This window comes from Lepidochelys kempii, chromosome 2, assembly GCF_965140265.1.
Source record: "Lepidochelys kempii isolate rLepKem1 chromosome 2, rLepKem1.hap2, whole genome shotgun sequence".
NCBI lineage: Eukaryota > Metazoa > Chordata > Testudines > Cheloniidae > Lepidochelys > Lepidochelys kempii.
In genome coordinates, this window is record NC_133257.1 from 266,870,769 (window position 1) to 267,447,484 (window position 576,716).

At 43.9% G+C, this 576,716-nt stretch overlaps 4 protein-coding genes and 1 long non-coding RNA gene across 35 annotated transcripts in view; 2 read left to right on the forward strand and 3 right to left on the reverse strand.

Moving 5' to 3' along the window:
* Window positions 1–7,077: 7,077 nt before the first annotated feature.
* On the reverse strand, window positions 7,078–185,391 carry SMARCC1 (SWI/SNF related BAF chromatin remodeling complex subunit C1). Of its 4 annotated transcripts, XM_073334922.1 has the most exons (29): window positions 185,115–185,361; window positions 172,777–172,896; window positions 164,248–164,333; window positions 162,865–162,891; window positions 160,089–160,170; window positions 157,774–157,866; window positions 153,535–153,604; window positions 148,881–148,950; window positions 145,117–145,192; window positions 132,006–132,131; window positions 131,129–131,247; window positions 124,091–124,215; window positions 119,188–119,247; window positions 118,334–118,371; window positions 116,179–116,300; window positions 111,992–112,063; window positions 100,723–100,836; window positions 100,187–100,340; window positions 99,671–99,784; window positions 97,026–97,085; window positions 83,435–83,693; window positions 82,388–82,549; window positions 64,619–64,674; window positions 60,282–60,396; window positions 59,134–59,288; window positions 50,505–50,639; window positions 43,445–43,703; window positions 10,901–11,077; window positions 7,078–9,217 (listed from the first exon to the last, which is right to left on the reverse strand). In XM_073334922.1, the coding sequence occupies exons 1-29, from the start codon at window positions 185,352–185,354 to the stop codon at window positions 9,129–9,131; spliced, it is 3,375 nt and encodes a 1,124-aa protein (XP_073191023.1). In that variant the 5' UTR covers window positions 185,355–185,361; the 3' UTR covers window positions 7,078–9,128. The 4 variants fall into 4 exon arrangements, with proteins under 4 accessions (XP_073191023.1, XP_073191024.1, XP_073191026.1 ...); XM_073334923.1 differs by lacking the exon at window positions 162,865–162,891 and having other exon boundaries at window positions 185,115–185,391; XM_073334924.1 differs by lacking the exons at window positions 7,078–9,217; window positions 10,901–11,077 and adding an exon at window positions 35,073–35,757.
* Window positions 185,392–185,729: 338 nt separating this feature from the next.
* LOC140907906 (uncharacterized) lies at window positions 185,730–235,071 on the forward strand. Of its 2 annotated transcripts, none has more exons than XR_012157674.1 (4): window positions 185,730–185,937; window positions 187,265–187,365; window positions 195,548–195,685; window positions 232,451–235,071. It is a non-coding gene; the product is annotated as an uncharacterized lncRNA (long non-coding RNA). The 2 variants fall into 2 exon arrangements; XR_012157673.1 differs by lacking the exon at window positions 232,451–235,071 and adding an exon at window positions 230,501–231,315.
* LOC140907905 (KAT8 regulatory NSL complex subunit 1-like) lies at window positions 209,739–356,864 on the reverse strand. Of its 14 annotated transcripts, none has more exons than XM_073334934.1 (15): window positions 356,786–356,864; window positions 353,556–353,694; window positions 326,211–326,299; window positions 303,801–303,942; window positions 281,793–281,999; window positions 267,541–267,668; window positions 257,488–257,689; window positions 255,712–255,877; window positions 246,228–246,389; window positions 244,105–244,280; window positions 241,292–241,413; window positions 240,209–240,263; window positions 231,355–231,467; window positions 214,301–214,526; window positions 209,739–212,212 (listed from the first exon to the last, which is right to left on the reverse strand). In XM_073334934.1, exons 4-15 carry the CDS (start codon window positions 303,912–303,914, stop codon window positions 211,931–211,933), a joined length of 1,953 nt encoding a protein of 650 aa, XP_073191035.1. In that variant the 5' UTR covers window positions 303,915–303,942; window positions 326,211–326,299; window positions 353,556–353,694; window positions 356,786–356,864; the 3' UTR covers window positions 209,739–211,930. The 14 variants fall into 14 exon arrangements, with proteins under 14 accessions (XP_073191035.1, XP_073191029.1, XP_073191034.1 ...); XM_073334928.1 differs by lacking the exon at window positions 326,211–326,299 and adding an exon at window positions 328,250–328,601; XM_073334933.1 differs by lacking the exon at window positions 326,211–326,299.
* Window positions 356,865–356,967: 103 nt separating this feature from the next.
* On the forward strand, window positions 356,968–399,815 carry DHX30 (DExH-box helicase 30). Of its 6 annotated transcripts, XM_073334948.1 has the most exons (19): window positions 366,925–367,170; window positions 374,742–374,872; window positions 375,408–375,518; window positions 377,742–378,097; window positions 379,055–379,178; window positions 381,300–381,449; window positions 382,496–382,648; window positions 384,050–384,871; window positions 387,027–387,105; window positions 388,656–388,760; window positions 390,909–391,084; window positions 392,743–392,949; window positions 393,558–393,639; window positions 394,261–394,454; window positions 394,536–394,695; window positions 395,188–395,345; window positions 395,982–396,089; window positions 396,411–396,546; window positions 397,631–399,815. In XM_073334948.1, the coding sequence occupies exons 1-19, from the start codon at window positions 366,963–366,965 to the stop codon at window positions 397,864–397,866; spliced, it is 3,696 nt and encodes a 1,231-aa protein (XP_073191049.1). In that variant the 5' UTR covers window positions 366,925–366,962; the 3' UTR covers window positions 397,867–399,815. The 6 variants fall into 6 exon arrangements, with proteins under 6 accessions (XP_073191046.1, XP_073191047.1, XP_073191044.1 ...); XM_073334945.1 differs by lacking the exons at window positions 366,925–367,170; window positions 396,411–396,546; window positions 397,631–399,815 and adding exons at window positions 356,968–357,030; window positions 362,032–362,086 and having other exon boundaries at window positions 395,982–396,236; XM_073334946.1 differs by lacking the exons at window positions 366,925–367,170; window positions 396,411–396,546; window positions 397,631–399,815 and adding exons at window positions 356,995–357,123; window positions 362,032–362,086 and having other exon boundaries at window positions 395,982–396,237.
* Window positions 399,816–402,396: 2,581 nt separating this feature from the next.
* The window catches only part of MAP4 (microtubule associated protein 4), a 276,274-nt gene continuing 101,954 nt past the window's right edge, over window positions 402,397–576,716 (reverse strand). For 2 of the 9 annotated variants that reach the window (XM_073329153.1, XM_073329154.1), the window contains 22 exons: window positions 568,241–568,306; window positions 515,948–516,079; window positions 503,000–503,110; window positions 502,222–502,350; window positions 501,604–501,696; window positions 492,935–493,072; window positions 483,807–483,959; window positions 481,609–481,764; window positions 477,394–477,561; window positions 471,693–476,210; window positions 434,423–434,523; window positions 433,072–433,284; window positions 430,413–430,590; window positions 426,698–426,757; window positions 426,216–426,541; window positions 423,650–423,778; window positions 421,834–421,926; window positions 419,440–419,520; window positions 415,810–415,891; window positions 413,034–413,146; window positions 409,375–409,549; window positions 409,111–409,200 (listed from right to left, as the gene is read on the reverse strand). In XM_073329153.1, the coding sequence (XP_073185254.1) occupies window positions 409,193–409,200; window positions 409,375–409,549; window positions 413,034–413,146; window positions 415,810–415,891; window positions 419,440–419,520; window positions 421,834–421,926; window positions 423,650–423,778; window positions 426,216–426,541; window positions 426,698–426,757; window positions 430,413–430,590; window positions 433,072–433,284; window positions 434,423–434,523; window positions 471,693–476,210; window positions 477,394–477,561; window positions 481,609–481,764; window positions 483,807–483,959; window positions 492,935–493,072; window positions 501,604–501,696; window positions 502,222–502,350; window positions 503,000–503,110; window positions 515,948–516,079; window positions 568,241–568,306 (7,223 nt within the window). In that variant the 3' untranslated portion in view covers window positions 409,111–409,192. The other 7 variants (XM_073329155.1, XM_073329156.1, XM_073329157.1 and 4 more) reach the window with 7 other exon arrangements.

Genomic DNA, 576,716 nt, shown 5'->3' on the forward strand with positions numbered 1-576,716 from the left:
TCAAACTGCTACAGAGATTGCTTGCCTGAGTCTGTAGGCAGTCTGAAACAATAGCTGGGAAGCGCTAACTACCCCATTCCTCTCAGCGGGCTGTTAACCCAAACCAAATGAATGGAAATACAATTGGCAACATTAACTATTTCCACCAATCTTTTTAGCAGAATGGTCCAGCTAATGGGCTTATGCTGCAACCTCAATATTTCCCAGGCGCCCAGCCTCCAGCTTCCCCTTCAGACATCTGTCAGGCAATTCTGCATTTTCAGTACAAGACTCCGCTGTACTCTGAAAGTCACAAGTGCTGGAACAGGGCCCAATTAATTATGTATCAAATTAAAAACCATCGGGTACCCTGTACTGACTGGTTTAGTCACTTGGGACCAGATTTTTAAAGGCAAAACCCCACTAGGTGTCTAAATCCCATGAAACATGCAGCCCTTTTCCCTTTAATTGTGTACACACCTCCATCTTTTAAATGACCAGCAGCCAAGCCAGGATCTCTCATCTGCCACTCCAGTATCCAGGCACTGGGCCACAGACATTAGCTCCAGCTGGCTGCAGAGCAGAGAGGATCCTGATTAGATCTCAGGACAGCACTGGAGAATTCAAAGGCAGTTTGGGATGAGGAAGTGTTCTTCTCACTGCCCCGTGTCCCTTCACTGGTGTGTGCGCATCTGGTGAAATGATGCTTATTGACAACACTCTAACCCTTCGAAGGCTAGGTATGTCCTTTCGGAAAGGCAGCGTGGCAAAGTGGATAAGCCTTTGCTCTGTTATGGAAGACCTGGGTTCTACTGATCTCTGCTGCAAGTGACCATGTACAGTTAAATGGGTGAATGACAGGTACTTTCCCCTAAAGCACTAGTATGAGGCCTTGGTTAGTAATGAAGATTGTGAGGGGCACAGATACATTATCGGCAGAAGAGCCAGGACTCCAGCTTATGGTCTCCTGGCTTGCAGCTCAGTGTCCCTTCCCCTAAGCTACAGGGCCCCAGGCATATGCACTCCCAAACCCCCGTCACATGAACTCCTGCAACAGGGGCCAAAATTACCTTATCACATTGTATGAACGTGGTGGATGAAGCTTGATTCAGTTCTGTCTCCAGCTCTCTCTAGCCTATTTCCTATTAGATACCTGCAGGGCCCACAAGATGTCAGTATGCCACCCTGCTGGACTTGTCCCTACCTGCCTAGCTCAAATCCAACTCTTGACTGTCTGCCCCACGGGGCTGTCCCCATGACTCATTTCCCGAGAAGTCTGCCATATACAGCTCGCCAGAAGCTTGGAGAATTCCTGGCAGCACTGAGATAGTAACTGTTCTTCCTCCGGTACCTTCCACTATAGCTGCACCCTCCCTAGAGTTCTCTGGTGGTAGAAGCAGCCCTGTATATTAGATTAAAAAGGGATAAGCCTGGAGTTTAGACCCAACACTTCAGGTTTGCTTGAACAGAATGCAAATAAAGCAATTTATCATACTTACACATTTCCCTACATTGCTGAAAATCAAACCACAACATCAGGCTAGCGCCTAACCACTGCACAGTGGAGCTGCCTAAACCAACATAAATTGGAGTGAACAGTCTGGTTTCTTTGGCCAAGATGAGCAAAATGCAGAGAGAAAGCCACCAGCATCAGAGGGAATTTGATTAACATTTTCAGCTTTAATAAGATGAGGTGGTCATCAAATATTGTTTACATTTCATAAGTGCCTTTTATCTCCAAGGATACACTTTAGAGATGCTATTGTGTGCACAAATCCTTTGCTGCTGAAATGCAGCCACGTCTAAGGTGGAACATGGCAGATGTTTACAGCTCAGGGCAAGGAGTGAATAGAATGCTGCATCCAATTGAAACTGCAGGGCAAGCTAAGGTAGGCAGAATGTAATGTAAAGCCTTGGTTGGGATGATTTAGTTGGGGTTGATCCTGCTTTGAGCGGGGGTGGGGGTGGGGTTTGAACTAGATGACCTCCTGAGGTCTCTTCCAAGCCTAATCTTCTATGATTCTATGTTGGTATCTGGCCCACAGACTGGTAAAAGCCCTTAACTCATACAAAAACGGTCACAGAACCTTTAGTGACTTCAAGTGGCTGGGACTTTGGCTTTATGTTTCATCCCAATGATAGCACCTCCAGCGGTGCAGTGCTATCTAGTACCATGCTGGGGTATTGCACAGTCAGACAGAAGAGTGCCCCCTCATAAGTCACTCGCTGCTCGCATAGGTTATACACAGACACCAGTGGACATGCAGTCCCATGGTACAGTACCAGGGCTGAACTATTCAGCCTGGATGCATTGGGACCATTACAGAAATATGTCCCCAAAGTGGTGGTGGCTGCTACGAGAAAAGATCAAAAGATTCACGGGAAGCGAAAACACAAAAGTGTCAAACACGCTTTAGATTTTTTACTCACACCTGTTGTCCTAAAAAAGCGTCTTTCATTTAAGGGTTTCCAAGCACTTAATGCCATTCTAGAGCCAGCACAGGCCCCTCACCTGCTTCCCAAGCTGTGATGAAGCAGGTTTTTTTTGTACTAGATTTATGATTCCTATGCATGCCTCAGTTTCCTTCTACACTGGGCCTAGCCACTGGGGGGCAGGGTGGTGAGAGGGATTAAATCTGCTCTCAGGGAAGAGCAAGAGGCATAGGTGGGCATGTGTCACCTCGCTGTCTGGGCCATTAATGAACAGCCTGAAAAAAAATGAGTCAAATCAACAGAAGCTCCTTTGTCAAGACAAAAATACCCCAACCCCTGAAAAATTCACACCGAGCAGCAGGGAACCCTGGCAGGCAGGACGTGTGAACTGAGCTGGAGAACAAGGAGGAAAAGATGTCACGTGATGAGAAGAGCTGGCTGTTTTTTTTGGGGGGGGGGGGAGGGGAGAATGGGACAGGACTCAGGAGCTCTCACCTGGGGGAGGGCAAAGGGACAAGAGAGGGAGCCAAAAATGAAGTCCAGCACCGCTTGGTTGGATGATCATGGCACTGGTTTGACTAGGATGGACTAGGGTTAACTTCTGCCGCTCTTTGCTATCCTAATGACTTTCAGATTCTGTAGCCAGGTGCCTAATAAATTGTTACCTTGTTTGGGAAGGCTGCCTGTGTTGCTGTGAGTATTCCCTGAGCACGTTGCGCCCTGCAGGAAGACAGTACCAAGCCTCACGCAGGACTCTGGCTGGGCTGGATTCACTGCAGTGAACCATGGAGTACTGGAGTACTGTGTCCAGTTTGGGCCCCACACTACAAGAAAGGACGTGAAAAAATTGGAAAATGTCCAGCGGAGGGCAACAAAAATGATTAGGGGACTGGAACACATGACTTATGAGGAGAGGCTGAGGGAACTGGGATTGTTTAGTCTGCGGAAGAGAAGAATGAGGGGGGATTTGATAGCTGCTTTCAATTACCTGAAAGGGGGTTCCAAAGAGGATGGGTCTAGACTGTTCTCAGTGGTCGCAGATGACAGAACAAGGAGTAATGGTCTCAAGTTGCAGTGGGGGAAGTTTAGGTTGGATATTAGGAAAAACTTTTTCACTAGGAGGGTGGTCAAGCGCTGGAATGGGTTGCCTAGGGAGGTGGTGGAATCTCCTTCCTTGGAGGTTTTTAAGGTCAGGCTTGACAAAGCCCTGGCTGGGGTGACTTAGTTGGGGATTGGTCCTGCTTTGAGCAGGGGGTTGGCCTAGATACCTCCTGAGGTCCCTTCCAACCCTGATATTCTATGATTCTATGGAGATCAACAGAGAGGGGGATCACTGGGGCTGAAGGCGCAGTCTTGGAATCTTGTAAGCCATGTGCCTGCCCCTTAGAACTGAGAGTGTCTTTGGGGCCTGGCACATTAATGGGGTCACTCCCAATAGACTGGTTACAGGCTGGGGCATAGACCACATCCTGTGACTCCATGACACGAGCCACTAGTGCCATTCTACAAACTGGCAGGCTGAAAGAGTACCGAGGTCTCCTGACTCCTAGCCCTGGCCTGCAACTCCAAGACCATTCTTCCTCACTACATATGAGTTGGAGCATAATTCTTTATCATCGTTCTTACAAAGCTGGGCAAGGCCAACCTTATAATAGTAAGATATATTGTAGTTCTTATACAGCACTTTTCATCCCTGGATCTCAAAGTGCTGTACAAAGAGGGTCGGTAGTATCATCCCCATTTTACAGATGGGAAACTGAGGCAAAGGAATGAAATGACTTGCCCAAGGTCACCCAGCAGACCAGTGGCAGGGAAGGGAATAGAACCCAGGTCCACTCCTGAATGATAGTGCAGTGCTCTCTCCACTAGGAAATTCCACTTTCCATGGCAATACAATAGGGTCCTGAGTGTTAGATCTGGTGCAATGCACGGCACAGGCATAGCCGCACACGGCTCGTCTATCCTGACCAGGGGAACAGGGCTAGAATCCTGCTAGGGACAACGGTGACACAGAAGTGCAGCAGTTAGCACAATTTTGTCACTAGCACAGATAAGGCCCTAGAGTCCAGTGCACGTGGCCTCCATTTTAAGAGGAGCCACAGGAGCTTTGCAAAAATCAGCAACTCAATTATCTAAACGTTTCCCGGGAGAGGTGCTGAAGTGACCTCTCAATGAATGGATTGCCCAGGCGACAGGGAGATCCCCTATTCAACATCCTGCTGGCAGCGAGGATTCACAGAGCCTTTGAAAAGGCTCCCTGAACTGTGACCCCCAGGGGTCTCCCTGAAAGGGAAATTTCTATGCATGCTGCACACACAGCTGGGAGGGAGACGGCACAGACAATGAGTGACACTGTTCCTAGAAAGCTGGGCAGGGATTGGATTTAGAATAGCCAAGCCATTCACAACTCACTCTGAATCCCAGATCAGACAGAATGCCCCCGGATCTCCATTTTGCTCAACAGTGCATTGTTTGTAGTGCAGTAATGTGATATTTAAATTCAAGGGTATTTATTAGTCCACTGCATGAGCTTTGATGTCCTGCATCTTAGGGTTGTTCCAACTTAGAAGGGAGAGGAGCCCACGTTACACTTGTCACAAAGCTAAATCAGCAGCAGGGACTTTAAAGGAACTGAGTGTCCAGCACTGCTAACGCCCCACCAACCTCTTTTGAAGCTGTTTTTTCAAATGGGCAGGGATTGAGGGAAGGAAGGACAAACCTCATTATTCCAGTAAAACAGCTTTATAAGCAAACGTCATAGAATCATAGAATATCAGGGTTGGAAGGGACCCCTAAAGGTCATCTAGTCCAACCCCCTGCTCGAAGCAGGACCAATTCCCAGTTAAATCATCCCAGTCATCTATTGCTCAGCCCCTAAATCCAAGACAGCAGAGAAACCCGTGTGGCAAGTTAAGAACACAGGATTTGCCTCGGATGACCAGATGTCCTGATTTTTGGGGCTTTTTCTTATATAGGCACCTATTACCCCCCTACCTCCTGTCCCGATTTTTCACACTTGCCATCTGGTCATCCTAGACTTGCCAGACTAGATCAGAGCAATGGGCCCATCTAGTTTAGTATCCAGTCCCTGACCAGTACCAGATTCTTCAGTGGAAGGTGGAAAATACCCATGATGGTGTAACCAGCCAGTAGGGGAAGTTTCTTCCCAACTCTTTTAGGCAGTGAATTGGTTTCTATCCCAATTATGGAGATTCTCATTTAGCCTAATGAACTCTTGGTCTCAATGACTTCTTGTGGCAGAGAGTTCCATGGGCTAATTATGCTTTGTGTAAAAGGTTTTATAGCTATTTTAAATGAGGTGCCTTCAGTCTAATGGTTTTTGTTTTATGGGGTTGCAAATAGGAGTCAATTTATGGTCTCTGTACCAGCCATTACTGTGTACATCTCATGTCCTCCCTTATGTCTTCACTCTAAGCCGTCCCAGTAAATTCAATCTCGCTCCTGCATTTGAATCCCCTTCCATTATATAAGCTATAACAGATTAGAGGTGGCAAGCTCCAAAGTATCACAAAAGTATATAAACATGGTGGTATCATTAGCATCAGAGGCCTGATCCTGGGATGGCTCCCACTGACTTCAGCAGAGTTTGGATGAGGCCCCACTTCTCTTTATCCAATCTTCCTACCTATTTTACTGCACTCCATCATTGTAGTAACTGAGCATCTTTACACTTCTATAGCACCTTCCATCACAGGATCTCAAAGCGCCAGGCACACTGTGGATGCTATACAATAACAAAGTACATTAAGACTAAGGATATGTCTTCACTACCCGCCAGACAGCGATCGATCCAGTGGGGATCGATTTATCGTGTCTAGTCTAGACATGATAAATCAACCCCCGAGCGCTCTCCCATCGACTCCTGTACTCCAGCATCGAGAGAGGCACAGGTGGAGTCCACGGGGGAGCGGCAGCAGTCAACTCACTGCAGAGAAGACACCCCGGTAAGTCGATCTAAGTATGTCGACTTCAGGTATGTTATTCACGTAGCTGAAGTTGCATAACTTAGATCGATCCTCCCCAGTGTAGACCAGGGCTCAGGATAACAGTGAGGCAGGTATCAGCCTTATTTTCCAGAAAAAGAAACTGAGGCAGGTCAGTTAAGTGACTTGACTTAGGTCCCTGAGTTCTCTTCCTACCGTGGCAAAGTAAGGAGGAAAACCCATATATGATCCCCAGTCCTATAACTTAATCACAAGATGATCCTTCTTGGCAACCAACTGGAATTAGAAGAAGGGTGACTTGGCCAAGTTCACATAGTAGGTCAGTGAAAGAGCTGGGAACATAACTTGGAAATCCTGCCTATCCGACCCAGGCTTGCTCTGTCTAATCTATCATGGTGTGTGGTTTGATTTCACCACTTCCATTAAATGTTGATTATCTGATGCCTTGGTATATAAAATACTCATTAATACACAGAAATAAATCAGATGCATTGCAAAGGGCCCTCCCTCCCTTATTTGAACGACTTTGATGTCCCCTATCTCAACTGGGTAACAAGCTTAGACTTGTATATACTTAGCTGTAGCCAATGCATTATCTGAAAACAATTTGATACTCAATTAAAATAGGTTTCAGCAGATCCACATCTTAGAATATCACGCATGAGAATTTACTTCAACTCCCCACAGATTTGCAAAACAGTTTTGTATAAAAACCACGTTTTTTATTTCACAAAATTGGGTGGCTGTGTTGCAGGAATAAAACCGGCCCTATACAGAGGATCAGATGAAAAAGTCGCCACGTGTATTTATACAGAAACACAACAGCGTTAAGAATTCAGGTACTTTGTAGGATCATCACTAGTACAGTAAAAAATAGTCTCCATCTGGATCCTTTAAATTTGAAATTGATCACACTAAAAACAACCTGAGGTTATTCTAAACTGGACCATGGCCTGAACCAGAATTCCATGCTCACTCCAAAGACACTGGAGGTAAAGGTAACATGTGGAATGGATTTCTTTTATGAAAGGTGGGGGGAGGGGAGGCCCTAACCGTTCTTTGCTAGGCACTGTAGATTCTTAGAGCTTGACAATGGGAAAGTATTATTCTTATACACTGGAAGTAAGAAGGCCAAGTACAATTGTATGAGCATGGAGCTGATGTGCAGACAGCCCAAAAATGGTTACTTCACACATGTACGCAAATTCTCAGGGTCTGGAAAGTTCAACTATTAACATTTCGAGGCATCAAGCACTTGAGTGCTCTTCAAGGCAAATCTGTATTTGTTTTACTTGATGAAATAGCTCTGTGGGTTTCAGATCCTCTGGGCAATCTCTCCCCCCCCACTAGTGAACTAGCTGTGGTCAAGCTTTAAAACAAACAGCCCATCTTACACTCCTGATCACAGAGATCCACCCCTGAGTGATCCCTAAGAGCGTTGGTGAGGACGCTTGTCAGAAAGCTCTCTCTGGAAGGAGAGGAGGAGAGGGTCTGAACCGCACAGAGGATGTGAACCATGCAGTCACTAATGATGAGGGCAAGGAGCAGCATTTGGCAGTTCAAACTCAGTCCATATTAGTGGCATTGTGTTGGTCTTCTCCATCGCCCTTAATCATGGAGCATGCTCGGAGTCAACTGCCAAACCTGTCCCCCCACTGCCTTGCAAAGAATGGAATGATAAAGCTCAGCAAGTGGAGGGTGAAGTGTGAATAGAGGAGTGAGTGTTCTCCCACCTCCAATACCAATCCAGAAAGAAAAAGTACCACGTTCACTGAATTCTGCCCCCCCGGCTGTCTGCAAGAGGTAGTTCTGGCGTTCACACCCCCAGCCATCCCAACCCAATCCCATACACTAGCACTTCATTGCTATCTACTATTTTTTTTTTAAAGTTCAATTTTAAAAGAAAAAAGTATATGCTCCAAAAAGAGAGGGACTAAAATTTTGTTTTATTCCTCAGTTGGCTACTGTACCGAACTACCCAGAAGGAAGAGGATTCAACTACAAACTTCCCCTCCTTCCAATTAAACACAAAATAAAATATAAACTGGAGCAATAAAGCTCAGACAGAGTGGTTTGATTCTAACTGATTCACTCCTGGCTCTATTCACATCGGATCAATATTTTCTTTAATAAGTTAGCGAGGCAGCCTTGGGGCTCAGCTATTGCCCTTAATGATTATACCTGTAATGAATATGCTCAGAATTAACGAAGCTTCTGCTCCAAGGCAGTGGAAGGAGAACTCCTCCCTCACGCTCCCTTATGTGCTCAAGCCACTGGTTTGCTCTATTTGATCTTGATGCATCGCATGTTACACAGCAGATTACACCTCAGAGACTATGGATGGAAACGCAACCTACTGCATTCTAAGATACAGTTATGCCTCCAACCTAAAAGCCCCCCCCGTCTCTAAAGAGAATCCAAAGGTTAAGCAGCAGAAGCAGCAAGATAAAGGAAAACCAGCGCAGAGAACTCATTCCATCGGGTAAACAGACAAACGCATGAAGGACATCCTGCCAGCAGTATGAAGGTACTGTGACTACTGCTCTCTGTGTTCAGCGTAAGAGCTCCCCAAAGGACTACAGCCAAATAATGCCAGACTATAAAGTCTGCGAGAGGGGAGGAGGTGCAGGCAGGCTGACGGGGGACCAAAAACCCCTGAAAGGAACAGAAGGAAACTGAGGAAATCCATTTTTGGTCGCCACTATCTTGGTTCTAGGGATCAGATCTAGAAGTTGCTTGTTGGTGGATGAGTTAGGGAGCTGCTGAGGCCGGCGTTGCACCCGCTGTAGGTGGAGTCACCCCATCAGCTGGTGGTGGCGGCTGCTGCGATGGAGGGGGATCTGCAAATACAGTGGAGACAAGCACGTGAGCACCAGAACCAGATGAGGTAGAAAAGTTAATCAAAAGGTTTAAATTATGCATAAGAAGTGGAGCTATTTTCTTATGAAATCCTTCTCTGTATAGCAGTGATATGTGGCTTCCCAGGGAAATGGAGGAGGGTCTAGCACTGGAATTATTTCACACTAGTCTGGGCACTGCAGTGAACTGCACTGGCTCCTGGAGATGGCCATGACCCTCCAGGGCTTTTCCATCGCTACATTCTATGATTAACACTTTGCATTTGTGCTGTGCTTTTCATCCTCAAAGCACAGTACACGCTCACATTCCTCCAGCGAGGTAGGGAAGTGCCATCCCTACTTTGTACAGTGGGTGACTGAGGCAGACAGGTTTAGCAGCTTGCTGAGATTATGTAGGGAGTTAATGTCAGACCTGGGTTTAGCACTTCACTGTTCCCATCTCCCAGTCCTGTGCTCAGAGCATTAGATTAAGCCTCTTGTCTGTTTAAAACAGATGTAACAACACACTTTACAAGCAGAGCTCTGCACATACAGATTCAAGAAGTATATAAAGTGCCACCACAGGCAGAGATCTGAAAATGTGGCACAGTGGGGAGAGAAGAAAGAGGGTAGGTACAAAGGCTGGGTTTCAGGCACAGTGATCAGAGCACAGGGAAACAGATGCTAATGGAATAAGACGGGGTTGTTCAGGAGAGGGAGAAAGTCAGGAATCAAGGTGAGGAAGAAGAGAATGGGGAAGTCAATTCAGTAGAGAGAGAGGACACTGTCAATGGTGGAGTTCCAGTAATATGGGAGAAGGAAAACAAAGGAAAGAAACAGCGTAAGGAGGAGAGAAGAAACAACTCCAGGCAAAAGTAGCACTAGAATGAGACACTTCTGTTTACAGCAGTTACCATTAAAGAGTCAGCATTTGATCCGTATCTTTGCTAACAGGTAACTGCAATAGTTTCAGGTACCACCGTATAGTGACTGCTCATAAAGGGTTGACATTTTAGGAGCACAGTACTGGTATTATCATACTAGGTCAGACCGGTGGTTCAGCCAGTGCCTTTTCCCGTCTGTTCAAGTGGACAGTACCCCATACTTCTAAAGAAAGTGCAAGGAGCCCCAGATCTATGGCTGCTGCAAGCCAGTGTACCGTCAATCAACCAAGCCATCTGGATTTACGGAGGATCTGGCCCATATGTCTTTAGTTTCTTTATAACTAGCTTCCTCTTATTTTAAATCTCCCCTTTTCCAAAGATGAAATTCACAGAGCTAGTTTTTGGTATGATTCTGCTGCACCTAATTATATTGTGGTCACTACTAATTAGTGTTCAGTCACAGTTATGTCTTGAACCCACTCCTGTGTGTTATTTTCGATTAAGTGGTGACTGGTTTTCATGGCGACCACAATGCCTCACAACCGTTATGAGTTAATCACAAAGGGGCAGTAACACATGCTATGGTGCTGAGGGGCAGGGGGGAAAAAGAGAGAGACTTTTAAATCTTCCAACACTCCTTTGACAGAGATTTTTGGCTGCTAAAAACATACAGATCTGATGGTTCCCACAGCACACAAAAAAAGCGTTTAAACTACAGTCACTTTTCCAGAAATAATGAGACAAGCAATGGAAAAAAACACAAGGTACATTCGGACAGAGATAATTATGAAAACCCACTTACACATGCCATTTGGCGCTGCTAGGGGAACACGAGGTCCAATTATGTTTCCTGACATTGGTGGCATGCCAGATGGGGGAGGGCCACCACTGGTTGGGTGGATGTTGGCGGACACAGATGGCATCATCCGGCCTGGCATGGCCTGCCCAGGTATCATTGAACCTGGCCCTGGCATCTGTCCTGCAGTGACATTAAAGAGAGATTGCAATGAAATTCAGTTAAAATACACATGTGAACAGAAGAGGAAAAACATGGCCTAATTGTTCTCTGAGCAGAAAGAGAAAAATCTCGTGTGCTCAGATTCAACTCTGTGCTTCCACTCCAAATGCCATCTGCGGCCATCCCAAAGGACAAGCCTCCCACCACCGAACACCAACTCCTTTCAGGAGGAGCTGCCGTGAGATCTTAATGTTAATCTTAATGTTGCTAAAACCTTATAACACAACAGGCAACTGAAGGAGGAAATTATTCACAGTTGCCTCTAGAACAAGATGGAATCTGGGTAAAGAGGTGATTGTTAGTGACCTTCGTGAAGATGTACTACCAACTGCACAGGGAGAACGAGGCTTCAAAATAGCAAAGCCAGTAAAAAGGGCAGGAACAAGGACTAATGGATTAACTGAATAGCAGAGCTGTAGTCACGCAGCTATAAATGATACCGGAAATACCTGCACAGTGTAAAACACATTTTGATTTCAGTACAACTCATCGACTGGATTTTAAAACCCCATTTGAAGAGAGAGGGGTCCATAATCCATTACATTTACTTCTGCAGGATTCAATGCACACACATTTTGTATTTGCAGTACTTTAGTTAGGGAAGCAGCCACTAGCCATGGATTGTAGCTATTTACAAACCTAAGGAAGGATTATTTTAAAAGATCCCTTCCATCCCAGACACCAGATAATTATGTAAAATAAAATGTCTGATTATAGAATCTCTTAAACATAGCCCCAACCCACCTTCTTAAACAACCAAGCACATGTATAAACAGCATGAAGACCATGATGGAATTTAAAAACCTAGGAAATTCACAGGTCTGTATTTAGGACTGAAAGTCAGTAACTAGGCACAAAGATACATACGTCTGTAATGCCTGCTGAAGTCCGGTTACTGGATGAGATACTTAAATGAACTAACAGTTTTATTAGCATCTATTACTCATTTAGCATCCTTCAAACTTTATTCTTAAGAAATGTATAATGTAATATGGACTTATAAAGAAAGTCAGCACCATGGACAGCATCACTGTAGCTTTTCAGGCAACTGGACCCTTTTGCAAGCCTAACAGCCCAGAGGAGCCAACTCCTCGTAAATTACACACATTCTCACCTACAATAGAGTTTGGGCTGTTCTGAACCTGGCCAACTGGGGGGAGCCCCTGTGCCCTGACACCGCTCCCTGGCAGGAGTGCCGGGCAGCTGGAGCTGGGCAAGCTCCTGTGCCCCGACCCTGCAGAAGTGCTGGTGGGGGGAGGGGGAGGACTGCAGGTGGAAGGGGTAGGGAGGGGCTCCCACTTGCTCTGGCCCAGGGCCCCACAAAACTGTAATTCGCCACTGCTAATAGAGCAGCCTCAAGTCCTTCAGTCCATGATGTCTCATGTCCATCTGCTCCAAGAAAAGGGAGGAGCCTTCAAATGGGAGGTCTTCTTGGACCTTGTGGGGAAAGCCAGAGGACAGGAGTCAGGAACAGCACCTGATGGTGACTGTGGAGGTCATTGTCTGGGTTGGTGAATTGGCAGCATCAGAAGCTGCCTGTAGAGCAGTCCTGGCCACATTCTTACTCTCCTCTAAGAGGGCAGTGAACTCCTGTCTTGCATCTTGGGGCAGGAAGTCCTTAAATATAGCCAGCGAGTCCCATGGATTAAAATCGCATCTCCCCAGCAAAGCTTGCTGATTGGCGATACACAGCTGGAGGCTACCTATGGAATAAACCTTTCTTCCAAAAAGGTCCAGTTCTTTAGCATCTTTTTGTTTTTGGATAGCACTTGACTGGCCCTGCCTGTCACTTTCATTTGCTGCAGACACCATCAGAGGGAGTGTGGGTGTGAGAATATGAGAGAGAGAAAGAGAGAGAGAGAGAGTGTGTGTGTGTACAGGTAGTCGAATCCACTTGTTGGCATACAATACTTTTTCTCTGTCCTCTCTGAAGTGGGGGCCGGAGGAGGAGTTTGCCATAGGGCCTTGTCTGGTCCCATCACTGCCTTGGATAGAGCTACTGAGCTAGGATATCAATGACGATGTGTGATGTCTCTGAGCTCCTCTATCTCCAACCCCCAATTCGAAGTGACCCACTTCAGAAGGCCCTGATGGGCCCTGAAATCATCCTAGGGAAGTAGGCTGCTGGGACCTGCAACAGCCTCATCTGGGGAGGATGAGGAGGCGGCTTACACCAGAGAAGGGGCTCCACTGGAGGCATCTCCTGGACTTCAGTACCAGGGTCGGTGCTGAAGTCGGGATTCAGTGCCTAACGGGAAGGAGCAGTAGCCCGTGTCCTGGAGGCCACCGAGTAGGAGTGGTGGGAGGCTCCTGTATGGAGGAAACCAGCAGGGATTCCAGTAGGGCCACTGCATTGGCCAGTGACCTGTTGGTCAGGTGCCTGCCGGGAGCCTGGTACTAAAGCCTGGTGGAGCGTAGGTTGGGTATTGATGGTGGGCTTTCGGTGGTACATACAGTTCCCCTTTGGATTCCGAAAAGGATTCCTCTCTCGGCAACCATGTTGGAGCAGTACCCGCTTCTGCCTCCATACTGTGCTGGGGTTCCAGGGATTGGGATGCTGGGATCAGGTGGCTTGCCCCTGGATAGTGCTGGGAAAGCACCCAACGCACCCTGTTCCCTCCAGCTTCTGGTGCTAGAGCTGGTTGAAAGAAAAGGAGTACTTATGGCACTTTAGAGACTAACAAATCTATTTGAGCATAAGCTTTCGTGAGCTACAGCTCACTTCATCGGATGCATGCAGTGGAAAATACAGTGGGGAGATTTATATACACAGAGAACACGAAACAATGGGTGTTATCATACCTGATCACTCTTGTTACAGTGTGTAAGGTGAGACAGAGACAAACACCTACAAGATCTCTATCAAGCATTCTTACAACTACAATACCCACCTGCTGAAGTGAAGAAACAGACTGAAAGAGCCAGAATAGTACCCAGAAGTCACCTACTACAGGACAGGCCCAACAAAGAAAATAACAGAACGCCACTAGCCAACACCTTCAGCCCCCAACTAAAACCTCTCCAACACATCATCAAGGATCTACAACCTATCCTGAAGGACGACCCATCACTCTCACAGATCTTGGGAGACAGGCCAGACCTTGCTTACAGACAGCCCCCCAACCTGAAGCAAATACTCACCAGCAACCACACACCACACCACAGAACCACTAACCCAGGAACCTATCCTTGCAACAAAGCCCATTGCCAATTCTGTCCACATATCTACTCAAGGAACACCATCATAGGGCTTAATCACATCAGCCACACTATCAGAGATAGAGCTGCTGAGCTAGGATATCAATGACGATGTGTGATGTCTCTGAGCTCCTCTATCTCCAACCCCCAATTCGAAGTGACCCACTTCAGAAGGCCCTGATGGGCCCTGAAATCATCATCACCTGCACATCTCCCAATGTGATATATGACGACATGTGCCAGCAATGCCCCTCTACCATGTACATTGGCCAAACTGGACAGTGTCTACGTAGAAGAATAAATGGACACAAATCAGACATCAAGAATTATAATATTCAAAAACCAGTTGGAGAACACTTTAATCTCTTTGGTCACTCGATTACAGACCTAAAAGTGGCAATTCTTCAACAAAAAAAACTTCAAAAACAGACTCCAATGAGAGACTGCTGAATTGGAATTAATTTGCAAACTGGATACAATTAACTTAGGCTTGAATAAAGACTGGGAGTGGATGTGTCATTACACAAAGTAAAACTATTTCCCCATGTTTATTCCCCCCCCCCATTCCTGTCAACTGCTGGAAATGGCCCACCTTGATTATCACCACAAAAGGTTTCCTCTCCCTCCGCCTCCGCTCTCCTGCTGGTAATAGCTCACCTTACCTGATCACTCTTGTTGGTAACAGCCATTGTTTCATGTTCTCTGTGTATAAAAATCTCCCCACTGTATTTTCCACTGCATGCATCCGATGAAGTGAGCTGTAGCTCACGAAAGCTTATGCTCAAATAAATTGGTTAGTCTCTAAGGTGCCACAAGTACTCCTTTTCTTTTTGCGGATACAGACTAACACGGCTGCTACTCTGAGAGCTGGTTGGTGACCCTTTGGGGTTGGAGGAAGCGGGAGAGAGAGAAGGCCCCTCGCTGCCTGAAAAGCCTCTGGGGTTGATGGTACTGTCAGTCCGCTGGGACCGCGGTGGCTTCCTGGTGTCAGTGGAGGCACAAGGCTTGAAGACTGGGGACTGGGACATGCCCGGCCCCTGGGGCAAAAAGTCCCTGCATGAAAGGAATTATATATAGTATCGCTACTTGCAAAAACTATACACACTAAACTATTAACACTATGAATGAAGAAAGAGTTCAAAACCAGTTGGAAGAAGCCTTCTCAGAGCAAGAAAGGGTCGTCCCAGCATCTATCCTGGCTGGTAAGAAGGAACAGAGGGTGCGGGGCCAGTGGCACCCCTTATACCAGCACATAAGCGTGCAGCTCCAGAGGGTGCTCGAGCTGGCCCAACAAATACCACTAAGGGAAAAATCTCCAGCAACAGTGCATGCGGCATGCACACACCTAGCATGGAACGGATATGAGCAAGCACTCAAAGAACAATGACGACTGGGAGAGGACTAATGTCACAGGCAGATATCGCTGCCATCATAGAATATCTGCTGTGCTTGAACCCTCAAGGCTAGTGGTAACTTCCCTCAAGTCTCATTTAGCAGCTCTCTCTGCTTACAACACCTTGATCAGAAATTAAGTCTATATTTTCTCACCCTACATTTCATGTTTCCTTACGGGATTGACTAATGCCTACCCCGCTGAGAGAGAACCTCCACCTACCTGGGATCTATCTTCCCATGTTTATGGGCCTCTGAGCCCCTTACTCAGGCACCCAGAGAACACCTGTCTATCAAAACAGCATTCTTAACACTCATCCCTTCTGCTAGAAGGGCAAGTAACCTTAGTGCCTTGATGGCCGCTCCGCCTTGCATGGTATTACACAGAAAGGTGTTAGGGAGCTTCACCCTAGTTTTACACGTAAGGTTGTCTCAGATCTTCACCTGTCACAGTGCATCTCCTTCCCCATTTTCATCCCCAGCCCCATGGTTACCCAGGGGAATGCTGTTTGCACTCACGGGATGTTGTTAAGAGCTGTATGTTATTCAGAAAGGTCCAAAACCTTTAGGAGTAAAACTCTTTATGGCTTACAGGGAGGGATAGAGGGCAACCTATTAGTAAGAAGACTTTCCCACTGGATTACGAGATGTACTGAACGTGGCTACTCCTTAGCCAGGGAGTCAGCACCCACGGGGTTAAAGACACACACCACTTGCACCACATCTATCTTCGTAGTTTGTCTGACAGATTCCCCTGGTAGAGATCTGCAAAGCAGCAGCATGGAGTTGGGTTCATACTTTTCTCTACACGCTATTTGTTGGACTTGGCATCACGTTTTGATGCTTGATTCGGTAAAGAAATGCTACAGTTCATTTTCACCTCAAACTCCTCTGCCACCACTGTCCTCTCCTGGGGGCGCTACTTGCTAATCTCCTGTCAGTGGGAATGCACAGAGGCACTTGAAGAAGAGGGGTTACATTGTTCAAGAGTTGCTCTGTGCACTCACACTATCCATCCACCTTCCTCTGACTTGGAGTCCTTTCTGTTGGAGGACTCTACAGGGTGGGTGGTGTGGTGCATTCCCTTATCTAGCCAGACCCAGTGATGTCAAACTAGCACGTGCTCTCCAGCACCCTCCAGCGGGCACAGCTCTTTTATACAGTTCCCACAATTCAGCACAAGATGCACTAAAGAGGTCAGAGCCCTCAAAGGGCAAATCTTTGATTAACTTCCAAAAAGCTGGATCAAATCCAGATGTTTGCAACCATGAGTATCTCCTTATGGCTATCCCAGTGGCCACAGCATCTCAGGTGTCAAAAGTTGCCTGCAGAGCATGACTGGCTGCTGTCCTCCCCCCAGCAACCAAGCTCTTTGCATCTTCTCCTTGTTCCTCTGGTAACAAGCCCAGATGGGATTGACAGAATCCCATTAGGTGTAGCTGTATTGTGGCACAGCAGTCTGGCAGTCTGTGGAAACTCACAAGGTGAAGGAGTATCTTTCTTCCAACCACATCCAACCTACGTCCTTCCCTATCTGAGGGAGGAGATAGGGATGCTCTTTTTCCTTTAAATCTTTCCTGAACTGCAAAGATTGGCATGAAATTGGCAGATGGATGCTGAAACAAATATTGATGACTTTCTGAGGGTACACAAGGTACATTCTACTAGCTTTCTTAGTAACAGGCAGGGAGAATGCAGTGGGATAGCCAAGTGTTCTTCACTGGGTTAGGAACTCCTGGAAGGACTCTGTCTGCAATTCTGTAATGTCAAAGAGGATTAAATGAATCAGATGCTGAAACCCATCGGTAGTTGGAGAGTGTTGGCCACTGTCTGTTAGCTCCCAAAATTGTTTTTGATCACCTGGAAGAGATACAGAGGAAGCCCCAAACTTGCCTTCAGGCAGCGAGGTACCTTCATTTTTTGTTCAAAATGGGCACGAATAGCATGCCACAGTTCATTTAATCTGAGGGAGCTTCTTGACAATCATATACTTGCCACTCTTCCTGAGAGGGTTGGGCCGATAGTATCTGCATGGACTGGAACACAGGCATTCTCGAAGACAACAGCACTGGGGGAGGTTTGGTGCCAGGACAACTTTCTACATGGTGCAGTGCCTCCAGTACCAGGAGGGCGTCAGTGTTAGTACCGGAGCAGCCGACAGTGACGTGCTGGGTCTGGCAGCATCTAAGAGTGTCTTCATGGCCTGAATGTAGGGCCACGTGAGTAACTGAAGAGGGCTCTGCAGAACGTCTTTCCGTGCCAACAGAGTCTTAGATGAAGGAAGCCAACTGGGCTTCTGGAACAGCAGAATTTGCAAAGGTGGTTCCAAGGAGAACCTGAGTTCCTCTAGAAGGTTCAGGATTGAAACTGGTGGTGAATACTGCTACACAGAGTCAAGCAGCAGAGGCATAGACAACAGATTTGACTGGAGTCCCCAAATGAGAGTGGTAACAGTCAACAGAGGTGGTACATGGACGCCAGGGATGGATCTATAGAGCTCAGCAACGAAGCCTCCAGCTAAGGAGAGGTGTGCGTGGAAGCTGATATCAGGAAACACGGGTCACTGGTGGAGAATGAGAATGATGCCTCTTTCTCCTTTGACTCCCGCCACCAGTTTGAATGCTTTCTCTTCTTGGGCCCTGGAGCAGGGTTCACGCAGAGATCTGGAAGCCTGCATTTCACTTACAGCATTGACTGGCATTGATTCTAATGGCACCAAAGGTGTCTTTGGTGCACACAGTGGAACCAGTATCACTGTGGTATCAGTGCAGATTGTGTAGCTGGTGTCCGATTGTGGTGACAGATGAGAAGCTCAGACACTATAGGCATTGGGCTCAGGGAGGCGGACCTTCAGCCCAACATTAAAGGAGGCAAAAGTGCTTAGGTGTGTTTCAGGTCACATGACAGAAGACCTCAAAGCACAGAAGCAGACTGCAAACCTCTTGCAGGAGTATCAGGACAAGCTGGTTGGAGGCTTATTGATGCCAAATACATTTGCAGTCTGTCCTTCCTTGCCCAAGGAGTATAAGCATGGTGGATTGTTTACTGGGAAATTACATGCATTTCTCCCAGGCACATAAGGCACTGAACGTGTGCATTTGTTTCAGGAAAGACGGCTGAACAGGTCACGTATCCTTTGACTCCTTACATGGTTCAGGACCAGACATGGTCTCGGGGGAAATGGAGGCCAATGCTCACAAATAACCTAACTATTTGAAGAAAGACGACTAACGAGCTTTGCATACAGGAGAGGTAGATCCATTAGCTTGTGGCAGTGGAACTAAAGTGTACGGGGAGTGTGCTTCCTTATAGCAAGCCAATTACATCATTTTTGGGTGAGAGTGCTCCTACCACCACCCCAGTGCACCCAGCTTTCCTACACACTTTCTACAGCTCAGCGCCAGAGGTGCTGAAGCCCATTAGTGGGAATGCACAGAAGTCCTTGAAGAAAAGAAGATTAAGTTAACATAATACCGTAATGACCAACTGCTCTAATAACCCTTCAACTCCATACAAGCCTGAAATTGTCCAATCATATGCCAATTTTCCTCATAACTGCAGCAAACAGATTTTAAAAAAAACATAAGGAAAAAACTACGGTTTTTTTTGGGGGGGATATTTACACAAAAAGAGGAGAAAAACATCTAAATCTACCCATGCACACACTGAGAACAGCCTCTGGTCAGTGTCCTGTAATGTTAATCTATGACATTCCATCGGCACAAATGAAAGAGCAGCAGCAGCCGACCAGAAAAGCTGTAGGGATTTGAGAATCCTCTCTTCCCCCTTCAGCTCCTCATCAGCAAAATAGTTTCCACTCTGGTGATTGCAAACAGGTGTATATGGAAGACCATCGCAACGAATAATTGCTTCTCCAGTCAAGGATCTAAAGAGCAGACTGGAGGTGGCAGACTTCCTGAAGACACTTGCCACACGATTCACTGAAGCCTTCCAAACCCCTGAGCACACATGTGGTGCGGTCCTTCATAGATATGAACTGTGTGGGAAAGTACAGTGCACACTATTTACAGCTGCAGATATCTGGAATCAGATTCCCCTCAAACAAGTTCAGAAAGAAGTTACCTAGTTTGGCTCGTTCCCTTCCCCTTGTAGCAAGCAGACAGCAAGAGCAACAAAAAGTTACCCTAGTCAGATAACAGAGGATTTAAGCAGGCATACACATCTGTTTTGGTCCAGGTCGCTCTCAGAGGCGAAGAACAGGCAACAAGGGCACGATAGGCAGCGCGAGAGAAAGCTACAACCAGCCTGGGGCTGAGGTTTAAAGTCATGGTATATTAGCATCAGAAGTAAATCAAAATGTATAAGATCAGTACAGGTCCTATCTGGTGGCAGGGGGCTCCAGAATGAGACCACCACCCATTCTTTCACCATCAAGGACCTACCTGCTTTTCCAGATCCTCTCCATACAAACACCAAAAACTGAAGAGAGCTGATTAACCCCGTAGGCAATTCCTGCTGCTAGGGGTCATTGTGTGTTAGTGTTTAGCCTCTAGGAAATTTCAGCTTGTGGCTTCGAACAGGTGAATATGGCAGGAAGATGGGAAGCAATTCTCTTTTCTTCCTTTTGCAAGACAGTCTATGTGCATCACAGCCAAATTTAACAGCATGTAAGATCACTGTTGTTCTTTCTTCTTATCACTCAGCCACTAACTGTCACATGAGAAAATGCAGATCAGCCTTTCAGCAAAGCCCATTTGAAAACATGAGGGCACAAGATAAGCTGAGGTCAGTTGGTCAGCACCATGAGTCAGGATTTTCCCCAGAGCTGCAGGAGATGTGAGAGCTTATCTGGCTGATATCAAGCTATTAAAATTCTGAGGCGAGTCAGAGTAATACAGAATTTAGACAAGAAAAATCCTATTCTATTTAGCAATCTAGACAGAAGAACAGTCCATTAACCTGAACCACCCAAGGAAATTAACTTCTAACCACAATATTTCCTTCAAAGCATCCTGCAACCAAATTTACACTCCTCTATTCAATTTGGATAGGATTAGAATTCAAAATGATCTTGACAAACTAGAGCAATAGTCTGAAGTAAAGAGGATGAAATTCAATAAGGACAAATACAATGTACTACATTTAGGAAGGAACAATCAATTGCACAAATACAAAATGAGAAATGACTGCCTAGGAAGGAGTACTGCAGAAAAGAATCTGGGGATTAGAGTGGATCACAAATTAAATATGAGTTAACAATGTAATACTCTTGCAAAAAAACTGATCAGCATTCCGGGATGCACTAGCAGGAATGTTGTAAGCCAGACATGAGAAGCAATTAATCTACTCTATTTAGCACTGATAAGGCCTCAGTTGGAGTATTCTCCAGTTCTGGGCACCACACTTCAAGAAATATGTGGACAAACTGGAGAAAGTCCAGAGGAGAGCAACGAGAATGACTAAAGGTCTAGAAAACATGACCTACGAGGAAAGATTGAAAACATTGGATTTGTTTAGTCTAGAGAAGAGAAGACTGGGGGGGGGACGGGGACATGATACCATTCTTCAAGTATGTAAAAGGTTGTTATAAAGAGGAAGGTGATAAATTATTCTCTTTAACCAGTGAAGACAGGCCAAGAAGTAATGAGCTTAAATTGCAGCAAGGGAGATTTAGGTTAGACATTAAGAAAAACTTCCTAACTGTAGTTAAGCACTGGAACAAATCATCATGAAAATGCAACGCACAAATGTAGATTTTTTTTGTTACATAACTGCACTCAAAAACAAAATAATGCAAAACTTTAGAGCCTACAAGTCCACTCAGACCTACTTCTCATTCAGCCAATCGCTAAGACAAACAAGTTTGTTTATATTTACAGGAGATAATGCTGCCCACTTCTTATTTACAATATCACCAGAAAGTGAGAACAGGTGCTTGCATGGGACTTTTGGAGCCAGCATTGAAATGTATTTACTTGCCAGATATGCTAAATATTCCTTTGTCCCTTCGGCTACCATTCCAGAGGACATGCTTCCATGCTGATAACGCTCGTTAAAAAAATAATGCTTTAATTAAATTTGTGACTGAACTCCTTGGGGAGAATTGTACATCTCCAGCTCTGTTTTACCCGCATTCTGCCATATATTTCATGTTATGGAAGTCTTGGATGATGATTCAGCACATGTTGTTCATTTTAAGAGCACTTTCGCTGCAGATCTGACAAAACGCAAAGAATGTACCAATGTGAGATTTCTGAAAATAGGTACAGCACTCAACCCAAGGTTTAAGATTCTGAAGTGCCTTCCAAAATCTGAGAGGGACGAGGTGTGGAGCAGGCTTTCAGAAGTCTTAAAAAAGCAACACACTGACGCGGAAACTACAAAACCTGAACTACCAAAAAAGAAAATCAGCCTTCTGTTGGTGGCATCTGACTCAGATTATGAAAATGAACATGTGCTGGTCCGCACTGCTTTGGATTGTTATCAAGCAGAACCTGTCGTCAGCATGGACGCATGGAATGGTGGACGACGCATGAAGGGACATATGAATCTTTAGCACATCTGGCATATAAATATCTTGCAACATCAGCTGCAACAGTGCCATGCGAATGCCTGTTCTTATTTTCAGGTGTCATTGTGAACAAGAAGCAGGCAGCATTATCTCCTGCACATGTAAACAAGCTTGTTTGTCTAAGCGACCAGCTGAACAAGAAGTAGGACTGAGTGGCTCTAAAGTTTTACATTGTTTTATTTTTGAATACAGTTATTTTTTGTACATAAATCTATGATTGTAAGTTGAACTGTCATGATAAAGATATTGCACTAGAGTACTTGTATTAGGTGAATTGAAAATACAATTTCTTTTGTTTTTTACAGTGCAAATATTTGTACTAAAAATATAAAGTGAGAACTGTACACTTTGTATTCTGCGGTGTAGGTGAAATCAATATATTTGAAAAAGTAGAAAACATCCAAAAATATGTAAACAAATGGTATTCTATTATTGTTTAACAGTGCAATGAATCGCACAATTCATTTTTCAAATCACGCGATTGTGATTAATTTTTTTAATCGCTTGACAGCCCTAATTTATTCACATCACATAAACAACACAACAGTCTGGGTTGATTTTTTTTTCTCTGGAGGGCCCCGAACAGCAGGGGTTTGGAAGGTCAGGAGTGAAGTACTTTGGCAGATCTGTGTGGAAACATGCTCACACCATGTCTGGCTCAAGCCAGTGCTTAGTTATTTTTATGACCACTAAAACCTATCAAAAAAATGTATCAAAGAGCTGGGTAACCACCACATCCAGGATTACATAGCCACCTTCTGATACAAGACCACACCTAAAAGGGGATAAAGGAGGACTTTCAGTAGCATAGCTGGGGGGGAGCGGGGCAGCAGCGGCGCCTTGTCAATGTCTTGGCACCTTTTAAATTTTCCCGTTGAGGGAACGGGGGGAGCGATCCAAAAAAAAAGGCGGCACCCGCTGCGGTGCTTTTACTCACCCAGCGGCGCTCCGGGTCTTCGGTGGCACCTCGGTGGCAGGACCGTCAGTGCCACCGAAGACACCCGGAGTGAGTGAGGGCCGGCTGCCGGAGTGCCGCTGGGTGAGTAAAAGCGTCGCAGTGGCTGGTGCCTTTTTTTTGGATCGCCCCTCCTGTTCCCTCCACCTGGCTACGCGGCTGAGGACTTCACCAGAAAAGTGGAGAATAAGTCCACTAAGGCTGGTGGAGCGAAGATAGGAACCAGCCTTGTGCTAAAGTAAGAAGTGCAGAGACAGAGAATGGGGGTAAACTGTGGAGGGCTTTGTAAGTATGGGCAAGCAGCTTATGTTTGATGGAACAAAGAAGGGGACCAAGTGGAGGGATTGAAATAGGAAGTGAAAGCGATGAACAAGGAAGATTATTTTAACCGCAACATTTTGAATGGAGTTGAGGGGGCTGAGATTGCAGGCAGTGAGGCAAGCATGAAGGAGATTACATTAGCCAAGGCACAAGCTGATCAGGGCTTGCATAAGAGTTTTGACAGAAAGGAACATTAGGATCTTGGACATACTATGCAAGAAGAAACAGCAAAATTCAGACACTGCCTGAGCGCCAAAAGAGAGAGCCTAGTAAAGATGAAGCCAAGATGGACTTGTGTATTGCATGGAAAAAGATGGGGATGGAAAGGAGAAAGATGCCCAGTTGGGGACCACCATCTGACGTAGAACAGACCCCACCCACCAAGGATATGGTCCTGTAAGGGGCACCTGGGCTCTTCCATCTTCTCCTGTCAGATTTTCTCAAGTATTATCTTTCCCCCCCACTTGAAGCATGAGAATCTCCAAGCATAGGCTGGCTCTCCTCTTCCTTCCCTGCCCTTGCTTTGCGTAACAAGGCTTCTCTGTCCACATTATAGAATAACCAACATTACTTAAAACCATTGAGAATAATTCATGCTACAGACGGCCATTCTAGGTAATGTACAGTAAAGCATAATACATTTATAAAAACAGTATGGAAACTGTTTCAAATGAAGTTCTTCGCTTTAGTGTAGACAGGGGCTTCTTGGATGGATGGAAAAATCAGAGCCCTTCAGAGATGCAGTAAGGTTTGGGTTTTATTGTTATATTAACAGCTAGTTAAGCCACTATTAAAGAGAATATAACTCAAAATTTTATATAGGGAAGCAAAGGCTTATTTTGTATCATGAGTTTATTTCCTGAGTCCTACTCTACACTGCTGACGAGAAGACAACTGTGTATCTCGCTGTTAATGCTACAATTAGTTCAAGTGAATTTTGTCCTTGCAAATTTAGAATGTTATGTTGTATTGCAGTTTTCCTTAAAGCATCCATATGATGGGGCTTTAACACTGCCTGGAGAAGCTCTGTGTATGTGTGTTTAAGGGCAAGGCTAGCTTTTTATTTCTTACCTTATTGCAGCAGAATGCATGCAATTTTATTTTACAGGCAGCTAATGATGCTTGCAAGAGATGATCTTATCACATCTCCATTCTATCTCACACTAAGAGTTCATTCAACAAACAGTACCTAGCTAAACCTGGATTAAGCAATTGGGCTTCACAATGGTCAGCATGGCAAAATGAAATGTTATTTCTACAGAGATAATATTCCTTTTCACTTAATGAGAAAGATACAACTTCAAAAAGACAGGCTAAAACAGAAAATGTCAAAATGTGACCTACATAAAGGAGAGAGCTTAAAAACAGTAGACGCTTGAGATGATAAAACTGAAAGTCACTAAAATGAGATTCAGCTTGCTGAAAAATCCTTACTTGTTTATAGATTTTAGATATGTTTAGTACATAATGAAATGTTACTCTCACTAGTACTGCATGACACATGTATTCATGTTACAGTGAAACTTATACATTAAGCCATCCTTAATGGACTACCCAAGGTCTTTATTAGATGTCCCACCTCCATTAAAGCAGTCATTTAAGGGGCTACGGCAGGGATCTCAACCTTTGGCATGTGGTCTGCCAGGGTAAGCCCCTTAGTGGGCTGGGCCAGTTTGTTTACCTGCCGCGTTGGCAGGTTCGGCCGATCACTCCAGGCCAATGGGGGCTGTGGGAAGCGGCGCAGGCTGAGGGATGTGCCGGCCGCCGCCCCCATTGGCCTGGAGCAGCAAACCGCAGCCAGTGGAAGCTGTGATCAGCCAAACCTGCGGACGCAGCAGGTAAACAAACTGGCCTGGCCCACCAGGAGCTTAGCCTGGCAGGCCAAAAGTTGCCGATCCCTGGGCTATGGCGTTTGATCCTAAAACAGGCTTCACTGTTTTTATTTTAGGGGGGGGGGGGGAACAGAAGAGAAAAAGAAAGTTGTGTAGTCTTCTAAACATTCACTTGCAAATTCCTTCCCATTAGCACACCCCTTAAACAAATGGTTAACTGCTAATGCAATCAGTGCTAAGGGAGGTTTCAGAGTAACAGCCGTGTTAGTCTGTATTCGCAAAAAGGAGTACTTGTGGCACCTTAGAGACTAACCAATTTATTTGAGCATAAGCTTTCGTGAGCTACAGCTCACTTCATCGGATGCATACCGTGGAAACTGCAGCAGACTTTATATATACACAGAGAATATGAACCAATACCTCCTTCCACCCCACTGTCCTGCTGGTAATAGCTTATCTAAAGTGATCATCAGGTGGGCCATTTCCAGCACAAATCCAGGTTTTCTCACCCTCCACCCCCTCACACAAATTCACTCTCCTGCTGGTGATAGGATGGGCTATCACCAGCAGGAGAGTGAATTTGTGTGAGGGGGTGGAGGGTGAGAAAACCTGGATTTGTGCTGGAAATGGCCCACCTGATGATCACTTTAGATAAGCTATTACCAGCAGGACAGTGGGGTGGGAGGAGGTACTGTTTCATATTCTCTGTGTATAAATAAAGTCTGCTGCAGTTTCCACGGTATGCATCCGATGAAGTGAGCTGTAGCTCACGAAAGCTTATGCTCAAATAAATTGGTTAGTCTCTAAGGTGCCACAAGTACTCCTTTTCTTAGTGCTAAGGGAGGGAGAATCCAACCCCTGGGGCCACAAGTTCTGAAAGGGGATGAAACAGTGACTCTCCACTTAGAAGTTTCTCTAGTGCTCTTTTGCTGAGCAGAAGATTATGATTCTGCATGAAATCATGCTCTCACCTGAGCAAATAAATCACTTTCGAGATGCTCATGACATTTCTGTTAGACTGGTGAGAGCAGGAAAATTCTGTCAGGGTGCTGCCTGCAGGCTTCACTGCAGGACAAATTTTGTGGTGTCACTAGACATGCCTCCTCCCCATTATGAATGATTTTCAGAAGCGGAGTCAGAAGCTCATATTGCTAACCAATCTTCAAGACACGTCCTTACTTTAGCGTGTCCTCCCCAACGCACTGCAGCAGACAGAATTCTAGAGCCAAGAACTGTGAATAATTAACCACAATAACTGATTTAGCATCAAATCTCCAGGGAGGCAGTTTCCGCTTCACTTGCATACTGTATTTCTGTCACTTCCCTCTTGCACAATTCATTCACTGTAGAATATAGGCACCAACTTGCTGATTATACAAGCACCAACTTGAATACCGAAGTGCACTGTGGTGGGGCTTTCCTGGTTCCGTCAGACTGGACCCCTAGCAGCGGGAGGCTCACCATTGTTTTTCCTGTAACATTTCACATCCATGGTAAGATTCTTTTGCGAGAAGTGACAAGCTGCTTACCCATCTACATGAATGAGGACAATCACTACCCAGGGCTGTACTGGCTACCTTAAAATATTTACGCATCTTAAATAATATATATGTGTACGGGGTTAGGAAGTGCTTAAACTCAGGGGAGAGGCTTTGATGACATCCAAAAGCCAGGACAAGTGAAGCAGTTAAATCATCATATAACAGCCTCAATGGAATTGTTGCCCCTTGGCTGACTCCGTTATTTGCTATTCTACATAACGCTTTTTGTATGGTCAGGCTTTCACAGATGAGATGGCGCAGCTACCATCCTGTTAGTGGAAAGAACCCAAGCATTCTACTTGCAAGGGTTTCAATGGTTATTTACAGTGCAATAGAGATGCATATGCACAAAAATTTCCCTTTCCTACTGTGGTGTTAACAGTCTTTGTTCACGTCGCACTCCCCCTTAGTACCTAGCTGGGTTCGGGGAAGCTAATAGTCGAACCAGTGGACTACATTCGGTGCTGAATCATGGTCACGTGCCACTTGAGGCACATTGTACATATGCTAAGACCACCAGGCAGTATTAAAGCCACAGTAAAGGAACTTTAAAGCCAGGCTTTAAGTAGAATTAATGCTGGTCATTCTGTCAAAACAGGAAACATACCAAGCAATCAAGAATACACAGAATATAGTCCCCTGCCAGGCTTCACATGACTATAAAGAGTTATAGTTTTAACACAAATTAACAAGTCCATAATTACACAATTATCTATCAGGTTGTAACTGGGAGAATTCTGCAAAGCATTTCCCACCAATATCAGTTTACACTCCTTCTGTGACCCTAGACAATGAATTTAGTGGCAGGAGCATTCAACAGAACACAGTAACTTAAGTGAACACTGGGGAATATTAGCAAGAAGAAAATTATGAATCCAAAAGTCTGAATATTTGCAGAGGAAAAGTGACTCGGAGTTACAATAAGCCAGTCCGGAAAATGAAACATTTGGTATGACTAATGTGGACACAGTTAAAAACAGCTCAAATTCTGAATTTTGGACACTCACTATGAAATGCTTGCAAACATGCTACAGACAACAACAAAATTATTCATGGAATAATTTCAACCTCCACATCACAGAAAACTGGTTCTGGATGATGTGTGAACATACAAAGCAAAATTTTAATAACTGATCATACAATTATTCACCTCGATGTTGTGGCATATTTTTAGGGAATTTAAAGTGAAAACCAGGGAGACCCTTTTATCCACAGCAGGGGGATTTGCATTTTCACTGTGGGGAACTCATCAAAACAGTCTGTGAATGGGCAGGAAGGTGGTCTGTGACAATTGCACAGACCAGTTCCTCTCCCACTGAAAAATATTTTCCTTTGGACTTAGCTTGCTGGCACTCTTTTACTAATGGATCTCACTGGTGGCTGTCAGACAGCTCAAACATAGCGGGTAGAAAACATGTTCACTAGTTTGAGATCATAATGGAAAAGAGAGAGTTCCTGACATCTTCTGAGAAGCTAGAGCCAGTGGAGGAGAATCTGGAATGATTCTTAGACTTTTGTTGTGCTTTTCTTTTGCCTTTTGGAGGGAACATACTTGTTTCCATCAGCAGATTGCTCCCTCTTCCTAGATGGTGTCTCCCTTTTGGGATTTAGGGCTGGATTTTCACTAACAGCTAGGTGCCTAGCTCCCATTCATCTCAGTGCAAGTTAGATACCTATCTGCATCTTCAGATATGTAGATACCTTTGAAAATCTGACCCTTAGCCCACAAGCAGGGCTTTGAGGCCCTCTGCCCCTTGTCTGTCCAATATGTGATTAGAGAAGAAACAAAGGTGATCACCCCTGAGAGAACCCAGATCCTGCTTTTGGAGAGAAAGGAGAGTCAGAAAAAAATATCAGTCTGCTCAATCAAAGGACTCCAAGATCCCCTTGAAAAAGTAAGGAGGGGGATCAGAGAGCTTTTCCCCTTTAAGGAAGATTGGGCTGGGACTTCAAAAGGATTTTTGGACTTCCTGTCAAAGAATTCCCCAATTAATGAAGACTGACCTACCTACCGGTTCTCAAGCACTTGTGACAGTGTCTCCAAGTCTCTGAAGGGGGGGAAAGGGGAAGAAATGCCAAATTCCAACAAGCCATCCATATTCTAAGCCTTTTACTGCCTAGCAACAGGAGGATCTGCAGGCTGCACCACTGGAACATTTGCAGCAGAGCTCCTCTTCTGAAGCTTCTTAGAGGTTCTCCTTAAAAATAGAGCACCACTTGGCCATTTGTCTGCTTCAACAAACAGAGGGGAGAAACCTGGCAGGTGATCCCATTTCAGGAACGAAGCCTAGGAAAAAACTGTTCCCTAGAAAGAAGATGGGGAGGATTGATGGGAGAAAAATACTGCTCACTGCTGCACCAACATTTGTTTGCAAGAGACGGAATGATGATAGAGGTGGAAGAGCTGACCTACCTTGCTCTGCTTGCATGGCTAAAAGAGGCTTCATGGCCAAATATGTAGAGCCCTGAAAATCTGTATCTATCTGCTTTATATTTGTGGACCATAGTTTCGGATAGCTGGCTCCGGTATTCGCAGGAAAAGTGTTGCAGATGAACTGTCTCAGACTGGGGGGAGAGGTCAGGATCTAGAACCTGCCATTCCTTGGATATTTTGATTTAAGGATTGTTGAAAGCGGAGCTCCTGAAGGAGGATGGAACACTACCTTTTCCTCTCCAACCCTCTGGAAAAGAACCCATTTATGTGATAGGAAGCCCCTGATACAGGTTAAGTGCCAGCAGCGTGCCCAGTCCTTCGCTGACATAAACAGACATACCTCCTGCCCCATGCAGATTTCCATCCAGTACAGACACGCAGTACACCATGCTGATGGTAGAATCTGGTAGAAGTGTTTGTTGAGGCTTCGTGGAAAAAGGTTTGAGACATTTAGTGGATGAGGATAGAGGAAATAGGAAAAAGGAAGAGGAGAGTTAAGCACCCTCTCAATCAATGTAACATTCTTTTTCTAACTGTTCTCCAGTGCAGAAGGAGAAACCAGGCTACTAAGTGGTGCATTGTGGTTACTGCTTTTTCAAGTTACGAAAGGGGACTAATGAAACTCTGAAATGGAAAAGCTTTAGTTTATGTCCCCTTTTCAGCCCCATGTCAATGCAACCTACCAGATGAGCCTGGATCAAAAACTGCAGAGGGTTCCTTTCCCCAGCTTGATCCAGACAGAATCTGGATCCATTATGCAATCAGCCACAATGACAAATGCTGTAATTAGGCCTTGGGAAATGTAAAGAGTCCTAGGAGCGGCAATATGCAGCCAAAAGAAACTGAGGTCTTGTGGGTAATTCTGCTATATAAGAGACTTAAAGCATTAGCCTGGGAGCTCCACCGAGGCAGGATAGTGAGAAAAGGATCCCCACTCTAGCCTCAGGGGCTACCATCCTCCTTTCTGACCGAATTCAGTATCTGAGGCGGTTGTAAGCCAGGGTTATTTTTTCCTTCTCTTAATAAATGTTTTACAGACTTCAATCATCTGGCTTGGAATCATCTCTTTATTACCCCACCCCAGTCACTTGAGGGTCACTCCAAGTATCATTTTGGTCATGGTCTAATGGATTGTAAGTTATTACTTTTTAATCTTTACTAAGAGAAAGAGGGCAGCCAAAAGTGAAGTCTGTTTAATAATGCTGTTGGGAAACAGACTGAAGTCCACACAGTTAAAGCATACAAACTTCTCAGGCAATCATATAGCCAACTAAGGAATTCCAAATGGATAGCTGCACTAGTATTTTTCCCATTCAGGCCCACTGCTTTTCTTCCGTGTATAGATGTATTTTGATAGCGCAACTTCTGATGTTTCTGTCACTGTTAAACTGTTCCGTGACTCTTCCACCAATGCAAACAATGAGTCACACTCTCTATAAGTCACAGTCCACCCAATGGACTCTCCAATGGAGTCTTTGTAGAATGAAGATTAGACTGCCATACTTGTCACTGATTCAAAGACTCCTTTGGATAGATCACTGTGGGGGAGGCCAAGCAGCATTACTAGACAGCCCTACACAAGCAACAGGCAAGGAAGTGGTTTGCTCTTTTTAAAAAGTCACTTTAAAGGGGTGTGTTGGGTAAAAGGGCTGGACTTTCAGTCCTGGAGACCAAAATTCTTTTTCTACAACCCTGGCAGCAACAGCACATGCTTCACCAAACTGCTCTCCTGTCAGTGCATCCTCAGCCCAGACCAGGAGGGACTGCCACTAAGTATCAGGTGAATTTCATTTCCAGAGACGGTACAATCTTCAGCACCTTTGCTAAGATTGTTTACCTGGGTGCTAATCAGCATCTACTGTGGTGAAGTAGACATCTAGCCAATAATTATTTTAAAATCATTAACTTATTTCAGAGAGGCCACCAAAACAGCAATTAGTTGGTAACAAATTTTGTTACTGATTGGGTTGAAATATGAATTGGTGACCCAGAGACAAAATATTCTGTATCTCACTACTGTCACAGGAGTGTCCAAGGAGGGAAATATATACATGAGAGGGGAAGGAGATGCAGGTGAAAACACATACATCACCCAATTCCTCTTCCCAGTATGGGCTGTCTCAATCTACAGCTAAATGGTACATCAAAAAAGGCCAGGATATCAATTTATAATGTAAGGAAAGGTGAAACAACCCCAAGCGATGTCAAAATGAGCTCAAAGTTTTTACCTTCTTCATACCCAGGAAGCAGAAACTATTTTTAACTGGACCAAGAATCCTCCTATCATAAAAGTGTTACCTGGATCCATCCCAGAGACATGTGTTGTTAGATTGAGCACAGAATTGGATGTCAAGAATGCCCCATTTTTAATAATGGTTCTGCTATTGACTTGCTGCATGGGTTTTAGGTAAGTAATTTCTGTGTCTTGAGTTTCCTCAGCTATAAAATAGGGATATATGTATCTACATCACAAGGGTGTTGGGATGACTAGGTATTTGAACTTCATTTGGAAAAACTAAAGCCCTTTTTAAGTGTTTAATTATGACTATGATCTACCTATGCTATGATAAAATGTAAGGTATTTTGAAGTTTCATATGCAACAGGGGACAGAAGATCTTTTCCTGGAATGATTCCTTGATCCCCAGAAAGTTCACTGTTGATCAGCTGATAACCCTCCTTTCTCTAATGAGAAATATCTATGAAGCTCATGAAGGAGCCATCATTTTCAATTACTCTAGTAAAGTCTAATACACCCATTTGCTTACAGTGATCCAAGATAAGGTCATGCCTCTTGGGAAAAATATTTTTAACTCCTACCAAACCCCAAACGGAAGGGCTCCCAGATCTGGGTTGATTTCTGTCTTATTTCACAAACAGACTGTGTCCCACCCACTCTTTTAGGATTGATGGTATTTAATGGAGGGATCTGTGCACTCTAAAATAGGGCCAAGAAGATCTAAGGGATATACAGGCTGGAGATTCCCAATTAAGGCAAATAATCTAACATGCAGTGGCTGTCTCTCTCAGACACCACATTAATGAACAAATCCCAAGGCTTTATATAAAAGTTTAGGCATCCTTTATGAGTACCACCATAATTAAATTTAGATGGGAAGTCCCTTGCCTCAGGCATAGAAAGAGGGTCCCTCCAGGCTGAAACTCAGCTACTCATCCTGATGGCAGCACATTTGAGACACAACTGAGCTATATCATTCAAGATATTAGATTAGCTTCTTATCTAAATGTCTGCTAGCTGTTTTATACCAAGCTCCTGAAGAGTACTAGAAAAATCTTATTTATTTGGATTTTAGCCCTCCATTTAGTGGCTGCATTGGAAAAGGCAGGCGGAGCAAACAGAGGGTATGTATACACTGCTATTAAAACCCTGTGGCTGGCCTGTGCCAGCTGACTTGTGCTCACAGGGCTCAGGCTAACAGGGTGTTTAATTTCAGGGTAGACATTTGGGTTTGGGCTGGAGAACAGGCTCTATAACCCTGCCAGGTGAGAGGTCCCAGAGCTCGGGCTACAGCCTGAGCCAGAAAATCTGCACTGCAATTAAATAGCCCCTCAGCTCAAGCCAGCTGGCCTGGGCAGCAACAGGCATCTAATTGCAGTGTAGGCTTAGTTCCAGAGAGGCTTAGTTCCAAAACAATGAGCATAAAGTCCCTTCCAGGGTACACTCTGTTTTCCTGTTCAGTGAAGTGCCGCTCATCTCAAAGGATTCTAAAGCACTTTATAAACTACTTGCAGATAGCACTCCACCCATCACAGAAATGCAATAATCTCATGGGCGGAAAGTAACACAGGAGTTAACCTAATTAGACTGCAAACTCCTCTGGACAGGGGCTGTATTTTCCTGTGTGCACAATGCCTAACACAAAGCACCGTCATCCTGACTACACTACCAGTACTAACAATGGAGTGAAGAATACTGTATCAACTGAAAACCACAAAGGGAGTTTGGGGAGGAAGGGAGGCAGAGTGCTATTACCCAACCTGGAATTTTTCCAGGACAGCAGGGTTAACAACCTTCCTCTTAGGGCATGGTTATACTTGCAGATGTAGAGCTCTGTGAGTTAAACCCGCCATCGTAGAGTGCAGAAGGGAAAGCGCTGCAGTCTGTCCACACTGACAGCGCACTGGTGTGGCCACATTTGCCACTTGCAGTGGCACTGGGAGCGGTGCATTATGGGCAGCTGTCCCACAGAGCACCTCTTCCCATTTTGGCGCTGTGGCTTGTGGGAAGGGGGTGGGCGCTGTGGGGCATTCTGGGTCCTGTCCCAACACCCCATGATACATTGGTTCACATCCCAGCATTCCCTTTGCTTCTGTCCACATTTGGCGCCATCTTTCAACATTTTTTGTACTGCGCACTCTGTCTTCCCTTTCGGTCTGTGGGAATGGAGCCCGAACTGCTGAGAAGTACGCTGAGGAGTCTCGCCAGCATGTCACGTTTGGCAGTCGAGTTATCCTTATGATCCAAAGTGACAGTGAGGGCTCCAACGATATCGACTCGAGTAATGCATATGACACGAGTTTGCTTGTGGCATTCATGGACGTGCTCACCATCATGGAATGCCGCTTTTGGGCTCGGGAAACAAGCACTGAGTGGTGGGATCACATTGTCATGCAAGTCTGGGATGATGAGCAGTGGCTGCAGAACTTTCGGATGAGAAAAGCCACTTTCATGGGACTGTGTGAGGAGCTCGTCCCCATCCTGCAGTGCAAGGACATGAGATTGAAAGCTGCCCTGCCGGTGGAGAAGCGCGTGGCGATTGCAATCTGGAAGCTGGCAACTCCAGACAGCTACCGATTGGTTGCTAACCAATTTGGAGTGGAGAAGTCGACCGTTGGAATCGTGTTGATGCAAATCTGCAGGGCCATTAATCGCATCCTGCTCAGAAAAACCATGACTCTGGGTAATGTGCATGACATTGTGGCTGGCTTTGCACAAATGGGTTTCCCTAACTGCAGAGGGGCAACAGATGGCACATATATTCCAATGCTGGCACCAGCCCACCTAGCCTCCGAGTATGTTAATCAGAAGGGGTGTTTCTTGATGGTTCTCCAGGCGCTTGTAGATCACCATGGGCATTTCACTGACATTAACGCAGGCTGGCCCGGAAAAGTGCATGACACAAGCATCTTTCGGAACATTGGCCTGTTCAGGAAGCTGCAAGCCAGGACTTTTTTCCCAGACCAGAAGGTCACTGTAGGGGAAGTTGAAATGCCCACTGTGATCCTTGGAGACCCCGCTTACCCTTTAATGCCGTGGCTCATGAAACCCTACACAGGGAGCCTTGACAGCAGCAAGAAGCAGTTCAACAACAGGCTGAGCCAGTGCAGAATGACTGTGGAGTGTGCTTTTGGCCGCTGGAGCTCTCTGTATGGGAAGCTGGACCTGGCCGATGACAGCATCCCCACAGTTATATCCACATGCTGTATCTTCCATAACATTTGTGAAAGGAAGGGTGAAAGATTCACTCAGACATGGAACTCGGAAGTTCAACACCTGGAGGGTGAATCTGAACAGCCAGAGAGCAGGTCTATTAGAGGGGCCCAGAGTGGGGCTGCAAGGATTAGGGATGCCTTGAGGGAGCAATTTGAGACTGAAAGCCACCAGTAATGTCTGGTGCCCTGTACAGGAGTGAAATGCAGTGGTTCCAATGTCAGCAGGAATCTGTGTTTGCTACGCTGACTTGTAGTGCCTGTTTCTTTCCTGGGCTAAGGTATCTTTTACTTTATGCAATAAGAAAGAATTTTTTCAAAGCCAATAAAATCCATTTACTGAAAAGAAAATTCATTTATTGAAAAGAAAACACAACTGCTTGGGAAACAGAAAGGGCAAGCGGGTGGGGTGGGGAACGGTACAGATTTGCATATGTCCTGTTGTCATACTCAGCCTTCCTGTCTGGAGTGCTGTGCATGAGTGCTGCACTTCAGGATGGCTATACTGCATGGTGATGGGGGATAAGTGCAGAGGGTAAGGGTCATAGTCTTCAGGTATGGGTGGTGAAGCTACAGGTGTTGGAGGCAGCTGGTGGTGGTAACAACCTGGATGTTGGGGAAAGTGGGTTGGAGGTGACATGGGGGCACAAGGGAAAGAGTTTTGGGACAAGGGTGGGGGAGGGGTGGGCACGGTAGTGTTCTGCCTGCATGGCTACGAGCGCCGGGATCGAATACGCTTGGTGCTCCATTATGCTTATCAGCCGATCCGTGCTTTGCTGCCAGAGCACTGCGCTTTTGCGCTGGAGCTCCTCATTCTGCTGGCGGATCCTCCTTTCACTGTCCTGCCACTCCTGCACCTTTAGATTTTCATTACTTGAATACTGCATTACTTCATGCAACATGTGTTCCTTGCTTCTATGGGGTTTCTGATTCTTTGGAGTCTTTCAGCCGATGATAACATGGACGGCTGAGGTCTCAAGGTTGCATCTGTAAAGGCAAAATGCAACACTCAACAGAGACAGCATTGTTCACACCAGTCAGAGCAACGATTCCCCCATACTTAAGGGCAAGCACCGTCTACACAATAGCATAATTTGCCCGTCCCAAACCGAGCGCACATAACCCACAGGAGCCCCAAAATGATGAGTAAGCACAGGGTCAAGCGTGACTGATTGTTTCATGGCTATACTGTCCTCTGGGTTTGTGCGCCTTGGGGAGAGCCAACAGTGGCAGGGGGCCCCTATACGGAACACTGTCCCCACATTTTCCACAGGAGTTCATCCTGGAAGATCTCTCGCTGCTGATGGTGACCTGGGAAGCAAGGGAGGGTCTTCTATTGCAATGCGGATTCCACCCTGGCCCATATGCAGCTTGCCTGTGGGCAGCAATGGTCCCCCCGCCCCCCACGGCACAGTGGTGTGGACAAGTTAGCCTTACTGGGACAAGGAACACAGTGGCTCTCCCGAGAAACCTGCACAAGTGCATTGCCCAAGTTCTGGATGAGACCTCTGAAGAGGTCACTGAGGCCGATTACCGCGGTGTGAGAGAGCAAATCAATGCCCTGTTCCACATCAAGGCATGCATACAGCCCTAACCCTCCTCGCCCCAAGAGCCCACACTGAATAACTTCCTTCCCAAAATAAAAGCTGCTTACTGGAAACCTCCTCTGGTGTTTGTCCTTCCCCAAGCACTGGCCGCCACGACTGGCTACCTTTCTCCTGGCTTGAGAACAGCTCCTGGCTGCATGCATCTAGGGATTCCATGGTGTCTTCCTCTGCCTCAGCACCCTCGCTTCCGCTTTGCTGCTCTTCCTCCTCCTGCCTGTTGACCTGAAGTGTCCATGGTGGTACTCGGAGTGGAGGTGGGGTCGCCCCCAAGTATCAAGTCCAGCTCTTTGTAGAAACAGCAGGTCATAGGGGCAGCACTGGAATGGCTGTTTGTCTCATGGGCTTTGTGGTAGGCACTCTGCAACTCCTTCACTTTAACCCTGCACTACAGTGTATCCCAGTCATGGCCCCTTTCCATCATGTCCCTTGATATTTGCCCGAAGATATAGTAACTCCTACTGCTGAAGCGCAGCTTCCTCCCCCCAAACACTGATGAGGTCCAGCACCTTCCCATTGCTCCATACTGGGGACTGCCTGGAGGCATGGTCACCTGGAAAGATTCGCTGAGAGCATTCCAAGCCTGGCCGAGCAAACAGGAAGGGGATTTTCAAAACTCCCAGAGAATTTAAAGGGCGGGTCTGATGGTTGGTCACCTGAGGGCAGGGCAGCAGAGTTCAAAGTGATGACCAGAGTGGCTAGCACAGGCATTGTGGGACACTTCTGGAGGCCGATCAGAGCAGACTATAGGACCAGCGTGTCCACACTGGTGCTGCGGCACTCCAGCAGGGGTGCAGCAAACGTTACTCCACTTACCGAGGTGGAGTACCAGCAGCACTGTAGCCACGGAGTCAGAGCCCTCTACATGCCTTGCCAGTGTGGACGGGTAGTGAGCTAGTGCGCCCGGGGCTCCTTTATTGTGCTGTAACTTGCAAGTGTAGCCAAGCCCTTAAATAATAAATTGGACGCTTAATGAGCAGAGATATTTGGGCAGTCAGTTTTAAACCTGGTCTGAAAGGGGTCATTATCAGATGGATGAATGCCAGCTGCTAATATATATTTAAGAGAAACTAAGAATCAGAGAAGGGAAGTGCTAGTGGCTCGTACTATCATGAGGTTCACCACAAATACTTACGTGCTATGATTATGGGTGTCGATGTAAATATCGGGACAGATATATTTATGGATTAGTTATGCTAGGTCTCAGATGGACATCTGTCAGATGTGTCTATATGCTGTGTTTGTTGAGTTAACTTTGTCACTGAGGGATCTTCCAATATAGACCCAAGGTGCCAGAATGTGGCGAGGGGAAGAGAAATCAAGAAACAAGCTGTCTTCTATGCCTGTTCCACTCAGGTCAACTTGTGAGTCACTGACTCAGAGGACTCACGGGTGCGGGGGGGGGCAACTTGTTGGGTTTGCTTAAGACTGCCCCCAAGGATCATAAAGTTCTAGTTCTGATGCACTCTTGAAACCAGAGATTTATCCCATTTTCCCTTAACAAGGTAAAAAAAATTATCCAACGTTATATCTCTCAGTTTGTAGCTGGAGAGTTTTTGCTACTTAAAATGATGGAGACTCTCCTAGTCTTTCTAGGAGGACATCGTAGCAAACTCCTGGACTTCCACCTGAGATTTTGAAGGCGTTTAAAGCAATCCCCTTTCTACAAGGACACTACAGGGAGAAGGTGAAAGAGGGAGAGAAGTCAATTTTACCCATGAATTCTCAAGCAAACAAATCCCTTGAAAGGGCCAAGGATTCTTACCCTTAAGAAAACTGAAATATAGGAACTGCCATACTGAATCAGATGCAAGATCCAGCTAATTTGGTCTTACAGTGACCAATAACAGATGCTTCACAGGAAGGTGTAAGAACCTCACTCAGAAGGCAGATGTGGGATCATCGGATATTAGTTATCCTGATCTCTAATAGTTGCAGATTGGCTTAAACCCTGAAACTCTGGTTTAATACCCCTTCCAAAACTTGTTCTAACAACTCGGGATATTCTTGATATCCACATAGAATGTACAATACATTTTTGAATCTTGTGAAGTTTGTGGCCTCAATGACATTCTGTAGCAATGAATTCCACCATCTAATTACATGTTGTACGAAAATATTATTTCCTTTCATCTGTTTTGAATTTGCCATGTTTTAATTTTGTTGAATGTCCCTCTGTTTTTGTGTTATGAGATAGAGGAACAGAAGTTCCCAATCTGCTATCTCTAGAACATTACTGTATATACTTCCTTCATGTCCCCTCTTACTCGTATGCTTTTCTACGGTAACAATCCTCATCTTTCCGATCTTGATTCGGCAAGGAGAGTTTTTTCAGGTCCTTGATCATTTTTGCTGCCCTTCTCTGAACCCCCTCCAGTTGTGCAATATTCTTTAAACACTGAATGGCCAATACCGCACACAGAATTCCAGATGGGGCCCCACCACTGATTTATATAAATGTATTATAATATTCTTCACATTATTCACCATCTCATTCCTTATGCAACTTAATATCTTGGTAGCTATTTTGACCATGGCTGCAAGGTGAGAAGAGGTCCTCATTCAACTGTCTACTGGGACACCCAGGTCCTTTTTGTGCTTTGACACTGTTACGAATTACACCTGGTAGGACACGCACACAAGTGCTACGAATTACACCTGGTAGGACACGCACACAAGTGCTACGAATTACACCTGGTAGGACACGCACAGTTCGAATCTAGGCTGAGGCACAGAAACAAAGTCCACAACTGCAGAGTTCCCAAAAGACACTAAGTTTATTACGCTCGAGCGTGGTGCCCCCCTGCTAGCCAGGAGGGGACCCTGAATGCAAATTATACAAAGGTTATATACCTTTTAGCAAAGCATGTTGCCCTCGTGCATTGGAAACCTTAGCCAATAAACAAACCCTTGTCTTATCTACCACCTATCCCTGCTTGGTGCATTCCTCGTGCTATACCAGTATGTTAATTACACAGCATGGTCCTAAAGCCATGCATCAGTAACTTTTATTATCAGGATGGGAGGCCTCACATCAAGGCCAAGAGACAGGGAGTTAGAGACTGACAAAAACCAGATACTGGGAGTCAAGGCAGGCTGGAGACAAGGAGGATTTTCACAGGGATTCAATATCTAAGGATTACTCCTCCTGGTGTATGATGTGCTGGCATTTAAACAATGGTGGGCCCCAAACCAAAATGGAGTCACATGTGCTAACTTTTCCTTAACAACACAGTTAGTTTAGAATTCTGTACGATGTATGTGTAGTTTAATGTTTTCCTCCAATGCATTTCTTTGCATTTGTCAACCTTGAATTTTTGATTGATCTAGCTGATTTAGGACTCTGTAGTTACCACAGTCCTCTCTGGTCCTGTCTGACCTAAATACATTTTGTCTTCTGCAAAATTTGCCAAGTCACTGTCCACAACCCTCTTTCCATACCATTAACTCTATTAAAATATGGGATCTAGTACACAACTTTGCAACCCCTACTAACAACCTTTTATCATGATGAAAACTGACCATTTAATCCTCTTTGCTTTCTGTCTCCTAGCCACTAGTTTTTGATTCAGGACAATACTTTACCTCTCACCCCATGACTCCTTAGGTTCCTTAGTAGCCTCTTGTAGGACCTTGTCAAAGGCCTTTAAGAAGTTCAAATACATTTTGTCAGCCAGTGGTTCTTCATCCACTACTCTACTGATATGATTAGTGAAATGCTATTTTCCTTTGCTGAAACTTTGCTGGTTAGATCTTTTCATATCATGAGCTTCCAAGTGGTTTTTTTAAATTGTTTTTTAATATCATTTGAACTGAACTGCCAGGTAAAGATGTGAGACTTAAAGGCTTTTAATTCCCCAGGATCACCCCTAGAACTTACTTTTAAAAATATAGTTACAACATTTGCTACCCTTCAATCCTCTGGAACAGCAGCTGCTTTCAATGAAACGTTGCGTATTTTGTTAGCAGCTCAGTTACTTCATACTTAAAGCTCCGTAAGAATTCTTTGATGGACCATCTCGGCCCAGTGATTGATTGCATTTTTATTTATCAATTTGCTTCTGCACCTCCTCTTCTGACACCTCAATCTCAGAGTATCTCATCATTGTTACCAGAAAAAAGTTGGTCCATGGTAAGAAATTGTATGACATTTTTAGCACTGAAGAAAATTCAAACAAATCATTTAGCTTCTCAGCAACATCCTTTATGACTTCCTTTAACCTAGTCATCCTGTAAACCCACTGATTCTTTTGCAGCCTTCCTGCTACTTTTATTTTTTTTATATATATATATATTTTACACACACACTCTCCCCATTTTGGTGCTGGCTCAGCACCTGTATGATGTGCAAACAGAAGAGGGGTAACCTCACAGTCTTTGAACAGTTCCAAAATTTGTCACCTTTGCTCATTTCACAGTGCCCAACAGGTAGGTGCCTGCCGCCTCCTCCTGGTGTGCTAAGAATAAAGCTACTTGGCAGTGCCACCAGTGAGACAAGGGGTTAACCACACCAAGACAGTGACCACCACACTTGGACTAACAAATAATTCAAATTCACATAAGCAAACAAATTAAAAATAACCATAAACTTTATGTAAGAATTTGAATAAAGAGAAATACTCAATCAGTAAAAATATTCAGTGATTAAAATGATTAGAGATATTTATAATGCTTTTTAATTACTATTGGCTATGCTGTCAAGCGCACTAGGTCACATGACCACACACTCTCTAATGTTCCTAACCATAAGTGATTCTCCCCTCAGTTTCGTCGACCTGTCACGTCTCAGGTACCCAGACGGTGCATATAGAGATATGTTGCTGGCCCATAAGGAAATGTTGTTAGAAACAAACTTTAGAATTATAGAAATGTAGGGCTGGAAGGGACCTCGAGAAGTCATCAACTCCAGAGCCCTGTGATGTGGCAGAACCAAGTAAACCTAGACCATCCTTGAGAGATATTTGTCCAACTTGTTTTTAAAAGCTTCCAATGATGGGACTCCATGACCTCCCTTGGAAGCCAATTCTAGAGCTTAACGATCCTTATAGTTAGAAAGTTTTTCCAAATATTTACCCTAAAGCTCCCTTGCTACAGATTAAGCACGTTACTTTTTGTCCTACCTTTAGAGGACATGCGGAACAACTCATCACAGTCCTCTTTAAAACAGCCCTTAACATATTAGACCTATCAGGTCCAGCCTCAATCTTTTGTCAAGACTAAACATACACAGTTTTGTTAACCATTACTCATAGGTCAGGTTTTCTAAACCTTTTATCATTTTTGTTGCTCTCCTCTGGACTCTTTCCAATTTGTCCACATCTTTCTTAATTTCCCTATTACTTATTGCCTGCTGTTTATTGGTTTCACGAGCATCACATTTCCAAATTTTGAAGGATTTCTGTTTGGCTAAAAAAAACCAAAAACTCCTGAACCTAATCCTGTCGTACTTGCTCCAAACATTACAGTATCACTAGTATAAAATGCCATATTTTGGACTATTACTGAAGAATACAGTAACCCTTTTTATAAGGGTAACTCAGATGAATCTGATTATTTAACTAGCTGAAGTTTTCCCTTTACAAAACCACAGATCCACCCTGGTCTTTGACCTTCTCTTGTGCTCTTCTAAAGAACCTCATTTTTTCAGGGGATTGGGAAGAGAAGAGAAGAGACTAATGCTGGGCTCCAGAGATTGACATGGTTTCAGTTCAATTTAATGAAAACCACGTGGGTCACTTTGAGCATCACTCTGCTCATCCGATGAAGCCATCTATTCTAATCGTAACAGGGGAAGAGTAGCAGAAGAAGAGTAGCCATGATTTAGCATAGTACTACAATTTGTCTCCATTATCTTCCTGTTTCTGAAGCTCACAACTTTGGGTTATCATGGATTCTTATGTCCTTCTCTCCTCACATACAGGCTCCCTCCAAATCTTGTCATTTCACTCTTAAAACATTTCTAAAATCTGTTCTTTCCTTCATAGTCCCACATCATAACTCTCATATTTGAGCTACTGCAACCTTCCCTATCATCACTCCATCTGTTAATCCTTCCTGATATATACTTCTCCACTCTTCAGTTTAAAATTCAGAAGCTAAAATAATCTCTTTCTAGATGCTCTGACCAAGTCACCACCTTCTGAACCCAAAGACCTTCAGTGTCTCCCTATCATTGAATCACAGGACTGGAAGGGACCTTGAGAGGCCATCTATCCAATCCCCTGCACTCATGGCAGGGCTATGTATTATCTAGACCATCCCTGACAGGTGTTTGTCTACCCTGCTCTTAAAAGTCTCCAACGGCGGAGATTCCACAACCTTCCTAGGCAATTTATTCCAACACTTAACCACCCTGACAGGAAATTTTTCCTAATGTCCAACCTAAACCGCCCTTGCTGCTATTTAAGCCCACTGGTTCTTGCCCTAGCCTCAGAGGTTAAGAACAACAATTTTTCTCCCTCCTCCTTGTAACAACCTTTTATGTACTTGAAAACTTATGTCCTCTTTCAGTCTTCTCTTCTCCAGACTAAACAAACCCAGTTTTTTCAAACTTCCCTTATAGGTCATGTTTTCTAGATCTTTAATCATTTTTGTTGTTCTTATCTGGACTTTCTCCAATTTGTCCACATTTTTCCTGAAATGTGGTGCCCAGAACTTAACACAATACTCCAGCTGAGGCCTAATCAGCACAGAGTGGAGCAGAATTACTTCTCGTGTCTTGCTTACGACTCTCCTGCTAATACTTCCCACAATTATATTTGCTTTTTTTGCAACAGTGTGACACTGTTGACTCCTATCTAGCATGTTATCCACTATGACCCCCATATGAGCTCTATTAGCTCAGACAGCCTGCAGTTGTGCCAAGTCACAGAAGTTACCAAACAAAACTGCATCATGCAGTAACATACAATAATATTAGCCATTCTGGTCTCTTTTATAAGAAGACGCACCCTTTATATGAAACACACACTACATTAAATAAGTACACAAGCAGATGTGTAGTTTCATCTGTCATCACTTCTTCTCCTGGCCTTAATCAATCATGATTATCTTCTCTTACAAACTCTTACCTGGCTGTGGTGGATGAGGGGGGGGCATCTGGTGGTGCATCATAGGATATGGAGGGGGCTGCTGATGGGGCAGCATGCCCGGATGACCCGGTGCCCCAAGTGGGTTCATGCCAGGCCCACTGGAATGCTGGTGCGATTGTTGTGTGTTCTGACTGTGCTGCTGCTCCATTTGCTGGCGAGCCCTTAACTCTGCATATTTCAGCTGCTCCATGTGGAAGTTCTGTCGCTCCGTCAGCAGCTGCTGCCTCTGCTGCTCTAACTGCAGCCAAGAGAAAAACCATTCCAGTTAGAAATATGAAAAGATGTAAGAAGTTCTCCCCACAATGCTAGAAGTTCTTATCACCAATTGGGAACTCACCTGCTTAGCTCACCACTATTTTCCACTCAGGATGACAATATGTGCCATTAAAAAGGGATATTGTCTGTTACCACCCACAGCAGTTAGTTAACTCTACCATGGTGTTTTCATTCCAGGGAACCCCATGGCACTACAACTACAATTTAACCCAAGATAGACTGTAGACGTTCACCTCCTCTCACTTCTGCAAGCAATCGCTCTCCCGCTGATCCAGTTTCCTCGCCATGTTGCACTGTGGGAAAGACAATCACTAAGAAGGAACTGGATACAACCAGAGGAGTTTTCTATGGAAAGACTTCACCACCTAATTCTGCCCCAACAACATGTGCTCACAAAGTTCATACAGGGTCCTAATTCTATGCCTAGATTTCCAGAGTGACAGCTATGCCTCAAGGCACCCCTTAACCATTGATTTGGATTGCTGAGGCTAATACTGTTTCATGTTTGGACCAGCTGCCTTTTCCTTAAACTTTTTAAAAACACATTATTGTGGTTTCAGTACAAAGCTTTGTAACAAGTAACCTAGATGATGAATAATGAAGTCAGCCGCAGAAGATGCTTCTTACTATGGGGCTGTTACTATGCTGATCTTCTCATTATGGTTAGAAAAGCTCATATGTAAATCTTAGCTAACTCTAAGCTCAGCAAAGAGTAACAGATAAGTGTTTCCTTGTACCTCTAAATGTTTTAATCTAGTTGAGGTATACCACAACATAGCTTTCACCAGATCCATCCAAACCCCCTTCTATTCAGTTACTCATGAAAGAAAAGCAAAAAAGTGTGGAAATTGGATTTTGGAAAGTCACCTATAAAGTTTACCAGCTTGATAGCCGTATTTTAAAAATGCATCCGCCCTGTCAGCCAGGAAGCTGATCAGAGACCAAATGCCAGCCTCTGAGACATGCTGCTCAAATTCTTTTCCCAGTTTCTTTGCAATCTCAACACAGGTGAGTTACGCTCTGTGAAGATGAACTGCATGTCTAGATACAAACTAAACTCTTCTTTCCCTTCCCCAGGAAGAACGAAACAAAAGAGAGATGATGTGATTTTTCAGTAAAAGCAAAAACATCCTCTCCATCCCAGAAGCTAAATGCCCGTTCAAATAGAAGCATTTAAAGCTACAATACAAACTACGGGGTCTAAAAAACAGTTTGTCTGCATTCAGAGTCCTTTGCTCATTGCCAACATACTTTAAGATTTCTAGAAGAACACCACTCCACAAAACATTATGCAGACTGTTCACTACCAAAGTGTGAGTGAAAAACCACTCTGCCACAAAGCATGCATTCACCAACAGAACCAGATGGGGACCAGAGCCAATGAATAATGCATAGCTCTTGTGGGGGGCTCTTTTTCAGCATGTAGACCACAATGTGTTTATTCATGCTGCCATGATTTCTTTGTCCTTGACCAATTTGACACTTTACCAGGAGGAACCTGATACAATGAAAAGACAAATACACCAATGGTGTAATGGTGCATGTGTGAAAACGGAAACAATAGGTGGCAGGCAGTTCACAGCAGAATTGCTTTAAAGTCCCTGAGAGCAAGGCTTAATAAAAAGATACCACTGGAGCTTACTTTCATATTCTAACACATTCCTGCTTCTCCATCTGCAGGCCACCTTCTCTTGGTGCAATACATGTAAAAAGGGCAATCCAGTAGAATGTCATTACAAACTTCCCCACAATGCAAACACGTGTCTAGCAATATGCACCAAATCTAAATGCTGATGAAAGCTTCTCCTCTACACAGTTCCCCCATTGGGATGGCAAAAAGGATAGGGGGACGAGAGAGAGACAGAGTCGCACAAAAGAGACTCATGAAAGTTGAAGGCTCATGTGAAACATACATGAGCTGTGATGCAAGTCAGGCCTAAAATTGATTCACAGCCCAACGCAGCAGGTTCCACATGCTAGCTCTGAAACTGCTGAGCCACACTCCTGGAGAAGCGCAAAAAGATGGATTTAAAAAGACATGTACCATATTGTTATGTCCACAGAATTAGGCTTCAGGAGGGTTTGTCATCAATACACATAAGTTTTCTATCAAGGCAGATCAGTACACATGCATTTACCTTTCAATTCTCAGAGCCAGGTGATAACCTGACAATGACAAATCATACAGGAGCTAAATTAGATTGTCTCAACCTGGGTCACAGTGCACATCTGTCCACATCACAAACAAATGCATGAACAACTTGACTCATGGAGGTGACAGGAAATGGAAAAAAGTGCTATGTCAGGAGTGACAGAAGGTTCTTCAGCACATTTGCTGTAAACATCTACAACAGGAAAAGATTTAGAATGGCATAATGTTTTCAAGCTGCCTCAAAAAGATGCACAATTAGAAATGACTTATAAATATCTATCTAATATGTTCACACTACAGCAGCCATCACTGGTTCATCATTCTACCTCCCACACTGCCTTTCCACGACAGTAAAAAGAGTGCATTCATTCATGTGTTACCACAATTTCTGGGTCAACAATGCTGCTATCAACAGAATCTCCAATTACACATAATCAGCACTGAAATAGCTTCAGATTACAAATAGAACAAAATGTGTTATGCATAAAACCTCCTCCCTCCTACCCCCCAGCCACACGTGCAGATTTCTTTTTAACAGTTACAAGCATGTGACCTTTACTATAATAGAGGGCTGAGACAGCTCAAGTGGAGCTGTATGGACATGTGGGTATGGAACCTGCCACAGTACTGAGGAACTTCTGTTTTGGTTAAATTTAATTACTCCACTAAACATCCAGAGTGTCAGCGGCACATAGCTGAATTTTGGCCACCAGGAGCCAGGGGGGAACTCATACATAGAATGTTAAGAAGGAAAATGTCAGGCTGCCTCAAAATGAAGAAAAAAGAAAGAAAGGCTGTCACTATAATGGAGTTTTCCCCCTAAAGATAAGAAAATCTACAGAGAACCTTTTCAACTTATTTATGGCCATTTCTTTAGTTGCCAATCAGTGTCAGAGGCAGACATGCAGAGTGAAACAGCTGAGGATACGAGGCAAAGAAGAATCTCTTGTTGACATTCTTTTTTGATAAAAGACCACACTTTGTCAAACTCTATCAGTCTGACTAATGCTAAGATGTGGATGTAAATTCCATTAAATTCACATGTGAGGACTGCCACAGTGCCACAGGAATTGCATCTGTATCTCTCCCACTGCACACCCCCACCCTGATGGTCCACTCCAAGAGTGTCTAGTAAGGTCTCCAGCTGTCATATGTATCTGGGCAGGGACCCTTGTCCCACTGCTTTCTGACTGAATGGATGTATTGTTTCTTGACTTTAGCTAAGCTTTTGACACGGTCTCCCACAGTATTCTTGTCAGCAAGTTAAGGAAGTATGGGCTGGATGAATGCACTACAAGGTGGGTAGAAAGCTGGCTAGATTGTCGGGCTCAACGGGTAGTGATCAATGGCTCCATATCTAGTTGGCAGCCGGTATCAAGTGGAGTACCCCAAGGGTCGGTCCTGGGGCCGGTTTTGTTCAATATCTTCATAAATGATATGGAGGATGGTGTGGATTGCACTCTCAGCAAATTTGCGGATGATACTAAACTGGGAGGAGTGGCAGATACGCTGGAGGGCTGGATAGGATACAGAAAGACCTAGACAAATTGGAGGATTGGGCCAAAAGAAATCTGATGAGGTTCAATAAGGATAAGTGCAGGGTCCTGCACTTAGGACGGAAGAACCCAATGCACAGCTACAGACTAGGGACCGAATGGCTAGGCAGCAGTTCTGCGGAAAAGGACCTAGGGGTGACAGTGGACGAGAAGCTGGATATGAGTCAGCAGTGTGCCCTTGTTGCCAAGAAGGCCAATGGCATTTTGGGATGTATAAGTAGGGGCATAGCGAGCAGATCGAGGGACGTGATCGTTCCCCTCTATTCGACATTGGTGAGGCCTCATCTGGGAGTACTGTGTCCAGTTTTGGGCCCCACACTTCAAGAAGGATGTGGATAAATTGGAGAGAGTCCAGCGAAGGGCAACAAAAATGATTAGGGGACTGGAACACATGAGTTATGAGGAGAGGCTGAGGGAGCTGGGATTGTTTAGCCTGCAGAAGAGAAGAATGAGGGGGGATTTGATAGCTGCTTTCAACTACCTGAAAGGGGGTTCCAAAGAGGATGGCTCTAGACTGTTCTCAATGGTAGCAGATGACAGAACGAGGAGTAATGGTCTCAAGTTGCAGTGGGGGAGGTTTAGATTGGATATTAGGAAAAACTTTTTCACTAAGAGGGTGGTGAAACACTGGAATGCGTTACCTAGGGAGGTGGTAGAATCTCCTTCCTTAGAGGTTTTTAAGGTCAGGCTTGACAAAGCCCTGGCTGGGATGATTTAACTGGGAATTGGTCCTGCTTTGAGCAGGGGGTTGGACTAGATGACCTTCTGGGGTCCCTTCCAACCCTGATATTCTATGATTCTATGAAGATTTTGAGGCTGCACAGCTCCCTGCCTTACACTGCGATACCCTCAGCAAACCAGTCTGCCTAAAGGCCAGCCCCTATGCGATGCTCTCCAAGGACTATGAACAGGGTGTTGCCAGCAGTTACAAGTTACCATGCCGATATGTCTACGCAAGCACATTTATTCTTTCTCCAAACTTTCTGCAAGGGTTGGGGCCCCCCCTTGGATAGAAAGTCCTGACCATTTGCTGGATCAGAAAGAAAGCCCTGAAAGCTTATTATATATTTTAACCAAAAGGCCTTTGTTTCCTAGTTTCTGGAAAATCCAGCTTGAATGAGGGAGTCTGTGCAAACCACTGCAGGGTATGGTACCTCTCTAGAGTTATTTAGTTTCAGTTATTCACCTTAATCACATTCCACTGTTTTTAGTTCCTGTAGGAGCTGTGGTAACCCTTCCCCATGGAGTAGAACACAATCATACAGAAACCATTTGTAGATTTAATACAATATAGTGCCCCAAAATATTGCCTACTATTGCAATATCTGTCACAAAGGCAAGTATAGAAAACCAGGAATTACAGGTAAATAGCCCATAACCTCATCTACTGTTACCACCACACTGCCCACAAAGAGAAAAAACCAACTACTCCACCAGGATATGCAAAAAAAGGGATGAAAAATTTAACTTTGAGCTCACCACTGAAGTAGTCAAAAGGATACCATGTCTCATTCAAAAAAAACACAGCTGAACAATATGTCAGAGGCTGATTCAGTGAATGCTGCATATCCTGCAAAGACAATATCTCTTTCCCTGGTATTTCTGATTCTAATTGTGCACAGCAAAGAAATTACTGAGTGTTAAAACAAAAGACTCAAGAAGCCGCCAAAAAAATCACTGATTTATTACTATTAATTTGTATTAGGACTGTCATGTTTCAAATGATCAGAAACTAAACTAAACCTGTGTCCTAGCCCCTACTAGTAAGCTAAGTCTCTTCCCAAGACAGAATGCTGATTCTTTGATCAGCAATCACCTTATCCTGCTGCTCAACTCCTCCGCTTTTTCCTCCATTGTCTCTACTCATTGTCTTCCATGCCAATCTGAGCTTGTTCCCAGAGCACTGTCTTACTGGCCCCCTCGCCTCTGTCCCATGTTCTTAGCTTCCTTTTTCTGTCCCTTTTGACCTGCCATTTTCCTATTCTTTCTCATCTTTCTCATCATTCCCATCCGTGCCTATGACTGCATTCTCCTCTCTCTCTCCCCTCTCTTGGAGCTCCCCATTCTTTCTCCAGCTCAGAGATCTGTTACCTACTCAGGGAGTTCCTCCACAGTGTAAAGTGCACTGTGAAGATCAGAGAGTTGAATGCTGCCACACAGGAGTGTACCCACTCTGCTACTCAGGTTGAGTAGAATACTGACTAAAAGCACAGAGGAAGTGAGAATCTCAGGGGAGCTGGAAGAGCAAATCCCACAAAAGAACTGGAGAAGCAGACTGAAAGATCAGACTAGGTGTTTGATCTAAAACCTGGGGAGGACAGAAAAGGCAGAGGATTGGTGTCCTAGAGACCATACCCTAGCGATGTATGAAAAGCATCTCCCCACCCCATTCTCTGTGGAGGAAAGAATAGCCATCCTTGAATTACAAATTGCTCCTCTCCCCCTACTCAGCAGATGTAATCTCTGCACAAGCTTGGCAAATTTTCATCCCAGAATGAATACAGGGTGGGGGCAAGAGGCAAATTAGGGGCCAATGCATAATAGATAGTCCTAACTCACTCTTTTACACCACAGAAGAGATCCTGGGTAGACATATCAGAGAGGTGAATTAAACAGCTTAATATGAGTAACTATGAATTCTAAGGGTATGTCTATACTGCAGTTAGACAGCAGTGGTTGGCCAGTGCCAGCTGATTCTGCTGGCACTAAGGGACTGTTTAATTGCAGTTTAGACATTCAGGCTCTGTCCAAGATCTGGGACCTTTCCACCTGACAGGGTCCTAGAGCCCGGGCTCCAGCCCAAGCATGAACATCCACATCCACACCAAAGTTAAACAGCCCCTTAGCCAGAGCCTGAGTCAGCTGTCATGGGCCGGCCAGCCGTGGGTTTTTAATTGCAGTGTAGATATACCCAAGGTGAGCTAACAAGAGTTGTATATTTAAAGGGTCAGGAACAGATGAAATTGCTAATACACCAGCTGTTTGGACATGCAGAGACCTCTCTAGCCATTGGCTTGCTCTAGGACATCACAGAGAATTAGTCTCCTGCACTTACTGCCTCCTTCTCTCTGTCCATGATTGTTTCCAGCTCTTCAAAATGACGAAGTTTGATCTCCAGTTTCTTCATTTGTGTTTCCACCAAGAGGGCTACCAAGGACTTGATCTTTCGCTCTTCCACTGCTGCTAGGTGCTAAGGATAAAAAACACAAAAGTTAGCACCCTCCTGCACACACAACCTTTACAAAATAGACAGTTCAGTGCTTTAAGGGATTGAATAATCAAGTATGAGTTGTGTCCTAGATTTTCCATTTGTTCACTTTAACCAAATATTTATTTTCTTTTCATTTGCAATCCTTTATCTTCACAATGATAATCCTCCTAGTATTTCTGAAGTCTTTAGTCAAAGTAGATAGATGTTAAGCTTATATATAAATTAATACTGTACAAGCTCACTCCCCCTAGACAATCTGATTTTGTCTTAAAACCATCTGAATGTGAGAACAACTGGAGTGGAGGTTTTAAAATGGAAGAGCGAGGGGGTAACGAGTTATCAAAGGGCAAAAGATTTATGGTGGCTCAGTTACATGTGATTGAAAAAGTCTTGACTATTGTGGTGTCTGTGAGGCTACTACACAGGAAGACACTCAAGAAGACTGAGGAAATGACAGATATACCTCTGCCATTCTAGAGACCTTTGCTCAAACAAGTAAAATTACAATTTTGCCCAATGTAGCAGTTCCATTTCAACCAGGGAGAGAGTCTACACAGCCTTAAGTAGCTACGCCTCACTGCCAGTGTATAAAGTTTGTTGAAAGGTTATATAAAAGAAACCCCAGTTTTTCTTTACAACCAGTTTACTGCATTGCTCTTTTATGAAATACTGAAGCTACATTCAAAATTTAAGAGTGCAAAAACAGATTACAGACAAAACCAACGGGCCTCAAATATCTCCCTCAAGCTTTATCTTTACTATTGCAGATAATCAGATGTACATCTAAGGATGATTAATTATTTAAATACATGCCATCTAAATGAAACAGCTCTCAAGCACTGCTTGAGTATTTCAAGTTTAAAATGTAAAAAGACAGAAGGATGAGCACTTTAATTGACCACACATACTAGCTATTGTTACAACTCACTGCTCGAATACGTACACTCCCCGCCCCCCAAAAAACAGTTACCTATCTTTTGTAACTGTTGTTCTTTGAGATGTGTGGCTCATGTTCATTCTATTCTAGGTGTGCACACGCCCATGTGCATAGTCGTTGGAGATTTTTGCCTTAGTGGTATTTGTAGGGTTGGCTGTAGCACCCTCTTGAGTGCCGTGCATTGGTATATTAGGCGCTGCCGACCCTATGCCCTTTTGGTTCCTTCTTGCTGGCAACTCCGACAGAGGGGCAGGAGGGAAGGTAAGGGGATGGACACGAGCAACACATCTCGAAGAACAACAGTTACGAAAGGTAGGTAACCGTTTTTCTTCTTCGAGCGTCTGCTCATGTCAATTCCATTCTAGGTGACTAACAAGCAATATCCCCGGAGGTGGTATCAGAGTTCAGTCTAGCGGCTTGCAGTATGGCTCTACTGAAGCCAACATTGTCCCAGACCTGCTGGGTAAGTGCGTAATAGGACGTGAAAATGTGGACAGACGACCAGGTGGCCGCCCTACAGATGTCCTGGGTAGGTGCTTGGGCTAGGAAAGCTGCTGAAGAGGCTTGTGCCCTGGTCGAGTGGAGGGTTACAGTCGCCGGGGGTGGCACCTTTGCCTGATCACAGCAGTAGCAAATGCAGGACTAATGAGTTCCCTGGAAGTACAAACACAGGACTACCGAGTAAAAGCAGAGAGGCTATTTTATCTCTGTATTGGGCACTGATGCGACTGCTACTGGAATCGTGTGTCCCGTTCTGGTGCCCACAATTCAAGGATGCTAATAAACTGGAAAGGATTCAGAGAAGCGCCACAAGAATAATTAAAGAACTGAACTGAAAAATATGCCTCCGTGAGGGACTCAAGCAGCTAAATCTATTTAATTTATCAAAATGAAGACTAAAGGGTGACTTAATCACAGTTTATAAGTACCTACATGAGGAACAAATATTTGACTTCAATGGGGCCTTCAATCTAACAGACAAAGGTATAACATGATCCAATGAAAGCTCAAGCAAGAAATTCAGATTAGCAATAAGGCACACATTTTTAACGGTGAGGGTAAATAACCACTGGAACAATTTAACATAAGAATGGCCATATTGGGTTAGACCAATGGTCCATTTAGCCAAAATCCTGTCTTCCAACCATGGGCAATGCCAGGGGCTTCAAAGGGAATCAACACAACAGGCAACTCGAGTGATCCATCCTCTGTCATCCACTCCCCTCTTATGGCAATAGAGGCTAGAGACACCCAGAGCATGGGGTTGCATCCCTGACTATCTGGGCTAATACTCATTGATGGGACCTATTCTCCATGAACTTATCGAATTATTTTTTGAACCCAGTTATAGTTTTGGACTGCACAACATCCTCTGGCAACGAGTTCCACAGATTCACTCTGCATTGTGTGAAGAAGTACCTTCTGATGTTTGTTTTAAACCTGCTGCCTATTAATTTAATCAGGTAACCCATGGTTCTTATTTAAGTGAAGGAATAAATAACACTTCCTTATTCCTCTTCTCCACACCATTCATGACCTCTACCATATCCTGCTCAGTCATCTTTTTCCAAGCCAAGAAGTCCCAGTCTTTTTAATCTCTCCTCATATGGAAGCTGTTCTATACCCCTAATCATTTTTGTTACCCTTCTCTGGACCTTTCCAATTCTAATATATCCTTTTTGAGATGGGGTGACCAGAACTGCACTTTGTATTCAAGAAGTGGTCATACCATGGATTCACATAGTAGCATTATGATATTTTCTCTGTTTTACCATCTATTCCTTTCCTAATGGTTCCTAACATGGTTAGCTTGTTTTGACTGCCACCACACATTGAGCACAATGACCCCAAGATCTCTTTCTTGAGTAGTAACAGCTAATTTAGACCCCATCATTTTGTATGTATAGCCGGGATTATGTTTGCCTATGTACACTACTTTGCATTTATCAACAATGAATTTCATCTGCCACTTTAATGCCCAGTCACCTAGTGTAGTGAGATTTCTTTGTAACTCTTTGCAGTCAGGTTTTGACTTAACTATCTTGAGTAATTGTGTGTTGTCTGCAAATTTTGCCACCTCGCTGTTTACCCCCTTTTCCAGCTCATTTATGATTATGTTGAACGAGACTAGTCCTAGTACAGTTTCCTCTCTCGACTGTGAAAACTAAGCATTTATTTCTACCCTTTGCTTCCTGTCTTTTAACCAGTTACTGATCCACGAGAGAACCTTATCATGGTCTGTGGTGGATTCTCCAACACTGGAAAATTTTAAATCAAGACTGGATGTTTTTCTAAAAGATCTGCTCTAGTTCAAACAAGTTATTTCAGGGAAGTTCTATGGGCTGTGTTATGCAGGAGGTCAGACTACACCATCACAATGATCCCTTCTGTCTTGATTATTTATAAATCAGTATTCTTGTCATAGGCTGTTTTGATCAACCACATGACTAGATAAAGAGCACTATATCAACCTGCAGCAGAAAGGGTGTCCAGTGGTGGGAAAAAATGAAAGGACCCATAGGTCCTGAAATGCATTTTCATGGTCAGCGAAAATTAATTCAGCAATTTGGGGTTGGGAAGGGAAGAGATGCAATGGGTGTATCACCAAAACAATTAAAAAACAAAACAAAAAACCCCAAACAAAAATCTCATACAAAAAAACCTATTATTTACCACTTTGAACCTTTCACCAAAAGTGTTAAAGCACTTTACAAACTGCGCGTGTATGGGGATTATTAGCTCCGTTCTACATGTGGAAAACTATAGTGCAGAAGTGAAGTGCCTTGCCCAAATTCAAAGTTACTAGCAGATCTGCAAACAGAAACCATGTCTCCTGATGACCAGCTCCCAACTCACCACTATATTGTGTTGCCTCTAAAACACACTGACACATTCTTTTAATAAATTGTCCCACAGCCACCAACCTCCCCCAGAAAAGCTAATTGCAAGATTTCTCCTGTGACACTTACAGTTCTATTTCTAATGCAAAGTTTGCAACACTATAATAGCTTTCCATATAAGCTAGAATTAGGGTATGTCTTCACTACCCGCTGGATCGGTGGGCAGCGATCGATCTATTGACTGCATCTAATCTAGACACAATAAATTGACCCCTCGAGCGCTCTCCTGTCAACTCCTGTACTCCAGCTCAGCAAGAGGCACAGGCAGAGTCGATGGGGGAGCGGCAGCAGTCGACTCACTGCAATGAAGACACCACGGTAAGTCAATCTAAGTACGTCGACTTCAGCTATGTTATTCACATAGCTGAAGTTGTGTAACTTAGGTTGACACCCCCCCCCCAGTGTAGACCAGGCCTTAGTGGTCTGGGGTTAATATTAAAGTTTAAATTATTCCATCTCAGACACGGCTCACAAAAGGCCTTAATGCTGTTTGAAATTTTAGTGCAAATGGGAAGAGAAGGCCTTGTTGCACTCCAATTTTACTCTGGAGCGTGAAGGTCCTGATTACAGGACATTATTTCCTCTAATATAAATTTTCTCGGTGTGCCTTTGTCAAAATCAAAAGGACTGCATTATCCAAGCCTTTTCTTCCTCTTACATCCACCACCAACGGAAGAAAATGGGGACATGAGCTTGATTGGGAGCAGGAAGCCTCTCAAAATAAAAGATTAAATTTCACTCCTATTTACATTTTTATTGCTTGCCTGAAAACGCCCATCGATCCATGGTGCTCAGGCTATAAGGGGTTTTGCTATTTACGGAAGACCTCATTTCTACTCTTCAGACCTAGATGTAGACATGCAAAATTACCTACAATGAAGCCAGATGGTCTGAAGCACCAGCGCCTCTTTGGGAAATAGTCTCATATTATAGCTCTAGAATTTGGCTTTAAATAAGGCATTGCATGCTCTGACTGCTTTGTAAAGTGCTTCAGGACATTCAGCCCCTCGTATTGCACTGACTGCATATATAAACTAGGTTGCTGTTTAGATCTTTTGATATTAAAATAAGTTTTGAAAGGAAACATTCACTAGAGTTATCACCAAATGTGATCATGAAGCAAGGACCCCAGTTTATCGGGAGAACCTCCACTAGTGTAACATTCTTCCATTTCCAGTCTGCACTACTTTTTTTGCACCCAAAGGAAATATACAGATAAGTATCTAACAGATCAAGAGTCCAGAAAGCTACACTCAGTCACACACACAGCACATGTGCAGCACTTATTATGCATCCCAAGCCATTTCACACTATAATATAACAAATCATATCCATGCCTCAGTTTTGCCATCTGTAAAATGGGTATAATACATATTTCCCAGGCATGATGTGTAGTTTAGTTAGTGTTTGTTATGACACTGAGATCCTCAGATAAAAGGTTCTACAGAAATTAGATCAGAATTAAAAAATACTTTGATCATCTTACCACCTCTTGATGAAAGAAAGGAATTTCAGACCTGAGAAGCACAACTAAGGGGTATTTGTCATTTTTTCACAATTGTGTGGGTTATCACAGCAGACAGAGGGTTATTAAAAAAAGAGATCTAGAAGGTGTGTCAGAACACAACTTTCAAATGGCTTCTTTAAATGGCTCAAAACATCTGCTCCTTGTGACCACTATCTGCTTACTTTACTAAAAGCATTTATTCCTTTTTAGCCTTGCAGTGCTAACATAGCCATGAAAGCCTGATCTGATTCTGCCATGGCTCGTGCATCAACATTTAAGTTCTGAATTAATCCTCGATAGTGATGATGGAAGGGACAGAAAGAACAGCTTGATCTTCAGATCTCAGGTTGAGTTTATAAGGCTGATAGAAAAAAAGTCACCTTGGTATTCACATCTCAAAATAATCCTAAAATTAATAAACGAACAATTGGGAAATCCTGTATGCTAGTTTAATATTACATTTTAAAGTGTGTGTCAAACTGTAAATGGAGCTTCAACCGCATCCCCTTTCTCAGATCAGTCTCAATAAAATGATGTATGACATTTCAAAGACTTTAAACCTAGCCATTGCCATAAGGGGACTACCTAAAAGATTGCTTTACCTGAATCCAACAGTCTCAAATTCAAGGGTTTTGAGCGTTTAAACGATCCCATTATAGTGACATCATCATACCCTAACTTGACAGAGTGCCCTTTTCGCAGATAAGAATTCACAACAACTCAAACCGAATCAGAAATGAGTACAAGTATGTTCAGGGGAAGGGGATAAGGCCTATATTAATAAACCTGACTAGACTGTAGGTCGACTACATTGCCCCCCCCGAACAATTGTCAGAGTCACGACAGAAGCCAGAGTATGACTCATTATCTGGGAATATAACAAACCGCAGGGACCAAACTCTGCTGGTATTTCTAACGACATGTCTACACTGACCTGCAGTTTGGACAAAAGGGGTGAGAATAGCAGTGCACACAAAAATGCTGTGCTGCAACTTCCTCACATGGATGCTACAAACTCAGGACCTTCAAATTTGCACCCACAGCATCCATATGCCCCAAGAGAGTAAGAACATCTGCAGCTAGAAAAATCTAGGGCGCTCCCTGAGTACAGACTATTTTAAAGGGAAGTTAAGTCCATGTTCTGGAAAGGAGTTCCCACTGTTTTGCCCGTCAAGAGTTGCTGAGCTCCTCCAGAACCAGAGGCTCCACTAAAAACTATGGGGGGAGCACACTATGTAACTTGTGTTGGACAAGCTTACCGCACATGCCAGGGCTCCCTCGATCCCTCTGCAAGCTCGTGTGCCACCCCTCCCTACCACTCCCCTCATCTTCATCCTGCAGGGGTTCTGTGTGCCCTCCAAAACCTCCTTTTCCCATACCATACCTTTTCCAACCCCATTTGCTCCCCCCACAGCAGGGGTTCTGTGCATTCCCCCATACTACTCTTCCCCCCCATACCAAGGTCCCCTAATCTTCCCCCCATGGCAGGGGTTCTACGTGCTCCATTCTCCCTCCATGCCAAGGGCTCTCTGTGCCCACCTCCCCCGCAGTCCCATAGTGAATATCTATTCCCAGCATGTCAGGTTTCTCCAACCACATGCTATCAGGGGTTCTGTTTGTCCCAATCCCCCAACTTATCCTAGCATCCTCCTTTCTCCCCACAAGGCTGGGGCTCTGTGTGAACCCTCATTTCTTCCTTCCCCCACCATGCCAGAGGCTGTCTGTCTCCCATTCCTCTTTTGAGGTCAGTTTGTTTCAAAGAAATATGCAGCAATCAACTGGAGTTCTTTTTCCAGAGGGACTAACAGCTTTTCCTTGCTCTACCAGATTATTATTTTTGCCTCTCCTAAGCTCATTAGCATGGCAATGACTACTCAGCCACTGTCAAAAAATGCAGGACAAAGAAATCCAGCACTGGAAAGTATGCATCCCAAGCAGTGTCAAGGGACCTGCCAAGAAAACACACACACACACATACTCTCTCTCTGAGGAGATGAAGCACAAGTTACAAAACATCATCATAAGCAAACCAGGCAAGTGATATGGCAGATAATCTAACTGACTTTCCACACACGATGGGGTCACAGTAATAAGGGTCTCTCACAGAGGCAGAAAAATGCCACAAATCCATCCTACAGCAATAATTAATTGGGGTATTTTACTATACGAGCAATTTCAGTGCTGAGACCCACCCAACTGGACCTAGTTATACATTTTATTACTAAAACCTGACCTGGAGTTTGTGATGCATAGTATTCAGCAGAGCTAGTGAAAAGAACAAAAAGACAGAGAAAGGATTACAATGAAACAAATTATCTGGGAAGTAGAGGAGAGGTCTTAAATATGAAGAGGAAGAAGGGTGTAACATTCATTAAATTGAATGAAGCAGGATATTCAGAAGATATTTACAATAAAAACTGTAAGCCAGAGCTGCCATGTGGAACACTGATTCAAGCTATGGCTCATTAGGTAAAGTCTGCAGACAACTTAATAAGTGAGAATCAAAGGATTTAAAAATATACATAAAAAAGGCAGACTGAAAAGAATAATTCATTGATTTGTGGCTGGAAAGTTTAAGAGGCCATTTAACACAAATATGGAATGGAAAAAATACCACTCTCTCAATATCCAGCCCTGAAAAACAACAGACGACCTTTCATGTGAGGATCTCAGAGATCTTTATAATTATCACATTGTCTTGCGAAGTAAGTGTTACACTTATTTTACTGATGAAAAAACTTAGGTACAGAGAAGTTAAATGAATTGCCTCAGGTCACACAACTAGTCAGTGGCAGATCCAAGAAGAGAACCCACAAATCTTGCCTCCCAATCCTGTTCCTTGACCACTAACAGCACACCCAGCAGAGACAACTGCCCACGTTACACATTGAAAAGATGACCTTTTTTGGGGATGCTCACCCTGACGTTAGTAAGTTTACAATGGTAGCATTAAACTATTCACAGGGAAACAATTTCATTTAAGGATAGTGTGCAAACAGCGGAAGTGAAAGAGCACAAACAAACAAAAAAGTACTTAAAATCCCAGTGGTTTGGAACAATGGGCCATTTTTGAACACTTCCCAATTGAAACTGGAAATCAGCTGCAGTGGACATTTGTATAGGACAAACCTTTGCTTTGGTGGCAGCTGAGGCAAGAGCAGCAGCTGCAGCTGTAGCTACATTTCCTTCAGAGATTTCGTGTTCCACTTTCTTCTTTCCAGCTTCGCTTTCCTTGTCTTTGCACGCATCAACGTTTTCCTTGTTCTCTTCTGCCTCCTTCTCTTCTAAAGAGATGACCCAATAATTTCTTTACATTCATTCTTCACTGTTAATGATTATCACATCAGGGACAGGATTTACACAGCACGTACTTCTGTGCTCACACAGCATAAACCCATGCATGCACATTACAACTCTCCCACTTAGGTGCTTTACATTATTATAGCGCCTCAGCATTTCTCCACATACTGCTACAGAAGCAGTTTGAATACCTCCACAAAATGTATATTCCAGAGGATCCCCCCAAAACCCTTAAGGGTGATGCTCCTAAAGTGCTTTCATTTCCTACCCCTGTGCACTCTTCTCTTCCCATCTTTTTCTTAGACTTAATATCAATATAATTTTAAGTTGTATTTCCAATAAACAAATTCCATGAACGTCTCCATTTTGAGAGGCAAATGGAGACCTTTTTATTGTTTTGCTCTGTCCTCCCTAAAATCCTGATGAAAAAAATCCTGTCAGAAAAGATGTGCCAGATCTATATGACAATCAGAACACAGATTCATATGAGAAATGACATGGTATTTTAAAATATAGGAAGATACTATGATTTTTCAGTACTTTATTCCCAACTAGTCGAATGAAATGATTTGTAAGGAAACGGAGAAAGCTTGTTAAGCTTTTAAGCACAAAGCTGTGTTCATAGTAGTCCCATTCATCTGCTTCTTTACATTAGGAATGGACCAACAGATTAGCATATAGAAATAAACTCATTTATATGGTTTTTGCTCACTTTAGTTTAGCAATCTGCTCGCCCAGTCCCTACAGCCAAGATGAAAAAAGTCCCTTAATTGAAGTCTGAAATGATTGCAATATGAATTTAGCACTTGAGCTTTTCTGTGAAATGAACTGGAATATCTGCTGCTGAACCAAGCTGCAGACCTGTTGTGCGAGAGGAAATATTTCTGCCACAATTAACTTTATAGTCTATTCTTACAGTTTTGGAAAAAGGCTTTTAAAACTAAAATGCAGCTCAAGTAACAGCTGGTGTCTATTACCTGACTTGGTATCAGAAGTGACTTCACTGTCCTGCTCCTTTTCTGGATTTCTCTCATTTTCTCCTTCCTGCACCTTATCACCTTCCTCTATTTCACCTTCTCCTTTGCTTTCAACCTAGAGTGTTGGAGGGGTATGACAGAAGAGAGAAAGTGAAACATAAGAAAAAATTCCTTGTTAGCTTGGTCACAGATTCACTTTGAAATGCTCTATCATCCTTGAGAAGGTGGACTCAGTTTGGGACTGCCTGTTTGTTCTTTTCACAACCATGGTCAAGGTTCTTGGGCACAAAGCAATTGCCATATTGGATCCGATCCATGACCTATCTAGTCCAGGAAGCCATCTTCAACAGGGGGCAGCACCAGATTTTGTTTCAGCAGACAGTGCAAGAAACCTCACAGTAGAGAGAAGTGGAATCATCTTGTCCCTCCCCAAAGATTTCATTCTAATCCTTAATAGTTACAGATTGGTTTAAGACTGAAGCATGAGATTTTATATCCTTTCCAAAATTTTTGTTAGCATTCAGTATTATAAACCTGGATATTCTTGTTATCCCTATAAACATCCAATCCCTTTTTGAATCTTAGTAAGTTCTTGGCCTCAATAACATCATGTGGCAATGAGTGCCGCCGTGTAATTACACACAGTGGGAAAGAGTATTTTTGTCCAACAGAAAAAAGCAACAGGTATTTGCAAAAGTGTGGCATAAGGAAGGGAAATAAAATGAAGGAGAAGTTACTTACCTTGAACTGTACTTCAGTTCAAGATTTGTATCGCTATGGATGCTCCATGTCTAGATATGCAAGGGCGCCAGTTTGCTCTTGATTGGAAATTTTTGTTAGCTGTCTCCCCAGGTCTACACCTGTGCCCTAGAAACCTCGTGCCCTGATATAACAGTATATAGAGAGGAGGAGACCTGCCGCCACTCCAGGTCCTACTCAACCACAAAAGTCCCAAGAAAGAGACTCTGAGGCAGATCCCCCACCCATCCTAGGCGAAGTAATGGCTGACATGAACAAGGTCTTAAGGGACAAATGAAGGAGGCAGTAACTCCCCACAGGTTTGCATGAGTTTCCTCAGAGCACTGGGAACTAAGGTGAAGTCCCATGGTGCAGTTGGTTCCTTGGTAGGAAGAGGTTAAATAGACCCTTGATAAACCTTGCAGCGCTGGGGTGGGTGAAGACTGAGACTCCTTGTACGGGAGGGTGAAAAGTTGTGATGGCAGCTAGAACAACTTTGATGGAGCTCAGCGATAAGCCTGTAGCCTTTAATTTGACAGGTAACTGAGGATATGCGACAGAGGATTTGAGAGGAAGTACAGCTTGATGGTTGCAACAAGCCTGGAAGCGTTTCCACACTTTTTCTAGTTAGTGCTTTCTGATATTGAGCAGCACCCACTGAACTTCTGGAGAGCAGACCTATGCTATACCAGAGGGCCATCAGGCAGCCATGCTTTTGAGGTAAAGTGCTGCAAGACTGGGGGAGGGGACCAATGCTGATACCTGGGTGAAGAGAATCAGGGTCAGAAAAAGGCAGAGAAGAGACTGTAGATATATGAATCAGCTCTGGGAACCACAGCCTGTCTCAGCCACGACAGTGCCATGAAGATGGTTACTAGTTCCTCTTGTCTCTGTTTCTTTATGAACTTAAACAGGAGCAGTATTGGGGGATAAGGGCATAGCAGGTCTTGAGGCCAAGTAATGACTAGGACATCTCCCACGGAGTTGTGGTCGTGCCCACACTTTGAGCAGACGTCTGCTCTTTGCATTGAATGGAGTAGTGAAGCGATCCACCTGTGGATGGCCCCAGGAAAGTCGTATTTCTCAGAACACTTTGTTGTTCACTTCCCATTTGTGGTTGATGCTGAATTGCCTCCTGAGGGAATTTATGATTGTGTTCTGTAGTCCCAGCAGATGACCCCCAAGATATGCATGCGATGTGACGTGCACCAGTTCCATAGTTTTATGGCTTTGGTGTAGGAGGACTGGTATCTTGCTCCTCCTTGCTGACTGATGTAAACTTTACTGCTCTGTTGTCCAGCATTATTCTGACTGGGTGGTCCTTGGTGTGTGGAGAAAGTGTTGGCAAGCATAATGGACTGCTCTGAGCTCCAATATGTTGATACGGAAGGGTTCTATTTGCCCTGAGCTTTAAGGCTTTGGAATTGTGCACCCCAGCCTATGAGGGAGACTTCTGCGGTGACAATCCTCATGGGAAGAGGCTGTACAAATGAAACACCCCCCCACACCTTCTGTGGGTCCTTCCACCAGTTCAGATGACTGAGGACCCTATGAGGTATGGACACCTGTTTGGATCGAAAGCGTTGGGAGTGTAGATGGTTCTCAATTACAGGTGAAGACACCAAGAGTTAAGTCTTGCTAGGGAAGTCATGAACATACAGGCTGCCATATGGCCCAGAATTTGTAGGAAAGCTCTTGCAGTGGGGTTTGTAGACTCTACTGGATTGTTGAAACAAGGCTGGACATTGTGATAAATCTGCCCTGAGGAAGTATGCCCTGTCATGAAGCACCCATAGGGACACTGCTCAAAGATGTGGAATTCTTCACATATTCTAGCTTATTCCAACTTAAGGGCCTTAACTGTATTAATGATATGAGCAGTGATTTTATGCGTAAGGGTGGAGGTGGGAAATATTTTAACATGTGCAAGTAATTTGGATTTATCTGAATGTCTAATCTATTCTGTTCTACTAGACCAGGAATTAGTTTCCAATAAATTTGGAACAGTAATTTTCATGCCCATGATTACCTTGCACTGTATTTACATATATTATTTCATAAAAGCAATATAAACTTACTGGAGAGAATACAGCAAACAAGGAGTAACATTCAGAATTATGTTTTTTGAGTATTAGGCTTGGTCTCCACTACAGAGTTAGGTCCACATAAGGCAACTTATGTGGACCTACGTACGTCAGTGTCTACACTACAGACTTACTCCTGCCGACGTAAGTGCTGTACTACACCAACATAACTCCACCTCCATGAGAGGCGTAAGACTTATGTCAGTGTACCTAGGGCGATTCACTGTCTATGTAGACATGGTTCCTCACATTGGCTGTTGGCTGTCATTCTTGTTAATTTCACAGCTCTGCTTGAGCCATGAAATTGACAAGAAAGCTGGCTCCTGGCTCCCCAGCCTGGCTGCTGCAGATCTCCCACAGGGCCCGATTAAGGCAGGGGCTTTAGGGGCTGCAGTCCAGGGCCTCGGCTCAAGGGGGGTCCCGCAAAAATAAATCACAGCCAGCGATCTCCAGGCCGCTAAAAGGGGTGCTCAGGCAGGCTGCCTTCCATAGCCCCATGGAAGTTCCTGGAAGTGGCTGGTTGCTGGCATGTCTCTGTAGCTCCTGGCGGGGGTGGGGTGGAAGGTGGCTCTGCGCGTTGCCCCTGCCCCCAGCACTGTTCCCGCAGCTCCCTGTAGCTACGGGGGGGGGGGGGGGAGGTTTGCCACTGACTATCATAGGCTTAGGTTCAAGCTCTAAATCAGAGTTGAGTCACATTCACTAGACAAAGGAGGGTAGCTTGCATTGCCATTGTCTGTGATGCAACTATGAATAAATGACTTCACTCAGGTTGCCAATCCAACTCCAGCTGGCACCCAGAAGGGAAATACAAGAACCCTTTTCTGTCTTTCATCCTCTCAGTCTCTCTCAGTTTATATTTGTGCTATAACAATAGGTTAATCTGAGCACTTGGCAGTCCAACACAACTGAGTTACACTAAATTCAAAAATTAGGAATGGTTCTTGGAGGACTATGATTTCTCTTTACTGATCTTGTGTCAGATTAGAGCAAAGGTACTTAATCTTGGACAGCCAATTTCTCACTGAATTAAACTGTGCAGAGCTGAAAACATCACAGCACTGCACGATCAGGAGTCAGACTCATCAATCCAACACTACAAGAAAAATGCTGCAACATGTCAGGATGGGCTGCTGCAGTTTTTCTATGGTTCTACAATTAAATCTGACCTCCACTTTGACACTTCTTCAGCTCCTTTCCTGGTGGCTAGAAAGGGCAGGAAGAGATACTGACATCTCTTCCCACTTTGCTCAGCAATAAACTTGCAGGGGAGCACTCCTATGACAGCAGTGTTCAATTCACTCTGCACATGATAAGTCTGAGAACAAGGAGCTCTTTACTAAAATTTAAGTCACCTGGGGTAAGGCCCAACTTTTCATTATGCATTTGTACAGTGACTAGCAAAATGGGCCCCGATCTTTGATTAAGGTCTCTAGGTGCTACTGTAACACAAATAACTCAGACTTGTGAACTTCATGAAAAGAATCACTGTATCAGAGACAAATCTCAGACTTTTACCTTTTCTGACTGTTGCCCATCTGTCTCAGTTTCCATTTTTTCTTCTTCAACTCCATCTGTGAGAAGAAATATAAGTACATAAAGCAGAGTGGTTAAAAGTGCCATAACCACCATTTATTATGCTTGAAAATTAATTACAGGCCTAATTGAAATGTTCTACTCTGTTCTGTTGTGGTAATTGGGCTTACAAATTTACCTTAATTGTGAGTTTAACTGTAAAAAGTGAGTGTAAGTTCATAAGATGTCACAACCTATAACAGGTGTTGATGGGAGTAGGTGCAAGAAAACCAGACAGAGAAACTGGATTAGTTTAAACTAAAAAGGCCATGTTCATATAATCCAAGGACTGCTGTAATTATACCTGTTAAAAACAAATGATGTGGAGCCAGAAGTTAGTGAACCAAAATTAGTGTGTCAGAAATAAGATCTAATTGGTGGACAAAAATAATGAGGGGATGAGCTATTCCACCCATCACTCACTTTCTGGGTCCTGAAAGGAAGACTTTTTTGGGAAATAAGGGGAGGAGGAGGAGCGGTAAGGAGGACAAAGAACAGAAAAAAGATTGAGTGACAGAACAGACAGAGGATACTGAAGCAAACTTCACCATCATGGCTGCCACCCCCACCATCTTCTGGGATCCCAGGCCTTCATTATCTAATCCTGAAAGATGTCCTGACCAGACCAGGCCAGAGAGAGGGACCCAGATAATACTCCCACTTCTACTGGCTCCAGCTGAATCCCAGACACCACCTGGGATGAAATGGGATCTGACTTTAACAGTAGTAGCTCCAGCTCATTTCAACTACCATTTTCTTTTTCCTAGAGGGACAGTTATTGCCCTCTTTAATAATATCTAAGAGACTGTCAAACAAGAGGTTTTTCTTTCTAAAACTCTCTCCAGCTAAAGGGAGCAAATCATGTTTCAATAAAAGCTTTACTTAATTCTTCACATTTCAAATGCTTTAACTGTTTTTTTTTTCTTTTCTTTATCTTTAATAGAAGGTTAAAATAATTTTCAATTATGTTTGCGCCATGGTACTAAGCAGGCTGAGGTCTCTGAATGCCAAATCCTGGACCATGTTTAACACTGTTTAATGCCGGACAGTGACTGGGTTGTTAATAACTTTGGCCCATTTGTTCCACCTAAATAAATAAAACAGTTCTTTAGAAAGATTCAAGAAAGCTTCATAACACTGGACACATGGGAGGTTTGGCAGCACAATACATTATGCTATAGCCGTAATTTAAAACTCAGGTTTAAACATTGCTTCACCTTTGCAGGTTTGGCCAGCTGGGGTACGTGAGGCCAACAAAATTAAAATAGCTATGCATAAGGATAAGATTATGTCACAAAGGCACGGATTCTGTGACTTTCAGAGACGTCAGACATTTTCTGCTCCAGCCCCAGAGCAGTGGTGCCAGAGCTGTCAGCGGCTGCAGGGGGCCCCTGGAGCAGTGGGGGGACCCCCAGAGCTCTGAGCCCCTGAGGCTGCGGTGAGGGGTCTCTGGAACTGCCACAGAGGCAGGTGCTGGACACCCCAACCCCCAACAGCATGGCTCAGGCTCTCTTTCCCCACTTGGGCTTCAGTCAGACCTCCTGCCCCCATTATTTTTAGTTTAGTAGAAGTCACGGATAGGTCATGGGCTTCTGTTAATTTTTGTTTATTGCCCGTGACCTGTCCTTGACTTTTACTAAACATAACCATGACAAAATTTTAATTTAGCTATGAAGATACATAGTTTGCCCATGCATACAAAACTCGAACCACTGCACACCTGTAAAAGGCCAAGGATACACTGCAATTCTATAACATGTTCAATCCATGTTATATTATAGTCAACCAACAGAATTTTAACAACATGCTCTGCCAATGTAATCTATTTGTCTGTGTAGATGGTCCATAGCTCAGGCATGCAAGACCAGCCTCACCTAAGAACATCTTGTATTACAAGAGTGGTCATCACTGCTCAACATAAATTTCCTGAATTGCTTTATGAACTCTACGCACACAAATGTCAGCATGCATGGAAAGTCAGTAGGAGACTTTATTTCCAATTTGCAGGTGATCAAAACACTATCAGAGTCTGATTTTATCATGTTATTCAAATCTGACAGTAGAAGACTCATTTATGCGCTGTACAAATATTCTCACACAAAGTTCTAGCAACTCTACAAACAGTGTTAAAGCATCAAACATTCACAAGAAAGCCTCTCATTATTTCCCTGCCCTAGCATTTGCAGGTCTTTTCACTCCCCATAACCACAGTTTCTTTGCCTAACCTTCATGACCAGGGACCCTAGTTTTCAGTGATTAAAAAAAAGCGCAAAATTCTCTGATAAACCCCCCCACAAAAATCCATGTTTTCCCATGATTCAAATGAAATGCTGAACTTTAGTTTCCCTAGCCACAATATATAGGAGTATCAGTTGAACGCAATGATTTACCAATATATTTACAATTTTTAAGCTTACAGCCCAAGCCTTGCTGCCCAGGACTGACAGCTGGAGCCCCATCCAGTCTCCTGATTATCTGATCTGGCCCTGGTCCCAATTAGATTGGATAACTGGGGTTCCACTGTATATGTTTTTATTTTTTCACAAAATGTAAAAACTAAAGATTTTCTATAGAAACGCAAATTCACGTTTTTCTGTGGCAAATGGATTTCTAGGACCATTGTTCATGACTAACTGGCCCCTTCATGTCTCCCATCTCCAGATCTTGTTCCTCAAAGCATTTATTTCAAAAGGGCTACAAGACCTAGGCATACCCTCAAAGAAGTGCTAAAACAGACAATAGAATTTTGATGATTTCAGGAATTTATGTATGACTTATGAGTTCTGGCTGATCTTATGAAATTGCTCATTGAAATGCCTCAAGGTTAGTGGAGTCAGCCACGTTGTCAGGGGTGTGTCACCCATTCCCCAGACCAAGGGCAATGGAGGGTGGTCAAACCTTGATGTCCCCCATTCAAGTGAGAGCACTTCAGTACCAATGAGATGGCTGAAGACAGGGGAAACTAGGCTGACCAAATGTTTCTGCAGGACAGATTTAAAACAGTAGAATTTTCACAGAAGCACAACAAAGAATAAACAGGTGTTACCGTTGCGTTTTAAAAGCCACAGAACCTGACAGACTTAAGGAAAAATCATGGAGACATGAGGAAGCTTGGGTAGGGAAGATGAACAGAGGGGCATGTTTTTGTAGCAAAGGGGTCTTGTTTTATTGTGGAACCACCCCAGGAAGAAGGAAACAGACTGCACTAGAGAGAAACTCCATGATTTGGAGGAGAAGACACGTGCAGGAGGTAGGATTCTGCACTCCTTAGAGGACTCTGACCTAAACCCAAAGAATGCTCAAGAGTGGTGAGAAACTGAGGCAGGGAAATGCGGGTATGTGGTTTTTGTTTTGTCAAAGTCTATATATTTCTTGTGCTAACAAAAGTGAAGGGCGACTTTTTTTTTTTTTAAACCCATACAGAGCTTGTGTGTCATTCGCTTTCACTCTCACATGCTCCTAAGAGATCTGTAAAACTTGAGTGCCCACAAGGCAGGAACTCTGGGAAAGGACTTAAGCAACTGGGGAATCTAGGAAATCAGCACTAGCCCTGGGGGCCTAGGACATTGGCCATAGGGTCCCACTTCTGTGAAGGGGTAACAGTCAGAGATCCTGTGCCCAGGAAATGTGCCAGAGAGGCCAAGGGAAGAGACAATGTTGCAGCCTGCTGAGACCAAGGGAAGCTTAAGCGCACACTGATCTAGGATGGGTCCCAAACATAGTAGATTGGGGAGCCTCTAATTAGGGCTGCATGACAATAACATTTAAAAAAAAAATGAAAAGATGTCTGAGTTTAATAAGAGTTCACTGTTCAAATCACTTGGTTTTTGTTGTAGTTGACGACTTGCTGTCTGGTTAGACTGTAAGCTCTTCGGGCCAGAGACCTTCCCTCTCTATATGTATGCGAAGCACCTTTTACACTGTGGGTGCTATATATCAACAAAAATAGCTTAGCTGTCTCATCAAAAACTCAACCAGGTTCTGTTTAGTTAGAAACTTGCTGCTTAAATAATTATTGCCCAGTTACCTTACTATCGCATCCAACCATGAGATCTACAAAGAGCGTCATGTTGCACAATAATCTAATCAACAGTATGCAGGGGACAACAACATAGAGAAAAGTTGAAATGTTGAGGGAAAAAAAAGTCAGTAAAATTGTTACCAGTGTTAGATGCATGGATATCTCTAAAAAGTATAAGGAGTACTTGTGGCACCTTAGAGACTAACCAATTTATCTGAGCATGAGCTTTCGTGAGCTACAGCTCACTTCATCGGATGCTCATGCTCAAATAAATTGGTTAGTCTCTAAGGTGCCACAAGTACTCCTTTTCTTTTTGCGAATACAGACCAACACGGCTGTTACTCTGAAATCTAAAAAGTATGAATGTTTTAACAGCAATTAGTCTCATTTCAAGCTACTTAAACCTTCATACACTTGTCCTTAGGATAGGTTTCTTGATGCCACCCCCCAGTTCATTTAATTAAGCTATTCTTTTAATGAATGTTTATGCAAAGTTTCCGCTAAAAAAGATTGGGCTCTTTGGGATAGGAAAAGTACACATACAGAGCCAGAATATTACAAAGCTTTATTTGGACTTCATCATGGACTTTAATTGTCACTGATGTTTTGCACATATTTATTTAGAAGGTTCAGAAATACCTAAAAATACTGCAAATACACAGAGAGGAGAGGGGAATGTCAGCATGTAACAAGAGGAACAGCATACCCCTCAAGACTGAATCCCATAAGGTATCTGAAAACCTCCAGAGCGGAGTCTCCAGCACCATACATACGTACCCAAAGGCTCTATAAGGCATTAAAGAGAAATTCTTAGAGTTAGATCACAGGCTTTGACCCATGGTGCCACACCTTTACATAGAAAGGTGTTGGGCACTGCAGGCTGATCTCAAGCATGCAGGAATAATTAACATCACTCAACCCAGCTACATAAATCTCAATATAAGGTATTCGTTGATGCAAAATGTTTTGATTAAAAAAAAATTCCCACTCTAATGATAGTACAAGTCTGTTCTAAAACAGAGCTGGTGAAGACAGCTTGGTCTCTAACATGCAGCAATAATTTCAGTGATGTTGTGTCACAAATTAATTCTTCACATATTAGAAAAAAACTATGATGTAAGAAGAACTAGAAATAAGAGACAAAACATTTCATCATTTTTCAATTGATCTTATCTGGGACAGATAATTCTGCCCTTCTGAAGTACCTGCCTTTGTCCACCGAGAGGGGATTACAGACCGGTCAATATGCCCTCTTAAAAGGAGAGAATCTGTTCAGGAAGGGTTATTATTTGGTAGCCTAGCAATGACATAAGGAAGAGACAGATTAGATAGTCTCAGAGACTCTTGTCCACAGCCTAAGAGCAGAATTCCAGACTGTGCTTAAAAGTGTGACTCTTTTTGGTAAAAGGAGTGGAAGTGATAGGAAGTTTCAGTCTCTCCGTTGAAACATAATAAGAGCCAAAGAATAGGGAATTGAGAGTGGTGTGTTTAATGGGAAGTAAAGCTAATAACCTCAAACCAGAAAATTCTACAGAAACAATATATAAAATTCTGTTTAAGTGCAGCTTAGCTAGAGCTTAAAACTCCCAAGTATCTTTCAGTACAGAGGAACTGAAGGAATTCATGTGCAAAAGCAGCAAAACAGGATGCTACATTATGTATAAAACAAAAAACGACTGATTAGAAAATGGGATGGCGGAGAACAGTGAAGCAATTCTGAAGTTTTGATTCCTGTAGATCTCCCAGTCAGAATGACCAATCTCGCTTTGCTCAGCAGTATGAAATTTCACAGGTTGACAAAAGTACTCCCTGCTATTTATACAGTCTGAATTGCATATGATAATAAAAGGTTATAATTAAATAATCATGTGGGCTCTTGCTGGTAGCCACCGTAACATTGAAAAGTAATATACACCATGTACACAGGTTTTCTTTCTTTACACACAACAGTACTGCATGTTCCTCTCTTCCCTGTGTAAAATTAACTTTCCATCTTGCTTTAATGCTGACTTGGCAACCAACAAACATTAAATATGTAATTGTTTCAAAATAACAAAATTCTTAGGATGACGCTTTTCAGAAAAATGGTGGTCACCACTTGGGTAACAGATACATTGTAGTCCAATAAACCAGAGAAATTAGAGAGTGATGATGCTCATTAATCCCTATTCACCCTTAGGGGGCTACTTCAGCATTGCTTCCTACAGCATATTCTCCAGTCCTTTGCCCTTTCTAATTTTACCCATCAAGCACACTATTATAAACATACTTTGCATTTCTATAGCACCTGCTATTAAAGGGTCTATTAGGTCTTTACAAACATTAAACAAGCTTCCCCAGGTATTTGTGTAGTACGAATTACCTCCGATTTACAAATGGGAAAACTAAGGGCGGGTTTACACTACAGCCTAAGTCAATATAATTGCGCTGCTCTGGGGTCTGAAAAAGCCCCCTCCCCCCAAGTGACACAAGTTTCGCGTCTCCACACGGGGCTATGTCAGCAGGAGACGCTCTCCCACTAACATAGCTTCCGCTTCTCCGAGGTAGAGTAATTAGGCCGACGGGAGGTATAGCTGTGCCGATGCAGCTTTGTAGTGGGGACTTGCCCGAAGACACACAAGTTAAGTTAGTTGCCCAATGTCTGTAAGCTAAAGAGTCCTGAGTCCCAGTATCACACTCTTACTAATACACAGTACTCCACCCCATTCTGTTAAGCAGTTTCCTATCAAGTTACAGTGTAAGTGTAAGATGCAGTCAATGAACAGAAAATCTACCATACAAGCAACATGACTGAACTTTACTTTGCTACTGAGCATTTAGATTTGTTCTGGTTCTTCTCTAACTCCCCTGCACAAAAATCCAGAGCTCTTTGGTTTGATTTTGCAAACTCCTTGCAGTTACTCTATTGTGCTTGTGGAGTTCACATCCGCAACCAATACTTCATTGTGCTCTTGCAGCAAGTACTATATACACCCTTTTGAGCTGGTGTAGCCCATCAGATCTGCAGGAGAAAGGCTCCCCCCAGCATAGCATGCCAACTGTGCAGTGGCATAAAAATTCACTCATAAAACACATTTATTCTTTTAAAAAGAATATTTCTGAGTTGCAAATAGCCTATGGAAAAGTTTTCTACATTTAAATCTATGCATTTATTAGTTATAATGTTGTATTGAGGCAACATCACAGTTCTCATGTTGTTTACTTTTTAAATGTTAACTCATGTATTTGCTGCAAAGTAAAGGACTAGTTCTCAGTGTGACTAGACTGCCAGAAATACCTTACATTTTAAGATTCAGCAACAAAAAAAGTGCACAAATTCATCTTACACTTTCCCCACTATAAGTTTTGTTTTTCCCCACCCTCCCTTGCATTACAAAACTAAAAGAATTTTCCTGAAACTTCCAAAAATATATTCCCCTCTGTGATGAGGCTAAACATGGATACGTTCGGTTACTAAGAAAATATCTTAAGTTTCATTATAAACTGCATTTTCACACGTTTATAATTCCTGATGTAACCTAGGTTGTCTGGTAGTGACTGCAATAATAAATTTTTGTTTTAATAAAAAATAAAGAAGTCAATATGACAAGTTTAGCCAGGTAGTAGTTGATGGTTTTTGAAAATTATCTTATCGCATTCGCTGCAGAGCCATTATTTGCAGTGACAGTGTTGTGACTGCAGGCCTCCAGCTGGCATAAACCATTTATATTTTTTGCTTATACTGATGGGTGCATGCAGGAATACTAAATGAATGAAATGAAAAAGGAAACTGAAAAAGTTTCTGCTATGAGTGTCAGGGCAAACTGAATTTAATTTATCTGAGTTCATGCAGGTTTCTATCTCTACGTTTTAAGCCATTTTAACTAAGGTAATAGTGGGAATTTTAAAATGAAGTTAATGCAATAAGGAGACTGGACTCCTGTAAAAAATATAAATATGACATCCAAACGTGAAAGGTATGTGTGACAAAGTGGGACTGTTCTTAATGTTTTCTCTGAATAGTGTGGGGGTGCCTCAGTTTCCCCTATGCAGTTCTTAAGTATCTAGGTGGTGGGATAAGGGTGTATGATCATTGCAGAGCCCTAGAGGGCAGGTGTGTGCAGGGGTCCGGACACAGAGAATGGCCGACACCCTATTTCTTGGCAACCGATGGCCTGGCCCTTCCCCCCTGCAAGATGAGAGCTAAAGGGTTGGAGAACAAAGGAATCAGGTGACCTCCTGGCCTGGGAAAGGGACAAAGCCCAGAGGAGGAGGGGCTGGAGAGAGTTTCAGTTTGGGCTGGCTGGGGAAGAGGAGTGAAGTACAGGTGTGGTTGTCTGGCTCTCTGTCCCCCAGAATGGACTCAGCTGAGGGGTCCTGTTCTCTGTACCTACAAGCTCTGTTTTAGACCATGTTCCTGTCATCTAATAAACCTCTGTTTTACTGGCTGACTAAGAATCACAGAATATCAGGGTTAGACGTCTGACTGCGGAATTGGGGTGCAGGACCCTTTGGCTTCTCCAGGACCCCGCGTGGGCGGATTCACTGTGGGAAGTGCACGGAGGGGCAGAGGATGCTGAATGCTCCGAGGTCAGACCCAGGAAGGTGCAAGCTGTGTGAGCTGTTTGCCCTGAAGACAGTCTGCTCAGAGAGAGGAAACTTCACCAGAGTCTTGACTGGCTTCGTAGGGAGCAGTTCCAGAGCATTGCCCGGGGACTCCGTGACAGTATGTGGACCTGAAAACATCATATTTTGATACTCTGGATACAAATTATAAAATAAAGGATGCCTGTATTCCAGGAAGATACAGACATGGCCTTTATTGATTTTGCTGCAAACCAGAAGCAAAAATCTGACCAGGTTAATGAAGAATATACAAAACTGACAATTTAGATGGGAATTAGCCCTCTGGAGCATGGGTGTCCACAACACAAACTGATAGTGAAAACCTTCCTTTCCTTCTACAGGGAGTGCTTGGTAGTCCCTCTTACAGGGCCACAAGGGTCTCCACTGTCACAATCCTCTTTAGCAGGTCCTGCATCACAGCAATCATCTTTTGTGAGGAGAAAAACTATATGGCTCTCCCTTCAGAATCAGTAAATTATGGTTCTTAAGCAGCAAAAGGTAGATGGCTACCAAGCAATGCAAGGCATCATCCTAAGGAGGAGCCCAGCACTTCCAGCCGAAAAGCACACCTCACCCACACCCCAGGAATCAGACGTTCCTAGTCTTAAAGGTAAAACACAACCCTCAAGAACAGGGAGCTCTGCCTAGTTAGGTATCAACACCTATTGGTTAGTGATGAGGAACCTATGACTGGCTTCTCAGGAAGCCCCATTTAACCCTACAACTAGAGAAGGGAAACAGACTTCAAGTCAACAGGGAAATTAAAAGTGTCTGACCTTTGTTTAATTTCTCTAATCAGATTGTCTGCAAGCTACATGAGACAGCAGATAAATAAACTCCCCACTCTTATCAGTAGAACAATAAAGCAGAATGCATCAATACAAAGTTATCTTTAAAATGTGTTTAAACTTAGTAATCCACAGGTTGGCCCCCTTTGTTTTCACAGATAGGACCCATTTACACAGTTCATTATAACACACTCTAATATGAATACTAAATTGATTCTGGATAAACAAGGTATCAGCAATGAAAAGGCAGATGTGGTTGGACTGATTAGCGGGCTCAAATGTATGGCAATCCTGCTACTAACTAGCACCGTTTTTTCCTCCACGCTCGGTGAAAGGTAGGAACGCACAACAGTTAGCGCTTCCCATACTTGTACTCTGTGACACTTCTACATGCTCAACATGACAAACGGCACTCTTTCCCCAGAGGAGAGTGGGTAGTTCACTGAAAGCTTGTGCAGCAGTTGTGAACACTGCACGAGTCAGTTATAAGAAAGGATAGATAGTTATCACTAAGGCTGCAAGTGTCACGGAGGTCATGGATTCCGTGACTTCCCATGACCACTGCAGTCAGTGGCTGGTGAGGGCCAGCAGCAGTAGTTTGGGTGTGTGGGAGAGGGCTCAGGGCTAGGGGACAGGGGTTTGGAGGGTGCGGGGGGGGGCACACTTACCTGGGGTGGGGGGCCCGCCTGAAGCTCCTAGGTGAGGGGTGTGGGGTCTCCGCGCCACATGCTGCCCACACCCGCAGCTCCCATTAGCTGCAGTAGCCAATAGGAGCTACGGCAGCCGGAGCTTGTGGCTGGAGCAGCAGACGAGCCCCTGCCCTGGCCCCCTGCTCCACTGCCTAGGAGCTGCAGAGATGCGGAGCTGGGTAGGAAGCCCCTGCCAGCCCCACCAACCCTACCTCCCCCAGAACCTGGGTCACCTCCCCCAGCACCAGCGGTGGCCCCCACTCCTACCCAAGTTTTAGTCAGGGTGGGTATTTTTAGTAAAAGTCATGGACAGGTCACGGGCCCATGAATTTCTGTTTACACTGAATGCATCCAATGAAGTGAGCTGTAGCTCATGAAAGCTTATGCTCAAATAGATTTGTTAGTCTAAGGTGCCACAAATCCTCCTTTTCTGTTTACTGCTCGTGACCTGACCATGACTTTTACTAAAAATACGCATGACTAAAACGTAGCCTTAGTTATCACCAGTCCTCAAAAGGCACTATATTAGCTGAGAGAGGTCCTGGCAAGGACTTGAATAAGTAAAATATTCCAAGACTGTTCATTTTAGCAATGTCTGCATTTAGTCAAATCACACACTGAGATGAAAGGGAAATCACTGCCTGCCAAAAATACAGGAGGTAAAATAAATGACCACACTTATCTATGTTTAATCTGCCTGTGAAACTTTCAAGGGCACAGACACAATAGGAACTGCGGCGAAATCATTCATAAAAACAAGGGTGGTGAAGTTTAACACACCCTCTCTCTCTTTTGCCTCTCTACTCCAGGTGTTCACCACTGGCTTCCATCTTTGCCAGTCTCTTAGTTTCCTCCCATATCATTTTGAGAACTTTCAGTTCTGTTTCTATTGTGCATTTCCTTGGTCTACCTTGTTGCATCTTGACCTGTGGGTTCCAGTCCAATGCCTGTCTTATGTTATTTGGGTCTTTCCTTCATGTATGTCCAAGCCATTTCTATTTTTGTTCTGTAATTTGTGATTTTTTTTTCTGGTCGTCTAATATTGAAGAATTGTCTAAAAACTGTTTATGGAAGCCTGGAGTTTAGGTAGTAAGGTCTTAATAAGAGAGGGTTACTCACCTTGTGCACTAACTGAGGTTCTTCAACATGTGTTTCCCCATGGGTGCTCCACAGTAGTTCCTCCTGTGCTGTATCTACAGTGGAGCACCTGTGGAGACATCACTCGAAGAAGAACAGAGGGTTACTCAACTGGTGTGGTAACTGAGTTTTTCTGAGATGTCCCCCCCATGGGAGTCCACTGTAGGTAAAGCAGAGAAGGAACTACAGTGGAGCACCCACGGGGACATCACTCGAAGAAGTCATCTCCAAGTTTCAGTGCCACAGAGTAAGACTAATGTTACAATAGCGTTCAAGACTAAGTTTAGTTTGGAGGACAAGATTTCTGTTTCTTCAGCTTTAGAGTTACAAAAGGCATGGCTGGCTTTCACTGTTCTGGCTTTAATGTTTTCACTGGTTCCATCTGTGGTACTTATAGTGTTGTCAAGACATGTGAAACATCAGACCTCTTCTACATCAGTCCCAGGGACTGTGTCTTGACATGGCTGAAAGGCTTGAGTCGGCCCATAATCCTGAGAGCTATCTTGATGGGAGCATAACTCCTGATAGGGCCACTCATGCCAGACAGGTCGATGAATAGGACCAGACTAAAGGGAGTCCATTGGCCTTCCTGGTAGAGGGTTAGGAGTGGGCTCACAACCTGCTCCTGTTTTTTTTTTTTTTTAAAGTCTTTATGGAAACCTACACTATTGTTCAATAAACTCAATCCAACTTGACTCAACAGACTCAGAAGAGAGATTATGAAAAGTGGCCAAACCCACAAGGAAGCTACTCCACTGATGAAGTTCAATACCAATTCATTTGTAATTGTAACAACCACAGTAAGTCAGACTAGAATTTCCTGAATACTTTTTTTTGGGGGGTGGGGTTGGGGTGGGGGAGTTACAGACATGATAAAACTCAGAACTGTGCGCTTCTGTGGTCAGAGCAAAGGCTCCTGGGTCTTAGTCCTGACTGTGTTTAATCTTGGGGAGGTGAGTCTCTTACCTGCAAAACACAGATAATGCCATACACTTGGCTTGACATATGGCTAGGAGACTTCATCACATCCAGGCAGACAGCTACCTGGCCTCTGCTATACATACCTTTGTCACCTCCCTGTCTGGACAGCAGCAATGCAATATACTTGGGCAACAAACCTTCAGCTCTTAGTTAACTCCAACTAATACAAAATGCTGAAGTGCATCTCCTCAGCAACACAGGCTAACAAGAGCACATCAGACCTGTCCTCTGCTCTCTAAATTGGCTTCCCTTAGAATATCATATTAAGTTAGGGACTTGGTTGTTATCCTCAAGGCACTCAATGGCCTGGGCATAGCAGAAAGATCACCCAACCCTCTCAGAGGACAACAAGATAGACAATTCCACTCCACAGGCACAATGGAACTTTTTACAACAAGGGCAAAGATTGTGCAGAAGACAGAGCTTTCCCAGGGCTGGTCTGAAACCGCAGAACAAGGTCCAACAGGAACTAAGGGCCATCACAAATCTCAGCACCTACCACTCCAAGTGCAAGCTGAACTTTTTCGACCTGCCTTCTCTAACACACACAGCACTAAAAACACACAAAAACCCCCACCACAACCATACCAAAGCAACACACTGTAGTGCACACAAAATTTTCCTGTGTGAAGTGGAAAAGTGAAAGAACAAACCACTGCTGGAAGGGACTTAGATAGAACAGTAATGAGGGAAGGATCAGAATCTGTATAAAACAGAACAAAACAGAATGGAGATTTGCTTAATCTTTGGTGTAGTGCTTTGAGATCCTTAAATGGAAGCCATTACAGAAGGACAAAGTACTATAACTCCTCCCAGGAAACTCAACATTCACCATCATCATTCAAACTGAAATCTCCAATTAAAGTTACTGTGCACTTTATTAATTAAAACATTTGTGAAGTTTAATATAAATGGGCAAAGGCTGTACCCGGCTGCAAGGTATGTAAACATCACTGTGGAGTAATATATAGGGCTGTGCCCAGTCAACTGGTTAGTGATCAAATCTAGTAGTTCTTTACCTTCTTGGATTCATGACCTCAACTTTCTTGGATTCCACCAAAGTAAGTCTTTATAAAAAGAATCTTTTGCAGACAAAAATTGATTGTGGTGTTTGGGTCATCTGAAGATACAGTAGGAGGTTTTGAGGGCTAGATGAGGTGCTCTCTGCTAGAAGTGGGGCACATGTTGAGCAGGAGGGCTTGACACAAGAATGCTGGGGGTTGCTGGTGCTGGGTGCTGCTCTTTTCTCCCTCCTCCCCACACTCAACTAACACTCAGATATGATGTCTCACTGCTCCAAAAACCTGAAACTCAGAGGTGTGTGGGCAGGGACTGACAGGGTGGAGAAAGTATAGGGCTGTTACTGGATATGGGGACAGGAATGTTTGGAGCAGAGCAAGAGAGGCCCTGAGGAATATATGCAAAGGTTAACTTTTGTACTGCTTACAAGATAGCACAAACATATGAGTGTTGGTTTGGGAAACTGCTTTTGTCTGGACATCTTGCATCTGTCCAGAGTGGAGCTGGCTGTACCTTTAAGATTCTAGCATTCAAGTGGCTCTTTGTACAAGCAATTAGAACTTAATCCTGCCCACGGTGCATCTGGGCAACATCAATGTGCATCTTGCAAAGTATGTGTGCAAACAAAACTGGTTTAAAAACCATGAAATTCAGGAAGACAAGGCTGATTATTAAGGGCTTGATTCTGCTCGTAAAGGTAACAGTGAACAAAAATCCCTAAGATGAGGGCTCCCAGTGCATTCGGAAGAGGAATTCTGGATGTCCTTGACTCACGGCATCTATCATGTTAACCATTTAATCTGATCCATGTAAACTCTATAATTGTCTACAATGGCTCTACATATCGATGTAAAGGAATCTGGTTGTCAGCTTTGAATACAGCAAACCACAAAGATTATTACAGGTCAGAATTCTAGACTAACAGCAGCTCTCTCAGTCTATTCCAATCACATTTCCCACATGACACTGAAATATATCAATATGAAAAACACAATTTTCAAAAGACTAGTGGAGCTATAATTAGACTACATCAATTAATGAACCTAAATTACAGTGTATTCCTAAATAGATAATTTAGTTTTCAAGTGTGCCATATTTAGGTGTAATACTTCAGTTCTAGTCATGCAAGGACAGCTAGCTTTTTCAGTAGGCGTATGCCATGCAGATGTACTTTAGCTTATTAAAAACACCACTGCAAGTGCAACCTTGGTAGATTCTTCCTCTGTGTCCTCCATTGCAAAGCTGTTTTGAGGTGGAAGGCCATGCAGATTGTCGAGTGACCCAGTTAACTCTTGTTGTGAAGCTCCCCCAGGGAGAACCGTCTGCTGTTGTCCTAATTTATTCCATTAATCACAGCCCAATACAAATCGCATTAACTATAACAGGCCAGTATTAGTTATAGAACCCAGTCTACAAGAATCATATTATGGTTGTCTGTTTTCCACATCCCCTTATTAAATGGCAAAGGCCACAAAACCTGTATTTGCAACTAGTGGGTATCCTTTTGAGAAAAGGGCAACTGACAGGCCAGCGTCACATACTAATGATGTACGACCAAGGAATTGCATGGCTCAGGCCCCAGAGAAGTCCATTCCTGTAGTCTCAAATCCTGCTGGGCAAGACTTACTAGCAAATTGTAACACTCCAGATAAAATAGGTTTAAGTCCAGTGATTATTTTAATATAACCACCAATTTAACCTCGATCCAAGCTAGAAAATACCTAGATTTGTTTTACCTGAGACTCAGATAAGAAAAATAAAACTATTCCCCCTTTAATGGATTTAGAGGGCTATAACTCCTCCTGTCAATTCCACATGACAAAACAATGCGACACAGAGAGGGAGAAGGAGATATTCCAGATGCCATGATGTTTATTTTTCAGCATGTATTTGTCACGTCATTTCAGAGTTCTATGCTCCTCCAAGTCAGCTCTGCCCTGCTCCACCATGTGGAACTGACAAGAGGTGACAGAGCACTATGGAATAGCTTGCTAATTTCAGTTTGATTATTATTTAAAAAAAAAAAAAGTCTAACAAGTCTAATGTGAAATTTAGGGGGTATTCTGCAGTATTTTTAGCTTAAACTAAACACTGTCCAATTTAAATCTACATACTTTTTAAAAATAAGCAACGTACATGGTACACATATACCTACTTCAGCTACGGAATGAGACTTAGAGAGGTAGGTGTTGAGTGTGTTATTGTGCTCCCAGTTCCTATGAACCCACCTCAAAAAACCACCACACAATTCTGTACTCTCTTCTCAGGTCTGGAGTAACGGGGGATAAGGCAGGTAAGGCCTGAGGTGTTCTGGCAGAGCTCGAGACAAAGCTTGCACACTACCCAGATTACACTATGCTTTATCTGGTACAAGACATGCTTCATTAGCACAAACCCTAAATTCACTCACAAATTATTTGTGGTAGGATGAACAAGACACTAGCCAACCAATGCTGAACAGAGATTTTGAGATATTAAAAATTTACTGACAAACATTAACAGTGCTGCCAGATCTTTACTGAGTGTTTAAAGATGAAAATCTTTTTGCATTTTAGTAGGTATATAGCAGAGTCCCTGTGGGCACACTGCAGTAAAGCAAATGGAAGAAATAAGAGCAGCTATGCTGCAGGGCTTAAGGAACTAAATCAAAAACTAAGTTATACAATTTACATTCTCTATTTAAGAATGGGATTTAAATAGAAGTTAGTTTTTAGTGGAAAGGGGATTCAAACAGGGATTTTCCATGTATTCTAGGACGTTGAAACAGCCCCATAGCTTCTACACATTTGGGCTATAGACGACAATTTGTGTAGCATGAATAATCATAGCCTAAAATATTAGCCTTATATGCCAGAGTATCTACTGAAGTAACTCAATAAGCAAGAGCATTCGCCGCACATTAGAAACTCAGCTCAACTGTGACAGTTACAACTACATTAGAGTTTTCAAAAAACTAAGAATGGCCCAAACTATGCAACACGAAAGCACCACTAGCCAATACACATTGTCCATGTGCAGTTCAGGTCTAATGAAACAATGTTTTCTCATCATTACTGTTGTCCAACACCGTACCCAGAACACAATCAGGCAGGAAGTCATGAAAACAGAGTGGAGATGAAGAAAAAACATTATGTAATTATTCTTTTTTTTTTTTTCCAGCAGGAGTATTCTGTACTTACATTTTGATAAAACCATACAATCCAGTTGGTTTTATCCTAACTTCCATAGAGATGGAAGGCATTATGTCTCATCTGGTCTGAACCAACCTTACTACCAGTGGGGTTAATGCAGAATTGTTCCCTCTGGAATATTTAATTGTTTTGCTTAGTCGGCTTTTATCTCTCCCAAGTGATGGGGTTTTCACTTTGAGTTTTCTAAATAGGAACATAAGAAGTGCCATTCTGGATCTGAACCAAAGCCCATCTTGTCCAGTATCAAAAGCTTCAGAGGTAGGTGCGAGAACTCTGCAGTAGGCAGATGTGGGATAATCTGCCCCCCAGACTAGGTTTCATCCCAACTACTGATAGACATTGGCTTAAGCCCTGAAACGTGCAATTTAATATTCCTTCCTAAATGGTTATAATTTATTATGACAACTCTGGATAGTCTAATTACCTATATAATCCCTTCTGAACCTTGCTAAGCTCTTGGACTCAACAACTTCCTGTGGCAATGAGTTACAGTCTCACTATGTGTTGTGTGAAAAGGAATTTCTTTATTGGTTCTCAATTTCCCATCTTTTAATTTCACTCAGAGTCCTCTTGTTCTTGTGTTATGAGAATGGGAGAACAGAAGCTCCCAATCTATCTTTTGTAAACCATCCATTACTTTATACACTTATCCGGTCTCCTTTTATTTTTTACAATTGTGTATATCAGTTACTGTGTCAATAAGAGTATTGTTCGGTCTAACACACACCTAACAACAACTACCAAAGAGTCATGTCAACTACCTGTTACTTACACTTTTATATAAATGTTTAAGATTTTTCCATCAGGAAAAACTGAAAACTTTCTATATTGAAATGTTAGCAATAGAAATAAATGGGCAACATTTACAATGTAGTCCAAGTTCCCTGCAGGAAAGCTGTATATTATAAAAAGGTTTATATTCAAAAGACCCTAAATGCTATTAAACACTAACTTCTAAATTTTGCTAAAGACAAATGTGTCCTACCTTTAGCTTCAACATTTCTGGAATTGTTAACACAAAACTGATTTATGATAAGCTATATGCAAGACTTATTGCTGACAATTTGTTCTATATTTGTCTAGGTCTCTTTCTGACCTAAAAGGGACAGAAGAAGTGAGGGTGGGGCCAAAGAAGAGAGAGATAGTATACTAAAGACCAAAAGATTCAGGTTTTTACTGTATTCTATATAGAAAATATATATGCCTGTTTCTCTCTGATAAAAAGTACTAAAGATAAACCTGATTTGCAAAAATTTCTGCATTCAAGACTTATGACCTACCAAGCTTCTCTGGCTCATCTGGACCTGTTCCAGCAATGCAGCTGCTCTCTAGTCCATATGTTGGATCCACCTTCCCAGAGGTTCTTGCTGCCTCCTGCACTTTCTTGACATGGGCTTCAACTAGTTCCAGTGGTACCTCTTCTCGGACCCGAGAAAATTCCTCTGTTAAAGAATTAAAGAGAAAATATTATGGTGTCTGCACGTCACATGTCAAAAATAATCAGTTTTCACAGACCCACATATAAATAAATACAATGACAAAGTGAATTTTCAATATGTTCTGAAGTTCTGCCTCACTTATAACATAAGGAAGCTCATTTACTCCCTTAAATGTGGTAGTTAGCAGTACTTAAGAGTTAACAGTTAAGGTACAGTTAATTGGGGATTGGTCCTGCTTTGAGCAGGGGGTTGGACTAGATGACCTCCTGAGGTCCCTTCCAACCCTGATATTCTATGATTCTGTGATTCTATGAACATTTCTTCCAAACTATACAAATACAAACTAGCACATTTATTCTATCTACAGAAAATAAGATAACCGGTTACTGAGCATGCAGGAACTATTCTATCCAATCACGATTGCGTAACAACCAGGAAAGCAACAAGTTGAAATTAATAGAACCAATATTGACATATTTTTTGTTCAAGATTCCAAATAAGAGATTTAAACACTGTAGCAGTATTTGTTAATGTAATGTACACTTAAACAAAATGATGATAAAAAGTAATAATGGGCACTTATACAGTGCTTTACAAACCAATTAATAGTTCAGAGTCATAGAAGTGTAGGACTGGAGAGGACCTCAATACGTCATCTAGTCTAGCATTAGTAAAATGCAAAACAGACAATAACCATACTGGTAACTCCTCCCTGAGTAATTTTATAGATATTTGCTTCTGTTTTCAACTTATGTTAGCTGCATTCTGAAGGAACACCAAAGATAGCAGCTGATTTTTCTAAAGCTCAAGAGGAAGCCAGCAACCAAGCACAAAGTTACACCATGTTAGACAAAATCATAAGGAAAGAGAGCCATGGTAACCCCATACCTAAAGCAGCTTTAGCTGCAGCTGATGCCACCCGAGGATCCACCACAGATGCCAAAAAAGCAACAGTGCTCATCACTGGGTTTCCAGACTGGCTGAAAGGTACAGGTTGGTAAGCCAATGGGCCTAAGGATGCATCAGAGTTCTCCAGATAAGGGTCCTCTATGGGAAGTCTCAGAAAGTGGAGAATGCATTCATCCTGGGTGCGACTCCCAACATGCTCAGAGACTTTATTCCAGTCATCTTTGTACATCTCCAGAGCCTGCAACAGAGGAAGAGTAAGAATTGTTTTGCAAATAATGCTACGTATACACAAGTTTTTTTGTTCTCACCGCCATTCAGTCTGGTGACAAACAGAACAGTGAATAAAGAAAGGGGAACTATGTGAAAGGGAGTATATAAACATTGATTTTTCATAAAAACTTGTTTAGACAGTGGAAGGCCTCTCACTTAAACACTAAGTTGAATTTGTGGGCTATGAGAACCGGTAAACAGTATAATACTCGTCATTTATTCTGTGCTCCAAACACACAAGTATGATTCTCTGTTTGCTAATTACCATCCCAAAAACTTGGAAGACTTTAAAAAACAATTGTTTAATTTGTGAGTCAACATAACCTATTATGAGACTATTTACACACCAACATTTACAACAGACTACAGCGAAGGGGAGTGAAAGAAATGGAAGTTATTGTTAATATTTCTGAAGAATCCTATCTCACATTAAAGGGACATCATAAACTTGAAACCTTGTTAATTAAAACAAAATTAAATAGTTTCATGTACTCCTACCAATTTTTGTTTTGACAAGTCTTATTTTCTTAACTTTAAAAGTGTTTCCCTTTCCTTGTTGCTGTGTGAAAGACTAACACAAACAGGGGAAACTGATCGACTATATCGGGGAATAGAGAGTGTTGCTTACACCAAACATATTCGTTTCATGGCTCCCTTTTCCCTCCATGAGGTTTCTCCTCATGTTCTCTCTCGTCATATACTAAAATTATAAGCCGTTTGGGGTAGGGTCTATCTTATTTCATGTGTGTGCAGTGCCAGCACAATGGGGCCTGGCTACTACTAATTGGTGCTACTACAATGTAAACAATTGACTGTACACAAAGTGCTGTCAGCTGCACAAAGCAAAACATGAAAATATGAGGAAATGTTTTTTTGCCCCATAATCTTAGTTACAATCTACTAAAAAAGGTAGGTAAAAGTTTTCAAACAGGAGTTTGATTTTTAAATTGATAGCATCCTTGTAAGTTTTCAGAGTAACAAACCACTGTAAATGCAAATAATTTTGGCAGCATAGAGAAGGATACCAGTGATACAACCATGAAATGAGCAATACAGAGAAGTCTAATTTTTCTCAACAGCCTAGAAATAAGACTACAGAAGCATTCTTGATCACTGGCAACTAGACAGAATCCATGAGTTGTAAGGTGAGGATCTTGGTGTAGCAGAAGCAACAGACTGTCAATGTGGCTATATTTACAGGTTTCAGAGTAACAGCCGTGTTAGTCTATATTCGCAAAAAGAAAAGGAGTACTTGTGGCACCTTAGTCTCTAAGGTGCCACAAGTACTCCTTTTCTTTTTGCTATATTTACAGAGCACCATCTATTAGACTATAAATGGTAAGGAAAATCCCGTGGTCAGGAGGGAAGTATTAGACTGTAGTGCAGAGAGATTATTAGATCCCTTAACTAACCTTTCATAAAAGCAGAGGTATTTGAACCACATTAAATAAGACTACTTTGTGGACAAGATCTCCTGCATCTGAAGTGATTTATCGGAATCCCAAGTGATGGGGACTAGACACTGGACCACTGACAAACCAACTTTCCCAGATCTTGGTCCAGTTATACAACAGCAAGTCCTTGAAGAAGTGGAGGAAATTCAAATGATGACATGCGATTCGGATTCCCGCCAGTTGGGGATAGCCAAAAAGGCAAAAAGTTCCTCGGGCAAAATGAAATTGCCTTCCTTTACAGAAAAGTCAGCTATCTACCTTAAAACATTCTGTGATCTGATCAGTACCTAAGATGTTGATCACTGTCACCAAATTTAGAGAAGCCGGGGAACAGCCCTCTCCCAACTACACCTGCCTTTGCCAATATCCAACACTCTTCCCAATTTGGTGTTTAACCCATAAGAATGGCCACACTGGGTCAGACCAAAGGTCCAACCCCAGGATATGGTATAAAAACAGTACTTGCTGCTCGGATGGAAAATTTCCTCCTGGCCACCACATGCACAAAAACAAAATCCATACTAAGATTCCTGGGTCATCTCTCATCAGCTTTCAACACAGCTGATTATGAGATGCTGCTGGACCACCTTAACTTTGCAGTGGTGAGCGCTAATGTTATGAGTTTGTACAGATCCTTCCTCTGAGTGATCTCACTGATCCCTCACTTTCATATCTAGAACCCTTAACTGTGGAATACTACAAGACTGTCCTCTATTCCATTACATTGAATGCATATTTAAAATCACTAAGGAAGGCCGTGAGAAAGTACAGCCTCACTTATCAACGGCATACAGATGTCACCCAGCTCTATCTATTCTCCTCCCAGAGTGTCCCAGTCCCTAAATAGTGGGTCAGCATCTGAATGAAAATCACCGGGAGAAGATAAACCTAGACATGATGGAAACAATGCTAGTGGAAGACAGAAGTATTCTGAAGATCCAATCAAATTTGTCACCAATCTGAAATGAGGGATCTGTCTTTCATTCATCAAAATAGTTTGCAGCCTATGGATCCTCCTAATTCTCTCTTTCACTGCTACTAGATTCACAAATAGTGGTATCTACCATAGAATCATAGGATATTAGGGTTGGAAGAGACCTCAGGAGGTCATCTAGTCCAATCCCCTGCTCAAAGCAGGACCAACACCAAATAAATCATCCCAGCCAAGGCTTTGTCAAGCTTGGCCTTAAAAACCTCTAAGGATGGAGATTCCACTACCTCGCTAGGTAACCCATTCCAGTGCTTCACCACCCTCCTAGTGAAATAGTGTTTCCTAATATCCAACCTAGACCTCCCCCACTGCAACCTGAGACCATTGCTTCTTGTTCTGTCATCTTCCACCACTGAGAACAGCGAAGCTCCATCCTCTTTGGAACCCCCCTTCAGGTAGTTAAAGGCTGCTATCAAATCCCGCCTCACTCTTCTCTTCTGCAGACTAAATAACCCCAGTTCCCTCAGCCTCTCCTTGTAAGTCATGTGCCCCAGCCCCCTGATCATTGCCCTCCACTGGACTCTCCAATTTGTCCACATCTTCTGTAGTGGGGGGACCAAAACTGGCACAATACTCCAGGTGTGGTCTCACCAGTGTCAAACAGAGGTGAATAATCACTTCCCTCAATCTGCTAGCAATGCTCCTACTAATACAGCCCAATATGCCATTGGCTTTCTTGGCAACGAGAGCAAACTGCTGACTTATATCCAGCTTCTCGTCCACTGTAATCCCCAGGTCCTTTTCTGCTGCTTAGCCAGTCAGTTCCCAGCCTGTAACGGTGCATGGGATTCTTCTTTCCCAAGTGCAGGACTCTGCACTTGTCCTTGTTGAACCTCATCAGATTTCTTTTGGCCCAATCCTCCAATTTGTCTAGGTCACTCTGGACCCTATCCCTACCCTCCAACGTATCTACCTCTCCCCACAGCTTAGTGTCATCTGTGAATTTGCTGAGGGTGCAATTCATCCCATCATACAGATCACTGATAAAGATGTTGAACAAAACCAGTTCCAGGACCAGATCATCTTCTTCCATCTATAACAGGCCACAAGTCAACAATTTACCCAAATGGGTATCAATTTAGGCACAAAGAAAAGAAGTACTTGTGGCACCTTAGAGACTAACCAACTAAATAAACAAACTGGTTAGTCTCTAAGGTGCCACAAGTACTCCTTTCCTTTTTGCGAATACAGACTAACACGGCTGCTACTCTGAAACCTGTCATTAATTTAGGCACAGTATTCCAATCCTTTTGTAACCTTCACGATGGACTACTGAAATATACTGTACCTGGAAACAACTAGTGCCTTGAAAAAGCTTCAACTAGTTCTAAATGCAGTAACCTGTTTTCCAAACAGGTAGATGTGAGCCCTTCACCTGATCCTGTGGATATTGCACTCCTCAAGAACTTATCACAAGTTCTTATTTAAGGTTCTTGTTAGAGCCCTCAAACTGGGCTCAGACTACCTCAGCAGTGACCACTCTCTCTACATCCATGACTTCCCATAACAGCTGCATTACTCAAAAGACTGGATGTACCCATTACAAAGTTGAAAGTCTAGAGCAGGAGAAATCAGCAGCCTAGCGGCTTTTAAACTGCCTTCCACAAGACATTCAAACTACCAGAAATTTCCTCACCTTCATGACAGATTTTCTGGTTTACATCCCCCCCGGATACAAGATTTACACAACATTTCCGCACATGTATGGAAAAGGAGAGACCCAAAAGGTAGATCAGCTTTAAATAGACTACTTGACTTACCGATTTCCACAAGGTACTTCGATAGCATGGGGATGGGTGCGTCAAATATTTAAACAGAATATTCTCTTGTGAGAGCTTCAAGACACCCAAGTGCAAAAAGTAAAGAGATACTGGAAGTGTTAACAGAGGTGTCAAGGACTAAATGGACCAGAGACTGACCTATCACTTTCACCCTCTGAGACAGTTACTCCAATTTAGGACTAAGGGGACGGAAGCTTGTACAAGTGGTGAATATGCTGTAACTTGTCCTGTGAGTAAAGAGGACATCAGTCTCCAGGACTATAAATATAGCACATTTTACTAGCACTATACATATATGTTTTTAAATTCAAGAAGTCTAGAATGAATTGCTTTCCACACTGGAGTCCTGCCCTCATAAGCCTGGAAGGAAGTGTTTTTGCAGCTGCAACAGCCTCAGCTGTAATTATTTTCATCAAAGCCATGGTCATCTTCTGTCACAAGACACTTTGGGATGTCAAGAATGCTGAGAGTCAGCAAGGGAAAAAACAAGATGAGGAGCACTTTGGAAGATGTGAAAAGAGACTAGCCAGATGGATAGCTGAGCTGAAAATTGAAATGTTATAGATTCGTTGTGCATTGACCAACTTGAAGAAATACACCCACACCAGGTGGCCTTAGGTCTTGCTTTGTATGATTATTTATAAGCGGTTTAGTTTTGCCTTGTTGAAACTTTTGAAACAGTTTCTCTTGCAGTTTAAAACTAGTGTAGTTCAGTGTAGTAAAGAGACCGCCAGAATGACCTCAGTCCACTGCTGAACCCTCCACCCAAAGTGTAGGAAGCAGGATTAGGTGGGCAAATGCCACACAAACAAAACTCCTATTTAATACTTCAGAGGAGAGCAAATGTTCTCTGTCAGTATAACTTAAGAAGCCAGAAGGGGAAGGGCAAGATGAATTATGGAAATGTCCAAGACCATAAACTAGGCAATCAGTACCGAAAGCTAAGGTTCTTTTTAAAGAAACCATGGAAAGGAAAAATACATCCAGGAAATCAGAGATTCTGTTTGGTCATCTGGTCCATACTACAGACACCAATGCAGGGTTGTTCTTTATGGTATTGTTCTCCTGTGCTTTGTCCTGTCCAATTTTAAATGTCTCAAGCAATGGGACTTCTATTACTTTCCTTGGAAAACATTTCCACAGTTTAGAAGATCTCAGCATCAAGCAGAATTGCCTTATATTCAGGCTATAGATTTCTTTCCCTAATTTCATCTAATTACTGCTGGCCATACCCCCCCTTTATCACATTAGAAAGCTAGACTGGCTGTATTTTTGCATAATACGATTCAGTAATTTCTACTTCATTGCTTATTATCTTTCTAAAAGGTTTCAGAGGAGCAGCCGTGTTAGTCTGTATCCGCAAAAAGAAAAGGAGTACTAGTGGCACCTTAGAGACTAACAGATTTATTTGAGCATAAGCTTTCGTGAGCGACAGCTCACTTCACCGGATTGAATGCATCCGATGAAGTGAGCTGTAGCTCATGAAAGCTTATGCTCAAATACATTTGTTAGTCTCTAAGGTGCCACAAGTATTCCTTTTCTTATTATTTTTCTGCTAAACTAATGTTTAACTTCCCACAACACTTGCCCTTATTATGAACTGCTGAAAATGCTCCTGCAGCAATGTAAGGCATACAGTGCTACACTGAGGTACAAGTGAAAAAATGGCAAATGAGGATGCTAGGAGAGAAGCAGATTTTTCTCCCTCCAGTCATTCAGTCTATAGATAGTAGGGCAATAATTATCTTGGATAAGACTACTTCTTTGGAACTTTACTGCACATATTTGCCCAAAGCTACCCTGAGGATTTAATTGGATGGAGTTGGCTTGTTATAGCAGGATCACTTAAGCTTGAAATGATATCCTCTCTTTAATGTTTTATTTATAGGCTAAAAACCAAAAAGACTGAACAAATAGCATGGGCTCAGGACTCATTCCTTGTTTCATAAGCATTTGCTGAATTTGGAAGTGATGTTTATTTGGATGATTCCACTGGGATATTTTCTTGCCATTTTTGGACACCATAAGAGTATTGCACCTTTTTTACTATAAATCAGTGGATCACGGCTGGGTCACTATCCTTTCCAATCAGTTTTAACCAAGCAAACAACTTTATTTACTGCAGTGAGGTGTTGCAATGTTGGATTTGTAATCCAGATTTTGTTTTTGCTCACAAGTCATTCTATTTTCTCTTCCATTCCAGTGGAGCTATAACATTCCGTACTTGTGAAGTTATTAACTAACACTAAGCAAATTGTCAATAGAATGTTGGTTGAAAGTTACTCCACCAGCATGTTTAATCCAAAGTAATAACTGTGCTGAATTATAATTAAACAAATTAACTATAGCATAAATTTTATATGTCAATGTTGATAAGGAAATATTTCTATTATTTATGATGAGGTATTAGAGTCTTATGTTTATACAGTATATGCCCAGTATCAACTGCTACTTCGCTATTCTTGCTCTGTAAACTCAGTTTATTATATTGTACTATATAAATAATTACCTGAGGCACAGTCCATGTTTATCTGTAACATGAGCTACACGTAACATGAGATGCTGAATACACTTCCAGTTCTATGAAGACTGTCTTAGTAAATTTTGCTTATTCATATAGGTGTGGTGGATATTAAATTAAGAGTCAGAATATGAAGTGCTGTTGAAATTAAGAGTCCATGGTTTTCCTTATGATCTCAGAACTTGGTAGTTGGGTTTCTGACAAGTGGTGACATGGCTAAAAAACCCAGACAAATCACCCAATAATACTCTGTTTGCATGGCAGAGTAGTAAAATTTTGGAAAATACAAAACTTCTATATTTGGCTAGTAGTACTAGTAAGGCAAGTTCAGAAAATGGTAGTCTTGGATTATTGTACTGATTAACTATCGTAAGATGGGAATAAATAAATAGGTTGAGCACCATTACACTAGACCAGGGGTGGTCAACCAGTGGCTCCGGAGCCACATGTGGCTCTTCAGACGTCAATATGCGGCTCCTTGTCTAGGCACCGACTCCGGGGCTGGAGCTACAGGCACCAACTTTACAATGTGCCGGGGTTGCTCACTGCTCAACCCCTGGCTCTGCCACAGGCCCTACCTCCACTCCACCCCTTCCCTGAGCCTGCTGTGCCCTCGCTCCTCCCCCTTCCTCTCAGAGCCTCCTGCACGCCACAAAACAGCTGATCGGGAGGCGTGGGGACGGAGGGGGAGGTGCTGATCAGCAGGGCTGCTGGTGGGTGGGAGGCACTGGGAACGGGAGAATGACTTGAGGGAGAGCTCTAGTACTGAAGACTTAAACCTAGATTGGACAAACCACTAGTAAAGAAGAAAAATCCTGCCCTGAGGCACAGAAGAAAGCCTGGGACCCTCTTGTTTATTATATTTTTACATAGCACCTAGCACAGTGAGACTGTGGCTACGTGACTGGGGCTCATTAGCGCTATCACAATGGAAAGCATAACAGATGATCCAAGTGTTAATATGTGAGTCAACAGCTCCAGTTCCAGTCAGCTTTGGGACACAGACCTGATAGAGTTTGCAAAACAGAACATATTTTTGACTTTATTCATAAAGAATCAACTTAACCCTGCCTTCCTGCAGTCATTTCCTTAAGCTTTTTCCAGAAGTCTAACAGAACACATTAAAGTACAGTTCTGTGGTCTAGAGCAGGGCTTCTCAGGACAAATTTTTTGGTGGCCTCAGAGTGCAGCCACCAACTCTCGCTGGCAGCTGCTCTCACACTTTTTCCTAAAATACTTAATTAACTTTAGGAAAAACAAATAAAGATGGACATGTACACATCCAAATCACTGTCATGTATTTATTGCTAGCTAGTAAGTCTGCTGTGAAAAGTGATATTAACAAACATACAAGTATCACTTTTCACAGCAGACTTACTCAGCCCTGGCAAGCCTGGGGACAAATTAAGCCTTGGATTGGGGGGTGGGGGTGGGTGGAAGAAGAGGGGGGTGGGGCCAGGGATGATGGGGGTAGGGCAGGGGGCTGGACCCTGAAGCCCCATGGCCAGGGCCTGGGGTTGGAGCCTGGAGCCATGCGCAGGCAAAGCCTGGGGCTGGAACCCAAAGCCCCACAGCCAGAGCCTGCTGCCCTGCCACCCCAGGATTGAAACCCAAAGCTTGAGCCCCACTGCCCCTGGGAAGGTGGGGAACTCACCAACTGCCTGATCCTCCAGGTGTCTCCAGAGCCCAACCCCTGGGCTGGTGGCCCCAGAAACCAACACCAAGACGGTGCATCCAAGAGCAACAGGGAGGGGGAGGGGCCACTACTTTATCACCTCCCCCCCAAGTCAACATCCAGGAGGCTGTGGCCACAAGAAAAGCCCCTGGTGGCCGCATGTAGCCACAGTGACCGCATTTGAGGAATGCTGGTCTAGAGTCTCAATACACGTTAACTGCACTATGGTTTTCTTATATAATTACATGACTAGGTGGCTTCCTCTTAACTTGCTTCCCCTATTAATAGTGACGAAGGTGAAAAGTTAGTCATAGAATCATAGAATCTCAGGGTTGGAAGGGACCCCAGAAGGTCATCTAGTCCAACCCCCTGCTCAAAGCAGGACCAATTCCCAGTTAAATCCCAGTCAATGTGCAACAGAATCATCCGTATTCCAGGAACAGATACGCTTCAAAAAGGAATGTTAGCAGTTTCCTCTAACACCTTGTGGCATAGCTGGGGAGCTGTGAACATTATCAGAATTTCACAGCATTCACCTTACTTGCAAATATATACACAACACTCCAAGGGCATTTCTTTCATAGTGTAAAACCACGTTTTCAACTATCTGTTTGCCTCAAGACCTCACTGCATTGTAAGATTCACTCAAGCACATAATAGGATTCTGGGGCTGCAGATACAGGAATCACATATTACTGGAAGTTAAAGCAAATTTTATATAAAGATATTCTTATGAATTCAGAAACGGCAGCACCACCATCCATAGCTCTAAATTGCATGGGATCTCTCAACTGTCTTATGCCATTTCACATAAGTGACTCTTTTTAAAAAGCTACACCCAATTTTAAACGCAATTATTTGAGGCAGTTAACAAGCATGTGGACAAGTGGGATCCAGTGAATATAGTGTACTTTCAGAAAGTGATTTTCAGAATGCCTTTGACAAGATGGAGCTAGGCTGTTCTCGGTGGTGGCAGATGACAGAACAAGGAGCAATGGTCTCAAGTGCCAGCGGGGGAGGCATAGGTTGGGTATTAGAAAAAACTATTTCACAAGGAGGGTGGTGAAGCACTGGACTGGGTTACCTAGGGAGGTTTTTAAGGCCCGGCTTAACATAGCATTGGCTGGGATGTTTTAGTTGGGGTTGGTCCTGCTTTGAGCAGGTGGTTGGACTAGATGACCTCCTGAGGTCTCTTCCAACCCTAATCTTCTATGATTCTAAGATCCCTCACCAAAGGCTCTTATGCAAAGTAACCTGTCATGGGATAAGAGGGAAGGTCCTCTCATTGATCGGTAACTATTAACTGTTTAAAAGATAGGAAACAAACGGTAGGAATAAATGGTCAGTTTTCAGAATGGAGAGAGGTAAATAGTGGTGCCCCCCATCAGATCTATAGTGGGACCAGTCCTATTTAACATATTCATAAATGATCTGGAAAAAGGGGTAATTAGTGAGGTGGCAAAATTTGCAGATGATACAAGACTACTCAAGATAATTAAGTCCAAAGCAGATCGCTAAGAGCTACAAAGGGATCTCATAAAACTGGGTGAGTGGGCAACAAAATGGCAGATGAAATTCAATGTTGATAAATACAAAGTAATGCATCCTGGAAAACATAATCCCAACTATACATATACAATGAGGGGGTCTAAATTAGCTGTTACCACTCAAGAAAGATCTTGGAGTCATTGTGGATAGTTCTCTGAAAACATCCACTCAATGTGCAGCGGCAGTCAAAAAAGCAAACAGCATGTTGGGAATCATTAAGAAAGGGACAGATAAGAAGACAGAAAATATATTGCCTCTATATAAATCTATGGTACGCCCATGCTTTGAATACTGTGTGCAGTTCTGGTTGCCCCATCTCAAAAAAGACCATATTACAGCTGGACAAAGGACAGAGAAGGGCAAAAAAATTATTAGGGGTATAGAACAGCTTCCATATGAGGAGAGATTAATAAGACAGGGACTCTTCACCTTGGAAAAGAGTCAACTAAATGGGGATATGATGGAGGTCTGTAAAATCATGACCACGTGGAGAAAGTAAATGAGTGTTATTTACTCTCATATAACACAAGAACTAGGGGTCACCCAATAAAATTAATAGTCAGCAGGTTTAAAACAAATAAAAGGAAGTATTTCTTCACAGAATGTACAGTCCAACTGTGGAACACTTTGCCAGAGGATGTTGTGATGGCGAAGACTATAACAGGATTAAAAAAAAGAAAAAAACAGATAAATTCATGGAGGATAGTTCCAGAATGGGCAGGGATGGTGTCCCTAGCCTCTGTTTGCCAGAAGCTGGGAATGGGCAACAGGGATGGATCACTTGATGATTACTTATTCTGTTCATTCCCTCTAGGGTACCTAGCATTGGCTACTGTCGGAAAACAGGATACTGGGCTAGATGGACCTTTAGGTCTGACTCAATATGGCCATTCTTATGTTCTTAACAACAAAGAGAAATTACTTACCTGTACAGTAACTGGAATTATTCAAGACGTATTATCCAGTTGTGTATTCAATTCAAGGTGCACATGTGCTCATGTGCCAGGATCAGACATTTTTGCTAGCAATGTCTGGTCCATGCATGCACCCCAAACACCTTCATGCCAAGAGTACAAAGAGTGAAGCTGAACTAAATACCACTCCAATTCTCCCTCTATCGCAGAGCCCTGGCATGTAATAGGACTCCTAAACGGAGAGAAAGGAGGGCAGGTTGTCGAATACACATATGGACTAGACATTTCAAAGAACACTAGTAACTATACAGATAAGATACTTCAAATGACTGTTCCTATGCTGACTCTATTTGAAATGAGTCCTAAACAGTGACCTGAATAAGGAGATGTGAGCTTAGAGTTTTTCCCAAATAGAGTGTGACGGATTGTTCTACTGAAAGCAGCATCCACTCTGGATGCCTCTGCCACAGCACAGTGTTTAGCAAGCTATGTATGGAACCCCAGGTGGCAGCTTGTCAAGTGTCAATAATGGGGACTGACTTTTTTTTTTTCTTTTTTTTTTTTTAAAAAGGTAGAGTTCAAGCCTCCAGAGTTCTGGTGGAATGGGCCTAATATGATGGAACCTCATGGAATAAGTCCAAAGAGATCCACTTCTAAACATGCCTTCCCTGGACCTTTTTGTCCAACTATCCTAGAAAATGACTTGTACATTCCACACTTTGCTGGTGTATGTGATTCCTCCAGACCAAACAGACCCAGAGTGTCAGTCATTCTAAGGAAAGGCTCTCTCACAAGAGGTGGGGTACTTCAAACCAGGGAATTTTGTATGAGACATCATCCCTAAATAAGAAAGTTTTTGATAAATTAAAGGGGAGAAAACAGGGGAGGTGCAAAGAACCAAACTCTCAAAAAAACCCAGATAATTATGACTAATACAACAAATTGCCAGATGGCAAAAAACACTAGCACTAATAACTATTAAAAACTACTCACAAAATTCTTAGAAAAGATTTGAGGGATGCAGATACTCTAGCACTCCATCTCAAGCCTAGGGAAGCAAAGAGGAACTGGAGTGGCAGTTGGTCTGGCTCTGCTGTTTATACCCTTAGAATGGGACACGAGGGAGTCAGGGCGGTTTTGTATACAGGTATTTGCTAGATAAGGCATGAGTATAAACTAAACCAATAATGTAATGAGCCTACAAGGCGCATAAGACAATAACATTGTTAAACAATCCATAAGGCCCAAAAACCTTAGCATAAGCAGCTAACCAGGAAGAACCCTAGATCATAAGGTATCATAAAACAGAATGCTGTAATGACTAAAATGCTGACAGGTAATCACAACATGCTTGTTTATACCAGCTTGGATATTTTAAGTTAGGATTATCACAGATGTCTGATCACAAGAGTGCCATGGTAACTAATTAACATGTATGCCAATAAGCTTGAGGTAAAAGGCCTAGTAACCTATGGGAGAAGGTAACCCGACATTAGTAGGGTGAGGAAATGCAAATAAGGAAAAAAGGAGTAGGCACAATGTGTCAGCATAACACATTATAAAAGTTGTATCCCAGCCTGTGTGCACTGGGAGATGTAACTCTTGGGAGGTGCCAGGATTCCGACCACTGGTGATAGTGATGAGGAAGATAATGACTAATACTTCAGGTTCTTTTGCAAGGGCTGGTGAGAGTATGTGGATGCTCAGATGCACATTCTGTATTACCTTTATCTACCTTACGGGGTTGAGGTGTTTGTAACTTTTCTAACTGTCTTAGATACAGAGCGTTTTCCCTACAGAGAGGGAATACAGAGAGTATTGCAACCGTGCACATCAGGGTTCCCAGCTGACCAGTAATTTTAATACCACTGGACCTGATCTTGGGACAAGAACCTACCAAATCTCAGAGTGTCAACCGGGAATTTTTAAGTAATCAATGTAATTAATACACGATCAATAGATCCAACAACAGTGCAGGTGTGGTCTAAACAGACATTGCTAGTAAAAATCGGAGATCGAGACCAGATGTGCACCTCAAGTGGTGCACACACATGGACAATCACTGGAAGAACCACCAAATTACATCTCGTATTACTAAGGATATAATTTTGTACAGAGTTCATGCATTCCGTGACTTTAACGGACCTCCGTGACTTTGTTGACTTCAGCCCTGGCGGCCGGTGGTCAGCTCTCGATGGCAGGGCTCAGACTGTTAGTCCCTACCAGGTATTTTCCATAAAAATCAGGGATAGGTTGCAGGCTTCCGTGAATTTTTGTTTATTGCCTGCGACCTGTCCATGACTTTTACTAAAAATACCCATGACAAAATCCTCTCTTAACCTTAGATATTACATACAAAAGCCTCCTTTCTCTGGATTACCTACGGTATCCAACATTCTCCTTCATCAGCTCTTACCTCTAGTAGCAGCAGTGTCTCTTGCTCTGTCCATTCTCTTCCAGCACTGGCTCCCTTACTCTATAAAGGAAGAAAAGGCAAGATAGATTACTTATCTTTGCAGGAGCACTATTTTGAGCAAAAGAACTTCTTGTAAAAGCAGCAGCTGTAGTGGTTTAATCTACTACCACAGCCTATTAGTCACTCTTCCCAGCAATTCTGCTGTAGTTGATCATATGGCTGCCTACCTTAGGCAGTTGTCCAGTCTGCAAGAATTACACACAGAATTTCAAGAGACACAGGAGGATAGGAAAGTATGTTTAATTAAGGCAACACTTGCATGGTAGATAGGTTGGATTGTATGAGGTATATGGTGGATACAGTAATGTGCAGTTTGAGAGACTGAAGTCGTAGATTCTTACTAGGAAAACGATCCTCAAAAAGAGATAAAAATACCTGGAGTGAAAAAAGAATCTCCAAGGATAAGAGATAAGGAAATGCAAGCTCTTTGAAAAATATACATTCCCTCCCTGTAACTGCTGCCCTCAGTATGAGTATTTAGCACAGCATCACTCCTGAGTTTACTGTAGCTACACCAAAATGATTTGGGAATTACTTAAAAGTTTTCTTCGAACTACAGAACTCTTGGAGAGGATCCTACTACCAGTTTCAGCTGATAGAAACACACCATCACAGATGTCAAAGCTTCCCTCATAAGGAGGGAAGGTTAATGGGGTTATGTTGTTCTGCGTAAGACACTGAATTCGTGCCAATAACTTATCCTTTCCCCAAATATCTGCACAGAGTACAGATTACTAACCCATGCAGCACAAATTAAAAGTGTCAGCCATCAGACACTCAAAATTCTTACATAGGCTGGTGTGAATGCTTGAAAAACAACTGTTACTCCTGAGGGCATTCTGCGCCCCAAAAAATAAAAATTCTGTGCACAATATTTTAAAATTCTGCAAATTTTATTTGTCAAATAAATGTGGAGGCTCCAGCATGGCACTGGGAAGTACAGGCCACTGGCTGCAGAGGTGGGAGATCACTGTGCAGCTCCCCACAGGACACAGACTCTGAGGTGAGGCTGCACCCAACCTTGACAGTGCAAGGACTGGGCCCTGCCCAAAAAACACCCCAGGCCCTGCCCCTCTGTGGCCGGTGCACCAGGTGTGGGCAGGCAGGCTTAGCCTGGGCAGGATCCAAGTGTGGAGGGGCTTAGTATGGGGGGGATCCAGGTTTGGGCTGAGGAGCGATGGGTGTAGGAAGGGGGGGTTCAGGGGGGAGAGCTTCCTTCAGCTGTGGGAGAAATCTGGGGTGGGTCTGACACAGTCCCAGATGCCATGCAAGGGAAGAGGAAGTCCCGTCCTGTACAGCCAGGACTAGCAGCTGAGCCCGGTGCAGGATAGGAGCCACCAGCCGGGTCTTCCCCACTCCCGCGCCCTGCCCCACAGGGATTTACCTCTCTATGGCTGCCCTGGGCCCCTGAAACATACTGCTGGGGAGGGTCACATGACCACTCTTGTGCCTTCCATTTGCTTCCCCATCAGAAAGTCATTTTTCTGCGGGGAAGCAAAGAAATCTGCAGGGGACATAAATTCTGCACATGCGCAGTGGCACAGAATTCCCCCAGGAGTAAACTGCATGTACACAAAAGGAAATCACTTTTTTGGGGAAAAAAAGCCTAAGTCCATTTTTATAATTGTGTTTAAGAAGTGTCGAGGAGCACCTGGGAAAAGTACTGGCACTCTCACTGAATGAATGTATCAATCAAAAATAAGCGAATAAATCACACAATGAAATCTGGTACGGGCTGAATATGTATGGGTTGAATACCAATTTCTAGTAGGTACCCTCCAAATGTCAGTCTTTAGAACAGTGTGACACTGTCAGTAGTAATCCTCAATCTGTGTGCTCTTTGGGATAACACATATTGATCTTATGGAATCCACGTCCAAGCAGTTAGTCTGGTCTCAAGTAGAGCGAGTGAAACAATGATCTGAGGAAAACCCTGTATAGTTCCCGACATGAGGCAGCACTGAATAAATGGACCAGGGTTTCTAGGATACCTGAGTACTACCTTCTCTCTAAGCAGCCAGAAGGGCGGGGGAGCAGGCGGCCACAGAAGCACGGCATTTTGTCTTGACACTGCATTGCAATGGTGTGTCACAGCATTAAATCCGTTTGGGACATGCTACAATGATGGTGTGTCAGAACATCACTTCATGACTTGGCTCAGAGAGCCACCCTTTGCTGATGAAGTGACCTTCCAGTTCTGTAAGGCTGAGGAACACTGTCCCATTTGAACTGGGAAAACAGAACAATCTATTAAAAAAAACCTGACTAGCGGGATTTACCTCCCAAGCGCCTATGAAATCTATTTTGAAACATTCAGCAAGCCGCGTGCGATACGTATGATTAGAAGGGCCCTACCACTTTCACGGTTGTGAAAAATGTATCATGGTCAATGAAATAAACCCTTCCCTGTGATAACCGATTTCTCCAATGCTGCTGGGAGCACCCCAGTTGGGTGTCCAGGTGGAAGACACATGGGACAAGGATGGAGGAGCAGCAACATCCCACCTAGTGATTATGTAATGACTAAGGTTTGTGGAAGGAAGCTCAATAGAAGCCAAAGGGAAAGAAAAACTCAACAACTTTACCTTTGCCAAGGTCTTCTTTGAGTAAATATCTGTGCGAAGTCCAAAGTTCTGCAGGTCAGTAGGCTTTTCTTTGTTTTTCTCAGGAAAGCTCAACATCTGCTGGGCAGCAGGGACCTAAGAACAAAAAAACCAAACACATGATCATCAAGATGAACCTAGACAGGTGTGCACTGAACTAGCATTCTCCCCAAATCACCCTTGTTTACACACAAAACTAGCAAATTTGGGTTTGGAGTGCTGGAACTGTAGGTGCAACATTATTCTACAGAACGATGGAAAATCGACTACTAACAGAACGTTACTGAGACTGAAGGGCATGTGGAGAGAAGGATGCATTCCACCCTCCCAGAAAATGCATGAGCTACATACTCTGTTCAGGTACACACAGCATTGACCCTAGCTACAAATACAGACTGGCTAGGAGTATGTTAAGCCACTCCCAAAATACACGTACCACTATTTCTATCTGAATAAGTGTGCGCACATGTACACGGTGCTGGCGCCTGTAGGATTTACCTGAGGAGCTCGGAGATGAAGAGGCATAAGTCCAGAGGGGGTATCAGCAAGCACATTGAAGTGAGGAGTAGGAGGAGGGCCCATTGCCATGGGACGGCTTTCTGGATCCACTTGGTAGTTAACTAGACCCCACTGCTCCAGAAAGGCATGCACTCTATGGAACAACATTACATGACTGAAGTCTGAGGAAACAAACCCTCAAGCACATCTGCTACTGCAGAAAGAAGATACCAGGGAGGAAGTTCAAGTGTGCAACTGTGATGAGTTTGCTGCTAATCAAACAAAGGCAGGTTGAGTACTGTCCTATTTACCTTTCACTGTTATATTCACTGTAAATAAGGGTATTATAAAATGTGGTGTTCACCACAAAAGGAAAAAAGATGATCTGCCAATAGAAACGATTGATGCGCCTAGGCCTCAAGTCTTCTACCTCACTATGCAGGAGGTATAACTTATAATTTGTAATAAAGCAGCTTTGCTGGGATAAAATGTATTGTTACAGCTAAGGGTAGTGGCTGCAAGATTTAAGATTTTACCTCATTACAGCACATACATCTCCAGTCAGGTTCCTTCTGCAGGCAGTGCTGGTCAAGTACTCCTGAGGGTTTAAGCGATACGTATCAATCATGAAGTTCCGGTAAGCCAAGTATCTGGAAAGAGAAGGCAGTTCAACACACATCTGAAAATCTATACAGGTTCGTAGTATGTGTCATTTCAAATTCTGACCATTACTAAAATATCTTCATGTTGGCCCCCATCCTTCAATATATACAGCATGCCAGGGGCACCTGATATTCAGTTCAGTGACCATGAAGTCCGAAAACGCACACTTATAACTGTAGGGTGACAGTGAAGCTGAAGACCTGCAGGGTTTTTTTTTTGTTTTTTTTTGTTACTCCTGGTGAACTTTGCAACTAAGCAATCAATATAAAGTACAAAAAGTTAATGTGTATTTCTTTATCGAATTGGTTTATGCGCCATCATCTGACCCACCCCTCAGCATTTTATATTTGTGTCTATTTAGATTTTAATCATGGACCATATCTTTCTGTGTGTGTTGTCAAAGTATCAACTATTCTTTATGTGTTTAATAAATAATCTGCAAATTTAAAGTATCTCTCAGATTGCCAAAATAGTCCTCTCATTGTGAAATATAAGCAGGCCAAAAAAAAAAGGTGAAAAAGTGAAAAATCTCATTCCAAACGAGGGGCTCAACCCTGGCATTTAAAGGTGGCCAGAATCATTAACAATTCATTGAAATTTTCGTTTTGGTTCCAGATGTGCTTTTGGGCCATTGACCCAAACACCTAAGATGCCTAAAGAATTCACACAGGTACCCCATACATTGTCCTCTCAATGACCTTCCCTATCAGTCTACCAGACTGGCTGTAGCTTGGGTACTACATAACTAGGCACCAACAGCTGAAACGGCATTCCAGTTTGGTGGCACTTTATAGGCAGTTGGCTGCAGAGGGAAACTGAGTAGAGTAACTCTTGGATGCAAAAACCAACTGATTAATCCTAATCATTTTCCCCTCTGCATCAAATCTGAAAGCATGTTACACTTGGAAGGGCAGCAGAGCAACAGTTACTAGGATGCTACCCTGTTTCCCTCTGCAGCACAGTTTCCATGTGCAACAGTAATGGAAGTGAAAAGAGCATGACAAAGACTGGGGAATATGCACTAAAAATGAGAAAAAGAAAAGGTGCATGAGAACAGAGAAGAATGAGAGAACAAGAATGAAGATGTGGAAAAGAAGGCAAATACTGACGATGGGACCTCACATTGGTGCCCCAGATCATCTTCCCCACTAAGAACTAACTAACTGTTGAACAGCTAAGTTTGGATATGAGTCTTCACCTATAATTCTCCTTCCTTGAAGCCACCTCTGTGCAGAATTTTCAGGCCTTCTAACACAGGGTAGGGAAGAATTCCCTAGAGTATTCCCTAGAATTCTGATGCTGTGGCACTGCCAGCTGCCATACCTGTCCACCTACGAGTCAGCGAGCGTCACCACGTCTCTCTATTCACAGCCCCTTTCAGTCAGTTCCTGAACTGCATGAGAAGCAAGACCTCCCAATAAAAGACAGTTAGAAATTATAGAAGTAAATCATAAAACGAATACCAGCGCATATCCAAAGGATGCAACAAAAACCTAGGATATAACCTCAAAAACAGACTGCCAAACTAGTGGGCGAGTGAATCTCCAGTGTGGGAATAAAGATTATAGGTAACTATCTCTTAATTAAAAATATTCATAAGGGCATGTGCACACTCTGAGCGTGTGCGTACTGTAAATAAGTATGGGACCTCCCAAACTTAGTGTACAAAGAAAAGAGGTCAGTGTCTAATAAGCAACAAGAATACAAGCTGTTTAAATAGAAGGAGGAATAAGATGCCTTTGAATGACAAGAAATATAAACTGACAGATGCCTCAGTGATGCAGCCCTCAAAAAAGTCACTTTCCAAATTTGGCCAACTTAACTAAGGACATAATGGAAAAAAACTTTAAAAGGACTGGGAGAGTTTGGGCCCATCCATTTTGGAAACTGGTTTTGTAGGCAACTGACCAAAGAGGGATTTACTCCCCAGAGGCCAGATACAAGAATACTATTTAAAATGTATGCAGAGAGGATCATGTGGCTGCTTTGTTTAAGCCTAAGACGGTAACATCCCCTGAGGTTCATACTGAAGCCAAGCTAGTCTGGATAGTGTAAATGGAGACACCACCTCCTAGCTGGAGTCCTGTCAGTCCATACAGTAAGAGGCGTAATCAGATAGCTATTTAGATATAGTCCTCTGTGACAGAATTGCCCAAGGAATTGGCATCCAAAGAAAAAAGTTGGTTGAACTTTCTACAGTCTTTTGTTTGGTCAGCATGATCAGCAGCGGCCAGACTTTAAGCCTGATACAATCCGAAGGCTCACCCCACCCCGCCTTGTAGCACCACTGATCAATGCTACCAATAGGTGAAGACTAGCTATTGTCCCAGTGCCTTTCACAAACATTGGGTTTTGGTGCTAACTGAAAGAGAGCTTGGGATCCTTTGGCTTTTGCTGCTGCTGCTGAGGTTGTTCACCCAAGGAAAAGGGTAATGGGCACCTTTGAATCCAACTGTCATACTGAAAGTTAGTTTCTGAGCAGATGTCCTTCCTAAGCTCTCACCAGTGGAGTGCAAGGGAATAAAATACTAACACAAGAGCACTGGGTGGCTATTGTCTTTTTCACTACCTGACAACATGGCCTCAACCTAGTACCCAAAACACTCTTTCTACACACAGCTGGTCTCTAAGCTTTTCATTCCTCCTGTTGGAATCCAGCTCCCTACAGCCAACAATACACAAAGCCATCCACGCCTGAAACATCACCTTTCTTCCATTTCACTAGTTTTACAAGGCCTCCACACCTGATGCCAGACTAGGTCTATGCCTTCAGACTCAATCTTCCACCGCTCATGGAGAGGACTGCCATACTGTGGAGCCTTTCTCCTCAGCTCAACCTGCTTTTAGCCTTGTAAACCAAACATGCCAAACAGCGAAAGATAGCGGTTGCTGAATGGTAAAGCCCACTTCCAAATGGTTCTCAGCCCTGGTCTACACTAGGAGTTGAGGTCGAACTTAGCGCATTAAATAGATTTAACACTGCACCCATCCACATGACGAAGCCCTTTTTTTCAACTTAAAGGGCTCTTACAATCGATTTCCTTACTCTACCCCCGACAAGGGGATTAGCGCTGAAATCGGCCTTGCCAGGTCCAATTTGGGGTACTGAGGATGCAATTAGACGGTATTGGCCTCCGGGAGCTATCCCAGAGTGCTCCATTGTGACTGCTCTGGACAGCGCTCTCAACTCAGATGCACTGGCCAGGTAGACAGGAAAAGGCCCGCAAACTTTTGAATTTCATTTCCTGTTTGGCCAGCGTGGCAAGCTGCAGGTGACCATGCAGAGCTCATCAGCAGAGGTGACCATGATGGAGTCCCAGAATTGCAAAAGAGATCCAGCATGGACTGAACGGGAGGTTCGGGATTTGATCACTGTATGGGGAGAGGAATCCGTGCTATCAGAACTCCGTTCCAGTTTTCGAAATGCCAAAACATTTGTCAAAATCTCCCAGGGCACGAAGGACAGAGGCCATAACAGGGACCCGAAGCAGTGCTGCATGAAACTTAAGGAGCTGAGGCAAGCCTACCAGAAAACCAGAGAGGCAAACGGCCGTTCCAGGTCAGATGAGCTTCTGTGATGAGCTGCATGCCATTTTAGGGGGTTCAGCCACCACTACTCCAACCGTGTTGTTTGACTCCTTCAATGGAGATGGAGGCAACACGAAAGCAGGTTTTGGGGACGAGGAAGAAGATGATGAAGTTGTAGATAGCTCACAGCAAGCAAGCGGAGAAATCGGTTTTCCCAACAGCCACGAACTGTTTCTCACCCTGGACCTGGAGCCAGTACCCCCCGAACCCACCCAAGGCTGCCTCCTGGACCCGCCAGGCAGAGAAGGGACCTCTGGTGAGTGTACCTTTTTAAATAGTATACATGGTTTAAAAGCAAGCATGTTTAACGATTAATTTGCCCTGGCATTCACAGCTCTCCTGGATGTTCTCCCAAAGCCTTTGCAAAAGGTTTCTGGGGAGGGCAGCCTTATTCCATCCACCATGGTAGGACACTTTACCACTCCAGGCCAGTAGCACGTACTCGGGAATCGTTGTAGAACAAAGCATTGTAGTGTATGTTCGCTGGCGTTCAAACAACATCTGTTCTTTATCTCTCTCTGTTATCCTCAGGAGAGTGATATCATTCATGGTCAGCTGGTTGAAATAGGGTGCTTTTCTTAAGGGGACATTCAGAGGTGCCCGTTCCTGCTGGGCTGTTTGCCTGTGGCTGAACAGAAATGTACCCTGCTGTTAGCCACGGGGAGGGGGGAGGGGCTAGCCACGCGGTGTGGGGAGGCAAAATGCGACCTTGGAATGAAAGCACATATGCTATGTATGTAATGTTAACATCAAGCTTTACTGTGAAAGAGTGTATCCATTGGTCTATAAACTGTGTCTTTTAAAATACCACTGTCCCTTTTTTTTTTTCTGCATCAGCTGCATGTGTTTCACGGATCACAGGATCTTCTCCTTCCCAGAGGCTAGTGAAGAGTAGAAGGCGAAAAAAAAGTACTCGCGATGAAATGTTCTCTGACCTCATGATGTCCTCCCACACTGACAGAGCACAGATGAATGCATGGAGGCAGACAATGTCAGAGTGCAGGAAAGCACAAAATGACTGGGAGGAGAAGTGGTGGGCTGGAGAGAGTAAGTGGTGGGCTGAAAAGAGGGCTGAAGCTGAAGGCAGCGTGAGGAGAGGAGGCAGGATTCAATGCTGAGGCTGCTGCAGGATCAAACTAATATGCTCCAGCGTATGGTTGAGCTGCAGGAAAGGCAGCAGGAGCACAGACCGCTGCTACAGCCCCTGTGTAACCAACCACCCTCCTCCCCAAGTTCCATAGCCTCCTCACCCCGCCCAAGAACGCGGTAGGGGGGCCTCCAGCCATCCAGCCACTCCATCCCAGAGGATTGCCCAAGCAACAGAAGGCTGGCATTCAATAAGTTTTAAACTTTTAAAGTGCTGTGTGGCCTTGTCCTTCCCTCCTCCACCACCTCTCCCGGGCTACCTTGGCAGTTATCCCCCTATTTGTGTGATGAATGAATAAAGAATGCATGAATGTGAAGCAACAATGACTTTACTGCCTCTGCAAGCAGTGATCGAAGGGAGGAGGGGAGGGTGGTTAGCTAACAGGGAAGTAGAGTGAACCAAGGGTCGGGGGGTTTTATCAAGGAGAAACAAACAGAACTTTCACACCGTAGCCTGGCCAGTCATGAAACTGGTTTTCAAAGCTTCTCTGATGCGCACCGCGCCCTCCTGTGCTCTTCTAACCGCCCTGGTGTCTGGCTGCACGTAACCAGCAGCCAGGCAATTTGCCTCAACCTCCCACCCTGCCATAAACGTCTCCCCCTTACTCTCACAGATATTGTGGAGCGCACAGTAAGCAGTAACAACAGTGGGAATATTGGTTTCGCTGAGGTCTAACCAAGTCAGTGAGCTCCACCAGTGCGCTTTTAAACGTCCAAATGCACATTCTACCACCATTCTGCACTTGCTCAGCTCCTGACTACTGTCCAGGCTGCCTGTGTATGGCTTCATGAGCCATGGCATTAACGGGTAGGCTGGGTCCCCAAGGATACATATAGGCATTTCAACATCCCCAACGGTTATTTTCTGGTCTGGGAATAAAGTCCCTTCCTGCAGCTTTTGAAGCAGACCAGAATTCCTGAAGATGTGAGCGTCATGTATCTTTCCCGGCCATCCCACGTTGATGTTGGTGAAACGTCCCTTGTGATCCACCAGTGCTTGCAGCACTATTGAAAAGTACCCCTTGCGGTTTATGTACTCGCCGGCTTGGTGCTCCGGTGCCAAGATAGGGATATGGGTTCCATCTATGGCCCCACCACAGTTAGGGGATCCCATTGCAGCAAAGCCATCCACTATGACCTGCACATTTCCCAGGGTCACTACCCTTGATATCAGCAGATCTTTGTGTGGGCTACTTGCATCACAGGCGCCCCCACAGTAGATTTGCCCACTCCAAATGGATTCCCGACTGACCGGTAGCTGTCTGGCGTTGCAAGCTTCCACAGGGCTATTGCCACTCGCTTCTCAACTGTGAAGGCTGCTCTCATCATGGTATTCTTGCGCTTCAGGGCAGGGGAAAGCAAGTCACAAAGTTCCATAGAAGTGCCCTTACGCGTGCGAAAGTTTTGCAGCCACTGGGAATCGTCCCAGATCTGAAACACTATGCGAGCCCACCAGTCTGTGCTTGTTTCCCAGGCCCAGAGTCTGTGTTCCACCGCTTGAACCTGCCCCATTAGCACCATGATGCCCACATTGCCAGGGCCTGTGCTTTGAGAGAAGTCTGTGTCCATGTCCTCATCACTCTCGTCACCGCACGGACATTGCCTACTCGCCCGGTTTCGCTTTGCCAGGTTCTGGGGCTGCATATACTGCTGGATAATGCGCGTGGTATTTAATGTGCTCCTAATTGCCAAAGTGATCTGAGTGGGCTCCATGCTTGCCATGGTATGGCTTCTGCACAGAAAAAAGGCATAGAACAATTGTCTGCCGTTGCTCTGACGGAGGGAGTAGTGACTGACGACATGGCTTACAGGGTTGGCTTATAGGGAATTAAAATCAACAAAGGGGGTGGCTTTACATCAAGGAGAAACAAAAACAACTGTCACACAGAATGGCCCCCTCAACGATTGAACTCAAAACCCTGGGTTTAGCAGGCCAATGCTCAACCCACTGAGCTATCCCTCCCCCCCGGTATTTCAGGCAGGACTGAATCTCCATTAAACTTTTCAAGGTGCCCCTAACAGACCTCACTGAAATGACTGTTGGCCGTTGATTTCACAGAGAGAGGGAGGGGGGAGCAAATGAATACAAACCAAATCTGTTCTATTTCTTGTTTTGATCCACTCCATCTATCTTTTACATCTTTGGCTGGCAGCAGACAGTGCAGTAGCACTGCTAGCCATCCACATCTCCTGGCTGCTCGGCAGAAGATGGTACAATAGGACTGCTGGCTGGACTAAAGAGAATAACCTGGTCGAGTCACTCCTAATTTAGTCCCTGCACCCGTGTCTGCCCAGGTGCTCCTGACCGACCTTACCGAGGCGGCCAGGAGCACCTTGGACACGATGACGATGGTTATCAGGCGTATTGCACCGTCTGCTGCCACAAGGCAATGGGTTGCTGCTGCTGTGTAGCAATGCAGTACCGCGTCTGCCAGCACCCAGGAGATAGAATCATAGAATCATAGAATATCAGGGTTGGAAGGGACCCCAGAAGGTCATCTAGTCCAACCCCCTGCTCAAAGCAGGACCAATTCCCAGTTAAATCATCCCAGCCAGGGCTTTGTCAAGCCTGACCTTAAAAACCTCTAAGGAAGGAGATTCAAGATGTACGGTGACAGTGAGCTGAGCAGGCTCCATGCTTGCCGTGGTATGGTGTCTGCACAGGTAACTCAGGAAAAAAGGCGCGAAACGATTGTCTGCCGTTGCTTTCACGGAGGGAGGGCGGGCCTGACGACATGTACCCAAAACCACCCGCGACAATGTTTTTTGCCCCATCAGGCATTGGGATCTCAACCCAGAATTCCAATGGGCGGAGGAGACTGCGGGAACTGTGGGATAGCTACCCACAGTGCAACACTCCGGAAGTAGACGCTAGCCTCGGTACTGCGGAAGCACTCCGCCGAGTTAATGCACTTAGAGCATTTTGTGTGGGGACACACGCAATTGGAGAGTGAATTTGTGTGGGGGGGTGGAGGGTGAGAAAACCTGGATTTGTGCTGGAAATGGCCCACCTGTTGATCACTTTAGATAAGCTATTACCAGCAGGACAGTGGGGTGGGAGGAGGTATTGTTTCATGATTTCTGTGTGTATATAAAGTCTGCTGCAGTTTCCACGGTAAACATCTGATGAAGTGAGCTGTAGCTCACGAAAGCTCATGCTCAAATAAATTGGTTAGTCTCTAAGGTGCCACAAGTACTCCTTTTCTTTTTGCGAATACAGACTAACACGGCTGTTCCTCTGAAACCTATATAAAAACGATTTCTAAAAAACTGACTTCTATAAATTTGACCTAATTTCGTAGCGTAGACATACCCTCAGTGTCAAAGGTGAAGGTTCTAAGATCAGTATCAATCTTCTCTCTAGCTATGAATATCTCTGCCTGCAAGCTCTTATGTGAGCATTGGCCAACTCATGCTTCAACTGAAGGCCTACTTACAAGAGGCACTCTGAGAGCCTCTAAGAGTGATCGAAGGGGTTCATAAAACTTAATGGTTCTCAGACATATCCAGGCAGCTCTGACACCCATGCATGTAACATTCAACACCAAAGCACAGGAATGTAGCAGTTGTGCTTATTCTTAACTGACATCTTTTTGCTACAAGTACATTACTTAAAGCTGCTGTCGCTTAAGGGAAGAAGATGACATGCTGAAAAGGAAAAATTTACTCCTGATGGAATTCTGCACCAAAAATTAAAAGTTCTGCACACAATATTTTATAATTGTGCAAATTTTATTGGTCAATAAATAAATGTGGCTCCAGCATGGCAGTGGGGAGTACAGGCCACTGGCTGCATAGGGGTGGGAGATCACCCTGAAGTCCCCACCTCCCCCAGTACACTGACTCGGCAGTGAGGCTGCACCTGACCCTGATACAATGCAAGGGCTGGGCCTGCCCCAGAAACACCCTGGGCCCTGCCGGGTGTAGGGTGAGTGTGCCTCTGTGGGGCAGCCTGGGTGTGGGCAGCTCAGTGGGATATCTGGATGCACAGGGGCTCATTGGGGGTTTCTGGGCGCAGGGGCAATGGGACTCTGCAGGGGGTCCAGGTGAAGGTGGTTGGGGATCAGCAGGGGGCTCAGTGGAGGGTCTGGGTGCTGGGGGAGTGGGGCTTCTAGGTTGGGGGTCCAGGTGTAGCTGGTTGGGGATCAGGGTGTGGGGGGTTCGTCAGAGGGGTCTGGGGTAGGGGATAGAGCTTGTCAGGGTGAGGGTTCAATGGCCCACCTTAACGGGGGAGCCCCAGCTGGGCTCCCAATTGCCCCCGAGACTCCTCTATCCCCTTTTCTTCCCCATCTCATCCCCCTCACTCCCACATTCACCTCCCACTGCCCTATTCCACCCCTGCTTCCTTCCCCACACCTCTTCTTCCCTCATTTTCCCCAACCCTCTCCTTACCCAGCCCCACCACAGGCACTCTCTGTTGCACAGAAAACAGGAAGCCTCCCAGCACACAGAAGGGGAACACGACTGGCACTAGGACCCAGGATGTGGCATTCAGTTGAAGAGTCAGCGACACTCTAGACAAAGCCTCAAAAGGATCAAAAGTCTTAAAAGCTATGAGAGTTGTGTCTTGTCTTGCCCTGGGAAGGTGAGAACTCTATGTTTGCAATTTTTAAAAGGAGGTGTATTCTGTTAGCAGATATAATCAGTTGTGTGATTTTCTAGCATGCTAATTAAATGAAGTACTAGTGATGGATGACGAAAGCTATATTAAAGTAGTATTTAGGTGAAGACTTCACCCTCAGCAAAAATTCCCTTTAAGACATATCTTCGCACCAGCGGTACTCGGCCAATATTTCAACCGACAACACAAATGCTGTCTGTGTGTTTGGAATGGGGTGTGTCATAACTGAACAACCAAAACTATTTTTTTTTAAAAAAAAAGGTTTATTTCTTCTGTTTGGCATTCAGCTTGCGCTTTTAAATCCCAATGCCAAAAATATGCAGCATTCACTGAAATTGCAGCAAGTACACAAAAATGTGCTAAAATTCCCACTCAAGATCCATCTACCCAAATTGGTGCCATAATGTTTTACGGTGTTACCATAGTTTTTAAAGATTTAGTGTGAGCAGACATATTTTCATGAATCCTTTTAACTTAAAACAGAGTTTTGTCAATTTAAATATCTTCCTGTATTGCCAAAAACCCAACAGCCTTCTGCTATTCCACAAAAATCTGACAGTGAAACACACTTTAAACAATTGTTCAATAGCATAGTTTTACTGTGTGTGCTGACAGACATGCAATACTTTACAAAAGCAAATAGTGAAGAGTAAATGTAATCTCTCAGTTTCAATAATCTAAAGAGTTATTAACAAAAAATAAAATTTATCTTGACAATTTCCTTTTAACCTTTCATGTTAAAGGCAATATTTCCAAGACTAGTCACTAGTGTGTATGAATAAACATAATTACATTATTATTTTAATAGGAAGATCTTCTTAAACAGATGGTAAAGAGGAGATACACCAATTAAAGCATACAGTAGGATTGCAAGGAAAACAGCAAGTTATTGAGATAAGCCAGTGATCTTGCATCAAAATATTTATCATGTTACGTCTTGAACTGAACACAGAAATTAATCTGGTGTACAGAGCAACCTGGCATATTTCGAGACGGTATTACAGCCAAAGAGACTTTTACACTGAAATAAAAGACCCCAAAATTGCCATTCCCAGCTCTGAAAAGCAGCATTCGTAGTTAGGATCCTGTGGAAGTGGTTTTGTTATTTTTAAACAATTGTGTAAAGTTCTGCAGTGGATGATAGGCACTAGATACCACAATGATGGATGTAAACCTCTAGTTCAAATCAGAACAGCACAATTGCAGGTGCATGAAAGCAGGTACGTTATAAATGAAAAATGGTCACTAGATGGCTTGGGATATTCTGATTTTTTTATGCTTACAATGGAACTGCATAATCTCTGTGCTATATACTTGGAACTATGAACTTTTATGTTTAAACCAATGTGGTCACGTGTTGTATATCTGTAAACAAAGATCAGTGGCAGCTAGCTATTTTCATGTTTTGTTTTATTATGTATGCTTTAAAAAACCTTAAACTTCTTTCAGAAACCATTTTACTGTGTACATAACACACTGTACTAGCTTTGCAACCATTAATCAGGGGTATTTTTCCTAGATATCCAACCTGCTTAATATTGCTTAGATATATGTACAATTCTTACCTAAATCACAATGAAGTTAATTGTGTAAACAGATACTTCTTGACAATGGACAGACCAGAAATACCTCAGTGCTCTTTTACACTATTTTCTGATGCATCAGTTCACCCTTGTGTATGTGAAGGGGGAAAAAAAAAAGACTACAGTATTTCTGGAACTGAAAGCATTGCTTAGGCTTCTACTAGGGAATACAGCCACAGGCCTATATCTATGCATTTTACTTACATTTCTGGAGTCTTGGACTTGTTTTTCCCATTGAAGAACTCTGGAAGAGCACGGCGTTCAATTACATGAATACTGCAAGAAAGTGTGATAAGCAACATGCTTACTAAAGAGAATATACAAAATCCAGATGCCAAAAGCTTGAATTCACTTTCAAGAACTTTCACCCAGCCTTAACATGAGCACCTGAAGTGCTAACATTTAAAACGAACACTGTTGTTCAGACACCTAAATATCCCAACACAGCATATAGAAATATATTCTCTAATTACTTAGTTTTAACCACATAAGCAGAGCAATTCAGACATGAACTGCAAAGATTGTGCTTAATTCAAGTGATGAAAAGATACATGCCCAATGTTCCTTTAATCAGACTTGGGGGGAGTGAGAGGAAACAAGATTTTCAACCCATAAAAAGAGATTTTTACTCTAATGTTTTGAAAGTTTATAGGTTGATAAATGCCCTTGCCTGCACCCCAGTCTAATCCATAGAGAGTATGCAGCACAGGTCTGATTGCCTCAAAAAACCCCAAACATTTGCAATTCATATGTAATGATAAGCTTACAAATATTTGCTTCAAAATCATGCAGCATTAGAATTGGGTGCTCATTACTTTGAAAGTCAGGCAAATGCCTAAATAGGTATTTAGGAGTATTAAGTTTATGATCCTATATTTCAAAACCTTAGCACTAGTCAATTTTTTAAAAGTGAATTAAAACTCCAGCTGTTTTGGGGGGATTTTACCATCTCATTTTCTTACAAAAAATTCTCTTTCCTCTGTTGCCATGTGAACGATCCACACGAATAAAAGAGGAAACTGACTATTGTACAGCAAAACTGAGAATACATGAAGTGCTATCAAACACACAAAGTAAACTAGCTCAAAGGATAAAGTAAAAATTCAATTTATTTTAGTCAGATATTTAATGAATTACATATAAATACTATGGGGGAAATTTCAAATAAAAGTGGAGTTTTTTAGTTGACTGGGTCCATTTAAAAGGGGATGAAAGAAGACTTTATCATTCTACAGCTTTTACTAGACCAGCTACAAGTAACATATGCTGTAGAAGGTGAAGAGATTTCTGTTAGTTTCTCTCATCCTTCAAAGAAAGCATAAGGAGGAAATATGGTTTGCTGATCCGTTACTTTAAAAAAATACAAAGCAAATTGATCCCAAGACATTTCAGCTTTAGGGTAATTCCACCTCCAGAATTCTATCACCATAAAGCTAGTCAGTTCATTTTGTACACTCCACACAAGGTAAACAGAATATGAAAATCTTATACCAGGCTTTGAAATATAAAGTGCAAATAGAAATTCATTTTGCTTAAAAAACAAACTTGTCAGCCAAAATGTATATGATCCTTGATTATTCAACCCATTTCTCCATGCTTTAATGGATGAGCCCTTTCCTGGGTTATGTGTATTAAAGCAGCAAGGAATACACAGTATTCTGGATACAATTCTCTTGCCATCTATTGAACTATGACAAAAAAAGTCAACCCTGCTTTGTAAAAGAAGCTTAAATGGCATGAAATTCCCTCCATAAAATTACTTTAATAAGCTCATACAATGACAACTATTTTGTATGAAGTTAAGAACTGGGGACAGTTATGATGGCCTTTAGATAGAACTTCTTTGGAGGGTGGGATAAGGGTGTGGGGGCAGTGGCGTAGCCAGGTGGAAAAAACAGGGGGAGTGGAGATAAAAAAGGCGCCACCCCCTGGTACTCACCCAGCGGCGCTCTGGGTCTTCAGCAGCACTTCGGCATCGGGTCCTTCACTCGCTCCGGTCTTCGGCACCGAAGGACCCCCCACCGCAATGCTGCCGAAGACCGGAGCGAGTGAAGGACCTGATGCCGAAGTGCTGCTGAAGACCCGGCGCGCCGCCAGTTGAGTAGAAATTTTAAAGGCGCCAAGTAATTCAAAAGGTGCCACTTCTGCTCGGTGGGAGAGTGGCTGCAATGACACCAGTCAGGATCCGGTCATGCTAGTGCTATACAAAATACACAAAAATTCTTTTTTTTTGCTGGAGCCAAATGATACTAGCCTTAGAATGACTGTTTTTCCATAACAATTTATAAAATATTTTAGAAAATAGTGTATAGTCTAAGGTGCTTAAGCATGCTTCAGATTATAAAATTCTTTGCCAGAAAGATACTAGATTACTTATGACTGGGCATGTCAAAGAAGCACACTTTGAATTTGAAAGTGTAGCAGTGAATAGTTTGTTCACATCCTCAAATAACTCAAACAAGTATCTCAGTGGTAACTGCATCAGTAGTGCTACTGTCAGAAGTCGGTGGGTGGGACAGATTCAAGTATGTGCTATCCAATTCTCCAGAAAGTAACATCTATCCCAGAGAAGAATCACAGAGTTTCCAGAAACTGCAAAAACTCAGTGCCATTGCTTTACTAGAACAGCCTGTGAAACTATTCTGCTGTGATGGTTATTTTAGCCCTAAATCCATCAGCCTGGTGAAGTAACAGCCATAGAAAGTATTAGAGTCCAAAACACAGTGGGCTTTCTTTCACATCAATTTGTTGCTGTCTGGATGTCAGACCTCCTTCACCACAGATCTGCTATATGTTGTCTATTAAGTGTCATAGTGGATGTTAATGATCCAATGAGCAGTTTTGTATGGGTCTATAGAAATTCAGCACCAAGTTTCTGCCAGTCATGTTGCACAAACTGATTTAGCTGCCTGAGAGACCCCCTTAGGATTATTACTGCTGCTATAAACAGATTAATTTGGAATCCTCTTAGTAAACAACCTGCAACTGAAATGTCAGGATTTTGCCTGAAAGCCCCAGCATAATTGTACCTTGATTCTGAATGAGGCCTCTGGGTGGTACCGTAATACAAAATGTACTCTCTCTCCAGTACCAGAGTACCTATGCACCTAACAATCTTTTAATATATTTATCCTCACAACAACATTGTGAGGTAGGACAGTATTCTTAACATAAGAACAGCCATACTGGGTCAAACCAAAGGTCCATCTAGCCCAGTATCCTGTCTTCTGACAGTGGCCAATGCCAGGTGCCCCAGAGGGAACGCACAGAACAGGTAATCATCAAGTGACCCATCCCCTATTGCCCATTCCCAGCTTCTGGTAAACAGAGGGTAGGGACACTATCCCTACCCATCCTGGCTAATAGCCATCTTTTATCCTCATTTGTAGGCACAGGACTTTGCCCAAGGGTCATAGTTTGGCAAAGCAGAAAACTGAACCCAAATCTCAGGCTAATGACCTAACCATTGCATCTCTTTCAAATAATAATAATGAAAGACGACATCTGACAAATACGGTCATTTTTTGAATATTTGGAAACACGCGTTAAGGATGCATTTGTATAGATTAGAATTTACAGTCACAGCTGCCTAGAACTTCAACAAAGGAAACATCAATGTTATAACCCTAAAATGGCACACAGGAAAAGAGGTCTTCCCCTCAAATGATGGCCTCTTCAGGTGAGTGACAATCTCTCTCGCCTGAGTTTTGAAAACATGTATTTTTAAAAAGATCACTACAGTAAGGGCTGGGTTTCCAGACAACAGTGATTAGCAATTCTAGATATAGTCACTAATACTTCTCCTCTTCCACTCCCAACACACACCCATTTCCTAGATGTGGAAGTCTACCAGCGTTGGTTAGTTCACCTAGATCTCTGAGCTACACAGTCATAAGGTGGACATTCCTTATATAAAATGATGAAGGGGAATTCAAAGACAAGCAGACATTTTCCCCCCACAGATAAAGTTCAATTAATAAGTAATCTTTTTAGAACCAATATTTGAAACCCATGATGGTTAAACATTTTCCATTTCTAGAAAAAATTAGCAGCCACGGTAGGTTATGGGTGAGCAGAAAGGTTATCAGCAAATCTGGAACTCACGAAAATAGGTCTAAGCAACAATAGGCAAGGCAAGGCATACTGAAGACAGGAACCACGCAAGCTTCTCCACCTTAATTCTAACCTACCACAAGCCCTACAAGACTAAGAGCAAAGAACTTCTAATCACATTAAGGTGCATTTTGCAATGGGGATAGCTGTCAAGAAGGCACTAGACCTAAACTAAATTAATTTCTGCTTGCAACTCAACAAAATTCCAGCCCAGATATTTAACTGGTGAAACAAAGTTCAGTAACTCTCTGAATCCTCTCCCCAGATTTTGTTCTTACCAGTTGTAGTCAAACCATGATGCATAGCTTGGAATAATTATGTGATTGGTCTGTTCCGTGACATTGTCTTCACCTGGGTCAATGGATCGACTCTGATCACCTTTGTTGGGATCTTCATCTTCCTACAGCAGGAGAAAGACAAAAAAAGCCTTAAAAATGGGGGTGTAGCATGAATAAGGACTTGTTTACACAGTGGTCTAGTGCACAGCAAGCTGCAGTGTGAATCTACAGTGTACTAGCTGGCTGTGTGCACTCTGCTGCATTTCAAAGCACACTATGAAACTTTCAGTGTACCGTAGCAAGGTTCACATGCCAAGTTAATGTGCGCTGGCAATAAGAACTGTAAATACAGCGTCCTAATCAGAAACATGCAAGTCCCTTGATAGGCTATGTCTAGTACTACTGATCCCGGGGAATACTTGCAGGTGGTTAGCATGACTCAGAGGCTGACAGTCCAATGTGGAGGACTGTTCAAGAAAAGGGAATAAAAAAAGAAATGTACTTCATCCTATCCTAACCCATGAACCACCACTCTCAGTCGGCCACGCAGATTGCAAAGGATCATCCAGCCATCTACTATCCCATGCTGCTCGTGCATGTGGGCCCTAATGATACTGCAAGGTATGACCCTGAGCAGATCAGAAGTGACTACAGGGTTCAGAGTGAGGGTGAAGGGGTGGGGGGCGCAGGTAGTGTTCCCAATGATCCTTTCAGTCAAGGGTAGGGGCCGAGGGAGATACGGCTACATCCTGGAGATAAGCGCATGGCTGTGCAAATGGCATCACCAGGAGGGCTTCGGCTTCCTTGACTATGGGATCCTGTTCTGAGGAGGACTGCTGAGACAGACAAACAAAAAACAACAACCCCTGCCAAACCCGGCCTGATCCAGGATTCTGGAAGCTGTGCTGTGTTGAAAGAGGCTGTTGAGGCTCTTTAGGGGAGATTACTGGGCTGTAGCAGCAACGTTTAAGAAGGAAATCTGAGCTGAATGCGTTGAAAAATGTAACTGTTGGAGGAAGCAGCTCTTGTTGAAAAGGCATGATGACAATGAATACTGTGTATGGGTTTTTGTGTACTCTGTGAGTGGGGGTGGAGGGAAAAGGGGACAGGGTGAGGTTGGGGGTTATATAACATTTCAAAAGTCGTAACGGATTACAATCTGGATGGATGGCATACACAACTATAGCCATGTCTACATTGGGGTGGTATAGCAGCACAACTACGCTGCTGAAGCTATGGCGCAACGTGGACACAGACTAATGATGGAAAGAGGTTTTCTGCTGCTTTATGAACTCCACCTCCCCGAGCAACGGTAGCTAGGTTAATGGAATATTATTCCGTCGATGTAACTGCATCTGCATGGCGAGTTAGGTCAGCACAGCTACGGCGCTGAAGGGTGTGGATTTTTCACACCCATGAGCACTGCAGCCTAAGATTCTTTCTTCTCTCCCCTTTTCAAACAGGACAACCCACATACAAATCAGATATACACCAAAGTTTAGCAAAACAAGAATAGCACAGACTAAGTAGAGTGAGTATGGGATAGGTTTTCAAAGTTGGACATGTGCAAGTGCAAAAAAAAACCTAACTGGCGTGCACAGGTGTACGTGTTAGGCATACAAATTCCACACACGCAAATAGATGCATCAAATTTTGGAAATCTGTGTGTCTCATCTGCACAAGTGGCCTCTAGAGGTCATTGCTCTGCCACAGCAGTGAGGTTTACTTGGCAAATTGTTTATACATAAGACACATGTTCAACAATTCAGTTAATAATTTTTTCCCCAAAACAGAGGATCCAATCCTGCAGTCTGTTCACAGTCAATGCTCCAGTTGCATTTAAGTCTGCAGGACCAAGTCTAAAGAACAAAGGACACATCTCAGGTTTTTAAAAGCCTAGCAAAGCATGTTGAAGTTATTTAAGTCTCTTCAGATTCCATTTAACTTATAACGTATAAAAGGGTGTAGTAACCTCACAATACTAAGTAAATTTTCTTTTACTACATAAAGGAGAACTTCATCTAAGCAGAAGACTCTCTCCTACAAAGGATGTATTTATTCTTAAACACAATTTAGGAGCAAGATACAGTTTGAGTTCTTGAAGGTCAGATGAAGGTTATTCCCTACTAAACTTTTCTAACTGAACAGTTGTTACCTTTCCTCCTGTAGCAACTGTCTCCTCATCCTGCTCATCTGCAAGGTAAAGAGCAAAGAGAATTAAACTCTAATAAAATGCAGCTGGATTACCTGCAAACCTTTGTACACCACAGTCATTTAACTGGACAGGATTTTGTTTGCCTGGGGTGGGCAGAGGAGAGACAAGAAAAAGGAACATGGACAGTGCATCATTAAAGCATAATCTCTTCTTCATGTACACACTGAGCTGCCATAGAGAAAGAGGATAAGAGCAGAAATACACAGCAAGGATAATTAAGCCCTCTTGATACCAAAAGGTGGACTGTGGGCCAAATCCAGACCAGCAGATGCGTTTGAATGGACCGCAAAATCTTTTTATTTTTTATCATCATCATTGTTATTGGGAAGTAAAAAATGTTTCTTGGGAGTCTGGACTTTGACCAAGAAATCTGGACTTTGACAAAAAAATAAATAAAATAAAATAAATTGACTACCCCTGGCCCAGGACCTTATATGCTACCCTGCACACCAGAATGTAGGTTCCCAGTACATGGAAAGAAGGGATCTGGAAAAGGCAAGTATCTGTCCCTATACACCAAGTTCAGTAATAGTGTAAAGTATGTCTACAAGGGAGCAGCTTCAAGGGACAAAACTGATAACGTCGATCACATACATCTGCATTAGAAGGTAGAATGTAAGTACCAAATGGCAATTCCGCAGATGGAAGAACATGTAAAAAAATTTCAAGTATCTGGTTTCACCACATTTTTCTTTTTTAAATATAAAAAAATTACAAACATTTATTGCACAAACTGGGGTCCGTTATACAAGACGATGACTAAGAAGAATTAAAAATATATAATTCTTTTTTACCTAGGTCTGCTACTGTTCCTCCTTTCACTGGCGTGTTTTCACTGTCTTTCTTTGGGTTCACTGTGGAAGCAAGCAAGATTGCAAATGTGACATTTGTGCCCCCTCTATCAAGATTCAATCCTTACAAGCACACTGTTCCCTAGCAAGCACACCTGTCTCACCGACCACACCAGCATACCTGTATTTTATTGGGGAGAAAAGGCCAACCCCATACATTACTACAGATATGCTGGGCTCTCCACATTGTGTACTCCTGGGGGAATTCTGCAGCACTGCGAACAGGCAGAATTCATGTCTGGTGCAGAATTTTTTTTCCTCTGCAGAAAATACATTCTGCCAGAGGAGTGCTGCAGTTCCACCTTTCATCCACCCGAGGCCACTGTGGCATGAGACCAGCCAGCAGCTGGCTGCATTCATCACAGCACCCTGCTTGCAGAGCCAGGTTTGGACAGACATAGCGGGGCCCATAGGGCTGCTGGGGGAGTCACAGACTGGGGTGCAGAAGGGCTAGTGGCGGGACAGACTGGGGCGCAGGCTCAGGAGTTAGTGGAGTGATAGCATTGAGCCAGGGGTTGAATGGGAGTGGAGATGCAGGGCCACACAGAAACAGGGGCAGATGTGCCTGACTGAATGTGAGAGGCTTGGGGTCAGCCAGGGTCTGCACGAGGGAGGCTCCCCAACTCCTTAACAATCCCCTCCCCGCCAAACAACTGTTCCATATTTCTCCTACCCACATCCAACAACCCTGCAGGTTCCTTCCCAGGCTCCTTCCCTCTCTCTCAGCTCCTCCGTTACCCCTGACTGCCCCAAGCCTTTGCACTGCTTCTGAGGGATATGGGAAATACGTTTCTGTAATGTAGTTTAAATGAATTACTTAAAGTTCTGTATTAATATGCCTAACAAGGAATCTATTTGTCAAAAAAAATTATCTGTGTCCTTTTTTGTCTGTATTGCTACAGACATACTTGCTGACAGATATTTTGAAATAAATTACCAAAATAATTGAAACTTATATTGTGTATTTGGACAAATAAAATATTGTGCACAGAATTTTTAATATTTTGGTGCAGAATTCCCTCAGGAGTAGTGGTAGCTGAAGTTTACTGCTGGTGCACACTGTGCAGTATCCTTAGATCTAAGCCACCAAAACTACCTCAAACTACCATGTTCCACATCACAGGAACTGAGCTATTGTATTTCAGATTCAAAAAATTAAAGAAATTAAAGTAAGTTAATTTACTGACGGCCATACGAACTACCAACGCATAAAAGAACAATGGTCTATGCAGTCCAGTATCCTGCCTCTGGCAGTGACCATACTTGTTTCAGGAAGGAAAAAAAAAAAAAAAACCCCAAACAAACCAACAACTCAGAGGTAGATTTTCAAAGCCAAACGGCACTTGGGAGCCTAACTCCTGAAATTAGGGACGTACCCCTCTTCTCATTACTGTACTTAGGGATTTTATGATGTCCATAGGAGATACTGTGGTCTAGTAAACAGGACAATGGTAAGACTCAGAGAGAGAGAGGAAGTTCCTCCATTACATAGCGGGAAGAGGTTTTTTTCTCTCTTATTCCGAATCCCAAAAGCAAAAGGAGATCTCAGGCATATACCACACCAAGAGCTCAACCAATACCTAAAGAAAATAAAGTTTTGTATCATCACCCTGGCTTCCATTATCCCCCTCATGGTTTCTGGCAATTTGTATGCTAACCTCAACTTAAAGAGCTTGATTCCATGTGGCTGTACATCAACTATATACAACACTAAGAACAAGGGAAAACTTGCAATAGCAAGGAAAAATGTTAAAGGCAGTGGCAGTCAGAAGGAACTGTGGAGGTTCAGGGGAAGCTCTGACTTTTGTATCATCATGCAGCAGCACGAGGCAGAGGGCATATGCGCCACCCTGACGAGGACCGCCGAGGGGGGAAAAAAAAAATCTGACACCAGTGCACCAGCTGTGCATACAACTGAAATGGCAAGGACATGTGCAATCACTCGAAGCAGGGTCAATAAAACTTCTCTATTCACTTTTCCCATAACATTAATAATTTATAGACCTTTAGTCATCTCTTTTCTATGTTGAACAGCCCTGATCTTTTTAGCCTCTCCTCATATGGAAGTTGTTCCATACCCTTGATCATCTGTGTTAAACTTCTCTGTACCTTCACAAATTCTAAAACATCTTTTTTTAGATGGGGCAATGAGAACTGCATGCAGTATTCAAGGTGCAGGTATACCATGGATATATATAATGGCATTATATTTTTTGTTTCATCTATTTTAATGGTTCCCAACACTGTTAGCTTTTTTTGATTGCTGCTTCACACTGACCGGACATTTTCAGGAAACTATCCACAATGCCTCCAAGATCTCTTCTTTGGGTGGTAACAACTAACTTAGACCGTATCATTCTGTACGTATAGTTGGGATTCTTTTATCCTATGTGCATTACTTTGCACTTAACATTGAATTTCATCTGCTATTTCGTTGTTTAGTCAACCAGTTTGGTGGAACCCCTTTGTAACTCTTTGCTGTCAGTTTTGGACTTAACTATCTTGAGTAATTTTGTACTGTCTGCGATTTTTGCCACCCCATTGTTTACCCCCTTTTCCAGATCATTTATGAATATTGTGACAGGGTGAGGCCAGAGGGCTACAGAAGAGTGATAGAAGGTAGATATATTAGCCCCAGATTAAGCAGGTCCCTTTTCCCCAAGATAATGGGCTGTTCCAGATCCGGAAGTTGCTGGAACCAATTATGGCAGGCAGGCTAATTAGGACACCTGGAGCCAATTACGAAGCAACTTGAATCAATTAGGACAGGCAGGCTAATCAGGGCACCTGGTTTATAAAGGACCTCACTTCAGTTAGTGAGGCGCGTCCGAGGAGCTGAGAGTGAGAAGGCATACTGTTGGAGGACTGAGGAGTACAAGTGTCATCAGGCAACAGGAGGAAGGTCCCGTGGTAAGGTCAAAGAAGGTGTTGGGATGAGGCTATGGGGAAGTAGCCCAGGGAGTTGTAGCTCTCATGCAGCTGTTACAGGAAACACTGTAGACAGCTGTGGTCCACAGAGCCCTGGGCTGGAACCCAGAGTAGAGGGCGGGCATGGGTTGATTCCATCAAAGAATTCTGATAGAGTGGTGAGGCATGACTTCCTTTTACAAAAGCCATGTTGACTCTTCCCCAATAAATCGTGTTTAATTATGTGCCTGACAATTCTGTTCTTTACTATAGTTTCTACCAATTTGCCCAGTGCTGCATTTAGGCTCACCAGCCTACAAGTGCCAGGATCTCCTCAGAGACCTTTTTAAGAATCAGCATTACATTAGATACCTTCCAGTCATCTGATACAGAGGCTGATTTCTATGCCTCTACTTCCCCTCCAAACCTTTGTCTTGTCTATTTACTTTGTAAGTTCTTTGGGTCAAGGACAGTCTTACTGTGTATGTACGTACATATATACATATGTACAATACCTAGCAAAATGGAGCCCTAATTTCAGCTGGCGCTTCCAAGTGTTACTGCAATACAAATTGAATAATAAGCAGTTTATGCTGGAGGGTTCTTCACCCCAACGTTCAATTTTAAACTATCTTCCTACTCTGAGTCACCCTATACTACTTTAATGTTTATATCCAACCCCGTTTTAGAATCAACAACATTTATGACTGACCAATGCAGAGAGAAAAAAAGTAATCAAATCTGAAGTCCATCAGGTAGGGTACCACAATGACAACTTGTGATAGTCAAGTTAAGAGGAAGGATGGCAGAAAATTAAAGGGCAGGCCCAGAATGATGAAAAATCTTACATTTGTGGCTGACTTAACTAGCTTTATTCACACTTTTTGGTATCCCATCCTGAAATATTGAACATTCAAGATGCAGAATATGAAGATTAAGCAACAAAAGCATGAGCTTTCTCTTTCATACATTTCTCAAATATAGCTGTCCCTGGAGCTCCTCTATGATGGATAGCGAAAAGGAGTTTACAGCCATTAATGTAGAAGTGAGATTCATGTGTCTGGATTTTGTACATCTGTCATGTCAGACTGACCATTTGCTTTGTTGGTCACATGCATGCAGTCCAAAAGAGGTCAGCTGATCCAGTACAGGCTCAGAGGACAACAGAGCTCCTGTTTGTGTCTAATAAAAGCTGATTTGCCTTCTTTTCAGGGCTGAAGTACTGCCACAGCCTTTTATTCTTACACATTCTGGAAAATGTGCTTTGTTTTGTGCCATGAATACTATACTTCTACTGCCCACAAAACAATTATGAATATTAATTATTGATCAAATCTGTTGTACCTTGGCTCCAAACTAAGTTAAACTCAAACAACGAAGAACACCCAGAATGCTTTTCTGTTAAGGATAGTGTTAGGAGGATGCAGTGTATTTCTGCTTTACTTTTCACCCAATATATACTGTAATGAGAAACATTGTTTTCAAAGGTTTGGAGCAGAAGGTTGGGAATCAGCACTGCTTGGTTTTATTCCTGGGTCTTCTACCTTGATGTGTTACCTTAGCCACATCAGCTATAATTTCTTTGCTCCTGATGTAGATTTTTAGATGCAAACAACCCAACTTGAATACGCAGGGCAAGAACATTCTTTAATATTTAGCTTGTTATTCACTTATCTTAACTGAATTTTCATGAACTTATTTCAAGAAAAAACAATTGCGATAAAAGAGGTAAACTCAGTTTCAGAAGAATGCCACATTCCAAAGCCTTGTCTAAATAAAACCACATGGCTAAAGAGTCCAAAAGGAAGGCTACTTGTAGAGACGGTATCTCCAAGATTTGGCTAACATATACAGTGAAAATATAGTGTCTGCTGTTCATTTAGTGGTCTATCATTCATAAAAACCAGTGCGGCTAACACCTTGTGTGTGAATACTTTACCATTTTTGGGAAGTACCACTTCTTCTATGTTCGGTACAGGTGTTGGGTCCTCCATGTCCTTGGTAAGATCTTCTTGCTCATCCTCTTCTTTCTGACCTCGCCTTTTCCCATACAGTCCTGCTTGTCTAAAACAGATAAGACAAATTCTCTGCAAGTTATAACTTGAAGCTGTAGTATCTTTGTGATGATCCCACTAAATCTCTGAAGTTAAGAGGGTTGGGTCAGGATGATACTTCTATGGAAACACCTAGGTGCTGCAGGAAGTGGTCTTGGTGACTTAGGAGATGGTAGATTTCTCAAGTCAATATTAAAGTAACATTCTAGTAGGGGGCTATGGTGTAACTCCTGTGTCCTGACCAAATTCCAGCTCAGAAAATTGGACTCTGTCCATTTAAATTCCTCCCACAGTTTCAAATGGATAGTCTTCTTAATTCCTTTTCTTATGCAGTGTTGCCTTGCCATGTTGATATAACAGCTGCATTTCAGATAATTTGACATGCTAAAAATAGCAGGTTTGTGGCCCTCGTGTTAGTAAGATTAGAGAGGTTAGTGACCCATTTATACACATCTTTTTAAATTCTGTAACAGGCTCTGAAGTTTGCAGAAGGTGTTACTATACAGTCATGTAATTAACAATTTGCTGTCCCAAACCAAAGGCATTAAATATGAAAATGCTTAAAAATGATCTGAAAATATTTTTTTTAAAATTGGACTTGGAATATAAGTCTCATTTCTTCTGGTTATGTCAGAGGACATTTTGGGGTTTTCAGAGCAGTGTGAGCTCTTATACCTCAGCTCGGGGAGTTTAAATGTATAACAAAAATGTCTTTGTCCAAAATTTTCATTCGTCAAAGTTTAATAGGAGCAGCCAAAAACACACACACACACACACCCCAAAAAAGTTTAACAAGTCAACTACAAATACCTTCCCCTCTCAGTTGCCAAACTTTAAATCTCTTGGTTCCTGCCATTTCACTAGTTTACTATTCAGAGTTTTAGGTTAAATGAGACCTGACCATCTAATGCAATTAACAGAAAAAAACAAAACAAAATCCAAACCACACAACTGAAGACTTTTAGACAACTGAAGAGAGAAAGTTTCTTGACACCTTAAATGACTGCTTCTTGGAGCAGCTAGTCCTGGAACCCACAAGAAGAGAGGCAATTCTTGATTTACTCCTAAGTGGAGCACCGGATGTGGTGAGGTTAGGTGAATATAGCTGGATCGTTTGGTAATAGTAACCAGAATATAATTAAATTAGGGCTGTCAATTAATTGCAGTTAACTCATGCAATTAACTCAAAAAAATTAAACGTGATTAAAAAAGTAATTGCAATCGATCAGTTTTAATTGCACTGTTAAACAATACAAATTGAAATTTATTAAATATTTTGGATGTTTTTCTACATTTAATATATATTGTATTCTGTGCTGTAATTGAAATCAAAGTGTATATTTTTTAATTACAAATATTTGCACTGTAAAAATCACAAACAAAAGAAATAGTATTTTTCAATTCACCTCATAAAATATCAGGGTTGGAAGGGACCTCAGGAGGTCATCTAGTCCAAACCCCTGCTCAAAGCAGGACCAATCCCCAACTAAATCATCCCAGCCAGGGTTTTGTCAAGCCTGACCTTAAAAATATCTAAGGAAGGAGATTCCACCACCTCCCTAGGTAACGCATTCCAGCATTTCACCACCCTCCTAGTGAAAAAGTTTTTCCTAATATCCAACCTAAACCTCCCCCACTGCAACTTGAGACCATTACTCCTTGTTCTGTCATCAGCTACCACTGAGAACAGTCTAGAGCCATCCTCTTTGGAACCCCCTTTCTGGTAGTTGAAGAAAGCAGCTATCAAATCCCCCCTCATTCTTCTCTTCCGCAGACTAAACAATCCCAATTCCCTCAGCCTCTCCTCATAACTCATGTGTTCCAGTCCCCTAATCATTTTTGTTGCCCTCCGCTGGACTCTTTCCAATTTTTCCACATCCTTCTTGTAGTGTGGGTCCCAAAACTGGACACAGTACTCCAGATGAGGCCTCACCAATGTCGAATAGAGGGGAACGATCACGTCCCTCGATCTGCTGGCAATGGCCCTACCTATACATCCCAAAATGCCATTGGCCTTCTTGGCAACAAGGGCACACTGTTGACTCATATCCAGCTTCTCGTCCACTGTAACCCCTAGGTCCTTTTCTGCAGAACTGCTGCAGAGCCATTCGGTCCCTAGTCTGTAGCGGTGCATTGGATTCTAACGTCCTAAGTGCAGGACTCTGCACTTGTCCTTGTTGAATCTCATCAGATTTCTTTTGGCCCAATATGCTAATTTGTCTAGGTCCCTCTCTATCCTATCCCTACCCTCCAGCGTATCTACCTCTCCTCCCAGTTTAGTGTCATCTGCAAACTTGCTGAGGGTGCAATCCACACCATCCTCCAGATCATTTATGAAGATATTGAACAAAACCAGCCCCAGGACCGACCCTTGGGGCATTCCACTTGATACCGGCTGCCAACTAGACATGGAGCCATTGATCACTACCCGTTGAGCCTGACAATCTAGCCAACTTTCTATCCACCTTATAGTCCATTCATCCAGCCCATATTTCTTTAACTTGCTGGCAAGAATACTGTGGGAGACAGTGTCAAAAGCTTTGCTAAAGTCAAGGAACAACTCGTCCACCGCTTTCCCCTCATCCACAGAGCCAGTTATCTCGTCATAAGTACCTCATACAAGTACTGTAGTGCAACCTCTCATGAAAGTGCAACTTACGAATGTAGATTTTTGTTACATAACTGCACTCAAAAACAAAACATAAAACTTCAGAGCCTACAAGTTCACTCAGTCCTATTCCTTGTTCAGTCAATCGTTAAGACAAATGAGTTTGTTTACATTTACAGGAGATAATGCTGCCCTCTTCTCATTTACTATGTCACCAGAAAGTGAGAACAGGCATTTGCAGGCCACTTTTGAAGCCAGCATTGCAAGGTATTTATGGCCAGATATGCTAAACATTCGTATGCCCCATCATGCTTCAGCCATCATTCCAGAGGACATGCTTCCATGCTGATGACACTCATTAAAAAAATAATGCGTTAATTAAATTTGTGACTGAACTCCTTGGGGAGAATTGTATGTCCCCTGCTCTGTTTTACCCACATTCTGCCATAAATTTCATGTTATAGCTGTCTCAGATGACGACCCAGCAACTTGTTCATTTTAAGAAAACTTTCCCTGCAGATTTCACAAAACGCAAAGAAGGTACAAATGTGAGATATCTAAAGATAGCTACAGCACTTGACCCAAGATTTAAGAATCTGAAGTGCCTTCCAAACTGAGAGGGATGAGGTGTGGAGCAGGCTTTCAGAAGTCTTAAAAGAGCAACACTCCAATGCGGAAACTACAGAACTTGAACCACCAAAAAAGAAAACCAACCTTCTGCTGGTGGCATCTGACTCAGATTATGAAAATGAACATGCATTGTTCCGCACTGCTTTGGATTGTTCTCGAGCAGAACGTATCATCAGCATGGACGCGTGTCCTCTGGAATGGTGAATGAAGCATGAAGGGACATATGAATCTTTAGCACATCTGGCAAATAAATATCTTGCAACACTGGCTGCAACAGTGCCATGTGAATGCCTGTGCTCACTTTCAGGTGACACTGTGAACAAGAAGCAGGAAGCATTATCTCCTGCACTTGTAAACAAACTTGAATGTCTGAGCAACTGGCTGAACAAGAAGTAGGACTGAGTGGACGTGTAGGCTCTAAACTCAAGTTTTACATTGTTTTATTTTTGAATGCAATTATTTTTTTGTACATAAATCTACATTTGTAAGTTGAACTTCCATGATAGAGAGACTGCACTACAGTATTTGTATTAGGTGAACTGAAAAATACTATTCCTTGTGTTTTTTACAGTGCAAATATTTGTAATAAAAATAAATATAAAGTGAGAACTGTACACTTTGTATACTGTGGCGCAAGTGAAATTATATTTGAAAATGTAGAAAACATCCCAAAAGATTTAAATAAATGGTATTCTATTATGGTTTAACAGTGTGATTAATCACAATTTTTTTAACCGCTTGACAGCTCTAAATTAAATGCAACATCCCTGTGGTGGGGAAAACACCATAACAGCCCAACACTGTAGCATTTAATTTCAGCAAGGTGGACTACACAAAAATGAGGGAGTTAGTTATAGAGAAATTAAAAGGTAAAGTGCCAAAAGTGAAATCCCTGAAAGCTGCATGGAAACTTTTTAAAGACGTCATAATAGAGGCTCATCTTAAATGTATACCCCAAATTAAAAAAACATAGTAAGAGAACCAAAAAAAGTGTCACTGTGGCTAAGCAACAAAGTAAAAGAGGCAGTGAGAGCCAAAAGGCATCCTTTAAAAAGCAGAAGTTAAATCCTAGTGAGGGAAATAGAAAGGAGCATAAACTCTGGCAAATGAAGATATAAGTAGGAAGGCCAAAAAAGAATCTGAAGAACAGCTAGCCAAAGACTCAAAAAGTAATCTTAAAAAAAAATTTTTTTTTAAAAAGTACATCAGAAGCAGGAAGCCTGCTAAACAACCAGTGGGGCCAGTAGACGATCGAGATGCTAAAGGAGCACTCAAGGACGATAAGGTCATTACAGAGAAATTAAATCAATTCTTTGCATCAGTCTTCATGGGTGAGGATGTGAGGGAGATTCCCAAACCTGAGCCATTTGTTTTACATGACAAATCTGAGGAACTGTCCTAGACAGGTGTCATTAGAGGAGATTTTGGAACAAACTGAAACTAAACAGTAGTAAGTCACCAGGACCAGATGGGATTCACCCGAGAGTTCTGAAGGAACTCAAATGTGAAACTGCAGAACTACTAACTGTAGTCTGTAACCTATCATTTAAATCAGCTTCTGTACCAAATGATTGGGGGATAGCTAATGTGACGCCAATTTTTAAATAGGGCTCCAGAAGTGATCCCGGTAATTACAGGCTGGTAAGCCTGACTTCAGCATCGGGCAAACTGGTTGAAACTATAGTAAGAATAAAATTGTCAGACACATAGATGAACATAATTTGTTGGGGAAGAGTCACCATGGTTTTTGTAAAGGGAAATCATGCCTCACAAATCTACTAGAATTCTTTGAGGGGGGGTCCAACAAGCACGTGGACAATGGGGATCCAGTGGATATAGTGTACTTAGATTTTCAGAAAGCATTTGACAAGGTCCCTCACGAAAGGCTCTTAAGCGAAGTAAGGGCCTCTCATGGATTGGTAACTGGTTAAAAGATAGGAAACAAAGGGTAGGAATAAATGGTCAGTTTTCAGAACGGAGAGAGGTAAGTAGAGATGTACTCCAGTGATCTGTACTATGACCAGTCCTATTCAATATATTCATAAATGATCTGGAAAACCAAGTAAACAGTGAGGTGGCAAAATTTGCAGATGATGCAAACTACTCAAGATAGTTAAGTCCCAGGCAGACTGCAAAGAGCTACAAAAGGATCTCTCAAAACTGGGGGCCTGGGCAACAAAATGGCAGATGAAATTCAATGCTGGTAAATGCAAAGTAATGCATATTGGAAAACATAATCCCAACTATACATATAAGGTGATGGGATCTAAATTAGCTGTTACCACTCAAGAAAGATCTTGGAGTCATTGTGGATAGTTCTCTGAAATCATCCACTCAATGTGCAGTGGCAGTCAAAACAGCAAACAGAATGTTGGGAATCATTAAGAAAGGGATAGATAATAAGACAGAAAATATCATATTGCTTCTATATAAATCCATGGTACGCCCATATCTTGAATACTGCGTGCAGATGTGGTCACTCCATCTCAGAAAAGCTATATTGGAACTGGAAAAGGTTCAGGAAAGGGCAACAAAAATGATTGGGGTATGGAACGGCTGCCGTATGAGGAGAGATTAATAAGACTGGGACTTTCCAGCTTGGAAAAGAGGCGACTAAGGGGGCGGATATGATAGGTCTATAAAATCATGACTGGTGTGGAGAAAGTAAATAAAGAAGTGTTATTTACTCCTCCTCATAATACAAGAACTAGGGGTCACCAAATGAAATTACTTGTCAGCAGGTTTAAAATAAACAAAAGGAAGTATTTTTTCACACAACACATAGTCAGCCTCTTTGCCAAAGGATGTTGTGAAGGCTAAGACTATAACAGGATTCAAAAGAGAACTCGGTAAGTTCATGGAGGATAGGTCCATCAATGGCTATTAGCCAAGACGGACAGAGATGGTGTCCCTAGCTTCTGTTTGCCAGAAGCTGGGAATGTGTGACAGGGCATGGATCACTTGATGATTGCCTGTTCTGTTCATTCCCTCTGGGGCACCTGGCATTGGCCACTGTTGGAAGACAGGATGCTGAGATAGATGGACCTTTGGTCTGACACAGGATGACCGTTCTTACATTCTTTATCTTGTAAAAACCCTTTTAGGCCTTCATAGATCAAAGCAACATAGAAGGGCAAAAACACAATAAAAATCATTTGCAGTCACTAATAATCAGCGAGGGCTGGTCTGCATTAGGAAAGTTGTACCAGTGTAGCTAACTGGATTAAAAATTTTCTCTAGTTATCCAGCTGCAAACTCCTCTTTGTAGACATTTAAAATTTTATGAACACTAAAGAACTTAAATTGGTTCAATTTAATTCAGTAATTTACAAGTGTAAACTAAAATGATGTAAACAAAATTTAAACCTTTATAAATGCATCTATCTACATAAGGGATTTGCACTAGTGTAATTCGATCAATCGGGAATACTTTTCTAATATGGACAAATCCTAAGTCTCACTGTTAATGATATCTGCCTCTCAATGGTGGAGTTCTCATTAGGTTTAGAATAAATGACTGCACCAGACTTTGCTCCATCTGCAGGCAAAATTCATACATTCCAATTGCAAACACATGGTTATGTTGGGGGAAGAATGGAGGAAAATTACTTGTTTCAAGAGCTCTCTCTGCTCCAGTTTCAGCCTGAGCAAAGCTCATCTTTGGTTGTCTGATCCTGACACTCACCCTTTCTTTCCAGTCTTCTTCCTTGATTCCATGGGAGTGGGGGGAGGGGAAGGTGAATGCTTTCTTTTCCTGGTACTTGCTGCTGCTTTCCGGTCTCTTCTCTCAGGGCTACGGACAGGCTGTTAGAGAAGCGAAGTTGTCAGTCAGTACCAATTACCACAGCTCATTGAAACTAAGACTGCAGATCTCTCCTAATATGCCCTGCATCCAGGGTGCTAAAACAAGAGCACTGCAGCAGCAACCAAGTTCAGCCCCAGAATACCCACACTGCAATATGAAAAGCGGCCTGTACCATTTCTACAATTAACCTTTAACTGCTGGCATGGCTGTCTGCCACAGAAATGGGCTTTTAAAACACCGCAGGGTCCAAATACAAACTTTTGACTTGTTTGAAGCACTGGGCCCACTCAGAATGGGGAACATTTGGCATTTAACCTTGAACTCTGAGTAACTTCTAGGAATAGCTACTGTTTTCAGTGTTTTCCCCAATTATAGTGACAAGTGTGGGTTAGTGGTCTCAACATGTACTTCAGGCTAAAGAAATTTGGAAATTAAGATCTTAAATTGATTCTGTATCAATTTACCCCAATTTAAGTTTGTGGAGGGAAAAGAAAAAGCAAAGTAGGCCCCAACATTTATATTTTTTGGGGAAAAAAGACACTTTGCTGTGTCAAAAGGAAACACCAAGTATGTCCATTTTCCAGAAGGGTGCAACATATATGCATTTACATGTGACCTTGGTACCATTAGCTCCTGAGAGACTGGCACCTAATTTAGCAGCTTTGATTCCCAAGACGTCTGACTTACATGGTAGTAAAGAATATAATTAACACTGCTAAAAATCAACAAGTCATCCACCAACAGAGAAATACCATACCTCTTCATTCTTCATAGAGATTCGCTGGCGAAAACTCACTGGCTTCTTGTTCTCATCCACCTCATAATCCTCTTCATTCATCCATTCATTGAATATATCTGTGTCCAGAATCCATTTGGCATGAACCTAACAGCAAATCCAACAAATCTCGATGTCAGTAAATAGACTCCCACTAATGCCAAGGTTTCTGCACTAGCTTTACACTTGAACACAAGCCTCCATCACCAATCCAGTAAGACTCTAAGAAAAGGGAGTACTATAATTTGGTTATCAAAGTTGGAGGTTTTGGAAAGCATTTATTAGTTTCCTATGTACCAAATTTAAGACACAATAACTGCATAAAGCAATGCAACAAAGTAATTATGCCAAGTCTATTGACTTCCTCCTTGTTTCCGCTGCTTAGTTATTCTAAGTCTTTTGTGCTGGCAGGTGAGAGCTCTTGTTGGGACAATTCTGTATGAACATGTCACTTTGAGACTAAAGATACAAAAACTGCACTCTGTACAAAAACCTTTAAGGTATAACAGGGAACATCTTGATGGTCACAATCCAATTCCCAGTGGATAGCTGTCCCCATCACACACAAAAAAAGTAATGCTCACAGCTGGTGTCTTTGTTGGCAGTCTCAACAGAAAGCTCAAGGACTGAACTTCCCTCTCATTCCTAGAAGTAGGGGAAGCTTGCATTGATGCCATGCCTGTTCTGGGAATGAAGAGAGAACTGTAGTCCCTTCGGCAATCATTCTCTTAACCTGTACTGAAGTCACACATATGTACAAATATATAGTACATTCCAACATGGACACCAATCAATGAAATTGACACTTATGGAGTAGAGATTTGGGAATGAAACATCTACCAATTGAGCAGCACTAAAAGCCTTGTAAGATTCTGAAAGGGACACATCAATGCCACTGCTTCCCACTATCAAGCCTTATTAGGCTTTTCCCATGCAGTTCTAAAGACTGATTTGTAGCTACAGGAGACTGCAATCAGTTTTTGTCTTGGACAGTGATTCATATTTCTTAAAAAGCTAGCTGAAAAGAGAAAAATTGACTAAATATATGTAATGTCAACATTCCTGGACAATGCCATCTTTTGACAGGCAGTTTCAGTAATACAGGCTCATCTATTCACCTTTTCCGAACTACACCTTAACAACAAATACCAGTGACACTTTGACCTCTACAGACAAAAGCATGGGGATGGGGAAACAAACAATTAAACTCTTCACTTCACACTTGAAGTGCTCCAGTGAGCAACCATTTTTGTCAACTAAGGCTTTTCATGAAATTCAAATGGCTTCACGTGTCAAGCGATAGTCAGAACACATCATCCCTGCCTTCATCCTGCTTGAAAGCAACACTGGTCCAGGATTCCAGAAGCCTGGAAGATAACCAAGAGATACTCTGCCACAGCCAAAGGAGCAAAAGGGAGGGGAGGAAGCAGAATCACAAGTGAAAGAGTTTTCAGCTAGCTATAGAAGACTGTCTAGAAAACCAGACACTGATTTACTTGGATAACCTCTTTGAATGGGCTTCTAGTTTAAATATGTAAGTAATAAAAATAGGCTTGAGCTTGACTTTAATATTTAAAACAAGATTTAAAGAGCTATTTATAAAATCAACCCCACCCCTCTCCAATCATCCAACCAAAAATTAATTTTCTTCTCCTGATCTAACCACAAAGACCTCCTCCTGCATTGATGCTAAACAAATTAGTAACAAAACACAACAGCATGAAATGTTCTTCTCTATTTATAAATGAATAAGCAGTATGTGCAATCTTTATTACAATTGTTTCCTTATCTTGTTTTCTTTCAATGAACTAAATCAAGAGAGAAACCATTGTGCCACAAACAGACCTCTAATCATGTAAAGAACCTAAATAAGGCTGCTATTGTTGTTTTGAGCCCTTACAAGTTCAATAGACCAGAAAGTGTTGATTTAGTTTTCATACCTAACAGCAGCAATGGTCAGAGTTCCAGTTAAATCATAACCCTTTTAACGAAAGCAAGATGTTAATGACTGTGCAAATGTCACTATAACAATCCATCACTGCTTTTCATACATATGTTGGAAGGTTATTTTCGTACAATTGGCACAATTTTGCCATCGTCCAAATGCTTTTGGCAAGCTGGAATCAATCCAAGGGACATGGACTGTGCAATGTGCTCAGCAGAGCTTGCAGAAATTGGCATCTATTTCAGGACTGAGCCAAACCACAACCAGACTCAAGAGCTTAAATCACTAGCACGAACGCAGCAAATTTGCAATCTAGGCAAGCCCTTAACTGATTCTAGTGATATCACCCCCAAAACAGCTAAGAATTGATTTCAATAAAGTGAAAGACCACAGCAAGAGTTTATTTTCTTCATCGCCTTTAAAATGGAAGGACCTAACCGAAAATGGTTAACTTCTCTATGCAAGAAGAAATCAGAATTTTAATTTTCAGTGCTTTGGCCGCTGCTATAGTATGTTGGGGGTTTAAAGCAGTTCCTACAACAGCAATCCTTCATAATTCTGTACAAAAATTCAGTTATTACAGTGCTTTCTGCTTTTATTACACCCTTCATCGAAGGATGTCGAACCACTTTACAAAAAAACCATTGCCAATTATTTCCGTAACTGCTGTTTGAAATCTGTCACTCATGTTCATTCCACGTTAGATGTGTGTGTGCCATGTGATCTGCTGGCAGAGATTTTTCCCTGTGTGGTATCCGTCAGACTGGTCCTAGTGCCCTCTGGAGCTGTGTGCATATGCGCTGGCATAAGGGTCACTACTGGTCACATACCCTCTCAGTTGCTTCTTGCTGGTAACTCCGACAGAGGGGTAACAAGGGTGGGTCATGGAATGGACATGAGCAACACAAAGAATCATTATAGGATCATAGGACTGGAAGGGACCTCGAGAGGTCATCTAGTCCAGTCCCCTGCACTCGTAGCAGGACTGATTATCTCGACCATTCCTGACAGGTGTTTGTCTAATCTGCTCTTAAAAATCCCCAATGATGGAGATTCCACAACCTCCCTATGCAATTTATTCCAGTGCTTAACCATCCTGACAGTTAGGAAGTTTTTCCTAATGTCCAACCTAAACCACCCTTGCTGCAATTTAAGCCCATTGCTTCTTGTCCTATCCTCAGAGGTTAAGAACAATTCTTCTCCCTCCTCTTTGTAACACCCTTTTACGTACTTGAAAATTGTTATGTCCTCTCTCAGTCTTCTCTTTTCCAAGCTAAACAAAACCAATTTTTTCAATCTTCCCTCACAGATCATGTTTTCTAGACTTTGAGTCATTTTTGTTGCTCTTCTCTGGACTTTCTCCAATTTATCCACATCTTTCCTGAAACGTGGCACCCAAAACTGGACACAATACTCCATTTGAGGCCTAATCAGCATAGAGTAAAGTGGAAGAATTACTTCTCGTGTCTTGTTTACAACACTCCTGCTTATACATCCCAGAATGATGATGATTTTTTTTTTTTTTTGCAACAGCATTACGCTGTTGACTCATATTTAGCTTGTGGTTCACTATGACCCCCAGATCCCTTTCCGCAGTACTCCTTCCTAGGCAGTCATTTCCTATTTTATATGTGTGTAACTGACTGTTCCTTCCTAAATGGAGTACTTGCATTTGTCCTTATTGAATTTCATCCTATTTACTTCAGACCATTTCTCCAGCTTGTCCAGGTCATTTTGAATTTTAATCTTATCCTCCAAAGCACTTGCAACCCCTCCCAACTTGGTATTGTCCGCAAACTTTATAAGTGTACTCTCTATGCCATTATCTCAATCACTGATGAAGTTATTGAACAGAACAGGACCCAGAACTGATCCCTGCGGGACCCTACTCGTTATAACCTTCCAGTATGAACAACGGATGACTACTCTCTGGGAACAGTTTTCCAACCAGTTTTATACTCACCTTATAATAGCTCCATCTAGGTTGCATTCCCTTAGTTTATTTATGAGAAGGTCATGCGGGACAGTATCAAAAGCTTTACTAAAATCAAGATATACCACATCTCAAAGAACAGTTATGGAAAGCTTAGTAACCGTTTCTTCCCTTCTGAATATGTTCTATGTTAGGTTACTCACAAACAGTACCCCCAGCGGCGGGCTCGGAGTTCACGGACTTGCTTACAGCAATACCACTCTCCTGAAACTGGCATCAAACAGGACTTGTTGGGTGATGGCATAGCGAGATGCGAAGGTGTGTACTGATAACCAGACTGCAGCCCTGCAGACGTCCTGGATCGGGACCCATGTGAGGAACACTGCTAACGAAGCCTGGGCTCTTGTGGAGTGAGCGGTTAAGATGGCCAAAGGCGGGACATTCGCCTGCTTGTAGCACACCCAAACACAGATGGTTATCCGGGCTGACGCAGGTAGCCCTCTCACCCTTTTCAATACTGCTACGAAGAGTTGCATGGATGTGTGGAAGGGTTCAGTCCTCTCCATAGAAAAGGCAAGGGTATTCCTAATGAGTCCAATGAGTGAAGCAGCCATTACTCAGAGTTCTTGAGAGGCTCCAGGAAGAAAACTGGCAGGAAAATGGTTATAGAATTGTGATGCCACCTTTGGCAGGAAGGCTGGGTGGGGCCGCAGTTGGACCTTGTCCTTGAAGAGCAGTGTGTAAGGCAGTTTTGATATAAGGGCCTTGGTTTCAGAGACCCTTCTGACCGATGTGTTTGCTATCAAGAAGGCGACTTTCCAAGAGAGAAGCAGCAGAGGGAACAATGCTAGCGGCTCAAATGCGGGGGGACCCGTGAGTCTCAACAGAATAAGGTTTAAGTCCCATGGGAGGGGAGTGCGGGGGGGAGAAAATCAGCTCATGAGGATAGAGCTTCTCCAACTCCTTGAGAAACTGTACCATCATCTCGTGGGAGAACACTGACCTGCCGTTCACTGGAGGGTGGAAGGCTGAGACTGCTGCTGAGTGCATCTTCATAAATGCGAAGGCCGGTCCCTGCTGCTTTAAGTGGAGCAAGTAGTCCAAGATACATTGAAGGAATATCGAGACTGAGAGAGAGCTTGTTAAGATGCCCATGTCGAGGAGCATTTACACTTGGCAGCAGGTAGGTGAACCTGGTAAACGGCTTTCTACTCCCTAACAAGACCTGTGGACCTGTTCTGAGCAAGCTTGTTCCTCTAGGTTCAGCCATGCAGCAACCACACAATTAGGTTCAGGGAGGCAAGGTTCAGGTGAAGCAACCGGCTGTGGTCTTGTGAGATTAGGTCCAGACAGAGTGGGATTGAGAGTGAAGATGCTACTGACAGATCAAGGAATGTGCCAAACCAGTGTTGGCGTGGACATGCCAGGGTTATCAGAATAACTCTTTCCTTGTCTCATTTGACTTTTAGGAGAACCTTGTGAACCAGAGGGATCCAGGGAAAGGCACAGAATCGGAGATCTGACCATGGGAGCAGAAAAGCATCGGAGAGGGAGTGCGGGCTGTGCACATGCAGCAAGCAAAACTGATGGCATTTCCTGTTCTGTCTGGTAGTGAACAGGTCTGCCGGGGGGGGGGGGGGGGGAGAGGGCGCGACACCTTTAGAAGATTAACCTGGTGACCTCTAAAAGTGAAGGGACCACTTATGGTATTAGGAAAAGGATCTGTTGAGGTGATCCACCAGTACATTCCGGGCTCCTGGGACATGTGACACCTCAAGAAGAATGGAGTGCTTCCTGGAGATGTCCTATAGACATAGGGGCTGAAGATCAGGCCCCTCCCTGTTTGTTGATATAGAACATGGCCATGGTATTATCTGTCAGGACTTGCACCACTTTGCCTGAGATCTGGGGAAGGAACACTTGGCAAGCTACACGTACTGCTCTGAGATCCATGACATTTATGTGCAGGGAGAGTTCTTGGGGCCAGAGGCCCTGAGTCCTGAGGTTGTTGTGGTTGGCTCCCCACCCTAAGTCCAGTATGTCCGAGATTAAAGCTACAGACGGTCAAAGAGTAGCAAAGGTCACCCCCATCATTACTGATCTTGGGTCTTTCCACCATTGCAGGGAGGCAAGGACATGGGGAGGAACTGTGAGTATATAGAGTCCAAATGGTGTCTGTTGAGGGACTATACCGACACTAGCCACATCTGGAGGGGGGAAGTCTTGCATGTTGAAACACAAGTGCATGCCACCATGTGCCCCAGTTGCTTGAGGCAAACCCAAGCTGTCGTAATTGGGTGGACCATGACATCGGATATCAGGTCCGACATGGTCCTGAATTGGGCTTCCGGCAGGAAGGCCCTACCTTGGATCAAGTCAAGCACTCCCCAATACATTCTATTCTCTGAACCGAGACAAGAATTGACTTTTATCAGCAGACCCAGTGCTCGGAAAGTGGTTTGGACTGTGCTGATGCTGTTCTGAACTTGAGCCTGCCAGCCTTTGATCAGCCAGTCATCAAGGTACAGGTAGACCTGGATGCCTCGCCATCTAAGGAAGGCTGCTACCTCCAAACATAGATTTAGTGAAAATCCAGGGGGGGGGGAGGGGAGACACAGGGGCGGGCACTGATAGGCTGAAGGGAAGAGTGGTGAACTGGTAGTGGTGCTGACCCTGAGACAAACCTGAGAAATCTTCTGTGACCACAGAAAATAGAAATGTGAAAATATACATCCTTTAAGTCAAGGATGGTGTAACAGTCTCCTGGATCCAGAGAGATAATGCGGAACCTGTTCCTTAAGGTATCTGTTGAGGTGACGCAGGTCCAGGATGGTTCAGATTTCCCCTTTGGCCTTTGGGATTAGGAAATATCAGGAATAAAAACCTCTTTCCTCTCAAATCTTGTTGAACACCTCCCCCACCCCCATTCGTAGGAGGGGCTGCACCTCCTAGGCGAGGAGATGCTCGTGAGAAGGATCCCTGAAGAAGGATGGGGAAGGAGAACTGGAGGGAGAGGCAGATGAAAATTGAAGGGTATAGCCAATTGTCACTGTACTTGGAACACAACAGTCCGATGTTATGTATGATCATGCTGGGCTAAAGTGTGACAGATGGTCCAAAAGTAAAAAGGGGAATGGATCCGAAATGGTGATTGGTACAGCAGCCTTGTGTGCACCTTCAAAACACCTGCTTGGGCCCCCTGGAGTACCTCTGAGACCCTGGCTGGGAGGCTGAGGTGGATGAGTGTGGTTAGCACCATTTATAACCTTTTCCTTTGTAGAGCTCTTATCTTGGAGGCACCGAGAAACAAGGAGGATGTTGGGGTCTGAAGTGCTTCCTGAAAGCCAGCAGAGCATAAAGGCCGAAAAATGGTAGGGTGGTCCTAGAGGAGCCTTCGGAGGGGAGGCCCTAGATGGACTGTTGGACCTTGTGAGAAAGCTCCAAGGACTGGAGCCAAGAACGCCACCTCACGGTGACAGTGGAGGCCACTGTCCTGGCTGTCACATTGACTGCATTCAGAGCCACCTGTAGAGAAGTTGTAGCCACATTTTTACCCTCTTCCAAGAGGGCAGCAAATTCTTGCCTTGCATCTTGGGGCAGGGAGTCTTTAAATTTAGCCAGTGAGTCCCACAGATTATAACTATCTCCCCAGCAAAGCTTGCTGGTTAGAGCTAGGTAGTTGAAGGCTACCTGTCTAATTAACCTTTCTTCCGAAAACGTTGTGCTCAAGTGGCCTTGCCTGTCCCTCATTTGCTGCAGCTGCCACCAGAGATCTTGGAGGATAGTGCGAGTACAAGTATTTGAACCCACTCACTGGCACATAATAATTTTTCTCTGCCCTCCGTGAGGCGGGGGAAGAGAAGGAGTTTGCCATAGGGTCTTGACTGGTCCAATCGCCACCTCATTGATGTGTAAGGCCACCTTAGAGGAAGCTACTGCAGCCAGGATCTCAGTAAGGCTGTGGGATGTCTCTTTAAGGTCCTCAATTTCCAGACTCAGGTTCGCAGCTACCCATTTCAAAAGGTCCTGATGGGCCCTGAAATCGCCCTGCAGAATCAGGCTATTGGGTCCTGTGAAAGCCTTGTGTGGAGAGGATGAGGAGGAAGTTTGCACAAGAGGAGGGGTTCCCTCTTCTTCCCCAGCCTCAGCGATGTCCAACCAGGGTTGGTACTAGAGTTGGGGTCTGATGCTGAGCAAGGAGGAGTGGTAGCGTGCCTCCCGGAAACAACCAAGTAGGAGCAATGGGAGGGAGGACCCAGTGCCAGGGGAAATCCCCAGCGGTTCCAGTACAGCCACTGCATTGGCCAGTGACCCATTGGGAGGACTGGTACTGAAGTCTGGTGGTGTATAGGTTGGATACCTGTGGTGAGCCTGAGGTTGCACATATGGTTCCCCTTTGGACTCAGAAGAGAGGTCTCTCTCAGAGACCATGGAGGAGTGGTAGCTGATTCTGCCACCATGTGATGCCCAGGTTCTGGGACCGGTGGCGGACCAGAGATGGTTGGGACACTGGGATCAGGGTTGGATTGCCTCTACAGGGTGCCAGGGGGCCCTGTGTTGGGAATGAGCCTGATGCCCTCTGTTGCTTCTTGATTCTGGACACTGGAGCTGGAGGGTGTCCCAACAGAGCTGGAGGGGACCGAGAGAGAAAGTAGGACCCTCGCTGCTTGAACAGCCTCTGAGATCGACGGAACAGCCAAGGTGGCTTCCGGTTATTGGCGGACGGTCCCACATCAGACTCATCACTCTAGGCAGAGTTGACAGTGCCATCATGGGCCTGGGAATGGAAGAGTGGCCTGGCACGGGTCTCACTGTGTTGCCTTCCCTCCCCGCACTTGTCTTTCTTCTTCACCCGTGAGTGCCGTCTGTTGGTGCGCTGCTTTTTGTGCTTTTTCCTTGGCACCTAGATAATAAATAGTGCCAGGAAGAGCTCGGTGCCAGAGCAGCACTTCACCCTAATGCCGAAATGCTTGGTGTCAGATCAGAGCACCTCTGCTCTGAGTCTGGTCTGAGGACAGCTTCCATGAAGACAGCCTTCAGCCTAATGTCTCTGCCCTCTTTAATGCATGGTCTGAAGTCCCGACAGATCTGGCACTTGTCCTTCATGTGAGTCTTCCACCAAGCACTTCAAGTAGTTGGAGTACGGATCACTCATGGGCATAGGTTTGCCATAGAAGGCATAAGGTTTGAAGCCCGTGGATCATGGCATGCCTGGCCCCTGGGGCGACTGAGTCCCTTGACGACAGGATCTATTTACACTATGTACAATAATATTAATTACAAAAACTATACATACTAAACTATGATAACTAAGAACAAAGAGCGAGAGTCCAAAACCCCTGGGAAGAAAGCCTTGCCAAAGCAAAAAGGGTTGGTCCAGCAACTGTCATGGGCGGTAAGAAGGAACTGAAAGCGTTCATGGCTGGCAGCACTCCTTATACTGGTGCATGAGCACACGGCTCCAGAGGGTGCTAGAGCCAGCCCAACGGATACCACTACGGGAAAAATCTATGGCAATGGTGCATGCAGTGTGCACACACCTAACATGGAATGGACATGAGCAAGCACTCAAAGAAAAAACAGTCTCAACAAAGCTGTGAGGTAAGTGAAATAAGGATCACATCACCATCACTGAAATACAGGTTTCAGAGTAACAGCCGTGTTAGTCTGCATTCGCAAAAAGAAAAGGAGTACTTGTGGCACCTTAGAGACTAATCAATTTATTTGAGCATAAGCTTTCGTGAGCTACAGCTCACTTCATCGGATGCATATTGTGGAAAGTGTAGAAGAACTTTTTATACACACAAAGCATGAAAAAATACCTCCCCCCACCCCTCTCCTGCTGGTAATAGCTTATCTAAAGTGATCGCTTTCCTTACAATGTGTATGATAATCAAGGTGGGCCATTTCCAGCACAAATCCAGGGTTTAACAAGAACGTCCGGGGGGGGCAGAGGGGGGTAGGAAAAAACAAGGGGAAATAGGTTACCTTGCATAATGACTTAGCCACTCCCAGTCTCTATTCAAGCCTAAGTTAATTGTATCCAATTTGCAAATGAATTCCAATTCAGCAGTCTCTCACTGGAGTCTGGATTTGAAGTTTTTTTGTTGTAATATCGCAACTTTCATGTCTGTAATCGCGTGACCAGAGAGATTGAAGTGTTCTCCCACTGTTTTATGAATGTTATAATTCTTGACATCTGATTTGTGTCCATTTATTCTTTTACGTAGAGACTGTCCAGTTTGACCAATGTACATGGCAGAGGGGCATTGCTTGCACATGATGGCATATATCACACTGGTGGATGTGCAGGTGAATGAGCCTCTGATAGTGTGGCTGATGTTATTAGGCCCTGTGATGGTGTCCCCTGAATAGATATGTGGGCACAGTTGGCAGCGGACTTTGTTGCAAGGATAGGTTCCTGGGTTAGTGGTTCTGTTGTGTGGTATGTGGTTGCTGGTGAGTATTTGCTTCAGGTTGTGGGGCTGTCTGTAGGCAAGGACTGGCCTGTCTCCCAAGATTTGTGAGTGTGTTGGGTCATCCTTCAGGATAGGTTGTAGATCCTTAATAATGCATTGGAGGGGTTTTAGTTGGGGGCTGAAGGTGACGGCTAGTGGCGTTCTGTTATTTTCTTTGTTAGGCCTGTCCTGTAGTAGGTGACTTCTGGGAACTCTTCTGGCTCTATCAGTTTCTTCACTTCCGCAGGTGGGTACTGTAGTTGTAAGAATGCTTGATAGAGATCTTGTAGGTGTTTGTCTCTGTCTGAGGGGTTGGAGAAAAAACCTGGATTTGTGCTGGAAATGGCCCAACTTGATTATCATACACATTGTAAGGAGAGTGATCACTTTAGATAAGCTATTACCAGCAGGAGAGTGGGGTGGGGGGAGGTATTTTTCATGCTTTGTGTGTATAAAAAGATCTTCTATACTTTCCACAGTATGCATCCGATGAAGTGAGCTGAAGCTCACGAAAGCTTATGCTCAAATAAATTGGTTAGTCTCTAAGGTGCCAAAAGTACTCCTTTTCTTTTTACTGAAATACAGCTACCTCTTGGATGAGACAAATTAGTTCTCAGAGAACCTTGCAATGCTACATAACAATTGTGGGAAGTGAAAGTGCAAGGCAATTTTAGACGAGAAATAAAAATCAGCAGACCTGGAATTTGCCTCTATTACAATGCCCCAGGGGCATTGATTCAAGTACTACAGAAAGTGGTATTGGGGATTCAAAAAGAACCAAATAAGTGTTTTTTCAGAAAGAGTCTAGATAGCCATCTGTCTTGGATTGTTTAGACACAACAAACCCTGCATCTTGGCAAGGGGTTAGACTAGATGACTTGATGGTTCTATGAATGCCCAATATGCTGTTAAAGGAGCTGTAATACTGGAATTGCCAACTTTCAGAGGAGACACTATGAAGGGATGAAACAGACAGGAAAGGGTTATGAGTTGCTTGCCTGTCACATAACTCAGCTGGGATTAAAGAAAGGGGTGTGTCATTCTTTCAGGACTAAGAGGCTAGGGGAAAGACCTCTGGGTCTGCAGCATGCTTTGATCAGGGGAATTTATTTGTTTTGTGTTACTTCATATTTTGTGTTTTTTTTTAAAAAAAACCCACAAAGTTATGCCCTTAGGCAAGGGCCTGAAACAGACTCCGCGAGCACGGCACTGATGTTTCCTGGGCTGGAGAGATACTGATTACCTTTGGGGATTAAAAATACCATGGCACTTTTTCAGAGAGTCTAAACCAAAAGGGACCCACTGTGTTAATCTAGTCTGACCTCCTGTATAACGCAGGCCACAGAACTTCCCCGAAATAATTCCTAAAGCAGATCTTTCAGAAAAAAGTCCAATCTTGATTTAAAAATTGTCAGTGACAGAAAATCCACCACAACCCCTGGTAAATTGTTCCAATGGTTAGTTTACTCTCACTGTTATAAATGTATACCTCACTTCCAGTCTGAATTTGTTTAGCTTCAACTTTCCAGCCACTGGATTGTGTTATAAACCTTTCTTTTTGAGATTGAGGAGCCCATTATTAAATATTTGTCCCCCATGTAGGGACTTACAGACTAATCAAGTCACCCCTTAAATTTTCTCTTTGTTAAGCTAATTAGATAAGCTCCTTGAGTCTATCACTATAAGGTACGTTTTCTAATTCTTTAATCATTCTTGTGGCTCTTCTCTGAACCCTCTCTAATTTATCAGCTTCCTTCTTTAATTGCGGACACAAAATGGTACACAGCATTCCAACAGTGGTTGCACCAACGTCAAATACAAAGGTAAAGTAAGCGCTCTACTCCTACTTGAGATTCCTGTTTATGCAACCAAGGATTGCATTAGCCCTTTTGATCACAGCACTGGGAGCACACATTCAGGTAATTATCTACCACAACCCCCAAATCTTTCTCAAAGTCACTGCTTCCCAGGATGATAATCATACTCCTGGGGGATTCTATTTAACATTTACATTACAGTAATGCCCAGGGACCAACCAAATCAGGGTCCAATCATAAGGATGCTACCCTCATGTTCTAGGCAGATCTCAGTTTGTATATTACAGTCTATCCAAGTTTCCCCTGAAATTTGATCACAAATGGTATTTTTCCACTCTCAGTCCTAAACGGTTGTATGATGATGCTATGCCCAACTAAACAGTTGCTAGGTTCTACCTCAGCAGTGGCTGAAATTTAGTGGTGAGTAAAGAGATTCTCATAGTACAGAGCACTTTGAATGAGGCCTAATTAAATGTAAGAGATTATCCTTGGCATAACAGGGATGTGTTATTTCCTCTTTCCCGTTCTTTATAATCACCAGAAGCAACATTTGGGTCATCTCCAAACCAAAGAAATGTGGGTGTTTTATATGTTAATTGTGATACTAAAAATATTGATTTTGACTTTTTCCATGTAAGTGGGAAAGACTGCATGCACATGCATCTGTCGTTAGATGTTTGGCTGCATGTGTCTGTTCTTTTTGTGTGCTGTACTGACTCTGGCCAAATAGCCCATACAACAGGCTCTGATCGAACTGCTCGATAAATCCACAGACTCAGTTTTTAGCCTCAGGTTCATACCAGGCCTTTAACACAAGGCCTTATATCTCAGGCCGTCTTTCTATTACATCTTCATCCTTTCAAAACACCCTCCAGAACAGCACCTCAGGATACAACATACTTAAATAGCACTTCAGAACAATTTTCTTAAAGGCTCTCACCTTCCATGGTTTTTCTGGAATTGGAGCATCTTCAATTTCAGCTTCAATGTCACTAGCATGAACCCAAGTATCATAGCTAAAAGGGAAATCAGAAGAGAAAAAATGAATTGGTCCTCTAGGTTGTTCATCCCAAAAACCACTGGCAAGAGCGTTTGTTGAGCCATCAAAGCATGTTCAAATCATACCACTAGGACAGAATGGTGTCAAGTTATTTTCTATCATAAGAAAATTTGCTGGCTTCTCTCAGAGGAATATTAAAAAAAATGCAGTGGAAAAAGGAGTGATTCAATGCAACTGATGCAATACAGAAATTTAAATTTCTGAGTTAGAAATTTATAAAAGCTCACGAACAGTAAATTATATATTTTCTGATAATTTCAGGTTTCGGTGGTGTTTAAGGAATTCCTAAGTGAATTCTTATTTCTCTGCACCATTAATTTACTAAGTTGCTCCCATGTTTCTTAACCTTATCGATTTTAATTAAGATTCATTAGACTCCGAAAATAAAAGGCAGCAATATAATCTTTCCCACAAGCCTCTAGTTCTATAGAATCCATCTGACCATTATTTTCCTGTTTCACCAAATTACGTGCCATCCCAAAAAATGGTCACTTGCAACAGTTCAACCGAAAAAAAGTCAGATAACTTTGTAATCAACACTAGGCATGTGATAAAGACCCAAGCAGGCCACAGCATTTCTTTGCTCTCACTTTAATTGGCTGGATTATCTGATTTTTATATGGACACAGTTGGTACGCAGAACTGAATATAACTGATGTAAAAATAAAAGTGTACTAAAAATGCTTTATTGCAAAATGAAGAAGTAATTAGGAAGTGTGGTCCCATCCCTCCCACCTGCGAATTTGGTGTTCACTTCTACTGGACACATACACACAACCCCTGTTGAAATCAACGAGTCCTGCAAGCATACCACAACGGACATTTTGGCCCTAGGAAGGGATTTTTTTCAATAGAAATTTTTACATTTAGGTTTGCAGATTCCTAGTGCAAAGGCCATTTACACCAAGCTGTCATTGAAATCTACACAGTTCCATGGGAAAATTTAGATTTACTTTCATGCTGGTTATTGGATGGCTGTAATGGGCATGATTATAAACAAATTCTTATCTACTGTAAATTTTCATCTCATATTCACACTACATAGTATGGTGCAATTACACTCTAAACAGTGCCTTTGAGAAATAAGTTGGTGGGGTTGTATATTTAATAACTTTCAATCCAATTAGGTCAATATATAAAAGTGTGGGTTTTTTTTTTTTTTTTTTAAATATTAAGCATACACACAACCAACACAGAAAGCTACCTGGGATCTGAAAATGTAGTTGTGTTCTGCCTCTTACATCACACCATCAGTAATAAAGATCCTCAGCTAACAGCTGTAGTTAATTGTGGTTTTAACAAAGAGGGCAATTAATCATTGGAACAAATTAACAGAGAAGTGGTGGATTTGCCATTTCTTGGTATCTTCAAATCAATTTCAGGAAGATATGCTTTAGTCAAACACAAGTTATTGGGCTTGATATGGGGTAGCTGGGTGAAGTTTAATGGCCTGTGATATACAGGAGGTCAGACTAGATGATCTAAGGGGCTCTTCTGGTTTTATGATCTATGAAAATATAAAATGGGATTAGACAGTGACACACAAAATGGGAAATGACTGCCTAGGAAGGAGTCCTAGCTGGGATGATTTAATTGGGGATTGGTCCTGCTTTTGAGCAGGGGGTTGGACTAGATGACCTCCTGAGGTCCCTTCCAACCCTGACATTCTATGATTCTATGAGTACTGCAGAAAGAGATCTGGATATCACAGTGGATCACAAAATAAATATGAGTCACAGTGTCACACTGTGCCAAAAAAAGCAAACATCATCCCGGGATGCATTAGCAGGAATATTGTAAGCAAGACACAAGAAGTAATGCTTCTGCTCTACTCTGTGCTGATTGGGACTCAACTGGATTATTGTGTCCAGTTCTGGGCACCATATTTCAGGAAAGATGTGGACAAACTGCAGAAGTCCAGAGAACAACAACAAAAATGACGAAAGGTCTAGCAAACATGACCTATGAGGGAAGATTGAAAAAAAATAAAAATAAAAATAGGCCTTTAATCTGGAGAAGAAAAGATTGAGCGGGGACATACCAGTTTTCAAGTTCATAAAGGGTTCTTACAAGGAGGAGGGAGAAAAATTGTTCTTTTTAACCTCTGAGGATAGGACAAGCAGCAATGGGCTTAAATTGCAGCACGGGAGGTTTAGGTTGGACATTAGGAAAGACTTCCTATCTGCTAGGGTGGCTAAGCACTGGAATAAATTGCCTAGGGAGGTTGTGGAATCTCCATCATTGGAGATTTTTGAGAGGAGGTTAGACAAACACCTGTCAGGGACCGTCTAGACTCTAGATCAGTGGTTCTTAACCTTTACTGCAGCCTGCACCCCTTTGGTTCTCAAAATATGTTCTCGCGTCCCTTATCAAAAATCCAAATATGTTCTCGCAGCCCTTATCAAAAATCTTTGAAGTAGGTTAGTTCTTTAAACTTAGATATATTTTTTGCTTGTATATTACAGTAATAGTTTAAAAATGTATAATGTTAATAAATACATAGGTTTGATGAAACAAAGTAGTTGTACTTATGTGCCTGTGCTTAATTTGTGTTTTCGATGATTTACCTTCTAAAAAAAAGCCTGGCATGTCTCGCATCCCCAGAAAGGGCATTTCGCACCCCCAAGGGGCGTGCACCTCAGGTTAAGAACCACTGCTCTAGATAATACTTAGCCCTGCCTTGACTGCAGGGGACTGGACTATCCTACGATTCTATGAAAAGGCACTGGACTGGGACTCAGGAGATTCAGGGTAAATTACGAGGTCTATCACAGACATTGAAGGAAAAGGTGCCATATCACCAGTCCATAACCACTGGCAGTATCACACTGAGCAGCTGTATTACAGTGTAGATTTTATTCTTACGCTACGTCTACATTATGGAGCTTATGCTGGCATAGCCCTCTACAGTAGACACAGCCTATACTGACAGAAGTTTTTCTGCTGGTGTAGGACCACCACCTCTCTGAACTGCATTAGCTACATTAACATAACTGTGCCTACACTGGAGATTTTGTCAGCATAGCTCTGTTGATCAGGGGTGTGTTTTAGTCACACCGACACACACAGCTATGCCAATATAACTTTCAAGTATTATTAGAATGAACAAACTCTCTTTTCTCTAGTTCTGGGTACTGCAAGAATTACTAAGTCACTAGGAGCCCATACAGCATGAGACTAATACTCTGTGTGTTGGGTGTTCTAGCCTGTGTTGTACAGTCATTAAAAAACACCTGAAACAATCCAATCAGATGGTGTGCAAAATGGTGAAAATAAGTGCGTGTGTGGGGGAGGAGGGATGTTTAAACTTTTCTTTTACATGAAACTAACGGGCCTGACCCTGTGGCATTATTCTGTAGGACTAGAAAAGAAGAGCACAAGTACAGACCATACAAAGCTGGGATGTCACCATTTTGTTCTGAAAAACAATGTGCAAGTTCACTAAACTTAATCACAGCTGCAGAGCAGAAGGTGGTTTGACATCAGGAGAAATAAGACCCACTAAAGTAAGAGGAACAGTTCATCTGTATGAGATGGATTAAATCATCTGCAATTTCAAACTTCTAAGATTTAACACTTCTCTTTTTTAACAAGCTTTTTCAGGATTTAGAGATGAAGGTTCTCTCCCCTCCTCCTTTCTTTACCTGTCTGGGTAAAAGCCCCAGTGCACCAACACCTGCTTATCTTTCTTCATCACAGGTCTCAACCATTCATCTGCAAAATGAAAAAAAAAAAAAAAAAAAAAAAAAAGAAAAGTCAGATTGAGATAGTAAGCTAACTCAAGCAGAGTGGCTTTGCCATAATAAGAGCAGGATTTATTTCAGGCACCTCTACCAAATGTCAAAGGAGGCAGGGAAGCTGCAGGTTGTTTTTTAAGATACTTTTTTTAATTGAGCTACAGTGTGCTCAGGGTAAGCAGCAAGATTAGCTTTCGTCTGGACTCTCATCTGTCCTAAAAACCCTACTCCTGGCCTTTGGACAAGATCTGCAGTGGGCCATTAGAAATGCAAGATCCACAGTCCTGAGTAGCAGAATGAGATAGGTAAAGAATAGAGCTGCTGCAAACATAGGGCACCTGAGCAGCCTTGTTGCCACACTACAACTTAGTCTTTTTTTTTTTAAACAAAGGCCTATTGTATTCCTTTTAGGCCCCTATAGATTCATAAATGGACCCACTGCCAATTTGTCCACAAGAATAAACCCACTTGAAGAGTTTAAGTCTCCATTGCTGACACTGCAGACTTTAACCCTGAGGTCACTGGCTAATCCCCAGAGTTTTAGCACCCTGGTGACTGATCAGTGTGTAAAGGCTTGAAAGTGGTCACTTGAAGGCACTGTACTAGAAGAGGGGGAGGATTTCCAGCTGATGGGAAGTAGAGGTGGGTTAAGACTTGCCTGCCCTTGAAAACTCTCCCTCACCCAGCCTGCCCCCCACCTCCCCGATTCTAGCTGGTCATCTCTCCCTGCCTGCTGCTAGTTTCTAACTCTAACTTACCAGGCTGAGAACCTGGTATGGAGCATAGAACATCTCCTGCAGTACAAGGTTCAGTAAGGGGCTGCTTAAGAGGCAGAAGTAAGGTGGAGAAAGCCAGGAAGTCTAGTTCCCCAGGACAAATATATCTGTTCTAACTACTGTAAGGTTTGTAGCCCAACCCTTTCCCTCCAGAGGTTTTTCTTGTCAATTGGAAAATATCTATCCCCCCACCCCTCCCCACTGTGTCGTTGTCAGAGCTCTGAATAGCCTGTCACTCATTCCCCTAGTTTGATTTACACCCATCAGCCTGTTTCACAGGAATTAAACTTCCAGATAAGGTGTTCCAGATACAATCCTTAAAAATGCTCCTTTTTCAGGAAGATGGTTTTGAAGGGGGAAATACTAGCCTTACACGAGGGAAAAGTCATAGATTCTAAAGCAAGAGGGGACCATTGTGATCATCTATTTGACCTCCTATATAATGCAGGCTATAGAACATCCCCAAAATAATTCCTAACACAACTTTTAGGAAAAGTGTGTGCTAACTTAGCAGAACTTCTAAGGCAATGCTGACCTAGTGAGACTAGTAATCCAGTTCTTGTTTCCTTCATGCAGAACGCTATTACTAAGACACCTGTAATGACAATTGGTGCGTGGATACTGGCCAAACCAGGGACAATGAAAATGAGTTTTTGCTTATCTTGCAGTAAGAGCGTGAGCATGGTTCCAATACAGTTAGATAGGTATCTGGCACTACAGAGTCAATAGTGGTTTTTCTGAATGATGCTAGCTGTTTCTAAAAGGTGTCTTAAAATATTCATTCCCCCCCACCCCCCAATGGCATTGGAGAAGGGGGAGAGGCATTTAGAAATTTGGAGAACACTACCCAAACTGATTTTTTAAATGTAGGTTAGCTTGCGAGTCTGAACTATGCAACAGTATTTCTTGAGTTCATGGCTCCATTGCAGTCATGCTGTCCCTGAAGCTCAATAAAGTCAGGACTTAAACAGAGCCATGTATCTCTATCTAAGAATATAGTTGCAAATTCGCCAAAGATGTCAAACTGCACTCATCCCTATTCAGGAAGCAAATGGATTAAAGAGAGCTTCTGAACACAAATGAGGTAGTTATGTACCAGCATTATGTCCCTTGGAGTGCAAAACACATTCAATAAGGGATGCGAAAGGATAAAACACAACATGCTGCAGTCTACACAGGGCTAAACACTCCCATCTAGTGGAAATCCGGTGTCAGGACATAACACTATTTCAGCTTTCTTTGTGATATAGTGCATCAGGGAAATCCAGTCCCACAGAAAAAGTTAAATTGGAAAATGAAATTTGAAAAAGGCACTTTCTGTTGTCTCATCTTAATAAGTAAGGCTCTTTAATAGCTAGCTAGATGTTGTATGATATAAGCATGATAAAATGCTTCTAGATCAACTATGTAACATCAGATGATAATCTCAATTAGAACTGCAATATGATCTTTATTTATCTAATCCACTCATTTCATTAAAAAAGGGAAGGAGGAGGATCCTGGGAACTACAGGCCAGTCAGCCTCACCTCAGTCCCTGGAAAAATCATGGAGCAGGTCCTTCAGGAATCAATTCTGAAGCACTTAGAGGAGAGGAAAGTGATCAGGAACAGTCAGCATGGATTCACCAAGGGCAAGTCATGCCTGACTAATCTAATTGCCTTCTATGACAAAATAACTGGCTCTGTGGATGAGGGGAAAGCGGTGGACGTGTTGTTCCTTGATTTTAGCAAAGCTTTTGACACGGTCTCCCACAGTATTCTTGCCAGCAAGTTAAAGAAGTATGGGCTGCATGAATGGACTATAAGGTGGATAGAAAGTTGTCTAGATTGTCGGGCTCAACGGGTAGTGATCAATAGTTCCATGTCTAGTTAGCAGCTGGTATCAAGTGGAGTGCCCCAAGGGTTGGTCCTGGGGCCGGTTTTGTTCAGTATCTTCATAAATGATCTGGAGGATGGTATGGATTGCACCCTCAGCAAGTTTGCAGATGACACTGGGAGGAGAGGTAGATATGCTGGAGGGTAGGGATAGGATAGAGAGGGACCTAGACAAATTAGAGGATTTGGCCAAAAGAAATCTGATGAGGTTCAACAAGGACAAGTGCAGAGTCCTGCACTTAGGACGGAAGAACCCCATTCACCGCTACAGACTAGGGACCGAATGGCTCGGCAGCAGTTCTGCAGAAAAGGACCTAGGGGTTACAGTGGACGAGAAGCTGGATATGAGTCAACAGTGTTCCCTTGTTGCCAAGAAGGCCAAGGCATTTTGGGATGTATAAGTAGGGGCATTGCCAGCAGATCGAGGGACGTGATCGTTCCCCTCTATGCGACATTGGTGAGGCCTCATCTGGAGTACTGTGTCCAATTTTGGGCCCCACACTACAAGGATGTGGAAAAATTGGAAAACGTCCAGCGGAGGGCAACAAAAACGATTAGGGGACTGGAACACATGACTTATGAGGAGAGGCTGAGGGAACTGGGATTGTTTAGTCTGCGGAAGAGAAGAATGAGTGGGGATTTGATAGCTGCTTTCAACTACTTGAAAGGAGGTTCCAAAGAGCATGGATCTAGACTGTTCTCAGTGGTAGCTGATGACAGAACAAGGAGTAATGGTCTCAAGTTGGAGTGGGGGAGGTTTAAGTTGGATATTAGGAAAAACTTTTTCACTACGAGGGTGGTGAAATACTGGAATGCGTTACTTAGGGAGGCGGTGGAATCTCCTTCCTTAGATATTTTTAAGGTCAGGCTTGACAAAGCCGTGGCTGGGATGATTTAGCTGGGGATTGGTCCTGCTTTGAGCAAAGGGTTGGACTAGATGACCTCCTGAGGTCCCTTCCAACCCTGATATTCTATGATTCTATGATTAATTTTCATTGATATTGCTTTCACTGCCACTTGTGGCTTAACCAATTCAGACATGCACCGGGAAGCAAGGATGCTAACTACACTTCTATCCCTATGAAACTATACAAAGTAGTTTTTAATTCTTACGTGTTTTATTTTGGCTCCAGTGTTCTCTACCACAGATCTAGCTCTGTTTCTTAAGAGGTACGATTAGGAAAGCAAAACATTTAACCTTTTTACCTATTCTTATATACTATCAATCCTGTCTCAAGTTAGTTTTCAGTGTCATTTTTGTACTTAGTCCTGGTAGTGTTGATGTGGAGCTATTTTATCACAATCCCACTGAATACGAGTTGAAATACATAATTTTGTATGGATTAGCTCTGCCACCCAGAGATCAGGGGCAAAAACAAATCACCAAGGTGAAGTCACTGGGAGAGGTGGTCCATGGTAGGTTCAGTCTCAAGGCCTGCTTACACCACCAATTCGTAAAAATTTTGTAATCTATGACCACTCCTTCCTTTGGCTTTTTCATAGTCTTGATTTTCCTTTGCATCTCCTCTAGATTATAAATTCTGAAGCATGGAATGTGATAATCTGTTGTACATAGCACCAAGTTTTACGCTGCCAGCGCTTAATGCTAACAGCACAGACTTTCACTCAATCAAGGCCTACATCATCATCATATGCTTTCCAGAAAATATAGTTCCAGATCTATAAAAAAAACACTCATTGTACCCCAACCCCCCACCCCCATATTGTGACGCAGGACATTTAGGACTACAAACCATTTAAAGTCAAATCTTGAAAGTTATTGCTTTCTGAACAACTCTCAGTATTAAGCTGAGTGCATCTTCGTACCTAGTGGTTTTGTATAGCAACCATCACTTTAGCAGTTAAGTGTTTTAGTTACAAGATTCATAGACAAACTCTGTATGATTTACCATCATCCAGTGAGGTAGGATTAGGATAAATATGGTGGGTGGCCTTTGCCTTCTCATCAGTGACGGTTCCCTATGGAAAAAAGTGAAACACTGCTTGAGAATCCATAGCTACACAGAAATAACTTCCTCCTACAAACAGAAAAAACTTTCTATTTCAGAAACATTAGTGGGTGATTTTAGTTATAATATAGTAAGATCCAGAACCTAGGTGGCTCAACCCTATTACTTCCAATAGTCTAAAGGTATCAGAATAGGAGGTTACTCTTCATCTTTTGGAGGCTACCTCTTTCCCCTAGCTGTGCTTTGCTATATTTTCAGAAGGGTTGCTTCAGGCACACCATCCTGCCTCCACCTGGTATCGCCTTGGCCCTTCTCACCTCCGTCTTTCCTTTCCTCTCACTGCTATTCTCTTTCTTTCCTCATCCTTCTCTTTCCCAAATCTCAGTCTATGCAAGTCTATTGTGTACATTCCTATGAGAAGATACCCATAACTGTGTTTAAATATAAACACACTTTGCTTCAAACTGTAATTTTAAAGGGACACTGTCAACTTGATTTTTTTTTTTTAAAAATAGACTAAAAAAATTCCGGTTTCTGAGGGAGCCTCCTTTAAATAGTAGGTCCTGAACTTTAAACAAACCTAAAAAGAGAGTTCCTTTAAAAAAAATTAGGGCTGTTCTGCTCCCCCTTCAATGTTTAAAAGGATCTGTTTAACAAGGGAAAAGACAAATATGAAAGAGAAAACAATGACACTGACAATACTCAAAGCTCTGTCAAATGCTCATAGTAAATTATAAAAGATACGCTATTTTCACTGACTACTTTGTCAGAGTAATTTTAGGTGTTACTTGTAACTGTAAAAGATAAACGTCTGTCTGAAATTGTCTGTATTTTCAAGTCGATAGTGTCCATTTAAATATTATAATAGTCAACTGTTTATTATTTTTTTAAAATTAGATATTTGTTAACCGAGGATGCCATATTGCTTGCATGGTGTATCTATAAATACAAAATTGCCTTTCCTCTGCACTAAAAACATCAAGATTATCCAACATAATACACAGAGCCTTATAGTCACTACACAGCAGAAAGAATCACACCCAAGGGACAATCGGACTCTACAGATATATTTCTTCAAAATCTATTGAATTTTTCTTAGGTGGAGGGAGATGTATTTACAGAAATGGAAATGTACAGTATTTTTCACACAAACTATATTCCAAAACATATTTTACAGAATTAGATACTAGGGCAGTAGAGAGCATATGGTTAAGTTACAGGAAACAGAACGGTGAATAAATCAAAGCATTCAGTAGACAAGGCTACCATCTGCAAAGGGAAAAAAGTTAGGAGACCTATGCATGGGAGAAGAGAGATGCATTTAAGATGAGAGCAGAGTATGAGAGAGATACCACCAGATGGCTGTTCAGATGGCAAAGTAAATCCCATACTCCTAAAATTTACTGCTTTACACTTACATAGCCCATTTCACATCTCAAACTCCTTTTTATACACAAAGGAGTTAATCATCATCCTCCCAGTAAAGAAGGTAAGTATAATTGCCATTTTAAAGACGGGGAAACAGAGAGATGTTTAAGTGACTTGCCTAAAAACACACAAGTCTGTAATATAGCCAGGAATAGAACCTAGACCCCACCCTAGACCCAGGTGTGCATGGCCACAAAAACACTCCCTTCTTTACACCAGGGATGAGCAACTTTAAGAAGAATACGGACACAAAATCCATTAAAACCTTTTGGTGGGCCCAACATTCTTTTAAAGAGGTTATATACTGCGTAACTCAGAAACGTTTGCCACAATATAACATGTTAACATACATTTAACCCTGTATTAACACTGTAAAACCAAAGTGTTATTCAAAATAAAAGTCACTGTTAGCACAACCTTGAATTTTTTTTTTTTTTTTTTTAAAAGATTCAACTTAACTCTTTCACTAACTTTTTTTTCAGTGTCCAGAAGAGGACGGGGATTAATAAATGAAAACAAAAAATAAAAATATCTTAATGTTTTTCTCTGCTGTTTTTCATTGTTATAGTACCTTGCCTGTCAGAGTGAAACTCGGCTTGAGCCTGCCTGCGCACTAAGAAGGGCACATCTATATCATAAACTGGAAGAGTTTCATCAGTCAGTTGGTTCCTTCCTTAGACTTCAAATGATTCAATTTAGAAAAGTTACTTTCACAAGCCTAAGTAGCCCCAAACATAGAACAAGTTCAGTGACCACTTTCTCAGACTCGGGAAATGGGATTTAGGAAGCAGTTTCCAAAACTGAATGCCTCTTTCATCCTTCTTTCAAAAAGGATTAGCCTGCAGTCTGCTTAGTTCTAGTTGGTGTTCATTGACAACAGATGCAAATGAATCATTAAAAAGGATGAGGTGAGGTCAAAAATTTTCAAAATCCTTAAAACATTGATGGAAATTAAGCAGCAGCATTTCAACATCAGTAGTGTACCCGCTGAACACTGACTTGCACGCTTGCCGTTTCAATGCAAATGCAGCACATATTATAAAGCAGGCAAAATCCAAACCCAACAGGAGAGTCTTAAAAAATTCACTCAAACCACCCAAATGAGCAATGACATCCAAAATATCTGGTCCATGCCTTGCAATTGAAGATTCAAATGTCAGGTTTTAGCAGCCAAAAATGCCATACTACAGAAAAACAGAATCTTCCATTGTTTCCCGAAACTCCCTAGTATCAGAACTTGCAGTGTTTTTCAAAAAGGTGACAATCTCCCCTCAAAGTGCAAATTATCTGTCAAGAGAGACAAAATGGTGAGGTAATTTTTTTTTTTATTGGACCAACCTCTGTGTAAGCTCGAAAGCTTGTCTCTCTCACCGACAAAAGATATTACCTCGCCCACCTTGTGTCTCTAATATCCTGGGACCAACATAGCTACAACAACACTGCATACAATAATCTCTCAAGACATTTATCATGATTCATCCATCATACTTCAGCGTATGGCTCCAAGTCGCCATACTTTACATACACTTCACTGAGAAAAGCCACAAATTTGCTATTGTTGCCACCTCAAATTACGTTTGTAACTTTCATGACCACATTCATGACATGATCAAAGTTCAGTGATGTTCCATACAGTGCCTTCTGATGGATAATGCAGTGCAGTGTTGGGCAATTCACTTCACTGTGCTTCAACAAATGTGCAAACCTGACCTTTGATCTACACATAGTCGGTGGCCCGTCTGTAATAGAAGTAGGCAACTTTTCAAAAATCTGCAACAGCCTCCTGAACTGCACCAAAAATATCTGGGGCCTTTTTTGTTCTGTGTAATGAGGCTAACTTCATAAACTCTTCATGCATGTTAAAACTGGTGTCAATCGTCTGGATATATATCTGTAGCTGACTTGATTCTGACACATCTGTACTCTAGTGTCAAAAGAAATGAAGAACAATTGAGCATAATTATGGTTAACTTTTCTTCCACATGTTCATGCTTACCTAACTCTTTGCAAAATTACACATTAAGATATATGGTTTCGATTTTTTTTTAACCGTTTTCTCATCAAGTGGAAATGCCTTTTCCATTTGCATTGCACATCGACGATTAGCAGTATATCTGTCATACTCGGCATTGCAATTGGTGCTGTAGAAATGGTTCAAGTTATATTCTTTTGTCACTGCCATGACTTGCAAACATATGAGCAACAGAGGCTTATGTCCATTTTCAGTAAAAAGATAGTTACGCTCCCACTGTTCATGAAAGACTTTTCTTTGTAATTTTATCACAAGTTAAAAAAAATTGAGACCGAAGTATCAGTCATGGGTTTGTCAATGCACCACTTCTCACCACACTTGTGGTGCAGTGGATACAGACCTGATTTTTCAGGATATTGAATTTCCTTGTATTCAGCATACATGCAACCCAAGGAAGCACACAGCCAGTCCCCCTAGTGATCAGTCTTCCACATCGAAACATGCGCTTTATACTCTGAGTATGTTTATCACAGCAAAAAAGCTGAGAAATAAAAATAAATGTCACAGCAGAATAAACTGTTAACTGTTGGCAGGCCAAATAAAATGATCTGGAAAGATGGATGCAGTCCCAGGCCACCAGTTGCCCCTTGCTCCTCTATACTATTTAATTTTTAGAAGCCTCAATTCTAAAGTAATATCTCTACCATTGTCCTTTATAAACAGCTTCAAAAACTTAACCTGCAAAAATGCAAGGCTGCTACAAACTTCATATCTGTTACCTGGTGACGTTTGACAATGTCCTTTAATTTATTAGCCAACTTCAGTTCGATATCTGGAATGAGGTAGATCGTTGGTCTGCTCAGACAATTATTCTAGAGGAGAAAAGGCAAAACTTTAAATCAGAAACTAGTGGATGAAAGGCCTGAACCCATCAAGGATTAATTACTGCATTAAACATTACTGCTTGACAAACACTAATGCAAAGGTCCTGTGAAGAACCTAACTAGGCATTTTAGTGCCCATGACGAGAAAGCATATTTTCACCCCCTAGAGGCAATGTGTGGGTGGGTAGGGACATGGGGTCACGTGCGCCCCCCCCCCCATTTCTGCCTTCCATTTAGCACAGAGGTTTTCAAACTGTGGGGGCATGCCTTACAGTTTGAGAACTGTTGCCTCCTGCCAGGAGCTGAATGATCAGAAGCTTGCGGGAGCTGGGGCACTGGCCAGCTGCTCAGCAGCCCTCTTTGCCCTGTTCCCTGAGCTGGGCCACCTCTGCACAGATGAGCACTCCCTGGGCAGGGTGGGCAGCACAGCTCAGAGATGTTCCCCAACATGCTCTCCCTCAAAAGGGCCTGGCACTGACCAGCTCCATCCCGGAGCTGGTCCCTGCCAATGGAGCCCGGCTGCCATGAGATGCTCCAGTAGTGCCAGGGCAGAAGCATGCGAGTGCCTTGAGAAACATCTCATGGCTGCTGGGCTCTGTGGGTAGGGGATGGCTTCAGACAATGTCACTGGCCAGTGCTGGGCTCCATCGAGGGACAGGCAATAGTGCGGTGGACGGAGCGCTGCCTGGGGAGCATCCACCTGTGCAGAGGACAGCATGGACAGCAAGGGGCCTGAGTAGGCCAGTGACCCCCATCAACCACAGTTTGAAAACCCCTGTGCTAAATGGAAGGCAGAAGGAGAAGATGTGACCCTGTGACACCAACACCGCCGCCCCATTTTTCCGCCCCTGTGGCTTCGCACCCTGGGTGGCTGCCCTGCTCACCCTGCCTGAGTTCTGTGCACCAGCATGTTCTTGGTCCATTGAAGAAAATGGAAAGATTCTCAACTTCACGATGCTTTGGATCATGTCCTGAGCATGCTACTGTAAATGGAAAACTAAACACCATGTTCGATACATCCTGACTAGGATCTTACCCTACAGCACCAGTGTCTACAGATTTCTACATTATCTAGAACAGTGGTTTTAGCCACACTAAATGTTTATTTTAAAATAAAGTGACTATCCAGCTATCTTTAATCAAATCACAGCAAAACCATTTATTCCAAAATGTCAATGAAGAGTGTCACTTTTTGGGTTCTTTCCCTCCCGTTTCTGATTTTGCTAAATACTTGAAAAGTACAGCTTGAAAGCAGTACAAGCAAAAGTACTGGCCTAGGCCCTACAGATTATCATAGGAAACAATCACTGACACAGTAATAAACTTAATTTTAAATTGACCTGCTCGGATGGGGAAGTGAGTAGATCACTGTAATGGCACAAGGACAAGGGATGAGTAACAGGATACAGAGCTTTTCAACCTCTAGGTCAATTATTCAAATTTGACTCTGGACAGGAATGAGCTGCTACCGTATGGTAGCTGTTCAGTGGCTCAGACAAATTAGTCAGAGTTTACTAGTGGAGGGGTATTCTCATCAGAAACAAAACGGAACTTTCACCCTTGCTGGCAGTCTCAGACAAGCCAAGGGTGGACTTTGATGAACAAAATTAATTATCTGCTCACTCCTAGATGTGGTCCCTCCAAGTCAGGATTGAGGCACATTGATGGAATGTTGAAGTTTCTATTGCTGCAGCTTGTAATGTGCTTCTACACCTGCCCTGATAATCCAGCACCTTTCAAGAGCAGTAAATTCACTTTCAAGAGCAGTAAATTCACTTTTTGCCTTAACGTACGTGGCCAGGCTTTTGCAAGAATAGTTCTGTTTCACAATTTTTTATAACTTCATTTCCTAAATTCTAAAGCACAATGTTTTAACTTGTTAAACATACTGATTTGTACAGATGCTCAATTTTATTTTAAGTTAAAAAATAGTTGTCTAACAATTTTAAAGCTCAAAATTATTCTCCCACCCTAACTACCAGGTTTCTCTGTACTAAGTATTCCCCCAGTCATCCACTCTAACTAGTTTCAGAGATTCTGAAGAGAAAAGTTATATTCAGATAGAAATTCAAGAAAGATACAAAGTTTGGAATTCTGATGCAGGTCACAGCGCTAAGGGACCTCAAAGCTAGAAGGTCATTTCCCCAAAGAAAGTGGCAAATACACTGAGACACAAAACAGAAAATGTTTATGGTTATAAAATGTCTTGCCTGCACTAGTGTTTTTTCAATGTTCATGAACATCTCCACATTTCGATCCATTCGTGATGGATTCTGCAGATCAAACCTCCGCCTGTAAACGAGGAAAATGATTGAAAGATATTAAAGACTTCAACTTGCCTATTTTCAACAGCAAAGAATCTTTAGACTTTTTTATATTTGGTTTTGACCAAGAAGTGATATTTAAAACTCTGCACATTCTAGTAAATTACATTGGTATACTTAATATTAACAGAGAACGGATTCTTACAGTATCTGCATGTATGAACATAAGTTATTAATGGAGTTTTAGAGCACAATAGAAATGGTTCTACCATGTTACTCTTGCTCCACTTAGTAGAAAAGAAACAGTCAATCTCAATCAACAAAATGCAGTTGATTTTTAAACTCTTAGATGCACAATGAAATCCAAGGCTGAAGTTCTATTATCCAACATGACTAGCAACAAAACCTTGGAGTAAGACAGGTAGCCAATTAATTACATTTCTATGCTCTCTAGAGTGATCAGACAAGAGCAATTAATTAAAAGCAGCTGAAAATGTCATTTACTTTTATTGAGACAAAGCTCACAATGGTCGACAAGAGACAGCAGCACTGGGAGCATAGGCAAATCAATGTTCATGTCTTTAAACACTGCTTTCTATTTATATTTCCATCGCATTCACTAGTCTATTGGTTATGTTGAGCAATCAGTTGTAGGCCTACATTCTAACCTCAGAAGCACGCAGCTTAATAAAGCACACATCTTAATAAATCCACTACTGTGCTTTTTTTTTTTTTAACTAGGCGCATCTGAAAAAACCACTATTCCACGCATGGAATACATATTGTAGATGTAACTGAAACAATACATTACATCCATCCTCACACTGGAAACTGATTCTTGGCCTATTGTTAAGTGGGAAATCTTTTACAATAACCCAAGTTATTAATCTAATGATGCAGACATAGTAATGTGACTTCTTTCTAAAGTCATGGGATGGATTCATTCAATTAAAATGACTTACTTTCCCACCTCAATACTAAGAATTTGGACAACAGCTGTAAAGAATTTTAAAGGTTAGGATATATATTTAGATACAAGTCTGCAATTTGACAGGCTCCAGGAGTTTCTGATCTCCAGCAATTCAGCCTGCACTATTAATTTGTTAAACGCTAGCAGTGGTTATCTGCAGTAACTGGTTGTGAGCTTCACTTTGGCAACTAGAAGGATTAGAAACAAAGCTGCTGATAAAGAATTCAGTATCAGATTCTTAGGTGGGGTGCATGACTTTCTGTCCAAGCATAGCACTACACACAATAAAAGCGAGTAAGTGCTTGTTAGTGTGCAAAGTGTAGTAAGTGGCAGTATACTTCAAATACACAGAGCACCACATATTTTCAGTAAAACACCTGAGAGATTGTTACAGCTTGTAAATATGTAATGATGTTAAATTCAGTTTTACACATCTTGATGTGCAAGTTTGAATTTTACAACTTCAAAAGCTCACATTAACCTACATATTTATAACCTCACAATCTCATGTAATTTTTATATTAATTTACTAATCTAAGCAATTTACTAATCTAAGCAGCTACCACTTTACCACTGAATGCATCCAATGAAGTGAGCTGTAGCTCATGAAAGCTTATGCTCAAATACATTTTAGTCTCTAAGGTGCCACAAGTACTCCTTTTCTTTTTGCGGATACAGACTAACACGGCTGCTACCCTGAAACCTGTCACTTTAACTATCTGAGGCCCTTAAGTACTGTATTGCGGCATACACGGTCCTCCACGTGGAGGGGGGAGAGGGGGCATCTTTATAATATACCAGAGAGGTGCACATCACTAGACGTTCACATTTGTGAAAGGTTTTTTCTTTCCCTAGTGGTTTCGATTTTCAGCCAGTGTGATGGGATTTTTTCCACAGAGGACTGACCTTGTTGTAATGTACAACATAACAGAGAGGAGTTACGGGCAATCACTTATTTTTGTATGCTTATCTTTCAACCGTGAAGTTCTCTATATTTAAATGTCAATATTACATGTCAATATAAATGTCATCTCAAAGTCTTACAGTGACTGTCAGAACAAGAAATCTTAAAAAGTTGTGTACGGAACATTTCTGGACTGGTAGAGGGTGGGCTTGATGATCTATAACTTATTATTCTAACTGCCTTGATTAAAAAAATCTTGCCCCAATATACACATATTGACATAATTTCACAATCTTTTGGTCAGAATGTGATCTTCAATAGCTGCTCTGACTGAGATTAATGGGACAAAGTTAAGCATTAGGAAAGTGGACACAAAGAAAATTAAAATACTGATTATGTTCACAAGCAAGTTTTCAAACTCCGACTATTATTTCAACCATTTTCAAAACACAATGTGTTAAGGCTTAAACATCTCTATAAATCAGGTCACTTATTTAGTGCTTAGCTTTAACAGACCAAAATTTTCAAACATGGTTGAAGTCAACACTAAGGATTCATTTCACTTTGTTCATACATTCAAATTTCTACCATAATTTTATTTAACCTTCCACATAAAAGCACTCATGTTATTTCTTAACATATAAACAGCAGCATATACTGTATTGGGAATTTTTTTTTTTTTTAAAAAATCACTTTAAAAAGATCATTAGGAGGTCCTCCTGTCTTCTTGTTTAACTAATTAATTCTAGAAACTAAGTCTGGAGCAACAGGTTTTAGAGAACATCTGTTTGAATTACAATGACAAGGTACGTCCAGCTGCACTGGATAAGTGCATTTTTCAGACATACCTATTATGACCAGGAAAGGTACTTCTCCTATAAGACAGATCATTCACAAACAGGTTAACCAAGAGCGACAATGCATACCATTGAAAAACAAAGAATCATGCATCAGGCACATCATATTATTTGGTCAAGTCAGTGAAGGAAACATTCCAGGCTCTAAATCTGATCCTCAATGTTAAATTCTCAAGTATCATTTCCTTCCCCACTCCACATGCACGCACACACACTCAAGACACTACCAGCTAGTTTTGAGGGATCAGCAAGAGAGGGAGGAGAGAGGATGCGGCCAAATGTCAGAGTTTTGCTCTCATTCAGATTTCTGTAAATGGGAAATAAGTTTGTCCAAAAAGAAAAGAATATTTACGTTGTGGGAGCTAGTTGAGGTGCTCTTCTATTGAGGCTCAGAGGAAGCACAAAGCACCTAAAAGGCACATTACTCAGATATCTCAGATAGCAGTTATCTGTGGCTGGGTATTAGCATTGTAGGAATGGAAGAAGGGACTTCAGATAGTTAACTTATGGCAGCTTCTTACTCTTTCATGTCCTGCAAATGCAGTTAGGGGGCAGAGCACCATCAACCCTACAAAAATAATACTAAAACATGGCTTATTCTTGCCTTTTGATTTGCTTGAGGGGGTAATCTTAACCCAGGTACACTCACAGGTCTTCACAGCATTTGAAAAAGAACTACATAAATGAAGGGAAAATTTCTGCCTTATTTTTAACTGAGTTATTGATCTTTTATATTGACTATTTTTAGTTCCCAATTGGAGATTTTGCAATTTTCTCAATGATAATTTACTTATTATGTAACTTCCCTTTTGGGAAAAGTCTTCTGAATTATAATGTACACACGATAACCACCGCTAGACTCCAAATGGACAGTTTTGTACACATCAATATTTATATAGGCAGTGGTTTTATGAAACTTGCATTCTCTACTTATGAGCACAGATGAACAGTTACAAAGCATTTTCTATTTATTAGTATCTATGTGGTGCTTTGTATTTGTAGACATTAATTATTCCTAACAATATCCTAGGAGACAAGTAAGAATAATCCACATTTTACAGATGGGGAAACTGAGGCACAGCAAGAGTCAGCAATTTGGCCAATATTACACAGCAAATAAATGGCAAAAATGGGATTATAAGATCAGGAGATTCTGACTCCCAGCCTGAAGCTCCATCCATCAGCTCACAATATTTCTCATCTTTAGATAACTTTAAATAGAGCATCAACTAGAAAACAAAAATTTATTCCTCTTCTCAACTCCCTTTCCCACTCAACTCTTCAAGAAAGTGTATTAAATTGCAAGTAGTTTGAATAGGCATTTCATTTGTTTAGTTTCATGCAGAAGGTGTATAAATTCAAGTAAAAACTTACCAGCCCTGTTCATTCTTATACTTGTAAGCAGCACCAAGAATATGACATAATGTACCTCCAGCTTTGAAATCCATGAAACACTTGGCCTAGAATCAGGAGACAGAAGTGTGAACACTGACCAAAAGTGACATCTTCAATGCTATGACAGCGAAGATACGCTTTGTATCATTAAATGTACACAACACTGTACAGAACACAAAACCAGTGAGCTCATAAATGTACCATTCCATTTTCATCTGGGGCTTACTTTATAAAGCTTTACTCTTCACTCACTTAAAAACATTCCAAGTTGTAAAAAAAAAAAATACATATTCAAAATTAAGCAGTCTGATTGTAAACACACGGTGAGATCAGATGCATCCTAAATTTCATCTTAATCCATTCCACTCCTTTATGTTTCTACTTCCCACAGATCGGGGGCTCAAAGGCCAACTCCGATATGTATTTTCATAGGTACGTGAGAATCTATGTTCTACAGAATCACAGAAATGTAGGGCTAGAAGGGACCTTAAGCAAGTCATCAACTCCAGCCCGCTGTGCTATGGCAGAACCAAGTAAACCTAGACCATCCCTGACAGGTGTTTGCCAAACTTCTTTTTAAAAAAGAACACAAAAACAAAAAAACCAACCAACCCTCCAGTGATAGGAATTCCACAGGCTCCCTTGGAAGCCTGTTCCAGAGCTCAACTACCCTTATAGTTAGAAAGCTTTTCCTAATATCTAATCTAAACCTCCCTTGCTGCAGATTAAGACCATTACTTCTTGTCCTATCTTCAGCAGACATGGAGAACAACTGATCGACATCTTCTTTATAACAGACCTTAACCTATTTGAAGACTTATCAGGTCCCACTCAGTCTTCTTTTTTCAAGACTAAACATCCCCAGTTTTTTTAGTCTGTCCTCACAGGTCTGGCTTTCTAAATCTTTTATCATTTTTGGTGCTCTCCTCTGGACTCCTTCCAATTTGTTCACATCTTTTCTAAAGCGTGGCACACAGAATTGGAAACAGTACTCCAGCTGAGGCCTCACGAGCGCCAAGCAGAGTGGGACAATTATTTTCTGCGTCTGACATATGACACTCCTGTTAAAACCCCCTCAATCATATTAGCCTTTTTCAAAACAGCATTACACTGTTGACTCATTCAATGTGTGATCCACTCTAACCACCAGATCCTTTGCATCAGTACTACCACCTAGCCAGTTATTCCCCATTTTGTAGTTGTGCACTTTATTTTTCTTTCCTAAATGAAGTACTTTGCACTTGTTTTTATTGAATTTCATCTTGTTGAATTCACACCAATTGTCCAATTTGACAAGGTTGTTTTTAAATCTAATCTTGTGCTCCATAGTACTTGCAACCACCTCCCAGCCTAGTGTCATCTGCAAATTTTATAAGCATATGCTCCACTTCATTACCCAAGCTATTAATGAAAAATATAGACTTGTACTGGACCCAGGGCGTCAATGACCCCTGTGGAACCCCACTAGATACGCTCTCCCAGTTTGACAGCAAACTATAAATACTCTGAGAATGGTCTTTCAGCCAGTTGTGCACCCACCTTACAGTAATTTCATCTCAACCAAATTTCCCAAGTTTGCTTAAGAGAGTGTCATGTAGGACTGTCGAAAGTCTTACTAAAAGGTATAACATTTACTGCTTCCCCCGATCCAGTATGGCTATTAAGGCCCATAACCCTCACGTTTCACTCCCCATCAGTACTTGGCATGGGCTGGGGAAGCTAATGATCCAACCAATGGAACAAATTTAGTAATGAATCCTGGTCACATGCCACCTGAGGCACGTTGCACATATGTTAAGAAGAAAACCATATCGAAAAAGGAAATTAGGTCAGTCTGACATGATTTGTTTTTGACAAATTCATGCTGGTAAATCCTTAGAACCCTATTATCCTCCAGGTGCTTACAAATTGATAGTTTAATAATTTGTTCTAGTATCTTTCCCAGTATGTAAGTTAGGCTGACTGGTCTATAATACCACAGGTCCTCTTTGTTCCCCTTTTTAAAGATAGGTACTATGTCTGCCATTCTCCTGTTTTCTGGGACCTTCTCAGAGATAATTGCTAAAAGTTCCAAGATTGCTTAAGCCAGTTCCTCAAGTACCCCAGGATGAATTTCATCAGGGCCTGCTGACTTGAATACATCTAAATATTCTTTAGCCTTTCTTTCCCTATTTTGGCTTCTATTTCTTCCCCCTCGTTGTTAACACTGTGGTTTTGAGTATCTGGTCACCATTAACCTTTTTAGGGACACCTTGAAACAAAACAGTCATTAAACACCTCAATTTTCTTGATATCAGTTATTAGATCTTCTTCCCTGCAAAGCAGAGGTTCTATACTTCCCTTTATCTCTCTCTTGCACCTAATATATTTAAAGAACCACTTACTGTCTTTTATGTCCCTTACAAGGTGTAACTCATTTTGTGCCTTAACCTTCCTGATTTTGTTCCTACATTACTCCTGGGGGGATTCTGTACCAAAAAAATTAAAAATTCTACAGATTTTATTTGTCAAAATAATGCAATACAATCATACCCGTTTCAATTGTTTTGGTAAGTTATTTAAACTACAATACAGAAAAAAGTCACAATAACTATTCAGCATTTCCTAAACACATGAAAGTTAAGTTGCAAATACTTGGTAACTAATACCCTGCATTCCAATTATAATCCTGGATTTTCATTTAAATTACATTACAGAACACCAAACAGGAAAAAAAAACAAAAAAAACAAGTAGAATATCATTTAAAATTGCTCAGACTTTCACACATGCAAGTCATACAGTTTTGCTAATCATTGTCCTGGACCTAGATGGGTACTTTGGGAAGTGCTTGGTTCTAACATTGTCCTAATGTTTTATTGACTGCTTGGTAAATGTTTTATTTACCCTCAGAAGTCTTTTTTTTTTTTCCCCAATGGGTAAGTAAAAATCTAATCCTATTGTACCTTTTTCTGGGGTGGGCTATGACATAGCCTCAGAGGTCTGGTACACCCCATCACAGATTCCTTTTTGATGTTCAGGTCATTAAAGAGCTCCTTATGGAGCCATAGTGACCCCTTTCCATTCTTCATCTCAGGATAGTTTGCAGTTGCGTGTATAATACTGTCTGCTTGAAAAACTACCAGATGTCCTGAACGACTTTTTCCTTTAGATTTTCTTCCCACCGGACCTTACTTACCAGTTCTCCGAGTTTGTTAAAATCTGGTTTTGTTTTTTTGTTTTTTTTTTTTTAAGTCAATTGTCCTTATTCTGTGCTCTCACTTCTTCTTTTCCTTAGGATCATGAAATCTATAATTTCATGACCACTTTCTCCCAAATTGCCTTCCACCTTCAGATTCGCTACCAATTCCTCCATGTTTGTCAGAATCAAGTCTAAAATAGCTATCCCTCTGATTACTTCCTCCACTTTTTGTAACAAAACATTGTCCTCAATACATTCCAAGAACTTACTGGAAATGTTATGTTTTGCAGTATTACTTTTTCAACAGCTGCCTGGGTAGTTAAACTCTTCCATTACTACCAGGTCTTGGGGTTTGGATACCTCCGTTATTTGTTCTAGAAATGCCTCATCCACTGCCTCTTCCTGATTTGATGGTGCATAGTAGACCTCTACCACGACATCACCCCTATTTTTTAACCCTTTTATCTTTACCCAGAGATTCTCAACTGGTCTGCCTCCCACTTCCTTCTGGATCTCAGAACAAGTGCATATATTCTTGATGTATAATGCAGCACTCTTCCCCAAGCCACCTGCAACAGGATTCATACATACTGTAGAACATAATGTATCAGAGGTGGCCACTGAGCCCCGATCTATAAAAAATAGAAACAAAGGAGTGGAATGGATTAAAGAGATAAAGGAGAATCTCAGTATTTGTTTTAAAAAAAAAGTTTCCAGCTGTTTTCCTAATGAAGATATCTTTGAAAAACAGAAATATAAACCAATCAGCTGGGCTCCACTTCTGCAGCAGGAAGATTGCATGGGGCTGGTCCTGAAGATCCCTTTCCGTGTAAAAGTTTTTGTAACAAAAACCAAAAAAATTTTATTTTGTGAGGACCAGCAAAAAATTTTTTTACAGACTTACTGCTAAATGCATCTCATATTGATTTATTTATTACAGTACCTGAAGCGTGAAAGGCACCATTTCACTTCAACCAATCAAGGGGTATACCATACCACACATTCCAGAATTGAGAGCAGAACATCAGCTGGAGATTTAAAGGGTCCATTAGGTCTCATTTAGTCTCTCTCTAAGGGGTCAATATAGGATTGCTTTCTAGAGTATGGATAAAATAGTGGAGAGGACTCTAATTTTAAATTGGAGAGCATGCTTCAGATTTTTACATTCTTTTCCAGGATCACTAGTCAGGATATTTGTAAGTTTACAGCTGGCTGTAAAATTGCACAATCATAGAATCATAGAATATCAGGGTTGGAAGGGACCCCAGAAGGTCATCTAGTCCAACCCCCTGCTCAAAGCAGGACCAATTCCCAGTTAAATCATCCCAGCCAGGGCTTTGTCAAGCCTGACCTTAAAAACCTCTAATGAAGGAGATTCTACCACCTCCCTAGGTAACGCATTCCAGTGTTTCACCACCCTCTTAGTGAAAAAGTTTCTCCTAATATCCAATCTAAACCTCCCCCACTGCAACTTGAGACCATTACTCCTCGTTCTGTCATCTGCTACCATTGAGAACAGTCTAGAGCCATCCTCTTTGGAACCCCCTTTCAGGTAGTTGAAAGCAGCTATCAAATCCCCCCTCATTCTTCTCTTCTGCAGGCTAAACAATCCCAGCTCCCTCAGCCTCTCCTCATAACTCATGTGTTCCAGTCCCCTAATCATTTTTGTTGCCCTTCGCTGGACTCTCTCCAATTTATCCACATCCTTCTTGAAGTGTGGGGCCCAAAACTGCACACAGTACTCCAGATGAGGCCTCACCAATGTCGAATAGAGGGGAACGATCACGTCCCTCGATCTGCTCGCTATGCCCCTACTTATACATCCCAAAATGCCATTGGCCTTCTTGGCAACAAGGGCACACTGCTGACTCATATCCAGCTTCTCGTCCACTGTCACCCCTAGGTCCTTTTCCGCAGAACTGCTGCCTAGCCATTCGGTCCCTAGTCTGTAGCTGTGCATTGGGTTCTTCCGTCCTAAGTGCAGGACCCTGCACTTATCCTTATTGAACCTCATCAGATTCCTTTTGGCCCAATCTTCCAATTGGTCTAGGTCCTTCTGTATCCTATTCCTCCCCTCCAGCGTATCTACCACTCCTCCCAGTTTAGTATCATCCGCAAATTTGCTGAGAGTGCAATCCACACCATCCTCCAGAACATTTATGAAGATATTGAATAAAACCGGCCCCAGGACCGACCCTTGGGGCACTCCACTTGATACCGGCTGCCAACTAGACATGGAGCCATTGATCACTACCCGTTGAGCCCGACAATCTAGCCAGCTTTCTACCCACCTTATAGTGCATTCATCCAGCCCATACTTCCTTAACTTGCTGACAAGAATACTATGGGAGACCGTGTCAAAAGCTTTGCTAAAGTCAAGAAACAATACATCCACTGCTTTCCCTTCATCCACAGAACCAGTAATCTCATCATAAAAGGCGATTAGATTAGTCAGGCATGACCTTCCCTTGGTGAATCCATGCTGGCTGTTCCTGATCACTTTCCTCTCATGCAAGTGCTTCAGGATTGATTCTTTGAGGACCTGCTCCATGATTTTTCCAGGGACTGAGGTGAGGCTGACTGGCCTGTAGTTCCCAGGATCTTCCTTCTTCCCTTTTTTAAAGATTGGCACTACATTAGCCTTTTTCCAGTCATCCGGGACTTCCCCGGTTCGCCATATTCAATATTTCCATTGAAAATGCATTTTCAACAAGATTTGGCAGGAAGAGTTCTCAGGTAAAGGATGCAGTTACTGGGGAAATCGGGGGAAATCGGGGGAGGAAAAGAGAGAGAGAGCGCGTGCCCCAGATCCAGGATGTTCCCATAAGCCAAGGGAAATCTGTTGATTATATGAAGCAATAACCACAACTCCATATGTGGCAAGAACTAATTTTAACCATGCAATGTACTAATCCATTTTTTGCTCCTAGAAAGTAGAAATCTTTTGATTATCAATTTAAGATGTTATAGTAGGAACAAGTTTAAGAGACATCACATGATTCTACATTCCAAGTCACTGGAAACTCCATACATAGGAATGGTGAGGTAAATAAAAAGCTTAAATGTACAGTTCAATCACATATTGTTTAAATCAGAAAGGTGTTTGAGTCTTAGAAACCTGCACTAAAGCAAAGAAATACATGTATCAAAGTTATATTCTACTTTCTTTTAAAAATACACTTCATTCGAATCCTTTTTTTAAAAAAAACCCTATAGAACTCTAGAGCAACAGTTTGTGACACCATCTAGCTTGAACACTACAACCTACATTATTCATAACCTTCGAGTTACGCAGCAGCTCTACTCCATGGTGGGTGGGTGTGTGAGACAGAGAGAGAAAGAAATCTAGACTTGAGTTATTCAGACCCTAAGAGTGTCTGCTTGCAAAGTGGGTTCTTTTCCAAGGTATGAAATGGTAAATCTACATACATTGCTACAGAGTTTCTTGGATGAAACACACTACCTAAGTCCAAAGTAGATTTAGCTTCAGCCATTACAAGTGGGCCCTTTATATTTTCCCAGATGATTATGATTTTGCAATTTAGTTTTCCTATTTTTAAAAATTATTTTTCCTCTCCCATTTCAGTGTGTGAGGCCAGCATAGAGGAGAAACTAACTATATAAAAGCAACAGTGAAATTGTCCGAACAAGTACACTTTGTAAACCAACTGGAAAAAATAAAGATTTTCCTTATAATCTTTCAGTGACAGTAATGGGGGGGCATGGATGAGTGTTCCTATCGCACTCCCCGTCAGTATCTGGCCCAAGCCGGGGAAGCTAATGATCCGACCAGCAGACCAAATTCGGTGATGAATCCTGGTCACATGCTGTCATAAATATAAAGGGAAGGGTAAACCCCTTTGAAATCCCTCCTGGCCAGGGGAAAGCTCCTCTCACCTGTAAAGGGTTAAGAAGCTAAAGGTAACCTCGCTGGCACCTGACCAAAATGACCAATGAGGAGACAAGATACTTTCAAAAGCTGGGAGGAGGGAGAGAAACAAAGGGTCTGTGTCTGTCTGTATGCTGGTCTTTGCCAGGGATAGACCAGGAATGGAGTCTTAGAACTTTTAGTAAGTAATCTAGCTAGGTATGTGTTAGATTATGATTTCTTTAAATGGCTGAGAAAAGAATTGTGCTGAATAGAATAACTATTTCTGTCTGTGTATCTTTTTTGTAACTTAAGGTTTTGCCTAGAGGGGTTCTCTATGTTTTTTGAATCTAATTACCCTGTAAGATATCTACCATCCTGATTTTACAGGGGGGATTTCTTTATTTCTATTTACTTCTATTTTTTTATTAAAAGTCTTCTTGTAAAAAACTGAATGCTTTTTCATTGTTCTCAGATCCAAGGGTTTGGGTCTGTGGTCACCTATGCAAATTGGTGAGGCTTTTTATCCAACATTTCCCAGGAAAGGGGGGGTGCAAGTGTTGGGAGGATTGTTCATTGTTCTTAAGATCCAAGGGTCTGGGTCTGTAGTCACCTAGGCAAATTGGTGAGGCTTTTTACCAAACCTTGTCCAGGAAGTGGGGTGCAAGGTTTTGGGAAGTATTTTGGGGGGAAGGACGCGTCCAAACAGCTCTTCCCCAGTAACCAGTATTAGTTTGGTGGTGGTAGCGGCCAGTCCAAGACAACGGGTGTAATATTTTGTACCTTGGGGAAGTTTTGACCTAAGCTGGTAAAGATAAGCTTAGGAGGTTTTTCATGCAGGTCCCCACATCTGTACCCTAGAGTTCAGAGTTGGGGAGGAACCTTGACACATGCCAACTGAGACACACTGCGCATACGCTAAGAAAAAGTGACAGTAATATTAAAGTGCTATTTGCAATACTATCAGGGAAAACAATGTCTGGGCAGATGAATGATTTTTAAATTGATTGTATCCATTTAATAGTGTCTAATTAAAACATAGCCACAATTATGAGGAATAAACTGTGAAATCTGGTAAAAAAATTTTGACCGAAGTTGAAAGTTATAAAGCTATCAGTATTGCTGATAAAGATCAAATCCAAGTTATGGTAAAATATTTCCAGATTTGACCCTACAAAAATTACTATGCCATCTGAAAATTAAAACCACTCCTCACTTTCAAATGAGCTACTGAATATTGAAATGGCAGGATGTTTTAAACGTAAAGCTTGTTTCACAAGACAGGAGGACCAAGCTGTTCGCTCATCTGCATTAAGCATTGACAGTGACTGTAGAACAGCCACAGATCTACCTTCTCAGCTGAAACTGTGCCACTGTGTGATTTGGCAACAAAAATATTGGATGAACAAGAATGAAGTATACTGCTATAATGGCAGTCGCTCCTGGCATTCAAATACTCACAGGAAGTTTGGTGAAGGCAGGATTGGTGACATGTTTCCCAAAGGCATCTTCCTGGAACTGCAGCAGCTGCACCACCAGCCCAGCCAATGTTTTATTGGTCGGAGCATCTGCCTGAACGTACTGAAAGACACAAACACATACTTACTGGAGATAGGGCAGAAAGACAGTACAATTCCTCTGGCAATTCAAAGACCAATTCCAGCAAGCTTCAGGGCACCTTTTTTTTTTTGCGCTAGCTTTTACACTCATTTAATCTTTAAAATACATAAACAAAACTCAGTTTTATTTGTCAGGAACTATGCTTTCAATCCCAAATAAACCACACTGCCATAATCCACGAGAGGGGATAAGGTATGTATTTCTGTAATACAGCTCATCATCAGCAAACAGTGGACATTTGTCTATTTTTGGCTTTTTGTTATCGGTTAGTTTTTAGAGTCATGGATTTTACCTTCTTTAACAGTTATTTAATTGTATGAAATGCAGCTATGTTAGAATGGTCATTATAGTCAGCCACATTTACAAAATCTTTTTTTTCCTGCTTATTTAATGTATTGCTTTAGACTGATTCATGATAACCTGTACTTTAATATCTAGTCTAAGATTTGGCAAATATCTGTGGATCGTTATTAATTCACTGGATTCAATATTCTTCAGAAAAGGATTAAATACTTAATTAGAGATAGAAATCAGATTGAGTTCTAATGCTAATTCCGGCCCTCAGATATATACAACTCACTAGGAAAACACTGTCTTCTCCTCTCGCAAAAGAATTACCCTGTGTATTCCACATTAATTCACTAACCTTTAGTGTATTCATGCACAATCAGGAAAAATATACCCAGAAGACCAAATTTCTGCAATTTTGCAACAATCTACAATCAGGTACTTTTTCTCCAGGATATATTTATTTCCCCAGGCACAGTACCTCAGTGTATGACCAGTTCATACATAATCTGAGAGGCTATTAGTTGGTCAGTAAACAGACTAATCATTGAGCCATTTACCTGGTGAATAACTAATATAATAGCCAACCAGAATGTCTTATATCTTCCACTGTTTCTGTCTAGCCAGACTTCTATATATACACTTCTCGTGGAATTCTGTGCCAAAAAATTAAAAATTCTGCACACAGTATTTTAAAATTCTGCATATTTATTATATTTGTCAAAAATAACACAATATAATCACATAAATTTCAATTATTTTTGGTCATTTATTTCAAAAGACCTGTTATCAAGAATGTCTTTAACGATACAGACAACAAAAAAGATTCAGGAAATGTTTTTTGACAAATAGATTCCTTACTAGGCATATTAATCCAGAACTCTGAGTACTAATTCATTTAAACTACAATATAGAACCATATTTCCCACACCCCTCAGAAGCAGTGCAAAGGCTTGGGGTGGTCACTGGTAACGAACTTGGGAGGGTTGTTGGGTATGGGTGGGAAAAGTATGGAAGAGGGTTATTTTGGGTGGGAGAGAGAGGACAGATTGTTAGAGAGCTTCCCCCATGCAGACCCTGGCTGACTCTTAGCCTCTCCCATTTAGTCAGGCACATCTGCCTGTCCCCATGTTCCTGCACCCCCATGTGTCTTTGCACCTCGTCCATGTGCCCCTCCACCCCCATTCAGACACCTACTCCCCACATCCCCATGTGGCTCTGCACCCCGTTCTCATGTCCCTATGAGGCTCTGTACCCCCTCCCCCTGTCCCCATGTGTCTGTACCCCCACCCAGCCATCCCTTGTCCCTATGTAGCTCTGCACCCCCTCCCACACCACCATGTGGCCCTGCATCTCCCTCCCTCTGTGTCTCTGTGCCTCTACTCCCATTCAGCCCCTGCCCCAGTCTGTCCTCCCTCACTAGCCCTTATGAGCCCTGTCTGACCCTCCACCCCCAGCACCCCACGCTGTCTGTCTCCCCATGGCCCCTGTCTCCTAACCTGGCCCACTGTTAAGAAGCCAGGCTCTCTCTCTTCCCTAGCTGGCGGGGAGCTGCTGCTTTGTTCTATTGCCACAGCGCCCCCTGGTGGGCAAAACGTGGATCTGCAGCAACATTTTGGCAGAAGCTTTTTTCTGCACAAAAAAATTAAAAATATGTGGGGCTCATTAATTATCCACATGCACAGTAGCACAGAATTCCCCCAGGAGTGTATATATACAGTACCTTGAGAAGGTCATGAAGCCAGAATAGTTACATAACCATCAGAACTCCTACAAATATTTCTATTTTTTGTTAAACAATTCTGTTACACACATCAGGCACTGGTCATTTCAATTTAGCCTGTTAAATAACCAAATAAAACCCTTTAAGCCAGTTACTAAAGCAGCATGTAAGAAGTGATGGATACTGTAAAGGGTATGCAAAAAGAAAAGTAGTACTTGTGGCACCTTAGAGACTAACAAATTTATTTTAGCATAAGCTTTCGTGAGCTACAGCTCACGAAGTGAGCTGTAGCTAACGAAAGCTTATGCTCAAATAAATGTGTTAGTCTCTAAGGTGCCACAAGTACTACTTTTCTTTTTGCAAATACAGACTAACATGGCTGCTACTCTGAAACCTGTAAAGGGTATGGGTTTCTCACCATTAGACTTCAATAACTAAATACTTAAACTTGTAAGTGACTTAGTACAGTAACTCCTCGCTTAACGTTGTAGTTATGTTCCTGAAAAATGCAACTTTAAGTGAAATGATGTTAAGCGAATCCAATTCCCCCATAAGAATTAATGTAAATGGGGTGGTTAGGTTCCAGGGAAAAGTTTTTCACAAGACAAAAGACTATATTTCTGGTGAAAAAAGTGTGAAACACACAGAGTATAAGTTTTAAACAAACAGTTTAATACTGTACACAGCAATGATGATTGTGAAGCTTGGTTGAGGTGGTGAAGTTAGAGGGTGGAATCCCAGGGAATGCCTTACTGCTAAATGATGAACTAGCACTCGGTTAACACATTGTTGTTAATGTGGCTCACACTCTACAAGCAGCACGAATGGAGGGAGGGGAGACAGCATGGCAGACAGAGACACACACCCTGTGTGTGGGAGAGAGAGATGTGCATTGTCCCTTTAAGTATGCTGACACCATTCTAAGTACATTGCCTTTAAAAAGCTCACACCATCCTGAGCCCTGTCCTGTCCCCACCCTGCTCTATATGGAGAAGGGGTAAGTAGGGGACAGGAGTAGGGGGGAGAGGGACACCCTGACATTACCCCATCTCTTCTCCCCTCCCCTGAACAGGGAGCAGGAGGCTCCTGGGAGCAGCTCCAAGGCAGGACTAGCACATGACAGTGGGCGGGGGGGGAAGGACAGCTGAACTGCCAGTAATTGATAGCCTGCTGGGCAGCTGCTGCACAGGGAACTTAGGGGAGCAGGGAGCTGGTAAGGGAGCTGATGGAGGGGCTGCTGGCCCACCCTGGTTCCAAGCCCCCACCAGCTAGCTGTAACGGGCTGCTCTTCCTGCAAGCAGTGGACAAAGCAGGTGGCTGCCAAACGTTATAAGGGAGCATTGCACAACTTTAAACGAGCACGTTCCATAACTGATCAGCAATGTTAACAACGACACAACGTTAACCGGGACGACTTTAAGTGAGGAGTTACTGTACTAGCTGTAGAAGCAAGGCTGACAATATCTGGAGAATGAAGTTTTAATGATTCAAAGAATATGAACGACACATGGCAGCACAAGATTCCCCAAGTTACCTCACTTGTGTGTGTGTCTCAACCACGACATAAAAAGGGCAGATGGTTTCCAACCTGTTCAATTATTCAATTCTCTGCCAAAGGGGAGACATTTGTGGTAATTTTGTAATGTGGATAGCTTCCCACTATAAACTAGAAAGGTCACCAAACCATTTCATACAGGCCACCATAGAGCACTCTCTCCTAATTTGGGCTGGATTCTATTTGGCAGCTTTGTCTGTTACCTACTAAGAACCATTATGCCTCCTGATAACTACTCTATCTTCTGGAAGTTTTAAGACTTATTTAACCAAGAAGGAAAGCACTTCATAACATTCATACAGTGCTGTAAGTGTATATGGCTGTAAAAGAGGTGACAAAGGTGACAAATTGCTGCTCCTACAGTTTAGGGCTTAAAAACAAAAACTCAATTAGTGTTGCTGAATCTCTTCATTTTACAACTGTTTAGATGAACAAACAGGGTTGTGCTGAATCATCAACAAAAGCCCTGCAATTCCCAGAAAACTGAGCCAACCATGTACAACAAAAGTCATCACTCTACCTTGTCCGATTTCACATAACATTTTGAACTTTCAGTTTAAGTAGTATTCTTCAACAAGTATCAACCAGATTGCATAGGAAAAAGTGTAGTTAAAATGCGCATTACTAAGCTACAAAGTTAACTTGTACAGTAGTTAGTGTATGGAACTGACAGCATGGAAGTCAAGTGTCAGACGTTATAATCTTGTTTCCATTCTATTTTAATAGAAGTTTATGAAGACCAAAATATTTATTCAACAAGAACAGCATGTGCACACATGTTCAAGAAACAAAGCTGCCAGGTCTAATTTTAGGCTTACCAGCCTCAATAGCACCTAAGTGGAGTAGCTTACCTGTGCTTATCATTACATCTGTTAGAACATATCCTCTCACCCTCAAAAGCAGTATGTAATCTGCGCATGCCAAGAAGAAAAATACTACCATTTCCAAAAAGGCTATTTTGTGGATGATCCTCATCCTGTCTAAAGGAACTTCCTTTATATAAAGTGTTATTCAATAACAGGACAACCTTAGTAACCATGAAAACCCATTTCACAAGGCAGATCCATTCCGTCATCTCTGGCTCTTGCGTCGTTGCAGTTTGACCGCATCTCAGTTTTATTACTGTTTAATTTCCCTGAAATAAGTAATTTAAAATGGTTTGAACACTTTTTAAAACTTTATATAGTGCATTAAGTTTAAAGCACCATAAAAAGTGAGACAACCCTTAAAATTTCTAAAAATAGGTAAGTATGAAGTGTTCCTTGTACAGATAGACATTCTCTTCTGTGCTTCAGTTTTTCTGTGTCTAAGGCCACATTAAGAGTCAGTAACCAAAGTAGGATTAGAACTCTAAACATTTTGACTCCACAATCCACGCTCATTCCTTCAGATCATATTGCTTACCAGGACTCAAAACAAGTTGCATTTTTTGTTTGTTTGTTTCTGAAGCATTCTTCAGCCTACTGTAACAAAATTTAGAAACTTAAAGAGCACAAAATGTAACCTCACTCCAGAATACCAATATTTAGAAAAAATAAAATATTCTTAACCTAGATTATTATATATTTTTAGCTGCTACCTTAGTTAGAATTCCAGTCCCCCCGGTCCCCCTCAGGAAAATGCACCTGGGGGTTTGGATATATTTTGAAGTGTACATTTTTTTCACTCTTATTTCTTAATGGAGATTTGTGAATCCCACTCCCACCTCACACAGAGTTAAGTTAAACCTGAGGGCTGTCAAGTTGTTGGAAAAGGAAATAATTAGAAATAGAATATAGGAGTCCTAATGCTGTCTCAGATTTGCTGTGTTACCTTGAACATGGACATGTCATTTAATCTCTGTGCCTCCATTTCCCCCTCTACAATAAGAGGATAGAACACTTAGCTACATCAAAGGAAAAGCTTTGAAGGGTCCTCTCATTCACCGACTGAAAAAGCTGTACAAGAGGGCCTTGCTATGGGCTTTTGCCAGCAATATTAATCCAACCAGATTCTTATTTGCCAGCTGATTCATAGTTGATTTTTTGGGGAAGGAGACAGCAGTGAAGCTTACAAGAATCATTCATTTTCATATTACTTTCACCCATAATGAGCAGAGGCAGCGTATGAGCCTGCAGAGAAGGAAACACAATAGAAAGTTTTAGAGTAAGCTGCCCTAGGGCAAGGTCTATGCCTTCTTGTGTGTTTGTAAACTCACCCAGCAGACTGTTGGCACTACAGGAAACAATATAAGACACATACAGAAACAACACTAAAATGTCAGACTTGGATACAAAAGCAAGGAAACCCAACTTTAAGGCCACCACTATCCTTAAATAACTCAACTGTATGTTGTAGCACTTTCACACAAAAGACCACCACTTTCCTGACAATTAACCATAGCTAGATTCAATGATTTGAGCTAAAAGCAGAACAGCAACAACAACACTAGATTTGTGTCTTTAGCTCCTTTTAAAAAAAAAAATTGATTTTCAGATTAGCTCAAAGGAAATTAGCAGAGAAACACTTGCTAATTTAATGTTCCAATGGTACTGATAAGAGACTATGAAACAAATATGGAGATGACAAGTTTTTCCAACCCAGATGCTAGTAGCTAATGAGAAACAAGTTGGCGGTCTCAGTCCACGTCACAAACCACTAAAATTAACACTTTAACAGCTGCCAAGGACTGAAACAACATGGGACATCCCTCCAGGTCAGGGTTGAGGCATGTTAACAGAACTGTGTGTGGGAAGCTGGCACTGCTGATGTCTGTGCTGTAACTTTTGTGGCTACATAGCAGACTTTCAGCACCACTGCCATCAAGCCACTGTTTCAACCAGCACAGAGGCCCCTTATTTAAAATTTAAAGGAAAAACAGAAACCTTGTTTTAGTAAACCAAATTAGTCTATTGCAGTAGTAAAAATTAGACCAGTTTGAAAAACAAAATTTTGTGGCTCAGATCACTTCAGTATTCAGTAAGAATCCCAAATCATACCCACTAAACACACTCAAAAGACAGCCAATCCTCATGTTGCTTGCATTCTGAGGCAGCACACCAGCTGTTTACCCATTTGTTTTTATTGCAGATCTCCACCATACCATCTGTCAGTGCTTTTTGTAGCCACCAACCTGATTTTCAGAAGCACTGAGCACCTGCAGACTGCAGCTAGACTTGGAGGTGCTTAACATTCCTGAAAATCATGCCCAGGGACTACGTCTTTGGTCTGAAATCAACATGAAATTCGATTACGACAAGTACAAAGTACTTTACTCAGGGAAGAAAAAATCAAATCCACAACTACAAAATGGAGAATAATTGGCTAGGTAGTAGTACTGCTGACAAGGATCTGGGGATTATAGTGGATCACAAATTTAATATGAGCCAACCATGTGATGCAGCTATGAAAAAAGGCTAATATTGTGGGGTGTATTAGCAGGAGTCTTATATGTAAGACACAAGAGGTAACTGTCTTGCTCTTACTGCCACTGGTGAGGCCTCAGCTGGAGTACTGTGTCCAGTTCTAGTTGCTAAACTTTACGAAAGATGTGGACAAATTGGAGAGTTCACAGGAGAACTACAAAGATTAGGTCAGGTTTTATAAACCTTTTCTATAAGGAAAGGTTAGGAAACCGGGCATGTTCAGTCTTGAGAAAAGACAACTGAGAGAGGGACCTGATAGTCTTCAAATTATTAACAGCTATCGCAAAGGACGACAGTGATCAATTGTTCTTCATATCCACTGAAGGTAGGACAATAAGTAACAGGCTTTATCAGCAGCATGGGAGATTTAGGGTAGGTCTTCACTACCAACATTAAAGCGCTAGCGTTTTAATGTGGCTGTGTAGTCGCAGCTCCAGTGCTGGGAGAGAGCTCTCCCAGAGGTGCAAAAAACCACCCCCATGAGGGGAGTGGCTTCCAGCGCTGTAGCACTGTCTACACTGCCACTTTACAGTGCTGAAACTTGCATCACGCAGGGGTGTGTTTTTTTCACACCTCTAAGCGAGAAAGTTTCAGTGCTGTAAAGCAGCAGTGTAGACAAGGCCCTAGGTTACATATTAGGAAAATCTTTCTAACTATACGGGTACTTAAGCTCCAAAATAGGCTTCCAAGAGAAGTTGTGGAATACCTCATCATTGGAGGTTTTTAAGAACAGGCTAGACAAATACCAGTCAAGGATACTCTAGGTGTATTTGGCTCTGCCTCAGCACAGGGGGATGGACTAGATGACTTCTCTAGCTCTCTTCCAGCCCCACAGTTATTTGAGTCTATAATCTTTAATGCCAAAGCTATTTGTTGAGCTCTTTAGCATAAAAAGTGTTGGATGTTAAATGAAGAAAATGTGTGCTGGAAATTAAAGACCACCCAAAATGTTAAAATATTTCCAGCAGAACTATAAATGGCACAGCATAAAGTAGAGAGAGATATTTTAATAGAAAACAATTAGTTGTGTAAACATTAATAATAACATGATGCTAGTTGCTGTACATGCACATCAGGGCCTGATAAGTGGAGCCTCTGATCATTTGTGAATTATAAATAATAAACTATATTAAATAATTTACTCAACTTTTCATAGTTTGAATTAGATTTCTGTGTAAAATAGTATTTTATCCTGTATCTGTCCCACATTATGTGCATTAGGTCGAAGAATATCTCAGTCCTGACCAGAAAAGGATTTAACACTCCAAACACAATTGACTAGGCCTTCAAAGAACCCCACAACACAAAGCATGGGGATCAAACTCATTCAGAGGAGAGGTCTGAATTCCATTTTTTATTATGGTCAAAGGGTGGGAGTAGAAATGTAAGACTTCCTACTACTTTCAATCGACAGCATAACTCCCAGTTATGTCAATAGATTTGCACACAGATCGTGAATAAAATTGTTTTTGTAGTCACTGAACTTTTAGAGTACCTTGCTATCAATTCAATATCACTAACAGTATCACTGTTTTAACTAGCAATTTTACTTGACTTATGGCTCAATTGTTCACATTAATTCATCTACCAAACTTGGTCAATGGAAAAATAAGGTGACCACTATATCTGCTTTTTGTTTCTCTTCCTTCCCCATCCTTCTTTCTTGATTTCTCTTCCTCTTTCCTGTGTTTATGTGCATCTTCTATTCTTCCCTTTGGATTTCTTTCACTACAGCAACTCCCAATTCCCACCCTCCTTCCGTGGACTTCATTCCCATGCCCTTCCTCCATGTATCCCACTGAAATGATCAACAATGAAAGAGTTATTTTTTATGTTAGCGTCATCACTGGTCTTTAGCACTGATATCCTAATGAGATTAATAAAGGGTGAGGGAATTCACCCTTAGAGTTAGTTTCAGGTTGTCTGCAGACTCAGGAAGACAACACTGCACTGATTTACATTTGATTCACAGTTGGAAAATTACCTGCGTAATCCAAAGCTAGAAACCTAATTCTTCTTTAAAAAGCCTGGATTCTTCAGTTTCCATGTGTCATGCAGGCCACAAATTTTTCAACCAGACACAAACTGTTCAATTTATTAAGGACACTATCCTGCACCAGTTGAAGTCAATGGAAGTTTTCACATTAATACAGTACAACTAAAATAGTTCACTATAAAAACTGTAACCTGTGAAAACTGCTATTAGTCTTATTAATAGAAAGATGATAAACATTTACATCTGATGCTCTAGTTTTACTAATATTTAAAGACATTTGACTATATAAAATTCCTTTGTTTGCCAAAATGGAGAAGCAGTTCTTAATTCCCCCACCCCCCAGTTTTTAAAAAGACTATTCACTTCTCTTTTACAGAGATCTTAAAAAATTCATTTGCCAAGAATGATTAGATATCTTTTCCAGGCAAGTCCTATCAACTTTGCAGAATCTAAATTTTCATGTAAGAAAAATATTCAGTGTCTGGCCATTATGGTTAAAATTACCTTCGCATTTAACCAATGAATTGCTGTCTTAAGCCTACACTATGATGGATCCAATGCCTCTCCTGACACTAAGAGCTTTAACAAGCTACAACAGAGTGAAAAAGTTCTTGCCAGTTTTCACAGCTACAATCCAGAATCCTATATGCAGCAGTGGAAATTAACAAGAGCTGAGTTAACATCACTCTGATGCTGTTCAGACCTTTCCTCAAGGAAGGGTCTGAACAGCAAGAGGGCAGGTACTGATCCTATTCCCCAGGAAGGAGGACTCAAACTGAGGCTAGAAGAGTGGTAAAGCAGTGGATAAACAATCTTCTCTCACATTAGCCAGGGACTCTGGGATGGAAATCTTGGGAAACTGAGTAAAAGAACACTGCTTTCTTCTAGGACCCACAAATACTGGAGGAACCTCACGCTTATAGAAACCAATTAGGCTTCAGGTTGATATAAACGATGGAGCCCCACCATAGTCCAGGAACTATATTTGAGGTCGGGAAGGAATTTTCCTCCAGGGCAGATTGGAAGAGGCCCTGGAGGTTTTTCGCCTTCCTCTGTAGCATGGGGCACGGGTCAGTTGCTGAAGGATTCTCTGCTCCTTGAAGTCTTTAAACCACAATTTGAGGACTTCAATAGCTCAGACATAGGTGAGAGGTTTTTTTGCAGGAGTGGGTGGGCGAGATTCTATGGCCTGCGTTGTGCAGGTGTTCAGACCAGATGATCAAAATGGTCCCTTCTGACCTTAATATCTATGAATCTATGAAACAGCAGGTTTTCTAACCCCACCTCTCCCAGAAGCTTAGGTGAAGGATGGGGAAATATCTAGCTTCCCATCTGGGTTTTGCTCCAGATAATGCTCCTCAACTTTCATCTAGGACTTTGGCTAGAAGGCTTAGCCTTCTGGAACTAAGTATTTGGTAAGACTTCAAAAGCCCACATGAATTGTGGAATGGGAAGATGGAGAAGTTGATGGGATAAACTAGAGAAATACAATATGGAGAGACTTAAAAAGAAAATAAGGTAGAGAAAACAATGAATGGAAATACATGGGCTGAAAGAAAAAAAGACACTGAATAAGATAATGCAGGACATGTGATAACTTTACATGCTATTATAGAAAAAGACATGGAGTGAACAAGGAAAGGGAAAGGTATAACAAAAGCAAGAGATATATAATTAAGTTTTTAAAGCTTTAATAAATAAGAATTTGATTAGCATGTTTTAAATTCAGTTTAGCAAGTACTTTTATTTAAACGGCAGGAGTCGTGGCTTTGAGAGAGCATTGGCCACACAAGTATACAATCAGAAAGCTGCACTGGAGTTACAAATCAGTTTAAAAACAATTTTGTTAAACCAGAGCAAATCCCTGTGCAGACAATCTTATTTTGATTTAAAAGTGGGTTATTTTGGTTTAGCTTAAATCTATAAGGAAACTATTTCACCCAAATCAATATCAGCCATTCAAACTGAAATAAAACTGTACATAAAGGGTTTTGCTGGCTTAAATATACTGACTTAAAAAAAATCATTAGCTAAACCAGTGCACGTTTGCATGCAGATGAAGCCACAGTCCTCAGAAAAATGGTCATTGGGTAAATTTTTCAATTCTTGTTCTTTTATATTTAGACAATGGAGCCCTGAACTTAATAAGGTTATAGGAATGACGGCTGGTCCAGATAGGTTATTAGCCTGGGTCTCAGGAGACCTAGGTTTAATTCCCTACTCTACCATAGACTTTCTACAAGGTCTTGGGCAAGTCATTCTCTGAAAGTCAATCGTCATCTGTAAAATGGGATAAGAGCACTTCACCACCTTCTAGCTCATAAGAGTGTTTGAAGATAAACAGATTGCACTCAGACACTGCAGTAAGCCACAAGCTGTACAAGTACTTAAGCTAAAGAGCATCAGCAACCCAGTTTTAAATAAAAGTTAACTTAAAACTCCACAGTTTCTCTCCATTATATTATAATCATGCTCAGCATGACTGGCGCCTCATTCTGCTGGTGCTATACATGTCACAGAGTTTACAGTCCAGTACACATTACATATTCCCACAGCTGCACACAAAGAAACTACAGTTAAGACCAAGATCAAGAGAGCTCCCTATAAGTTGTGTAACCGGTGAAAACTAGGTTCAACCTGATGTTTAAGACTTCTCTTCAGCGTGGATTTAGTCAGGCTGAAGCTGAGAGAAAGGCAGAGGGGAAGGACTGGCGAAGCCACCACAGCCTGGGGAGAGGAGCGGGATGCTCCGGGGCGAGCGACCGCTGCAGAGTAACATAACCAGCCCGCTGGCCGGTAAGCCGGGCCCGCCGAAGGCCGGGATCCCGCTCCCACCACCCAAAGGAGCGGCTAGCCCTTTGTTACCGCTCCCAGACTACCTGGGGCGCTTCGCCGCCAGCCCCGAGGGCCGGGCCGCCCCTTCCTGTAGCGCTTCCCCGGGCCCCCCCCCCCGCCTCCGCGCGGGCCAGGCCGCCCCCCCCGACCCCGGCTCCCTCAGCTCCTCGGGGCCGGGCCGCCCCTTCCTGTAGCGCTCCCGCGGGCCAGGCCGGCCCTTGCTATAGCGCTTCCCTCGACCCCCCGCCGCGGGCCGGGCCTTCCTATAGTGCTTCCCTAGGCCCTCCGCGGGCCAGGCCGCCCCCTCCTGGAGCGCTTCCCTAGACTCCCCCGCCCCACCGCCCCTCAGCGCCCCAGTCCCCGCGGGCCGGGCCGCACCTTCTTGTAGTGCTTCCCCAGCCAGACCCGCACCGCGTCCAGCTGGGACACCGTCTCCGGGCTCTCCCAGAACTTGCCCGTGGGGCCGCCGTCCTTCCGCCGCGACACGGACAGGGCCGCCAGCCCCGCCGCCGCCCCGGGGCCGGGGCCGCCACCTGCAGTCACTGCCGCTGCCATTGTTACTCTCGCCGAGCGCCGCCACCGCGGCCCTGCGCCTCCCACGCGCCTCCCTCCGCGCATGCGCCGAGCCCCGCACGCCCCGCCCCTTGGAGCATGCTCGGGAATACCGCTCCCTGCCCCCGCCACCGCCGTGCACGCGCCGGTTCCCCACCCCCCCGCGCCGCCACCGCCTCTGCGTCGGCACCCTGGGCCGCGCTCCACGCACACTCCAGACGCCTGCTATCTCTGCGCATGCGCTAGTTTCCCACTCTCCCCCCCTTTCCGTGTACTCTCGCTTGTGAGATCCAGTCTGACCTTCAACGCTTGCCCCTCCCCCAACCCTGCTGTGCACGCATGCGTCAAACCTCAACCGCCCCGCACGGGCCGCACTATGCCTGTACGCATGCGCCCACTAGTCCACGCATCTTATGGGGCGCTTTGCGCATGTGCCATTTCGACGCTGATGGAGGGGGCTTGAGCTTCTAGTTTCTGGAATTCCCAGCCTCGTTCTCGCTTTCCGGCTCGGTGGTGCCTGCGGCCTTCGCAGCTGCTGCGGTGTCACGGTGCACGCGCTGTGGGCGGGAACTGGGGGATTGTATGAGGCAGCCTGAAACCGCCAGTTTCCCGCCTCGGGAGTGCGCGCGACGCCCGCTTGGCGCTTTGGGTGAGCGCTGTGTCCCGCTCTCCTCAGGTCGCCCGCGCGGGCCAGCCACGGCGTCGGCTCCGTCCGCAGGCCGCTGTCTCCTGTGCTGAGGAGACTGGTAGCAGTATAAAGTTGTTATCCCGGGGTGGGAGGGGAGACATGCCCTGCCTGGGGGTCGAGTCGTAGCTGGGTGCTGACACTCAGGAGCCGCAGTTCTGGCCCTAGAGAGGAGGGGGCCAGTGGTTACAGACTCATCTGCCCCTCACTATCCCTGTTCTGTCCCTTCCACCCCCTGGCTGCCTTCATCCCCTAATCCCAGCCCCTTTGCCCAGCCAGGCCTAAGCATCCGTGCGCCAGGTCTGACATTCAGCCTATGTCATCAGTGCAAAAAAGGTGCGTTTTTACCTAGGTAGTTAACTCCTAGCTATCTCCCTGTAAAATCCCCGTGGATACAAGGCACTGTAGTTTTCATCTCAATGTAACTAGTCGAAGTCAACCCCTAGTGGGAGGTATAGGGTTGACCTCAACTAGCTACATCTAGGTAAAAACTATCAGTGCCTTATGCCACACAACCTAGGTAGCACTCCCCCTAGCTGGATACTCATCGGGGTTCTGTGTTTGAGTCCCAATACACAAGACCCATGTACTCTAAGTAGGCTATAGCCCTGTCTCTCTCTCCCCTTGGCCTGTCTGGCACAATTTCTAGGCATAGGCTCCCTGTCTGTTACTCTTTTGTGGAAATGGGACCCCAGGGCCAGTGCTGACACCCAGACTCCCCAGTAGCTTAATCACACCCTTTCCCAGAGCTCTAACCTTATCAAGTTTCAGAATAACAGCTGTGTTAGTCTGTATTCGCAAAAAGAAAAGGAGGACTTGGGGCACCTTAGAAACTAACCAATTTATTTGAGCATAAGCTTTCGTGAGCTACAGCTCACTGCATCTGATGAAGTGAGCTGTAGCTCACAAAAGCTTATGCTCAAATAAATTGGTTAGTCTCTAAGGTGCCACAAGTACTCCTAACCTTATCAAGTTTACCTCTTCAGGGAACTTGATAGTGGAAGCACATAACAGACGCACAGGTTTTGTAAAGGTATAAACACACCTTTTTTGCACTGATGACGTAGCCTGAATGTCTAGAATTCTTCCCCTAACGTTACCTGCAGAGACATTTTAATCTCTGAATAAGCTACACAAAGTTTATCAGCACAATGCAGTATCTCTAACGGGTTATAAAGCTATCCAGCACACTGAACAAAGAGTACAGGATATTAGGATGCCATGCCTAACTGCAGATGTAATCAGAATACTGTAAAATAACATTTGTGTTGGTATAACTGTGCTGTTATAGGGACAAACTTCATGATGAACTGCTTTTATCAGAACCCAGAATGCATTCCATAAGGATAGCAATATCTCCAGAGTGTATGAGAGTCTCTGAAATAAACAAAAGTAGGTAATATCATTAATATATGTCATTACAACCTGTCTATTTCTAAATTCATTTCAGCTGCTGTTCCTCTTCTTTCTCTTATAAAAATCTCCACTTCTGTGGTTTTGATGATGCAAAATGTCAGTATGTCTGTCCTGCCAAGTTCAGCAACGGAAAAGGCATTTTGGGTCATTATAAAAACTAATTTTACCATACTAATTTCCCCCTACTGTTACTCACACCTTCTTGTCAACTGTTTGAAATGGACCACCCTCATTACCACTGCAAAAATGATTTTTCCTCCCTTGTTATTCTACTGTTAATTGAATTCTCATTAGACTGACCCCCCCGCCACTTGCTAAGGCAACTCCCATCTTTTCATGTACTATGTGTATATATAGCTGCTACTGTGTTTTCCACTCCATGCATCTGATGAAGTGGGTTCTAGCCCAGGAAAGCTTATGCTCAAATAAATGTGTCAGTCTCTAAGGTGCCACAAGTACTCCTTTTCTTTTTAGTAATACTAATAATAGTCATCCAGTCTCAGTCTGCTTACCCACTGCTTCCCTGGCTCCTTGTCCAGCCAGTCCCAATCTCCCTCTAGTTCCTTGTCCAATCTGTTTTAGTGTTCCCCCACGGCCAACTGGCTCCCTCCCCCAGTGCTGGGCACAGTCTCATTGCCTATCCAGTCTCTCTCTTCCCCACTTCCAGTCCCATTCTGACCAGACTCCTTGTCCCAGTCTAGTCTTTTCTCTTACCTGGCTTTTGTTCCCTCTGCATCCAATTCAGATGGCTGCTTGGGTGCCATGAAAGGATAATGTAGTCATAGAGCACAGAATAGACAGGCTCCCTGCTCTCAGTTCTCATGCCCAGCTCCATCGAGCAGCCACTGAGGAAAAGACTGGCTTCACCTCTGTAGCCCTGGGCTGGAGGGAACATGCTTGATCAGTCTGAAGGGATTGCTTATGTGAAGCCAGTCACATTAGGAGCACCGAGAGACTCAGGCATGCTCAGTGAGGATGGAATCTTTGGAGATTTTAGCTGTTAAATATCAAAGATATTTCTACTGAGAATGTGTGAACTGTGAGTTATCAAAGGCTTAATTTGTCCAAGTATAGGTGGATTTTCACCCCAATGGCAAAAGGAACATCCATGCCCCAAAGGCAACTCCCCTACCAAATTTCAAGTACCTGCTCCAAACCAGTGAGTGTTACATTTGTTCAAAAAGGGTTAATTTATTTTAAAAGTCCCACCCGCGTACTCGAGAATTCCCCAGTACAGTCCAAACCATACTTTCAATTGTTCAAGTCCCAACAGTCTATCAGCACACCAAGACAGCTCTGGCATTTCTCATCACAATCCAGTTCTCTGAGATAGGTCTGGCATCTCTCTGCACCTCACCCCAACCCCTCTAGCTGGGCTGTTTCTCTGTCATGCTTAATTTTCAGGTTTGGTGACATCAGTGGGCTCCCTTCTCCATCAGCCTTCATCCTTCTCTGGCCCTCTAGCTTCAGCTCTCTACCTCAGAGAGCCTTCGGCTCTCTCCAGCCACTGGTCTGTGGTCAAGAGAAATTTGTAGGTGACTCTCTGGCTGCCTGATCTGGCTTCACTAGGAAACTCTCATCACTCCCTTCACAGCCACCCCGTCCCTGAAGCTCTGAGCATAATTGTTTTCTGTTCTTGGGAACTCCCTCTCTGGGCTCAGTTCTAAACTCTCTTTCAGGGCATCTTCTCCATGAGGAAACTAGACAGTGGCTTGTGGACTCTCTTGCCTTTAGGGTGTTTCTCATTTGTAACTCTGTGGGATAGCACCCCCCCCCTCATTACACCACACTAGAACACATCTGGATGGGAACAGGAGTGGTGAGCCTGATTTAATTTAAGGGGCCAGCTATCCTGTTACACTTACATCACCTTAAGTAAAACTTGCTGTCCAACGACAAGTTCCAGCTAGTGCAGAAGATGTCCATTCACCTCTTGAGTGGTGCAAACAAGTATGAACATAATGTGGGTGGTCAATTCTATACTTGATTCTCCATTTGTTTCTGATGTCAGTCAAGGTGTCCATTATGCTATAAAGCCATGAATGATCTGGGATCCAGTTCCCTGAAAGATGTTTCTCATCTATAGGCTGCTGAAGCTCTCGTTTCTGGATCCTCCCCATTTGAACACTCTGGGCCCAATTCTCTTGTGATATGGGCCTTTGCACTGCTCAATGGGGCTGTAATTTCACCTTAACCAGCTACCTGCTAATTTTCCTACCATAGAGAGGAATCCACTGGTGATATCGAGCCAGCACAGCAGTTCTATGCACCTCCCTACCCCCAACCACCATCAGTGGGGAAAAAAGGCCAGAGTTCATCTTCACTCCTGCTCTTCACAGCTGCAACAACAGATGCTGCTCTAATTTGCACAGAGGGCAGATCTGGCCCAGTATATGGGAACATAAGAACAGCAAAAACTCCATTAACCTCTCCCACTATTCTTGTGGCAGAGTTTGCCTCCCCATTGAGGGCAGGTCTTACTTAGTGACAGGCTCCTTGTATGTGGAACTAGTTCTCCATAACAGTCTGGGGGAATTCTATGCCAAAAATTAAAAATTCTGCACACAATATTTTAAAATTCTGCAAATTTTATTTGTCAAAATAACACCATACAGTCATACTAGTTTCAATTATTTTGGTAATTTTATTTCAAAATACCTGTCAGCAACTATGTCTGTCACAGTATAGACACACAAACATTCCCCCAGGAGCAGAGAGGTAAAGAAATCCCTACGACAACCTAGTTCCTGTTTCTCTGCCCCTCCCTGTCAGAACCAAGTCGGGGGGCCAGACACTCATACCCCCTCTGCCCCAGAGCCCAGCCACAGGCCTCCCCCAGTTCAGACACTCTCACCACCTCCTCTCCAGAACCTAGCTGCAGCCCCCCCATCCCAGACACTTACATCTTCCCCTCCCCCGAGATGCCAGCCATGGCCCCGACACTCACACCCTCTGCCCTCCAGAGCTCTGGGATTCAGAGGGAGGAACAGCCTGATGCTGCTGCCTCCTTCCTTCAGAGTGTGCTGGGAACCGCAGCTGTTGGGAACCCTCCAGTTCCCTCCCCTCTCCTAGGCCTTGTCTTCTATTTGTGAACTGGACTCTGCTGGGTCCAGCGGCCCCTAGTGGCAGCCAGCATCTCTGCAGCCCATTTCTGGGGGTCAGGGGAAGGAAATTCTACGCAAACAACATTAATTTTTGCAAAATTCTGCATTGTGCAGTGGTGCAGAATTCCCCCAGGAGTAGTCAGAGCTCATAGCTGCTGAACTTCAGGACACAATATGAAACCCATATGATTTATTTAGCACTGAGTAACTTTGTTTTGTGTACTTATCTTTGTAATTAGTGTCTCTAGAATCAATGTCCTAGGTATCAATGCTATAGAAATTAGTATAATAATAAAACAACTAGAACAGTTCTGTGATGGGAGAAGTTCCCACCCCCTCAGGAAGGGGTTAATGAGATCCTCTGGGCACAATCAGCTGCAACCCAAAGCACCTAGGAGGCTTGCTGAACCTGGAGAAGGACTTTAAAAAAACCCAAAACACACAGGGATTCAAGCTCAGTGGGAGGTGCACCTCAGAGGGAAGTATAACTGGGACACAGAGCTTTCTGAATGCACCATATGGCTGCTGATGGCCTTCTGGACAAGTAGAAGGATTCCCCTTACTTTCTTTAATTCAGAGCCCAGGAAGCTCAGCATGGGTCCATTAGCCTCATAAAAGCCTAGAGAACCCAGCCCTAGCTTAGGGGCTGTTGACCAGTTGCTTTGCAAGGAGAGTAGGATGAACCTAAACCAGGCTGTAAGACTCACTACTCCACCTTACCTTATTCACTTGGACTATTGTTAACCTGGGGGAGGAGAGAATTGTCTCCCTGATACTGGTAGCTAGAAATAGGCAATTCTTTTCATGCCCTGCTCCAGAGGAAGCTGGTGAGGGGAGAAGCAGCACCTGTACCTACCCAAAAGGGGGGTGCTCTAGCGCTAAAGTCTATGACAGGCTCCCAGTTGCCAGTGAAGCTTCTGGTTCGAACAGCCTGTCTCTTAATCCTTGCATGAAGTACAGTAGAACTTCAGAGTTATGAACACAAGAGTTACGAACTGACCGGTCGACCGCACACCTCATTTGGAACTAGAATTACCCAATCAGGTAGCAGTACATACCAAAAAAAGCAAATACAGTACAGTAACTCCTCACTTAACATTGTAATTATGTTCCTGAAAAATGCTACTTTAAGCGAAACAATGTTAAGCGAATCCAATTTCCCCATAAGAATTAATGTAAATGAGGGGGTTAGGGTCCAGGGAAATTTTTTTCACTAGACAAAAGACATTATATACATATACAGTATAAGTTTTAAACAATTTAATGCTGTACTCACCAGTGATGATTGTGAAGCTTGATTGAGGCAGGGGTGTAGCGGGGTTGGGGCAAGGGGACTTGCCCCACTCTACCCACTTGGTGCTCCTGCCAGGGGGCGGGGGCTTGCTCGCTTCCCAGCTGGAATGCCAGTTGGGCAGAGTGGGGTAAGCCCCTGTGTCCCAAACCCTGGCTGGAATGCTGGGCGGGTGGAGCAGGGCAAGCCAAACAACCTTAGAACATTGCCCAGCCTTAAACAAGTGTGTTCTCTAATAGAACAGCAACCTAATAACGAAACAATGTTAACTGGGATGACTTTAAGTGAGGAGTTACCGTATGGTACTGTGTTAAATGTGAACCACTGAAAAAAATAAAGGGAAAGTTTAAAAGGAAAGATTTGACAATGTAAGGAAACCATTCTTGTTTCATTTAAATTAAGATGGTTAAAAGCAGCATTTTTCTTCTGCATAGAAGTTTCAAAGCTGTATTAAGTCAATGTTCAGTTGTAAACTTTAGGAAGAACAACCATAAAGTTTTGCTCAGTTACGGACATTTCAGAGTTACGAACAACCTCCATTCCAGAGGTGTTTGTAAATCTGAGGTTCTGCTGTATCCTGCTGTTCGAATACTAACAGAGGGGAAGAGACTATTGTCTCCAGCACATGCTATTTCCTCTGCTGTGGCTGCCTAAGCACAGCTGTGGGAGTTCAGTAGGTGACATTCATAGGTGGCAGGTATAATAGGCCAGGGGAAGCTAAGCCTCCCCAGTGCAGCTGCTGCCGACTCACCACTGGGCCAAGGTGGCCATGCCTCTTCCCCACCCTGCTTCGCCCCTTCCCCAAGGCCCCCACTACCTGCTGCTGCTGCCGCTGCCTGGTGAGTGTTCCTCCTCTCCATCCCTCCCCTCTGTGGAAGTCCTGGAGGGGGCTAGCAGGAGGATCTCACAGTGAGTGGGAGAATCTGGAGGGGTGTGAGGAGGTGGGCAGGGAGGGGGTCTCATGGTAGGGTCTGGCAGGGAAGTGAGGAAGCGGGCGGGGGGGTCTGGCAGAGGAGTGAGGAGGTGAGTGGTGGGCTGAAGAAGGAGGGAGGCCTGGTGGAGAAGTGAGGAGGTGAGTGAGAAGGTCTGGTGGGGGTGAGGAGGCGGGATGGCAGGGGAGGGTTGCAGGGGGTCTGGAGGAGGCGGGCAGGTAGGGGTGGTTTGGCGAGGGTCTGAGGAGTTGGGTGGAGGGCCGAGGAGGCTGGCGATGGGCAGGTAGGTGATCTGGCAGGGGGTGAGGAGGTGGGTGGGGGGGTTGGCAGGAGAGTGAGGAGACGAGCAATGGGCAGGCAGGGGGATCTGGTGAGGAGGTGGGTGGGGGGGTATCTGGTAGGGAAGCGAGGCGAGTGGAAGGATGAGGAAGCGAGTGGCTGGCGGTTGAGGGAGTGAGCAAGCGGGGTGGTGAGGCGAGCAGTGGAATCTCTTGGTGGCTGGAGGGGAGAGGAGGGACACAGGGAGCTGGGGCAGGGCAAGGGCCAAAAAGTAGGGGCAGGGAGCAATCCTCCCCATCCATGGTGACATTTATGGACAACGATGATACCTTGTGGAAGCTCCCAGGAGAAATAGAATTAACCGAGGAACTTTCATCAGAGGGTGATTTTCTTCACAACAAGCATTGAGCAGAGGGTCTGATATATTTCTATTCACTTAAAAGTATGAGACTCTTGGCCTTTTCAGATCATGAGAGAGTTCTTTGCTGCTAAGGTTAGTTTTCTAAGAGAGGTTGAAGTAGGGTTGCATGGTGCTTTGAAAAAGGAAAATGCTGTAAAAGTGCTAAGTATTTCATGTTTCTGTTGGTGGGTAATGAGAGAAGATGTTTGATGTGACATCTTAGAGCTTTGCAATCTTGATGAACTGAAAATGCTGTTCTGATTTTGCTACAGGGCATTTTCCAAGATCGTCTGCAGTTTTTCTCATGACAACAAAGCTAGTCCCAGCCTGAACTAAATTTTGCTTTAGAGGGTATAGGCAAATTGATCTCTTCTGGTCTATTTGGATTGGTCACAAGAGATGGTTAACTATGACATTGAAATCCCAGTTGGCAGGTGGGGAGTACCCCTTTGGGCTTCTGTAGCGAGGTGAAGACTCACTGGTGTGGTGTCTCCTGCTGGTTGTCTGGGAATTAGCTCTTTTCCAGCATATGGAGTGCCCTCTGCAGGCTGGTGTCTCACCTGCTGCTGGCCCCGTGTCCCTCCCGGACCCAGGTGCCTCTTTACCTCGGGGTTCAGCCCCCAGCAGTACCCTCTTATTCTGGGTTTCCCCTCCCAGGGGAACCCCCAACCCTCTAAACCCACCTTACCTCAGTAGGTGCTGCCAGTCATCATCTAGCCCCCGCTCACTGGGGCAGACTGCAGTTTGTAATGGCCACTCATCATTGGTAAGGGGGTGGGACCTGATGCCTTTGTCTAGCTGTATCTCTGCAGCCCTAGTACCTTTGATAGGCCTTCAGCAAGGCCTGTAGCCTGGGGTTTTACCAGGCTGGAACTCCCAAGCTCCCTTGCCCTATTCCCCAGCACTGCTCCAGTTCAGGTACCTTCCTCTCAGGCAGCTATAGCCCTTCCCACTCCAGGGCTAGAGTGAGACTCTTTCAGCTCCTGGCCCCCAGCCCTCTGATCAGGGCCAGCTGGGCCCTAAGTGAGCTGGCCACAGCTGTGGCTGCTTCCCCAATCAGCCTAGCTTGGCTGCTTTCAATCCCTGTTCTCCAGGAGTGGGGCAACTGCCCCACTACAGCTTCCTTCATGATATTTGTATTAGTGCTAACCTTAAGCATTTGAGAATTATAAATCAGGTCCCAAGAAATCATAAGATTAAAAAAAAAATCTTTCTTCTGGTTTCTGAGCCATTAGGATGCACTCAGCTCATGTCTTCTCCACAAACTTTTATTTTCTTTTTAAAATGAAATCTGAGATTCTCATGTAATTACTTGACTTCAGAAGCTGGGGTTTTAAGGAAATCAAATATTGCCAAGCTTACAATAAAATCACAAGCACTGGCAACATGGGATTAGAGTATCAGTGCTGAACTAATTAAAGGGTGTTGCTTTATTTTCCCCAGTCCTAATACATACGTCAAAAGAGCCCATTCTGCCCTTTCATTTGCAGATATGAAGGGGATTCTGGAATTATGTGGTTTTGCTGTGCAGGGGTAGGTTACGCCACGTCTTAAGAGGTCACCCTTACATTACTATTTGCAAGGGTAGTTGAGGAGGCAGAAAATCATCTACTACATTATACTGCATTTGGTGGTTCTTCTCACTCCCATGGGTGGTGGGAACCATAAACTCACATAAGGTCAGAGGCTCCTCAGGCCACTAGGATAGCATACTGCTGTGGAATATCTCAGCTTCTACACCGCCTTCACAGTATGGATATGGATGAGGGAAGAATCCTTCCGCCCCCCGCCACCCATAGCAATCCTTACCATCAAGCTCAGTTACTTTGGCTGAGCACTGGAGAGAACTTAGTGGTTAGAAAAGGGGACTCGGAGCTAGGAGACGTATATTCTGTTCACACCAGCAAGACTCCTTGACAAAAGCATGTCTTTTATTTAAAAAAAAAGTTCACTACTTTTGGGTGCCCAGCATTAGACCCCACCAAGGCCCAATTTTCAGAAAAGTTGTGTAACTGCTGTTCCAACTCAATATAAGCTGTAGGGTTCAGCACCTCTGAAATTCAGGCCTCACTGTCCAGTTGGGCATCCAAAAATAGGGGACACTTGAAAATTTGGTTCTTAACTTCTGTTTCCTCTCTCTCATTATCCCCAGTGTGAGAAGTTAGAATGACAGCCACCACCTTTATAAAATGCTTCAAGACCTTTTATTCAGTGTGAAGACAGTCTGAAGCTCATTTGGAAACCTCCTCTTTGTACACATGAGAATAAACTGGCTGCATTGCTTTGGATGGTAAGTAGATATTCAGTTTTAATGGTTGCTGAATAACATAGCTTATAGACCGTAAACTGTGTGTGTGCGCGAAGTTACATTCACAAACACAATGGAAATTGAACCTAAAGCTTATTGCCACTGCCTTTCAGACAGACCACCTCACCATAGTCAGCTGGGTGCTGTCTACTAAGGGCTTGTCTACACCAATATATCAGTCTAAAGGCATGTCTGCACTGTTATGACTGCGGTGGCTGATGTTCACACTATCCTCCTCCTGGCGGTGGTGTGCATCTTCACCAGGAGTACTTCCACCAACTGAAGAGGGGGCTATGTGGGGGACTGGGTGCCAGGGCTCTCAGCTCTGCACAGCTCCCAGCCAGGGAAGGGGCAGCTGCCTGGGGTTTCTTGCCTCCGGCAGGGAGATCCACACCTGGAGTCCAGTTGGCTGTCATGCTCTGGGGGGGAAGCAGGGATCATGGGTGGCCACCCAAGCCAGAAGCCCAGCTTAGAGCGGAGACCCAGAAGCAACCCAGCTGGGGAACTGACTTTCTTGTCATAGAATCATAGAATCATAGAATATCAGGGTTGGAAGGGACCCCAGAAGGTCATCTAGTCCAACCCCCTGCTCAAAGCAGGACCAATTCCCAGTTAAATCATCCCAGCCAGGGCTTTGTCAAGCCTGACCTTAAAAACCTCTAAGGAAGGAGATTCTACCACCTCCCTAGGTAACGCATTCCAGTGTTTCACCACCCTCTTAGTGAAAAAGTTTTTCCTAATATCCAATCTAAACCTCCCCCACTGCAACTTGAGACCATTACTCCTCGTTCTGTCATCTGCTACCATTGAGAACAGTCTAGAGCCATCCTCTTTGGAACCCCCTTTCAGGTAGTTGAAAGCAGCTATCAAATCCCCCCTCATTCTTCTCTTCTGCAGGCTAAACAATCCCAGCTCCCTCAGCCTCTCCTCATAACTCATGTGTTCCAGTCCCCTAATCATTTTTGTTGCCCTTCGCTGGACTCTCTCCAATTTATCCACATCCTTCTTGAAGTGTGGGGCCCAAAACTGGACACAGTACTCCAGATGAGGCCTCACCAATGTCGAATAGAGGGGAACGATCACGTCCCTCGATCTGCTCGCTATGCCCCTACTTATACATCCCAAAATGCCATTGGCCTTCTTGGCAACAAGGGCACACTGCTGACTCATATCCAGCTTCTCATCCACTGTCACCCCTAGGTCCTTTTCCGCAGAACTGCTGCCTAGCCATTCGGTCCCTAGTCTGTAGCTGTGCATTGGGTTCTTCCGTCCTAAGTGCAGGACCCTGCACTTATCCTTATTGAACCTCATCAGATTCCTTTTGGCCCAATCTTCCAATTGGTCTAGGTCCTTCTGTATCCTATCCCTCCCCTCCAGCGTATCTACCACTCCTCCCAGTTTAGTATCATCCGCAAATTTGCTGAGAGTGCAATCCACACCATCCTCCAGATCATTTATGAAGATATTGAATAAAACCGGCCCCAGGACCGACCCTTGGGGCACTCCACTTGATACCGGCTGCCAACTAGACATGGAGCCATTGATCACTACCCGTTGAGCCCGACAATTTAGCCAGCTTTCTACCCACCTTATAGTGCATTCATCCAGCCCATACTTCCTTAACTTGCTGACAAGAATACTATGGGAGACCGTGTCAAAAGCTTTGCTAAAGTCAAGAAACAATACATCCACTGCTTTCCCTTCATCCACAGAACCAGTAATCTCATCATAAAAGGCGATTAGATTAGTCAGGCATGACCTTCCCTTGGTGAATCCATGCTGGCTGTTCCTGATCACTTTCCTCTCCTCTAAGTGCTTCAGGATTGATTCCTTGAGGACCTGCTCCATGATTTTTCCAGGGACTGAGGTGAGGCTGACTGGCCTGTAGTTCCCAGGATCTTCCTTCTTCCCTTTTTTAAAGATTGGCACTACATTAGCCTTTTTCCAGTCATCCGGGACTTCCCCGGTTCGCCACGAGTTTTCAAAGATAATGGCCAGTGGCTCTGCAATCACAGCCGCCAATTCCTTCAGCACTCTCGGATGCAACTCGTCCGGCCCCATGGACTTATGCACGTCCAGCTTTTCTAAATAGTCCCTAACCGCCTCTATCTCCACAGAGGGCTGGCCATCTCTTCCGCATTTTGTGATGCCCAGCGCAGCAGTCTGGGAGCTGACCTTGTTAGTGAAAACAGAGGCAAAAAAAGCATTGAGTACATTAGCTTTTTCCACATCCTCTGTCACTAGGTTGCCTCCCTCATTCAGTAAGGGGCCCACACATTCCTTGGCTTTCTTCTTGTTGCCAACATACCTGAAGAAACTCTTCTTGTTACTCTTGACATCTCTGGCTAGCTGCAGCTCCAGGTGCGATTTGGCCCTCCTGATAACATTCCTACATGCCCGAGCAATATTTTTATACTCTTCCCTGGTCATATGTCCAACCTTCCACTTCTTGTAAGCTTCTTTTTTATGTTTAAGATCCGCTAGGATTTCACCATTAAGCCAAGCTGGTCGCCTGCCATATTTACTATTCTTTCGACTCATCGGGATGGTTTGTCCCTGTAACCTCAACAGGGATTCCTTGAAATACAGCCAGCTCTGTAGTGCCAGCAGAGCCATGAAATTGACAAGATAGCCCAAAGCCAATGTCTGGCTTCTAACTACCTGACATAAGCCCTGCACCTCTCATGGAGGTACAGTAGATCACATTGGTGGGAGCAAGGTTGTAGTGTAGACACTGACATAGTTAGGTCAACCTAAGGCAGCTTAGGTCAACCTAACTGTGTAGCATCAACCAAGCCTAACTAAGGGTACGTCTTCACTACCCGCTGGCTCGTGGGTAGTGATCAATCTATTGGGGATCGATTTATTGCGTCTTGTCTAAATGCGATAAATCGATCCCTGAATCGACGCCTGTACTCCACCTCGGCAGGAGGAGTAAGCGGAGTCAATGGGGGAGCCCATGTGAGGACAGCCAGGTAACTCAAACTAAGATACTTCAACTTCAGCTACGCGAATCTTAGTTTGAACCCCCCCTCAGAGTAGCCCAGGCCTAAAGATGTGAACTTAAACAGGGGCAATCCCTCTTATTTCAATTTACATCAGGATTATTTTAGTTTAGCGGAAATCAATTAGGAACAGGTTTAAACTAAACCAAATAAGCCACTCAGAAATAGAGAGTGTCCACACAGGGAGTTGTACCACCTAAACTAAACTGTTTAATGAAATAGATGCAAATTTGCATGTAGACAAAGCGTAAGCCTGATAGGCATGGATACTTCTGACCACTAGATGTCACTAAAGCAGAGATTTTTTCAGATAACTTTGTTGGAACCATGCTCCTAAACTGAGTTAAGTGAATAGTGCAAGAGTATTCATAATCATTCTCTTGTGTTCAAGATAGCAGGTTGACGCTACCATATTAGTGTCCTTTTCCATAGATTGGGATTCGCACCAATGTCTGAGTAATGGCTGTTCATGCCGCTACCCACATCCTAATGTGAACTGTCAAATTTTTTGAATCAGTCTAGGCTCCCTGTCCAACCAGATATACCTGCCTTTTTAAAAAACAACAACAACAAAGTTTCTGTCATCCAGTCAGGAAGCAAAATGTGGTATTAATCATATTCTATGATTAGCAAATTCTTAGAGCATGTAGTGCACAACACACAGGCCAAACTACATTCACAGCAAGTGTTCAAATAGGAGTAAGGAAAAACAATAAAAAAAAACAAAACAAAACATTGTCAGCAATTACACTGCTATCCTAAATACATTTAATTCTAGAGCTAGAGTCCCACAGGCTAGTTTTGTCCCATTTTATTCTTGCAACTACTTTCAGATTCTCTCTTTACAGTTATAGTAGCTATAGAAATATGGTTTGTTTAGGCCAAGGTGATCTCATAATTTAACCCATAGAATTAGGTCATTACTAGGTCAATTAGGTCATTTTCAGAAGTATTGAACACCTGCATCTTCCATTGACAAATTAGATTTGTGGGTGCTCTGCCCTTCTGAAAGTTAGACCACTGGTCTGTACTGCTTAGCAAATGGCAGATTTACAGAGTGAGATACTTGTGTGGGAGATGAGGGTTTCCTGAAGTGGTGGAAAGAGGGACCAAGTAGGGATCCTTGCCAGGAACAACCCCCAAATCCACCCTGCTTCCAGAAACCCTCACTGATTCTGCCCTGTACCTCCTGAGGCGACCTCTCATTACTAGTAACAGCAGGGATTTATGGAGGCGATGTAAGTGAATTCTGCGGGTTACCTAGGAGAAAACTGTCCTGGAACTAGCATAGGGAATAAAATGTTGTGGGGAGGTTGGGTGATTTTTGTGGAAAGGGCCTTAGTTTAGGGGAGATTAGAAGAAAAGAGGGAGTTTGCATGCTGAGTGGTGAGGAAAAGCTGTGAAATGGTTTACTCTCCACTTCTTTAGTGCACTGCATTGGAGGACATGTTAACTGTCACAGCTATAAGGTTTAAAAAGCGAAGTTGAGTCTCAACTCATCATCCCTTCAAGTTAATGAGTTTAGCTGTAGTACAAGGTCTGTTTTCACAGGGTAAGTACTGAGATAGTCTGAGTAGTGATTGTTTTTGGATGACCATGTTTCATCTTCAAACCACCATCATTACCCAGCTATTCCCATTAAGGGCAGTCTGGAGAAAAAAAGTTACTCACCTTCTTATAACTGTTGTTCTTTGAGATGTGTTGCTCATGTCGATTCCAGTTAGGTGTGTGTGCGCTGCATGCAGTCTCATCGGAAAGTTTTTCCCCAGCAGCACCCATCGGGTCGGCTGTGGAGCCCCCCTGGAGTGGTGCCACTGTGGCACTCAATATATGACCCTGCTGACCCGACACCTCCTCAGTTTCTTCTTGCCAGCTACTCCAACAGAGGGGAAGGCAGGTGGGTTTGGAATGGACATGAGCAACACATCTCAAAGAGCAACAGTTACGAGAAGGTGAGTAACAGTTTTTTCTTCTTCGAGTGCTTGCTCATGTCAATTCCAGTTAGGTGACTCCCAAGCCTTACCTCAGAAGTGGGGTCGGACTTATGGAATCTCAGACTGGATCGCTGCTCTGCCGAAAACTGCATCATCTCTAGTGTGCTGGGTAATGGCACAGTGAGCGTCAAAAGTGTGCACCGAGGATGACGTTGCCGCCCTGCAGATCTCTTGAATTGGCACCTGGGCAGGAACACCATCGAGGAGGCCTGCGCCCTTGTGGAATGCGCTGAGAGTGCCAGGGCTGGAACATTGGCCAGTTCGTAAGAGGTGCGGATGCAGGAGTTGATCCACAATGAGATCCTCTGCAACGAGACCGGAAGACCTTCCATACGGTCTGCCACCGCCACGAACAGCTGGTTTGACTTTCGGAACAGCTCCGTGCGCTTGATGTAAAATGCAAGCGCCTGTTGAACGTCCAGTGAGTGGAGTCTTTGTTCCCAGCTGCTTGCATGAGGTTTAGGGTAAAAAACAGGCAGGAAAATGTCCTGGTTGTGAAATGGGAAATGGTATGAATGACGTCTGTCCGGATGGACCACTTGTAGTTGTGGAAGGATCTGCTGAGGTAGTCCGCCAGCTTGTTCTGTGAACCTGAGAGGTACATCGCCTCCAGGTGAATGGAGTGGGCTATGCAGAGCTCCCACAGCTGGAGGGCTTCCCGACATAGGGGAGAGGAAGGGGCCCCGCCCTGCTTGTTTATATAAAGCATTGCAGTTGTGTTGTCCATCATGACTCCCACGGACTGACCCTACAGGTGAGCCTGGAAGGTTTGGCACGCTAGCCGTACAGCCCTCAACTCCTTGATGTTGATGTAGAGCAAGAGCTCGTCCTGGGACCAGAGACCCTACATCTGAAGGTCCCCCAGGTGCACGCCCCACCCCAGTGCTGACACGTCTGTTACCAGGGACAGGGAGGGCTGGGGCCTGTGGAAAGGGACTCCCTTGCACACGTCTTGCAGGTTGAGCCACCAGCCGAGGGACTGGAGGACCTGCACCGGAAGGCTGACCACTAAGTCCAGACTGTCATGATAAGCACTGGGCGATAAGCTTACGTGAGCCAAGCTTGGAGAGGTCTGAGACGCATCCTGGCGTGCTGAACCATATATGTGCAAGACGCCCTATGACCGAGAAGCCTCAGTCAGCCCCGTGCTGTGGTGGTGGGGTACCGTCTGAAGCCTTTTATGATCTCCAGCATTGCTTGGAAGAAGGCCTCCGGCAGGAACGCCCTGGCCTGACCCCAGTCCAGCACTGCCCCGATAAACTATCCTTTGAGTTTAAAGCTTGCTCTTGTTAAGGAGAAGGCCCAGCCAGTCAAAGGTGGATCTCACAAAGTGGATCTGCTCATCTACCTGATCCCTGGAGCGCCCCTGAAGCAGCCAGTCGTAGAGGTACGGGTATACCTGCACCTGCCTTCGACAGAGGAAGACTGCTACAATCAACATGCACTTGGTGAATACTTGGGAGGGGGCTGTTGACAGGCTGAAGGGAAGGACTGTGAATTGATAATGGTTGTGGTTGACCACAAACCTGAGGAACCGTCCGTGAACAGGGCGTATGGCTATGTGGAAGTATGCATCCTTGAGGTCGAGGGCAGCGTACCAGGAGACCATGCAGAACTTCAAATTTCTCATTAATCCATTGAGTCCTCACAGATCTAGAATGGATCTGAGACCCACCCTCCCCCCTTGGCTTTGGGAATTAGGAAATAATGGGAGTAGAATCCCTTGCCCCTTAGCTCCTGAGGAACCTCCTCCACTGCCCCTGCGGCGAGGAGAGTCTGCACTGCTTGTGCAAGGAGATGCTTGTGAGAAGTGTCCCTGAAGAGGGACAGGGAAGGGGGGAGGAGCAGAATTGGAGAGAATATCCCACTTCTACTGTGCAAAGAACCCAGCGGTCCGTTGTTATTTGGGACCAAGCATGGTAGAAGTGGGATAAATGATTCAGGAAGCAGGGGCGAGGATCCGGTCCAGTGGCTGGTATGTCGTCCCTGGGCACACCTTCAAAAAGCCTGCTTAGAGCCTGAGGAAGTGCACGCCTGGCCCCAGTTAGATGAGGGCTGGGACGTCTTGCGCCTGCCGTTCCTACCATGCTTCATAGAGTAGTCCTGTCTAGGGCTTGGCTGGTGGGGGCACTGTGAGGGCTGAGGTTTAAAGTGTTTCCGCTGAGTGGCCGGGGTATGCGCCCCTAATGACTTCAGTGTAGCCCTAGAGTCTTTAAGGCTATGCAGCCTGGAGTCTGTTTGCTCTGCAAACAGGCCCACCCCATCAAATGGCAGGTCCTGGAGGGTCTGTTGCACCTCGGTTGGCAGCCCCGAGGCCTGGAGCCATGAGCTACGCCTCACAGTGATGTCAGAGGACAGGGTGTACACCACCACGTCTGCAGCATCCAGTGAGGCCTGTAACGAGATCCGTACCACTGCCTTGTCCGCCTCAACAATAGCCCAAACTCCTCCCTGGACTCTGCGGGTACCAGAACCCTGAATTTTAGCATGGAGTTCCAGGAGTTGAAGCTGTACCTGCTCGGGATTACCTGGTGGTTGGCAATCCTGAGTTTCAAACCCCTGGTAGAGTAGACCTTGCATCCCAAAAGGTCCAGCCGCGTGGACTCCTTTGATTTGGGGGTAGGACCCTGCTGCCCCTGCCTCTCTCATTTGTTCACCATAGCCACCACCAACGAGCAGGGCTGTGGGTGGGTGTAGAGGCATGAATACCCCTTAGATGGGACGAAGTATTTCTTCTCCACACCCTTTCCTGTGGGAGGGATGGAGGCCGGGGTCTGCCATAGGGTCCTTGTGTTGGCCTGGATGGTTTTACAGAGTGGTCATCTTCTTCAGCTATCCCTCGATGTGAGGATGATGTCTTCCAAGGGGGTTCATTGGTGAGTTTTTAAGTGGCTGAGGAGCCCAATTCTTGCCCTGCAAATTTTCCCACAGAAGTGACAGATGTAATCTTTGGTTTCAGAGTAACAGCCGTGTTAGTCTGTATTCGCAAAAAGAAAAGGAGTACTTGTGGCACCTTAGAGACTAACCAATTTATTTGAGCATGAGCTTTCGTGAGCTACAGCTCACTTCAATCGGACCAAGATGTAATCTTGGAGGACACATAGTTTTTGGCTGGAGTGTTGTGCCCTTTCTTTCCTCCATTGTCGTTTCTCTGTCTCATGAGCACATCTGTTCTCCTCAAAGTGAGGTGTGGCTTGGTGTATGATGTGGTGCCACTGCGTTCTGTTCTGTGCTAAGTCCTCCCACTTTGTTGGGTTGATGCCTCCCTTTTTAAGATGTACTTTCAGTATGTCTTTAAAACGCTTCCGCTGCCTTCTGTGAGCCATTCTTCCCTGACTTAACTGGGAGAAGAGTACTTGCTTCTGGAGGCGAGTGTCAGGCATACGTACATAGTGGTCAGCCCAGCGGAGTTTGTATTTCATGACCTGCGCTTCTATACTGCTGATGTTGGCTGCAGAGAGAATACTGATGTTAGTGCGTCAGTCTTCCCAGCTGATCCTGAGAATCCTCCTGAGGTAGCGCTGCTGGAACCACTCCAGTCCCTTGAGATGTCTCACACCCATAGAGAAGGGGTGGGGATGACAACTGACTTGTAAACCGAGATCTTAGTATCTGTTTGTAGATCCCTATCATTGAGTACTTGTTTGAGTAGTCTTCCAAAAGATGTGCTGGCACAGCAGATCCTGTGTTCAATTTCTGTGTCAATGTTGGCTGTTAGGGAGAGGTGGCTGCCAAGGTACAGAAATGGTCCACATTTTTCAGGGGTTCTCCACTGATGGTGATTTGTGGAGTACAAAGAATAGTTTGTGCAAGTGAGGGCTGGTAGAGTACCTTGGTTTTCCCAGTGTTGAGGGAGACACCCAGGCTGTGATAGGCATCTGCAAAAAGATTTAGGGTGCTTTGCAGATCGGCCTCTGTGTGTGCAAGAATGACAGTTATCTGCATACTGAAGGTCAGTGATGCCAATTCTTGTGATCTTAGATTTTGTTTGGAGATGTCAAAGATTGAGGAGTTGGCCATCCATACGATACTCAATCCTGATTCCATCAGGAAGGCGGTTGTGAATGAGAATCAGGATCACAACAAGTCTCTGGATTAAGTTTAGAAGTGTGAGCAACAAGGGTGATGTTGTGGTGGGAGTCTACTATAGACAACCAGACCAGGGGGATGAGGTGGACAAGGCTTTCTTCCAGCAACTCGCAGAAGTTACTAGATCGCATGCCCTGGTTCTCATGGGAGACTTCAATCACCCTGATATCTGCTGGGAGAGCAATACAGCAGTGCACAGACAATCCAGGAATTTTTTGGAAAATGTAGGGGACAATTTCCTGGTGCAAGTGCTGGAGGAACCAACTAGGGGCAGAGCTCGTCTTGACCTGCTGCTCACAAACCGGGAAGAATTAGTAGGGGAAGCAAAAGTGGATGGGAAACTGGGAGGCAGTGACCATGAGATGGTAGAGTTCAGGATCCTGACACAAGGAAGAAAGGAAAGCAGCAGAATACGGACCCTGGACTTCAGAAAAGCAGACTTTGACTTCCTCAGGGAACTGTTGGGTAAGATCCCCTGGGAGAATAACATGAGGGGGAAAGGAGTCCAGGAGAGCTGGCTGTATTTTAAAGAAATTGCGGGGCCAATGTAGACGGTGCCAGCTCCTGAACCTTTGGCGCTGAGTGCTCCTCTGTAGGATGCACCCCAGTGGTGACTTCCAGGGCAACAGACTTCAGTGTAGGGGGTTGGTCCCTGTCCTGTTTCCTTCTGGTGCCGCTGCTGTAGCACCAGGGAGTGAGACTGGTGCCGTGCAGTCTCCACCGGCTTCGGTGCCTGGGAGCAATGGTGCTGAGGATCTCTGTGCCCATAGTCCTTCCTCAGCATCGCTTTTCTTACGGAGGACAGAGCGCTCCGCACAGAAGAACTTGGCACCAGATCCTGCTATGCCAAGGTGGGCTGAGGTCTCAGAGCCGCCTCCATGAGGAGCTGTTTTAAACGAAAGTCCTACTCCTTTTTAGTTCTGGGACGGAACCCATTGCAAATCTGGCACCGGTCTGGCACTGGTCTGTCTGGTGTAGAATCATAGAATATCAGAGTTGGAAGGGACCTCAGGAGATCATCTTGTCCAACCCCCTGCTCAAAGCAGGACCAATCCTCAATTTTTGCCCCAGATCCCTAAATGGCCCCCTCAAGGATTGAACTCACAACCCTGGGTTTAGCAGGCCAATGCTCAAACCACTGAGCTATCCCTCCCCCCTGTACTTCCCCTAGACACTTGAAGCAAGAGTCATGGAGGTCGCCCGTTGGCAGGGGCTTGTGGCAAGACTTGCAGGGTTTAAATCCTTGGGATCGAGGCATGCTCGAGTCCCAAGGGGGAACAGGAAAGTTGGGGTGGGGAACCCCCCACCCCGACTGCTATACACTAAGACTTAAGTAACTATAAGCTATAAATTATTAAAACTATGAAACTATGAAAACTATATACACTGAGCTATAGAAGAACTAGCGGAGCATTTGCGAAAGTAAGCTACCGCAGTTCCAACAACTGTCACAGGTGGTAAGAAGGAACTGAGGAGGCACCGGGTCGGCAGGGTCATATATTGAGCACCATGGAACTCCAGGGGGCTCCACAGCCAACCCGATGGGTGCTGCTAGGGGAAAAACTTTCCGACTGTGAACTATGCGCGCATGCCTAACTGGAATCAACATAAGCAAGCACTCGAAGAAGGTTCTTTACCACGTGAACATTATTCTCCATCATATGAATTACTAAGGGGAGAATAGGATTCAGTCTCCTGCAACCCAATCAGCAGTCTCCCTGCTTATCACCCCTCCTTCTGGCATGGAGGGACTGAATTCCATGCTGATTTTTCGCCAGTAGGAGCTTGATGTGATTAGACCTGCCACTGGTTCTTGACCAATAACAATTATTAGGAATCAGCCATGGTGAAGTGAAAGCAGCTATTAATACACACACACACAAATATATAAATCAGAATTTAAGAAATGTAGAAGACTGATAAGGGAAGCAAAAGCAGAAATCTGCAGCCAGTGAGTTAAGATCAATAAGGAGGATGGGTATTTTAGGAACAAAAAGAATCTTAACGGTATTGGACCATTACTAGATGGGAATGGAGGAATTGTTAATAACGCAGAAAAGGCAGAGGTGTTAAATATATGTTCCATATTTGGGAAAATCCAGATTATGTAATCATATCACATGATGAAACACTTTCTATTCCATAACTCATATGAGGATGTTAAACAGCAGGTGCTAAAGTTAGACATTTTTAAAATCAGCAAGGTCCACTCAACTTGCATCTGAGAGTTTTTAAAGAGCTGGACCATACTACTGATTTTGAAAAAAGTCTTTGAACATGGGGGAAGTTCCAGAGACTGGAAGAAAGTAAAAAAATGAATGGCTGATATATAGGAACAAAGGACTAGACTGAACCTCCCGGGTCATGGAGTCCAGTCCCATGCTACCACAAGCAACAATGTCAAAGAACCCCATTCATAAAGTTCTATCTTAAAAATTTGGAGATGATACAGAAATTGAGGAATGGGGTAAACCTAATTAGTTTTATCAGTAATGATTTTGTTTTCTTCTAGGCCATTCATAAAAATGTTAAATAGCTTGGGGCCAATAATCCATCTAAAAACTAAAAAAATAAAAGGGTAATATAATTAATACCAGACAACATGGGTTTATAGAAAGTAGATCCTGTCAAACTAACTATCTTTTTGATGAGATTACAAGTTTGGGTGAAAAGGTAACAGTGTTAATGTAGTATATTTAGACTGTTGTAAGTCATTTGACTCAGTACTACAAAACATTTTGACTGAGAAACTAGAACTATACAGAATCAACACGGCACACATTAAACGGATGCAATTGACTAATAGATCTCAAAATGTAATTGTAAATAGGGAGTCATGAAGCAGGTGTTTTTCTAATAGGATCCTGCAGGAATCAGGTTTTGGCTCTATGCTATTTAATATCTTTATCAATGACCTGGAAGAAAACAATCATTACTGATAAAATTTGCAGATGACACAAAGATTGAGAAAGTGATAATGAAGAGGACTGGTTATTCATACAGACTGATTTGGATCACTTGGTAAGATGGGGGAGCAAACAACATACATTTTAGTATGGTCAAATATAAACATATACATCTGGGAACAAAGAATGTAGGACAAACTTATAGCCCGGGAAGTCTACCCTGGGAAGCAATGACTCTGAAAAGGACTTGGGGTAATCAGCTAAACATGAAGTCCTAGTGCAACCTTGTGGCCAAAAGGCCTAATGTGATCCTTGGAATTTCAGAGAAACATTGAGTAGGAGTAGGGAGTTTCTATTACCTGTTTTTGGCAAAAGTGTGACTGCTTCTGGAATACTATGTCTCGTTCTGGTGTGCACCGTTCAAGAAGGATGTTGATAAATTGGAGACAGTTCAGAGAAGAGCCATGAGTATGAGTAAAGGATTAGAACACATACCTTATAGTGTTAGGCTCAAGGAGCTTGAGTCTATTTATCTTATAAAAATGTTTAAGGGGTGACTTGATCTCAATCTATGAGTACCTACAGGGGAAAGAAAAATTTGATAATAAAGGGTCTTCCATTTAGTAAAGATATAACAAGATCCAGTGGATGGAAATTGAATCCAGACAAGTTCAGATTAGAAATAAGGTGGAAATGTTTTAACTGTGAGAGTTAAATCAACCTTTGGAAAAGTTTATCAAGGGTAATGGCGGATTCTCCATCTCTGGAAATCGATAAAATCAAGGTTGGATGCTTTTCTAACAAAGATCTGCTCTAGTTCAAACAGGAATTAATTCAGAGAAGTCCTATGGTTTGTGTTATACAGGTGATCAGACTTGATAATTGCAATGGTCCCTTATGGCGTTATAATTATTAATAAAGGTCACATAGGTACTATAGGCTAAGGAAGGGGAAATGGTCAGAACTCATTCCTCACAAAATCTCACTGTGGATCCATCTCTAAGTGGTGGGAATTCCTTCCTGCTCAGTGATACAGACCTTAACTGAAATCTAGTAACTTGGAATCGTGTGTATAACCTGTATGGAGATTATCACTTCATGACATTAGGTCACAGGCTAAATCTGAATCTTTTGCAATTTAGCAGAAATGACCTTTCCTATGACATATGGTCCAACCGTTTCTAATGGTCTAGACCAGTGGTTATTAAACTGGGGTCCTTCAGAGGGTCCATGAGTCAACGGGGCCATTGGCCCCACTGAACAACTCCTCCACCCTCCCTCCCAGTGCCTCCTGTATGCCGTGGAACAGCTTATCAGCAGAGTGCAGGAGGCACTGGGAGGGAGGAGGAGGAGCGGGAACGGGGCACGCTCTGGGGAGGGGACGGAAAGGGGTGGAGCAGGGGTAGGATCTTGAGAGAAGGGGTGTAGTAGGGGTGGGGCTTGAGCACCCCCAGGGAAAATTAGAAGCCAGCTTGGGGATCTGTGAAAAATTTTAAATCAAAACGGGGGTCCTCGGGTTGCTAAAGTTTGAGAACCGCTGGTCTAGAGGAAGCTTGAGTCTAACCAGCTACACATATAAAGTGGCCAAATGACAGTATACATAGGTGTGTGTAGAGTTTGATTTTAGCAATCACTAACAACGAACAAGAGCATTTCTCCTCTACCAAGGTCACCATAAAAAGGAAAAGTCTTCTCCCTCCTGTCCACTTTTTGAGTAGGAGTCCTTAAAAAAACCTCTCTCTCTTGATTGCACCAGCCATCCAAGTATGCTATTCTCATACTAAAAGAGCGTCCCTTATTTTGATCAATAGGGCAGGAACGTGACACAAAGTAGTTGTCTTCATTGCTACCATCTAGTTAATCTCAGACAGGGCAGAGCAACTAGGGACCTTCCTCTATTTGACAAAGGAAGTCATTCTTAACTCAGATTGTGTGCTCATAATGGCTGTGTAGGATCAGGTAATCAGATACCATAATGTTAAGAGAACAAAAGTGGGAATGCATACATTTGCAGGAAAAAAAGCAAGACTTGGCCAATAGATTGCTAGAAACCTCAAGTTTTATTTTGCTTTCATAACCATAGCATTTAGTCAGATGTGCTTTGAAGTCATTATTGTGAAACATCTTTCCAAACAGATTTTGCCCCTTTAAACGGTCCCAGAGTTAGTTTGCTAATATGTTTCTTCATCCACAGAACATCCATCCACTCAAAATAACACAAAAATAAAAATGCCAAAGACAGGGAGAAAAGTACATATAGAGCAATTACACAAAAGATGACAGTCTGTGGGAGAACTCTTAAATGTTTCTGTGCTTGTTGCTTATAATCAACTTATGAAAAAATATGAATCTGACAGGATGGATTGTAGGTTTCTTAGAATTTCACATTTCTCATTTTCAAATTACCCAAAAGAAGGGGACAAAAGGTGTGAAAGGGGAATTGGGTTTAAATGTGACAATGTTTCCCCAGAGGCTTCCTTAGCCATCCCTCTTCTCATTGCCTTTATATTTCACTTTGCTGCTTTTCTGGAACAAAGTGAGTTACTGCCACTTATAGCCCATTACAGCAGCTATGGAGACTCCATCAGATCTCAATGAACTGCACACTAGATTTGGGATAGGATACAACTGCATTGTTAAATGCAAAGCCAGTTATGCTTGGTGCAGCTGATAGGTGGTGGCACTGCCTTTTAAACAGGTTACTGTTTACTCATCCAAGTTTACCCTCCAAAATTTCAGTATGGTAGCCCTTCTATTTGACTGCTATTTTATTTAATACTTTTATTACAGAACCATTCAGAGGCCCTAATCAGGATTTGGGTCCCATTGTACATACATACAGTCCCTATTTTGATCATTGCTTTCCTATATTCCTATTTCCTCCTGAATGTCCCAGCTCAGGAGAGGAGAGAATACCTGCAAGGACACCACTGGAAACTCAGAAGAGCAATGATGTCCAGCTATCCAGGAATAACTTAGAAATACTGTCCTTATAGACTATTTATAATGGCAGCACAATGAGTAAGCTATTTTTCAAACTGGTTCATAAAAAAAGTGGGCTAAATGTTTAGTTCCATTAGTCCTGGGATGTAAACATACCATCTGCAAAGGGCAGAGATTCGAAGTGGGAAAGTAAAAAGGAGGATGCATGTCAAACAAAGTTGAACATATTACCACTGTGTTACCGTAACACATTTCCAAGCCCCCCTTTCTAAATGTTGGTATTAAAAAGTACAACATGTTCTGGAAGGGCAGCTTTCTGACCCATCATTTTCCAGAAGGGCTCCCCAAAAATGGCTCAACACCCTTCCTACCCTCTGATAGTTGGGAGCTGTGCCCCCATTGTACAGTGAATCTATGGTATTTTCTTTCCCCAGTAGTTTGGCTTTACAGGGGCTTGCCAGCTAAGATCCATGATAGAGAACAATTGGGAAAAAGCTGTGAACAAGTTAGAGATTGATCTCCATCCATCCTGTCAGTTTCATTACAGTGAGAATATACACTAAATAAATGAAAACATCCACAGCATGAAAATGATTTGTAATTTATTTGAAGGCAATTGATACAAACGTCAGTTGTGCAAGGCCAAGGGAACCTGCTTTTCACATACTCTCAAGAAAGGATTTGCTTTCATAGCTGCATTTAAAAATAAAAGCCATGCAGCACTGTTAGACTTCCCCATACCTTTTCAGATGTTTATCAGTTGATCTCTTGGAAAGCTGTTCCTATTCCTGCTCCACCATGATACACTAGACAAAAAGCCACTGAAGACTGGATGTGCAGCCAGGGGGCACCCTTTCAAGATACAGATGTTTGAATATCAAACAATTAAAGTTAAAACAGCCAATTTGGTTTCCTATTGTTTGATTTTCTTTCTTTCTTTTTTTTTTTTTAAACCCACCATCTCTCTCTGCATTATCCTGGACTGCTGCAACTGTTGCAGCACCTAACCTTCTTGCTAGCAGGGCAATTGATCCCTTTTCTCCAGAGTAAACCAGAAGTTTTTTTTTCTGGACAGCACGGTCCTCTCAGAGATCCAGCACCTTATTTCTGCAGTGTGCCCAACCCTTCCCAATCTGGGGATGTGGGAGCACAAAATCTGCTGCTGAATCTAGGTCTCACGCATGGCAGCACCATTCACTGCCAGTGCTCCTCTGAACCAGCTCATCAGCCAAGCTTTTGATTCTGAAATAAAGTATGTGCCTAACATAACACATTACATAAATCAGGTGTTCATCTGTTGTTGAACAGCCTTCCTGGGAAGCATTGCTGGTCTGCGAACACCTCCAAGCTTCTGTTGCCCTCTGTTTGCAGGTCCATATCTGAAACACGTGGCTTCCTGGAGTTAGATATGCCAGAGTCTATACTGTTAGTCCTGATACCCTGCTTGTTGCTAGAGTCCCACTGTTGAAAGTCTCCTGACTGCTTGCATCCATCTTCACTTGGCTGTTCCAGAAGAGCTTGGTATGCTGGGTCTGAAAGGGGAAATGTACGCGGTTCCCAAGGTTGTACACTCTGTGGGGGACGGGGACAAGGGTGGGGGGAAGGATTGGTACAGAAAACCCAGAGTTAGCCAGTAGTAGGACATGACAATATTCATTCCACCCTAAATCCCCAAAGAGACCTCACGCTTCAATTTAAACCTCAAGCTCTCCTCTCTGGAATAGGGTGCTGAAGTAATGGAGACAGTTTTGATGAGCAATAGAAGTTATGCAGCATAGAACTGTGGTACGTGAACTTGAATTTATATTCTTAGTCCCAGCTAATCATTCTTCTGTTGGGATCAAGACTACTACCCTCCTGGCTCCTTACCTCCCTGATCTTTGAGGAAGTTCTTCCACAACCCCAGTGACTTCAAAAGACATTTAAAAAGTGAAGTTAGTGCCTGTACTCAGAACAGGTCTGGCGCAGAAAGCAGCAATGAGATTCTCAAATGCCTGATCTGGAAGGATCATCTCTACGGGTGAGAGGGGAGTTCAGTCCCTATGATACACTCAGTCAGAGACACCAACTCCATGGGTGCTCCAGCCCTGGAGCACCCCAGGGAAAAAAAAAATAGTGGGTGCTCAGCTCCTACCGGCTACAGCTGTTTCCCACCACTGCCAAACAGCTGATGAGGGCAGCGCAGCCACCAAACAGCTGTTTGGAGGCGGGAAAGGGATTTGGGGGAGGGTAGAGAGCAGGAGGGTGGGTGAGGGCCTCAGGGAAGGGGTGGAGTGGGGGCGGGAAGAGGTGGAGTGAGGGTAAGCCCTGGGGGAGTGGGCAGAGCAAGGATAGGGCTTTGGAGCAAGTGGAGCAAGGGCAAGAAGAGACAGAGCAAATGCAGGGACTTGGGGGAAGGGGCGGAGTGGGGCAAAGTGGGGGCTAAGCACCCCCAGGGAAAAGGAAAAGTCGGCACCTGTGCACTCAGTCCTTGATCTTTCTACAGAAACTGCTAACAAGGGTGGAGAATCGATGAAGTGGCTTGTGGGGAGGATATTTGCCCAATGAGAATGGGCTGCAGGGCCAATCATTTCACAAAAGCCACTTAATTTTGTCAAACAGGACAAGTCACTTAGCTTTCAGTCACTATGATGTAGAATGGATTTAAACTGGTGGCTTAGAGGTGGGATAGCTCTTTATTCCATTCCCAATCCCTTGACCAACATAACTCTGGAGACACTTAAACTGAGCCAATTCAGTGACAGTGGATCACAAACTAACTCTGATCTTGTGTGTTAAAAAACATCTTAATTTAGCACTAAGTTTAGGTTTATTTTAGGTAGCAGAACATGCAGACTGCTGTGTTACAAAGGGACATATGTACTGGAGTATGCTTCAACACTCACATTTATATGAGTATATATATATAATGGTAGTGTGATGTCACAAATTTAGTGGGACTTCACTGTAGGATCAGGAAGTGATGCTCTGTTTCAAATACAAAGCTTTACAATCTCCAAAGAAATTCTGTGAAGTTCACACAAAACCAAATTCTAGTACCAGCAGTGTAAAGAAGTGGGGCAGATCTGTGGCTAACCATGCTCATCCCTGTGACTCCCAAAATCATGTCACTCTGATTGCTACCACTTTGGAGTAGTTTCTTCATAGAGGTCCTCCTGTTTGTTTTTTGGTCTACGTTCAAATATGTCTTTTAAACTGAAAATAACTTTAAAGTTTTCCAATATTGTTGTAGCCATGTTGGTCTCACCATATGAGAGAGAGAAGGTAGATGAGGTAATATCTTTTACTGGACAACTGTCTGTTGCTTGAAGGAGACAAGCTTTCAAACTCCACAGGCCTGAAAAAGAGCTCACTGAAGCTCAAAAGTTCCTCTTTCAAGTTGATCCAATAAAAGATATTACACCTCACCCACTTGTCTCTCTCAAGAACTTTTAAAGCAGTTGTGAAGAATTCTCATTCTCAGTGAGTTCAAGATGCCACAAAAGTTTCGTGCTCTCAGCCCTGAATATACGTAAGCACAGTGGAAAGGCAGGGAAGAGGGCTTTACAGGAATGTGTCATCTGGAAACTTGTGTGTTTTGAGCTGCTCCTCTCACTTAGTGTTTCAGTATTTTGCCAGTTTAACAATAAAGATGCCTCTGGAGTAATAAATGTCCCTCACCTGTATTACTGCATTTAATATTTCTGGGGAGAATCTGGTGTCCTCAGTGCAGGACAGCGGCACTCTAGTCCTGTTCTTTATAGAGAGAGGTTGCAGAATGTTATAAGGCTCAGGGCTGTGAGATCGCATAGAAGGGTGCATATAGAGAAGGTCATTAAGGCAATTAAATCCAGGATCTGGAGATGCTGGCTGAGGTGTCCATCGACCATCTGTTTTGTTGGAGGACCTAAACAAAAACAACAAAGTTATTTAAGGACCAATGTTGACACAACAACAAATGGATATAAACTGGCCATCAATAAGTTTTGGCTTGAAATCAGACAAAAGTTTCTAACCAGCATAGGAACGAAGTTCTGAAACAGCCTACCTAAAGAAGTAGTGAGGGCAAAAAACCTGACTTTTGTTTTAAGAGTAAGTTTGCTTATTTTATGGAGGGGATGGAATGATTGGCTAAACGGCATATGGCCCATCAATGACTGCTATTAGCAAATATCTCCAATGGCTAGAGATGGGTCAGTAGAGTGGGAGGGCTCTGAGTTACTAAAGAGAATTCTTTCCTAGATGAGTCTTCATAGAATCATAGAATATCAGGGTTGGAAGGGACCCCAGAAGGTCATCTAGTCCAACCCCCTGCTCGAAGCAGGACCAATTCCCAGTTAAATCATCCCAGCCAGGGCTTTGTCAAGCCTGACCTTAAAAACCTCTAAGGAAGGAGATTCTACCACCTCCCTAGGTAACGCATTCCAGTGTTTCACCACCCTCTTAGTGAAAAAGTTTTTCCTAATATCCAATCTAAACCTCCTCCACTGCAACTTGAGACCATTACTCCTCGTTCTGTCATCTGCTACCATTGAGAACAGTCTAGAGCCATCCTCTTTGGAACCCCCTTTCAGGTAGTTGAAAGCAGCTATCAAATCCCCCCTCATTCTTCTCTTCTGCAGGCTAAACAATCCCAGCTCCCTCAGCCTCTCCTCATAACTCATGTGTTCCAGACCCCTAATCATTTTTGTTGCCCTTCGCTGGACTCTCTCCAATTTATCCACATCCTTCTTGAAGTGTGGGGCCCAAAACTGCACACAGTACTCCAGATGAGGCCTCACCAATGTCGAATAGAGGGGAACGATCACGTCCCTCGATCTGCTCGCTATGCCCCTACTTATACATCCCAAAATGCCATTGGCCTTCTTGGCAACAAGGGCACACTGCTGACTCATATCCAGCTTCTCGTCCACTGTCACCCCTAGGTCCTTTTCTGCAGAACTGCTGCCTAGCCATTCGGTCCCTAGTCTGTAGCTGTGCATTGGGTTCTTCCGTCCTAAGTGCAGGACCCTGCACTTATCCTTATTGAACCTCATCAGATTCCTTTTGGCCCAATCTTCCAATTGGTCTAGGTCCTTCTGTATCCTATCCCTCCCCTCCAGCGTATCTACCACTCCTCCCAGTTTAGTATCCCAGTCTTGCCCACATGCTCTGGGTCTAACTGATCACCATATCTGGGGCCATAGAATCATAGAATATCAGGGTTGGAAGGGACCTCAGGAGGTCATCTAGTCCAACCTGCTGCTCAAAGCAGGACCAATCCCCAACTAAATCATCCCAGCCAGGACTTTGTCAAGCCTGACCTTAAAAACTTCCAAGGAAGGAGATTCCACCACCTCCCTAGGTAACGCATTCCAGTGCTTGACCACCCTCCTAGTGAAAAAGTTTTTCCTACTATCCAACCTAAACCTTCCCCACTGCAACTTGAGACCATTACTCCTCGTTCTGTCATCTGCTACCACTGAAAACAGTCTAGATCCATCCTCTTTGGAACCCCCTTTCAGGTAGTTGAAATCAGCTATCAAATCCTCTCTCATTCTTCTTCCGCAGACTAAAAAAATCCCAGTTCCCTCAGCCTCTCCTCATAAGTCATGTGTTCCAATCCCCTAATCATTTTTGTTGCCCTCCGCTGGACGTTTAACAATTTTTTCACATCCTTCTTGTGTGGGGCCCAAAACTGGACACAGTACTCCAGATGAGGCCTCACCAATGTCGAATAAAGGGGAACGATCATGTCCCTCGATCTGCTGGCAATGCCCCTACTTATACAGCCCAAAATGCCATTGGCCTTCTTCAGTGTCAAGGGCACACTGTTGACTCATATCCAGCTTCTCGTCCACTGTAACCCCTAGGTCCTTTTCTGCCGAACTGCTGCCTAGCCATTCGGTCCCTAGTCTGTAGCGGTGCATGGGATTCTTCCATCCTAAGTGCAGGACTCTGCACTTGTCCTTGTTGAACCTCATCAGATTTCTTTTGGCTCAATCCTCTAATTTGTCCAGGTCCCTCTGTATCCTATCCCTACCCTCCAGCGTATCTACCTCTCCTCCCAGTTTAGTGTCCTCTGCAAACTTGCTGAGGGTGCAATCCATGCCGTCCTCCAGATCATTAATGAAGATATTGAACAAAACCGGCCCGAGGACCAACCCTTGGGGCACTCCACTTGATACCGGCTGCCAACTAGACATGGAGCCATTGATCACTACACGTTGAACCCGACAATCTAGCCAGCTTTCTGTGACAAAGCTCTGTCCTTGCCTCCGTGGGTCCCACGTTTCCTGGTGGATTTCGCTAGCCTCAGGGGCTCACTGTGACCCTCCATGTAACCCCTCTTTCTCTAGAGACAAGGGTCACAGTCTACTGAGCCATTTTCATCATAAGCCAGCAAGGGAGGTGAGGAGAAGTTATCCTTCTTTGCACAGTCTCTGATGTCTCCCAGTCTCAGTGATTAATCAGGGGGCAAAGGTGATGGTGGGGGGGAGCCCAGGCCCACCCTCTACTCTGGGCTCCAGCCCAGGGGCCCTAATAGTATCAGCTATGGTAGCTGACCTTTTAGAAACATGACATGTACAATTCCCTGGGCTACTTCCCCCCACAGCAGCCCTCACTTCCTCACGCTCCACTTCACCCTTACCTCAGGGCCCTCCTTCCTTGTGCCTGATATGGTGTGTACTACTCAGCCTCTCCAACAGCACAACTTCCTCCCACAGCTCCTGACATGCCCACCCACCTGACTGACTGGGAGGCTTTTATCTAGTTTCAGCCAGCCCCTGATTGGCTTCAGGTGTCCCAATCAACCTAGCATTCTCCCTGCCCTCTGGAAAGTTCTTAATTGGCCCCAGGTGTCTTAATTGACCTGGAGCAGCTTACATTTCACTTAACCTGGTACCAGGGATTTGATTAGACTGGAGCTAATATATCTATCTCCCACTACTTTTCTATAGCCATCTGGCCTTGCCCCATCACACCACCTTATAGTCCATTCATCCAGCCCATATTTCTTTAACTTGCTGGCAAGAATACTGTGAGAGACCGTGTCAAAAGCTTTGCTAAAATCAAGGAATAACACGTCCACTGCTTTCCCCTCATCCACAGAACCAGTTATCTCATCACAGAAGGGAATTAGATTAGTCAGGCATGACTTGCCCTTGGTGAATCCATGCTGACTGTTCCTGATCATTTCCCTCTCCTCTAAGTACTTCAGAATTGATTCCTTCAGGACCTGCTCCATGATTTTTCCAGGGACTGAAATGAGGCTGACTGGCCTGTAGTTCCCCGGATCCTCCTCCTTCCCTTTTTTTAAGGGTCAGGAAGGAATTTTCCCCCCAGGTCAGATTGAGGTTTTTTCACCTTCCTCTGCAGCATAGAATCATAGAAGATTAGGGTTGGAAGAGAGCTCAGGAGGTCATCTAGTCAATCCCCTGCTCAAAGCAGGACCAACACCAACTAAATCATCCCATCCAGGGCTTTGTCAAGCTGGGCCTTAAAAACCTCTATGGATGGAGATTCCACCACCTTTCTAGGTAACCCATTCCAGTGCTTCACCAACCTGGCATTAGAAAACCATACTGGCATTAGAAAAGGTTCAGAAAAGGGCAACTAAAATGATTACGGGTTTGGAACGGGTCCCATATGAGGAGAGCGTAAAGAGGCTAGGACTTTTCAGCTTGGAAAAGAGGAGACATGATAGAGGTATATAAAATAATGAGTGGTTTGGAGAAAGTAAGTAAGGAAAAGTTATTTACTTGTTCCCAAAATATAAGAACTAGGGGCCACCAAATGAAATTAATGGGTAGCAGGTTTAAAACAAATAAAAGGAAGTAGTTCTTCACTCAGCACACAGTCAACCTGTGGAACTCCTTGCCTGAGAGGTTGTGAAGGCTAGAACTATATCAGGGTTTAAAAGAGAACTGGATAAATTCATGGATAAGTCCATTAATGGCTATTAGTCAGGATGGGTAAGGAATGGTGTCCCTAGCCTCTGTTTATCAGAGGGTGGAGATGAATGGCAGGAGAGAGATCACCCAATCATTATCTGTTAGGTTGACTCCCTCTGGGGCACCTGGCATTGGCCACTGTCGGTAGGCAGGATACTGGGCTGGATGGACCTTCGGTCTGACCCAGTATGGCCATTCTTATGTTCTTACCCTCCTTGTGAAATAAATAGTGTTTCCTAATATCTAACCTAGACCTTCCCCACTGCAACTTGAGACCATGGCTCCTTGTTCTATCATCTGCCATCACTGAGAACAGCCTAGCGCCATCCTCTTTGGAACCCCTCTTCAGGTAGTTGAAGGCTGCTATCAAATCCCCCCTCACTCCTCTTTTCTGCAGATTAAACAAGCCCAATTCCCTCAGCCTCTCCGCATAAGTCAAGTGCCCCAGACCCCTGAACATTTTCATTGCCCTCTGCTGGACTCTTTCCAATTTGTCCACATCCTTTCTGCAGTGGGGGAGGGGAGGTGGAACTGGATGCAATACTCCAGATGTGGCTTCACCAGTGCCAAATAGAGGGGAATAATCACTTCCCGCAATCTGCTGGCAATGTTCCTACTAAGGCAGTCCAATATGCTGTTAGCCTTCTTGGTAACAAGGGCACACTGTTACCTCATATCCAGCTTCTTGTCCACTGTAATCCCCAGGTCCTTTTCTGCAGAATTGCCGCTTAGCCAGTCGGGCCCCAGCCTGTAGCAGTGCATGGGATTCTTCTGTCCTAAGTGCAGGACTCTGCACTTGTCCTTGTTCTGAACCTCATCAGTTATCTTTTGGCCCAATCCTCCAATTTGTCTAGGTCACTCTGGACCCTATCCCTACCCTTCAGCGTATCTACCTCTCCCCTCAGTTTAGCATCATCCGCGAACTTGCTGAGGGTGCAATTCATCCCATCATCGAGATCATTAATGAAGATGCTGAACAAAACCGGCCCCAGGACCGACCGCTGGGGCACTCTGCTTGATACTGGCTGCCAACTAGACATGGAGCTGTTGATCACTACCTGTTGAGCCCGTCAATCTAGCCAACTTTCTATTCACCTTATAGTCCATTCATCCAATCCATACTTTAACTTGCTGGCAAGAATTCTGTGGGAGACTGTATCAAAATCTTTGCTAAAGTCAAGGTATATCATGTCCACTGCTTTCCCCATATCCACAGAGCCAGTTATCTCACCATAGGAGGCAATCATGTTGGTCTGGCATGACTTGCCCTTGTTGAATCTACGTTGACTGTTCCTGATCACCTTCCTCTCCTCCAAGTTCTTCAAAATAGATTTCTTGAGGACCTGCTCCATGATTTTTCCAGGGACCGAGGTGAGGCTGATCGGTCTGTAGTTCCCTTGATTCTCCTTCTTCCCTTTTTTAAAGATGGGCACTACATTAGCCTTTTTCCAATCTCCGGAATCTCCCCCAATCACCACAAGTTTTCAAAGATAATGGCCAATGGCTCTGCAATCACATCAGCCAACTCCCTCGGATACATTGCATCCAGCCCCATGGACTTGTGCACGTCCAGCTTTTCTAAATAGTCCTTGACCTGTTCTTTCATCACTGAGGGATGCTCACCTCCTCCCCATACCGTGCTGCCCAGTAGAGCAGTCTGGGAGCTGACCCGGTCTGTGAATACTGAGGCGAAAGCAGCATCGAGTACTTCAGCTTTTTCCACATCACCTGTCACTAGGTTGCCTCCTTCATTCAGTAAGGGTCCCACACTTACCCTGACCTCCTTTTTGTTGCTAACATATCTATAAGAACCCTTCTTGTTACTCTTCACATCCCTTGCTAGCTGCAACTCCAATTGTGCTTTGGCCTCAACAAGACTTCTTTAAAATAAAGCCAGCTCTCCTGGACTCCTTTCCCACTCATATTAGCCTCCCAGGGGATCCTGCCCATCAGTTCCCTGAGTCTGCTTTTCTGAAGTCCAGGGTCTATAGTCTGCTGTTCTCCTTTCTTCCTTTTGTCAGGATCCTGAACTTGACCATCTCATGATCACTGCTGCCCAGGTTGCCACCACATCTACTTCCCTTACTTCCTCCCTGTTTGAGAGCAGCAGGTCAAGAGGAACACGGCCCCTAGTTGGTTCTGGTTGTCCTCAACATTCTCCAAAACCTTCCTGGATTGTCTGTGCACTGCTGTATTGCTCTCCCAGCAGATGTCAGGGTGATTGAAGTCCCCCATAAGAACCAGGGCTTGTGATCTGGAAACTTCTGTTCATTGTCCGAAGAAAGCCTTGTCTACCTCATCCTCCTGGTCTGGTGGTCTGTAGCAGATGACCACCACGACATCACCCTTGTTGCTCTCACCTCTAAACTTAACCCAAAGACTCAACAGGCTTTTCTCCAGTTTCATACTGGAGCTCTGAGCAATCATACTGCTCTCTTACATACAGTGCAACTCCTCCACCAGGTTACTTACTCCTGATTCAAACTAGAGTAAGTGGCGGATTCTCTATAACTTGAAATCTTTAAATCAAGATTTAAGAACTTCAGTAACTCAGCCAGAGGTTATAAGCCTATTACAAGAGTGGGTGGGTGAGGTTCTGTGGCCTGCGATGTGCAGCAGGTCAGACTAGATGATCATGATGGTCACTTCTGGTCTTAAAGTCTATGAGAGACAGGAACATAACTACATACTAACATGGAACTCAAATAAAAATAAGCCACCGCATACTGCACATGTGAGCCACAAAACTGAGAGAAGTTTGGAATTAATCATTGTATACCTCCTTTATTCAAGCAGCTGGTCATGGTCTCCAGCAATTAGTGCTTTGCCCCGAATTGCAGCTTCTCCCCCATTGTCTGCTACAATAGCTCACAATTTTCTTGGGCAATTTCTGCCAATTTTGGTGGTGGTGAATTTTAAGATTAAGAAAGTATTTGCTAGCTGCTTTTTCTCATGTGAGACTTTGGGGAATCTGAGATAAAACAGTATAAACCATCTACTACTAAGTACAGAGGCAAACAGATTGCTGTAATTGGAAGTTATACTGAAGAGTCCTGCCTCCTGTTTCTGACTGCACACACACATTTTTTTATTTGAAATCCTTTCACCTCCTCCTCAGGGCCTGACATATGTTCATTGTACCCCCCTCCCCCACCACTCCAGGTTTCCAAATTTCTCTTCTCCTTTCCAGCATGTTATGACCTGCTGTCTAACCAAGGAGAGCTGGAAGAAATTCCCATGTTTACAATCTGTCAACTCCACTCCTAGGTAAGCTAAAGGGATGTAATTTGAAAAAAGGACATGGAGTTTGCACTAACTTATTAGTTCCTAGCATGAGACATGAGGGCCCAAGCTTAGTATGAAACTAATTTCTCATGTGACATGATAACATGCTGTGTCACTACTCTGATGAGCTGGCCCTATCCTATATACATTTCATCAACACTTTGCTTGTCAGCACAGCAGACTGGTTACATGAACCACATCATCAGCAGCCAAGGATTTCTTTGCTCACAACGACCATAGTTTCACAAAGTATAAGGCCAGAACGGACAGTGATATAAAGAAATCAGATTAGATGATATCTCTGGCCATTACATTTCATTCAAATACTTCTATAGAGTTCATTCACTCCTTAGAAGACTGAACTGTTGTGCCACTGGCAGAGACCAGGAGAGTTTTAGGTACCACCAATGCCTGAGGCCCCAACAATGGCAGGAAATTGATTAAATGAGATCTGCCCAGATCTTCCCAGCAATCGATGCATGCCCCATGCTGCAGAGGAATGTGAAAAATCCCAATGCCCCTGTCAATCTGACCCTGAGGGGAAATTCCTTCCTGACTCCAAATCTGGCAATTAGTTAGACCCTGAACGTGTGAGCAAGACACCAGCAGGCATTTAAAATGAATTCTCTGTATCACCTAAGAACTGGTTCACCCTGCCTGGTGTCCCAGCTCCAATTGTGGCCTATGTCCGATGCTTCTGAAGAAGGTAAAAACCAAACAGAATATATCTAATTATGCACTGGGGAAAAAATTCCTTCCTGATCCCTGCAGGTGATCAGCTGATGCACAGAAGCACAAAATTTGATTATAGTCATTGTCTTAATGCAGAGCTGCAATGAGTATGTTCGGAGCAATGCAGACAATCCTGTTTTCCCCATGATGCATGAAGGAAGGGGATGAATGGGGGACTGATAAGAGTCTTAGATTCCAAGGCCAGAAGAGACCACCAATCTGACACAACAACTTCCTCTCCCTCTGCATCCCCATCCTCCCGGGCCATAGAATTTCTCCCAGACCTGCATTAAAGCACATATTTTAGAAAGGTATTTGATTTCCACCTTACAGACTCCAAGCGTTGGGAATTCCACCATATCACCTGGTAAGCTGTTCCAATGTTTAATCACCCTCATTGCTAGGAAATTATATCTTATTACAAGGTTGAATTTGTCCAACTTCAACTTCCAGCCACGGGCTCTTGTTATACCTTTGTCAGCAAGGTTGAAAAATGCCCCACTATAAGACCTCTTGTCCACATGTAAGTGCCTAAAGCCCTAGAGACAGTGATCAAGTCATCTCTCCATCTTCTTTTCAATAAGCTGAGACTCCTTACTTTCCAGCTTCCTGATTATTTTTGTGGCCCTTCTTTGAACTCTCTGCTGCATTTCCACTTCCTTCTTGAAGTGTGGACACCAGAACTGGATTCTATATGGTAGTAGCAGTCTTACCAATGCAGTGTAGAGCGGCAAGGTCGCTTTTCTACTGTCCCCTTTTTATACATCCAAGGACTGCAGTCGGTCTTTTTGCCACAGCATTGGACTGAAAGGTCATGGTAAGGTGATAATCTACGACAGTGGCTCCCAACCTTTCCAGACTGCTGTATGCCTTTCAGGAGTCTGATTTGTCTTGCATACTCCCACGTTTCACCTCACTTAAAAACTACTTGCTTACAAAATCAGACACAAAAATACAAAAAAGTGTCACAGCACACTATTTCTGAAAAATTGCTATCATTTTTACCATTTAATTATAAAATCAATTGGAATATAAATATTGTAGTTACATTTCAACGTATAGTATATAGAGCACTATAAACAAGTCGTATGAAATTTTAGTTTATACTGACTTCACTAATGCTTTTTATGTAGTCTGTTGTAAAACTAGGCAAATAACTATATGAGCTGATGTTCCCCTGGAAGACTGCTGCGTACCCCCAGGAGTACAAGTACCCTTGGTTGAGAACCACTGATCTGTGATGACCCCATAGTCCTTCTCTGAGTCATGACAGAGTTTCCCATCCTGTAGATATAACCGGCATTCTTTGTTCTCAGATGCATTACCTTGTATTTGACTTATTAAAATGCATTTTGTATGAATGTTCCTGGTGATCCTTATCACCCGGTAACAGTCACCTGTCCTCCTCATTAACACTCTTAGTCATCTGATAACTTTATCAAAAATTTAAGTTTGTCTAGATAGTTGATAAAAATATTAAATAGCATTGGACCAAGAACCAATGCCTGGGGACCCCTTCTAGAAACAGTCTTGACCATTGATATCTCCAGTTAACAACTACATTTTGAGATCCATCAGTTGAGCCAGTTTTTAATCCATCTAATGTGTAAAGTGTGCCCTGTTAATTCCACATAATGCAAGTTTTTTTTAAAAATCAACATGTTGTGGTATTACGTCAAATACCTTGGAACCGTGACCAAAAGCACCTCTGTATTCACACCCTACATGCTGTTATATAATCTTTGTACAAAATATGACTTGTGACATACCATTTGAAAACTAATAACTCACTGGTCAATAATATCATGGTGAAATGTATGTGGCAATATTATACGTAAAATTATTAAATCCCACTGCATGATGTTCTTAGGTTATGTTCAAACTACACAGCCCAACCTAGACGGAAGTATCCTGAACCAAGAAATGTTCCGTTTACCTCAATTTACATAAAAGTAGTAAACAGGGTCCTTGAGACAGTAGGGAGAGGAGATGGCAGGAGACAAAGAAAACTGCATTTCAGCAAACATAAGTGAGAACAAAGAACATGGAACCTCCCTCTTCACCAGACTCCATGTCACCTTCTTCACTCTTTGAATAAATATTGCTTTGAGGTGTAACCCTGAGAAGAATCCTCTTCCAAGGTTAACTGGACTACAAAAGAAAGGGGCAGAAAAAAAGACAGTTACCTTTTTCGTAACTGTGTTCTTCGAGATGTGTTGCTCATGTCCATTCCATATTAGGTGTGTGCTCGCCACATGCATTGGTGCCAGAAGTTTTTCGCTCAGTAGTATCCGTAGGGGACCTGCTCTGGCGCCCTCTGGAGTGGCGCCCGCATGGCACAGTATAAGGGGCACCGCCAGCTCCCCTCACCCTCAGTTCCTTCTTGCTGGAAACTCCGACAGTGGGGGGAGGAGGGCGGGTCATGGAATGGACATAATCAACACATCTCGAAGAACATCAGTTATGGAAAAGGTAACTGTCTTTTCTTCTTTGAATGCTTGCTCATGTCCATTCCATATTAGGTGACTCCAAAGCAATACCCCTGGAGGTGGGCAGGAGTTCACGGATGTGTAGATTGCAACACAGCTCTGCCGAACCCAGCGTCGTCCATGCCCTGCTGAGTGATGGCATAATGGGCCGTGAACGTGTGGACAGAGGACCACGTTGCGGCTCTAGAGATGTCCTGGATAGGGATGTGCGCCAGGAAGGCTGCTGAAGATGCCTGCACTCTAGTCGAGTGGATTCTGACAATGGGCGGCAGCAGAACCCCACCAGGTCACAACAGGTCCTTATGCATGAGATAATCCAATTGGAAATCCTCTGCGATGACACCAGAAGGCCCTTCTCATCCTATCCGTTGTAGTGATGAAAAGCTGAATTGATTAACAGAAAGGCTTGGTACATTCTAAGTAAAAAGCCAAGGACCTTTGGACATCCAGCCCATGAAGACGCCTCTCTTCACTAGTCTTCTGTGGTTTGGGACAGAACACTGGGAGGAAATAGTCCTGGTTCATATTGAAGGACGACACCACCTTCGGCAGGAAGGCTGGGTCGGGCTGCAGCTGAACCTTGTCTTCGTAGAAGACTGTACTGCGGTTCTGAGGTCAAGGCTTTAATTTCAGAGACCCGTCTTGCCAACGTCACCACCACCAGGAACGCAACCTTCCATGACAGATGGGACAAGGAACAGGAACCCAGCGGCTCAAAGGGCAGGTCTGTGAGCCTAGAGAGGACCAAGTTAAGATCCTGTTGTGGGACAGAAGTCCGTACCTGTGGGAAGAGTCTCTCAAGCCCTCTCAAGAATCTGAGAGTCATGTCATGGGAAAACTCCATCTCTCCTTGGATCAGCGGGTGAAAAGCAGAGATGGCCATGAGATGCACTCTAACAGAAGAGTGTGCCAGGCCCTGGTTTCTCAAATGAAGCAGGTAGTCTAGGACAGCCTGTATGGAAGATTGCAAAGGAGAGATGCCACTCTTGGAGGCCCAGTGGAAAAACTTCATCCACTTGGCCAGGTAAGTCAGTCTAGTTGAGGGCTTCCTACTTCCCAGGAAGACCTGTTGGACCTCCTCTGAACAGGTCTGCTCCTCTGGCTTCAGTCATGCAGAATCCACGCCGAGAGGTGGAGGGACCAGAAGCTGGGGGTGTAAGAGCCGACCGTGATCCTGTGACAGAAGATCCAGTGGGTTGGGCGGGGCCAGGGAGGGGCTACTGACAGGTTCATGAGTGTGCCGAACCAGTGCTGGCGAGGCCACACTGGGGCACTCATGATAACCCGCACGCTGTCTCTCTTGATCTTTGCCAGGACCTTGGTGATGAGCAGGATCGGAGGGAATGCGTACATCGCCCCCTGACCATGACAGGAGGAAGGCATTGGAGAGGGAGTCCTTGCCCAGACCAAAACCGATGACATTTTCTGTTTTGCCTGGTGGTGAACAGGTCCACCAGGGAGTTCCCCACCTCTGAAAGACCATGTAGGCTACCTCCTGGTGGAGAAACCACTCATGGTGAGAAGAGAATGCCCTGCTGAGGTGATCCGCTAGCGTGTTCTTGATGCCAGGGAGGTGACAAGCCTCCAGGTGGATCTCGTTGACACAGAAGTTCCAGAGCCAGAGGGCCTCTTGGCAGAGAGCTGATGAGCACGCTCCCCCTTTCCTGTTGATGTAGACCATCGAGGCTGTGTTATCCGTCAGGACTCTCACCACCTTGCCCGACAGGTGAGGTAGGAAGACACTGCATGCCAATCAGACCGCTCTGAGTTCTTTGATGTTTATGTGGAGCACCATCTCCTCCGAGGACCACATACCATGGGTCTGGAGATCTCTGAGGTGCACACCTCAGCTGAGGTCCGAGGCATCTAACACCAACTTGATGGACTGGGAAGAGGCAGTCGTCAGCCATTGCTGCAGGGGCCGCATCCGGAGCCTGGCATGGCGGACAGCGTTCGTGCAAGCTGCCATGTGGCCCAGCAGACGAAGGCAGACCCTGGCTGTAGTCGGGAAACGCAGACATTTCTGCGATAAGGTCTGTCAAGGCCCAAAAGCTTTCTAGTGGCAGGAACACTCTCGTGCAGGTTGAGTCAAGCGCCACCCCGATGAATTCTATCCCTTGCTCTGGAATGAACGTCTACTTTTTGTCATTCACCAGTAGGCCCAGGGAGTGGCAAGTGGTTTGCAAGCACCGCAACATACCTTTGCACCTGAGACCTGGAGCTGCCCTTGACGAGCCAGTCATCGAGGTACAGGTAGATCTGGATACCCCGGCGCCTGAGGTAAGCTGTCACCACCGACATGTACTTGGTAAACACTGTTGGTGCAGTCGCCAGGCCAAACGGGAGGACCATAAATTGGTAGTGGCCCGATCCCACTGTGAAATGGAGAAAACGTCTGTGTCCTTGGAAGATCACTATGTGAAAGTATGCGTCATTTAAGTCAAGGGCGGCATACCAGTCTCTCGGATCCAGGGAGGGGATGATAGAGGCCAGGGAGACCATGCGGAACTTCAGCTTCTTTAGGTACTTGTTGAGGTCTCGCAGGTCCAAAATGGGACGCAGACCGCCCTTGGCCTTTGGGATAAAAAAGTATCAGGAATAAACGCCCCTGTTCCTATACTCTAGACAAACTTCCTCCACCGCCCCCATCTGCAGAAAACCTTGGACCTCCTGCGCAGGATCCCTGAAGAGGGACAGGGAAGGGGTGTAGAAAGAAACTGAAGGGTATAGCCCTGCGCCACTGTGTTCAGGACTCAGCGGTCTGAGGTTATTGTGATCCATGCAGGGAGGAAAAGTGAAAGGCGTTTAGAAAAGACCTGGGAAGATGGATCCAGGGAATAATCTGGTAGGTCGCCCTCTGGCGCACCCTCAAAGTGGTCGCTTGGCCCCTTGCTTATTCCAGGTGGAGCCCAACTGAGCAGAGGGTGGCGTTCGTAGCCATTGGCCTTCTTGTGAGGCGAGTCCTGCTGAGGCTGGCTCCCTTGTCCCTGAGGCTGTTGCGGTTTGAACTGCTTACGTGCTGGGCCTGGGACGTACCGTCCCAGCATTTTCAGGGTGGTACAGGAATCCTTTAAACCATGCAGCTTGGTATCAGTCTGCTCTGCAAATAGGGCCTGGCCGTCGAAGGGAAGTTCCTGCATCGACTGCTGAGCCTTGGTGGACAAGCCTGAGAGGAGCAGCCAGGAAGCTTGCAGCATGGAGATGGCAGAGGCCATGGTGTGGGCTGCAGAGTCTGCCGCATCAGAAGCCGCCTGGAGGGCTGTCTGGCTGCTGTCGTGCCCTCGAGGATTGTCCGGAATTCCTTCCTGGACCCTTCAGGGAGCGAATCCTGGAACTTGCCTGTGGCCTGCCACATGTTGTAATCATAGTAGCCAAGGAGGGCTTGGTGATTGGCCACTCTCAATTGCAGGCTAGAAGACGAACAAGTCTTATGCCCAAAAAGATCCAGCCTCCTTGAGTCTTTATTTTTGGGGATAACCACAGAGAGGCAAGGCCAACCAGGGGCTAACTGCCTCAAATCACAAGGGAATTGGGGGCTGGGTGGGAGTATAGGTACTCATGCCCTTTTGTTGGCACAAAGTACTTGCATTCAACCCTTTAGAGATAGGGGGCAAAGAGGAGGGAGTCTGCCACAGGGTGGTGGTAATCTTTGATACCCCCTCATGAAGGGGTAAGGGCCACCCTGGCAGGGGCCAAGAAGCAGAGGACATCAAACAAGGAGTCTGAAGGTTCTTCCAACTCCTCGGCCTGGAGCCCCAGGTTAGATGCAACCCGCTTTAATAATTCCTGGTGTGCTTTAGCGTCATCCTGAGGAACTGGGTGAGGCGCCTCTGTGATAGCCTTGTCTGGTGATGACGAGGACGATGCCAGTACCACAGGAACCTCCACGTTCATTGGTGGTCTAGTAGGCTGCTCCCCCAAGTCCTCCTGGACCTGTGGGATCCTTCCCCCTCAAAGTCTTGGGTACTGGAGGGGTTTGGGATGCTGAGGCCGCAGGCCAGGCTGAGGCTCCCGACACCAAGCGACCAGACTGGGAAGCCTGGGTGAACCCCCAGGGGTTCCATGGCGCTGGCCATTGTGCCTGGGGCCATGGGACAGATTTTGGTGCTGCTGATGTAGGCAGCACCGCAGAAACTGGAGGCTGTCCCGCAGTTAGAAAGCCCTGCTCAGTGCCGGAGCGGTTGCTACCCAACGACCAGGATTGGGTGGAGCGGTGGCTCTTATCTGACCAATGCCGGTCGCTGCCCCTGGAGGCAGACCTGTCTGAGCAGGATGAATGTCTTGGCTGGGGCTTTGGGGACCGATGGCCTTCGGCGTATTGGCATCGGAAACCAGTGATCTACGCCTTACTCTACCCGACCGGTACACGTGCCAGCTGCCAGGAGGAAATCCCCAAACATGGTGATCCCCATCTCGGAGATGGACGACTGCAGTCTCGTGACCTTGACCCCTGGATCTATACCGAGCTCTTGGCGATGCGAGGGGTTGGTCTTGGTGCTCCTGCCTGGGGGCGCATGCCTCGGTGTGTCTGTGCCAGACTACCAGACAGGTGTGCTTCGAATCCCGCAGTCTGTGCCCAAGGTGCGGGGACCGAAGAGGGCTCCGTTGACCCTGCCTATCTGAGGTGTGATGGCTTCATGCGGGTGAGCAGTAGCGGGACGTTCCACGTGAAGGGGAACTGTGCCGCTGAGGTGGGGACACATGGAGATCCCAAGGCGGGTTTACCCCGAGACCTGGATACCGCTGGAGCCAGTGTGGGCGGCACTGGAAGCATCAGGATCTCTTGAACTGCCTGCAGGGCCTCGATGGCACTTGTAGCTGGCAGAGGTTTGTACTGCTATCTGGAGTTGCAGGCAAAGCATGGGATGGGCTGCACTGCTCGGCTTGAGCTGGGGCCTGACTTCCCAAAGGAGGCGTTGAGCTGCCTGGCGTGGGTCTTGGTTCACCCCCAGCCCTGTCTTTTCCCTTGTGGGAAGTAGGCCATCTTCCTCCTCCCAGTCTTCTTCAGCTTCTTGGCCAGAGCTGTGGAGGGGGACCGGTGCCGGCTCATGGACAGCACTGACGCCATGGTGCTCGGTGCCGAGTCGGACTGGTGCTTCGGTGCCGGAGTGAGTGCTGACTCCATCAGGAGCACCTTTAAGCGATTGTCCCACTCCTTTTTCATCCTAGGTTTGAATGACTTACAAAGATGACACTTGTCGCTTACGTGCCCCTCACCCAAGCACCGTAAGCAGCTACTATGTGGATTATTGATGGGCAAAGGCTATTTGCAACCATCGCAGGGCTTAAAGCCTGGGGACCGGGACACGTCCCGTCCTGTCCCCCGGCTGAGTCCCATTCAAGAACTATTACTAAGGGTAACTAATTCAACTATTAACTATATACAACTATATTATATATAATATTATATATTATATTAACTACATACAACTATATTACAGGTTTTCAAAGTTTGCAAGAACAGAGAATGAAACAATGCTAGCTGAAGCAGATGATGTTCCAGCACCATCACTGGCGGCAAGAACGAACTGAGGGTGGGGGGAGCCAGCGGTGCCCCTTATATCATGCCATGCAGGCGCCACTCCAGAGGGCATAAGAGCCGGTCCCCTATGGATACTGCTGAGGGAAAAACTTCTGGCACCAGTACATGTGGCGAGCACACACACCTAATATGGAATGGACATGAGCAAGCACTTGAAGAGGAACCCCAAGCTCTAGCTCTTTCTCTTTCACCTAAGATGACAAAGGAACCAGCCTTTTGATTTTTTGGGGAGGTATGACTTGAGAATTTGGTCAGCCTTATTGCTGGGAACATGTTGTAAGGATTTTACCTTGAACCAAATCTAGCTTCTTAAATTTTAGCTACTAGAAAGCATTTTGTCTTTATTTCTCTTGTAACCATTTCTGACATTAATACCTGGTACCTGAATCCACTTAAAATCCTATCTTCTTTTGTTAATAATCTTGTTTTATTTTTTAATCTAAACCAATCCAGTGCTGTGTTTAAACTGAACTGTTTGCTAACAGTTCAAGAAGCAGATTGTTGAATGTTAACCCTTTACGGGGACAATGGACCTTTAACAGCTGAACTGTCCAGGAGAGGGCTGATCAGTGTAGAATACATGTTGTGAGTGGCCCACGTTGGGAGTTATGACAACACAACCCCTCACTGGTCTGGAGTGCAACCCAGAATGTGACAACCCCAAAGCAGGATCTCTGTATAGTTTAACATGAAGAAGAAATAAAGATTCTTGCTTCCATGCCTTGCTACATAGTGCTAATGAGAAACTGATACCTGTTTCCTCGCTTGTGGGAAACAGCTGCTGCCCACGAATCCCATCGGGCTCGTTCAAGCTCCTCATACTTGGTGTGATGGTTCAAATAGGTCTCATCAGAAGTGTCTTCCAGCTAGGAAAAAGAACAAAGCTAGTTTTCCCTCTAATATTCAAAAGATGACATTCTGTCTTCAGGGTGACATTACTGTTTGGTCAAGTACAAAGTAGTAGAAACCCTGAGATTCTGTACCATGGAACTCAGCAAACAGCAATGTCTACTGGATGATACTGGAGAAACCAGAGTCTGTTTCGCCCCACTGAGTTCCTTTAAAAAAAGGGGGTTTCCAAATGGAAGTCAATTCACATAGGATCAAGTTAACAAGGATTTAATCTTTGCTTCAGGTTTGGCTGGTCAAAAATAACAAAATCCGCTGTATCTGACTTACCTATTAATTTATATAATTGGATTCTGAATGTTGGAAGATCAGACATCTGTTCATGCTGTTAATTGTGTGTGTGCGCGTGTGTTGTGGCAAGATGGCCAATTTTAATCTGGTGGGTCCTGCACTTTTCTTGGCGGGGAGCTAAGATGCCACCCTTTGCCCCTGCTCTTGGGTGCCGAGGGCGCCGCTACTAGCCTGGGAAGGTGGTAGAGGAGGGAAGCGGGGGAGGGGTCTGGGTTTGCTCCTCGCTCTCAACCCCCCTGTGGGTTTCTTACCGTCGTCCCCCTTAGGTGGGGTTACCCTTGGTCCTTAGATGTTGGGGGGGAAGGGAGTCTCCCTGTCCTGCTGGGCAGGGTCTCCCTTACTTCAGTTCTCAGGTCTTCCAAATCTCTCAACACACCTCCAAGCTCCAGTCCTTTCTCCTCCTCCCGTCTGCCTGACGCACAGGGTTTTATTAGGTTCCTAACAGGGCCTTAATTGACTGCAGGTGCTCCAATTAACCTGCAGCCACCTTCCCTAGTCTACAGGGAACCACGCCTTAATTAGCCTTGAGCTTATATATTTCCCTTCTAGCACTCTCCCACTGCTCCCTGGCCCTCCTGTATCACAGTGTGTATGTATAAATATATAAAGAAGTTTCTTTCATGTAACTATAGAACATTTTTCTTCACAGTTTGTTCTCTGTAGAACACGGCAATCCACTAGAACAACTCAGCATGAATTCTCTTACTGAATAAGCCCTCTGTCATAGGAGTTGAGACTTTCCAACATCGAGCAACACCATTCAATCACGTCATCTATGGTTGCTCAGGTTGGCGAGATCTTCCCTTCACTGGGGAATTGGAACCACTGTTTTGAATCACTAACCCAGTCATACTTTTCATGAGCCGCTGAATTTGAAATTTATGTATCAGACTGTTGTCTGGATTCTCTGAGACAGACAAAGCCTCTATTATATAGATCACGTGAACGGATGCCAAGAACATTAAAGCACCACTCAAGGGTTTGCTACGGCTGCTGTTTGTAGAGTGGGATGACCCAAGAAATGCTTTTTTCATAACAGCTGATGCAGATGTCAGGGAGCCAATTGCAGCACAGTCAATCTCCTACCAATAGAATGAGCATAGCTGATCCTGGCCAGGGGCTGTCTGATTGCACTTCCTGACTGGTGGAGGGGCAGGGCTATGTTACTACTTGACCCAGCAGCAGCCAGAGCTCAGTGGCTGCTCAATCCAGCCCACACTGCAGCTGTGTTTGATCATGTTTCCCCAGTGCCTGCTCCTGCACCCTTCCAGCCTGTGCCTGGTCTTGTGACAGCTCCAGTTCCTGCTTTGTGTGCCTGTTCCTGCCCAGCCTGCCCTTCTCCATCCCTGGCTCTGCTTCCTGACCATGACTCCAGTTCACCTACTGGCTCTGGTATTTGGCTTCTGATCCCTGGCTCTGACCTCAGTTTTGCTCTTGACTGTGCCCCTGGACATCCCATAGCTCGGATTCTCCACTCAGCTCTAACCTCCAGAGTTGGCCTCCCCCATGGCTCCAACCACTAAGACCAACTGCTAACCTCCCGGTCCTGTTCCTGACAAATTGAGCAGCCTGCAAGACAAAGACTGAAGATGAGGTTCTGCTGTGAGGTTGACCCCCATTAAGGTCTCCGTCTTCCTCACAGAGGTAATGGGCACCTTGCAGAAGCTACAGATCCAAATCATGGCCCTGCAGGCACAGGTCTCACTATCCAGGGCCCCGGTTCAGGAACTGAAAATTCTGCTGCTAGCCCAGTTTGACAGTGACTGTGGGAAATTATGCAACTTCCTGAATCAGTGCTGCCTCCTGTTCATGTGATGACCTCTGTCATTTCCCACTGACCAGGCCTGATGTGGACTCATCAGCCTATTAACAGTCCCCTCTCTAGGAGACTTCCAGCCCCTTGTTAGGGCAGCTTGAGGAATTCCATGAAGAAATGGCAGTTGTTTCAATGACCTGAATTGTACCTGCTCTGCCAACGGTGCTTTGGCTCCTACTCTAGGGAATAGACCATTAGCCAAATTCGCCATGGAATTCTGGCACTTAGTGGCTGACACTAGATGGAATGAATCAGTGCAGCACAGCACTACCATTTCCGGCATAGCTTGAATGAAGAAATCAAAGACAAGCTGGTGCAGGTAGAGCCACTGTCTGACCTAAATGCTCTGGTCAGGCTGTTCATCAGCATTGATGATCACCTGGCCAAACATCAACTAGAAAGGAAGTTCAGTTTTCTACACCCACAGGCTGAAGAAATTCGACCTTGCCTTGCCAACACAGAAAGGAACCTGCAGTGAGCTCCAGATTTATGCTTATATTGCGGGAACCCGGGCACTATGTACAGTGGTGTCTCAGTAAGACTCGTGTCCTGTCCCAGTTGGGAGAGCCCTTTATGTCAAACAGTAACCTGGCTGTAGTTGGCTAGTGAGCCACCACCCTCCAACTTCCTCTTTGGCTACAACACCCTGCCATGTTTGAAGTTTAGCTAAGGGCACTGGTGGACTCGGGCCTCTAACAACTTCATGGACCTAGATTTTACTTGGACCCATAACATTCCCACTCAGTGTAACAGCATCCCTGATTTGATGGAATCCATTGGATGGGTCCCCCACTCCTCTGGCCCTGTTATTCACCAGACGACACTGCTGACTCGGACCACACTCCAGGAGATTCTGCAATTTGGACCGATTTGTGCCGCTCATTCCCCCATCATTCCTTGGCTGGATGACCATGACCTGTGCATCCAGTAGGGGTCAGGCATGGTGTGCTTTATGTCAAGATTCTGCTGCCAGTTATGTCTCCCAAGGTTGGTGTCAGATCCAAACCCTCTCACAATGGAGCTGCTGAAGGGCGATGTTCAAAGATAGCTGCCGCCCTCTCCTTCACCCTCTCACCCACTTCAGGTATTGCGGGGAAATATTCAGACTTCGCTGACGTCTTTGATAAAAAGAGAGCGGATGTCTTACCGACACATCACAATTATGATTACTTCATACTCCCTCTAAGGACTGAACCTTCAAATGTTCCAGGAATACTTCCATAAGAATTTCCAGAAGAGGTTTATTTGTCCTTCTGCCTTTCCAGCAGAGGTTCCAATCTTTTTTGTTATGAAAAAAGACATCTCCCTGGCCCCTGCGTTGTTCACTGGTCTTTGAATAGAGAGACTGTTCAAAATTGCTACCCTTTGACACTTAATAAACTTTTTGAAACACTTTGCTTGTCTGTTTTTTCCCTAAACTTCACAGATTCTGCAATCTGGTTCATACCAAGGAAGACAAAGAATGGAAGATGGTATTCCAGGTTCCATTCAGGCATTTTGAGTATTTCGTTTGCCAGAAGCTGGGAATAACTGACAGGGAATGGATTACTTGAGGATTACCTGTTCTGTTCATTCCCTCTGGGGCAACTGGCATTGGCCACTGTCAGAAGACAGGATACTGGGCTAGATGGACCTTTGTTCTGACCCAGTATGGCTGTTCTCATGTTCTAGCTATGCCATTTGGGCTAAGTAACGCCTCTACATTGCAGCATTTCATAAATGACTATTTTCAGGACATGCTGGAACAATCTGTTGTTTATTTAGATGATATTCTTGTCTTCTCCAAAAACCAGAAACTACATCAGCCGATGTGCATGGGCTGAAATTGTGGAAAAGCAGCATCACTTGCCCCATAAGCTCAGTCGTGCAGAACACAATGCCATCCACAGCCTCAGAAACAACTCTGACATCATAATCATGAATAGGTCGGAAAATGATCAAGAGGCTGCTAGGCAGCTCTCCAACACCATTTTCTACAAGCCATTACCCTCTGATTCCACTGAGGGTTACCAAAAGAAACTACACCATTTGCTCAAGGAACTCCCTGAAAAAGCACAAGAACAAATCCGCCCAGACAGACCCCTGGAATCCCGACCTGGGGTATTCTATCTGCTACCCAAGATCCATAAACCTGGAAATCCTGGGCACCCCATCATCTCAGGCATTGGCACCCTGACAGCAGAATTGTCTGGCTATGTAGATTCCCTCCTCAGGCCCTATGCTAGCAGCACTCCCAGCTATCTTCAAGCCACCACTGACTTCCTGAGGAAACTACAATCCATCGGTGATATTCCTGAAAACACCATCCTGGCCACTATGGATGTAGAAGCCCTCTACACCAACATTCCACACAAAGATGGACTACAAGCCATCAGGAACACTATCCCCGATAATGTGACGGCAAACCTGTTGGCTGAACTTTGTGACTTTATCCTCACCCAGAACTATGTCACGTTTGGGGACAATGTATACCTTCAAATCAGTGGCACTGCTATGGGTACCCGCATGGCCCCACAGTATGCCAACATTTTTATGGCTGACTTAGAACAATGCTTCTTCAGCTCTCGTCCCCTAACGCCCCTACTCTACTTGTGCTACACTGATGACATCTTCATCATCTGGACCCATGGAAAAGAAGCCCTTGAGGAATTCCACCTTGATTTCAACATTTCCATGCCACCATCAACCTCAGCCTGGAGCAGTCCACACAAGAGATCCACTTCCTGGACACTATGGTGCTAATAAGCGATGGTCACATAAACACCACCCTATACCGGAAACCTACTGACAGCTATTCCTACCTACATGCCTCCAGCTTTCACCCAGACCACACTACACGATCCATTGTCTACAACCGAGCTCTACGATACAACTGCATTTCCTCCAACCCCTCAGACAGAGGGACACCTACAAGATCTCTATCAAGCATTCTGACAACTACAATACCCACCTGCTGAAGTGAAGAAACAGGTTGACAGAGCTAGAAGAGTACCCAGAAATCACCTACTACAGGACATGCCCGACAAATAACAGAACACCACTCGCCATCACCTTCAGCCCCCAGCTAAAACCTCTCCAACGCATCATCAAGGATCTACAACCTATCCTGAAGGATGACCCATCACTCTCACAGATCTTGGGAGACAGGACAGTCCTTGCCTACAGACAGCCCCCCAACCCGAAGCAAATACTCACCAGCAACCACACACCACACAACAGAACCACTAACCAAGAAACCTATCCTTGCAACAAAGCCCATTGCCAACTGTGTCCCCATATCTATTCAGGGGACACCATCATAGGGCCTAATCACATCAGCCACACTATCAGAGGCTCATTCACCTGCACATCTACCGATGTGATATATTCCATCATGTGCCAGCAATGCCCCTCTGCCATGTACATTGGCCAAACTGGACAGTCTCTACGTAAAAGAATAAATGGACACAAGTCAGATATCAAGAATTATAACATTCATAAACCAGTCGGAGAACACTTCAGTCTCTCTGGTCACTCGATCTCTGACCTAAAAGTCACTATATTACAACAAAAGGACTTCAAAAACAGACTCCAACAAGAGACTGCCGAATTGGAATTAATTTGCAAACTTGGCTATATCATCTACCCCAAGTACAGTCTGCTTTCAGTAAGCTAAAGAAAGCCTTCCCTTCAGCTCCCATTCTTGTGTATCCAAACCTTTTACCATGGAAGCAGAAGCCTCAAACATTGCAATCAGGGCCGTACTTTCACAAAATGCAGGCCCGCATCACCAAGTCCACCCATGTGTGTATTATTTACATAAACTAACCCCTGCTGAGAAGAACTATGATATCTGGGACTAGAATGGCAACACTTTTTGGAGGGGGCTCGGTTCCTGATCCAGGTCATCACCGATCACAAGAACCTAGAATATCCTTGAATGGCTTAATCATCGGATCCGTGGTCACTTTTCTTTGCCAGATTTGATTTCAGTATTACCTACTGCCCTGCATCACAGAAAGCGAAAGCAGACGGCCTTTCCCACAAGGACAAATATGCTGTGCTGAACACTACTCCCCAAAGCACTGTGCTATGACCATCTAATTCTGTTGGTGGAACCACAGCCCAGGATTTACCATCTGTGATTCGGACTCTACTCCCAAAAGACCTGCAAGCAGCCAAACTCTGAGAGACCCTTGATACCTTCAGTGCACCATTCAGCTCAGGCTTCCATTTGCACAATGGTTCACTATATTTTAGCAAGCACTTTTACATTCTGAATGATCAACCCAGACTCAAAGTGTTAAGAATATGCCCTGACACAGTAGGTGCTGGCCATTTTGGACACCATAAGACTCAGGACTTGGAGGTACGAAGTTTCTGGCCAAGGGTGAGTACTGACGTGAAGAAATACATTGACTTCTCTGATCTAAGAAAAGGAGTACTTGTGGCACCTTAGAGACTAACCAATTTATTTGAGCATAAGCTTTCATGAGCTACAGCTCACTTCATCGGATGCATACCGTGGAAACTGCAGCAGACTTTATATACACACAGAGCTGTATAAGTTCTAAACTGTGTAAGCTGTAGCTCACGAAAGCTCATGCTCAAATAAATTGGTTAGTCTCTAAGGTGCCACAAGTACTCCTTTTCTTTTTGCAAATACAGACTAGCACAGCTGTTACTCTGAAACTTCTCTGATCTAACCTTCCAAAGCAAGTGCCCACATGTTAAAATGCTTGGATTATTCCAGCTTCTGCCACCCCACCTCAGTGCTGGTCCATGGTGGCAAAGGACTTCTTGTAGAGCTCCCTCTCTCCCACGGTTGCACTGTCATCCTGGAAACCATTGATCTGTTCATGAAGATGGTGTGTTTTTATTTCTTTTCGCTCTCCCCCCAACACTCACAAAACACACTGCATTTTCCTAAACCATGTTTTTTGGCTCAATGGACGGCCAGTTGGAATAGTGTCTGATTGGGGCCCACAGTTCACTTCCTGGTTCTGGCATGAACTCTATAAAATCCTAGGAATTGAACTCTTCATCTTCCCAGCCTACCACCCATAGATCAACGGGCAGATGGAGTAGGTACATCAAATCCTCAAGCAATATTTTTGATGCTTCCTTAACTATTGCCAAGGTAACTGGTCACTTGCCTGCCATACACTGAATTTGCTTAAAATACCTCTGTCTATGCCTCCACCTACAACAGTCCATTTTTTGGCCAATTACGGCTTTCACTCATTTCCTCCCTCCCGCCTCTGCAGACTCTCAAATTCTTGTTGAGACAGACCTTGTTACCCACCTTCACCAAGTTCACCAAAAACTTATGGAGCATCTGGAAGCCACCAAGAAAACTTATAAACACCATGCTGACCAAGATCATCAAGTTGCACATATACTAAGAGTGGGTAATAAGGTCTGGCTGTCTGCTAAACAGCTCAAATCCTCCCACCCACCTGCCAAATAAAATCATCAATACTTGCGTCCGTTCAAGATCACTGAACAAGTCAACCCAACTCCAGCTGCCTAAAACCATGAAAGTCTATCCAGTTTTTCACATATCCTTCCTGAAGGCCTACACAAAAATAATCTCGCTCTGCTTCATGGCCCACTCCCATGGAGGTCCAGGGTCAAGAAGAATATGAAAGGCAAGAAATCCTGGATTCTAAATGAATCCGAGGTCTATTTTACAACCTGGTGGACTAAGAGGGTTATGGTCCAGAAGAATGGTCTTGGGAATCAGAAGGGAATATCTATGCTCTGGAGCTCACACACACTTTTCACCAGAAGAACCTAGAAAAACTGGGCCATAAGGCCCCTAGAAAGCACCCTTGAGGGTTGGGGGCATGTGCTGTCAAGGGAGCCAGCTGCAATAGGGTCAGTCTCCTAGTAACACACTGGGCATAGCTGATCCTGGCAGGGGCTACCTAATTTACTGTACTTCCTGATTGGTGAAGGGGTAGGGCTAAGCTACTACCCGACCCAGAAGAAGCCAGAACTCTTGGGTTGCTCAATGCATCCCACTCAACAGCTGCGCTTGATCCTGCTTCCTGTATAATGTACCTGCTGCTACTCCCAATCTGCTCTTGTGCCTGCTCCAGTTCTTGCTTCTGCTCCCATCCAGCCCGTACCTGCTCCAGGTTCTTACCCTACTCTGTCCCTGACATCCCTGGCTCTCACCCCCGGCTTCAGTTCCCAACTGCATCTCTAGCTCACCCATTTGTTCTGGCCTCAACTATGTGCCTGGGTGTCCTGGGGTCCTGATTCGTGGCTCAGCTCTAACCTCCAGGCCTGACCACCCCCATGGCTTGTGCCAGTAGGCATGACCGCCCACGTCCCGGTTGTGTTCTTGACAGAGGAACGCTTTGACCCTCACGCATATACTGGCAGCTCACTGATTAAGCTGTGCGCTGTGGCTGGACAACATTTGTTACAGACTTCACTTAATAAAGCCTCCAGGCTTAGCAGTTTTACACTCAATCTTTATTTCTTCTAATAATACAAAATGCCAATCAGACATTTTCAGGATGGCTGTTACTTCTAACGACGTTTATCATTTGTCAATAGTGCTTGAGGCCAGAAACAGTGTGACAGTAGATTTTGTCTCACCTCAGAGTCCATGTGATCCAATGGCTCCACATCATTGGGCTCTACCACTCTCCAGCTGCAGGAAAGAACACTCATTGTCAGAACAAGTCTGCATTTGCTGCCATGTCACCCTCTTGGCTAAGACCCAGAGCCAAGACCTGGCCTCACAGTTGTTTCCCCATAGGTGCTGGACACTAGATCAAAGGTGATTAGCTTTACTGACAAAGCTTCCTAGTACAGACATACACACCTAGAAGCCATAGATTTAGATGTCTCATGTATGCACCAGCCAGCAATGTGACAACAGAAGCCTGATAAATTCAATCTCATTGGACTCTGTTTTGACAGGCTTTGAGGGAAGGCAAAAATGGCAGGGTTTATGAAAGTGAACAATGAACAACTGTGGAACTCATGACCATCTCATCGACCATGATCAATCACTTTCTCTCTCTCTCTTTTACATAAAAGCCTCATCTGTATTTTGTCTACTTAGATTGCAAGGGGCAGAGATCTCTCACTACAAGTTGGAAGTACACAGAAGACTGGATGCTGAATAAATAATAACAGTAATCAGAACCAGGAAATAGGATGTGCAGAAACTGCATGTAGTACTGCACAGCGCTTCCAGCGGTCCTCACTCCTACAGCAGTATCTCCGCTATTTCAATCTTTCTGAAACTAGTAATTATACCCTTGAAGCACTCACACAGTTCAAACCTCTTTGCCCGGTCTGCTAATATCCCTACAACGACATGTGCCAACAACTGAAGAGACTAATTTCCCTTGCTAACCTTTTTCATGTCTGGGAATTTTTCAGCCATCAGCTGGGAAGCATTTACCCAGACCAAACACTGCTGTCATATGCTAGTTGGCCAGTGGGCGATGCTGCCATGAAATTCCCTTTGAGGTGACAAACTGCATCCTTTTTGATTAAGGTTGGTTTTTTTTTTAAAAGATATACTGTCTTAATTTAAGTTATTATTGTTTCTTGACGAAAGACAGAGCTTTAGCAAAAGAGAAATAGCTTTCTCTTTTCACAGCCAAAACACCACCACCCTACACAGAACACAAAGGGAATTATTAATACTTTCCCATCTGCAGATACCTTGGTGTTAGAATCTCTTTGTACTGCAGCTTCTCCACTCGAGTGGCTGCTGCCATCGACACTGGGATCACAATGTTATTGATGTCGTAGGAACATTCCACTTTTCTTTTCTTTGAGGATAGCTGAAACCACACGCAGAGCGGAAAGGGAAAAAACCCAGAAAGAGCATTAGTGTCAACACAAAAGAACATTTAAATCATACCATGGAAAACTAAACTTCCCCAGAACAAGAGGTACATGTTACCTAGTGTTTCGAGTAATGGTGTAAGCAGGATTCCTGAGTTTTTTCCCCAGTTCTTCCACCAACTTGCTGTGATATTCTGGCCACATCAACCAAACCCTATGGCTCAATTTATTCTTCTCTAAAGTGGGGATATTTACCTATCTTATGTTGATGTTGCCAATCCTAATATTTGTAAAGTGTTTTAAGATCATATAGCAGAACAAAGTACTATTTATTACTCAATTATTCACAGCTAAGCAAGTCTCCTCCCCACACTGGAATTTGAGCTTGAGCCCTGAGAAACTAAGTTTTCCCTCTACTTGTAAATCAGGTTTTTGGAAGTCTCAGCGTAGAACAAAAGGCCTCTCAGTTCTAGGTGAAGAGCTCAAACCCAGACGGCGGGTATATCTATGGTGTAAAAAACCCCCAGCAGCCTCAAGTCTAAGAGCCCAGGTCAACTGAGTCAGACTTGTGGGGCTCATGCTACAGGGCTAAATGTAGTAGTGTAGATGTTCCAAACTGGGCTGGTGCTCAGACTCTGAGGCTCTCCCTTCTCACTAGGTCTTGAAATCTGAGCTCCAGCCTGAGTGGGAACATCTACACTGCTATTTTTAGCCCTGAAGGGCAACCCCAAGTCAGTTGATCTGAACTCTAATATTTACTACTGCAGGGGTGTTTTTTTGTTTTTGTTATGTAGACACACTTTAAGTCAGTAGCAGCAAAAAGTTAGGTGCTCGGATGTCAACAGTGATGAGCACAGTGTAAAAAATTTGAAACACAGATGGGAAGACTTGTCCATAAAATCCTTTAGAATTTGGTTTAGGAAGCTTCTGAAAAGATTGTTCCACTCCAGAGCAGGCAAGGCTAACAGGTCCAACTTCCAACTCTACTCCTAGACAACTGCAGCTGGGCATTCCCAATGGAGTCACCTATAGAAGGTGGGGCCAGAAAGATGGACAGCTTCTGGTAATGAGGCTCCAAGCAAGTGAGCTGACAATGTCAGTAGACTCTGTGAAGGAGTCCTCAAAGAAGAATAGTTTACAAATATTTTGGATATAGCAGTGAAGCATGAGATGGATCTGGAGCAGACAACGCAGAATGGAGATGGGCCTGCCCTGCTGAAGCTATCTGGGCAACAGGAAAGCAGTTCAGCTTTGGGATTGCTCCACCTTGCTTCTGTCAGTCAAGCCTGAAACAGCTGCCCATTAGTCAAAAATAGCATGTGGGGGGAGGGGGGCGGGGGGAGGAAGAGCAATAAATGTAATAATTGCTACTTCTAAGTCTCCTCCCTCCAACCCAGCAGTCTCCCCATATCCACAGAGGCCTGGACAGGAGCCAGTCAATACTTATCCTATATGGGCTTATACAAATGACTATCGTGAGATGTAGCATTTCCCCTCCCTGCCTCTCTAATTCTGTTCTCTCCCACTTAATTTGTGATCAAAACAAAGTTGAGTCACAGAGCTCACACAAGGATTGTTTATGCACAGGACTGACAGAATCATAGAAAAGTAGGGCTGGAAGGGACCTCAAAAAGTAATTAAGTCCAGCCCGTTGTGCTGTGGCTGGACCAACTAAACCTAGACCATCTCTGACTGGTGTTCATTCAACCTTTTATTAAAAGCCTCAAATTGCGGGAATTCTGCAATGTCCCTTAGAAGCCTATTCCAGATCCTTATAGTTATTCCAGATCCTATCTAACCTAAATATCCCTTGTTGCAGATTACACCCATGATTTCTTGTCGTACTTCAGCGGGTATGGAGAACAATTGATCAAAGTCCTCTTTATAGCAGCCTTTAACATATTTCAAGACTGTTACCAGGTCCCGCCTTAGTTTTCTTTTCTCAAGACTAAACATGCGAAGATTTTTTAACCTTTCCTCATAGGTCATGTTTTCTAAACCTTTTATCGTTTTTTGTTGCTCTCCTCTGGACTCTCTCCAATTTGTCCATATCTTTCCTAAAGTGTGGTGCCCAGAATTGGACACAGTACTCCAGCTGAGGCCTCACTAGTGCTGAATAAAGCAGGACAATTGCCTCCTGTATCTTACATACAAGACTCCTGTTAATACACCCCAGAATCATATTTGCTTTTTTTCACAGCTGCATCAGATTGTTGACTCACATTCAATTTGTGATCCACTATAATGCCCCGATACTTTTCAGCAGTACTACCACATAGCCAGTTATTCCCCATGTTGTAGTTGTGAATTCAATTTTTCCTTCCTAAGTAAAGTACTTTGCACTTGTTTTTACTGATGGTGTACGCTTAGTAAGAAATTTATAGACCACATATGCTGGCCCTGGTGGTGCACAGCAGGCACCCTGGCCACTTTGGGTGCTGGCTAAGACCACTGAAGCAAGTAGTTACTACTGTCTAATACCAAGATCATTTTAATAAAGGCATTTCCAGATTGTCCCTGCAGCCTACTGGCAGGCAAGGACTCCCCTCCCATAGCTTTGGCATAGGGTGTCCACGATGAGTCTAGCATCCGTTGGCCATGTCCAGCAATGCAGATGTTCACCAGCTGCATTAAAAAAACAGCTCCCTTTTTTAGGTTTGTTTGACACAGATTATGTTCTGACTCACCATTGTTGAATTACCAGCGGAAGGGAACTGGCTGGAAGATGGCGCTGGAGGAGTTTCTAGATACAAAGATGGTAGGTGGTGCATCAAAGGACTATGTTTATGTGCCTGAGAACCGGAAACAAGCAAGCTGTGATTGTCTGTTCCTTTAAGCTGCCTCTCCCCTTTAAACAATGAACCTGTTAATAAAGCACATGAACAGAGAACCCAAGTAAATCCAGAGTAATTTGTTCATAAGTCATTGCTGCTCTTATCTGTCAGTCCACCAGAACCCAGCTGGGGAATGCAGTCTGTATTGTGGAAGAAATGTTAAAATAAAAGAAATGGGGAAAAATCTACAAGTCAGAAAACCCAAGTGAAACCATTAGCACTGCACAGAATTGAACATATCACCTGTGAAATTCATCTTTGCTGGGTGTTTGCAATGAATATAAGTATCAAAAACAGTAGACTCCCCTCCAGTATGTTCAAAAAGTGGCCACCAAAAATCTTCCTCATATGTTGAGCTGATCACATTAGCCCCATCTTTGAATCACTCCTTTCTGTGTATCACATTAATTTAAAAAACACGGTCAACCACTACAATTAAGCCCCATGACACTACTCTGAGGAGGAGAAGTGATATATAAAGATCTTTTCACTCACCACTAAAATGCAGCAGCTGATCAAATTATCTCAAACACAGTACACAGTTTTAGGACAGGAAGTGAAGAATACCACCATAAGTCAACTGAAACTGCACAGAAAGGCTGATGTGTCCTCTCAAACATGAATCAAAGGAAGTGAATTATTATCCGAGAAAACACTGAATGTGCACTGCTGGCAGCAGTAGCATTTGCCACAGAAGAGAAAGGCTCTCTGACACCACTGGAGAGAAGCCAAGATTAATCCCTGAGCAGAAGGGACCTAAGACAGAATACTATAACAGCTATTCTAAAGCACATAGTAAAGCCATCGAAACGGACACAGGATGCAAGACTGATGGAGTTTATATTTAAGTGTAATAGTTTGCCTTCTTTAGTAGGTTCCTTACACCTGGAAAGGAGAGTGACTTCAGTGCTAACAAGCATGACCATTCTCTACTCAATGCCTCTTGTACCAAATATTGGATGGATGACATCTACAGTCTTTGCAAGTAACCTTCTCTCTCAAAGAGAAACAAACAGACTGAAAACAATGGGTAGGGTAATTAACTATTGTTAAGCCAATATGTATAGCGCTTCCTTTTTCATACAGCTGAAGGCACAAAGCTGAATGCACATGGGATGTGCATCAAATGCCAACCACCACACTGCCTGGTGCCAATCTGTATTTTCAGCATAAAGTTCTTTTCTTTATACGTTCTCTGGTTTGTTCACAACAACGGCAAAACAAATAAGTACGTCAGAGTCAGCAGCTGTGGGCCCCATTATAAGAACTCCATGGGCATGTCTGGCTTGCAGGCTGCATACTATGCTTGCTATTCAAGTACAGGGTATAAGAAAATATATTCTTTTAAAAAAACAAATGAAAACACCCACCATGGTACACTAAACAAGACCGGATGCTATAACTGGGGATTAATTCTTTCTAACATGGAATTGTTTTTTAGCCCTGGGTGCTTCTGTCAGCTTTCCTAAGAGCTTAACTTCTATGGATAGTTTTAATATCATGCACTTTAATGGGCTAAAAGAAACAGGAACCTAGAAAAACAGAAAAGAGTACAGGAGAAGACCGTGAAGAGCAACAATGGCAGCTCTGAACACAACTGAAACAGAAACATTTGGCAGGGATTTGCCAGGCACTCTTGGCAGGTGGATACACACATGCTTTGATTTAACACACACAAGGATCAAAAAGTTTCTCTTCGTTGACTTTCTTGTTAGTTCATTCCCAATCACGCTGTCTGGGTTTCTGTAGTAGCCATTTATTTGGTCATCTAACCAAAAGCAGGCTTTCCATTGTGGTGATGAGAACTTCTGCAATTTGCAAGATGCCAAAGCCAATCACCACCTGACGTTTATGTACTGAGTTTATTGCTACTTTCTACAGAAATGACAGGAACTGTAGGCTACACTGTAGGGTTGCACTTTGGTCACCTGTTAAAACTTACATGTAAGTTGACACCCCATCTCAGCTGAACTTACTGGATGCAGAGAGAGGTGATAGGCCTAGCTTTGGGAAAACGTTGGTTAGATCTTGTGGCTTCTTTCCAAAATGGGACATCTTCAGAGCCTTGAGCTTATGGCTCAATCTATGCTGCCTGTCATCTCTTAGTAAGGTTTCCAAGTACAAGTGAAGAGGCTTGCCTGAAAATAAAAACAACAGGTTATTCTAATATACACAAATCCTCTCTCCCCACACACAAATACCAGTGTTGTACAGACATAATTTGTAATTAGCATCTGCCAGTACTGTTAAATTCTATACATAGGAAAGTCACACATGCAGCTAAGCAGTTACAAATCCTGTCCCTTTTTAATCTTACAGCTCGTTGTCACAGATGATGTGATACAGAAAGTTCAGCATGAGTGGCCCCAGAATAAAAGCTTTCCTGCAACAAAGCAGCTGGTCAGGACAATCTAGCTCATGGAATTTGGCATCTTGCCTCAATGGATTACCTCTCACACTGTGCTGGCCTAACCCATTTTCAACTACACTATCATTTCTTGACAGTGGCCTGTGTCATTGCCTGAAAAGCTTTAGCAAAGGCTTCTCATATTTCATTTCCTATTGTCTCTCTGTTCTTACTGTAAAAAGCAAGTATGACAAGGTAAAACAGAAATTAACATCAAACACGTCTGAAATAGATGCTTTCACCCTTGCACATTGGGGAAAAGTATACCCTTCCAGTTGTTTACCCTGCCTTTAAGCCCTGTGACAAATGTCTTGTCCTTGCAGTTGCCAAAACCTCTTGCAAAAAAAGAACAGTTACTTACTCTACAGTAACTAAGAGACTAACCAATTTATTTGAGCATAAGCTTTCATGAGCTACAGCTCATTTCATCGGATGCAATCAGTGGAAAATACAGTGAGGAGATGGAGAATGTATACTTTCAAATCAGCGGCACTGCTATGGGTACCTGCATGACCCCACAGTATGCCAACATTTTTATGGCTGACTTAGAACAACGCTTCCTCAGTTCTCGTCCCCTAATGCCCCTTGTCACAAATACAAAGGGAAGGGTAAACCCTTTTAAAATCCCTCCTGGCCAGAGGAACACTCCTCTCACCTGTAAAGGGTTAAGAAGCTAAAGGTAACCTCGCTGGCACCTGACCAAAATGACCAATGAGGAGACAAGATACTTTCAAAAGCTGAGAGGAGGGACAGAAACAAAGGGTCTGCGTGTCTGTCTATATGCTGCTTTTGTCGGGGATAGACCAGGAATGGAGTCTTAGAACTTTTAGTAAGTAATCTAGCTAGGTATGTGTTAGATTATGATTTCTTTAAATGGCTGAGAAAAGAATTGTGCTGAATAGAATAACTATTTCTGTCTGTGTATCTTTTTTGTAACTTAAGGTTTTGCTAAGAGGGATTCTCTATGTTTTGAATCTAATTACCCTGTAAGGTATCTACCATCCTGATTTTACAGAGGGGATTTCTTTACTTCTATTTACTCCTATTTCTATTAAAAGTCTTCTTGTAAGAAAACTGAATGCTTTTTCATTGTTCTCAGATCCAAGGGTTTGGGTCTGTGGCCACCTATGCAAATTGGTGAGGCTTTTTATCCAACATTTCCCAGGAAAGGGGGGGGTGCAAGTGTTGGGAGGATTATTCATTGTTCTTAAGATCCAAGGGTCTGGGTCTGTAGTCACCTACGCAAACTGGTGAGGCTTTTTACCAAACCTTGTCCAGGAAGTGGGGTGCAAGGTTTTGGGAAGTATTTGGGGGGAAAGATGTTTCCAAACAGCTCTTCCCCAGTAACCAGTATTTGTTTGGTGGTGGTAGCGGCCAATCCAAGGACAAAAGGTGGAATATTTTGTACCTTGGGGAAGTTTTGACCTAAGCTGGTAAAGATAAGCTTAGGAGGTTTTCATGCAGGTCCCCACATCTGTACCCTAGCGTTCAGAGTGGGGAAGGAACCTTGACACCCCTACTCTATTTGCGCTATATTGATGACATCTTCATCATCTGGACCCATGGAAAAGAAGCCCTTGAGGAATTCCACCATGATTCCAACCATTTCCATCCCACCATCAACCTCAGCCTGGACCAGTCCACACAAGAGATCCACTTCTTGGACACTACAGTGCTAATAAGTGATGGTCATATAAACACCACCCTATACCGGAAACCTACTGACCGTTATTCCTACCTACATGCCTCCAGCTTTCACCCTGACCACACCACACGATCCATCGTCTACAGCCAAGCTCTGCGATACAAAATTTGCTCCAACCCCTCAGACAGAGACAAACACCTACAAGATCTCTATCAAGCATTCTTACAACCACAGTACCCACCTGCTGAAGTGAAGAAACAGATTGACAGAGTGAGAAGAGTACCCAGAAGTCACCTACTATCGGACAAGCCCAACAAAGAAAATAACACAACGCCACTAGCCATCACCTTCAGCCCCCAACTAAAACCTCTCCAACGCATCATTAAGGATCTACAACCTATCCTGAAGGACGACCCATCACTCTCACAAATCAGGCCAGTCCTTGCCTACAGACAGCCCCCCAACCTGAAGCAAATACTCACCAGCAACCACACACCACAGAACCACTAACGTAGGAACCTATCCTTGCAACAAAGCCCTTTGCCAACTGTGTCCACATATCAAAGCAGGGGATGCCATCATAGGGCCTAATCACATCAGCCACACTATCAGAGGCTCATTCATCTGCACATCTACCAATGTGATATATGCCATCATGTGCCAGCAATGCCCCTCTGCCATGTACCTTGGTCAAACTGGACAGTCTCTACGTAAAAGAATAAATGGACACAAATCAGATGTCAAGAATTATAACATTCATAAACCAGTCGGAGAACACTTCAATCTCTCTGGTCACTTGATCTCTGACCTAAAAGTCGCAATATTACAACAAAGAGCCTTAAAAAACAGACTCCAATGAGAGACTGCTGAATGGAATTAATTTGCAAACTGGATACAATTAACTTAGGCTTGAATAGAGACTGGGAGCGGATGAGTCATTACACAAAGTAAAACTATTTCCCCATGTTTATTCCCCCGCACCCACTGTTCCTCAGACGTTCTTGTTAACTCCTGGAAGTGGCCCACCTTGATTATCACTACAAAAGGTTTTCTTCCCACACCCCCCTGCTCTCCTGCTGGTAATAGCTCATCTTAAGTGATCACTCTCTTTACAGTGTGTATGATAACACCAATTTTTTCATGTTCTGTGTGTATATAAATCTCCTCACTGTATTTTCCACTGAATGCATCCGATGAAGTGAGCTGTAGCTCACAAAAGCTTATGCCCAAATAAATTGGTTAGTCTCTCAGGTGCCACAAGTACTCCTTTTCTTTTTGCGAATACAGACTAACACGGCTGCTAATCTGAAACTCTATAGTAACTGTGGTTCTTCGATATGCGTTCCCCACATGTATTCCAATTCTGGTGCACATGTGCCTCATATGAGATAGATTCCTTCGGAGTTTGCTGGGGCCACACCTGTGCCCTAGATACCCTCTCACTCTCCACAGCCAAGAGCATAAAGGAATGAGGGCGGTCACAATTACCCTTCAATTGCTTCCTAAATCAGAATCTAGGTGGTTCAGGACTCCACAGTAGTGGGGAAGAAGGGCAGGGAAGGGTTGTGGAATATGTGTGGACAATACATCTTGAAGAACCACAGTTACTAAGTTAACTATTCTTTTTGTGATTGTCCATGTGTATTCATCTGGTAACGCACAAGTCGTGATCTTCTGTCCAGGAGGTGGGTGCTCAGAGTCTGCTGAAACAATGAATAAGACAGCTCTGCCAAAGTGGGTGTCTGATCTGGAGCTCTCCAACAAGCAGTGCTGGAGTTCAGTTCACACCTTCACCCAGCTGGGTGGTCTACAAATCTGAGATTGGAACGCCCCTGAGAAGAGAGACTGCAGAGGATGCTTGAGCTCTGGTAGAATGAGCCATGATCTGTGAAAGTAGGTTCAAGTGAGCTTTTGCAGATGACACTAAACTGGGAGGAGAGGTAGATACGCTGGAGGGTAGGGATAGGATACACAGGGCCCTAGACAAATGAGAGGATTGGGCCAAAAGAAATCTGATGAGGTTCAACAAGGACAAGTGCAGAGTCCTGCACCTAGGATGGAAGAATCCCATGCACCGCTACAGACTAGGGACCGAATGGCTAGGCAGCAGTTCTGCAGAATAGGACCTAGGGGTGACAGTGGACGAGAAGCTGGATATGAGTCAACAGTGTGCCCTTGTTGCCAAGAAGGCCAATGGCATTTTGGGATGTATAAGTAGGGGCATTGCCAGCTGATCGAGGGACGTGATCGTTCCCCTCTATTCGACTTTGGTGAGGCCTCATCTGGAGTACTGTGTCCAGTTTTGGGCCCCACACTACAAGAAGGATGTGGAAAAATCGGAAAGCGTCCAGCGGAGGGCAACAAAAATGATTAGGGGACTGGAACACATGACTTATGAGGAGAGGCTGAGGGAACTGGGATTGTTTAGTCTGTGGAAGAGTCGAATGAGGGGGGATTTGATAGCTGCTTTCAGCTACCTGAAAGAGGGTGGCTCTAGACTGTTCTCAGTGGTAGCAGATGACAGAACAATGAATAATGGTCTCAAGTTGCAGCGGGGGAGGTTTAGGTTGGATATTAGGAAAAACTTTTTCACTAGGAGGGTGGTGAAACACTGGAATGCGTTACCTAGGGAGGTGGTGGAATCTCCTTCCTTAGAAGTTTTTAAAGTCCTGGCTGGGATGATTTAGTTGGGGATTGGTCTTGCTTTGAGCAGGGGGTTGGACTAGATGACCTTCCAACCCTGATATTCTATGATTGCGCAGCATGCCCTGATATAGTCAGAAAGCCACAAAAATAATCGTTCAGTGGGTATCGGCTGATGCTTCATCCGGTCAGAAAAGGCCAGGGACAATCTCTGAGAACTCCTGAATGGTCTTGTCCTAGTCACAGTAGGAAAGAATTTGGAGCACATGTAAGTAAGGCTACGATTTTGTCACGGAGGTCGTGGAAGTCACAGAATCCATGACTTCCAAAGACCTCCGTGACTTCAGCCCTGGTGGCTGGGAGCTGCAGGGTCCCGCCTCCTCCTGCGGCAGCAGGGGGACCCCTGGACACCACAGGGAGGCAGGGGGACCCCCTGCAGCTCCCCTCCATCGAGGGAGTCAAGGGGGCCCTGGAGCTCTGAGCCCTCACTGGTGGTGCAGGCCCCAGAGCTCCCAGCCACCCCGCAGCTGCCCAGTCCCTTCCCATTTTATCATGGATATTTTTAGTAGCAATCCAGGACAGGTCACAGGCTTCAGTCAGTTTTTCTTTATTGCCTGTGACCTGTCTGTAACTCTTACTAAAAATATTCATTACAAAACCTTAGCCTTATACATAAGGTGTGAAGTTTGGCTTCCCTTGACTACTCCAAGGCTTGAAAAAAATTGGCAGGTGGATCACTTGATTCAGGTGAAGCTTCAAGATGGCCTTGGGCAGAAACTTTGGATGAAGCCTTGATGTCACCCTGTCCTTATCACATAATGTATATGCCATTGCAGCCTGGATTTCCCTTATTCTCTAGGCTGCATTTCTAACCATCAAGGTGGTTTTCATAGACAAGCGGTATACAGAAAAGGTTGCTAGATGTTCAAAGAGGGGACCCCCATTAACCATGCTCCATGAAAAGATAGTTGAGATCAGTGTAAATGTGGCTGTCATGTAGGTCCATGAGGTCACATGCCCTAAGAGCATGAGATATGCTGACTGATGTTGCCAGGTAAGCCTGGCATTGATTGAAGTTCAGCATGGTGAGGAATCTGTCCTGTGGCAAGTAGTTTTTTACCACTGTGGAGTCAAATAATGCCCCTATGAACTCTGTTTTGAGTGAGGTAAGAATGGATTTCTCCCTTTTGACTCTGAGACCTAAGGGGGCAAAGAGTTGTAGTGTTACTTGAATGGAATTGCTCACTTGTTGAGGAGATCAACTTCTGGTAACCAGGTGTCAAGCTCTACATAGATTTGCACTCCCCTTGTATCCTTAGATAGGCTGCCATAACTGTGAGGCACTCGGTCAATACTCTGGGAGCTGCAGAGAGGCCAAAGGAAAGCACCCTGCATTGATAATGCAACTTTCCCAGAAGCAAAGTGAGGTATTTCCTGAGGGTCCGGTTGAATAGCTGTATGGAAAGAGACATCCTGTAAGCCGAGAGCCAAAAGCCAGTCTTGAGGATGTAGGGTAGGAACTAAGGAAACTAGGGTTACCAACCTCCATTCTTCACTGGGATTATGAAACAAAGTGAATAAATCTCTCTGCCCTAGAATTCTACAGACTCTCCTTCCATTGCTATAGAAAAGTTTATTTCGTTTAACAGTATCTCATGAGAGGGGTCCCTGAAGAGGGACAAGGAAGTGGGGCAGGGAGAGACTGAAACTGTATAGCACACAGCGTGTCTACAATTTCTAGGACTTACTGGTTTCTAGGTTCCAGGCCTCCCAAAAGCAAAACAAATGGTTCCCAAAAGGGTGGGGGAGGGGTGGGACAAAGGGAATACAAATCCTGTGGTTCTATGTAGCTCTGTAATTGGGTTTACAAAGCCCATACTAAGCATAGACAGATGGGGGAGGAGAGTCTTCCCTGCTCACAGGCAACCAGGCTGACCACACCCCAGCACAGCTGTTGGACCTGCCAATCATGGAGGCATGTACCCACAGCTGAGACCAATAAGGAAAACAAGCCTAGGTATAAAGGAAGGAGAACAGTGAGAGATGGGGAGGCAGAAAGGCCTGGGACATTTGACAGGCTCCCAACAGTCCTGTCAGATTTGCTGACAGGAGGTTGATGCAGAGCGTATGGCAGGGGAGTAAGGAGCAGAGCATCTCCATCTCTGGAACTTCTGTCTTTTCCTCAGGGGCTCTGTTGATCTCAGCTGGTGTGGGGAGCTTAGACATCTGTTCTTGGTGCTTTCGGTGCCAAAACATCGGTATAGTAAGTGGCATGACCGGGCTCCTCAAGCTGTGCCAAGTTTGTTCAGTGACCTGTCTGGGCCAAGCTGTCAGTAGGACCCGATCCAGACCTTGAACTGCCTCCTGGTTTGGACTACTCTGGATCAGCAAGGGAAATCTGTCTCTCCAATCACTCAGAGCAGTGCTCCTTGCTCCCTCTTTCCTCAGAAAATTGCGTTGAGGAGGGTATGGAGGCTCTCACAGACTCTGTAGTCAACAAGTAAGACTTTCTCGAAGCTCTGGGTGGACCCATGGATTACTGGTCTGGTCATTTTCTTCATCTCAGGTTTGGAGTACGCCTTCATGGACATCTTCAGGAGGAACACTTGTAGGTGGGACTCCCTTGCTTTTGGTGTCCTCCTTGAAAAAGAGCGACATGTGGTGCATTTTTCTGGAATATGCACTTCACTGAGGTAGAAGTCTTTTTGAGTGTCTGTCACCATATGGATAGCTTGCAGATGGACAGGAATTAAATCCTGGAATTTTGATTCTGCCATGTTCAGGGCACCCTGTGTTGGGAGCACCCCAAAGTTAAAGACCTTCTTTCTTTTACTTTTTGGCCAGTGGGCTTAAACTATGTTAACTTAACTATATTAAGGAACACTAAACTAAAAACTAGAGCAGCGGTTCTAAAACTGTGGGTTGGAACCCCAAAGTGGGTCATGACCCCATTTTAATGAGGTTGCCAGCACCGGCTTAGACTTGCTGGGACCCAGGGCTGGGACCCAGGGCTGAAACCCTTCAGCATGAGCGGTGGGGCTTCAGCTTCCGCTCCCCACCGCAGGGGAGTGGGGCTCAGGAAGGCTCAGGCTTCTGTCCTCCCTCCTGGGGTCGTGTAGTCATTTTTGTTGTCAGAAGGGGGTCGCGGTGCAAGGAAGTTTGAGAACCCCTGAACTAGAGCAAAAGAATCACACAGTGCCCAGAGATGCAGACACTGCTGGGATTCTGTCTCTGCCTCAGATGGAACTGAAGGATGGTTGTGGCTGCCCTACCCTTTATGCCCTCAGGTACCAGGAGCAACAGGGCATTCAGGACACAGGGGCAGCACGCAAACACACAGAATCCAGTCTCCAGCACAAGGGCACCAGAACAGAATATATGTGGACAATCACTTGAAGAATAATTCTACCTGAATTTCCTCCAAAACAGAGAGTCGTTTTTTCCCTTCCCAGGTACAAGAGTCCCCTCTTCCCAGTTCTTTCCTTCACAGACATCAGTCCTCATATACCCACTTATGTAGTGAAACCTACTCAAGTCACCCTTCCAAGAGCCCAGTCCTGACCTAACTTTGAATACACCCAGTTTCCAGATGTCCACTGTCCCAGAAGTTAAATTAAAAAAAAAAAAAAAGTAAATATACTAGAGAAAGTCTAATAGGGTACATGAAATCAAACAATTCCTGATCCCCCAACAGAATTTAGCTGACTCTCACTGGCTGGAACCAAATCAATCACAACCCTGGAAAAATAAATTCTCTCTTCAAATACACTTTGGGGAGAGCGCTGCCTAAAAACCAGCATTAAAATGAGTTTTAGGGCTAGTCTACACTGGCAACGCTTGTGTAGTCACAGCAGAGTGCTAGGAGAGAGCTCTCCCAGAGCTCTAAAAAACCCACCTCCACGAGAGGTGTAGCTACCAGCGGTGGAAGAGCAGCTCCCAGAGCCGGTGCACTGTTTACACTGGCGCTTTACAGTGCTGAAACTTGCTGCACTCAAGGGGGTATTTTTTCACACCCCGAGCAAGAAAGTTGAAGCACTGTAAATTGCCAGTGTAGACAAGCCCTTAGTCATTTTTGAGTAGATTTCCTGTTGTTGATAATCCCTCCTACCATTTGTTTCCTTCCACATTGTTCTTTTTGTGCATGTATGCTAATTAGTTTAGTGTTACTCAAAAGGGGGTGAGATGGTCTCTTCTGGTTTGTTGTTGCAGCCCATGGAGACAGGAGCTCTTTATGAGGGCTAGACTTTTAGAACTTACTTATTTTTTTAAATACAAAAATAGCAGCATACTTTTCTAAGAGACAAGAAAAAAAAATTAGGTTAAGATTTGGTCTGGCTTTCCAAGATCCCCTTTTAAAGATCCTATTCTTTCCTTGGAAAGAATCTGGGAATTTTTCCATGGAAAATTAAACAATAAAAAGATTTTTCTTTCCAGAAGGGACACTCAAGAGAGGGCTGCAGTGGCACTGTCAAGAGCTCATCTATTTAAACATTAAACAGAGTAAAAATAGCAGTACCCTTCTATTCAGAGCATGGTATGCTGGGACATGTAGTCTCCATGGGCTGTATCTCTGTATTAAAAATAAGGGAAATTAGAGTCACACTGCATAACTTTGTGGGAAGCCTCTGGCAATTCCTTGCATATATACTACCCTAAAATTCAGTTTAGTGTATTTTAAACATTCTTGCCTGTAAATGGAAGGAGGAGCAGGACACCTGTAGAATAAAGTCCTTTATTTTATACTAAGAACGTGTAATCTACTCACCATGAGAGAATGACAGTATGGGATGGAAGCCAGAATCCAGCAGTGCTATACGCTCTTCTAAGGACATAGTGTCTGGGTCTATGGCTTGAATAGAGGTTTTACAACCACACAAGATACAAGTGCTGGGCCATTCACAGCTACACTTCATGGTGAGAGGTTTCTGCGGCTAGTATAAAGGAAAATAAAAAGATCAGCCATCTAAAAAGGGAAAAATCACCAGTGTTTTCCTTAATTTAAGAAGGGATGCTGATATTCAGATCCAATGTTTCCAGGGTCTGATTTCTACAGACAAACTACATTTCATGCCCTAACCAAAAAAAACCCAAACCTTTCAAAAAGGAAATATTTAGATAAATTTTGAAAGATAGACATAACAATGGTCTTGTTGAATGGACCATCTCCAGTGAACCAACAAAAGAGTAAACCAAACACAGACACACAGGTCCCAGTGCTCACTCAGCAGCAATAACAGTATGTATGCAGGGCACAGCAAGGAATACAATCACCTATTTCTTTCAAGTACTCTCCTTGCTCCTGGATTCCAGCTCTTATCCTTTGAAAAAATCATTTTCACTAATACAAGACTGGAATTCTCCTTGTGGCTAAACATAAAATTGAATTACAATGGTTTCTGGTAATTATACTTAGGCCTATAATATTAACATATGGTGCTATTTTAAAGGGACAATTCACAGTTAAACTTTTTTGACATTCCCAAGTGAGTATAGCTTGTTTCTTGTATCATCTTCTACTGAGCAGGAAACATCAAAATAAAGAAGAAGATGTTTGTAATGTAAACACTCTAAGCTAAAGGTAAGTGGTGGGAAATAGAAATTATGTCAGTGCAGAAACCAAAACCATAGTTAGGCTGTCACCGCTCGCAAAGGCATGGTCTGAGCACATGACTAGGATTCAGGTACTCTGGCTCTAATCCCAGCTCTTGACAGTTTCCCTGTGACCTTGGGCAATTCAATTTCTATGCCTTGGTTTCCCCAATTGTAAAATCATAGAATCATAGAAGATTGGGGTTGGAAGAGACCTCAGGAGGTCATCTAGTCCAAACCCCCTGCTCAAAGCAGGACCAACACCAACTAAATCATCCAACTAAATCAGGGGTCTCAAATTCGAATCATCAGGAGGTCCACATGAGGACTTGTATGTTGGCCTGAGGGCCGCATCACCCCCCCAACTGCCCCCACCCTCCCCCTGCCCGTGGGGTGCTGCAGGGGGCTCAGGGCAGAGGGTTGGGGTGCAGGACGGGTGCAGGGTGTGGCAGGGGGCTCAGGACAGGGGGGTGGGATGCAGGAGGGGTTCGAGTTCCAGCCCGGCGCCGCTTACCTTGAGCGGCTCCGGGGTGGCAGGGGCATGCACTGGGGCTAGGGTAGGCTCCCTGCCTGCCCTGGCCCCGTGCCACTCTGCTCCGGGAAGGCAGGCACCTGCGGCCACGGGGGGAGGGGGAACAGAGAACTCCGTGAGCTGTTCTTGCCTGCGGGTACCTCCTCCGAAGCTCCCATTGGCCGCGCATCCCCGTTCTCTCTTCCCCCTCCCCCTGCGGCCGCAGGGAAGCAGTGAGCTTAGCGGGCCGCATGTTTGAGACCCCTGAACTAAATCAACAAAATAGAGTATCATCTACTCTCAGAGGGATGTTTATAATGCACTTGGAGACCGTGGGAGTGAAGGGGGTACTCCTTTGTGTTTAGACTTAATAAAAAAAAACGCAGGCTAGATTGTATTTTAGCAGCCATGTGGCTAAACTCACTGAGAGTTTGTACCTACCTTCTTGCTAAGGAGAGAGACAGTGTTAGCTCGGACCAGCTTGCGTTTCTTGTATCTGCAAATGGGGCGGATTCTAGCTGCAACACAGCTGTTGTCTGGTATGGAGGGTACAGTAGCCAGGCTATCCAGTCGTTTCTGTTTGAGAATCTCCTCAGCTTCCAAACTGGCCAGAGAGATGTTGTTGGAGTGGCTTGTGTGCAAACTGCAACCAAATAAATAAATAAATAAATAAATAAGACAGTGAGCCTCACTCAGCATGAGAGGGGTAAAAGTTAATACTGCATTGTGATGGCTGTGCTGTCAGATCACCTTCAGGTATTTTCTTAGGCAGTTAATGATTTTTATCAGTTTGGGTTCTTACTACAGCTGTGCTCCTGTTAACTTAGCTTCTAATAATTCTTTAGGGGGAAACATGCTCAGCTACTTATGCATCTAGTTGGAAATGAATACTGAAGGTCATAAAATCGCAGAAATGCAGGGCTGGAAGGGACCTTGAGAAATCATCAAATCCAGCTCCCTGTGCTGTGACAGGACCAAGTAAACCCAGATCATCCCTGACAAGCATATGTCCAACTTGTTTTTAAATGGTTCCAGTGATGAGGACTCCATGACCTCCCATGGAAGCCTATTCCAGAGCTTAACTATCCTTCTAGCTAGAAAGATTTTCCTGATATCAAACCTAAATCTACCTCGCTGCAAATTAAGCCCATTATTTCTTGTCCTACCTGCAGTGGACATGGAGAACAACTGATCACCATCCTCTTTGTAAAAGTCCTTAATATATTGGAAGACTTATCAGGTTGCCCCCCAGTTGTCTTTTCTCAAGACTAAACATGCCCAGTTTTTCCAACCCTTCCTCACAGGTCGGGTCTTCTAAACCTATCATTTTTGTTGCTCTGCACTCATTCCTATTTGCCACACCCTTTATAACTGTGGTGCTCAAAATTGGACATAGTACTCCAGCTGGGGCCTCACCAGTGCCAAGTGTAGCAGAACAATTAGAATCATAGACTGGAAGTGACCTCAAGAGGTCATCTAGTTCAGTCCTCTGCACTCAAGGCAGGGCTAAGTATTATCTAGACCATCGCTGACAGGTGTTTGTCCAACCTGCTCTTAAAAATCCCCAATGATGGAGATTCCACAACTTCCCTAAGCAATTTATTCCAGTGCTTAACCACTCTGACAGTTAGGAAGTTTTTCCTAATGTCCAACCTAAACCGCCCTGTGACGGTGCCCCCCATAGGGCTTTATTGGAAATATGCTTATGAATGTATATATGACATATCTAGAATATGTTTTATGCTACATATGCCATGTAACAGATCTCTGTAGAGGTTATGATCTACTGAATCTATTAATCCTATTTGTATTCATGTATCATTTTTGTATTCAAAAAGTTATGAATATTGGCTGTGTACTTGCTTGATTTTTAAATAGCCTTTGTAAAGCATTTGATCAGCTTCTTGAGAACAGAATGTGCAAGTTAAATGCCCAATCAAAAAGCATTTAACGAACAATGGATGTTGGAAGGTCACAATCCACATAAGAAGTCTTCCTGGAGATATTCAAGATAGCATGTGGGCAATGGCTGCTGCCTGTAAAAACCTGAGTCATGCATGGACATGTGATTTGCTCATGTGACTCCAAAACTCCATCTTGTAGCTGGACTTCGCAAAGGAGAGAGGAGGGGGTCTCCACCCACAAGAGAGTCTATTTAAGCCTGTGCGAGAGCCCTCCATTTTGTCTCCAGCTGGCTAAAGAGAGCCTCTCTACCCCCAAGGATACCTGAAAGAAACTGGAACAAAGGACAGTAACTACAGGGGGTGTGAGTGATTGCTGTACCCAGACTAGAAGGAAACTAGTCTGTAAAAGGAAGCTTACTGGAATTCCTCTAAGGGTGAGGTTTTATCTGTATTCAGTTTTCTTAGACATAGACTTGCATGTTCTATTTTATTCTGCTTGGTAATTCATTTTGTTCTGTCTGTTACTACCTGGAACCACTTAAATCCTACTTTCTGTATTTAATAAAATCACATTTTACTTATTAATTAACCCACAGTACGTATTAATACCTGGGGGGGTGTGTGGGGGGGCAAACAGCTGTGCATCTCTCTCTATCAGTGTTATAGATGGTGAACAATTTAGGAGTTTATCCTGTATAAGCTTTATACAGGGTAAAACGGATCTATTTGGGGTTTGGACCCCATTGGGAGTTGGGCAACTGAGTGTTAAGGACAGGAACACTTCTTAAGTTGCTTTCAGTTAAGTCTGCAGCTTTGGGGCACGTGGTTCAGACCCTGGGTCTGTGTTGGAGCAGACTGGCATGTCTGGCTCAGCAAGACAGGGTGTTGGAGTCCCAAGCTGCAGGGAAAGCAGGGGAAGTAGTAGTTTTGGCACATCAGTTGGCAACCCCAAGGACGTTTCTGTGATCCAACCCGCCACATGCCCTTGCTGCAATTTAAGCCCATTGCTTCTTGTCCTAGCCTCAGAGGTTAAGAACAACAATTTTTCTCCCTCCTTCTTGTAACAACCTTTTATGTCCCCTCTCAGTCTTCTCTTCTCCAGATTAAACAAACCCAATTTTTTCAATAATTTTAGGTTTCACAGTTATCAGACACATACTAATTATATTTGCCAGTCAGCAGGATGCACTTAAAACCGGGCATCCTCCCTTTTACTCCAACGGTTAAATAGTAATTTGACTGTGAGAAAAGATTCCATGGAGTATTAGAAATCTAATACTAATGCTCCCTCAATAGTAAGACAGAACTGTGTTAACTACAAACAGACTATCATACACTCATCTACTATTAATCATGACTATACAGCAGTCTTTTTTCTGACATAACCTTGTGTCGGCTGTTGCTGGCTTATGCACACCTACCATGCTACATAGCTGTGTGTGTACCCATACATTCTGGAAACATCTGAGCAGCCATCCCACGCTGACTGAGGGAGTGGATTATGGGTTTTTCCCCTTCATGCAATGCACTTTGGAATGTCTTCCCATATCCGGGAGGGAGGAGAATTGACTGGCTAGGTTATGTAAACAGTCCTATCTACACTGAAGAACACCATTCACCTCAGGATGTTACAGACTGACTCACTATCAAAGCCAGAACACAATACACCCACTAATTTAGGAACTACATGTTAACAATCTTATGTGAAGGGACTGTATTTAAATTAACTCTTATAGAAGCTGGTCACAAACTCAAACTCCATTGTGACAACAGGATCCATCCAAGTCTTTCTGTGACCTGATGATTCTTTCACTTTATACCACTTTGCAACTTTGTCCCCCCTCACAGCTCTGCTGTGCTTCAACAGACCTTTCTGTTTGTTGGACTGGACCCCCTCCAGAGCATGACAACTGTTGCTCAGCCAGCAAGAAAAATTGTTGAATGGGAGGTTCACCTTACTTTCTGAAGGTAAGCATGCTGCCTCACAATTCTTCCATGTCCCCACCAACCCAGGGAGAGGGGAAAAGACTAGAACACCACAAAGTGAACCTAAGTCTGCACTGTAGCAATGCATAGCACTACTAAGCTAATCTTCCTTGTCAAAGAAATTGCTTACTCATAATTATCGTTTTACTTCTCTGCCCTGCTTTAAATATACACAACAAGAATGACCTTTATAAGTTAACTTATTAGCAGCATAGTATTCCACATCACCCTGAACAGACTGTGTTAAGACAATACCATTTTATCTTGCAACTTCACAATGAACTGTCTATTGCCATAAAAGCAATCTTACATTCTTGCTGGGAATGTTGAAGTTGGGAATCCAAACCGATTTTCTTAGGAAATGAGCCAGGGATAAACATATAAGAGAAATTATGATTGATATATATTTAGCTGATCAGGTAATACTGCCAGCTATCCGTGGAACTTGTGAACCTCAATCCACATAACTCCTTAAACTTATGTTCAACTGTTCCAACTCTTGTACTTTTATTAATGTCTCCGACTCAGCAATAGCTGAGATTTTGGCCCTGAATATCCATTTTATATGACATTTTATCATGGGATCTCAAAACACTCTTCAGCTAAAAAACACCTTAGAGGATTCATATTACTCATATTTTACAGAGGAAGCAAAAAGAGGTTAAATAACTGGATTAGAGTCAAAGCAAGGGAGACAAGGCTGTTTTGGAAAAGATAAATGAATTCTTTGCATTGGTCTTTACTGCAGAGGATGTGAGGGAGATTCCCACACCTGAGCCATTCTTTTTCAATGACAAATCTAACGAACTGTCCCAGATTGAGGTGTCAATAGAGCAGGTTTTGGAACAAACTGATACATTAAACAGGAATGAATCACCAGGACCAGATGGTAGTCATTGAAGAGTTAACTGTGGTGTGTAACCTACTGCTTAAATCAGCCTCTGTACCAGGTGACTGGAGGATAGCTAATGTGACACTGATTTTTAATAAAAGGCTCTAGAGGTGATCCTGGCAGTTACAGGTGGATAAGCCTAACGTCAGTACCAAGCAAATTGGTGGCAACAACAGTAAAGAATAGAATTATCAGAGACATAGATGAACATGATATGTTGGGGAAGAGTCAACATGGTTTTTATAAAAGGAAATCATTCCTCACTAATCTATTAGAATTATTTGAGGGTATCTACAAACATGTGGCCAAAGGTGATCCAGTGGATACAATGTATTCAAACTTTCAGAAACCCTTTGACAATGTCCCTCACCAAAGGTTCTTATGCATAATAAGGAGTCATGGGATAAGAGCGAATGTTCTCTCATGGATCAGTAACTAGTAACATGGATCAGTAACAGACAGATAACGAAGGGTAGGAATAAATGGTCAGTTTTCACAATGAAGAGAGGTAACTATCAGGGTCCCCAAGGATCTGTTGGGACCAGTTCTTTTCAACATGTTCATAAATTATCTGGAAAAAGGGGCAAACACTGGAGGTGACGAAGTTTACAGATGATGGAGAATTACTCAGGATAGTTAAGACCAAGGCAGACCAGTGGCAGGAAAATGGCAGATGAAATTCAATGCTGATAAAAGCAAAGTAATTCACATCGGAAAACATAATCCCAAATATACATACAAAGTGATGGGGTCTAAATTAGCTATTACCACTTAAGAAAGAGATCTTGTGAACAGTTCTCTGAAAACATCTGCTCAATGTGCAGCGGCAGTCAAAAAAGCTAACAGTGTTAAGAACCATTAGGAAAGGGACAGATAAGACGACAGAAAATACCATAATGCCACTATATAAATCCAAGGAATGCCCACACCTTGAATACTGCATGAAGTTTTGCTCACCACATCTCAAAAAAGATATATTAGAATTGGAAAAAGTACAGAGAACGATAAACAAAAATTATTAGAAAAATGGAAGATATTAAAAAAACTTGGATCATTCAGCTTGGAAAAGAAGACTGAGGGGGGATATGATAGAGGTCTATAATATCATGAATGGTGTGGAAAAAGTATTAATTGCTTCACAAAACACAAAAATCAGGTGTCATCTGATGAAATTTACAGGAGGCTGGTTTAAAACTAACCTAAGGAAGTAGTACTTCACACGAGGCAGAGTCAACCTGTGGAACTCGTTGCCTGAGAATATTGTGAAGGCCAAAAGTATAAACTGGGTTAAAAAAAGAATTAGGGCTAGTCTACACTGGCAACGTTAAAGCGCTGCCACGGCAGCACTTTAATGTGGCTTGTGTGGTCGCAGCAAAGAGCTCTCCCAGTGCTCTAAAAAAACCCACCTCCACGAGGGGCGCAGCTCCCAGCGCTGGTGTATGTCTACACTGGCACTTTACAGCGCTGAAACTTGCTGCACTCGGGGGTATTTTTTCACCTCCCTGAGCGAGAAAGTTGCAGTGCTGTAAAGTGCCAGTGTCGACAAGCCCTTAGATAAGTTCATGGAGGACAGGTCCATCAGTGGTTATTAGCCAAGATGGTCATGGATCCATCCCCATGCTCTGGGTGTTCTTAAAACCTCTGACTGCAAGAAGCTGGGACTGGATGACAGGGGATAGATCACCCAATAAATTGCCCTGTTCTGTTCACTCCCTCTGAAGCATCGGCATAGGCCACTGTTGGAAGACAGGATACTGGGCTAGATGGCCCACTGGTCTGACCCAGTGTGGCCATTTTTATGTTCATATGTGAGGAATCCTGAGGCTCTCTATTACCCTTCTGACCACTGTATCACACTTTCTTCCTCAGAACACTAACTGCATTTGAATACATAGGACAGCTTGGAAAATCCACACTTCTAAATCTTTACATATATAAAACATTAGAAACAAAAAACAAACATTCCCTGAAAAAAAGCACAGGCATAGACGTCTAACAAAGTCATTACAATATTAACAGGTCTTTTATATGTAGTTGTTTGGGGGTGGTAAAAGGTTAGCTAGCACTCAGATGAGTGATTACATGAAAAAACCCAGGCAACGCCCCTCACTTTTCCATACACACACAACTGCATTTTTCAGTGAATAAAATATTTATTAAAAAAAAAAATCACCCATCTCTATATGTAGTGCATAAAGCATAGCCTTTTCACCTTCAACTCACTAGTTCGTTAGAGCTTACATTTCAAAGAGAAGGATTTAGATACTGTTAGCCCAGATTCTAGTTCATATTTTGTTGCCCTAGACAATGCAAGGTCAACTGTCTCGGAAAGTCTCTGACTGTGTAAATGTGGAAACTCAATTTCCTTTCAGTACTATGCATGTGCTTTCTTGCAAGACATAGGGAAGGTTATTAGCAGGTCACTGGGGAAAGTTCACAAAGCGGTTAGAATGTGCTTATTGACCCAAAACTATTTGTCAATTTGACGTGATTAGTTTTGGCTGTGAAAATGTTTTTCAGGGCCAGCTGTGTGAGTGGGAGTGAGAGAGATTGACTGTCCCTTATAACCATTAGCCCAGCAGTTAGGGTATTTACCTGGTATGTTTGAATCTCCACTCTGGAGCAGTGATCAGAACTCAAACTCTCCCCTCTCAAGTGAGCCTCCTAACCAATAGGCTATTTTGGTGTGGGTTGCTCTCAATCTCTCCTCCTGAAGTTGTTTCACTTTGTAGAAATACTTAAATACTCACTGGGCAAGAAAGAGAAAATGACTACAGCCTGGTGATTAAAACACACAGCTGGGGGGTATGAGATGTGGATTCAAATCTTCTGTCTTTCTGATACAAAATGGAACAGCTTCAACAGGAGAGACTGAGAGCAGAATAGTCTATAACCTGGTGGCTAAGGGTCTCATATGGCAGGGGTGACACCTGATTTCAAGTCTCTGCTTCAATATATATTTTTAGTATATACACAAAGTGGAACAGCTTCAACAGGAGAGACTGAGAGCAACCCACCCCAGAATAGCCTGTAGGTGATGGCGGTTACCTGGGAGGGGAGAGATTTGAGTTCAAGTCTCTGCTCCAGAATGGGGATTCAACCTGGTTCTTCCACATCCCAAGGAAGTGCCCTAACCACAGAGCTAAAGGTTACACAAGGGGGATGAATGCACATACAGAGTTTTCTGAAGCTGACCAGAATGTAATGTTCCTTATGATCTGTATCAGACTTTTCCAATTTGCTGCCAAATTATCAAGATTTTTTTTACCCTAACCAAATTTTTTTTCTGATTTTTTTGGTTTGCTGGCTGAATTGAAAAATAAATTTATCCAGCTCTAAGGATCTGTACCTCTGATGCTTAATTCCAGTGCATATGAAATGCTAGTAATGCAAATTCTATAGAAACAAAGCTGAAACGGGACACTTGAAAAATGTATAAGGAAAAATAGCTTTTATATATCCAGATACATACAATGTAAACATAGAAGAGATGGAAGGGGAAAAAAGAAAAGAGAAAAGAAAAGAAAAGGAGAAAACATGATCGGATATATCCAACCGCATCAGCAACACCTGCAAGCTTAAGGCACTTTTGAATAAAATTAGCAATCAACAGAATACTTCTATTTATTAAAACTAAGCATCAACGGAAAACTGGCAACCTGTTTTGTAAGCAGCTAAACCTGAAAATGGAATACATCCCACCTCACTCAGAGCAACAACTAAAATATAAATCCAAGAAATGTGCAATCCTCATAGTAACAGTAACAGGCATTCAAACTTTCCCCAAATGAGGATTTAATTAGCAACCTGCCAGAAACTGAATGGTGTAGCTGATTAGCATAAAATGGTGCTAACTGCAACCCCAAAAGAGGTTACAGTAAGAACTATTTTTTATTTTAGCAGAGGCTACTTGAATCAAGGTGGAGCACTGCATGCTGACACAAATAGATTTCACAGGATGCAACTCCATAGTCAGGCAACCAGCAAAGGAAAAATATTAGTCTTTTACCATTTTGGGCTTCTTTATAAAGGATGAAAGGCCTGAAAAATGGTTCGGTTTATTTAAAAACAAAAACAAAAATTTTCGCATTAGAAATTCAGGTCTTGTCCATACTGGAAGACTACTGAACAGGTGTCAAACACATGGCCTACACCCCAGATCCAGCCCCTAAACCCTTTCCTATTACCCATAGCTGCCTGCCTGCTGTGATCAAAGTGGGCTGGCAGAGAGCTGGGGAGGTAGCTTGCACCTGATTGGGACCAGGCAGCTGAGACCTTCCTCTCTCCACCAGCATTTGGTCAGAGCACCTTACAGGCCATGCCGAAAGGAGTCTCCTTTCCCATCTTCCCTACCCTGTCTCTGCCTCTGAACCCACAGGAGAAGACCCCTTCTCTCCCTCTGCTGCCTACCTGGCCTAGTCTTTTCCAGTCCCTCCACCCTGAGCCAAAGGGGACTTCTTTCCAGGCTTCCCGCTCTTTGCAGCTGCCACCACTGACTTGTCCCCACAGGATCAAATGAATGAAAGCATCTGCTTCTAAACTGCCCATTCTCCAGAGAACTGGAGGCGGAAAATAGGTGAAGAAATCCCCAGAGGTGGGGGAAGGGGAGGGAAATTATCAAGTGGTATATGTAAGGGGGAAGGTGGATGGGAATGATTCTCAAAGTGGAGCAGCAGGTAGGAAACATTCATAAAAAAGTGTGTGTGCAGATGGCAGGTGCACAAGCAGGGAAGACAAGGGAGAAGAGACTGGTCACGGAGGAATACACTGAGTGATAAGTTAGTGGACAACAGACAGACGGTTTCATAAATGCATTTACATTTTTTTTTAAAATCTTTGTCTTTAAAATGGCATATTTAAAATTTTACTAATAAAGAGGCTCATTCTGAGTTGTACAGACCATAACATTTGCCTCTTACCTGTGAACTTTTCGCTCCCAGCCCATGGACTTTGGGGGACAGAGTAACTTGGCCCTCACCAAACAATAAAGGTGACTGGAGAACTAGCAACATTAATGACATCACAAAAAGACACACTTGGGCAGCGGAGAGAAGAGTCCTATAGGCTACTTAAGTTTTATTTTTTTAACTCCCATATCTAACAAGCACTTGTTTGGAAGAGTGTGTTAAACATTCAATACCCTTTCCCCACTACTTTAATTACAGTATGAGAGCTCTCAACAGCCTGAGGTCCAAGATGTCATTCAGTACCACTAGGGAAGACATGATTGATTTCTGATATTTCAGCGGTTGAAATATAAGCAGAAAAAGTGTCTTTCATGCTCTCTTTATACATGATAAAAATGAGAAAAGGTCACAAATCCAATTTTAAGGTGGAAAAATAAACCTTTGTAGGTTACCTTTAAAGATTACATGCATTTGGATTTGTGGGCAACACTGGCCATTAAAATAAGATAAAGCTATATGTAACACTTTGCAACAAATCCTCTGCAAAATATGCAACATTAAATGCTATTTTTAGTTACAAAATGTAGATCGCAATATATAACCTAATATCTATCTTCAAAAATATTTCTCCCCCATCAGGCATGTGCATTTATTTTGCTTCTTTACATCATGAATTGTATTCAAAGAGAGACGGTTCACCTATGATCACATTCTCAGCCACTATCACAAATGTCTTAATTATAAAAATTACTCAGAATAATCCCAAATATGAGATTGGTCAACCTATAAGAAAAGAAGAACTAACCAGTTAATTTTTCCGTTGACTTGGCGGGATGATGTGCAGGCTTTTGGGGGTCCTGGAGACCCACTGATGGGGGTACAGGAGGGACTTTGACACATAGGGTTTCCTAAAGACTGCGTAAGACGAGAACTCTGCAAGAGAAAAATAAAATCTCAAACTCAGGATAGCTTGACGAAAGAATGAATTTTGAAGAGGGATGGGGAGAAAAAAAGTAATCAATCTAAGCAGCATTTTGCAATTAAAAATAATGCTGAACATAGTCAGGCGGTCCCAATGCAATCAATTATTTACAGTTTCTTTCCATCCGCTTAGATTCAAGGATCAAAGACAGATTCTTCAAATCACTCCACATCAGTGATTTTAAATTGCATTCTTAGATGTTACAAAAAGTTGTCAAATACAATTTCTAGTCCTCTGATCTATAAACTGGAGACCACTTTCATTGCCTGCCAGCTTCACTTGGAATACGAGCAGCTTTGGTGTAGCAAAAATTTTGTTTCATACAAACTGTTCCAAAACTTTAACCAAATGCTAGCATCAATCCAGGATATCCGGTAGTCTAGGGGTATATTATATACTTACTGGACATGATTTTGAAACACTGTAAAAGGACCTTGGACTCTGACAGTAAGCTTTCAGTCCCAAAGCTTGATGTGTGCATGCATCTACATTTTATGTGCATTTAGTGCTAGCGAAAAATAAGGTAGTCACTCACCTTGCACAGCAACTGTAGTTCTTCAAAATGTGTGTCCCTATGGATGCCCCACTTCAGGTGTGCATGTGCCTCTCTCCACTAGCACTGTCTGTTCGGCTTCTCTATCTGAATGTCCAACAAGAACAGTCCAAAGCAGGGGGGAAGAAGGGCAGGTCCACCCATAGAGGGAAACATCTCGAAAAACCACTGTTACTGCACAAGGTGGGTAACCTTTTCTTCTTCTTCTTCGATTAGTGTCCCTATGGGTGCTCCATTTCAGGTGACACCGGAGCTGTATCCTCACAGGGAGGAGGGAGCTTAGGAATCAAGTCCAAGACTAAAGACAGTACAGCAGATCCAAGAAGACAATACAGCAGATCCAAGTACTGCATCAGATCTGAGTGTGTGGAGCAAGCAAAATGTTTAGAAAAGATATGCACTGAAGTCCATGTAGCAGCTCTGCATATCTCAGACGCTGGTATGTTTTTGAGCAACACCGTGGAAGTTGCTTGTGATCTTGTATTATGAGCTATAATCCTTGGGGAAGCAAAGCACCAGCTGTATCATAACAAGCAGTAATACATCCAGAGATGCATCTCGAAGAGACTGTGGGCTCCTTTGATCTTTCTGCAGTGGAGACAGAACGTCTAGGTGATTTCTGAAATTACTTTGTCCTATTTAGATAAAAGTCCGTCATACATTTAATGTACGAAGGGAGGTCTACTGCTGAGATTTATGTGGTTTAGGAAATAATACTGGCAGATAAATAGACTGGTTAAGTTGGAAATCTGACAGAACATTAGGTAAGAACTTTGGGTGCAGTTATAGAAAAGACCTTGTCCTTGAAAAATATTGTAAATTGGGGGGAGAGGTGGTCTTGACATCAAGGCTCCAATTTCTCTAGCCCTGCAGGCTGACATGATAGCTACTAGAAAGGGTATCTTCATAGAAAAGTGAAGCAAGGAGCAGGTCATCATAGGTTCAAATGGAGACACAGGCACAAGGCAATGATCATGACACCAGTGGTTGAAACCTCTTCCATTTCTGGAGGTAAGTAATTGGAATTGACTTCTTTCTATTGTGTAGTTAGTATTACTTACTGTACTCCTGTCAAGCAGGTGGAGTCTAATCCTGTGAACCATCTAGGAGCTATGCTTGGAGAATGGATGACCCCCAGGTTGTGGTGAAGCACACAACCTGTATCCTGGGAGAGGAGATGAGGGAGGGTCAGAAGTTGGAGTGCCAGTTGGGGACACAAGTGAAGCAGGTAAGGTTACCAAGCTTACCTTGGCCAGGTCAGCATTATGAGGATAACCCTGGTCTTGTCCTGCCTTATCTTGTTCATCACACTTGGAATTGTTTGTGTTGGAGGGAATGCATAGAACAGACCCTTTCTCCAAGGAAGGAGAAAGGTGTCTCCCAAAGAAAGGTGACCAAGATCTCCTCTTGAGTAGGATAAAGGGCACTTTCTCAGCTGGATGTGGTGAACAGGTCCACTTGTGGAAGTCCCAACCTCTGGAATATCCCATGAAGGATCTGCGAGTTCAACTCCCATTCATAGTCCTGGGAGAAGCATCTGCTGAGCATAGTGGCATCCAGGAAGGTAAACGGCTGAGATCTAAATCTGATGGGCTATACACCAGTTCCATAACTTTATAGCTTTTATGCACAGGGAAGGCGATCTTGCGCATCCCTGTTTGTTGATATAGAACATGCAAGCCACATTATCCATCATGATTCTGATTAATTTGCTCTTGATGAGGGGTAGGAACTGAAGACAGGCATTCCTGACTGCCCTCAGTTCCAACACATTGATATAGAGATTGGTTTTCTACAGCGACCATCTGCCCTGAGTTGTGAGTGTATTGAAGTATGCTCCCCACCCTAACAGTGATGCATTCATTGTTATAGTTATTGTTGGAGCTGGGAGGAGAAATGGACACCTGTGCAGACATTGCATTCATCTTTCCACCAATACAGAGAGTTCTTCACCTGGAGAGAAACCGTAACCTGCTTGTTTGTCCAAGCTGCCTCTGGTTGAGGAACAGGCCCTCCTGAACCAGGCCTCAAAGCAATGGAGGCACTATCTTGCATGCCTCGTCACAAAGGTGCAAGCTGCCATATGACACAGGAGCTGCAAACAGTAGAAGGGAGTCAACTCGAATTACTTACCTTCAGAAATGGAAGAGGTTCCAAGAACATCACCACTTTGTGCCTGAAACTGCCCTATTGTCAGTCATCATAGATTATCTGCTGGACTTACAAAAATTGGATCAGTTATATCTATTAGGTTCACCTCGCCATGATATTAGCTTTTCATTCCCCACTAGAGGCGTTTTCTATTTTTGCATACCATATGTCCTCGATATTTATTACAGGTCTGGAGAATCTTTACCCCCTGGTTAAGCATCCTTCTCTGTCTTGGGATCTCAACGTGGTACTTAGATACCTGCTGGGACCTCTGTTTGAGCCTATGATGACCTGCTCCTTGCTTCACTTATCAGGAACTCTTGAGACTTTACAAATTTGTTCAGTTGTCTTAGATTTACAATTGGTCTCCACCCTCCATCCTTCTTTAGCACGAGAAAATACTCTGAGTAAAACCCTTTCCCTCTCTGAGGGGATGGGACTGGTTCTACTGCTCCTAAATAAAAGAGGGAGTGTCCTTCTTGACTAAGTATAGCCTTGTCAGAGGGGTCCCTGAAGAGGGATGGGGAAGGTGGTGGCAAGGGACATGAAGAGGATGATGTAGGCCAATATTATAATCTCCATGACCCACTTGTCTGTTGAAATAGGTCACCAGGCCAGTTGGAAATGGGAAAGGTGGTCTCCAAAATGAAGAAGTGGGCATAAGGTTACAGCTTGCAAACTACAGGCAAGGGAGGATTTGAGCCTTCAATCAACCCATCAAAATTGCTGTTTTAATGATGACTGGGTACTAGCTGAAGGATGGTGGGAAGCTCTTTTCCTCTGGAATCCCTTTTTTCCCCCCTCCTAGAAGATTCAGTGGTTCTGTGAAAACCAGAGAACTGAGCCAGGTGTAATCTGTGGACAGTCTAAGACTTGCTAAATCTCCTCTTGTTTGTAGGAGTGTATATACCCAGACACCTCAATGTGGCCCTGGAATCCTTCAGCATGTGCAAGAACTTGTCCATAGTTCCTGAGAAGAGCATCTGACCATCAAACTGGAGGTCCTCAACCTGAATCTCCCTTGGGAATCCCAAAAACTGCAGCCGTGACACCCTTTGCATGACAATTGCCCCGGAGATGAATCTAGCAGCAGCATCTGCAGCATCTAGGGATGCTTGGACAGAGGTTTTGGCCAATAACGGACCCTCCTTAATGATGGCCTGCATGTGTTCTCTATGCTCCTTGGGAAGATGTTCAATAAAGGATTTGAACTTGTTGCAATTTGTGTAGTCATACTTGGCCATGATTGCCTGATAGTCGGTGATCCAAAATTGGAGGGTTGCAGATGAATAGCCCTTCCATCCAAAAAGGTCTAACCTTTTCATAAGGAGCAGGCAAAGAGTAATACTATCTACCCCACATGTTTACAGCATCTACCATCAGAGAATTTGGTGAGGGGTGGGAAAACAAAAATTCTGAGTCCCTGGGAGGAGGGGCTACATAATATTTCTTATTTGCCCATTTACCAGTTGGTGGTATGGTGGCGGAAGTTTGCCACACAGTCTTTGCTGGATCCAGAAGTGCTTCATTAATGGGTAGCACAAACTGAGTGGGTGTCACTGACTGCAAAATGTCCAGGAGTTTGTGATGTGAGTCTTTAACCGTAGCAAGAGGTATCTAGGGAGTGCCCACCACCCTCTTCACAAGGTCCTGGAATTGACAAAAATTGCTGGTCTTCTATGGTGGTGGAGGAATGACTGCCTTGTCTGCAGATGAAGACAAAATAGGAATTTAAGGGGTAGCCTCTTTGTCCACCCTAGCCTTCTACTTCCTCAAAGGTCTCCTCATGTGGGAGGTTTGGTGGAGGCGACAGCGACCCTAGTTTCCTGGTGCAGTGGAATCAGTGGTCTGAAAAACTGCTGCCAATATGCCACCCAAGGATCCCAGTATGGCCACTGGAGAAGCCCATACAGGAGAGGAGGTGGTACCTAGGACAGATCCCTCCATCTGTGACGTGGGCAGGGATCTTCATCAAAGTATGGATTCCTATAATGGTAAGAAGGAGACTAATTAAGGGTGTAGACTCCTGCAGTACTGGGAAGCACTGGTAATCTGGAGACTGGGGTCTAAGTACCAAGAGTCATCTGGTACCCACAAACAGGGAGCACTCCAGCTTGTCTAACACTGACAAGTCCCTGGTGTAACGGAATTCCTGTGGTACCAAGTGGGTTGGTACCAACTCAGCAGTTGACTTGGGTGGTACCAACGGTTTGGAGCTTGAAGGCACTGCGGATGAAGGTGTGTGCTTCAAATCTGTCCGTACTGATGGAGCCAAGTGGGAAGGCGGCATTGGTAAGTCTGAAGTAAACTGTGCTGATCTGGAGGCAGATGGTACCAGGGCCCTGCTGATACCACATATCTCTGAAGTGCTCTAGGATATCCCTGCTCTGCCGATACCAGAGAAAGTTTCTTTCCCCTCCATGGTACCGAGTCCAGACATCAAGGTCTCAGAAATCGCAGACCTTGCAGCAGACTGGACTTCTTGGGAGTTCGCTCCTTGTGGTGGGATACTGTAGCTCCACTTTTTTGGAGCTTTCCCTGAGTCCTCAGAGATCTTTAACTTCTTAAGTGAGACCTTAGCCAAAGGGGCACTGAATCTATGTGGAGATCAATGTATGGGGAGGGGGTGAGTGTCTGTCTTCTGAGCTGAATCAGAAGTTGGTCGAAGGAAGTGCTCTATGAGTAGCAGCTTCAGTTTTGTCTTCCAGTTCTTCCAAGCTCTAGATTTTAGGTCCCGGCAAAAGTTACACTGTTGGGAGATATGGAACTCTCCCAAGCAATGGATACGCTTAGAATGGCCATCGCTTATTGGGACAGCCTCCTGACAAGAGAGTCAGGATTTGAAACCTGGCAAGCCAGGAATGCCTTTCCATGTCAAATAAGCTCCCCAGAAAAAATGGGTGAGAAAGGGGGAGAGAGGAGGTTAGGAAAAACGGAAACCTCTCACAACTATATACTAACTAAACAACAACTACAAAACATGCTGACGCATGCACAAGGCAAACACGCTAGAGCTCCACCTCAGGTCGAGGTGACAGAAAAGGAACTGACGGGTTCGCCTGAGCAACCCTATATGCCCTTGGAGCACAGCATGAGGTTGCACAGAGCACACATGGGCCAGACAGACACTTAACAGAAAATCTCTAATCAAGGGCTCGAGATGCACAGGCACACCTGAAGTAGAGCATCTATCGGGGCCCCTCTTGAAGAAGAAGCAGTAGTACACTGCAAGCAGCAGCCGCGCAAACTTCCCCTTACGACTCTGCCACCCGTAACTTGAAGGGAGCGCCTTTAAAGGCAAAAGGGAAATTCATCCTCCACAGCCCTCTGGCCTCTCTTTGGAGACTGCCGAAGAAGGGACTCAGTAGTATCAAGTGGGGTGGTGTTTTGGCCCAAGACCACAAACTCATTTTACAAAGGCCATTGAACAGTCATCTGATGGAACTCTCTCTCTTGATTTGAAAGATGTTTTCATACTGGCTATGAAACAAACAATCTGGTGGGGAGTTTTCTAGACTTTTTTTTAAATTTACATTCACTCAATTGCCAAGAAATATACAATACAAATATTGTGGTCAGATATTACAATGAGATGGCTGCACTTTAGTATGCAATTAATCTACATAGTTTTTGAGGAACTATAACAATTCCTATCAGTGCTGCTGATAAAGAGAGACTTAAAACAAAAAAAGGTGATGGGTTTTGATCTTTTTCAAAGCAGAGAAACCAATATTAAAGACATTCTCTATTAAAATCAACCATTGTCCTGAACAAACACTCATTAAGTGAGTTGTTGGCAGTAATGGTGTGGTCATATGCGGTGAAGGATAGGTAGAGCTGTGTCTCCCTCACTGTTAGCACTTGAGTCCATGCTTTCTGACCAGTTCACCTAATGGCTCTATGTATATGTTGAAAAGGACTGGCACATGAATGTGCGGAGCAAAGCACAATTAAATTCCCACTACATTTCTGAGACAGGCAAGTACAACTATTCCCATTTTACAGATGGGAAAATGGAGAAAGAGGTTTAGTAATTTTTTCCACTGCTACAACGCTGGGGTTAAAGTGCAGCAGTTCCTGACTACCAGTCCGGTGATAAATCCATAATACACTTTGTTCCACTGGATAAACCCAGAGATTAAAAACAGGCTATCAGTATACCAGAGAAAACTGTAACAATGTAAAACAACAACTGAAGACAGATCCATTGACATTGTGTTTTACTCTCCAGTCAATTAAGTGAAAAATCAAATTTATTTGCAAATTAGCAGATTTGCTGGCTCAATTACTGTCAACTTCTCATGGCAGAAAAATCAAATGTGAATAAAAATATCAAATAAGTTTATTATGAGAGTATGCAGGGATATAAGATGGCATGTCTGTCTCTCTCTCTCACACACACACACACACAAAGTTGTTTTCAGATAATTGGCTCCCTGGTCAAGATGTTCCTGAAAAAAACAATGAGGAGTCCGGTGGCATCTTAAAGACTAACAGAATTCTTTAATGTGCCACCAGACTCCTCGTTTTTGTGGATACAAACTAACATGGCTACCCCCCGATACTTGATGTTCCCTGATTATCCATGAGGGAGAAAGGATGGTTTTGTGACTAAGACAAAATATTTGTTCTATTCCTTAATCTACCAGAGATTTGCTGTTTGACATTAGGTAGGCTGCTTCACTTCTCTGCCTCATTTATCTATCTGTAAAATGAGAATAACACTATTTCACAGATTAAAGACACAAGGGACCATTATAATAGTTTAATCTGGCCTTCTGAATTACACACCCTATAGAATTTCACCCAGCGAGTCCTTGTGGTTCAACTTAAAAATGCTGCTCTTGGAAACAGCAGCCAGAGCCTGCATTCAGACAGCCTCTGTTGACCCCATCCTTGCCAGTTATATTCAGGCCGAAACTCCTTTCTATGAATGATTTTGAATTCTTATGAACTGATGTTCTAACAGATAAAGAACAAGATGGGGTATTAGCTGGTGTCTGCTACAGACCACCAAATCACACTAAGGAAGAGGGTGACTGGCTCCTTACGCACCTCTTTAATATGTATGAAAAACAGCTGTGCAATCACTGGAGACTTCACATCGAGCGACATATGCTGGAGGTCTCACGCTGCCAGTATTAAAACAACCTTGGTATTTCTAATTACAGATGACAATTTCTTAACTCAAAAAGTAGGAGAATTCTATTGGAGATTTTATCTTGACAGATAAAGAGAAACTGATCACAAAACTAAAATTAATGGTACCTTTGATACAAGTGATCATGACTTGATATTTATAATGTGAAAACAGAATAAAGATCAGACCAGTGACATATATACCTGGTGCTTTAAAACAGCCAATTTCATAAACAAGTATGAGCGAAGTCTGCTCGCAGGAAGAATTTAATCAGAAAAACACTTCACTAGTTGCTCAAAAAGCCACAATCCCACAACTGAGCAAGCAGGCCATACTGGTTAAAAAACTGACCTGGTTTAGAGGGGAAGTGAAGGTAGGTATAAATTAAAAAAAATAAATAAATAAACTGAAAAAAGAGGAAGCTGAATGTAATAAATACAAATGAGAAGCTAGGAATTGTAGAAAATGGGTAAGGGAAGCAAAGGGGTCAAGGAGAAATCTATGGCCAGGAGACTTAAGTACAATAAGGTGTTTAAATATACTAGGAACACATATTGGTCCATTACTAGACAGCAATGGTATTAGTCCACTGCTAAGTGGAAATGACAGAATTATCGATAATGCAGAAAAGGCGGAAATTTTCAGTAAATTTCTGTTCTGTATTTGGGGGAAAACCAGATGATATAGTCATATAATATGATAACACACTCTCCATTCCATTAAATATTTCAGGAGGATGTTAAATAGTAGCTACTAAATTTAGACATTTTTAATCTACAGGTCCAGTAAATTTACATCCAAGAGTTCTAAAATAGCTGGCTGTGGAGTCGCTGGACCATTAATGTTGATTTTCAATAAGTCTTGGAACACAGGGGAAGTTCTGGAAGATAGGAAGAAGTCAGTGTTGTGCCAATATTTAAGAAATCAATGGATTTATGAAAAACAGATCCTGTCAAACTAACCTCTTTTTTTTTTAAAAAAGAAATAAGATTACAAGTTTGGCTGATTAAAGGTAAATTTTGATGCAACAGACTTAACTTCTGTAATGCATTTGACTAGGCACCGCCGTGGATAAAAATCAATGATTTAAAAAAAAATTTTTTTTTTAAATCTGCTTTTTTTATTTAAATCAGTTTTTTGATAAAACACTTTGAGGAAAAAACCTATTTAAAGATAGTTTTAATTAAGATACATTATAGCTCAAAGATATCTCATCATGGAATAAGGATTATAAATTCTAATTCTATAGTATGAGACAATATATTCATGTAATGTTTAAGGAAAGTTTTGTAAATGAGTTCCAATAGTTCATGGATTAGGGACCCAATCTTATGGAGTTCCAGGGGCTTCTGTATAGATTATTTAGGTTAATCTTTCTATCTACCCAATGGGACTCAGTGCTCAGTCTAGAACAGGGATCTGAAACACACGGCCCATAGGGTTCTTTCATGCGGCCCACCAAGCTCCCCGTGGCCCCCCCCCATGTGCTCCTCTGCCTACCCCATGGCGCTGCGAGCCCCGTGCTGCTCCCTGAAGCTGCAGGAACCATGCCCCAGCGTCCCCGGGAGTGGGGGGATGGGGGCCGAGGGCTCCGTGCGTTAGTCTCGCTTCCAGGCACCACCCCCCGCAGCTCCCATTGACTGGGAAAGGGGAACCACAGCCAATGGGAGCTTCGGGGGAGGTACCTGGAGGGAGCCGTGTGCCCCCTGCAGAGACGTGGTTCTGGCTGCTTCCTGGAGCGGAGCAGCCCGGCGCAGCACCAGGGCAGGCAGGCAGCAAGCCTGCCCTGGCCCCTGTGTGCACCGCTGCCACCCCGGAGCCACTCTAGGTAAGTGGCGCCGGGTTGGAGCCTGGACCGCGAGCCCCTCCTGCACCCCAACCCCTGCCCGGACTCCCTGCCCTGAGCCCCCTGCGCCCCTCCTGCACCCCACACCTAACTCCCTGCCCTGAGCCCCCGCCACACACCGCACCCCTCCCCTGGAGGCACGGTTGGGGTGGGGACAAGGAAGAGGTGGGGCCTCATGGAAGGGATGGAGTGGAGGCGGGGCCGGGGGCAGCAAGTGGGGGCAGGAGGGTGTCAGTGAAGCAGCCCTTGGGCCAATGCACTAGTCCTCATGTGGCCCTCGTGGTCATTTGAGTTTGAGACCTCTGGTCTAGAAGATATCATCAGAGATGCTTAGTTCTCAAACTGCGGATTTGTCTCTCTAGAGATAACATGCTTGTTAACAGCAAAAATGTTTTAAAATAAAATAAAAATAAATAAATAAATAAATAAATAAATAAAGGTGAGAAATAACAGACCTCAACCCTATTGTCCCTCTGCAAATTTGTGTACACAGAGTCAATCCCTTACCTCTCTCTAAATGTGCATAGTTTCAAAACATTCAATGAATAGAAGATTGTTGGGGGCGGAATAGATCTGGACAAGGAGAAGTCTGGAGATAAATGTGAGAAGGGAGGGACAGGCAGTAGAAACAAAAGTGAAACTGTTTGAGCAGCATATTCCAGAAGTCTTGAGGTCTTTCTGAGTTTAGACTTCATTGATTTGAGATCTACCATACCATTCTCTCACTAAAAGGGAAAACCTATAATGGCAGCAGGCCGTAAAAGAGACCTAGTTTGGGAATATTTTAATGAAGTTCCTCTACCTGTGGGTAAGTCAGGCATGCATGCAAAACGCAAACAGTGCAGCAAAGAAATGAAAGGCCTGGTTGCCTGAATGAAACAACATCATGAGAAGTGTTCCTTCTCAGGAGGAAACTGCATTAAAAATGATGAAAGGAACATATCTGAACATGCACATCCATATCTTCAGGTTGGTAAACTTTTTTATTTCATACTTCCTTCTTAAGGACTGCCTGTCTTCCTTCAGGACTATTCTTGAATTCTCATGTTTGAGGAAAAAATATGGTTGTTAGTTACTCTATGGTACTATCATTATAGATGTGGTTGTGATAAAAAATAAATAGCCGAAATAAGCAATTTTACAATTTCACCTTTAAAGTAGTACTGAGCGTCAGCGAATGCAATGAGTAATACTAAATGAGCTGTATGGTAATAATAATTAAATCACGGCACTGACTTATTTTGTTTAGAAGAATCCATCCTCAACATACAAGATTCTGAAGACTATCCACATTCAAGATCACCATCATTTTCTATAGTTTCAGAGTTATCTGCCAATGATAGTGTTTCAGTCACATCATGTATGTCACATAGCCACAGTATACCACCTGTAGCAAAAAAATAAAAATAAATCTCCATCATCCAGAAACAACCATAGGTAAGTTTGTGATAAGAACCAGCCGATTACAAAAAGAGGTAATTGATGAAAAAAATTGCCCTGTTTGTTTATGCAACAAACTCTCCTTTCTGTATGATTGAGAACTCACACTTTATTAACATGGTTCAGTCATTAAGACCAGGATACAGTCCACCCAACAGAGCAGATGTCGCAGGCGAATTGCTGGATAAAGTGTATGAAAGAGAAAGAGAGCAGTGTGCAAAAGGTGTAGAGGGTAAAATTGTTAACCTGAGTCTTGATGTGTGGAGCAGTGTCCACAATATTCCTGTTGTATGTGCTTGTGTGACAACAGAAGAAGGGAATGTCTTCCTTACAGAAACAATTGATACATCAGGAAATGCACACACACTGCAGAATACTTATAAGTAGCAGCAGTAAAAGCTATAACAAACTGTGAAAAAAATTCAAATGTCTATTATGCAGCCTGGTCACACAGAATGCTGCAAATGTATCCAAGATGAGAAGAAATTTAGGAGAGAATGAAGAGCGTCCCAAGCTAATAACATGCAGGTGCAGTGCTCATTTGATGCACCTCCTAGCCAAAGATTTCAGTATTCCAGAAATAAAGGCTAATAATGTTGAAATTGCAAAATACTTCTGTAACAACCACTTTGCAGCAGCAGCTCTGAAGAAGTGGGAGGAACCAAGCTAACTCTCCCACAAGAAGTGCAATGGAACTCCATAGTGGACTGTTTTGAGCACTGTATCAAGAACTGGCCTAATCGGATGACAGTTTCTGAACAAAATTTTTTTGCTTTTTTAAATATTTCATTTAACTATTTTAGTTAATTTTAACAAAAACAAACCTGATTTTAAAAAATGTGAATCTTTAAATTAAAAAATTCATATGCTTGTTTTGTTAAATGTATGTTTGCTGTTGAAAAAAAAATCCAGAATACATAACGTTGTTGTTTTAGTTAAATAAAACCATTTAAATATCTGTCTGATGATGCTCTCCTAATACAGCATGGCAGGAAAATCCTCCAAATATTAATGATTAACCTGTTGAATTCGAGATATTTATGAAGTCATTGGGAGCTAAACTATCTGTTTCAATTACCTTTGGTAAATGAAATAACTAAACAATCATTCATTTTCCGATATAGCTGTAAAACTAATCTGAAAAATTTTCAAAATAAATCACTTTAAAAATGTATAGTGTACACCTTATAAAACTGAAACCTACGTATATCTGAGTTGTGAAGAATATGTATTAAGGTTATAACAACCAACAAGAATGCACTTTTATGTAGAAATCCATGATTAAACCAAGTCTTCCTGACTAGTGATTTAAATCATGACTTAATTTCAATTTGATTTAAATCAAATCTCCCCTGCCAAGCACTCAACTGTGAGTGTGTCAGTGGAGCACTTGGGAGCAATAAGCACTCATAACCCATTCTTACTGGAGCATTGCATGTCAAGCTTTATTGCTTCTGGCCTCTGTAACTTTGTCTAGACTAGGAATTAAGAGGTGCTTCAGAAAAAGAGTTGGCTAACACGTCAACAGTCCAATTTACACAAGGCAGTGTACATTTTAATACATACTAACCTGGTCAAGATGAAGCATACCTTCAATTTGACCAGCCTGGCATATATTAAAATGTAAACTGCCTTGTCTACACTGCCCTTTTAGAACATGTCAGCCAACATCTAACACAACATACTTTTGAATCCTAATCTAGAAAAAGCCTGTGCAACAAGTCAATATGTAATCTTGTAATACACCCATATAAATATAATATAATTTATAATATAAATGTAATATAAAGTTGCTTTAGCTACCTTTTTTACTTGTAAATCTCAGTTAAAAACAATTTGATTCCACTCAAACTAACTAAGCTGCTTTTGAGCTACTCTAGGACTATGAGCTCAAGTTTCTTACACAGGTTATTTTCCTGATGGCAATAACAAGCAACAAGGCAAGTTTCAGGTCATAGTGACTGATTCATTTATCATTAGTTTCTTTAAAGATCAAGTGGTGCTGGACATCCATCTTAAACCAGACTAAGGCCTTTAGAAAGTCCATCCAGCTTTTTAATTTTATTTGACACCGAGTAGGTTCTATAGTCTCCAAGAGCAAGACATCTAACTGGCTGGCTGAATACAGCTTTCATTGATACAGCTTGGCAAGCCTAGGTATGGAGGATCATGTTAAGGGCCATTCTCTGAGAGGCAAGTATGCTGCCTCCTATGTATATATCTATACAGAAGATTCACAAAGTAACCAAAACTATCAAATGCAGATTTAAGGGTTTTCTAACTGCATATTTTTTCATCTTGCCTCAGCTGGCTATTATAGGAGTATTTTCATGTTTCAAAGAAAGTCCCCATGTGAGCAATGGAACAACCCTTGGAAACCTCCAAAGGCTGAGGTGAGATGCCTGCTAGATCCAATGGCTTAGAACTGTAAACCCAGGAGCAGGAACTGATTGAGATAGATATCTTCAGAACAACTATAATTATGAGATTCTAATTACCTCTCTGTTAGCTACCAACCGCGAAATAGGAAGGCTTCAAAATTCCATACAGTTTAGAAATGGTCATCCAACCTCTTTAGCAATGGTAATGACTTGTACAGAGTATGAAAGAAACATAACAGGTCTTTAGGAGAGCCAAAGAAAAAAAGCAAAACAAGTTATTCACAAGTTTAAAAAAAAACAAAAAACTGATGACTACCTACACCACAGGACGTATCATTATTTAAGATCAGGAAAATGAAAGCTGAAATGAATTATAAAGAAAAGTTAAACCATTAATGAACAGAGAGTATGATAAGACTAAGTTATGCACTATCTTATGTGATTTGTGAACTTATTTCAGTAAGTCTTATTATTGATATAAGATGTGCTAAAAAGACAGGCTCCTTCTGCATTACTCTGTATTCCTGCATAAACACTGCATTCATGTTTTTCCTAAAGTCTAACCTGTTTCTCCACAATGTTCATGAAGTAGGAAGGGGTGCAGGAGGACAAATCACACGGTCTCTCTCCAGAAGGGACCTTCTGGATGGAAGAGGAGGAATGTGGTAGTCCCTTATTCCTTCTGGAATTCACCACTGATGTGGAACTTAATCGGCCCTGCTGTTTCATCAAATCTTCAGGCTTCTGATCACCACCAAGGACAACTGGACCCTAGGGAGAGAAAATGACACTGGATTCATCATCTGCACAGAGTTTTGGAAACTGCAGTATAAAGAATTAAAGCATCCTCAAGAAATAACCACCAGGGGAGTGAGTAAGTAAAATAAATAAAAATAGATAATTAGGTTTTCATAAAAAACCCTGATCAGTATGAGTCATTGTTTATTTCTGAACTAGAAGCAGCTTAACTCCTGTAGGAAACAGAAATGTTTCTAGTCCAATTCTAATGCTATTGTGCTTTGCCTTTTTCTAGAACACTAAAGAAGCAGTGAGAAAACTAACTATAGAATGTAAATAATACACAAACTCTGAAGCAGTTACGATTGTCTCTCCTTCAACAAACCCACAAAAACAAGGAAATGAAAAGTAAGCCACTCAACAGTACAAAGCCTCTACACCTCCACCCACAAGCAAACATCTTACCATTACCAGAACATACATCAAAAACTGCAGGCCCCAGTCTTTACTCTGCCTTCCACTTCCACTATTCTGACACACCCTTTACTCCTGGGGAAACTGTGCACCAAAATATTAAAAATTCTGTGCACAATATTTTAAAATTATGCATATTTTATTTGTAAAAACTATATAATTACACCAGTTTCAATTATTTTGGTAATTTATTTCAAAATACCCGTCAGCAAGTATGTCTAACAATACAGACACCAAAAAAGATTCAGGAAATGTTTTTTGTCAAACAGATTCCTTATTAGACATATTAATACTGAGTAATAATTAATTTAAAACAACAATACCAAAATGTATTTCCCACACCCCTCAGAAGCAGTGCAAAGGCTTGGGGGAGTTTTCAAAATCCCTCTTGCAAACTTCCTTGAACCTTAGCCCAGGTTGGCTCAGTGGCCTTGGAGCATCCTCAGGCTCTCCATACAGGAGAACATAAGAACGGCCATACTGGGTCAGACCAAAGGTCCATCTAGCCCAGTATCTTGTCTTCCAACAGTGGCCAATGACAGGTGCTTCAGAGAGAATAAACAGAGCAGGTAATCATCAACTGATACATCCCCTGTCACCCATTCCCAGCTTCTGGCAAACAGAGGCTATGGACACTATCCCTGCCCATCCTGGCTAATAGCCATAGATGGACCTATCTTCCATTAATTTATCTAGCTCTTTTTTGAACCCTATTATAGTCTTGGCCTTCACAACATCCTCTGGCAAAGAGTTCCATAGGTTGACTGTGCGTTGTGTGAAGAAATACTTCCTTTTGTTTGTTTTAAACCAGCTGCCTACTAATTTCATTTGATGACCCCTAATTCTTGTATAATGAGAAGGAGTAAATAATACTACTTTATTTCGTTTCTCCACACCTATCATGATTTTATAGACCTCTATCATATCCCCACTTAGTTGTCTCTTTTCCAAGCTGAAAAGTCCCAGACTTATTAATCTTTCTTCACATGGAAGCTGTTCCATACCCCTAATCTTTTTTGTTGCCGTTTTCTGTACCTTTTCCAATTCCAATATATCTCCTTTTGAGATGGGGTGACTACATCTACACGCAATATTCAAGATGTGGGTGGTTCCAGAGATTTATATAGAGGCAATATGATAGGTCCTTTGGAATGCACCTGGTACAGATGACCAAGGCAATGAAGATGCTTGTGGAGCAGTCTTCCTGGCTTAAGGACCTATTGCTTTCTTGATGCCATCATACGTATCTCTTAGACCTCCATTCTCAAGGACATTTCACAGAATCATAGAAGATTAGGGTTGGAAGAAATTTCAGGAGGTCATCCAGTCCACCCTCCTGTGCAAAGCAGATTTGTATCTTCTTGCACAAATAGAGCCATGTGTGATTAAGCACATTGCTTTGTACTGGTTGCAATGCGCCCTTGGCCAATCTGAGGTTAATACATGCATCAGGAGAGGGGTCCATGTTGTGCTGGAGGAATGCTGTGCATTTTGCCTCCATGACTAGGAGCATTTCTTCAGAATATGCCACAAACCAATCTTTATCTTGTACCATCTTTTTATCAAAGGCTAAAGTTGAAGCTGTATAGATATGTCTTCCAAGTGTATTCCATGCTGCATCAGCATTCAGGGAGGTATAAACAGAGGACATATCTTCCCTGAGATATGTAATACATTGGCAACACTTTCACATCAGCAACACAAAAGACCAAGGAATGTGTAGGCAACAGCTTTCTTTAGTATGATGGAATTTCCATAGTGAAAATCTTGTTTTGCAGCATACAAATGCATAGTCTATGTAAGGCCTGGTCTACACTACGGGGTTAGGTCGACTTTAGCTGCGTTTGTCGATTTAAAAATGACTGTGTCCACACAACCAACCCCATTCCGTCAACCTAAAGGGCTCTTAAAATCGACTTCTGTACTCTTCCCCGACGAGGGGAGTAGCACTAAAATCTACCTTGCTGGGTCGAATTTGGGGTAGTGCAGACACAAATTGACAGTATTGGCCTCCAGGAGCTATCCCAGAGTGCTCCATTGTGACCTCTCTGGACAGCACTTTGAACTCCGATGCACTAGACAGGTACACAGAAAAAGCCCCGGGAACTTTTGAATTTCATTTCCTGTTTGATCAGCATGGCAAACTCAGCAGCACAGGTGACCATGCAGTCCCCCCAGAATCGTAGAGCATAGAATGTTTCTACGCTCCCCCTATCATCTCCATCCCTGAGGTTATCGCAGATTAGAAGGCGAAAAAAAACCCACTCGCGATGACATGTTTTCCGAGCTCATGCCGTCCTCCCGCACTGATAGGGCACAGCTTAATGCATGGAGGCATTCAGTGGCAGAGGCCAGGGAAGAATTGAGTGAGTGAGAAGAGCGGAGGCAGGACGCGATGCTGAGGCTAATGGGAGAGCAAACGGACATGATGAAGCGTCTGTTGGGGGAGCAAATGATATGATGAAGCGTCTGCTGGAGCTGCAGGAAAGCCAACAAGAGCACAGATCCCAGCTGCATCCATTGTATAACTGCCTACACTCCTCCCCATGTTCCATAGCCTCCTCATCCAGACGCCCAAGAAAGCAGAGGGGGAGGCTCCAGGCACCCAGCCACTCCACTCCAGAGGATGGCCCAAGCAACAGAAGGCTGTCATTCAAACAGTTTGATTTTTAGTGTGGCTACAATAAGCAATGTGGCCTTGTCCTTCCCTCCTCCCCCATGCCACCTGGGCTACCTTGTCCAGTATCTTTTTTTTTTTTTAAATTAATAAAGAAAGAATGCATGGTTTCAAAACAATAGTTACTTTATTTCGAAGGGGGGAGGGTGGTTGTCTTACAGAGAATTAAAAATCAACAAAGTGGGTGGGTTTGCATCAAGGATAAACACATACAACTGTCACACTGAAGCCTGGCCAGTCATGAAACTGGTTTTCAAAGCCTCTCTGATGCACAGCGTGCCTTGCTGTGCTCTTCTAATCGCTCTGGTGTCTGGCTGCTCAAAATCAGACACCAGGCGATTTGCCTCAACCTCCCACCCCACCATAAATGTCTTCCCCTTACTCTCACAGATATTATGGAGCACACAGCAAGCAGCAATAACAATGGGAATGTTGGTTGCACTGAGGTCTGACCTAGTCAGCAAACAGTGCCAGCGAGCTTTTAAATGTCCAAAGGCACATTCTACCACCATTCTGCACTTGCTCAGCCTATAGTTGAACTGCTCCTTACTACCGTCCAGGCTTCATGAGCCATGGGAGCAAGGGGTAGGTGCGACCGCGCGGTGCTGCCGGCTGGGAGAGCAGCCTGACGCAGAAGCCTCCAGCTCACATGATATTCCAGTCAGGACTGAATCTCCATGAGACGAAACTTCAAGAAGAGAATGACTTGGAGTCTCTGGCTCCCATGTGGTGCTCTAAGAGGAGAAAAGCCATGTCTGTCCAGGCGCCCCTGATCAACACCACCAAGGTGTGCCAGGAGCTCCAGGAGACGTATGGCAGCTATCAGTCCTACTGCACCATCTGCCGCAAAGGCAAGGAGCTCTTGCTGTGTAGCAATGCAGTACCACGTCTGTCAGCAGCACCTAGGAGACGTACAGTGACGGTGAGCTGAGCGGGCTCCATGCTTGCCGTAGTATGGCATCTGCATGGGTAACCCAGGAAAAAAGGCGCAAAATGACAGTCTGCCATTGGTTTCCCGGGAGGGAGTGGGGGGGCTGACGACGTACCCAAAGCCACCCGCAACAATGTTTTTGCCCCATCATACATTGGGAGCTTAACCCAGAATTCCAATGAGCAGTGGAGACTGCAGGAACTGTGGAATAGCAGACAACAGACAATCGCTCACCTGATGGTAGCTTACTGATGACACTATGAAGCTGCTGATAGAATAAGTCCTTCTCTTCAGAAATGGAGGAAAGTGTTGGGACATATATGGATATTGGCAAAGCTATATATAGTAAGTATATTTAGTGATACATATGATGATGATATAATATAATATGTTCTGATATTACAACAGGATGTTCAACTTTGGGTGCTCATGAGTTTTGGACTGCAAAACCCACCCCGTATCCACGGTGGTCTTGTTTGCTTTTTCCATGCCAGAAAAAGATGTAATGCATCTCCCATAGAGATCCTGCATCAGCTAGTCTGGTTTCAGAGGAAGTGGTCATGTCAATGCAAATAAGGTGTCAGAGGTTTACCTTTGGACCAAAGTCCCCTTCTCAGCAATACAAAGGCTTGGAGACCAAAGACGTTTGGAAGCCAACAAATCTGCCGGAAACTCCAAAAGACAGAGCTTAGTTGCAGTACCAATCACATAATGTTTTCTCCACATAGAATTGGATCATTAAAGCAGTAGAATCCACTCATATTCTATCTCCTTGTTGAAAATGCGCATTGTAATACAAGCCCTATGCCCGGATACCAACATAACCGACACAATTATGCACAGAAATGATGCATATAGTGCACCCTGAAGGAATATATGCACCTCTTCCCTTTTCTCACACGTAAGAGGGTGGAAAACATAGATTTCCTATCACAATCACAGCTCTGTCACACATCTCAAAGTAATCCACGCACTTACCAATAAGGCCCAACTATTGCCTCTCCATTTAGCATAGGTACATCTAACACACAACCTGCTCCTGAAATGTACGCAAGTAATTTCCGTTGGCTACTGCCAGCTCCAAGAGAAAAGAGAATGTGGCATGGGCAACAATTTCCCCCAACCCTGCTTTTGTCCTTTAATAGGGTTAGATGGAATCCTGTGAGCGAGAGTGAATGGACTGTAAGAGATGAAGAACTTGTATATCTCAACAACTGTGGGATTGGCAGAGTGTGTGTGTTAATGGGGCACTGCTCAGAGTGGACACAGTTAAGGTTTCATGGGCAACCTCAACGGTGGATTTCATGATTTTCAGAAGTTTGAAGTTTTGCTCAACTAGACATTCTGCAAGAGGATAACATACCACAAAGCAACCTTAACTCTGCATTAACAGTTTTTTGCTGCTGAACGTAGTCCAGCCCGTTTAGATATCTTTCACTGCTAACAATTTCATTACCAACCATTATACTTTTCTCTCTCTTTCTTAGAAGAGACCCTTGAGAAGAATTGGTCTGCTATTACAATTAAGTAGTGCATGACCTCTGCTAAAAGTTTAGATTGCTTCAAAACAGGTTTCAATATTTATTTGATACACTGATCATTTAGCACTGATAGATAGTTGAGGTCAACAGACAAAAGCTCCACTTATACTGAAACTACTAGATCTCTGAGGCCTCTTTGACGGTTGATCATGAGGTGCTGCTGACTCACTCTACCGAGATGTTTATACCATGCCCACCACCGTAGTATATAACACACATATTGTAGCAGTAAATTGGCTGTACATGTCCCTTTCCAATAGATCCCAGAAAATTATGATGGGCAGCTGTTTTTTTGGACAGCTCTTACCTGCAGAATCCTACAGGACCTGGGTCTTAACACCTCTGAAATGTTTAGACTATAAGCTTTTGGGGGCAGGGGTTATCACCTGCTATGAAAGTGTACAGTGTCTAGGCACAATGGGGTCACAATGATGACTAGGGCTTCTAATCTAGGAGCTATTATAATAAGTAATGTAAGCCACTGAGAGAGATCGTGAAATGCTATGGTACTTCGGTGTCATCAATATGTGAACGGCAACCAATTAGACAACTCTTCAGCTAAAGTAATATTGTTGCTAACAGCACCTGAACGAACTGGAGATCTGGAGTAAAAGCTGAAGATAAATCCTGGAATTGGAAAACCACTGATTGCCAGACAATCATTTGTGTCATAGCCATGGCATCTCTGATATACACTGTGGTTTCTTTGTTACATGCTCTTAGCTCAAGGATTCTTTCATCTTGAGTCTCTAGCTGATGCCCTAAGTCAGTTTTTGTCTGTTCTTCTCATTGTTCCATCAGCATGGATGAGGTGTGATGTAGAGCTGTTAAATGGCATTATAAGCCTGTAGGTAAGGGGAAACAATGGTACTCAAAATGAGCAAGTGTCATTTTTTGCTCAGTTCCAGAAATACTGCAACATGACTATGACTATTTATCAATGTTGATAAATGCATAGTAATACACACTGGAAAATACAATCCCAAATATACTACAGAATGATGGAATCTAAATGAGCTGTTACCACACAAAAAAAGAGATCTTGGAATCATTGTGGATAGTTCTCTGAAAACATCCACTCAGTGTGCAGCAGCAGTCAAAAAAACATTAGGAACCATTAGGAAAGGAATAGATAATAGGACAGAAAATATCATAATGCCACTATATAAATCCATAGTACGCCCACACTTTGAATATTGCGTGCAATTCTGGTTGCCCAATTTCAAAAAAAGATATATTAGAATTGGAAAAGGTACAGAGAAGGGCAACAAAAATGATTAAGAGCATGGAACAGCTTCTGTATGAGGAGAGACCAAAAAGACTGGCATTTTTCAACATGGAAAAGAGGCAACTAAGGGGATACAATGGAGATCTATAAAATACTGACTAGTGTGGAGAAACTCTCTTATTCACTGTTATTTACTCCTTCACATACCACAAGAACCAGGGGTCGGTCACTCAAATTAATAGGCAGCAGGTTTAAAACAAATAAAACGCAGTACATCTTCATACAACACACAGTCAACCTGCAGAACTCATTGCCAGGGAATGCGGTGAGCACCACCTGGATCCGGCACCCCGCACCCCAACCTGCTGCCCTGAGCCCTCTCCCACACCCAAACTCCCTCCCAGCCCCTGAACCCTGCACCCTCTCCCGCGCCCCAGCCCCACACCCCCTCCTGCATCCAACCCCCCCCCTTAGTTAATCGGCATTTTTCACTTACCAGCACCCCTCCTTCCCCCAACATGCCAGATGAAACAGCTTTTGCTGTACTAATATGAAATGTTTTCACATAAGATAGTCTTAATTGTTAAAGTGTCTCAAAAGTGATAATAGTTTCTATACTTTCAATTGAAACTTGCTGATCAGATCAGTCTCATACTGAAGGTTGTGCCCCAGTAGCAGTAGACTACATGCCCATAGTTTGCATTGCACAGTGGGTAGATATGAAAGTACATGAATTCCTAATGTAATGCTTCTCCATTTGTAAGCTTTTGTATATACAAGTTAAACAGCTAGTCTGCCTGGTAGAGGATTTTAATTTGTAATTACTATACATGCAGTATAAGCCTTTGAAATATTCTAAAAACTAGCCTTTTAATTCAGGTCAGTATTAGCGTTAGAGATGACAATACACAGCTTCGTATTATGAATATGCAAAACCTATGGGAGAAAGAAATAGCCTAACAAGAAGTAGTGAAGACAAAGTCCACAAAAAAGTCCTTGCCTCTGCACTGAACAGGGATGAAGAGCATGTTGCAGCTCTTAACCATGTCATCAACAATATGACAAATCCATTTCCAGAGGGGCTTACCAACATACCTCTTGCATGTAACATGAGATGTGCAAGAGATTCTACTGAAAAAAGCAGATGCTGATGAAGAACAAATGAAGAGATTTGTAAGAGGTGCAGTTGATTCTGATGGGACATGTAGCTTCTTCAGCCCAGTCAAGAAATCTGGCATCAAAGCATTTACTGACTTGGCCAAGACAGCCAAATTTAAGTCTGGCAACTTCCCCAGAGCCATATCTTTAGCAAGATGCAGAGATGATGTTTCAATGGCAACTATTTCTCAGTCACCCAATAGGACCTGTGCATATGTCCCTCTTTCATGCTGATGGAACAATGAGAAGAACAGAAAAAAACTGAATTAGAGCATCAGCTGGAGGCTCAAGATGAAAGAATCCTTGAGCTAAGAGATGTAACAAAGAAACCACAATGTATATCAGAGATGCCATGGCTATGACACAAATGATTGCTGGAAACAAATTCGACATTCAGTGAACCGGCTGCTGAGTACTTGAGGTAGGTCCTAAAAGGATTTGACAAAGCTAATTCTGTAATTGAAATCTTTGATAGATATGACAATAATAATGCTCTGAAAACCGAAGAAAGTCAGCACCGGACAGAATCGAAGGCTGCGTGCAAGAAATATCAGGTAACTGGTGGATGCCCTGTGCCTCCACAGAAAACATTTCTAAATGTGGTCCAACAAGCAGTCACTTGTAAAATTCCTCTATAAATATATGGTTCAAAATGTACCTCAGAGTGTAGGAGCACACCCAACACAGACACTCCTTCTCGCTGGAGGCTTTTCCAAAGAGGTGCTGAAGATGCCCAGGAGTGCAGTACCCAAAAAGAAGTAGACAAAATGATGCTTCTGCAAGCTGTATATGCCAGCATGGTCTCTTGGCATCAAAGGAAACTTAGGAATTAGGTCACTTGATACAGATGTTTTGGTCCCTGCTGTTCAATGCATTCCAAAAAAAGAATACACGAAACATGTGGATTGAAACAGGCACCTTTACCAGCACAACTAACAAGCAACGCTTCATACCTGTGCATGCCATTTGTGATGCTCTCCCGACTTCTGCTGTACACGAATTAACAGTATGTGTCTCTGTGTCATCCATATTTGGTATGGGGGGAGGGAGCAGTGGGGGAATCTGTGTTTAATGTTGTCAAAACAAAGAGAGAGCTTACCACTTCAGAGATCTTGACAAATCAGGAGACAGTGACAGAAAAAGTTGCAATTTTTGCAGCAACGAAGTTGGTAGCAGTGCTGTATGACCAGAGTGAGAAAGAAAAGACCACCCCCATAGAGACATAGCTTGTGCCTCAATCTAGCCATCAAAAAGGACAAGTCACTGGCCAAACTCCTACCACACGACGACAGTTTTGAAGAGCATGTCAAAAGAGCACCCTGGCAAACAAAGACTTGGATATCTTTGCACGTAGGAAAACTAGATATTGGATCACTATTGCAACATGGATGGAAAAATGTGACTGATGAATTACTTCCTGTATTCTTCAAGTGCCCAGTGGCATCTGAGCTTTTACAAGACCTTATTTGTGCCTTATTTGTGTAGAACAGTGGTCCCCAAATGGTGGGAGCAGGCCCCTCCCCAAGAGGGAGTCCACTTCTAGGGCAAGGATACTGTTGTGAGAGCGGTCCCAGAAGCGGAATGGAGGATGTGGAGGAGGTAGTGTTGTGAACTTGATCATATAGCGCTAATGACATCTAGGACCCACTTGTCTATTATCACACTCCATGCTGGTAGAGTCTTCGGCAGCCTCTGAAGGGGGTGACTGGCAAGAGCGGTGGTGTGCATAGTGCTTGACTGCTCCCTAGACGTACTCAGAAATAGCGCTTACATGAAGAGTGGGTTTGCTGTACAGAGGACTGAACTTGATGGGCCAGGTGGACGGGACCTCTAGGTCTTCAGATGCTTTTACGGAGGCTCGTAGGGTCGCTGGTGGTAAAACTGGGGAGCTTTGTACTGCTGTGCGGGGGCTGGCCGATAAATCTTTCACTGGGGTGTTGACGTATAAATACCCAGCAATTGCAAGGTGGCTCTAGAGCCTTTATGCAAGTGTAGGGAATCATCTGTTTTCTGGCTTAAGATGTGGGATTCATCAAAGAGAATGTCTTCAATTGTATTCTGCACCTCCCTAGGGAAACCAGAGGAGTGTAACCAGGATTCCCTCCTCAATGATTCCAGTGGCCATAGAGCACAAAGACCTGTTCACAGAGCCTACTACAGCCTGAAGCTTGGTTCTGGTGACTCATGTGCCCTCCTCCAGAATAGCTTGGAAGCGAGCATGATCCTGTTGGGGTAACTTGTCCGCAAACTGGCCATAGTTCAAAAAGTCATATTTAGCCAGCAGTGCCAGGTAGTTAGAGATGTGGAACTGAAGACTGGCTAAAGAAAAGACCTTGCTACCTAGAAGGTCTAACCTCTTAACATCCATGTTCCACTCCAACCAACAGAGAGGGTATTGCCTGGCACGCTCCTTAGCGGCCTGCATAACCAAATAAATAGGTGGGGGGAGAGAAAACAGAAATTCAGACCCCCTTCGGGGGAGCATAGTACCTCTTTCCCGTCCCCTACATGGTGGGGGTACACGTGGCCAGTGTATGCCACACGGTGCAAGTGAAGAATGGCACTGTTGATCGGTAGTACCACTCTGGCCAGTACTGATGCGTGGAGAATGTCCTGCAACTGATGCGGATGGTCTTGACCTCCACAACAGCTCCTGGAATTAGTGGTAGTCATCCAGGACTGAGAAAGGAATTGACGACTTGGCCACATTGGGAAATGAGGGGAACTGCTCTGGATCTGGCGGCACTGTTGGAGCTGGGCTAACCAGTGTGTCCTCCAATCCCAAATGTCTACTCAAAAAAGGATGGAATGGTGAAATAGAAGACTCCTCTCGGGTGGGTTGGGACAGTTCTGAAGACAGATAGTGGAGCCAAGAACCCCAGTAAGGCCAACCCAGGGGATCCTGAGGCTGTTGCATTGGTGCCCCTAGTGGCTCGTGTGCTGGGGCAAGGGGGGGTAGTGTTGCTGGACTGGCGGAACCCTTGAGTAGTCATGCCATTGGAACAGGAGCAGTAGACCACACATACCAGCAGAGTCCTCTCACATGGAGGAATTGGATTTTTGTACAAATGGTGGCACCGTCAGAATGGAGTGAGCCATGGGGGAGCGCTCAGGAACATGGCTGGAAGGCAGCAAGTCTAAAGTAGGAGAACAGACCCTTCTGGGGCCGGGGGGCGCAATGTCCTGAAATACACAGAGACCTCAGCTCATCCAGGGCAAACAGTTCATGAGGACCGGGGCAGAATCCTGCCTCCCCGGAGTCAACGGCACAGTCCACTGACGGAACCAGAAGCTGCCTCAGTCAGTCCCAGAACTGACTATTCATGGGACTTCGGCAGAACCGGTGCAGAAGGGGTACTCATGAACCAGGACCCATGGATCCAGTGTGTGGCATGACTTTTTGTCACACTTGTGGGCCTTGGAATGCGCTACTTCTCCATGGCTGGAAGTTGCAGATGATGCAGCATCTTTCTTGGGCCCTGAGGAAGACTTAGTGCTATGCTTATGCACATGCTTCCTTGCCTCACGACTAGGGCCCGGCACAGGGTCCATAGCACTGGTACTGGTGGAACCAGTGTTTGGAGTTCTGTGGTAGAAGGAGCACTTCTGCATTGCTCAGGCTGATGTACCGGGGCATACCCCAGCCTAGATCAGACTGCAGCCTCATAGTAAACTGCTTCTTAAGGCGGAGAGCCCGACTTCTCAGGTACGGGCAGGGAAGAGGTGGCACATACTGCACCTGGACGCAATGTAGACTTCCCCCAAGCAATACAGGCAGCACTGGTGCTTGTCACTGACCAAAAACAAGGGCAGGAAGCGCAGATCTTGAACCCTGGCATCTTCAGCATAATCCAGTACCCATGTGTGGGTGCTGGGGGGTTGGTAGGTCAGCAGGAAAACTGCTGAAGCAGCATCTCAAAGTCCTTAAATCCTAAGAAAAGTACTACTAACAATAAAAACTACTACAAAAACAATAAAATGCTAACTATACACAAAAATAAAAGTTTTTCACTATGTATGAAAAGTGCGTCACAAGGAACGAGAACAGCAGAAACTCTGATTTGGACTACTAGGTGGTGAGAAAGAACTGAGGGCGTGGTCAGTCTGCCCCATCCTTTATTGTCTCGGTTGAAACCATGAGGCAGTACAAGGGTGCATATACAGACCAGTGGACACTACTACTTTCAAAAGCTCAGGCTCCAGGCACATGGCATATTCACATTGTCCCTATTGTATTCCACTGAGGGTTACCACTTGAACTAAAACTGCTCCAAACCAAAAGCCATTTTCATCCCATTGGTCCCCTTTCATACACAGAGACCCATCTCCCTGAAAAACCTTCACAGGAGAACCCATCAGCATATCCTGATCATCACTAATGCCCTACAATCCCAAGGCCCACTGAAGTTAATTTGAGTCATTCCATCAACCTCAGTGGGTTTTGGATTAGACCCTGAATGTGGGCTCTGCTAAATCAGGTGGGAAAGAGTGAACTTCAGAGCTTGGAGGTCCTCATAACACCTTTCCATTTAAATTAGTGGCTATTATATTAAATAAATTAGATCACGAGTGCTGCATTATCCACAGGGAAAGCCTGAAATATTCAGAACCCTAAAGTGATCAGTAAAATAATTAACTGTCCTAATTAATCATTCACACCTCTCAGAGCTATTGTTTCAGGCTGTATGAAGATTCAGGAAACATAACTGAATGTAAAACAATGCAGTAATCTTTTAAAGATTTTTTTTGCAAACTTTAGACATTCTCTCTGAAATGAATGCTTAGATTGTGTCTCAAAACTCTGGCAAGGATTTGATTCTGTTGCAAATTCCAAAGTTGTGTATCAAAAAATATAAAGGTTCTACTTATGAAAATAGGGGTGCCAAGAAAGGGATACAATATTAAGTTTTAAAACAAGCAAGAAATGCAGACCCTCACCTTATTTACTATAATTTATCCTGATAAGTTCTTCTGTCACACAAGGATATACAGTGTATTTTTGTTCTTTCCCATATGTTCCAGACGTCAACAGAAACCAAGGCTCCGTCTCAGGCCAAGGCAATTGAGAAGAAACTGAGAGCGGTTTACCCATGCAGCTCGATACAGCATTCGTGCATGCCTTAAGGATGCATACAAAATAAAAATCTCCAAGAGGTGCATAATCACTTCAAGTGGAGCACCCATGGGAATGCTACTCAAAGTAGTAAACTTAGCAACAAATGCCAGCTACTAATTCTTACACCCCCTTACGCCCGGGAAGGGGGAGAGACAAGATTCCTAGGAGAAAATTTACAGCAAGAAAACATTCTGCAAGGCAATTCTTCACTGTCATCAACACTCTACGCTTCCTAACACCCTACTGGGACAAAGTTTAGCTTCGCCTTTGTATTATGGCAGCACCCAAAGGCCCTGATCAAACTCAGGGTCGCCTTGTGTTAGGCACAGTACAGACACAGTCCCTAATGTGAAGAAGATCTCTGTGTAAGCTTGAAAGCTTGTCTCTCTAACTAACAGAAGTTGGTCCAATAAAAGATTATCTCACCCACCTTGTCTCTCAAATGTTTTATTACTCATGTAGTTCAAGCACTAGAAACAGAAGCAATCACAGAGAAAAACAATGCTGAATGAAAGCGGGAGATCAGTACATCGATCAGTAACCTTAGTGGTTAGTATCAGTACCATGCAATCCTTCCGGGGAGAAAAACAAAAAAACAGAACACTCCTGCTTCAAAGGGTATGGATGGCTAAGGGAACTGGTAATTGGATACAGAGCTTTTCAGAAATAGGCTACCAGTCAGAATCCAGCCCACGCTGGAAGTAAGCAAAAACAATCAGCATCTGATGGCTGTTTAGCAACCTATGCAGTGGTTATGGATTACAGGAAATGGAATAGACACCACCTCTCTCTCCCTCACACACACGCACTATATTTGGCACACCTGGCCTTCCCATTGGCAGTCCCAGCAGAGATGCCAATAACTGAATAGATCATGGAGACTTCACTCCCGCTTTCATTTCTACAGGTAGTCCCGGAGAGCTTCAGTGAGGAAGATTATAATGCCAATGTTTATTACATACCTACCACCCTGTGGCCATCTGGCAAGTTTCACCAGTACTGAAGTGACCAATATACATATTTTTTAAATAGAGGGGTGGGTGTGTGTGTGTGTGTTTATTTAAAACTAGAGCCTGTCTCTACCCCGGCTCATGTGCAAAGAAGAAATAAAGTTTCAGGACATTTAACAGAGAACAAAAACCCTTCAATGAAAGGGCTCTCGAGCTTGGCTGTTTCTTTGCATTCATCTGTCAGGTCCAAGTGCTCAGATCTGACCAGCGCTTCATGCAGGCTCCCCAACTTCGGCGGGAGAAATGAGTCAGCATTCTCTACTTCCCCCGCGACTGCCTTCCTTCCTGAGCAAGCACCCAGGCCAAGGAGAAAACCCCTGCAAGGCTTGTGGGAAGCAGAACTTCGCATTTCCCCCCTCAGCGCCCCCTAGCATGTAGGACAGCTGCCCCGCGGGAGGCCCAGGGGAAAAGCCTGTGTGGGTAGGCGCGCCCTGGGGCTTGGTGGAGATTGTTTGCTTGACCACAAGCCCTGTAACAGGGGGTGGTCTGGGCTGTCGCCTAACTCTGTCTGTGCTCCTAGCCAAGGCAGAGCCTTCTCCTCAATACTAGCAGACTCCAGCCCCAACTCCCCTTGGCTGTTGGCTGCTGTTAGCCGTTTGTTTTAATCCCCCACCAGGGAGTTCCCTGCTGAATGCGCACTGGCAATCTGTGCCAGCAGCCTCCCCTCCCCTCCTGAGGCTGGGGGGGCTGTACTCAGAGAAATACCTTCTTGAGAGTCACCACTTTCAACAGCAGCTGGACCAGCTCTTTCTCATGGGATCCCAGCTTATCCCCCTGAGCACCAGCAGTCTTCCCGAAAAAGATCACCAGGTAGTCAGGAGGGGAGGAGGCAATGGCCAAGGGTAGAAGCAGCAGGAGGCGGCGAATTGATGGCGGGGGTAGCAAAGAGTGGGAGGAAGCAACAGCAAAAGGATGAAAGGGTAGAAGTAGGGTGGATACAAGAGGCGGGAACACCAAACTGGGGTTGAGGCAGCAGAAGGAAGGATAAAAAGTAGAGGTCCCAGGAGAAGGAGGGAGGCGAGAAGCAGTAGCAAAAACTGGGGGATAACTGGGTGAGAGGCAGCAAGAGACAGAGGAGCCAATAGCACAGGGAAGGGGCAGCCGTAACTCGAAGGTAATGGGGCAGGAGAAGGCACTTCCTAGCAAATGACAAAGTTGCCTATGATCTCAACGTGTCTTCTAGGGCCCAAAGGAGCTCAGCTGAGACCTGGCTGTCCAGCCCCTCGCTCACTCTGCCTGGTCATTGCAACAGCCCTTCTCCCTGCTGATGACATGTAAAACCAAAAAAACGTGAACAGCTATGACACCACGTCATGATCACTACAGTCCCAGTGCCATTCTCGCCTGGGGCTCCGTGAAAGGAGAAGGGAGGGTGTCCTGAGGTTTGTCGTGCAGGGGGAGGTTCAGGGGACAATGTGTCTGCCGCCTATCCACCCCACTGCAGGAAGAAGAAACTCCAACACGAGATGCATTTTAAAGAAGCCCAAATGAACACCACAGGGAAACCAGCTCTGCTGAAGCTTTGAACAGGGGAGTAGGGTCAGAGAAGGGAAGGTGGGTTGTAGGGGGGCAGGGGGATGGGGAGCCAGGGTCCTAGGGAAGAGAAAGGAGATGATGAAGAGCAGGTGAGGTGACTTCTCTGCTGGGAATGGAAGGAAAACGGTGATCATGTGGAGAAGAGGGATAGAAGTGGGGCTAGGAGAGGAAGGGAGGCAAATGTGGGGTTTGCCAGTACAGCTTATTTTGCTTGGAGGCCCTGGATAAGATGCTGATAAAAGCGCAGTTTGGCTGGGATAAGCTAGTTTGCTAAGGACACTCTGTCGTACAGTACAGCAGTGCTCCCATTGTAGGCCTGGCATCTGTTCCTTACACATCCATAGCACACCCACCTCTCCTGGCCAGTCATGCACCCTGCATGTATGCACAGCGTGCAAACCCCTGTCTATTAGCACCGACAGGTATCCCAGATACACTAGCACAGACACGCTGGTTGTGACGGTCCCACAGACAGCTCACCACAGTACAAACACACTCACACAGCTGTCCACATAATAATCATCCCGGTCACACGTTCTCCTTGCTGAACACCCCAGAAAATGACTGAATTCTCTTCAGGAAGACAGAGGCACTGTCCCTCTGCTGTCTGAGGTTAGAGCAGCCTCTTCCCTGCCAGTTTCTTCCCCCTCTCCCTTTTCCTTACTTAGCATTAATGTCACCCCAAATTGCTCATCCATCATCAAAAATTAGCCAAATGAATTGTCTTGTTATTCCAGTTATGACAATGAATGACCTGACATCAAAAAATATTTTGAATTCGCAGCGAGAAGGCAATCAATTATTTCATTCCCCTGCCTGGCTGGGAGCACCAGGTTTTGCCCTGGAAACAGTCCGCGCTCCATTAAGAAAAGGAGTACTTGTGGCACCTTAGAGACTAACAAATTTATTTGAGCATAAGCTTTCGTGAGCTACAGCTCACTTCACCGGACTGAATGCATCCGATGAAGTGAGCTGTAGCTCGCAAAAGCTTATGCTCAAATAAATTTGTTAGTCTCTAAGGTGCCACAAGTATTCCTTTTCTTTCTGCGAATACAGACTAACATGGCTGCTTCTCTGAAACCTGCTCCATTAATGGTATTTCAAAGCCCCAGTCAGGAGACTGGAGTATTTCATTTCATGCCCTAGCAATTACCAAGGTAGTTGTTGCTGTTAATCCCCTGCAGCCTGTTAAACTAAGGCTGCTCTTTTGTTTGGGATGGGGTTGGTATGCGCCTTGCATGCGTGTTGATTAACCCGTCTGGGGCTGCTTGTTTAATCAGGGCTGCTCTCAAGCTGGGGCTTCCTTGACTGGCAACGTTGATTTCCCATCCCCATTCCCTAGCAACTGTTGAGCCGCTGGGGACTCCCTCCCTGCTGGAGGCAGCTGAGGGGGATTCCCGCCCACCCACACCCTGTCTTCTGGTTGGGTGTGGCAAGGGAGCACCCATCGGCCATTGATGGAACTTGTTCTGTGCAGAAGCAGCAGTGCTGCGTTCCTGCCCAGATTAAGAAGTGGGTGATGGGCAGTTTTCTGCTGACTCCTTTTCAGGATCAGAGGAGGGAGCCTAACAGCAATTCAAGGCAGTGAGCCCAGCCCAGCCCAGCCCCTCTCAACATCTCCCTGTCCCTTTAAGCACATTTCAAGGGTAAGAAGGCGGCAACACCACCCACTGAGAAGGAATCCATCAAATCAGCGCTGCAGCTACCCCGGGCAGCATTGCAGCCTGTGGTTTGGGCAGAGAGTTGCATCTCAGCTGTACTGTGAGTTCATCAGGCGCATCTGGCATCTGGACTGTCCTGTCCCTGCAACGTGCACTTCGTTAAAGCATCATCTGCTGCTGGAAAACCACCACATCTTTGGCTAATAGCATGGCAGGGCGGGTGGGATGTACTCTCCCAGCTGGCTGAGATCCTGAAGGGGATGGCGGGATGAGATGGGAGACTGAGACCGGGATCAACGGTCAGAGGTTCCAGGATCAACCGGTTGGTGACCACTGTTCTAATCAAGGGATGCCTTTAAGCTTGTCTGTACACTGTTGTTTTTTTTTGCTGTATTTGTATCCATTGAGAAAACAATATTGTTACAGAGGAACCCCCTCTAGTGTGGATAAAGAGGTCTACTAATGAAAACCACTATATAAGAACAAGCTATTATTATTCCCCTCTACTTATAGGAATAAGCTACGTTGATATGAGCACCTTTCTGGTGGTATAATTGCACACACAGTAGGGGATACTTCTTTAACTCTTCCAGATTCTAAACTGACAGTTACAGCGGTACAAAACCCACATTTAAACCCGGTCTTAATGTTTTCAATGGCAGTTCCTCACCCATTGGCCCCAAAAGGTTAAAATGTCAGTAAACTCAAAGGAAGAATTGTAAGCAACATTGTTGTAGACTTGTCAGTCCCAGGATAGTAGAGAGACAAGGTAGGTGAGGTAATATCTTTTATTGGACCAATTTTTGTTGGTGAAAGAGACAAGCTGTCTTGTCTCTCTCACCAGCAGAAGTTGGTCCAATAAAAGATATTACCTTATCCACCTTGTTTCTATATAGGCAGAATTGTCATTCAAGAATAATCCTGATTTCCTCATTAGCATTTTTCCAACACAAAACCTAATTTGCACCAAAAGGTTTGACAATGACTACATAAAACAAAGGGAAATGTAAGTGATTTAAAAAAAATGTTTGCATATCAATGCCAGTGTGACTTTAGCTCGCTGGATTTAGCGCACGACTCAACAGTATCCATGCTTAACAGCTTTAGTACTCCATTTTCTCAAACCATTTTCCTCTTATTTTACCTTATCCTCCTTGGGGTTTTCCCCGCCATTGTGAGTGTAAATAGTCTGCATCAAGCCTTTGACCCCTCCCTGATCCTTTAAGAGTAGACCTCTCTGCTTCATGTGAGAGCCAAGCAGCAAAGTGAAAGTAACAAGGGTTACAGTGCAAAACACATTGATTAGTCTCCTTATTGAATACGGTCTTTATTTGCATTTTCAGTCAAGTCACTAGGTTTCAAACCGAGTTTATCTGCTATCATATTTAAACACCTATTTAAGAACAAAGCCAACACAAATGAACAGAGAGGAGCTAAAAGTATCCGTTTCACGTTGTAACTGAATAGTATAGCAAATTCACACATCAGAATGTGGACATTATTTAAAATCAAGGATCAGCAAAAATGTATGTGAACCAGACCAGAAGGTATGAAGTAGTGTGTATAGAAACAATTTACAGAATTATGAACTATATTATAGTAGTAACAAGAGGCCCCAAGCAGGATGATTGTTCTAAATGAGAAACATTCCTATGTGTAAAAAGAAAAGGAGTACTTGTGGTACCTTAGAGACTAACAAATTTATTTGAGCATAAGCTTTCGTGAGCTACAGCTCACTTCATCGGATGTCATTGTAGCATAAAATATTGTGCCAGAGGGCTACTGATAATATTTTGATTTACATAGCAAAATCACCCCTACCATCCTGTAACATGGTGCCCAAGCAAGCGGTAGCAAATGTAGTGTGACAAAGTTCCTGCTCTACCTTGGTGGGTCTTGTGCTAATTGGTGGATTTGCTCGCCTTGGAGCTTCACGGCAGCCCTCAGCTTGGCCGTTTTTCTGAACCCACAGTCCAGGTCGACTTCTCCTGTGTCTGATCAGAAGTTGGGAGGAGTTTGGGGGGAACCCGGGCCCGCCCTCTACTCCGAGGTCCAGCCCAGGGCCCTGTGGAATGCAGCTGTCTAGAGTGCCTCCTGGAACAGCTGTGCAACAGCTACAACTCCCTGGGCTACTTCCCCATGGCCTCCTCCCAACACCTTCTTTATCCTCACCATAGGACCTTTCTCCTGGTGTCTGATAATGCTTGTACACCTCAGTCCTCCAACAGTCCACGTTCTCACTCTCAGCTCATAGTGCCTGCCTCTTGCTCCCAGTTCCTCACACGCACACCACAAACTGAAGTGAGCTCCTTTTTAAACCCAGGTGCCCTGATTAGCCTGCCTTAATTGATTCTAGCAGCTTCTTGATTGGCTGCAGGTGTTCTAATCAGCCTGTCAGTCTTAATTGTCTTGATTGTTCTGGAACCTTCCCTGTTACCTTACCCAGGGAAAAGGGACCTACTTAACCTGGGGCTAATATATCTGCCTTCTATCACTCCTGTAGCCATCTGGCCTGACCCTGTCACAGTAGGTATAGCCAAATGAGCCTTAATTTTGTGTTAGGAATGAAGGGTCTCAAAACAGCAAAGCATGAAAGATTAAAGCACCCAAAAGCATAAGGCAAATACTGACAATGTCTGTCAATTAATTACAAGGGGAAATGTTCAGAAAATACACACACTTAGCAGGTTTCAGAGTAGCAGCCGTGTTTGTCTGTATTTGCAAAAACAAAAGGAGGACTTGTGGTACCTTAGAGACTAACAAATACTAATTCAGATGCCAGCTGGCACATGAATCAATTAACTGCATCAAACTACATCACCATCAGGTGTCAAAGACAAATACATCAATGTAACAAAAATTTATATCACTGTTCCAAAAACTCAGTTTGAGGCTTCCTGGTGCACAATTTCAACTAATCTGACCATATGCAGATCACATGCTAAGGAGACGCCACTGTAGTTTGCAAAGTACTTTGAATTCCTATGGGACGAAAGAGTCTCTACATAAGCAAACGTTTGCTTTTTTTAAGCTTTAACTCTATTTTGAAATTCGTTAGACACTTGAAACAACTGACTCCCACTTCAAGGCTTTTCCAGTAGACTCTCAGAAGGAAGTGATAAAGAATTACTGGTGTTTGGGAAAACTTATTTCTGGAGTCAAGCCAACACAGGCACCATCTTCTTCCTAGAGAGAAACTAGTTGGTGTGTGTTTGCCCCTGTACACACACGCATACACATATAAAAAAGAATAAGCAAGTGACAGTATGCTTAATCAACTGCATATTGTTATGTGGGTATGTATAAGTAGCTGTACAATGGTGGCAGGGGGCCCTCAAAGTAACTGACGAGCACATCTTGCTTTTCCATCAGGACATTCCTTGTCCATTACAAAAAACTTTGCCTCTGACTTTTCCCCATCACCCAAACTACTAACCAAACCAAATCCACTGAAGTGGCCATGGCACTCAACCACACACACAAGATTAGTTTAGATTATTTTAAATTCCCCAGCTTCTTCAATAGAATGACATGCTGAAAGCAAGTACCTTGCTGAACTGAGGCCGTAAACTTTTAACTATCCCCAAAAAGGAATGTTTAAAAGACAGCACTCAAAACAATCATCATTTAAATAGCTCCTTCAAATTATTCACCTAAGGCCAATCTTTATGTTGCAATAATCAATAGTGGAACACTACTAAATGCAAAAATGGTGAGGTGGAAGATTAACACCCTTTTATGTGGAAACTTATAGCAGGCAGATAACAGATGTTTGCAGTCTCATGTGGTCCTGCAAGTATACCAGATTAATGTCACCTAAGATAAAACACTGATATTTTCTTCCAGCACCTCAGAGGGCTTTTTTAAGCTGAACTTGTATTGTTCCTGCAGGAGCATTGCCACTGGGTAATTCACCTCCCTTTGTTGGCCCTGTCTTAAAGGCAAGTTGGGGGCTTTAAACTATGAAATGTAATTTATACAGGTAATAGATGGGGTGATCAGAATCCATTCACTCCACCTATTATGTTTTTAAAATTACATTGCAAGTTTCAAAGCCTCCAACTTACCTAAATATACACAATTGGTCCAATAAAGGGATAGAAGCAATCCTGCCAGACCCTCCCTGAAGGAATGTTTAGCAACATATTCTCCCCTGAAGGGCCTATGAGAAGGAAATGCGAGGTCTTAATTTTTATCTTCTCCTGGATTTTGAAATAAAACATGGAGACAAGACAGAAAAGTCTGAGCTCCTAAGTTTATTAGACTAGGCAAAACATTAGAACATATATTGCAGGAAATAGCCCCGCATTGGCAAAGGTTATTACTTAAATAACCTAGCAGATTTTTTCCACCTTTAATTTATGTGATTAAAAAGAATACCAATTAATACTCATCGCTTCCCTGGAGAGGTTGCTGTTGGAAGTCCTTCATTAATGTGCTGCCTACAAAATTCTAGTCGCAGTATAAAGGGTTAAAATCTCCAAGGTACAGAATGGCCTTACCTTGTTGGCACGTAGTTGCTTGTAGAGATCTGTCTGCTGCCTTATGCGATACTCCAAGTCAGAGATCTGAGCCTGCAGCCACGTCCACTGACAGATAATGGTTGCTCTCTCCATTGCCCATTGGCACTCTGCGTGATGATGCCTGGAAAGCAAAAGTTTGCATACTTTAATCACTTCCATTTATTTAAACTAATTTACTCTACATACAAAATCAACTAGGATAGGCAAATATTCACAAGTAAAAGTAATCACAAATTCACTTTAAAAGAGACCTATAAATAGCTTCTGAAGTCTATATCAAAACATTTCCTAAAAGGCAGGATCAAATAAGTTTTGCACTTCTCAAGCAATACCAACAATCCATTTCCAGCCACATACCAGCAATCATCCCGGCAATTATAAGGCAGTGAGAACGAATGGCTTAATTCTTCCTCAACTGCAACAACACAAACTGTTATGCTCTTTGGTGACTTGTTAATCACAAAAAGTGGTCCGTCAAGGAAAGAGTTCTGCCTAGCCACCTGCACACAGAGAACGTAAGAAATCTTTTACGGTTCAGTGGGATTGAATTATTGTAAAATGATAAAAAGGCATCTTTTGCTCCGTTGTACTCTAAAAAGGTATGACAACTTATCTTCACTGCCAGAGTTAGTTTACTTGAGTTCCTCCAATTGAGCTAGTCTAGCTAGAGAGTGAGGGCTCTTCTACACTGGACATTAGCATGCAGCAAGCTAGGGTCTGAATCTAAAGAACACTAGCTTGCTGTACAGTAATGTCCCCTTTGGACACTGGTTCTGTGCACTGGCTTAGACTATGTCTATGCTACGCGCCTTTTAGCGACACAGCTGTGCCACTAAAAGGCGCGCAGCGTAACCACTGTTTGTCAGCAGGAGAGAGCTCTCCCGCAGACAAATAAACTTCCACCCCCAATGAGCGGTAGTAGGTTTGTCGGCGGGAGAGCTCTCCTGTCAACAAAGCACTGTTCACACAGATGCTTTTCGTCGGCAAAACTTTCGTCGTTCGGGGTGTGTGCATTTTTTTTCACATCTCTGAATGAGAAAAGTTTTGTCATTCAGTTTCCAGTGTAGACAAAGCCTTAGTGTAAGTCTTCTGGATTCACACCCTGGATTGCTGTACACTAAATTCAGTGTAGACAGGTCCTGAGAAGAAAGAGAAAGCAACCTTTCAGTGACCTCATTAGCAGACAGAATAACGAGATGAGCAATCTGAGTTGTAACCTGGGCTGCTGCATGCCCACTGCACTACTAGCTGAAGCATCAGCAGCCCTGAAGTTTCAAAACACTCCATGAGTAAAGCACTTCTTAAACTCAAACTAGAGATTTGTGCGTGCCGACAAGAGACGGGTTAGAGGCAACACTCGAGATATACCTCAAGCTAACAATGCAGTGAAGACAAGCCCTAAGCTGCAGCTAGAATTTGAGTGGGATCCTGGCAAAACTAACTAGAGCACTTGGCACAGACATCACAGAAATAGGAGAAACCTAATATATCTAGATTTCAGAGGAGCAGCCGTGTTAGTCTGTATTCGCAAAAAGAAAAGGAGGCCTTGTGGCACCTTAGAGACTAACCAATTTATTTGAGCATGAGCTTTCGTGAGCTACAGCTCACTTCATCGGATGCATACCGTGAGCTGTAGCTCACGAAGCTCATGCTCAAATAAATTGATTAGTCTCTAAGGTGCCACAAGGCCTCCTTTTCTAATATCTAGAGTCCTGTGAAATTTTTATTCTTTACAATTGTGTGTTTTATTTTTTAAGAATTTTTGTTATTTCATTTTATCCATGTGGGAGGGGGCTGGGAGTTGCAAAATGAGCCACCCTGCACTCATGTTGAGGTGGCAGCTCCAGTCCCACAGGACTGGGTCCGGCTCCCTGCTCTGGGTGTTGTGATCTGGCATATGGGTTTGCTGTGCCAGCTGCTCAGGTTTGGCTTAGCCACCCTCATGAGCCAAGTAGCAAAAACCAGAGCTGAAAGCAGGGCCCAGCCACACAGGACAGGAGCCACCACTCCAGGGTGAGTTTTTTGTTTTATTTTGTATTTGCAAAAACACATAAGGGCTACTACTATCTACCTTTTCCCATAAGAGAGTGTTCGCGATAAAACAGTTTGTTGCTTTCTGTTTGCTGCCATTAACTGTGGCAGAGAAGCATTTTATACAATATAAACTTTATTCACAGTTGTGAGATTATGGACAACAAGAATTCAAATTCAAAAAGGATATGGCTATTTATGGTCCTCAAAAGAAATACAAGGGAGACAGAACTCAAGGATGAAAAGGAAGGGCACTCACAGGACTTTTCAGCTCAAGAGCAAGAAAGACAAACCACCACAGAGGAAACGCTATGGCCAAATGGGCTAATGCAATCCTTGGAAATCTCGAGTAAGAGTAGAGAGGTAATATTATCTATGAAGCTGGCACTGGTGCAACAGCTGTTGGAAGAGTGTGTCCAGTTCTGGTATCCACAATTCAAGGATACTGATAAATTGGAGAGAATTCAGGGAAGAGCCTCAAGAATGATTAAAGGATTAGAAAACCTGCCTTACAGTGGCAGACTCAGGGAGTTCAATCTAATAAACTTAACAAAAAGAAGGTTAAGGAATGACTTGATTACAATCTATAAATACCTATATAGAGAGCAAATATTTAATAACGGGCTCTTCAATCTAGCAGAGACAGGCATAATGTGATCCAATGGATAGAAGTTCATGGCCACTGTACAGCACTGTTACAGTGCACTCACTTAGTGTACAGCAAGCTAGTGGGTGAATCAGGAAAGCTCTGGCTTGGGTAGAGTTGAGCACTGCCCCAATAAATTCTATTCTCTGAACTGGAACAAGAGTTGACTTTTGTTCGTTTATAACAGCCCCACCACTCAGAAAGTGGCTTGGACCATGTGGACGCTGTCCTGTACGTGAGCCTCTGAGCAATCCTTGATCAGCCAGTTGTCCAGGTACGGGTAGATCTGAACACCTCAGTGTCTGAGGCAGGCCATTACTACCCCCATGCACTTCGTGAAAACCTGGGGAGCTGTAGACTGACTGAAGTGGAGAGTGGTGAAGAGAAGATTACTCACCTTGTGCAGTAACTGAGGTTTTTCAAGATGCACGTCCCTATGGGTGCGCTACTTCAAATGTTGGTGCGTTCTGGCACCACTGATCCAAGATTTTTGGTAGTAGAGTCTGTCAGGGTCGTGTGTGCACAGTAGTCATCTTGTAGCGCTGTTGGCACCTTGACCAGTGTGCGCAGGGCATGGCGCAACCCAATCGCCTCAGTTCCTTCTCTACTATAGAGTCCTTACTGCAAACTCCGAAGTAGAGGAGGAGGAGGATGGGTAGAGAAGCACCCACCAAGGGACACATCTCAAAGAACCTCAGTTACTGCACAAGCTGAGTAACCTTCTCCTCTTCGAGTGTTGTCCCTGTGAGTGCTCCAATTCAGGTGACTGTAGAGCAGTGCCCTTGTGCAGATGGAAGGGACTTTGGAGTTGCATTCACAGTGGAGGCTAGCACTGTTAGACCTACCACTGTATCTGAGCTTGAGCTTTGAGATTGCATAATGGTTCGTAAATGTGTGTTCAGAGGCCCAGGTGGCCACTCTGCATGTCGACTGTTGGTACATTATTTTTAAAAGCTATTGAGGTAGAATACTGATCTTGTCAAAATGGGCCTTTATCCTTGATGGGGGTTCTGTTTTGTGCGGTTGGTTACACATATGGATGCAACTGGAGATCCATTTATATAATTTCTGTGTGGATACTGCAGAATGCTTGAAACGCTTTGTCATTGTAACAAAAAGCCTTGGGAATTTTTGGAAAGGCTTTGTTTCGTCCAGGTAGAATGCTAATGCATATGTAGAACAGTCTCTTGTGCATTTGCATGGCGCTTGAGATAAAATGTAAGCAGATGAATCCATTGATTGAGGTGGAAAAAAGAAGATATTCTGTGTATAAATTTTGGATGTCGTCTCAGTGTGACTTTGTCCTTGAGAAATATGGTGTACGGATGATGAGCCATGAAAGCCCCTATTTTGCTTACTTGCCGTGCAAACGTAATTGCAACCAAGAACGCTACCTTCATTGATAAATGAAGTAGAGAGCTGGTAGCTAGTGTTTCGGATGTGGTTCTGGTAAGGCTTCCGAGGCACCAGCGTTAAGTCCCATGCTGGTCTAGGGTCACTTATTTTCCAGTACATATTCTGTATGCCCTTGAGGAAGTGTTTCATCATCAGGAGCATGAATATCGATACGCCATCAAGCTTATGGTGAAAGGTGAGAATGCTGTAGTACACTTATCAGCCAAAGCTTGTAGAAAACCCTGAATTCTTTAGTTCTAATATGTATTCCAAGACCAACAAAAGTGGTGCTGTAAGTACAGATACATGTTTGTTCAGGCACCATAAGGAGAACCTTATCCATTTTTGGAGATAAGTGGTATGTGTGGTTGGTTTTCTGCTGTTTACTAACACCTGTTAACTAGTAATGGTGGAGCCACGCCTTTAGGTGAAGTTTCTCCAAGTTCAGGTGGAGGACTTGACCTCCTCCTTGTGAGAGATGGCCCTGTTGGAGAGGGAGAGTACATGGTGCACAGATATGGGTATCAAGTCTGCCTGGGCTATGTCGGAACTATAAGTATGACCTTGTTTTGACGGTCCGTATCTTGTGTATTACTCTGGAGATTAGTGGTACAGGTGGGAATAAGTACAGGAGAGGTGCATCCCACCTGATTAGAAAGGTGTCTCCTAGGGATTGTGTTCCCAGTCCTGCTCGTAAGCAAAATTGCGGATATTTGTTGTTTCATTGTGTGGCAAATAGGTCAATGCAGGGGAACCACCACGGTTGGAATATGTGTTGTAAGACACTGGTGTTCAGTGCCCACTAGAGATCTTGGGAAAAGTGTCTGCTTAGAGTGTCTGACATCGTGTTCTGGCGGCCCAGGAGTAGGAAACAGTAATGGTGATGTTGTGAGTTATGCACCAGTTCCATAATTTTATGACTTCTGTGCACAGGGTATGAGAACGGGCTCCTCCCTGTTGATTTATGTAAAACATACATGCAATGTTGTCTGTAAGGACTCTTACTGTTTTATTCTTTATCACTGGGAGGAAGTTAACATACATGTTGCAAACCACGTGCAATTTGAGAAGGCTGATGTGTAGTTATATTGCACACATTCACTGGTCTTGTCCACCAATATAATGAATTCTGGACTTTTGGTGTCAATGTTAGGCTTTTGTTTAGACTGCGCTTGTCTGATATGTATACTGAGCTTAGCCATCCCTGTAGTCCAGATGTGCCCCAATGAAATCCAACTGTTGTACTGGAATTAGAGTTGATTTTTGTTCATTTATTTGTAGCCCTAGGGTCTGAAAGAGGGTGACAGTCCTCTGGGTAATGTGTCTCGTTTCTGATTGGGTAGGACCTTTCAGTAGGCATTTGTCTAGATATGGGAATATCATTATTCCTGGTCTGTGCAACTTTCTGCTACTACCGCTAGGGTTTGGAGAAGACTCTCTGAGCAGTCAAAAATCCAAATGGCAACACACTGTATTGGAAGTGATCTTTTCCTACTGTGAACCATAGGAACCTTCTGTATGCAGGATTTACGGTAATGTGAAAGCATGCATCCTGTAGGTTCAGGGGTGAAAACCAGTCTCCCTTTTCCATTGCTTGGATTATTTAAGTCAGTGTGACTATCAACAAGTTTGTACAAATCCATATATTCAAGAGTTTTCTGAGATCTAATATAGGTTTCCATCCACCATTTTTCTTTTGGGTCAAGAAGTAGTGGGTGTTGTCGGTGCTGTGTAGGAGGAGTTTGGCTTGTGTTTGCCTCGACTCCTTAACCTTGCCAGCAGCAGCCCCATTGCAGGCGGTGCCGGAAGTTCCCGGTGCATCAAAAGTGCTCACTCTTGGCATACGCTGCAACGACAATAGCAATGTTGCAGAACACGGCTTTTTTTTCAAAAGGTTCTCTCTGTGGGGACAATGTGGCTCTTTTCCTCACTTTCTTGAAGGAATGATACTGGTTTCCAGAAATGACATGCTGGGAGAGTCCCTGGTTGAGGGGTTCTGCTGTCCAGGGTCAGAAGCTAGCTGAAGGGATTTCTCCATAAGAATAAGTTTCAGGCAGAGATCTCTATTCCATGTGACTCAAGCTTTGAGGTTGCTGAAGTGAGTACACCTTTGTCGTGTGCGCAACTGACCTAAGCTGTGGATGCAGGGTGAGTGGCCATCAGAAATCAGCACAGAGTCCTTGCACGAGGACATCTTTTGAAGCCTGGTGAACCAGGCATGTTTTTAATGTCCCTCGCTGATGTCGTTTTAAAAACAGAATAAATGAAAGGAGGGGGTTTTTTTTTTGAAGCGAGAACAAAAAAAATGTGCAAATGTCTAAACTAGTAACCAAGACCTAACTATCACTAATTAATTCTAACTATTTCTAATTATTTTTCCTAGGTTGTCATTCAACACCACTATGGAGCTCCGTCTCAGGCAGAGGACAGCTGAAAAGCAACTGAGGGGTCGGGTCACACACACGATGGTCAAAGTGCCAACGGCACCATGAGATGACTACTGTACATGTGTATCTCTGATGGACACTGCTACTGAAAATCTCTGATCAACGGTGCCAGGACGCACCAACACCTGAAATGGAGCACCCACAGGGACAGCACTCGAAGAAGAATTGGTAGCGGCATCGGTTCACAATAAATCTGAGACATCTTCTGTGGCCACAGAAGATACAAATGTGAAAGTAGGAGTCCTTTAAGTCAAGGGTGGCATACCAATTCCCTGGATCCAGGGAGGGAATGATGGAGGCCAGGGAGACCGTGCGGAACTTCAGTTTCTTGAGATATCTGTTGAGTTAACGCAAGTCCAGAATGGGCTGAAGGCCCTCCTTGGTCTTCAGGATTAGGAAATATCAGGAGTAAAACCCCTTCCCTCTCAAGTCTTGAGGAACCTCGTCCACAGTCCCTATCTGTAGGAGGGAGTGCATCTCCTAGGTGGGAAGTTGCTCATGAGAAGGGTCCCTGAACAGGGACCAGGATGGGAAGAAGGGGTAGATGAAAACTGTAGGGCACAGTCGATTATCACAGTACTTAGCACGCAGTGGTCCAATGTTATGCAGAACCCCAGAACTGAAGTGGGACAGTCCGAAAATAAAAGTGGAGACAGGAACTGGTATAGTATTCCCAGGCACACCTTCAAAAGGTCTGCTTGGGCCCACTAAAGTACCTATGTGACCTTGTTGGGAAGAGGCTGATGCTACTTGTAACCTCTCCCTTTCCTTTTAGAACTCCTGTCATAGAAGGGGAGACCGGTACCCTCTCTACTTCCATTTGGTGCCAGAGAGTCTGGGGACTGGTGGCAGACCAGAGATAGTTGCAGTGATGGTATCAGGGTTGGCTTGCCCCTAGAACAGTGGTTTTCAAACTTTTTTCCTGGCAAACCAGTTGAAGAAAATTGTTGATGCCCACGACCCAACGGAGCTGGGGCAGAGGGGTTTGCGGTGTGGGAGGGGCTCAGAGCTGGAGCAGAGGGTTGGGATATGGGGGTGAGGGCTGCAGGGTGGGGCCGGGAATGAGGGGTTCAGGATGTGGGAGAGGCCAGGCCTCTGGGGTGGGGCAGGGAATGAGGCATAGTTTGTCCTTTAGAACTTTAAGTATTTATGGATTAAAGGTATTTCTGGAATACTGAATTTGTGAACTATATTACAGCAATATTTATAAGGAGTGTTGATGACTGTATGATCTGTAGAGTTGTTTGTTTGCTAGACAAGGGAGAGGAACAGGTGTAGGTCTTGAATGACATTATAGAGGCAGAGTTTAAGGTGCCTGGGAGTCCTCTTGGTGAGTGTGGTTGATTACTGCTGATGTGCTTCATACAGGAACAATTTATTTCTGAGAATGGGTGTGTTTGCACGTATGAAGCTGCATAGTTTCACCCTATTTTCTGTGGCTTCAAATTATACATTGTTTGCCCCTCAGCAATTTAACTATTTTGAACAGCTTGTATATCTGAATTTCCTTTTCTAAAATTTAAAACTGAAAGCACTGTAAAGACAGAGACCACTTCATTCAGTGTTTGTAGGTAACTTCTCAAACTGAAATATTTCCAGACCTTTTAAAAAAATAGAGAGAGTGAGGATACACAGGAGTGTTAAGATTTCCCAGCTCCCACAAAAAGGTCCTAAGACTTCCATTGCCAATGGATGGAGAATTACAAAGCAAATCTATTTGGAGCTGTGATTACATCAATTACAGTGGAGCAGTGAATTTGCTAAGCACAAAGCGTCAGTTTGAGAGATCTATTAGGGACTCATGTTTTTCTTGGGAACAAAGCCTAATGGATGTTTCATGCAACCCTTTTTATGGCACCCAAAAGTTTGCTAGGTACCTCACAAGACAAGTTCAGCAACATGAGTCCTGCCACAAACTAACATCTAACATGATGACATAAGACAGTGAACAAGGTAGTAAGGAGGGTACAGGGGGTAGTAGTACACAGCAGGATGTGTGGGCTGTCAATAGAGTAAAGCAAACATTGGCTACTTTCTCGTAGGCTTAGAGAAAGAAGAAATTTTTAGGTGGGAAGAAGGCTGGGACAAGGTCAGAAAAGGTATTCTGAGCATCCAGGCACTCTGGAGATGGTGGTGGGAGGAGGAGTGGAGAATGGCTGCTGTCAGAGCAGAGGCAATGGTAGGCAATAAAAAAAAAAAAAGAATATTTCATAGCAGAGGCAGAGTTGTGCAAGGCCTTGAAAGCAAATACAGGTAGCTTGAATTGATGTTGGCAGAAGGGTGAGCCAAAGGATGGATGCAAAGAGTGGGGGATGACAGATCAACGGGCAAGTAATAGGATCTTAGCGGCTACATTGGTGTCAAAGGCCAAAGAAGAGGTTGTAGTGATGAAAAGAGGGGATGAGGTAGACCTATATGAAAGTTTTAGCAGTGTAGGCAGAAAAAAAATGTTGGATCTTATAGACACTGTGAAGAAAGCAGCAGCAAGAGCTGGACATAGATTCGATTGTTGGAGAAGAAAAATCATAGATGGCCTCCAGTTTACAGGCTTGCGTGACAGGCATTATCTGTTGTGTGTTCAACAATAAGAATGGGAGAGTGGAAAGTGTTTTGGTGGAAAGAAAGGGATCCAGTTTTGGCTATTTAAAGCTTGAAGGAATAGCAAGGCATCAGATAGGTTTAGATATGCGATTAGATAGCAAATAAGTAAGGAGGTGGATTGGAGAAGGGTAAGAGTCATCAGCATAGAGAGTATAACTGAAGCTATTTGAGTGAGTTAGATCACCCAGAAAAGAGTGGACTGACAGAGGAACTGACATTAAATATACCAAAAGAAATTCCTCTCACCCTTCTTTCTTTTTGTAGCATAAAGCAAGTGAATCAATACAGCTCCTACTGTGATTAGATACAAAGCGTGTAGCTCCATTTTTATTACAGTTGCTACAAAGGAGCTGTTAGTGAGCGAATAATTAAAATTGATCTACTGTGATTGGAGACCTTTCTATAATAATATAGCTGAAAAACTTTTTAAAAACATTTAATCCTATTTTTCAGCCTTAAAAATATTTTTTTTAAATGAACTGCTAATGTCACACAGACTTGCCCAGACATGTATATTAACCAGTCAGACCATCTTCTCAATATTTCACCTAAGGGAACTGCATGTGGTCTCTGCCAAAAGCTAAGAACTGCTGATTGTCATGGTTACTGTGAGATGTTTGCACAGGAAACATTTAAATAAATATGTAAAATGTAGATTATCATCTGAGATGAGTGGACTCTCAGGGATATCTCAATCAACACTGAGAACAATGGACATCTGTGGAGATAGACTATGTTCACTTTCTAGATCAGATGCAGGCTTAAGGATTTACAAAAAACAAAAGAACTCCCGCCCCACCCCCCAAAAGCTTCTAAGGGACCACTGTGGTAAGATACAGTAGTCTGCAACTATAAAAGAAAATAGAAAAGAGCACAAGATTTTATCCATTACAGAAGAGAAACCCTGCAAGCAAGGTGTCTCATGAAAGGCAGATCCCAGCTGTTTGAACTGGACAGCACTGCAAGTACTGTATTGACCTTTGGGTGAGACATACTTTACTAGAGAGGAAAGTTAATAAGTACAGGCTATAGTTTGTGTCTTATGTTTTGCTTTTACCTGTAACCTTATGTTTACAAATCCTTATACTTGCGTTTATTTGAATATTTACCTCAAGCTCTGAAAAAGTAAACTTCAGTTTGGTTTTACTATAAATCTGTTTAAGTGCCTTATGCTAAGGCGAGTGTTGAACTGAGGGGAGACTCATGAACTAGGATGCATTGTTTCTATGGATGCAGCAGATCGGTGTACATTGAAGGTGTCCAGAAAATAAGGGACTGGGCATCCAAGTGTAACATAGTGGGGTGTGTAAATTGCTAGCCTTTGAGCCCCACATTCTCTCCCTACAGAGCCCCAAGTGGAGTGTTTATGTTGCCAACAACCAGTAGGTTTCTCCTGGTGGGCACAGACAAGGCACAGTCATGCTGTAACGGTAGTGATTAATCCCAGGCACCTCAGGTAACCCCCCAAAGTGTCAATTACTGATAGTTAAATAGTTAATAATGCTACTCAACATTTATTTTTAAATAATTTGCTAGTATGTTTATCTTCAAAAATATTATTCTATGCCTGCAGAATACATATGCCAGTTATGTGCAACTACCAAAGTTCATTTAAGTTATATACAGGTTGCATAGTGGATTTTTACTTTAAACAAAGTTGGTATTTTCCTTAATTAATGCAGATTCTATTTTGTAAGAACTTCTAAAATCACACACCACTGTACCAAGATGCTGACATATTTGAATTCTTGAATCAGCTGCAGCAACACTAAGTCTTTTATAGGATCTTCTTCCATAGCGTTAGAGGTCCAACTCACTTTCTACATTAAACTCTGTTTAAATCTTGCAGTAAAATTCAGTTAATGAATGGTCAGTTACAGAACTTTCAACTTAAGTACTTCTGTGGCCCTCATCACCATATTCCTTACAGTTTTAAGGGAGCTAGTATGTTTCTTTCCTTTATTTAGTCTAAGTCAGTCAGATAAACACAAGAGCAAGTAAACTCAGACCTGCTCTACACTTAAAATTTAGATCAACCCAGAGCTAACCGGGAGCTTCATCATCACTGGTTAAGGGGTAAGCCCCTTCTAGTGGACAGGTGTGGTTCTGCCTCCCAAAAGTTCATGGAGATTAAATACCTATTTAAGTACTGTCCTGTGTTATGCAGGATATCAGACTAGCTGATCGTAAGTGTCTGTCTTCTGGCCTTAAAATCTATTCATCTACGAATGACTAAAGAAATTAAAAAGTCTTGCACCACCACACATTTTTCCATTAGTTCAGACAGATTATCTCCAAAGAATTTTCTAAGTGCAGAAATCCATGTCTAGCTTCTCTATAATAGTGGGCAAAGTTAACTGCCATCATCAAAACAAGAAAGGGTGCATACATGCTTACTAAGTATGCCTAGTTTAAACTGCAAATGTTAAACATACTTTCTGATTCTGTGTCAGATTGCCTGAGGTGGAAAGAAACAAAGCATAACTAGACATTCAATTTTAATGAAAGAGCATATTCAAAACATCAGCAAGGGTAGTCGAACACATTAAACACTTTCCTTTCTTTCTCCAAGTCCTGTTCCTGAACTGTCATTGTGATAGCTTGATCTTTCATTTGCTCAGTGTCTTAAATACAGTACTTCTGTTATTTAATAAGTGGCCCACATAAGAGAGCAGACAACTATATCGAGTGGTTACTACAGAGAGGAACTTCTGAGAAATGTAGATGCTTTACAAGAAGGTAGAAATAAGGCCAGATGTCCCTTTCTCACATCACGGAATTTCCCTTCTTAGATGGGAAAGTGGGGTGGGGAGGAGACAGACCGACTATGCAAGTTTCTGGGAAATGGTTTTCCTTTTTTGTATGGGAGTCAGTGATGTAGCCACAGGAATGTTAATTTTATTTGACAACAATGAATTTTATTAAGGAGGGGCTTTTATTCATTTTAAAGTTCTAGATAGATCATTCAGAGAACTAGAGTCAAGGTCTCAAATTGGTTGTGCCTTCTGAGCCTCTTTAATATGATCTGAACGATAAAGCACCTCTCCCTCTTAAAAACTGCACTGCAGCCAAGAGATGGAAACTTGTAAAGAAGAGGACCTTTGTGAAACAGATAACGGACGTTTTCCTGAAAGATATGCTCTAGGAGGAATTATTTTTGGGAAGCTCTACGGCCTGTATTATACAAGTCAGACTAGGTGATCCCAATGGTCCCTTCTGGCCTTGGAATCTGTGAATGATGAGCAGAGTAAGGCCTGCAGTATGGACAGACAGAAACACGGCTTGTTACTAAAAAGGTGGTTGTCCTAAAGGTGATATGTAAAGGACTTTTAAAAAAATTAGATTAGTTTCTTTATGGTTTGTGAAGAAAGCATGAGACGTCCTCCTATCCCTTTGTTTACTTTAGAAATATCAGAAGTGTCAAGTCTGGTGTTTTTTTTTTGTTTTTTTTTTAAATAAAGACTTCTTGAAATAAGATCTTAAATATTTATGAGCAGCTCCCATTAATTGTTAATTAACACCTCTATATTTTCAGAGAGACATAGCTTCTCCCAAGTCTTCATTAGATATCAAGTTTTAGTTTTTTCTTAAAACTGCAGAGCTTGGATGCCAAAGTAAAAATCATAGGACTGGAAGGGACCTCAAGAGGTCTTCTAGTCCAGTCCCCTGCACTCAAAAATTATCCTTGATGCTAAGACTGAATGGCTTTACTCAGAGTGACATTCCATAACATATTGCACAACAAAAACGATCTCCAGCTACTGAACAACCAATCCTCCGCTTCTGGTTTCACACCATCAGGGACTTCCTGCTAATCTCACATTTCTAACTATACTCAAGGTCACCAATTCAATTATTCAAGGTTCTACAGGGCTTAGTGTTCTCCAAAAAAGCATGAGTGTACAGTTTCAGTTGAAGTCTCGATCTCTTCAACTTTGTCACAACCACCTGTAGCTTTTAATCTGAAATTCTCACATTATGCACGGGATATAATCTAGTTTCAGCTACATTTTTTAACATTAATCTTTGTATACAACTGTAACAAGCATAGGCTGCCACATATGCACCCCTCATTGAGGAGCAAGTTTGAATTTAATCTGGAGTCTGACACCAGTAGTAAATAAAAGTCACCAGCAATAGAATATTGATGTTACACATCCATTTTTTAGATTAAAGATTGTGCCATAATACCGTAGTGTTATAAGAATCAGAATGAAGGTTCAAGGCTGTGCTTTATAATCTGCTGGATCTCATGAAAACTTTTGCTAAGACATTCATACACTCACTTTAAAGACCCCCTGGGAGGAATTTATAGTTATGTTTCACATGTTTAATGATTAAAAACAATAGACTTTGCTTCAGCCAGTTGAACAAGTTTTGTTTACTTCCTTCTAGGGTCATGTTCCTGACTGTGGAGCTCAGCTGCCTCCCTCCTCTTCGTGTGCAGACTGAGGGATCTGAACATAGCATGAACAATGCCAATGCTGGAGTGTGGGGCAAGGAGCCTTTAGGCCCAGTTTCCCTCCCCGCTGCTGCCACCCTATAGCAGGCCTCTCAAGGGATTTCCGCTGATATCCCAGGCTAGGGCCTTCAGGGGAACACACACCCATCTGGCTCATACTGGTCCAATACATTAGAAAGGAACAGCTTTTCTGAAGAGTCAGTCCTTGAATCCAAGTGCCTCTCCTGAGACAAAGAACCCCTGTAGTAGAGGGAAGACAATAGATAGATAATCATTCCACTCAAGTATCCCTTTCAGATCTGTCTGACACTGGATGATCACCTCTGTGAGGCAGAGGCAGAGGCAGAGTCCAGTGTTAGGTTAAAGTCAGGCCTGAGAAGTATAATCTCTGCAGACAGAAAAAACAGTATCACTGATGCTCACTTTCATCTAGAGTTAAGGTTTCCCAGTGACTGCTTGTGCCCTTCCATAATATCAAGTTCTGCAAAACTCAAACTTCAGAAAAACAGGACACAGTTACGTTACATACCCTGTATAGCCTTAATATTGCCCCCTGGAGCTGGCAGCCATTGGGGAGTTATCTGCAATGGTCTGAAGCTGCATCCAGTAAGAGAGCTGTACCTGTACTAAATGGCTTAAGTGGTGGAGGGAGTAGGTGGGGCAGATTGGTGGAGGTGTGTTTGTGGGTTGAAGAGATAGAGATTAGTTTAAGAAGCATCACAGAATTGTGGCTGTGATGTGAGAGGGTTTGAGCCCACCCTGTGGGTGCGTGTAAAGAAAAAGGGAGCATGTGAACCTAGGGGAGTTGCCTGAATCATTTTATTGCAAAATTAGCAAAGCACAGGGGAGGGAAGGGGAGTGTCTTGCCATGCAACAGGAATGGTCAGTAATGAGGTGGGATATGAAAGCAGTCTGTGGGTTTAATGATGGGTAAGGGAACATATAGGTTTAGATGGTATCCTGTAAGTGCAAAGTGGTATTCTGAATAGGCTAAGAGTGTAGGGCAGGTGCAGGTAGGTCCTTTCCTTTACAGTAAAAGTTGCAGGTGTTGGTAGGAGTTTGTGGTCATTATGGCAACTGTAGACAACACGTAGAATAGTGGACTATGCACTCCTGGTCCTGCACTCTTCTCCCTGCCCCTCGCCATCCAGCCAGTCCTGTGCCTTCCAGTCCATCCACCCTCCCTGCTGGCCCCCACCATGCTATTTTGTCCAGGCTTCCCCTCATCCTAGGCATTCCCTAATGTGTGTATGTGGCATTGTATCCCATTTTCCAACTGTACCTGACCTTTGAATCAGAATTTTCCCTATGGATGATGAGAGAACCCTAAGGCTGTTTTAAAGTGTTAACACAATTTTCTGAAAAAGAGCTGTATCCTGTGCATTCCTTGGCCACTCTGCATTTTTCCTCACATGCCCAACCCCTTCATTCTTGGTATGTGCAGCACACAACACTACACATCCTTCTGCAGCATAGAAGGCTCAGAAAGGGGTGAAGTGGCCCATTTATCTCAATACGATGGCATACCTGAATAAGAACACCTTAAGATGAATGCAGCATGAAACAATAGTTCTGAGATGTATGAATGACTCCATTCATAGTCAGTCTCATTCCCCTTATCCAGCCAACTTCAGGAGAACCACAATAAGAATTCATATTCTTAACACCTGCATGCTCCCAGTATGCCTGTTCTCAGCTGCATACCCGAGGGACAGGGTTTTCCCAGTTCCCCCACACATAGTGGGGAATAGGGAGACAGACTCAGACCCCCTAGAAGGACAAGGTCCCCCATACCCTAGCTCACAGAAGGGGCAGGCAGGGGTATTAAACCCCCATGCATGGTCTGGGGCCCCCCCAGATCATGGTGCACACATGGGAGGGGAATATCAGGGTGATACATATGCTCCTATTTCCCCACAGTCTGTCACTCATCTCCGCCCCCGCCATGTTCCCTTTTCCTGATGTCCCTACCCCCGCCATTCCCCATCACCTAATCCCTCTACCCACCCATCCCCATTTATCCCTCTCCTCACACCCCCAAGCCCTGTCCTCACCTATTTCCACCCATTCTTCTATCCCAATCACCTTCTTCTTCCAGCATACATTTGCACGTACAATTCATTTTTTCAAAAATCGTTTCAGAGCCTTTTGAATATTTACTATACGCATATTATATTTCCCCAAAATAAAAATTCTTCTTTGACACAGGCAGATTCAAGCAATATGCCTCCCTTTTTAATTTCCACCCTGCGTTGGGGATTTGAATTCACAGTGCCTCTGTGGGGCTCAGATTCAATGGCCAGAACATTTCCCTTGAAGCCATGCAGGTCCTGCCAATCTTCGGTGGCTTTCAACACCATTGGGCGCTCTCTCTCTGTACATGCAGAGGGTGATCCATCAGGTAATCCTTATGCTTACCAGAACACCCAACTGGAGAAAAAAAAATCTTTTACTAAGAATGCTGTAATTTGATTTCTCCCAAAGGGCTGGTGGGTGCCATGCATTTTGTAGGGGTAACCCTTGAGCACCAGAGATCCTAGTGCAAGGATCTCAGCCATAGTTTGATCTCTAATTGTATATGAAAATGTTGCCAGCATGTCAACTTTAAGAGCTTTTTTTCCAAGGGGCTATATCTTGGGAACCCCTTATTCAAATTGTCCCAAATTTGGTTCACTGACCAAACCCCACTTCCCCATGAAGTGCATAAAATTTCAAGGCAATCCGAGTAACCATATGGACTTTAGAACACTTGAAGTTGAGCTTTAAACAGGAAGCCTGTCTTGATCAAATACAACAGAGCTGGTGGCACTCTGCTATAATTAGAGTGAAAATGGAGGGGCAGGGCACTACATACCCATCATAGCATAGCAGGCTCAGCGAAATGCTGAAGTGGCTCATTCATCTCAATGAAATATTTTCTGATGAAAGAAGACCCAGTGGAGATGAATACAGCCTGAAACAATAGTTCTGAGATGTATGAACTACTTCATTTACATCACTGAGTGTCCCATCTCTCCATCCCAGTGCTGAAGTGTTTCTGATGCAAACATGCCCATTCTCAGATCCTCACCCAATATCCGCAGTGTGTTCTTCATGCATGCTCCAAGTATGTCTGTTCTAAACTCTCCATCCAGAGGGGCAAGGCTTCCCCAAACCTGGTTCACGGGGGGGGGGGGGGGAGGGGGGGGAGAGAAAACTGAGATGGGCTCAGATACCCTTTGAGCAACAAGGCAACCCAGACCCCAGCTTACATGAGGGAGGCAAGGAGAGGGTCTTAGACTCTCCCCCTTCAGAAGGGGAGGGGGCCCCAGACCCTGGTGCATGCACACACACAGAGGCCCAGAAAGTAGGGCTGGATCCCAGATTACATTTCAGAAGTAGGCAGAGAAGACAGGGTCAGATGCACCAGATCCTGCCCCACACACAGAAGGGTAGATTGTGGGGTTGACAGGCACCCTATCCCTATTCTCCCACGGGTCCCCAGCATCCCTTCCCTGAGCTCCCCAACCCCGCTCACCTCCCCCTCTCACTCATCCCTTTATCCCAAGCCCCCTCACCCTCATTCCCCATAGTGAGCATGCAAACTGATGTGCATATAAAATTAATTTAAAAAAAAATAGATAATTCCTGCATTCTCCACACTATATAACAGAGCAAACAGCCTTGTAGTGTAACAGAGCAGTGGTTCTCAACCAGGAGCACACACTCGTCTGGGGGTACACAGAGGTCTTCCAGGGGGTACATCAACTCATCTAGATATCTGCCTAGGTTTACACCAAGCTCCATAAAAAGCACTAGTGAAATCAGTACAAACTAAAATTTCCTACAGGCGACTTGTTTTTCTGCTCTATATACTATACACTGAAAAGTAAGTACAATATTTATATTCCAACTGATTTATTTTATAATTATAAAAGGTAAAAATAAGCAATTTTTCACTAATAGCATGCTGTGACATTCTTGTCTTTTTATGTCTAATTTTGTAAGCAAGTAGTTTTTAAGTGAGTAAACTTGGGGGTAAGCAAGACAAATCATACTCCTGAAAGGGGTACAGTAGTCTGGAAAGGCTGAGTAATCACTGTAATCACATGCTAGTGATGGGTGATCTACAAATACCTGAGAGGAAAAATAGCTTCTCTCCTCTGAAAACTCCTGGTGCACTCCACTAGCTATTAGCACTGCAATACGTATGAGCATGAGAAAGTTCAGAGGAATTTTCTTACACACACTCCAATCACCATCTTTAGCAATAAAAGTTGTCTACATTAGGTGAATATTGACATTTTATACTATATGGTTTAAACCTCAGACATTGAGCTACCAGTTGAAGACAATGAGAATTCCCCATATAACATCAGTAAAGGAGGTCCCTTCATCCAGCAAGACCAAATCCTCTCACCTGTATGATCCCATTTATGATGGATACCTAGATATCTATTAAGCAATTTCAGATGCATGAAAATCTAAAAGTCAAACAAAGTATCAGTCATCATGGCAGTCATCTCAGTGCTTCAATATTACGTAGGATGTTTAATAGGAAGCAAATTTATAACAGGAAGAGTCAGCATATTTCTTTGCTCACATTCTTCTGAGCAGATGCCTTGCAGCAAGATAACAATTTAAAGCCTAACTGTAGATCTTGCTCTATTGTTTACACGTAGGCAGTCCTAAGGATGTACAAAAGGAGACACTAATTTTCCTGTTCCAGAACTCTGAAGGATACCATTACAGTACTGGCATTAGCACAGGATTTGATATTTTGCTAATTATATTCCCCCTTTCTAATCAAGTTGTTTCCTTAGCTAAATGACTAAGGGAACCAGAAATGTTGACATACTCTGATCCTCAAACCCTAACGAATCTAAGTTAAATATATAATATTTCAGATTTAGATAGAAATAAGCCTTTTCACTTTCCATTATAGTTCACTCCCAGAGGGTAAAACAGCCTAACGTCATTAATTTGCACTAGCAGTTATGGCTTTTGCAAGTTGGAGATTGAACAATTAAAAAAAAAAATCAATGAAATTTAGTTTCACAAGTACTCCTTTTCTTTTTTAATGAAATTTAGTTATAACTGTGATAATACTTTGCATCCCTCTCAAAAAATGTTCTGTACCGTGTTTTGTAGAAAGTCAAATCAGTAACACAAAATCTTACTACTGCACCCTGATACTGTAACTCCTCACTTAAAGTCCTCCCGGTTAACGTTTCGCTGTTCCCTAATTGATCAGCTATGTAACATGCTTGTTTAAAGTTGCGCAATGCTCCTTTCCAAGGCCCTTTGGCAGTGGCCCGCTTTGTCCACTACTTGCAGAAAGAGCAGCCCTTTGCAGCTAGCTGGTGGGGGCTTGGAACCAGGGTGGACTGTCAGCCCCCCCATCAGCTCCCCACTCCTAAGTTCCCTGTGCGGCAGCCGCCCAGAAGGCTATTAATTGCCTGTAGTTCAGCTGTCCTTCCCCCACTGCTATGTGCTGCTCCCGCCCTCTGCCTTGGAGCTGCTCCCGGGAGCCTCCTGCTAGCTGTGTGTGTGGGGGGGAAGGTGTACTAATATCAGGGTGTCCCCCTACCCCTTGCTCCTGCCACCTGCTTACCCTAGCTCCACAGAGCAGGGGGGGGGGGGAAGACAGGACATGACAGGGCTCAGGACGGAGGGAGCTTGCAGGCAGCAGCTACTGTGCTGCCTTGTAGAGTATGAGGCTACATTAACAACGTGTTAACCCTTGAGGGTTCAGCGGAGTTCTAGTTCATCATTTAGCAGTAAGAAGAAAAGGAGTACTTGTGGCACCTTAGAGACTAACCAATTTATTTGAGCATGAGCTTTTGTGAGCTACAGCTCACTTCATTGGATGCATCCGATGAAGTGAGCTGTAGCTCACGAAAGCTCATGCTCAAATAAATTGGTTAGTCTCTAAGGTGCCACAAGTACTCCTTTTCTTTTTGCGAATACAGACTAACACGGCTGTTACTCTGAAACCTGTCATTTAGCAGTAAGGTATTCCCTTGGACACATACCACCCTCTTCCACCCGCTGACTCCATCACCTCAACCAAGCTTCACAATCATCGCTGTGTACAGTATTAAATGGTTTGCTTAAAATGTATGTTGTGCGTACATATATAACATATATATTATTATATGCCATCCACAGCCTCAGAAACAACTCTGACATCATAATCAAAAAGGCTGACAAAGGAGGTGCTGTTGTCGTCATCATGAATAGGTCGGAATATGAACAAGAGGCTGCTAGGCAGCTCTCCAACACCACTTTCTACAAGCCATTACCCTCTGATCCCACTGAGGGTTACCAAAAGAAACTACACCATTTGCTCAAGAAACTCCCTGAAAAAGCACAAGAACAAATCCGCACAGACACACCCCTGGAACCCCGACCTGGGGTATTCTATCTGCTACCCAAGATCCATAAACCTGGAAATCCTGGGCACCCCATCATCTCAGGCATTGGTACTCCGACAGCAGGATTGTCTGGCTATGTAGACTCCCTCCTCAGGCCTTACGCTACCAGCACTTCCAGCTATCTTCGAGACACCACTGACTTCCTGAGGAAACTACAATCTATCGGTGATCTTCCTGAAAACACCATCCTGGCCACTATGGATGTAGAAGCCCTCTACACCAACATTCCGCACAAAGATGGACTACAAGCCATCACGAACACTATCCCCGATAATGTCACGGCAAACCTGGTGGCTGAACTTTGTGACTTTGTCCTCACCCATAACTATTTCACATTGGGGGACAATGTATACATTCAAATCAGCGGCAGTGCTATGGGTAACTGCACGGCCCCCACAGTATGCCAACATTTTTATGGCTGACTTAGAACAACGCTTCCTCAGCTCTTGTCCCCTAATGCCCCTACTCTACTTGCACTACATTGATGACACCATCATCTGGACTCATGGAAAAGAAGCCCTGGAGGAATTCCACCATGATTTCAACAATTTCCATCCCACCATCAACCTCAGCCTGGACCAGTCCACACAAGAGATCCACTTCCTGGACGCTACAGTGCTAATAAGCGATGGTCACATAACCACCACCCTATACCGGAAACCTACTGACTGCTATTCCTACCTACATGCCTCCAGCTTTCACCCAGACCACACCACATGATCCATTGTCTACAGCCAAGCTCTACGATACAACCGCATTTGCTCCAACTCCTCAGACAGAGACAAACACCTACAAGATCTCTGTCAAGCTTTCTTACAACTACAATACCCACCTGCAGAAGTGAAGAAACAGATTGATAGAGCCAGAAGAGTACCCAGAAGTCACCTACTACAGGACAGGCCCAACAAAGAAAACAACAGAACTCCACTAGCTGTCACCTTCAGCCCCCAACTAAAACCTCTCCAATGCATTATCAAGGATCTACAACTTATCCTGAAGGACGACCCATCACTCTCACAAATCTTGGGAGACAGGCCAGTCCTTGCTTACAGACAGCCCCCCAACCTGAAGCAAATACTCACCAGCAACCACACACCACACAACAGAACCACTAACCCACGAACCTATCCTTGCAACAAAGCCCGTTGCCAACTGTGCCCACATATCTATGCAGGGGACACCATCATAGGGCCTAATCACATCAGCCACACCATCAGAGGCTCGTTCACCTGCACATCTACCAACGTGATATATGCCATCATCTGCCAGCAATGCCCCTCTGCCATGTACATTGGTCAAACTGGACAGTCTCTACGTAAAAGAATAAATGGACACAAATCAGATGTCAAGAACTATAACATTCATAAACCAGTCGGAGAACACTTCAATCTCTCTGGTCACTCGATTTCTGACCTCAAAGTGACTATCCAACAAAAAAAACTTCGAAAACAGACTCCAAGGAGAGACTGCTGAATTGGAATTAATTTGCAAATTGGATACAATTAACTTAGGCTTGAATAGAGACTGGGAGTGGTTGAGTCATTATACTAAGTGAAACTATTTCCCCTTGTTTATTTCCCACCCCCCTCCCCAGATGTTCTTGTTAACTCCTGGAAATGTGCTGGAAATGGCCCACCTTGATTATCACTTCAAAAGGTTTTCTCTCCCCCAACCCCACTCTGCTGCTGGTAACAGCTCATCTTAAGTGATCACTCTCCATACAATGTATATTTTTTCATGGTCTGTGTGTATATAAAATCTCCTCACTGTACTTTCCACTTTATGCATCTGATGAAGTGAGCTGTAGCTCACGAAAGCTTATGCTCAAATAAATTGGTTAGTCTCTAAGGTGCCACAAGTACTCCTTTTCTTTTTATATATATTATATAGTCTTTTGTCTGGTGAAAAAAATTTCCCTGGAACCTAACCCCCCCCGCGCCCCCATTTGCATTCATTCTTACGTGGAAATTGGATTCGCTTAACATCGCTTTGATTAAAGTCGTATTTTTCAGAAATCGAGGAGCTACTGTATTAGATCTTTCATAGAATCATAATCATAGAATATAAGGGTTGGAAGGGACCTCAGGAGGTCATCTAGCCCAACCCCCTGCTCAAAGCAGGCCCAATCCCCAATTTTTGCCCCAGATCCCTAAATGGCCCCCTCAAGGATTGAACTCACAACCCTGGGTTTAGTAGGTCAATACTCAAAACACTGAGCTACCTCTCAGTGAAAGAAGACCACTTGGAAACATATGCAAGTAAATATGTGCATCAGCAAGGTCCTGCTGTGACTGAAAGGCATTTATAGTTAAGCATTTGTACATAGGGAGAATATTCAAACTTTTTCACTAACATTCAATAAAATCTTGTTGCTTCCCCTGTCAGCCTCACCTGTGGTATTGTGCGGGGTTCTCAAAATTATAATCAAGTTCTCAACTCCAACTGTAGTTCTCTAGTAATGTTTGTCCTCCTGTCTAATGCTGAAAAAAATTAAACAAATTAGGTTTTGACTTTTAGTTTAAAATTTACATGATAGCCAAAACAGATGTCAGCTTATATTTATTGCGAAGTGTCTAACCAATATGTGATGCTTAAGTAAATGCTGTACTGTTTTTGCAGATCTAGCCTCTCCTGCTACCCTAAAAACTCTGAACATCCAGAACGCAAGCTTGGGTTACATCTAAATGCGATTCCAGTTAGATTCGAATACAGTTCCCATCACCATAGCATGAGCAACTCACAACATTCTGAAGTGTTAAAGATATAGTTCTCTCTTCCTTGCAGTGTGCAGACTGGGCTTTTTAAAAAAAGCTGCAGTGATACTGTGAAAAGCCTAATCAAAAGTAGGTTTCAGAGTAACAGCCATGTTAGTCTGTATTCGCAAAAAGGAGTACTTGTGGCACCTGAGAGACTAACCAATTTATTTGAGCATAAGCTTTCGTGAGCTACAGCTCACAGCTTATGCTCAAATAAATTGGTTAGTCTCTCAGGTGCCACAAGTACTCCTTTTCTTTAATCAAAAGTAGGATTTATATATTTTTTCCTGAGACAGAGTTTCATGGGCATCCTGATCTCTTTGGGGAGTGAGTTCCCGACTCAGGACCAGTTAAGAAAGTTCTCTGCTGCACACGCAAGTCTAACTCTTCAGGGTGACAACTCCATTCTTCCAATGCCAATTTAGAGGCTCTGATCCTATCGAAGTCTTACAACACATGGATTAATTCCCTTCTGAGACTACTTCTGCATGGGGGGGAGAAGAGGTGTAGATACCATGGTGCCTGGGAATTCCTTGTTCAGTGTTTATCAGGATCTCAGTGACAACATCCAACCCCCAAGATGTTGGATCATATTAAAGAAGTTCTGTATTAAAATCACAAATGAGTTTGATTCCCCAGAGTTTAAATTCCAGGGTATTACTAATTAAGAGGTCTCTTGGTTTTTGGTACTGTTTCTCTCCCTCTATGTGTGAAACTTGCAAGCTGCTAATTGTGTTAGTACATTCGAAGACAGAGTCTGTTCTCAAAGCAATTCACAGAGAGAGAGACTCAAAGCAATACTCTAACAACAGAAACAGCACCCAGAGACTCCCCACCCTTTTGTTGTATTAACAATTGTGATTAAAATAGAGATAGAGGATGGATGCTTGGTGTGGATAATAACTGAATGATCAGGGAGGTGCCAGCCTAAGAATCCAGTGTCCATCGGCTGAAGAAGGCGTCAAGTGGAAATAACCAGAGGACCCCCCCCCGCCCCCGGAGGGCAGACTGGAATCCACCCAACAGCCTCAAGGATGGGAGAACCAAAGAACAAGATAACATCTTGGAGCCGTCAGGAATGTGCTATCTGCTGATTGATTCAGCAACAGCATGATGAAGCAATTCCCATCGACTGGCATAGGAAAAAATTCCTATAAAAATAGACTCTAAAAAGTGAGAACTTTGGGGTCTGATTCTGCACACCAACTTCCAGGAGCATCAGACAAGGCCCTGCTCCCTCCTCATGTCCAGGCCACCTGGCCACCGACTTGGCATGAGCAACTCTAAGGCTGGTAACTATGATAACAACCTTGCAGAACCGTGTGTGTGTGTGTGTGTGTGTGTGTGTGTGTGTGTGTGTGTGTGTGTGTGTGTGTGTGTGTGTGTGTGTGTGTGTGTGTGTGTGTGTGTGTGTGTGTGAATAAATATGAGATTGAATGGAATGTTATAGCTATAACTAACTGCTTACTATGATTCTTTCTGTATTCACAATAAATGTGGTATTTTGCCTTTTTCCCTTTAATAAGATCCTGCTGGTTTTTATTTTATTGGTACAACATTTTGGTGGAGAATTGCGAAAGGGGGAATATTGGTAAAAAACCTCAGTTATTGTAAATATTGGTGTGCACACCGGCAGCTCTAGTGAGCTAGGCATTTCTATTAGGTTAACCAGACCTGCTGGCCTCCGGGAAGGTAGCTGGGGACCTGCTGGCCTCCGGGAAGGTAGCTGGGGACCTGCTGGCCTCCGGGAAGGTAGCTGGGGACCTGCTGGCCTCCGGGAAGGTAGCTGGGGACCTGCTGGCCTCCGGGAAGGTAGCTGGGGACCTGCTGGCCTCCGGGAAGGTAGCTGGGGACCTGCTGGCCTCCGGGAAGGTAGCTGGGGACCTGCTGGCCTCCGGGAAGGTAGCTGGGGACCTGCTGGCCTCCGGGAAGGTAGCTGGGGACCTGCTGGCCTCCGGGAAGGTAGCTGGGGACCTGCTGGCCTCCGGGAAGGTAGCTGGGGACCTGCTGGCCTCCGGGAAGGTAGCTGGGGAAAAACACATAGATTAAGCTATGATTTCAGAATCTAGGCTGTGTCACTTGCTAAGTAATACCAGCAGTGACAAAGAGATTGAAATATCCATGTTAAGATGTTTAAAAGAAAACAGGGTAAGCCAGTACTAGAGGGAGGAATGGAGTCAGAAGGAACTCCAACCTCACCTTTTGTTAAAGAAATTACACCTTTTAAACAAATCCTTCAAAAATTTGGGCACAGTCCTTGGACTAAACAAGCCCTAGCTGATGTCTGCACTATTTCGGACCTAGAGGATAGATTGGCTCAGTATATCCTCATATACAAACCTTCTAGTGCTGCCAAAAGAGATGCAGCAGCAATTTGGTTGTTGTGGGAGGCATGTAAGGATTCTTCCCTCCGCTTGTCTTCATGTAAAGAGGAAAAGGCACAAATGGAGAAGGGAGCAGACAATTGGAAGGTGCTGGCTACAAATATCCAAAGCCAGCTGAAAATAGTGAAAGAGGCACTCCAGGAATACAAAAAGAGTGAAAAAGTTAACTCTGCAGAGGCTGGAGGGAATTAAGCAGTTAAACTTTGTATTTCACCCAAACAACTTTTAACCAAAAATGTTAAAAAGGAAAAGTGTTAGAGCATTCTTGGTTTCTTTGCAGCCATTCTGAAAGAAAAATAGGCCCTTTTCCAAAGGAATGTCTGTAAATTAGCCAGGCAAAAATAAACTATCTGATTAAAATCATTTGACTGGACAATTTAGTCAAATTTGCTAAAAGAACATAAGAGGGTTCTATTGGAACTTAACTGCCTCAAATGTATAAAGGGAATGTAAGATGTAAAAAAAACAGAGCAGTGTGGAAGGGATGTTAAGGAAAAGAAAATGTGTATGTATCTGTCTGTGTGTGTGTAAATATGTAAAGTTCTAAGGACCAGTTAGTTTTGTTTTTGTTTTAAATAATGCCACTCAAAATCCATTTGACTCTTTAATTCAAAGTTGCAAAACTGACAAACCTTTTTGCTAGACACAGGTAATTAGTGTTGTTTGGCTTTGGGATTTGGCATTTAACCCTTAAAAGGTAACTCAATGCTTTACAAAATTTAAAATGTTTTTAAGTTGTGGCTGCAGCAGGGCAGTCAAAATCAGGAGAATATAAAAAAATTTTTTTTGGATTCTTTTTGTTTGTTTTTTGTTTGTTTGTTTTTGTAACAAAATAGCAGATGAGAGTTGTAGTAAAAAAAAATTAAAAAAAAGACAGTGCCTCTCTGAAGCAACAGCAGGGGTGAGGTGCACAAAACAAAAAGAAGCAATGTTAGAAACATTGAGTCTTAAAATGGCTCTGAGTAATCAGACTGTCACTTTGATAAAGGTACATGAAAACTCTGTAAGCAAAAAAAGAAATAGTGACACCTTATGTAAAAATGGATCTGGATAATGTTATAGAAGTTAAACTATGGAAGGAATGTGCATTTGCCCCAGAACATGTGCAGGGTATATTGTAGAAGGGGCAAAAGAAATGCAAACATACCATGCTACTTAATTAAAATGCTAGTAGGGCTCCAAAGGGAGCCACAATAGGTTGGGTTTTCTTTTTCAGATTGCTGTGTGTTTTGGAAGCAGAAGTTAAAAGTAATCAAAACTCTGGTGAAAGTTGATTGTGTCCCTTTTAAGATAGAGTCTCTGAGCTGCTGATGGCTTTAAATCCAAAAGCAGGAAGTTTCTGTGAAAATGCAAATTACCTAAATGATAAAGGAAGGAAAGAACTAGCAGCACAAAGGAGCTGCAGATAAAGGACATACCTGGTCAGCAAACAAATTGTCTAAATAAAAGGCATGGGATAACAAGATAATTTTAATAAATTTAATGATAATAAGTATCCCTGTAACAACGTATAGTGTGTATGATTTTTGGAAAAATCCTTTAAGGTCGTATGGTAATTGATGCTTCTCAGTTATTACCTGTAAATAAAACTTAAAGCTTAACACAGCAGGAAAAACATTATAAACTTGGTCTGCTGTATAAGAAGGAAAACTCAGGGATTTAATGACTAAACAGTGGGATAATTTCCCCATAACCCTTAAAAGATAAAAGCCTTTGAAACCTGGCCTGCCTATAGAACAAAAACAGGAAAATATGGGGGCAATTTCTCTGTTTTGCCTGCAATCAGCAAGGGTATTTGTAAAAGAAATATTTTAAGCAATAATCTGCCACCCCAAAAGGGGTAGAAACATGTTCTTTTTGTCTTTCAGAAAATCAGGAAAAGCTGCCAGCTGAAAAGCAACCCAATACCATGAATCTACTGTCACAATAGAAATTGTGTTCTGTGTTCTATGTTTTGTCTTGTGTTTTGTGTTGTTGATAGCACTGTTGTGTGTTTAAAAAAAAAATACTGAAGACCTGCAGGAACTTAAAAATAAATTAAGCTTTCTGTCCCAGCTACAGGACAGCCTTATACAAAAACAAGTACATGCCAATGTAGACTTGGTCCAAATTGGTCTGGGTAACCTAAAAGGCCGATGGAATCTTTAGTAATGGCTTAATACTACCACATGGCTTATCCATAAAAAATATATATATATTAGAAATAGGAAACTACACAGCCATAGCTATGGGATGCACTGAAATGCAGATACTTGCACTAGCTACTTTGGAACACAAAATGTTCTGGGTCATATTGGGAAATATTAAGGGTTTGATGCATTTGTTAAAAAAGAAAGAGATCATTGTTTGACACTTATCAATATGAATGGATGCAATATGTTTCCAGTATTGTAAACCAGACTTGTTAATGGGAGAAATTGTTGTCAAAATTGCACACCAACAGTCCCTGGAGGCAAAGGTATTGAAGGTTAACCCACTCCCCATATTACACATGGGATCCTTTTGGCTACCCTGGACCTTGAGCCAGTGGGCTGGGGAGGGAGGGAAGCTATTGGACACTAGAGGTTGTACCGAATGGACTCCTCAAAAGTGGGTGTGCCTCACCTTGCCTGTTTCCCCAGAACCTTGTAGTAAAGATACATCACTAGGATCATGTATGTGGCATGAATTGGAATCACAAACTCAAATTGCCTCACAGTACTTTCTCTTGAATAGGCTACATAGAAAGTGACACTGACGATTATAAATCTTAGTGTCAAAAGGGGGATTATGTTGGATCATATTAAAGAAGTTCTGTATTAAAATCACAAATGAGTTTGATTCCCCAGAGTTTAAATTCCAGGGTATTACTAATTAAGAGGTCTCTTGGTTTTTGGTACTGTTTCTCTCCCTCTATGTGTGAAACTTGCAAGCTGCTAATTGTGTTAGTACATTCGAAGACAGAGTCTGTTCTCAAAGCAATTCACAGAGAGAGAGACTCAAAGCAATACTCTAACAACAGAAACAGCACCCAGAGACTCCCCACCCTTTTGTTGTATTAACAATTGTGATTAAAATAGAGATAGAGGATGGATGTGGATGGATGCTTGGTGTGGATAATAACTGAATGATCAGGGAGGTGCCAGCCTAAGAATCCAGTGTCCATCGGCTGAAGAAGGCGTCAAGTGGAAATAACCAGAGGACCCCCCCCCCGCCCCCGGAGGGCAGACTGGAATCCACCCAACAGCCTCAAGGATGGGAGAACCAAAGAACAAGATAACATCTTGGAGCCGTCAGGAATGTGCTATCTGCTGATTGATTCAGCAACAGCATGATGAAGCAATTCCCATAGACTGGCATAGGAAGAAATTCCTATAAAAATAGACTCTAAAAAGTGAGAACTTTGGGGTCTGATTCTGCAAACCAACTTCCAGGAGCATCAGATGAGCATCTGACAAGGCCCTGCTCCCTCCTCATGTCCAGGCCACCTGGCCAGTGACTTGGCATGAGCAACTCTAAGGCTGGTAACTATGATAACAACCTTGCAGAACCTGTGTGTGTGTGTGTTTGTATGAATGAATGTGAGAATAAATATGAGATTGAATGGAATGTTATAGCTATAACTAACTGCTTACTATATTTCTTTCTGTATTCACAATAAATGTGGTATTTTGCCTTTTTCCCTTTAATAAGATCCTGCTGGTTTTTATTTTATTGGTACAACAAAGACACACTCAAATTTTAAATATAGTTAGGTGGCCTCTTCAAGAACAAGTATGTGGCTTTTAAAGAGATATCCTGTGTCATATTTCAGCCTCACTGAATTAAATTCTTCCAACACTTAAGGGACTTTACTAAGGAGGGTTGTCTCTAAGTTCCCTGTAAGCTGCGCGGCTGCACAGCAGCCTATTTAGCACCACTCAGACGCTCAAGGAACCGTCCAGGGACTTGCTGCGGCTGGGGGAGAAGCACCTCTCCCCCAGTCTAGCCCCCAACTTGCCGCAGCCAGGACACCCTTCCCCCAGCCCCAACTCTGCTGTGGCATGGCCACAGCAGCCGGAGGCGGACCCAGGTATAGCCAGGGGATGGCTGCCTATCCTGAAGGCCCAACCCCAGAGCTGCCGCAGCAAGGGGAAGCGGCCCGGACCCAGGCACAGCTGGAGGATGGCCGCCTATCCTGAAGGCCCAACCCCAGAGCTGCCACAGCGAGGGGAGGTGCCTCTCCAGCCCAGGTGCTGCTGCGAGGAGAGAGCCTCTCCCCTGCCATAGCCCCAAGCACCCTCCTGCACCCCAAACACCTCACCCCCTGCTCCCCAACCCTGAGCTCCCTCCCACCCTCCGAACCCCTCAGCCCCACCCCCAGCACATGAATTTTGTTAAGTGCACCGATATGAAGGTGATGTGTGTCACAGCCCCCATATTGGTGCATATCATAAAATTCATTCCGCACATGGGTGGGAAAATTAGAAGGAACACTGCCAGTGATATGCTCATTAGTAATTTCATACAATTTTGGATAAGAGATTTTAATTGGCAATCCTACAAGTCTAATATATGGTAAATTTTTGCTAGCTCACCAAATCTGATGCTCATTATTAAGGGAAGTAAAGTCAACTCTGAAGTGATACCACCTCCTCCTAGATATCAAATACTATATATGACAATCACATTTCAACTGCTGAGAAGACTTCCTGGAGCCTCTGATCAAGTCCTAGTTACACTACTACATATCATGCATCAATCACGTTAAAGCTAGGAACCTCAAATTCTTTAAATTCTCTTCATAAGAGGCACACCCAATTGCATTTGATTATCATTGTCCTGCTGCAAGATGATGTGTCTCTAAAGCAGGATTCGAACTCAGCTTGCTGGTTCCCACTTCCATATTTCATCCATTAAGCCGGCATCATTTCCACCTGCAGCTCAGAAGATTACACTGCAGTGACAAAACCAACATCTACAGTATAATTAGCTTCTAGAGAGTGTTCTTATTTTAAGTAGAGCAATATGAAAATGATTGCTAGGCAGAGCTAGAAAATCAGTTTCCCTGCAGGCATAGCTAACTGGCAATAAGGCTTCAAAGTATGAACAACAGAGAAGCATACAAATTCCTATCAGCTAATTAGTTTTGCTCACTGTACTTAGAGTAGTAACTCAGAGTGACACAGTCCTGATATGGAAGAGATTTTGTCCCTAAAAACAACGAATTAATATCAAATATATGCAGACAATAGCAACCATTACTTAGTACATAGACTCATTCAGATTTGTCATATCCCTATGTAAATTCCCAGTCAAGAAAAGAGTGAATTGTATTTTAAAATTTCAATTTAATTATCAATTTAAAAGGTCCTCCATTAAAATAAATCTCTACAATGCTATATTAATATTTCAAAATTCATAAGTTTATTACATAGCAGCAACTAAGTCGACTTTCATTGTTTTCAGAGCTCATCTACATGTTTACAGCCTCTCAAGAGTGTAAGAAAGTAACACTGTAAATCTGGCGATACAGAAATCAAAACTGACTACATGCACCCTCTCTCGTAAATACAAAGCACACGCCAAGAAGAGAGATTGTTAGCATCTGTTTTAGTAACAAATTCTCATGTGAAATTGGATAAAAGATTTGCAATATTTTTTAAGTTGTGTCCATTTAAAGGCACCAGCTAAGGACTGCTGAATATCGCACCCCCAGCTTTTTCCCCCATCAGTACCCTCAGAGGAATTTCTTAAAATTACCTTTGAGATTGCTTCACTGGTATCTGCAGACAGACACATTGCGCTTAAGGCACTTTACATCACTAGTAATCATACGACTGACTGAGAATGTGCCATTTTCAGTCACATTATAGGTGGCATTACCAGCTCCTCCTAGAGTTCAGGTTGCTTGATACTTCCCATTATAAGATGCTTTTTATCAGGGATGTGCCTTTTCCTGTTCCTGTGAAAAAAGTCCAAATTTGGCAGTTATCAGCCTTTGAAAAAGTCTCAGTTTGCACGTGTTCAGCAGACTTAAGAGTTTGGCAGCTAAATTATCCAGAGATTATCTGTACTGGGAATGCTCCATCCTGCGGCTGAGAAGGAATTACTTTACAATCACTGTTTCGGACTGCTGGGGGTCATTGCACCAGGTACAAAACTTTCTTAATTATCTTTCTGCTGACACCCGGACAGGGTGGAGGAGGACACAACATGACTAATACGGAGGGAACAAGAGCTGTACTGGAGGAGGGGTGGCACATGCAAAGACAAGCAATCAGAGTGGAGAAGAGAGAAGACTATGCCTGGCAGGGGCTGTGCATAGAGAGAGACTGGGAGGAGACAAGGTGCTGCAAGGGTGGAGAGGGGAAGGATTGGGACTGACTTGGCAAAAAGATGGTACTGGAAACCAGTGGAAAGGGGCCGGGGGAGAGACGTTAGATGAGAAGCCCAGGACAGGATAGCCATGAAGACTTGAGAACAGAGCGGTGTTGACAGACAGATTCATACATTCCATGGCCAGAAGGGACCATTGTGATCATCTAGTATGGAACAAGGGCAGAAGGGTATCAGGATTAGGGAGGGAGATAATGCACAAGAAACTATGACCACTAGAGACACCCCTCTCCAGAACAGAATTCAAGATTCCAGTCTCAACATTCCTCTGTCAGCAAATATCTGTGAAACTAACTGCTATATGTGGGTCTCATCCTCATCTAGTGGCTGGTCATCTGCCTTTATGTGAAACTACTACAGCCATCAGTTACTCTGTTACCCAAGTGGTTGTGCTATGGATTTAAAAGTTTCATCACATCCGATGGAAAAAAAAATGGGTGTCAATGATTCCACACAAAACATTCCATTAAGTTTAGTTTAAAAAAAACAACAAAAGCCCCCCCACACACACACCACACCAGAGAATTACATACAAAAGCATACATTAATAGAATGTTAAGATGGTAAATTCAAGTACTCAAGTTATGAAATGCCAGAATTAACACTGCATGTGCAAACCTAATTCGACTCCCCTGTGCGTATGCATTATTATGCAGTCCTAATTATGTGACTGTTTTTACCATAAGATCTTTGCCTCATTCAGTGCACAGAAAGTACCATGCTCTAGGAATGAATCAGGATTATGTACTGAAAGAGGCTGTTGGTACAACCCCTGTCTCATTTGTGGCTGAAGCTGAAATGTGTTTAGTGCAGGAGGCAAAGGACTGCATGAAGAGAAAGGTTGTTTTCATGGTTAAAGCAATCTCATTTTCTGGGTGCCCAACTCTAGACCATGGGGTTGAATCTGCAGAAATGTTAAGCACTGTATAGCTGCATCTGAAGTCAGATGGAGATGTGCTCCGAACATAGAAAGTGTTATATAATGCTACATACTCTGAAAAATATGAAGCCCTCAGCCTCTCAAATTGGGCACCCAAACTTAAGATCAAAGGTGTCCACTAATTTCTCAAAAAGAAAAGGAGTACTTGTGGCACCTTAGAGACTAACCAATTCTTTTTGCGAATACAGACTAACACGGCTGTTACTCTGAAACTAATTTCTCAGTGCATCAGTCCTCCAGCTGCAGAATGCAGCTACTTCATCTCATGTTACAGGCATGTTTTGAAAGTAAGTTAGTATTTATGAAACACACAGCTACTAACAAACATCAAAAAACCAACATGGAAATAGTCGTATAGTGTGCACTAAATAAGGCATGGGGCCAAACTCTGGAAGACTATGATAAAACAAAATGTTGAATAGTTGCTCCTCAAATAAACACTATCCTTCCTATGTACTGAATGAGAGAGGTCCTGTGGGGGGAAAAAAATATGTGATCATATAGTTCAGAGTATCATAACACATACACACAAGAAGGGCAAAATAAATTTTCCTAGGCAGCCTTAACTTTGGCATGGCCTAACTTGATCTCACAACCTTAAGTAATATCGAAAATACTGTTTTTGGCAAAAGCAGAATTAAAAATGTAAGAATGGCCATACTGGGTCAGAGCAATGATCCATGTAGCCCAGTATCTGGTCTTCTCATAGTGACTGGTGCCAGATGTTTCAGAGGGAGTGAAAAGAACAGGGCAATTTATCGAGTGAGCCATACAATCATCCAGTCCCAGCTTCTAGCAATCAGAAGTTTAGGAACACACAGAGACACAACCACATCATGGCTAATAGCCATTGATGGACCTATCCTCCTTCAACATATCTAAGGTCGTCTACATTACAGAGTTTTGTTGACAGAAGTCATGCTGACACTCAAAAAGAACTATAATAAATATTAGTACTGCAGTTCACACTCTGTTAGCAAAGCGTGTCCACTCTTGGGGTACTAGCATCGACAGTATGAGCAGTACACTGACTACCTATCCCACAGTCCAGCTCGACACCTTCTGCTGTTATATCTTGTGGGATAATGGAGTGGATTGCAGCACATCTTGGGACCGGGCTCAGTGTCCCGTGATGCATTGCTTTCTGTCCCAGCATTCCACAGGCTTCCAGCTTTCTTTCATGGCATTTTTCAAATGGCCCTACTTTGCTGTGCACCCCAGCATTTTTGTGAGAAGGAATGGATTCCGCACTGCTCTCCTATGCTCTGATAACTGTCATGAAGACACTGCGGATGGCAGTGCAGTTAATCACGAAGTTCCTAACCGAAGACGACTCCCAGATGCCTGACATGCTGTGTAATATGGATAAGAGCAACTTCAGATTGTTTTTGGCATTCTCAGAACAGCTGCAGAGGGTCGCTTTTGGGCTCGGGAAACAAGCACTAAACGATGGGATCACATCATCAGACAGGTGTGGGATGACGAGCAGCAGCTATAGACCTTTCCGATGTGGAAAGCCACCCTCCTGGAACTATGGGCGGAGCTCGCCCCAACACTGCAGTGCAAAGACACCAGAACGAGAGCTGCCCTATTGTTAGAGAAGCGTGTGGCACTGTGTGGAAGCTGGCGACTCCAGACTGCAACAGGTCGGTCGCAAATCAGTTTGGAGTTGAGAAGTCAGCCACTGAGGATGCATTAACATAAGTGTGCAGGGCAATAAATCGCATCCTGCTACGAAGAACCGTGACTCTGGGAAATGCGCATGAAATAGTGGAAGGCTTTGCAAAGATGGGTTTCCTTAAATGTGGAGGGGCTATAGATGGCACACACACTACAATTTTGGCACCAGAACATCTTGTGACTGAGTACATCAATAGGAAGGGGTACTTCTCCATGGTGTTGCAGGCGCTTGTGGATCACCCTGGGCGTTTCACTGATAACAATGCAGAGTAGTCCTGAAAGGTGGATGACGCATGCATCTTCAGGAACACCAGCCTGTATAGAAAGCTACAAGCGGGGACTTTCTTTCCAGACCAGAAGATTACAGCGGGGGATACTGATATGCCCATAGTGATCCTAGACACCTGGCGTACCCCTTACAGCCATGGATCATGAAATCTTACACGGGAAACCTGGATAGCAGTAAGGAGCAGTTCAACAACAGGCCGAGTAGGTGCTGGATGACTGTGGAATGTGTCTCTGGCAGATTAAAGGTGTGCTGGCAATGCTTTTATGGCAGGTTAGACCTCAATGAGGATAATATTCAGAGACCCGCTGAAGTATCCATGGGGCTCTTGGCGGTGGGGTCGCCACTGAGGATAGTGTCCACCTCCTTACAGAGCTAGCGGGTCTTAGGTACAGCACCAGAGTGAGGGTTCACCTCCCTCACCTAATGGTTTGCTTGCCTCAGCTCTATTATCTTCACTCTGCACTACAGAGTGTCCCGATAATAGCTCTTTTCACAAAAAGTCTTGAGAAATGTGCCTGTAGGCATTCCAATTCCTATAGCTCAAGCACAGCTGGGATTGCACAGCCTCCTGTCCCCATATACTGATCAGATCCAACAGCTCCACAGTGGTGCAAGCTGGAGAGCGTTTGCTGCAATAACCTGCCATGATCACCTGGGAAGATGTGATCAGACCTCTCCACCCCAAGCAAACAGAAAATGGAATTTCAAAAATTCCCAGGGCTTCTAAGGTGGAGGGCCAGATGGTTGTTTACCTGGCTGTAGGGCAGTGGAGTTCAAACTGTTGACCAGAGCAGACACAATGGGCATTGTGGGACACCTCCTGGAGGCCAATTAAAGCAATAAAACCAGCGTGGTGTCTACTCTGGCACTTTGTCAACAAAAATTTTGCACAAAAAGCCTTATGTCTATCATCAGGGTGGTTTTATTTATTTGTCAACAAAACTTTGTAGCGCAGACAAGGCCTAATTCTTTGTTGAACCCAGGTATACTTTTAGCTTTCACAATATCCCGAAGGCAATGAGTTCTACAATTTACATTGTGTGAAGTACTTCCTTATGTTTGTTTTAAACCTGCTGCCTATTAGTTTCATTGGGTGACCCCTGGTTCTTGTGTTACGTGGCGGAGTAAACAACACTCCTGTATTCACTTTCTTCATACAACTCATGATTTTATAGACCTCTACTGTATCCCCCGCTCAGCCTCATCTTTTCTCCAACCTGAACAATCCCAGTCTTTCATCTCTTTCAAATGGAAGCTATTTCATTTTTGTTACCTTTCTCTGTACGTTTTCCAGTTCTAATATATCTTTTTTGAGATGGGGCAAACCAACTGCATGCAGTATTCAAGGTATGGGAGGACCATGGATTTCTATAGTGGCATTTTATTTTCTGTGCTATCTATTCCTTTCCTAGTGGTTCCTAACATTGTTCGCTTTTTTGATGGTCACTGCACACTGAGCAGATGTTTTCAGAGAACGATCCTTGATGATCTTTCCCTTGAGTGATAACAGCTAATTTAGTCCTGATCATTTTGTATGTATAGGTTGGATTATTTTCCCAGTGTGCATTACTTTGCATTTATCAACAATGAATTTCATCTGCCATTTTGTTACCTGGTCCCCCAGTTTTGTGAGAGCCCTTTGTAACTCTTCAGTTAGTTTGGACTTAACTACCTTGAGTAATTTTGTATCATCTGCAAACTTTACCACTGCACTGTTTACCCCCTTTTCCAGATCATTTATGAGTTTGTTGAACAGCACTGGTCCCAGCACCTCTTTCCACTGTGACAAATGACCATTTATTCCAACCCTTTGTTTCCTGTCTTTTAACCAGTTACTAATCCATGAGAGGACCTTCCCTTTTATCTCATGACTTCTTACTTTGCTAAAGAGCCTTTGATAAGTGACCTTTCTGAATGTTCTAGTACACTATATCCACTGGATCACCCTTGTCCATATTTGTTGACAGCTTCAAGGATTAGTTAAGTGTTTGTTTCTTTCAACAAAAAGAAAATATTTTAAAATAATTTTACTACAAAGGCAACGTTAGAGCATGTACTACCTCCACACCATAGTCTCCTAAAGTTTTTCAGCACACAAAAAAATGCAATACAAAATTAGGTTCAAAAGGAGATGCACTACATGCATCAAGAGGGAAACAAAACTAACATGGAATACCACTTCAAATACAGCAAATCCCCAGAGATTAGAAGCTTTGCAGACACCGACTACGCAGAGGCTGATATGAAACATAAGCCCCACCTCTCCAGGGAAGGTAAGCAGCGCAGCACCACCTCTGCCAACCAAAAAGCTGGTGGGAAGAACCCTGGAATTTCCAACAAGGTTCTGATCCTGGGCCTTTGCTCAGGAGTTCTTTTATATCTACTTCTGGTTATTAAGTCATCAGTTTTGAAGATCCCCTGCCCACTAGGAGGGAAAAGCCTCCCGGCCCCCAGAAGGCCTGACTTCTTCTGCAAGAGTGCTCTATTCAGCCCCTTCCTTAACCTCCTAGCAGATGAATCTCTCCATCTATTGCTCTGCCTCTTCCAGCCTTCTTTATTTGGGTCCTCTTAACTCACATGAATAGCTTTCTAATGCTTGCCATTATAACTTATTTATCACTGCTGCTAGGCAGTTCTGAGGAGTGCAGGGAAACTGACAAACAATCACGTCAATTTCACTTTGCTGATACTTGTGAAACCTCAGAGGATCAACTGAGACAATTGGAGATGTTCACTGAAAGAGTCATGGACATAGGATAGAAAGGACGGAATATCAAAGATTCCCCCCTCCTCACAACAGCCAAGGAGTTCTGTTAGGTCAGGGATGGGCAAACTTTTTGGACCGAGGGCCACATCTGGGAATAGAAATTGTATGGCGGGCCATGAATGCTCACAAAATTGGGGTTGGGCTCTGGTTGGGGGTGCTGGCTCTGGGGTGCGACCAGAAATGAGGAGTTCGGTGTGCGGGAGGGGGCTCCGGGCTGGGATGGGGAAGTGTGAGGGGTCCGGGTTGCGGTGGGGTGGGCTCTGTGGTGGGGCTGGGGATGAGGAGTTTTGGGTGTAGGAGGGTGCTCTGGGCTGGGACCGAGGGGTTTGGAGGGCGGGGGGGGGGGGGGGGATCAGGGCAGGCTCTGGCTGGGAGTGCGGGCTCTGGGGTGGGGCTGGGGATGAAAGGTTTGGGGAGCAGGAGGGTGCTGCGGGCTGGGATCGAGTGGTTCAGAGGGTGGGAGGGGGATCAGGGCTGGGGCAGGGGGTGGGGAGAGGCTCAGGGGTGCAGGCTCCCAATGGCGCTTACCTCAAGCGGCTCCTGGAAGCAGCAGCATGTCCCTTCTCCGGCTCCTATGTGGAAGTGCACCATCCGTTGGAGCATGTACAGGCTGGAGCGGGGGTGTACAGGAGTGGAGATGCGGGACAGATTCCAGGAGCTGCATGGAGCAGCCCCCGACCCTGTGCTCTGGCTGGAGTGCCAGAATGGGGCCATGCCGAGGCTTCTGGAGGCCACATAGTGCTTCCCCCAACCCTGTGCCCCAGCTGGAGCGGGGCCACACCATGGATTCCAGGAGCTGTGTGGTGAGTCCCCTGACCCTGCTCCCCGGCTGGAGCACTGGAGCAGGGCAAGCCCCAGCTCTCGCTCCCCAGCGGGAGCTTGAGGGCTGGATCCAGCCAGCGGGCCGTAGTTTGCCCACCCCTGTGCTAGGCAGAACCAGGACAGTGATGTTATCAGACACCTACTAATCAGAGGCTTATAAAGAAGATTAAACTGCTGAGCAGGACGGAGGTGCAGCACCCTAGTAAGAATTTTAGCATCCTCTATGTGGTGGATGGAGGGTGGAGACCGCTTTGTCGAGAGGCAGCATCCTTCTAGAATGATTCCCTTCCATCCACTTCTAGCTAATAAATTACCACAGGGGGAAATAGAATACTCACCTCACTAGATAACTGGAAAATAAACATAAGGAAGAGGATCATTCAAGAAACTGATGATGCAGCCTAATCTGTAGGATTATGTGCATCATAAAAATCTGCAGTTAAAAAGAGCCCTCTTTTCCAACCATCTCAAAGTACTTAAAGGTTAATTACAGCCCTAAGACACACTTGAACATCAGTAAGCCCTAATTGACAGGGGAAACTGACACATATATTTAAGTTACTCTGCTATAGTCCAACTGTGTCAGTGATAGGAACAGAACCAAGATTACCTGTCTCCAAGTTTTGTGCTCTGATCAGTAAATGATCAATATCATTATCATAGATTCACAGATTCCAAAATCAGAAGGCACCGCTGTGATCATCTAGTTCAGGGGTGGGCAAACTTTTTCGCCCCAACGGCCACATCTGGGTACTGAAATTGTATGGGAGGCCATAAATGCTCACGAAATTCGTGGTTGGGGTGCAGGATCTGGATGGGGGTGCGGCCAGAAATGAGGAATTCAGGGTACGGGAAGGGGTGGTTGGGTGTGGGCTCTGGGGTGGGGATGGGGATAAAGGCTTGAGGGTGCAGGAGGGTGCTGTGGGCTAGGATTGAGGGATTTGGAGGGGGATCAGGGTTGTGGCAGGGGGTCGGGGTGCAGGCTCTGGGCAGCGCCTACCTCAAGTGACTCCCAGAAGCAGCAGCATGTCCCCCCGCTCTGGCTCCTACATGGAGGCACGGCCAGGCGGCTCTGCGTGCTGCCCTGTCTGCAGGTGCCACCCTTGCAGCTCCCATTGGTCACGGTTCCCAGCCAATGGGAGCTGCAGGGGCAGTGTGCGGAACCCTGTGGCTGCCCCTCTGGGTAGGAGCCGGAGGGGGGACATGCCACTGCTTCTGGGAGCTGTGCGGAATGGGGCAAGCCCCCAATTGTGCTACCCAGCGGGAGCTCAACAGCCAGATTAAAACATCTGGAGGGCTGAATGGGGCTCCCAGGCCATAATTTGCCTACCCTGATCTACTCTGACCTCCTATATAACATAGGCCACACAATGCTCCCAAAATAATTCCTAGAATATTCCTAAAATAACTTCCAGGAAAATATCCAGTTATAGAATCTACCACACACCTTGGTAAACAAACAATGGTTACTTACTCTCTCAAAAATTTCTGCCTTATTTCCAATCTGAATTTGTCTGGCTTCAAGTTCCAGCCACAGATTGGGGATTATATCTTTCTCTGGTAGATTGAAGAGACCGTTATTAAATATTCGTTCCCCATGGAGGTACTTACAGAATGTAATCAAGTCACCCCTTCACCTTCTTTTTGTTAAGCTAAAAAAAACTGAGCTCCTTGAGTCTGTCACTGTAAGGCAGATTTTCTAATCCTTTAATCATTCTCACCGCTCTGCTCTGAACCCTCTCCCATTTATCACCACCCTTCTTGAATTGTGGACACCGAAGAAAGATAACCCTTCTTGAATTGTGGACACCGAAGAAAGATAACCCTTCTATTCCTACTCGAAATTCCTGTTTATGCACTCAAGGACTGTATTAGCCCTTCTGGCTACAGCAGTGAGCTGGGAACTCATGTTTAGTTGATTATCCACCATGACACTTTTTTCAGAGTCACTTCTTCACAGGATAGATTACATAATATTGAAACTTTGCTGAGTGCTCTAAATACATCCTACAACTGTTTGCATCTTTGGTTCTACATGCCAAACTAAGCAACTGTCCAGCCTGTTAGTCACTTCCTCCCTAGAAAGCAAAAATAATAGCTTGTAATAAATATGCAATACTTTCAAAGCACACATATGACCTCTATTAAAGCCAATTAATTACTAAATTAACAGTATGAAAAACTTGGTGGTTTTAATTTGTAACATAAATCCAAAAAATCCCAATTTCACTATGCTGAAAGTTGTTTGTTGACAAGGATAGTGGTCTTTCAAGATCTCTATGCTCAAAAGGAACAGTGAGTTTCAGAAAGGGGCAATTTTATTTATTTTAAACAGGAAGGTTCTCTTTGTTTCTCTCCCTTTTGTACTTTTCACCCCACAAATCATGGCCTGTTTTTGATCTTTTCCAACTAGTACGCTTCTTTAGGCAGAGAACTCCTCGCCCTGAATGTCTGTGAAGAGACAAAAAGAAAAAGGAGTACTTGTGGCACTTTAGAGACTAACAAATTTATTAGAGCATAAGCTTTCGTGAGCTACAGCTCACTTCATTGGATGCATACCGTGTGATCATCATGAAGTGAGCTGTAGCTCATGATAGCTTATGCTCTAATAAATTTGTTAGTCTCTAAGGTGCCACAAGTCCTCCTTTTCTTTTTCCAGATACAGACAAACACTGCTGCTACTCTGAAACCTGTGAAGAGACACATTCTACTAGCACTATGGAAAATAATTCAATGATATTTTAAACAAATCAGTTCTCCTCTGTAAAGTCATCTATACATTACAATATAAACACCACAAACCAGAAATTCTAATTCTCAGATTACTGATAACACATAAATTTACAATCTGAAGAGATTGTTTTGGCCTAAAAAAATTATTCAAAAGCCCTATGTGATGGTCTTAAGATGTTGGTTACTGTACTGTCCCTTGCTTCAAGAAAGCATCCTTATGATTCTATCTAGGTTTTGATAGAACACTTATCAGGATAGTATTCAAGAATGTCACAACAACCTTATGAGATAGGAAAGTATCTGCATTTAAATTAGGTAAAATGAGGCAAATAGTGACACCAAAGCTCTCACAAGAAATCTATGGCAGAACCAGTAATTGAACCAAGATCTCCCTCTAGCTCAGTGCATTTATTACAAAGCCACACTCTTCTATTACTGAAAATTCATACTTTGTGTTCTTTTTGCCCAATGTTTTATTTTACCTGGAAATGGAAAATTAAATAAATTGGATGACTAAATTATATATGCTAGTTACTCAGAAAACCCAGCCAAAACCATTATAATACTGAAGCAATTCTACAAAAATAAGCATGAAGTGGGTTGGTTTGTTTGAAAACTTAAATCTGAAACTATGGATAAGGTACTTAAGGGAAACGCTGGTTATGACAAAGCATTTATTTATTCACTCATGTGAGAGAACGTGGCCAGAATCAGCGTTCTGAGAGCAGGATCAGTAAGGAAGCGGTGAGTTGTATGAATGCGCACATCTGGTGATAGAGTTTAAAGGCGGAGCCGGTAACCTCAAGGTTATAAGTCTGACTGATAGCGGGTGGGGCGGGAAGCCGTGGAGAAGTTGGCGACGCAGATTCCCGTCTCGCAGCAGGAGATGCGGAGTTAGGCTTTGCTGTGAGCAGTTCAGGCGGCGGCGGCTTTCACGTCCTGTGGTTGTCACAGCATCTCCTTCCCACCAGGAAGGCTTTTGCAGCGCGCACGGCAGAGAAGCGCCAAGTGACTCACAGCACTTTAAATCCACCTCAGGAAAACTCTCGCCACAGCTACGGGAGAAAAGCCCACGCGCCGGGATGACCCCGCCACTTCCCTCAGGCCCCAAGTTGCGAGAAGGGTGGGTAACTTCGTGGCTCTCAGCCCCGGTCCGGTAACTGCCCCCACCCGCCACAAAGCAGCCCCCGTTACTCACGTTGCAGGGGCCGGTACGGGACGCTCCTCCTCCGGGCTTTCGCTATCAGTCTCCCCCCCGGAACCGCAGCTAGAGCCGCCACTGCTGCTACTGTCGGTGGCGTCCGAGTCACAAGCCCCCTGGGCGGCCCGGAGCCTGGCGGTGGCGCTGGCCGCCAGCTGCCGCAGGTCAGGCCCCAGGACGCGAGGGAGGCCGGCGGGAGCCGCCCGCCCCATGTACCGCACCAGCCCGGCCAGCTGCTGCCGAACGTGCCGCTCCACCTGCCGAGCCTGCAGCGCCCGCAGCCTCCGGCACAGGCTGCGCGCCCGTCCCCACAGCGCTGCCTGGCGGCCCCGCGCCGCTGCCTCCTTGCCCGGGGGCACCTCGGAGGGCGGCTCGGGGAGCGCTGGGGCCATGGCCGCCGCCATGCGGGGGCCGAACGGGACCGAGAGCGACGCCTCACGGGGGGCCCGGGCTCTCCATAGGCGCAGCAGGTTCTGGCGGGCTCCTCTTCCCCTCCACAGCCGCCTCCCCACGGCCGAGCCCGGACAATACAGCGCCCAGGGCGCCGCCTCTGTCAGGGCGCCCAGTCAGGCCCACCACCGCGCGCACGCGCATATCCACGGCCCTCCGCCCCACGCAGGCAGACCGCTCCCCTCCCCCGCCGGCCCAGCACATGCGCACACCAACCCCATCGTCTCCACTCATGGCGCCGTCCCCACGCTTTCCACTCTACGCAAGCGCACTCGGAGACCCCGTCTTCCTCTTTTCATTGTATCTACGCCTGCACCGGGCTGTCGCCGTCAACAACTCCAGTCTCACTGAGGGGGGAGGCACCTCCACTCTGTTCTGATTGGTTCTTCTGCTACTATCTCCGCCACCCCATATACTCTCCTTCACTGGGGGAATTCTATCTCCTTCAACCACATAATGAAGGAGAAATGGACAGCTCGCTGTACCAATCGCAAGTATTATTTCCCCCCATCCCGCCAAGTAGGTACAGCCGAGGAGATATAAGGCTGGACGGGGAACGGGGCGCTGACTGCCCTCCCGTGGTATCACTAACACTTGCTGGTTTCCCCAGTGGAGGGGCTACACAGCCAACCTAATTCCTCACCTCTGCAAGGAAGTCAACCAGGCCCTGGGGCTTCACCTTTGTTCCATGCCCTGAATGCAAGCAGAGCAGCAAAAAGGGATTAGCATGATTCCAGTACTTTAAGGTAGAGATGGCAAGGGGTCCAAAGAAAGCTTATGCTCAAAAAGAAAAGGAGTACTTGTGGCACCTTAGAGACTAACCAATTTATCTGAGCATAAGCTTTCGTGAGCTACAGCTATGCTCAAAGAAATTGGTTAGTCTCTAAGCTGCCACAAGTACTCCTTTTTGCGAATACAGACTAACACGGCTGCTACTCTGAAACCTGTCCTTATGCTCAAAGAAATTTGTTAGTCGCTAAGGTGCCCCAAGTACTCCTGTTCTTTTTGCGGATACAGACTAACACCGCTGCTACTCTAGAAACAGAACTGTCTCTCTAAGGGAATGTACTTAAAGCACTGTCTTACCCAAGCTGTTGTTGCTCCCACATCTTTATAGCCCCCCCATACACACTTTAAGCACTTCATGATTGTATACAAGCAAAGCAGCTAGCTTTGTGCTACAGAGACCCTGACAGTTTTTCTTCCTTCTCTATTTACAAGCAGACATAAGAGCAGGATATTGGTGTTAGAGTACCACACATTTCTCTCTGTGCTTCAAACACAAGCCCAACCTCAATCATCAACTGACTTTTTATCCAGCCAACAAACCAAACATCCAGGTTCAGCAACTACCTAGGAATACTCTCTGGGACTTGCCACCTGGGCAACTCAGAGTCGTGCACTATTTTCAGTTTCATTGTTGCCAACTCTCCCAATTTCTTTGCAACACTGGTGACTTTGGCTAGAGTCTCAATCATTCTAAAAAGCTCCAGCCCTCTCACATATTTCACTTCTATCTTGAGGAAACCCCCTTATATGGCTGCTTTCCCCACTGCCCCGCCTCTGGAGGAAGAGAAGCCATAGGGAGCCGCTGCAAGAAGCTAGTAGAGCTCCCCACCCTCCAGGAGCTGACAAGTCTCACAGGAGGGAAACTGAGAACAGTTAGAGCCCAACAGCTCAGGCTGCACCCTCCTTCCCTCCAATAGATAACAGGGCAGCTCTTCTGTTCCTCCCCTCTCCCTTCCTGCAACACTGGAGCTGGGAATGGTGAGTGAGAGAGGCGAGGAGTCCCTGGAGCTGCTCCCACCTCCAGCTTGGAAGGGGAAGAAGAAGGGGATCCTGCTGCAGGCCTCTGTACTGCCATCTCCCCTTCAAAAAAACAACACCCCAACAACCCTGGGACAGGGATGAAGAGCCCCAGGAACTGCAAGAGGAGCAGAGGGTGAGGCTGGGAGGGAAGGCAGAACTGATGCTGGAGGTTGGGAGAGGGGTCAGAACTAATAGACAACTGAGGAAGGCAGGCAAACGTGGGGGTGAGAGCTCCTCCAATGGAGATCAAAGGTTACCTTAATACGTTTGGGAGCAATGGCAACACTAATTGTCACAAATACACTTGGGGTGGGCAGTGTGAGTTCAAAAATCAAGACAAACCAAAATCAATGTTTTTAATGTATTAATTTTGCTGCCAATCTCATGATTATTTTTTTTAAACTGGGGTTGCCAATATTCAGTTTATATAAAGGCAACAGACTGGGATCACAGTAGAAAGATCAACATCCTGGAAGGCAGGTGTATGTGTGAAAGGGTTGTAGGAGATTGGTTTACTCACAGAAACAGTGCCTTTAAAAGGTCTTTTCATTGTATACATTTGATCAGGAACAGTGAGGACTTGGAGATTTGACAAACCCTAGAGCAAACATGAAAATTAAAGCCATAAACACTGAGCATAACAAAAGCTTTCCATTCATAGATCTCAAAGGCATATTACCAAGCTAGTCAAATATCCTCATTTTACCATGGGGAAGCAGCTTGTCCAAGGCGACTCAGTAAGTCAACATAGCAGCAGAACTGCAAGTAAAATTCAAGTTTGTCTCACAGACATGTATCCTTTGCATGGGACCACACACTTAGTTAAACAGATAAACAGTGTTACTCTGAACAGTTAGGTGACTAAGTTAGTTCAATAAGAGTATTAATTAGGTGCAATACAAGTAAATTAAGAAGAAAAAATTAGTCTACTAAGAAAATCGGAACAGCCATCATTTAGAAACTGACAGTCAAAAAGTCTTTAAAAAAAAAAAAAAAAAAAGTCATGAGACAGCCAAAGAACACCTGCTTTTTGAAGTGGACTCTGTGACAAAGAAGAAGCAAGTTTTCCACATGCGGTCATCAGAAGCTTTTAAATTTATTTTGGGAAGGGACCACAACAATTTTATTTGACTGAAATTCTACTGGTACAAAAGTAAACTATATTACATTTTATTGGTTTAAAAGAGGCTCATGACAAACTTCCTCTACTAGCATAATGGGTTATAAAGATTATAATAACATGAGTCATATCTGATTAAATTCCTAACTGTTGTTCTTAGCCTTTCATTCTGGGAAAATATTTAGTGTTTATAATTATCTATTAACTTAAATGGATAAAAACTATTTCAATATTCGTTTTTACTGTATTTTCTAGCAAAGCTGAGGAAAGACTTCCATTACTAGCTTCTATTTTCAGGCATTTATAATTCTGAAAAGTTTCCTCTCTGGGATGATATTTGTCGTGCTTGTTTATAAAAAGAAAAAGGGGCAGAAGGAGAGAGATTTAAGAAGGTCAAAAGCTTTGTTTTCCAGAGAAACCTTAAGAGAAGCATATTTGCTTCTAGGCAAAGTTAAGTACAAAATTAATGTAAAATCTTAAATCATTTTTAATTGGGAACTAGTCTTCTTGATACAATAATCAGAAAAAAACACTTAGAGTGATTCTTTTTTTTTTTTTTTAATCACTAATAGTGTTGGCATAAGGCTATTTTATAATGAAAATACAACTGATATATTGCTATTTCTTGGAAGGCTGCAGCATTCTGCTTAAATCAGGAAACGTACAGTAACACCCTAGCACAATACACATCTTGTCATGTTTTGTTGCTTAAAGTGAAGTTCTCTCTAAAACATGAGACTAGAAATAGTGGAGTTCCAAGTTTATACTTAGTAACTTCGATGCTTTAAAGATAAGTTAAACATTACCTGCCATAATTATCCAGTACAGTAGCCGTTTTTAGTGTTTTTTGTTAGCAACTCAGTAACTAAGTTCCTTCAGAACACTTGGATGTGCGAACTGTGCCTGGTGATTTTTACAGCTTTTAATTTAACAATTTGTTCCAGCATCAACTCTTCTGGCAGCAATCTTTGATAATACCTCATCTATATTATCTACTCTCTTTCGGTATCTCCTTCATCTTCTCTGCCATCAAGAATGATGCTGAGAAGCTAAATAAATGATTTCTGTGAAATTTGTTTATCTTCATTATTTGCTCCCTTTAATTCCTGGTGATCCCGCACACTCAATTTTTTTCCAGGCTTTCTGGTGATCAATTTTAAAAAATTTCTTGTTTTTATACCTTAGCTATTTGCTCTTCAAATTTCACCTTAGACTTCCTAATTTCTGTCTTCAGCATTGCCTGCTAATTTATGCTCCTTTTTATTAGTTTCACTACAATTAGATTTCCAAATTCTGAAAGATTTTGGCTGAGTTTGAATAACCTCTTGAACATTGTAATTTACCCATACTGGTTTACTTCTTGCTTTTTTGCTTCCTTTTTGTTCAGAGGCATGCATGTTTTCTCAGAGTATTGTTTCCTTATATAGCAAACATCCGTGCCAAATCTAAGGCATTTGTTTTCTTTACTTTTGACTCCATGGCCTTTTTGGCTAGATTCCTTATTTTATTGAAGTCTCCCTTTTTAAACTTATCTTTCTTCTCCCTAGTCAGTGACATGTAAATTTCACTACTTTATGGTCACTATTATTTAGGGGCTCAGCTATTGTTAATTCAAGCACCTCAAAAACTACAATAAGATTTTCAAATTAATCCTCAAACTCAAAATATACAGTTTAGAGAGAACTTTATTAACCCTGTTAGAATGACAGGTTTCAGAGTAACAGCCGTGTTAGTCTGTATTCGCAAAAAGAAAAGGAGTACTTGTGGTTAGTCTCTAAGGTGCCACAAGTACTCCTTTTCTTCCTGTTAGAATGGAAACTCTGGAGGAACCTGGATTATGGTGGAGAAACTGTGCCAGCATAACAAATTTTATTTTAACTGTGTGACCTCAGTTGCCACTCCATCCAGGACATCTCTAGTGGCTGTAAGAGTTTCTATTGAAATTATTTCATTGTTAAGTTTAAATATCTAGTCTAGAATTATAAAGAAAGTCACCTGAATGACCAGATATAGGACCACATGGCAGTCTGCTGAAAGACAGCCTGACATAATAGTGTTGAAACCCTAATTATATAAATTGTTCTACATGTGAAGACTCCGATGCTGCACCTAAAGCAGTTTGCAGGGTCAGGGCCTAATAGCATCAATTGCTCTCATTTGTCTCAATGGTTGAAAAATCTGAAGCCTAATGATGATCGGTAAGGCTACGATTTAGTCACGGAGGTCACGGCAGTCACGGATTCTGTGACTTTACTGGACCTCTGTGACTTCTTCAGCTTCAGCTGAAGCAAGGGCTGGAGCCAGGGATATGCTCTGCACATAGCCCTGTGGCTTGTGGTGGGGGCCGCCTCTAGGGCCGTGTGCCCCCACCCCATGGCCATGTACTCCTACCCTGTGGCTGTGCATTTCTGCCAGGAGACTTGTACAGTTAATTTCAGTAAAAGTCACAGGTCATGGGCTCCGTGAATTTTTGTTTGTTGTCCGTGACCTGTCCATGATTTTTTACTAAAAATGACAAAATCTTAGCCTTAATGATTGGAGGTGAAAGAGGAGAAGCCACCAAAAAGGGCAAGGAAAGTGAGATATAAGCAGTGTTCTACCATTCTTCCCCCCGCACACACACCCCCACACCCAAAACACACTTCACTGCCTATAGCCACTGAAGACCTAAAATTGAAGATTTTTTTAGACAAATCTAATTTATTTTCACTACTTATGTTGTGTTTGGAACTTGATTCATTATGGATAGATTCAGTTTCATGTTTATGACTTTGGGGGTTGTTGTTTTTTTCCTTAGGTAAGTGTGTTGAAGATACATAGACATAAGTGTTTCTTACTCGAGCCCAGTACTGAAATTTTGGGAATAGAAGTTGATTGTTGGTGATCGTTAGCACCAGTTAAAAAAAAAATAATCAAAAAGATGATCCGCTTTGTGCTCATTTTGCAGTTACAAGGAAAAAGAAGCAGTGAGCTGCATTTAGACTTCAGGTCATACTTTGGTACCTCTGAATTACTCCTTAGAAATTAACAATGCTTGGAAACGGAATATTGAAAGCCTGCAAGATATTTTAAAGGAAGCTTGGGCAAATATTGTACTCTGTAGCCAGCATGTTTCAAGGAAACAGAGAAGCACTGGTCACTGAACATGCCTAATGTTTAAAATAATGGCACCTTCCCTATTATACCCTCTTTGTTAATAAGCAGTAAAACTCCCCTTCCTACACCACTCCAAACCAGTAACTTTTCTTAAGTTTACTTCAAACAGTCTATTTTACCCTCAAAATCCTGAGCATTCAGACATCAAACCCAAAGGATAGGTGCTCACTCTTCATTAACATTATTCCTTCATATACAGCCCATCTGTAGAGGTCTCAGAGGGATAAATGTTGCCTAATTCAATATTTTTGGCTGCCGTCCCCCAGTCTCCAGACCTAACCAAACCTGGTTCAATCATTTTTCTCATAATTATTCAAGAGCTGGAATAAGTGTAAAGTGGGCTATATTTGAAGCTCCCTACTAATCAGATAGAGGAACAAATGAAAGTGCAATACCAAAAAGCCACAAAGTCTTTCTTCCCACCCCATACATTGTACTCCTGCCATCTCTGTTCATTCTGGATGCATTCTAAAGTCAGAATTGCCTGATTTTACCACGGTTGTGAGTGAAGTTGGATGAAAGTTATGGGAGATAAGAATCATAGAATATTAGGGTTTGAAGAAACCTCAGGAGGTCATCTAGTCCAATCCCCTGCTCAAAGCAGGACCAACACCCACTAAATCATCCCAGCCAGGGCTTTGTCACGCCGGGCCTTAAAAACCTCTAAGGATGGAGATTCTACCACCTCTCTAGAGTAACCCATTCCAGTGCTTCACCACCCTCCTAGTGAAATGGTGTTTCCTAATATCCAACCTAGACCTCCCCCACTGCAACTTGAGACCATTGTTTCTTGTTCTGTCATCTGCCACCACTGAGAACAGCCTAGCTCCATCCTCTTTGAAACCCCCCTTCAGGTAGTTGAAGGCTGCTATCAAATCCCCCCTCACTCTTCTCTTCCGCAGACTAAATAACCCCAGTTCCCTCAGCCTCTCCTCGTAAGGCATGTGCCCCAGCCCCCTAATCCTTTACGTTGCCCTCCACTGGACTCTCTCCAATTTGTCCACATCCCTTCTGAAGAGGGGGGACTAAAACTGGACACAATACTCCAGGTGTGGCCTCACCAGTGCCAACTAAAGGGGAATAATCACTTCCCTCGATCTGCTGGCAATGTTCCTACTAATACAGCCCAATATGCCGTTGGCCTTCTTGGCAACAAGGACACAGTGCTGACTCATATCCAGCTTCTCATCCACTGTAATCCCCAGGTTCTTTTCAGCAGAATTGCTGCTTAGCCAGTAGTCAGCCAGATGCCAGTAGTCAGACATTTCTTACCTTCAGGTGACTCCCTTGCATGTCCCATTGCATTTTGTTCCACTCATTTTCTGTCTGACTGGGAGAAGCAAAGCTCTGCACTGTAAGCCACAGCAAAAAGTTTGGAACTGGAATACGTTTTTCAAGTTTAGCATTTAACCTGGAAGGGAAAAATTAAAAAAATAAGAAAACAAGCATTTGTTTTCTGATGCAGTTTTAATTATGTGGACAAAAAAGGAATTTTACAAATGTAATGGAGAAACCAATTACTTTTTTAAAAAAGTATACATACGTATGGATAGAAAGAAGGAGCTCTCCCTAATAACCTTTAGTCTAGTAGTTAGGCTACTCATCCAGGATGTAGAAGACCCCAGTTCAATTAGCCCCTCTGCCTGATGAGAAGGAATTTGAACAGAAGTTTCCCATGAGTGTCCTAACCACCAGATTATTGTGTGATCCTCACTCTCACCCAATATTTGTTAAATCTATTCCACTTTAATTAAATTATTAGAGACCCACATCAGAATATCCTATAGTCCAATAGTTAAAGATCACCTGAGATGGAGAACCCCTGTTCTGATCCCTTCTCATCATGCAGAGAAGGGAATTTAACCAGGATCTGCCACTTCCCATGTGAGCACCCTAATGCCTCAGCTGAAAATTATGAGGGAGCAGCCCTGCTCCTCCTATACCAGCTGTTTTGTGTGGAGTTAAGCAGCCTCTGAGTATGCCCATTTGAACATGCCCCACAGGCAAGATAGATGGGGGGAAACACCTATCTTCCCCTGGTTTGAGGATCCCACCAGGACTTAGGTGTGAGATAGGCATCAGGACACCAAGAGAGAGACAGCAGTGGGTATGCCCAAAAGCAGAAACTTAGTTGCCTAAGGACTGCCTCTGCTCACAGGAGTAGCAGGTTGGTAGTCATAATGGGCCTAGCTTCTGAGGTGTGCAGAGCACTTATTTGATAGGTACTTCATAAGAATGCATCCAGTGTTAAACATTGACAAGAGATTGTCTGAGATCAGCTTTGCAGTTTGTTACATACAAAGACAGAAGGTTAAATAATGACCTACTTGCCAGGGGCAATACTAAGCTTAAATCTTAATATATCTGTTCTACATAAATTGAACAATACAGTAGTATAAAACATAAAATTTCTGAGACTGGTATGGGGACATTTGGTGCTTTCACAGAATATGAAATTGTACTATGCCTTTCATAATGACCATAACCCAAGACAGATGTGAACTTCAGATTAAAAGAGCTTATCACATATGTGACCATAGGTGTCACATGAGCATATCGATTTCACCCTTGCCTCTCTCTACTGCCAACACTTTCCTGTTATATCATTGCCTCCTGCTGTATGGACTTTATTTTCTAAGACACCAGGCCCATGTACAGCACTATATAACTAACCTAAATATACTGCTTAACGTGGCCAGCCATTTCATTATTGAAAAAAAATAGAACTATTGATCTCCAGTGTTTAAAGTGAGAACTACACACACACACACGAAGTCTTGCTGTGTTTCACTTCCTCCCACAAAATCCAAGTCTTGTTTTCTAGAACTAATCTCTGCTCTAAGAAAATAAAATAAAAGCCATAAGTCACTTACACCTATGCATTTCATTCTGAATTATCTTCAATGCCTACAGCTTAGTGTCAGGACTTCACTGATGGAGCTCCTTAGGATCTAAACAACTCCCAGTCAGACCCCCTGTTTAGGCAATTCCCATTCATCTTAGCTGAGGCTCTTTGCTGGAAGGCAAACAGGAGGAAGCTCCTTTTGTGCCTCTTACGGCCCCAGGAGCCCAGTCTCCAGCACTGTCAAGACAGTGTATTTCACTGGCACTGAACTCACTCAAAAAAATAAAAAAATCAAATAGCAGCTACCTCTCGTGCAATGAAAAGGAAAGGAGAGACAGATTCGTGCACAAACTTCCCAAGGGCAGGAGACAAATTCAATCCCCTCCCTGTAAAAGGCTGCTGAAGAGCGAGACCAAAAGCTGCCCCACGGATATGTGGTGGTGGCCTATGCGTGTGAGACGCTGCCATACCCCCTTCACTCCCACCTCCCCCCAGGCCCCAGCAGCTCACACAGGGAAGAGCTGAACTAAGGATGGGAAAGTGAAGAGGAGAAAGGCCAAGGCCAGCGCGGTGGCGGGAAGCGGGGCGTCCGCGGAGAAGACGGGGGCGCGGCGGCGGGGGGACCTGAGGCGAGGCCGGGGGCGCGGCGGCGGGGGGACCTGAGGCGAGGCCGGGGGCGCGGCGGCGGGGGGACGGGGCGGCGGCGGCGGGGGGACCTGAGGCGAGGCCGGGGGACGGGGGACGGGGGGGCGGCGGCGGGGGGACCTGAGGCGAGGCCAGGGGCGGCGGCGGCGGGGGGACCTGAGGCGAGGCCAGGGGCGGCGGCGGCGGGGGGACCTGAGGCGAGGCCGGGGGCGGCGGCGGCGGGGGGACCTGAGGCGAGGCCGGGGGACGGGGGGGCGGCGGCGGGGGGACCTGAGGCGAGGCCGGGGGACGGGGGGGCGGCGGCGGGGGGACCTGAGGCGAGGCCGGGGGGGCGGCGGCGGGGGGACCTGAGGCGAGGCCGGGGGCGCGGCGGCGGGGGGACGGGGCGGCGGCGGCGGGGGGACCTGAGGCGAGGCCGGGGGACGGGGGACGGGGGGGCGGCGGCGGGGGGACCTGAGGCGAGGCCGGGGGACGGGGGGGCGGCGGCGGGGGGACCTGAGGCGAGGCCGGGGGCGCGGCGGCGGGGGGACGGGGCGGCGGCGGCGGGGGGACCTGAGGCGAGGCCGGCGGACGGGGGGGCGGCGGCGGGGGGACCTGAGGCGAGGCCGGGGGGCGGGGGGGCGGCGGCGGGGGGACCTGAGGCGAGGCCGGGGGGCGGGGGGGCGGCGGCGGGGGGACCTGAGGCGAGGCCGGCGGCGGGGGACCTGAGGCGAGGCGGGGGACGGGGGGGCGGCGGCGGGGGACCTGAGGCGAGGCCGGGGGCGGCGGCGGGGGACCTGAGGCGAGGCCGGGGGCGGGAGACGGGGGGGCGGCGGTGGGGGACCTGAGGCGAGGCCGGGGGCGGGAGACGGGGGGACGGCGGCGGGGGCCCTGAGGCGAAGCCGGCGGCGGGGCGGCCGGTTGGGAGTGACGCAGGACTGGGCGTGAGGCGAAGGAACAGTCTGAGGCAGGGTACGGGACTTAGCGCGCCCGACAGCAGGGCCAGAACCTCGCACCTCTCCGCCTCGCTTACCTGAGCGCCGACGAACCTCCTGGTACGGCCACCGTCCACTGCCAACCCGGCCTCTAGCCCTGCCCTACTTCTCTCCCATTGGCCCGAACTGTTGCCATGGGGATAGCTCCCACCCGCCGCTCCTGGGTCGTAGCGGCCAAGGTGGCAGGTTTCATTTCCGGTGCGCACACCGGAAGCGGATTGCAGAGGCTCTTGGGAGTTGTAGTTTCGGCTGTCGCGGACCGGCGCTAGAGAGTTGTGAGGAGGTCGGTGTCGGGGACCTGGGACCTGCATCTCTCCATCCGTGGGAGGCTCCGAGCCGCCGTGTGCGTCGCGGGCGGCTGGCGGCATCTGCGCGTGTGCGCGGCGCGGGCAGGAGGGGCTCCGCGCCGGGGAGCCGGTGCGGGGGGGGGGGCGGTGCGTTGTGCCGAAGGGGAGGCTCGGCGCCTCTGGGCGCGGCGGGGATGGGGCGGCCCCGTGTGCGGCGGGGAGGCGCTGAGCCTGCAGGCGGGGGCGAGGTGTGTGTGTTGTGGGGATGGGGGGGGGCAAGGGGAGTCGGTGGGAGGCGTTGGGGTGTCTGCGCGTGGGGATGGGGGGGCAAGGGGAGTCGGTGGGAGGCGTTGGGGTGTCTGCGCATGGGGATGGGGGGCAAGGGGAGCCGGGGGGGGGAAGGTGTCTGAGCCTCGGGATGGGGGGGCAAGGGGAGATGGGGTAAGGGGAGCCAGTGTGAGGTGTGGGGGTGTCTGAGCCTCCGTATGGGGGGGGCAAGGGGAGCTGGGGTGACGTGGGGGGTGTCTGAGCCTCTGTATGGGGGGGCAAGGGGAGCCGCGGTGATATGGGGGGGAGTGCGTCTGAGCCTCCGTATAGTGGGGGAAGGGGAGCAAGGGGGTGTGTGTCTGAGCCTCCATATGGGGGGGATAAGGGGAGCCGGGGTGATGTGAGGGTGCCTGAGCGTCTGTTTCCGGGGGGCAAGGGGAGCTGGAGTGGGATTGGGGGGGGGGGGAAGGGGAGCCTGTGTGAGATTGGGAAGCTTTCAGAGATGTGGATTTTAACAGCTGAGTTCCAGAGGCAGCTGTTCACTTCTGGGAATCTCCAGAGGAGAGCCCTGGTTTGATAGAGCTGGGGAAGTTTCTCAAGCCTGGTGTCTCCTTCTTAGTGCTAACAGCTGCAGGGGGAATAATGTTGTGGGGAATGGATGAGGTGAGAAGGTTCCAAGATGGGTATCTGGAATTGGAAGCAAAACTGGCAAACAAAGCTGCCAGCTGATTCCTTTTTCCTGCAACCCCACTGGTCCTCAGCCCTGCTGTAGAGCCCAGTTCCTTGACTCCACATGCAGCCCATCTGCCTGGTGCTATGTCTCTGGGCTCCCCATTGGGCCCACAGACCTGGATTTTGCAGTGGGACTGGGCTGGGTGTGCAGCAGGTGCCAGGGACCTTTGGAACTCCTTCTGCCAATGCTATCCCAAGCTGCCTACCAGCATCAGTGACCCTCCACAGCCTCACTAAACTTAGCAGCAGAAATCCCAAGAAGGCAGTGATGGAGAACAGAAATCTTCTCCAAAGAACCAGTGATCCATCAGCCTCTGTGGTAGAAATTAAAAACAGTTCTTCGAGCATTGCCTGCATGGATCCCTGTTTTAGGTGAGGAGCAAGCCTTGGGAATTTTGGAATAGCAATGTTGGAGAGGCGGGGGGGGGGGGGCTGCATGAACCTCCTGCCAGTGTCCTTTTGACCTCCCCTACACTCAACGATATACAAAGGGATGTGAATGTGGCTTAGTTTTTTCTGACTGCTATAGGCAGTGAGCAAGAGCTCTGTGGTGTAGGTTGCTTCCTTGTGTGGCCTGTTTTGGGGAAACAGCTTTTTCTATATATATAAATATAGATTTATTTATAGCTAGGAATAGTTACTGGAGATGGCCAAAAATCCTAATGCTCTGTTGAGCATTATGTTTCTGGGCTGCTCTCATGTTGTTGAGGGCCTATCTAAAAATTACTAAAGTCAAGTTTCCTGGATTCTATCTGTGTCCCTGCTGTAATTGTATTAAGTCTGTCATCAGCTAACATATTTGGTTCCTGTTCTTCTTCAGTGTGAGCATGTCTCATTCTGCTTAGTCAGGTTCTAATGCTGGGCCTGGAAATGCTTCAGCACCCAGAAACTTGGCTTGGTCATCTTATGTTGTTGATTCTAAATGTCCCATTGAACTGCCTGTTAGAAGTCCCATAGCTTCATGGTTCCATTCTCCCTAAACCCAGTGTCATGTCAAAAAGAGAGATAAACTCCCACCTCTAGCTCAGCATCAAGTCTTAACAGCAAACTTCTTGAGTCTTTGAAACACTCCATCTCTCATTATCATTCTTTTCCTTCAGCAGCAAAGATGAAAAGAAGCCATGAGGCCACCATAATTGCGGGTCTTCCTTGGTGTCAGTGTCTTCAGCAATGTCTGGTGGCAACATTGAGTGTCTTGGGATCTTCCATCTTGGTTTTGGGTGCTGTGGTATCATTGATGGTTTCTGGTTCGAGATCCTCTGTGTTAGGGATCTTGGCATTGGACCCTCCAGTTCTGGTGCTGAATCTAGCTGATGAATATTGGTTCCAGGTGCCTCAATGCTGAGTACGTCTATCCAGGCTGTTGCCTCTGTGCTGCTCTTGGATACCCAGCTGCTGGGTGGTTAGATCCAGGCTGTGACTGCTCCCAAAGCTTTCTATGTCATTCAGAGGAAACTTAGCCCAATGGAGGGAACACTGGACTATGAGCTCTGGCTCTGACACACTATGTAAACTTGAGAAAATCACTTAACCTCTCCGTCTGTGTCCTTGTTCGCCTCCCACCCTTAATCTTTCTTATCTGTTTAGACAGTCCCTGCCCCAAAGGGCTTACAATCTATTACTATGCGTTTGACCAGTGTCTGGGATAATGGGGGGGTGCAGGCATCTCATTTGGGGATCTCTAAGTGCTACTGTAATACAAATAATAATAACTTGACATTGGTGGTGTTCGTGAACTGAGCTAATCTGTTGCTGAATCTCTTTAGATCTCTGTGTTCGCTGGCTCTGATATCTCCTTCCTTGGTGCTGAATAGTGACGCATCCCCTCTTTCTCCTTTCCATGTTTCCTCTGTGCACTGTCCTGGTGGACTTGGTCTTCAGAGCCAGGAACTATCAGAGTCAACCTTACTGTCATCATTGATGAGGTCATAGATCCACTCTTGGATCTCCTGATTTCAGAATTCTTCTGACCGTCCTAGTTAAGATGAGGCCTCTCTGGTTCTCTCTGAATTCATGGTCCTCCTGGAATGAATCTCACCTATTCTATACACCAAAGGCACATTAGCCCTATTGGGCTACGTAGGTTCAATTTCTTACATTACTTACATGAGACGTCATCGTGCAAGATCTTTCACTGAAGATTTAGTCTACATGCAAGTAACTGATGTCTCAATCTTTGTCATATTTAAAGGAATGGAAGGAAGGAAGATGCCACGGATATGCCTGTTCCAAGATGTCCTCATCAAAGCCATATGCTTCTGTGACACCATTAGCGGTCACTCCCCAATAACTTTAAAGTTTTCAAGGGCTGGCTATTTTGTATCATATTGGGATAAAATGAGAGGTCAGTCCATTCCCACTCATAGATTGTCAAAGTAGATTAGACTCAACATCCACACTTGCCATGAATTAATAGAGATACCAATATCAGCAGACATGAAGGCATTTTGTACCAAGTCTACGATGACCATTACTCCAAGTCTCAGGAATGTTCATCCCCAGAGAGGTATACTAAACTGCTACCTAGAGTTCCATCCATGAATGATGTTATGATATTCATGCTGAATTACTACCAGGACTTCGCTTGTAGGTTGGATCATCCAATTTGGAGCATCCTGGAATCCTTAGTTGAGCAAGATTCTCCAGCTTTATCTCTTTGGGTCTGGGGACTGCTTGTTAATCACCTACAGTGGGTTTTCATGCAGGCAATGCTGAAAGAAATATGTAAATATTTTTCTATAGCAATTGTTACTGTTGTTCTTTGAGGATGACAGTGTGGATCCATCCAAGCAATCTGCCGTTATGTATCATTGGGCTAGGAGGGAGTCCAACCTCAACAAGTACAGCTATTGAAAATACCACGTTCATGCCCACTGTATACTCATCAGTCACCTACAGTATGGATCCATGCAGGCAATCCTCTTGAGGGATCATGTTTGTCTATTTCACTATTTTTGAAATAGACAATTAAAAATACAAAGTTATTTGGCTTCTTCACTACAAAAAATGGTTAATTACTATAGCAAAGTGTCAACTTCTTATCACCAAAATCAGTAGGTTTGGCTCTGCATGCACAAAGGGAGCAGATCTGTTGAGTATAAGAAAGGTGCCATTTTCACACAGTCACGTTTCAGAATAGAAAAGTGTTCTTGCACTTAGGCTGTTCTTGCACCACTGGAATCAATAGGATTTTTGCTATTGATTTCAGTGGGAGCCCTTTGAAAGCCTAGTAATAATAGTATCATCTGAATGGGAACACCCACAAATCTGCTTCAAATCTGTTATGAAATCTTTGTTACTCTAATTCCAAGAATGCTCTAAAACCGAACTAGTGGGTATGAGTAATAGATTATTTCCAAAATTATGTTTTGTTGCCCTTGCGTTTCTCTTTCCCCTATCAGATGTCATTAGTCCCACATTGAGGACAGTGCATTTTAAAATAAATTGCTAGCTTAACTTCTTAACTTGAGTTGGGCAAAAAACAACTGAAACATCAAACAAATGCAGGACTTTTCAGTGTGCTTTATAACTGGGAAAATACATTAACCGATATATGTCAGTCTTAAGAAAAAAAATGTGTGTTGAGGGCATGGGAGAAATCTCAAGAGCAGCCTATCAGTATGTTGTATTTCATCTCAGTGGGACTTGCTATGGCTAGATTGTGAATGCCTAGAAATCAGTAGCACCTTTCATCCTGCAAATTTCCAAAGTCTTTACAAACTTGAACTGATATTTAGAGGGATCACTTCCCCCACCTCTAGATATAACATAGCAGCTATTTAACAGAGTGCAACAACTTTATTCAGCAATTTAAGACCTCAAATAATAGATACTATAGCCAAGCAGAATGCAGTCATTCAAACTGGAATCTGATCAGAATTCAGCTGTATTCCTCACCTAAAAGATAGTTAATATCAGAAAAGCTAGTGGAGGCTTAGACATTTCAGAGAGGAATATAAATTCTAACTTCCTGCCTCTTCACCCTCTTGCTTTCCTAGGAATCAGATCTTTTCACTTTGACAGAGATGTTCTCGCTGAATTCATGTAGAAAAGGTAAGGACTTGGTTGGTTTGGGGAACTCTCTCATCTCTCACCATTATTTTTTCTTGACTGATCAGCTATAGCACTAGATCTCTGGACAAAGACATCCCGTTCATAAATAATTTTTCCATCCTTTTCTATACTGGATGATATGACAGGTGTGCCATACTGCCTGGCAATGTGACTTGATATCTCATTCATTTAAGTGTTTGTGCCACCAATACATGTTTAAATGTGCTGAAAAGGAAGGATGTGTGAGAAAATTAGTGGCCACATTGACAGTTGTTATGTGTCACTCTTTTTATAGATTCATAGATATTAAGGTCAGAAGGGACCATTATCATCATCTAGTCTGACCTCCTGCACAATGCAGGCCACAGAATCTCACCCACCCAGTCCTGCGATAAACCTCCCACCTACATCTGAGCCATTGAAGTCCTCAAAGCATGGTTTAAAGACTTCAAGGTGCAGAGAATCCTCCAGCAAGTGACCTGTGCCCCATGCTACAGAGGAAGGCGAAAAACCTCCAGGGCCTCTTCCAATCTGCCCTGGAGGAAAATTCCTTCCTTTTTAACTGCAAGGATAGCCTCACATTCAAGGGTAGAATTTGTCCCCACTCGTAAAAGTGTAAATGTTTCCCAACCATAATTGTTTGATATCTAGTACTTATGCAGCAGTGTAAATCACTTTTCAGCTAGGGAAGCTGTCTGAACAAGTGTTAATGTCACAAGTATCTGTACTTACATTAAGTAGTACAGTAAGAGAGTCATTCCATGCAGAAGCTGGAGATGGAAAAGAACTACTGTGTCATCCAGTCCATCTCCCTGACAATACAGGTTTGTTCCCTATAGTGCATTACTTAGCTCTTCATCCAGTTTAGTTCTAATTAGTTTGAATTTTCCTTTTTAATTTCATCCTCCTACTTAGTTGTATCCCTTTGTACTAGTTCAATAAGTCTCTCTCCTTCGTGTTTACATAATTCAAATATGTCAACTGTTATCATGTCCCTTTTTGTCATCGCTCAGCCAAGCTCTTGATTTAGCTCTTTTTAGTCTTCCATCATAAGTCAAGTCCCTTCAGCCACTGGTCATTGTTGTTGCTTTTTCTGAATGTCCTTCAGTAACTCTATCTTAAAATGAGCTGCTCAGAACTGAATCCAGTATGCCTGGTATGGTTGCACCAGAAATGTACAGCGAGGGTTTATTATCTCCCTGCTCTGGGAAGTAATGCCTCTGATTCACTGCTTGGGTGACATAACGTTTCATTAGCCATTCTCAATGTCAAGCTAAAAATTTAGGTCATCAATAGTCATGGATCCTATCATTTAAAAAATTAATGATATTTGACATTTGTATTTCAGTGGAAAAACTTAAGATGCCCAAGTAAAAATCTGGGCAGGATGGGAGGCTGAAGGAGAGCAGCAACTCATGAGGGCTAGTGGTTTGTCATGGCTGGACTGGGGGTAGGGACTTCATGGATTCTGTGACATGACTAGTTTTTTGAGGAAAGTCTTGAAGCTAGCATATCTGGATAAGAAGCTTCTGTACAATGCTGCTGCTGCCATCCCCTTTGCAAAGGCTCATGTAGGGGGAGAAGAAGGGTCAGCCGCGGCTCACTGCTGTGAGTCTGAACTGGCATGCAGCGGGCGAGTGGTATTAAACTATTAGTTAAATGCTGTTAAATACTTTTCATTGCAAAATAAAGGATATTTTGGTTGAAATAATGTAACCTGTGACTTCTGGCATTTTTTCCATAAATTGATTCTTGCCTTTTTTCTGTGACCAGACTTCAACTTATTGTCTAATTTACCGTGACAAACCACTAGCCCTACTACTTATATCTAATTTGCTGAATACTCTCACCCTTTTCTTTTTTTGCATCACTGTTTCTTCCTCCCATTGAATGTGTGTTTTCCATAGTCTTCCCGAGATGTACAGCTATATTTTTCCATTGTTGTATTCTCCACCAATGGTTCTCATCTCTTTAGGGCTCTCTCTATTATTTCTGCATTCACTGGTACGCATAACTCAAAACAACTTAATATAATCTGTGATTTTCCTTAATGCAATGGTTCTCAACCAGAGGTCCGAGGCCCCCTGCGGGGCTGCAAGCAGATTTCAGGGAGGCCGCCACGCAGGGCCAGCATTAGACTCGCTGGGGCCCAGGGCAGAAGGCAGAAGCCCTGCCGTATGGGGTTGAAGCCCGGGCCCTGAACCCTGCCATCCAGGGTTGAAGCCTAAACATTGTAGCTGCATGGGGGCCCCTGTGACATGAGGCCTCAGGCAACTGCCCTGCTTGCTACCCCCTAATGCCAGCCCTGGCTTTTATATGCAGAAAATCCATTATTGTGGCCCAGGTGGGCGGTGGGTTTTTATAGCATGTTGAGGGGGCTTCAGAAAGAAAAAGGTTGAGAACCTCTGCTTTAATGGACATCTTACTCCTTCAAGATCACAATGAACATGTTAAATAAACTGGATACATTGGCATTTAACATTAATCCCTTCTACACACACACTTTTTATTTCCCCCAGAAGTTTTACTTCTGCTTAACTATTTCTATCCAAACCAATTTGAAATAATTTTTCAAAATAGGGTTCATGGGGTTTAGTATCAAATCATTTGCATCTACTGAATTTCCTTAATTTGGGCAACTTGTCCGGCAAGATTTGTTCTATAGGAACCAATGCCATGTATTGCTTATGGTTGTCATCCTCCAGTCATACTTTTCTCAATATTTGTTTAATTATTATATTGGGGATAGAAGTTAGACTTATGGGGCAATAAACTGCTAGGATCATTTTAATTTTCTTTTTTGAAAATCTGTACTGCATTTTTTCCAGTGCCTCTCTGGTTGCCTGATTTTTTCAGAAATATTTGTCATTGGTACAGTAAGTTAGTTAATTTGCTTAATACCCTAAGATGCACATCCTCTGAGACAAGTGATTTAGTGTGTGTTCAGATCTTTCAAGTACACCTTTATCTGTTCTTTGTTAAAAATCTTTTATACGGGGTTTTCCTAACTTAACTGTTCAGACATCTTTTAAAAATCTGCCCTCTGCATGAAAAATGTAAAAGTTTAAATTTCTTATTTTATCTCTCTCCTGACATTAGTTGTTTTGTCGACAGCCTTATTCCTCTTAATGATTTTTTACACATTCTAAACAATGTAAAATCTTGTTTTACAAGCAAAGTATTTACTGATTAATAAATGACATTTAAACTAACATATAAATAGAACTCACTACTGTAAAGAGGCACTCTCAATTTAATTGTAGCCCAAAGTGCATACGTTATAAATAGATTTCATAAAATTTAAGGTGTATGTGAATATTTTGACCACTTAAAAAAAGAATTCTGATGGGGGGGTGGGGGAATTAAAGCATCCCTGCGGTGGTAGGGTAGTTGACATCCACATGTTACAGTATTAATAACTTTATGCTCAAAACATTTAATTGTTAAAACTGACCAAATCTAATTTTTTCAAGGTGAGAAAAATGCAAACAGTGAACAATATAAATAAGTATTTTTTTAATTCTCAAATGTTAGTATCTAAAGTGTTAGTAAAATAATGAAGTTTGATTGCAACTGAGACACTGGAAACTTGAAGTATAGTCAGTATGTATCTTTTTTTTAAAATTACTTTCAGGTACTAAACCTGCTCCTGAACTTTCCCTGCTGATTGGTATAGTTCTTGAAGTCAGATCTTCCTGTTTGCTTGCTTGTTTTTTGTTTGGTTGTTTGGTTGTTTTTTAAATGTGGTCTCATTACTATGTGAAAAAAATGGGGAGAATATAACTCAGCTATGTTGGCGAAATGGTGAAAATATACACAAGGTGCTGGCAAATGCATTTTTGTCTTCTACTCTCCAAATTGTAATAGTTAAAAAAAAACCCAGAAGTTATATTTTTTAAGTGCCCTTTAACATTGTATTTAAAAGAGCAGGGCAGTAGAAGTCAGAATATCTGGGGACCATTCGCAGCACTGCACTAACTTCTTCTGGTTTATGAGCAAGTGAATCATAAACATCTCTGTGGGTCAGTTTCCTCATTTGTAAAAATTGTATAATGCTAACCTACCGTAAGAGGCTGTTGCGAGGCTCAGATAGTATTCAGAAAGTGCCTCACCTCAAAGCTATATCTTACATGTATTTATAGGCTTAATTTCTCTTATGTGGCTTCTGGTTGATATACATGTGATCTAGAGATAATACAAAGAGTAGATTTGCTACCTAGGGCCACTCAAGGGGGAGCAGCAGGCTAAATGATATTTATACAATGTCAGATGTAAATATGACTATACTTTAAAAATAAAAAGGGGTGGGGGGAAGGGTCCTACTATTTAAATGACTGGCATACTTGGCCTGGAGCTTGAAGTTCTTTGTTTAACTTCAGAACAGCTATGGGCAGGCCTAGTGCAGGCTTCCCCCATTCTGCCCTTTCCCTCAACTTTGACGTGGCGAGAACCCCTGTACCAGGGAGAGGGATCCCTTGCTTTCTAGCCCTGTTTACTTTCTTGGCCTTTTCAATGCAGCTCGCTAGTGCGGGGGTGGGTAGGGGAGGAGTGGACACTATCCATTGCAAGAAGGCCACAGACCTACCCTTGAATGAGAATGGGTAAGTTACTATAAAACAGGGGCCTGCAGGAGCGAAAGGGGGTGTCCGGTAAGGGGGAGGCCTGGTCGGAGCATTGGGGGAGGCTGATAGCTATAGGGCAAGGGTGTGGAGGGAGGACAGCTCACCGCAGCGCCTGTGCTCAAGCTCCTCCTTGTCTGCAATGCTCCGATCTTCTCGCTAGGGGCCGCTGCGTTCAGGTGGTTCCTCCTCGTGCAGGCGGCGCCCCCGTCGTTGTCCCTGCCCGGCCTGAAGCCGGTAGTAGGTGGTCTTGCAAGATGGCGGCGCCCAGGCGGCTCCTGCTGGCGCTGGTGAGTGGCGTTTCCGGGCCGCGGCGCTGCCGCCGCTACCGCCGGGCGGGGCTGGTGGAAGCGGGCGGCGCCACGCGGAGCCTGTGCGCGGGCGGCCCCCTGAGAGAGGCGGCGCCCGGAGCGGAGCCGGAGCCGGGAGCGGACGGAGCGGGAGAAGCCGGCGCAATGGTGAAGGGTGAGCTGAAGCCTCTTCCCCCCGCCTGGGCCGGCGGATCTTCCTCCAGGCGGGGGTGGCAGGGCGACAAAGGCAAAGGCCCCGCTTCCGCCATAGAGGGGCCGGGGGGGGCAGATTCCGTCCCCCAGGGAATTGGGGTGGGGGGAGAGCGAGGCCCCCTTTCCCCAGCGCCGCCCACGCCCCGGCTCCCTGCGCTCGTCGGCCGCCCGGCCGGCTTCTGCCCGCCTTGAGGGCGGGTAGGCCCCGGCGACGGCCCGCGCGGCCCCGGCGCGGGAGCCCAGACCTCTCCCGGGAAGGGATGGGGTGGACGGGACAGGGCGCCCGCCGCCATCTGAGGGGCTCGGGGGCCCGGCGGCTGGCGAACAAGCGCAGGGGGGAGCTGGTGCTCCGTGTGCTCAGTGCGGAGAGACTCGTGGGGCCTCGGGTGACCCTGCCGGGCAGGGATTCCTGGCTGGAGTCTGGAGCACGGGAGACGAGCGGGTGCGTGGGCCGTCCCGTCCCTCTCCTACTGCTGCTTGCCCAGGTGAAGTGGCTGACGGCGGTGCTTTTTCCTAGGGCCCCTTCTCTTCTCCCAGTGTGGTCCCTACACGGGTGTGAAACTGCTGGTGCTGATCAGCAACGAGTCCTGGGCCTGGCTACTTGGATAACTGTGGAGCAGCTGCATGTTGGGGAGGGGAGGGTGGTTTCTGAAGCCTACCTTTAATAACGAATAGGATGGGTCTGGGCTTCCTGAATGTGAATCTCTCAGTATTATGAACTTTCATTCTGTTCTCAGCCTCTGATTTACAAATAGGGTGGATTGGATGCTCAGGAGAGTGGTGAAGGGTTCCATATCCTTTTACCTCAAGGTCACTTGTTTTGTGGGCAGATGACTTCAGTCTGTAGAGCTGGCAGGCTGGCACCTTTGACCAGCTAATGTCTCTGTCCTAACCAAATGAAATGTAAAAAGTAAGCTGGATGTTAAAAGTTCCCGTTTACCAGAAATTCCTTTGTGTAACAACTTCCATAAATTACATATGGGAAGCTGTTTGTTAGAGCCTGCTGGGCATTCCTCTCTGCATATCATCCTTCAGTGTGTAGCAGACATTCACTTGAGTTACAGTTTGTTTCCCTCTTAATGTCCTTATCCTATTCAGGGCTGACTTAATTGTGCACTTAGAACCTCACACATTTTTAAAAAAGCTTTTACACCTTTCAATTATCTAGTTCAAATCTTGCATACGCTTTTTAAAAAGGTTGTGTCTTTTTCAAGGATGTTTGCAAACATACTAATAAGCCATGACCGGCTTACTACAGGCATGATATTAAGCTACTAGTGCATAGATGCTTTGTGAGGTATACTGCCAAAGGCTGAGAGCCTTCATCTACCCAAGAAGTGCCCTGGAAGGCTTATTGCTGTCATATGATGGTTTACCTGTACATTCAATTTTTTTTTAAATTTCCTGTGTGTTTTGGGCAGGGCCGGCTCCAGGCACCGGCGTTTCAAGCAGGTGCTTGGGGCCGCCGTCAGAAAGGGGCGGCAGAGTTTCCACGGCGGAGGCAATTCGGCAGCAGCTTTTCTCTCTCTCCTGCCGGTCCGTGGCAGCAATTCGGCAGTGACAGTTTTTTTCACTGCTTGGGACAGCGAAACTGCTAGAGCCGGCCCTGGTTTTGGGTGGACTTCTTTCTGTGAGCTTCCGCTATGGAAATTAGTTCCTACTAAAAGGTTAAGAAAAAATAGTAGGAAAAAATTATATAAATACCTCTATCTCAAATATTTTAATTTTTTTAACTCTTCTTTGTCTCTAATTGGTCACTTACTTCCCTTTCCCCTCAAAAGCTCCGCTATCCTTTTGGTAGCATTTTATGACCTAACAGCTTTCAACTCTTGCATATAAATTGGCCTGTTGAACAGCTACCAATTTGACCTGTTTTCCAGTGAAAATGTTAGAACTCAAATGATCCCCTCCCTTCCCCCACTCCAAACTGCTTCTGAAAGGGTAGTTTGACACACTGGGAAAGGAGACATTTTAAACTCATTTTTTCTCCTTTAGCACCTCATTTCCCTATAGACAACTACTGCCTATTTCATCCATCCCCAGATGCCCTGTCTTTCTGCTTCCCTTAATTTTTCCCAAGTGTCCATTAAACATAATAGGTATAGCTGTCTTTTTGTGTTTTAGTGAGATCTTGGCTGTACACAGTTAGGAGCTGGCATACTCTGTGACATCAAAAAGCCCAACTAGCCAACCAGAAAGCTGCTTGGGTGTTACAGGCAGACTTTGACAGTGATAACAGTGACTCAGATAAAGCTGGAGCAGATTGCTGGAGTCTTTTCATCCTCATTGCCTTGTATTGAGTTCTCCAGTGATAGACTCAGAGCACGTGAGGTTGTTTCAGGATGCTCACTGAAAGCATAAAAGGTATGCCTCATTCAACACGTAAGGTGTCTTTAAGGGCTCCCTGAAAGCCTGAGCTCCATCTCAGTGACTATTACTTGAGCCCATAGGGAGCATGAAAGTCACTTTGAGGTATTTCTTATGGAGGCAGGTCCCAAGCCTTCCATTGTCAGATTGATATCTTCAGGCTCAATTTATTCTGGTATCTTGGCACTGACACCTGGTGAAACCACTACAGATACACCAGACCCTCGCTAGAACGCGGGATTTGGGATCCTTGCATGGTACCGCATTATAGCGGGGACCACGTTAAAATGAAGTGCAATTAAAATAATTAAATTTGGGATCCATGGCCACATTATATGTGAATTCGTGCTATATAGACATGTGTTCTAGCGAGGGTCCGGTATATTGAAAATGCATCTCTGATCTGAGATGTTTTCTGGGTCTGTTACTGAAATCCACATGAATTTTGTTTTGCACCAATAAGGAATCTTTTTCTTCCTCTCTGTAGCTACACAGATTTGCCTCACTAGTTGTCGTTTGTGGTTCTCCAGTTTGAGATTATCTACCCTAGTTCTGAGGGTTATTGCTGTCATTCTTAGATTGTAAGCACTTTTGGGGCAGGGTCTGCATGGTCTTTTATTTGTATTGTGCCTACCCTACTGGGTGATGCTGTATTATAAATATTTGTAATGGAGTCCAACCTGAGAACTCTGGTGTGTAGTCCTCTAGCAAGAAAAGTCCTACTGTAATTATCTACATGAGCGGGTGTTGGAGGGCCACAAGCTTTTCATCCTTGCACATGTCTGATGTTTTGGGGGCATTCTCCATCAGGTTTCCTTAATTTTTATGGACCCTATGCATCTTGGTCTTCCTGCATATCTGTTGCTCATTTGCAGCTTCTTTCTGAGGAAGAGGATATGGAGGAAGGTATGAACAGTCAAGATCAACCTAACAGTCTTTTGTTATTCCCCACATGAGAATGTAGGCCATTCAGTCTCTCCACTTAACAATTTTTGGCGTTTCCTGGATTTGCTGGGGCTGATAGCACCTTAGGTGCTATGAATGGGATTTTCAAAAGCACTTGATGTTGGCCTTACTCTGCACCCATTGAAGTCAGTGGTAAAACTCCCACTGTCTTCTAGAATTAGGCCAGTGCTGAGTGCTTTTTATAACCCACCTTGACTTGTCTGCTGTCCAAGAAGGGAAGAGTTTTTCTCTCTTTCTACAGATGTGGCCTGATAGGGACTAAAGACTAAAACCAGCCTCCATTTCATCCATCTTGGGGATGTCAAGTACCAACTCTCTCAACTGGGTTTTGACTGCCTTTTAGCCCATCTGCAATCAGGGCCTCTAGTCTTGACAGTCACAGAGACTGGAGTGATATGTGACATCCGCTACATGGTCCCACTAGAGCAGTTAGCCAGCTGCAATCACAGAAAAGCTTCCTAACTGCTACATAACTGCTTTAAAATCACTGATGGGTACATGGCTGGAAATGTGGTGCACATGGCTTGAAATATTTGATGAGGATGTCATAATGCTCAGTGATGATGCTGAACGCCTTCCTGGAGGCAAAGAGAAAGATTGGTTGGCCTGGAAATGTTTAAATCACCCCTGAACAAGAGTTGGCAGGTCAAAAGTCAATATGCAGAAGTGGGGCTGTTCCAACAACCGAGACACATGACTGCAGCAAAACACAAATTGTGGGACATTTGTTGGTCTGCTGGCTCCTGGAGGAACCATGCACCATGGAAGATCTCACCAAGGCTACAGACTGGGCCCAACACTGGAAAAGTCTATGATAGTGGTGGAAAGACAAGATAAGAAGTCACAGAGAGATACGTCATTCTGCTTTTGGATGAAGGTGCCAAGAAATTCAGTCTGCCAGGGAAGAAACCACACTCGCTGCAACTTGGGAATTCAGGTTTGCATCTTCAAATACTTCTGGTGATGCATGTCTTCTCCACATGAGATTAGACCATTTCAGTTCTGGGGTTGAAGATGTAGGATGATTATTTGGGTGACTCCTTGGGCACGGCACATTCTGTGGCAATGTCAGTAGCTATGAGGCATACGTTGTTGCTCAGCTGGCAGTTCAGATCTTGATCTACAAGCCAAAATGGAGGATTTTGCCATTTGGAGGAACCATTCTCCTTTGCTCCCAGGTGGATTAAACACTGAAGTTGACTACAAATCCATCTCAAAATCCTTGGTGTCGTTATATAAACACGTCTATTCTTCGTAGATACCTGTGACAAGGTCCTCCTCATCCTTTGCTCCTTATCACAGATTTCCTCAAAGGAGTCCTGTTTCTCAAAGCAGAGGCAATCATAGACCTAAAATACATGTTCTTGCTGATGGCAGTCCATGTAACTCCTCCTCATCTACAAAGTGGGTTTAGTGGGGGTGATTGTGAATTGTTTTTCTCCTTTTTCCCCTAAGAATGGGATTACTGTAGACAGACTATTAGTTTGAGGATCCTTAGAAAAGGTTACCCCATGCCACCTATCAACCCTCCCCTCTCTTCATGGACCCCTGTCATGGGACTCTATTGAGGTGAAGTAGCCTTATTCCTGTTCAAAGTGAGAGAGGAGGTTCTTTTAGAAATAACAGGGATAGGGGTTTATTCATATTATTTTTTCCTAAGAAAAGGCACCATTGAAAATTGTAGCTAACAAAATTGAGCAAGTACATCAGACAGTGATGTTAGCTTTCATTATCCCTTTCCTAATTATACATGATTGGTTTGAGGCATCCTTTTAGCTTGAAAGACCATTTTCTCTCCTTCTCTTCCCCTTCCTGCTCCCCCCCCCACTCAGTCCCCCCAAAATAAGAGCTTAACAGTACAGAGTACTCTGTATGTAGTTCTCTATGGTTCCAGGGGTCTTGACCAGGTAAGTACAGAAGTGGTAACCCATGTAAAACATAGAGGAATCCAGGTCTCTCCTTGTCTGGATTCTGAAAGCACAGCTCTACAAGAACTCAGTTGACCCTACGGACAGCGAGGGCACATTTCCTCTCTCTGGGCTGCAGGTTAAACCTAGAAAATTAGATGGAGTCATAGGGATTGTTCTGGACTCTAGATCAGCATCTTTCTATATGCCAGAGGACAGAATCCAGGATATGGGAGGTCAGTGGTCTCCAAAAGCCTTTCCATATAATATAGTTTTTGTAGCTTCTTATACCTGTATGATACTATTTGCCAGGCTCTACGCGAAAGCCCTGCAGAGTTGGTTAAGGATAGTATATCTGCCACAGTACAACATACAGTCTGTCAGTGATCTCCCAGAAGATTCAGGAGAGAGTCTCTTCTGTGGTGAACAATGTTCAGATATGCCTGCAAATGATACTGTCTGGTCACTTCAGAGGCAACTCATTCAATAAATATTTCTGCCTGTAGAGAAAATGCCTTTATCTATATGCCAGAGGTAGCAGCGAATCAGTTTCTTGACAGATGCTGTCCTCTTGGCTTGGAGTCAGGAGTTCCCATGTGTCTTCCCTCAATATTTCTGCTACCAAGAGCTCTCAGCAAAACTAAACAGCACAGAGTGTGAGTGAGATGAATAGCTCTGATTAGAACAGATCACTTCTTGTTCACAGATCTCCTAGGCTTTGTGTTGGTAGCTGAAAAGCTGGTTCTTTCTCTCGTTATCTGAAATCCCTGACTTTTAGCAACCAGGATTGGAACGTATTGACGAAATGTAACTGACCAGGGGAAATTCAGCAAATCTTTCTGGAGAGTTGTAAACCTTCCATGAAAGAGGCCTGTGCCTTAAAGGTGACCTGTAAAGGTTCATTAAGGGGCCTCTAGAATGACTGGGGATGTTTCTGTTACTGAAATCTGCTAAACTGCTACGTGTGTGCTGCATGAAAATATGACATTACTCATCTTAGCAGCTGGGCTATATGCTCAGCTTGGGTAAGCAGCTCTGCAACCTTTAACCAGTTCTCCTCAGACCCACCTCCTTGGTTGCTGTTAGTGCAAGTTAATCTTGCAAAAGTAGAGGTCTGTGCTGACAAACTCCAAGGAGAGGTCCCATTCCAGTAACTGGTTCTCTGAGCAGATTCAGTACAGATCCCCACTTCCCTTTCCCTCTTCCTTGAGTCCTGCTGCTAAACTTAAATTAAGTGGACAGCAGCTGTGGTGGAGTTAGGGAGCCACAGCTCCTTAAATAACCTCCCATCATGTATCTAGATCCCACAGGGATCTTGAAGGCACTACTTTCTAGAGCCATTGACTTGGCAGTGAGGGGGTATGTGCATCCCAAGTATTTGGATTTGTACTGACAATTTGTGCAAAATGCAGTTATTGCTCAGTAACTTTTCTGCCATTTTACAGTTGGTGTTTGGTTGGAGTTTTGATTTTTTTTGGCGGGGGTGGTTTGTATTTCTCTCAAGTCAATTAAAACAATTACAGGTTTCAGAGTAACAGCCGTGTTAGTCTGTATTCGCAAAAAGAAAAGGAGTACTTGTGGCACCTTAGAGACTAACCAGTTTATTTGAGCATGAGCTGTAGCTCACGAAAGCTCATGCTCAAATAAATTGGTTAGTCTCTAAGGTGCCACAAGTACTCCTTTTCTTTTTAAAACAATTAGTTTCACTTACTTTGTTTCATTTTCTAGCTTCAGGGGCTAGTCCAGTGCCACAGTATTTAGGTTCTGAACACTTCAAGGGAATGTTTGTATCCAAAGAAATGGATTTCAAATAGATTTTTTTTTTTTAATCGTGGAAATGTTTTCATTCATCTCAAAGCTTATAAACCTTGTTTGTACAACATAAAGTGTTTCTAGATTGGCTTTCATGGTGTGTCCTTGAGTCACTAAACCAAAAGTTCTAACCATGAGGCAATCTGAATAGAATATTTTCAGGCTTTTTGAAAGTGGAATGAGTAAACATAGCTGCCTGACTTCTCCTGAAATCCAGACCAGAATAGCTGTTGGTGTGTTGGTAATGGAGTGTCCTCCAGTGAGAGCCCAGGGTACTTCAGGGTTTCTGAATTCTGTTCCACTGACACCTTGCAACACCATGGGCAAAGCACTTTCTGCTTCCAGTTCCACATCTGTAAAACAGGCATAATTTTAGACCTTAAAGCACTTCAGTGAGATAAGAGTTTATAACATGCTCCAGCTCCTTTGAACAGGACTATACGAGTATTAAAATGGCATTCTTTTTCCATTGTTCTTTCAGATTCCAGAGACTTGTTGAAGGAATTTCCACAGCCAAAAAACTTGCTCAACAGTGTGATTGGAAGAGCCCTGGGGATCTCCCATGCAAGAGACAAACTGGTGTATATCCACACTAACGGGCCAAGAAAAAAGGTAATTCCATTATTAACCTCTGACTGTGGGAGATGCGCTTGTATGTGTAGGTGGCAAAGGGCCAGGAATACTCAGAGTTGTAAGTGATTTTTAATACACACGTCTGAAGCGCTATTGCAGTTCTTAATGGCTTATTGCATAGTAGTATGTGTTTCAAATGTACTCCCCCTTCCAACTGTTCTTCATCTTGGCACATTTAATATGCATATAAAAACCCAGTCTCCATCTCTAACCCTCCCTCTTTGTGGAAGGATGGTTATTTGACATAACTAGTTAGCTGTAGTTTTGTCACTGTCCTATTATGTGATTGTGGGCAAGTCACTTCACTTCACTGTCACATCTGTAAAAAGCAGCTAAATGAAAAGCCCTTTGAGATCCTCTACTGAAAAGTACTAGCTGAAAATAAGAGCCTCTTAGTGATATTTATTAAACCTTTCTCTTGCCTGGCATTCAGAGAGAGCACCCAAGTACTAGGAGGAGAGAGGGCTTGGATTCTGCACACTCTCATATTTCACTGCTTTTCTTTCCTTTTCAGAAAGTCACTCTGCACATAAAATGGCCTAAGAATGTGGAAGTGGAAGGCTATGGGACCAAAAAGATCGATGCTGAGAGGCAGGCTGCAGCTGCTGCATGCCAGCTCTTCAAGGTGAGCTGTTGTTCCTCTCCTCTCCCCGCCCCCACGACATCTCTGCCAAGAGTCAGGAAGAGGCCTCTGAACTTGCTGGCCTACCTTAATGGCTGTTAATGACCTCTGACTTATTTAAAGCTCTTTCCTCCTCCGTTTTCTCAGTTGTTTTGTCTTCTAGTCAGGAATGGGGGCAGCCCCACTGGGCTTAGGGCAAGTGGCTGGATGCGACTGAGCTTGCACACCCACTTACTCCCATGGCCAAGCAAGTAGGCTGTCTGAACACATTAACAGCCTTGAGTTACTTCTGGTCTTTGTTCTCCATTATGTCCTTTGTTGTCCTCAATCTCCAAACAAAGCTCATCACTCTTGGGAGAGATGGGTGCACCTAATGCTGTTCCTGTGTGCCTGCCTCACTGTCGGACAATATAAAGTTATACTGGGAGCTGTTTGGGAGGGAGCACGGTCTAGTGGCTAGAGAACCACCCTGGAAGGCAGGGTTTTAAATGCTAGTCCCAGCCCTGCAATTGATTTTGCTGTGACCATGAGCGAGTTGCATCACCTCTCTGTTCTTTTGTTTCCTTGTCTGTAAAACGGAGACAATACTGACCTATGTGCTATTAAGCAACCTAAATACAGGGGTCGCTGCAGCTCCCCCCTAGAATTTAAATCTAATTGCATCCAAAAATTAAAAGAACAATATGGTTGCAAAGCCAGGCACTCAAAGGTTAGGAAATGACAGAATTAAGGTTGCCTGTGCAACCCTTAATTTGGCCCCTTTATGCATATGCATTATGATGCGGTCTTTAATTACATCATCACAGACTCTTTTTCCACAGGATCCCTGCCTCATTCAGTGCACAGGGTGGATGGTGCTCATTGGATGAGTAGCTATGGAATATTTTGTTTTATCATTATTGTTCAGTGTGTGGCCCTAGACCTTACTTACTGTGCATTCTGAAAGCACAGAAACTATGAAAAGCTAAATCTTCTCAATGAAATTGTTGTAAGAATTTTTTTTATCATGGGGGGGAGAGGGGAGAGATATTTTACCTCAGCTGCGTTCTCAGAAGCAGCGGAACCATTTTTGCTGAAATTTTTCAAAACAGTTCAGCTCAGCCCAATGCATGCATTTGGCACAGAAAATTTCAGCCTGAATGGTTAGTTTAGCAGAGCTTTATGCAACTGAAAACAAGGGTTTTATAATAGGAAGCTTTGGGCAACTTTATCTAAAGGTGGTCATTCCGGTGCTATCCATAATAAATAGCTTGCCGTCCAAATAAACAGATGGTACTATCTGCTTAGGGCCAGGGACTGTCTGTTATATGTGTATGTAGTGTGAGGGGCCCCAAATCAGGGATTTGGATCTCAAGGCTCCACCATAGTACAAAATAACACTGTCCTGTCTAATAGGGGTGTTGTGAGGCTAAATGAATGAATGTTGCCAAAGCTCTTTGAAATGTCACAGTATAGAAAAGCAAGGTGTGTTGTCATGGGTGTCCCTGCACCTGTGTGTGGGCACATAGGCCTAGAATGCAGGTGAGGGATTCTTGCAAATAATAATTACCCAAACAGCAGTTGGGAGCTCTTTGTAGTTCCAGGCTCAGACAAGTTTTGAAGTCTTGTACGTTACAAAACTCAGAAACACAAGCATCTGTCACTCGAATGTAAACGTCTTACTTTCATGAAAGAGGAGGAAGTGAAAAATTACCATCTTCCCTAACAAGAACCCCAGTGGTGTGTTTGGTGGGATGTCCCAAATATTTTTGTTCTTTGAAGTCAAATGTGAAGTTTTTACTGTGTGAATCAACATCCTCTGTTCTGGGAGAGAAAAGAGGAGTCTAGAAAAGTTAGTATAGTCTGTGTTGTGTTGTGTTTGGGGGCGGGGGGGCGTTCAGTGCTTTAAAACACCAAACAGATACTGTCTGCTGTATAACAAACCAGCATGCACTGGCCCAGCCTTTGTAAGCAACAGCATGATACCAAACCACTGTGTGTGATCGGAAGAGAAGTCGGCAAGAAACAGATTTCCCTTTTAAGGAGTGACTATAAATAGGGACAGGCGGAATTTTTTTTTTTAAGGTATGCAAGTGCCTTTTCAGCTTCCTTTCACTCTCCTGGAAACAAGGGATTCATCTCTGCACGTCTCCCTTTGGACCAAGCGTGGTCTCAGTCTGCTTTAGAAGTTGCCAGGTCCTGCTAGCTCCCTACAGCTGTCTAACAGTGTGTGACTCTTTTATTCAGGGCTGGGGGTTGTTAGGGCCCAGGAACGAGCTGTTTGATGCTGCAAAGTACCGAATCCTTGCTGACCAGCTTGGCTGCCCGGAGGACAGGTGGTGCCCCGAAGGCAGATGGCGTTCCAAGTCTGGACCATCTCTGGCTGACTTGTCGACTTGTTGGAGACGGGTGGAACCAGATGACTCCATACAGTCCATGGAGCAAGGCAGGATGCCTAAAGCGATGCGAAGAGAGGAGTTGGAGGAAGGGGAGCTAGAGGAAGGGGAGTTGGAGGAAGGGGAGCTGGAAGAAGACACGATTGATGTTACCGATTACCTATCTATGGCACAGAATGAAGCTCGGACCCCAGCTAGAGACATGAGGTAAAATCATGTTCTGACAAGCTCACTAAAGCAGGGGAGTAGTGAGAAAATGGTCTGTGCACGAGCTGATGTATCCCCAAAGACCTCAAAGTTGACCTCTCGCTGCCCACACCATAGTGAGCACATAGAGCACTTCAGCAGAGTCTGAACATAAAGCTCCTGTGCCAGGCTCCATAAGGATGCTGCGCCATTCCATGGTAGGTCTGCCTGCTTTCATACCTAGGTCAGCACCAGTGGGCGTGGGGTTCTTTTCTGGACTCCTGCTCTTCTGACGGGCGATTTCCCCAGCTTGCTCACTGTCAGCCTCATAGACATGGTGGGGAGCAGTTCTCCTGGCCTGCAGTTTGTCATCTCCAAAAGTCACACTTAAATTTGCCAGTCTTTTTAAACCTACTTTAGGTGGCCCTTGTACATGGTAATGAGATTATTCCCACCCTTACCCCACAGTACCTTGCTTTGTGCTTTTTCATTGTAAGCTCTTCAGATTGCCAGTGCCCTCCAGGAGAAAGACAAGTCAGGACCTCTATTTCAATTTTTTTTAAAGGGAAACAATTTGGGACAAAGGGGGAAATATTTTGAAATGGACTGTGTCTCCTAAAGGAGTAGTAAAAGCCATTCCTGTATTCCAGTTTGCATTGCAACTGTAAATATTTGGGATGACAGTTACTTTCAGTAGAAGCTAGAATTCTGACTTGGAGCTTCCATTGGCTAGAAGGATTGTCTTCGTTCTGAGTTCTGTAACGCAATGTAATGGTACTCTCTACCCAGTTGGCTGCAAACCCTCCATTGCTAATTAACTTCATAATCTCTTTACTCACATTGTATTCTTTAATTACTCAATTTTAGACCATGACAAAGGAGCTGGAGGGGGAAGGGTCTAAGCAAAAATAGAATTAGGGAGAAGAGAGAATAGTTTGTTTTTTACCTACCTGAACTGTTTTACTTTTCGTCTTGCAGGGGAGGGGCCTCTGTTGAAATGACAGATGATAACAATGCCATCAGGGCTCTGACCCAGTTCCCTCTACCCAAAAACCTTCTGGCCCAGGTGATTCAGATTGCAACCTCTTCCTCCACAGTCAAGGTGAGTTGCTGTTAGAATGGCGTCTCCCATCTCCTCTTGTTGGGAATCTGCCTTTCAGCGGCTGGGAAGGATGCGCTGCAGTGATTGAAAGGGTGTAGATTTCAAGGAAGGAGAAGAATTCTTTGGGGTTCTCCAAAGGCTGGCTAGAGAGTGGTGGGCTGAAATTAGGCTGAAGAAGAGGAAAACCTTATTGACAGTGAGACTTGGGGAAGAGTCCCTCAGGAGAAGCAGTGGGAGCATTGTTACTCAAACGAGAAGCTGTTGTTATATGTGGGGTTTGTGTTTTTGCTGGGGTGAATTGTGCTGCAAGCCCCCTTGATTTGTGCAGCCAGCCAGAGCCATATCCCTTATTCTGAGAATTTTGTAATGTTCGTTGATGGTCAAATTTGTCCAGAACTCCACTCCTGCCTACATCTCTGCTCTCCTTCTCCTTCCTCTGCTCACTTCACCTATCTCCTTTCCAGACTTTGTTATGCCCTGCACATGCTGTAAAAAAGTTTGACAAGCTCTCCCCCTTGTATCTTTCACCTTCTAACTCCCTCCTTCTATGAAGTGCTCCACAGAGCAGCCTGTTTGTTATGTCTTATCTTTGTACCCACTGAGCCTTTAGCAGGTGAGCCCTCAGGGGAGGGGTTTAGCACAGGTCACCTCTGACTACATGGATGCTGCTATATAAGCTGCTGGCTTAATGTAAGGGGGAAAGCAGTGCATGTGAAATACCTTGATTTTGGTAAGGTTTTTCACACAGTGTCACATGACGTTCTCATAAGCAATCTAGGGAAACGTGGTCTATATGAAATTACTGTAAGGTGGGTGGATAACTGATTGAATGACTGTACTCACTGGTTTGCTCTCAGACTCAGAGGACATATGTGGTGGGGACCCACATGGTTCTGTCCTGGGTCCAGTACCACTCAATATTTTAATTTAATAACTTGGATAATAGAGTAGAGAATGTGCTTATAAGATTTGCAGATGACATGAAGCTGGGATGGGTTGCAAGCACTTTGGAGGACAGGATTAGTATTCAAAATGACTTTGACAAATTGGAGAATTGGTCTGAAATCAATAAGATGAAGTTCAATAAAGACAAGCGCAAAGTACGTATGCAGTATACTTGTAGCTGAGTTGGTCCCAGGATATTAGAAAGCTTGTCTCTCTCACCAACAGAAGTCGGTCCAGTGAAAGATATCACCTCACCCACCTTGTCTCTCTGAGTGCAAAGTACTTCATTTAGGAAGGAAAAATCAAATGCACAACCACAAACTGGGGAATAACTGGCTTGGTGATAGTACTGCTGAAAAGGATCTGTGGATTATTGTGGATCACAAACTGAATATGAGCCATCAATGTGATGTAGTTGTGAAAAAGGCTAATATAATTCTGGGGTGTATTAAAGGTGTGTTGTACGTAAGACATGGGAAGTAATTTGCCCACTCTACTTGGTACTGGTGAGGCCTCAGCTGGAGAAATGTGTCCAGTTCTGGGTGCCACACTTCGGGAAAGATGTGGACAAATTGGAGAGAGTCCAGTTAAGAGCAACAAAAATGATGCGGCATAGAAAACCTGACCCAGGAGGAAAGGTTAAACGGGGCATGTGTAGTCTTGAAAAAAGATGGCTGAGGGAGGACCTGATAAGTTTTCAAACATGATAAAGGCTGACATAAAGAGGATGGTGATCAACTGTTCTCCATGTCCACTGATGGTAGGACAAGAAGTAATGGGCTTAATCTGTAGTAAGGAAGGTTTAGGTTGGATATTAGGAAAAATTTCTCACTATAAGGATAGTTACGCTCTGCAATAGGCTTTCAAGGCAGGTTGTGGAATCCCCGTCACTGGAGGTTTTTAAGAACAGGTTGGACAAACGCGTGTCAAGGATGGTTTAGGTTTACTTGCTCCCTGTGCTGATGCAGGACCTGGGCTAGACAATCTTTTGAGCTTCCTTCGAGCCCTACTTTTCTATGATCCTATTCCAGAAGGTACTGAGTTAAAATCTTACGTGTAAAAATGCCTTGCTGTTTAGGTAATATAGCCTAGTAAACCTTTCAGAGGCTCCCTCTGAATAAACCAGCCTTTCAGTTGCCTTCCTCTTCCCTCAAAAGCTGCCTGTCTCTATTTCAGGAATTCATGCAGTTCCGTACCGTGGGCACCAAGACTAAGATCTGCAAGCTCACTCTGCGCTGGCCCTGCCCGATGACCTTCGCTGCCAAGGGCCGCCGCAAGGTTGAGGCCGAGAACAAAGCAGCAGCACTGGCCTGCCAGAAATTGAAGGTGAGTAGCATGTGTCTATAGCAAATCTTGATGTGGCTCCTACCACAGCATCCCTTCCATGCAGGCACTATCCAGCCTGCTGTGAAGGAACACTGTTCATACTAGAACTGTCCTATTCTGGGGCGAGGCTGAGCCTCCGAGACTGAAGGCTGCTGATGTTTCTGTGACTCAGTCTGGGTTCCCTGCTGCCACCTAGAGTGGACTCCATGATAAGCCTTGGGTCAGATAATTGTCCTTGTCTCTAGGCTGATACCTTAGGACTCTGTGCAGGGGTACAGCAATGGAGTTGGGAAACAGATTGTGAACCTCCATGGCGCTGATGGGGGTTTTCGCCCGTCAGCAAAGTGATGTATAAGGATCAACCTGCGAGTGGTGGTTCTGTCTTTTCAGCCACCTAGCTGCCTCCAAACAGGGTAGGCTGGCTCCCTGCTCCTTCAGGCGGGTCAGTCTGACCACTCTGTTCTCTTAGCTCTCTGTCATGGATAATTACCTGGCTCCAAAATCAATTGGGAAAGGGCAGGCAGAAAAGACTATTCTGGGTCGGCTACCTACTGAAGTTTGTGGAAATGCCAGTAAGAGGATTAACAGCTCTTGTAAGTGGGTCGTACTGGAAATTACTGCCTATGCTGTTCCTCTGATCTGAATCTTCCTTGGCGAATTTCGCCATTGGCAGTGTTGGTGTCAGGGACAGCCCTGGGCTCCAATGTGTGTATTTCACAACAGGGAAGATTCTGGAGGATTCCCCTGGGTCTCAGCCTCCTGCCCTGGTGAAGGCAGGAATTGTTGGGATTGGGACCTTCCTGGGTAGGGAGACTTGCCCTTCCTTGCACTCCACCTTCCTTTGGGGAAGGGGCTCTCAGTGGCTGTGCATGGAGGAGCTAAGCTAGATGAAAAGCATGGTCCTTGCAGTCAAAGCTAGTCTGGCTCTGAAAATGCTGACTTAATTCTCATCTGTGCTGTGTTCCCTTCCCACCCCCTAGACACTGTTTCATGTGGGGAGATTCCTTGCCTTTTTTACTGTCCCTATTTGTCTCCCTCCTTTCCAGAGCCTTGGGTTAGTGGACAAGAACAACAACCCCCTGAGCCATGCCATGTACAACATGACGTCCCTCAGGGAGCTGGGTGAGAATCAGAGGAGACCCTGCCACATCAAGGTCCCTGAGGCCACCCTGCGTAAGATCGAGGACTACCTGAACCACGTAAGACTTATTCACATACCGTAGGGCCACCTCGGGGCAAAGGTGGCAGCCAGGTTCCCTGTCCCTGAACCAGCCAAGCCACAGGTATCATACGATAGCGTATGAACTCAGCGAGCTAGATTTTGTCAGCTCTGTACTGGGAGAGCTGCTTTGGTAATCCCCAAGCCAGGGATCTCGGGCGTGGGACTGGCTTGTACGCAAATCACTCAGGGTAGCAACCGCTGTCTTAGTGCAGGCTGGCTTAACAAACTATACAGTGATCTCTGCTTCATTTACTTGGTTTACGATGAGCAGCTGCAAGTATTTGTCGATGGCCCTTGGGGATTTTTCTCTCATGGCACTGAATGCATTAAATGTTGGGTGCAATGGTCCTAGAGCAGTAGGTGCTGGTTACACAAGGCACTTCACCAAGAAGTCTCAATTCTCAACCCAGAATCAGGCTGGGAGGCTGCAGTCAGTGGGAGTTGTGCCCACTTCCACTAGGACAGAGGCTGGTCTCTGGTGTGTGAAGAGGTGGGCGGGTGGTTGTGCAGTATCCAATAGATCATGGTACTCTGCAGTCGGGACAGCGTCGGTATCCCAGCCTATTTCTGGGAAGCGCTGTGCTGCTGGAAGTGCCATTGTTTGGGTAAGACGGAGTCCTGAGGTCCTGACTTGTGAGCTCAAAAATGTCCCTAGTCCTTTAAACCTGAATAGGCATGTTCTGGCCAAATCCTGACCTGAGGAACTGCGTTCTGCTCCCTAAAATCCCCCCTGTGCTTTCCCTGGGATCTGAGATTCATTTCTTGCCACAAGCTGTCGTGTTGCTGTGTATAACTGAACAGCAACTGTGTTCCCATGGCCTCTAGGGGTCTAAAGTCAGCTGGCCTGACTTCCTTAGGGGATAGGGTTATTTCACAGCACCTAAAACACTGCTCACGTAAGGCCTGGCGCCTGCCCTGGAGCACTTATCCTATTTCTAACATTGGCTTGCGTGGGGGTGGAAGGCAGGCTGGGTCACCACTACATGATGCTGCGGTTTTTCCCGTTCTGTCTTGGGCACCACATGGAGGGTCAGTTATCAGCGCTCTAAAATCTTTGTTGAAAGGATTGGGTGTCCCAAAAGAGGTTTGAAATGAGGCAAGCGTAGAGGGCTAGCTTAGGGTGGTGTGCCAAGCAGAGGGGGTGGTTTGCGGTTATGTTCTGAGCTGAGTCTTTACAAAATGAGAATTCAGGGGCTGAATTGCCCAAAGTGACATGGCTTGTGCCTTGCTCTAGGCCATGCAGTCAGTGCCAAAACCAGCATCCTGCCTGATGGTCCCCACCTCTGACCCTGCAACATACCCTCCTGGCATTCTGTGTTTTAAGGTGCAGCTTCAGAGTTAAGTGTCTGTCTGTGCCAATTTTCTCCTCCTCCCTCAGTACCCGGTGGACTCGAGGGAATCCAGGCCTCGGATTGCTGACGACATGATGAACCTGAGTAAGGAGTCAGGTGCTATCAGTGATGCCATCACAGGGAAGACGTACACTCCCATGTCAGAAGGGGAGGAAGTGCGCCTTAGCCAGAACCTCCTGGCCCTTTGGAAGAGGAGGGGTTCATCGTGGCCAGAAAGCCATCAGCTGCCTGTGGATCCTCACAAGGACACTATTTTGTCGGCTGTTGAGCAGAATCCTGTGGTGGTAATAGCAGGAGACACTGGCTGTGGGAAAACCACCCGGATCCCTCAGCTGCTGCTGGAGCGTTACATCCTGGAGGGGCGTGGTGCTCGCTGCAATGTGGTGATCACCCAGCCAAGAAGGATCAGCGCCATCTCGGTCGCCCAGCGGGTTGCGCAGGAGCTGGGTCCCAACATGAGGAAGAACGTGGGCTACCAGGTGCGGCTGGAGAGCAAACCACCAGCCCGGGGAGGAGCCCTGCTCTTCTGCACGGTGGGCATCCTCCTACGAAAGCTGCAGGGGAACCCCAGCCTGGAGGGCGTCAGCCATGTGATTGTGGACGAGGTCCATGAGCGGGACGTCAACACCGACTTCCTGCTTATCCTGCTGAAGGGCATTCAGAAGCTCAACCCCGACCTGCGCCTGGTCCTGATGAGTGCCACAGGGGACAACCAGCGCTTCTCGCAGTACTTTGGGGACTGCCCCGTAGTCAAGGTGCCAGGTTTCATGTACCCGGTGAAGGAATATTACCTGGAAGAGATCCTGGCCAAGCTGGGCCGTCACAGACACCGGCACTACGAGGTGAAGGTGAGTATATAGCACACTCTGATTTGTTTCCCTGTCTATGGTACCAACCCCCGGGATGGTTAGCAATGAAAAGAGATTTGGGCTGGGGCTAGTTCCTTCCTGCTGCAATTCTTCTGCACTAGTCCAGTGCTGCTGGGTTTGGGTTGCAAGCTATTGGCAGAGTTTTAATTCCAGCCCAGACCTCCTGAGGTTCCCATTAGGTTTGGTTAGATCCCATTTATAATCTTCATCTAAAATCTGAATCAGATCTCAGACTTCGCTCTAAACAACTTGGCAGTGGCTCCTTTGTAATGAAATGTTAGCTCCCTATGGGTTTGCCTGCACTTGAGTGCTTTGAGATTGAGGAAACTGACCGCCAGCCAATTCGAGTTAGCTAACATAAGTATACAACCTATCCTGAAGGATGATCCCTCACTCTCACAGATCTTGGGAGACAGGCCAGTCTGTGCTTACAGACAGCCCCCTAACCTGAAGCAAATACTCACCAGCAACCACACAGCCAAAACACTAACCCAGGAACCTATCCTTGCAACAAAGCCCGTTGCCAACTGTGCCCACATATCTATTCAGGGGACACCATCATAGGACCTAATCACATCAGCCACACTATCAGAGGCTCGTTCACCTGCACATCTACCAATGTGATATATGCCATCATGTGCCAGCAATGCCCCTCTGCCATGTACATTGGCCAAACTGGACAGTCTCTATGTAAAAGAATAAATGGACACAAATCAGACATCAAGAATTATAACATTCAAAAACCAGTTGGAGAACACTTCAATCTCTCTGGTCACTCAATTACAGACCTAAAAGTTGCAATATTATAACAAAAAAAACTTCAGAACCAGACTCCAATGAGAGACTGCTGAATTGGAATTAATTTGCAAACTGGACACCGTTACATTAGGCTTGAATAAAGACTGGGAGTGGATGGGTCATTACACAAAGTAAAACTATTTCCCCACGTTTATTTTTCCCCCCCCTACTGTTCCTCACATGTTGTTGTCAACTGCTGGAAATGGCCCACCTTGATTATCACTACAAAAGGTTGTTTTTTTTTCCTCTCCTGCTGGTAATAGCTCACCTTACCTGATCACTCTCCTTACAGTGTGTATGGTAACACCCATTGTTTCATGTTCTCTGTGTATATAAATCTCCCCACTGTATCTTCCACTGAATGCATCCAATGAAGTGAGCTGTAGCTCACGAAAGCTTGTGCTCAAATAAATTGGTTAGTCTCTAAGGTGCCACAAGTACTCCTTTTTTTTTTTTTTTGTAAGTATACCTGTAAGTCTGGACACTCCAGAGAAGTTTGAAGCAGGGCACACCGGGTTATGGTTTACTCTGGCCTCTAGTAATAAACACACATGTCTGTGGAGTGTCCAGACTGCAAACTAGTTAGCTAACAGCTCCAGTTAAACAACTGTAGATTACCTACGTGCGTGAATTCTCCTTTTCCTAGTTCTGTCCTTGCACATGCTGCAGCTGGGGCCTATTTTTATGAACTCTGTCCACCTGGAACGCTTCCCTATGTATAGATTCTTCGTAATATTTGATGGCTTCTGGGGTGTATCCAATCACAGCAGGGTCCAGTGCCCGGCCATCTTCACCACTCACACACACTCTCTCTCTCTCTCTCTCTCTCTCAGTGCATTACTCTTTCTGGTTCTGTTATCCTCTTAAAAGACCTTTATCATCCAGTTGCCTGCCCCACTCCTTGGGGGCGCTCTTTCTCACTTGCAAAGAGATGCAAAGAAAAGCCTCGGCCTCCTGCTGCCCAGTTGTTTCACTGATGTCCCATTCTCCTGTAGCACCCGCCTGCCCCAACCAAAAGCCATGATTTAAATGAGCTGGTGGTGACAATATAATCCATAATGCTGATATTTACAAATCCTTGCAAACCTCACAGATGGGGGAAGGGAGGTGGTATCCTCACTGTACAGCAGAGGTGGTGACCAGAATGAGTCTGAGCCTAACTTAAGGCTCCTGGAGTTCATGGCTCGTAGTGCTGTGATCAGACCACTAGCCCACGGCTCTTATTAAAGGTGTTTGCCATCTTAGGGGGATGCTGCGGGGTGTGTAGTACCCCTCTCCCCGCCCATTGGGTCACTGCTGCTACCTCAGTATTTACATATCCTCCTGTGTTTCTTAGCAATCAGACGATGAATGTGTCCTCGACCTTGAGCTGATCACTGACCTTGTGCTCCAGATCGACGCCCACGGAGAGCCAGGTAGGTGCTGCATTACTTTCTCCCTTGCCTGGGGTTTTGGAAGATGGGCAAAGAGCGGGTAGAGCCTGGTCCCTTTGCCAAAGCAGATCAGACTCATAAAATAGGGCTGGCTCCTGCAAGGGGCTGGGCATCCTCTCTTTCTCTGTGGGCACTGAAGGTACTTGGCAAGACCAGCCTTTGGTCCTTGTATTGCCAGGGTCTTGCTGGCTGAGAGCACTGTCTTCTGGGCCCTGGCAGTGGAACAGCCACAAAATTGAGGTCAGCGGTGCCTGAAAGCACCCGTGTGAATGTGTCATCAACCCCTTTGTACTGGATCTGCTCTCTGAGCCCTTTTACCCTCAGGCAGCCCAGGGTAAACCCTATTGCCATTAGTGTGCGGCTGCCATGTGCCTGGGGCTGCTGTGAGCTACAGAGAGACCCCATGTCTGGGATTCACTGAGGCTGCAAGAAGATCTGAAGAGTTTGTCAGCAAAGGATGCAGGCACTGGTAACCTCCGAGTCTGCATACCGTAACAAGAGTGAGCCAAGCAAGTGGATTTGTGTGTAAAGCGTTGCCATATAATAAAAATGGGGTGACATCCCCAAGTCTCTTGAGGTCGCACCAATAGCTATAAATCAGTTGGCATGTCTGTCTCTTGGGGATAAAGTAACCCGCTATACAAATGCACTGTGCAACTTTGCATCCTGTACGGGAGAGTGGTGACCGTACTTTCTTGAGTCTCCTGGAGCGTGCAGCGTGGTGTCTGGACACTGGGTAGAGTGGTGGTCACTGTGTTGGCAAGTAATATTTGACTTGCATGGCATTTTTCAACGTGGAGTATAGGGCTTCAGAGATGGAGACGCACTGTACCACAGAAATGAAGCCACCCCAGGACGGAGTGCAGCAGCTGCATCTGTACCAATGCCCAGGGATCTCATGTTCCCACAGAGCAAACAGGGTCTCTGGTTATTTTTTTAAGGTTGAGCTCCCCCCCAGTAAACGGCATAGAATGCTGCATCTCCCCTGGAAAGATGAAGGCTGGTTTCAAAACCATGCTTTTAGGAAGTCTGGCTGTTTCAAAGCCAATAAGCTCCATTTCCTCTCATGACACTGAGCTGGGATCCCAGGACACCTGGTGCTGATGTCTGTCTCAATGGCAGAATACCCCACGAGTCAGCCAGTGTGAGGGAGTTGATTATACTGTGTCTGAGTGCATGGACAGGCTGTGGCATGTATTAAATCACCCACTACATTCTCCCTCTTGATTTGATTTTGTAACTCCCCAGGGTCCCCAAGCTGGAGGGGTGGCTTACATGTTGCTGTTTGTCTGTGATCTGTATGAGCATGTGTCTGACGGGTTTCAGTGATGATCAGTCCTGATACAGACGTGGTAACCTGTTAGTCTCCTGTTCATGTTTCTGGGTCTAGACAGGGAAATACCTCTGTGCCAGGTCTCCCATACTTCAAGGAGTCCTGGGGAATCTCAGTAAGAGTCATGGTGTCTGTCTGCAGCTTGGAAAAGAGCCCCATGCATCTCTGTGTTGCCCGTTCTGCTCTTGATCCTTCCTAGGTGGGGTCCTCTGCTTCCTTCCTGGCTGGCAGGAGATCAAAGGAGTGCAGCAGCGTCTGCTGGAAACACTCGGCTCTCAGAACAGCCGGTACCTTGTCTTACCAGGTGAGATGGCATTGCCAGGCCTCTGCTCTCTAGTGCTTGGGGGAGAGGGAGAGATGGTTGGGGCTGAAACATGGTATTTAAGTAACACTTCCAGCTGTTGCTGTCTGATGCAGAATCAATTTGGATGCATCAGACACAATGGTAAGCCTGTCATGTAACTCTGCATTTGGGGCAGATTGCCCGGGCCATGCTGACCTGGCTGCTGCTGAGGCCTGTGGGGATTTGAGGGGGACAAACTCACTCCCTGTCTGCCATCATGGAGCCCACCGAATACCATGTTCGCTGTAGCTATGTGCTGAGCTCCTAAATAGTGTAGCAAGGGGAATCTCCACCTATGAATTCCAGGGCTCTTGAATCATCTGCTGTAAGTTGGAGCCAGCACAGAGCTCTGCTGGGGCCAGGGAATTGGGCAGAGTGAGGGCTGGGCGTGTGTGATTCCTAATTCTAGGTGCAGCTTCACACTGCGCATGTAACTTAGTTCTTATCCCAACAGGATATTTTAAAACATTTTTGCAAAATAGTGCTTCATATCTGGTGCCTTCCTACCACATGCCGAATGGCCGAGCTCCATAACCAGGCTGCGGCATGCTGAGATGTGTGAGCAGGGGATGCTCTCTTCTGAAACATACTTGCTTATATCTGGGCCAATTGCTCCACTTACCTGTTGTTCTTTGGGGCCCTCAGCATGCAAGCCCATCTGCTGTCAGGAATTTCCCCAGGTCCCTGAGCCATAAGAGGAAATGTGTGGGTTGGAGTTACAGGCCTTTGGCTGCAGCCCCTGCTGGTCAGGTGGCATTATGTCATAGCTGAGACAGACCCCATCCCCTAATCGGGCCCAGGAGGAAGAGCAGGGCGGGAAAAGTGGAGTCCTCGGGAAAGTCCATGTGTGCTCTGTTCAATCGAGGGCAGTGGTTTTTAACTTCTTTTTTTTTTTTTTTGCCGACCTCTAAAAATTTCAATTGGAGGTACCGACCCTTTTGGAAATCTTAGACATAGTCTGCAGACCCCCTGGGGTCCACAGACCATAGGTCAAAAGCCATTGTTCTATGGTAACGACAACGGATCCCTTGGACATAGTCTGCAGAGCCCCAGTGGTCCGTGGACCACAGGTTGAAAACCACTGTTATTTTTTAGGTCACAGAGTTTGAAATGAACCCTTCCTATCTGCAGCACCTGGAGTATTTTGCCATCTGCTGTTTCATTTTACTGTGCTTGACTCTTCCAAAGTTTGGTTTTGGGATTATTGGCGGATGCAGTGGTGGGTCTGACGAGTAAGCCTGGGAGAACCATTGGTTGGCTAAAAGAAAAGGAGGACTTGTGGCACCTTAGAGACTAACCAATTTATTTGAGCATAAGCTTTCCTGAGCTACAGCTCACTTCATCGGATGCATACCGTGGAAACTGCAGCAGACTTTATATATACACAGAGATCATGAAACAATACCTCCTCCCACCCCACTGTCCTGCTGGTAATAGCTTATCTAAAGTGATCATCAAGTTGGGCCATTTCCAGCACAAATCCTCCACCACCCCCCCCCCCCCCACACACACACACACAAACTCACTCTCCTGCTGGTAATAGCCCATCCAAAGTGACAACTCTCTTCAGAGTCACTTTGGATGGGCTATTACCAGCAGGAGAGTGAGTTTGTGTGTAGGGGGGTGGAGGGTGAGAAGGCCCAACTTGATGATCACTTTAGATAAGCTATTACCAGCAGGACAGTGGGGTGGGAGGAGGTATTGTTTCATGATCTCTGTGTGTATATAATGTCTGCTGCAGTTTCCACGGTATGCATCCGATGAAGTGAGCTGTAGCTCACGAAAGCTTGTGCTCAAATAAATTGGTTAGTCTCTAAGGTGCCACAAGTACTCCTTTTCTTTTTGCGAATACAGACTAACACGGCTGTTACTCTGAAACCATTGGTTGGCTGTTTGCTGTAATGCCAACATTAGAAACAGCTATCTTTGCATGTGATGGCAGTGACTAGCCCCAGCCTCTCACAGGGGGCTGAGAGAAGGTGCCTACGTGAAGGAAGAGCATGAGCAGTACAGAGAGAGCTCTGGAGGGCTGAGTAGACCTGACCTCCTCCCTAACTGGTGCTGGTGGGCAGAGCAGGGCCAGGCTAACTCTGCACTTTCTCATGCCAGTGCACTCCAACATCCCCATGATGGACCAGCAGAACATCTTCCAGCGGCCCCCACCTGGAGTGAGAAAGATCGTCCTGGCTACCAACATTGCTGAGACCTCCATCACCATCAATGACATTGTGCATGTGGTAGACAGCGGCACTCACAAGGAGGAGCGCTATGACCTCAAGACAAAGGTGCTGGCTCTTGTGTGTCCCGTGTGCATTCATGGAACAAGCTGCAGCTGATGCATGATTCTTAAAGCAGCATTTGAGATGTCCCCCGCCTGCTATTAACTCATGGCTTGAATTGCTGGTGCTCATGGCTTGAATTGCTGATTCACTTTGCATGTGATCTCCGCAGAGCAGGGATAATGCCCCCTCCTCTCCTTCCCCCTCATCTCAGAGGCAGGTCAAAAACAAAAGAATTCTTCTCAGGCACAGGTGATGGTGATTGATTGTGCAGGGAGCGTTGGCTGTCTGAGCCACCTCCCTCCCAGTGCACAGCCCACCCCAGTGTGCACCAGGAAACTTACCCCTGAACAAATCCTGTTGTCTGTGTGCCACCCTCAGTGGATCTCCCTGCCTTACAGCCCTCCCTAACAGACTCTCATCAGTCACTTCCTAGTAGCCAAACCAAGCTGGCTGCTGCTCCACCAGTTGGAGCGAGCGCTGTTGAGTAGTGGCATGAGGCAGGCATGCTTCTGCCGCACACTTGGCTCCCAATTGCCCAGACATCAAGAGAGACTGAATAGGATTTAAAGCAGGTTCTTAATCAGCATAGCACTATGCCCAGGTCCACGGGAGCCCCTCTCCCTGGAGTCAGCAGCATTCAGCAAGGCTGAATCAGTGTGCTGGTTCTCAAATGAATTTTTGCTGTGGCCACAACAAATTCACGGTGGCCTCAGTTATAACAGTTAAAATGTACGATTGACAGCCTGGTCCACAAGTCGTGGTGGCCGCACTTGAGAATCACTGAGCTAAAGGATGCTGTTGAATACTGGGGGGTAGCGGGGAGTGTGCAGACTTTGTCCAGCAGATGGCGCCAAGCTTGGCGTTTCCCTTCGGCTCTGCCAGGGATATGAGAGAGAAGGCTGTGAAGAAGGAAGGCAGGTGCTAAGCTTTGCACAGCTGGCTCACGTGCAGATCCGGCTTGTTGGCTGCTGTCATTGGAGCAGGGCAGTACAACGGGGACATGGGTTCCACTGAGACCCGTTTTAAACTGGTGGGAGAGCTTGTGTGTTTATGGCTGCCGTTTGGCAGAGATGTGAAATCAAGGTCCCTTCAGCCCAACTCTGGAGTTTGCCTTAGTGGAAGGTAAAGGTCCCAGGGTTCTTTCCAATGCCCCGTCATAATGCTGGGGGGTGGTGTGTGTCTGAGATGCCAGGGTTTGTATGAAATGTACAAGCAAGGTCCTTGCCCACGCTGTGATCAATTAAGGGTTGTTTTATCTAGCTCTCCCCTCCTCCAAATCCCCGTGTAAGTCTCTACACTTTACATACCTAGCTTCCCCTGTTGCTTGCTGCAACATTCTTCATTGCTGCTCCTGATTAGGTGTTCAACCCTAGAGGCAGTTGCATCTCGGCGGTGGGTACAGTTACTGTGTCTAGTCCCTATAGCAGGTTGCTTGCAAAGCACTTTGCCCCAAAAGCGGTGGGTGTGTGTCACTAACTGGCCCAGGACTGAGGAGAATGGGGAGAGCTTCTGCACACTAGAGAAGCAGCTAGGTCTGAGCTAGGTGATGTGGAAAGCTCTTGGGGCAGGGGTTCCTCAGGTCTCTGGGCTAGAGGGGGAGCTTGGTGAAACAGACTAAATCGCAGCAGGAGCACTTGCCTCTAACGTTCCTCTTCCCCCAGGTCTCCTGCCTGGAAACTGTGTGGGTGTCAAAGTCAAACGTTGTGCAGAGGCGAGGGCGTGCTGGCCGCTGCCAGTCAGGCTTTGCCTATCACCTCTTCCCTCGCAGCCGCCTGGACAAAATGCCCACTTTCCAGGTCCCTGAAATCCTGCGCACTCCCCTGGAGAACCTGGTGGTGCAGGCCAAGATCCACATGCCAGAGAAGACGGTAGGTGTAGCACATGGCTAGGAGACCACAGTGCTGGCAGAACTCCCTCTGCCAGCGTGACTCTGCCTGCTCTGTGCCCCTTCCAGTCAGTGGTTTTGAGCTCAGGTCTGCAGGCAGTAAACAGGGGAAATCCAGGGTGCTGCAGCTGATAAGTAGGTCGGGTGTTCTCCGAGAGTTGGTACTGAACCCGTGTGCTGACGCCGTGCTTAGGGGGCCCTATGGTCTTGTCCATGGATACTCATTAAAGATCCTGTTTGTCTGAGCACTGATAATTTTACTTTGCCTCCCTATACTCCCTTATAATTTCAGTGAGCTATAGTTTTTGCTGTCTCTTCCTGCCCTAAACAGTAGTGCTAATGAAGGGAGCCCCCAGGAAGGAAATGTGCAGATTAGCCAGGGTTAGCGCCCAGCATACGTAGCGCCATGCGGAAATGCAGAGCACTGAACTCGGTGTCCCTGCGGGTAAAGAGGAAATGACATTCCAGTGTTTCGATGTAGAGCAGCCATTTCTGGGCAGTGTGGAGAATTCTTCTGCCTCTAACTCTGCGTGGGTCAGAGTTGATCCTGCGCTGGGGGAGTCTCACGTTGTCTCTGCATGTGCGTTGCAGGCAGTCGAATTCCTCTCCAAGGCTCTGGATAGCCCTGACATCAAAGCTGTGGATGAAGCAGTGATCCTCCTGCAGGAAATTGGTGAGTTAACACTGAATGTGGAAAGGGACAGGAGCCACAGCTCCAGTCCAGATGTAAGATGCTGGGCTTGGGACGGGATCCTCTTGCTCTGGGTTGGGGTGGGATCTCAACAATGCATCTGAGCCCTCGATCAGAGCTGGGAGTAGCTGGGACCATTCTAGCCATATTCACTTAGCTTGTGCTGATCTAACTCTTGATTTTGCGCACTGCTTTGCTTATAATGGTAGAGGAGACTCCAGGTGAGATCAAAAGAGAGGGAGGAGAGTGATGGTTCCAGGAGTTACAGCTGGGTGCACAGCTGACCACATGGTCATCTTGCAGCCCTTTCACTCTTTCCTAAGAGGTTGGAAGCTTCTGGGGGCTCAGTGACTCCCCCAGGGCAATGTGGTCCTGAAGGTTTGTGTCTGGAACCCAGGGGGCCATGCCCATCCTGGAGGTGACTCATTGGCTGGCACCCCAGTCTCCTGCGTTAGGTTGCTGCACTCAGCAGGATGTCTCTGCAGGGTCCTTGCCCTACCTGCTGAGCGGCACTGTGTCTGAAACCAGTGGCCTCCCCTTCCCTGTCCTGTCGGTGCTGCGGGGAGGCTGATGGATGTGCCCCTGTGCATGATTCTGTTGCAGGAGTGCTGGATCAGAGGGAAGCCCTCACCACGCTGGGCAAACGCCTGGCCCAAATCTCCACAGACCCTCGACTGGCCAAAGCCATTGTCTTGGCATCCATCTATCGCTGCCTTCATCCGCTGCTCGTCATAGTCTCCTGCCTCACTCGGGACCCCTTCAGCAGCAGCCTGCAGAACCGAGCGGAGGTGGACAAGGTGAGGGCTGCCTGCTGGGACTGTGGCAGGGAGGGGGCGAGGAGGGTTTATTGCTCATCTAACTCAGCTTCCTGGCTCTAGGCGAAGGCCGTTTTGAGCAGAGAGAGTGGGAGCGATCACCTGGCCTTTGTCAGGGCTGTGGCAGGCTGGGAGGAGGTGCTGAGACGCAGAGATAGCCGTGCCAGAGATAACTACCTGCAGGAGTACTTCCTCTACGCCCCCAGCCTGCGCTTCATCAATGGTGAGTCCACAGGCCCCTCCCACCGTCAGAGCCCAAGGGTTCTCAATTGGCAGGAACAAATACCATGCAGTAGAGGCCCTGCATCCTAGGCCCAAGGGGCGAGAGCTTGGCTGTCATGGGGGTGCTAAGGGGGGGGTGAATGCATGGGGGTGGGGCTCTGGGCAAATCCCTCCTTAAACTAGACTCCTGCTTGTGGGCGAGCCCTGACTTTGGGCCTTTGAGTGACTGCACAGCTGGGCCTCCTGCTCTTCTGCACAGGAACTGCCAGAGAGCCTCGGGCCAGGTATTTGCCTGTGACAGCAAGTGAATCGGCCTCACGTGACCCAGACAGGTGTGGGTGCTTCCGCACAGACCCTCAGGAGTCTGTCTGTCTCTGACCAAGGGAGCCCATCCCGCTGAGGGAAGGGAGCAAAGCTGGGGCTTACAAAGGGGTGGGAGCAGCTCCTGTGCTGAGAGCTGGGTGCTTATGCCTGGCCTGACTCCTCCCCACAGGCCTTGTCAAGCAGTTCTCTGAGAACATCTACGAAACCTTCCTGGTGTCAGCGCCCGCAGACTGCACCATGCCCTCTGCGGCCTGCAACCAGTACAGCGAGGAGGAGGAGCTGGTGAAAGGCGTCCTCATGGCCGGCCTGTACCCCAACCTCATCCAGGTAGGAGCCCTCTGGTGACTGGGAGCTCCCTCCTTTCCTTTGTGGCTGCCCCAGTCCCAGGACTCAGCAGGCTGCCTGCACTCCTGGGCATTGTGGCCCCACCCCACAATCTTCTGGCTCCCTGGACATTGTCCATTTGCATAGTGTGTGTGAGAGGGTGGGGCTGTGGTCTGGGATCACTCTCCTTCCACTGGGACTCTGTGCTCATGTCTCTGTTGGCAGGGCACGGCCGAGGGCAAATTGCCTGCTCCCCATCCTGTGTGACACAATCAACCCCTCTCCCCCGCCCCGCAAATCTCTCCCACTGCCAAACCAGCCAGGCTCCAACACAGGCCTGTGCTCGTCCAGCCATGGCTCACTGAGGTGATGGACAATTCCTCCCCAGTTGGGCTCCCCAATCCTCTGACTCCTGTGATATGCTTTGCAGCAGCCAGGGCTGGCTATCGCAACTTCTTCCTGCCCCTAGCCATCCTCTGCCACCAGCAGGGAGAGAGCAAGGCTGCCACAGCAGCTCAGGGTGTCCAGGAGGGAAACCCCTGCCCAGGTCTTGCTGGTTGCCCTGGATTCCAGCAGCACCTGGCAGGCCTGTGTATAGACTGACTCTCCTGCTTGCTGAGATGCCTTTCCTGTTCTCAGGTGAGACAAGGCAAAGTGACCCGGCAGGGAAAATTCAAGCCCAACAGTTACTCTTATCGGACAAAGGCTGGCACCGTCCTGCTTCACAAGTCGACCATCAACAGGCAAGTGGCGGGTGTGAACGCGGGGGCAGATGGTTCTGGCACATGCTGAGGCCAGTACCGCGGGGAAGGGAGTGAGCTCCCCTGGACACTGGGGCGGGAACCTCCTCGTAGGTGGGTTTGCTGGGGCCGCTCTCTTGCTGTCGTTCCGAAAAGGAGCTCTGCTGTTCCAGGGCTGCCTGGTCTCACCCTTTGGACAGGGCCGTCCCCTCCAGGCCCTTCGCTCTGGGCTGAGCCTGGCGTGGTGTAAGCGGGAGGGGTTGGGTGGGTGGGGAGCAGGGACCTGCATGTGGTTGGCAGTAACGCCCTGTTTTTCCTGACCAGGGAGGCCTCTAAGCTCTACAGCCGCTGGCTGACGTACTTCATGGCGGTGAAGTCCAATGGTGGGGTGTTTGTGCGGGATTCCTCCCAGGTCCATCCGCTGGCTGTTCTGCTCATGACTGACACGGACATCCACGTCCGAGGTGGGTGCTACGGCTGGTTCCCCCTGCTCCGCCCGTCATGCTACGCTGCCGTTCTGCCTCCCTGCCTCTGCTCAGTCCCTGCCCCCTGTCGGTACTGGGGGGTAAACTGAGGCATTTGTCAGTGCAGGAGCCCTTGCGCCTGTGTGAGCTCTCCCCATTAGCTCCTGGCAGAGTTAACCCTTTGAGCACCATGGAGGCAGTGGTTACTTACCTATAAACTGGTCTACCCACACCATCCAGCTGCTGGAGCCCACCCACCTGGCCCATGCTCCCAGCCTTCCCCTGCATGCTCCCAGTTCTGTGTCCTCTGCTGCCTGCATGTTGGACTCTTGCTTTGGGCTGGAAGCTGGTAAGATAGATACACCGTGGCTTTCGGACCATTCACCTCTAGCTGGCTTAGAGCCTGAGGCAGGAAGGGCTGCCGGACCCAGACGGTGTCTGAATAAGCAGGTGTTTGTGAAATGTCGTGCTCGGCAGCTAACATTTCACAAGCTGGGGCCAGTTCCCGACAGCTCGAGGGCCTGATGTGTGTGGAATACACCTGCAGGAGGTGGACAATGGCTTCTGGCCTAAACTCGGTCACTTGCTACTGGAGGTGGGGGCTGGAGCTGAGGAACAATTTCTCCTCCCCAGGGAGATACGACTTTATCAGTTCAGATGGAAGCAGTACCTCAGCAGGCCCCAGGGTCTGTACATCCTTGGGAACGTAACCTCCTGTTCATGGCTACTGCTGCCTTTCCCAGTCCCTCTTCCAAGGCAGCAGTCTGGAGTGAGTGAGGGTAAAGCCATCAGTGAGGTGCCAGGCCCTAGTGAGTTGCTTCTCCCTGTCTTCCTTTCGTGTGTGCACAGACCTCGAGCTGCTCCTGTGGGAAATGTGTGGAGGAGCCTGAGCGCTCTGGCAGGTGAGCACGGCTTGCAGAGGGGATCTCAGACTTTGGCAAACTGAGGGCAGGGGGTGGGTCTGCACCAATCCCTCCTGCTGCAGCGGCAGGGGAAAGGCTGAAGTGCATTTTGACATGCTGGGCCCAGTCAGCTCCATCCTGCTGCTTAACTCCACTCAACTGCTCCTTTCTTTTCCCCCAAGATGATGGCTGGCGGGCAACAGTCTCTCTGACTGACAGTGACCTTCTGGTGCTGGAAGGAGACTCGTACACAATCCGCCTCTTGCGTGATTTCCGTGTGTCACTCTCCAAGATGGTGGAAACCTGCCTGTGTTATGAAATGTCTGCTATCCCGGGGGACCTGCACCATCAACACAGCCAGCTGCTTGACATCTTGGTGGATCTGCTCAAGGGACCTCCTGGCAGCTTTGGTGCCTAGATAGAGGTGGAGGATTGAGCGTGGGGACTTGTAATTTGTATAAAGATGTTCACAAATGTTTATTTAAATAAAGTTCTATTTATCCCTTGTGAAGTCATCTCTCTCCATCCTAGAAGATCAGTGTTGTCAGAATCTCCTGCTGTTGGCTCCGGGCATGGTCATCGTGTAGGAGGAACCAGCACCGCCCTGGCGTCGGCCGCTGCTGAGGCACAGAGAATGGACTGGAAGTGCTGACGCCCCAGAGTTCAATGGAAAGCCACTTCCTCTGTTCCAAAGGTCGTCGTAGCCCCTGAACTGGAAAGGAATAGACATGGCTGACTCCTGCAACCCTTCCGTTGCCTTCACCCTGCGGGTCATGCCCAGAGCAGCTCTCAGCATAGGCAGAAGATGGACTTTCAGCTCATGGCTGTGCTTGCACTGAGGGTCGGGGCCAGCCAGAGCAGAGCTGGCAGCTTTGCTGTAGGGTGGTGGTTTGTCGTCTTAACTTTCCACTTGCTGAGCCCAGTCTGAAGAGGCAGGAGGGAGAGCGAGCCCTGGAAGGGGCTGGACCCAACATTCCATGCAGAGGGCATCTCTGAGCCTGTAGCGGCTAGAAGCAGTTTCCTGCTGCACAAATCAAGCTGTGTTGGCATTAGGAGTGTGAGATGTCGTGTAGTTTCTATCTGCCTGTATTTTTGTCCTTTTTTGCTTTTTATTTTTTTAAATTTCTTGTTCTCCATCTGTCAAGGAGGCCAGCTCCCTGTAACCTGTACAACCCATAAAGCAATTGCAGATGCCACTCATTTTGGTAGCCCGTCTCCTTGAGTAATGCTAATCCCTGTTTTTCTATGATCTGGGACCAGGGTAGCACAGAAGCAGGGTTCTGTGACTAACGCACAACGTTCTGAGGCACGAGCTCTCATCCCAGCTCTGTCTCAGTCCCCTGTCTGTCGATGAAGATAGCAACCTACCTCACAGGGCTGTTGTGAGGATAAATTCTGTCATGTCTGTAAAGTGTGTGAGACGGGTAGCTGGAGAGTGCTGCAGCGGAGCTGGTATCTGACAGTGGCTTTGCAGGTGATGTCTGTTATGCTAGTGAAAGTCCTGTATCCTAACATTGCAGGAGCCTGCTTTCTAGTACTGCTGCTGATTTACCCACCAGGGAAATGAAAGGTGGTCACTGGACTTGCAATTTATTTTTATTTCTACTGCTCTTTGTAACTAAAAAGAGATTAACATTACCCTAATTGCAGCTGGCAGAGGCATGTGTGTAATGGCCCAGAGTCTAGTTTACATACAGGGCACAGTACTGTAACTCGATCCTGTTACACTTCTAATTGGGCTGCTAGTAAGCCACTAGGAGCTCCATCCTCCCACCCAGGAGCCAGCAACTTTCCTGGTGGGAAATAACTACAGCAGCAAAAACTAGCCTGTCATTGCCTTCAGTGCTTGCACTGGGCTATAACTGAAGCAAAGACATGAAGCAGCCCCTTGCCAGTGTAATTGAAGCACTCCCTTGGGTGCAGTGGAGATGGAATCACTCTGCTCTAGCTGTGGGCTGAAGCCCAGGGGTGGAAAAGCTCACTGGAGACCTGGATCAGATGTCATTGTTGGCAGTGAGTTCCAGAGAGAAGTTACTATAGCTTCAGCCTCTCTTCAAGTAATTTTGTTCAGAACTGCACCTGAGGGAGGGGCTGTCCAAGGCAGCCTGGTGGTCCTGGAGACATGCAAAACTTTTCATCTACATTTCACTTGCTTGAGAGGTTGTCACAATAATTTGACCAGTGTTTTACTTTTTCAGCCTGTACAATAAACAGTATGGTTTTTCCCCTTCCAGCAGGTAAAAAAAAAACCAAGCTATTGTCTAAATGGTTCAGAACTAGTGTGATATTGGGATACTTCAGTGGCTGTTATGTGATACTGGATCTTTTTACAACATTAGATTAAAGACAATAAAAAGGGATAGAGTAGTAACCGGTTCTGTCCTTTATTAACCCCTGTATTCAAAGCAGATTGTTCTCTTGCTACAGACTGCAGCCAAACAGGCTAGGATATGGTGCCCAGCTCCATAATGTTTTTATTGTGCTATATCAGTGACAATGGGAGGAAAGAGGCAAAGCTACCATTAAATCATATTGCTGAGCCCATGTGTGTGAATGGAGCCTGTACCATACTGCCAAAAGGTTACAGAGCTCAGGGGTGGCTTGTAGTCTCAGCCTGATTTCAAGCACAGCAGGTGGAGGTACTAACAAACACTTGCAGTGTGGAAAGTTCCTGCAGCCCCATAGGGTGAGTCACTTGCTAGGCTCATCAGTGTATATCCTAGCTGATTTCCTGCCAGTGCAGGGGCCCGTGATACATAGGGCATCAGACTAGATGATCTGGTGAGTCCCTTCTGGGCTTAAGTTCTATGAGTGACAGCACTTGCCTGTCTTCCTCATTCATTTCTAGTTTTCACACAGACCATGCAGCCTCAGCCCCTTGTTTTACCATTTTCAGTTGCACCACACCTCATGGGGTCCAGGTGCAGAGGAGGAATAAAAGCAACTCTGTAATTAATTCAAACATTTAGAAGCTGCACCTGCAAAATAGGAGGCTTAAGAACAAGGTGGAGGAAAACTGCTGTAGGCCTTCATTTTTCAAAGTGGTAGGTACCTGACTGAGCAAGCAACCTGAGCCCTGACTTAATGGCCCAACTGGCTGCTCCTTGGGGGCACACAAATGTTGACAACAGTGTTCCTGCTCTGTAAACAAGCTGGACAGAGGAGGGACTTAAGGAAGCAATTTCTATCAGCCTTGCTGCAGCCAGGAAGGGACCTGAGGAGTTTGCACCTATGCTGTTTACTGATCCCTTTGAGCAATATCAGCCTGTTAACCTGATTGTCTCCTGCAATCCTTGACCATGCACAATGCAAGAGCTGCAGGAGGGACCCTCGTCAGAATGTTTGCACAGTACAGAAAGCTGACTGACAGGGATGGCTAGAAGGGCTAGGCTGAGGACAGACACCTAGCAGCCCTACTTGGCCTTCTGAAAACCTACACACTATAGTGAAGTGTGGTGTCTCCAACTTCCCTCTCCATCCTAGGCACTATCACCTGAGTCAGTCTTCTTCAGTGGGCAACCCATTTTATCTATCTCTCGAGCCTCCCCAGGCTACAGCTGCACCCACCTTGAAGAGCAGCTGGAGTTTGTCCCCTGTCCAGAAAATCCTAGACCTCCGAGGCTGCTTGTCTTGTGGAAGAGAAGAGGGTGAGCTTACTGCAGTCAGGTTCTTTCACCATACCTGTGTTACCCCAGCCTTGACTATCTAGGGCTTGCTGTGGGAGTTGGTGACACTGAGGGAGTGTTACTCAGCAAGTGAAGCTGACTAACACTCCCTGGTGGCTCCATATTCCCCACAAAAAACAAAACAAAACAAAAAAAGAGACCAAATGAGGTCAGGCAAAGGTAGGAAGGACCAAGCCCCAGCCAGCTGTGCTTACAGTGGTGGGGCACTACCTCCTGCTAGTTGACAGAAGGTGGTTTTGAAACCAAGAGGCAGGCAGCAGCTTGCATAGGACTCACAAAAGGAAGAGGAGAGAAGCTGTTAAGGGCAGGATGAAGAGAGCAGCTGTTTCCCCACCACACAGAACACTAGGCCTTGACTTGATAAAGGAACAAAAATAAGAGGAACTCCATGCGGGGACCTGGCGAGGTTTCATTTGGGCACCACTCCAGGGCTTTAGGATCCAGATGCAGAAGGTGCATAATTGAGTTTCTAAAAACAGCCCAGCCCAATTTCTGCCCCTCCCCTTTCTTCTAATTCTGCCTCTCAGCCTGATTTGCAGCAGTGCTCAACACCCACAGCTCCCAGTTGGAAGAGTTGCAGATGCTCATGATGGCTGGAAATCCGGTCACTGAGCTTTAGATCTCCAAAGCAACTTTGCCAACATTACAGTATCCACAGGAAGTAAGATTTACCCCCATCTTCCATATCAGGAAACTGAGGCCAAGATACAGTAAGTGACTTGCCAAAAGTCACACAATCAGGTTCACAGCTGGGAGTCAGGACTCAACTTAGGTTCCTGTTTGCTGTTCTGCTCACATAGTTCCTCTCTGCTCCCTGTAGCACAGGGGAAGCAACTCCTGGTGAGAAGCAGCACCAGTGACGCTGAAGGAAACATGACAGTCCATTCTGCTACCACCCAGCCAAGCACACCACAGGGCAGAGGATTGTTACACTGTCAAACGAGCTCCCCAGATTAAGCCATTTATACAGCACCATCAGTGCACAGGGTGCGTTAGGATCTAAGCGAGATCCCCATGTCACAACTGCATTGTATTCACTGTAGAGGTCGGTCCAGAGAAGAGGGGAATATGGAGGCTGAGTGACTGACTACACGTAGAGCTGGAGATGCAAATACGGCAGGAGAATGCATGTACCCTGCTCCTGCCTCTGCCCGTGCCTTATTTACTCAGCAGCAGCCTAGGATTTAACCCACCATCCAAAGAACCGGTTTGTTTCCCAGAAAAATATCAGCCCCCAAAGAAATGCAAATTCACACTGGTGCCAAGGTTGAACATCTAGAAGCTTTATTTCAATCCTTTACAATAGTAAGAATCACAACGTCAAATCAGGAAATGTTGCTAATGGAGACACCAGTCTTGTACAGTCAACAAGGAGGGTGAAACAAAGGCAGAAGTAAACCAGTACGAATTCACTCCCTGGCGTCAGTACAAAGGGTTTGCACTCCCCCTCTAGTATTCTACCACCTCTCCCAAGTAGCTGGAGTCTCAGCCTTTACATCCATGCAATAATCTCCCCCCTCCCGATTATAGGATAATGTTGTATCACTCAACATTACAGCAACAGTTGGCTGCACAGTCGCTGCCAAAACTGGACAGTTCTGTGCTCTCCTCAGTCATTATGGTGCATCTCATGTGACGCGGAAGGAGCCTCTGCATAATATTCCTACAACACAAAAATGTTAATACTTAACCCTTAGAGAGCATCTTATACACACTAATCCTACCTCACACCTCCACTGGGAAGTTACTATTATTATCCCCATTTTGCAGATGAGGAAACTGAGCCCAAGAGGTTAAGTGATTTCCCAAGACTACAGAGGGAGACAATATCGAAGCCAGGATTAGAACGCCAGTGTTCCTTGCTCCTAGCCCTGTGCTCAGAGCATACCTGGCTCTCAGTCCACCCCGCTCTCCTACTTTCCTTCTATGCCTTTTCCACCATGTACCTATGTTAAGGGATTACTGAGCCTTCAGGCAATACCAAATGCCGGAAAGGGAAGTCAGCAGAGGGCTGGAATAAAGGAGTCTTGACTGATCTTACACTAGATGCCATCCTGTATTAAGTGAGACTTTTGTGAGAAGGAAAATATATATATATTGTAGCTAGATTGTCAGTGGCAAAGGGCAACAAAAGGTGGAGGATGCTTTCCACAGCTTTCTTCCATAGTTCTACATTTATCTTGGCTTCTACTGCTTGTCAAACTCCTCTGGGAAGCGAAGAATCTTCTTGTGAATTCCCCCCCCCCCCCCGCCCCATACACAGAAACTGCCCTTGGGCGGAGTGACAAGATGGGAGAGGTCACATCTTTTATTGAACCAACTTCTGTGGGTGAGAGCAAAGCTTTTGTGCTCTGTGTAGCTCAAAAGCTTGTCTCTCTCACCAACAGAAGTCGGTCCAATAAAAGATGCGACTTCACCCACCTTGTCTCTCTAATATCCTGGGACCAACACGGCTACAACACTGCATATACTTGGGCAGAATGACATTTCTTCCACCCCAAAAAGATGACACTTCTCCAGCCAACTAACCAGTTACTCTTCCTACTGAGCCTTTCCACAGTGGTCCAACAAAAGCTAAAGAGGTTTTGGCATTTTCTTTCCGTCACCTGTGGTGGAACATGGGGCATCCTGGCAGTTCGAGAATCTGGAAGACACCAAGTTCTCGTGTCGGAGAACAAAATTCTGCTCAGAGGGCACCAAACACACAATGGTTCTAGTCTAGAGCCTCATTCACGCTGACGCACTACTCTGTGTACAGGGGACGACAGCAAGGATCAGCACAGAGAACTACACTCACCTAGCAGTAAGGGACCAAGAATGACAACAGGAGGCACACTCAGGCTGTAGCCCAGCCTGTGGGGCCAGGTGCTGCACAGCCCTGGAACAGCAACGGCCAATGCAGCCAGACCATGCAGCCTCCTGCTGTTGTGGCCCTGAGTTGATCCACCTGTTTGTTTGAATATCCTTTGTTTTACAGTATTAAAGCCCCACTGAACTGTGTATCTCACTGTCAACTAAACAGTCCCCAGGCACTGAGCAGCCAGCCATTCCCACCGAGGCCCTGCCTGCACCCCCATGCCACATGCTGGTGTGTGAGAGAGATCAAGTATGGAAGGTGGAACCAAGAGTCATCACAGAAAAGGAACCTCCAAGCTCCTGCAGGAGTCACTTTCCAAAGAGCCTATTAACCTCACCTCTTAGCCTTTCACCGCATCAGCCATTACAGACATCTCAAAGCCAATCCCAGCTTTAATCACAAGCCCAGAAAAAGATTCCTTTTCCCCCAAAGGTAAGAGTTGTCATGGCCCTAGGACACACATTCCCCTCTAGCCTTGCCATGGCTGCAATGGAGCTGCTCTTGCTAGCAGGGTGGATCCCCATTTCCAGCCCATCACACACTGCCACGGGGCTGCTCTGCTCTGAGACCACAACAGCAGGTTGCTTTTATGCCCCATCCATCGTGAGTCAAGTCCACTGTAGCCTAAAGCTTCCTGTCAGATGTGCTTACGAAACCCAACCTGACAGCCACCAGGGAAAAGAACGCCAACCCCAGCCCACCTGTCCCCTGGCTGTACCAAGCCATGCCAGCTTCTTGCAGATACCTGAAACCCAGGGAATTCCTTTGGTTTCTACAAGGGCATCTCAGGCCAGGAACATTTACATTCAAGCCACATTTAATTCAGACTCAACTCACCACTTTTCAAAAGGGAATTTACTACATAGTCCTAGGATCAACCCTAACAAGAATACACACAGATCGCTGGCATTATTCTACATCCTGCCAGTTGAACCCTGCCCAACTGGCATCCCTAATGTCTGGGAAGAGGAGCCTGGCTCACGAGAAGCCTTCCGTTTTACATGGGTCATCTGGAGAAGATGCAGCTGAAAAGAGAGCCTCTGGCTCCTTCAAGCAGTGCAAGTCAACACGGCTCAGAAGCCTTTCCCCACACGGGGGCCAATCCTGCTCCCACTGGAGTCAGTGGTTGACTGCAATGGAAGCAGCATTGAGCCGTGAGGGGCAACAGCTCATGAGTTTTCAATTAGTGGGTCAATGTCCCAAATATTTAAAGGCAGACCAGGACTAATGGGATTTTCAGCTTCTCGGCGAGATTTTCCAACCTGCTGCAGAATAGACAGTAACGCTTCCCGCAGCTTTCATTTTCAGGTCTCAGCATAACTCAGCGCTTGCTCCCATCCCTCTACATAGGAAACCAGAACCATACCAACCACACACACACACACACACACAACTATTCCCAGGCTAACAATACTTACAGCTATTTCTTTAAAATAAAATCAAAAATTCTTCGTAAAACTGACGCTGTCCTAACAAAACCAAACTGGTGTATCTGGATCTAGTCTAAGTCACCTAAAGACAGGCACAATAAATGTTAGAGAGAGTGGCACAGAAGCACAGAGAGCTCTTAGCGTTCAGCTGAAACCTGTGAGAGTTTGGGACGGTTTGTGCACATTTAGAGATAGGCCTTCGCTCTGCTGCAGACCAATTCATTGGAGAAAAGCAATCAAGAGGGATGAGGAGGAGGTAAAACTTAACTCTTAGCAAAACAAGTTTTTTTCTTTTTTTGCAATCTCAGAACATAAAGTGCAATGTTGCTACCTGTCTTCCTATCATGGCCCCCGAACTAAACACTCGCCACCCTGTGAAATCGGTAAAAAGGACCATCAGACACATCCTGCCTCAATGGCTTTACTCTTCCCTGTGGTCTCTAGCAGCATGAAGTGAAAAGAACGTGGTATTTCAGCTTCCACCTCTCTGAGTAATTCAGAAGAAAACAAATGAACGTTGGCCATATGTATCTGGAGCACATGGCTGGATTTTACAGCAGTGGCTGGAGTCTGTTATCAGCTACTCCCGCACAGGTACCTCGCTCATTAGTGCGCATTTCTCAACTCCTGGGTCTGGAGGGGAGCCCCAAGCCTGACTTCAGATTACCACCAATCCCAGCATCTGGTGTTAAACAGGAATTTAGCTAGGGCACCACACACCTGCAGACACAGGACTGAAAAATTCTCTTTGGGTGATGTGCACCTACCCTACTGCAGAAATGCGCCAGCCAGTGCAGCCCTGTCAGGTCTCCTATTTCAGAGCAAACTTCCATTATTGCTTTGGGAAGCAAAGTCTGTGCCTTTTCCTGTTAAGGGGATTGACTCTTAAAACCATTTCTCTGGTTCAAATACCCCCTTCCCGCTCAATCCCAATTCACAGATTTAAAGAGATCTTGTTAGAATTTAGTAACAAAACGTAGGAAGCATCAGAGAAGGGGCAGTGATATATACCGGGAGGGGTACATGCAGGTGGATGGGTCTTTCTTGATGTTTATAGAGATCTGAGCCAGCACCTGCAGAGCCAGAGCGGCTGTCACAGTGCTTCAGGGCATCACAACACAATTCAACCATTTTACCCTGGGAGGGTGCTTGATATTGAATAGGTTTCTCCTCCCTTACTGAGGTAGCAGGACAGCAAGTGCAACTGTCTATGGGGCCACCTCCTAATCCACCCCACAGGGAGCAATCTTTCAATGGATGGTTTGGCTATTACTGGCTTACTGGATATGGTGCTGCCCTGGCTGCCTCTGGTTGTGCAGCCTCAGCCTTATGTCTCCAGCGTCCATCTCTCCAGAGCAAGGTAAACATTGCAGGAAAGAAAAAAGGTTACGAGAATCTGAACCCCCTCGGGATGGACCCTCAAAACAAGCATTGAAAGATGTAAACAACTATTTGGAACTTCCAAGCAAAGAGAGCAGGAGAATTTGATGAGCCCAGCAGCTTCTCCCTGGTCCTAGGGTAGCATGCGTGTGGCATGAATTGGAGAGGAAAGGTGGTAGTGATGGGGAAGAGGGGAACAGAGGGAGTTTTATGGAGAGAACAGGGTATATATAACAGCCCCTTTCAGGTGCAAATCTGCATTGTTTATTCAATTTCGTATTTAGTGGAAAAAGCACTTACAAGACTAGCAGACCACTTGGATGCAAACTATTACATTTTAATGCCATTTTATTAGAAATCATGCAAACTTTAATATAAAAAATACAAGTGCAATAAGAATCTTTGTGTGTAAATACAGATTCCGGGTTATCGTGTCACTGTCAGCTTCCCAAAGAGAAATATTCCCACAAGCAGAGGAAGCTGTGGGCTCCTCTCCGCCCCCCATACTTCAAATTGGCCAGCCCCCTTAGCAGACGTCTGTCGTCAGTTAACTTTGATCCCTGTGTTTTGTTATTCTGCTTTTTGCTTTAAGTTAGTTTGATGACTCAAGAACACCAGATTTTTTTTATATACATTTTGTTTCTTTAGTGTCATTCGCAACATAAAACAAGGAGCTCAAACCACAATGGTGTGTGATCTCTTGACAAGCCAGGGCTGTACCGCCTTCATATTGTAAGCCTGCCTACTCTGCCCCTCCCAACCCTTCACGGACATTCAGCTCTCCCTCTCTGGCTCCCTGAATGGGAGGCGGCTGTTCACTTCTTCCCCATCCTAGCCTCCCACCAGATTGCATCTAGCCAGGTAATCTGTTGACCCCTACATTTAACATTTGTTAAAAATAATACATATCACACTGGATCCCTTGCATCAGAACACACACCCTGCATTAACCTGCAACATATTGTTTGAAGCAGCTTCCTGACCTGATACCCTGACCCTGGCCTGATACCATGGCAAAGAAAAAAAACGATCAACAAACTGTCTGTGGCTATTCAAGTTAATAAATATACTTTGCGCCTTTTGTTAATCCAACAGAAGCAACTACAAAGGTGCCAGGGCATCCTCTAGGGCTTGGTTATTTACCCCGATAGGAGGTTCTCTAAGCATCCCTTTAGCATCACTTGTTGCAGTCAATACAAGGCTTGGTTGAACTGTTACAGTAAGAGATTTTTTTTTTAGCACATTCTTATGCCTTTCCTTTCAGACATGGCTTAATTACATGAATTTGCTCCATCATTTAAAAATATTTTAAAAAACAACACAAAGAAAAACAACAGTTACAATTGCTGGATATGTCGATAAGAAGCCAGCACTGCAGCAGCGGTTAATGTCTTTATTCCTATGGTTAGGGAAAGAAGGAAAGAGAAAAGGAAACTTAGCATGGTCATAGCACAATAAATCATCAACACTTCGTCACAAAAAAAAAAATGAAACGGTTAAAGTCAACAGTTAAAACAGCCTAATGTGTGTGTATAATATAGATAATCATTAAATAGGAACAGCAGAAACTGAAGCAGCAGGAGGAAAAGTTAACAAAGAGAAAGATCACAGCTTATCCCCATTAACTCCGGCCTGGCTTGGGCCACTCGCAGCACAGCCCCACCACTTCCGCCCAAACGCAGCAACAGAATGAGGCTTGGCGCCCTCCCCAGAACGAGAAGTGGCTTTAAGCACATGTTTAGTCTAGAGCTCTCCAGCTGCCTGTCCCTAAGAAACACGTCATTCAGACTCACACTGATGTCCTCCTAAGAGCAAGAGGATTGGAGGTGAGGAGAGGATCACCAGAGCCTGAGACACACTGGGGAAGGTAGAGCCACTGTCACAATGAAATGAACCTCAGATTCCTGGGCCGTATGGGCGAACAACTACATTGCCCTGCTGACAGACAGCACCACTGAAAGGGAAGCTAGCCCTGCTAAAATGCTGTCCCCTTCCCACCTAAAGCCAAGTGCCGGGTTAAGGGATCCAAGCTGAGTTACTCTGGGAAGCACATGGGAGGCGGGGTGGGTGGGGACAAGTCACAAGCCTTGCTGAGAAAGCACCGCAGAAAGGTCTTCTGCATGGGGAGCCGGCTGTTGCAGCGGTGACGAGGAGGCGATGGAGCCCAGGCTCTCGCTGACGGACGTGCTACACCAGGGGGAAGTGCTGCTGGAAAGGTTGGGGGATTTGGAGACGATGATGTCCGCTCCGTGGTCCGTGCGAGCCTTAGCCTTCTCACGGAACATCAGTTTGTGGGATTCAATCTGCAGCGACACAAGGGGGTAGGTGAGATGGGGAGAAGGGGAGGAGAGAGGGGGCAGGGGAGCGGAGGATGATACCATAATGTCATCATTAGATGCCTGGAAAATAAAAGGCAATTTTCTTCATTAAAAATAAGGCAAAATTGACAGAAAAATGTAACTTTAAGCTTAAATCCGTTAGATCAACGTCCACAGGCTGCTCCGCCCCTGCTGCGAGTGCTCGCCCCTCCCCGCCCTGCTGAGCTGAGAAGAGAGGAAGGCACGAGCACTTACTTGTTTCTTGTATCTGAGTGCCGAAGCTCTGAATTTCCCTTTGGTCACCACCACCCACAGCGGGCGCAGTCGGCCCTACTCCATTCTCCCGCATTTCACTGCCTGCCTGGGACGCTGTCACGTCTCCATTCTGAGGGGCCTGAGCCAGCAGCGCTGCCTCTTCACTCCCCTCAGGCTATAATGAAACAAGGGGGTTGGGGAGGACAATGCCGTGTCAGTAGAAGGATGGGAATGAAATGGAGTGAAATGAAGAAACTACAGTCAGGGTGCCACCAAGAGCCCTCCACACGCACCAAGATGGGGGGTGGTTAGAAATGCAGCAGAGAAGCGCTACAATCAACTCCCTGGTTTCCTGAAAACCCACCTGTATTGAGCAGCTCTTCAATCAGAGCAACATCTGGCAGCAACGTGCTTCAATAACCCACAACCCCAGCCAGCCTCACAAAACCTCACTGGCCTCCTGCCACATCTCAGCTAGCTAGTCATAGCCGACACTGAATGAGCGCTCATATTATTAAACATCTAGTCATTTCCATGGAACACGCAGTACATTCACATGGAGTACCAGGCTAGCAGCAAGAAGACTGGAACAAAGTGACACCATCACCCATGAGAAGACTACCAAGCATTACCCTGTAGGATTAAAAGCGAAGGGACTTGTGAAAATAAGTAATCTGAGTATATTGCAATGAGACAGTCTCCTTGATTTGATTGTTTCTGTTGCTTATTTGCTTACTTGCCAGATTAATAATCCACAGTGGATCCCACACCCACAAAGGCAAGTTAGCACAAAAGACCACATCCTTGCCATACTGGCTGAAGCTGGTCTGTGGTCATTTGGTGCAGCTCTTCAAGGGATAGGATTCTGTTTTGTGGCATGTTCTCCTTAACAAGGGTGATCCTATTTGGAATTGCTGATTTCCAGTACACTGCTCTTGGGAAAATGAGTTTACACTGCTAAAATAGAGCTGTGGCTTCTTCAGGGGAATGCAGAATTATCTGGAAAGCCCCTCAGCAGATGTGACTAGCAGCAAGGGAGGGGGCTGAGAAAAGACGAGACACCATCTGGAAGCAGGCTGTGCTCACAGGAGCAGAGTGAGCACTGCAGACAGAACTCATCTGTACTGTGTATTCTCTGTATCGAGGGGTGCTGTGGATGGTCCTGACTAACAATGAATGCACTCCATGATACTTCGGCCACCATCCTGCTCCTGCTCACCATGTTCCTTTGGAGAAAGCCCTTACAAAATGGGTTCCTCAAGCGGCCAAGGGAATGCATTTGGAACAATGATTTTGCCGTTTCCTTTCAGAGGATCTGAGTGGGGGCTGAGAAATCTTATTGACTATAGGTATGGCCATTTCCTACACTGCCTAGTGGGGCTGCAAATCTAGCAATAGCTGGCAATTCCCCACCACTCTCGTGCAGCCTCGACAGACAGTGCACCCGTCTGACCCCCCTTTCTGGGGTTTAAACCCACATGAACACAACCATAATTTTGGTACCTAGATAATTCTGAAGGAAAACACACAGAAACTTGCAAGGTTCCCACCTCTACACCACTCTTCTGCAAGCAGAGCAAGACCAGCTGTCTTGCACCTAACACCTTGACAGACCACTAGAGGGCAGTTACAGTCAGAAAAGTACCTTTCTCACTCAGTTCTGTGCATCTGTGATTTACTGGTTTAAACAAGGTCTGACTCCCGAGAGCCCTGTACAGCCCACAGAGCTATAGATGAACAAGCTGGACAGTCTAGTCTGCCTCACACACTGGCAACAGAGTTAGATCAGATCTGACAGCAGGATCAGTGTTGAGGGAAGAGGTACTAGGCACGCTAGGCTCTCGCACACCCAGGCGAATGTCCAGCTCTGACAGGGAAATCACAATGCAAGCTGGGTGTGGAGGTGACAGAGACACGATCTATGGAACCCAGCACCACTGGACAACACTGGCCATCAGCAAACAACCCGAGTAGAATTAGTGTCGAGTATAAACAGCTGGAGCAGCCTGGCATAAAGTAGGACAGGGATCAGATTCTAACCCCTACCCTCACATAGCAGCTACGTTTATACCTGCTTAAAACCATCTGCCTGCTAAAGTCGGATCGTCTGGGAGCTAAAATTAAGTTTAAAGGATTCAAAAATGGAGGAAACATCCTACTTGTCCCTCAATTAATATGGTCGGCAGTGTCTCAATTTTAATGGGGTCTATTTGTATCCTTGTGTGTGTGTGAATCCTGCCATATCTGCTGTTATCCCAGCCCCTCCACAACCTCCCTGACTGCATGCCCTTTGGAACGGGGACTGTTTATGATCTTGTTGGATACAGCACCTACCACAGTGGGCCCCAACCTACATGGCCTCTCGGTGCTCCCACAACATAAATGTCAATCACGAACAAATAGGATTGAAACAATGGAAAGCGAAAGCATTTGGAAGGGGATGCTTTTCTCCAGTGCTCTCCCCAGGGGCTGAGGTGCTGCTGCCCTTTGTGCTGGAACACCGGATTCCTTCCCATGCCATAGTGCTTAGAACTAAACCTCTGGTGCCAACGAATCTACCCGAATGTGTGAACTCCAGCTCCATTCTCGTGTGTATATGGCTTGGTACATTAGCCTGCACAGTCATAATGAAGAGGTCATCTAAATGGGGGTGATTTCCCACCCCTAAAAGCAGACGCCTCATGGCTGTAGTAAAGCTGAGAGATGCACCAGTGCAATTTATAGAGCTGTGGCTGAGGGTAGTTTGATGTCCTTGTGGTGGAGAAGTGCTGTACCAAGATAGCATCCCAACTCTAAAGCAAGAATTCATTCTTACAGTTATCCAGAGAAAGGGTTCAGAGCTAGGTTTAGTATGAGGTTAACCCCACCCATGGAGGATTCTACCAGACAGACAGATTCCTTGATGTAGTAAAATGCGTATTTACAGCCCAGAGCACACTGATCTCAGCAGCTCTGTTTGGGAGAGAGCTTCCAACTAGCCATTCCAGTTGCTCTGATTGGTGCAATAACGAAAAGTTACACAAACACTTAGCCAGGACGAGTGAGCTGGTATTCTAATATCACAATGGAGGGAGCAAAAGTCGGACACAAGTCTTTCCTCTCACCCATGCAACAATGGATCTGATTATAGATCTAGCCTAAAAGGTTAAGCCTCTTCTCAGACCCTCTAGAGGGAGGGAGACAAAATTAACCAGGCTGCTCTCTCAGAGCAGTAGTTTTCACGCTCTGGATCGTGACCCGTTTTATTGGGGTCGCTAGGGCTTGCGTTAGACTCACTAGGACCCGGGGCTGAAGCCCGAGCCCCATTGCCTGGGGCGGAAACCGAAGCCCGAGGGCTTGAGGCAAGGGTACGGCTCCAGCCCTACATGGGATCGTGTCATAATTTTTGCTGTCAGAAAGGGGTTCCGGTACAATGAAGTTTGGAACTGCTGCTCTAGAGACATGTGGTGGGACCCATCTAGAATGGATACTGACATGGTTCAGAGCTCTCTCCCATTTAGCCCTTCCTTGTTTTCTGGATTTAATGACAGAGTGGTTATGGAAGTGATGCTGGGAATGAGTAAATGGCCACAGGCTGACTGAAGGGGGCAACTGGGATGCATTAGCAACAAGACAGGGAGCTGAACTGAGCTCAAGAAAAAGAGCAGAATGACACATACCTTCATTGTGCCTCCTGCTGGCACGTGTCCCACATTGTCCAGAGAGCCCACTTTTGCCTGCGCCTTCTCCTTGAAGTTCAGCTTCTGGTTCTCGATTTTGACATCTCCTCCCCCTGGAACAAGAGAGGTGGATGGAATTCATTATTGGTTTCAGAACAGGAGAGCACTTGGAGCAGAGTCTGACCCAGGACCTCCCTCCTCCTCCTGCTCCAAACCCACCCCCAGAGTTCTGCGTTAAGCCAATTACTTTGTAGCGTGTAGGGTGGAACAGTGCATTAAGTGTCTCAGCTTTTCACCAACTGAGGCCTGGGCTCAAATCTGATCATTGTCAAGATGAAAGCTGGTGAACTCCACCTCTGCATACAAAACCACAATACAAGCAAGCATGAGTTCCAGAGTCCAACCCTGGAGATGCCCCTGTGCAGAGAATGCTGCATGTTAGGACGGGTATGTAGGAGGAACTGCACATTACCACCTTCATTATACCAGAGGTGCTTCCAACTCCTCTCCTCCAAAGGAGGACAGTCAATCCACGTTTAAAATGTCAAGGTCATTTCTGATCGCATCCTCTAACTTCCCACTCACATACATGTGCAGACACCTCTCCTTCCATGTCCTTTGACAACCTCATCTCATTATTTAAGTGGATGTTTGCAAGAGATCCACGACCCGATCTTGGTGTAGGATTTTTTGACTCCCTTTCATTCGCTGCATTCCTCCACTAGTTTATCTAGTTCAAAAAAGACCTAGATAAGTTCATGGATGATAGGTCCATCAATGGCTATTAGCCAGGATGGGCAGGGATGGTCATGTCCCTAGCCTCTGTCTGCCAGAAGCTGGAAATGGGCGACAGGGAATGGATCACTTGATTACCTGTTCTGTTCATTCCCCCTGGGGTATCTGGCACTGGCCACTGTCGGAAGACAGGATACAGAGCTAGATGGACCCTTGGTCTGACCCAGTCTGGCTGTTGTTATGTTCACTTATTTTCCATTCCCTCTTCATCTCCATCAGTTGCAACTGTAAAACTGCATCCACTAATCACTGTTTTCTAGGGCAGGAAGACCTGCGGTCTAGTGGTTAGCATTTGGCACTCTCACTGCCACAGCTTGGGTTTGATTCCCAGTCAGAGAAAAGTGACTTTATATTAAAAAACCTTCAATTATTCTTCACTTGCAATTTAAACAAATCCAGACAGGCTCCCATGACGCTGCATGAACAGCTCAGGAGGCCTCCGTCTGTCAGCAGTGCAGCCAACAGCATGACCCATAGAAGAAGGAAATCCTCGCTTTACCCTCTTATGTTTGATAGTGCTGCACTCTGCTGGAGGGATGGAAAGAGGCCCAAAGACCTACTTGAGATTTGTGGCAAGTTCTCAATGAACGTGGGAGGGCTGCAACCCCCATCAAGTAACAGGGGACGTGCAGTGTATTGTTCTGCTTCCTCTAACAATTTTATTAGAAAACTGTTCATATAGTGAAACACTGGCGACAATTTCAGCCCTCCAGGGACATCATTAAATACATAAGCTCCTCAGCATTTTAAAAGAATTTCTGAGCTTTGCATGGGTGAACGGAATCCTTTCTGGCCAATGGATTTTATCCCATCATTTTGGCCACACAGAATTGCTTTAAAATGTGACATAACAGATAATTCTTGCAGGACTATTGTGTTTTAATCAGCCCTGGACAAGAGCAGTTATTGTAGTGTAGCGTACAGCTTGTTACTGCAAAGCACTGAATAGACAGAGGCCAAGTTTGTGACACTATGTTCTCCAAGTGGGAGAGAGTTTTTGATGCACTGAACCATGATGTTTTGTGCACAAGGTTGAACTGCTTTCAACCCAAGAGACTTTCAGGCTGGGTCTGGGGATGTCTTTGGAAACAAAGACTAGCTTGTAGTGTTCATTTTCAGGTTTGGTCTGTGAACTCTGTTTTCTTCACACAGGCATGTTTCATTACCAGGGGACTCTTCTGTGCGGATGATTGTCCCTTGCTACTGAAAAAACCAGCAAGACAAAGGCCTGGACCATACTCTTTGGGCTTACTCAAGGGTCGGCTTGATCTGACATGAAGCAAAGTTTAGACAACTGGCCTGCAGCCATAACACCTTGAACTGTGATCCTGTCAGCATTTCAGCTAAAGAGCGGGTCTGCTCAATGAGGAGTCCAATGGAAATCTCAGACACTGGAAGAATTGGTGCCTCTGCTGTGTTGTCAGTGGGGAACAAAGGATTCTTGCACATGCATTCTGTAAAGTGATTTAGGATCATTTCAGGATAGGTGTTCTATAAAGTATGGATTGTTACTGTGCAAAACACTAAAAGGTCTCCTGCATCTGTTCCGGAGAACTGGAGAGAGACTACTTCACCCTTCTCTAATGCCCTCCCTCTGAGGATCTCATTAAGCCTCAAAACCCTTGAAAGGCAGGTATCTCACCATTTTAGAGTTGGGGAAACTGAGGCAGATGGGTTAAGTGACTTACCTTGTTCTAAGCTTGGCTGTAACAATGACTTGCTATTTGGGGCAAGTCACTGCCACAGCCAAACTTAGAACAAGGCAAGTCATTGTCACAGCCAGGATTAGAATCAGGTCTCCTGATTCCCAGTCCCCTTCTCTAATCAGGAGATCATGCTGCATCCATAAGAAACTAGATACTTCCCTTCAGAATGCCATCCATCCACCTCACTTGCTCCAATTGGGATCACAGGTTCTGCCTGAATGACATGCAATATTCACTAACTGACAAAGTGTGAGGGTGCACACTAAGAGTTTTACCTGGCTTGTGTTTAATATTTGTTTTAGAGCCACACTTTGAGGACACTTTGGAAATGTCAACTTTCTTGCTCTGGATCTGCACCTACAGAGACAGGAAGGAACAACTCAGAACAAAGAAACATTTCTTATGAAACTGGAAACCACTGTCCCACCGCAAAGGGCAGTTTATATTTAATGAGGTCTTAATCTCCCCTTGCCACACTTTTCCCATTAATCACCTGGCTGGTAGGTGTCAAATAACATTGCTGATGTAGGTTTCAAGAATTCTTAAGAAAAAGGCAAACGTTCATTAGGATTATCAAAAGCCCTGTCCCAGCCAACAAAGGGTGAATATGTGCAAGTAGAAATGTGTACTGAAAAAAACAAAACCAGTAGAGATGGATAGTGACCAGAAATGAGTGTCTCATATGCCATATGCATAGGAATATTAAAGTTTGACCAAAGAGGCCGATTCCACCCCCAAGTTCCCCAGACTGTTTCTACCCAACACCAGCCTTGACTTTTAAACCTGTCCCATGTTGCCTTCAGCCACGTGCCAGGAGAGAAGTTATCTGGATTGGTCTATTTGGAGCAAGGCTATCCTACTGTGGTGCCAAGCATATACTAGAGGCTTCAACTTTCTCTCTACCATCTTCAGCCAACACACCAAGATGTGGATCCACCTGATGCTAAGTCTGTTTCTTTTGGGCATGTTGACAGGCATGTGCTGCTACGTATGGGGATAGACTGCATCACCACACCCAGGACTGTGTCTTACTGCTAAGAAAAAAACAGGCTGGATGTGGGGGTTCTCTGAGATAAGCTATGGAAATATATATCTTTTATTTACTGGGTTTTATTTGCTGCAGCAACATCATCACAAGGTTGTTTTCTTGACAAATCTCAAACTACACACATATGGGCCTGAACAATACCTGACTGGGAAACCTCTGGAAAACCAGCAACAGCAGTAGTGTAAGTGATTCAATAGATAGCCCTCTTCTGGGTCAGTAATGAGTCAACGTCCCAGCATGAAGTTAGCATAGGGTTGCTGGTGGAGATGCCCTCTTTTGGAATAGGTGTAAAGCCAAGGCTGTTGCTACTTTAAGTTATTAAAGATTTCACAGCCTTTTCCCCCAGAATAGGATTTTAACCCCGATACCTGGGCTGAATTCTAGCTTCAGTAACTACACTGTGCCTCGTGGAGTTTCAATACCATGTGACTGTCTTCTCTTCCTACCCATAACCTGCTGTGTAGCATTGCTGTGTGCCACTAAACAGTTGACCTATTCCATCCCAGAGGAAGCTGCATTTCAGTGGCAAATGAAGTTATTCTTGCCTGGTTAATTTGTAAAATGCTGCACGGAAGATGTTATATCACCAAGATTTCCCCGGCAAGGAATTCATAACTTCTAGTTACTTTAATAGGACTAACTTGTTGGGGGGGGGGGGACGACTTGGGGAGATCCTCTTCTCTAGTACCTCGCTGGCTTGGAATATTTAGTATCAGATTATCCATATAAACAAAATAAAAGTATTTCCTTAGTATTGAGTTCACCTCTTTATAAACTAGAGAGAGAAAGTGAATGAGGTAATATCTTCTATGGGACCAACTTCTGTTAGTAAGACAGACAAGCTTTCACAGAGCTCTTCTTCAGGGCTGGGAGTTTATAAACCATTGCAACTGCCATGCTGAAGCCCATTAAGAGCCTACTGAGAAGCTTCATTGTGTGCACATGTATTTGTAACTTGGCGTGTGTGTAATTGTGCAGATTCGTTTAGTGCTTGCATAAGGTGCTGGATTCGATACTCTTTTTGTTCACAGAATAGGTACAGTCCACACAGAAGTAATATAAGCTCCCTTTATATTGTCCCATGCCAATGTCTCTCAAACCTGACCTGGAGGAGCCAGTTAGCCCTCTAGGGGTTAGAAGAGAGTTCAGTGGCCATGGTCCATTCAGTCTTTGGTCTTCACAGAGTCTGCCAATAAAGTTGCCGATTAGTGATGATGGCTTTTATGATATGATGTTTGGTGAGAACTGGACTAAGATTCTGTCACTTGGCTATTTGAATGGTAACATCTGGACACATGAACGAGGACCTTGAAGAAGTCATTGTGATTTCTCACAATCTTTAGGGTTGTGGACAGCTGTTTCTTTTAAGAGTCTCAATTTCCCACTTCCTACTAAGGCTATGTCTACACTACGCAGCTTTTAGCCACTACAGCCGTGTCGCTAAAGGCGTGCAGTGTAGCTGCACCATCAGGAGAGAGCTCTCCTGCCAACAAAAAACTTCCATCCCCAACAAGCGGCGGTAGCGTTGTTGGCAGGAGAGTGCTCCTGCCAACAACATGCTGTTCACACTGGCACTTTTCCTCTACAAAACTTGTGTCTTTCGAGGGCAGGGGTGTGCGTTATTTTTAACACCTCTGAACGACAAAAATTTTGTCATTCAGTTGTCAGTGTAGACAAAGCCTAACTTGAATTATTGAACCTGTCCCTCTAAAGGCCATGTTCTCAGACTCAGGGGCCAAAGTTAAGTGCTGATTTAGTTGCCTGACTTTAGGCACTCTGGGTAGGAAGTATGACTAATACTTTCCTTTAGTTTTTCACCTCTCTAACCCTCTCTCCTTCCACTCTCCATTAGCTTTCAAACAGGGTGGTAGCCTCGAGACACCAAAGAACCCACATGCTCTTAGAAGAATTCCGAATGATCGCACCCAGACCCTTTGACAACAGGGATAAAATGAATATACAGGTAGTCCTCGGACTTATGACACAATTGATTCCTGAAAATCGTGTCTTAAGTTGAAAACATCGAATTTCCCATAGGAACACTGTTGGACCAAGCGTCAAAGTCTAAACCAATGTCATTAAGTCGAAACAGGATGTCAATTTATAAACAGCGTACGTGCCATTCGTTGCAACTATAACGCTGTAAAGTCGAGGACTGCCTGTACGATGGATTATCCAAATGTCTTACTCCTCGCTAGATTTAAACTTACCGTAGACATTTCATTTCTATTGCTTTGCTTTTGTATTTTTTCTCCTTATTTATAAAAGTATAACAAACACTATTTCCAGGTAAAATCTAATGCTGTGAGCTTTGGGGTCTTTCTGCTAGACCTAATGAAAGCAGTAAAATAGTCTACAGCCTTCAACCTCAACTTCTCAGTATCCTGACAGTCAGTCACCACCCTTGCACATAGGAGGCAGGGCAAGCAGGTTCCCCCTACCCACCCCCAATTTTTTCCCCAGAAGGTAATTGAATGAATTGGCTAGCAAGTTCCAGTCACTTCTACCACAGCAGACCTTTTTGTAAAATGACAACACTAACCCTGAATCGCTAGCTTTTGCTAACCACTCTGCTTGCCCCAAGAATGCCCAACAGCCATTACTGAGGAAAGAGTAGCACTGGAACCATGGACTTTTCAATCATTCCCATCAGCTGCATGGTTAAAAACTATAGAAACAGGGAGCTTCTATGAGCAGATGCAATGAGAGGACTATCTCATGCTGTCTGACTGGACAGAAAATGCCTTAGAAGCGGACACCTGGTACAGTGCCCAGGAATAGCGGAGGGAATGCAAAACGGACAAAAGGAAATCCAATCATAAGAAGCCAGGTGTGCCAGTCTGGCTCTTCTACTCACATTGGTACTGCCTGGGCTGGGTTTGGGGGCGATGGACGGCTGGGAGCGGCTGCCTGAAGCTGGCTTTTGGGCATTTGGAACCTGAAAATGATAAGCACTTTATTCTCTGTTCTTAAAGTGAACAGCTTAACTAGTGGACTGAGGAGAAGAGATGTAGTGGTGACAGGAAGAGAGACACTGGGAGAACAAAGAGCTGAAAGAGGATACCTCTTTTCCCTAGAGCTGGAAACATCCCCTAGAGGGGATAGAAGAATAGTAAAATGGAGAGAAGAGGACAGTTTTGGTGGTTTATTACATGGGATTTTTAATATAAAGTGAAAAACATTCCCCGCAACCCAAGGTTTTATTCTGTAACATGTCTGTTGATAACAGAGGAGGAAAAAGTACATGAGGCCCAGCCAGAAATATACTATACAAAACACCACTCAACAGAAAAGGAGTGGTTTATAAAATAAAGCCCCTTTGGGTGCATAACAGCTGCTCTTTAGCAGTACAGATGAAAGAACCCTATGGATGCCAAGCACTGGCAAAGTGAAATGTGAGACAACCCCAGCACAAATATAAAATGTCTCGGCAGTTATAAATCTTGAAGAGAACAAAAGCCTGATTAAATGAAAATTACACCTGTAGCTGTGCTCTTCCTACACCCGGAGAAAAGGTTGTTCTCCACCTGTGAAAAGGATGACTAGCCCTTGATTTAACAAGCTTTTTTTAATAAAACCCACAACGAAGGTCTTCAGGATCCTCTTGCAGTAACTTATGAAAGAATTTGAATGCAAGAGTTGATGCATAACCATGCACAGGCATATTTCTCAAGAAGGTGCTAACAGCGCATGACCTGCCCCACAAGCAATATTCGAGGCAGCATTTACAGCCTCCAAGTCCAGCGAGTGGCAAATGCTCAAACAGGTGACAATGCACTGAGTCCATGGCCAAGCACTACGTTTGCCTCTAACGGTTGACTATTTGCAGGCCAAGAATGCAGGTTTCCTCCCCACTCCATCCTGGAAGAGACCCTGAAGGGATTTAACTTTAGCTTTTTTAAACAGCATTGCATTAATAAGTTTTTAATCCCACAACTGCATAGAGCAGGGGTGGCCAACCTGGGGCTCCGGAGCCACATGCGGCTCTTCCGAAGTTAATATGTGGCTCCTTGTCTAGGCACCGACTCCGGGGCTGGAGCTACAGGCGCCAACTTGCCAGTGTGCCGGGGGGCGCTCACTGCTCAACTCCTGGCTCTGCCACGGGCCCTGCCCCCACTCCACCCTTTCCTGCCCCCTCCCCTGAGCCTGCTGTGCCCTCGCTCCTCCCCCCCTTCCCCTCAGAGCTTCCTGCAAGCCACAAAACAGCTGATCGGGAAGGAGGGGGAGGCGCTGATCGGCAGGGCTGCCCGTGGGTGGGAGGCACTGCTAGTGGGGTGGGGAGATGATGGGGGGCTGCTGACGTATTACTGTGGCTCTTTGGCAATGTACATTGGTAAAGTCTGGCTCCTTCTCTGACTCAGGTTGGCCACCCCTGGCATAGAGTCAGTGGAATGGAGAAGGGAAAGCCAGGACATCACTATAGGTGACACCCCACTCAGTACAGGGATTCTGAACTTCAACAGCGATAGCTGTCAGTGTGTTGGGCACAGGGACAATGGAAAATTAGCAGCAGCAAGAAACAGACTCTTCCACCTAGTCACCCTCCTTATTTAAAACAGTGGCAAAGTTGCTATTGCTACGAGCATCCACACTCTGCATTCCCAGAAACTATCACTACTTAGAAAGTAAACAAACTCTGGCACAGATAGATAGATAGATAGATATTTTTAAAGGTAATGCAGGCTGTGTCCACTGGGAAACAGGTGACCTGTCAGGTCAACACAGGACGTCTTTAAAGCGCATGTTTTTTTCAGCATCCAGATGGGTATTTGGCATTGCTCCGATCACTCAGCTCTAGGTACCTAGCAATACTATCTCCATCTGAAATCCACAGTGTGTACTCAAAGTGCGTATACAACCATCACAGTATTAGCTCGCAACACCTCAGCAAGCTCACCTCCCTATTTCCAGTGAAACCAGTAGCCTTGAATGTTAGAAGTCGCTCTTAAGTTAGTAACTAAACAAAGATTGGAATCTTACATCCCCAGAAGTGTTTCAAAGTCCTTCTCCTGATGCAAAATCCTCCTTGCTTTAGGTCACTGGGAAATGGATCGAATGCACGGCTGTGAAATGTAACATACGCTCACACATTTAACCTACTACAGCTCAGGAAAAAGTCTACCTACACATCTCCCAGAAATCTTAATTCTGCCGTGCTCATCCGCCTGAAACAGAATATTCTCAAAAGTCTACATAAAAAAGCAGAACAAGAAGTTAGTAGAAAGACAGCTTGTCCAGAGTCCATACTTACATTCCCACCTCCAGGGACATGCTTAATATTGTCCTTGGAACCACACTTGGACTGAACATGGCTGTAGTTCGCTTTTTTGGAGACTATCTGGACCTAGAGTGTTACAGAATGGAAAAACAACACAAGGGAAGAGGACTGGTTAGAACGGTCATACGGCAGGCTGGAGTGATGCTGTAACATGGTAGATAAACAAAGAGCTGTGTTAAACTTCAACCCAACTTCAGCATTACATGTGAAAGAACTTGAAAGACAGAGAGAAAAAGAGTGAACAAACAAGGAGAGGCAGAGTACAGCTAAGCAGACAGTGGCAGTGGTGACAGCTCAAGTGCTATTGTGGAGGACAACACTTTCTTAGCATATTGTACAGACAAGCAGTACAAGAGCGCCTGGCTGCCAAGAAGACTCTATATGCTAGCTTCCTTAGCGCATGTTCAGCCATGCATTCCAGCAGTGAGAACAAACATGGCTATCTCCATCCCTTCATTCTCACACTTTCATCTCGTTGATCCAAGTCACTGCCTCCGACGACCCACTCACTGGTTAGTCTCTGCAGTTTTAAACTGTTCCAGTTTGCCTGGGAACGACTCAAATCCTAGGCAATGCATCTGAAAACCTCTCAGCAGTATAGCCTAATCCTGAAAGCAGTAACTACATGGAAGGTCGTCAAACCACCAATTTAACTTAATTGGCAGCAGGTCTGATGCCAGCCAGATACGGGAGAAACAATGTATCTAACAAACAGTTCCAGACCCATTAAACACACAAAAAAGCCTAAGGCTATGAACCCTCAAAAGTTAAGTGAAAGCTACAACTCTACTCTTTAAAAAATAAATAAATAAATAAAATCAGTTATGACAAGCCCCTGAGTTCAGTCCTAGAGGTTACTTACGGTATAGCATGTTCAGAAACACGCATGGTACAAGAAGATAAATTAAATACGGGGTGGAAGCTTTACCTCCTACAGTAGTTTGGTTTTGTACACTGAAGTTATCACCTGTAGCTAGAACCACCAACATGGATTTTTCAAATGATACTTGCCAATTTAGGTAGATTGGATTAAGTGCAACAAGGACCCTCACATTTACCCTGCCATGGAAATTTACCAGCTTGCTGGCTCTAATTCAGAGGAGCAAAACATTTAAGAGCAAGACCAATACCATCCTATACATATATAAGGTCTACCTGATGGTATCTCAGGAGATAGCACCAGCTCACAAGTTAAACTTTCACTGCCAGCCCTCCTCTTCTCTACTCCTTTCCCCCACATAGCTCAGATCTGGGATAAGACTTCATGACAGAACTTCAGGGTAGGAAGCCAACAACTGGTAACCACCAGCTGTGAGGGGTTAGAGAACAGTATTCTTGAAACTAGGTCCAGAAAGTTACAGGGAGAACATTAAGTCACCAGTTCTCCATACTTTTTTGTTTGAAAGTGCCAGGACCATTGATCCCGCTTCCTAATCCCAGCATCCATAGATGCATCCATAGAGAAGGGAGGTTTTCCTCACAGAAGACCAGCCCATCTTAGAGTTACAGCCCATCTAAAAGTGAAGGCAGAGCACACCACTGAAGCAATGTGTAAGTCAGGCCTTGAAAAAAACTATATGTGAAGTCAGCAGGAATACTTCTGACTGTATTTTACTGGCAGTGTCACAGGACATACAGGAAAGATGTGGAAAAGGTGCACGTGGGGAAGGGAGGGGAACAGTGACACTGACAAGAGAAAGCATAAAAGCTAAATAGAAGGGAAAGTGACTCAAATGGAAAAAAGTTTCCCTTTCATCTTTCAGGGATAAAAGACTGAAACAAAACTCACTTTCCCATTGGGCTGCTTTTGTGCACCCTCTTTTGTTACAGTTGTTTTAGTAGTAGCCATTTTAGAGACTGCATTGGGTTCAGACTTTCGCGCAGCACCGGCTGATTCTGGTTTTTTCTCTACTTTAGCCTAGATGGAGACAAATGGAGGATGATTTTAACCATGAGAATCAAAGTAAATGATGGGAGGAAATGATGGAATTCCAATCAACAACCAAGATAGATTCAGTGGACTGGACAAGCCAGGGAGAACTTTTTATAAATCAACATGTTAAAATGGTGAGACAAGGTGGAATCTCAAATCTAGAACTGGTAAAGCAGAAGGCACGGTCTCACTCAGACAAGCGAATCTCTTGAAAGATCCCTTCATGCATCAGAATTTTAGCGCTTCCTAGTGGGGTAGGTGGCCACGGCTCTGTGGAAGAATTATGCCCGGCCTCATAATAACTGAACAGTTGTGCCAGGTTCTGTCCTACAGTATTTTTGCTCCACAGGTCTACCTGGAGACTTCCTCCCACCTCTGAAACCCTACTAAGCGTTCCGCTGGATGGGTCTGCCCTGTATTCCCATTACTCATCTCCCTCACCACCCTACCGTGGCTCATGCTATACATTATGCTGCGTACAGCGATGAAGAAACGTTACCTGATCCTGTGTATTAAGATTTAATCAATCAAGATTGGTGCAAAGGCAAAAAGTTGCAGTTAGTTCAACATGAGAATGTGCAGGTTTGGAAAAATTCAGTGTCAGCCTGAGAGGCCCATTTTCCCGCTGATTTCTTACTTGTTAACCAATGCTCACCGCAACAGGCAAGTGTACTCAAAGCTGAATTTTTTAAGACCAGGGCTTCTGCAGCAGCTCTGTACCCTGCTGAACCAATTAATAATACAGCAGTAACACAGGCAACACTTCTCTGTTTATTAGGACACTCCCAAAAGAAGAATAACTTTGAAGACTTTAAAAGCCCTGCAAGAAATACAATGATTCTCTTTGACAGACAGTCTATGTTAACATACACTCTAACCTACTGCTATTATGAAATGGAAATGATCCAACAAAATAAGGGAGTACAAACAAGGGAATACATTGTACAATGTCCCTTTAACAGACAGCCCTGAAGTCTAGCCAGAAAGCTTTCCACGCTTCTGGAATTCTTTTGACCAGATTTCTGAAGGACCTTAATGGTGTTAGTCAACCTCCAATCTAGTCTCAACTTGCATTCAATTTGTGAGCACTCCTCCCTTGGTTCTCACTTCCAGGTCCTCCAGCCAGGTTTGGTTTACCCTGTTTGGAAGCTTCTCCCTTTGTGAACGCTGGCACAGCTTTCCCTAAATGGGCAGACATTCTCGGTCATTACTTAGATATCTGCTTTTTATGCACCCCAACACATACTCATGGAAGCACTCTTTGGGCTCCTTGGCTCTGAGGGGTCATGACCATCTACAGTTATAACATGCCGGACTTTTAACAGTTCGGTGGTACCTTCGGTGATGTGGTTTATGGTATACTACAATGCAGCTCATGACTGCCCTTATGATTAGTGTGCCTTTCAGAGACTAGGGTTCCCATCAAAAAGTGCTTCACCTTGGTTACAGAGATCAGAATGGAAAATCAGTTTCAGGAGACCACTCCTCTGTATTAAAAGCAAGGGTGCTGCAATTTGCTCCATTTTACACAAAGTAAAGCCCTCGGACTAAAGGCAAGTTGCTAATTCAATACTTGGTCACACAAAGTTTGGGAGTATCTGTTATATGATGTCTGATAATAGTTTCATGTTTCTGCATTTACAAGATGTATAGGATGGAAATGTTAATGATTGCCCTCTGATTAAAAATCAATACACATTAATCAGTCTAATGTCTGACCCTTATAAGGAACTCCATAGAAATATTCCAAGGCTTTTCTCATTCAGAGAATCACAGGGAGAAAATTAATTAGCACCTCTGTATTAAATGAGGGCCTCAAGGTATGTCCTACCCCCTCCTTCAACCTCGGCATCTACTTTTTCCCATAGCAGTTCTCTCAATCCATCTCCCTCTTCCTTAGTTATCTGTCTGTGGCCACCAGAGGGTGTCCTGAGAACAGCACATGCTGCCCTATCCACCTCTGCTTCAAGCCTAACCCGTACAGCACATTGCTCATGTCAACAGAGACAGTGTGTCCTAAGACTTGCTCCTGAATCCAGATCTCCCACGTAGTGGCACATTACTCTACCTGGTGTACAATTTTAGCAGTCCCAAATCCTCTTCTCAAACAGATACTCTGAAAATAAATGAGTTCTGAGCTTTCACACAAGCTAGTCTTCAGATCAGGAGTGTGGCTCTGTTTCTCCGTATCAAAGAGTTGTGAAATTTTGTTCATATTCCAAATACTTCCATGAAACCTTTCAAAGTGTATTTCCTCTATATGCTAATGGTGCTGCCTTGTGCACATGGGGAACCTAAAAGGAGCTCTGCAGAGTCTGAATATAGGAAAGCCAGTGAGCATAGAGTGACTGAAAGCAGTGAGAACTACCAATAGCTCTTAAATGCATGTGAGTAGTCCTAAAAGCTGACTGAGGAGACTTACCCTTCCTCCACCAGGTTGGTGTTTAATGTTATCTGTTGATCCGATTTTGGATCGTATGTTCTTCAGGTCAGAGGCAGAAACACTGCTGGTTGGGCGAGGTGGCTTGGGAACAGTGCTGGTTTTAAGTGGAGCTTTAACTGTTGATGGTTTTTTAGCTTCTGGAGTTGTACTCGATGCTGTGGTGGGTCTGGCTGCAGCTGGCTTGGGTTTGGGGCGGCTGGTGGCAACTCCAGGTGAGACAGGAGTACCTGGGGTTGTTGCAGTGGGGGTAGTGGCGCTGTTCTTCACAGAGTTTGCAGGAGCACTCTTTGGGCGGCTCAGGTCTGCTGCAATAATCATAACAGAAAGGGAAGTTTGAGTAAATATCAATCAAATCAAGCAGACAAATACCCAACTGTAAAGATACACAGTAACATGTTGATTGAACACATTTTTGTAGTGAAGTAGAGAAGGATTTAGATGCAGGAACTGAGGGAGATTACCTGATGGTGACTTCACAGTGGTCTTCCTGGCATCTGCAAGCTTTGTTTCAGTCTTGATAGCTAAAGAGTACAAAAACAGTCAACCTTTTCTTCATGCTTTCATTGTGAACAGATTCATTGGTGTTACTGGGAGTGAAAGCCAACACACAGACCGACCCTTTGTGGATGCTGGCATAGCTTCCATGAGTGGCCAGACATTCTCCGTTGCTTCTTAGAAATCAGCTTCTTCTGCATCCCCAATGCATACTTGTGAGATGCAAAAAAGGATGACTGCCACTCATTTTAGGGCTAGCCTTTTTCCTACTATTTAGAGGGAAACATCAAAGTTTCTCATAAAATCAGCTGCTCCCCATGCCTGGGTGAACTCCCTCTCATTACAAAAGCAGCATCTTATTTCACAAGATATGGTACAACTCATGTCCTTCAGAGAGAGACTCAAACTCAAAGTCTCAGGGAGGCTAAAGAATGTCATAACATGGTTAGGCCTCAGGATGGTGGGTAAGGGTCGCTTTGTTTTTACTTTTATTCATTTTTATATAATGGTTTTCCCACATCTCTCACCAATTGCTTGCTAGTGACATTCAATTGACACCTTTAATGACTCCCCCTCTCTGCTTCTCTTAAATCAATTTGGGGCCTTCTCTCAACTGTCTTCATTTAATATCAAAAGCAAAAATGCATCCCTTGGCAAACCTGTTTATCTCTAAACTTTGCCATCATCTCTAACCTGACGATAGTTTTGCTAGATTATTTTCTGACATATGAAGGTACTGTACCCAATACAAGGTACTATTTTGAACCTTACTATGATGGACAAAAATTAATTATTCAAGAGATTGGAAGTTGGTGGTTACCAAGGGACCAGTGATCATGACCCGATTACATTCAATGTAGGCAAACAAAAGACAGTCCCAAGCAGTAATATATACACTTGGTGCTTCAAAAAGGCTAATTTCCAAAAGCTGAGGAAATTTATGAGCCAAACTGATTAGGAAGAAAAATTTAGACAGAAAAAAGGTAAATGAAAATTGGGAGTTCTTTAAGAAAAGGTAATTAGATGGCCAAAAAGCCACAATTCCCCAACCAAGATAGAGGACAACTTTGGCTGACAGCCCATCCTGATTGTGGCAAATTGAAGTGAGCAATTAGAAGCCCAAAAAACCAAAAGAAATATATAGCAATCAATATAAATTAGAAGTTATGAAGTGCAGAAAATTGATAAGGGACACTAAAGACATCAGGAAAATTCCATGACTGGCAGGACTAAGCACAACAAGAAGGAAGTGGGTTGGTTTGTTTGTTTTTGTTAATAGATCAGCAACAAAATAAATACTAGCAATGGTGTAGGCCCATTACTAGATGTAGATGGTAACATTGTTAATAACGATGCAGAACAGGCAGAAGTGTTCAATAAATATTTCTGTTCTATATTTGGAAAGAAGCAAGATAATGTACTCACATCACAGGAAAATGAAGTACTTTCCAGCCTATTAGTAACTAAGGAGGATGTTAAATAACATCTCCCAAGGATAAATATTTTTAAATCAACTGGCCTGGGTAACTTACAACCAAGAGTCCCAAAGAGTTGCCTAAGAAGATCACTGGCCATTTTTAAATAATCTTGGAGTACCATGGAAACTTTTGAAGAGGGCCAGCAGGATGGCAGGGTAACTGTAGGGTGGGTTAGTCCTGTCATCAATCTCAAGCAAAATAGTGGAAAAGGTCATACAGGACTCTATAGGTAAAGAATTAAAAAACTGGAATATGATTAAATTCCAGTCAATATGTTTTAATGGAAAATGGATCTTGTCAAACAAACCTGATTTCATTCTTTGATGAGATTACAAATTTGGTTGATAAAAGTAACTGCATCGATGCAACAGACTTAAAATAAGGCTTTTGACTTAGTATCCCATGATATTCTGATAAAAAATGAGCACAATACAAAATCAATAAAACACAAATTCAATGAATTAAGAAGTGGCTAACTGAGGTCTCAGAAATTAGCTGTCAATGAGGAATCATCATCACTGAATGGGAGAGTTTCTGTTAGGGTTCCATGGGGGTCTGGCACAAGGCCTAGTGCTATTTCTACAAGACCATACCTACAGACTGATGGACTGTGGGTTCTGAGAAGGATTTAGAGGTCACAGTGGACAAGTAACCCAATATATTCCCAGTGTGATGCTGTGGCAAAAAAGGCCAATGTGATCCTTGGATGTATAAGCAGGGGAGTGGTGAGTAGGGGTAGGAAGGTGATTTTACCACTGTATATGGCACTGGTGAGACTGACGCTGGAATGCTGCATTCAGTTCTGAATGGTAAAAAGTTGGAGGAGTGGGTGCAGAAAACAGCCACAAAAATCATTTGAGGGCTGGAGAAAATGCCTTATAGTGAGAGACTTAAAGAGCTCAACCTGTTTAGCATATTAAGAAGACTGAGATTTGACTTGATTACAGTCCCTTCTCAGGGAGAAAATACCAGATACTAAACGGCTCTTTAATCTAGCAAAGAAAGGCAGAAGCAGCAATGGATGGAAGCTGAAGCCAGACAAATTCAATTAGAAATAAAGCACATTTTTTTTAACAGTGAGGGTGATTAACCATTGGAACAAATTACAAAGAGGAGTGAGGGGTTTCCCATTCTTTGATGTCTTCAGATCAACACTGGGTGGGTGTCCTTCTGGAAGATATGGTTTTAGCCAAGTGCAAGTTACCCCTTCATTGAGCAAAGTGTAAACAGGGTGAAATTTAGATGGCCTGTGATATACACAGGCTTGGAAGTATTAGATTCTTATCAGTAAATATTGATACATGTCAATTTCATCATACACATACAAACCAACAAAAAATATTTCCATTGATAACAGAAATTTACAGATAGGTAAAATAAAAGAAATGCTGCTGGCGAACTTAGAGTTTGATTTAAGGGTATTTACTTGATCATTTTGACATGTGATGTTGACAAAAGCTTTAACTTTTTGAACTTCAACATCTAGACAAAGCCCTGGCTGGGATGATTTAGTTGGGGATTGGTCCTGCTTTGAGCAGGGGGTTGGACTAGATGACCTCCTGAGGTCCCTTCCAACCCTGATATTCTATGATCTACTGTCATTAAATAATTTCATGACCCCCTCTTATTGTCTGACCACCCCATAATTTCCTGCAACTGTGAAAATTTTAACTAGACAAAAATAAAAAATGCTTTAAAAGAAAAAGTTAATATCTGTTGAAGTTACAAAAAAATAAAAATCTAATTCTGCCAAGCCTACATATACAGGAGGTCAGAATGGATCATCTAATGGTCTCTTCCGGTCTCAGACTCTGAATTTATAAAACTTAAATTTTCTGTCCCCTATGTCTCTACATCTGCCTATCATCATCTCTACACACCTATCACACTTCAAGTTCACACTTATCACAGCTCAAGCAGTCCTCACCATTTGTGGCCAAAAATGTGATAGTTTTATTTGCAACTGAAGAACTAGCCATTTTATTTAATGGAAACCTAAATGTGACAAACTGATGGGGCCAGAGAAGTGCAAGCATGGAATGTGCTGATTATTGCCTCAGTTCAAACTGTCAGGGGCACTATGAGCTGCAAGAGAGGGCTAAATTTCTGTCAGTTAATCCAAATACTAACATTTTTCAACAGAAGCTAGCAACAGTTTAGAAAGCAGGGGTGCTCGTCCTGAGCTCAAAAGGGCAATGCTTACATGTTGGCCTTTTGGGTGGGGAAGTAGCAGTGTTTCTCAGACCGGAGGCTGTTGTAACTGGAGATGCTGCAGTTGTCCTGGGCGTGGCAGGGCTGCCCTTTACAGCAGCTCGAGGTGTCGTAGCAGACAGTGGCTTTGAAAGTGAGGTCCGTTTGTCTGGGCTCTTTGCATCTGTTACCTGGTAACAAAAGGCTACACTGAAACCAATGGCCCAATTACAAACAGTACTCTCAAGATGTAGCTGCAAGAGAACTTGGAATGCACTGAAATTCCTTTTAAAAATGGCTGAAGCACAACTGTTTGGATTCTTAAATACATAAGCTAGACACTGCTAAGAAAAGTTCTGTAACAGAAAATTCTAAAACAAATGTCCTATAGTACATGAAAACCTGTGGCTGGCTATACTTAGTGAAGGACACATGAGACAGGGAGGTTGGTGCACCCTAAAATTCATTATTCACTATCTGGGAAGCTCCATTAGATTCCTCAGCTGACAGGAGTAGTCCATTTGTAGACTTACACAAAGTATTTATTTTGAGCTCCACTGTTCTTTTTTAGTCATTAGTTCCCTAGCATCATGGCACTCACTAACCCCTGGAAAAGGAAGCTATTTAATTACAGGCCAAAATGCTTTCCAGGCTAAAAAGGCATTTGGCAGATCATCTGGAACACAATAGAAGGATCAATTTATGAACAATTGACCCATCAGGAAAATGGAGAGTGGTTCATTCCTTCCTGGAAAACTCAGCAGATGGGATGATTTGACTGCAACATCAACAGAAATTGGAAATAATTTATAAGTGGTTATTTGGGGGGGGGAAGGGGGAAGCAGAGGAGTTACACAATATTTGGTCACAACTCAGAATTTCTGCGATATTATGGTTTACCTAAAATCAATTTTAAAAAGCATTAAACATTTGTGATTAGTGATAAATTTAGAAAAGTAACGATGGAAGGAGGAAGTGAAAGTGGGATTACCTACCCAAAAAAATCAGTATTTCCATCAAAATATACATTGGCTTTGTTCAGACAGAGACACAGACACATATATTTGCCCTTTTGTAACCACCTGTATAGGGGACACTAAACACAATCCTTTAGATCTGCATTTGACAGTTAAGCCCTTAACAAACACACTGATGAATGTGAAGATTTACAGCTGAAGTTTATTTCAACATTCCTCTGCAGTTTCTGTACTACTGCATGAGAATATACACATGAAGTTGTTATAAACAAAAATGCCTTGCTTCAAACTGGATGTAAATGTAAGCACCTAGATGTAATAGGTGAGTAAATTTAAACATCTAGAGATGATGCAGTGAGAGGTAAAGTAAACGGTTTTATTTTCCAAGCTGAGTGAGGAGCAGGAAATCCATTAGATTTTCAAATTCCTCCAGTTTAATAATCTCTGATGCAATTACAAACAAGAACTTTAAAAAAAAATATTTGTATTTTGTCAGTGTCTCCTTAAAAGTCTGGTGTTCTACAAATACCAAATACACACTGCACAACCCACTTACAGGTCACAATCAGCATGGGGCACATTGAAGACAGGCTTTCAGTTCTCTAAATTGAGTGCTTATATCCTTCTTTTGCTCTAGGATATGATGCTTTAGAGTTTACAGGTGCTTGAACGACCATTTACTGTGAGCATTTACTGAGCAGATCAATGAATAAGTCATATCTAATGGCATCCATCACCACGGTATCTGGGCACTACTGAAGTTACATAAAGTGACATTGAATTGGAAGGATTGCACTCAATCTGCAAACACCATTAGCGTATGTATGCGTGGGGTGGGGAGGTTATTCCTGCTGCTTATCTCAAGGGGAGTGTTGGTAGGCCATTCTTCAGGGTGTTTATTTGGGAAGACATTGGAGAAGATTTCACAGAGCTATTTAGGAGTAGAAGCATCTCTATTCGGTCACCTAGTCTATACCCCTGCTTTGTGTCACAATTACCTAAAATGGGTGATTAATCTGTATCTTGAAGACATCCAGTGATGGTAGATTTCTACAACCTGTTTCGGCAGCTTCTTCCAGTCCCTTATTCATATTTAAGATGACTTTTCCCGACCATAGCTTAACCCCAGTTGTTATTGTAATAGTCTCTGCTTTGCCTTGTTAGACTGTAGCTATCCAGTACTCTTAACCTTTCCCCCTCCCACATCCCAGTGGTCTTATTCACCTACTGGTTTCCCAGTTTTCTTGTTGACTTATTTGGTGTAGCTCTTTTTATAGAATGTGGAGTTGAACATTAAGTTCCCAATTCAATCACATTAATTCAGCAGTTCTCTGAAGTGTATAATGCAGAACAAAGAAGGTTACAGGCTTTTGTTTTAAATGTAAAAAAATAAAGAATTTTCTTGAGCACCTTTTAGTAGTTCATAAAAACACAGAGGCAAGTTTCAATGCTCTTCTGCTCTTCCTACCCCTCAGTGCCAAAATACATATCCTCCTCAGATCCATGGAGGCAGAATCTTGTAACCATGCAGATCTGATAGCAAGCTCAGGCTTTAATCTTATTATTCCATTGTTGTCTCTAGAACTATACTACCATTGATTTCTATCGACTGTTGCTAGTTAGATAAAACAGTTACCTGGATTTTGGTCTACAAGCCTTGGAGCTTCAATGTGCAAGTGAAATACTCTCTCTTACCTTTGGTTTAGTGTCTTTAGGAGTTAAAGTGGAGGGACGTGTAGTGCTGGTGGCTGGGCGTTTGGGAGTAGTGGCCGAAGTAGGACCTGCAGTAGGGCTGGTGGGTTTTTTGTTTTGGCCAGGTGTGGCAGAAGCTGGCCGCTTGGGGCTTGTAGTGGACAGTGGCTTGGTTTTCGTTGCTGCAGGTTTTGCTGATGGTGTGGATGCTGAAGGCTTTACATTTTTCAAAAAGCAACATCCAATGTAAACACAAACATAGACAAAAAGAAAAAAATAGCGCATTGTAAACAAAAATGTTAAGCAGCAAGGAACATAAAATGCTATTTAGAGGAAACAAAAACATTAAACATCCTGTCTTCTGAGCGTAACAAAAGAAAGGCTGAGAGCTGGCATATAACATTGACCGGAAGTAATGTATTACCGGTTTTACAGATGGGGAACAGCAACACTGGGACCAGGATTTTGCCCTCTGAAGTCAATAAGAGTTTTGCTATTAAATTTGATGGGACCAGAATTTGGCCCAGAGACAATCAAGGCCCCAAAGGGAGTCAGTGGTGGAGCTACAATTAATATTTGGAGTTCCTGACATTTAGTCCTATGCTCAATGAACGGGACATTTCTGTCTAATTATACATATATAATGCAGTGCAAGATCTAAATCCTAATCTAATCTAAACCAATGACCAAATTCCCAGTCCCTTCAATGTGACCTGGATTCAGCCTTAGGTATCAACTCTTAATAAAAACTGGAGCTTAGTTGTTTGAAGCCTATTCCTTTGGATTTGTCAGGTGACAATGTGAATGAGAGTAAAACCATGGCATTCACGGATATAGAAATTACTGTTTGGGTTCAAAACTTCAGTAAGAGTTCTGGTTCAGACTCTGCTGAGTGCTACCATCTCTTTGAGGTAGAGAACAACTGTTTGTACAATGCCAAGCAGACTAGGGCCCCAGGTCCTGATGGGGACCCCTGTATGCTACTGAAATACAAATACATTAATAATAATGAAACTATCAAGTGAATCAAAATATTAATATTCTTGAAATGTCATTATGAAAATTTATTGTTCTCCCCACCATGGACATTGCCCAATGAATTATTTTACATTTAAGTTGAGCATAAATTTGTTGGGTTAAATCCAGTTAATTAGATTTACTGAAAGCCAATTTGTTTGTAACTTTACAATTGAATTACATTGTTTGGTGTTCAAATGAAATACTTCCCAGAAGCCACTAGCTCAGAAAACAGAAGTGTATCATCACAGCTTAAGAAGCAGGGAGTAAAGCAGGCAGGGGAAACCAAACCCACAGAGCTGGGTATAAAGAAGCCATGACATAACGGCACACCTACCTTGGTCTTCTTCTCAGGGCTTGGAGGAAGCTCTTTGTTTGGAGGTGCTGTGATGTCATTTCCCGTCACAAGCTCCACCGGTTTTATCTCTTCTGGTTTTGCTGACCAAAAAAAGAAGACACCTATATATATATTTAAACTTCCTTTAAATTCATTTATTTTAAAAATGGCACTATAACTGCATTGAAAGACAAATACTGCACAAAGAGCAGCTAAGGTTATATGACGGCTGCTTCTAGAAAGGCTCTTGGGAGATGGAATGCCTTTCATGAGCCTTTCCAGAGATCATGAACTTCCCAAATGGTTTAACTAGAGAAACTAACAGCTGGCCCAATGAGCCATTATTAACATCTGTAGAAAAACTCTTTAAGGTCTATAGGAAAACTCATTGTTTAATAAGTTGTACCTAAAAATTGTTAGGTATATAGGTTGCTTATTTACTTGGACCAATTTCAGCCCAGAGTATAAAGCCCCAAAATATAAAACTACTTTTATGCTGTCCCTGTTTTATATCCACACTGGTGATACTGGTGGTACTTTTCTCTGACTTTAGTTCCTCTTATGTCACACTATATGGCAGTTCCTCACATCCAAATTTTACACTCTGAATAAGGGAGATTCCCAGCAGTCAAAGTTATTTGACTGTTATAGCAGTAGAAGTTAAAAAGGTAGAGATGTGGCAATTATGTTTAGACATAAAATAAATAGTACAGAAATGTATTAGTACAGAAGTTGTTAGATGTATCATGCTTCGGCATTGAATGTTTCAAAGCACAAAAAGCTTTAATTTATGGGTTACATAGTCATGGGATGCCAGGATTTTGACCACAATTTCTAATTTTCTTCACGGTTCTTCTTCCAAGAAAAGATGTCATTAAATTCCCAGGCATCAAAATTATATTTACTGACTCTCACAAAGAAGTAGGGCTATAGCTATATTAAATGTGTCCCTGTCCACTTCCAAAAAATGTATCTGAAAACACTGTCCAAACACCAGTGAAAGACAAATCCCCTCCCCCCCACCCAGCAAAACCCTTTAAATAGCAACCTAATGATATTTTTCTTCCCAAATCTTTTAATTTGGCACAAAATAGAAAAGCACTTGAAGATCTAAAGTGGAGCAACTAGAACAGAAAATTGCAATTTGCACCCTGCGATACATTAAAAAAAGTAACGTCTGCTTCACTGTCACCAGTTTTACAATATCAGAACTGTAAGCAGAGTCTGCTACACTATGAAGTGATTTACTGTTGCACTTTCTGTGGTATCTGAACTCTGAACCATGTGGCCCACAAAACCCTTCACAAGTTTACTCAGTTTCCCTTGTCATCTGGAGAGTAAGATGCAGAGACACATTTGTATTTCTAAACATAAGAACATAAGGTATTTCTAAAAAAGAATATCAATTATGCAACAGATTGTCATGTTTTACTACCATGGTAAGAGTCTACTGGAACAGATGTGTGATGAGTTGAACAACTAAAAGATCCCTTCCCAAGGTCTTCCAAGAATTGCAGTGTACATTTCATATTTTCTGGCTTGTCCATTTCACAGAGGCAAAGCCTTAAACACACACTCGCAGAGCTGGTTTTGCTCATCCAAAAGCATGTTTAGTTTCTTACCTGCTTTTGTCTAGTTGGTGTTGCTCTATAATACTTAATGTTTTCTTCCCCCTATACTAATTACAGGGGGCTTTTTTCTTGCATTATATTCAGCTTTTCTCCTTTTCCCAAGCCCCAAACTACATTAAAAGTTACAGAGCTGCAGTTTCTTTTCTAAACACAAAAATTTTTCCATAGAAAAACTAGCACTGAAACTGATGGGGGTATTTCTTATTGTACATCTGAGGCCAGAATCACTGACCAGCTCACGTTCTAATAGTCTGAGCGCCCAATTATTTTTGGTAACTAATCTAAATTGGCCCATACACACAAGTAACTTCTACTGAAGTTCAATAAACCATTATATTTTTCCCCTTAGTTTGTCAACCTTAACTGTAGCAGCAAAATAGGAAATAATTATTGTCAGCAATTCTGGGATTTGAACAGCAAATTTCTGTCCATTAGTTGTTTGAGGCTAAGTCTCTACAGGTATTTATTCTGCCTTGAAACTTGGATCTGGAGAGAGTTTTATTTATGAGTTCAAATTTGTACAAAATTATAATGGTCTTACATAAAAACACGCATCTTTATCTTGCCTATTGGCCTCTGTGGTACCGCAGATGCCAAGATGACCCTCCACCCATTAGCAATTGCCTTCAGGTAATATCAGCTGCTTATTTCAGCTAATTCAGCAGCAACACCAAACCTTTTGTTTGATGATAATGTTTGAACATTCCATGTATATAACGTGAAGCTGTTTACTGAGGCACAGGCTGAGTCACCCAGTTGAATCTTATTCAGATGTATTCCTGATTAGCTTCTTACTGCCTTTGGAGTACAAAAGTAATGCAATGAAATCCCCTTTCTTTTGCAGACAGCAGCATAATCCATACCTATGGAAGTAAGCATTGGACACTGTAAATGAATCTCACTCCAACCAAGGCATAATCAGAATGAAAATTCTGAGACAATGGTGTTAAGGTTCTAAAAGCTTAACAATAACTTAAGGGAAAGAAAATCTTAACAGAACACTGAAGTTTAAAAAAATCATGCCACCTATGAAAGCCTGGATATTTTAAGATGATGGAGCTACATTGGGAGATGTCACTATTACTTTATGAATTAGAAGGTGATTTGTGTAGATCATCATTAGTTACCTTCTTATATATGCCAGGCTGGTGAGGTACAGCAGCAATTTCGACCACAAAGGGCCAACCAAGAAAACACCATTTGTGCAGGTGTCTCCTTTCCCATTATAAACTTGATGGGGAAGGGGGAGTTTGGCAGGGCCTCAAGGGACATTAGACAGGCATTTTTGTTGTACATTCTCTTTCTTTCATTTAATTAACCACCAAACACGCTCATCAGTACATTTGCCTTCGTTCATCATTTAATTACTAGGCTGCTCTCTTTTCAAACATGGAGGACAGCACTGCCTGGAAAGAACTGCTAGTTACAGGGAACATTAGGAAAAGCTGCCAAATCTTAATCAAATTTGTTCATTAGTCTGTAAGAATCATTGAGGAGACCTTTCAGTTTATTAGCTCCTCCAGTCATAGCAGTTAACCTACCAAAAGGTATTTCAAGGACATTTTTGTTCAAAGCTACAATGAAGTCTATTGCTACACTCTTCTGAGTAGAATTCTTTCTTTGTCTACTCCAGCTCTTGCTTCTCACTGAGTTTGCTGATGGTGAAACTACTCAGCTCAGCTGATCCAGCAAAAAGAAGCCAATTAATCCCTTTGGGGAAAAGTGAGAAGGGGATTTGAAGGAGAAAGAAAAAGGACATTCCACATAATGACCTGGCACTGAGAAAATGACTTGTATAATGCTGGGATCAATTGTACTGGCCATATTGTTACTCCATGTAATCACAGCAATGGGAATAGCTAGTAGGATACTGGTTTCAGAGTGGTAGCCGTGTTAGTCTGTATCAGCAAAAATAATGAGGAGTATTTGTGGCACCTTAGAGACTAACAAATTTATTTGGGCATATGCTTTCATGGGCTAGAACCCAATTCATCAGATGCATGGAGTGGAAAATACAGTAGGAAGATATATACAGACACAGAGAACATGAAAAAAATGGGTGTTGCCATACCAATTGTAACAAGACCAATTCATTAAGGTGGGCTATTATCAGCAGGAGAAAAAAACCTTTTGTAGTGAATCAGGATAGCCCACTTCAAACAGTTGACAAGAAGGTGTCAGTAACGGGGGGGGGGGGGGGGTGAATTAGCATGGGGAAATAGTTTTACTTTGTGTAATGACCCATCCACTCCCAGTCTTTATTCAAGCCTAATTTAACGGTGTCCAGTTTGCAAATTAATTCAAATTCTGCAGTTTCTCGTTGGAGTCTGTTTTTTAAGTTTTTTTGTTGGAGAATCACCACTTTTAGGTCTGAAATTGAGTGACCAAGGAGGTTGAAGTGTTCTCTGACTGGTTTTTGAATGTTATAATTCTTGACGTCTGATTTGTGTCCATTTATATTCTTTTGTGTAGAGATTGTCCAGTTTGGCCAATGTACATTGCAGAACAATGCCCCTCTGCATCTCTAACACCACATCTCTAACTCAAATGCTGTCTTTACACAAGCCTCAAACATAAATCAAACCCAAAGGAAAGTGGCAGAAGTCTGTGGGTAGATCTACAGGTTCCAACCCTGCTGGCAAACAAGGTGGGTGCGTTGCAGGGTTCTGCTGCAAACACACCTAATCAGCCCCTGCCACGCAAGCCCCAATCAAGGGGGATAGATTGGGGCTGGCTGAAAAGCCTTATGTCTGCCTGGCGATTGGCAATACCTGCCAGCCTGAGAGACCAGGAGCTACAAAGGCTGGGAAGGAGCCAGAAGGAGCTGGGGCAGGCAGAGAGAGGGGTCCGTCACAGAGGGAGGTGGAAGGCCTCTAGCTGGTTACTGACCCAGCCTGCAGTAGGCAAGAAACCTGTAAGGATTGTATATAGTTGGACACTAGTGGTGGGAAAATGCTTAAAGAATAAAAGACATGGGTGTTGCACAGAGCTGAAGTCTCCCTGGACTTATTCGGGAGGGCAATGAGGCCCAGAAAAAAAGGGGCTGGCTGTGCACCCCGTGACATGTGGAGGCTTGTCCAGGATCCTTTTGTGCCAGAGCTACAGTTTGGTGACCCAGAGATGGAGGGAACCCTGCAGTGGCAGACTCAGCAGCAGGAGGAGATGCAGAAGACGCTGCAGGCCTTCCAGCAATCCCACCAGATGGAGAGACAGGCTCTACGCGCCTGGCAGGCTGAGCAGCAGAAGACTGTGCAGGACTTTATTAAGGAGCAGGCGGGGGTGCGGCAACAACTCCTGCAGAAACTGATGAGTTCCTCGTGGGGAGATGGCACCCCCACTACGGGGTTGGGCCTTTGTAAAATGGACCCCGCCGACAACCCCGAGGCCTTCTTCTGTAACTTTGAGCAAGTGGCCGTGGGCACTGGATGGAACAGGGCAACCTGGGCCCTACGGCTAGCCCCATATCTCGCTGGGGAGGCACAGGCTGCATATATGGCCCTGACTGATTCACAAACCAGGCAGTAGGACACCATGAAGGCGGCCGTCCTAGACCAGGTGGGGCTTTTGTCCGAGAAGCATCAACAGAAATTTCGGTCAGCCAGGTGGACTGGAGGCATGGGGCCCCAGGCCTTCACCCAGAAATTGACAGACTGGACCACACCGTGGTTGCGGCCTAACACCCAAACGGTGGAGCAGATCACGGACCAGGTGATACTGGAACAGTTTGTGCAGAGCCTCCCAGAGAGCATGCAAGCCTGGGTCCGGCAACACCAGCCGGACACTGTAGAGGCCGCAGTCAAGCTGACAGAGGAGTATGCAGAAGCGGACTTCTCTCCAAGGGCGAATCAGATACCTTGGGATGCAGGGGGAGGGAAGAAACCCACAGAACCCTCCCCTTGGGAAGAGCGTGGAGAGACGGAGAGAAGAGACAAAGGGTGCCCCTAGTCGCCCAGGACAGCTTGTATGCTGGTGTTGTGGGCAGCTGGGACATAAAAAACGTGATTGCCCGGTGATGGAATGTGGCATAGCCGAGTTCTGTGGCTGGACTGAGATTGGGGGGTGGAAGAAGAGGCATGGTTTGCCCACCATTCCCATGCAGGTGGGGAGAAAGCCCAGAGGGGACTAGAAGACACGACCTCCGCCCACTTGCTCGTTCAGCCAAGGAGATAAAGCCACATTAGCTTATTCCCAGAGAGAGGATGACACTCAAATTCATCCACATGGATAATGAGTATTGTCCCATGGCCCAGGTGCCCCTAGAGGTTTGGGGCAAGTTCTCCTGGAAACGGGTGAGGGTATTAGAGGGGTTATCTTACCTCATAGTCCTGGCGACGGACTGGGAACCCGTCCCTAAAGGGAAGGAAGACATGGGGAGGAGACCCACTGGGAGAAAGAGGGGAAGTAACCCAAAGCAAGGGGGGGGACCGCCCATGGCCCCAGGGAGAAGGGGATCTAGACCCTAGACAACATAGTCAGAAAAGAGACCGCACAAGAGTAGAAGGGGGACCAAAAGGAGCACCCTGAATTAGAATCCTCAGGGGAGGAGACCCCAGGGGCAGAGGGGGAGGAGCCTAAGGAAGGCCTGAAGGTGGGACCCCCACCCGGGGAGGTCCGAACTTCGCTGGGTCGGGAACCAGAACTTGAGGCACTCGGCAGCCTGGGCGAGGTCTGCCCCAGCCCTGGCTAGGTCTGTCCCAGCCCTGGTCCCCCGTCAGAAAGGAAAAGGGAACAGCCAGGACGACGCACCTGAGGCTGTGACTGGTGTTAGGACCTCTGGGTCACCGCAGACTTGTGGGGCAGCCCATCCTCTTCCCAGTGTGCCTTTTGTGGGTGAGGGATTGGTGAACCCCTCAAGGATGGGCCCGGGGACCCCCCAGGTGGGCATGAGGGGCTCCCCCGGAATAACCTCCCAGGCAGAGGGAGGCGGGGCCGAGCAAAGCCAAGCCTGGAAGCGGCTTAAGTGGGGAGGTGTGTGGCAGGATGCTGGTGCAGACACACCTAATCAGCCACTGTCACGCCAGCCCCAGTCAAGGGGGATAGATTCATAGAATTATATAATATCAGGGTTGGAAGGGACCTCAGGAGGTCATCTAGTCCAACCCCCTGCTCAAAGCAGGACCAATACCAACTAAATCATCCCAGCCAGGGCTTTGTCAAGCCTGACCTTAAAAACTTCCAAGGAAGGAGATTCCACCACCGCCCTAGGTAACACATTCCAGCACCCTCCTAGTGAAAAACTTTTTCACAATATCCAACCTAAACCTCCCCCACTGCAACTTGAGACCATTACTCCTTGTTCTATCATCTGCTACCACTGAGAACCATCTAAATCCATCCTCTTTGGAACCCCCTTTCAGGTAGTTGAAAGCAGCTATCAAATCCCCCCTCATTCTTCTCTTCCACAGACTAAACAATCCCAGTTCCCTCAGCCTCTCCTCATAAGTCATGTGCTCCAGCCCCCTAATCATTTTTGTTGCCCTCCGCTAGACGCTTTCCAATTTTTTCACATCCTTCTCGTAGTGTGGGGCCCAAAACTGGACACAGTGCTCCAGATAAGGCCAGATTGGAGCTGGCTGAAAAGCCTGGCAATTGGCAACACCTGCCAGCCTGAGAGGCCAGGAGCTACAAAGGCTGGGAAAGAGCCACAAGGAGCTGGGGCAGCCAGAGAGAGGGGTCAGTCACAGAGGGAGGTGGAAGGCCTCTAGCTGGTTACTGACCCAGCCTGCAAGTAGGCAAGAAACCTGTAAGGATTGTATATAGTTGGACACTAGTGGTGGGAAAATGCTTAAAGAATAAAAGACATGGGTGTTGCACAGAGCTGAAGTCTCCCTGGACTTATTCGGGAGGGCAACTGGGCCCAGAAGAAGAGGTGCCAGCCATGCACCCCGTGACAGGGTGTCAATACAATGCCACATGATGGAATTTGTTTTTTCAGTTTGCTACTTTGAAAACCTATGAATTGGTTTATGCGTACACATGCACACACATTCACAAACTATGTTAAAAGAACATTAAAGTTGCAAAAATCACGCACTCAGAAGTTAAGAAATTCCCTAAGCTCACCACCCTGCAAATTTTTAGGGCCGAGTTTTAGGATAAAGGGCAATTAGAGCACCAGCCAATATGACCATGGAACCATAGGCTATGACCAGTTAAAGAGATATTGAGATTTCAGTTAATGACTAGAAAGAAGTCTCCTGGTGAAAAGGGGCACTTTCTTTCCATTGATATAAAACTGGCCTCCTCTCAAGATCAGATTTCTCTAATCCATCTACACTTCCAGTACCAAATCACGTCTGACCTCCATATCAGGTAAGAATGAACATTTAAGGTAGAACCAGAAGCATACAGCAATTAATCTCGCTGCTCTCTACATGTCTCTCTTCATTCTGAGCCTAGCAATCCAAGGCACATAACTTCCCCATTCCACAATAGTAGCAAGAACCTAGCTGCTGATTCCATACAAGGTTGACAGTCTCAGCTATGGCTGATGCCTAAATAAGAGCTTTCAGTATACAGGAGGGTAACTGAATTGCTCAGCAGGGCAACATGAGGATGTCAACATGTATGATGGGGTGGACTGCTTGATAAACTGCCCTGTTCTGTTCATTCCCTCTGAAGCATCTGGCACCGGCTGCTGTCGGAAAACAGGATAGTGGGCTAGGTGGACCATTGGTCTGATCCAGTGTGGCCATTCTTATGCTCAATCAGGGAAGACGTGAGACTTATCAGTCATGCCGACCTTTTGAGTTGGCACCACCATCATTTCCCTGAATAACCCAGTAGCAATACTGCTTTCCACTACCAAAGGTGCCATTGCAGACACATGTGCTGAACACAAAGACAAAGCGCCATTGTTTTAAAACTTAAAATTGTTCAGTCTAAATGGGATAATACATACTTCACAGAACTACTGTGGGCATTAAGTAGTCAGTGTTTGTATAGCATATTGGAAACACAAGGCAGTGAGTAAGTGCTAACTATGATGGTCACTCCACAGGATGGGGTAGTTAAATAGCTACAAATGCTTTCAAAACTAGTTTTATCCAAAAAGGAACTGGTTTAAAACAATGAATAACCTGGCACATAACTAAGATTGAATGGGCCATTTACTGTTCATGTAAGTGTTACTCTGTTTAAAGTCTCAAATATTTATTAGTATCTCAAAGCTACATTGGGAACTGAATGGAGAAAGATGTCTGCACTGTAAATGATTAATTACATATCTTCTTGAAGTCTGGTAATGTGACAGAGGACATGAACTGAATGATTAAATCAAGTTTATCCTGACTCAAAGTGACACTAAGGAAACTTTCTCACACACAAATGTATTTCTAAAATCAAAAGGGAATGGAGCATCTTGCATCAGGGAAACAAGAGAGAGAAAAGGGAAATTTCCATTTCCAGCATGACCTGAAGGAAGAATGACATGGAAATATTCTTAAATCACATCTATAGATCTCAATACAGTTACTACAACTGGGTAAGCATTATCCCCCCATTTTGTTTTATAGATGCGGAAATGGAGGCACAGAGAGGTGGTGACTTGGCCTAGGACACCCGTGAGTCAGAAGCGTAGAATACAGATCTCCAAACTTCCAAGTCCCTGCTACAATCTATTTGACAAGAACCATCCTCTCACAGAAGATACAGTCTTGAGTGAAAAAGCTACGATGGACACGCACTGTGCTTGAACAGCTTTACAGTTTATGTTCTCTTCTCTTTCCTAATCATAGTTTTAAAGATAGGCATGTTATAGAAGTACACTCTCAGATGTATCTAGATGGTGTCACTGCTTTGCTGTTGTACATTTTAGAAGATAAAGTAGTTTAAATATTGTACACCAGCTGGTACACCTAGGAAAAAACACTATCAAAGTTCATTCTAAGGCCAAGAGGGACGACACATTGAAAAATACATCTGCATCTTAAAAGTCTCAAAGCAGGAAATTGTATTTACAGCTACAATTCTTAAGCATCTGGGGATGTCTGGCTGAATTAAAATAGTGAGCACAAGCTAGGAAAGTGGGGTGGAGATGGAAGGTAGGAATGATTATACATACGCAGCATGTTTGAAAAAAAGGTCTCTGGTAAGATGAGGTCTTATTTCCCATATAGTTTTCTTTAAAACTTCATGAATTCTTAGTGTCTTAAAAAATATTTGGGAGTAGCAGTTCATTAATACTTAAATCCCTGTCCTCCTACTCATCTCCTAGGAGACACTCACTTCAGTTTTACACAAAGGATTTATTTCACCTGTCTGGCACCTATTGCCTGATTATGTTTGGGTCATTAACGTGCCTCAAAATGGAGGCATAGCCATATTCAAATGCGCTTGTGAATGAGGTTATGCTCTCAACTCCGTATGCTTCCCAGCAAGGGATATTCAGCAGGCTAAACTGAACTGAAACATCTTTCACTGAAATAGCTCCATAATTCTCAAAATGGATTTTCTGTTGATTGCTCTAATCCTTAAAAGCAGTAGATTAAGCAATAAGGGAATGATCATCCTTACTCTTCTTCTTAAACTAAAATACAACCAAACAGCCTTTGAAACAAAATGCAGATGCTTTAAACAATGTTTTTAACCAGAAATGTTGCGTCAAGACACACTAGATTAAATTTGTCCCTCTCTCCCCCACACAAAGCTGCTGCACCAGCACAGCAAAAAACAACACTACTTAAACCTTTTCTTTGTCTAAGACTCTTAAGACAAAGTTTATCTACAAATATAACAGCTCAATTTAAGCAGAGGTACAATCCTCAACCCTCCCCTTTCCAAAAAAAGGCTAAAGAAAGTTTAAGTCTCTCTGACCCAAATACAGAATCACTAAGCATTTTATCTGGCAGAGAATGTAACTCAATCAGCCTGTATGCGTTCACTTAACATCAAGTATTGAGAATATCCGATTTATACCTCTCTGCCTGAATTCTGTGCATTTAGGCTCATTTATTGAAGCTCTACACTTCACTCAAGCAAGAAAAAACAACAAGAAGAACTGGAGGGGCGGGGGGAACTTTGCTTAGTGTCCATTAGCAACTATGAAATCCAACTATCATGAGCACTGGAGAAAAATACATATTATTCTCCAAACTCAGCCTTATGCTCGCATGCCCAATAAGATAAACTTTTATATTTAGAGATAAATAACAAATGTACTCTACTGAATCGCACCATTTTGCACTTGAAATTTGACACTGGGGTATGAACAGGACTGGCTAAACCACTGATGTATCTCGCTTATCAATTCTTCCTTCCTTCTAATGATAATGAAACTCAAAGTTACACAACTTTATGAACTGTTAAATGGCCAGCAATTAGATGAGAGGGTCATATGACTGACTATATCTAGTGACTCCCCCTTCCCAAGACAACATCTAAGCACCTCCCAATTACATAAAAAACAAACCACCACCACGAGAAAACTTGGCAGAGGGTCTCAACTCATAGGGCACTAAGTGATCTAAGTGAATATAAATGTATGGACCAATATGAGAGACAGACTAAAAGTTGAAGAAAAGTCTCAATTATTCAAAATGGCGGTGATACTAGTGTCAGTTATGCCATTGGCTAAAGTGAGTCATATACTTACTACTTCAGGAATTATAGTCCACTATGTTATTTTCAGTATGTGAGGGAAGAAAGTATAATCACAGTTCCTCTGAGGTTGAAAGAGTAATCAATCTTATCTCTATATCTGTTTACATAGTGCCTAGTATACCGTTGGCTCTCTTGTTGTGGTGAAGGGGCTTGCGTGTTCCAATGAACCTCAGAGCTAAGTTGTCGGGAGCGTCAAGTTCCTGGTAGGGGTCTCCCAAAGCAAACAGGTCTGAGGTGAGGTCCCAGACAAAGCATAGTCCCCCAAGTCCTCAATGGTGAATCAGGTGGAAGAGGGTCCTTGGATCTCAATGGCTGTGAAAGCGGATGAAGGCTGCACCAAGTGGAGATCTCCAGTTATCCCAGAGACTTTCCCTGCCACTGGGCCCCAGACCTCCAACTTGTCATGATCGTGTTGTAGCTGTAGACGCACCAGCTTCCTCACATTAAAAGAAATCACATGCAGGCTTCTACCATGGGAAATAACATCTTTCCAACCTTCTAAGCCCTGCGGCGACCAACTAGTGGTGACAGGGACAGGACTGGTGAATTTGGCAGTCCATAGCCAGAAATCTGCATGTAGGCGGTGGTAGTTAGATGGTCATCTGGTACCTAGACTTAGATAGGGGTGCAATTCAGCAGCTACTATCGCGACTAAGCAGTCCTCTTTAGGATCCCCTCTACTCACCCCGCATGAGGAGACGGCAAAAAAGGTGCCCTAAACCTAGGCTGTCTCATACACTCCTTACTGGATTACTGCATCCAGTGGGATCACTCTGCCTGTGGTTGAAGCTACAAAAAGACAGTGACTTTTGCTACATGGAATGTTCACTCCCTTATGGATAACAAAGATAATGTACAGACAGAAAGATAATGTACGTCACCAGGAAACTTGTGAGACAGAACATCGACATCGCTGCCCACAGTGAGACAAAGTGCCCAGATGAAGGTCAACTGAGAGAAGAAGGTGAAGGCTACACCTTTTTCTGGAAAGGAAAATCTGCAGAGGACAGGCGCATTCATGGTATTGGTTTTGCAATTAGGAATAAATTTGTCAGTCAGCTTACAGAATTTCCTGTAGGAATCAATAAATGTCTTATGACTCTTCGTCTTGAGCTGTGCTGTCATCAGTGCGTATGCCCCAACGCTTGATTCTATTGAGGGTATCAAGGAACAATTCTATACAGATTGTGATAGAGTCTTGACCAACATTCCCAAGGAGGACAAGATCATTCTCCTTGGAAATTTTAACACTAGAGTCAGGTGGGAGTCAGATCTCTGGAATGGCACTATTGGAAAAGAAGGAGCAGGAAAGCCTAACTCCAACAGCATCCTCCTCCTAAGCAAATGCATACAACATGGCCTGGCCATCACAAACACCCTCTTTAGACAAAGTGAGAAGTATAAGACCACCTGGAGACACCACCACCGATACCTCCAGAAGATCCTTCGTGTCAAGTGGCAAGATCGCCGCACTATGCCAGCATCCTCGCTGAAGCCAGTGTCACCATTATTGAACCAATGATCCTCATGCAACAGCTTCGCTGGGCTGGACATTGCGTGCGGATGCCAAACTCTCGCCTCCCAAAACAAGTCCTCTACTCTCAGATCACCCATGATCAGAGATCCCATGGTGGTCAGAGGAAACACTATAAAGACACACTGAAAGCATATCTTAAGAAAACCGATGTGGACATCACAAGCTGGGAAGAGCAAGCCACCAACTGACCCCAATGGCGTCATATCCTCCATCAGCCAGTGGCCCGCTTCTAGGAGAAGCGCCTTGCCCTCTAAGCTGAAAAGAGGGAGAGGAGGAAGGAAAAAGAAATAACTTTCTCCCAGCAGCCACTGGCCTTCCACAAAATGTCTGTACCTACTGCAGGCTGATTTGTGGTTCCAGGACTGGACTCCTGAGTCATCTCAGGACCCATATGTAAATCCATGGTAGAGATCATCCTCGAACTCAAGGGATCACCAATCAATCAATCACTGTTGGCACCATACAAATGATCATTCAAACATTAGGAATTACCATGCCAGATCAGGTCCATCTAGTCCAGCAGCCAGTACCAGATTCTTGCACTTCCTCTGAACTAACACCAGAGGACAATGAACAGAGATGGAATAACCTGCCCATAGCGGAAGTTTCTTCCTAAATCCCAAATCTTAACAGTTAATGGCTGGTTTATATCCTGAAGTATGAATGTTTATATGCATTACCTTTATTCTATTTAATGCAATTGTAGGTGGTTGTCATTGTCATAGTTCAGGGCAATTGCACCTGTATTCCTCCTCAGTGATCTCCCATGGGCACCCACTTTTAGCCTTCTGGCTCCCAGCCATCAGATTTCTGGGGCAGAGATCAGTGTCTCATTCCCTCCTCACTGGGGAATCTTTAAAGCTGCACAGTTTCCCGCCTACACTGTGACATCCCCTGCAATCCAGACTGCTTAAGAAGCCAGCATCTGCGCTTTGCTTTCTCTCCACAGATTCCAAAGCCAGAAAGGACCACTGTGATCATTCAGTCTGACCTCCTATATAACACAGGCCAGAGAACCTCCCCAAAATAATTCCTAGAACATACCAATTAGAAAAATATCCAACCTAGATTTCAAAATTAGCAGTCATGGAGAATCCGCCACGACCTTTGGTAAACTGTTCCAATGGCTAATTACTCTCACTGTCAGAAATTTACCCTTCTTTCTGGTCTGCATTTGTCTAGCTTCAACTTCCAGTCACTGGATTGTGTTATACCTTTCTCAGCTAGACTGAAGAGCCTATTATTAACTATCTGCTCCCCATGAAGGTATTTACAGGCTGTAATCAGTCTCCCTTAATCTTCTCTTTGTTAAGCTAAACACATTGAACTCTCAGTCTATTACTATTTTCTAAGCCTTTAATCATTTTCATGGCTCTGAATCCTCTCCAATCTACCCATACCCTTCTTGAATTGTGGACACCAAAACCGGACATAGTATTCCAGCAGCAATCATACCCGTGTCAAATACAGTGGTAAAATAACCTCTCTACTCCCACTCAGGATTATCCTGATTATGCACCCCAGGATCCCATTAGCTCTTTCAGCCACAGCATCACATTGGGAACTCATGTTCAGCTCATTATCCACCATGACCCCAAAGTCTTTTTTAGCATCACAGCTCCTCAGGCTAGAGCTCCACACCGCTTAAGTATGGACTAGCTACATTCTTTGTTCCTAGATGTATACATTTATGTTTAGTCATATTAAAATGCATATTATTTGCTTGAGACCAGTTTACTGAGTGATCCAAATTGCTCTGAATCAATGACTGCCCTTTTCATTATTTACCACTCTCCCAATTTGTGTATAATTTGCAAATTTTATCAGTGATGATTTTATGTTTTCTTCAAAGTTATTGATAAAAATGTTAAACAGGATAGGACCAAGAACTGATCCCTTCAGGTCCCACCAGAAACAGACCACTCAATGATTCCTTGTTTAATTACAGTTTCACAGAATCACAGAAATGTAGGGCTTGAAGGGACCTCAAAAGATCATCCAGTCCGGCCCCTTACACCGTGGTGGACAAAGTAAACCTAGACCATCCCTTATGAGTGTTTGTCCATCCTATTCTTAAATGCTTCCAATGATGGGGCATTCACAACTTTCCACAAAAGCCTATTCCAGAGCTTAACTACCCTTACAGCAAGATGGATAAAAATTATTTTTTTATGTTTTTATTTAAATGATCATTTTTTCTTCTTAAAAATCAACCTGTTTAGTGAATGAAATAAATGAAATCTGAAAATGACAATGCCCCTTTCCTCAGAAAATAACTGAAATACAAATGGAAAAATTGATTAAAATCAATTATTTAAATCAAGGCTTTCCACTTGATTTAAATAGCTGATTTAAAATCACCTTTATTTAAATCAGCATACCCAGCCTCACAGTTAGAAAGTTTTTCCTATTATCTAATTTAAATCTCCCTTGCTGCAGATTATGCCGATTGCTTTTTGTCCTACCTTAAGTGGCCATGGAAAACAACTGATCCCCATCCTCTTCTCACCTGATCTGGCTCATTTTTTTTTTCAACTCTGTGAAACTGCCCTATTAAAGCAACAAGTATATAAAATATTGGTCTGGTCTTTATTCTGCTTGCACATTATGAATGTGATCAAGTCATGACCACTTGTAAGCTATTAATTTCTAGTTCTGCAATAAGCTTCTCTTTATCTGTTAGGACAAGGTCTAATATAGAATTCCCCCATGTTTACTTTAAGACTTTTTGAGTTTGGAAATGATCTATAATATTTAGAAATTCCAAAGGATGTTTTAGTACTGGCAGCTTGAGACCTTCCCCCCTCCCCTCCGCCAGCATATGTTACTCAAATTGAAGTCCCCCATTACCATGTAATTTTTTTCTGCACATTATAGAAAGGTACATACGAAGGTGGTTATCCTGCTCCTAGTGTGATTTGGTGGTTTGTAGCATACACCAAATAATATCCCGCCTTGTGCTTTATCTATTAGAACACTGATCCATAAGCATACAAAATCATTTTCTTCCAAGTTATCAGTGACTCAGAAACAGGCAATACCATTTTTGACAGAGTGCCATTTCCCCTCACCTTTTGCCCACTCTATCCTTCCGAAGTAGACTATAACCATTGATTTTAACATTCCAATGGTGCAAATCATCCCACCAGGTTTCAGTAATACCAACTAGACTGAATGTATGCTCATAAATGAGCAATTCAAATTCCTCTTGTTTGTTACCCAGGCTCTTAGCATTAGTGTATAGTCAATTCAAGAATTTCTTCTAATCATGTCCTTTGTTTCCTTGATTAATTTTGTTTTCAGCATCTCAATTTTGTGCTCAACCATTCCTCTTTTTCACTCCCCTTTTATTAGTTTAACCTTCTCCGGATTACTCGAGCCAGCCTGTCCCTAAGGAGATTGGTCCCCCTTCTATTGAGGTGGAGGCCATCCAATCTATATAGCTCCTCTGTCCACAGAAGGGGACCAATGTTCCACAAAACCAAAACCCTACACCCTACACCCCTTACTTAGCCAGTGGTTCACATCCAGAATCTTGTGCCTTGTGTCTTCCTTTGCTCGGGGAGCAGGAAGGATCTCAGAGAAGAGTGCTTGGACGTTCTTCTTCAACACACTTCCGAGTTCCCTAAAGTCATCTACTATTTGCAAGATATCCCACTGATATGAACTACCACCTCCTTTCCTATCAACTTCAGAAGCCTATCCTGTCTTAGAGTGACATCTCATGTCTTGGCTCCAGGAAGGTGGCACATTGTCCTGTTGTCAGTCTGTCCCTTTCAGAATGTTCTTTCTATTCTTCTGAGTATTGAGTCTCCAACAAGGATAGTTTGTATTCTTTGGATAGTTGGAGAACTCTTTGCAGGGAAGCTTGATTTTCTTACAGGTTGGGCTGAGCTGCCATCCACATGTCCCATACACCTCTCTGTTCCCTAGGACCTGCTGGAGATATCTTCCAAAATTTCGATGTTGAAAGGAAAAGTATCAATTTGAAACTTTGAGCTCTATGGAATTCCTCCTGGTCCTCTTCTCTCTGGTGGCCACAGCCTGTCATCCCTCATCTATCTCCAGCCACATAGAATACTGCTATGACCTCTTGTTTCTGGTGGTTATGAATCACCAGGCCTCCTCTCTGACTTCTCACTCCAGTTCCTTGGTGGCCAGCTACATTCTTTCTTGAACCTAGGATACTGGTGTTTCCAGAACCTGGCTATTTAGGAACTCCTCAGCTTCTCTGATTCTCAGTAGCTTCTCAACTTGCCCCTCCAATCCAAGAATTTTTTCCTCCAGCATAGCCACCAACTTGCACTTCATGCGCATGAAATCCCATCCGTCTTCAGGCAGGAAAGAACACGGCATGTCCGTTGCAAGCCACCACCATTGTTCTATCGCCGGCCATCTTGACATCATATGTAGTGCTACACCTGGAAGGAAAGCCTCCCACACTCCGTCTCTAAGCTTCCTCCAAAGTTCTCCTGTTCGCTGCCTCTGTTCACCCAGCAAGTGACTATTATACCAAGTCTTCCCTGCTTAGCTCAGTTCTGCCCCCACTACCCGTGACAAACTAACCACTCAGGGACTTCAAACAGCTGGGCCGGTGAAAGCTCCAGGGGCTAGAGCTGCACGGCCTTTAGCAAGGCACCCTACTTACTCAGGGATCCGCAGCCCATACACAGAGGCTATGACAAGTGTATTGGATGCAGTTATAATTTACCACACAGCTCTTTATAAGCAAGCACATTTATTCTTAAGGTGCAAGCAGTACAGAGAAAACACTAAAACTAAAAGAACCTACATGCATGCTAACAGTCACCCCAATTCCAGCTTCAGGCTCTGGCAGGTGTCAGTCCTTCAAAACCCACAATTGGATTTTCCCCAAGGTTACAAGTTCATAACTGTCTCAGATTCAGAACCAGAACAGAAACTGGCCAGAGCAGACTGTTTCTTTATATGCTCAGACCTTGACCTCCAGGAACTGGGAACACATAATCAGCAGTCAATCACCTCTCCTCAGCACCTAGCTTCAAGAGACTGGGTTTTTGCATAACCAGAGGTGGGGAATTTGCATTCACCTCTCCCTAGGTATTCGCATCAGGAAATCCACCTAACATTTATTGTCCCCAAAGTCCCTTCCTGTCTGGCACATTTTTAATATAGGCCTTTGAACTCCATCTCACATTTCCCCAACAGAGGTTACATACAATCCCAGCCCACAAAAGTACATAAACCATTCATTTAATACAATGGCCACCAAACATACTTAAATTTAATTCTGCAAGGTCTCCCAAGGATGTGGCAGGACATTGCCATATCTGACACAGTCATTATCCATATAAATATCTAATCTTTATTTCATTTTGAGTCCTGCTAAACTCTTGGCCTCAATGAATTGTGATACACATTCTGCATGTTAATTATGCATTGTGGAAAGCAATATTTCCATTTCTCAAATTTTAGATGTGTTGCCTTCCAATATCACTGAATTCTCCTTGTTCCTGTATAATTAGAGAGGGTAAATAGGAATTTCTGATTTACCTTCTCTAGACCTCCCATTATTTTGAAGACATCCATTATGGTTTAGGTCTATGGGTGGTATAGGTATACTTGGCCCTACCTGAGCATAGGGGGGATGGACTACTAGATAACCTCTTGAGGTCCCTTCCAGTCCTACATTATGTGATTTTGATTATATCCCCTGGTTTGTCTGTTTCTAAACTAAACTTTCCAAATCTTCTCTCTTTTCCCATCTTTCCTCAGCTAATTTATGAGAAAGGATGACCAAAACTGAAATGAATATTGCAGAAGAGGGTATTAACATTGATTTATACAACTGTATTACAATATTTTTTTCATTATTTTCTATTCTATTCCTTACCACATACTACCGTTTTGTTTGCTTTTTAAGATTGCCAGATGCACATTGAGCAGAGGTTTTCACTGAGCTGTTCACAATGACAACCAGGCATTTCTAATACATCTATCACTGGTAGCTAGTCACTTCCATTTCCCCCTTCCTCCCATAGTCTATCATCTTTTCTTGTTATCCATCTAATATAGGATGTAAGCCTTTTGGGCAGGAACCTTGTTACATGTCTGTAAAGCAGTACCTACACTAATGACTTTATAGAAATAAATAAATTGCAGCATCTCATTACTGGGTAGTGGGAGTGTGACATTTTCTATTACCTTCTAGTCATGCATTAACATTTAATGCATTTAATCTCACTTCACATACTACCACAGTTTAACACTCTTTACAAATGTTTGAAGCCTTTCTTTGAAGAACTTTTGAAGTCTGACATTCCCACCTACACAAAATAATTCAAATGGTGCCTCATTTATCAAGACTGCATAAATTATCTGTATGTAAAGGCATGTGGGAAACGGAACACTGTAAACTGTAGGATATATGCACACAGGCGTGCACACAAAATGTGCCCGCTGGGGAGGAAAATACTTGGAAAACAAGATGGCAGCAGGAGACCTGGAAGTGTTATTAACACCACACATTGTTTATAGACTTGTAACAAAATAAGTTGGTCAAAAGTCCAGTTGGATTTTGTGCTGCACGCCCAAAGATATCAGGAATCAGAAAGGTGATAGTCTCTTTCTTTACAGCTCTAGCACAATGATACCTAGAATTTGGGGACCTCAAAACCCAAAGGATAGCAAATAATTGGAGGAAATTCATAGCAGAGGACCCACACTCAGAGTGGAAAGGTGTCAATAAATGAGGAAATAAATATATATAGGTTAGGTAACAACAATGCGGAGGGAGAAGGTGTGAGAAATAAATTCCATCCTTCATAACCTACTATGCAAACAGTCAAGTTAGATTTCTGTTTGATGGGAAAGCATGGTAGGGATTTTAAGCTCTACAACTGATGATTAAATGATATGGAACAACTAAGAAATGCTGCTGTTCTGCACAGTTTTATGTAACTCTGAAGTAATTACTTTTTAAATCTACATCACAGGCACCCAAGAGCTTTGGATGGGGTAGAGTGTTTTAGAGTGAAGTCTAAATAAATTTGCACCACCATTAAAATCTAAATTTATAGGTAGAAAATTTCTTTAATGTGATCCAAGAATACATAAACAGGAGTAAGGCAAAGAAATTTAGCAAAGAAAAGATCAGTGCAAGAGTCTGACTGTGGAATCTTCTTTCCAACAGAAGTCAGCAGAAGCACCATTATTTGAATAATTCAAAATTAGACTAGACAAATCATTCACGAGTATTTGGAAGGGAAATGTAGGCAGCTGATGAGAGTTACAGAACCTTGAAACAAGGACCAGAAGTTTTAACTTAATTCACAGAGTGGCAGGAAACCAACAGAACAAGAGATTTAAGGATGAGGAAGCTTAAGGCTGTATCAGCAGACAGCAAAAAGTTGATTTTGGCAATGATGTTTTGAACAGATTGTGTGTATGGAGGGGAGCTGCAAGATGAGTATAAATAAGACCAAAGAAAAGGAATTTGCATCCTTGACACCAGAAATTATTAGGATATGAGCGAGCAATTTAGCTATTAGAACAGAGAGGAAAAGAGAGATTTCTGACTGATATCATATCTTAGCCAAAAAGCTGCTTCCTTGGGCAAGTTATTTCTTATGTCACAATTTCACCATTCAGTAATGAAGAAAACTCTTTGTAGATGCTGTGAAACCACTCTAGTAACATCCAAGTCATTCTTTCCTGTTTTCTTGCATTGCAGAAAGTCCTACTAAGACATGCAGATATGAAGCAATGAAAGGAGCATTTTACCATTTCCACTGCAATCTAGTCTACTTAGACTAGATCCAGTGTCTGAAACCACTGTCAACAGAGTGAAGTAAACATGACCTGACATTTTCACCATTGTCCACCATTTTTCTGGACAGAATGGTTAATTTCACTGTGCACTTTTTGTAAAAATATGAGCAGTACCAAAGACACTGCAGCGGTCTGCAAACTCAGACTGTATCAAGTCATGTTTTAAAGGCTGCCTCTGCAACGATAAGAACTATAAATTATTTTTCAAAATAAAGATTGCAGCCTAACGTTTTCAAACCCAGATGCCTACGAAGTTAGGCATCTAAATTAATATTTGCACACCCGCATAAAAGTGGGCTGATTTTCAGAGGTGCTGCACACTCCCATAGCCAATAACTTTGACTTCAATTGTGGATGTTCAGCCTTCTGAAAATCAGCTCACTTAAAATTAGGCATCTATATATGGGTTTAGATGCCTAAATTTACACATCTGTGTTTGGAAAATGTTGCCCCTTAAGTTTTGCAGAGGTTGTTGCCTTAGCTACACCATGATTTCCTAACTGCCATTGACAAATGGATTTTTTTTTTTATGTCCTGGATACGACCATCAGTAGCTGCTGAATTACCACAAAGAACCAGACTTGAATTTCATAACAGGCTCTTTAGAAGCTCACTGACACCAGACATTTCATAACCAGAAAGGTGCACACAGACAAGATTCTGATTGCTTGGCCACTGATATGTTCAGATTCATCCCTTGAGAATATGTTTGTGACATCACAACTGATTAGATCAGGGTGGGCAAACTCTCTGGCCCGAGGGCCACATTGGGGTTGCGAAACTGTATGGAGGGCTGGGTAGGGAAGTCTGTGCCTCCCCGAACAGCCTGGCCCCTGCCCCCTATCCGCCCCCTCCCACTTTCAACCCCGACTGCCCCCCTCAGAACCTCCGACCCATCCAACCCCCGCGCTCCTTGTTCCCTGACCACCCCCTCCTGGGACCCTTGTGCCAACCGCCCCCCGGGACGCCACCCCCTATCCAACCCCTCCTGCTCCCCGTCCCTTGACCCCCACCCCCAGAACCTTCGCCTCATCCAACCACCCCCGCTCCCTGTCCCCTGACTGCTCCCCGGAACATCCTGCCCCTTATCCAACCCCCCTGGCTCCCTGCCCCCTTACCATGCCGCTCAGAGCAGCAGAAGCTTGCAGCCACACTGCCCTGCAGGCATGGTGGGCCAGAGCGCTGGCTGCACGGTGCACTGAGGCTGCGGGGGAGGAGCCAGGGGCTAGCCTCCCCAGCTGGGAGCTCAAGGGCTGGTCAGGATGGTCCCGCAGGCCAGATGTTTGCCCAACTCTGGATCAGTTAACGTTTAAGTTGTCACAAAAATGTGGTTTCCCTAACTTTCATTTCAAAAGCACTATCCAGAGCAAATCAACTCAGCAGCACAGATCATATTTTCATGCAAATGGGCGATGTCTAGGTATCTAGTTCAAATCCAGCAAAGAAGAAATTGGGATCTACCTATGCTGCCATCTGATGTCTGTTTGGTGAACTCTGTGAAATAAGCTGATGGTCTCATTTTTAGACCCAGTGAACTGATATCAGCAATAAAAAAATCCCACCCACCCTCCATCACTACAATTGACATGACTTGATGTCCCTTTGCTGGCAAGCTCAGCTAAGAAGATACGGACTGAACAAATGATAATGAATGATTTATACCCTCTCCCCCGCTTCAGCTACATCAGGGTTAAGATACTTTGGCATAACAGACTTGGGAAATTTTCACTGCCACTGCACCCACTTTAAAGTCACTTTTTCAGAGCAAGTAAGCTGCAGAACTGTCAATCAAGCACCTTTCACCAGTGCTAAATCTACATGAAAAGATTTAAAATAAAGAAAAATCCTGAAGAAAACTACTAGAAGAAAAAGCAAAACACAGACTGTTTAATCAGCAGAACTGTCTGTAATTAGAATGGTTTTCAGAATTTTCTAGTCTAGGTAGGTTCAGTAGCTCACTAAAATGGATAACCGGGATGGAACGTAGAGCAGCTGAACACTGTGGATTCATCTAATTGGCCATTGGGTGTCACTAACACTCCACAAAAATAGAGATAAGAGATATTTAACCTGGTGGTTGAAATACCACCAAATCTTGTTCAGAGACCATAATTCAGTTATGACTGCTGGGGGGGCTTTCAGTGTGTTGACCTACATACAGTATTAGGTTGGGGTTTTAAAATCAGGTATCCTTTTTATTGGTCATGCTCCCTGTCTGTACTATTTCCTCTCTCACAGGACAGTTTGTTTATAATTCAGCTTTAAATTCAAAATCTCAATATCTGATCCCTCTCAATTGCTTTGATATTCCATTGAAGGATGAGTAAACAAGCTAACTACAAAGCAGCCGTTGGATTAGGAAATTCATGTACACTTCTTTAGCCTTTATTTCGGGCCTGTGTTTTTCTCCTCTGTGAGAAGTTCCTCATTCACAGAGAAGGGACAAAATAAAACAAAAAGGTAACACACCCACAGTCCAGGGGAATAAAAACAGCTACATAAATAATAACAGAGCAACTAACTGGCTTAAGAGGGACAGGGACTGACATGGACACAGACACACACAGATTAACTGCACTTGTCACAATTTTTAAATCCCAGCAGACTGACCTCATATATCATGCCACTGTCTAAACAAGAGACTAAAGAACAAAACAAGCTTCTATTGACAGTTAGCAATGGGAGAAGGCACTACCATGATCTGGGTTTTTATCATTTATAACCACTTTCAGAGAGGGAAATTCTATTTTGGATACAGTATAAAGCTACCAGGAAGAGACCAACAGTGTAAGACATTTTACCCTCTTATTCAAAGAAGAACACAGCTAGTCTCACTGCTCTCTCCAAGCAGAAACGTCAAAGGATGCCAAAAACTAAACTGAAAGCACAATCTTCTGACCTTTTGGCAAAAGCTGGAAGATTCTGACTTTGATAACATGCTCATTTCTAAACAGTAAGACAGATTTGCAAATTGAGAAAACAATTCCCAACAACTCTTGATACTTGAAAATTCCCTTTAATATTTTTGTTTACATTCATTAGTATTAACACCCCTAAGGACAGACTTAATGACTAAAATCTTTTCTTTGGAGCAAAAAACTAACCATCAATTCTTGATTCTATTATTGTGATTTAAAACACCGGCAAGCAACTTCTTGACCCACAGCATCCGCTATAGCACCAGCCATCCAATCTATACACTAAAGTTATTTCATTCTCTTCCTCGCTTAAATCAAAGCTTATCCTTTGTTATACCTATTAGAACCTAAGCTGTGTCAGTCTCTGGATTCTTCCTGAGCCACCCACCCTCCTGCAATCTGTCAAGTCAGTTCCTTCCTAGCTGCTGTCTGCACGCTCCCCAAGGAGGTAAAATTTAGCAACATACCATCACGTGGTAGAACTCCTAGCTGGGAAGATGGAGTGCTCTGCACATTGCTGACCTCAATTTCTTTTCTTTCCAGTGGAACAGTTTTGCTGGATTCCATCTCACTGCCTCTGCTTCTTGGAGAGTCAAGGCTAGCAGCTTCATCAATGACATTTCTCTTGTCCCTGTTTGCTGCTGCTGCCTCCTCCTCCCTCCCTTTGTCGTGGCTGCTGATTTCAGGGATTTGCTCCAGTTTGCTGTGATACAACCCGGGGCTGCCCAGCTCTTTCTTGACAGAGGTGCTGCTCCCGCCGTTCCACTCCTCTCTCTTCTTGGCAGCTGGCTCCTCCGTAAGAAGGGACTGATGCTCCTTCACAGTCAGGCTGGGCAACTCCGCATTGTTTTGTTCAGCACCCAGGCTGTAGACAGATGTTTGCTCTTCTGACACAGTCATTGACCTTTTCATTGGAGCGCCTGGCTTTCTGATAACGGGGCTTGAGCTCTGGGTCAGACTGCTAGTAGGAGAGAGAAGGCCAGTAGCAAGGTCTTCTCTAACCAGTGGCTCAGGGTATTTGTCTGCCAAATTAAGGGTCTGGGGCACAGACAAGTGGGAGCATTCTGACATTGCACGCCTCATTGCCTTCCTTTGGTGAGCAGCTCTGTTCAGGAAATTGTCTTCATCTGCACAGCTCAGCTTTTCCTCCATCTCAACCATAAATCTTTCTTCCTCCATTTCACTGATATTATTGAAGTAGCTACTTTTGGAGTCATCCTGTGCAAACTCTATAGTTGTAGTTGGAGGTTTTGGATTAGATGCAGTCAGGGAGGAAGAAAATCCACTCTGTAGATAGTTATCATTAACTACTCCTATTACACAATAGCTAGGGGCTCCATCTTTTTTCACAGTCGCCTCTTTAGACCCTGAATTGTCAGGCAGGATAGGGTTGAAATTTGGATTCCACACACTAATCTCCTGCTCCTTCATGTATTTGTCAGGATCACTCTCTGACACAGACAGGTTGGGCAGATTTTGTTCTTGCTGACACTTGGTTTCCATCGCACTCTTACCTGCTGCTTTCTCCTGATCGGTGATGGCTTCATTTTTTCCCAGCCCAGTGCAAGGTCTCTCGGCTCCTGCCTGCCCCAAATGGAAATCTGTAGTTTTGGGGTTTGCCAAGTTTCCTTCCGCAGAAGGAAATGCTTCAGAAATCAAAGACCAGCTTTCAAGGTGACCTGGAGCTGCCTGGTATTTTTTGCTCTGCACCTCAATTTCTCTTTTGTCTTTCTGAGCTATTTTCAGCTCTTTGTCCAGCTTTCCTTCAAAGAAGCAGAGCTTATCCTCGTCTGTGAAGCCAGCATTTTTAACAAGCCCATCTTTAATCTGTCCCCCTGAGTTTACATTTAGCCCAATTTCATTAAGCTTTCCCTCAGTCCTCTGCCATTCAAATTTAGTTTTGCTGAAGTCTTTCTGGGATTCCATGCAGTGGTAGGCTTCTGAAAAGCTATCTGTGTTCTTGGCTTTGCACAGCTGGCTGTATTCTGAGAGAGATGCAGGCTGCTTGTTTGAGAGAGACATCTCTGACTGCTTCTCTCCCTCTCGTAGCTGTAATACCACCTACAAGCAAGCCGAGCTTGCTGGCTGCCTGAGTCTGTGACGACATACCATTCCCCTGTATTCATGACAAAACTCATTCTTCCCCATCCCCCTCTTACCCAAAGCACTCATTTACTGAAATCAACCACTAGTCCAAATAAAGCACTTTAGTTCAACCCTAAAAAATGTCAGGTTTTGTCCCTTCCTAAAAACAAAATGGAAATTTAATTTGCAAATTTCTTTCTTTGGTCTCAGTAAACACTGATGTGGTTTTAACAATTCCAGCGAAATAGATTCTCCAGCGACAGATGTTGAGGGTAATTAAACACATATACTTTGTTACCCCTGCATCCATTTATAAGGAAGCTTACAATCAGTTTTTCTGCTCCAAACAACATTATATAAATAAGTATTCCTTGTTCATGAACAGTCAATCATGAACAGAGAAGAACCACTCCTAAAAATTGATAAAAATTATACTCAAGAGTATAGTTTCCCCTCTAAAAACCAATACTGTGCAGAGATTTGCCTCCCAGAGACAGAGGAGCTTTGCTGCCAGAGCAATGTATTTAATATATTCTTTCTGTATCAGAGATCACAAATACTGCCACAAATGGGGATTTCATTCACTCTAACTAGAAATAATGCAACTCACAAGAGTTTAGCCCTGGACAATGCTTAAGAGAGAGTATGGGACAGGTTCAGAGTGGTTTTGTGATTCTCATTACTACATCCTGGAATTTGGGCATTTTAAAAAATCATCAACTTATACAGTACTTTCATTGCACTAAATTCTTCCATTACAAATATTTTACTTTCAGCATTACATGCTCTGTGCTGATTTAAGACAAGTGCCCTGAAGTGAAATAAGTGAACAACATGACCTATCAAAATTTCTCATTCGAGCATCAGTGAGAAGACTTTTCTAACTCTAATTTCAGTATAGATAACATCTTGCTCTGACAAAATAATTTCCTCTGTCTTTCTTCAGACTACCAAGATCACTCAAGTCATGCACTTTGGAAAAGGTTGATGGAGGTGGGGAGATGTTATCCATTATTGTCCTTGAATTGTAATGGTTAAGCTATCCCCTTCACTACAAACTGAAAATAGGCTCCTGGTAACAGGAATTTCCAGCAGTGGGAGATAAAGTGCAAGGACGGCTTCACTTTTTGGTGTATGATTACATATAAGGGCAGCTGAGATGCCGTATGTAAAGGCCATTTAACCGCTGGGTGAGAAAGGGAGCTGGCTAAGAGAGGCTGGCCTGGTAACACACTGTCCCAAATTCCTCTACCTAACGGCCATGGAGCCCTGAGTTCCTTCTACATCAGTGTAGGACCAGACAGATACTCAAATTAGGGAAGGGTACTGCTAAGGTCACCAGCTTGTTTGAAGTAACACAGGCTCTCCGACTCCAATTTGGTCAGGCCAGTAAGTGAGGAACAGTGTTTCCAAGTGCTCAATTTTGAAGTGTAACTGTTAAGCATATTCGACCTGTTACTAGCCTGTGATCCTGCAGCGTTTTGTTCCTTAGAAATTCCCACATCCAGTGAATCTCTCCCAGTGAACCACATGGGAAGCAGGACAGGCAGCAGGCTCAGCCTGTAGAGAGATGTGGGACAGGCTCAGACTTCAGTGACTTCAGAATGCCCTAACAGCAGATAAACAGGCCTTAGAACATGTGCTACTTTAGGAAGCAAAGTCATCTAGACTTTTGTTGTTGTTAATTTTGGAATAAATAGCTTTTAAAGGCAGGTCAATTAAACAGACCACATCTTCTAAAGACATCTATGAAGGAAGGCCCAGTTTAAAACCAATTACATTTAATTACATGTAATGACGTTCCCAGTAGAATCTGAGAACTTCCTGAAAGCACTAAAGATTGCCTCTATCATTTACCATTGACACTTGGAGCGATGCATTCCCCTACCAGCACCAAGGGGTGCTGCCCTTGTCTTTAGAGGCCCAGTGCGAAGTAATCCTGCACTAGATAAACCCTCCTCTTTGAGTCAAGATTACAGAACTTTAGGAAGAATGATCATTGCACATACAGCCAGAAAAACTCCTGCCTTGGAGGAATTTTGCCCTTGGTGTGAGGAAACAGTAACAATGATTCCTGTTTCAGTTTAATTTTGATAAATTTATTTTTAGACTCAATGTAGAAATGCTTGAGCTGCAGTACGCCCCCTGAATTTAACCTGCTGCAGAGATAACACGCTCTGATCCACACATTCATCTACTTGTATTCGAATTCTGGGTTTGAGACGTTGCTATATTTAAAAACAATGAGTAATGTACTGTAAATTATACCCACAGTTTCTACACCCTCCATTTAACTAAAATACTTCCACCCACCAGCCCTACCATTCTCAAAAGACCTCATTTTTTAAAGTGATTTAAATATTCTTAGACATCTTGCTGTGTGAAATGTGACCTACAGATCAATATTTTTATTCCCTGTCTACTAATTGGTGCAAGGCTAGCACTTGGAAACATTTGCTGGTCCTAAAAGTATACATACTGGTCTCACCAACGTACCTGACAGGTCACAAAATCCCAAACCTTTAAGTCATTTAATCTCAGTTACTTTATGTTGCTTCCCCATCACTTCAATCAGTTCTAAACAGGATTTTAGCAGCAGATCTCAACTTACTAGAGTTCTATTAATGCTCTACACTGATGAAAGCAGGTTTTCGATGTTTTCTAATGTTCAAAGCACTGGTTTCTAGTTCTAGCAGTTCTTGAAAGAGTGGCAGCTATAATTATGTAGAAAATAAAGTAAGAAAAATGAAGCAAAGTGGCATGCTATGATTTTAGGGTTTAATATTTCACAACCGATCAGGGCAAGAGAGGAATGCTTTATGTCACCGGAAAGCAGAGACCAGTTCTCAGAATTCCAATGGGATACAAGATGCTTGTGTAGTCCTAGTGGTTTGCAAAGAAAGAGATGCGAGAATTGTCGCTACTTCAATTAGCACTACTTTTCTGGTACAGGTCCTGAACTGGCTAGTACAAGTCTGGGACACTGGAGCACTGTAATTGTTAAGCTCTGAGGTGCTGTTTTCCTCCCTCCCTCACACCTCTCCCTTCAGCATCTTGTGAACATCCACATCACGCTCTGCTGAAGATATACCACATCCTAAGAGAGATGCTTAAAAGAACCAAGCTTTGCAATATGGTTGTATTGGTCCAATCCAAGGGGTGAGCTATATGGACTTAAGGTAGCAGAAGCTAGTGTAGCAGCACACATAGAATGGCAGGTGACTGCTCAAGAATTAATGTTTTTTGTTCCTTTCCAAGCCAGGTGGATGCCATGCAAGATATTTGACAGTGCTAGAGAAATTCGATTCAAGCAGCTAAACAGAAAAATTGAGTTGCATAGTGTACTACCACACACAATTAGTAGCCCAATGACACAATTTTTGTTTTGATCTTTTCTTTTAAGTTTTAGTTTAATGTTTGCAAAACACTGTCTATATTTTTATCATCCTAATTTTTTTCCTGCATGCCAAAATATGTTAGCTGTCAATCAGGATCTAACTGTACAGAATAACTATTATTTTGAAAGGAAAAATAAAGTGAAGAGTCCAACTCCAACACCACACAATGCAGCTCTTACCAAAAGCTATGACTGCAGTTAACCTACAGCTAGCTGTCCCAGGACATTGTCAAGCTGACCCACTCTGCTTGTCATTCTTAGCCTCTTCGCAACTTCACCATATCTACATCTATCCTTGCTTCAACCTACATACCTTCTTGCTCACACACTTTTATTTATACTGTCCCCTACCCTTAGAACAGCCCCCCAGTTTCCATGCACCAACCACCCTCATTCTTCTCCAAATGCTTTTTTCATGAAAACTTCTTAACACTGGTCTCCTCATAGACTACACCTCTGGATCTCCTCATTTCTGGATCTCCTCAGGAGTCTAGTGGATAAAGCACAGGACTGGGAGTCCCGAGATCTGAGTTTTGTTCCCAGCTCCGCTACAGGCTTCTTATGTGGCTTTTACCTCCTAGATACTAAAAAAAGAGGTGCTGCACTTGGAGGAAAAGACATATCAGTCAGTGAAGGATAAGCAGGAAAGGATGGGGAGCTCTCCAGAGAACTATTCGTGATTGAGTGATTCCGTGCAAAAAGCAAAAGAGTAAATTTGAGGAAAGTTGCATCCTAAAGAGCAAGATGATGGCTAGGGACAGCAAAAGACTTCGTCTTCAGAGGGTATAAATTCAAGACTCCACGCCCCTCTACTGGTTCGTCAGTTGTCTTGAGGAAGACAGATTTCTTGGATGTCAGAATTCTGAGTTTCACAATCCTTATCACTCCCCACTGGCTTTTCTTTTAGGAAAGTGTCAGATAAAGGCAGTGAAACAGTAACGAGCCATAGCCAATCAGATCCCAGTGCTGCTTCCAGATGAATAGATGCCTCTATTATCTAAAGCCTCTCTCAACCTTTCAATGGTGAAACTGCAGCATATTTATTCAGAAGGAAGTTTGGGACCTACTTGTATTCAATCTACACTTTTCCTCCTGCCATAATTAAATCCTGAATCCTCTTAAAGGTACATTGCGCACGCAAAAGACTAAAATGACCTAGCCAATAAAGCTGAAAAGCCCCTTATATACTAAAATATATTTAAGTACAATATTAAAAACCCACCAAACACACCTATAGCCATCAGTATCTCTAGCTGCTTAAAATATTTTGATGCTTATGTTGTCTCACTGAATTTAACCATCACTTTCTAAGGGAAGAGACACCTTTCAATTCAAGAGATTGCAAGGAACTGCTGCCCATTTTAGTAGTTTTGAAGATACAAGTACAACACATGACTACGTAGGCTCTTACAATGCCAATACCAAAGCAGACCAGATCACTATATCAACACGTCATGATTTAAAATCCAATCTGCAAGCTTCCATCCCCAGCAGATGAATAAGCCTAGTGTTTCTATTTTTGCTTCAATCCTGAAGCTATTACTTATCCCATTTAATGCCTCTTTTTTTATCTAACACAATTGTTTCTGTGCAGTCCTTTGCACTAGTTTCCAAGGCAACGCAACCTTCCAGAATGATGAACTACTCCTTGCCAGCTTCTCCGAGAGACGTTCTCTCTCTCTTTGTCACTACCAATAACAGTCAATAATCTTACTGATCAGATTGATTGAGGATATACTTTGGCATTAAAAGCCAAGATCATAAAATTATAATTTGGATATTCACTTGAGTGTAGGTTGACACAGATGCACACACTTCCTGCTGATCAGCCAAACATTCACTGCAAATAAAACAAACCTATTAAAGCTTTGACACAAGGCCTGAAGCCTGAGACTGTACACTGAACTCACATGCCTCATTACTTCCCACACTTTACAGTCATTGACACAAAGTTTAGTTGTATTTAACAAAGGATTATTGTGATGGGGGTGTTGACCCCATATTTGCCCTGAAAGGGTTCATGTAGGCTAAGGGGGCCAATTAACTAGACATGCCATAGCGAGGGGAATCAGGTGGTTTAAATAATCCCCTGACTGAACAACAAGGGAGCTGAGGAGGGCTGCATTTATAGACAGGAAGTTGGCCGCAGGGAGGGAGCTGCAGGGAAGTACCCTACAATTACTTCCTGGGAAGAGGGAATTTTGAAGCTACCAAACCCAGAGAAGCGGGGGGAGCCAGAAGGTTAGGAAAGGCTCAGGAAAAAGGCAGTAAGGTCTAAAATGAAACAGACCTTGGCTGCTGATTAGAGGGTCCCTGAGCTGGAACCTGTGGTGGGCCCTGGTTCCCCCACCAGCCACTGGGGAAGTGACACTGGCTGGGCAGTGAATGAGAAGACTGCCTCAGCCCGTTTGTAAAAAGAGACTTTGATACCCTGAAAGGGGAGGACACACTGACTTGGACAGAGGGCAAAGCCATGAACACGGAATACCTTGCCTCACTGAGAGCCAGAAAGAGAAGGCAGTGCGTGTGGCGAGATGTGGAAAGGTGGAATCGGACATGAAATCAGCGACCAGGAGGCGGCACACTAGTGGTGAGCAGACCCTGTGACAATTATATACATTCATATGAACAAGATTATCTGCAGTTCTGCTATATAGGATAAAAAAATCGTAAGGAATAGAAACCTTTATGCTTCAGGATGTAAACTCATCACTAACTGCTTAAGACTATGAAGAAAATACTGTCCATTACAGGGCCTCTAATGTCTTCCTCAAACATCTAATATTGCCAACTTTGAGACCAGATACTGATCTGAATGGAACATTAGTCTGATACAGTATGGCAGATATTGTGTTACTAATAAAACCAAACATATTTGATTAAAAGGCATTTGTGCACAGAATTGTGTGCTTGAGGTCATGATTTGGCAATAATTTCCATTAGACAGCCATGTGTAACTGTCTACGTACTCAGTTATAGCAGAGACTAAGTCACAGCAGAATTATAAACCATTGAAACTGTGTGAATGAGGAGGGTTATAATGGAAATGCTAACAGATTAACAGCATGAATGACACCAGTATAATTCAGAACAGCCAGGAAAAGACAACATTCAGAGAAAGGGCATCACTGTGGTTGTAGAACAGAAGAAAACATTGTAATTAATTAGAGATGGCTCTACTGGATGTTGAACATATTTTATTTACATATGAGGGATGTAAAGCTGTCAGATTAAAAATGTGAACTACGATATGTTACACACTGAAAAGGATTATGCCAATGATGGGTATTGGTGACTACTCTGGAGACAGCTGGCTGTTGTTAGCTAAAGGAAAGGGTGCTGGAAGAATGCCAGCAGAGGGCAACAAAGGAGAGTAGGATAAAAAGCTAAGTTGGAGACCACCGCTCAAAGTGGCCCTTCAAATCCCTGTCCGACAGGGTAATTTTCAGAACCTTTTAACAGCCAATACTCCCAACACTGGTATTCCATACGCTGCTCCTTTACATTTTGTCTAGAAGACACAGTCAAGGTTCAAGGACCACTATAACAGGCACTGTACATACAAAGATAGTTCTTGTCCTTAAGAGCTTACAAAATATAAATGTGAGGAAGACAACAGGTGGATAAAAACAAAAACATGGAGAGCTAGGTAAGCAAGACTATTCGTAGTATGCTGTTCCTTAAGATATAGGCTAGAGAGGGACTTTTTCCCAGGAAGCCTTTAGTGTTGACACAGATACCAGCTGAGTGGGGGGACGGGAATAGAAGGGGTGGGCATGGGGAATACTATTTGGAAGTCTGACTGGGATAGTTCAACACTGGGAGAATGAAACCCTAGTATCATTTACCCCATCTCCATTCCTCAGCATGAGGTCAGCTGCATTGTTACTGGTAGGGATGTCTATGTCCATACTGAGATTCCTACACTACTGCATTCTTTACACATCTAATCCTACTTATAACTCAAGCCAAAATGAAGCATAACGGCTGCTAAAAAAAACTTGCCTGATAAATGTTGACCCTACCACCATGGCAGAGGAATAGGATTTGCTGGTCCCTGAAATGAAATCAGGCCCAGTTGTCCTGTTCCAGTTCAGATATGCCCTAGTTTGGTGTAATAGGGAGGGCAGAGCTGCCCTGTGAGTTACAGATGAGAGACAGCCCAAAGGCAAGGGACAGTCAAAAACCCAGAGAGGTAGAGTCCATAATCCAGAGTCTCGAGAGAGCCCAGAAGAACACAACAAGGTTGAGAGCTTTAGGGAGAGGATCACCTTAATGGAGGGAATGGAGAGAGCTCCTTGGTTGAGCAACGGAGCCAGATGAGGCTGCTGAAAGTGGAAGGCAGTCGGGGAGGGGTGGTTATTTACAAAACTTCCCCAGACCAGAGGACGCTGAAGGTTGAGAGCAGAAGGGGGAGATACTTGCTGGCTCTTTGAGTTGGAGAACTGAACCCAGAGGGCCAGAGAGGGCTGAAGTCTCGGGAATTATGGACAAGTGAGCCAGCTGGAACCATATCTGAGAAGGAAACACGACAGAAAAGCTAGAAGGGCAGGAGCGAAGCATGGTGAGACACACCAAACATGTACCCAAGAGATGAGGTGTAGTAAAATATGCTGGAGCCAAACCTAAGAGTCTAAAATGGGGTGCATGCCACTAGAGCTGTACCAGAGAGCCTGAACATGTTGAGAGATGTCAGAGCTGTACTGTACATGGTGTGTTGATAGACTGTTGGGACCTGAAGACTGAACGTACAGTTTGACTACGTTGGGAAATTCTGGACTATGGTTGTGGGACTTCTGTAATAAATTAACCTTGCAAAGAACTATTTATATTTGGAAAGCTTGTGTGGCGTTACTGCGGGCCCTAGAAGAGGGAAACTGAGGGGGTGGCCACATGCACAGCCACTATGAGGTCCTGAGGGAGGCAGTCACCCTACAACAGGCAGATTTTGGTTATAATCCTTACTGCCCAGTGGTGTTAAAAATGTGAAATAGGTTTCCAGAATACCTGTATGGTTCTAGTAATGGCTGTAACAGGGAACAGAAGGGACAAGGTTGAATATAGTAAACAATCATACAAGAGGCAGAAAGCTGCATGGGCAATCACAAATCTGCCATTTTCTAACTTTGAATGCTTCACTTTGCAATCTACACAACAGCATTTTAACAGGTTTTTTTTGTAGCTAATCCACATATAAAATGTAGGGAACCGTCCTATCAAATAAAGATATCTACAGCATTGTAATTGCCATGTCTTCCAAGAAGCGACAAAAGCTCTTTGGGGCAGAAATCAAATCATGTTCTACATTATATAAAACACTGGTGTATAGCAACACTAACATTACATAAATGCCTCCATATAAATTTAGAGAAGCCATCCTGTTGTACTGGAGCACACGCACACAGTAGTTACAGATCTCACAAGCAGCCCTCTAGTTTTGCTAAACAAATTTCAGTAGCTAATCTTTAGCAGAACATTCTCCAAAATACTCAGATGTGGTATTCAGATGAACAAATTTACATAAGTTTGAAGAGCAAGAGATGTAAATATGTAACAGATCTCATGGACGATTATAAATCCACAGCCACAATACACAGTGATATTGTAATCTGCGTTCTGGTGACAAGTATGGAGACATTTACCGGTAAGTTTCACGCTCATGATTTATGTAGACCCCAGAAACACCTTAAAATTGTTTGTTTGTTTTTTAAAATAAAAATTACAGTTTTATAAAGCTATTCTATTTATAGATATTATAGCAATATTTAAGCAATTTTATAACATCTTTCATCCAAGGATTTCAAAGCACTTTACACAGTTAAGTATTATTCCTACAGAAACTAGGGTAAACTGGAGTACAGAAGGTAAGTAATTTGCCCCTGGCAAAGCAAATCAGTGAGAGAGTTTGGAATAGAATAAAGGTCTTCTCCTGGCTCCCACTAACTCCTGCTCTAACCAGTAAACAAGACTACGCTTCATACACTACTTAAACCTCATAAAATCTTTGTCATGCTGATCAATGTTTTTAACCTGTATTTATCTGACACAAGTTTACTGTTCACTTGATAAAGTACGAGCCATCCTAAATAAATTTTACACAAACTTTTTTTGCATTTAGGAATTAAGCTAGGATATTCATAGTCCTTGGGAATTCACTAAATGGTTGCTTCATTACTAGTTAGAAGGTGTAGGGATGGAAAGAAAATAAGACACAAATATATGGACAAGAGCCAGTCAAAGGTGTCTTTTTGTCCCCACAGTGTTCTGTGCTTTATTGAAAGTAACATTTTGTCACTCAGCCCAAATGTTGTGCAGTCAACAATAGTTTGCCTAAGAACCATGCCGGAGGCCAGAGCCATCCCTTCAAGCCCTCATCATCAATCCTGCACCTGACAGAACGTGCATTCAAATTGGGGTCGGAAATGTGTCAACCAACATCTCCAAAATAAACTCAATCATTCACAGCTTCTCTAAAAAACAACTGTCAATCTACAAAGTGTTACTTAGCGTAGTCAAGGATTGAGGCAATTATGCTTAATTAGAAAGCTTCTATGTGGCCTTATATAGTACTAACTTGCAAATGCAAGCCGCATATCAATCTACTTACATGTAGCCATTCTGCACTGCAGTTGGGAGTCCTTTGATGTATTGTGCAGTTTTCAGTAAAATTTACCTGTGCAACAGTCAGGAAGTGCTTTTCTTTTTTTGCAGGAATCTCCCAGCTTTACAACTATCCCTTTAAAGGTAACAGTTTACAAAGAGAAACAAAAAGGCTTCTAGCAGATTATAAAGGTTTTTTTATTTTTAAAGACACTGCCTTTTGCGTTCGCTCCACTTTGTACCATCATGCAGCATACTTCTATGGGCACAAGTTCATGCAGAGCAACCACTTCCAAAATAGAACTACTCTGGGTTATGCAACACTCATTAAAATTACAAAACCTCTCAAAAACCTGACCAGAATGTTAAGGCTGACTTGGGCTCCATGTTTATTAAATTTAGCGGCTGTATCATTCATGCTGACAATGTGGAAATCTGCTAAAAGAGAAACAGGGAAGTTTCATGCCTTAACGACAGTACAAAAACAACAGCTTGTAGATAGGGATGAGGTACCCTTGCCAGGCCACTTCATTACATCAAAATTCATTGATAAGATGAAAGAGCACACTTTTAAAGGAGGTTTGTAGCATCGTAAGTCCCAGGTTGGTTGTTTTTAAATCATATATACACACTCGTCAAAACACAGCCAAGACACAGGCTCCATTTCACAGGCAGACAGCTTGGGTCAAAAGAGATCCAAATTCTCTGTGAATCCTGGCCAGGACTGGTACTTGAAAAAGTTTTACTGGTCCCACCAAAATGTTTCTAGCCCTAACAGGTAACAGGTAGCCCTAACAGGTAGAGGGGGATCAAATCTTAAAATTACATCAATCCAATTACTTGCTATTTCTCAAGCTGCTAGAGTCAGAGATTAATGTTTCCTAAAGCTAATCAGTTGGGATGAAGCACAGATTTTTATACCTTTGATGGTTTTGAGATAGTTGAAATGGTCAGAATTCAAGTGCAGGAGAAAAAAGCAATAGATGTAATTAGACTAATGTGATTTTAAAGTCAGATCACACAACCTGCCAGGGATAGGAAGGAACATTTCATACTACAGAAATCTGCAATTCCCTGCTCTCCAGTTGTATAGGCCATTAATTTCTAATCAATTTCAAAAAGAAAAAGGAGGACTTGTGGCACCTTAGAGACTAACAAATTTATTTGAGCATAAGCATAAGCTTTCGTGAGCTACAGTCTCTAAGGTGCCACAAGTCCTCCTTTTCTTTTTGCGAATACAGACTAACACAGCTGCTACTCTGAAACCTAATAAATTTCAGTTAGTTTCCTTGATCAAGCACTACTTCTCTGTCACTGGTCCAAGACTGACTATAGGAAGTCCTGCATCTCTGACAAATAGCACACTCAGTTTCTGGTGCTGAGATATTAATTTCACCATAATGCTCAAAGTACAGTTTAGTTTAATTTGTAAATGGACTTTAAATGCAACCCAAAGAAACAGCTTTAGAATTCAAACCAAACGTTCAATCCTTCTAAAACTTGGGAATTAGCACCGTGAGACAGGCAAGCAGAATTAAGAGCCTTTTAAGATCAGCCAAAACAGTCATGCCACATTTGTTTGTGACACACAGAATTAACAGTTATGTATTCATGCCAACGCACTGACAAGTAGCAAGGTCTCACACGCAAGCTGTCTGCGTTACTGCTGCTAGCTCAAATCACAAGCACACACCTTTTTCTTGCCTTTGCCGACTCATACCATTGGCTTTCAGCTGCCTTGGTTTCTCTCGATCTTGGACAGCAAGCCTTGGTGGTGGAGTAGGAAGCCCTCTTGACTTTGTGGGTCTCATGTAGCCTTTTATCTGTTCCGTAGCTTTGACTCTCTCCTCTTTCTTTGTCTCTTTCAACACTTTTTGTCCAGAACCATGTATCTTTTTCTGAGGTAAGTCTGCACATTTATCCTCTTCAGACTTCAAAGCTTGGAAGTCCTTCAAGCCAGCCTCTATCTTGTCAGCATCACCACCTTCTGAGTGTTCAGAATGGCCTTTAATTTTATCAATCGGACTGATTTCCTCTGTTTGGGCATCTCTCAGAATCACACCAGCAGCCTCAGCTGCATCTGTCTTTTTTTCTAAACTAACTGGGCACTCAGGGAAGCTTTGTTCACTCTTCTTTCTTTCACCCAGCTCAGTCTCTTTAGTCTTGTTCACCACCACTGCTGCAGCCAGAACCTGCAGAACAACTGCTTCTGCTTTATTCTCCCATTGCACTGTAAGTTCCGGAGAGATGCATCCAACATCCTTCTCACCAGCACAGCTACTTCCTTCCATTTTGTCCATTACTTTGGCATCTGTGGGAATTGTTCCCTTTATGGCATCTGTCTCCTTCACCAGATGCTCCAAGGAAGCACACTCAGTGCTTTGCTTTTCATCAGTGAAACTTATTTCTTTGTCATCAATCTCTGCTAAAATGGAAGTGTGCACTTCATCCCCTCCTGCCTTGGCATCCTGTTTAACTGGAGAATCCAAGGAAGGCCATTTACCTTTCTTCTTCTTCTCCCCAGCGCTAGTCACTTTGATTTTATCACCCTCCTTCACTGAAGTGAAAGCCGGTACACCAGCCTCTTCACCTTCCAGGTTGACTGGATGCTCAGAATGGCTGTGCTTATTTTTCTCCCTTTTGTCACCCATGCTGGACTCTTTGTTGGTGCCCTCCAAAACCACTCCAGGAGGCAGTGGCACCTTACTTCCATCATCCTTTATGGGGTACTCTGGAAAGATACTGGCAAGCCCTTGATTTTTGTCTATAGAATAAGCTTTGCCAACTCTGTCAACACCAGCTGCTCTAGACTGAGTGTAGGGTGTGAACAAGTCCACCTTATTATCCCAAAGCATTTGATGCTCAGAGGAGAAATTTTTAATATTTTGATTTTCATCTACAAGACCCATTTCTTCCATTTGGTACTCCAGATCGGTTACTATGGGAGGCTGTATTTTGCTTTTGTCGGTCTTAGTCTCCAGAAGAACTGGCTGTTCAGAGGCATTTTTAGCCTTTTTGTTTTTTCCATCATTACCCCTCTTTTTACACTTATTAGGCACCAGTGCTGAACCGGGCTCTATCGTCGTTCGATGTTCTAAAATAGTAAATCCAGCCTCTCTGTTTTTATCAGAAGAAGTTACAGCTTCAGTTTTGTCGACTATCTCATCAGCACCACCAGGAAGTGTGGCTGTATCTACTTTAGTCTCCAAAAGAAATGGCTTCTCCAAACCAACATCAGCCTTTGTGCTGTTCTCATTATTCTCTTTTGGTTTTCCTGTCACCAATGGTGTAATGGGTGTTTGTATTTTAGCTGTATCTGTTATATCCTCTAACAGATGCTCTGAAGTAGTAAATTGAGTCTCCTTGCCTTTATCAGTGGAGTGAATTTCTTTAATTTTATCAGCCTCCTCGACTACTGCAGGAAGTTTAACGGAGTCTGTCTTTGCCTCCAAGACAGCAAGGTGCTCAGCACTATTTTCAATCTTTTTGCTTTTCCCATCACTACACCTCTTCTTAGGTTTGTCCGCCACCAGTTCTGTAATGGGAATGTGTGCCTTAGCTGTATCTGTTATATCCTCCAAGAGGTGATCTAAAGTAGTAAAATCAGTCTCCTTGCCTTTATCAGAGGAATGAGTTTCTTTAGTTTTGAAGAGTGTTTTGGACTTTGCTGTGTCCATTTCATAATCTGACGGAACAAGTTGCTCAAAGAAACTTTTTTCATTACTTTCCTTTATTTTAGGTTTTTCTGTTATCAGTTTCATAGTGGGAACTTGTACCGTGGTTGTATCTGTCAAATTCTCCAGTTGAAGCCCTGCTGTAGTAAAAATAGGCTCCTTGCCTATATCACCAAAACCCATTTCTTTAATTTTTTCAGCCTTTTCCACTACAGTAGGAAGCTTGCGTGTGTCTGTCTTAGTTTCCAGAAGAAAAGGCTGCTCAAAAGAACCTTTTTCAGCTTTTTTGCCTTTCCTGTCACTGTCCTCCTTTTCAGGTTTGTCAGTCATCAGTGCTCTACTGGAATCTGTAGTAAATTCAGTCTCTATGCTTTTATCCATCAAACTATCTTCTTTTGTTTTGCTGATTGTCTCAGCACTAGCAGAAAGTTTGGCCGCATCTGTTTTAGTCTCCAAAAGAAGTGGCTGTTTTGAAATACTGAATTCAGCCTTTTCACTTTTCCCAGTCATACCATTTTTAGGTTCTTCTGTTACCAGTGTTGTAGTGGGACCTTGTACCTTCACTGTAGCTGTTGCACCCTCCAACAGATGTTCTGCAATAGTAAAATCAGTCTCTTTACCTTTATCAGTGAAAAATATTTTTTTAGTTTGGTCATCCTTCTCCATTACAGCAGGAAGACTGCTTGTGTCTTCCTTAACCTCCAGAAAAAATGGCTGCTGGAAATAACTTTTTTCAGCCTTTTTGTTTTTTCCATCACTAGTCCTTTTCTTAGGCTTGTCTGCCACCTTTGCAGTACTGGGACCTGTCATATTCTCCAATGAATGCTCTGCAATAGCAAAGCCCGTCTCTTTGTCTTTATCAGTAAAGATTATTTCTTTAGTTTTGTCAGCTGTCTCAGCTACAGCAGGAAGTTTGTTCAGGTCTCTCTCAGCCTCCAGAAGAACTGGCTGCTCAGAGAAATTTTTAACCTTTTTGTTCTTCCCATCACTATCCCTCTTTTTAGGTTTGTCCGTAACCAGTGCCATGTTGGGATCTGTCTCAGTTGGATGATCCAATGCAGTGAATCCAGTCTGTTTGCTTTTATCAGTAAAATCTATGTTAGCTATGTCGACTGTCTCAGCAGGAGCAGGAAGTTTGGCTGTATCTGTCTTAGTTTCCAAAAGAAATGGCTGCTCTGAAAAACTGAAGTCAGCCTTTTTGTTTTTCCCAGCAATGCCCTCTTTAGGTTTGTCTGAGACCAATGGTATAAGGGGTACTTTAGTAATATCTGTTGCAGTTTCCAATGGAGGCTCTGAAGTAACAGAGCCAGTCTCTTGGCTTTTATCAAAGGAATCTGTTTCTTTAGTTTTGTCGACTCTCTTTGCTACAGCAGGAAGATTGGTTGCATCTGTCTTAATCTCTAAAACAGCAGGCTGCTTGAAGATACCATTTTCAGTCTTTCTGCTTTTTTTATCACTACCTCTTTTCTTTGGTTTCTCTCCCACCAGTGCCCCAAAGGGAGTTTGAACTTCACTTGGAACGGTCTCATCTGCTGCTACACGTTTGGGAGATACGCACTTAATCTCTTTATTTTCATCAATAAGGCTAATTTCTACAGGTTTGGCCTCCAAAGGAGTGTCCACTTTGTTTAGGTTGATGCCTTTTGAAAGAGATGCTTTAAGGTCTGAATGCTCTGAATGTTTACACTCAATCTTTTTGTTTTTTTCAACAAAACTTATTTCCATAGGTTTGGTTTGTGTCAGTGCTGATGCAGGATCCCCCATCTTAGTGTGTTCTGCCTTGCATTCTAGCTTCTCCAAGGGTACCTGTTTGTTTTTGCTTTTAGACTGCAACAAACTGTCATCTTTCATTTCTTCTGGTTTCATGACTTCTCCAGCTTTTGCATCCAACAAAAATTTAAATGGTCCTTCAGTTTTCAGGCTCTGCTGGCCTGCTGCGGGACTTGAGATAATATTTTGATCGTCTAAGAGGTGGCTTTCAGTTCCTACCTTAGCATCCCTTGGTATATCTGAAGTTCCCTTCCTCTTGCCCTCTCTTGAGGAAGTAGAGTGCTCTTTGACACCTTCAGCAGGCAAGACAAAGGGAATGTCTGGCTTTTGCAGTTCAGCAGCAAAGAGGGAAACTTTGGGAGCTTTAGAAACTCCTACATTTTCATCCCCCAACTCCATTGTTCTTGGATGGTGGTTTCTCTTTTGTTTCGGTTTCTTCTTCTTCTTCTTCACAATCACTGGAGAACCTTCTGAATCCCAGGTCTCTCTAGGTACATCTCTCTGGCTCTCCACAAACTCAGACGGTATGCTGAGTAGCTGCCCGGCTGCCTTTTTATGTGGTGCCCTAGTCCGTGAGAATGTTCCAGAGACCCATCCAAGTTCTGGCATAGAAAAGGGGTCTGCTTTTGGGTCACTACTCTTCTGTTGTGGGAGATCTACTAGAAGTTCCTCTGGGACATCTGCACCAGGCACTGCTGCAGGTTTTGCTCTGCCAAACCTGCGGTCACTTGATTTGTTAGCTTGCCTTACTTGTGCAGTAGGTACACCTGGAATACAGGAAGTTTGCTCAAGTATCAGAGCAACTATTTGCTAAAAAGTCTGATGTTAGCCAATTTTTTATTTTACTGACCGCCTCAGTCACATATGCAGAACTTTTAAACACACTGATACCATACTAACCCCAAACCCAGTTTTAGTGGTGCTGTTTAAGAAAGCTAACTTTAAAATAGGTTTTATGTTTAATTTCTGTGTTACTGGTAAGTAAGTAAAATAGATCAATGACAGAGATTAACAGTCATTTTTTGTACAGTGGGTGATCTTTACTCCCATAAAACAACTGCTCTTGTAGTGAGAAATTACCAATATTTAGAAAAGGCATTAGGGATCCATTTTTCCTGTTATCTTAGCAAGACAAGACAGCAGCTACACCAGTTACAACCCTCTAGTTTAGAAACTTTCCTTAATAGGAAATAGAAGCATAGCAGAAAGGTAAGGCTCAAGAAGAAAGCGTGTGGATGTAATGGGAAGAAAAAGCTAGAAGTAAGTTTCCCACAGCACCCGTAAAGCAGTGGAAGGCAAAACTTCATCAAAAGAAAAATAATTTTCTGTACTCAGACGTAGATAGCACTACTTTCCTCAGTTATAAGCCATTAACTTTAGAGAGTGTCAGTCATTTCTTACATAGCCCTGGTCCCACAAATCAGCCTCCAGTCAGAAACAAACAATCTAGGCTCAATGGAGAGGTGAGTTAGTGGAGCAGGGACAAAACTATGTTTTCCTCCTTCAGCTACACACCTTAATTTGGAAAAGGAATTTGCCTTGATTATTTTACTAGAATCAAGGAACACTGGGTTTGTCTTAACACCAAAATAAGAGCCATGTTGGAAATGGCATTAGAAGAGAGGGAAGGTGAGTGTTTAAATGCTTTAGCAGTGAAGACATAAGCCATCTCCCAATGAAAATAGCAGCAGCATCCAAATTTGGACTTGTAGTCCTGAAACCAAGGAGATTAAATCATTTATAGAGGGGACAGGGCAGAGACTGGAGGCAAAGTGCAAGCAGAATCATTGTGATGAATTCACAAGACAGCACAGTGCTGGCTGTAGAAAATCGTGTGCTTGCCCATGTGGCTGAAGGGTAAGACAAATGCAGCTAGTAGGAGAAGGAAGAATGGTATTCAGAGAGAAAACATACTTTAATTCTAAATTCCAACTACTGTCAAATCTCTACCTGTCGGTTCCAATGGAGATTTCTCTTGTGGAGGTTCTATATGGTGGGCATGACTAAGCTCAGCCTCTTCCTTCAGCTTCTCTACTATGGCCAGGTCAGCAGCCGGAGCTGTTTTTTCCGGAAGGGTTTCTTTAGTTTCTATTAATGTAAATGGTTCTTTTGCTTCCACTGGAATTGAAACACAAAAAACACAATAAGATGGGATGTTTCACATCTGATGAATGAGCGTAACCAATATTTTACACACAGGCATATAGAAAAGGGTACATTCTGGTTTAGAATACAGATGCAATTTACAAGATTCTGTAACCTGTCTACCTATATTCCTCCGTCAAATTCCCTTTGACAAATACCCTACCAAATGGTTGCGGTGTCAAAGGTGAAATATACAAGATTGTCTTTGCTATCTGAAGACAGGTCAAGCCTCTTTTCTTGAAAGAAAAAATGGTTACCCACCTTTTTCGGAACAGTTCTTCGAGATGTGTTGCTCATGTCCATTCCATTCTAGGTGTGCGCGCGCCCATGTGCGCGGACGGAGATTTTTGCCTTAGCGGTATCCATAGAGCCAGCTGTGCTGCCCCCATGAGTGCAGCGCTCACGTGTTGGTATATCAGGCGCCGCCGGCCCTATGCCCTCTCAGTTCCTTCCCGCTGACAACTCCAGCAGAGGGGCAGGAGGACAGGTAATGGAATGGACACGAGCAACACGTCTTGAAGATCAAGAGTTACGAAAACAGTGGTACTTGTGGCACCTTAGAGACTAACATTTATTTGAGCATAAGCTTTTGTGAGCTACAGCTATTTTCTTCAAATACTTGCTCATGTCAATTCCATTCTAGGTGACTCACAAGCAATATCAATGAAGATGGGCTCAGAGTTCACGGTCTTGCAACACTACTCTGCCAAAGTCAGCATCGTCTCAAGCTTGCTGGGTAAGTGCATAAGGAGACACAAACATAGAATCATAGAATATCAGGGTTGGAAGGGACCCCAGAAGGTCATCTAGTCCAACCCCCTGCTCAAAGCAGGACCAATTCCCAGTTAAATCATCCCAGCCAGGACTTTGTCAAGCCTGACCTTAAAAACCTCTAAGGAAGGAGATTCCACCACCTCCCTAGGTAACGCATTCCAGTGTTTCACCACCCTCCTAGTGAAAAAGTTTTTCTTAATATCCAACCTAAACCTCCCTCGCTGCAACTTGAGACCATTACTCCTTGTTCTGTCATCAGTGACCACTGAGAACAGTCTAGAGCCAACCTCTTTGGAACCCCCTTTCAGGTAGTTGAAAGCAGCTATCAAATCCCCCCTCATTCTTCTCTTCTGCAGACTAAACAATCCCAGTTCCCTCAGCCTCTCCTTATAAGTCATGTGTTCCAGACCCCTAATCATTTTTGTTGCCCTCTGCTGGATGTTTTCCAATTTTTCCACATCCTTCTTGTAGTGTGGGGCCCAAAACTGGATACAGTACTCCAGGTGAGGCCTCACCAATGTCGAATAGAGGGGAACGATCACGTCCCTCTATCTGCTGGCAATGCCCCTACTTATACAGCCCAAAATGCCATTGGCCTTCTTGGCAACAAGGGCACACTGTTGACTCATATCCAGCTTCTCGTCCACTGTCACCCCTAGGTCCTTTTCTGCAGAACTGCTGCCTAGCCATTCAGTCCCTAGTCTGTAGCGATGCATGGGATTCTTCCGTGCTAAGTGCAGGACTCTGCACTTGTCCTTGTTGAACCTCACCAGATTTCTTTTGGCCCAATCCTCTAATTTGTCTAGGGCCCTCTGTATCCTATCCCTACCCTCCAGTGTATCTACCTCTCCTCCCAGTTTAGTGTCATCTGCAAACTTGCTGAGGGTGCAATCCACACCATCCTCCAGATCATTTATGAAGATATTGAACAAAACCGGCCCCAGGACCGACCCTTGGGGCACTCCACTTGATACCGGCTGCCAACTAGACATGGAGCCACTGATCACTACCGGTTGAGCCTGACAATCTAGCCAACTTTCTATCCACCTTGTAGTCCATTCATCCAGCCCATACTTCTTTAACTTGCTGGCAAGAATACTGTGGGAGACTGTATCGTCCAGAGATGAAGCCTCATCCAGAGATGAAGACGACGACTGTAGATCTGCGCCAAGAGGATGACCGAGATCTGCGCCAAGAGGATGACCGAGATCTGCGCCAAGAGGATGACTGGCAGGAGGGCAAACGGTGCCAGTAGTATGGAAACTAGAGCCTCCCCCCTTAGGCAATTCGCTTTGAGATGGCGGGGACTGCGATTGAAGTGCCTGTGACCAAGGGCAAGCCCCAGAGGATCTGGGCTGCAACTCTGGAGATCTGTGGCGCGAAGGAGAGCACTGCCTTGTCTTGGGGCATCGGCAGCACTCCACTGCCCCGAGACCTCTTAGCTGCTGGCTTGATCTCGTAGGGAGCCTTTGATGTTTCCTGCAGCATTGGCAGTGCCGGCAGCATGGGCGGAGACCTCTGCTCTCTCGTCATCGGGGGAGCTTGGGAAGGTGTCAAAGCCATCAGGAGTTTGGGTCCCCTACTGCTCCCGGGAGCCAGTGGTAGATCCTTTAAGGGGCTAAGGGCCCTGACCAGGGAGGCACGTACACATAGCTTCGGAGTGGCTGGACGGCCTGAACTGGGTCCTTTGCCCAATGTCCCATGGCCCTTCTTGCCTGGTGCCAGGGAGCCATGCTCGTTTTCTTTTTGGGCACCAGTGATGGAGAGCAGTGCCGGGCAGAGCCAGGGGTGCACTGCGCACTGAGACCAAGGTATTAGGTGAGTCTTGGAGGGACGGCTCAGAAGCTGGACGAAGGGCCGGAAATGAGAAGAGCCCGGAAATAAATATCCTGCTCTTTCTGAGTCCTGGGTCAAAAATTTGTACAAATATGACACTTGTCCTTCATATGTGATTCATTAGGCATTTGAGGCAGCTGGTGTGTGGGTCACTTACAGGCATAGGCCTGTTCCAGTCCACTCAGGGCTTAAACCCCGGAGATCAGGCCATGCCCCGCCTGGGGCAAAGTCCCCGCTGGGACTCTAACTTCGAACTACACTTAACACTAACTATTATAAAGAAACTATTTACAAGACCCTAAAGCTCGAAGTCAGAAGAGACAAAACCGTTAGCCCTTGCTATGCAAGGAAAGGTACTCCGACTAACCACTACAGGTGGTAAGAAGAAACTGAGAGGGCATAGGGCCAGTGGAGCCTGATATACCAAAGCATGAGCACGGCACTCAAAGGGTGGCCTTACTGATACTGCTAAGGCAAAAATCTCTGACAACTGCACACAGGGGCACGCACACACCTAGAATGGAATCGACATGAGCAAGCACTCGAAGAAGGAGCAAGAGTTCAGACAACACTGGCTTTCACACAATTCTTAAACTGAACTTGTAACGCTTTACCATTGTACAGTTGCTTTTCCCAATATTTGTTAACTGTATCAACTAGCAAGGAAGCTTACTTGTAAAACTACCAAAATACAGGAGAAAGTTAACCTTTAACTTCACCTAAAAAAAGGCCAGAAACATCCTGTAACATGCTAGCTAAAACAAATACTCGGTTCACAATGCTGATTGAAAATTAAAGTTTGGACAGAGCTTCCAAAATCTGGATTGATGTACTACATTTAAGTGCTTATTATTATTATTATTATAATATACATACAAAATTAACAGGGACATAAAATTCAGACAATTTAGTTCTTTTAAAGTCATCACATTAGAGACCTATTAGATTTTTCATTAACTTGAATTTTTTAAGTTATATACATTTAATTACTTTATAGTTATAAAAGATAAAAAATAAAAATAAAAGATATAAAAAATAAAAACTGTAATAAACCAACCACCACATTCAATGGATACAACAAATATGCATGGGGAAAAAAAGGAAGAGAAATACAAATTCACTCCCAAGTCCTTAATGGAAACCGTATCTACATTACAGCAATCTGCAATGGTTACCCTGCCAGGTTGAGGCTGAGAAACAGTTTCTTATATAACCCCACATTTTCACATGCTCATAACTTTCCAAAACATTCACCTTGGGGCTGAAGTCTTCTTTGCACGGTCTCTGCCAAAGGCAGAGGAATAGTGTGAGAGAGAAATTGGGAGGAAGAAGTTATTAAGCTCAATCAAAAATGCTGACTTCACAACAAAGAAGCCCTCTTGATTTTGTACCCAGGTTTATAGATCTCACCTGCCAGCTCTGGGAGTTCATTTGGCTTCGGAAGATGCTCTGTATGTTTGCTGGGAGATGGTTTATTCTCTTCCACAAGAGTACTATCTGCACCAGGAGTAGAGGCTTCTGGGACCGTCACTTTTTGTTCCATTACCTCAGCTGGAGCAGACGATACTGTTTACAACAAATTTTAAAAGTTAGTGGTTTTTCTACTTGTAAACAGTTGAGACCCCACTTACCTCTCCAACTACTCTCCTCCCTCCCCCAATTTGCCTGCAAGTTCCTTGAGAAAGCAGTCTATTTACAGTGCCTTGAATTCTTGTCCTCTGGCTCCGTCCTAATCCCAGGCAATCCAGTTACCATCTGTTCCTTTGAAACTACTCTTCCCAAACTCTCCAGTAAGTATGAGCCTACTCTGACCTCCTCCTGCGCAAGTCTAAGGGATTTCCTGATCCTCTTTTTCTGCTGCCTGCACACAGTCACTCTTTCACTCCAGCACTCTCTCTAACTTGGGCTTTTACATCTCTGCTGTCCTGCCACACCAGCAGCTCTTGTGGCAGATCCTCCTCCCTCACTTCTCCTGAGATCTCTCCAGGTTCTTTCCTCAGTCCTCTTCTTTTTACTTTACACTTTATCTACAAATGAACTCTTTACTCTCATGGCTCCAACTATCATAATTCCCTACTTGTTCAATCTCACCTCTTCAACTGTCCCTCCAATTTCATTCTAGCTGTCTCGTCAGCAGCTCAGACTAAGCATGGTGAAATACCACTTTTTTTGCCCACCTATACCATGACCTTACTTCTCCTCCCATCAGCCATTGTCACTGTATTGTCTTGAATTCCCTCTCATTCTTCCTCTCCATCCTGATCACCAAAATCCTTGTTCAGGCTTTGGTCACCACTGGTGTCAGTTACTGTCACCCCTCCCTCACTAGCTAACCTGATTCTCAACCCATTCCCTTTCAGACCACACAAAATGATGTCCCCACTCCTACTATTCTGACTATTCCATTCCCCTAATCTTATCCTTTCATTGGTTACTCTGGCCTCCCACAGAAAATCTCAACTTCTCTTCACCTTCTCTACGCCCCTGTACCCTGTGTCTCAGCCTTCATTTCCTCCTCCTCACTTCTCCTGGAAGCCTATCCACTTCTTAAAACTGCCTGTGTAAATACATCTGCCCACACTGTCTGGCTCTTTTATTCACACCTTCTTCCACACCACCCCTTATGACTCATTCCCTAGCCTGCTGCTTTTAGTTAAAACCTCTCCCCTTAAAAACTCACTTCTACCAAAAAGCTTATCAATGTTAAGACACTAAAGAATTAAGTGCATAACATTTAAAAAGTGACTGCTATCTTTACCAGAGTGTACTTTAGAGCTTACCTTTCCGGTATTGAGAGTCTGAACTATCCTGTAGGTCAAACTTAGATCATAACTTCGACTCAGCAGGGACCATAGTTTCCTCTGATTGTACCTTCTTGTACAATGATCATGGCCCATACACAATAAAATCCCCTTCCCACTGCCAGAAAATAAACATTTCTCATTTGATATCCCTGTCCTCAATCCCTGAATTCTTTAGCTAAAACAACCTGGCAAAACTGCTAAAAAATGTATCTACCCAGCAATAAAATCTAACAGGCCCTATTCAGATTAGAAGCCCTTTGGAGAAGGCACTATGTCTTCTTTTTGCCTATACATCACTTGGCATGTCTTGTGCACTATAGTACGTATTTTAGATACCATAATATGTACATAAAATAATTACCACTAGGGGTGGGCAAATATGCCTTCTGACAGCTTGCACTAAATCTCTCTCTGAAACCTTGATTTCCCCAAAGATTTCATAGTGTTTTAGAGCAATGCAAAGTCCTAAATGGACAATAAAATATCAGTTCCATATTGTATACATGAAAAACCCTTGAGAGCCATTTCCTTTTGTGTATACCTTGGCAGCAGAGTTGAGCTGCACCCAGGAGACTGAATTTAAGACAGACCAGAGCAATATTTACTTTGGATGAATTCACTCTTTCGTGTTCAACAATCTTACTGGAACTTGTATATCTGGATTTACACCAGTTACTGTACAGCAGGGTTTTAGTAAGACTTTCCTTTGTAGACTCAGATCTCATAGTGGCATTCAAACAGGATTTGCCAAAATATTTAAGTCCCCAGTGAACAGTTCATGCAGACTTTCTGGTGTCTGCTTACCTGTTGGAGGTTCATTAAGAGCGGACTTGTGTTGCTCAACAGAAGGTTCAAACACCATCAGCTCTTCCACTACAGGAATAGACACTTGTCCCATCACTTGAACAGATACTTCTCCCACAGCTGGAGCAGATGCTGCAGAGATTAACAAGTATACTAAATACTGTTAGTTCTGAAGTTTGTAAATGAGGGATGACAAGAAGAGGAAAAGCACCTAGAAACTAGATATTTTTTCCTTATGTGACTGTGTATAAGTCCTATTAGTGGTAATGACAGATACACCTTCTTGTACAAATGGCAGCAAAAGGTACAAAATACTCCAAAGTCTGCATCCTTGTCTACACGCCTTGTTTGACACTCACGTATTACCAAAGTGTCTCAAACTACTGTAAAGTAAAACTATTTCCCCATGCTTATTACCCCCCACACTGTTACTCACATCTTCTTGTCAACTGTTGAAAATGGGCCATCCTGATTATCACTACAAAGGGTTTTTTTCTCCTGCTGATAATAGCTCACCCTAATTGATCACTCTTGTTATAGTGTGTATGGCAACACCCATTTTTCATGGTGTGTGTGTGTATATACATACATACATATATATATCTATCTATCTTCCTACTGTATTTTCCACTGCATGCATCCGATGAAATAAGCTGTAGCTCACAAAAGCTTATGTTCAAATAAATTTGTTAGTCTCTAAGGTGCTACAAGTACTCCTCATTCTTTTTGTATTCCACTATACACCCTATTTTTAATAGAGCTAATTCCTAGTCAGGTATGCAGTCTTATAGCCTGAAAATCCACTAGGAGCATATGAGGAGGCACAGTTGGTGATCTTCTGGCGTGTGGCAACATGCAGCATGCATTAAACAGGAATGAGAATGACTTATTTAAATAGCACGATATGGAAGAATTCCTGTGTGGACACAAATACGTTCAGCTGACTACACCTCTACACTTGAAAAAAGTACCATGGGATCTTCAGTGACCACATGTGCTCAGAACCTTGTTTTCCATCATATTTTAAAAAAAACAGCATCTCTGGTTGCACAGTTCCCATGGCTATCTCAAGCAGGAGCAATGATTTATTCCTGACTTAGAAGGCACTACCATCAACTAAATTACTAACAGGACCTTCTTCTCTGATCCAAACACTGGCAACGCCTGACTCTGCACTTGACAACAGAACTCAACTTGGTATGTATACAGGCTTTAGCATGTGGCTCATGGGCTCTTATTTTATTCAACAGACATCAACTGTCTCCCAGTTCCCAATGACTTCAGAAGCACTGAAATTCTTCAAGGACACTGTTCAGTCAGTTTCAGCCCAAAATTTCAGCTTTTAAAAACAAGGGGTTTTTTGTTTTGTTTTTTTGTTTGTTTTTTTCTTTTTTTTTTTTTTTAAACAAAACCTTAATAAAACCAAAAGTAGTATTTTCGTACAGTTTATTTGGATTTAAATATTCTCCTGAAGTATTTGCTCCATATGCTACACAGCATAGTCCGAAGGCACTCAAGTCAGAACACAATAGTGACCAAAACCAAAAAAGTCTATTTTCGTTGTCCAAACTTAGTGAAATACAAAAAAAGCGAGCACCAGTATAAATGGTGGGAGGTAAATTAAGTTTTAAAACTAGATTCTTAATAATCTAAAGCAATGATACTCAGAACTCAGTGGTTCAAGAGCCAAATTAACGATCAACATTACCCAAAAGAGCCACAGTAGCATGACTTCATTGTTTCATTTACTATTTTATATATATTATTCTCATAGCAAAATGACTGACCAAGTATTATTTTATCAGCTACACTTGGTTAATAACATAGTAAAAGTATTCTGATCGGTTAATAACTTAGATTGGGTAATAATTAAATCATACCATGTTTTAATATCATGTGTTGCAAAGAGCCGCAGAAGACACATTAAAGAGCCGCTTGCAGCTCGAGAGCCTCAGTCTGAGGATCGCTGATCTAAAGTGTTGACAAAGGTCAAGAAATTCATTTTATAAAACTGATTTTTTAATCTGACCACCTCCTTTAATCAACGCTACAGGATTCACTTTTTCCAGCCATAGCTGATACTCTCACAACTGTGCTCGGTGATCTAGATAGCCCTATTCCTAGGTTATACCAATTATGCAGTACACTTGAGTATCCAAAGCCAAGACATTGGCTGATATTTATTGTTCACCATTTCAGCTAGGGTATGACCCTCTCCATAATAAATTAAATGATTGGTACAGAATATATATTACTAGGAAAGGTATACAGGTGCAAGTAGTATCGTTGCAATCCAACAAATCCTGAGGTGTGGTCTACGCTACAGAGTTAGCGTGACGCAGGGCAGCTTATGTTGACCTAACTACAGAAGCGTCAACACTAAAATTTGGCTCCTGGAGGTGTAATTGTCCTACTACACTGACTTAACTCCACCTCCACGAGAGGCGTAGAGTCAATGCTGGTGTAGACACTGCGTTGCTTACATCTACTGTTACTGGCTTTCAGAAGCCGTCCCACAATGCCCCACGTTGACAGTACAATTGATGCAAGTGCTCCCAGTGAGGATGAGCACTGCTGACACAAGAAGCAAAGCGTACACATACACAAGCAATGTAATTACTGTGGTGACTGTCTGTGGACATACATTAAGTAAACTTAATTTTGTAGTGTAGACATGGCCTCAGACCCACAGGAGGCCGTGAACAATATGAACAACAGGAGAAGGAATCATCAATAAATTGAACTTGTGAGCGCATTGGTATGACTAAAGCAAAGCTGGATCACAAGTCAGTCTTTTTTTTATATTTGACTACTAACCACAAATAAGGATAACTCAGTTTTTGGAACTTCACGTTCTGCGAGAGCTGTGGGTTATGAAGTAGTAAAGAATCATTTAATCAGCTTCTGGGCATATTTAATGCAACAGCTGTAGGTGTACTACAGGGGTTCTCACACTGAGGGTCGGGACCACTCAGGGGGTCATGACGTTACATGGGGGAGAGGGTCACAAGCTGTCAGCCTCCACCCCAAACCCCACTTTACCTCCAGCATTTATAATGGTGTTAAATATATAAAAAGTGTTTTTAATTTATGGGGGGGTGTCACACTTAGAGGCTTGTGAAAGGGGTCACCAGTACAAAAGTTTGAGAACCACTGGTGTACTAGATTTATCATTCTCTAGCCATACAATTCAGCCAAACCCTCCCACCTCTGAATTTTCACTCATGGTAGGTTTTTGCTGGAAGCTGTGATAATATGCTATCTTCAGTAAAACGAGTTCAACCCCAGATCCCAACCCCTTCAAACTTTAGTTATGGATCTGAGCCCTTAAAGTAATCTTTAATCATCATCTTCTTTGCCTTATCCCATCAATCAGGATCAGAAGCTCTTGTTCTTTGTCTTCCAAGCTGACATCAACTTTCTTCACATCCTCCTGCGGCATCTTGAACCACCTTTTCCTAGGTCTTCCTCATGGTCTTTGTCCCATGAGTCTGACTACTAGATCTGATACTTTCTGGCCAAAATATCTCACACATCATCGTCTCACATGACCCAGCCATCTCAGTCAATATTCCCTCAGATTTTCTATGACGGGGACTACCTGCAGAATGGCTTGTACTGTTTCAGTGCACAGCCTATCAGCTCTCATCTTACCCAACATCCAGCTGAGCATTCTTATTACAGCAGTGTGAGGTAGTAGCAGTATTTCTTTCTTCCACATTGGCTAACATTCCAACCCGCACATCATGGCTGGCCTAATCATGATCGTATATACTTTGCTCTTTAGTTTACCTGGCATATTCTTATGGCAGAAATTCCTGTCAACTCCCTCAATTTACACCAGGTACTCTCCATGCATCTCCATGACATCTGTATCCACATTCCCAACATGGCTCAGGACTGAATCCAGATATTTAAATTGTCACACCAACTCACACTATACCGTCTAATTTCACTAGCATCTTGTAGTCCCTCTCAACAAAGCACATGGATTCCAGCTGATTCATATGCCATTTTTTTAAATTCAGTTCTAGGTCCCTCTCCAGTTTGTATTTATTTTTACAGCACAACATAATGTCAGCAGCAAAAAGTATGCTCCATGGAGCCTTTGCTGTAAATGGAGATTACTTACCTTCAAGATGTGTGGTCCCTATCTTATTCCACATATGGGTGCCCTTACACTCCATGCACCTGAGACAGGAGATTTTTAGCAAGTAGTCTCTGTTGGTCCATGCATGTGCAGTTGCTCTCCTTGTGCTCTGAACTGAGGGCATAAAGGGCGATACATTTCTAGTTTCCTCTCCTACAATGAATCAGATAAGATTCAAAGCAGAGGGGAAGGAGGGTGGGTATTAGAATACAGATAGGAACCACACATCTTAAAGAACCTCAGGTTTCAGGTAAGTAACCGTCTCCATTTTTTGGTCTGGATGCCTAACACTACTGACCTCACAACTGCATCTGCTGAAGAACCCTGGACTAGGTCGTAATGTTTTGTAAAGGAGTGGATGGAGCTCTAAGTAGCCACCTTACAAATGTCCGTTACTGGTACATCTCAGATGCCACTGAGGTTGCTTGGGCTCTCAGAGTGGGCCCGCACCCCATCTGGAGGAATAATACTTGTCAGCTGACAACACTGACTGATGCATCCAGAGATCCACTTAGAAAGTCTCCGAGCTGATCATTCTTGTCCTTGTAATCACTCTGCTATAGCAACAGTCTTGTGTTTTCCTAACAGATTTCATTCTTTGCGGATACAAGGCCAAGGCCGGTCTGATGTCCCAGAAGCACAGTGTCTTTTCTTTGATGGAAGCATGAGGCTTTGGGAAGAATACCAATAAGTGAATAGGTTGATTTACGTGAAAGTCTGAAATTACTTTGTGGATAAATTTTGGGTTGAGGCAAAAGGAGGAGCTCTCTCTATGAAATATGATGGGTCAGCCACACATGCTACCAGTTCACTCACTAGTCTGCTTGATGTGATAGCAACTGAGAAAGCAACCTTAGTGGAAAGGTATGACATGGAACATGTAGCCATCGGTTTGAAGGGTAGTCTGGTAGGAGCTGAGAGTACTAGGCTGAGATTCCATTGTGGTGTGGGTTTAGTCCCAAGCAGGAAGGGCCTAATGAGGCCTTTCTGGAATCAAATTGTGGTAGGGTGAGTAAAGAGATTGGCCATCTACAAGAGAATGGAAGGCATTGATTGCTGCCAGGTGAACCTTTCCATTACTTCATTAAAGTCCTGACATTTTGAGGGACAGAACTACAACTAATCCCTAAAACTACAGGGATATCTGCTGATTCTAGTGATAACTACTTCCATTGTGACAAGGTAGAGAATGCCTCCATTTAGCTAGACCACATTTTATAGTGGAGATTTTTCTGCTGTGATTGAGGAGTTTGGACAGCCTTTGAACATGATCATTCCTGGTCTGACACCCATTCAAATACCAGGCTGAGAGATGAACAGGGTCTGAGTTGGGATGTCTCATCCTGCCCTTCTCTTGAGTCAACAAATCCAGATGAGAGTATGCAGGGGATGACATTTGTAGAAGCTCTGGGATTGTCTGGGACAATTGGGTATGAGGAGGGTAAACCTGGCCTTGTTATGGAGAATTTTCCAGAGAATCTATGGTTGCAGTGGGATGAGAGGAAACAGGTACCTTAGATGATCCGTCCAGGATAACAGAAGGGTATCCCTGGAGTCTTGGCCTACTGCTGCTCTGGATCAGTAGAGATTGAATTTCTTGTTTGCTTGGAAGGTGAACAGATCCTAAAATGGTGTTCCCCACTGCGTAAAGATTTCAGTCAAGACAGAATTGTGACTTTCCCACTCCTGGTCTGCGGAGAAGTGGCTGCCAAGATCATCTGCCAAAGTATTCTGCACACATGGTTGGCATGTTGCTGAATGCGATGTGGTTCTTGATACACCAGTTCCATAACTTCACTGCCTCTAAACATAGAGGAGAAGATCTCGTCCACCCTGTTTGTTTATATAAAAGACTGTCATGTTGTCCAACACTATCTGGATGCAACAGAATCCTATGAGGTGGAGGAATTCTTTGCAGGCTAGGCGAACTGCCCTCATGTCCAGCAGATTGATATTCATTCTAGCCTCCCTAGTGCATTGTGCAGTGAGATTGTCCATATGGGCTCCCCATCCTATGAGGGATGTATCCGTGATTATGGTTGTGTCAGTTGTGGATGGAAGCCAGGGAACTCCCGTTTGTACCTGGTCTGGTTTTGTCCATCATATGAGAGAGGCTCTGACCTTTTGTGGGATTGTTACCAGATAAGGATAACCTGAACACCACTATGAGTAAACAGACGGAAGCCAGGCCTGCAGGCAATTGGAGTCTGGCAAATGGCATTATATATGTACATGCAGCCATGTGGCCTAGTAAGGAAAGACAGACCCTGATTGTGGTGTGAGGTCTCAGGGTGACTTGATTTATCAAGTATCAAAGGGGTAGCCATGTTAGTCTGTATCCACAAAAACAACAAGGACTCCGGTGGCACCTTAAAGACTAACAGATTTATATGGGCATAAGCTTTCGTGGGTAAAAAATTTTGTGCATCTGAAGTAGTGGGTTTTTTACCCACAAAAGCTTATGCCCAAATAAAACTGTTAGCCTTTAAGGTGCCACCGGACTCCTCATTGTTTTTGATTTATCGAGATGGCCATAGACTGAAATCTGTCTACAAGGAAGCAGGTATTTCCTGAGGACAAGTCGAGGATTGCTCCTTTGAAATCTACAGTCTTCATGAGAATCAAAGTGGACTTTTCTTTGTTTACACGGATCCCCAATGACTTCAGAAGGTGCAGTCAGAATATGGTCACCAACTGGACCTCCTGGCTTGATCTGCCCATTAGTAGCCAGTTATCCAATACAGGAAGATGGTATAGTTGTCATCTCATCATATGGAAGCTGGTCCATACCCTTGATCATCTTTGTTGCCCTTCTCCAAACATTTTCCAGTTCCACCAGATCCTTTCTGAGATGGGCAACCAGAACTGGACACAATATTCAAGGTGTGGGCACAACATGGATTTATATAGTGGCATTATGATATTTTCTATCCCTTTCCTAATAGTTCCTAACATGCTGTTAGCTTTTTTGACCACTGCTGTGCATTGAGAGAACTAGCCACAGTGACTCCAAGATCTCTCTCTTGAATGGTAACAGTTAATTTAGAACCCATCATTATATATGTGTAGTTAGGATTATTTTTTCCAATGTGCATTACTTTGCACTTATCAACATTGAATTTCATCTGCTATTTTGTTGCCCAATCATCCAGTTTTGTGAGATCCCACTGTAACTCTTCACAGTCTACTTTGTATTTAACTATCCTGAATAATTGTATAATCATCTGCAAACATTGCCACATCACTGTCCACTCCATTTTCCAGATTATTAATGAATATGTTCAACAGCACAGGTCCCACAAATAGCAACAGGCAGACGCCTGTTCTACGAGCAGTGCCATTAGTTCTTGCGGAAGAATGCTCTAAGTTGTGGGTGCAGTACGGGAGGATCTTCTCCTCAAAGTGGTTTCTGACATTGAAATCACTCTAAGAAGGACCAGGCCCAATAGAAGAGGGGATTGTGAATAGGGAAGAGCAAAAATATCCTTCAACAAGGTAAGGGTTTCATTCCTTCCTGTAGTTCAAGAAGTCCAAGGTGGGGATTGATGGATCCAAGTATCCAATGGTCTGTACTTAGAGGATCCCAGTCAGAGGTGTGGAAACCATCAAATGGGGGTCCAATGTGGAATTCTGAGACAGGACTGGCTGGTGCCAATCTTGAGGCTTGTGGAACAGAGCTGGACCCAGTACCATCAGATGCTCCTTCCTTTGTGCCTTTCATTCTTGGATGGAAAGTTTATGTAGACCTAATTCCTCAGGACCTGTGCATGAGGACTCAACCAACTTGGACCAAAATAGGGAGGGATACTTTTTTTTTTTTTCTCCTTTTTCTTTCTTTTTAAAGAGACAGATCTAGGACAGGCATCTGTTCTTTTGCCTATAGTAATATCCCCTACTCTTTTGAGAGGGGTTCTTAGGCTTAACTGTTTTGTCCTCCACTCCAGAACTCATGCTTGGAAGGGCACTGCTTGCAATCTAAGGCTCCTGTACAGGGGGTTCTCCCTGGCCTGGGTCCAATTGGAGTCTGTCTCATGGCCTTCTCCATGAAGTGTTTCTGCAGATGGAATTCTTGTGCCTCATGGTTTGAGGAGGGAAGGAGCAGCAGAAGCTGCACTTGGCAGTGATGTGAGCCTCTCCAAGGCAGTGCTGGTGTTCATCATTGATGGAGAAGAAATGGGATCTGAAAATACAGTTATTAAGCCCCTGGATACTTGACATATTCCTTCTCCACGGGGAGAAGCTTCCTGAGATGGGGAGCTATACTAACTATACTAGCTATAAAAACATGAACACAGTCTAAATTTACTAAAACTATTTACAATATATATTTACAAGTATTGACAGTAGAGGAAGACCATAACGGACACAGAATTCCGACAATCTATGTGGCGGTAAGAAGGAACTGGAGATGTGTCAGTCCACGCTGCCCTTTATGCCCTCAGTTCAGAGTACACGGAGAGCAACTGAGCGTGCAGAGACCAACAGACACTACTTGCTACAAATCTCCAGTCTCAGGTGCAAGGAGTGGAATCCACATAAGGACCACCACTCAAAGAATATGACACAGTGTTCATTACAATCACAAATAGGAATGGGCCTAAAGCTGATCCTTTATATAGACCTACTCTCACAGTGAAGGACTCATTATAGCCACAGCTGGTTATCACTACTGTGCTACCCTCGTACATATCCAGTGTGCTCTTCCTCCACTCATCAGGCATTTTTCCAGTACAGAGAATTACACTGAAAAAATTCATCACCACCACTCCCTCATGACCAAATACTTTAAATGACTCAATTGGTACACCATCCAGTCCCACTGCCTTCCTATGTTTCATCATCTTTCGTATTGTCAATCTCCACCATCATGATAGGTTTTGTGAAGTTGTTGCTTGTGCATACTTCCCTACATGGTTTCTTCAAAATCTTAAATCCATCACCAAATAATCCATCACCAAGACAGACCCACAGATCTTACCTGTTGGTTCAACCTGCGGTGTGTCAGTAGCTTTGGTCTCTCCTGTAGGCTCTGTTAGTGCAGAAGGAACAGCAGCAGGTGCAGCAGCCACTGGACTTGGCAAATATTGTTCTGATACATCAGCTAACCTGGTGGGTTCTAGGTACACAAAAGAAATTTTTGTTCATTACACGTGAGTGAATTTGGAAACACTACCTGTATATATTGTGAGCTCTTTTGATAAGGGTCTGCGACTGCATGCATTTGTACCATGCCTAGTAACATAACAAGAGGGGCCACTGGACACTACTGTAACACAAATTAAATATACTACTACTACTCAAAAAGAAAAGGAGGACTTATGGCACTTTAGAGACTAACCAATTTATTTGAGCATAAGCTTTCGTGAGCTACAGCTCACTGCATCCGATGCTGTAGCTCACGAAAGCTTATGCTCAAATAAATTGGTTAGTCTCTAAGGTGCCACAAGTCCTCCTTTTCTTTTTGCGAACACAGACTAACACGGCTGCTACTCTGAAAACTACTACTACTCAAATACTGAAATAAGGAAGTTTGGTTCTACTCTGAAAAGTGACTCTAAAAATACCATTACGGTGTTCCACACTTATGACATCTCAGGATATGTCTACACAGTGAGCAGCAGCATGTGGCGACAAGTCCCAGAGCCAGAGTTGACCAATCTGGACTTTGAGAGGCTTGGGCTACTGCACTAAAAATAGCTATTATAGATTTTGCAGTTTGGGCTGGAGCTTGGGCTCTCAAACCCGCCCCTGACCACAGGCTTCTGAATCTGAGCTCCAGCTGGAGCCACTTCATCTATAACAGCTATTTTTTGTGCAGTAGCCCAAGCCCTGCAAACCCAAGTCTGTTGACCCAGGTTCTGAGACTTGCTGCCACAGGCAGCTGCTTGCTGCATAGATGTACCTTTAATGACTCAAACAAGTTTACTCCATTTATAAGACTGTTTTTCTAGTTGCAACCATAACACTCAACTTGGAATCTGGAGTAAAGCTAGATTCTTTCTGGCTTACTCACCACAACCAATAATGACGATTCTGCAGGTCACATTCCATTACACCTGTGCAAATTAGTGCAATTCTCCTCTCAGTTATACCTGTGCAGTCCCACTGTCTCCTGAGTGTCACAACAATGTGGTACAGCGCATGGCTGTGAAAATGGAACTTAGTTAAAAATTGATGAACATGCATGCACCAGAATCACATTTGTTGGTTCTCCCTACTGCACTGACCCTGCAGGGTTAAGAGGAATAAAATCTAATGAACGAATACATGTCACTGAAGTCAGCAGACCTGACCGTCAACAGGCACAAGAGGTAGATACATTGAGTGAGAAGGTGCAATTTTTACAGGGATCCTTTTCAGGAGTAAGTTATGTCCACCCAATGAATTATTTTAGCATTCTGGAAAAGGCACAGTAACCTTGAACACCTATTCCTTATATTAGTAATGCATTTACTGCACCTTCACAGGTACAGAAGTAAGTGTAGGAGGTAGATACAAACTGCTCTACAAGAAAGGTGATCACTGAACCTATTTTGTCTCACACAGACCCCTGCCCAGATCTGCCTTGCATATCTTATGTGAATGAACTAGGAGCACCCAAGATCTATTGGTTAATTAGATCGCCCTATGGACCCAATTATGGTTAAATACAGACACTCTAGTACCGCAAGACACCTATTAACTAGGCTGTTCTAATTCTTCAAGTCAAGAGAGGAATGTTCATGACAAACTATAGGGATATGTGTACCTATCTTTCCATGTTATATTATGCTGTCAAAGGAAAGACTGGATATAGAATTGGAGGCAGTGATTACTAAGGCTTCATAATACAACTACAAGAAAACATTACATCTGCAACAGCCACTTAAAATATCAAGGTAGAAGTTACTAGCATAAAATAAATAAATCAGAAAGCCTTCAAAAGAGATTTTCTGTTCATTAAGGGGTTCATTTTCCACTTCATATCTGACCCTTGACTATTGAGCCACCAGGGTGAGAACTGGGGGAGGTGCTGCTAACAGAAAGGCAAGTATTGGTAAGAAATGTTTTGTTTTACAGCCCAGCTTTTCCCACAATACTTGACATCTGGGAAGGAGTGAACAGTTGTAGGGAGGGTTATAGAAAAGATCAGAAAAAGAAAAATCTTATCCCCTCCCCCACCTATATTTGGTCAAAGGGCAAAATCGTTTCCGGGCCTCTGCCTGCAGTACCTTCCTGCTGAAGGATATCTGTGCAGAGGACAGGAAGTCCACCTTGTAGTGCATGACAAAGGTTCTAGCATTTGACCAGGTTGCTGTCCTACACATTTCTGCTGCAAATGCATTAGCTCTTTCTGCCCATGAGGTTGCCAGGGATCACATGGTATGTGCCCAGACCCCTTCTGGAACCAGAATCTCTGATGTCTTGTACACTTCCACAACGCACAGTTTAATCCACAGGATTTACAAACTTTGAGTCCTTAGAATTTCAGATGAAAGGATACATACAGGGCACCTGATCTGCTCATCTGACTGTACATCTGAGGTAAATTTTCAGAGGTTTTCTGAAATCTAAGGTGTGCCACGTCCTCCTTGGTGGGATGCTCTGGTCTTGGACAGAACAATGGTAGAACCACCTCTTTAGAAGCATGGAAAGAAAAGTTCACCTTCGAGATAACCAATTCCTGAGTTCCATGCACCACCCTGTCCTCGTGAAACAAGCAATAAGGCTTCTGCATAGGGTGCTGCCAGCTCTGACACTCACCTGGCAGACCTGATGGCTATCAGAAAACAAGTTTTGATGGAAAAATACAACACTGACATCAGTGGCTCGAAGGGATGGTTTGTGAAGGAGCTCGGTACAAGTGACAAGTCCCCCTGGGAAAATGATGTCTAATCACCGGCTTGGCTAACCAGACTGCTTGGGAATGGTCATCCAGAAAATCCACAGATCCTGTGAACATCACGCTACTATGTGCGGACACCTGAAGCAAAATGGTGCAGGGTTGGAGACCTTTGTCAAAGCTTTCTTGGAGAAAATCCAGGATAGCTAGGGTTTGCTTCATGTTCCTGGCACCAGCCACAAAACTCAGTCCAGACTGAGGAGTTTGCTTTCAAATGCTGATACTCTTCTAGAGGAAAGAAGTGTTCGTTCTTTGGAGGACAGACCCAACGATACTAGTGCTTTCCTCTCAATAGCCAGGATGTTAGATGCAGCCAGTTCAGGTCCAGATGAAGCAGATGATCTTGTGAGAGGATGTCTTATCTGTTTGGGAGCTGTAGGAGCGGTCCCAGTTTCAACTCTATCAGGTCTGAAAGTTAGTGTCTCCCTGGCCATAATGAATATTCAGAGGACAAGGCTATGATAATGGCACCGATATGAGAGGACGCATTTCTGGTGTGCAAGTTGGATTGCTGGAGGAAAATCCACAAGCCTTTTTTGTTCCGTGTGCATGCCACAGCCTTAAGTTGATTTTATGTGATATGGCCAAGTCTTCTGTAGAAGCTATTTCTTTTTTAGGTTTGCTGCAACGCATTTCCATGCTCTTTTCAGCTTCCACTCAACAATGGCAAATATTCAAAGCACATGTCAGTTGTATTACTGTTAAGCCTCTATCTGAGACACGCTGGGAAAGCACAGTAGAAAGTGTAAAAACGTTGAGACATCAATCTGAGGAAGTTTACAAAGCACTGGTTGCTATTTCGGAAGAAGACCAGAGACCCAAAAGCTAAAAGTGAAAAACAGTCATTGGCCTCTGAAATATCCAGCTTCAAGTTTCTAACATCTGTCATAATCTGGTATGACATTCTTGTTAAAATCTCAAGTGTAAGCAAAATAGTGCATCTTGATTCAACACTTACCTTGCTAAACTACACACAAGACTTTTTAGTGAAATACAGAGAAACTGGATTCAAAGCAGCACAGGTTACAGCAAGAGAGTTTGCAGAGGCACGTGGTGTAGAACCAAAATTTCCATGTCCGAAAAATGACAAGAGTTTCGAGGAAAAAATGGCAACCAGAATATGAAGGAGCAAATTAGCCCACAGAAGATCCAGAAAAGAAATCTGAGGTTGAATTTTTTAATGTTGTGATGGATAAAGCAATATCTGCTGTTGATGAAAGGTTTAATACCTTACGAGCACACCATGAACAGTTTGGATTTTTGTATGACATAACTAAACTCAACGAAATAGGAAAACAAGAGCAGCTAATGACAAAGTGCAAGAACCTAGAGAGCCTCCTGAAGCACGGTGATAGTTTTGATTTAAATGGACTTGAACTGTACGAAGAATTGAGTACATTGTCATCAGTGTTGCCACATGCAAAGTCGGTGATGGACATTGTACAGTTTTATTATACCAGCAAACTTGTTGACATAAATCCTAATGTGTACATTGCCACTCATATTCTACTGACAATTCCTGTAACAGTAGCATCAGGAGACCGGAGTTTCTGAAAACTAAAGATCATTAAAAACTATCTCCGCTCTACAATGAGTCAGGAACACTTGACTGGTCTTGCTATTCTTGCAACTGAACAAGACATCACTTCATCTTTGTCATACAATGACATTATTACTGATTTTGCAGCCAAAAAAGCCAGAAAGATTGCTTTTAATTAAAAACAAATCCTTGTTTCAATACCTCTTCATAGTAATTTTCAATAAAATGTTGACAAATTAAAAAAATTATATTATTTGCATCATTCTGTCAATAGATCAGAATGTTTTTAAAATAGCGCTACGTCTTTAGTGCAAGTATAGTCCATCAGCATTATAGTGTGCTTAATTTATTAAATTGTTTTTAATAAAGTGCATGTGGAAAGTTTTCCAATACTGTAAACTTATGTTTGTGTTGCTAAGAACAAGTCAGGCATAGGGGCATCAGTTTAATACTACTATATAGGGCCCCATAAATCCTAAGGACTGCCCTGCTGCCCCCATATGTGACCGTGGTTGTATTGTTTGACTGAAGCAGGACGTGGTTCCCCTCTAGGCTGGTCTGGAACCTTTCCTAGAGTCAGCTTGACCACCCTTAGTTCTAGGAGGTTTATGCTGTGGGTCCTTTCCTCCAGGTGCCAGTTGCCTTGAACTGTTTGGGACTCCATGTGCGCTTCCCACCCATTCAGGCTGCCATCGATTGAGAGGATAAGGGGACCTGGAAGTCATTGCCCTTGTGAACTTTGCCCTGGGCTGACAACCATTTTAAGGAATTGATCACTTGTGCCAGAACCCTCTCTTGATCTTCCCTGCATTCTAGGGAAAAGTCCCATACCTTTAAGATGAAGCAAACTGATGTGCGATTGTGGTAGTGGAGTGATCCCTATGCTTGGAAATGGATCTTAGCTTGTATAGGATCCAGGAACCAAAAGTCCCAATTACTGAGCTACTAAAGGCTGACGCTATCCTAAAGTCCTGGACTAAAGGTATAGTTTTCCCCTCAGAAGGTGAGTTCTATCCTGAGGAGCCCATGTATAGAAAAACAGAGGTCACTCTCAAAAAAGATTTTGAGGTTTTATCAGTCTCCCTCAGGCTGTCCCTAGTGCTACTTGCTTTGTGAAGGGATCTCTCTCCTGGGTAGAATATCGCAGAGTTCTCAATCATAGAATCATAGAATATCAGGGTTGGAAGGGACCTCAGGAGGTCATCTAGTCCAACCTCCTGCTCAAAGCAGGACCCATCCCCAATTAAATCATCCCAGCCAGGGCTTTGTCAAGCCCGACCTTAAAAACTTCTAAGGAAGGAGATTCTACCACCTCCCTAGGTAACGCATTCCAGCGTTTCACCACCCTCCTAGTAAAAAGTTTTTCCTAATATCCAACCTAAACCTCCCCCACTGCAACTTGAGACCATTACTCCTTGTCCTGTCCTCTTCCACCACTGACAATAGTCTAGAACCATCCTCTCTGGAACCACCTCTCAGGTAGTTGAAAGCAGCTATCAAATCCCCCCTCATTCTTCTCTTCTGCAGACTAAACAATCCCAGTTCCCTCAGCCTCTCCTCATAAGTCATGTGTTCCAGACCCCTAATAATTTTTGTTGCCCTTCGCTGGACTCTCTCCAATTTATCCACATCCTTCTTGTAGCGTGGGGCCCAAAACTGGACACAGTACTCCAGGTGAGGCCTCACCAATGTCGAATAGAGGGGAACGATCACGTCCCTCGATCTGCTCGCTATGCCCCTACTTACACATCCCAAAATGCCATTGGCCTTCTTGGCAACAAGGGCACACTGCTGACTCATATCCAGCTTCTCGTCCACTGTCACTCCTAGGTCCTTTTCTGCAGAACTGCTGCCTAGCCATTCGGTCCCTAGTCTGCAGCGGTGCATTGGGTTCTTCCGTCCTAAGTGCAGGACCCTGCACTTATCCTTATTGAACCTCATCAGATTTCTTTTGGCCCAATCGTCCAATTTGTCTAGGTCCCTCTCTATCCTATCCCTGCCCTCCAGCGTATCTACCACTCCTCCTAGTTTAGTATCATCCGCAAATTTGCTGAGTGTGCAATCCACACCATCCTCCAGATCATTTATGAAGATATTGAACAAAACCGGCCCCAGGACTGACCCCTGGGGCACTCCACTTGACACCGGCTGCCAACTAGACATGGAGCCATTGATCACTACCCGTTGAGCCCGACAATCTAGCCAACTTTCTACCCACCTTATAGTGCATTCATCCAGCCCATACTTCTTTAACTTGCTGACAACAGTACTGTGGGAGACCATGTCAAAAGCTTTGCTGAAGTCAAGAAACAATACATCCACTGCTTTCCCTTCATCCACAGAACCAGTAATCTCATCATAGAAGGCGATTAGATTAGTCAGGCATGACCTTCCCTTGGTGAATCCATGCTGACTGTTCCTGATCACTTTCCTCTCATGTAAGTGCTTCAGGATTGATTCCTTGAGGACCTGCTCCATGATTTTTCCGGGGACTGAGGTGAGGCTGACTGGCCTGTAGTTCCCAGGATCCTCCTCCTTCCCTTTTTTAAAGATTGGCACTACATTAGCCTTTTTCCAGTCATCTGGGACTTCCCCCGTTCGCCATGAGTTTTCAAAGATAATGGCCAGTGGCTCTGCAATCACATCCGCCAATTCCTTCAGCACTCTCGGATGCAACTCGTCCGGCCCCACGGACTTGTGCACGTCCAGCTTTTCTAAATAGTCCCTAACCGCCTCTTTCTCCACAGAGGGCTGGCCACCTCCTCCCCATGCTGTGATGCCCAGCGCAGCAGTCTGGGAGCTGATATGATAGAGATCACCCTGACTCTGGCTCTAATTAAAGGAAGTTTCCCTGACAACAGCATTCACTGTTGAACCTTCTGCAGAGGCAATGAGATTCTCAGCCAAAGCCTTGGCCTCCAGCAGCGACCAGGTGCCAACTATAGCTCCATCCCTGGAAGGAGGATGGCCACTTAAAGCAGGTCCTGTGCTCCACCAAATTCATGGAATCCCTGATCTTCAGAGAGAAGCTAGATCAAGTAGTGGCGGACGGTGCCCCAAAATCTAAACAGTCCTTCCCAATGCCATACCATACCTTTTGCAAGAGTACAGAATGGCCTTCAGGCAAAGGCATTCCTTTTGGCCTTCATCCTCACAGAAACACCAGTGAAGAGACAACTTGTTCTCCAGAGGAAAGCCCCAAGGAAACCCTGCCATTCCCAAAGCCTCATGATGACAGACTGCATAGGTCTCTACCTAGGGCTGAGTTACAGGCTCCACCCCATTCATTTTTCGTCTAGTCCCACATCTCAAACAACCCCATAAAGCATGGTTTAATCCAGAACAAGATTTCTCATTTCCTGGATGTGGGAGTAATAGAGAGCATTCCCTCAGAAGATGGAGTCGAACCCTTAAAACTCTATCATCTTTATCATTCAGAAATTTACAGGCAGAATGAGAGCCATTCTGTATCTCAAAAGGCTCAACAGGTAGATGAAGAAAACCAAGTTCCAGATGGAGACCCTAACCTCTATGGTGTATCCCTGTCCCAGAGAGATTTTATGACTTCAGTAGATCTGGCGGATGAATACACCTCCAACATCTCAATCAGACCGTGCAACCACAGGTTCCCAAGGTTTGCCTACAACAGGAAGCGTTATCAGTATCTGATGCTCCCATTTGGCTTGTCCTCTGCCTTGTAGGTCTTTATAAAGATATTGGTGGTAATCACAGACAGACTAAGGTCACGCAGATCCACCTGTACTCCCTCCTGGACAACATCTTAATCAGAGCTCTATCTCTAGCAGTGGCATACAAAGCTATGTCTCTGACTTTGAGTATCCTGAAAGGCTTTATTATCAACATCAAGAAAAGCTCCTTGATTCTGTCCACCCAAATAACTCTCTTGGGAGTGAACATAGACCCCCAGATAGCAAGGATATATCCATCTTCAGAGAGATACCTAAAGTTCACAATTGATTTTATTTCTTTTCCCAATTCTGAGCACTTTGCCATAAGAAATGTAGCTCCAATGAAGATTTTTTTCTATTCCAAGGATGTTACAGAACCAACACAGCAGTGTTTTAGTCATGCTATAGTACCCACAATACAGCCCTTAGCCTCCATTTTTAAGAGGGAAGGAAAGACCATTATTTCTGGCATTCAAATCCTGCTGAAAGACTCCAGAAATAATTTTCTGGGGACAACCCAATACTTTAATTTTTACCTGGTGGCTCTCCAAAGGAAGATTCATCTAGTCCCTCCACAGCATGCTGAACTCCCAGCCAATGTTCTTCAGGCACTGTCACTCTTGCAGGTGCTAAGGGAAACAATTAGCACATATAGCCCTGTCAATGTCAACAGCACTGGTTCTGGACTTCAAAACAGATGCTCAGCTACACATTGCAACCACATATTTACCCATGTTGTACAGGCTTTGCTGTTTTTGAAACTTCATTCTTAGAAAGAACTTATTAGTTCATCTTGGGAAACCTTACAGGACCTGAACATGTGGTCTCCTCTGATATTATTTTGGATGTAAGGGATTATATAAGAAAGGGATATTAACTAGTACTAATTTTAAGATCCACCAGCACAAGACACACACTCTCAATGAGACATTCTGCTCCCAAATACCTTAAGAAATCTCTCAGACTGAAAATTGAGTTGAAGCATTTTATGTTCTTTCCAGTGGGATATTTTCTTAATCTTGACTCATTTTATGTAACTGGAAAAGCCAAATATGATCATCTTTTTAAGATTAATACACCTAACAGTTTCTGACCCGCAGATCCCTCTGGTCCCAGTTATAAAGTAGCATGGCAGCAGCAGAAGTGTGTTGCACCTGATATATTCAGCAGAGACTCTGTTGTTGAATCCAGGGTCATGAAGGCAGATGGATCTATAACTTCTGCAGGAGAATATGAGGATCCCAGAGAAGGCAGTTCAGGTACCATCATAGCTGCATGGGGTGCTGTAAGAAATAAAGTACATTTGTCACTGCTATCATCCTTTTAAATTCCGATTTGTTTCCAACACAAACTTATTTAATTAGGTCCATTAACTTACAGAGCAATGTACTTTATTTTCATCACAAAATAATGTATACATGAGTCTACATACTGTACATAAACCTACCTGTTAATTCACTCAGAGGCACTAGATCTGCTATACAGACCAAGAAAAAGTTAATCAAATGTTATTAGGCAGGGGAAGGGAAGTTGTGTGCCTTTCAGATACTACTCCCAAATAAGCTCTTCTTATAGAAGCTCTCAAGCGACCATGGTCCAAATGTTGAAAACTGGAAAGTGAAAAAACCCACAAATGGGGACAAAACATTTGAAGACGAAGTTAAAGTTCGGACTTTAGTTTAATTCAGCTTTTTTTTTTTTTAATTAAAATAAAATAGGACGAAAAGGGGATAAAAGACCAGGTCTGTTGAGAGAGCTCAAGCCCAAAACACTGTTTACAAAAGACGACTCAGGAGAAGAAAGGAGGTAAAATTTTACATTATTGCCAGTTTAACGGATTTCTGTAGACAGCCCACAATTCCATATATAGAAACTGAAAACTGAACCCCTGGTTAACAGCAGCCCGCGAACATATTCAATAGAGGATTATACCATGAACTTCTTCTGAAGCTTCAAAATGCTCTGTGAATGGTAGGCGAGTCTCCCCAGAAGGACGTAGCAGCATATCAGACAGGACATCCTCTCTGTGCATCTTGAAGGGCTCTGAGGAACATGAGAATAAATCAAACATGTTACCAGAAAAGGATGACAACATGAGAGTAAAATTATGTAAGAATGTTGAGGATGAGCAACACTACCAACATTGTCCTGCAAGAGGTTATACAAAGCTAGGAAATTTGGGTGTTCTCTCCCCCCCCCCCCCGACAAAAAAAGGACGACTTGTCCTCTTTCAAGCAAGATTTATACTCAACATGAAAATGTGGCTGTCCGTGTTATTTTGTAGCCAAGATGGGTTTAAGAGTAGAATAAATATTGTATGGTGCACCTGTATGTCCCTCTCTCAAAGACAAGCAGTATTTAAGTCTTGGGTGATTTGATGGACCGGTATATCTGATCTGAAGAAGAAATGAAAACTGATCCAGCTCAGATAACTCAAATGTCATTATGTCATGTCCCATACTGCACTTTGGGGAAAAGCATATAATGAGCCATACATACACTTCCCTCAGAGCAGCATGGAGGTGTAATTGGCTGTTGAGCCAGAGCAGGAATTTAGCAAAATAATGGGCCAGGCAGAGAAATCACCCATTTTTTATTATTCAGAGACATTACAAGATGATTGAGGAAGGGTATGGGTCTATTACAGGCCTGGGTGGGTGAGGTTCCGTGGCCTGCAACGTGCAGGAGGGAAGATTACATGATTATGATGGTCCCTTCTAACCTTAAAAGTCTGTGAGGAGAACAATCTTTGTTATATGTTCCAGATCAGACACACTGGTTAGTCAGCCTCACGAAGGATTTTTAATGTAAGTCAGCAGCTTGCCCAACAGGCAAGAAGCTGAAATTTCATTTATCTGGAGTCACCTTTTGACTGGCCTCTGGACAAAAGATATATAGCCCAAGACAGAAAAAGTATTTATGCCACTCCTTGGTGGTATATACTCAGAGGTCAAGTCAGACACTCAACAAAAAAGGAAAGGAACTTCCATTTCAGCAATGCTGCCTGCTCTGTGTGTGTGTACACACACACACACACACACTCACACACGTGCTCTCAAATAATGAGTGCAACCACCTAAGCAGGACACTGCAAGAAGAGTTGCACTATATTTTTAGGCTTGATTATTTAACTGAAATGGCCAAGCCATTTAACAGAAATGAAATGAGCAAGAGTAGTAGAGGGTTGATCTCGCAGACAGAGGGAAGAACAGAGCTATAAAAACCAAACATGGGCTGATTGCTATGCCCGAATATAACCAAAAAGAAAGAATGTGCAACTGGGTGAAAGTAAAGAAGCACACTGCATGATGTGTCTCTCTCACATGTGACCCTGGGTTTTGAGGCCTCTAGATAGTTTTCAGGATCAAGGACTATCTTGTTAGCTTGCGCCAGGTATGCTTTACTTCACTGACTAGATAGATGCAGCTGAGCAACTAAAGGTCCTTTGCTCAGGACCCACAGCAGACAAGTGACATTTCTGACAGTATATCCCTCAACCCTTGGAATAGGCTAGTATGTGCACTATACATTGCTGAAAAGAAGGAATAATCACACTTTCCACAGTTGATCTGCATGCGTTCTGTATAGAGATCTCATATTATGCAGCACAATTAAAATGATGCCGTCTCAGGCCCAGTGGATTACACAGTTAGGTTGACGCACAGCAGCTTATGTCGACCTAGTTGTGCATGTATCTACATTTAAATTGGTCTCCCACCACTATAAGTGCCCCATTGCACCAACATAGTAACCCAACCTCCCTATGCTGAGTAGAGTCTCAGTTGACATACTTAGGTTGATGCAGAGCGTGTGTAGACAATGCGCTATATATGTCAATCCTAACTGTACTTCAGCAGCTATTCCACAATGCAAAAGAAAGGAGTACTTGTGGCACCTTAGAGACTAACCAATTTATTTGAGCATAAGCTTTCGTGAGCTACAGCTCACTTCAACTCACTGTAGCTCACGAAAGCTTATGCTCAAATAAATTGGTTAGTCTCTAAGGTGCCACAAGTACTCCTTTTCTTTTTGCAAATACAGACTAACACGGCTGCTACTCTGAAACCTGTTCCACAATGATCACTCTGGTCATCATTGTGAACTCCACTGCCCAGGCATCACCAAGACCAGAAGTCTTCCCTCCCTTACCTTTAGAGCCCGGCAAATTTTTGAAATAGTTTTTCCTGATTGCCCGGCTTGGTGAGCACACTTAGCAGCTCTCAGTTGTTGCGTGTAACTGGCCTACTGACCATGCCAGCTACATGCTCCAGTCACACTCCTGTTTGGAATAGACGCTCCTGCTGAGAATGGGCCTGTGGAGAGAAGCAGCTGTGCAGGAACAGCTCCAAACCATCTGTAGAAATTTTGATATCCATGAGCAGATTCCTCGGGGGACGCATGAGAAGGGGTACAACAGGAATCAGCAGCAGTGCCACGTGAAAGCCACGGAAGGCATACCAGAAAGTCAGAGAGGCCAACAAGCAATCCAGTGCCAAGCTGCCAACCTGCCAAGTCACAAGCTCCTGCCGTGAACAGCGAGGAGGTGGCTGTGGATGAGGAATAGGAGTAGTATGGAGGACAGGCAAGCAGGGGATCCAGCCGCACAGGAAGTCAGGCCCTCGTTTTAACTCCACCAGAGTCCAGCCTGTCCTGCCAATCAAGCCCGATGCAAGGGAAGGAAACTCAGGTAAGTATGCAGATGAATTTTCAATTACAGGGATAGCAACCCAAAGCAGCAAGATACAACTTTTGTCTTTTCATTAATACTCATGCTAGAATAGGTAGTGGTACAACCAAGAGAGGCAGAGTTGCTTTCTGCTTTTCATTCTCCTCTACTTAGGCAGGGTGGCCATTCAGAGCTGTTTGTTTAAATCCACAGGGATATCCCTTGAATCCTCCTGAGAGATCTCAATGAAACTTTTATGGAGGTACTCTGCAATCCTCTGCTGAAGGTTTCTGAGGAGGGCTGCCTTATTTTTTCCTCTGAGGTAGAACACTGTCCCTCACCATTCAGCGATAACTTCAGCAGGCACCATTATAGGACACAGTCTAGCAGCATTTGGGCCCCAATGACTCTGGTATGTCAGCAGCAGCTGTAGTCTCTCCACTTCTGTTATCCTCAGGAGTGAAATATCAGCTAAAATCACCACTGTTTGTGGAAACCTATGACAATATTCCATGTCATTGCCCTAGTCTACTAGAATCATGCAGCTGAGCAATTCCCTCGTCATTTTCCCGGCCCCCCGACAGGCCACACTCATCATGGCTGGTGCCATGCACAAGCAATCCCAAGCAGACGTGAAAATGTAGTGCTTAAAACTTTAGGTGAGCAAGGGGAGTGAATTCAGCTTCCTAAATTTTGCTTTCTGTAGTGAATATACTGATAATGGTACCTCTGTGTATTTTATCTTCAACTGCTGCCATTGTGGCCTTCAGGGTCTCCCCCTCCATACCTGCAGAATGCCTGAGCCAGGTAAAGAGGAGAAAGACGAGGACTCAGTATGACATGTTCAATGAGATCCTGCAAGCCAGTGATGCACTGGATCGTGAGCACAGGGCCTGGAGGATGACATTGTGGACAGCCTCGAAGGAAAGAGTGGAAAGGAGAAAGGCTCAGGAGTCCCATCACGAAAAGGGGAGAGAGATGCACTAGGATATAATGGGGCTTCTCAGGCAGCAAACACAGATGCTCCAGACTCCGATGGAACTGTAGTTAGCCTCCCTCTGCAGCACACAGAACTCAATATCGGGACCTCTCTCTACCCCCATCCCCCCAACATTCCACATGGCATCAGTGGTCACTGCACTACCCCCACCACTCCACCCCAGAGAACATTAAAGACAATCAGAGCTTCACATACACTGACCTATGAAAGCTACGGTTGGTATATATGTACCTGAAATAGACGTGAATATTCTTTCCCCTTCATAAGTTCTGTTCACTTAATTTATTAAACTTTATTACATTTTTAATGTATTTGTTTAAAATTGCCCTTTGTTGCACTGATTTTATTACAGAATAAATCCTATTATTTGGAACATAAATTATCTTTATTAGATCACAACACATGCTGCCGAGTGCCGAGCTGTTCTGAAAGAAACCAATTACCTGTTACTGCACAGTCGCACACAATTCATAGGATCAGTCACAAAATTAATAGGTACATTGACATTGTTAGAGTCCTACATGTACAGCAACCACCACACAATTCCTACCACACCACAAAAGAGCAGGTCCAAGTAGAGCACACTACAACACCACACACTATTCTGGCTCACTGTTATCTGGCTGTTCAAATTCAGCAGACAGGTGCTGCACCTCTGCTCTCCATCCCAGCGGAAACCTTTCCCCCTTTGCTTCACATATATTATGCAGGACATAGCAGGCAGCTCTAACCATTGGGATACTTTTTTCATTTGAGATCCAATCTTGTGAGTAAACAATGCCACCAACCCTTCAAATGACCAAAAGCACATTCAACTCTCATTCTGTACCTGCTTCAGCCGTTAGTTGAATCATTCCTTGGTGCTGTCAGGTAGCCAGTATGACTTTCCAGACTAGTGGGGGGCTGTATCACCACCTACCCTGCAACTGTGGGTGCCTCACTATGCTTTGCTGCTGTAACTCCCACCTGAGCCATTCACAAACCGCCTGCCAGCATGCATGTTTGTGTATAGCTGCACCTTGCCAGCCACATATCAGTCATACTGTGGCTTCCACTAGCCTTGGTTACACTTTCAGGGTGACCCCACCATACTCCCACGCCTGGATTTTCCCCAAAAAACGTGTTCTGCACCATCCAGCCCTCTCCTGGACAGTCCAGATACATTAGGCCCGTTGCCCCTCTAAGGGGATCAACATACAACAGTCTGCTACGTTAAATGAAGTTACCCAAACAATTAACACTGGATTGAACTTTAATTAAAAAATAAAACAAGTTTATTACCTGCAAGGAGACAGGTTTTAAGTGAGTACAAATATAATGCATTACAGTCAGAAATCGTTACAAGAGAAATAAAGATGAAACGCTTACTAAACTTAAACTGGTTCAAGGTGCCCTTATCACATGTTTCCAGTAACACTGCAGACCAAACCCTCAGGCCAGGATCTGCTCCCCAAGTCCAACAGCTGTTTCTTTTGTCTTCTAGGTGAAAAAGGAGATGGACAGAGAGTGATAACTTTGGGTGTTTTTGCCCCTCACTTTTTAGTCCAGTCCCCACTTTGAGATGCATGTTTCCAAAGGTTAACCCCCAAAGCAAAGTTTATTCAAAACAGTAAAGGCGGCAACATGGTGTCTGACAGCGAAATAGGAAGCATGCTGTTTCTTCTCATCTCGGTTTGCTGAAATGCAGATTTTCCTGGTCTCCTGTCTTCCTGGTCCGACTGTCTGAGGACCCTGTTTATAACTTATATGTAAACTGAGGTAAACACACACTTCTTTGTTTCAGAACTGCTTGACTGATTATGTCTAATCAGGGCTATGTGGGTTTGAACATGTGCCACCATCATTTAGGGGGAATTCATAACTTTACATATAATGTTGCTACACACACTTCACCATGATATTATTGACCAGCAAGTTATTAGTTTTCAAATCATACCTCACAAGGCATATTTTGCACAAAGAGTATTATAATAGTGTGTAGGGTGTGCATACACGGGTGCTCTCAGTCACAGGTGGTGTATGGCTTCATGAGCAAGGGGTAGGCTGGAGTCCCCCAGGATCTCTATTGGCATTTCAATATTCCCAACGGTAATCCGCCAATTGGGAAAGAAAGTCCCTACTTGTAGCTTTCTGAACAGTCCTGTTTTCTTAGAGATGTCAGTGTCATGCACTTTCTCTGACCAACCCACACTGATATCGGTAAATCATCCTCAGTGATCCATCAATGCTTGCATAATCATAGAAAAGTAGCCCTTTCTGTTGACATACTCTGTGGAAGGTGGTCAGGTGCCAAAACAGGGATGTGTGTGCCATTTATCGCTCTACCACAGTTTTGGAGTCCTACTGTTGCAAATCCATCCATTATGTCCCGCATTTTGCCCAGAGTCACAGTCCTGGGTAGCAGGAAATGGTTAACGGCCCTGCACACTTGCATGACAACGACCCCTGCGGTGGATTTCCTGACTCCAAATTGATTCCCAACTGACTGGTAGCAAACTTGGGTACCAGGTTTCCACAGTGCAATCACCACTCAATTCTCCACTGTCAGTGCAGCTCTCATTTTGGTATCTCTGCGCCGCACGGCTGTGGCAAGCTCAGCACACAGATGCAGGAACGTGAGCTCTGGCATCCAAAAGTTCTGCAGCCACTGGTCATCATCCCAAACCTTCATTACGATGAGATCCCACCAGTCAGTGCTTGTTTCTTGGGCTCAGAAGTGGCATTCCATCATCTGCAGTTGCACCATGAATGCCACCAACAACCTTGAATTGGTTCTCGTTGTGTCCCACAGCCATCTGTCTTCCAAGAAATTTTCATGTTCCCCACTCATATGGTTTTTGTGGCTCTGCAAATATTCCAAGATCAAGTGACCTGTGCTTGAAACGCTCATGAAAATAGTGCAGAGCTGTGCAGACTCCATGCTCCCATCAGAGATGGCAGACAGAGGGCTGTGCAGGTTGGTGGGATTTTGAAAAAAGGACATGAAAATTGTGGGATACATTATGGATTGAGACAGTTGCAAATTGGGATGTTGACCCCAAGCTCCCAATAACCCCTGAGCAACCTGTTTTGGCCCCATCATGCATTTCCAAAACTTCCCAAAAGGCAATGCGCCTGACAGTGGCAAGTTGCACAGTGGGATACCTACCCATAGTGCACGGCACTCTGGATCTATACAAGCACGCCTGGTATACCCTGCCATGGTGCGTACGATCAACACAAGGAGCCAAGCATGCACACACACAAGTGACATACTAACTGTGGCAGCTGTAAGCTGACGTAACTTGAGTTTGCCATAAGCTTCAGTGTACACATGGCCTCAGTCTACTATTCATGACAAGCCTATTCTTTGAGACGGACGATGGGGAAGCTTTTAAAAACATTTCTATGCTCAGTGTGCTCAGAAGTTTCATGATTGGCTGAGCTTCATATATTGTCCAGCTGTCTTCATCAGGGTGGCTGAGATGCAGAAACAATATCTTCCACCTAATCTTAGCTAAATTTCAACACAGCTGGGATTCACCATCACAAATACCACAACTAGAATTTCGCACAGAACTTCTGCCCTGGCTGCCAGGACAGCTATCAAAATATCTTCTTTAATTTCTCTATTAATGAGGAACACCTCCTTCAGCATGGGACAGCCAAAAATTTCCATAGCAGAGCTCTGAATACTAGTCACAAAGTGCCCCTTGGCTGGGGGTTCACTATGCAGCCCAAGACATTTATGACTTGGACTTCCAACACTTCTACTGCTTCCTGAATTCAATCATGCTCAGCTGTCAGACTCAATAGCTCTTTGGAAACTGAACAATCCTTGTGTAACTTGCATGGACACCCATAAAGAGACATCCTTCAATCTGACTGAACAAGTTTCCTTTTTGGCAAAAGGACTATGCATACAAGACTTACAGAAAACACAGCTTCTGTAGCTCTAAACACCAGGAAAAGGATATGCGCCCAGTATTAGAATAGCATGAGACCTGGGAAAAAGGTCAATTAGGTGAAAAGAGGAAAAACCGGACTTTTGCCCCAACAGTCTAGAACTAGTGACTTGCTCAGTAATTGGATTACTCATAGTTATAAGATATCCATATTGTACCTTCACACAGGGATGAAAAGAAACACAACACCTGTACAAGAATTTTAACTGCAAGAATATTTATTCCAGAAACGCATCTTTTTCCACTGGTTTCCTGTTATATATAAAATGGGATACTTGATCTAGTTATGATCATAGCCAGTGATAAACAAGTTTATTGGATGCAATTTGTACACCTCTACATATTAATTATTCATTGTCAGTCTTGTAGACAAGTATTAAAGTGCAGTTCTGGGTTTAACTATTTGGTGACATTGCATTTATCAGAATTTCAAGTCCTTGTTTGGACTTGATGGAGCATCTCATCATGCATCTATATATACAAAAGAAATATAATCCAGTACATTTTGGTGTGCTGAGGGAGAGAGCATAACTCAATATTGTAGTTAGTGGTGCTGTATAAACAATAGATGAGGTTTAGATAATAGTAAATTTAGAAAGGGAGGCAGACAAGCAGTGAGGTTGGTTGGAAGGCATGAGATGCGCTGTCCTAAGGTTGGGGGTTCCACGACCACCACTCCCAAGAGAAGGAGGCAGGTGGTGGTGGTCAGGGACTCTCTCCTCAGGGGGACTGAGTCATCTATCTGCCACCCTGACCAGGAAAACAGAGAAGTCTGCTACTTGCCAGGAGCTAAGATTCGCAATGTGACGGCGAGACTGCAGAGACTCATCAAGCTCTCGGATCGCTACCCCTTCCTGCTTCTCCACGTGGGCACCAATGATACTGCCAAGAATGACCTTGAGCGGATCACTGCGGACTACGTGGCTCTGGGAAGAAGGACAAAGGAGTTTGAGGCGCAAGTGGTGTTCTCGTCCATCCTCCCCGTGGAAGGAAAAGGCCGGGGTAGGGACCATCGAATCGTGGAAGTCAACGAATGGCTACGCAGGTGGTGTCGGAGAGAAGGCTTTGGATTCTTTGACCATGGGATGGTGTTCCATGAAGGAGGAGTGCTGGGCAGAGACGGGCTCCACCTAACGAAGAGAGGGAAGAGCATCTTTGCGAGCAGCCTGGCTAACCTAGTGAGGAGGGCTTTAAACTAGGTTCACCGGGGGAAGGAGACCAAAGCCCTGAGGTAAGTGGGCAAGCAGGATACTGGGAGGAAGCACAGGCAGGAGCGTCTGTGAGGGGAGGGCTCATACTGAGAATGAGGGGCGATCAGCAGGTTCTCTCAAGTGCCTACATACAAATGCAAGAAGCCTGGGAAACAAGCAGGGAGAACTTTGGAGGTCCTGGTGAAGGCAAGGAATTATGACGTGATTGGAATAACAGAGACTTGGTGGGATAACTCACATGACTGGAGTACTGTCATGGATGGTTATAAACTGTTCAGGAAGGACAGGCAGGGCAGAAAAGGTAGGGGAGTAGCACTGAATGTAAGGGAGCAGCATGACTGCTCAGAGCTCCGGTATGAAACTGCAGAAAAACCTGAGTGTCTCTGGATTAAGTTTAGAAGTGTGAGCAACAAGAGTGATGTAGTGGTGGGAGTCTGCTATAGACCACCGGACCAGGGGGATGAGGTGGATAAGCCTTTCTTCCGGCAACTTGCAGAAGCTACTAGATCGCATGCCCTGGTTCTCATGGGCGACTTCAATCACCCTGATACCTGCTGGGAGAGCACTACAGCGGTGCACAGACAATCCAGGAAGTTTTTGGAAAATGTAGGGGACAATTTCCTGGTGCAAGTGCTGGAGGAGCCAACTAGGGGGAGAGCTTTTCTTGACCTGCTGCTCACAAACTGGGAAGAATTAGTAGGGGAAGCAAAAGTGGATGGGAATCTGGGAGGCAGTGACCATGAGTTGGTCGAGTTCAGGATCCTGACACAGTGAAGAAAGGTAAGCAGCAAAATACGGACCCTGGACTTCAGGAAAGCACACTTCGACTCCCTCAGGGAACTGATGGGTAGGATCCCCTGGGGGAATAACATGAGGGGGAAAGGAGTCCAGGAGAGCTGGCTGTATTTTAAAGAATCCCTATTGAGGTTACAGGGACAAACCATCCCGATGTGTCGAAAGAATAGTAAATATGGCAGGAGACCAGCTTGGCTTAACAGTGAAATCCTTGTGGATCTTAAACATAAAAAAGAAGCTTACAAGATGTGGAAGATTGGACAAATGACAGGGAAGAGTATAAAAATATTGCTCGGGCATGTAGGAATGAAATCAGGAGGGCCAAATCACACCTGGAGCTGCAGCTAGCAAGAGATGTCAAGAGTAACAAGAAGGGTTTCTTCAGGTATGTTGGCAACAAGAAGAAAGCCAAGGAAAGTGTGGGCCCCTTACTGAATGAGGGAGGCAACCTAGTGACAGAGGATGTACTCAATGCTTTTTTTGCCTCTGTCTTCACGAACAAGGTCAGCTCCCAGACTGCTGCGCTGGGCAACACAGCATAGGGAGTAGGTGGCCAGCCCTCTGTGGAGAAAGAAGTGGTTAGGGACTATTTAGAAAAGCTGGATGTGCACAAGTCCATGGGGCCGGATGCGTTGCATCCGAGAGTGCTAAAGGAGTTGGGGCTGTGATTGCAGAGCCATTGGCCATTATCTTTGAAAACTCATGGCGATCGGGGGAAGTCCCGGACGACTGGAAAAAGGCTAATGTAGTGCCCATCTTTAAAAAAGGGAAGAAGGAGGATCCTGGGAAATACAGGCCAGTCAGCCTCACCTCAGTTCTTGGAAAAATCATGGAGCAGGTCCTCAAGGAATCAATCCTGAAGCACTTACACGGGAGGAAAGTGATCAGGAACAGTCAGCATGGATTCACCAAGGGAAGGTCATGCCTGACTAATCTAATCGCCTTCTATGATGAGAATACTGGTTCTGTGGATGAAGGGAAAGCCATGGATGTATTGTTTCTTGACTTTAGCAAAACTTTTGACATGGTCTCCCACAGTATTCTTGTCAGCAAGTTAAAGAAGTATGGGCTGGATGAATGCACTATAAGGTGGGTAGAAAGTTGGCTAAATTGTCGGGCTCAAAGGGTAGTGATCAATGGCTCCATGTCTAGATGGCAACTGGTATCAAGTGGAGTGCCTCAAGGGTTGGTCCTGGGGCTGGTTTTGTTCAATATCTTTATAAATGATCTGGAGGATGGTGTGGATTGGACTCTCAGCAAGTTTGCAGAAGACACTAAACTGGGAGGAGAGCTAGATACGCTGGAGGGTAGGGATAGGATACAGAGGGACCTAGACAAATTAGAGGATTGGGCCAAAAGAAATCTGATGAGGTTCAACAAGGATAAGTGCAGGGTCCTGCACTTAGGACGGAAGAATCCCATGCACCGCTACAGACTAGGGACCGAATGGCTAGGCAGCAGTTCTGCAGAAAAGGACCTAGGGGCGACAGTGGACGAGAAGCTGAATAGGAGTCAACAGTGTGCTGTTGTTGCCAAGAAGGGCAATGGCATTTTGGGATGTATAAGTAGGGGCACAGCCAGCAGATCGAGGGACGTGATAGTTCCCCTCTATTCGATATCTGGAGTACTGTGTCCAGTTTTGGGCCCCACACTACAAGAAGGATGTGGAAATATTGGAAAATGTCCAGCGAAGGGCAACAAAAATGATGATGGGTCTGGAACACATGACTTATGAGGAGAGGCTGAGGGAACTGGGATTGTTTAGTCTGCAGAAGAGAAGAATGAGGGGGGATTTGATAGCTGCTTTCAACTACCTGAGAGGTGGTTCCAAAGAGGATGGTTCTAGACTATTGTCAGTGGTAGAAGAGGACAGGACAAGGAGTAATGGTCTCAAGTTGCAGTGGGGGAGGTTTAGACTGGATATTAGGAAAAACTTTTTCACTAGGAGGGTGGTGAAACACTGGAATGCGTTACCTAGGGAGGTGGTGGAATCTCCTTCCTTAGAAGTTTTTAAGGTCAGGCTTGACAAAGCCCTGGCTGGGATGATTTAATTGGGGATTGATCCTGCTTTAAGCAGGGGGTTGGACTAGATGACCTCCTGAGGTCCCTTCCAACCCTGATATTCTATGATTCTATGAGGAAGGAAAGACAGACAAGCTTTATGAACTTCAACAAGTGAAGAAAATTATAAAAGGTAGAAATTGGATCCCAAGAACAAGCCTTCGGTTTTATGGTCCATTTTTGTCCCAACTGCTAGGAAAGTAACAAATAAGATATTGCCCTTCCAAGAGTTCCCAGTTAAACATTTACCAAAAATATGGAACAGCAATAGCATCTGTTGGCACCCCTTGATGAGTAGCATACAGTAAATGTCACTTCAGCTTCGTTCATGAAATGCTCTCTAGTCTCCATGAGCAGAGGCAGAACACAGTGCATCCAATTCTAATCTGTTTACCTGTTGTTTAAATAGTAAAAATCCCCTCTGAACTAAATTCTGGCAATGGGATCCAATGCTGGAAGAAATTTGACAGTTTTGAACAAAAGATTTAGATGCTTTTCTTTTTTAAAAAACATATAGACAGTGTCTACAATAAGGACAGATATGTTTTGACGACAAACATCACTGTTAATATGGGGTGAATATAATGCAGACACTAGCTAATTAGTTGGAAAAGATACCATGAGACTATTAGTTAAAAAAAAGATACCAAGACTGTCATCATTATGAATACAGACATGAGTTTAGAGCACTTTGTTTGAGGAAAGGAGTAGGTTTATGTCAGTCCGAGATCGCTGGCAGATGTGAGCTATATGCCCCAATCTCTGTCACTGCACTTCAAAAATATATATATATGGAGGTGAGTTGAAGTACAGCTCATTTTCACAGATCATGGGTAGCATCTGACAGGGACACTACAATCTTAACAAAAGACCAAAAATGACTCCATTTAAATTGGCTCACACAGCAGCATCCCATTTCCACAGAGCTTATTAGGGCACAAGGATACAATTACCAGATGACCTATTCTGCTGTTTCATTTTTTGAGATTATGTCCTGTGCCAGATTAAAACACCAGTTTGACAGTCTATATAACTCACTGGGGTATTAAGGTCTTTGGAATTATGGGCCATGCATTTAGGAAAAAATGGGAGTGCAGGATAGAAAAAACAACCTTAAGTGAGACGGTGAGATTCCAGGATTTTGTTGGCTATGGTGCAGCCCTAAGATTATTTTAACAACAGCGTAGGTTAATACAGCCATACCTGTCTCCTCCATGGGTCTGAATATCGACTGTGATTCAAAGCAAAGGTCTCTATCATCCATCGCCCAGGTCTCGCTGTGATCCAGAAACTCTTTGTAGGACATTTTTTCACCCGTGATCTCTCTTGGGGATACTGAAATGTGAAGAAAAAGCAGCGACACTTACCAGTAAGTCACTAGGCTGAATTACTTCAGTGTATATGGTTTATGTTATGCTGAGTGGCAGAACTTTTGCTAAGACTGACAGCACACATGATTTTCCAGTGAAATCAGACCCATCAGTGTGCCCAGTTCTACAATTTTAATGAGGTTTTTAAAGAGGAATGGAAGAAGGAATGGGATTTGAAGAAGCTTGATAAAATCAAGAATGGAATATGTATAAACCACAAAGTGTTCAGATGCCTTTAAATGCTGAGAAATTACTGCCAGCAGCACACCCTACCCTTTAGGGTGTACTTTCACCAGAAAATTACATCCAGTCAGAAAATAACTTAGAGGAGCCAGGTTAACAAAGACATCCCTTATTTGTGATTCTTTTTTTCCTGGGAAAGAGTAGTTCATAGGAGCCTGGCAATGTTGCTGACCTCCCAGGCACAGCTGCACACTCCTAAATATTTATCTAGCAAAACATAAAAGAAAGCGTTTGAGTGTCGTTTTCATGGTCACTTGTCCCTCCTGAGGGTGTGTGCGCATCTCCGGTTACTACTGCTGTATAAACTGAACTGAAATGTTTAATCACTTCAGAAAGAAAAACAAAAGCAGCAGAGACCCATCAGTAAGAGCTGGGACAGAGGAAAGCACTGGGGCCTGAATGAACTCAAATTCTGAGTCAAATAGAGCCTACTGGGCTCCTGCAAGGTTTAACTTACACCAAAAGTTACAATTTCCATAGGCCCAAAGTCAGAATCCCAGTGTTGCCATCATGTGATTTTACTGCAAGTCTTTCAATATTTGGTTGTTTTGTGAAAGTCCAACCACCTGCAGTTATTTGAATGATCTGGTCCAGTCTGGCAATTCCATGTTCCTATGAGATCTCAGAAAACTCAAGTGTTTCACAATTGTCCATAAAGACTCCCTCTATTCTGCTCCAACCCACAATTTACCTGAAACCTTATAAACAGTCTGGGGTTTGCCAGGCATGTATGGGAATCAACAGAGAATGTGTAGGATGAGGGACAAAGCAGTGCATGGGAGGAAGCGTCATTGAGCAGGAAGGGAGTTCTGACTGATAGGGCTTAACAAGCCAGATTGGCAGTCTTGAAGAGCTCAGCGGAAGACAGAAGAGATTCAAGGGGAACAGCATAAGGCTTTATTAAAGGCTCACAGTTACCTAAAGATGCCTATTGGCATATCTGTGCCAGTTAATTACATGCAGTTAATAATACAAGTATATTGCCAAATCCTAGATGTACCTTTGAGGGGCAGAAAATGGGAATTTAAAATGTATACGCCTATTAAAGTGTTTTGATAACAATGCACAATACATATACAAGTGCATACACCACCTCTGTATGTTAATACACATGCAACAAGACAAAAAAAATGTGTTTAGAAAATGTGTCCAATTTCTGGCTATCATTGATGGAGGACTCCTAGCTATCACAATGGGATCCTACAGATGATACTAGCATCCTAAACCAGTTCCTGGTTTGGCAAGAGTATGCTGGGTTTTCTGTCGGTGCCTCTTAGCTATTATACTTCTAAATGACTGAATTTGATATGGTTCACTTCAGCAAGGAGGTTGTACAAGCTTCCCAGGCCAGGCTTTACGATAGCACTGCTTCCTGACTGCAAAGGATAAAGGTGTGGGTGTGTGCACTGGGGCAGAATGTGGAGGGAACAAAACTGCTCTGTGCGTGGAGGGGGTGCAGGGATCAGTGCAGACAATGTCTGATGATAAACTGGTGTCAGACTAGATGACACGCAGGCAAAATGACAATTTAACAGCAATATTTTACCAAAACAGAGAATGATAATTAAGGTTTGCAAAGTGCTATTATAAATGTGAAGACACACCATTATTCACAATTATTTGCAGGGTAGAGTAGTGAGGGATTTAATTAACATCTACTATAAGCTCCTATTTAAGCTGTAAGCTCCTCCGGACAGGAACATGACTGTCTTTTGTCTGCCTATAGAGCATCGTATGAAATAACAGGAAGATGTAAATGTTTACACCAATGTAAGGAAACAGACTGAGAAAAATTAGGGAAATTTGACAGGAATCCAAAAGTCTCATTGACCCCAATGGGCTTTGAGTGGGCTCTAAATGCATTAGAAAAAACTTCTAGTGCTAGAGCTAGAATAAAAACACACATTTATAAGTTGTTGGTACCTATTGTACCAGAAGAGAAACCTGAACTTTATGGCATTGGCAGGTAAGCACGAGGAAAAACTTTTAAATTATTATTTTAAGATGTATTTGTAAGTGGCAGAGTGATTACGTCTGTGCCTTTAAATAGAGGGAGGGGGAATTTCTCTGGAATGTAAGGCATGCTGGGAATGGAGAGAAAGCAGGAAAACAAGACAGTGGCTAGAAAGCAAGACAAGAGGAATTATGCTTAGAGCTGCTAAATATAACAAAACTTCTATAACGCTGTGGATAGATTTTGATTTATATCTGCATTTATAAAGCATTTGTTGCAGCAAAAACATTGGAGACTGGGCAGTGGAGATCCAGACACTGCTGCTGTGGGCTAGGACAGTCAAACCAACAGAAAACAAAGCTTTGTTTGCTTTACATAACGTAGGTACCTACCTCTTATATAGTGCTTTGCATCAATACAGCTCAAATCAGTTTAGAAAAGAAGTATCATTACCCCCATTTTACAAATGGAGAAGCTGAAGCAGAATGGTGAAGTGCTGTGTCCAAGGTCACCCAGCAAGGTCAGTGGTAGAGCCAGGAATGGAACCCAGGTCTTCTAAGTCTCCATCCAGTGCTCTATCCACTAGGGAACGTTGCCTCCCCTACACAGAGCTGTTTTATTTAAGCTGTGCTAAACTAGGATTGCCACTGGCACTTAACTTATAATGTGAGTGGACCAAGAGTAGAGACAAAATTTTATATTACATATATTCTGTTACTTACCAATATTGACAACTTTTTAAAAAGACTTCCAGTTCACCCTTTTAAAAACATTGCTATTCTAGGCAAATATTTTGTTTATTAAAATGGACCGAGTTATAACTGAGGGCTAAAAAGTTTAGATTCCTCAAGCTCATTTGATTCATTTCAATGCACAATCCTTGGTCATCCAGACAAATTTAACAGGTGATGGTATTGTTCCATCGGGCATGGAATAAAAATGGCCTTAGAAAGGAACTCTGGAGACTGAGGAAAAAAGTGAGGCAGCTCTTCATTTTGAGTCACAGTCCTCTCTTGTCCCACTTCCACTGCCCCAAAAAATAAATCCTACATACAGCCAGCATTTCAGAGTCAACAAAACCACCCATTTTTAGGTCAGAAGGGACCATTATGATCATCTAGTCTGACCACCTGCACAAAGCAGGCTACAGAATTTCACCCACCACTCCTCTCACCTATGTCTGAGCTACTGAAGTCCTCAAATCATGGTTTAAAGACTTCAAGGAGCAGAGAATCCTCCAGCAACTGACCCATGCCCCATGCTACAGAGGAAGGCGAAAAACCTCCAGGGCCTCTTCCAATCTGCCCTGGAGGAAAATTCCTTCCCGACCCCAAATATAGTGATCAGCTAAACCCTGAGCATATGCAAGATTCATCAGCCAGATACTACAGAAAATTCTTTCCTGGAGTAACTCAGATCCCACCCCATCTAATATCCCATCACAGGCCATTGGGCCTATTTACCATGAATATTTAATTACCAAAACCATGTTATCCCATCATACCATCTCCTCCATAAACTTATCGAGTTAATCTTAAAGCCAGATAGATCTTTTGCCCCCACTGCTTCCCTTGGAAGGCTATTCCAAAACTTCACTCCTCTGACAGTTAGAAACCTTCATCTAATGGAACCCATCAGATAAAGTGTCTGATAAAATCACAGGAGGCCACACTCAAGGAAAGTGTCTGCTTTTCAATTTGACAAAAGTTATTCTTCACCAGAATCTACCAGCAAGGGACAACATGCCTAACTTCAAAAGAGGTGCAGGTCAATATCAAATTTATAGCAAGCCTATGAACTTATGAAGTGTGCTAACAAGAGTTAAAAACCCATATGTACCTTCATTACTGATATCATTACACAGTCTGAAATTACAACTGAAAGTACCAGACTGGTTGGAAAATGCCACCTATAACATATTCACGAACAAGCTGCTTCTGAAGTCAGAAACATGGATCCTACACAAGCAGCATTTTCCCTGAGCTGAGCCTGCAGTATGTCCCAATGATTGCGAATGTTTACTAAGGCTACAGATAGCACTGATTTGTTTGTTTTATCTGTTCTGCAGAGATCAGCATGGCCACGTAACCCAAGTGAAAAATTAATCCACATAAAACAGCACTTCTGGCAACGTAAAGCATGGAGGCGTCCAACGTACAGAGCCCGCTGTGCTCAAAGGTTCACATAAAGAATTGTACCCACTATGCTATACGGTACCATACAGCAAACTTTCAGTAAGTAGTGCTTTTTGAGTAGAGGATTACCATAATAAAGTCCACTCCCTGCAGGAGAGCCTAATCTTGCTAGGTCACTGATCAGGCATTTAACTCTAGGTTAAATATCTTCACTATCAATGAGTGTTAGGATATAGATATTCAGGCCTGTCTGTAAAGGCCTATACTCTAAGAATTTAGGTGTATTCTTATCACTTGGCTAGTGATAGAGGTATAAAAGAAAGAATCAAAATCACTGTCTGCTGGTGTAAGGGCCTTCTCTTACTGTGACAGTCTGAGGCCCTGTTCTTAGGCTAAGGCCTTTGGCTAAGCAGCAGAGGCAGCCATAAGCTGGGAAGCAAACGGTCACATCCTCACATTCCAAACTAGTCACACTGAAATAAGGTGCTATTCGGCTGTTGGGAATACAATCCTGTCCTGATAGTTCCTATCACCTCCAGAGAAAGGGAAGTGCCTAGAAAATGTAAAAGGAAACTTAGTTTGATAGCATCCTGTCTGGCAAGAACTCACTTATCAATAGCTGGGATGTGAAATCCTCACTTCTGTATTGTCTTGTCATTATAGTTCCCACTTTGCTGCTGTTTGTCTGTATAATCTCTGTCTGGTTCTGTGATTGTTCCTGTCTGCTGTATAATTAATTTTGCTGGGTGTAAACTAATTAAGGTGGTGGGATATAATTGGTTACATAATCATGTTACAATATATTAGGATTGGTTAGTTAAATTTCAGGAAAATGATTGGTTAAGGTATAGCTAAGCAGAACTCAAGTTCTACTATATAATCTGTAGTCAATGAGGAAGTGACTGGGTGGGGGTGGGCATGTGGGTGTGTGAGATGGGAACAGGGAATGGGGGTAAGAAAATTGGAATCATGTTTTGCTAAAGGGGGAAATGGGAATGGGAGTAAGGAAGTTGGAATCATGTTTGGCTAAGGGTAGGAATGGGAACAGGGACACAGGTGTAAGGCTCTGTGGTGTCAGAGCTGGGAAGGAGGATACTAAGGAAGGAAACTGGAATCATGCTTGCTGGAAGTTCACCCCAATAAACATTGAATTGTTTGCACCTTTGGACTTCAGGTATTGTTGCTCTCTGTTCATGTGAGAAGGACCAGGGAAGTAAGTGGGTGTAGGAATGAGCTGCACCTGCCAGCACCAAATCAAGCCTGAGGGTAAAAGAGGGGCTTAAAAGCTTTGTTTTCTAGAGTTGCCAACTAATTTATCAAAATCATTTCAGTGGTTCTGTCCTTTCAACAGACACAAAGTTTGTCTGGCTCAAGTTATTTGCTAGAGCAATACCTTTACTCTCCTGTCAGACTAATCCACTCCTTGGATTAAGTTCTTGCCAGTGTTAAAGGAAACAAAGGAATTCCCTCCATCTCTCTGGGGTGTAGCATGTTTTTAACTTTGGGTGAAAATGTAATTTAAAAGTGCTGTTAGATGGAAGGTGATCTGAAAACACACAGTTTAAAAGATCCTATACCAGTTTTTTTTTTTTTTAAAGGTCTTAGAGCAGTCAACATTTTGGTTTTATGTCCAGAAGAGCGGCTGAGTGGTTCCCCACTGCATAGCTATACTTCAGAATGCTGCTTTGTGGATTTGCTAAACCCTGGGACCTTAAGAACTTTGAATTTATCAATACAGGAACGAAAGCCCTTAAAAGCTCATATCTATAGTTGCTTGTATATAGAATCGTAGAAGATTAGGGTTGGAAGAGACCTCAGGAGGTCATCTAGTCCAAACCCCTGCTCAAAGCAGAACCAACACCAACTAGATCATCCCAGCCAGGGCTTTGTCAAGCCTGACCTTAAAAACTCAAAGGATGGAGATTCCACCACCTCCGTAGGTAACCCATTCCAGTGCTTCACCATCCTCCTGGTGAAATAGTTTTTCCTAATATCCAACCTAGACCTTCCCCACTGCAACTTGAGACCATTGCTTCTTGTTCTGTCATCTGCCACTACTGAGAACAGCCTAGCTCCATCCTCTTTAGAACCCCCATTCAGGTAGTTGAAGGCTGCTATCAAATCCCCCCTCACTCTTCTTTTCTGCAGACTAAATAAGCCCAATTCCCACAGCATCTCCTCGTAAGACATGTGCCCCAGCCCCCTAATCATTTTAGTTGCCCTCCGCTGGACTCTCTCCAATTTGTCCACAGCCTTTCTGTAGTGGGGGAATCAAAACTGGACGCAGTAACTCCAGTTGTGGCCTCACCAGTGCCAAATAGAGGGGAATAATCACTTCCCTCGATCTGCTGGCAATGCTCCTACTAATGCAGCCAAATATGCCGTTAGCCTTCTTGGCAACAAGGGCACACTGTTGACTCATATCCAGCTCCTCCACCACTGTAATCTGCAGGTCCTTTTTTGCAGAACTGCCGCTTAGTCAGTTGGTCCCCAGTCTGTAGCGGTGCATGGGATTCTTCCATCCTAAGTAAAGGACTCTACACTTGTCTTTCCTGAACCTCATCAGCATTCTTTTGGCCCAATCCTCCAATTTGTCTAGGTCACTCTGGATCCTATCCCTATCCTAGAGTGCATCTACCTCTCCCCCCAGCTTAGTGTCATCCGCGAACTTGATGAGGGTGCAATCAATCCCATCATCCAGATCATTAATGAAGATGTTGAACAAAACTGGCCCCAGGACTGACCCCTGGGGCACTCTGCTTGATACAGGCTGCCAACTATTTTTACTATTCTTAAAATTATTATTCTTAGTAATTTTCCTCGTTTTCCAGTCTACTGCATATTTCTGTAACGGGTCACATATGGCAAGCAGTGTCATCTAATAGTCTCTAAAGAGAGTCAAACTCTGGGTTATCCCTTGATCTGACAATGACTCATGTGACCTTTGGCAAGTAATATAAGGCCTGATCCTGTAAAATGTTAGGTGCTGAACATCCTCAATTCTCTCTGACTTCAAAGTGAACTGAGGGCACTCAGCTTCTTGCCGGATTATGTCCTCAACCTTTCAAGTGCTTTGGTTTCCATATCTGTAAAATGGGATAATACTGACCTACCTCTCTGGGATGCCATGAAGTTAAAAAATGTCAAGTGCTTTGAGATCCTTGTCTGAAAGCACAGCATGTTACAAGCCTCAGATACCTGTTTATGATTTGCTTAATTCCCAAAACTGGGAGGGAAAAGAAGGGATTAAGGACTGGATGGCGAAAGATTAAACATATTCCACCTGACTTCATGCTCTTATACAAACTCCTACGTCTTCAGTAATAAAGCTCAAAACTAAATGGTCCTAGGTGAGTCAAGTTTACAGTCTTCTGTCAATACTTAATAGCCTTGAGGGATAAGTGTTTATAGAGCAAAATCAGAGTTGTCAGTCTCTGCTCCAGAAGCAGCCCAGGACCAACTGAACTGCCATGGAGACTGTGCCACCTTCCACCTACAGAGAATGTGGGTCCCTTCAGGTCTAGATTGAAGTCATTAGTGGGGCAGCACAAGGAAATCTGCACTGAGGCTGCCAGGCTGCAATCCTACATGGCTTAAGGATATACAGCCAGCTCCTGAAAGGGATGTCAAACAGGAAGGAGTATTTATTATAATAGAAAGAAATTATTCCATGAGCAATTTGAAAGCACAATTGGCTTCTGTCACTTTTAATCTTGAAGATTTTTATGTCTAAGACTAAGCCTGCCAATCACACTGAAATAGCAGTTCGAAATTACATTTTCACTCACCTGACACAAATTCACAGTTTACTATTACTATCCAGTGCCTATAGAAAGGAGGGGGTGTATGAGTACGCGGCAGCACTCCCTACACAATCACCACATTGTGTTATATCCCCTTCCCCTACCCTTTGGCAGTCTTATCTATTTAGCTTGTAAGATCTTCGAGACAGGCATTATCTACTACTCTGTTTGTATGGTGGCTAGCTGGCACTTAGGAACCAACCAAAAACAGGGCCCCAATACACTACTATGATCTATATAGTAAGATTCCAGGAACATCATTGTGTGTCACCTGAAGCCTAGAATGTCTGTTGAGTAAGTGTGAAGTTATGGAAGCAGCTACCAGTATGGCTGAGCGCTCTTTCTGTTCAAAATATCACCAGATGCAATTATCACTGGGATTCACAAGCTGTTACCATCCAATTTTTAAGTTCTCAGCCATTTTCAGATTTCTTTTTTTAAATACAAATTATTTTATGAATTATACCCACAAGACAGCACAGGCTTTCAGCTCCTCATTATAATGAGCTGTCTGGAAACAGAGCAGCTGAAATTTCAAGCCTAAGAGAAGATAAGATTTAAACTAAAGTGAAAGAAGGGATGGATCCTTACAATTGGAAAATTCCATGACAGTTGATAAGTTGACAGGAGGGGGGAAAAGAGGAGGTACCGATGAGAAATGGCCAAGAGGGCAAGACCTCTCCAATGTTTGGGAAAGAAAAGCAATAACTAGGTAAAAAGCGGGGATTCCCCCAGGCATGAGGAACTGAAAACAGTATTCGAACCTTCTATTTCTGTCACTAGTCTCGTTATGGTAACACCCATTGTTTCATGTTCTCTGTGTATATAAATCTTCCCACTGTATTTTCCACTGAATGCATCCGATGAAGTGAGCTGTAGCTCACGAAAGCTTATGCTCAAATAAATTGGTTAGTCTCTAAGGTGCCACAAGTCCTCCTTTTCTTTTTGCGGATACAGACTAACACGGCTGCTACTCTGAAACTAGTCTACTACCTGTAAATTAAGTTAAGATAAAGTGCTGAAATTTACAGGAAAACCAATGTAAAGAGTCTGCATACTTGGGGTTGGGACATAAGGTGCATGAAAGATAGTTAGGTACAATAGATAAAGTATCAGAAAAAACCTAGGTGAAGTTCCCAGTAACTTGAGGTCTCGGAGTAGATTTCTTCCTTAAATCCAGACTCTTGGAACTCTGTGCTCAGACAAAACCCTCAAAACATTAAAAGCAGTTATGCTGCAGTGAGGTTACCCACCTCTTAACGTGAGCTGCTCTGCTCCTACAGGAGCCAAAGAGAGGCACCACTGCTGCTTCCTCATACTCTTCAGTTCCCCTTTGCCTGTCCAGAACAGACTCCAGAGGAATGCTACCACAGAAGCACTGATCTATGGAAAACCAGTATTTTGGGAAGCGCAGTTACTGCTAAGTAATCAGGCTTACTACACTAAATTGCCTCCAGAGTTGTGCCCTCTTCAGGAACCACACGCTTGCACTAGTGACTAGGTGAACAGCTGAGTAAGATGGTTTATATAGCGACTGCAATGCTGCCCCAATAAAGCAGGCACCTGACCTAACCTGTGCATCTAGATAGTATGGATCGCTGGAAGTACACACTGGACTCTCTCATGGGTGCTCTACAGATTTTAGCAACATGAATTCTATGAAGGGGAGTTTCAGAAGATGCAGATGATGATGAAAGACCACACTATCAGTGACAGTGTTCAATCAAATCTGGCTGCAGACTCTGCAACCAAAAAATAAGCTTTACCAGTAAGAAGCTAATACAATCCCCTGAGGGCAATAAAATGGGTGAGAACATTAAGGACCAAAAAAAGCTTCCTTGAGAAGCTGCAAGGAATTTCTGATAAAGCTCACAGTTCAGCAGCCTTTTCAGCAAAGGTTTAATAAAAAGAACATGCTCTCCACTATGTCCTACATTGCTGCAAAAGCTGCTAGATGTCACTAAATTAAGATCCAACCAGTGATAAACGATAGTCTCCCATGACCACGCAAAATACTAAAGGGAACCCAAATCAAGAAACACTTCCACTGAAATGCAACATTAAAGAGTCAAAGACCTGGGATTTCAGAATGAATTATCCGATATTGCCAGGATATCTGAATATTAAAAGTTCTAAAACCTTGAAAGACATGTTGACCAGAAACAATCACTTCAATTCACTAACTACTACTGCTATTTCCTTTGTTTAATACATCAGTTTTATATGCAAAACGTGTTTTAATAAATTTTTTCTTATGTATCCAGAACTTTTAAAGTAGTTTTATTTAATAAACAAATGTAAATGCAGTTTTTGTGCACTTTTAATTGAATTTGAATTTCCTTCTCAATAGAGCTTGACAAATTGCAATCAAAAACTAAATCTACTAAGAAAAAGGTTTTATTCCCATTTTCTAATATACTAAAAATGGAAAGATTAAGAAGCTCAAATATAAGATAAGCTTCATAATTGCTTAAATAAATGTTTATAGATATAACATATCCTCCTGGTTAGCAAAAAGCAGCACCAAGTTTAACGTAAAGGTTATATATATTTAGTTGCAAATCAACACATTTTAATGGTTACCAACCAATGAGAATCAAGCTCTCTTAAGGAAAATAAAGTACAAATGCAAAACTATTAAAATCAATTATTTAAATCAAGGCTTCCTGCTTGCTGATTTAAATCATTATTAAATAAATCTACCCTGCACTGTTCTCTCCAAGCATCAAATGAGAAGTAGGTTCTGGATGCAGAATGTCTGAGCCTTAGATCAGGCCTTACTGAAAGAAATAATAGGTCTCCCGGGATAGGTACTTATGCTTTGAGTAATCAAGTCAGAATCCCATGCCAGAGCCTTGAGTAGCACCTTAGAAACTTAGGGAAAATGTGGGGAAGGAGGGAGGAAGGACAGGAAAAAAGGAGTGATTCAGTTTAGCAGGAAGAAATACCTTCATGCCTGCAGATTCTTATCTGCTGTGGGGCAGAAGCCCTTCCAACCGGGGGGGGTGGGGGGAGAACAGGTTATGACCTGTTTTTACTGGGTTTTTTAAATGGGGATGGGGGATTTAAAAATGGGGATGGGGGATCCAGGAAGTTTTTGGAAAGCGTAGGGGACAATTTCCTGGCGCAAGTGCTAGAGGAGCCAACTAGGGGGGGTGCTTTTCTTGACCTGCTGCTCACAAACCGGGTAGAATTAGTGGGGGAAGCAAAAGTGGATGGGAATCTGGGAGGCAGTGACCATGAGTTGGTTGAGTTCAGGATCCTGACGCAGGGAACAAAGGTAAGCAGCAGGATACGGACCCTGGACTTCAGGAAAGCAGACTTCGACTCCCTCAGGGAACGGATGGCCAGGATCCCCTGGGGGACTAACTTGAAGGGGAAAGGAGTCCAGGAGAGCTGGCTGTATTTCAAGGAATCCCTGTTGAGGTTACAGGGACAAACCATCCCGATGAGTCGAAAGAATAGTAAATATGGCAGGCGACCAACTTGGCTTAATGGTGAAATCCTAGCGGATCTTAAACATAAAAAAGAAGCTTACAAGAAGTGGAAGGTTGGACATATGACCAGGGAAGAGTATAAAAATATTGCTCGGGCATGTAGGAATGTTATCAGGAGGGCCAAATCGCACCTGGAGCTGCAGCTAGCCAGAGATGTCAAGAGTAACAAGAAGGGTTTCTTCAGGTATGTTGGCAACAAGAAGAAAGCCAAGGAATGTGTGGGCCCCTTACTGAATGAGGGAGGCAACCTAGTGACAGAGGATGTGGAAAAAGCTAATGTACTCAATGCTTTTTTTGCCTCTGTTTTCACTAACAAGGTCAGCTCCCAGACTGCTGCGCTGGGCATCACAAAATGCGGAAGAGATGGCCAGCCCTCTGTGGAGATAGAGGCGGTTAGGGACTATTTAGAAAAGCTGGACGTGCACAAGTCCATGGGGCCGGACGAGTTGCATCCGAGAGTGCTGAAGGAATTGGCGGATGTGATTGCAGAGCCACTGGCCATTATCTTTGAAAACTCGTGGCGAACCGGGGAAGTCCCGGATGACTGGAAAAAGGCTAATGTAGTGCCAATCTTTAAAAAAGGGAAGAAGGAAGATCCTGGGAACTACAGGCCAGTCAGCCTCACCTCAGTCCCTGGAAAAATCATGGAGCAGGTCCTCAAAGAATCAATCCTGAAGCACTTGCATGAGAGGAAAGTGATCAGGAACAGCCAGCATGGATTCACCAAGGGAAGGTCATGCCTGACTAATCTAATTGCCTTTTATGATGAGATTACTGGTTCTGTGGATGAAGGGAAAGCAGTGGATGTATTGTTTCTTGACTTTAGCAAAGCTTTTGACACGGTCTCCCATAGTATTCTTGTCAGCAAGTTAAGGAAGTATGGGCTGGATGAATGCACTATAAGGTGGGTAGAAAGCTGGCTAAATTGTCGGGCTCAACGGGTAGTGATCAATGGCTCCATGTCTAGTTGGCAGCCGGTATCAAGTGGAGTGCCCCAAGGGTCGGTCCTGGGGCTGGTTTTATTCAATATCTTCATAAATGATCTGGAGGATGGTGTGGATTGGACTCTCAGCAAATTTGCGGATGATACTAAACTGGGAGGAGTGGTAGATACGCTGGAGGGGAGGGATAGGATACAGAAGGACCTAGACCAATTGGAAGATTGGGCCAAAAGGAATCTGATGAGGTTCAGTAAGGATAAGTGCAGGGTCCTGCACTTAGGACGGAAGAACCCAATGCACAGCTACAGACTAGGGACCGAATGGCTAGGCAGCAGTTCTGCAGAAAAGGACCTAGGGGTGACAGTGGACGAGAAGCTGGATATGAGTCAGCAGTGTGCCCTTGTTGCCAAGAAGGCCAATGGCATTTTGGGATGTATAAGTAGGGGCATAGCGAGCAGATCGAGGGACGTGATCGTTCCCCTCTATTCGACATTGGTGAGGCCTCATCTGGAGTACTGTGTCCAGTTTTGGGCCCCACACTACAAGAAGGATGTGGATAAATTGGAGAGAGTCCAGCGAAGGGCAACAAAAATGATTAGGGGACTGGAACACATGAGTTATGAGGAGAGGCTGAGGGAGCTGGGATTGTTTAGCCTGCAGAAGAGAAGAATGAGGGGGGATTTGATAGCTGCTTTCAACTACCTGAAAGGGGGTTCCAAAGAGGATGGCTCTAGACTGTTCTCAATGGTAGCAGATGACAGAACGAGGAGTAATGGTCTCAAGTTGCAGTGGGGGAGGTTTAGATTGGATATTAGGAAAAACTTTTTCACTAAGAGGGTGGTGAAACACTGGAATGCGTTACCTAGGGAGGTGGTAGAATCTCCTTCCTTAGAGGTTTTTAAGGTCAGGCTTGACAAAGCCCTGGCTGGGATGATTTAACTGGGAATTGGTCCTGCTTTGAGCAGGGGGTTGGACTAGATGACCTTCTGGGGTCCCTTCCAACCCTGATATTCTATGATTCTATGATTTAATTCTCCAGTAATTGTGTGAACTTAAATTAGGTTTAGGATTCTTAGACCATCTAAATGTTTAAATAAAGCTGAATGACTGTTGCTTCCTCTGCCTAGAGAGCAGTATTCATAGATTCAAAGGCCAGAAGGGACCACTAAGATCATCTAGTTTGACCTCCTGTATCACACAGGCCATAGAACTTCCCCAAAATAATTCCTAGAACAGATCTTTTAGAAAAACATCCACTCTTGATTTGAAAAATTGTCAGTGATGGAGTTTTCACACCCCGAGTGATGTACTTATACCAATGTAAGTTTGTAGTATATATCTGGCTTTAGTCATTTCTGAAAATGAGAGTAGGAAAAAAAACATCATTGCCTTCCTCATGTTAAGTTCATTCCAAGAACTTTTCTTTAAGGAACTCCACAGTCTCCATGCTTTGGAGCAGGTTCTTGAAATTTGGCAAAGGAGAACCTATGTGTCTGAGATACGCTTTTTACTGTGAAAGAACACCCAAATTTGGCCAACCTCTGAGCCTCTGAAAAATCTCAATTTGTATATGCTAAGTAGAAACTTGTTAGAGTTTGGCTGTTAAATTCTCTAAAGATTCTGTGTGCACTGACCATGCTCCAGCCCCACATAGCTCCTACATATGACTGGACTGCACATGTGCCATTGCACAGAGTGACTGAGCATGCTCCATCCTGGGGCCACAAGGGCAGGCGGAGCAGGACTTTCTCTGCAATTGCTACTCTGGGCCACTATGGTAGTGGACAACAGACCAGACAACAGGGAAATCGTCTCTTCTGTGTTCTCAATGCTCCCCTTGCTGATGCCCGGGAAGTAAGGAGAAAAAGGAAGCAGTTTGACTTAGAACAGAGGGGTGAGGAAGGTACACACTGGGAGATGGTGTTGCAGGAGCCGGGAGGGGTGGAGGGAGCAAAGAGGAAAGACAAGAGCAGGGAGGGTCTAGGGGGTATATAAGCGCAAATGGAGGGAAGGATTGGAGCAGAGAGGGAAATCAGAGGCAGAAGGGACTATAAATACTAGAGCACACTCCCCTCCATAACCTGAAATTGAACCCAATGTCCTACATTCCTCTACTGTCAGCAAATAGTGTTGAAATCCACTGGCAAAGTATGTGCCAGATCTCCCTCAAGGGCCTGACCCACATATTCAGCCCCCAGCTGCTACCATTTACTCAGCTCATGTAGTAGAGGTCTATGCTGCAGATGTAATGTCCAAACCCTGCTGATGACCCAAATTGGGGGTCAATATGGTCCCACAGATAGAATTTGGTTTTGCATTTGCTTTTTTAAAAAAATTAGGAAATGATATTAAAACTACATTAAATATTAAGGTTGCAAAGTCAAGCACCCAAAAGTTAGGAAATGCCAGAATTAAGGTTGCCCATGTAACCTTAATTTGTACCCCATAATGTATATGCATTATGAGACAACCTTTAATTACCAAAAAAACAAAAAAAAAAAAACAACCACAGGAGTACTTGTGGCACCTTAGAGACTAACAAATTTATTAGAGCATAAGCTTTCGTGGGCTACATGAAGTGGGCTGTAGCCCACGAAAGCTTATGCCCAAATATATTTGTTAGTCTCTAAGGTGCCACAAGTACTCCTGTTTTTTTTGCTGATACAGACTAACACGGCTGCTACTCTGAAACCTGTCTTTAATTACATGGTCACATACTATTTTTTCCACATTATTTTCTTTAATTGTGTGTTCCTCATTTTCCTCACCCAGTGAGAGACACAAGGCCACTTTGCAGAAGTGCTGAAAGCTCACACATGCAAATAAAGTCAACTGGAGTTGTGCTTTGAACATGTGTTCTACAAAAATTCTAAGTACTCAAACAAATTAGGCCCTTGGATGTTTCAAACTGGCACCCAGTGCTAGTGGACACATCGACAATTTTGGTTTTAATCTCTCTGTGCCTCAATTCCTCATCTCCACATAATCTCAGAGGGATTTTGTGAAGATGAATTCATTAATGTCCGTGAAGCTCTTGGATACTGTGATGAGAGCACCACAGAAAATAGGGGAAAAAAAGTTTTGTATTCAGTGTGGGGTTTGTATGGTCTGTGTTAAATGAGGTCTGCGGGACCACATATTAAATAAGAAATACTGTACAACTATACATCCACTTAATGAAGCAGGGGGCCTGTGAAAAAATATAGTATGATCATGGAATTAAAAACGGTCTCACAATGCATTCGCACAAGCGGACTGAATTAAGGTTGAACAAGCAATCTGGCACTTCTTAACTTCTGAGTGCTTGACTTCGCATTCAGTGTTCTTTCAGCACAAGTTTTTAATGTAATCTATAAAGAGACCAATGTTGCCACTTTTTGTGCTAAATACATACCCTTCTTTTTCCTCATTCCTCAGAAGCAGCATCTTCCTTAAGCGATGTTTTCCCTACAATCAACAAGCTTGAACAAAAGCCTGGGAAAGATGTATTACACTGCCTTGCTGTTCAATGAGCAAAATTATCTCCCAAGCTCGCATTTCCTGCTGGAGAAAATTAGACGCTCAGAAAGCAAGTCATGTGGTATCTGCATTTCAAATTTGAACACAGAAGATGTATTGTCAGTAGGCTCTGGGCTGCAAAATAAAGCTGTAATTCAGCTTCCACATGTACTAACTTTTCCAGGCACTTGTATGTAAAGCCCCATGCATCTAACGGATTGAGACATTGCCCATCAGACACATCACTGGCAATTACGTACTGAACCACACATGCATGCAGTGCTCTGCAAAGATCACATACTCTACCATAAGCCCAACCTAGATTTTTAAATATGCTTTTGTGATTGTTATGCCTTGGTTTTCTCACACACCCCATTCTAAAACTATCTGTCTCTCTGGAAAATGGAGAAAAAGAGAAAGTGTCACTGTGCAGGACAGCTGCGAGAGGGCAAAAAACTAGCAACAAAAAGGTGGTGCAGGCCCAGATCAGTTTCTGAGTCACTGAACAACCAAACAGCCATTTCTGAGCTGAGTCACTGAACAACCAAACAGCCATTCCTGAGCCATAACTGTTCATATGTGAACAAGGTGCCTGACCCGTAAGAGCCCATGTGCTTATGGATAGATTTTACTACTTTTTTTTTTTTTAAATAACAAAGGCACTTCAAGTCCTATTTTTACACTAAAGACTCTTGAGAGGTTTATTTCCACAATTGTTGTCATATGCACAAGTGAGAGCTCAGAGAGTGAAATAGCTCTACTTAAGAACCATCCTGCAACCCCAACAAACCCACTGTATCAGAGCAACATTATCTGACTTTTAGAGGGACACAGGCAAATTAGTAATTAAAAAGGTTCCTTACCAGTGTTACTATACATCAACTTAGTGTATTAAATCTGAAATTTAAAAATCTGGTTTTACACTACACTCTGGTTTTTGCGGGGTTTGTTTTGTTGTGCATTTCACAGAGTTTGAACAATATAACTAGAGTAGTCTATAATTGTTTTACTTTAGGGTCCCTTCACAATGCTGCTGAGTTCTTTGCAGCCATTGAAAAGTGCTTCGACCCAAAGAAGAAAATTAAAAAATTGTATTGTGTGTGTGTGTGTGTGTGTATATATATATATATATATATATAAAAACTAACAATCTAACAGTAAATGAGATCAACATGACCTGCCTAAATACATATAGTTATGAGTATGGAGAAATAAGAGGACAAGTGAGTGCCTAGATACTATGACAGGCTCCCTAAAAATGCACAATACCTATTTAAGTCAAAAGAAATACTCCAGCTGGCTTCAATGGGCATTGGATCAGGCTTTACATGAAGAGTCCTTATGAAACATTGAATTTACAAAAGAGTGCTTCTACTGCAAACAGTTCATCGTGCAAGGCTACTGTGAGTTGTGTGTATTTAAGTTTATATTAAATCTTGGGTATAAGGCTGTAAAAATACACAGGGGTATGAGAGCATCACCACCACTTAGGGGACCAGAGGAGATTACCAGAGGAAGGTGGATAGAAAGCTGGCTAGATCATCAGGCTCAATGGGTAGTGATCAACAGCTCCATGTCTAGTTAGCAGCCGGTATCAAGTGAAGTGCCCCAAGGGTCGGTCCTGGGGCCAGTTTTGTTCAATATCTTCATTAATGATCTGGAGGTTGGTGTAGATTGCACCCTCAGCAAGTTTGCAGATGACACTAAACTGGGAGGAGTGGTAGATACGCTGGAGGGTAGGGATAGGATACAGAGGGACCTAGACAAATTAGAGGATTGGGCCAAAAGAAATCTGATGAGGTTCAACAAGGACAAGTGCAGAGTCCTGAACTTAGCACGGAAGAATCCCATGCACCGCTACAGACTAGGGACCGAGTGGCTAGGCAGCAGTTCTGCAGAAAAAGATTTAGGGGTTACAGTGGTGGAGAAGCTGGATATGAGTCAACAGTGTGCCCTTGTTGCCAAGAAGGCTAACGGCATATTGGGCTGCATTAGTAGGAGCACTGCAGGCAGATCGAGGGAAGTAATTATTCCCCTCTATTGGGCATTGGTGGGGCCTCATCTGGAGTACTGTCCCCAGTTTTGGGCCCCATACTACAAGAAGGATGTGGAAAAATTGGAAACAGTCCAGCAGAGGGCAACAACAATGATTAGGGGGCTGGAGCACATGATTTATGAGGAGAGGCTGAGGGAACTGGGATTATTTAGCCTGCAGAAGAGAAGAATGAGGGGGGATTTGACAGATGCTTTTAACTATCTAAAAGGGGTTCCCAAGAGGATGGATCTGGACCAGGGGTCTCAAACTCTAATCACCAGGCGGTGCACGTGGACAGGAGGAGCGCCACGTGATCCCTCACCTGTGACAGGGAGATGCCCTTGACAAGCCAATTGTCCAGATAAGGAAATATCTGGACCCTCCGCCATCTGAGGTAGGCCGCTACCACCGACATGCATTTTGTAAACACCCTGGGGGCAGTGGACAGACCTAATGGAAGGACCGTGAATTGGTAATGATTCTGTCCCACTACAAAACAGAGGAAGTGCCTGGGTCCCTCGAATATGTGAATGTGGAAGTACGCATCCTGTAGATTGAGGGCACAGTATCAGTCCCCGGGATCCAGGGAGGGGATGATGGAGGCCAGGGAGACCATGCAAAACTTGAGTTTCACTATGTACTGGTTCAGACCTCGCAGGTCCAGAATAGGCCTGAACCCCCCCTTTGGCCTTCGGGATAAGAAAACAACAGGAGTAATACCCCTTGTCCATGAACTCCTTGGGCACCGCCTCTATCACTCCTAGTTCTAGGAGCCGCCCCATCTCCTGCTCGAGCAGAGCTTCATGTGAGGGGGCCCCCAAGAGGGATGGGGGTGGTTGGGCGGGGAGGAAGTAAACTGGAGGGTGTAACCCAGGGAGAAGGTGTTGAGGACCCATCAGTCCAAGGTTAGCCGCAACCATTCCAGGAGTAAAGCACACAACCAGTTGAAGAAGGGTAGCTTTATTGGGGATGGATCCTTGGTGAGGACTGGCAGGGTGCCCCTGAGCATCCCATCAAAAACACCTTTTCCCCACCTGCTTGCCCTTGGAGGACCCAGGCCGGGGGGCAGGCCAAGACTGCCTCTGAGGGCATCTCTTATAGTCCCACTGCTTCTTATGGGAGGCCTCATACTTCGGGAGGGCGGCCTGGGCAGCAGTCTGCTGCGGCTTGAACTTAGGTTTTGCCGGAGCCGGGACATAGGCCCAGAGTCTGGAGGGTTGTGCAGGTGTCTTTCACGCTATGCAGCCTTGTATCTGTTTCCTCTGCAAACGGAGTCTTCTTGAATGGGAGATCCTGCATGGAAGACTGCGCCTCGCTGGACAGCCCAGAGAGCAGGAGCCATGACGCCCATCTCATGGACACCACGGAGGATACTGATCATGTGGCCATGTCCACAGCACCTGAGGCTGCATGCAGGGATGCCCTAGTAGCCGCTGTCCCTTCTTCCATTAGTGCCCTGAACTCATTCCTATCACGCTCCTGGAGGGAGTCCTCAAACTTGGGCAGGGAGCCCCACAGATTGAATTCGTACTGGCCCAGAAGAGCCTGACGGTTTGCCACTTGTAACTGAAAACTCGAAGACGAATAAATTTTTCTTCAGAAAGAGTCCAGTCTCTGAGAGTCTTTGTTCTTTGGGGTCGGGGCTGGCTGACCTTGCCGTTCCCTGTGGTTGACCGACCTCGACCACCAGGGAGTTGGGCGCCAGGTGGGTATACACATACTCATGCCTTTTAGTGGGTACAAAGTACTTGTGTTCCGCCTTTTTAGAGATGGGGGCCAACGAGACTGATGTTTGCCACAGGGCATTTGAAATCTTAGCCACCCCTTCTTAGGGAGGCAAGGCTACCCTACCAGGTGCCGATGAGGACAACATGTTAAACAGGGAGTCTGAGGGCTCTTCCACCTCCTCTGCTGCCACCCTCTTTAAGACTTCTTGGTGGGCCCTGAAGTCCTCCTGTGGGGTGGAGGGGGGCAGAGCCACAATTGCCTCCTCCGGGCGGGGCGAGGAGGCCGGTGCAGTGCTCTGGGTGTTGGCTAGCGGTGCCTTGGCAGATACTTCGAGCGGGAGTCTGAGCTTGAACGGTGTCGACGACCGTGCTGTGACCAACTGCGGTACCCTCTCCGAGACGAGGACCGTTGGCAACACCTGCCGCGGTCCCGTCAATATTCATTCCTTGAGGATGAGCGGTGCCGAGAGTCCCAGCTGGACGGAACCCACCCAGACAGTCTGGTCTAGGTCAAGGGCGATTCATATGGACTCTACCTGGAGTGGTCGCAGGGTGGTGAACGGCGTTGGGAACGTTCCCTCAACCAAGCCTGGTACTGATCCAGAGGCAACTGCGGAGATCAGGGCACTGGCATGGACATAACGTCCCAGGCTGCCTGGAGGGCTTCAGGTGTAGATGGCATCCAGACAGGCCTGTTCCGAAGGAGCCGGGCTACTCCGCTCAATGTGAGTCAGAGGCCTGGGGCCCGGTGGGGGGATTGAAGACTGCCCGACGTGGGCCTAGCCTCTGTCTTAGACTTCCCTCAGTGTTGCTGCAAAGAGGGAGTCTTCCTGGCCCTCTTGGCGTGCCCCGTGGACGGGGAGCAGTGCCAACTGGTCGATGGCACTGGAGGGTTGCCACATACTGACTCCGCAGTGCCGGATACCGGTTCGTAGCGGCGTGCCGGAGTTGGGGTCAGTGCCAACTCCATCAGAATGGCCCAGAGGCTAATGTCCCTTTCTCTTTTGGTCTGAGGCTTTAACAACTTGCAAATCTTGCACCTTTTGCTGATACGGGTTTCTCCCAAAAAGCACAGTCTGCATGCGGATCACTCCTTGGCATAGAATGCCTACAAGAGTCGCATGACTTAAACTTCGGGGCACGAGGCATGCCCTGGCCTGGGCTCACTGTCTGACTAAACTAACTAAAAGTACTAACACCGAACGAACAGTTCTGGGGACGAGCTACAGCAAAGCTGAAGCAGCGCAGTTCCGACACACCTTCACTGGTGGCAAGAAGGAACTGAGGGTGGGGGGAGCGCACAGCTTCCCTTATACTGCACCAGGCTGAGGGCGCTCCCTTCTATGGGTACTGCTAGGGCAAAACCTTCCGGCACCAGTGCACGTGGCGAGCACGCACACCTATTGTGGAATACACACGAGCAATCACTCAAAGAAGAAAAAATGGTTTCATGTGGCATATCTGGCATTCATACTAGAGAGCGCAAACTGAACCACTTCTAAGTGGGCCAAATACATGAATTCACCAAGAAACTGATTTTTCAAAGCTGAGTGTAGAAACACTCCAGTTACCCCTTTTAACTTTCACAAGCAGTCTTGAAGGGTCCAGATGCATACATCAACATGAGCACTACTGCAGAAAATTCAAATGCAAAGAACGGTCAGACTTCTAGCAAGCAACCTCAGTTCTTTCTCCAGACAGTGAGCTAAGAAAGGATGTCAAGTGAAACATGAATTCGCTGGTTGTCATATTCTAGATTCCAAATATGCATTTTCTTTACTGGTGATAGGCTTGCTATTGAACACCAAGATTGAAATCCTGGCCCCACTGAAGTCAATGAGAGTTTGCACTAAACTTCAGTGGGGCCAGAATTCACCCCAAATATCCAGCATACTAGAGGACAACGAGTGACTAGCATATGGTGCACAGACAATGCTGTTAGTATAAGACAAAGTAACCATTCACTGGTCTCTGACCAAACAGTACTTGTCAATCCACTGTTGCAAGAGACAACACAGTGGAGAGGAATGAGCAGAAGCCAAGAGTTAGGAGTGCCTGATTTGATCTCAACTCTTTCACTGATTTGTGAGAAAAGGGGGCAAAGAATGTTCTGTCAGTGGTGATAACACCAGGTACGCTAGTAAATGTGCTGGATTCCTCATACTCCCCAATGGCACCTTCGTCAGACGTTTTTATTATCTACATTTGGGAACAAGAGATGCTTGCAATCTAGAAAATACATATTTGAAGTAAAATGTGGTTTGGGGGGTGAGATGGAAAGGATATACCCGTACTGTACCTCAAAAAAACAGTCACAATGTATGAATATTTCCATTCCTAGCCACAGTGGGGCTATTAATGCTCGCACAGCAGATGGATCACTTGATTACCTGTTCTTTTCATTCCCTCTGGGGCACCTGGTATTGGCCGCTGTCGGAATAAAGGATATTGGGCTAGATGGACCTTTGGTCTGACCCAGTATGGCTGTTCTTATGTTCACAGATTTAAAATACTGCTTTTTCTTTTTGTTCCATAAACTCCTCTTGCATTTTCACACATTCCCTGGAACCTGCACAACTTTGCACTAGAAGCATGAAATTGTCTCTACAAACCAGTGCCATTCAGGATTAATTGACATGAAGACTGCATTCATAGAATATCAGGGTTGGAAGGGACCTCAGGAGGTCATCTAGTCCAACCCCCTGCTCAAAGCAGGACCAATCCCCAATTTTTGCCCCAAGGATTGGACTCAACAACCCTGGGTTTAGCAGGCCAATGCTCAAACCACTGAGCTATCCCTCCCCCCATTCAAGCAACAATTTATTAAAAACTATTGTTGGTGTAAATATACAGGATCTCCCATATGTATGTTCTGCAGAGTGAGCTAGAGATCATGGAAATAATGCTTAAAATAGCAAACTTCCCTTCAGCATTACAGTCAAGTTTAATGCTGAGATTATAGTCTGTTTCTCAGCCTATATTCACACACACATTGCTGCTGACCTAGTTTCAGTTCTTAAAATCCTGTGGCAAAGGGAGTAAATTCACATGAGGGATCAGAAGCAGTCAAGAGAAATATCTACCACATTCAGAATGTCATTAATTCCAGATAGTGTTAAACTAATGAACTGAGGGACATCAAAGCAAGAAGCCATTTACATAATACCAGAGGAAACTATGATTCCATTGCTATTTATCCGGAAAGCTTCTGTTCAGGAGATGATGGGAGAATGACAGGCTGCTTCTGCTCATTGAAATCATTATCACTTACAATTTTATGAAAAAAAGGGTTATCACTCAATGTTCAGGGAATATTGAAATCCCTCAACAAGGGGAAAACATTTTTGCTAAGTAAAGATTTGGCAACATTTCCTTCTTCCTACAGATATAGGTCTAACCAAGGAAGGATTATTATTCTAGCAGACAAGCCACTCAAAGTGATGCACAGGAGTCTTTTAAAGGGTCAGCTATTGGTGCTCTTCACCTGCAGTGGGGGACTATTAGAGGTGGCATATGCGTCCAACTATCTTAGCTTCAGATGAGCAAATACAAGGAGAGCACAGAGGAGACCAAAGAGTAGGAAGATTATCTGTTATGCAGATCTTTTCCTTCCTGCAGCCTGTACAGTCTCACCTTCATGTTTTTGACAGAGACAGGTTCCAGGCACTCAGGACAAAACAGAATTGATGATGCCCCCCGCCTTTCCCTATTTGACAGTAACTAGATTGGACATTTCCAGGGTTGTCAGAAGAACTTTCATGGACTATGAAGGTCCATCTACATTAAGAACTGCAGTGATTGCACTGCAGGGCATTTTTGTAGCCAGGGCAGACGAGTCTGTTCTGTTTTTGTTTTAGGAAAAAATATAGCACTGAAAAGCAACTTTGACCTTGAAACACAGCTAAGTGACTGAAGTGCACTTGCATTCTATAATCATTTATCCCAAACTTTCTGACATTACAACAGAGGTGCAACAAAAGAATTAGCTTTTACCACATCAACTCAACATCATATAGAGTTATATGTTAATCACATCAAGGTGGAACCACACACTAAAGTTATCAAAGAGAACACAAGTTTGGGATTTTTAAAAGAGGCTTGAACCCATTCAAGCACAACAAAAATTTCATACCATAATTTGTCCCAACTGCATACAGCAGCTGAATTACAAGCAACACAATTTTGTAGGCAACTAATCTCGTATTTGGATGCATGCTGGTATTTTAAGAGAATAATATTTTGAACAGGTAAAATTGAACAAAGTAACTATCGAGCTTAAAGAGAAAGCTACATGCTATAAACTTCCCATCCACACAGGCCCCAATTATGTCATCTCATTTGATTGGGATTTAGTGCTGGAAGCCTTTTTATGAAGTATCTGCAATCCTAAGAGACTGCTACAAAGAGAAATCAAATCAACAACAGTTCATGGCAGCAATCACATCAATGGAACCAATTTCATTTTCTACCACAATTTAAAAAAAAAAAAAAAAAAAAAAAGGAACATCAGAGGTTGGAAAGCCTCACAAATAAAAGGAAACAGAATGAAAAGCAGCCTCTGAAAACTTGATTGTCCTTGGCCATTAGGGAAAGGGCCTCAAGTACCTCAATGTTGAATGCTGTTCTACACCATGTTTGCAGTGAAGAACAGAAGATTAGTTACAGACTACAGAAATGGGAGAAAAATAAGAAGCAGGTATATCAAGGGAATAACCTAAATAGATCACTCATTTTCTGGTGAATTATTTATGTGCTGCACTGCAGTTTCACAGATTTCATAACTTTAGCACTACTTAAAGTGAAATACCGGAAGTATAATTTCTATAATACTCCTAGTTATTGAGCTTTACTGAAGAGAGCTTCACTTGAAGGTTACCTTTGGAGCCCTACAGTCCTGTCACTAGGACAACCACAAAATTTCACGTTGACCATTATTTTTCCATATTAAATAGCACTTGTAGGGATTCCAGGCAAATGATCATGAGGCAAAGTGGAGCAACAATATGTTCATGTAACATCAACCCCAACACAAAGAGTACCTTGATCTGGCAATTTTAATAATCTCCAAAATTGCAGCACCTTGGTTTATCATTCAACAAGCAGGGCTAGTGCTCAAAAGTGAGTCATGGTAACTGGACCACTTTAATTTAAAATGGAACCAGAGAATAATCTCTAGGTACCCGTAAAAGGTACAAATAAAAAACGGAACCTAGCCAATGCTAAACGACCCTAAGGCTATTCTGGCCTATTAGCAGGCATGGTCAGTGTTACTGGCAGTTGAAGTCACTAATCAGCATGCATACATATTTCTGAACGTAGATGTTAAACTCCTCCTGACTAAGCCATGCAACAGTTGGCCAGCTAAGGACCTAATCTTGCCCTCAGAGTCTTAATTCCTAGATCTGCACTCAGAGGTAAAATTGGATTTTTTCAGGACATGGGTTCTCACATCTTAAAACAGACTCTGCATTTTGCTGAATGTGTTTGTGTTATGCTTCCTAACACTTCAGTGGGTGAAAGTGTAAATGCAGATTTTCCCATTTAACCCAGAATCATAAACCACAACCTATTTTGGGACTCTGGGTTGAAGACACCCATATAATTCTTTATGGTCCTTCCCTTCATTTTCAACTTTGTAGTACAATAGCTCATCTGCCTATATGCATAAATAGTGCAAGGTTAGCTAAACAGATGTGAGGAGGATTTTCCATAATAATTTCACTTAACATTGATATGCAAAACAAAATAAAATATTTAACACAGTATAGATTTCTAGGTTTATGTCCCAATGAAGCAGAAGGGCTTTTTCAGCACATAAGTGTTAACTTTAAGAATCCTACCTACACCTCCTCTTGGTACTGCCTGGTTCTTTGAAGATATCCACGAGTATCTATCCAAAATCCCATTGCAATCAACATCATTTATGATACCACAAGTTCATGCCATTGAGACAGACATAGGTGCTAGAGTTGGTGGGGAGGGCCAAAGGGCCATTGTCCCCCACTTTTTAAAACCTGAAGTTAAGGTCCTGAACAAAGGCCCAGGGTCTGGCTGGAATCCCAAGTCCTGCTCTGCATTGCAGCAGCATTCTAGCAAGGTCCCACCACTCTGTGTGGCAGCAGCCAGGCCATCACCTACCATCAGCTGCCAAAACCTGTGGTGGCAGCTCTTCCCAGGCTCGCCAACACAGAGGGTAAGATAAGGCAACACAAGGGCGATATAGAGTGAAGGCAGGGGGTCAGGCTGCCGGGGCGAGAGAGAGCTAGGGACTTGGGGGTGAGAGAGCTAGGGACTTGGGGGTCATGGGGGGAGGCAGGGCTGCAGGAGGGTCAGGCTCCTAGGAAAGAGAGAATAAGGGCTCTGGGACTGTTGAGCTGCTGGCGGGCAGAGGGCAGGGAAAAGGAGCTCCAGGACAGTACGGCTGGTGTGTGTGGTGGTATGGGGGAAGCAGGGGCACAAAGGACATAGGGAAAGTTAGGACAGAGGCCTGGAGGCCACATTTAGGCTGAAAAGTAAGAGATTAAAGTCCAGGATTTCCATGGCAGCAGTCTCTGAAATGCTTCCAGTTCCACGCGCTGGGTCAGTTGGACAGGCAGAACTGCAGGGTCTCAATGCATGGATAAGACTATGGTGTTTCAGAGGAGGGACATCGGTTCATTAGAAACTGGGGACACAGACAGTTTTGGAAGAGGAGGAGAATGGGCTCCACCTAAACCAAAACAGAACCAGATTGCTGGGATATAAAATTTAAAAGATGGTAGAGCAATTTTTAAACTGAGGGGTAGGAAAAAGATGACAGGTGCGGAGAAGCCCATGGTTCGAACAGAGACATCATATGGGGAGGATTTATTAAAGGGGATACTCTATATCCTGGTAAAGAGGAGACAACAGAAGTTGATGAAGTGCAGGTAAGAATTGAAGAGAAACAGTCAAATGAAAAAGAGTCCCATTCAGTTTACTCCTGAGAACATTCTGTGCCAAAAAATTAAAAATTCTGCAAATTGTATTTGTCAAAATAACACTACGTAATCACGCCAGTTTCAATTATTTTGGTAATTTATTTCAAAATACCTGTCAGCAAGTATGTCTGTAACAATACAGACACACAATAATTCCCCTAGGAGTAGAGAGTTAAAGAAACCCTTATGACAACTTTGTGCACTCTTCCCCCCGCAGAGCCCAACCAGGGGTCAGACACCTTCAACCCCTCCCCCCAGAGCCCACCCGCAGATACCCCCCCTTGCTCAGATACCCGCATGCCTTCTCCCGCAGAGCCCAGGGATCCAGAGGGAGAAACAGCCTGATGCTTGGCCCCAGGTTTGCATGGAGTTTCCTGTGCATTGCCCTCTCCTTCCCTCAGGGCATGCTGGGAACCGCAGCTGCAGGGAACCCTCTAGCTCCCTCCTCCTCCCCCTGCCCATGGCAGTGTCTTCTATGGACAAGCTGTGCTCTGCCAGGTCCAGCAGTGGCTAGCAACACTGCTGTCCATTTCGGGGGGCCGAGGGTTGTGGGAAGGGGAGAAATTTTGCTCACACAATGTTAATTTTGGCAAAATTCTGCATTGCGCAGTGGTGCAGAATTCCACAGAAGTATCAACTGTATCACATGAAGACAAATAAATATTGACAATTTTTTATAGTATAAGTGCTTGTATAGAAATGCTAGATGTCTAAATACTAAAATGGATGAACTGGAGTGCCTGGTATTAAATTAGGATATTGATATAATAGGCATCACAGAAACCTAGTGGAACCATGATAATCAATGGGACACAGTAACACCAGGGTACAAAATACATAAGAATGAGATAGTAGGCCATGCAGGTGGGGGAGTGACATATGTTAAAAAAAAGCAGTCTCAAATACAGTAAAAATCTTAAATGAATCAAACTATACCATAGAATGTCTATCGACAGAAAGTCCATGCTTAAATAATAAGAGTATAGCAGTAGGAATATACTACTGACCACCTGACCAGGATGGTGATGATGAAGAAGAAATGCTCAGAGAGATTAGAGAGCCTACGAATCCAGAAATATTCAATAATAACGGGGGATTTCAACTATCCCCATTTTGACTGGGAAAATGTCACCTCAGTTGTTGCCTGATTTTAGGGGATTAATATTAGATGGGATGCAGAGATACAGTTTCTAGACATCATTAACGACTGCTTCTTGGAGTAGCTAGTCCTGGACTCACAATTAGGACTATATCAAGAATTGCTTCTCTAAGTGGAGCACAGCATCTGGTCCAAGAGGTGAACATAGCTGAACCGCTCAGCAATAGCAACCATCATGTAATTAAATTTAAAATCCCTGTAGGGGGGAAAACACCAAAGAAACCCACTTCAGTAGCATTTAACTTCAAAAGGGGAACTACACAAAAATGAGGAAGCTAGTTAAAAAGAAATTAAAAGGACAGTCACAAGAGTGAAATGCCTGCAAGCTTCATGGAAACTTTTAAAAAACATCATAATAGAGGCTCAAACTAAACGTATACCCCAAATAATAATTAAAAAAAAAAACAGTAAAAGGACCAAAGAAATGCCTCCATGGCTAAACAGAATAAAAGAGGTGGTTAAAGACAAAAAACCTTCCTTTAAAACTTGGAAGTCAGATCCTACTGAGTAAAATAGAAGAATCAAACTCTAGCAAGTTAAGTGTAAAAGTATAATTAAGCAGGCCAAAAAACAATTTGAAGAGCACTTAGCGAAAGATGAAAAACTAAACTGCAAAAAAAAAAAAAAAGAATTTCAAGTACACCAGAAGCAGAATAAAGATACTAAAGATAAAGATAATAAGATACTAAAAGGGAGTTTTATCCCGCTCACTCCCCTTTGCAAGCACATTGGGCAAATCCCAACCTTATCCTTAAATTAAATGGCAAGGAGGAGAAATTGTTTCTACTGTCCACCCCGTGTGTCACAGGACAAAATAAGAAAGTGATACCTTCCAGTAGGGTTTGTTGTAAAGAGCACTGAATTCATCCAGAAAAAACCTACAACTCCAAATGACTCTCCCCCACGTCTAGCCATCCACATTTGATTATTTATATTTGACGGGACTGTTCATGGTGGTGGTAGCAAAAAAACCAAATAAATAAAATAAAGCACCGCATATTTCAATAGAGTTTCAAGATGTTTTGGTTGCATGCCACTCTTTCTCCCCCCCACCACCCTGCCCAAACTCCCCCTCCACACACACACACACACACACTCTCTCTCTCTCTCTCTCTCTCTCTCTCTCTCATACACACACACACTTTTGCAGTCCTTCTGGCACCCAGGCTGAGTGAGACATTGTCAGTAAATCAGGAAGTAAAGACAAAAGGGAGGACAAATTCTTTGAAAAAGATGGATACATAATTTTTGGACTATCTATAATTGGAGCTTATCACAAATTTAAGAACCCACAGTCAAAACCTCTACAAATATAACATTTGTATAGTGCCTAAAGGTCCCAGTGTGTTTCACTTTTTTCATGTATGGCTGAAATGTGTATTTACAATTTTTAAAAGGGCAACACAAATAGTTACATCTTTTCATTCTTTAGTTTACAGGGCTTTAATATTCCTTTGATCTCAACATTTAAACTGGTTCCTAAAGGATCTGCCACCATGAAGCTTTAGGTTTAAAAAAACAACCACCACCAAAGTCCAGGAGATCCTTTATAACAGAAGTCAGACATAGAATCATAGAAGTGTAGGACTGGAAGCTACCTCAGCAGGTCAATCTACTGCACTCAAGGCAGGATTAAGTATAACTAGACCATTCCTGACAAGTGTTTGTCTGACCTGTTCTTAAAAACCTCCAATGACGGAGATTCCACAATGTCCCTAGGCAATATGTTCCAGTGGTTAACTACCCCAGAGACTACAGAAGAGACTTATTAGGTCACATACTCCATCCCAAAGGGCTACGAGACTATTTACTATAGCCTTATCTAGCACTTCAGTCAGGCTAGTTTGAAATGTACATAATCAAAATATCACACTTCTAAAACATCGTACCTACTATTGTTACTAGTATCATCTAAGACTACTAGAACTAAGATTAGAGCTTTAAAAAAATATATTTGCCCTCTCTACTTTGTGCACTATGTCTCATCAGTTTTAACATTTTCATAGTAGTCATTTGCACTTGGAATGCTTTGGGGCAGCTCACCTACATGCTGTTCCCCAGGGGTGAACCCCAGAAGAGGTAAGAGCTGCCTTTATTCAGATCAGTTGAGTAACTCTGCAGCCTTCTCCACACATTTTTAGCACACGTTTTCCAATGTTCTCACCACCTGCGAAGCTCACTTGGTAGTAGCAACAGTAGAAGCACTAGTGTAGTCAAGATACCTGCAGCCACTGTTTTAAAATCATTTAGAAGCTCTTTCTATGCTAGCACTCCCACCAGTGAGAATTTTGTGCCAAAAAATAGTTTTATGAAGCTAATACAGAAACAAGTAGTAGCTCCCCACCCCCCAAAAACTGCTATCCCACATCCATCCCAAACCCTGCATGCATTTAGAGCAATGGGGACAAATAAGGATCTACCGAATTGTCAAGGGCTGATAAGCAATGTTATAATGCAGTATTCACTTAGAATCATACTTTACCTTTTTCATTCACTTCATCAAGGTAACAGAGTCCAGTCCACTGACAGTTTAAAAAAAAATCCATATTCTCAGACTTGGAAGCGAACATTGTGATTTGGTACCGATCATATAAATTATGACTGACTTATCACAGAGTTACTATCATCTCCATACCTTAGCAGATTAAATACTTATTGCTGATCAGAGACAAACCAGGACTTTCTCCCTCTTTGACAAATTTAATCCAACAGCCACGTTTTAAATTAGCACCAAGAAAAGATTTGAAACACAAAAAAGCTGTGTACCAATTAAGGAAGAATCCATGGCATTGTATCAAGAACCCAGACACCTCTGATCTCCCTGTGGCCAACTCTTCTTAAAACAGGAACGGTTTATACAGCCAGCACAGATGATGATCTGGCACCCAAGGCTGCTTTCCGCTGGCAAACATTGTGATGTCATAAGCCACGACAATGCCATGCCTGCCAGTTTTCAGATTGGAGGAAACATTTTTTAGTGTTTGGCTCAGGGGACGTGTGTTCTATTCCCAGTTCTGCCACTAACCCACCCTGTGACAGACAATGAACCACTTTTCCACACATCTGTCCCCGTATGGCCAAATCTGAAAGATAGTTGAAATCCCAATTTTGTGCTGAGCTTTGAGATTGTCAGATGCAAGTCACTGAACGAGCAAAGTATTAGATTTCCTCCCTCATTTCCTGTGGGTGTTAAACAGAACATTATTTCTTGCTCTTTGCAACAGGAGCACATCTAAGTGGGCAATGGCACACTCACCCGGCAGGCCCAAATGTAGCAGTTAGGCAGCAATGGATTTTAGTGTTAAGTATTGTGCAGCAATGACAGCTTCTGAATAAATTAACCACTTCCACTAAGAGAAAGGAAGCTGCACAGAAAGAACAGGAAAAGAGTACAGAAAAAGGGTAAATGTAGCCATAGACTCTGCCCTTTATTAGAAAGTTAAACTAGCCTTCAGGGTGCGGGCGAGGGCACAAATAACCTAGAAGATTCTAACTGTGGCTTTTTAGGAAAGTAGAAAAATGTTATTGCAATGAAGAAATAAAGACTAGCTTGAAGAATTTTCCAGTACTAAAGCATAATATAATTTTGCTATATTTAAAGAGACTTCAACAATCAATGACATGACCAGTCAAATCTACATAGCCTTCCAGACAGTTTCTCCTTTTGAATAAACCACGTTGCATTCTGCTTCCTGGATTCTTACGTCGATTCTGTGCCTGCTCACTAACTCGTATCAAATTGTCCAGCTGCCTACAGCATCAACTGTCCACAGAAGAGTCTGCAGCCCAAAGCTGTATGATAGCTCCCAAGGGAACTGTTAGCCTTACATAGTGTAACAATCACAGATTGAATGCAAACAGTCAGATGCATGTTGAGGAATTTTCGTTTCTACCCATCTACCTCTGGAAAGCTGTTTTGGTTTTTTTTGCTGTTTGTAACAGCCAGAAGTACTGAAGCAATCTCCGACCCCAGAGTCAGAGCATCAACTCATTTCTGAAGCTATGGCCCTGTGTTGCTCATTAAAGGCAAGTCCAAATGCTTCTAGTGAAAAGAGCTCCCACTCTGAAGATGAGCTTTTATTACACTGCATGGAAAAAGAGAGGGATACTACTCCGCAGTATCCCATCGAATGGGAAGGAGACAGAGTGCACATTCGTGCAGAATACAGATGAGAGATTGTTTCCTCAACAGGCTCCCAAGAAAAGGGATAGCAGCACCATTCCAGTAGATATCTGTACCTAAGAAGGGACAAGAGCACTTAAACAGATGACAGACAGCAATCCTCCTAGGGATGGTTTCAATTACCCAACAGACCTTTTCCATCACTACTTTTAAGGATTCTATTAAGCAACTTCTATGCATTTTTTTCTCAAATTCTGGTCAAGCAATAGTATTCGTGAAATGTATTCCTGAGCTGCATGGTACAAGTGTTTCAGCATGACATTTTCAAAGCATTAGACCATTAACTGAATAGTCACCTGATACTTCATTGGTGGAATTGGTGGTTTTGTTCAATATCTTCATAAATGATCTGGACGATGGTGTGGATTGGACTCTCAGCAAATTTGCGGATGATACTAAACTGGGAGGAGTGGTAGATACGCTGCAGGGGAGGGATAGGATACAGAAGGACCTAGACAAATTGGAGGATTGGGCCAAAAGAAATCTGATGAGGTTCAATAAGGATAAGTGCAGGGTCCTGCACTTAGGACGGAAGAACCCAATGCACAGCTACAGACTAGGGACCGAATGGCTAGGCAGCAGTTCTGCGGAAAAAGACCTAGGGGTGACAGTGGACGAGAAGCTGGATATGAGTCAGCAGTGTGCCTTTGTTGCCAAGAAGGCCAATGGCATTTTGGGATGTATAAGTAGGGGCATAGCGAGCAGATCGAGGGACGTGATCGTTCCCCTCTATTCGACATTGGTGAGGCCTCATCTGGAGTACTGTGTCCAGTTTTGGGCCCCACACTACAAGAAGGATGTGGATAAATTGGAGAGAGTCCAGCGAAGGGCAACAAAAATGATTAGGGGTCTGGAACACATGAGTTATGAGGAGAGGCTGAGGGAGCTGGGATTGTTTAGCCTGCAGAAGAGAAGAATGAGGGGGGATTTGATAGCTGCTTTCAACTACCTGAAAGGGGGTTCCAAAGAGGATGGCTCTAGACTGTTCTCAATGGTAGCAGATGACAGAACGAGGAGTAATGGTCTCAAGTTGCAGTGGGGGAGGTTTAGACTGGATATTAGGAAAAACTTTTTCACTAAGAGGGTGGTGAAACACTGGAATGCGTTACCTAGGGAGGTGGTAGAATCTCCTTCCTTAGAGGTTTTTAAGGTCAGGCTTGACAAAGCCCTGGCTGGGATGATTTAACTGGGAATTGGTCCTGCTTCGAGCAGGGGGTTGGACTAGATGACCTTCTGGGGTCCCTTCCAACCCTGATATTCTATGATTCTATGACATTAGCGCCACAAACTGCTCTGAAAAGTATGAGGACAGGTTACTTCAGAGATTCCAAAATGGCAGCACATGGATTACTTTTAACGCTACAATTTCTGCACCTTCCCTGAATTACTGACAAAAGATCATTTGTTCAAAGACATTTCATGTTCATAAAGGAGCTAGTTAAAAAATAATGGTCAGCAACCCAGGAGACTGAGTTTTATCATTTAAACCAGGGGTGGGCAAACTATGGCGCATGGGTCAGATCCAGCCAGCTAACTATTTTAAGCCAGCCCTCAAGCTCCCGCTGGGGAGTGGAGTCTGGGGCTTGCCCTGCTCCGGTGCTCCAGCCGGGGAGCAGAGTCGGGGGCCGCCCCACATGGCTCCTGGAAGCAGCTGCATGGCCCTGCTCCGGCCCAGGGCTGTCCCACGTGGCTCCTGGAAGTAGCCACATAGCCCCACCCTGGCGCTGCAGCCCCGGCGCAGTGTGGGGCGCCATGCCACACGGCTGCTGGAAACTGAGGCATGGCCCCCCTCTGATGCTCCAGCTGGGGAGCTGGATCAGGGGCCATGCCACATGGCTCCCGGAAGCTGAGGCATGGCCCCCTCCGGTGATCCAATGGGAGCTGCAACTTGCAGCAGACCCGCCTGGCAGCACCTCTGTGTAGGAGCTGGAGAAGGGACATGCCGCTGCTTCCAGGAGCCTCTTGAGGTAAGGGCTGCCCGGAGCCTGCACCCGGGAGCCTCTCCCCATACCCCAACCCCCTGCCCCAGCCTTGATCCCCCTCCTGCCCTCCGAACCCCTCGGTCCCAGCCCAGAGCACCCTCCTACATCCCTTCCTCCTCATCCCTAGCCCCACCCCAGAGCCCACATCCCCAGCTGGAGCCCTCACCCCCCCTCCTGCATCCCACTCCCCCACCCCAGCCTGGAGGCCCCTGCCGCACCCTGAACTCCTCATTTCTGGCCCCACCCTGGAGCCCGCACTCCCAACCAGAGCCCTCACCCCCTCCACACCCTAACCCCAATTTTCTGAGCATTCATGGCCTGCCATACAATTTCTATTCCCAGATGTGGCCCTCAGGTCAAAAAGTTTGGGTGAGTCTTCAGTTATTGATTAAGCCCTGATGGTCCATCCCTACTTGCTCAACTCCCCATAACCCAGGCACGTATCATCACCACAAAACAGCGATTAGCTCAGCAAAAGTCAGAAAGGTCAAGATTATCCTTGGGACTAATCAACACTACTCCGTAATTACAGAGTGCTGGGATAAAACAAGACCCATAGTATTAGGAAAATACAAAGTTATATAAACAGCCCTCTATCCCAATTTTACAAATGGAGAAACTGAGATGGAAAGGTTCAGTGACTTTCCAAAGGCTTTGGAGTGTGCCAATAATCAGAGCCAGCATTAGAACTCAATTTCCAGGCTCCTGGTTTCATGCTCAGTCTACAGAACCATACAGCCTTTGCATCCACCCCTTCTCACACACACAAAAAAAAAGTCAGTTGGGGGAGGGCAGGAACTCATGAAGGTAGGACTATGAAATATTATGAAAGCTCTCTCTTCAGAACCTGGCTTAGCCAACATGAAACAGGGATGCCAATTTAGAACACTACATCCTGTTATAAAAAACAAGAGCTGTCTTACCATCCACCCCCAGGTGGCTCTCTGAGGATATTGATGTGGCAGCTGTTGGCCCCTTTCCTCATTTACACTCTCAGGTGTGCTCTCACTACACTGTTCCAGAAATGCTTCTCCAAAAAACAAGCTTCAGCTTTAAATTCACAACATGGGTTACCTAACAGCCTAATTCGTGAGAAAATTTCCTTCCTGATTGGTTTTTGTTCAGTAGCTTGTCCCTGAAGCGTGGTCATGTTACTAGTAAAAACAAAACCAAGTAATTAGTTAAAAAAAAAAGTAATTAAGTATGGAAAGGATTAATCTAATCTATCTGCTTAAGTATGTCTAACAAAAAAGTTACTTTAAGAAAGAATATAAAATAAGCTTAAAATTTTATGTATAACTTGTAAAAAGAAAAGGAGTACTTGTGGCACCTTAGAGACCAACAAATTTATTTGAGCATAAGCTTTCATGAGCTACAGCTCACTTCATCATCACCCCCCCGCCCCCCGATGTTCTGGTTTAACTTGGATTTAAACTTGAAGAGTGGTCAGTTTGGATGAGCTATTACCAGCAGGAGAGTGAGTTTGTGTGTGTATGGGGGTGGGGGGATGTGAGAAAACCTGGATTTGTGCAGGAAATAGCCCAACTTGATTGTCATGCACATTGTGTAAAGAGTTGTCACTTTGGATGGGCTATCACCAGCAGGAGAGTGAATTTGTGTGGGGGGGTGGAGGGTGAGAAAACCTGGATTTGTGCTGGAAATGGCCCACCTGATGATCACTTTAGATAAGCTATTACCAGCAGGACAGTGGGGTAGAAGGAGGTATTGTTTCATATTCTCTGTGTATATATAAAGCCTGCTGCAGTTTCCACTATATGCATCTGAGGAAGTGAGCTGTAGCTCACGAAAGCTTATGCTCTAATAAATTGGTTAGTCTCTAAGGTGCCACAAGTACTCCTTTTCTTTTTGCGAATACAGACTAACACGGCTGTTACTCTGAAACAAGTAGATATAGTGTCCAAGCTCACAATTTTGCAAGCCTGACCAACAGGAAAGGGGCTCATATTTCTCGTTAGGAAATATAGAAGAATATAAGGACTTACTTCTAATCACTGCTTCGTCACATCAGTTCCATTTTAAATGCAGAAATTTTAAGCTAAATTCATGGGAGCTTTGGAAACCTTGCATCTTGAATATTTTGAGCAACATCCACTTGCTCAGAAAATTCCAAGTATTGTAACAGATATGTCAACTCATCCTGCTATCAGTTGATGATTAAGAAACTTAAAAATACTGGTATGTACATGTGATGGGGTGTCCACACCCCACAAGGCCTGAAGGGGTAAATTAGGCCACTTAACCTATAGGCAGCACCTGGAGGAAAGTCAATGAGCACTACAGCCTAATTGGGTGATGGAGTCCAGCTGGGGGAGGAGCTGGGCCAGGTTTATAAATCCAGGAAGCTGGCAACAGCCGGGCTACAGGGAACTAGTCTGCAGTCACTCCCAAGAAGAAGGGAGGTGTGGTTGGGATTACAAAGGCAGATAGCCTATGGTTACTCCCTGGGAGAAGGAGGGAGTTCAGACTGGCAAACCCAGAGGACTGGGCACAGCCAAAAGGTAAGGAAGAGGGAGCAAGGTTCAGGAAGGAATAGACCTTTGCTCCTGACAAGAGGGTCCCTGAGCTTCCCGGGTTCCTCTACCAGCCACTGAGGGAATGGAACCTGGGGCAATGAATGGGAAGACTGCCTGAGGCTGCTGGCAATAAGAGACTTTGACTTAACCCCCTGGAAAGGGAACCCCACGTAGTGATCTGGCCAGAGGGCCAAGTGACAAACAGAAGGCTGCAGTACCTGGAACAAGGGAGGGGCTACGGAGAGAGAGATGGAGAGACCGCCAGAGGAAAGTGCAGCACCTGGAAAGTGCTGCACCTGGAAGGTGCTAATCCCCCAAGCAGCCAAGAAGCAGCTCCAATAGTGGTGAATAGAGCCCCCCCATCACAGTACACTTTCCCTTGGATCACCATCCCTTCTTTCCAAGTCTTGCTAAGCCTTGCCAGAAAAGAGAACTTTTAGTTATCTTCCTGACATATTTCTGTTGAACAATCCAAATCAGGATGCACTGCATCTTTGAATCATCCCTTAAAGCAGCAAAAAGTCAAAGCAGCATGGTTGCTAGGAAGGTGCCATTTAAAAAGGCATGGCCATGACAACAGTTTTTTTTTATTGAAACAAAAGAGTTCCTCCTTTCACTTGTAGTCATCACAGTCGCTTTCAATACATTCCCCGTAGCTGTATGAGTTCCAATACTTACTGTCCTTCATGAGTCTTTTAGGAGACAAGAGTAGCATTCACTACAAAAGAGTGCTGTTTTTCTGAAAACCCTACATCCTTTTTAGTTCCAACTTCTCCCATCCTTCCCAGTTTCACAACTTTGTTTCTGCCAATCCGCAATAACACTGAAACATTAGCATTTTCAATTATGTACTTATGTCTTCAGATATGTTGGGGATTGGGGGGGCAGGGGAGGAATTTTTGTTCATTTCATAAAAAGCTACTATAGACTGACACGCTCTAGTTTTTCACACACACCACTTGCTACACAACGGCCAAAGCCAATCTGATCTAGACAAATGAGACTGCAGTACAGAAACAAAATAATCCAAAATATGGACTTTCAATGTATGCATGCAGCATGCCTGAACTGTAGTGTCCAGAATTGTAAGCCCCACAGGGATTACAACCTCTGTTCCACGCGGACCACACCATCGGTGCTTAAACATTCCCGAACAATAGTGTGGCAGGGAGCATGTAATTACAAAGATTGCTCTTGCAAGAGTTTAGGTAATTTGTTTAATCTACGCCCAACGTCTCATATACATTTGAAGAAAGCAATATACCCCCACTGGCAAGTGCCATGGTAAAACATAGGCAACAGAATCCAAGCCATTTGGTTTTGATATCAGTTGACCGACTTAACATCATGCTAGAAAGGCAGACAGTTCTCTTTACCTTGTAGAAGGGTAGTGCCATTAAACTGGAAAACCAAATAATAAAGTCCCACATCACATAAGTATTTAATATCCTGCTATACAGGATACATATAGGTATGCTATTTTACAAACATAAGGTGAGCTTCCCCAAGGCACGGATCTTACAATTTAAGACATATGATAACTGATATTTCAAATCATCCTTGCATTGCGTTCACTTGCAAAATAAAGTAGAATAGGTGACCTCTTGTTCCCTTTACTCAGTAACATAAGTCTCAGCTTTTGAGAGTTCTGATTTTCCAGACTAATGAAAAAGAATCCAACACAAACGTATCCATTTCCACAAGTGCTACTTTATTTGTGAGAGATTTAGAATGTTTAGGCTTGTGAAACAAAAATTAAAGCACTGTTGAAAAAAGGTACTCATGTGGAGATGCCAGAGCCAGACAGGCAGGCAAAAATAGGCAAGAAAACAATTATACCCTCTGTCCTTGTTCAGGACAGAAGTGGTGCAAACATATTATAAGGATATTAATTGCTGCTTCTTTACATCTGTAGCATGGAGCTCTATAGTGAAGCAGACAGAGAAGCTTTAGAGGATATTGTTTGCAATTTTCTGATGAAGTTATTCCTTTAATGTTAAAATAAAGGCTCTGATTCTTTATCACCGTGACATGACAGTTTTGATACAAGCACTATCTAGGTTACCACAAGGAACTCTTAAGAGGGGACATGTAATATTTATGATATATATCTATGCACACATTTTTCTTGCATCTGTAAGATTTGCCTTCAATGGTATTTGAATCAGAGACCGTAAAGGAACATGCCTATTTGTTAATGTCATTTCCATATAGCAGAATGCTCAAAGCTGCACACACATTTCTAGAAAGAGATAATGAAGATAGAAAGATAATACTCAAGTTTACCCAAACCACTTAATACCATGTAAAGCAGATTCTTTAAGTTCTCACAAAAGTGTTATTTTGATTTAAAAACCAGATCTCAAATATCTGCTTAATTTCATAACTTTACTGTCTATAAATTACTCTAGAAGCATTCAACCCTTTATAAATGAGCCTCCCTTATTTAAAAAACAAGAATACAGACATGAGAAAGTTACTGGTGGGAGGTTCAGCTGCAGTTGTATATGAAAGGTATCTAGAGTAGGAAGGGGAAGTCTGTCATTTTTAAAAATGAAGTCTTCAGAGCATTTCATAGAATCATAGAATCATAGAATATCAGGGTTGGAAGGGACCCCAGAAGGTCATCTAGTCCAACCCCCTGCTCGAAGCAGGACCAATTCCCAGTTAAATCATCCCAGCCAGGGCTTTGTCAAGCCTGACCTTAAAAACCTCTAAGGAAGGAGATTCTACCACCTCCCTAGGTAACGCATTCCAGTGTTTCACCACCCTCTTAGTGAAAAAGTTTTTCCTAATATCCAATCTAAACCTCCCCCACTGCAACTTGAGACCATTACTCCTCGTTCTGTCATCTGCTACCATTGAGAACAGTCTAGAGCCATCCTCTTTGGAACCCCCTTTCAGGTAGTTGAAAGCAGCTATCAAATCCCCCCTCATTCTTCTCTTCTGCAGGCTAAACAATCCCAGCTCCCTCAGCCTCTCCTCATAACTCATGTGTTCCAGACCCCTAATCATTTTTGTTGCCCTTCGCTGGACTCTCTCCAATTTATCCACATCCTTCTTGAAGTGTGGGGCCCAAAACTGCACACAGTACTCCAGATGAGGCCTCACCAATGTCGAATAGAGGGGAACGATCACGTCCCTCGATCTGCTCGCTATGCCCCTACTTATACATCCCAAAATGCCATTGGCCTTCTTGGCAACAAGGGCACACTGCTGTCTCATATCCAGCTTCTCGTCCACTGTCACCCCTAGGTCCTTTTCTGCAGAACTGCTGCCTAGCCATTCGGTCCCTAGTCTGTAGCTGTGCATTGGGTTCTTCCGTCCTAAGTGCAGGACCCTGCACTTATCCTTATTGAACCTCATCAGATTCCTTTTGGCCCAATCTTCCAATTGGTCTAGGTCCTTCTGTATCCTATCCCTCCCCTCCAGCGTATCTACCACTCCTCCCAGTTTAGTATCATCCGCAAATTTGCTGAGAGTGCAATCCACACCATCCTCCAGATCATTTATGAAGATATTGAATAAAACCGGCCCCAAGACCGACCCTTGGGGCACTCCACTTGATACCGGCTGCCAACTAGACATGGAGCCATTGATCACTACCCGTTGAGCCCGACAATTTAGCCAGCTTTCTACCCACCTTATAGTGCATTCATCCAGCCCATACTTCCTTAACTTGCTGACAAGAATACTATGGGAGACCGTGTCAAAAGCTTTGCTAAAGTCAAGAAACAATACATCCACTGCTTTCCCTTCATCCACAGAACCAGTAATCTCATCATAAAAGGCGATTAGATTAGTCAGGCATGACCTTCCCTTGGTGAATCCATGCTGGCTGTTCCTGACCACTTTCCTCTCATGCAAGTGCTTCAGGATTGATTCTTTGAGGACCTGCTCCATGATTTTTCCAGGGACTGAGGTGAGGCTGACTGGCCTGTAGTTCCCAGGATCTTCCTTCTTCCCTTTTTTAAAGATTGGCACTACATTAGCCTTTTTCCAGTCATCCGGGACTTCCCCGGTTCGCCACGAGTTTTCAAAGATAACCACGAGTTTTCAAAGATAACTCATTTGTCACTTACCATAGGTCACTTGGCGTTGCGAAAGGGGAGTTAGTTTAGGCACAATATGTCATAACTTGGGAAAGTTATAGCTCTGATTTCACTGATCCAAATAAGCATTTTTAAATTGGACTCGTATCAGGTATTACTACTGTGCTTATCATGTTACCTAGGCACCAGACCCAAAACTAGGAATTTGTTCACAGAACCTTACTGCCATTCCTTGCTTCAGCTGCTGGGATGGTTTTCTAATCACATACCCCAGAGCACTGATACCAGGTGAATAGTAGCATTTCTCAAATAGCACTACTTGGCTCCCTGTAGACCATCTCATTAAAAAGCTCAAAGCTGTACAAGGCATGGAGATTACACTACCCTCTCACTCCAAGACAGGATACTTCCAGGTAAAGAGGCATATTGGAAAGGCACTAGTCCCAATGGGGAAGGTGGGGGGGAGGGACAGGGACACACATGCCAAGGCTTGACATGGTGTACTTTTCTGTGGTATAATGGGGCACTTTGGTCTCCACAGCTGTCAATCCTGTACTTTTCTTAAAAATTACATTCAAATTACATTAAAATGTAAAAATATTAATTTATAAGAATTTTTGCTTAGAAGGAGATTTTATTAAAACATTAATGTTCTGGACATTTAACATCTAAGCAAATTGTACATTCTGCAATTTCAGGAATGGTTGCTTGTCTGCTTTCAAAAGAGAGACTAAATTCCTGTGACCAATACGCAGTGCATATTGCGGCATGTCAAAAATCACTTGTGTATGCTAATTTTCTAAAATACAGAAGGTAAGTAAAGTATGATTTGCAGAGGAAAGAATTTTGCAGAGGAAGAAATGGAGGCAGAGATTAAATGACTTGCCCAAAGTCACACTTTTCAGGTAGCACAGCTAGGAGTAGAACCCAGGTCTCGAGTCCAAGGCATCAAAATTCTTTCAGAATTAAGATTCTTCAGCATAATCATTTCTACTGTGATGGCACAAAGAACAGATTCATTTATAGCTGCTCAGTGTCACTAGTGAAAATTTAAATGTCAGCCTTGAAATGCTATTTTAGTTTATCCAAGAGAAGGTTAAGAGGTGATTTGATCATGGTCTACAAGTACCTAGGTGGGGGGAGGGGGGAATTCTGATAGTAGAGGGCTCTTTAGTGCTGCAGGAAATGGTTGGAAGCTGGACCTGGACACATTCAGAAATAAGGCTCAATTTTCTAACAATGAGGGTAATTAACCATTGGAACAACTTACCTAAAGATATGATGGATTCTCCATCACTTGAACTCTTGAAAACAAGACTGAATATTTTTCTTAAAGCTATGCTACAGATCAAACAGAAGTTATTGGCTTGATGCAAAAATTATTGGGTGAGGTTCTCTGGCCTGTGTTACACAGGTCAGACTATCTGATCCCTTTCAGCTTTAAAAATCTGTGAATCTATGAACACAAGGAACTAATATGAATTTTAGTGTCCATTATGCTAGTCCCTCCTGCAATTTTCTAAATATCATCGAGTTTTGTACGTAAACAAGCATATTCCTCCCCTACTCAATCCTGCAGAGACAACATTAGGGCTTCATAGCAGTTATTTCCATTATAACAAACCAATATCAAACTAAGGCTTATATGGTCACTGCAGGATCAAGCTAAAACTGGGATTTTAAGAGAACATTTGTATTCAAAATACAAATACCTTAATAAAAATGATAATTCAGAAAATAGATGCCAAAGTCAATTGCTTTCGGAGGGGTGCTTTACTTATACTGTACTTTTACTCTAAATGTGAGTCTCTCTTTAAAATTTGTATTTATTCATGTGTAAATTTCACTGGATTTCAGCAAACAGTACATAAGGGATGAAAGCTTCTTCTTGAGGGACTCTTCAATAGATGAAAAGTTCCTGAAAACACTAGCTTCTAAAAATCTTAATATTTTGCAGCAGATGACCAGGGAAAGGATCTCTCTCATTGCAATGTTGTCTGAAGTCACTAGAGAGTTTATACTGAAATGGCAAAGAGTCCTGTGGCACCTTATAGACTAACAGACGTACTGGAGCATGAGCTTCTGTGGGTGAATGCCCACAAAATGCATGTATCCGACACCCACGGAAGCTCATGCTCCAGTACGTCTGTTAGTCTATAAGGTGCCACAGGACTCTCTGCTGCTTTTACAGATCCAAACTAACATGGCTACCCCTCTGATACTATACTGAAATGGTAATTCACTTGATTAATACAAAATCAGTTTATGTACACACAGTTTGTTTTAAAAGAGCATACCATAATGGCTGTATTGGTATAATGCACTCTCTTTTGTTTAAGTGAGGTGGGCAGCTTTACATCTAGCTTCTTAAGAGTCATCCGTGCAGTATGAAAGTGCCAACATAACCAGTTAGCCCCTTCGCAGCACTCATTGGGCAATGAGAACAAAGAATTACAATATCCTATTCATAGCATACCAGTAAATGTGGAAGACAGGAAGAGGAGTTTAAGCAGCATTTACAGATGTAAAACCTAATCTTACACAAAATTACCCTGAAACTTCCTGAGTTTCTAGTGCTCTTTAGTTGCATGATGTACCTAAATTCTCTCCTGTCTCTAGTCCAAATTATCAGTCTCCATGCTTCCTGGTTTTCTTACCTCTTCCTCCATTCAGCTTTCATCCCATTCTGGATGATTCTTAGAGTCCTCCAAAATCACGGAAAGCAGTTTCAAACTGGCATGACAATTCCCAGAATAATACAACAGGCTTATTTAGCCAGATTCCTTCTTGCTCACTCTGACTTCACTCCATGAGAATTAAGATTCAAATAATTCTTCTCTGGAAAATATGCCATGATGTAAGCCTACTTTTAAGGGCCGAAAGAGCCAACTCTGAGTGTGAAGTCTGGATAGTTCTGAAAACACACCACTATTGAGAACATAGGGGCCAAATAAGCACAAGATGCAGGGGGTGAAGGGGAGGTGTTTGTTTTTTTTGAAGTAGGAAACAAACGTCTTTAATCTCGCATCTTTGAATTTCTCAGGAAAAAAAAATCTTCTCGTGTCCTACTTTAAGCATTCTTATGTGTAAACAAATTGGATTACCCAATACAAAGTTTGAGGGAGGGCAGAAAATAGGATATCTAGATTCAATCTTGGCTATGAGTTTGCAACCAATGCCTCCATTACACTCATTATGGTAGCTGGAAGAAATGTGGTTTGATTTATTTTCTCCTCCACTGGAATGGTATGGAATATACTTTGCATAAATAATATTTTTCTTCCCTGCTGATCCCTCAAAAATTAAGTGTTTTTCTTTCAGGACATGTGCTTTAGTTGTTACGTGTCACTTCCATGCACTGCCTAACTTTCATATGCAGGTGCTTATGAGCAGTATTTGGGTGTCTTAATACTAATTTGAGTGCCCCAACATGGAATTGGACACCTAGTGCAGTTCTCTGGATTTGAAAGTTTGATCCGTGTGTGTTGTGGAAGACACGTGATTTTATTATTTGTATTAATTTTTAAGTAGTACCTGAATCATGTAGTTCACCCAAGTTATTAAGGCTCCTTTTACTGAACAAACTACACTTAAAATGGTTCTCTGATGAGGAGAGAAGTCTCTTCCACTAGCTATTTAGACAGCAAGTTATTCCAACCTTCAGACCATTTTCCTCCTACAGGAACTTCTCCTTTGGCATTTACAGACACACAATTAGAAAATATTGTAATTTTATAACAAACCCTAAGCAATACTTAGGAATAAGAATCAAGGTCAGTCTGGATGACTTTAGATATTGACTTTAAACAAAAGTTTGTCTCTCATAGAACACCAAGAAGATTCCCACCAAGGTGCAGTTATTGAGCTGTTAGTGCAAGGTGTTTATTAGGTGGTTTATTCAGCAAAGTGATATACAGCATCACAATATACAAACTCTTGGAATCCAACAAAATATACAAATTTAGAGGCATAAATTAAGTTATAAAATATCCTGAAAAAGGTTTTACATTATCTCGTGCAACTGGGCAATAAAGCCTGGAGTGCATATGCAGTTTAAATAAAGCAATTCACAAGCCTGGTAGCTTCCTGAAAATTTGAGAAGAGTACTTTGACATACACAGTTACTGCACTAAGTCTTTAACAAGATGCAGTGTACATTTTTCTTTCTTATGACATACAAAAAGGCATAACTGGAAACCACAAGGAAAAATCGATTCTCCCTTCCCCACCCCCTGAGAAACGTGTGTTACATTTCACTCCAGAAAGTCACAGCATTAGACATGCATGACAACCTTGATCTGTCTGTTAGACGGAAATTTACTAAAGGACACTTCAACAGTGAAATAAACTCAAAATAAGTTTTTGGAAATTTGCAATACATATCTCAAACAAAAAACATGATTAAAAGAAAATACAAAAAATGGCGAAAAAAATAATTAAATAAGTTTTGGTCCTGTGATAAAGTGTGATGAATTATGCAACTCAGTAGTTGATAGTGACTAGATTCACAGGGGAGCCTCAGTTTTCATTATCAACTTTTGCTTTGTTCTGTCTGACACACTGTTATGGCTGGGTAGTGGTGACAAATGTTAAGGCTGATTTTGCTAAAAATGGAACTGCTAGTTTTCTGAACTTCTTTGGCACAGTTTTTCTGTAAGGCAACTTTACCAGACTAACTGCCACAACGCTAAATATTTCCACCCAAACAATTTATTAAAAAGAGATGTATATCCAGCATAATAAAACCACTTGGGGAGTTTAATTTTCAGTTGCAGGTACCTAGAGCTTGGGACACAGACAGCATTGCCCACCTCCTCTGGAGGGGAAGAATGACTTGCGTCACTAAGCAAAAATTCCTCCAGGATTCATAATGACAGGTTCCACTAAAAATATTTCCCTGGGATGCCCCCTCTTTACTCAGTCACTGGTCTTTGTCCAGAAGTCCCCAAATCTCTGGTAGTGAATCCCATAACATCCTTTTAAGAGAATGATATATCGAGGATGGAGAAAGATCATCAAAGCATCATTGGTTTTTCAGCCAACCAAGCAGAAATATTGTGGCTATTACAAAAACATTTCCCAATGGCCCTATAACACCATGTGACAGACCACCACTAAAGATAGTTTGCTACATAAAAATGCATAAAGCTAGAATGGGATCTTGGTATGGCCTGATTGCCAATGTACCTTGAATCCCAAGTGCCACTCTTATTCTAGTACAGAGGACCAAAAGAGTTTTATTAATGCACTTCAGTCATGACCTGGTATTCCAGTCCTGGCCTCTAAAAGGATCACCAGTCTTTGCAAATCATGTGGTAGCTCAGCAATGCATAAAAACAGAGACCAGATAGGAATACCAAAATTTTTCACTTCCGCATTTTAAATTTTTTTCATAGGCCACAGTCTCTTATCAGGAAATAAAGAGATGTAAATTTCCTATAGTAATGCTAACACTGTAACTGTTACTGTTCAGAGCTCTCAGTAAATTGGCATTGTGAATTGTCAGCTTCAAATTAATGAGGCTTTGAATAAGTAAAGGCAGTAAGTTCACATTAATTGGAGAGTGAAAAGCTTCTCAAATTCTGATATATGTCATTAAACAGACTGATTACATAGAAGCATAGAACCATAGGGTTAGACGGGACCACAAGGGTCATCTTGTCTAACCCCCTGCCAAGATGCAGGTATAGGGGGAAAAGAAGGTATAAAGGAGACACATGTGTAATGCAAAGTAACAATTCTGGACACATACCAGCGTCGGTGGAGACAGAGAGAGTTCTAAAGCTAAACCAAGATGGGTCACTACTTTCATTAGAGACCTTCAAGAAAAAACCCAGAGTACTGCAATGAGCAGCACTGGCAACTCAACAGGTAATGCGAGGGTTGCCATCCCTCCAGGATTGTCCTGGAGTCCCCAGGAATTAAAGATTAATCTTTAATTAAAGACTGTCATGTAACAAAACTCCAGGAATACCTCCAGCCAAAACTGGCAATCCTAGGTAATGCCCTTCCAGTGACTCATTGTACAAATGCTCCGATATGGTTACGGTGTCACTGCAAGCCACCTGACCATTAAAGGTTCTGTGATGCTTTTCACCGACATCAGAATATTGGCGCCATTGTCGTGGCCTCGTGAAGATCTGGATAATCATATTTAGACTCCTGATACTGCTTCACGTGTCCAGAATTGTTACACACAGCACTGTGCTTGGCTAAAATACTGTGTTCAACCCCAGCACTGGCTGCATTTTGAAAGGAATTCTGTTTGTACAGTTTGTACAGTGCTACATGTTAGGCTATTAATTTTAACACGAGCAAATTGAGTGTGAAACTGCTTTCCTGAACTTAGTGACAGTCTCTCTAGTGGACTGATGTCTCAAACTGAAAATATTAAATGTGTGAGATGTCCTTATGAACACTGCATAAAACTAGGGCCAAGACTAAGATTTACTTTATAGCAGAGCCCATTCAAAAAGCATTCCCTGGTCTAGAAAAATTCAGTCTCGGTACTGCATCAAAATCCACCTATGTGTTATAGCAGTTAATGTGCTCTAGAAGTGTATGCCTTTGGTACACTATTTTTATATTTTGTCTATACATATATTTGTTAGCAGCAGATCAAGCATGTGCATATAAGGACTGCACGAGAGGGCAGTATTTATTATGAAGTCTCTATTATTAAGGAAAAATCTACACCTCAATGCCAATTCTACTGTAGTAGCAAAACTTTTCACATGAAAGACTTGAATTATATCTATGCTGGAATAGCAGCAGGAATTGCAAATGACATGCTGAACATAGAGACAGATCTGCGGGAGTTCAAAGAGGCACTGTTTCTTTCAGTATGGTTGGAGCCTTGTCAGATAATTATTTTGTTAGACATTTGACAAGTTAAATGTAGTTCTTGACATCTGTTTTATTGCTCAGATTCATTCTTTATACTTCTTGAGGGCAGATAAAAATAATTTGCATCTGAGCCCCATGCCTTTCCCTCAAAAGTACTCACCACACATAAAAGTTGTAATTAAAACGGAACTCTTCTTTTGCTTCCAATTTTGAAGTAGTCAGTGCAGTATCAATGTGATTTGCTTTACTGAGACTCAGGGTGCGAAAACAATTGCTTTTTTTTGGTGGGGGGGGTTAACCAATGATTAGTGGATGCCAGTTGGATAAAAGAATTTTCTTTAAATAAATAAAAAAGAAAGCTCCTTAGGTCTAAGTAGATGCAAATTTGGGAATTATATTTAAAGTCTCTATAGTAGATCCCATAAAGAGCCACCTCTTTCTAGCAAAGAAAATGGCATAATTAAATTTAAATCCTTATTCACAAAGGTTTCTAAGCAGCAAGGACAAAGGCAGGTGAAACTCAGGATTACCCTAAGGATGTGTTCAGTGATGGTGAAAAGAGGAGGAGAGCTGCAGTCGTGGTGGACCCATCCCCTATGAAAGCACAGCTTGGATTTACTGTCAAACCCTTCGTTAAGAATTAAAACCCCAGTGAATTTTTAATATTTTTAAAAGATGGATTAAATAAAAATGGAATTGTAAAGGCAAGTTAAAAAGTAATCTTAACAAATTGCTAAAATTGTGCAGTTAAAAAAATCTGTCATGCATGTTTGTGCTTACACAAAGAAAGGAAGGTTTCAACAAGCACTGCAGAGAGAGGGAGGAGGAGGAGGAAGAGGAGGGCTGATCAGCTGACAGCAGAAGTGGGACGGTAGAGCTACACGTTTCTTCTACACGTAAAGTCCAGGGATGTAAAGCAAGAGCTCTGTAAAATGCCGAAGGTTTTAGAACTGTAATGGCAGGTAGAAAAGGACACTGGTCTTGTGTCAGTAGCAGCCCCAGTGTTAGAAGACAGTCTAGGCTTCTAGGAGGAGAAAATAGAAAAGGAGGGAAAGAAATAGGAGAAGGGAAAGGGAGGGGGAAGGGCAAAAAAGCGTAAATCATTAGTAAACATGAACATTAATGCAGCAAACTGCACATCAAGCAATATTTCATTTAGTGCTGATAGCAGACCTTTCCAGAGACCAATTCAGAAAAAGGAAACTTCATTTTTACAAAAAAGTCTGAAAAAGTCTCACTTCATGCAAGAGCAGACAACTGTGCTACATGCAGAAATTAGCTGTGGTAAATCTAGATTAGTGGCAAAGTGCTGTTGAGAGAATGGCAGTTCACAATGTCTCTAAAAAGGAGGATTTGCATTAAAAACTGTACCCAGCAAGATATATTTCTGTGAATTAGTTTTAAGGAGAGGAAAAACCACTAGACATGCAAGATCCAATACTGCCAGGTACTAAACATTATGCGAGGTGCTGAGTACCCCTAGCTCCTACTTAAATCAGCAAGTGTTGAAAATGCTCAGCACTTGCAGAATTGGGCCCTTAATTAGAAAGTAAATATAGGAAAATTAACCACACAAATCTTTCACTTACATTCTGACATCCTGCACTCAATGTTTCCTCCAAGGATACCCCACAACTCTACTATAGTCTGGATATTCCAGCCAGGGAAAACAACAACAGAAACCAGCCTTGTGGGGTTTGGCATCACACTGTAAAATTCCCTTTTGTGTTGGGGTATCCAGACTTTTGGGGCTTCTCTACATGGGGACACTCAGGAAGGTTCAGGCAAATCAACGAAAGCCATGAACTGAATGTGCATAAATTAAAGTGTGGTAATCCCCATATGGATGCTTTCTCGTTCAGAGTAATTTGGCTTTAGTTCACTGTAATTTAATCCTTCGTGGAGGTATATCTACACTGCAATTAGGAGGCGTGAATGCAGCTTGTGTAAGACTACCAGAGCTAGTTTTGATTGAGTTAGCTCACTAAAAATAGCAGAGAAGCTGAAGCCATAGCAGCATGGGCTAGATGCCCAAGCACAAGCCCACCCAGGACACTGGGTACATACTTGAGCAGCTAGCTTGTGCCATAGCAGCTTCACTGCTATTTCTAGTGAGCTAGCTCAGGTATGCCTACATGTGCTGCAAGCACACCTCCCGATCGTAGTTAAGACGTACCCTAAGGCCACTTTACCAGTGAGCGAGCGCACCCACAGAGAGGAGTTAAAGCATTTTGAGTTACGAACATTCACTTCACACTTTTAGTTGATTCACCTCAACTTTCCTAGAGTCCCCATGTAGACATGCCCTTAATATAATAAAGGGAGTGCTAAACTGGGAAAAGCCGGGGGGGGGGGGGGGGCTTTTTTCAGACCTGATTAATCCTAACCACTGTATACTCCAGATAACTGCAGAGAATGTTATATGTAATGAAAGTCATCAAGTCAATGTCCCATTGAATCAGGCTCCAAATACATTCCACTGCAGAAGGAGAAAAAAAGCATAACTATGTGGCTCTGTTTTGCAAAGCTCTCCATGATCTCACTCTACTTCTGTATCACCTGTTTGTCACCACAATTCTGAAGTTATGGAACCTTCTCTGCAGCTCCTGCTCTCTGGAACAGTCTTTCTGGATTTTCCCAGCTCATCAACTGTTCATCTCCCTTCAAATCTCATTTGAAAAAGTCTCTCCCTTGTCTGTGCCTCTTAATATCATTCTCCCTCTATTATTTAACTAACTATTGAAGATCAGTGTTGTGAGACATTTTGAAAAGACTACAGTTGTATTATACACATTTCCCATTACTCTGAAAACCCTATGTTAGTTGATGTTTAAATGACTACTTAAGCTTCCATATTGCTATTCCTATCACTCTGATGTTGCCTTTAGACAACCTCTAACAAGAAAAAATTCTGAACTCCAAACCTCACAAACTTAGACCTCAAAACAGAACCTATTGATAACAAACAGGCTGCAGTCCCCTACAAAGGTCTTTGCTTGTGTTGTTAGCATTTAGCATCTGAGAGGTTAAAATTAATTTGTTATGGTTTACTGAAGACTACTCTTTAAAGACGACTATTACTAAACTCCAGAATCATTCATTCAAAAGAGGACCATGGTGCACCAGTACAGTCAGTTACACATACTTACAATGTCATAATGGGATAAGTCTGGATTCCACTTCTTCCAGCATATATATAACACTGAAAAGAGCAACTGAAGTGGATTGAGAGAGGCTCAGGGGTCACCTTAATTTTATTCTTTCCTGTAAAAAATCTACAGCTTTATTCTGACAAGCATTTACAAAAGCAGGTTAAGCACAGAGACTAATGCTGTATTTGTAAATCCTCATCCTCCCAATAAATGCATCCAATTTAACCACATATGCACTAAAAATTAAATAATTCTCTAAAAGCACAAGTACTGACCACAACAAGAGTTTTCTGCCCCTTCATAGCCTCAGGAAGCTTGTTTTTCTTGAGCCTGGACCTGAAGACCAACATAAGTGTAACATGCTACCCCAGGAGGTTCCAATTTGGGTCTCTAGTGCAGCCTCTCCAGCCATAGGCTGGGATCACTGTCAAAATAACATTTTTAGCCTCTATTTGGAGCTAGTGATTCAGGAGACCAGCAAATACCTCCGGTCAACGCCAACAATGACAATCACCTCTGAACAACTGTATACTTGGTAGAGCAAAAATTACTACAATGTAAGAGCTTTGGTTGATCAACCATTTCTCCCCCCTTCACTACAAAAGAAAAGTTACCTATTACTGGAATACTTGTTACAGCCGGGTATTTTCCCCAAAGGACCTACCTTAATATTTATGGTGATAGTGATATCCAAGGTACAACAACAAGCTAAATGCAATGAGCAAAAATAGGACAAATAATGCATGTCCCTGACAGACGTGAAGTTTAATCACTCATTCAGATCCTGTCACAGGATATTTGTGTAGAGATTTACCCATTTAGTCATGGCATGTGTCTTGAAATACCAAGTTATTATGTTCTGCTGTTAAGAGATGGATTTAGGAGGACTTCAAAACTTCAACTTTGATAGCACGCTGCCAAAGTGAGAGTCTAAGAATGTCGGGGGAAAAACTGAGAAGAGAAGATGAACAACCAGACCACAGTGAACTTCTCCTGGCAGCTGATGATCACACTGCACTTTGAAACTGGGGAGAACAACATGGGAAGTTCATACTCAAAATAGGGTAGACTTAGTCCAGGTAATGTTAGGGCTTCATTGGAAAGTCATTTTAATATATCAGTATCTCAAATACATCTTCCTTAGGTTAACTGTGGCTACAGTACATGAAGCCTTCTAAAAGGGGCTTTCCTACATATGAGCAATTCTGGAATAGAAGATGCGTTTAAACTAAGCTAAAACTTTTTAGAAAAATCAAGGTTCACTGGGCAGTGAGCAGCTCTTCAGCAAGTACCAAATAAATACTGAAAAGCTCATAGAAAAGAACACTTTGCCAGAACAAAGTTCATCTAGTAGGTTCTGACTGCACCAGAGGAAATAGGTAAGTCTTCCAAAGCTTTGTGTTTAACTCAGACATTACTCTCTTACCTGTACTGTCATCATCTATTCCATGGTCACCATTTTCTAGCACTGCTGGTCCAACAGCTGAAGTACCTGCAATAACCACAGAGAATATCAACCGGTGGGGAGATGTTACTCCTAACCTATATAAGGTTCATCTCAAAACTTTTCGCCAAGATGTTTTTTTTCCCCTCAATACTGCTCAATCCACACCCCAGATCTTCTCTCTGACTGCCACTCCCACCTCCCTTGTATCAGGGTAGGGGGAACAAGCCACACACCTCATTGAGTCAGAAAAGCCAAATTAACCACTCACCAGTACCATCAATACTTCCTAAGAGAGTGCCGTATTCCAGGCACACAGTCTGTTGCTTAGTCCCATGAAAGTGACCCACAGAATTATAACCTGGGTCTTCTGCAACAACTCACACCACAATTGCGATTATCCAAATCATCTTGGGGATGAACCTTGGACTAAACTGGCTTCCAAAAGGCAACCCCACAGCAGAATTCCCTTAAAGGATATTCAATAAAGTGTCAGAGTAGCAGCCGTGTTAGTCTGTATCCGCTTATGCTCAAATAAATTGGTTAGTCTCTAAGGTGCCACAAGTACTCTTTCTTTTTTCAATAAAGTGTGCCTTTGAAATTTTATTCATCTAACAAAGATAGGCCCTCCTTACTGTACTACTCATTGCTATATTGCATATGGATACGGTCATTACAGCAAAGGCTGTATCACACAAAAACCCTGAGCATAATCTGTTCCAGAAAGAGAAGCTTGCATCTGACTTTCTGAAGCAAGCTCTGGAGTGAGAGACCATTATACAAGAGGTCTCAATACAAACGTAACATATAACCGAGATAAGAAGTGCTTTTGCTCATCCTGAGTGCCCTTTTGAGGGTGACATCCATTTTCCTTCCAGAGAATATTTGAGCCCTGAGGAGACAGACATAGGAGTCCTAGTACTTGAAATTGTTGCCTTTACCCTTTTGGACAAACCACTGTTATCTTAGCCTTATAATTTGTGGAGCTTCCAAAATGCTTTTGGGATACAATCTAAGTGACTCCATTCCTTAACCATGTCCAACTCAGCTTCATTAAAAGAAAGAGTTGGGAGGTTTAGTGTGGGTCCAGAACTGTTACCCTGCATGACAAAGACAAGACTAGGGAGAGACACTCTTTTGTCTCCCTGGCTGACATGAAACTAACATTTTACAGTTATGGACTAATCCTAGAATAATGATGGAAACTGACATTCTTATTTCAGCTAGTCAAAGCTGAAATCAATAAATATGGTTCAGGATATTTACCTAAGAAAATTTCAATTGAGACACATTATAAAGCATATGCATTCAAGTTTATTTATTTTTGTCTATTACATGAGCACTTAGCTGGATAACTCCTACAAAAGTCAACAAGAGACACATTGCTAAAACCCAGCTCTCATCTCCTAAAATATGTCACGCATCATCAGTATTTAACAAAACTAATAACTAAAGTGAACAACAAAAAGCTGTTTTCATTAAAAATAAAATCAGTCCTGTAAATAGGGGAGCTTAAAGGCAGTATAATGAAAGGTGTTCAGCCTTCAACTTGTTTAATGATATTCACGGTTTCAAGATCAGAGTCCTTCCTCCTTCAAGATTGCTTAAAAGAATTTCCTTGGGAATACTAGGATTTATACCCTGCCTAAACTCAGAAGGCAGTTGAGTACTGCGAGATCCAGTGGCTAGGTCAGAGGACTGGGAATCAGGAGATCTGGGGTTAACCCCAGATTGGCCACTCACTCTGTGTGACTTTGGAAAAGTTATACAATTCCCATGTGGCTCAGTTTCCCCAACTGTAACATGGGAAAAGTGAGGCTTAGTTATCTTTGAAAAAGAATTTGAGATCTATGGATGAGAAGCATTATGAAAGCATTAGTACCCTTTGTACTCTAATTACTAGAAAATGCATATATTGCTCTATTACCCACGGAGTTCTCTAACCATCCAAATAGGTTTATACAATTCAATATTGATCCCACAATCCCATGAACACAGAACTGCTTAGGGTCAGTAACTATATCCACTTCATGCTTTCTGGAGCAGTATGCAGAAGAAAGGCTACAATTTAATATAAAAGCCTGTCATTCTCCAAAATACACAGTGATCTTTAACAGCTGGATTCTGTTGAAATTAATGTTGTGAGCCAGGTTGCCAGCATTATTGGACATCTTCAGACCACCACTTCAAGCAGACATAAGGCCATTTAGTAAAATGGCAATACTGTATCCTGCTGGCAACAAGCCCTGTGCAATAAAGGAACTATTGGAATACCCTATCTTTTCTTCCAAAAGCTGCTGCTCAGCTTCTAGGAACTGATCCCTGTTTTCAGTTGTAAAAAGCATAGTAAAGACAAGCAACTGCAGGAATCATACAGAGCAGCAAGATTTATTTTATTCTAGTTAATGGTAAAGAACATGCTTCTTTTAACAGAACCTCAGCATCTCTGGTTGTTAGCTTTATGTTATGCACTGGGGCACCAATTTTTATCTGCAACCAGGAGGAATAACATTTTTATTTTAAATGAAAAACAAGACTTTCCAGGGAGAAAAAGTTAAGACACCATTCATTAATGAGTGCTTTGTAAATTAAGGGTTAAAAACTAGAGTCTGACTTTCTATCTAATCCTGCAAAGGGTAGGGACTAGAACAGCTGCATTGTACCTCAATGCTCATTCTGACTCAGCTGTGCTTGCTGACAAATTAGTATAGCTAACACAGCTATCTTTAAGTGATGTCCATGTTAAGTGACAACAGGTTGCATAGCATGCAGCACTCAACAGGATCAATACAGGCATATTCCTACATTCCTTTGCAACAGCTTCAAGTTATCCAAGCAGAGTCCCTCCTTTTCACCCACTCAAACTTTAGGCAAAATCCTCCTCCTCAATCCCTAACCTTGTGTCAGCAATTCAGAAAATAGTAGGCCAGTTAAGTGAGTGGGACTAGAAAGCCATGATCATTTCACTCCCCTAGTGTTCTGAAAGTAAGCATCACTGACCATCACTGAGATCACCTGCTGAAACTGTGTCAGTTTTCTACACTGCAATAGCAAAAATATTCTAAAAATAGAAAAATGAAATTGTAAAACTACAAGTGGCCGCAGAGGGACTAAAGAACAACTGTAGTACACAAAAAAGCTTTTAACTAACATTTTAAAATGACTAGATTTCATGTTAGGCATATCCCTTTAAAAAGAACAGCTTTACACAAAGATTCTGTATTCAGTTAATTCAGATGGGGAAGAAACCTCTGCATGTGGAGCCCAGATGCAAGTGAAGAGATAGATCTATGAATCAAACAGCTAGCCAAATGTGACCAGAGCTGGGAGGGTATCAAAAGATTACCACATAAAAGCTTTTACAGTGTGGTAAAGCACTATTTGCTGGGCTGATAGCAGGGGAACCGCTCCCTGCCCCAGCTTATCTCCGCCACCCTCGGCCTGAGCAGGAAGCCACTGCCTGCTTCTCAGCCTTCCCAGGCTTCCCGCCAAACAGCTGATTCGCGGGAAGCCGGGGGAGGGGGCGGAGAAGCAGAGCAGGGCAGCGCATTCACCAGAGGAGGCGGAGCGGAGGTGAGGTGAGGTGATCTGGGGCCAGGCGCAGGGTGGGGAGCTGCCGGTGGGTGCTCTACATCCACCAAATTTTCCCTGGGGGTACTCCAGCCCTGGAGCCAGAGGGACCTGCTGGATGCTTCCTGGGAGCTGCCCCAGGTAAGCACCTCTGGGACTCCCCACCTCGCCCCCCAGCAGGTGCCTCTGGCTCTTAGGGGCGGGGTAGGCACCCACTACGGTGGCCCATGAGACCCTCCTGCCCGGTTCTGGGGGCAGTCAGGGGACGGGGGGGGGGGGGGGTTGGATGGGGCAGGAGTCCCGGGGGCAGGGGTGGGCAAAGACCCCCTCGTGGGGTGAGGAGGGAACCCATTGTTAAGATTTTGGCAGCTCATCACTGGTATAAATGTACTGTTATTACCAGGTGTGTTTTGGTAAAAAGGCCTTGGAGCTGAATATATACTTCTATTTCAGCTATATGAAGTGCGGTATACAAATTCCCAATAATCTTTTTTAAGACCAACCCCACTATCATCATAATCTGAACTATTTAAGAGTCAAACACATCAAGACATCCAAACTCCATAATCCTTGTCAGAATCACAAGATACTACTTGCATCTGGCCAGTGCAAAGGATTGCCTTTATGTAAACAAATTTAAGAAAGCGCCCACTAAACCAGATAATCTCAAGCAAAATGGACAGGGCCAATATATTAAACAATCTCCACATTAATGGCTTGGCATGGTACACCACACGGTCTCCCACAGTATTCTCGTCAGCAAGTTAAAGAAGTATGGGCTGGATGAATGCACTATAAGGTGGGTAGAAAGTTGGCTAGATTGTCGGGCTCAACGGGTAGTGATCAATGGCTCCATGTCTAGTTGGCAGCCGGTGTCAAGTGGAGTGCCCCAAGGGTCGGTCCTGGGGCCGGTTTTGTTCAATATCTTCATAAATGATCTGGAGGATGGTGTGGATTGCACTCTCAGCAAATTTGCGGATGATACTAAACTGGGAGGAGTGGTAGATACGCTGGAGGGCAGGGATAGGATATAGAGGGACCTAGACAAATTGGAGGATTGGGCCAAAAGAAATCTGATGAGGTTCAATAAGGATAAGTGCAGAGTCCTGCACTTAGGACGGAAGAACCCAATGTACAGCTACAGACTAGGGACCGAATGGCTCGGCAGCAGTTCTGCAGAAAAGGACCTAGGGGTGACAGTGGACGAGAAGCTGGATATGAGTCAACAGTGTGCCCTTGTTGCCAAGAAGGCCAATGGCATTTTGGGATGTATAAGTAGGGGCATAGCGAGCAGATCGAGGGACGTGATCGTCCCCCTCTATTCGACATTGGTGAGGCCTCACCTGGAGTACTGTGTCCAGTTTTGGGCCCCACACTACAAGAAGGATATGGATAAATTGGAGAGAGTCCAGTGAAGGGCAAAAAAATGATTAGGGGTCTGGATCACATGACTTATGAGGAGAGGCTGAGGGAACTGGGATTGTTTAGTCTGCAGAAGAGAAGAATGAGGGGGGATTTGATAGCTGCTTTCAACTACCTGAGAGGTAGTTCCAGAGAGGATGGTTCTAGACTATTCTCAGTGGTGGAAGAGGACAGGACAAAGAGTAATGGTCTCAAGTTGCAGTGGGGGACGTTTAGGTTGGATATTAAGAAAAACTTTTTCACTAGGAGGGTGGTGAAACACTGGAATGCGTTGCCTAGGGAGGTGGTGGAATCTCCTTCCTTAGAAGTTTTTAAGGTCAGGCTTGACAAAGCCTTGGCTGGGATGATTTAATTGGGGATGGGTCCTGCTTTTGAGCAGGGGGTTGGACTAGATGACCTCCTGAGGTCCCTTCCAACCCTGATATTCTATGATTCTATATGTAAGCACAGCAACACTGTTTTGAACACATTTTAATTCACCATCACACAAGCAGTTTACTTGGGTGAGAAGCCAAGAGGGTCGAAAGAAAGACTTTCAGATAAGCCCATTAATATATTTTATTACTCTTAGAACAATTAGATGTGCAGATTGGTTGGTTATGCCAGATAATGAATAGAAACCGTGACACAAAGCACAACTGAGAATAATACAACCCAAACATGTACATAAACAGAGTTGTGCATAGTCACTTAGCTAGAATCCACATCAGAACAGCGGACTTAAAACTAAATAGAGGCTACCTTTACTTGTGCATCTCCAGTACTGACCACTTCAATTTAAAAAAAAAAAAATAGGCCCCCCAAATTATTATATTGGTTTAAAAGATTATGAGATTTAAGAAAATTATTAATTTGAGGATTTTTATTTGCCTTCTGGTGTGACTCTTTTGGATACACTTGGGTCACATTTTCATATGCAACCAGGAGGACTAACTTTTTTTATTTTAAATGAAAACCAAGACACTCATTTAATCACATGCCTCCAGGATCAAGGGCTTAAAATCGTTAACTATCACATGACTTTAATAAAAACACAAGTATAGGCGCAGTGTTGCTAGCATCAGGTACATGCAAATATGCATGTGAATTTTTGCCCTTGGTCATATGACAATAGCAATGAAAGTGCCAAACATTTAGATTATACATGATATGCCTTGTACCTGTGAATTTTCACAGCAAAATGGATGTAGTCAAGTTTTAATAATAGAATACTCCCACTTAGATCCCACTGAATTGCTATAGTTTATCAAAAACTGAACCACAAAAAAGTATAATTTTTAAAAATGCATTTTCTGCAATACATTTAATTGGATCCTAAACCTCAGAGAACTAGTGTCCCCTATAATTGGCTTTAACCTACACTGTCAACTCTCAACACCATGAAAACTCTCATCTCAGGTCTTAACTGCTACAACCTTGCCCCCTCAAGTTCATTCAAAATGTTGCTGCTAAGGCGGTTTCTAGATAATACTTAGTCCTGCCATGAGTGCAGGGGACTGAACTAGATACCTCTCAAGGGTCACTTCCAGTCCTACGATTCTATGACTCTTGGATAGCTGCTCTGACCACATCAGGTGGGTAATATCAGAAGTTGGTCCAGTAAAAGTATTATTTCACCCACTTTGTCTCTCTACCTACTAAGAAAACAATCACAACAGGATTAAATACAGAAAACTATTTGGGGTCTCCCACATTGTGCTCTACTAAATGACGTTTAAAACAACCGCGTGATGCTAGCCAATATAACAACTGTGCTAGAACTTCCTCGTTTTGCTTTGTGCACTGTAGCAGCATTAATATTAACGTCTCCAAGTCGGAAATAAGCCCTCTACCGCCTTCATTTTATAACATGCTAGAGAAACTGGAGTATCATGTCTAGATTTCTAAGACAATATTTAAGGCACTTTTTCTTCTCTCTCCTAAGAAAAAGCACATTTATTAGCTGTCGATCTAATACAGGACCTGTGGAGTTCTACAGCATAGTTTGCAACAATCTTCATCTTTAATACGCATCACAGAGATCACCAGCAGCAGGCCGTATGCCTGGATCAAGACTGAGCACTGTGTGCTACACCTACAGTTTCTGCAGCTTTGCCGATGTAGAGGGGCAGCTAAAATCAGCTGTCCTTCATGCAAATTAAGTGCTGCCCTCAACCTCCTGTCAAGTTGCCAATACAGCCCTTCAGTCAAAGTTTTGGATGCTTCTTTATTACCCAAAATATATACTATGAAAAGTACAAAGGAAAAAGGCAGTGTAGGAACATTTAAAGAATCAAGGTATTACCTGCAGTACTTTCAGCTGTATTTAATTTCATTGCCAAGATCCTGACAGCAACATAAGAATTGCTGCCTGGAATACTGAAACAGATGAAAAGCTTTTCTTTTTAATCCTGTGGGATACATTTCATTATTACAGACAATGAAGTAACAATTCTTACTAATGCTAGAGGTTTTACCAGCCCTCTAGAAAAAAATCAATTATGTATATATGGAGAATATTAGCAGTATAGATACAATCCAGATGTCTACATCATTGACTGATTTTTTCTGATTCCCATTTTGAGACTCAGGAAATTCCCAGTTCAATTAAATATACAGCTTTTAGGATGCACTTATGAAACATTTGCTGTCCTTAAACTCAAATGTCAGGGTTTTGATTTTTCTTTGCAAAAGCAATGTAAAAACTTACAGGAAGCCTGCAGCCTTCTGCAATGAAGGCACCTACAGTTACTGTGGAGAAAGAGAGAAGGAAAGGAAAGGGAAATTTTGTGGTTTGATCTCAAGCTTGCAGGCCCCAGATATGTGCTTTGTTTTCTTATTAGGGAGGGGACGTCTGTTCAGATATGCAGCAATTTGTGTCCACTCTACCATAGTCTAGTACTATCAATGCCCTCTGGTGGCCATTTGGGGGCTTGAACATAGAATCGAGGATGACAGACAAGCTTGCGACTGGGATGGAAAAAGGGATGATTTTTGCAATGTATACACACCCAAAAGAGTAAAACAGAGCATAGCTTTCTTGCCCCACTCCTGAAAGTAGCAATAGTATCAAGTTTTGAAGCAGCATGGTGTACTTGGAAGCAAGTAGCAGACAGCATACCAGTCTGCAGTGGGGTTTTAAAGCCTGACATTTACTTCTCAGCTGACACCCACTCCCACCCAAAGGCTATCATTTGAAAAAACAGGATTTAAATATTTTCCAAACAGGATAATATCTCTCTCACTTTAGGTGAATCAGAACAATGCAGGGCTTAAAAAACTGTCTTCACAGGCTATCTAGACTTCAATTCAATGTCATTTTCACTCCTACAGCCTTCAGGGTTACATCACAACTGAAAGCCCTGAAGGTTTGAGAGTTCTGCCAGAAGATGGAGATTAAACAGGTACACACAGCAGCCAGCTGCAAAAACATACAGAAGGCTTTGTACACACCCAAAGCAATCCTCCAGCATTATGTAAAGACCAC

Coding starts and splice junctions, on each gene's coding strand:
- SMARCC1 (XM_073334922.1), bottom strand. CDS start 185,354: ATGCGCGGAGGGAGGCGCGTGGGAGGCGCAGGGCCGCGGTGGCGGCGC. Junction 148,951..153,534: donor TCCTACCTCACTGGATGATG/GTAAATCATACA, acceptor TTCATTTTGCAG/ATGAATGGTTGAGACCTGTG. Junction 100,341..100,722: donor GATGTATGTGCTGTAATGAG/GTAAAATCTTAA, acceptor GTTGTTCCATAG/AGTGCATGCCTTTCTGGAGC.
- DHX30 (XM_073334948.1), top strand. CDS start 366,963: ATGGCGGCGCCCAGGCGGCTCCTGCTGGCGCTGGTGAGTGGCGTTTCC. Junction 393,640..394,260: donor GATCCTCCTGCAGGAAATTG/GTGAGTTAACAC, acceptor ATTCTGTTGCAG/GAGTGCTGGATCAGAGGGAA. Junction 394,455..394,535: donor ACCGAGCGGAGGTGGACAAG/GTGAGGGCTGCC, acceptor TCCTGGCTCTAG/GCGAAGGCCGTTTTGAGCAG.
- LOC140907905 (XM_073334926.1), bottom strand. CDS start 346,152: ATGGCGGCGGCCATGGCCCCAGCGCTCCCCGAGCCGCCCTCCGAGGTG. Junction 214,527..231,354: donor TCCCACAAGCGAGGAAACAG/GTATCAGTTTCT, acceptor GTTTTTGTTTAG/GTCCTCCAACAAAACAGATG. Junction 212,213..214,300: donor TATTAAATGCAGTAATACAG/GTGAGGGACATT, acceptor CGTCCCCCACAG/AGTGTACAACCTTGGGAACC.